At 38.4% G+C, this 485,455-nt stretch overlaps 3 protein-coding genes across 4 annotated transcripts; all 3 read right to left on the bottom strand.

Annotated features, from left to right (window-relative positions):
* Positions 1-41,768: 41,768 nt before the first annotated feature.
* On the bottom strand, positions 41,769-57,472 carry LOC117236264. Its single transcript, XM_033499066.1, has 12 exons — positions 56,983-57,472; positions 54,772-55,532; positions 53,294-54,482; positions 52,478-52,945; positions 51,199-51,543; positions 49,199-49,428; positions 48,318-48,552; positions 44,834-45,231; positions 43,687-44,211; positions 42,723-42,981; positions 42,262-42,326; positions 41,769-42,176 (listed from the first exon to the last, which is right to left on the bottom strand). Exons 1-12 carry the CDS (start codon positions 57,470-57,472, stop codon positions 41,769-41,771), a joined length of 5,373 nt encoding a protein of 1,790 aa, XP_033354957.1.
* A 35,512-nt stretch (positions 57,473-92,984) lies between these two features.
* LOC117236340 (UPF0602 protein C4orf47-like) lies at positions 92,985-95,872 on the bottom strand. Of its 2 annotated transcripts, XM_033499183.1 has the most exons (4): positions 95,620-95,872; positions 95,360-95,550; positions 94,497-94,770; positions 92,985-93,473 (listed from the first exon to the last, which is right to left on the bottom strand). In XM_033499183.1, the coding sequence occupies exons 1-4, from the start codon at positions 95,687-95,689 to the stop codon at positions 93,088-93,090; spliced, it is 921 nt and encodes a 306-aa protein (XP_033355074.1). In that variant the 5' UTR covers positions 95,690-95,872; the 3' UTR covers positions 92,985-93,087. The 2 variants fall into 2 exon arrangements, 1 of the variants encoding a protein (XP_033355074.1); XR_004493838.1 differs by lacking the exon at positions 92,985-93,473 and having other exon boundaries at positions 94,712-94,821; positions 95,360-95,872.
* Positions 95,873-123,146: 27,274 nt separating this feature from the next.
* Positions 123,147-466,946, bottom strand: LOC117236337 (peroxidasin-like). The gene is made up of 9 exons (XM_033499179.1): positions 466,352-466,946; positions 460,799-461,215; positions 370,490-370,635; positions 360,549-360,622; positions 359,539-359,688; positions 339,548-339,761; positions 244,251-244,428; positions 147,155-147,294; positions 123,147-124,640 (listed from the first exon to the last, which is right to left on the bottom strand). The coding sequence occupies exons 3-9, from the start codon at positions 370,566-370,568 to the stop codon at positions 124,537-124,539; spliced, it is 939 nt and encodes a 312-aa protein (XP_033355070.1). The 5' UTR covers positions 370,569-370,635; positions 460,799-461,215; positions 466,352-466,946; the 3' UTR covers positions 123,147-124,536.
* Between the last annotated feature and the right edge of the window lie 18,509 nt (positions 466,947-485,455).

Here is a 485,455-nt window from a genome sequence, read left to right as displayed (position 1 = left end):
TTTTGCATTTCCATGGAACATATTTTTCTAAGGTTGGCGAACAGATCTTTGGTATTGAAGCCGTGTTTCACCATATCGCGAGAGCTCTCTAAATGCACTCGGAAATTCGTCGTGTCTCTGTGACGCGATTCTTGGCGGGAAATTGCACGAGTCGTAGGATCGAGAATCCACCCTGCGCACTCAGTTACTGAACGTGCCTGAACTTTTAAAAGAGCTGCGGCTGCGAAACGTAGCAAGTAGACTTCTTCGAAATTTCGCAGCCAAAATCACGCGACAATTTTCACGATGCAAGTGATCGGCGCGGTAAGCTCTCGATCGACGCTTCTTCCTTCCGTCTGCTTGCAAAAAGGAAATTTGACGAATGGATAGACTCTGGTTAAAGTAACGGACTACGTAAAATGTTTAGCTAGGAAGAATGTTATTTTTACACTCGTTACTCAGAGTTATTATTACTCGGTTAATCCATTGAGTATAGTATTAGGTTGTCCGAAAAGTTCCTTTCGCTTTCTAAGGAAGTAGTAGATGCACGACATTTTTTGGTTTATATTATTTTATCGAGTTACGTTTGATCCATTTTATTCTATTACTACAAAATGGATCATAGACAAATCCATAAAATAATATAAAATACAAAATTTTGTGTATCTATTATTTTATTTATGAAACGAAAGAAACTTTTCGGGCAACCTAATAATTCTTTTACCTAGGTATTTGTTATTTTCCGTTAAAATAAATTAGATATATTATATTTAAGCTTCCTCGCGAAACTTAGCTTTATTAATTTTAGCCGATAAATTATTAATTCTTTATTCTGTGATTATAAAAACTTCTAGCTACGACCTGGCTAACAGCTTAAGTAGAATAAGGAAGACGAGTCAGACATTGAACGCATCGGTTTCGATAATAATTGGTCTACTGATAATAGAAATCGCATGATTGCAATAAATATTATATTTTACACGGACGATTGATCGTAATCTTTTCGAAATCTACAAATTGGGTCCATGTAGACCCATGAAGAAGATGCAGATGAAATCTCGAAACATCCGACAGACTACAGCGAAGCCCTTCGGGTGAGAAATAGTCCGATCTGCAAAATATATTTTGTTTCTAGAGATAATGTACAGTTGGCGTGTATGTTTGAAACTAGATTCTGTTAGCGGTGTTCTTTTTACTACGTGTCATTAGGACAGAATCACGAATTGGTCAATGCGCAAAATAACTCGAATTACACGGAAAATAAAACGTCGATGTAACGTAATTCGTATCTGAAAGTGTTCTCTTTTAGTTCAATACTTTACACACGCGCATAGCGAGAGAGACAGAAAGAGGATTCGGAGGTTTTTTTATTTCTATGGTCCACTTGTTCTGGTTGCACTAAGAGTATGCAAATATTGTGCTTCTCTTTGTTCGACGAAACTAAAATTGCACGGAGTGTTGCATCGAAAAGCGGAGGCAGATGTTCGATATACACTAAGGTAAACTCGAAATACTTTTCGGGTCGCGAATAAAGCGAATTATTTGATGTACGCTCGATAACACTTTGGATTTTCGGTCCCAGTGACTCGTATCACGTAGATCGTGACATTTATATCCTGACATTTTCTTTCAAATTTAATCGTCCAGTTTTCATCCTAAACAGAATTTGCACATTATACGAGTCGTCGTAAAACTTTAACTATATTTTCGTTGCAGAACTTTAAGGGGGTATTCCAGTCTAGAGGCATGAATTTCGGGCGGTTCTTGAAGCTCTGTACAAACGAAACAAAAAATATTTTTGCTATCCTTTCTTTTTAGCATTTTTTTATTGATATCTTAAGATTACGTAAAAAATTCACCAAAAAAAAAAACTCAAAATTCACAAAGTTATGAGCTGGCAAAGTGGGTGGTGCTAAAAAAAAGGGTGTCCTGGCGTGTATGATTATGATTAGTATAGATGCGGCTATAAAAGTCAAAACAATATTTTTTCACAAAATGGCGGTCGTTTGAAAAAAATTTTCCTTTTTGGCATGTTTTTTTGGCAATTCCGTATTTTTTACAAATAGTAAAATTAAAAATTTTGATCTGAGCGTGATTGAGGCGATAGAGGAATTTATAAAGAACATTCACACCAAATTTCAAATAAATCGGTTCATTAGAACTTGAGATATCGTGCAGGCCAACTCGAAAAAAGTAGTTTCGAGAAAAACGCGTTTAAAGTTTTGAGACGTAGGTACTCGTTTATTGCACATTGGTCCCGGTCGGATCGGAGCAGATGCTGCGTCACAAAATTGGCTATGACTTATAAAATCATTGAAATTTTGAAAAATCCTTTTAAGAGCATATTCTTGAATGTCTAAACTTTGGAAATATGACAAAAATGTTTCGATTTTTTCAAATTTCTAGACTAGAATACCCCTTAAATGCAGCAATTACTTTTGAAGTGGTCTTGACGAATTTGACGAGACAATCTCGCCGATAGTAAACGAGAGAACCCAGAAGCATTTACGCAGTGACAAACAGCGATTTTGATTCTTTTACGAAGAAGTTGACTTTCAAACCGACTCGAAGATAATTTGACGATTCGTTTTCACAAGCATTGGTCTGCGATGACCCATTAAGGTTCAACTATTTTGCAATTTTCTTTCAATCACTTTACTCTCGTTATCGAATTCTGTATTTTAACATTGCGGCTACGATTAGCTTCTACCATTTTATCAAACTTAAAGAAGTTAAAATCTTATAGTGAACTATTTCTCGGTTCTGAATGAGTTAACGTATACTGTACGATACATACGACACACACATCAATTTCAAGGAATACCATTAACATGACCAGTATACAGATATTTACACGAATTACTTTTACACTGCGGCTACAATTAGCTTCTACGATTTTATCAAATTTAAAGAAGTTAAATTCTAAAGAAATTCTAATGTCATAGTAAACTATTGTTTGGTTCTGAATGAGTTAATGTATACTATACGATACATAAGATACACACATCAATTTCAAGGAATACGATTAACATGACGAGTATACAGATATTTACTTTTACATTGCGGCTACGATTAGCTTCTACGATTTTATCAAACTTAAAGAAGTTAAATTCTAAAGAAGTTCTAATGTCATAGTAAATTACTGAACGATTTTGAATGAGTTAACGTATACTATACGATACATAAGATACACACATCAATTTCAAGGAATACGATTAACGTATACAACGTATATAACGTATGACAAGTATACAGATATTTACACGAATTACCTTCATCTTGCGGCTACGATTAGCTTCTACGATTTTATCAAACTTAAAGAAGTTAAAATCTCATAGTGAACTATTGCTTGGTTCTGAATGAGTTAACGTATACTGTACGATACATACGATACACACGTCAATTTTAAGAAATACGATTAACATGACCAGTATACAGATATTTACACGAATTACTCGTCTATCGAATACACTGCAGAACGATAAATAGAGAGAATTACTGAGATTATGAAAAAGTGAAACTGACCGGTTTGGCCTGCGAGCGGATCGTATAGGAAGCAAAAATCGAAGAAGAATGTTAATCGTCGAAAGAACGAAGGGAATAGGAAAATAAAAGAGATTTAAAGGGAAGGGGCAACGATTTTGATTGGACAGACGCACAACTCCGTAAGATGATCTAGTTTTGTCTATTGCACGATTCGTAGCATTAGGCATTGTTCGCGGTCGATAGTTTCCCGCTTGGCTGACGTATACACCGGGGCCTGGCAGTTGACAGTTTTTGCTTGATTAATTGTAACGCACGTCATCAGCCTACGGGAATAGTTTAGTCTGCTGCGAGCGAGCTTGTTGTTCTCTCAGCCCTCGATTCTGTTCTTCGCGTTACGAGTCAGCAAGAAAAACCGAGACTTTTTACAAACTGCTGTTTAACATTAACACCGTGCTTGGACATATCGTTTATGAAACTGTTTTTATTCGCGTATAACGGAAATTAAAAGTGAAACTAATTAGAAATAATTAATCGCGAAGCTAATTAGAAAATTAAGCAGTTCAGTAGAAAATTATTGTCTATCTTTTTCTTTTATCGATTTATTTATTCGGTTGGCAACTAAGTGATTGCGGATTTTGTCATTACCATTTAATTACAAAATCCGCAATCACTTAGTTGCCAACCAAATAAATAAATCGATAATAAACATTTTGTCATTAAGTGGTAATGACAAAATCCGCAATCAGTCGCCAACCCAATATAACACCAGAGTTTTGTTTCGTTCCATGCGATATCGTTCTGTACGAGAAACAAGATTTAAGTGATATATGATGTCGAAAGCAAAAGCCGGTTACGCCGGTGAATATGTGCACGTATCGCTTTCAACGGGACAAGAATGTACGTTAAATAAAATCAGATCGTTCAACTTCACCGGAAATAATTTGATTCTCGTCCGCGTGTTCGGCGATATTTTGAGTATTATAATTCCGCGATTGAAAAGTTAGTAGGATATAGAGTGTGAAATATCGTTATTGCAACCATCAGGTGATACTTTACTGTAGATTCATACGGCGAGTCGAGATTTTTAACGCAGTACGTTCGTTCGTACATATTCCTCGTCGACCATATTCGATTAGATTCGTTTCGACAGAAGTAGAAACTTCCATTAACGACTAACTTGTCGAATTTATCGTTGAACGTAGCAACGTTCGCTAGTTGCGATTATCTTCGTCCGACGAAATTTCCTCGAATAATATGATTATCGAAAAATGAGAAAATTTCCAGCGGTATACAGTAGCTGGAAACTTTATACGATTCGTCGATAATTCGATCATTTTGATGAAAATATAACAACTTGCGCGCCATTTACCCGATTGCTGACGTCACTACAGTCGTATATTACTTGGTCGAAGATGAATTACCGCGTAACAGAACGTGTTCGGTGAGATAGAAGGGCGACGAAACAATAAATTACGCGTAATCTCCACTCGACTTAAAAGTATAGCCACGTAATCACATTCTTCCGCGTTGTTGAAACTCCTTGTTACGTCAGTCTTACGTCGAATATCGTTAGAAGCGAAGGAGATAACAGAAAGAGGATTGTCATTGCTCGAACTAGGCGAGCGATTTAAAATTCTTGCTACTTACTGTTCATAAAACGATCAAATTCGAAGATGGTATCTCACTGGGGTTAGCCATCCACATGTTACTTATCAATTAAGTTAGAAAAATTTACCAAATGTCCAACTGGACATTAAGTATGTAAAGTATAAATTAAATAATAAAAAAAAAAACTTACTGTTCATGGCTGGTAATAAATTTCACGATATCTTTGAGCGTTGTATTTTAAATCGATCAGGTATTTTGTTTACAGAAATAAATATATTATTCGTCGATCTTTAGACAATGAAAAATATATCTAACCTTAGAACCGACATAGAAAATTTCATTTAGTTTCGTAAGAGGAAGAATTCCATCGGAGAAGCTAAAATAGAAACTACTCGTAAATTCCATTATCAACATCGATAATGTTCTAATTTGATCGCTTTCTATCGACAGACCTTCGTATTCTGTTTAAATATTAGAGTACCTGTGCAATTATCCAGGTGCATTTAAACCACTGTTTACCATTCTACAGATTATACGTAGAAACGCTGTCTTTCATCGTTAATTGAATTTCATTAATCGAATAATCGGCTGATCGAACGACGCGTTCCCAACGACGTTATCTTGATCTGGAGGAAATACATGTAGTATCGGGAAAAGGGGCCTAGGAAACATCGAGTTAACCATGAACAAATAAATAAAAAAAAGAAAAAAAGAAAAAAAACCATGAACAATGTCGCGAGAACCGAGGCGCCGTCGGGTCCATCAATGTGTCGTCGGTCTTTTCAATTGTATAGTTTTGTAGAAAAGGCCTGCGTGACCCTGGCAACTAGCGTCTGCGGAACACGCGCGTGGTGGGCCTAAGAAAAGGCACAGGGATGCTAGAATGGCCAGAATGCGAGTTAAGAAGCGGCAGTGTGTCAGTTGAGAAGTCAGAGAGAGTGAGTCGAGAAGTCGCACAGTGTGAGTGGAGGAGCCGGAGAGTATGAATCGGGAAGTTGAGAGCCGAGTATGATAATAAGACGTACGACGATATTGTAATCAGTTTTTTGTATTGAGTATTGCTTGTTAAACTAAACTTTTTTTTTATTTATTTGTTAAAATTACAATCAATTCTCGCGTTGAGAATTTTCAGTAATAAACTAAACTTAACTCCAAATAAAACATCATTACTTGTTCTTACTCTATGTTACGACCGTTCGCGGAGAGACGCGGTCGCGAGGAAAACGCGTCAGCGAGAGGCGTAAATTCTCGCTACGATTCGTTGAATCGACGCCGCGAAGTAGTCGTTCCCCTGTTTCGGTTAGGATAACAGAGGTGGTTGATATGAATATGACACAGTAGTAAGTTATATTTCACCGTTTATTCCACAACTTATAACGAGGATAGTTACACTGGTGCGTATGTACGAGATGAGTGAGTGACTGAGTGATCTGCGGGTGTGTATACCCGCTCGAAGGATGTTGACCGTTCGAAGGATGCAAAAACAGTACTCTTGGAAGACGATGCTGTCTCGGAGGAGAGCTAAGGATGAGTGTGTCTAGCGCACGGGACCATCGGATTTGTTGGTGCCGATGTTATCTAGGAGAGTGAGGGAATAGGCTTCGTTTTTAATTGGTTGGACGAAGGGTCTTAACCGCCCTCGAGAGAAAGTGGTTAGTGGGAGAAAAGTTGCAGCGTACATGACAAAAACTAACTTTCCTTTTTTCGCCGTGGTAGACAATAGTCTCTAGAAATTCCTCCGAACCAGATGTTTGTTTCGTTTGAAGGACCTTTTCTAGGAAATCTATGTGATTTATGGAAGGTCCTTGAAATCATGGAAGATACGCTGGGAGTATCCGAAGACATCTGGTTGCCATATTGCCAGCGGTGTGTGGCCTCGGCTAGGTAGAGTGTTACGCGACGTAACACTCTAAGACCCATATAAGTTACCACATACAGTTTAAGAAAAGATGGAGAGAATACGTTAGAAAATATGTATCTTTCCGTTACACTTGCGACTAATTTCAACTCTTCCTTCGAATCGCATAGATTAAAGGGAACGCGTTTCGTTATTCCGCGGCAATGGAGATTCTGTGTAGTCTAGCTCTTTTCCCTAAAGCCTCGTGCAGATTAGTCAAGTTATTTGAATCCGAGTCTCCGTTCACACAGGTTCAGCTTCGCGTTCGTATAAGTCAAGCCACTTAACATAAAGTTGTTTCAGTTTAAACGACCTTGCTTCAAGTGGATGCCTAATAGAAAACAGATATCTAAAATGTTGGCGGAATTGAAGCACGCGAGTGGAAATAATCTGCCAACTGTTCGTCATCGGTGCATGTATCCCATACGGAAGTTAAAATTCGATCTCTTTCTTAATACAAAAGCTCGTTCCACGAGTTATAGTCTTTATAATCCGATAAAAGCAAAGTGGACAAATAAATGGCGCGTTTATCTAAATTTACAATTACAATCGTTTCTAGTTTCTCGTCTTATTCCTTACGTTATCCATACTTATTTTCTATCGGAGAATTTAATATTCTTAGGATCTGATCTTCTCGAGAACGAAAAAAAAAATAGAATAAACTGGCCGTGAAATTTGTAATTAACGAGGACGAGCGTGGAAACTCGAGTGGAAATGCTTTCGAGTTGCTGGAACCCGTTGAATTCGTTAACGTAAATCTGGCCCAATGAATTTATAAAAACCAAGGACATAAATGTCGCGACCAAGCACGAGGAAGAACTTATTGCACGCGGTATTAGACACGCGTGTGCAGATGCATGTCAGGCACACGGATCTCGTACTGAAATTGAGACAAATCGCGGTTTTTGACGTTCAACGATAACCATGGGTCGGCGGTGTATGTATAAGCTCGCGTTTTCGGAGCGCGTCATTCTGTAAATAACGTTCCGGCGCCTAAATTATGTCGCGCTGTGCCCAGACCGCAACCCAGAATGGAATAGAATTAAAATTTCAAGCTGGTCCCTCGTTACATAAATCGGACTCCCAAATAGCGTTGGTTGTCTCCAGGGCGCACCGCGAAATTTGCCTTTCCTTCTCTCTGCCTCTGGTCCTTTTTTCTTCGCCGTACTTCTCTCGTTCGAAGTTCAGACCTTTTTTTTTTTTTTTTGTAAAATCGCGTGGCGAAGTTTTGTTATGGTAATGAGGCTGGCAATATGTTATAGAGATTGTTGTAGCGGAATTAAAGAATCCGAAGGTGAATAGCAACGCGTACATAATGTTCCTCGGCGAGTATCTGCGGCCTTTCGTTGTCAGCGATTATTTTCGTGGTAAATTCTAGCGTACAGAGTTATCAGAAACAATCGACACGTTTACGGACAGGATTTTTCAAACGATAACGCGCATCACTTGATCTAACATTTTTTTTATTAAAGAACTTTACTACAGATTTGTAGCGGCACACGAGTTACAGGACAATTCGAATCAAGTTGTTGTTTTGTCTCGTAGCATCAACATCGTTAGGACATAATGTAATAATAAATAAACTCCGAGTCAGTATAAATAAACGAACGCGATCGTAAGCTGACCAGTTTTTCAGTCTCAGTCTCGAGCGATTTTATCAGCAAATCGGTTAGTACCGAGCGTCTTAGCGAACATTCTTTGCATTTATTAATTATTTAAAGGTATATTCGACGGTTTCAATTTCTACTAATCTCGTCGTTTAAACCAAACGACCAACCATCCTCCACACCTACGATAGTTACGATCCGATGCTTTTTAGGCGGCACTTTTGCAGCAACGAAATTAAGCAAAAGAAACAAAGAGCAATAAAAGAGTGAGCGGGTATAGAGAAATAGCGGAAATGGCAGAACGCGGATTCATGCGCGACGCTATCTATAACTTAGAGCAAAAGGCAGTAGTTAGCAGCCGCAGTATTTCCCTGTCAGCCGCAGTGCCCCATATGGGCCGTACACCTAACTACGTATACGTGTACGTCCGCCGTAATCATTCGACGTCTGGACACGTGCGTCCGCACATGCGCCCTTACGGACGTTGCAAATATCGCAGATGCGCAATATTTGCAACAAACAAAGGGGACAACGTGCGATCGTAATATGCAAACCTGGTGCAAACAATCAAACTTTTAGAATTATGGCATTACGTTACTTTCGTATTCATTTCTGCTATATTGTTGCACCGTTTACTATATTTTGTTTTTATCATTTGGAAAATAAGTTTCTGTATTTCTTCCAATGTGTTAGGTCGTCCGAAAAGTTTCTTTCGTTTTATAAGGAAATAACGGATGCACGACATTTTATATTATTTTATCGAATTACGTATGGTACATTTTGTTCTATCAAGACGAAGATCAGAACGTTCGATAGATTAGGTTTCTTGTTTATATAAAGATGCGTCGTTGTAAAAGACGTGTCTGTAAAAGAAAGATACTTTCCGGACAACCTAATGAAATAGTCGAAAGTCGGCGAGATTTTATCGTAAACAATGCTATGCTGGTTAGCTGTCGTACAAAGTTCGCGAAGGAATAGTCGATTTAACGGTTTACCATTTGATACCTATCGATCAAACGATTGAACTTTAATTATTCTTCGTTTGTTTCGATTACAACAGTTTGAATTTTCGGTGTTTTGTCGAAGGTCGACGTTATAAATGAAACAAGAAGGGCAGAAATCGTACGAATGTTGGTACATGCATCGTCAAAAATTCTTGAACGGTTACACAGAATCAGTTCTGGTAGAAGTTGAGCTGATTAAATTAGGATAAATAATTCGAGTCCGTGAAAGCGTCTGTTATATTCTGCGATTACAAATTCAAACAAGTTGCACGCCAGAGTACGAGCGAAATACATATATGAATATCTTGCAATTAGTAAAATAACAAGAGAGTTGGAAACATGGGCTTAATAAATTACGAAATTACATTTTTAATAGACACTGATGCATCGCAGAAAAAAAGTTACGTGGAACGTTTCATAAATCAGAACGCGATTAAAATTATCGCGTTAAGTTGTACTAAAGGCACGTTGAAACGCTTGTAAAACGAAAAACAGTTCTCCCCAATGGCAGAAACTCCGGAAAATTATGATTTAAACGATTTAAATATGAAAATTATAATTTAAAAAGCGATAGCTGCACAAATGTTTCACGAAGGATAGGAATACGAAACACGCGACAAACCAACGACAAACGTGCATTCTCCTTTTCGTATAATCAGAAACGTCCAGGTCACTGGTGAAATAGCCATCGGAAATAGAAAAAAAAAGAGAAGGAAAACTGGATTCAGTGCTATTGTGGACGTAAAGATTCGTTATTGCACGTAGAATCCGTCGCGATTGCTGTGCCATTATCGAAATCAATTAAAACAGGACAATGATTTTATTTCGGCGTTTTCGATTCGGTTTGGCTGAAAATCGTCGACGTAGTGTCGTCAGTCATCGTTTTTGATGGAAACGTCAATTGCCTCTCGTCAGGCTGCACGGTAGATCCACGACGCCCGCGAAAGACAAAATGGACGAGTGTACGCGGCTCGATAATTTATCTATTTGTCATATTTCCAATGGGGGAAAAAACAATTTTCGTAATAAACGACTTTTGCCCCAGCAGGCGAATACGAGCGAAACGAAAGAGTTGTGGATTCAGTGCGATTTTTTGAAATGTAAACTATCCTATACCACGTAGAAATATATATGGCAAAGCTTCGGGCAAACGAAACTATTTCTTTTTTCACGTTCTTTGAATTTAGAGTTATTCTTGTCAATAACTTTTTTGTTTCTTTTTCCTTTTCCTTTTTTTCTTTTTGTCTTTTTGGCTTCTTGCTTCGACTTGCTTCCGATGGTTTACGAAGCAATTCGTTGATTATTCAGTTCGTTAGACCGTATTATGAGAGAAAGTTGCGCTGCTGCTCCAGTTTTGTCGATAGTCCGATATTACACGAGGTTCCTTACGATATTATGCAAAATTTGTGTAATTGGTTATTACACTGCTTTACATAAAGAAACGGATGTTACACGTTGATATTATACGCTGGGCTTGCAGAAGATCCAATTTGTTAGCCGTCGTTTTAAATAGAGCTTTTGCTGTCATATCGATACAGTGATACGAATAACGTAATTTAGCATGAACCTAATTTAATATCATATAATATTAATCATACGGAATTAAGCAATGCACGAAGAATCTTGAGATGACAGTTATCATCGATCATGTGTTGTACATATGTCGTAAATAATTACCATCATCCATTAACCCTTTCCACCTATTTCAAAGCTACGTTTCCTCGCCAATCTTCCCAATATTCGTTTCTTCTTCGCAAACCTTTCCGAATCTTCGTACAATTTCCTTGATTAACTGGCTGCCTTAATCTGTCTTATTAACAGGTTGACTGGCGCGCGTGTTTTCAATGAAATCTCTGTAGTATCGTGAGCTGCTTAGCGCTGCAGATGTAGCTGCTGGATACGGCCGCTTTTCTTCTCATTTTTTTGTATCGTGGAAGAAAAATCGGACTCCGGTCGCCGGGATTCGAACCCGGGCCCCGAACTTTCCTAACCTAAGGCGCTAACACCACTGCGCTACCGTCGTCCGGTAGAAGTTAGCGTCGAGTGGCAACAAACGTCACCCGAATATGGGTGACGCGACAGTCAACGTGTTAAGTCGTCTCGTCGTACCGATTCAATTCGAATAAATAATCGCGTTTCATTGTCGGTATTCAGTGGCTGATTTTTCAATGATCGATTGCAAGAACGCCGATCAAGTTGTAGCAATTTTTATGCTGCGCGTTGTGGATCCAGAACGCGTCGTTGTGGCAGCGCGATCACGATCGATGCACGCCAACGTAAACAGTCGCATCAAATTGAAAGTGAAAACACGAGAACGCGAGGGCGCCGCGATGAATCACGGCCTAATTATCTTTTAAAGGTAATTATTTGGCCGCTTTTCAAACCAGCCGCGATTCAAGCCGCGACCAAACCGCAGAACGCGCGTCGCAATCGGACTTTGACTATTTACGCGTCGGTCACCGAACCGCCGTACGATTAGTTAAATTCAACGTGCCTGTCTGACAACGTCATTTACCTTGATAATTTCGAGTGGTCGCGTTACAAACGCACTGTATTTATTCGTCTGGCCTGAACAAGCGGAAATGGATCTGCTAATGATGGATGATCTTCAACGGGCGAGTCACCCGTACCGCTGGCTAAAATAAAGCCAAATGAAACCTAATCTGAACGGATGGAAAGAGGAAATGGATCACCAGAGACTCGTTTCTGTGGATAAATATATCGATAGAGTACATGGATGTTTGCAAGTATATTAAAACTATGTCTTGAAACTAACAACGCGACTCGAAACTAAGACTCGAAATTAGAGCTTGAACGTAGGGCCTGATTAAAACTTAAAGCCGAGACTTAAAACTGAAGCTTAAAGCTTGAAACAAAAAATATATCGCTCTTGCTTCAGTAACAAGGCTTAGAATTAACCTAATTTAGATCTTGAAAGTAGAACCTATTTAAACTTAAGAATTAAATAAGATCCGAGATCCAATTTACATTCTTTAAAGTTCAGGACGATTTCAGAAGAATTTAGAGGCAACTGAAGATACTAATCTAAGGTACGTCAGATCGCAGCCTTACTGACAGCCTTTCTTATCATAGATCTAACCTTGAGCGGAATTAAACAACGATATATCTCGTTATTAAACAGATAAATCGTATCTATTGCTCGGATGAATGAATTCAATTGCCGGAAGTTTATTTGATCGAGCATTGGGTAATGTCTTGTTTAAATAAAGAGAGTGCGTTCAAATAGACTAATTACACTCGACGCGTAATAAATTTCTGAATGATCGGTATTACAGAACGTGTGATGCGACGTATCGTAACACGACTAGCCCAGCTTTATCGCTTTCAACGATTGAATTGAATATAATTTATATATTCGTTGTAGCAAATCGCAGAGGGCGTAAAAATCACTCTGATTTTTCTCAAGGTCGATATTTCAGAACCTGAGACACGAAATTCCATTTAATGTACAGATCTGTGTTGCCCTAAGTCAATGACAAGAAGTCTCAAATTATCCTCGTGGTTGATATTTCAGTGTACCTAACGCGTAGTACAATAATAGTATAGAGTGGTAGATCTACTCTCATCGGATGTGTAAATACACGATACAAAAAAAAGTTTTCTTATATCTGTTTGAAACTTAGAACTTGAAACTTAGATCGAATGCAATTTCCAATGTAATCAATTGTAGCTAACGCAAGAAATTATTGATTTTTCCTAAGTCGGTATTTCAGTTCAAGCAACTTTACGTATCGCGGGTAACTGCCCTTTCGTTGGTAAAACAAAATTGGCAGAGTAGAGTATTCACACAGACGAAGTGCAAGTAGAAAATCTACCTTTGCCACAGACGAAGTGCAAGTAGAAAATCTACTCTTGCCACAAACGCGGTGTTCGATCTGTGCTCGACCATTTCTACTTGCGATACTCGCATTAGAAATTTCCTATATTATCATAGTTCGTTACGACAGGTCATTAAGCTATCGCATCAAAGTACGTATTCCTTTTTCACTAATACGAGTACCATAAACGTCATACATTTTTCCATATCAAAATCATTTACTACCTTAGTTATCGATTTGACAAAGGAATTGTTTAAAGAAGTAGCTCAATGCTTTTTACCACACGAATCACTTTAAGCAGAATTAAAAGCTTGTCTATCGATACGATTCTCTCGCAAACGCTGAACACAGAAGCACATCCGTTGATTGATTCGCAAGGTTCGTTAATCTTCGCGATACGACGACGTCGCTACGAGTTCGTCGACGCGTCAGCAGTTTGCATTTTCAACTTTTACCAACACAAACGTGCACTGCACATATATTATTCCGATATCGTTTAATACTTCCGACGTAGAATTTAAAGACAGAAGAGAAGCAATCACGAAATTCCCATTCGTTTGCCGTTCATTTTCACGGGAACGGCGCCATTCAGCATCGAGACGCGTCAAATCCGGCGCTACCGCATCAGCGATGCGTCAAAGCGCTCGATTGACTCGTGAAAGTTGAATGATACCGAGTTTCAATGTACTTGAAGGTTCCTTTTTTAGTACGAAGATACGTAAAATGTATTGTATTACTTCGCGTAACAATGTTGCAAAAGAACCAATTTGTGAACTTACATATATTTTTTTACGATACATTATAGATTGATTCGGAAAATGAAATTTTCATCGAAAAATATTTCAAGTGGTAAAGGCTCTACTTTCACATCCTGAAATTCAGTTTTCTCGTAGAAACTTTTGCATCGAAAGACGGAATGGTATGGACGCAGTGGGTTGGCAACTAAGTGACTGCGGATTTTTTCATTACCACCTAATGACAAAATCCGCAATCACTTAGTTGCCAACCTAATATATCGTGGATGGTTTTTGTTGTAGAAAATTGTTCAAATTCACGCAACTCTATAGAATTTGTGGGCGAGCGTAGTATACATATGCAAATATTACGTATAAATCTGAATTTGTAAGGAATTATTTTAAGCTAACAAAATCGAGAAGGATCGAGTATTATGAAGAATATTTGATCCTCGACTAATTTCCAAGGCGATCGACGAAATTTTTCGATGCAACTCGGACGCAGGACGTTTAATTGGGTTTTCCAAGTTATCCTGGTCGTCCCTTTTCTTGCGTTCGTTTTTTTTGCACCGTCGCGATAAGCTGTCGTTTCATGATTCTGCCATAATACTTTTAAAGGCAGTGCATTTTCCCTTACCGGAGGGAATTCTAGCGATTTTATTCAACTGGGCCAACTTGGATCGGTGTTATATTCGGCTATTATGTTCCATATTTTTTTATTACTTCCATGAAATATATTTATTATAGAAGCTAAATTTAACGTTAGTTCATTATCGAGCAATTTTCATCTGCGATAATATCCTCACGGAGAGTCGTTATTAATTAAAATTCGACGAATATCTAATAATTAAATACATACAAAATTCGATTGAGTTTTAATTGATATCCAGGTGTAATTTATATCAACCAACATTATTTTAACATACAGCAAACCTTTTAAATAAACATTATATCATCGAACGTTTGCAACGTTCCACTTACTTTGTGAAAATGTACAAACGATCAACAGATATTAAGTAAACTCTTGCAATTATTTTTCCTACAACCACGATGTTCTATAACGTAGATTCGCTGAAAGATAATCGTACATAAAATATCAAGTTGACGAGTCTAAAGATAATTATTTAGTACTGTAGTAACGTAAACTGTTACGATTAATTTACAATGAATGGATTGTACAGACGTTGATTAAACAGGAAACGATGGTTGTTTAACATGAACTAAATACAATAACGTACTATAATTTAGACAGCTCAACAGTTAATTTGCAACTCTCGTCACCACGGATCCAACCCTCTCTCTCTCACGCGGACCACACTTTCTCGACAACGCTAACAACACTATCTCGACAACGCTAACAACACTATCTCGACAACGCAACTCGCATTTTCTGACTTCTCGATTCACACTCCGCGACTTCTCAACTCACACTGCGTCCTCTCAACTAACATTTTGGCCGTTCTAGCATCCCCTTTGTCTTTTCCTAGGCCCACCACACGCGTGTTCCGCAGACGCTCGTGGCCAGGGGGTCACGTAGACCTTTTCTACGAAACTATACACTTGAAAAGACCGACGACACATCGATGGACGCGACGGCGTCTCGGCTCTCGCGACATTGTTCATGGTTAACTCGATGTTTCTTAGACCCTTTTACACCTGTTTGGACCTGAAGTGTAATAGTAGTCGTCGCGATAGTGCTACTTGCTGATGTAGACGTCGCTATAAAAGCTACTGCTGCTTTCTTCTCATTTACGTGCCATGGAAGAAAAATCGGACTACGGGCGCCGGGATTCGAACCCGAGTCCCGAAACGTTCGTAACCTAAAACGCTAACCACTGCGCTACCGTCGTCCGGTAGAAGTTAGTGTCGAGTGGCGGTATTTGTTGTCGAGTGCCGCCACAAATATCACGGGCAACAACTACACTTACGCCTCGGATTCAGCTAGAATCAAACATACTATAAACTCTTTATAATTCAAGTTACAGTATCACGCCAAAATAATTTACTTATAATTCTCCATGAGAATTGATTGTGAAAAGTCTAGGAAATAAAAAAAAAATGTTCTAATTCTAAGAATCTCGTTCGAATACTGCTTTCCATTTGGTTTCTGGTATCTCTAATCTACATAATGCATAAAGATATCGCAACGTTATAACTAAACGCATCCGACCCTCGAACGACGAACTTTCGTCTCGAATCGTCTTTATACTGTTTGCAGACACGTTACGTTCGCGTATCTCGCGCATACGTTCGCGTTCCTGCCTCTATCAATGCTATATTCTCGTTGATTTTCGGAAAGGCATCGCGATGCAGTATTCCGCTTGAATCGTTCTACCACTGCAACGTTATCGCGCTGATATTATATCGTTGCTGCGATAAAACGATGTTGCTACGGCCGTTATTGCACTGTATACGGGATACGTTTATGTAAAATCCTCGTTACGCAGATATTACAGACTTTCGTTCGAGCGGATTATTTGCAGTTATCTTTGACGAATGTTTTATAAGGAGTGGTTAACGGAAAGATAAAATTCTTTATCACAGGCGAACTTAGGCGGAGACTTAAAAATCTTGTGAGGAATATTTTATAAGCTGCCCTTCTGGATTATGTCAACAGAACATACCTAGTATCTCTCGCGTTTACATACTTTTGCTGCGACTCGAGAAGCTGAGAGTAAACGAGGGAAATGTCTTGACTTTTACCTCGATATCTAAACGTTTCCTTTATTTTCATTAACCCGTAAGCAATGAAACGAAATAATTCGCAAACTCGTATAAACGTGGCATCGTTGCAAAATATAACTTTTCGTTACAACGAAGATTAAACAGCGGCGACTTTAGCATCGAAATGGTTTCTCGATAATAACGTAGCATTTGTCGCCAGTGGAAAATTATTTCTTGGTATTAACCTGCACTGTAATCTTAATTAAATATAATTTATATTAAATGTTTCTAACATTAAAAACATAACGTTATAATTTTAGAAAATTTCAATGTCTTAACCCTTTGCACTGCGAATTTTAGTTCAATTTCGTTACCAGTAGCTGCCAACGCTTTTAAGCGTTTTATTTGAAATTTACTTCAACTAGAAAACAGGACAATTTAAATAAATAAAGGAAGAAAGAAATTCACTTAAATATCAGTTTTATTCACACTATTGTTGTATTTTGTAATTTTTAAGCGTATGATATATCTTGAAACAACTTCCAGGATGCAATCCTGCTTTTATTTTGCAGGTTCCAAAAAAAAAAAAAAAAAAAGCGAGACTGAAAGAATGTCGAGTGGGACTCGACAAAGGAAGGAGATCCTCAGATAAAAACTAATGTCGAGTCACACTCGACATAGGAGTGCAAAGGGTTAATAATCGAACTATTTTTTTCTGTCATAGCCTGGTCTTGTCTAACTTTGCAACGACATACGCGATAATATCACGTTCGAACGCTGTTATTTCAGGAGAAAAACGATTGAGACTTATTTCGCTGGAGCCAGTTGTATGTCCTCAGGCAGCGAAGAATTTGCGGTGTTTTTAACAAAATCAATGGGTCTGAGAATCTCGGAAGGCTGGACAACAGCCAGGTTCGGGTGTCGTCTGAGAGAGGACACTGAACTGTCGTTTCGATCTCTCACTCTGCAAATTTACCAGGCCTTTTACACGCCCGTGGATAAAAAGCGCTGGGACTCGAGCCAAACAGATCGGTAACGATTCGGGAATAGAGAAACAATGGTACAAAGGGAAGGCACACGACACGACCAAACCCGTACTTTGAATTTTTATCGACGCATTGGTTGGCAAGCGGCTTGGTTTTTACACCTCGTCGAACGCGACTACACCTTGCACCGTGATTACACCGTGATTACACCCTCCTACTCAAATGAATCTAGCTGTTGGAGGTTTGATTTCAAAGTACCTCTGCTCTGTCAAGTTTTTTTTTCTAATCTGTGATAGCTTTGGATATTTTCTATGCTCGAAGCTATTTACACATATAAGGTTCAATTTTAGGATAATTCAGGGATCGATTCTGAAAATCGAGTTTATTGTGAAATTACTTAAATGAAATACAGGAGTAAACGACAATTAATAATTAACAACAATTAATGACAGTAGTAATTAAATAAACAACAACCAATTAATAACAGTAAACAATAAATAGCAAGTTCTGTGCAATGTCTACCTGAAAATCGAGAATCGATTTTCAACGTCCTGAGCTACCGATCTTTCTCCGTCGATCTTCAATGTTTTAAATAATTGCTCTTTCTTCTGTGATTTTGTCTATCTCCGATGTTGATCTCTGTCCGTCCGTTTGGGAAATGCGTGTCTCTCAAAATGGCTCTCCGTAAAACAAAGAAGGCCGCTCTGTCCGTGAAACAAAAGAAGTCGTGCTGTCCGTAAAACAGAGAAAGTCCCCTTGTTTATCCGCATTTGAACTCTTAAAGAGTTTACACACATATTCTATGCTATAGTTTCTATGAAAAATACGGGCTGATTGTCATTGTTCGGGATTTGGAGTGGCCGTCCGTTTATGATTTGGACGATACGCGTACCTTTTTTGGGGCAAATCCGAATTGTCTACCTGCCCAAGCTGTAAACCTTGCGATGCGGGTATCGTTAACCCCTTGACGAACAAATAAAATGAAATCTATTTAATTTGGCTCAACCGTTATGTGCAAGTTTAGAAACAGAACGTTTTATTTCGAAATTTACATTTGTTGTATAATATTTAATCAGGTTGATATACAGGGTGGTTGGTAACTGCTGGTACAAGCGGAAAGGGGGCGATTCTACGCGAAAAAAGAAGTCGAAAATATAGAATGAAAATTTTTCGTTCGAGGCTTTGTTTTCGAGAAAATCGACTTTGAATTTTCGCTCGGTACGCGTGCACTTTATCGCGTCTCGTTATAACGGATCTCACTGTAGATCGTTGTCTCGATGGATATTATCGCAGTTTAATGGACGGTAATTAAGTCACATTATAAAATAATAAATTAATAATTGCATAACGTATGATACATTTAAAAACAGTTTGAAATATACAGAGGAACGAGATTTTTTTACACTGTCAAGTTGTTTGTTGCAAGGATATCGATTCACGTGACGATCGATGTTACTATTTAGAAGATCTTTAGAGGATCTACGATCCTTCTAAGAATTCTTATAAAAATCATCTTGTCGCCAAGTTGTAACGCTATGAATGGAAATGAAGAAAGAAAGGAAGTGGCGAGGAAAATCAAACCTCGGAGGCGAGATATTCTCAGGCTTAAAATACCAACTGCTATTGGACGGCCGCTGTTTGAATCGACGATGAAATGTAACGCCCGTTATAAGACGCCTGGTTAAAGGGGGGCAAGAAATTGCAGAAGATGGAAGATCTGCTTGCACTTGAAAACTGCCTCGATATAATAAGAAACCCGGGGCTGAATAATAGCGGGTTATATTTCTGGAGGCTGCGGCACTCTCTAAATTCATTCGTAGGTCTGCATAGCGTCTCTCGCGTCGAATTTTCTCGGTCTCTTACGAACAAGAATCGCGATTGTTCGAGTAAATCGTTACTGTTTCGTTTTAACGTGCTGCAATCGAATGTCTTCGTTCGATCGGGCGGGTCTTCTCACCCTGGCACACTGTCTATGTTGTTGTTTCGATAGCCTGCGGGATGTTCGTTAGGTCTCCCTGGTTTTTCTATTGCTAATTTATAGCTTTGTGACAACCGCGTGGATCGTTGCTTGGTTCTGGAAAACTAATTAGCAAACGAAGTAAAAAAGTAAAAAACGTTCGTAAAATGTATATTTGCATTGGGTATTTAATCGCAGAATTATAAATTTTCAACAGGTTTATTAAAATTCCGAAGAAGAAAGTTTGAAGTTTGAAGAAAGCTTCGTTATTTTTACAACTAACTCCGTCGAAACTGACATACGATAGATACGGATGCGTACAGACGTATGAACAATAAAATGATAATATATATTTGATCGAAATGTACGATGATTGCATACCACCAGAACAAATAGAACTTTTACATTGCACTGAAAGCGAATAGTCAGTCATCGAGCGGGAATTTACCTCTGCCCCGATTGGATTTGGTGTCAAACGTTTGACCGATCGAAATTTCGTATTATTCATAGTTCAGCACAGTTGAGTCCCTAGTGTTAACGTCAATAGAAAACAACGGTCGAATACGGCTGTCTAATCATCGAAACGTTTAGATTCGACACAGGCGACGTGCAAATAAACAATTAGTAACGCTGTTCGTACTCTTCTTATCTGTACGTTGCGCTTTTCCATATTTGCTATCGAAACAATGGTCTGTAGATCTGAGCGAGTTACGACACGTTGCAAACCATTGCAGAAATATCGAATTGATCTCAGCTGCCGTTAGGGCAGAATTTTATTTTATAATTCAAAGTGCGTTATTATCGATCATCGATCAAGTACACATATACTCGACGAGTTTCGCAGCTTGATCTTTTCGAAGATACAGCTTTCAAAGCAAGTTCGTTATTCTCCACTTATTTTCCACTTATCTTTTTTATTCTCGTCTTATTTGGGTCACAGAATCTGTCTGTGGCGGCACTCGGTAACAATGTATATCGCCACCTAATGAGTCGTTGATATCCCAATGGTTCCTCCGCCGAATGTTCCAGAAGAAGGCGTGCGTGCAACGGTCGCGGACGCCTAACAAATGCGTGGATAGCGGGGATATTAAGGGGCGACAAAAAGAAAAGAATCGAATCTGATCGACAGTTAAGTTTGAACCAGGAAGCGATAAAGTCGAGTTGTAACCGCGCAGCGAGATTGACTGGCGAAACCGAGAGCGATACGCGACGCGATCAAAAGAAGACACTTGTTCATAAATATATCGTTGGCCTAAACACCGAGTGATTATTTAACGCACTACACCCAGTACCACCTCGTGTCTGACCAATTTCCTTTGTATCGCGAATTTAGGCCCTCGCTCTATATTTTCGTATATTACACGTATTCCGTGCATTTCTGCATCTTTAAACATCGCTTAAACGTAGCAGAATCCGTAGTCTGCCGATGATAATGAAGTCGTTATCGCGTTACAAGACTTTCTATCAACCACACAATCACTTTAGCTGCAAAACAGAATACAGGGGAGGCGGCCGTTATCGGTCAGCGACATATCGAGAACCGGATGACCACAGAAATCTAATCATCTCGTTCGATCCCATTTTCCAATCGAGGACAAAGAGCATATATATATATATATATATATATATATATATATACGATATCGAGGAACGCTCGTTCTCTTTTCCCAGCGACAATCGTGTTGGTAGCTGGAATCGTGATCCGTGGGTCCCAGGACGATTCGGCGACGAAGAAACAAAGAAGAAAGCACGGGCGAAACGAGAACACGGGAAAAAAAGAATTGATAGAACGATAGCAGATACGGAACGATACGTGGAGAAAGAAAGGAAGAGACAAACAAAGAGAGGCTGTATTACTATTAGAGCATGATATCGGCTGCGAGATATCTACGGGTTGTTGCTCGTAGACCTTTTGAACCTCGGACCGATGTACAGCGATATCGACGCAACCTCGGTGGTTCTCGGAGGAGGCCAGCGTGGCTAATGGGTATGTCATTTGGTGAATCTACGAGCACGTAAAACCGAGAACTCTTTCGGTTGTATTCCAACTCCCGCTATGTGCCATTTGATCCGGCAGCCTTGTAAAACGAGCTGCTTTAGACCTATCTTAGAAATCCGAGTTTTCGTAATCGGACGAAGTTTCTTCGGTATTGCGACTCCACGTAGTTTGCACAGCTTTGAGATTGTGTTTCGTAGTTTCCCTCCATGGCGTTATTTTCTGTTATACTCATAGCTCGAAGGAAGCTCTGCGAGTTTGCTCGCGGGGAAAAATCGAAGCCGGCGTATTGGAAACAGTTTAAGACATAGAAATAGCAATCGAAGTTGATTAGAATTCTTAATGCTCGTACTGATCGACTGAGACACGGTCGATCTTCCGTACCAATTGTAATCAAATTTTAAGATACGTCACCGAATAATTACTTCGAGAGAAACTCTACATCTTTACTTTTGTATATCCGTGACTTGGAGACCGCTGTTACCAAGAGAATAGAATTTAGTGGAACAAAAAATTCGAAATAAACAGAGGTCCGTATTATCGTGGCCTTGAATGTAAATTATGTTTTAGGTTACAATGACTAGGAACAAAAGAGCTATAAGTAGATTTCCATTGCTGTTTTTTGTAGCTTTCAGCCAGAGTTACGAGGTTAACTTTTTGGTAATGTCCTTTGCTGTAAATATACGAACCCGTGTTCCCCATTGCTTCTTCCATTGTATTGCAACACTATAAGACTGAGGATTTGGATCAGCATACGCTATACCTATACTTATATTTATACTTGTCGGTGTTGGAATACAACGATATCAATCGCATGCAGATAAGGTGGTTGATCGTACGGATTCTTCCGTTCGTTGCCCAGCGCCATCACCACTAGCGTGCGTTCGTGAGATGCACCACGGCAGTTAGCACGTGCATGCTTTTTCAAAAAACGCCGGAAGAAACGTGAGGATATGGATGGAACATTCTAGATGGGCACGTCGAGAAGTTACTAGAAGGTTCTGTGCCACATGTGACGCCACACAGACACCCACACAGGTCACACTCATTACTGCATAGAGAGTGGGGCTCTAAACGTTTTCAAGGGCCATGGGTCACTAAGCCAGTTAGTCTGTGAATAACTAGCCAACTGTCTACATTCCAGAACGCATATTTACAATTCGTGTAACAATTGTTTAATAAATATCACATTATATTATTTCAAACACAAACATTGTGTTTTCCACAGATTATTAATCTTAATCCCAAGATTAAATTCTAACAGTCGGAGATGAAAGAACATCGGCATTTCCCGTCCGGAATGTTGGGAAAAACTCCAATACCCTAGTTCAGACTTTTACTATGACTACACTTAAGTAATAAAAATAAAAAATAGTTCTAATGTTCCAATCCGGCTTTATGACGATGGGTTCGGGTTCAAGGTGACATAGCGGGTCACTAGACGTAGCCACGGTCACGCGAGGGACGTGTACCTGACAGAGGTATGGAATGATTATATGGCTCTCCTTAAAAATAAAGATTGACCCGAGAAGTGGGGACAGGAATATATAAGGGCAGTTTCATTCGGATTACGAGTTAGTTAGTTAGTTAGTCGTTGGACGAATTGCTGATCGAGTTATCGAGAGAGTTACCCGAATCGTGTATTACGTTTGTACTCGTCATCCCGTGGACCGTAGATTCGTTATCGAACCTGAATTCGTTGTCACCATCATCTTGACCATCCTATCGCCTCTATTACTCATAGCCTCTTGCAGTATCCACATTTGTACCGATAAACATTAGCTACATACGCGACGGTAAAGTAAGTAAAGGTTCATCGAACGCCCCAAAATTCCAATCTGACTCCGACATACTTATACCTTTATTTATTTCAATATATTTTTCTACTACAAATTCATCCACTCGTTATTCCATCAGTCAGCCTCAACACTTTCGAACAGTTTGGTCGGACAATATTGTAGTATCGTAAATATAATAATTAGTTTATTAATAATAAATGGATTAAACAGAAAACAATGGTTAAACAAATTAATTAACAACTCTCGTCGACACAGATTCAACTCTCTCTCAACAACGCTAACAACACTGTCTCGACAACGCGATCCGCACTCTCTGGCTTTTCAACTGATACTGCCCTTAATTCGTTCATGTCCCTTAGCAACGCTTTGTCCTTTGTCCTATATCTTTTGTTTAAGCCCCATCATGCACATGCTCAGCAACCGCTTGTTTATAATTCGCACGACACCCCCTTCCCCAGGCCCCTCGACCACGATACTACAATATCGTACGATGATGAGTTAAGAACAACGACGTACAAAATTGCACGCGAGGAAAACTATGTTTGGACGTGGTGAAACGATGAAAGACGCTCGATCAGGTACGACCACCAAAGATCGTTATTCCAGGTGTAAAATGGAAGCATCCAGCGTTGACCTTCTTCCTGTGGCTAAACACAGTATCGTCGGACGTGGGTCATTAAGGTCCCACGGGACGCAGTTTCTCAAGCGAGAAGCAGCTTCGACGATTACAGCATGGAACGCGAAACCATCGAACATTCTTTTAAGTTTAAAGGACACGTCCCTTGACTCTTGTCGCGCTACGTCGCTCGAATCTCAGGCCCTTCTAACCCTTTCGTTTCCGTCATCTCTTCGGAATTGAAACACTCTTCGTGTTTCCGAGGTTTCCGGCGTAGACCGCGGAACGGAGGGTCGAGCTGTAATTCAACCAAAGTTCCCTAATTAATCAGACTCCCAATTAGTTGAAGTAACGAAGGTCCGATGGTTATAACATGGAGGCAAGAGAAAGAGAAAGACCGATAGGGAGAAAAAGGATGAAAGGGAAGGAATAGTTGGAAAGGAGAAGAAAAGGAGCGAAGGGTGAAAGAGGAAGGTAGGAAATTGGAGAGTGGCACGTCGGTGAGTCACGTCGGAGTCGATCGACGAACGGGTTGCCCGATTTCCTTTAAAATTACGTTTTTCGTTCTAATTCGACGCGCAGTGGAGCGAAAGAGGCCAAACTGCGAGAAAAAGCCGCGGATACAAACGATCCGCGTTAATACCTTCCCTTTAAACCGCCAAAAACGTGGAAAATGTAGCGCGGTTCGTCAGTCTTCTCGGATAGATTTCCCGTATTTATTTATATCTGCGTGTTTCCTGATCGGATAGACTTTTGACAATTTCAGAAAATACAGATAAATCTGTTGAGAATTGCGGATCTTAGTCTCTGAAATAAACGTACAGAAACATTCACATTACATGTAGAAATGATATTAAAATAGTTTCATATTTATTTAATATGTGATTTACGAGATATTCGTAGATACACGTTGCACGCGTCTCGGCACTCTTTTCGACTCACCATCTTCTTTATCACCATGCGTACGGAACAGTTGTATTCTTTTGTTTTGGCACATACTGCCCCACACAATCATACTCGTATTATATGTGTATCACTACTACACGGCTAATCCAATGTAGCACACAAAATTACATATATGTCAATAAAATCATTGGAAAATCAAATCTCTTTTCGATGCATGTTATCGCGTAACGATGGTGTTTCACGTATTAATAACTTTCTCGGTAAAAGTTGGATATTTGTCGTTTTTGTGGAAAAATCAAGCGATACTGATATTTCCGCTATCATTTTTACCGTTTCTTTGATCGTGGTGCTTTCATTCTACTTGTCACGCGTTATATGGATCTCTCGCTGCTACCATGGAATATTCAATAATAATGCGGATGTGATTTACAGACGTTGGAAGAGACAAAAAATGCTTATCGTTCCTATGGAGATTGTGGGATTTATGACGTCCCTTAACGAACAATGCGAAGATTTATTAAGTGGTATTTAGATTTCTGATCGTGAATGGCGACTTTGAACCGTTGCCGTTACAAAGAATCGTGACGCTGTAAAGGGGAAAAGATTCAACAATACCTTGAAAACATAAAAATGTGAATTCTGTATAGAGCACAATAAAATTTATGCTTGATTAACGTTCAATTTTTATTTTCCACGTAACGCCAGCGAATAATTGTTTCCTGTACGAAAAAGGAACCAATTCCCAATTGTACGTACGCGACAGAATTTTTGCAATATTTTTATTTGTTTTTCAGTTAATGTACGAGGGGGAAAAAAATGTTCGTAAAATTCGCGAGTAATTTAGTTTTTCGCGTTTGTTGTCCCACCTTCGAAATTGCTATATCAAATACGAAAGAAGGAAAACGTACGTTTACGCGCGTGTTCTTGTCTCGAGAAATAAAACGATAAAAAAAGAAGGTAAAATTAATTTAAAACACGTAGCGCCTATAAGAAATATACGTTCTCTTACGTTGTTTCCAAAGTTAAAGAATCTGGTGGGAAAATCACGAAGTTTGTTCTTTGTCTCATTTTCGTTAAATTTTTCTTCGTTTCTTTACGGCTGCATTATATTTGCTTCGAATTCTATGTGGACAATTCCATGACAAATAGAAATAGCAATAGTAATAGACGTCGCCCCTGTTTGTCTACGATGTTTAAACGACCGGTTTAACTCAGGCAACTTTAGAATACTAGCGTCTTGGAAAATGCTCGCGTGGATTGTCCTGTTTCCTCCGACGATTCGAATAAACATGCTGCGCATATGTACCAGTCCGATACGATTGCGTCTCATAATCGAATCTATTCTATTGCTTATAAAATGTCTCGTATATTCGCTTGAAATTTCAGTCGCCTCTAATAAGTTGCCGCTAAAAAGGAAAACGATGTACGAAAATAAGCGCTAACAGATATCAAAGTTGAATTAATATTTTTAGGTATTGTGTTGGCAACTAAGTGATTGCGGATTTTATCATTAGGTGGTATTGACAAAATCCGCAATCACTTAGTTGCCAACCCAATAGAACACTTTATCCAGTGCGTATCCGATAGACGAGAGTAAATAAACGAAATTAGTATTTTTATTGCACCTAAAATCTATTACATAAAATTTATTATATAAAATATATTATATCTAAATTAGTATTTTTATTTAAAACATCTATCGATTCTAACGAACAAATGCGTAAATCGATAGTAATCTGCATTTACGGCAGTCAAGTCCAATTGTCCTATACAGTATGTATAATAAATGTGTATCGTAACTAGCCGTATTGAAAGTTTCACCCTCGGTTCAAGAACCGTATTAGCATTTTCCTCTTTTCTCTTCCTCTTCCGATAAATCCAAATACGAAATAATTTTTTCGACCAAATTTCCTGGTACAGCAGGGTGAAATTATCTTCCGTTTTGCGGCTCGGTGAATGGACGACGGCAAACGAGCTATCGCTGCAGCTTCCTGTTTCTCAATGCTTATCGACGTTCATCTTTATTACGTTGCGGATTATCTGTTTCTTCGCGAGCTGCCGTGAGCCACATACGAAATTATTTCTCGTTCCGCGACGTCGGGAGAAAAATATTCGTCAGAGTCCCGAAAGACCGAACACTGCTTTTTCATCGTTTCAGCAAATTTTTTCGGATACTGCAAGTCGAGGATCGATGATCTTACGAGGCTCGACCGAAGATAAAACGCCTCAGACTTTCTTACGTGTAACTTCATAAATCCGCAGACTTACCAAGTATGTGAATTTTTGGCGATGAGTGTGAAACGTTAAAGGGATGCAATTTGCACGGCGAGATGTTAGAAACTTTAGTTGTAGAACTTGCAAAGTTAATCGTAGATGTGCAATGGAATTAAAACTCGTCGAAATTTCTTTGCTAGTCTGATCTATGCGAGCCAATTTCCCTTAGGATTGCAAAGTGCTCTCTTCGGTGTTTAATAACGAAACTGCAAGGTTTCTAAGGTCTGTTCAGTGCACAGTATCACATTACAAGTGTTTAGATTTTGAAATGTTTCCCAGAATTCGAACTATATAATCGTAGCGACGTTATACCAAGCTAAATTCTTCATCGGAATTCATCGTACGAAAATTGTCTGGTTCAATTAACGTAGTTACAAAGTTTCGTCTATTTAATTTCTATAGAAGCGTATAACATTCGTATTCGTATTCTATCGCGTACGCTAATTCGAGTATACTGAGTGTTTTAAAAGTAATACCTTGTAATTAATTAAATCGCTAATCCGGTTATTAATTTTGTTTTAACAAAGTCTCGCGCGTCTTGAACCAATTTCTCGTTTAATCTCTTTATCGTCGCGTTTATTCGTAGGCGAATAATCTTTGCGACAAAGCGGCTTCTTTTAAAATGGAAATTCACAGCCTTCAATTATGTTAATAGCATTTACGGAGAGTGACATTTTTTAAACCAAACTATCCCCAAGTATAACCGTAACGATTCATTATCGTGGTGCTTTGAAGGTTCTATTTCTTGTAGATAGACGGAACAACTTTCTACGGAGCTAAAGCTTTTCTTTAAGAATCTATTACCGAGCTATCAAAAGTTTTTCACCCGTTTAAGCTGTTCGGAGCACAAAACGTCGATTCCCGCCGTTGGTATAGCAAGAACGTAACAAGTCGATAATTGGAGAAGCTTACCGAATGTCGAGATTTTTGTTAAGACGAATTCTTTCCCGATCCCGCCGGTTCTATCGACCAACTTTTCCGGCCACGCTGATTATTTCAGTTTCCCGTGTTATTCTAAAAGCAATTGCGCAAACGACCGCCAACAATTATCCCGGGGTTTCTGGCTGAAATTAAAGCGAGGCTTACGCTTTTGTTAAATGCCGGTGCATTAAACATTTTTAAATGTACAAAATTCCGAAAAATCTCTTCGTTATGAGTTTATTCGTTCGTGCTGTAAAAAATTGTTGGGCATTTTTCTCATTTTTGTAATCACCGTGTATTACCTTGTTACGTTTATTTCGTACTTCTCTAACGTTTCCGTTTCGTTTAATTTTTTAGGGAATTGATAAATACCGTAGTTTTGCGTCGATAAGTCTTTCAAACGATTATATTAATCTCGTTTTATTTTGAATGCAATTTAATCAGATAATTTAAGAACTATATTACGTTTAACTTACTTTTTCCGATTACAATTGCCATATCGAATTGTATTCGTCAATATTTTTACGAACAATCAACGAACTTGCAATTGTATCACTTCAAATTTACCATTCTATCTTTTATAAGCAAAAATACGTAATTATTAAATTGATACAGTAGTTTAGAAACACCGATGATCGCGTTATACACAAATAAAAGTACTAAGAATATAATTTGAAAAAAAAACGTGAGAATTTGTGACGAGACTTATTTAAATTCAAATTAGATTCAGGCGATTAATTTCTCAAATTTTCCACTTTACCTTCAACGGCATTATAAGCCAGGTGACAGCTTATCGCTAGGCGCGCGTGGTCCTCTTAATTACCGTCAATTTTAATCGAATTTTAGGACCTCGAATCGAAAACTGATAATGAACTTTTTGCCTCGACGATAATAACTCCGGTCCTGTTCATCGTATTCGATGAAAGCGCGAGCTATAGAATTTTCTCGTTCCCATAACGAAATTTTCAATGTAATTATACCTTCATGAACGTATGAAAATGGCTGGAGAGAGCGTCCGCATATCGTTTATTTTTTAATCATTCGTCAAGCAATTGTTGCTTTCAGTCGCTATTATAGTTAATATTCCCAGTGCAACAAATCCATTGTTCCTTTTCAATCCATTGACTTTTTATTAAACCGTCGTCTGGGTTTCATTGAAGAATAATCACACAGATGCAATTTTAAAAATATCGATGTGGCTACTTTTTGTAAAGGTGATGTTTCTTTTTAATTCTTTTTACGATAAATGTAGCGTTTCCTATTTGGTTTACAGATACTTTTAAATTACAGATGGAAGGCAGGTAGAATTTTAAGATTCTGGTTCTAATAGATTTCGAATAAAAAGAGAGGTTCGTCTTTAATATCTTTCCTCACGGGGAAAGGAACTGCTTTCAATTTATTAAAGCAGAACTCGTTTGAATTTATTTAAATTTATTTGATTAATTTATTTAAAATCCCTATTCTCGAATATTTAACATTTAAAAGTTACATACAAGTAGAATCTACGATAATTCTCGCAACTTTTACTTTTAAACGATTCCACGTTCTTCGAGTCTTACATATCCAAACGATTTAATAAACACCTACGATATACAGGGTGGTTGGTAACTGGTGGTACAAGCGATAAGAGGGTGATTCTACGCGAAAAAAGAAGTCGAAAATATAGAATAAAAATTTTTTTTTTTAATTTTTCCATCGAGACAACGATCTACAGTGAGATCCGTTATAACGAGACGCGATAAAGTGCACGCGTGCCGAGCGAAAATTCAAGGTCGATTTTCTCGGAAACAAAGCCTCGAACGAAAAATTGTTATTTTATATTTTCGACTTCTTTTTTCGCGTAGAATCACCCCCTTTCCGCTTGCACCACCAGTTACCAACCACTCTGTATATTAAGTTGTCGGAAAAGTGTCTTTCTTTTGCAGACACGTCTTTTACAACGACGCATCTTTATACAAACGTGAAACCTAATCAGTCGAACGTTGTGATCTTTATTTTGATAGAACAAAATGGATCATACGTAATTCGATAAAATAATATTATTGAGATATGTATAATTTTATGTGCTAGACTAGGTTAAGTGCGTAGTAGAAGTACTTGTATGTGAAAACAAATGAATTTAAACTATTCAGTTGGTTATAATCGGGTATGGAAGAAAATGCTGAGACGCGTGCAAGTGTGTATCGATAAATATCTTAGAAATCGCTCGTCAAATAAATATATAATTATTCTAATATTAATTCCAAGTGTAAATTTAGTGTTCCTATACCATTATTTATTTCGGCTATTAAGATCCAAAATTCTCAACAAATATAAAATGCAAAATATTGTGCGTCCATTATTTCTTTATAAAACGAAAGAAACTTTTATAACCTGATATAAAGCCTAAAATGTCCAAAAAATGACATTTAAACGCTTCGTGCTTGCAAAACTCTTACGAATCCTATCTGCTTTAATGCATCGTTACTTTTTTTTTTTTTTATTTATTTGTTGAAATTACAATCAATTCTCGCGTTGAGAATTTTCAGTAATTTTTCTGGCGTGGCGCAGTGACATGGCTGTTTATTTACAATAAGTTAATACTATTATAGATAGGTAGCATCGTTACTTGAAGCACAGAATCTTCGGAGATGCTTATTGTTAGAGGGAACCTTTGTTAAAAATTTCACGGTAATCCTGCGACGCCTGGCTCTTCCTATTTCCTTTTAAATCTCGTAATACCCGACGAAGAAGATCGTGTTAAAGCGACAACTGGTCGATTCGGTAGCGACGGTGTTTCAGTAATGCGCGATTTAAAAATCAGGCTCGGCTACGATGCAAATTCGTATAGGTGTAGCTTGTCGGTAAACCAGCGATCCTCTTTTGTAGCAACAATCCCAAGGCGTCTCCTCATCCCTTATTCACCTGCGGTCGAGCCATAGCTTTCCAGAGTCACGAGGGTTGGTCTTTCGAAAATCCCAGCCGCTGGTCCGCCAGCAGAAACGCGCGCTTATTACGTGCGCTGCAAATAAACAAACCAGCGTTATTTCAAACTTCCGCCTCACGATTTCAGCCGGAACAATACCGGGAAAATCTGATGCAGCCACGAATTCAAAGAGCTTCGATACACTGTCTCAGAATTGTTTTACTTTTCGATTCGAAACGCGGACGCGAGAAATTTGCTTTTGCAGATTTGCATTTCGGGCTGAAAGCTTCTTGAAAGAATTTACATATTTTCTGGTTTGTAGGATATTAAGGGTTTACGTAGAAATTTTTATCTAATTTTTTATTCAGGCGGAAAGGAAAAAGAAACGAGATGGAGGTTCAGAAGTTGAAACGTTCGAACGCCAATTGATTTTCAGTTCGATTTCCAAATGATTTGCAATATCTGCGCGACTTTTACGAATCGTTAGCTAGAAAATAGAGCAGAGAATAGTTTCATTTGTAGATTTTGCTTTGCCAGTTAAATAGACTCGTATCATCTCGTCGCAATGTCAAATTACGAAATTTTCGAAAGTTTCGTATTATACGCAAAATATACACAAAAGATTCCGTGGTAAAAGTTCGAATATTCTCGTGGATAAAAAAATCATATTCTGCGTCTCTAATTTATCTTTGTAGACGGAATTACATTCTGCCTGCTTCGGTCGTACCCTGTGAAAGATAGACGGCTTAGATAAAGTTTTCATTTTTATATTTCCCCTTCTATCTTGCTTGCAAGCTTCGGTCCGCGTAAGAATGCAAAGTATTTGGTTCGGTCGTAAAGAACGCGAATCTTCGTTTTTACGTTGGTAATTCGCGAAACAGAATAAAACATAGATAACACGAAACTGAGGGATTACAGGGGCAAAGAAATAAAATTATCGCACCCATGGTCAGAAACAGCGATGACAGATTAAACAAAGCGACATGCACACACGTATTTATACGTCCAGGAATTTAATAACACGAAATTTGCGTCAACGTTCGATAATTTAAATTCGGTAGGACGCCTCAATGGATCCGTCCTATTATTATCTTCTTTTGAAATTTCAATTAATACGGTGAATCTCCTATAATTTGAAAATCAATTGTAAACTTGTGTGTGAACTTTGGATAAAATAAATGTAAATAATACGCGACAATTAACAAATAATAATAATAATAATATACGAAAGTTTCGATAGACAAACGTTGGTTACGAAAATTCCAACGATTTATTCTCCATCGCAGCACGTAACTTTTTTCCCATATCGATGTTTATCTTCCGAGGATGATTGAGAAATTATTTTCAGCATCATTTATCAGAATGTTTTGTGGATGATTTCTATTTGCATCTATCAATGTATCTATTTGCAATGTAACTCTTCCTGTGCACAGGTCTACTCAGTGAAAGCATATGTTGAATATATTTTAATTCTTCAGCCACTCGAACAATATATCATGAACCTCTCGTCACAATGTGTCATCGAATCGTGCATTTTCGTTTGAAATTACGAATTGCAACACAAACGATATAATACTGTTGTTACGTCGCGTAACACTACCTAGACCAGGCCACACACCGCGGGCAAGATGGCAACCAGATATCTTCGGATACTTACTGGGTACCCTTCATAAATCTCAGGAATTTCCTAGTCGAGGTCCTTCAAACCGAACAAACATCTGTTTTCCGACTCATTTCTAAAGACCATTGTCTACTACGGCTTGACAAGGGAAAGTTAGTTTTTCTAACGTACGATGCAACTTTCCTCCTACTAACCACTTTCTATCGAGGGCGGCTAAGACCCTTCCTAGTCCACCAACCTTCGTTTAACCAATTAACAACGAAGCCTATTTCCCTCGCTCTCTTAGTCAAAATCGTCAGTAACAAATCCGATGGTCCCGTGCGCTAGACACACCCATCCTTAGCTTTCCTCCGCCACAGCATCGTCTCCGAACATCACTGATTTTCTATCCTTCGAACAGTCAACATCCTTCGACCGGGTTTACACCCGAAGATCAGTCACTCACTTATCTTATACACACGCATCAGAGTAACTATCTTCTTTACAAGTTGTTAGAATAAACGGTGATTTATACTTACTATACAGTGTTACATTCATTTTGTGTTACACCGAAGTTGTTGGATTGTGAAAACATATAATAACCTGTTAGTAGCAGCGTTATCTTCAATTTAACTACCCTTATTATCCCAAAAGAAATAAGGGATCGAACGATTCGCGGCGTCGATTAGCAAATCGTAACGGGAATTCACGACTCTCGTTGGCGCGCTTCTTCGAGATCGTGTCTCCCCGCGAACATGCGAAAACAACTGTAGAAATTCAGCAATATCGCGTTAAAAAATGTATCAACTCGTTTATCTTGTATAAGTACCCTTCGTCGTATAATAACATGCAATTGTGCCAGCTTTCTGTTGTTAATAAAATAACGTAATGGAATATGAATTATTTAGGAAACCGAGTAATTCATTTCGTGTTTAATAAATAAAATATTCAAGGTGAGTCTAAAGAGTGGTAAAGCTCCATAAATATTCTACTGAGAGTCTTTTTCGACGTTTTATTGGGAACAAATTTCACCTTCGAATAATACATTAAAAATATTCTATAAATAACATTTACATTCAATCGATCGTACCGTTTCGTGTGTTTGACGAGAAGTACGAGCATATTCTAATTATACGTCCTTAAAGATTCTAGAATTAGGAAACGGATTTGACAGAATGGAAAACGCCGAATTCGAAATCGGATCACGTCCGTAACGAGGACAGTCCACGCAAATCCGCCGTATCTCTACTTCAATTTCAACAAAAACTATTCTTATTACACTCTGTCATCCTGATTATTCTCTTCCCTCTTCTCATTTTAAATATCGTAGCTTATAGCAATTTGTGCTACGGCAAATGCCACTAATTTCACTTTTTATTTTTCTCGCTGAGAGAAGAACTTGCTTCGAGGATAGTGTCGCCTAACTAATGTGGAAAAAACTTCTTTCGGCTAAGATCGTTAATCGTATGTGCAAGAAGTGCAATCTAGTTTGCTCCATTTTAACGTGCAACCATTACGACCAACTGTTTAAAACACGAATTTTAACGTCGTTTGCACCGTAAACGAGAGCTAAGGAGTCGAACACTGTGCGTTTAATTATGCAAAGGCATTAACGTTTTCAACTTTTGCTCTCCCTTTTGGTTAAGAATCGCCGAACTTGTACGTTGTATCGTGCGAGGTTTTAATTCTACTCGCGTCACCATGTTAAAGATTCTTTGCGTATGCTGGTTATGATATGTCAAATAAATTGTAGATACAATTTCTCACACGCGAGACTTAATCGAACTTAATATCGCGCTAATTGCCACTCGCATCAAGTCACGTTGAAAATATTGACGTTTTCCCCGATAGCGATCACTGGACCACAGATTTTTCTGTAATTTCATATTTTGATCGAGACGGGACGTATTAGGTTGTCCGAAAAGTTTCTTTCGTTTCATAAGGCGATAACAGACGAACAACAATTTCTGTTTTATATTATTTTATCGAATTAGGTGTGTTCCACTTCGTTCTATTTCCATTATTACGTTTGTGCATAATTCAATAAACTAATATGAAACAAAAAACATCGTGCGTCTATTATTTCCTTATAAAACGAAAGAAACTTTTCGGACAACCTAATACATTAAATGTTATAACAAGTACGACGCTTCGAATATTTCTATATTTTCGAATCTCTTAATTTTTCTGTACAAAAGTCCGCGATCTATCGTTTACTGAACGTTGAATGCACATGGTCGAAGCATGATCCAAAGCGTATGTTTCGCGTTACCAACCAACAATATCAATTATCCAGTATAAAACGAGTACATGCCCATGAAACGAACGGATCCAGCCCCGACAAGATTTATAGCATCGATATCATCCATAATACGTTAACTGTCCTTAGTCTTATCGAAGGTATCGACACGACAGGTTCACCATTGGGTGGCCTACGTACGGAGTTTATACATTTGGCTGTTAGCGAGAAGAAGAAGAAGAAGAAGAGGATATGATAGAAGGAGAAACAGAGAGTCAGAGGGGAACAGGTGAAACAAGGAAAAAGAAAGAGCGAAAGAGAATGAGAGAGTGGCACGTTATCCAGCTGCAGCCTGAGAAAAATGGCCCGTCTCGTAGTTTCTCCCTCTCGTACCGAAAAATCCGTGCCGACCGATAAATCAGATCGCGTCGCGTCTAGAACCGATGGTGCAACTTTTGTCCAATAACGTGATACGTAAACGTCCGTATACACGAGCCGGTTAAACCCGCTACGACTCGATATATTTGCTCGATATTTGGAAATCTGTATTCCGTTTCTCTTCCGTGTTTTACGTATTACAGCGTTCGTTTCCGGCTTGTTACTTCGTAGCCTGCTTTCAGCACGTAATAGTCGTCTTTTGTGCAGTGATCCTTCGAACAAAGTTCGAAACATGCAATCAATGCTTAACACTTTGTTTGTTCGCTGTTCCATGCAGAAAGTAAGGCGTGTCGTCGAGTGAAGAATTTATCGTCAAAGAACACGAGAATTTTGGTTGTAGGTTTGTAGATCACGGTGGAAATCATCGACTGTCTACATCTTTCACAAAATGTATTTACAGTCACGCATTCTCATTTCCTCTGTTTTATAATTTTTACCACTCACATTGGACGAACTGCTTTCGACAAACGACCTTCAAGACATATTCGATCACGTTTACTCGGCTGGACGTATCACTTTCTTCTTTCGCATGCCAATTTCAAGTCGTTGATCCTCTATCACTCCTCTGCTATTGGAAACTCACTATAAACGTTACTTATATCGTCTTCTTGCGATAAATAAATTTATGAAAGTATCGGATTGGTCGATAAGTTCGTGCACGTAGCCGAATCTTTCGCTAGATATAAAGAAAAACCAAGATATAGAATACAGAAATGGAACGAATGTGACGATACTCGATTAGGTAGATTTTATATGAAACAGCCGATGTACTCTTTTACAGTAAAAACGAATAATTATTTAATCTCGTAAATAAGTGAAATTGGAATATATTTAGAAAAAGCAGAATTGATGAAACTTAGACTTCCGAGAGACTTACGTATATGCAACTAGAGCACAAAGTTGATAATCCCAATGCGGTGGGCTCGGTACAGAATCAGCTCTGAAACGTTGTCCGCCAAATTCCTAACGCCAGTGAGGTGGAAGTCGCCTAGAGCATCTCCAATGTCGTGGTAAATCGAACTTCACGACACAGAAATCGTTGGAATAGTCACAGATAACTCTATGGTCTTAGAACTTTGATCTTAGGCTAGCCAGTGTTGCTGAGAATCACTACCAAGGTCATTGAACTACATAACTTTGCGTTCGTAGGATTCGAGGAGATCACTTTCGCGTCATGGAGATCCAGGTCTCGCCAATTTCCACTGTATTCGGATTAGGTCACGATATTAGTTCAACCAGGAACGAAAACGTTCCCTGCGCAACAATTTAGGACGAGCGTTTTGCAAATTTATACTTATTTTCACATTGACTGTTGCTGAATCCATATATATATATATACGTCGGGTTAGCGTTAGGTTTATGGGCGTGTAATGAATCTTCATTCGGACTAGCCATCGTTGTTGTACAATAGAGGTTATATTTACTGGTATAAATATTGATTTTTACAAAGTTTGTGTTAGAATTTAATCTCGGAATTAAGATTAATAATCTGTGGAAGACACAATGTTTGTGTTGAAATAATATTATGTGATATTTATTAAACAATTATTACAATGAATATAAGCGAGTGTCGTGGAATGTAGACAGTTGGCTAGTTATTCTCAGACTGACTGACTTAGAGACCCATGGCCCTTGGAAAGGTTTTGAACCCCACTCTCTATGCAGTAATGAGTGTGACCTGTGTAGATATCTGTGTGGCGTCACATGTGCCACAGAACCTTCTAGTAGCTTCTCGACGTGCCCAATGTTCCATCCATATCCTTATGCTTCTTCCGCCGAATTCTCGAAAGAGCATGCTAGCGGCCATGGTACATCTCACAAACACACGCTAGTGTGGATAACGCTGGGCAACGAAGAGAAGAATCCGTTCTATCAATCACCTCATCTGTATGCGATTAATATCGTTGTATTCCAACAGTTTGACAAATTACCGTGGTGATTAAACACTCGAGACGTTAGTGATAATGTTCTTAGGTTCAATAACGAATCTACGGTCAACAGAGTAACTCTTTGTTAAACGTAGAATATATTTTGAAGCACAAAGTAACGTTTGCTTTGACGCTCGGTATAATACTACGCGTAAAGACGATGCGCAAACTCTCCAAGGTGATCGCAAGAATAAAAGACTGATGGAAATTTTGCTCTCCTTACGATCGCGTTTGTTCGCATATTGGCCGGGAATACCAACAAAATTTCAGCCGCCGTTGCTGGGCAGACCCGCGTAGAGCTGACATTGCTCCTGTCCGGGGTTTGATTGTTAATACAACGTGTGTCCCACGATATTGGTACTTCTCTGTTAGGTAAAAACGTTCATCCCGTGACCGTGGCTACGTTCGGCGACCAGTCGTGTCACCTCGAGCCCAAGCCCACTGTCACGAATCTCAGGCAAACATAATAGGATTGAATCATAACAACTACCTCTAAGTTTTATTATTTAAGTACAGCTATAATAAATACTCTAGACTAAAGTATTGGGTATCTTCCCAAAAATTGCAAAAGAAAGGCCCCGATGTCTCCTCATCTCCGACATATATATATACATAATACATAATACATAATACAAGAGATTTGTTCAGTAAAACTCAGTTTATATAAACCAATTAGAAGATAATCAGTTTATATAGTACAAGTTCATCGGTTCATTCCACTACATACGATTTTTCCTTATACGACAAATTTTAAATAAATGGATATGATGGGTAAAAGTTGATTCGATCAATAAACAATGATTACATCTAAAAATCATAGCTCTCGCTAGATCAGAATCCTACTGCGGTCTTCGAGTTTCTGTCGAACTATTTCCTTATCGTTACGAAGTAAAAGAATTATCTTTTATGTGCAAAATTTCACATTTGTATTCTATGTATGAAGATCTTTTTTATAACATGAAAAATCTTCTAATTGGTCGAAACGAAAATGAAGTTGAGAAATAAAATTTCTAAAGGCACAGGGAAGTTAAAGAATATTGCGTTCAGGTTACAGGACTTTTTGATACTAAAAAGTGCTTTAAATCTCCTAGATAACGAATTATAACGATCTCAAGATAGTCGACGTCGAACTACTGGATCGATATCATACGCGTCAGCAAGATAGGCTTGTTCCAAAATCGTATCCAATGACACCGATATAATATGCGGTTTTCCTCGATCTTGGAATAGCGTTGGATCAGTACTATGAAACCATGGACGTGGAATTCGTTATACGGCGACTGTGAGGTTACCAAGATCGCTCCCCTTATTCTCATGGTTGGAGTGCTCAGCCCTTACGCTTTTGTGGTTCTGTGACACTGATTTCACGTTCGTGGCAAGTATTCTATCCTTACTGGATTATCCGTTGACACTCGATGAATATACTAAAACGTATCTTATTTCTTTTTGTTGGCAACTGGAGTTGTCATTACGTTTCAACCATCCTCTTTGTTATATTTATTATTTCACGTTTTCTTCTGAAATTCAACTATCATAAGATAGTTGGCATAATTTTTTAACATTTGTAAGAATACTTGGACTAAACAGAGTGCAACGATTGTGCGTGTTACCAATCCTTGGTTTTGTATATGAGATCTGATAAAACAAAATTGCAATAATTGACTGTCTTATTGATCGATGAAGCGAATACATTTATGTTAGTCAATTATGTTTGATGTTTTTTATACTGCGGATCTTACGTATGTTTTTTATCTGTATATATGCACGTGTTTCTCATGTTTCGGTAGAAAATTTAGGTCTGTCGTTACATAGTTTTCACGGATCTCATTTCTAATTTATTTCTTGTTTATGTAACTATCGCGAATGTTTTATCGTCTCTCATAAGATATTCCGTGTCGTAATGTGAAGTTATCGCAGGTATGTAAGAGAAGAAAGGAAGAAGTTGATAATAAAGGTTAAGAGTAAAAAATTGTGCTGGTTGGATCCCAGTGAGACCGACTGCAATGAGGGAATACGTATAATGCGAGACGAGGTGGAATTTTTTCTTCCACGTGCTAGGTCATATGACGTTTTGGACGGGAAAATGATATAGGTTAAAAATACGTGAGCAAAATCCTTCAAGAGGCCAAGGGACAACCGGAAATACGGAGTCGACCCGCGTCCCCGAACGATTTCGTGTGATTTCACCTGCCAGATGAAAGGACCAATTCACCAGACGTATTCGAGAAAGTATTATTCTCTGAAGAAATACGATTACAAATATCGAACGGGTATCCGTCAAATATGAAAAGAGCGCTTTTCCTTCTTTGCTGAAACGAAATATCATTCCAAATTTTCATTTTCATACAAACGAATCTTCGTCGAATCGTTTAAACGATACTTGAATATCGAATGTCGCGTTAACTTTTCGTGACGTCAGAATTTTGCGTTGTGCAAGATTTTCGAGGTGAGTGCGTCTTTTGCGAACGAAATCGTGTTACATTAACTTCAATGCGAATAAAATGATCGAAGTTGACAGGCATTTATCGATATCGATTAATATCTTTTTCGCAAGAACAGGATTCAGATGCGCAATTTCTGATAGGAAAGAGGAATTTAGGAAATAATTTTGGATAGAACTATAATGACTTTGAAGTAGCTCAAATTTCTGTCTGATTTTGACGTTAACCTAACAGTAATTAACAAAACGCAAATAGTCCTGTTGTAGCAAAAAGATTTCTTTGAGAAATTCAAAAATACACAGTTTACGCGGATACTTATCGAATCAAAGATGTTCCACGCTCGCTTAAAAAATCCTCGAACTTTCTTTGTCCCATTCTCTTGACGATTTCCATGCAAACCATGTCCATTTTCATCCAACTGCCCACGGATCTTCTGGCAATCTGCAAGCATACGATAAAAACAAAGCTGTTACCGTTTTACTGGTTGGAATTACACGCCACGCTGGTTATACTCCGGCAGCGCGTTATCTACTTCGCGAGACGTTTAATATTTCGTTGTGAAACGAACGGAAGAGGCTGAAATTACATAAAAACCAACAAACTTGATCAACATATCAAAAAAAAAAAAAAAAAAAAAAAAAATACGGAACCGTGTACGTAGACTTTCGTTTCTCGCAATCAGATTTCTCTTTCGTCGATTCGCTTCGATGCAAGAACGAAGGGGAAAAGGCGAAATCGTAACAGAACCGGAAAGAAAACGGAAGAAAGTATAAAAACGTGTGCCGTACTTTTACGAGTCTTCTCTACTTTCGCGAGTAATGTCCCAGGCATATGGTGACGGCTGTTACTCCTTTACGACGCCAGGCCACCCTTTCCTGACTCTCCACCCTCCGGTATTCCCGCCACGCGTTCCAAAATCACCAGCTGCTAAAAACGTGCATACGAGACGAGAACGTCCCCAACCCAAACCGATTTATCGACGATTTCAGCTCTATCCTCCGTCTTTTCAGCCGGTTGGATTAAACACGTGTTCGATCGCTATCGGCGATTTTCTCGTGCGATATCGCTCGCTTCGCGTATCGAACAGTAAACACGAACACGTTCGATGATATTGTAACGCGACGAGGACCAATTAGCATAGCTCGATACGAAAATCACGTGATACGAGTTTCGGCGAATATCACTGGTGCACGGTGATTCATTTTAATGCGTGGCAAGCTGCTCGTTTCTGGAAGTGCTATTAGCTTTAATGGAACGAGCCACGGATAAATAGGAGGAGCTGATCGAAAATTCTTGCGTGTTGCTCTGATACGTGCGTCGGACACTTGGAAACTTGAAAACCAAGTTTCTTCGCTGCTCCTTCTGTTTCCGCTGCTCGCGTTTCGATTACGAATGAGCAAGCTCCGTGAAAATCAAGAACTCGTTTCCTCGGTTGGTTGTGTCAGGTTCTCGTGCGTTAAAAGCAGAGGCAAACTGAAACGTTCTTTAATTCCATTGCATAAATGTCATTTACATTAATTTTTCTTTTATACGTACGAACGTCACAGCTGAAAACCGTAATAACTCTTTTATAGAAGAACAGTTTTTTAATTCAATAGTTATAATTTCAATCGTTAAATAGGAAGATCAGAAAAAATTAAATAATTCGATGGAAATTCTGTATTATTCTATGATCAATTCAGAAGCATCCGTTGTCTTCTACTTAGCGAGCACAAACCAACATTTCCTCTTTTTTCAACACGTTGCTGTTACTTTTTTCGCGCTGGGACAATCGTATTCGGTTAATTTCCAGCAGAAGTTGTTTATGCCGCAGTTCCGCGCAATTTTACTCCGGTTACTGAACTTTCGTAAGGGTAATCTCGGCTCGACAGTCTTTCGACTAAATTTATTTAATCGCGAGGAAAATTCTGTTGGAAGCAGCGTCGATCAAGAAATTTTTAACATTTAACATTCGCTGATTTCGTCGAAAGATCCGCCAACCGATATATTTAACGCATTATCTATACAATTTATCACCCAAAGGAAACACGTGCCAGTAATATTCTGGAAATATGGTAGAATGAATTTTTCCTTCATGCAACGTTTGTACCATTCGAGTTCTTCCTTCTCCAGAGCTTTGTGTCCGAGTAATTCGTCGAATATCATCGATTTTCGTCGGGTCTCTGCTTTTTCTATCCTCCATTGCCTTTGCAGACCGATCTTGTACGTTTCCACGTCGATCGTTTTTTTGATACCCAACGATAGAACGTGCAGGCTGTCCTCCAAATAATCGTACACTGTGTCCAACTTTTCTTGCACGAGGTTCTTCTCTTGATCCATCGAGGAACGTGGTTGGAAAATGCCACGAACCAACTGGGTACACGATTTTGAAAAATTACAGTTAGAGAAAGGTAAATGATTTCTAGATTTAATATACTACATTGTATTATGTGTTTACGGAATATGCATACAGCATGTAGTATAGAGTGATTTTGATAAATTCAAACTTCAGACTATCGTCAACTGAAATACGAACAATCGCATTTACTAAAATTCGATTATTCCAAATGTAAGTTTTCAAGCTTCCTTAAAATTATCATTCGTATCTTTCGCTCACCGATTATCGCATCCACTGTTATAATTTGTTTCGTTGTTCTATTAGTACGTACACAGAGATCAGAGGAAGAAAGAAGATTAGAAGTATATTTCTGTCGATTTCTCGATTTCAGAAACTTACTCGAGACAAATCATTTAGTCTATTTATCTGTATTTACATTAACAATTAATTTTGTGAAATTTGGATCAATTAAATTTACTCGAAAGCCAAGCATTTTGGTGGTGGAATGCGGCTGGCTGGTCGATCGAGTAAATTTAATTGGAACATCTGGCAATAGGTTGATAAAAAGGACATTAATTCACTAACGGACATCCAATAGCGCCCGAGTGCTCTTTGGAGATCGATCACTGCATTTCCACCTGGTTCCTTGAATCCACGCAGAATACGAATACTCAATAATTCGGGCAAAGCTTCGACGTCGCCCATTAATGGCAGGTCATGGGTATTTTTCCAAATACCATTAGCGTTCCTTCCAAATGGGAATAGCCAATCGTACGGAATCGAATAAGTACTGCGCAATATGTCCCTCCTATCGAAATTCGTTGGCTTCACCTGATAATCCTGGTGGCGGTGAAATAAAAATACGAACAAGCTATTTCCTTTAGAAAATAGATTTACACAATTTCACGATCAAAGCGAATATAAAAATTGTAGTTGCGTGTGTTCCTTTTTCGTGATTTCAATTCTGAAGCTTTCAATTGCCCGTTCAACAAAGTTGCAAGATTCTGTCGTTACTCTTTTGGAAACATTTTTAAGAAAATAAAAGTTCTCGCGTTTGAAAACAAACTTTTACTTGTCTCGGTAAAGCTTGTTAAAGGCACTTGAAAGTTCTTTACCGTTTTCTCTTATCTATTATACAGTTACTCATAACAGCATGGAAAATTAACGTTTTCTCCTACAAACATTTAAACTAAACGGTAAAGACTATTCGATACGATTTAATCGAATGCCGAAACTAATATAATTCAAAGCGCGGAATACAAAAGAAAATTCAGCTTTTAGTAGATGAAAACAAACAGTGAAAGCACCGAAACGATCCTTAATTATTTCCTATTGCTATGATAAATTAAAATCGCCTCAATGAGGCGAGAACTAGAGAACGTAACGATTCAAAGATCTTGTTGTATTCTATGAATTGCTCTCTCGTTATGTCTCGTTGCTCAAATTAAGCGAATTATATTAAGCGACTCTACGCAATTATCTCGCTATTGTACATTTCCTCTTATTTCTTCTACGAATAAAAGTATGAAAATTAATCAATCTAACCGGGAACGATAGTGCGTTTTTCAGTCGAGATTCAGTTGCCACAGGTTCACACGCGATGAGGCGATGAAGTGTCGGTCGATTGGGGCTCGGATATAAAATGATGCTCGTTTCCTTATCGAAGATCGCTGTCAGCTCCGTTTGATTCCTGGTAAATCTATGAACGTACTCGTAAGCCGTGAAATCTCGATTTATGGCAAATATTCTACAATTAGTTCTGTTGCTCTTGAAACAGAGCGTTTCATGACTGCAGGAAAGTTCAAGGTCTTCTTCGAACTTTTCGTCGTGATATTCTTTTTCCTTCGAGTCGACGGTGTTGGCGTCCGCTTTCTCACGTTTTAGCGTTTCGGCGTTCGGTTTGTAACGCGTTTTGCCATCGCTTGTTACTTCGAATACGTTGCCAAAGACGTCAGTGGTGGTGAATATGACGGCTGATGACTCGGAAGGGAAGAAATTGTACGTGGAAGTAGATTGGTTGCCGCAATTGGTGCACGTATTGCCTTTGAACGACAGATCGTCTTCGTTGATCTAGTAAAAATGTATTTTCTTGTAAAATAATACAAGTAGTAGCGTGTGAATTTCAGCACATTCGTCTGAAGTTTGGAGGTGTCAAAATACACGAGAATAATAATTTATAGCAACGTATTAACATAGGGAAATATATTAAACGTTGAAAATATAATCACTAAAATAATTTCCTGCCTAGATTCTATCTTTCCAATTATCTTCGTAAAAGTGCCTGCAGGCGAGTAAATTTTCTATCGCTGGTTAAAGAGATCGAAGTATAGACACTTTCGTTTTGTAGGAATTATCGGGAAAATGTTATCATCGGCAGCTTGCTAGTCGGCAAATTAAAAAATTACGAAAACGAAACTATTTATTCAGTTGATATGGAATCTTAGAATTACCAGATAGTAAAATTGTAGAATTGTAAAATCGTGAAACTTTCCTTACCGAATATACCCATGAAAGGTTGGATCAGAAAAAACTACACGAGACTCGCCATTCTAAGGAACCTTTTATCGACTCTAAAATACGATTTTAATCGCAATTTCTCGCAAAGACCGGAGAGTACCGGAAGTGCTATTAGAGTCACACGGTTGGTAGATATCCGTTTTCCAACGAATCTCATCTAGCAGGTTTTGATTACCTTTAGATTAACTCCGTCCGCCATCGAAACTTCGTAATGACCTCTTCTCGATATGCTGACTCGAAGATCGTCCGGCATCGATAAAGTGCAGTTAACTGCTGACTGATCGTAGAACACGGTGGCATAGTTCTTGTGTTCCATGCGACACGTCAACAGGACGGAGACGAAACTGTCCCTGATCAATAGCTCGTTTATTTTCTCCTCGTAATCCGCGTTCACTTTCGGCGAAGAAGCTTCATCGACGTATTTCAGATTCGATAACGACGGATCGATGCAGTGCTGCTGCTCGTCTTCCTTTATTCCATCAGAAACGAAGTATAGTAGAATTTCTTCCTCGGTCCAGTCACACATCACTGGCTCCTTTTCTATAGTGTAGCCAATCGTGATACGCGTACCGTCTAGAACCGAGCTTTGAATTATACCGGACCTTTACGCCATAGGAATCTTTCTATAAAACTTTCAAAACCGTTCCACCATGCGATAATCGTTTTTGTTATTTCCTTTCTCGACGTAATATTATCGGTTTTGTACGCGATAAAATTGTCAATTGAAAGCAGAAAAATACCTCGCCTTCGCGCTGATAATCAGGCGATATGTTCCCAAAGCTTTCTTAACGAAATATAGTAAAGGTAAAAAATGCATTAGTATCATGAGAGAGAGAGGGAGATTTTTTGTTTCGATAATAAAATGGATCGTTAGAAAAATTACTGCAGGCTAGTAAACAAAATTGGCAATTCATTAAATTGCATAAAAGTCATTTTCTCTGGGAAAAATTATGCGAATGGCAATAAAAGAACGTGGATCTACCAAGTCAGAGTTGGTACTTCAAGAATTTCAATTTCGTAATTATTTGTTCTAATAAGAGTACGCGTGTGGAACTTTGAAAGTGTCTTACATATTAGTTCAATTCGGATTCGATGTTACAATTTTAAAATATTCTGACTCTCTTCGGTGTATCGGCCGATCTAACGACACTTTCTGATCACTTCGGTTTCTGTTTTATTAGAAACAGCTGAGAATGTGATCTTATTAGTTGAAATTCGCATTTGCTAGACACATGTTATGTGTGTCAAGAGCCAAGGACCAGAAAGAAAACGTTCGTTTTAATTCTACCCACGCAGAAATGAAGTAACATTCCTTTCGACATTGCGTGTTTCGTTTTTCACTCTACTCAGAACAAATATATATACGTTACAAGTACCTAAATAACAAATTCGCGAGCGATCGTAGCCAATTTAAGAAATAATGAATTTCAAAGTACTTGAGGCTATCACGGTTATGTTAAGATCGATGTTGTTGCGGAGCAAACTTTCTGGAAACTCGTTCCACGAAAGAATTTGCTTTACCTAACTGACAACGCAGCCGAAAAACTTTCATAATCAGATTACAATCTTTATGATACGATATTAATTTGTTAATAATGTTATTGATCATTAATCGAGAAAAAAATTCAATCACTGATGAAATAAATATAAAAATGAGAAAAGAGTACAGTATAATGTGTGTGTGTGTGTGTGTGTGTGTGTGTAGAAGAGTAACGATCACGTTATAAAGATATAGTTGAAAAATTCGAGCGTTTCTATTCATAAAGCTATGAAAGTCAAGGAACGTTCGATACAGGAGTCGATACGTTCGAGTCACGTTCGCTTGGAACCAGTTTCCCAGCGGTGAAATTTTTTATTTCATTCTATGGCTTCCCACGAGCCATTTATAAATAAAACAAAATGAGTCACCTGGCTCTCGAACGTACATACTAATACTTTCGATACAGAAAAGTGTGTGTATCGAGTTTAGACGGATTAAAAAAGAACGATCGATAACGAGGTTCGTTACGAGTTTCTTTGCCTCTGATGAAAAAAGAATTAAAGGGTAGTAGAATCATTACGTTAAAGTGCTATCGACGCGCTTTACTTCTCATAGTAGTTGGTCAAACGTTTGTAGGAAATGCATTCAACCGAGCAAATAAAATACAGGCGGAGATGAGGAAAGTTTGGACGAAAGTTTATGAACTTGACTTTCGCATAGGTTACGAAAATGTTTTGTACAACACAGCCGTGAATCGTAGCATGATTTTCCAGCGTTGCACAAGATAAATATTTGTCGTTTGATAACGTTAAATCATAAGGCAGAGTGTTTAACAAAATTATAAAGTACACAGCAACGCGGATCGGTATCGGACTGTTGAAATCATTCTGTTTGTCATCGAAGATAAAAGAGCAATCAAATGCTTAACAACGCTGAGTTTTTGGATTACAGAGAGCTAGTTTGCCATTTACTTTTTGCTCGAAATTCATCGATTCTGTGGTGTCATTCTCAGTTTATTTTTCAACTCGCTGAAAGTTTAGATAGGTATTTTACAAACATGGATTCTTTTGACTTTAGACGTTTGTTAACACGATAGAAATATACTATAGAACGAGATGTCGTATACAAGTGACACTTTATCGAGAGAATGTTTTTTACTGTGAATTTTGATGGAACCGTATCTTTTGGATTAATTGAGATATTAATGTGAACATTTCAGAATATAATTTAAAGAGATTTTGATTATTGTATCTACGTTATTCGAATTAGATATCGTCGCTCTAGTTCTTAACTGTTCTACCTCCGCTAGTTTGTAAACTGAGAAAACTGAGTTCAAAGTTTATGAAGTGTGTCATTGTGTGTGTGAACTTAGGATTGAATATTTAATTAATAAAATTAATTTATAAAAGAACCGAATATTTATACCAAGTAGAATTTTCATAATATTAGCATAAATTTGTATTCTTTATACCTATCAGATATACGTGGATCGGTTGATTACATTCTTTTATTTTAAATAGAGTTCGAACGGTTAAGAACTAGGGCGACGATATGTAGGTCACAGGTAAAAATCACGATAAGTCATATTTTCTATCTTTTATCGATGTTCTATATTCCATAGAATTCTATAGAAGAGGAATTTTTAAACGCGATATATCGTCAACCATTTCCACATCAAAACTATCTTTTAATTAATCAGTTTCTCTTAATTAAGTCAAGCTTTCCTGCAAAACATTTCGAACTGATCGTTTTTGTTTAAAAAGTTTGTATCTTCGACTGTATCAGATTCTTCCTTTCTTCGATTATTTTACGTCGAAAGCAATGCAAAAGTAAAAAGGTCGGTAAAAATGGACTCGTCATACTTTTCCCGTGTCACCTTTATATTACTCGCAATACTTGCGATGTAATTATTTCACGATAGACCAATTAGCGTGTCTCGTCGTTGAAGAGTTAATATTCGACGACAGAACAAATTGATAAATTCGTAGTAAGAAGAGGAAAGTTGCAGAATGAAAGATGACGACAGGTATAGACTTAACTGTTACGTTTATTATGAAGCGCTTACGTAACTTCTCGAACATTTTATCCGATTTAGATGTATCGATCTCATTGAACGAAATATAATGGCGCGCAGAAATCAGAATCCGCCCTACAAAGTGGCAGGTACGCTGAAACGTACCTGGGTATCTGACGATCAATTCTCCATCGGAATTCAGCAACATGTTGGTACCGTCGGCGCGACGGGTGAATTTCTCGTCGACCTCGTAGTCTGACGCCATTCTCACGAGTAATCGATGCTGTTCACTTACGATCAAGTCGTCTAGCACCTCGTACAGCCCACCGTCGTCATTCAACACTATGTACCGTGACACTTTGACCGTGTTGTCCATCGTTGACAGAACGTCGTCACGATCCTGAAGGCAAGTCATGTTCCGATCAACGAAGACCAAGACATGTTTGAATGCTGGCAATCGCGTTACGATTTCACGTGTAATACGGGAAATTGTTGTTGTTGTCTAGCAAATAATTCAAGCTTGGGAAACGAAGAACAATTCGATGAATAGGAAAGAAACGATCGAAAGAGGAACATTTTATTTGTTATCGTTTAATTACGTTTCCTTGCATTTGTTTGTGATTTTTGCTTTCTAGGAGCACATCATGGAATAGCTTTAATTATCAGGGATTTTATTTGAAAAGGAAGACGAAGAATATTGGTTTTCCTTGTTTTTCATAATCTTTGAAAGAAATTTTTATTGATCGTAGATTCGTCCTTGCGAATGTCCAACTATTAAAATATCTTTGTCCATTGAGTAGGTATTGATGGATTTTAAAGTAATCGACTAACTTTTTTAAACATTACGTTCATATATTTCGTATTAAATAATAGAAGAAATTGTGTATTTTATTTTCTCACTGATTGTGCAATTAGTTTATGCATTCCAACATAAACGACCAAGCGTCGATGCTTTAAACGTTTCCCTCGAGTTGAATTCTTGTCGTATTAGATCAGATCGGACTCGTTCGTGGGTTAAAACGAAATTTAACGGGTACTTGACTCACCATCGTTAAATTCTGCTGTGCAGACACAGAATCTACCTCGTCCGCTTCGAGCAACGCAGACTTGAAGCCAGTCATTGGCTTTCTCTTGATTTTAGATAGAACCTTCGGCTCTTTCGGTCTGTCGCCTTTAAAAGTGGAATACGGATACAGTTTCAAGGCTCGTCTCAATTCACAAAGCTTAAAACAATATTCAGAATACGCGTTAAAACAGATAACAGTCAACGGTAATCCTGAAATAGAATGCATAAATTTGTAAATTACAGTAGAACGCCGATTATCCGAACTAATTGGCAGACAAATCCGTCCGGATAAGAGGTTTTTCGGATGATCGGTTCGAAAGAACCGTGGACGTGTCATAATTCAACTAGAAAATAAACTTTGGGAAATAAATTTTCCAAATATGAATGTTTATTACGCGAAAGAATACACACTCGGTAAGAGAAATGCGATACAAAGAGTAAGTTAAACGCTTTTAAATCCCGCCAAGTTGCGGAATCCCTCTGACACGAACATTTGTACAGTATCCGTTTCTTTTCGACGTTTTGCCCATTACAATGCGATATTCAACGCGTTTTCAGCTCCGCTGTGTGTTAGAATACTGCGCCGGTTAATACCACATTCCGTCATACCTTCTTTTGTATAAACATTACTGGATAAAATAATATCGTCGTGAGTCGTACTTTTATATCCTGGATTATTTTTATCTATATTTAACCACTTCTGTATATCGTCGTTATTACAATCTTTGAATCCGTATCTATATATTGCGTGCCAAACTTTTCAATTGACCATTGGTTCCAATTTGTCTAACATTAGCATATGCAGCATTGCACGATCTGTTCCATGCTCGTTTAAGCGTAGCTGCGTGTGTTATTATGTTACGCGTTAACTTTTCCCATGCTTTGTTCAACACATAAATGCGATCTTTTAAATCAAGCTTCTTACAAAATTGTAACACAACTCGCGTTGTTGTCGTCAACGATTAACAAACATCGCAATAAATTCTTTTGGCAATATCTCTCGAAAGATTCAATAATTAATTGATCCATAGGACGAAGCCCTGATGTTACGATACATCGGGAGATAACGAAAGATGTTTACCATTTCGCTTTCAAATTGTAGAAGTTGCGCGGAAAATTGCCGGTCTCGTCACAGTTATAAATACGATCTTAATCTTAATCCTTTTCTTGCGCGAGAATTATTAAAAACTTGAAGAAATTCTTTAGCCGTGGAACTGTCAGCGGATAATTTTCCTTCCGCAAGGTCGAGTTTACGTGTTCCATATCTTAATTCAAATCGTTTTAGCCAACCAGTAGGTGCTTTAAAACTTCTATTATTGCCTAACTTCGTATTCAATTCAAAAGCTTCCTCTTGAATTAATGGACTCGAAGATGCTGTACCAGTGCTTCGTTTTTGTAAAATCCGTTTGTACACAACCCGATCTAATTTATATCATCCTTTGATATTTTCAAACTTCTACGGAGACGCAAGTTACTTTCGTATAAGTTCTTCCGAAGTTGAAATAATTTTGATTCGTTATCTTTGATGTCGCTAGTTACAGATTTTCCAGCATCGTATTCTGTGATTAAATTACACGCACTTCCATCCTTTTTTAAACGTTAAATAATATTTGATTTATCTTGTACTGACAACACCATTCTTTTTTTTTCTTTTTATACTCATGGTCTGTATTCATCTGTACTCATGTACTCATGAATACTCAAAACTCATGTTTTATACTCATGTAAAATCTGTACGTACGCGTTACATTCAGACGATACATTAAGACATTACAACGAGAGATTTGAAGCAGCAAGAACGCGTGTACAAAACTGCAAGCATTGTTTAAACATCGTCAGATATTTAGTTTAAACGTGTACTTTGTACATATGTAGGTGCGCAAATGATTCATCCTGTATTCGGATAATCGGCGTTCTACTATATCATAAACGACACATTTTATTTTTGCTTTGATATTTTTCAAAAAGCATTGCAAATACCTGAACCATTTTTTGGCACGTTAACCTGCTCATCGTGATTTTCGTGTCGTTCGACTCGAAGCTCCTCGAAGGCTATACAATTGACGATTACTCCGTTAGGCCGAAGAACTGTTACTCTGCCATCGTCCAGATATTTTAGAACGGTGCCATTTCTCAGAAACCTTCTGCAAATTTCACGATCACCTTCGGGGTTAGTGTATCCCTTTGGTATGTAGGACTGTTTAATGTAATATGGATTATCCGGACCGTCACCGATGATTGGTTCTATCAGTAATCCCGTCGGCCACGAGATTCTTTGCTCGACGTTCGTGTCTTGCCAGGTATGAAAACGATTCTTTGACGTATCTAATGCAAATTTACCAAATAATTAATTACGGGAGATGACGACAAAAATATCGCTAAAAATATCGCAAAAGTATTGGGTTGACAACTAAATCAGGTTACGAAGCGCAAAAAAAGGACGTTTTCGATATCATAATATTTCTATTGTATATGAAAATTGCAATATTTATTTTTAAACGAAATAATAAAATACAGCAAAGAAATATTTAATTTTGGAAAATTTGATCGTTTAGTGAAACTATTCTTAAAGTTAATAAATAGAAGTTGCACGTGAATCATTCTTTTGTAAATTAACTGTACTAGAAATTGTTATAGAATATGAGATGGAACAATTCGTGTAAGCGCACGATGAAATCTGGTACGCTTACATGGTTGCAAAGTTTGTTGCGTAGCAGCATACAAGCTGCATGTTAATCAAAACTTGATTCAAACGTCACTTCCATAGTGTCTTTTGCAGCTACTCCTACGATATTAATTTATCTCGCAAAAGGTACGTACGTCACGGTGCATAGGATGAAATTTAACAAGGAATATATTCACCGAGTCAGTGTGATCGACATTGTCTCTCGTCGGTAACTTTTTAAGATTTTCATTTTAATTAATTGAATTAATTCGTTTCGATTGATTCGTCACATACAAGGGTTGAATCTTTTGATCCTATTATGCGCTTGAAGCTCGTTATCGGACTGCGGATATTTATGCGAATTCACATTTTTATGAAGATAATTAAAAAACCGGAGTCTAGCAACAAGTTTGTTTCATTTTCTAAATATTCTAACTAGTACTGTATATTTGATATATTTGATAATTTTGTGCTTTTAAATTTAAACAAATGCATGAAACTTCACATTCCGTATACTTTTAAAATAACCAAATAATATCGTCAATTCATCGGTTTAAAAAGGAAGAGGAAATTTCTAAAATATTTGACTCTTACGTGACGACGCCAGTTTCTTCTGGAAAGCAAGAATAATGCCGATTCTACTCGTTACGTGCAATATCTCGTTCGTTTCAGGACCATCGATTCTATGAAACAATCGTAAACTGTATCCATGCAGAGTAACCGTGATTCGTAAGTTCTTGGTTTTGTAAAGCCAATCGTCTATTTCCACTTGTACCAAAGTGTCATCGGCCGAGTAAAACGTTTTCTTGCGATTTGTCACTTGTACACGTAGTCTCTCAAGATCATAACCTACGAAATCATAAACTGGTTCCCTCTCGGTATCGGGTGGAGCCAGTGACACTTTTCCAGTAATCAATGGAGAGATTTCATCGGCGATTGACTTCTTCGAACTGATCCTTCGACTGGACGATTTGTCGTTCCTCTTTTTCCCTTCCTTAGGGCTCTTCTTTCTCTTTTTTCCGGCGTTCGTCATTTCTTCTATGGGAGTAAGGGGCGATACATCTACGAAAGAAGATTCTATTGGCGTCACAGATTTCATTACTATCGTATTTCTCATACTGGAACCGTAAGACCGTCGAAAATAAATATATTTGGAAATTATTATATCCAATACCGAGATAGTTTGATCAAGCGAATATTGAATTTGAAACGAAAGAATACTAAACAGCTGCTAATATCAGAATTCTTAAAATCACGCAGTTTCCTTAATCGAAAGAACAGGATTGCGTCATTGGCACACATACTACATATACGTATTTGTATATGATATAAAATATGCAAAGTGTATGGTCGATGGACAGTTTAAAGAAGACCTGGAGATCGAGTCGAAAGGATAGAACGTCTTCTTACCGACATCCAAACTACTTTTTTGCCTATCAAGATCCCTGCTGGCTTGCGAATCTTTTGCTTTTAGTGTCCCAGGGAGAATGAAGTCCTCGTCACGGAACAGCATCGTCTCCTCGTATATCTCGGCGCTCTTTCTCATCAATCTTTCCATGGACTTGGCCGTCTGCAATCTGTACAGCTCCTCCTCCCGGCGTAGCCAATCCTTCTCCTCGGGCACTACGTATTTGCAGAAATCACGAAGTCGGACCGGCGTCCGAATACTAGACATTCTTTCTTCGGTGCTTACTCCATTGATTTTCCACTTGTTACAGAAACACAGCAACAGAGAGTCGGTAGGTTCGAAGTATCGCAGACCGACGTGATCGAACGCAAGGAGACACTCGTAAAGAAACTGTAGAAAAATTGCCTCCGATAATAGTTCGACGTCGCTGAAATCTTCGAGACGAGCTCTATCCAATACTCTTGTCTTGAACACGTTCTCTTCCAAATAACCCGGGACTAATAATTCACGAGGGTCTATCAGGTCGAACAGCGGCGAACACTCGACGATATCTGGAACGATTTTCCCGTAATCGATGTTACCATCGCTGAGAAAATGGAGTTCCGGCGTCAATTTCGAGGTTAGGCTCGGCAAAGACTTGCTACGTTTCGGTGAAAGCGCGAACGCTTCGTTTCGCATCGTCTCGTTCGAATCTTCTTTCGTTTTTATACCTTTTATACTCTCTAGCGTTTCGGAATCTTTGGTTTTACACTCCAACGATCGAAATATCATTCTGTCGAACATTAAAACGTGCAAATAATGTCGAACCTCTTCGTCGCTTATCTCCACGTCGAAATAACGTCGAATGTTATCGATGTGACGGGAGTATTCGTTCAATTTTTTCTCTGAGATTTCATCCTTTCGACGAAAACTCGCGACCATTGGATGCCGGAAAATGGGCAAAATGTTGTCGATCAAATCTGTCAGGTTTCGGATCACTGGAATCGCGCAGTCATCGAGAAGACGAATGGCTTCCAGCAGACTATCTCCGTGAAGGATTAGTTCAATGTCAGCCGGGGTTTGTCCACCATCGATGTTGTATTCCACGTCATCGAGGTCGTATTTAATATTCAGAATCTTCACTTTTTCTTCGACGAACGAGACGAGGGACTGACTTGTCATTTCCGCTTTCGTTTTCGTCTCTACGTCGTGCTACGCGTAATTATAAAACGTTACTTTTTCACTATCAATTTGGTAAAACTTTCTTCTTCGCTCAGATCAAATCATTTATCTCGTAATCTGCATATTCCGCGATACAAAATATTCCATAATACAACATTCGTACGATGGAATTTACAGAAAATTAAATTTTTTCTATCGTTTAATTTCGGAATTAATATATTTCAGTTAACTGTGGTCCGCGAATGCAGTTTGCATATTTAATCTTTTACGCGAGCCGTACAAATAATTAGAAAAAAAGGTATGAAACTTATCAGCTTACTTGTTGACCTATCTTCGCATCCCCTTTCTCGTCGATGCAATTTTCCACCGTAATTCTTTCCTCATTCGCTTCAACTTGCGTCAATATTGCAAACAATATCAGCGGAACTGAAACGCACTCTGGAGGAAACGCATCCAGCAAGGTCTCATAAACTTCCGCATTCGCTTTCTTCGTACTTTCACCGGCGATACCCTTCTCCACTTTCATGCTTTTCAAATAGTTACCATGCTGTCTATAAAGATCGTAAAAATCGTATACGATATACGACACTCTGTCGTACATGTCCTTCTTCAGAGCTTCATACTGCTCCTTATTTGAAGTTTCTGGCAGCAGCGGTGGACAAAATATGAGAAAACCGATATCACAATATTCTTGGTACGCTACAGGATCCATCAATCGTTTCTTCACTTTCGTCCAAAAGTTAAACAACCTAATCTTACTGACACTATACTCTTCTAGAAAATATAGTTTTCTACTTTCTGTGGATTCCTCTTCGATATCTTCGTACTGCACGTGATCCAATTGTTCGTTCGGTCGTTTGATCTGCATCATGCAACTTAATGGCACGCCAACGTTTATCAAATGTTGTGGTAGATCCGGATCGTGGAAGCCCGTGAGAATTATGTAAAGATTTGGTCCATTCACGGGGGCATCGTCAACGTAAACAGCGTCTCGCCATTCTTCGCCGCGCCTTCGCAGTTTCGTGTTCGCCTTTCCGTCGAATATTTCCGGATCCAATTTCTTCGTGGCTGGCTGCGCTCCTGTCGAGACGATCATTTCAATTTCGACAATTTACAGAAGTCGATCCCATTCCCCTTGCCATCGAAGACCACGCGAAGAACAACACGACAAGTTCATTTTTCTTAATTTCTTGACTTCGATGGCACTCGTTACGCTCGCGAATATGACTTTCCTGAAAACAGGTGACGAATCCAATGAAATTTTATAAACGATCAAGCGAAGAATTTGAAGAAACTGATTGCTGCATTTTGAAAATCGCTTATCATGTTTTTCGCCCTGTGATCTTCGATTGCTTTCGTTCCATCCACGTCGTTTTAGAAAAATTGTAAGAGAATTTAACCCATTTGCATCCAAACGCGGATTAATCAGCTGCGACTGCTTTTTATTTCAGTCGCCAAGTATTCTTCAAATGTGAGAGTTGACGTTTGACCCGTTTGTCAGCATCTCGCCTATATCAGTTTATTGTATCGACCATTTCAAAGAATTCCACGAGAAATAATATGACTTAATTTTTTATTTCTTATTTTTTTAAAATAAATAATTTTTTTCTTTTTTCCTCTGTTATAAAGAACGTAAGATACGATGTTTGCGAAGTAACATTATCTGCCAATCGTTTCGAACAGTAAATTTCGGATAAACCCCATGAAGAATGTCATTTACCGCGTCTACGACCGACCGCGTGCGGTGATATGGACCAGTCCTCTTAAGTAGAGCCATGATGCAAATGGGATAAAATTGTAGCGGCACATGAGTTAGAGGACAATTCAACTCATGTTGTTATTTTGCCTCGGGACATTCACACCGCCTTCACGCACGCAACGTAACGATAAATAAACTCCGGGCAAAACAATGTAGCCGCTACGTGCAACCGTCGATCAAAGACGAATTTGAATTTTCCGACTCTCTCCCGACCAGTATAAATAAACGCACGCGATCGCGAGCGAATCAGTTGTTAACGGAGTTACAGTCAGTTGTCGATCAGTTATCAACCAGTTATCAACGAATTATCGATCTAATTAACGAGTCATTAGCGATCCTATTTTACGACTTATACACTGTACGAGCATCTCAGCGAATATAGCCTGTACACTAATTTATTATTTTAAATATATTCGACGGTTTCAACAACGAGCAATCTCGTCCAATAAATCTCACGGTCAAACCTTCCTTAAATGTTACAACAAGTACTTCACTTTGAATATTTTTTATATTTCGGCATCTTACGCGCAATTTTTACATCGCCGCATCTTTAAATTTTCCATAAATAATCAATTTTACTCTATTATGAAAACACGAATGATCCTATTACCGAATCTAACCCTTAATTCTACTCAAATTACTTTATACCAGAATTTTATCGTCATAATTAGAATGGCAACGCACCTATCGTCTGGTCAGTTGCTAATAACGTTCCCCATAGACGTTAGGGGCGTGATTTTGCACGCGAGCTACTAAAGCCGAATCGCCTACCCCAGTCTGCGACTGTCTGTATAATCCAATACTCCTCGTCTATCTCTCGCTCCAGGTCAGCTAGCCTTTCCACTATACCGATGCTCTCCTCCCTGGCACGATATATTAAGTACTTGATGATCCGTGCCATCAGCCAGCTTGGTAGCGCGTCGTTCTCCTCGTTCAAAACCTTGTTCGCGTAATGACAAACGCCCTGAATCGTTGGACATTTATCTAGGCTCTGCTTCGACAACGTTCTCACGCTGGCCAGCGTTTTCTGACAGCACAGAGAGTAAATGGCTTTCCGCCTACCCTCTTCAGCGGCCACGTTGAAAAGCGACACGCACCTCGAGTGCTCGGTAATCGTCTCAACCATCATGGTCACGATGCACCACCACTTCTCGTCGTTGATCGAAATCGCCTCCAAAGGCTTCCGCCACGCGTCCTCGTCGATCTGCTTCCTTCCTTTGCTCGAAGCTTCGGAATTTGGCGATTTCTTGCTTCTTCGCATCCTTCGTCAATTTTTATACGTTAACCTAGATTTTATTTTCTGTCAACTTTTCACACGGTTACATATATTTCATCGGTTATCGAACAATCGATACTTTATTCATAGGAAGAGCGAAACAAGGAGCATGAAGTTCGTTGATATAATACAATACGTGTATTTTTACGTAAAGAAAATATAGGTAAATTTAATAAATAAATCGTAGGTGAAATAATTTTCTTGCACATAGAGTCGCGCACGAGATTCAACGAAGAGATAGGGCGAATAAGCAGCGGTGAAGTTTCGTTATTTACGGCCTGTTTACCTGAAAATGAAAATATTAATTTCAACTAATTATTAAATAATCCATATACTATAAGAATATTTCACGAATGACACTTAACCATTTGCACTCCTGTGTCAACCGTGTCTCGATATCAATTTTTATCTCAGTCCCTTTGTCCAGTCTCACTCGACATTCTTTCATGTCCATCTTTTTTCTGAAACGTGCGAAAGAAAAGCAGGATTGCATCCTGGAAATCGTTTCAAGATATATCATGCACTTAAAAATTACAAAATGCAACAATAGTGTGAATAAAACTGGTATTTAAGTGAATTTCCTTCTTCCTTTATTCATTTAAATTCTCTTATTTTTTAGTTAAAGTAAATTTCAAATAAAACACTTGAAAGCGTTGGCAGCTGCTGGTAACGAAATTGAAATAAAATTCGCAGTGCAAAGGGTTGAGCTAGTTCCACTTAACTTTATCGATATCTACTTGTATTTGTTTTTGTGTCCAAGCGATATGTGTCTATTAACGACAACGACGAAGATGGAAAGTATCGTAAGAATAAAAAATTGTATGTTTCATGAGATAAACTATAAGAAAAATACGGGATTGTATACTTTTAGAATGATACATGCGTTAGTGGCAGGTGGTCCGATGCTGAGCAGTGTGAACATGACGGCTTCTGGTTTCGGACAGTTCGGGTTTCATTTTCGGTCTCTTCTCGTCCACGTCAGGTTGATTTAAAGCTGATTTACACAGCACGTCAACCTGTAAACGGCGCGATGCAAGAGTGACAAAACGTTGTCTAAACTGCGCTAAAATCGACTACAGTCGTACCGTCGACAAATCTGCACCGTTTGGAATCGATACGACGAATTTACGTAGCGATATTTTTTTAAACTGTGAAACGCTCCAATGATTTATTTCCGCTAGAAAATGGAAAATTCTTACGAATAATTTCTTATAAATTAGAACACGTTCGTGATATTTCACGTGTAAGTCAAACATTTTGCTATTAAGAAACGATACATATTGCTATAAAATGTAGAAATTATATTATATTACATTTTATCGATTTATTTTGATATTCAGTGGTGTGCGCTATGAACGCGAATCACAATGAACATCACGAACAGTAACGTGATAAACAATTTGAAAATTCGATAATCGATTCCATGTTATCAAGGTTGTTGTTTTAATTCGTTATGGAATTCAGTACGCATTTTTGCATCTTGTTCCGCGTTTCAAAAGTGATTGTTCGTTCGATCGTTTACAAAGTTTCATGGATTTATCGACTGTTGCCTATTTTCAGAAAATTTATGTTTAGGAATCGCCATGTCCTTTTTGCATACTTTTCGATTAACAATCGCGGATCTGTGGAAAATACGATAATACAAATGTTGGTTTATTTCAATTTGCAATAACAAGCATTTAGTCGTCGTACCTGTCCGTATGCTAATTGGATTGCGTTACACAAACTATGCGAGGGCCGATAAAAAACTTTATGACAGAATAAGGAATAAAATAAAGTAGGAACGATATAGTGCGGCAAATAAAAATGTAAAATAATATTTTATATTTCACCGTGTGGAAGCTACCGGTGTACGAGCATATTAATCCACACGTCCAGCTACAGATTAAACACGTGCAAGCTACTTATACTACAGCTCGTGGATGTATGGATACCTACTTAGATTTGTGGTAGTACGTAGTATGTAAATTTTGCCAAAATATGAATTTTACGAATTAGTGAGTACGATTCGATAAAAAAATGTCACAACTCGGTGTAATTGAGTCTTACGTTAAAAGAACATCGAAACGATCAAGCACAGATTTCAAAGACTAAAAGTGACAAATTGCAAAAATAATATTCGATCTTTTAAAAAATAACTCTTTTGAGAACTACAAAATAGCTTTCCGCTTTTCCTGAAAACTTGTTTCGATCTTCGGTTCTAGATGTGCACGATTGTCGATGAAAAATGTGCGCTGAATATTTATGAATCTGCTTTACGAAAAGTAACATGGAGATGCTTGTCAGTCGTTTGATACCAAATATCAGACACCATCTTGAATCGTAATTGATATCCTTCGCTCGACGGGCAGCGTTCGTTAATTAACAAAGTTAATGTCACGGAATGGCGTACACGTAACGAGGACTTAACGAGGTAAATCCGAAATTGGTAGAACAAAGAGAAAGGGTGCGCGAGCCATCGTTCGGTTGTTAATATTCGGAGAGATGGCAGAGCGACAGGACACGTACTGCTCGTGATTCTAACGATTTTTCACTTGAAACGGTGATTTCGTGACGCGGACTCGCGCGTAACTCGTTACGTTTGATATCTATCTACACGAGCCGTGTAGCTGACAGGAAAATTACACTAACTCACCAAAGTATTTCAACGTTTATTACGTTTTACGAAAGTGTTTCCTAGGGCCCACACAATCCATTTGTAACACATTCCCACGTACAATTTGTATAACTAGTATAATATACATGTTGTACACGTAAATATATCGTAATGAATATGCAAAATTGTCCTACGGAATATTGAGGCTCTGTATATTTTCTACCTTTCGCGTACATTTTCAGATTTCTTGCAAAATCCGTCAAAATGATCGTGATAGGTGTCGTAATAACGTTAATGAAATTTGAAAATGTTTCCTAGAATGCACATCATATATTCACATGTATCGATCATACGCATCGTAAAATCTATGTACAAGCGTTCCAATACTTGGGTGAGCTGACGCGCCAGTTGCGACTGGGTCAAGACTCCGCGGGCCCGCCATAAAATACTGCGTTCATTAATTAATTCGTCGGTGAAATATCGCGGCGATACGTCACGCGACAAGTTGGCCCGAATCTCGCGACAGTTTTGTTAATGGACAACGTTCTCTGCCGTAGCTGTCGTGTTCGCAGATCCATTAAACAGGTCGCGAGAGCGCGCGGGAATTCAATGAAAAGAACGCCGGATCGTTGTCTTTTCCCTGTGGACCGAACGACACGCGGAAACAGCAAAAACGAAGAGAGACAGAGAGCCGATGCGCTCGTAACGATTATGAAAACGACCGGCAGTCGCGGAATCAACTGCGAATCTCGTCCCAGAGGAAGAAAAAAAGGAATGGATCCGCTGTGAAAACTGCCGCTGATGATGATGACTACGGTGACGATGATGATGATCCCAGTGATTAGGAAATTGAAGATGAGGAACTTTGTACGACCGTGTGTTTCACTTGTCGGGTTTTTCAATTTTCGTGGAACGGTCGCGTGCAGAAATTTCGCGCTGGATCTACCCGCTGAATGGCGACCTGTTTCGCCAGCATGTCGTGTTTTCTACGTTCATCTTTTGCTAGACACTAAACGTGGATCCGTGGAATGAGAAAAATTACGCGTTAAAACCGAGACTGATAAAACAAAATAAAATTGGATATCGAATTGGATTTAAAGAAAACCCAGGCGATGAACTCGATTATTCTTGTTACTCGGTGTAATAATACATGTGCGTAATTGGTGTTCTTGAATGTAAATTAACATAGATCAATCTCCCGCCAGGTAAATTCACACGAATCAAGTTTGCCTAAGTAGAGACCGAATGGAACCATTTCGAGCAAGTACCTTTCGCATGTTTTAAATTCTTTGAACGAAAAACTAATAATTTACGACTTATGCGAATGACGATGCTTAAATATCGAGATACCTTTCGCCGTAGTACGAGAACGATATTAACAACGGAAGATATTTCTGAAGATTCTGTTTGGGATTTGGAGTGGCCGCCTGGTAATTACCGCGACGCTTTATGTGAACCAGATGCGATCTTCGGGCACGACGACTGTCAAGGATCTACGCTACCCTAGTACGGACCCATCAGAAACAATGGGCCTATTGTACAGTCAAGGTACTTTAGGACCCCACGGAGAAACCTCTTTATTTTATGCTACATCTCAGGAAGACCGGACACGCGGGTTGCCCCAAGTGTAAGGTCACCCGCGCGCGAACCTTCACGAAGGCAGCCAGCCCATCCTCGAACATACGTCTTTACCCAATGATCAGTTAGGAACAGACTTGAGACACACCCACTACGAACCTTCCTCTACGACAGCAACATCACCAAGAGACACTCTTGCACCAGTATTCTAAGAGTCAACATATAACAGTATTCAGTCAGTGACCATTATATTTAACAGGATAGTCAGTGAACTAAAGACAGTTGTATTCAGAGTATTAAGTGGAACCCAGTGAACTTAAAGACAGTTGTATTCGGAGTATCGAGTGGAATAAATAAGGTGAACTGAACCTCGTTCTGTACATTTATTATAATCCTCCACCTCGGACGCTAATAACGTTCAAAGCTCGCGATACCAACCGATCAGTTGGTAGTTAGTTGAGTCGCAACAGATTCTTTAGACGAAACGACGTATCAAATGATTTTTTGATATTCGGGTACGAAGAGAATCACCGAAAGAATACCGTTGTTTAAGGAATTTCGAAAACTTTTATCTCTGTCTGGAATTTAAGAGCGCAAGCATAAAGTAATATTAATTCTGGAAACTTTATTCCACGCGAGTTTCGGTCGTGCCTAATCCGCAAAAACTCTCGTTTGCGCAAACTTGTTGAAACCAGCTTCGTAAAATGCGAGGCACGAGGACGATTTTAGGTGTGTGCAGAATCTGCCAGCTCTCCGGGCGCGTTAAGGAAAACTTACAAAAGATACGTAACACGGAGCACGTGAAACAGGCTGCATAAAGTGGGATAAAAAGTATAGGAAGACGAGCCAGCAGCGAAGAAAGGGTGTTCGGAATATTTTCGTTGCCTGTGAATCGCATCAAAGATAAGATTATACACGTCGAATAGGATCAATTATTAAACAAAGGTTAGACAGAGGAATATTCATGCGAAGAATTGTCATGTAAATTGCCAAATGAAAATTATCACGTTGAATCTAAAGATGATTCGAACTTTCGTGTATTTTCCAAGCATATTCTTGTTTCCTTTGCTAAGTTCACTTCTCTGTTCTTCCGGGAATCTTTTTGAGAGAAAATTAAATTCGATGTTTAATGGTTTCTAATAGCCTAATCACCGCGAAGAACTTCCAATTTCTTATAGTTTTCTTTTTAAATATTTATGACGATAATCGCGATTGCTTTGACGGGTTGCCTTACCTTTTGTTCTTAAAAATAGTTTTGTTAGTAAATGCCATTTGCATTCTATTTCTGTAGTTTCAAATTTCTTTGAATTTTCGAGTTGCAAAACTTCCCTTTTGATTAAAATGATTCTCCTCTCACGGTACAAAAATGATAAAGAAGTTGCCGGGTGTACTTTCCAACGAACTGCAGATAAAATCTCATTTTATAGGAGCCGAGGTCAAAATCATAACGCAGTTTACTCGTTATCGCGTTAAGGAGAAATGTCACGTAAACGTGACTTGACAAATTAATTTCCAGATTCAGCTTTCCGTAGGAAGTTACGGCGTTTCAAAGTTTCGCGTTAGAGAAAATGTTGAAAGGCGCTTTCCCGAACACGAAGAAGAAGCTTTGTGCATCTCCTTTGTACAGCATACTTATTCTCTTAATGGTTCGAATACCTCGCACAGCTTGGTCGAGAACTCTGGCATTCTGGCTTTTCCCGAGTAGCTAACTTTCATGGAAAATAAACCGGCTGTTTAGAAGATAAACTCCGTACATCATCGATCAAGACGCACTGCTGGCGTGCGTATCGGTATTCGCGTTGAAATATTTAAGCGGATGCATCGATGGCGAGCCAAACGGTTTCGTAAATCTCAAAATATCCGGCCCGACTGTTCTAACATTTGCTCGTGTATCTTTAAACTGCGATCTCGTGCAGGGATTTCTTCGGAGCTCGCCAAACATTCGCGACTCCCTATTGAAATTCACCGTTTATCCCGACTCGATTTACCTTGGCGGGGATCGTCAAACGCGTCGCGTCAACACGCCAAAGAGAACGGAGGAAAGAAACTTTGCCATTTATTCCGCCCATCGAAATATCTCGTCGAAACGTCTGAGAAAGTTCCATCGAGCGCCCGACACGCTCCGAGTAGCGTCGCGCGCCTAACATCCGAGAGGCGAAGCGACGCTCCGTGGAATCGCGCGGTCGACTCTCATTTCGAGTCGAACGAAGGGGAAAGAGAAACAGGGCAAAGTTTGGAGAACGATAGCCGGCCGTTTCAGGGAAAAAAGATACAACGAGGCTGGCATTTATCCTACGGAGAGTGCGAAACTCTCAGCCAGAGTAAACAGACCGGGTCACGGTCGAGCCCGTGGGTGGAGGTTGCTTTTGTCTGGCCTTTTCTGTTTGCCTCTGCCGGTACGCATCCCTACACACGGGATATTTCTGTATAACTGGCCACCTCGTCAAGCACTCTTGTTCCGACATTGCCTCCAAGTAATTTTCGTTGGTCCGTTTTCTTGCTCTATCGAAACGGTTCGTAAAAAAGTTTGACGCGTCGTTCGAATTGAATGCGAGTGGCAGAGGGAAAAGGAAAGATTACGAGTACAACGTAAGATTAAACTTGAATATCACAGACGGACAAGTATGTTTTGGATCGACCGAGAGATGCAAATATTTCTGCCACTCTTTCGTTAAGAGTGTTCTTTGTTGTAATGATTTTGTGAAGCAGACAGAAACAGATAGAAACAGTATTAAAAAGATGGATAGAGGGAATAAAAGAGGAGATGTCGGTTCGCTGTCAAGAGAAACGGTGAACGTCTTGACGTATACGATGAATCGGACGTAAGATGTATCGTAGTGGTAAAACGGCGTTTGTTCCCCTCGTTTCCTCGTGTCACTAATGCTTCTTTAACGTGTCAAGCTTTCTTGTACAGATCAAGCGGTAATCGAATCGGATTTAATCAGATCACACGTTATTTCAAATAATTCGTATCTTGTTCTCTTTAAAAACTGCAAGTTTCTTTCAATTTTACGTTTTCCGGTATTCTATTAGGTTGCCCGGAAAGTGTCTTTCTTTCGCAAAAGTGTTTTTTACAACAATGCAGCTTCGTACAAACGTGAAACCAAGTCTGTAAAATGTCACGGTGTTTATCTCACAGAATAAAATTAATCGTACGTAATTCGACGAAATAATATAAAACAAAAGACGTTGTATTATTTCCTCGTAAAACGAAAGAAACTTTTCGGACAACCTAATATTTGATTCCATATTTCTCATTCCTTAGAAAAAAAAATAAAAAGGAATATTCAGCTAGAATATTCGATGAAAAAGTTGGCTTATTTTATTCATAAATAAGAAAATTTAGTTGAGGGTAGAAGGCAGCTGCGTATTAATTTTTTTTTTTTTTTTGGAACAAAGTAGTTTCGAAAGTTTTTATTACAAAAGCAAAGTTTCATAAAGAACAAGGAACAAAAATGGAATAACAGCGAGTTTCGTTAATCGAAGCCTAAAGAACGTGTCATTTTCAATTAATTAGCTTCTATCAAAATCTGAAATTTCAACAGAACAAGTAACGCCATTCATCGGTGGAACGTGTCATTTTCAATTAATTAGCTTCTATCAAAATCTGAAATTTCAACAGAACAAGTAACGCCATTCATCGGTGGCACTTAAATCACTCTGTCTGCGTAACGAACAAAAGAACGGAATCTCGCATTCGAAGAGAGCTTAAGTATGCATCTGAGAAAGAGCGGAGCGGTAAATTATTTAAAATGGATTAGGAAGTTTCGTGGAGCGAAGAGAGCGAAGGCGAGAACGTATGCAAGACGATACAGTGTAACGAAGAAGAAGAAGCAAGCCGCGTAAGAGTGATAAATTATTAAATCGGACCGCTTTAATTCCCGGGCGATGTTGAACGATGAGAGGCTGTAGAGCAAATTAAATCAAACAGAAGTAGAGGAGAAGCAGAGTAAAGGGTGGAATAAAGGAAAGATCTCGGTGTTTAGAGGCGGACACCGTAAGAGATGCTAGAAGCATATTATTTCGGGCCAGACGTCACATCGTTTGATGCATTACGGTAATATAAATTACACAGTTGCACGGGTTTGAATTAAAGAGAGATACTTGCGCGCGTAGTTAGAATTTTATTCCTCAGAATGGAACGAAAACAGGGAGAAACTCGAGAAAAAAAAAAAAAAGACTAAACGCTCTGCTTTGGACCGTAGTTCGATTCAGTCGATCAATATCCATTTACTTCGAACTACTTCAAATATTTTTAATGTCTCGTCTGCTCGAAAGAGCCAGATCTTCGTCGGATCGGTAACTGCATAATTTTACATGGTTATTTAACGCGATGGGAAAACGCGATATAGGTAAAACTTCGTACGAGCCACGATACAACTCACTGAGAAATAATTTCTCTGTAAATATCCATATCCCCTCGTTTATTGCAACGATACAGCTTGTTTTTCTCTAATTACTCGTAACGCGTTACCTCTATATTCATTTTATGCGCGATATTACTGGTTTCGCGTAAAACTTCACTTGCGTGTGTGTACCGGTATGAGGTATACGCTTGGGTTTGAAATTTGTTTGACAACTTGTTTCATATTAATTGATTACTTTATTACGACTGTAGGGTACATTTAAAGTAAACGCGTTGCGAAGCAATCAGACGGTGAATTGATAGAAACATTAACCCGTTAACCGAACACAACGAATTAACTCGTTGATCAAATTCACCTACTCTGCACGTTGCGTTATTATCATATTCTGGCGGAAGTAAATTACGTCGTATTTATTTCACTCGATCGGCAGACAATATCGATGCACGAGGATAGCTTCTATTTTCGTAAAATCCAGGCAAATCGAATACGTGGCGTCGATGTGTCTTGCTAGATCTTTGATCCGGGGCTTTGGACGTACGCAATTCCTCTTCCGTGAAGATTACAGTCGTGGGACGTGAACGCGCACGTGGCAAAGAGGCTGGAAGTGTGCAAGTACGTGCGACTTCCGGCTGAGAGCGTCGTAGCTTCCGGAAGTTTTGCCACTTTGCAGATCTTCTGGAAATTAAGCACTCTGAACGAGCTTGTAACGGCAAATACACGCGTCACAGTTGGCTTCATCCTCTCGATTCGTACTCGCTTCTGGTCTTCGATTTAACTAGGAATTTCCACGCGGCATGTCAATTCGCTTGTTTACAAATTTACTTCGGCATGCGATGGTTTTCAAAAGCGTAGATAACTGCGGTGCGTGCCGCGTCACGCGAATTAAAAGGATTCCGGGAATTTCGTGAGTCGCTATTTCTGTGGCGATTAAAGGATCACGCAACGCAACTTAAGAGATAGAATTTGTCCAATCTGGTTCTCGCAGTAGAATAGGCCGTTCAGCCACGTAAAACCAAACACGCAGTAGAATCGAACACACGATAATATAAGACACGCAATAGAATCAGACATAGCAGTAGAAGACACGAGAAGCTGATTTTCAGAAACAGTAGACGTAGAGGGAAAGAAGATATATTTCTCACCATGACAGGTAATTCTTTACATGAAATAAATATAGATAAAAATAAATCAAACACGTTAGATAATACTTTGTATACGTTTTACGATTATTTTTTACTGTACTCTAAATAATTAAATATTAAATTATTTTCTATTCGACCATAGTCTATTGGACACGTAACAAAAATAAAGTAAAGAAAGGTTCGATGTTGTATTTGGAAGTAATATTTTATTTACGTTATAGGGAAACTAAAAGCGTAGGTATTTTTGTCTCAAGCATTTCGTTTACTATGTTCCACTTAAGTAGAAATTTATTTAATCCGTTAAATATTATAACAAATACTGAATACTTCACATATTTTTTCACATTATGTGCATTCTGTGCATTCTTAAAATTTTATATTTCCTCGAAATATTACGTTCGAAGTAATATTTAAAGGTGTGTGATTAAATTATTAGGTTAAAGACATTCGTGTCCCATCTACCTAATTATTTCAATTGCAAAGATAAATTATCAAAGAAAGTACACTTTATACAAATTAAATTGTCAAACCCGAGGCAATTCTGCGAAATGTACACGGTGTATCTTTACGTGTACTTTGGAAAAGCTGGTTTCCAGAAACTTGCGATGTAGGACGAACGTTGAAACTAACCTGTTGAAAACGACAAGAGTTAGAATGAGCGAGAAGGGGCGAAATGTCCTACCGACGCGTGTTTCGACGTCCTATTTGTTTAACTTATCGGAACCTGGTATTTTACGTAGAGTGTGAGGCATTTGCAGGACGGAACGAGTCCTCTCCAACGTCTTTTCCCGAGGTTTCAACAACGCGACTGCTTTTTCCTCGCCTTCGACGAAAATTACTGTTTTCAGGTTTCCTGAGTTTCGTCGTTAAGTACAGCCTGCACATCCGTGTTATAATGTCGGCAGTCTGTGTCCCTGCTGACAGAACTTACAGCTGCAGTAATACGTTTTCCATTACTACTGGTCGAGACTCGTGAAATGCTCGATTTAACTTCAGCCCAGTGCAACTGGAACGGCAACAAACAAAAAACAATCAAAAGTACAAGCCAACGAATGTTTGCCGCACCTTCCTCGAAAGAGAGGCCATGTGATTTTTTAATTACCTGCGATGCAATTGCACGTTTAAGTGCCTCGGTAACCACCCTTTTATTTGTTCTTTATGGCCTGGTTTCGAGGTTGCTTTTATGTTCCAGAGAAAGACATTGAGAAAGTGGAGTATCGAAATTGAACGATTTATCGAACAAAGATGTTTTTAATGTTTGTAATATTTGGAAATTTTGGTAGAAATTGACGTTTTTCCTAGTCGACTCGTGGTTACGCAAACTCTCGCGCTTTCTCTTTGCCACGCCCGAAATGTATCGTTTGTTTTTCCAAGTTCCGTTAGTTTTTCATCGCTCAGTCGTTGGTATAGTCGTGCCGCTATGCTCTGGCGACGAAACTGGCGCAACATCGAGTCAACAAATTTAATTAATTCTGATAATTGAGAAGTTTATCAAGTCGGGATCGGCCGGGTGGATCGCGGTCGATGGTTTGGCCTCGAGAGACAGAGATTCGCTAATTTGTCGACAGTTTTGCGAACGTTTCGGCCAGCTATAGAAACGAAAACGAAGCTGACGTTCCAACGTTCGTGCACACCGACCCCCGTCAAGGGGCTTTGCTTTTAATTAAATCATAATGTAGTTTGCAGCTCGTGTATCTGTGCACACACTTCGAAACGCCGCAAGCTTCCACACGCCTAGCTGTCTCTTTCTTTTGCTTGTAGGTTTTCCTGTATGGCGTTCTCTCTGTTCGAATATCTCGTGTGTTGCTTTTGCTAATTTCGTCTAAAGGGGATCGCGAACAAGAGGAGAGAGCACGTCGTTATTCGACTTTAGTTCGAATCTACTGTTTCCGCGGAGACGTCGGTTGTCGTCACGACAATCCCTCGGCATTTCGCTATTGGCATTCTTCCTGACTTTCCTCGTGTTAATAATTAAATCGTCACTCTACTGCGTCGTTTTAATAAATCAAACTGAGCTATGTATTTCCGAGCTGTGAGGTGGTTATTACTTCAAAGTAGTTTCTTTTCCTCCGACCGTAACCGCTTCATCTCTCGAGTGGTTTAGCGACGAGTTCATTCTCAAAAGAGCACACAAATGTCGTTTCTACTTTCGTATAAAATCTTTCTGTGCATGATCAATCGGTAGTTTCAATTCTCTAGAAATATATGAGGTGTATAGGCGTGATAGGTGCGGAAGCTTAATGCTGGTGTGTGGAGGCCGAGAGAGAAGTTCTGCTGCGGGTGTAGAAGATGTCGCTGATGGGGTACTGCTGTTTTTCTTACATTTTTGATGCCTTGAAGAAAAATCGGACTCCGGTCGCTGGGATTCGAACCCGGGTCCCGAACGTTCGTAACCTAAGGCGCTAACCACTGCGCTGTCGCCGTTTTTTAAATAATGTTTATTACACCAAGATACAATTTTAAATACATTTTGGTATTCACAATAAACTATGAATTTTGGTAATGGTGTGTTAGGCAAAGGTACCGATACGCGACGGTACGACGTAGCCATACTATATTATGTGTCGGCGCTTTACATTTTTTGTGTTTAATACAATCTTTGGATTTAAGCCGCTGGGGAGCGGAGCTTTTATATGATTTTGTTTTACTTTGATTTTTTCTGTCCTGAAAACTTGGTCGCAAAACAGGACTGCACTGCCGCCGTCCGACACTAGTTAGTGTCGAGTGGTGGTATTTGCTGTTGAGTACCGCCACATATATATCCTTCGTTAAAAAATTTAGAAACACGTACACCATATGTACACATACGTATAGGTTCTATAGAACACATACATATATGCAACAATGAAAGGCGAACAAACTTTATTACAGAAACCCAATAATTGAGATTCGAAAACATTGAACTTTTGTGCTTGGAACAATCGTGGAACACGTATACCTGATATCAGCTATCGACGTTGTATGACCGTACAATGTAACCATAGAGTAGCAACGAACCAATTTAAAGCAAGAGATCAGCAAGCGAACTGACCTTTTCGAAATAATTCCGACGAGAAACAATGACGCTGAACGTTTAACCATCGTAACACGTTGAAAAGAGGCGGTCGGTTTGCCGAAAAGTCACTTACCGACGATGGGGCACTCGATTCGAGTTAAACGGTCGTTCATGGCCGACGAGACAGCGGATTAGCGGCTAGGTAATTGCGAAGCGACACGAATGGACGTACGGACGGAAGCGAGCCAGTTTTCGAGCGGTATCTGGGACCTGGATATCGCAGGTAGAAACGATGATAGGTAAGCCAGCGTAATGCGTCGGCCCATTTAGACCAGCAAGTATAATGACAACGTGATGCAGGAGGAGGAAGGAACTAGCTAAGAGGGAGATAGCTTCAACGATGTTCGAAAGCAGGAAAGACGAAGAGAACTGAGAAAAGAGTAAGACAGAAGTGGCAAGGTATCGAGGGAGAATGAGGCATTAGACGGAGAAAGTAAATGAAATGAAACGAAGCGAAACGAAATTGTGTATGTAGTGTTGTTACATGAATGGGGTTGCATCGTAATTGCGTGAAACGAGGAAGAAAAGCAAAATCGTGGAGAAAGGTCAATGGGAAACTAAAGAACTGGCGAAAGAAGAGAGTCCATCGAGTTTATCGAGAAAGCGATTACCAGGTAGAAGATACGTAGAAAGCGAGAGAAGAATTAGAAGATAGAAACGGACAACGGAAAGGTGAATAAAATAGAACGAAAAGAGGATGAAAGAGGAAATTGACAGAAGTACGGTGTTGAGCGCGCGATCGATTTAGATGGACGATAGTTTGTTTGAGTAAGGCGATGATCCTGTCACGCGATCCTGTAATGTTTCAGCATGTGAATCCGACAAGGATCATTTATTTTCCAGGACGAACCCTGGCCGAGTTCCGTTTCGTATTCAGAGAGTGGCGTTCCATAACTACGAGTTACAGTTACGAGTTCAAAGCGCGACCACCTACTTTGTATCAAATCTAAAAAGCGTACATTTTCACCAGCTATTATTCCTACGATATACGACGCTCAACAGATCTGGATACAAAACTGGATAGCTTTTTTGAGAATTAAAAATCGCGTAATTGTTTTGTACGTGTTGAGGTTTCATCTTGGAATAGAGAACGGAAATACGTGGATCAATGTATAATAGAAATATATTTAACACTAGAACTACCACACCAGTCAAATAGACTGGTTTTACAATTTTATTTTTAAATTCCTACTTCGTGTTATATTTTTTTCAGCAATGATATGATATCAGTTGGTGTTGAGGTTATTTGATGTATAAACAGAGAAACTCGTGGATAAATTGTAGCAAATATATTTTAATACAGAAGTGTAATTATAAGTAAGAATACAATTTGAGCTGATCCAGATCCGCACGCTAGCAGTGTTACTCTATAACTGAAAACCCCGAAGCCAACGTCGCCTGTCTACTGTCTGTACGCTGTCGATGGCTTCAGTGGTTGAGAAAATTAAAAAGACCAGATGTAGAGTATTCTTAGAAGTGGTGACCATTTCAACAGTTGGTATAAAATACTTATTACATACATGGTATACTTAATTTAGTACCACGTGTGAGAAACTCTTTTATCTTGTTCTGTGTATTCAGAATATGTATTCAAAATTACTTAGTTTAATTATATGGTCACTTATTTTATTTAGTACTTTATTGGTATTAGTGAATATTTCATTCATTTGGGAACGTAAATATTATTTTCATTAAAAGATCCGACTTTCTGCAAATGATATATTATGCGACTAATATGGAGTATGCACTGCATAACTAAGATATATTAATGCGGAGTTTGTAATTCACGTTGCTGACTTTCTACGAAAATCTTTGTTCGACTATGTTTTTGCTCGTCACTCAAATTAGTTATTCAGCTTAACAAGTGATCCAGTTTTTCCGCCAATTATTTAATTCCAGGTCAGAAATATATTAGACCATATTTCGAAACAATAGCCACGAATTTAACACGAGGATTCCGCTTCGTGGCTAATTGACATATAGGTCGTACTTGACTGGGAGAATCGATATTTCGACGCGTATGGTAAAATGATCGCGTAATATCATCGTTCCCTCCTGTGTACGGAAACCGCTAGTAACCGAATAGAAATGCCGAGAAATCAAAATTCAGATTCAAATTTCAGAAAAATCATGAAGGATATAACCTAACAAACACGAAGATGGTACCCCGTTGAGGGTAGCCACCCACATGACAATCAAACAGCTGAAAAATTCTACCAAATGTCCAAATTGGACAAATTGTAAATGTGAAATATTAAATAAAAAAAAAATTTCAGAAAAATATTTGCACACCTTTTTATTATTTATTACGAAAAGTATGTGTTAGGTGTAAAAGTAGGCATTTAAAGCTGCTCGAAGACGATAGACTTTTGGAAACAAATTTTTATCCGGGAAAGATAAGACATTTCCACTTAAATCTCAAATGAGTCTGTCGAATTGTCATTTTTATCTTCTACAATCGGAAAATTTTAGTTTTCGTATCATACGTATAACCTGACATTAGAAGTAGATGGCGGATATTTTTGCGCTTCTGGGAAATTTAAAAATGTAAAAATATACATGACATGGTAGGATATGTAAAGTGTCAAAGTGGGACGCTCGTGATAATGTTTAGTAGTGGGAACGAATATGCATATAAATTTCATTTCTTAGTTATATCCATAAAAAAGATATGAAATTGCATAAATCACGCGCGATCTAAACACGAATCACGATAGTACGAAATAATCGTGTATTTTTAGCCATCTTGCATTTTTATCAAAAAGTTCTCTTTCGCAATTCCAATCGAATCATCAATAAGCAAATCCTTTTTTAACCGTATCGATGTATTAAAAGAATTGTTTTTAAAAAACTATCTATAAACGATCCTTCTTTCTCTTTATAGTTGAACCGCTCTTGAAAATGTTGAACAGGATTGCGGGAATCAATCAGAATCGCGTGAATGACATCGACTCGTGTAATATTTCTATCTTTATCCGTAATAGATGGAAATATCGGTCTGAATATCGTTACGCTCGAGCAGATCCGTTATAAAGGTAGGAACATGTATTCGCGCTCCCATTGAAACATTCTGCGTAGTCCGAGCATGGTAAACACCGAATGACTGCGTTTTAATTAAATCTCTATCGATCGTGTTTGCCGGGTCGATTCACGCATTGATGAGTTTTAATTTTAGCATTTGATCTTTGCCGTTGAAACGCAAATACCTTTCTTCAATTCACCATGATCCCTCGAAAGAATTTCGCATCTCTGAATATTCTCATCCTTTTTTACAATTTCCAATTCATTCTAGTTGAGCAATCGTTGCTTGTATAGTCGAGTGAAAAAAAGATTAAACAGCTGTTTCTTTGATAAAAGTCTACATTTAATTTTCCTTCCTGATATCTAACGACTACATAGATCGAGAAGTCGATGGTCGGACGAATTCTGTTAACAACGAGTTTGGAAGGTAATAGACATTTTTATTTAGATAATCAATTCTTAATTTTGCGACTCAAGAGAACAGAAAGACGAAAGAGGAAAGATAAAGCGGAAAATCGTAGAAGATTGGAATATTTTCCCTTTCGTTTGATTCTTTACGATCAACCGCTAAACCGTCTTAATAGTTGTGACTCGGTTGAAACGACAGATAGAATTTTATCATTTTTACGCAAGCTTGCTCTGTTTTAAAAGTGTTTGCCAATCGTAATATTAGATGAACATTTTCTCAAGCATCTGTTAACATTAAATCTATTATTTCTCGATACTTCCAACAAAATAGTGAATATTTGTACAGTGATCACAAAAACGATACCTTCTTTTTCACAAACGAAACAGATACCGACAGAAGGAGGAAATAGAAACGTAGAGATAGAGGAAGGATAGAAGCTATTGGAGCATCACGGGAGAATGATATAGCAGACAGGAAACATCCGTGCCAGATAGAGTGAATCGGTCCGTTTCAAGGGATTAGTATGTGTAGCAGAACGGTGGCATATTGCGTTATGTACCTCTGGAGTATCAGAATGCTCGATCGGCAGTAGGCTTACCCTACATCGCTTAATTCATGATCAGGTATGTCGGCCAATCCCCGGATGTTCTAACGGTTGTTCTACCAAAAATCACGCACACAGAACTGTCCCGGCAATTCGTTTTGAGCTATCGCTCGTATCTACGTGATCTAGTACTCTTACATACAGATAAACGTAGCCCGAAACATCCTCGTCGATACCATTTTGCGTGTGCTATATCTGTTCGGTGAGTCACTAGATGGACGACGCTGTAAATATTTAGTTAACCCTTTAACAGTATGAAAAAATGTAGAAGAATTTGGAGTGATCGGATACAGAAAGATCTATTTACAATTATATTACGTTCGAGGATATTTAACACTTTGCACTTTTATGTCGAGTGTGACTCGACGTCAGCTTTTATCTGAGGAGCTCCTTTGTCGAGTCCCACTCGACATTCTTTCAGTCCCACCTTTTTTTTATGAAACGTGTTATCGTTAACGTGAGTCGGTTATCGAACAATCGATACTTTATTCATAGGAAGAGCGGAACAAGGAGCATGAAGTTCATTGATATAATACAATACGTGTATTTTTACGCAAAGAAAATATAGGTAAATTTAATAAATAAATCGTAGGTGAAATAATTTTCTTGCACATAGAGTCGCGGACGAGATTCAACGAAGAGATAGGGCGAATAAGCAGCGGTGAGGTTTCGTTATTTATGGCCTATTTACGTGAAAATGAAAATATTAATTTCAACTAATTATTAAATAATCCATATACTATAAGAATATTTCACGAATGACACATAACCCTTTGCACTCCTGTGTCAACCGTGTCTCGATATCAATTTTTATCTCGGTCCCTTTGTCGAGTCTCACTCGACATTCTTTCATGTCCACCTTTTTTTCTGAAACGTGCGAAAGAAAAGCAGGATTGCATCCTGGAAATCGTTTCAAGATATATCATGCACTTAAAAATTACAAAATGCAACAATAGTGTGAATAAAACTGGTATTTAAGTGAATTTATTTCTTCCTTTATTCATTTAAATTCTCTTATTTTTTAGTTCGAGTAAATTTCAAATAAAACACTTGAAAGCGTTGGCAGCTGCTGGTAACGAAATTGAAATAAAATTCGCAGTGCAAAGGGTTAAGATGTGTCGTTTGAAATTTTTCAGTCGAGTAGACTGCGGTTATTCATGCAATTTCATATTTTTATAAATACAACTAAAAGAGTAGAATCTAGTCAAGGAATTGTTTCACCTATCTAATGTTATAAAATGATTGAAATATTAATCAGTGTGGTTTCTGAAAGACTTATATATTTATTGGACATTTAAACGCGCAGAGGTGCAGAACTTTGTGACATCAGATTTAATACGAAAATGTAATATGAACGAAGTATAGGCGATCGGATATATTAATGAAAATTTCATCTGATCGAGCGACTGGGACTATTACATACATTATGAGAGGAAATGATAATATTGAACGAATTAAAGCGGGTAATAATCGATCGGTGTTACTTGTATGATATAACTTTCGATAGCGCAATTAATATAATTACTGTCTGAGTTATCCGATCTATATAATGCGAAGCAGGTTGCTACTCGTCGTACTTCTGACTTTGATAATGGCTTTATCTATGTAAAAGCTTCCGAGCTTATTTCACGAGAGTTATGCTTTGGCTCACGCGAGAAATAAATTTAATAGGAGAAGCGTATAATGAGAAACGATTGTGCGATTAAAAACGAAAGTCCATCCGAAAATAATAAGTGGCGTCGTTTCTAATTATTCTGAGAGCTTCGCTTTTTCATGATGCAGTCAAATGTGCAGGATTCTATCAATTCTAAGTGAATTCCATCATGAGATAATTTTATCTAAAAAAGTAAGAGCAAATTTGGAAAGAATTAACCAAATGCAAGTATTCTATCAAAGTAGATAATTGTTCTAAATTTTAATGAAATAGTACTTTCATATACTTTCAAATGTGCAGAATTGTATCAACTCTGAGCGAATTCCATCAAGAGATAATTTTGTTTAAAAAAAGTAAGAGCAAATTTGGAAAGAATTAACCAAATGCAAGGATTCTATCAAAGTAGATAATAGTTCTAAATTTTAATGAAATAGTATTTTCATATACTTTCAAATGTGCAGAATTCTATTAATTCTGAGCGAATTCCATTGAGATAATTTTGTCTAAAAAAAGTAAGAACAAATTTAGAAAGAATCAGCCAAATGCAAGGATTCTATCAAAGTAGATAATTGTTCTAAATTTTAATGAAATAGTATTTTCATATACTTTCAAATGTGCAGAATTCTATCAATTCTGAGCGAATTCCATTGAGATAATTTTGTCTAAAAAAGTAAGAGCAAATTTTGAAAAGAATTAGCCAAATGCAAGGATTCTATCAAAGTAGATAATTGTTCTAAATTTTAATGAAACAGTACTTTCATGTACTTTCTTTTCTAAATCTTCTGTCGCAATTGCATAATTTTAAAATATGAAAAGCACTGTGATTAAAGTTCTTTGGTGTGCAGCTTGATCAATCTAAGAGAATTTAATAACTCGTAGTCTACATATTCAATGAAGTTTTGATAAGATGTAGTCAAGCACGTTTCAAGAAAGTATTACAAAGTGTTAAGAGGAAATCTATTAAGGGTATGTTCTTTCGCTATAGCAGTTCATAACTCTTGATAAATGGAACTACTAATCTTCCCCTGCTTAACTTTCATATTTACCTTTTAATTCAAAGTTCCAATTTTTTATTTTCTAAATGACCATGTATTTTCCGTGTTTAGTGTAACAACTTCGACCCTTAAGTTTGCCAGTAATTCGTTTTTACATAGTAACATAAAAGCCGCATAATATGCAGATTCCACTAATTAGCGAATCGTTAGGATAAAAGCATCGTTAAGATGTTTCTTGCCTATAAAATTTAGTTGCCATTCGTACCAACCCTCGCTCTTTAAATTCCCCTTTTCTCGCTACATTGCTCGTTCGACTGTTCTTCTTCTCGACCGATAACGCGTAAATCAGCGAGTCGATGAAACAGAAACCAGTAAAAAAGTTGTCTTATACAGACCGTCTTTCCTTCCATCTATATACGTGGCTTGATCGTAAGATTATCGCAGGAATTCAATTCGCTAGCTGGTTCGGTGGCCATCAGTTTGAAATCTCTCTTCATAGAGTAACCGTTGCTGTCATTTTTCTTCCATCGATGCTCGCTACATTTATTGACATTTAATGGCTTTAGCTATTTATTCCTATCGTGAAAAATAATGCATCGTCATCGGGTTTTCGCGAAACGAATCTGCGTGCTTGAAATTTGAAAGGTGCTCTCGTTTTAAAGGTTTCAGGACAACATTCGTATCTTCTTTTTGCGATGATCAATCGTAAAATGGGTTATAGAATAATTTTAAAATAAAAAATACCGGCGAAAAGAATTAAAGCGCCGTGGATTTTACGCTCGATGTTTGGTATTTGAAACGTCTCGATTCCACCTTCGAAGTTTCCAAGATAAAATTCATCTTTCCTTTCTCCAACAGCCTGTTATTGATGAATTGCCGTGGAGCGATCATAAAATAAATAATACCAGCGAGAGTTGCAAAGTTAAGGTATCTGAAGCGAAGAATACGAAAAGAATTACAGCAGTGCGAGCTGTATACGTGACACCTAAAATTTCCAACGTTTCTCGCATCAAACTTGCCAAGAATTTCCTTCGCTCTTTCATCTCCTTTCTTCGATAACAATAAATTCCTCGTAAATGATGTAAAACGTACCGTTATACAAAATTTATCTCCAAGCAAAGAAACCAGACACCCACAATGGTTTAACTTGCCACACAACTGCAGATCCTTGGATGCATGAACTGCGATTTAAAGTAGAATCAACGCGCGCAATAACGAGCAGTGAAAACGTACGATCAAGGTGGACATTTTATTGGACGAGTCCGTTGGGGTGGTTCATGTTCGACGCTCGATGCAGGAAACTCGAAATGGCTAGAAACGAAAATCGAAACGGATTTGGCGGTTGAAATGCGAGAGCCATGGTAGCGACGTCGTAAAATCGAGAGTTAGCGACCGTACACCCTGTGTAGGAGGTTCCGCAGGGTGAAGTTGTGCGGTGGAAAGGGGAGGGAAAAAATAGGAGCCGCAGCCACGCAAAGATGGCAGATTGCCCCGCAGGGATAGAAGTCGGAGTAACAGTGGCTGGTGATTCAATAAACCAGATAACATGTAGAGAACAAGGTTGTGGAAACCGGTTTGCCCAGCTGACTGTTGGAACTTTTCCAGGAAATCTCCAGGAAACAGGCTGCCTTAAGTCATTTTCTGGTACGCAGTGCGAGTAACTTGCCGTAGATAATGTTGCTAGACAGTCGCAACACTGAAATAAGATTCGAAACTGGGAAAACTTTTGGCAGGGAGTATTTTGTCAACGCGACGTATCAAATTGACGATGCAGATATTCACAGGCGAATAACTTGCCTATTTTAAGTTTAATCGAGTCCCTGAAATCTTGAGACGCGTCGTAGAGAATCTCGATCGATTACGATACGTCGAATAAAACAGATCTTTTGTCGTTAAAACGAGTACGTCTTGAATTGAATTGAAGGATCGCCAAATTTTGATTTTTTCTGAAGCATCGCACAACAGTCCACCTGGGCTTATTTTAAAGAGTGAAATCTCTGTTTTCATACCTTCCAACTCCATTTTTTAAGAGATAAAAGAAAAGTTGCAAAACGGAATAGGAAGCTGAGGCTGCTTCCTTTTCAAGTTTTACAAATTCAAACGACTCTACGGGGTTTATACATTTTTTAACAATGTAATAAAAATTCCAGAAATATGAAAAGTAATCGTAAATGAGATGCATTTCTTTCAATCACTGTTTTCTTCCCCTTTCTCTCTCTCTTTCTCTTTGGTTCTTCTTTATGCGTACCATACCGATAAAGAGGAATAAAATGAAATTGTTAACGTAAATACAAGCCCACTTTTATCGTCTCGAAGTGCTAAGGATGTTAAAATGTAAACGCAATGAATGCCAAATTGCTGCAATAGTTGCAATCTATGAGAGATAATAGAAAACTCTTAGAACGCAACTCGTCACTGCTAAATTCTCAGCATTGTGTCGTTGGCTCTGGAGGAAGTGGTCTTCTCGGAAATAAACTCTCGACGTATTATCGTAAAATACTGCAACGAAAGTTTACATCTATGATGCAACGAATAGCACTTGTTTGTTGTCGCAAAACAAAAAGAAACGAGAACGAGGAATTAATTATTATTTCGTATAAACTCGCGTATCTTGATATCATTTTTTCAGAGTTTGAAATGGATAAAATATTAACTCGATGCCAGAGATATTGATCCCTCTGCCAGCAATTTATAAAATATTTAATACTTCTAACGCGAAACACGACTGCCTGCCAGTTTGTACGCGACTAAACGAAAAATGAAATAAGAGAACGAAAAAGAGCGAAATGTAAGTACAGAGCTATGGAGAACCAAAACTCGCTAAGTAATTACTGTTGGATGACTTCCCGCGAGAATTCTTGACCTAGACGAAGAATGGTGCATGAAACCTTTTATCTATATAACTTTCCGATTATTAATTTTCTCTAACAGTTCGATTTGGGAAAGATATGCAAATTTGAACGAATAATGATCATACCGTTGTTGAAATGGTTCAATTTATACAACATTTTAATACGGTTCGATATTGTTATTTCTCTTCATCAATACTCAGAGTATCAGATTTTATCTCAATTATTTGTATTTCTTAATTAAATGTATCTCTATCAATGTTGAGGATATTAGACTCCTCTTCAATTATTTGTATTTCTTAATTAAATGATCAAATTACTGAGTGTCAATATTATTCGACAAAGAACTTTTACTGAATTTCCGGTTTTCACATCTTTATTACATTTGTATATTTTTCACACGTTTAACTGAAACTTTTTTCTATACGCGGATTACCTTACGCTAACAAAGTTTTCTCTTAGCGAATATAAATTTCTCAACTAATTCATAAATTTTTAACTCTTGATTATTTTTTAATTGCTGTTCAATGAACTATAAACGACGTTTGCGACGAAAAACATTTGGCAGAAAGTTAGTTTGCAATTGTAGAAGAAAAGCACAAAGAAGAAACGTATAAATGTTCACGAAAATGTAATTGTACCGATCTGTATGGATTTCCTTTGATCCTCATTAAGTGGACAAACCGATATTACGATTATCGAAATTATTGTCGCAGCAGTCTACACCTCTGATAGAAAGTGAACATATTTGCGTACGTATTTGCAAGCTATTGGAACAGACCACAGCCTGGGTTTGCCATTGCATCCGCAAGGCAAACGGAACAAGCTGCCGAAGGAAATTTGAAAGAGTAAACCAAACAAACCGCGTAGAATCACGTTGCTTTTAAATTGCAAATAGAATTCGTATCGTAAAGAAAATTTACTCACATATATAAATAATAGTCTTTACTTCATCAATAACGTTTTATATCATCATATCATAATGAAAATACGTGGTTTGTTGCACGATAGGTGAGAGGAATTTTCGCGTTAAAAATAACAATATTAGTAATATTGGTTAAGGTATTATATTCGAGTGTATAAATTCTATTATGTAAATTGAATTTCTCTAACGAATGTGAATTGAGAGTGAAATAAAAGCAAGGCTGTTGGACGATCTATAAGCCAACTTATGGAAAATCTGATATCGACAAGCGGCTCTCTCTGTTTAAAATATCGACTTTTATGAATCCATTTAGATTTAATGTTTTTCGTTCAGACGAAGCTAATAAAGAAAGTAATATTTTGCATTTCTTTTCGCAAATATTTTTTTTTTTTTTTAGAAAATGAGAAAGAAGGCGAGATATATATTTGCTTATGATGGTATTACATGCAACAAATTTTATAGCCATTCTATTTATAAATTGAAAATTTCATTCAGTGTCCGCTTTCAATATATCTGCCATGTAAAACATTAAATCATTTGATATCTTACATAACGTCTTTGAGGTGTTGACTGCTAATGTGAAAGCAAGTGACATTTTTCTTGAATTGAAAACGTTCTTTAAGACGATTAAATATCAAGGAACTCTGATGGAAAAACGAATGCAAATGCAAACCATGGAGCATGCACTGACTCCTTTCGAACGAAAAATTGAAAATTGCATCGAATAAACGAGAAATTACACTGAATAGAAGAATGAACACAAAATACCATCTTGAACATCGATGTTTAACCCCCGGATAGTTCGTATTTTTACCACCATTCCAACTGTAAACTCTGTCAGATTAAATGAAAATAATATTTGTTAAGTTACTGCACCGTAAAAAGAAATCCAATGCAGCTTCTCGTTTAATGACATATATCTTTTTAGATTTTTTACGATCGGTGCCCTTACTCAAATGTTGCAGCTGCTGAAACTTCCTATTAAACTGTATTAATGAAGCAAAACTCGAAACTTCTCTCAAAGATCAGTAGTATCTTGTAATAAGAAGTAAAACTGATTTAAATATTAATTTAAGACACTTTTTTTCTTTTAAATAAAGTTATTGAACGAGGAAACGTAGATAGTGTCTTGGTATTTACCTAAGCAATATTGAGAGAAGCGAGACACCCGGTTTATCACTGTCAGCTTGAAGGTACAGCAGACGGAAGAAGAAGAGAGGAGAAGCGAGTGGGCGGACAAGTGGAGTAAATCTACGGCTCGTTTAAGACGGAAACATTCTCAAGACAATTGAATTCATTGTCTCCTGAAGAACATTCCGGCAACAGAAGGGCGTAAGCATTTCTTCCAGATACTCGTAATTATCACCTTGTAATTGATTCGACAAATATCGACATTTATCTTTTGTACAGACAGACGCAACAAATAAAAAAACCTTCAAAAATATTTTAAGAAATCCTCCAGTTTCGCTTAGCACAATTCTTAAGCAAAATTCTTTTACGAACCAGACCGTTGGATAAACGCAATTCCCACAGCTATAAACACATTCTTTTCACGGGAGAAACCCGCATAACGAGAAAATAACGTGGCAGAAAAACAAGTAAAATCGTCGGTATAAATGTTTCCTTTTATCCAATCGGTGTACACAATTGTTTGCTGCTGTGTAAAACGAATGCAGAACTGAAAATCGTATAACGCATTGATTGCGTTCTTTTGAGTCTCTGTACGCTGCGCTAGTCTGATTACACCGATTAAAACTCGTCGATGCTCCTGATTCTTCCATTTACCATCCTGTTTTCATTGCTGACGAAATATTATCTAGAACAACCAGAGAATTATTTGTATTCATTATGCTGATCATTATACACAACGTTTCAGCGCCTCTGTAAGCCTGAAAATGTATCGTATCAAATGGACAACGATTGAACACAATACATTGGACTACCTTGGGCCACATTAGGCAAACTTTAGTCACCGTTTCCATTATTTCCTTTAATCTTTCGTTATTTCCACTATTGGTAATTCTTACAGGTACTCGTTCTACTATTCGCTTTTGCATATACAGGGTGGTTGGTAACTGGTGGTACAAGCGGAAAGGGGGTGATTCTACGGGAAAAAAGAAATCGAAAATATAGAATAACAATTTTTTGTTCGAGACTTTGTTTTCGAGAAAATCGACTTTGAATTTTCGTTCGGTACGCGTGCACTTTATCGCGTCTCGTTATAACGGATCTCTCTGTAGATCGTTGTCTCGATGGAAAAATTAAAAAAAAAAATTATTATTCTATATTTGCGACTTCTTTTTTCGCGTAGAACCACCCCCTTTCCGCTTGTACCACCAGTTACCAACCACCCTGTATAATTTTCGACCTGGTCTTCAGTGACCAATTGACAGGCCGCTATCCTAATAGAAGAATCTACTAATTCGATAGACCTGATTAACCGTAGAGTGCTTTATTCCATTAGCAGACCCCAAACGAAACATTTTCTTCAATTCGTTCCCTTTTTTTTTTTTTTTTCATTCTTTGCAACGTATCGCCAATCAGCATGATCGAAGAGTTACGAGTGTCCCCATGCACCTTGACGCTTCGACTGGACTTTCATGATTTCAGGAATACACGTGTCAAAGAGCTAATACTCTGGGGTGCTTTAGTACTATGTCCTGCAGCTTCCATGGCAGTGCAAGGCATCTCGCATGACCCTCTGGTTTCTGATGCATATTTCACGCTTCTGGATATGTCTGAAGCTTCTTCTGCGGGTTCTAGGTGGTTGAAGTCGTATCTTGCGGTTTTCGGTTGGTCTTGGCTGACCCGCAGTCCCTGCGGTAGGTTGAGCATTGTTTCACGTTTCCGGTGCCCTACTGTTTGTCGTTGCATATGCATGTTCTGTATGTTTTACATATGCATTGTGAATGTCTGCTTGTCTCTTATTGTTCTTATGCTATGAAAAATGTATGAGGAATCTTTTAGCTCTCCGTAATGCTAGTCATCGTGGTATTCGTCTGTTGGTGTACTTCATATCTATTTCAAAGTTACTGATTCAACGATATTATATTATATTATAATTTATATGTTATAATGATATTTTAATTTATGGATTTACCGATGGACTGAGTCTTCAGATTGACACATATTGTCTATAATTATTGGAAATTTCGGATTTGATCGACACGATGGTCGTAAAGGGCATAATTTAACAGGACGCAGGAAAATTACACGGTTTACGGCATGGCATGCGATATTAGAATTATTCAAATCGCAAGAGAATTAAAAGTTGCGTATTAATAAAATTCTATGTTAATATTGCCTGCTGTTTCTATTTCCATCGAGTCTTCGATATTTTCAAGAATCTCCTCAGATATAGCAAGCTTTTTTCTCCGGCTCTTTAAAGTTCCGGATAATCGAACGTAATATTTCCCAGAAAACGACAGTTTGATATGACAGCAGTTGTCTCGGAAACATTGTCTCCTCTAAGCCGTAACGATAAATTGATTTGAAAGGAATAAGAGAAAAAATACACGATACCATCAATTTGTTCCTTTGGTATTGCACAAAGTATACCTATCATTCTTTATTTGCCTTGCACAGTATTCTCTTCGCAGTGACGTATTTTACTAAATAAATGTACCGACCATTATAAAACTTTTATTGAAGATATTTCAATTTTTACATTCAGCTGAATTGGTTACGCTTTTTCAACACATTTTCACGCGAATTTTTATACGCTTATAACGAATCTAAATGAATAAATAAATACAGAGTATTCTGCTTCTAATATTTAAGTAACGAAACAAATTAATTTCCATTTAGAGTCCGAGCTTCGTAGTTGTATTTATAGAAAAATTCGTTTACCCGTAGTTCACTGACCATAAATTATTCGAAGTTCATAACGCATCGTTCGAGAATAATTTCTCTTCTCTTCTCCGCTTCGTTTAATCGCAACGGACAAGATTTTTAATAATTCTCAGTAGCCGTGATGGTAAAAATTGTTCGGTATCGCTTGACTCCTCGTTAGAATTCATAATTTCAGTTTATCCTCTCGACTACGGCAAACTCTTTTACCGTACCGCAGTTTCTTAGTACCAATTTTTCCTCGGAAATTCTCCATTAAATTTCTCTATACCATCCGTAAAAACTCCGTACCGATCTCCTCGTTTATCTCCATTTCTCTCTCTCCACAATTTGCGTAAAAGAACGGCTGGAATGCAATTTATAGCGCATGGAGCAGCTTCGACGAACGGGGAAAAAATGTTTCGAACGGTTTTTCAATGGACTCACGTTCAGTGGCCAGTCATTTGGAGCGGTTTTCTCGGACATTATTTTATATAAACCATTCTAGCATAGTCCGATAAAATGATCGGATAACTGTCGAGGGGACAATAACTACGCACGGTGTGCTGTACGATATGCATCCGGAAATTGTATCCCGCAACTCCTGGCTCTCTTTCGTGTAGTTATATCCGCGAATGTAAATTTGTTTTAAGCTGCTATTTCCGTTTCGCAGAGGGCGCAATTATGCTCTTAACACACGAGTTATCAACGTCGATCAACGAACAATTTTTCTATAATGTACGTATTTTCAATAACACATAACGTTACTTTTCTTTGGACATCAAATGGTAAATTTTACATTCATTCCAGATATCATTGCAGTCGCCTTCGAGCTAAATTTTGAACTAAAAAGATGTTGAACTAAATCGAAGAATAATAATTCGCGTGAACTCGATTTATAGAAATTTCATCGAGAAGCTAATAAAATTAAAAATATCGAAGCATCGATGAAAAATTGACGAAAATTAGTTTTTCATATTAAAACGAGGCATCCTTTATTGAACTAAAGCGATTGAAATTGTTAAAAGCGGATATCACTTCCGGTTGATTGAATTTGCTGGTAAATAATTAACGAGAGGAAAAGAAGCATCGACAATATTCCTATATTACTACGAGGAACTTGATATTTTTTTTTGTGAAAGAAATATACTCCGTCAGAACCCTTTTAAAAATGATAGTTGCTTAAAATAACACGTTCCAGCCGATATGTATATCAACGGCCCTATTTTTCAGAACGATGTTGTTACACAATTATCCATATGAGAATGAATAAAATTGAAATATACCGCGTTGCCACACTTTTAACGAGATTAGTATCAGACATTAATACCATAAATATATATATAAAGAGAGACATTCGATTTTTCCACCTATAGTTACTTTCAAAATTAATCTCGTTATACGCTACGTAAGGTAAATTGTTTTAATTTAGCTTAAAAAATTATTTTATCGTACGCTTCTCTCGTAATTCATTCATTGGTGATTATTATGCGTTGCAAAAAGAAGTTTGTAAATCTTGCCTTATGGGAGGTTTCCAGATACACTCATGCCCTTTTTCGAGTAATTTTTACCTTCCTACCATCGTTATTTTATTATTATTATAGCCCGGGCTGTCTTGATCGTCTTTTCGGTAAAATCGCCGAATGGAAAGAGACGTTTAACATTTATGAAGGAATTACTTCACGGCAAGTGCTTTTTGAGCTAATCGACAGGCGAGCCGCGCCACATGAATCGATGAACCGCGTCTCGTTTTCATTTTACCTGATAATAAGCAGGATCTTTCGCGGATATTCGATACTCTTGCAAGCTCCAGCTGATCCTCATTCAACCCATTCTTACGATATGTATGTTGGTTTTAGCCCGTGGAGATTGATATTCCTAACATTCGTTGAAACGGCTGGCTTTACGGCAGCTTTCCTGTTGAAACGTGCCCTCTTCTTTCGTTTCAAACTCTCCGAACCTCCCATCTCCATTCTCTCTTTCGATCCCTTTCTACGTTTCTTCGACCTCATTTTTTTCTCTCTTCAACTCTCTTTTATCACTCGCGCGTAACTCCGTGTGCGATTATTTTCTTCAAAGATTATTTACAACGCTTTAAAAGAATTCATTAGATCGCGATGTTAAATCGTGAAATTAAATCTTTTCGTTATATTTCGATAAAGATCTTTCTTGTTTTACGTCACATTTTGTTTGTACCGCGCTTTCTTTCTTCTTTAATGGCTTTCTTTTCGTTAAATTACGAATATCCTCGATTGTTCCCCCCGCTCGTTATCTTCCACCTTTTATTTGCTGGACCTTCGCGGTTCTTTGTCCATTGTCTTATCCTCGTACGGATACCACGCGTTGATTATCTTCCTCGTTTCTTAGTCTAATTATTTCCTCAACTTTGCCGCTCCTTTGCAACTCTTCTCCATCTCTATCGTTTACCTTTCAATTACGTACAGTACGTATTATTTTTCTTACCTTATTTACTGAAATGTCACCCACCATTCGCTTTTTATACGAATACATTTGATACTTTTAATTATCCAGCTCCATAAGTTTATTTATTGGAAGAAAATAACAAGCGTAAATATGTCAACGCGTTTTTACGTTGTTCCACGTATACGATATACGTATCGCCAATTTATTTTTACAACGACAAAACTACGCATTGCCCAAAGATCTTAATTAATTTGTTAATTATACTAGAATCTCGTTTGTTTCGTTTGCAAACAATTAGCCAAAGCTATTACTTGGTCACGTAAGATAATTCGTTCGTATCGTGGCACGTACCGTTACGACTTGCAAATTTCCTTGTTATTTATTACATTAGTCGAAGATATCGCGAAAGTAGCAAGGATGCCAGAAATGATCTGCCTAGCATTGCACTCTGGAAATGCCGTGTTTCCAATAAACCATGTCGGAACACGATCGATCACGTGAAATTCAAGCATGCCCGCCATTTTCTAAGAGCTTCCGAGCGTTTCCACGAACGAACAATGCAACCGCGGAGCTGAAAGTAAATCCCTGCTCAAAGGGGTCACGAGCGTTCGATTTCCAAAAAGAAAAGAGAAAAAAGAGAAACAAAAATAACTGGTCGATGAAGAGAAACACGTTCTAAGACGGGCAGGGTTATTCCTGGCCTCGTTCCATATTCGCTTTCGTGCGTTTCCTTATTTTTCATCGTTCGGCCGGAACGTGGAAGCGAGACAATTTAGCAGAGAGGAGAATGTCACTTTAATCTCGTTGGCCTTAATTATAAGACCGACGGTACGCGCTTCGAAGCGATGAATAATATCGTTAGTCGATAATAACCGGTAGACGGGCCCCGTGAGGGGAAAACGAGCAGGAGGATGTTTAATAATTTGCAGTTCGGCCTCGCTGAGCTGGAAAAATGGCCGTGCGTGGAATTATTATATCCCTGGCGGTCTTCTACGTTTGCTCGCTGCGGCGAGCTGCCTTTACAATTTACGGGAAATGGAATTTTCTGCTGAACGATCCCGCGGGATTCCTGATCGGGAAGCCTTGCTAAAAAGGATATCGTTTATCACGATGATCCCCTTAGCGTTGTTTTGCGATCGTATGCCCCGCGAAAAATTTACTTCGCCTCGTTCTTCTGACGAATGAACCTGTCTCGATGGCAACTCTCTGCCTTCGCTCAGGTTTTATTCAGTTTTATTAACACGACGCTGATCCGCTACCTTCACAACGCTACAGAACGTTTTCTTGATTTAAATAAATTCGATAACTTTCATTCGCGTGTAATTTAGTTACAGAAACTTAAATAAAGAAATTTCTTATACTTCTCACGCATATATGTAATATCAAAGAAAAGGGGTATACGCTTGGACTGTCATATAATTAAATTCGAGTTTTCTCGGGATAGTACAAGTTGTAAATTTAAGGTATAAACTAAGAATCGTAAGAGTGCTGGGGAAGAGAGAAAGAGAGAGAGAGAGAGAGTGTAGCGAAGAGTATATGCCTTAGTGATGTCAAAGCTAAATGAGTAAAAGAGTGGGAGAAGGATGGGAGAAGTGGTAAAAGGTGGGAGAAGCATTTTCTGACTTGGGAAGACAGAAGTTGTGTGCCTAGTGTGAAAATAACACGTACGAATATATTGTAGTCAGTCTTTACATTGAGTATTGCTCGTTAAAATAAAAGTAAACTTCATTTCAAATAGAACATCCTTTCTTGTCCTTACTCTAGACTATTTAAGATACTACATATATGTATCAATACGTAACTTATATCAAGTATCGTAGTATTTTGTTTAACGTTATGTGTATCTGTATTTCAATGTCAGTCATTTCCTGCGTATTTATTTCATCGTCGATCAACCTACGCTTTGAAATCTTCGTCTCATTTTTTACAATTCCGGACCATAGGAAATAGAATAAAAGAATAAAGCAAGCAAAACATGTAGCAAACATTAACAGTCTCGGGGTAAAACCCGAAATATCGTCGTAAAGATGTCGACGTTTAGAGAGCGGCATATGCTGCGCCGTTTCCGGTGTGCTTCCGCAAAGCATCTCCTCGGTTTACTGGGATAGAGCTTTGCCGGCTGAGCAAGACTACTGCGAGAGATTTCACTGGATTCGTCGAACTCGCATATTTTTCGATCTTCTTTGCTTTTGCCTCGCGATGCTCCTATTCTTGGCGAGTTCCTCTTACTAACCCGAGAAGAAACTCAGGCGCATCCACAGTCGTTGCGTTTGTACTTCCATATATAGGGTGTATAAAAATAAATGATCGATATTTATGTACCTCGTTCGTATCAGGCCATTTTTTATCGTAAGACGCGATAATTCGTTTGGATGGTTAGACGCGCGAGGTAACTAGGAGAAACTTTGTATAAAATGTATTCGTACGAGTCAGGAGAGTCATTTTATCGCTTGATCTGATTGGCAAAACGTCGTACGAATTGGAGATATTTTCGTAAAGTCTCGATTGAAATTTGGAATTACAAGGGAAAATTGAATAACGCGCGTGGCAGGATTGATTAAAAAGTAACGATCGCGAGCCGTGGTAGATGTAAAAATTAAAGGAGCAATTCAACGTTATTACAATACGCGAGTACGAGATTTTTATCGTAACGTTGATACATATTCGTATGAATTTTTCATTCGTTTTATATTCTCTGACATTTGTTTAAATTAAAATTTAAACCAAACAATAATCGTTATAGGCTTTAACAATTTCCGCTTGTGACGTTAAGCTCGCTTTTCGTCAGTGTTCTAATCATTAGAGTTATGAGAGGCACGAGGTGTGAGTAAAATAGAAAGAAACGTCTGTCGGCTGATTCATCGACTCGTACTACTTCCACTGTAATTCTATCGTAATATTAGGTCGTCCGAGAAGTTTCTTTCGTTTTATAAGGAAGCAATGGATGCACAACATTTTCCGTTTTATATTATTTTATCGAATTACCTATGATCCATTTTGTTCTATCGAAATAAAGATCACAACGTTCGACAGATTAGGTTTCGTGTTTGTACAAAGATGCGTCGCTGTAAAAGACGTGTCCGTAAAAGAAAGACACATTTCCGACAACCTAGTACGATTGACTTGTTCACAACTTGAAAAATCAGCTTCTCAATCATTTTTATACCTCGATTTTCCTCGTTGTCTCGGTGTCTAGAATCGCGTGTTATAAATACCACCCTCCATTTTTAACGCCCTGTACGTACACGCGCGTATAAATACGTGTAAGTACATAAATGATCGCGTGGATGTGTGTGGTGTTGGTCGAACGTTCTATACGCATCGTGTAGGGTGTGTATCGAGGTTGAGAAGACGGAGGATAGTAGTAGTGGTGGAAGGTATCGCAATGCTTGGAATGTTTAATACCGGCGCAACGACACGGCACGGAGAAATGGCCGACTTCAGCCACGGAATAAATCTCGTGGAATCATACCTACCTGACGCCATTTTTTGCCTGCCAGCAAACGCCCACTTGAAAATTTTTCAGGCTGCCGCCCGAGCGAAAACGCTTATTGCAGCCCGATGCAAGAATATTCTCTACCCTCTGTTCTCTCGCTCTTCGTCCTCCTTTCGCGCGTTTTAAGAGTCTGTGATTGCTCGATTGCTTCGGCTCTGTCGGATTCCATTATATTGCACGTCAACCTAAAGTGTGTACTGAATTAATCGCGGAGAGAAATAATTCGTTTAACTATAGATCACTGACTAGGGTCGATTTATTTCGTTATACTCAACCGAAAGATATTCATTTGCGAAGGAAAGAAAAACATTTATATCGAAGATTTCCGATTGAATATCGTAGCGTTTTACTATTATTTATTTAAAATGGATTAATCAGGAAACGATGGTTATTTAACGTAAACTAAATACAGTAATGTGCTATAACTAAGATAATTAAATAGTTAATTCAACAGTTTCAATAGTTAATTAAATAGTTAATACAACTCTCGTCACCACGATTCCAACGCTCTCTTTCCACACTCTCACAACGCTGACCACATTCTCTGACTTCTCAACTCACGACTGACTGTTAATTCGTCTTTCTCCCTTAACGCGTTGACTGCCACGCGTGTTTTCACTGAAATCTTCGTCAGGCCACGCGTGCCGCAGTGCCAAGCGTTCTCTGCTGGGTACTCCCATCGATATTTTAGTAATACGAGTAAATAATTTTTTAATAAACCATTTTCGTATTACTTTTATAACAATTCAATAGTTTTATTATTTCCTCTGGAATATCTTTTCAAATACCTACGACGATTCTTCTAAAGTACACACCTGTCACCAGGATACGGGTGTCGTGGCAATCAACGTGTTAAGCATTCCTTTGTCTTTTCTCATAGTTCCACCACGTACGTGTTGCGCAACCGTCCATGGCCATGGTCAGGTAGACCTTTTTTACGCGTAATTATTTGACCGAAGAACCAACGACACATTGACGAGCCTGTCAGCACTTAGGTCATCTCGCGACATTGTTTATGGTTCACCCGATATTTCTTAGGCCATTTGTCCGCGATACTACAATATGTATAGTTGTGTTAACTTTTATTACTTATAATACGCCGCATTGCATGTTTTTCCATAACATCACGTCGAATGCTGTACACTTATTGGGACTTATTTATTAGCAGCTGTTCCTGTCATTACAATTTCCTCACACGTAGTTCAAAATTTGCTAATGAAAGTTTCAGATTACGTTGCTCGTATCTTCTCGTACCTGTAGCGGAATTAATCTCCCGATACAACGAAGGCGAAATGTTTTACGTATCTCTTTCTATCTTCTCGTCGAAATAAAGATAAAAATAGAGAGGAACAAAAGTTGGAAAACACGGGTCTATCGGTATTCATAATGCGATTTCGCGTACGTGGCTGGAAGGATCAACGGAAATTTGTTTCGCTCTTGTTTCGCTAGCGTCGTGGACTCGTCGTCTCGTCGTATCATCGATGCTTCGCGAGATTTCGTCGTTCGTCGCTTAATTTTCCGTCAATTATCCGCTATGCCTATTTCTTGTACTTTCCTGAGAGACAACATTATAACAAATTCGACTGTCATTTGAAAATAAAATTAACTAAGCTTCGATACCGCAAAAGAATAACGTTACAATATAAAATATTCATTTACCTGAAAAAGCCAGTATTCCCTCCGAAATTGTAATATGCTCGACACTTAGAAGCAAAAGTGTAATTCGTTACGAATATTTTAGCCTTCGGATCGTTTTATTCGCGGGAATAACAACAGTTGATGAAAGCGTTAGTTTAGCCATAGACAATCACAGACAGTGAAACACATGATCTTAGCAACGTGTTAGCGAGCGTTTAAGTGACGCAACGAGGCTGTCGTGCTGGTACGCGATGTTTGCCAAGAACGTTTAATTGAGACTGCCGCAAGTGGACTCCGCGGCATGGCAAGTTCGTTAGAATTTCATTAGTAAGTTCAGACGTGGTGGAGTGATTCGCTTTGGAAGGGCCGTCTCCTGTACGTAGACACGTAGCCCAGTCTTCGTATTTACCACGTGTCCACCGTTTTCAACTGTCCCGCCATTTGCATGCGTGTAAGCTGTTAAACGCGTATACTAACGAAGACAGGGAGCGAAAGAGAGAGAGAGAGAGAGAGAGAGAGAGAGAAAAGAAAGGACAGAACCGGGAGTAACCGTGTTACACGTGTTCTTAGTGGTCTCGCGGTAATTGTTCCCTTTGCACTGCTGCTTCAGCTGAAAAGCACGCGAGTGTTGCGAGCAGTCGAGTGAAGTGGCGAGCAATATAATTGCTCTCGTTGGTCTATTAAGGATGTAAATGTGTGTATTAGAGGAAGAACGTAGCGTAGGTAATAATCGTTCGTCTTAAGAACTTTTTCGTTAGCGTTTCAATGGTTTAAAAGGAGAGGATGGAGCAAGTAAGCGGTGAATGAAAGTACAGTTGAATGAATCGAAGAGGGCGAAATATGACAAGTCGTAGCTTCCGTCTTTCGCAGATTTTTTAAATTCGATACACCGCCTATTGGATAATTCATACCACTGTTTTATTAAAAAGTGTACAAATTATAGAAAAGTATACGCGCGTTATAAAATATTGTTTCCCAATGAAATCCCTTGAAAATAATAAATGACGAAGTGAGAATTCCTATTTGTTCAAGGGATAAACTTGTGGCTTATAATCCATATAATTCGTCGCGTTACAAGACGTTCTGGTAACTTGATCAATTATGCTAGCAGTATACTTGGTTCGCCGCGATGGCCCGCCACTGACAAACATACTAACAGGCTTACGCGTTTCCTTGATAGCTTTGTCGTATGGCTCGCTAGAATACGATGGGAATTTGTGGAAGCAACCAGAGTGATTTCCACCGGGTTTCTTTGGGAATGGAACGTAAAGAATACCAGGGCCTATTATTTTAGGCGCGTGATCAACCGGTCGTACGTAAGTAGGTCCAAACTCCTTGTCCTGGTAAGGATTCGGCGGAAAATGATCCAGTGGCGCGCTGGCGTTCAGAAATCGTCCCGGTTGCGCTGTTGCGTTTGAGAGTAATTAGTGTAGGAAGGAAAATTAATTAATATAAAGTAATAAATCATTTTTTTTCTTTTTGAACGCGCGTGGAACACGATGTAGTATTTTTAGAAAGCATCTTTATTCAGCGTGACTCGCCACAGAGCGACCGGTACATAATTAATCTACCAGGCTAATAATAATTAAGCGAGCGAAAATCACCGGTTTAGTTAACTCTGCGTGTTTGAAGACCTCTTTCTTTTCCTTTTAAATTAGTCTCGACAGAAGTTTGGAAGCTCGCATAGAGCACGGTAAAAGAGCGAGGAGAAAGAAAGCAGCCGTCTAAGCGTAGCTAGGTTTCATTTTCTTTCCTCTCTTACGACAAAAATGTAATTAGTTGCACCAGCTTGGGAAACAAAATGTTACCAAAAAGAGAAAAAAAAGCGAAAACGAGGGTGAACGCCGGTCTCCAATCTTCTTCCGCGTTAGAAGCCTTCTGTATATTACCTCGATAATATTGTCTGTCTTGTCTACCGCTGCCAGGGACGAGTAACGAACAAAAAATAAGAAATAAGAAGCTAGACCGACGTAGCAGATACAAAAATTAGAAGATATTTGACGCTGTAGCATATGCTCGTTCACCAACGTATTTGAACGCTTGCTCGAAAGTATCTGTTGTACGAAATTTTGAAATTTCATTTGCACCGTAATAAGCAGAGTGTGGATATTTATGCAAATTCGTAATTTTATGAATGCAATTTAAATAATGAAACCTAGATGGAAGTTTGTTTTACCCACTGAACGTCATAACCCGTGTTACACTTTGGATATTTCATACGTTTCTGCGAATCGAGTTCGTTTTATGCATTTTGCAACTTCCAAGTGTCTTATAAAACATCCATAAAATTCGCAATGTGGTAATAAAATACAACCATATTTTTTTTTCACATTTGTGTCAAACTGTACCAGTGCAATCATGGCGCAGATGTTTCGTTACAGTGTTCATGAATTTTCAAAATAGTCCATTACAAAATAAAATCCATTACCTACGCGTTCTTGCGGCGGGTCATAAGGATCGTAGGAATACGATGGAAAGGGATTCAAACAAATGTTGGCGTATCCTGGACCACCGAGAGGATTGGGTTTAATCTTCACGTTCGGCAGTTCGGGTCTCCGTCCTCCCTTTTTACGTTCTTCTGGCACAGTTCTGAAGTAAGTTACTTTCTCGAAACATCCATGATAATCGCCAGGCGTGGAATGTTTCTTGGCAGGAGAGGGTGGCAATAGAATTCCCCCGATTTTTGCCTTATCACGTTCCAACTGCGAAACGGTGTATGTATCAAGTTGGCTTCTTTAGCATTGTCGCTAGAACTGCAAAAGTAAGACTCCTCAAACTTCCATATTTGACGCGTGTCTTAATAGCTCTTAAGTTTTAGTACAACTTTAAATTCCAACCGATAGAAAATTAACTTTGTGATTTTAGATTCTTCAATTTCGAATTTAAACGATATCTCGTTGCACTTTGTAATATTCCTCAATAATTTTAATATATTAGGTCGTCCGGAAAGTTTCTTTCGTTTTATAAGAAAATAACGAATGCACAACATTTTGTATTATTTTGTCCGTTTTGTATTATTTTATCGAATTACCTAAGATTCAGTTTGTTCTATCAAAATAAGGATCACAATGTTCGACAGATTAGGTTTCGTACTTGTATAAAGACGAGTCGTTGTAAAGAAAGACACTTCCGACAACCTAATAGTTTCAAATCTCGATTTACGACTCGGAGAATTGCGTAAGAAATTTTCGATTTTTCAATTTCGAAATGTGACTACAGATGCCAAACACACGGAGAAAGACAACGCTGCCAGCGATGAATGAATTCGACCCAATTACATCGTGCGATTACCTGTTCTTTCGCTTCGATGCGCCACGGCTCGTGCAATGCCTCTCCATCAAAAATTCGCACGAATTTCTCCTCAAATAGATCAATCGGTGGCCCCGCCAGCATTTGAGGTCCTTTTTCAATACCTTCGCGAAATTTCACAGGAATTCCCTGATGCTTGTCGAAGGGTGCCGGGGATGGATCGTGGAAATACCCTTCGGAAAATAAAACAGAAGTATCAGCGAGTAAAGGAAGTTCTCATCCATCGACGAAGTATACTTTACCTATTCTATCGAGATCCGTTTTTCCAAATCGTTTGCCCAAAGGTTCCAATATGTATCTCCTTTTCCCCATTGTTGTATCCGACTTGATACTTTAACTTATTTTATTTCGTATCTGAAATACGAATAACCTGAAATTTTATCTGATCTTCGTATGATCCTGAGCGTCAATTGTCCGAACAAACAACAAATTCGTTGATAATTCAATTTTCAACATCGGAAGATCTTTCTATGGGAGAGTTTTCTGAAGAAAATGTCTTTTTTACCAGCATCGTTTTTAAATCATATTTCGCTTAGGCACTTACGAGTTGTTCTTCAAATATTTTGAAAAAGAAATCTTTCAACGTGATCTTAAAATCTTTAGGGTCCTTCGGACGTTGTTTCGTCGATTTTTCGGAAAATTGAAGCAAAACACGTTTTTCGGTAACTATGTTTGATATATTCGGCACTTTTTCTCGCAGTCAATATTTTATTCATCGCGAAATACTAGATTTATGGAGCTATTGGCCCTAGAAGGATTCAAAGTTCAGCTTGTTTAAAACTGTTATCCTCTTTACCGACATATCGATCAATACAAAAAAGAAACGAAACAAGAGATCGTTCTATAAAACGTGACTATACCTTTAAATCAAACAAACAGAACTACTGACGATATACATAGCAAGTACATAAAATTGAAAGGTAAAATCTAAGACGAGTAGCAATGTGTTGCAAGTGAAATAAGTACAAATATAATTGAATTTTTTTAATTTGTTTCCTACGTACAAAGAACGCAAACACGGTCAGAGACGCGATCAAAGATATTATCGACACTTGTTTGTCTACTTTGTAGCATCAATAATCAAAGTATAACAAATTTGTCACGATAACGAAAAAATATTGAATCCAATATACAGGGTGGTTGGTAACTGGTGGTACAAGCGGAAAGGGGGTGATTCTACGCGAAAAAAGAAGTCGAAAATATAGAATACAAATTTTTCGTTCGAGGCTTTGTTTTGGAGAAAATCGACTTTGAATTTTGGCTCGGTACGCGTGCACTTTATCGCGTCTCGTTATAACGGATCTCACTGTAGAGTTCTAAAAAAATTAAAAAAAAAAAATTTTTATTCTATATTTTCGACTTCTTTTTTCACGTATCTTCACCCCCTTTCCGCTTGTACCACCAGTTACCAACCACCCTGTACATCGTGTACAATGGCTCGACAAATTATTCGAACGCACGCTACTAACACCTTAAGCGATAAAAATCGCAAACAAATTTTTCCAAGCCATCTTCCATCGATAAAGTATGATTTATTAAGTCTGTGAAACCGAAAAACTTTCGAATCTGGGATAAAACTTGGCTCGTATCGACTCGATTCTCGCTTGCTGACGTTCGACACATTTCGCGTGAATGAAAATCCTTTCGGCGAACACCGATGTAATTGCAAATCCTCGCAATCCTTGGAAAATCTTCGCTCTGGTTTACAAGCAGTCACGGAATCGATGCTACTTCGTGACAGACATTCGTCGTTCTTGAGATTCCTCGGCTTCGGATAACTGAATAGGCAAGAAAACGTTTTCGCCACTGATGAAACGTTCCTAACCGGTCTCTTCACGGTAATGAGTTGTTCTTAATGAGTTGATGTTGCCAGACGAGATGTTACCATTCGCAATGGTAATGGTGGAAACATTTCATTACCGCGTTGTTTGTGAACACCGTTTATCTGCTTGCGCATGATTTATATACATAGACCAGACAGAGTGTACTTTCCAACCTACGATTCGCATAATTATTCGGGACAAGAGTTTTCGTTCATGGAAATGGAATAATACTTCCACCAAGAACAAGCTGAATCGGTGGAATAAGTTTTGTTACCGTAAATCTTCTACCATTATCGACAACGTTAACTTTCAACTTCAAAATCGAAGTTTACGTTCGCGGATATTCACTTTTAGAAAAATCCCCATTAAATTAAAATTGGATATCGTGAAACGGAAAGATTACATTCTTTCGACCTACAAATAACGACGACAATTTCCATTCGGTTGTTTAATCTTAAAATTAGCTCTTCTATAAAACTTTCTATTAGGTTGCCCGCGAAGTGTCTTTCTTTCGCAAACGTGTTTTTTACAACAGTGCGAACGTAAAACCAAGTCTGTGAAATGTCGCGGTGCTTATCTCGACAGAACGAAATGGATCGTACGTAATTCGGCAAAATACTATAAAACCAAAAACGTGCGTCTATTGTTTCCTCATAAAACGAAAGAAACTTCTCGGTCAACCTAATATATTCAAAGGCTAAACATTGTCTGCAAAATTCGGATTGATTATATTTAGCATATTTTTCTCCTGTGACCTAAATAGCAATTTAAATGTAGCTTTACTTCGTGTTTGACTATCGCGCTATTGCAAATTCGCTGGCGATAGTCGGTAGCAGACTGTACACAGACATTCGGCAAAAAGACGCTGTCTCGTCCCATGTTCCCCGACGATTTACAGTCCACTCGGTCTGGCCGCGTTCTCGCGCACGTGTACACGCTCTCAGACGTAACTAAGGTTACTGCGCTAAGTTGCAGGCAAACAGATGTAATGGCGAAGCTATGCCGGATAAAGCGGACGTGTGTTTACACGCGAGCCTGAAACATACGGACGTGCATTCGGATGTAGCGAAAATTAGCGCATTAAGCGCGAAATGGAGCACACCGAGTAAAATTCCGCGCACGGAATTTACAACCGAGCCAAAACACGCGCACGGTTGTTGCTTTAAGTTTCGCGGACGAATTATTCGTTAACGAATATTCTAAAAAGCAGTGCCAGCCGAGGTTGCGTTATGAATCCGTAGAAACGTAAACTTTCCGCGTATAACGTCTCGCTTAAGTTTTTCTCAATCCACTTTCAAATTGTTGAAGCGGAGTCGAAGCGTTCATTCGTAAATTGCTGTTACGTAGAGCGAATGGTCCAACTTTATTGCCACGTTTCGTTGATCGTACAGCGGCACGTGTGTTGTGTACATGCAGTTTTCCGATTTAGGATGTTTGCGTAGTGTTGCAGACAAAAAGAAAGTAGTTTTTCAAATTAGGATATTTCCAAAGAAATACCTTACATATTTCCCTAACCTTCTCTGAAACGACAATTTCATCGATCGCGCAAACGTTCGCAACGTTCGAGATTTCGTCGAATCGTTAATCAAATATTCAATAGAAAATCTCACTGCAATTAGCTGCGATCATGAAAATATAAATTTACGCAAACACTCGCAGTCTACTGATCTCTAGTCTTATAATACAAACTTCGTCGTATTTGTTAGAAGTGTTGGTTTATTACAGAGACGGATGATAAAATTGTAATAGTCAGTGCATATTAAAATCGCTTTAAATACAAGTACAGAGATAGTGTACGCCGGACGTTATCATCGCTCGCTCAATGCTACTGTTCGACTTTACGCTCGCTATTCCACTGTATGACTCGCTATCATGATTATTCTAGAGAGCACGTTCGTCTATTTGTATCGACCGGTGGTATTACAAAGCAAATGTCAAACTGTGATGAAATATTCTTAAAAATTGGAACATGGCGAAACCGCAGAACCCAGCCGAATCCAACCGAAACGAAACGAAATCCCTTGAAACGTCGTTAACTGTAAAGCGCATCACGATGCCGTGGCCGTAGGTTCGTGATAAAGTTCGCGGAAGCGGGGAACTCCATTATCCAGAGAGGCGACAATACAACTTTCCTTTTCAACGTAGCTGCAGATCGTTCCCGGAGCGAATCTCTCGGAGGATCGGTCGCTCCACCGCGGAATCGGGTACGCGTCGTACCGGCAATTTCCTGCACCCTATCTGCCGCCATATTTTCATGGGATCCGGCTGCAGTCGGCTCGCGGAACCGGAGCGACAACGGCTGCGATAATAACTAAACTTTCGATTGCCGGGGCGAACCATTAAGATAAGACGAGGCAAAAGGGAACGACGCCCAGCTTTAAGGAGACCAACGGAAGATGAACAGAGTGTGGGAGAGAAAGCGAGATAGAGAGAAAAAGAGAGAGAGAGAGAGAGAGAGCTCGACTCTCGAGTTGGAAATCGGTGGATGGCGGAAGATGAGAGGAGAGTCGGGTGAGATCGGAAAAGAAGGTGTCGGAAAAAGGAAGCGGAATGGAGACGGTCTCTCCTGAAAGGAAGCCGAGTTACCGGAGAAGGAGGAAAAGGAGAAAAGGACACGGATATATATCTGCCTTTCGAGAGATCGATTAAGATTAAACGCCTAGTTGCCGGGCTTAAGTCCCGGATACAATAGGGAAGCTGAGATTGGGTTTCACGGATTGAAATCAAGGACGTGGTCGTTTAATTTGCAAATGGAAAGGATCGCGGCCACTCTGTCGTTTCTTTTAAGGTGGTTCTCAGAGGGATAAGGTCTGACAGGTGACGCTCCGGTCAAGGAATATTCCCGCGTTGCTGCGGTCCAACTTGCTCCACCTTGGAAGACGGAAAGAGTTCCAGGCAACTATAGTACTTCGTACGAACTCGAAAGAGTCGGTTTCCGATTGATGTCGAGATGTCCGAAGCGGACGAGTGTGTTTTGTATATTGATTCGAAGGTTCAAAGACGGTAATTAGAAGTTTGAGAAAATATATTCGGCAGAAAATGTAAAGTATGTGTCCATAAGTAGAGGAAAGAAACATTACAAACGTTATTTTTTAAATTGACTTTGTTATTTACTGTTATACGTGTCACTTGCTCAGCATAAATGGATATACATCGTCTGCTTGTTATTATTAGTTAGAAAGTAATAATAAAGAATTAATAGCCTTGGCATTAGAAAATAAAACGATTATTTGAGTAATCCCGATCATACAGCATCCGAGCAACGATCGGCATCCCAGCTGCGAGGATTACGGCGAAAATCGCGAGATAAATGCGTCAAATGTAGGTTACACCTTGACTGCGGATTTCTCTGCATTTATAGGAAGTTGGAAGATGTAAAGATACGTAGAATGCCTCAAGTACAGTGCTTGTTATAATATTTGGTAAATAATATGATTTTCTACCCGGGTTCCATATTTTTAAATATACCTGGTATCTTGTCGACTTTTTCGTAAAAGCGCCGTAAAATCATTTGGGCGACTTTGTGAAAAAAGAATTATTAGGTGCCTGGATTTGCACGAACGCGATTAGGAGGCAATTAGTTTGCTCGGGCGCAGTGGAATCGTCAAGCGGAGGCGGGGGCTGAAAATCATTTTCTGTGCCGTGAATCCGTGTGAGTCGTGCAAAAAATGACTAGAAACGCGAGGATCCAGAAAAGATTAATGCGTTAACGAGAGTTTCGGGTCATCCTCTTTATCTGGAGGCCGGCTACACCGGAAGATAGATAATTTAAAAGTCCCGAACGCGTAGATACTGTTTGCCCTTCCCCATTCTCGATATTCAGCCCATTTTTTATTCGTTTCTTTCTCGCTGCCCCTCCTACTCTGTTCTTTCTTTTTTATTTTTTTGTACTTATTACAATGTCAGACGAATAATCTCTTCCGTGACCCGATTCTTGCCACGAGCGTGATCGAAGAAATCAAGCTTCGAATTAAGAAATTTTTACATTTCATTAACGATAACGACAAACACCTAAGCCGTTATTGTAATTATTTCACCATATTTGTAATTATTTTAGAAAGAAGAGTAACGGGGAGACAAATATCGCGAAACTTGTAATAATTAACACTTTCGCGCTTTAAAAGAAAACCAGAGATGGATTCGTTGTGGCTAGATAATATTCATCTTGACAAACGTAAAAATAACTATAAAAAGGCTAACGATGATTAGAATGAAAAATGACTTGAACGTATTAGTACGATAATAAGAATTACACCGGAGACTTGCGAAGGGGTAGAATTCTTTATTCGGATTTTTCCTCCAATGGCAAATTATTTCGAAAACGATCGATGACGCACCGTGTGTGTCATTAGACGCAAAAGTATCAATATGGATGTGATCTGTTAACGATGATCCGACAATGTGCTCGAAGTTAGAGGAGACGAGTCTTCGTCGGCATTTACAATTCTAATTACAATGTTTCTCTGATTTCATTTCGCGTCTATGATGGAACTCGAGCAGAACCGTGCAGCCAATACGAAAAAAGATCGATGCGATTAGATTTGTGTCGTGTATCGAGCTTTCCAAATGGTCGTTAATTCCGCGTTAGTTCTCTGTTTTTCGCGACCGTGTGCCATTCGTTTCACCCCATGGCGAGTGCACCCGTGGATAATCAGGAAGTTTATCACGAACGCGACCTCTTTGATATATGCGTTCATCGCAGGATAACGAAATTAAGGAAGCGCAGTTCGATCCTTGCTATCGGTCTCTGGGAACATACCTTGGCCTGATTCGATCTCATTAGTCCGAAAGGAAGAACGTCGCGGAGAAGGAGGAGGATTCCCTGGAGAATACCGAAACGCTGCTTCCAACACGACCTGACAAAAAATGAACGGAGGTTGTCTCTGTTTTTCGAGTCAGGAGAGATTTCTCGACGCCGATCCGATTTTCCCTCGTGTTCGTTTGACAACTCATTTCTTTTGTATCCAATTTCGTTGTACTTCGATGTGACGCAGAAATTTAGCGACTGTTTATGGAACCGAGGATTTTTAACGAATACTGTTATTTATTATTCGGTTCCGGATTTTCATACATATACATATTTCTATAAATACAAGCAAAGAAATATACCAAATATCGATGAAATATTTCGAATTTGAAATATACCGAAATTTGTTTCGCTCGTTAGAAATTACAAGGAATATTCTACGTTAAATATCTTTGCGCATTGTAAGCATTCTGTGCATTTTTGTACTTTTATGGTTCGCATAAAACTATCAGGTATACGTATTTGTCGATGGAGAGAAAGAAATCGAAGGAAAGCAAAATGTTAAAGACAATTAGAGTTAGATTATCGTTAAGTCATTTAACATTATTTACAATGAAATAATCGTCACATAACGTCGAATTTTTAATCGTGATTTCCAGAAACAATGTGCAAGGTATTCCAAGATATAAGATTTTAGCTAATTGATCTGAATCTTCGTATACGTATAATTCTATTTATTTTAAAAGAATCCTGCTGAAGACTGGTATTTGGAATTAACTCGGTGGCAAATTCTGTCTGCATTAGAAGGCTGAGTATACCAGCAAAGAATTTTCTTTAGTTACTTAAGCAACTTTACCGGGTTTCTCGTGTAACGGTTTTCCCTAAGAACAGTTTCCCAAGGAAGCTTAAAGTTTCGTTGAGCATCGTGAGTTTAACCGGAACAAAAACATTTCTGTTCGTTGGTAAAACCACCCGGACCACCCTTAAACGGTCGAAACGACTTCAATCATAATACGGTATCGCGACCCGCAATAAAAAATTTCATTAGCAAAGTAATTAATTAAACGAATGTCAAACGCGGCGATACTACCGATCATAACGTGCTCCTTTACCGGATTTTGCGGGACAACGCCGAATGTTATATCCCCGACCATGAAAATTTAATTCACAAATACGCCATCATCTGCAGTTTTCTTTCGCGTCGATCTTGTACGATCATTTACGATATAATCAATATATTATTGAAAAGATGCGAGCGTGTATGAATAGAACAAGATGGGATATAATATAGAATAATATACAGGGTGGTAGGTAACTGGTGGTACAAGCGGAAAGGAGGTGATTCTCCGCAAAAAAAGAAGTCGAAAATATAGAATAAAAATTTTTCGTTCGAGTCTTCGTTTTCGAGAAAATCGACTTTGAATTTTCGCTCGGTACTCGTGCACTTTATCGCGTCTCGTTATAACGGATCTCACTGTAGATCGTTGTCTCGATGGATATTATCGCAGTTTAAGTTTGTTTTTGCCGTAACGGAAAATTAGGAATACATAATGAAATAACATGAAGTAATCATAAAGTTTATTATTACAGAAATTGCTGAAAATGTTGCCCATTCTGCCGAACACATACTTCTGCTCTTCTAATTAAATTTCTATGAACACTTTCTAACGTATTCGATTGTTTTAAAGTATGAAAGGCTACAATAATCATTTCTTTCAATTGCTCGCAACTTGCGATTTCTTCAGAATAGACAATTGATTTAATATGGCTCCATAAATAAAAGTCAAGCGGAGTTAAGTCAGGAGAGCGTGGTGGCCAAGCTATTGTTCCACCACGACCAATCCAGCCTTGGTAATGTTGGTTTAAAAAATCTCTCACATGACGACTAAGATGTGGCGGTGCACCGTCTTGTTGAAAAATTAAACTTCCTCTAGTTCTCAGCGGTACATCTTCTAATAATTCCGGTAGTTTGTTTTGTAAGAAATCGAAATATGCTGCTGACGTTACATTCAATCGAGACAACGATCTACGGTGAGATCCGTTATAACGAGACGCGATAAAGTGCACGCGTACCGAGCGAAAATTCAAAGTCGATTTTCTCGAAAACAAAGCCTCGAACGAAAAATTGTTATTCTATATTTTCGACTTCTTTTTTCACGTAGAATCACCCCCTTTCCGCTTGTACCACCAGTTACCAACCACCCTGTATAAAGAAATATAAACTAATAGATAAAGATGAACAATAAGAACTATAGTATATATTCCCTGTGAAAAATATATTTTTTTTTATTTGGTAGACTCTTTACAATCAATTCTCATTGAGAATTATAAGTAAATTATTTTGGCGTGGTACTGTAACTTGGATTAGAAGAGTTTATAGTGTGTTTGATTCTAATTGAATCTAATGCTTAAATCTAAAGGGTCATTTTAGTCTACGGATCTGATCCGTCGTGTCAAGTAATATGAAAAATAATAATTCCTGAAAAAATTGTGGTCATATTTTTGAATTTAAACATGGAATTTTAGCGCATCGAACGGTCAGTGTTGATTCGATTAAGCTTTTCATTGGCGAAAGTTCTCGCTGTAATTACTTCGAAAGGAATTTAATAACTGTAGTTCATTGTGATGTTAATGTTGAATGAGTATCGGTATAGTTGCCGGAAAACAATTCCTGCAAGTTTGGTCGAATTTCAGATTATAATTATATTTGTTCGTTATAACGCTTGTTCGAGAGAATCCGATGGTATCGAACAGGGTCCGAAATCGATAAATAGGTACGTAATTAATTTGTTTCTGAAAAATGCGAGCTAACTGGACGACGTAAGGAAACTATTTATGTTGTTTCGTTACTGGAAACTATTTTCCTGGTGTATCGGAGTTATACTTATGTAATCAGAGTTTTATTTATTTAACGTTAATCCAAATTTTATCAGTTTCATTTGCGTCGTTCAAACGAGCCTCTTAGAAGCCAAACTGATCCTTTTATCAATTTCTTAATTTCATTATTTGACTATACGATTAAAAAGTTTAAAAAAGCAGATGATTTATTTCCTCAAGTTCATTCATCGCAAGAACATAGCGTAAATAATGGTAAATTCTGACGTGAATTTAAAAAGACAATATTTGTAATATCATCGTTGTTCCTTATTTTTCGATTCATAAAGTTGATCAATGTGGCTGGCTGTAACTCACTTTGATATTCCTTTCGTGTTTTACCCGACAGAATATAATTTGAAATATCAGTGTTATTTACTTTGAAAAATTATGGAGAAGTTTTAATCTGAGACGAAATTAATGCTCTATTCCTATTTCATTTGTTCCGTTTGCACAGAATGCGCAGCAGCTAGTAATCGTTTGCGTTAAAATCATCGTCCACTCTACATTGAGAATTTCATTACAGAAGAGATATATACGTCATTGTGCTTCATGAGTGGTTGGAATAATTTACATTTCGGTACTTTCATAAATTATTCTAGCACAAATATCGCATGACTTGATGCGTTCTACATAATTTGTACATTTAGTAGTTAGAATATAAACATTTTGAATAAATCTACTTATAGCTTGTGTTAATACGCATAATCGATATTATATCTATGAATTACGCGTAGCGGTGCATTTGCTAAAAAAGAAATTCAATGGTAAAATAATCGAATTGAAAGTTTCACGCTATTTTTTCAAATTCTACGACCAGACCGTCGCCTATGCATCGAATGTTTACGATCCACTTGGTGCATTGAACATCGCCTGCTCGTTTATTTTCCTTTCAAAGAAAAATGCTCGAGTGCGGTCCCTCTTTTGTTCCGACGATAAAGATCGTTTGTTCGTGCACTCATAAACCAAGAGAACAATAATTTTATCAAGGCGCACAGTTATGTTTCTTACCGTGAAGGGTTTGATCCGTAAAATTGTCGCGTTATTGCTCGTAAACGCTACGAACTGACCGTGAAATAAAATATTCTCGCGTGCTCTGTAATCAAAAGTTTCATGCGTCGGCTTCGTTATAAAAATTTGACGACCTGTCCACTCCGAAAGCCGCGTAACAATTGGATAAAAGGTAACGTCCATTAGATTTTCACTGTTTAATTCCAGGATAAAAATCATCGATTCAAGTTCCTTGAAACTTTTTAATCTTCGAAATGTTCCATTTCTGATTCACGGGAGAAGTGTAATTTTTTATTCTCCAAGTTCTGAAAGCTTTGGAGAAGTTTTAATTAGATAAATTATATATTTTTAACTCAAACAACACTTTTAGAGGGAACAACTCAATTAGTACACTATCCGGGAATAATTAATTCCCCCCAGGTTATTCTTTTGTACACTACGCGATGATAATGAATTTTGTTCCTTCGTTCTTTTCCTACGCTGTACTAGATTAATAAACCTCGTGGAGGAAAGTAATTGAAAAATTATTAATTGCGGTAAACTCTAGGGGGGGGGGGGGCGAAGACAGTGTTTCCAACAAATTAACCTGTAACGTCTAAATTTCAAAATGTTTTACATAACGCGCATAATACGCTGTTACGTATCAAAGTTTTCTATGTTGAATGTCCAAATATTTCCACTGTACGCGTTCAAACAACGCGAATAGTTTTATGACAAAGAACATTGACACGATGGCAATGAACGGGTTGAACGACCAGGGCAAGACATTTCTGCTTCGTTAATTCGAAACTGGCAGAAGTCAGCTCGACGACGACGTAAAGCCGATCGATCTTTGCCAGCAGCTTCCTTGAAGAGGATGTTGTTCGATGGTCGAAGCAACCGCACAAACAGATCGCCAGAAAGGCGATGGTTAAGCATCAGACGAGATACGTAGCCCGGTTGCCCATGTCGTAGGAGCGGCACGCGTCCCAGGACCAATGGGAGAAGCCACAGAACTGCAGAATTATCGATGCCGCGGTGGCATTGCGGCGCCGTGTCCATTAATTCGACGTTAGCCTAAGGGGCTTTAAATAATTAATCCCGCGGCCCACCTGCCGCGATTAAACGATGCAATTAAACCGACCCGTGGGTTTACTTAACCGAAGATTGCCGACCTTCCGGCCGCTGACTTCCTACGCCCTAAAACATCTGGTCGGTGGTATGAAAATGGGAAAAGACCATTAAAAGAACTGCGAACACCGCGTCGAAGCGAAGACGATGGACGAAGGAAGATATATTGGTAAGAGAAAATTTACTTTGAGATTATTTCGCGAACGAGTGAGTTTTAGCAAGACGATAAGAAGAAGGTTGGATTATACGCGAATGACGAGGCTGCATTTAGTCGTGGAATAGTTTTAGAACGTAGGCATGATCATGAAGTTTCATAGAATTAACGAAAGCTGAAAATACTCGTCCGTATTCATTTTTATATTTTTACAAACGTAACTAAAGGAATTTGTTTCGTTCGTTAAATATCTCCACTGTTGTTTTACATGCTCTTCTATAATATATTGTACGAACTCTGTAAATTTGTACAGCTTTAAATTTCCTAAAAATGTATAAACGTTCGCGTTCTACGCACGCGGAATCGTGATTCGTCTGATAAATCAATTCTATCAAGTTTAACATAGTATTAGGAAAGTGTTTTTCTTTCGCAAGCGTGTTTTTACAACAGTGTACGTTCATACAAACGTGAAACCAAGTCTGTGAAATATCGCTGTGTTTATTTCAACAGAAGAAAATGGATCGTACGTAATGCGACAAAATAACATAAAACAAAACATGCGTTGTGCGTCTATTATTTCCTCGTAAAATACTAATACTAACGTTCGTCCTCTGTTGTCTAGACAAAGTTATCGCACACCTACAATTTTATCGAACCTATAATCTGTCAAACATTCCGAGTACGTTTCATCAAAAGTCGAATTATCCAAGTATTTCGCAATAAATCAGACCACTTTGACAAGCAAATGACTAGAAAATCGCTCGAAATTGCTCCATAAATACAAATCTCTATCAGAAGCTAATAAGAGTGGCGTAATCATCGGTAATGACGTAAGTAGTTAAGGAGAGTAGAAGTCAGCCATAAGGAGAGCAGAATGTACAACTGGCTGAGGCAATATAGTCGGTGGAAGGTGTCCCATTTGGGATGGTCCAAGTGTCAAGCCGTTTATATACACGGTCCAGTGTAGCTATTGTTGGCAAATTGGCGGTGGACGGATCCGTCGACGATGACCGGGGTTTGATGAAGTAATGGACGTTCTCTGTCGACGTGTTGACCCGTACCGATTATATACACTGTAATAGTACATACACAGCAGACTACAGGCAACATAGTGACTACCGATACGTGTACACACGGCTTTGTACGTGCATCCTTTACGTGCACGCTGTTACCTGTATATGCATGTAGACGAGCAAACGCGAGATCGTCTACTCTTGCTTCAGTCCTGTTTCGAATTCCGATGAAACCCTATCAAGTGCATTCCTTGGTCTCTTATCGAGCCGAGACTGGCATTCGATAAATGATCCGACCATCCTGCAATTTTAAGCCTATTACATCTTCTACGTTTCATCTTGGTTTATGCCGCGTGTTCCACTAGTTCTCTGATAGATTTTATTTTGAAACGCTACTTTGAATAATATTCGTAGTTCTTGTCAATCGAACCGTTCAGCCTGTAATTTCGATGTGTCCGAGCGATAGGTACAGTTAATAGATGTTCGTGGATTATATCGTTGTCAGTATTTGACGGTCGAGTGTATATCGTCAAATCGAAAAGGGAAATCAAGGAAACGATCGGTGTTCGATTGATGTCTGGGTTATCGATTAAATACAAAACGGTCGAGACACGTGTATTCTGAATCGCGTCTCGCTATTCTGTAGATTGTAAAAAGTAAACTGCGATTATTATAAGTAAACAGTAATTGTCATTGGAAGAAGGTCGCCAGCGATCGTGCAATAATATTAATATTTTTCAATTTTTTATGTTTACAAATAGCAATTGTTCCGTAAGGTTTATCGTTATCTATTAAGTAATCGATCTGATTTTATACGTATTATGGATCAAAGCATTGTCAATATTTCTTTGCTGTATGGTTGTCTTCCAATTTTGACTAAATTTTGCCAGCTCAAAAGTCTCGGGACAGATATTAGATGCGTTCGCTTTGAAATTGGGAAAAATTCTAGATAAATGTTTTCATATGAAATTTAACGCGATATTTTATTCGATAACGAAAGCATATGCCACTAGTAGATTAACGAATTTATTAAAAGATGCGCACAATTTAAAATTCGTAATCCACGTGGAAGGTAAAAATTTTTATCAAATATAGAAGGTGTGGTAGAACTTTCGAGCAGGAGATGAATTTCTCTGATTTTTGATTCACCGGCTTTCTATTCGACGTTATTATTACGGTTACTATGGCAAACAAATATTACGTAATGCTCGTAACTGTGTATTGATTACAGTATACAGCTAATGTACGGAGAGATATTAATGAAGGATTCAGTTTGACAGAGGTATTAATTTATCCGGAGTATGTAGTAGCTTTGATTATTACATTCTCTATTTCCATTTTAATTAAATAGCTACAGAATATTGTTTCATCCCTGGAATAGTAGAAGTTATTTTTCATCGTCCCTTCCATTAACGTCGCCATCTGTCAAATCAATATTTAGAAAACGATATTCTCTGGAGTGTGTTCGCGTAACATATGAATATCAAATTGTTAATTGTCAGAGCAATGTGTTATGCAATGGCGTCGACACAATGTATTACATGGCATTCATTACCACCACACACTGTCACGCATTGTTGTGTTATACAATATCGATTACTGCCATGCGAGTTATACCATCTATTACGCGATATTATGCGCCATTAATAATTGTCATTCCACTTAAAATAAGCCAAACAGCGAACAATAAACTTTATTTGTAAATTAAAGTTCCCTTCAGTTTGTCAACATCTTTTAAAACTTTATCGATGTATGGAATAAAACTGGAATATACCTGCAGACCCGAATAGAATAGTAGAATGGTAGAATAGTGGAATAAAAGTACAGTAAACAATAGAACAGTAGAATAAAAAATGATTCATAATTTAGAATGCTTAAAATCGCGAAATACGCTAGAAGATAACGCATTGATTGAATATTCACGCAGATTGAATATTCGGTATTTTACAAATATCTTCTAAATTCTTAATTCATCAGAGCTTTTCAGGCAGTTAAATGTGTTTGGTTGCACAAACGTAGAGTTTTTCCAATGTTCTATATGGAGATGGAGCGCAGAGGCACGTTTTTGATTTACACCGCGTCAGATTTTCGATTATTTCCTTCGTAAGATTCAGCAGCATTCGCTCTTTGTTAATGGCAGTCGGTTTTGATGAAAGTCTTTCACTACCTTCGTTGCGTTATCAGCGAACCTGAATATGTTTGAACACGATTATAAAAATCCTGATCTTATTCATCGATCTTAACAATGGGGTCGAAATTGGGCGGATTTTTTGAACGGGATGAATTTCTACGATAGTTAATCGCGACGAGAGTACTATATTTAGTAATCTGAATATTTTCTCAATATATAAATAACCACCACCTCGAATTATATACGTCTTGATATATTTCTGATTTTCGAATGTTAAAATCACGTTCGTTTATTTTACGATCGCCTGGTAAAGTTCGAAAAGTTCCTCCTGTTACGCTATTATTACTGAGAAAATGAAAAAAGGTACTCGCTATTTAGTTCACAACCTTTATGGTTCGCAACCATTAACGGCACAGAGGAAACTACACCGAGAGAATAAATGGTCGACCTATACTACTTACAACTGTGAAATTTAACGTTACATCGAGAAAACTTCATTTGAAATTTCACCGTCGATATTTTTCTAAAATCGGAGACAATTCTAGCTTCGTCGAACATAATTTGTAGAAAAATGAACTTAAATTATAATTAATTTATTCTTCGCTTGTTTATTTTACTCGTACTCAGGATACTGACAAGTCGGATTATAAAAGAGAAAATTTCATTTTAAAATAATTCGCGAAGCTGCAACTAAATTTCAGTCCCGTAACTAACAGTAAATACTCTCATTTTGCAAATAAATTAACGTATCTTGAATATCATCATAAATAAGAAGACACGAAAAATATGAAAATACCGAAAATACTGGGTGTTTCACTTTTCAATCACGAACCTGAAAAGTATAGAAATCTTCGTCTTGGAACATAGTAATTTTCCTTGGACGTAAATACGCGGATGATCAAACAGAAGTCACTCTTCATTGTAGCGAATACTATGGTCGCGTAATCACGTGGCAGTCTGGCCAAAACGCATTTATTTTCGTCTGGTCGGCTAGTTTCTGCGATTACGCTCTCGCGCAATAACTTCTCGTCGTCCTACGGTCAGTGCCACGGATTCGCTGAATTTAATTAAATCTTCGTGAGATGTAATTTTCTAATTTAGTGAAAAACTAGCCGAATCTGTTCCGCGTTAAACGTTCCCTCGTAATAAATGACTCTGAAATTTATCCTAATAGGAATAACAGATTTACCAATTTGGATTTTTATGTACGTGCTTTACGGGGAGCAGAAATATGAAGTGATTCGTTTAATATGCAAAAATATCTGCGCCTCGCACGCGTATGAATATAAACTAACCAACGTGAATTAGCATCGGAATACGGGAAAATTAATCTTAGAAAAGGCGAAACGTTGGAACGCAATCCAGTGTAATTTTATTGTCAATTAAAAGGGAAAGGGTGAAATTTAATTCCTATGGAGGAGATTTTTGTCCGTGTTTGGAAGAATTTATTCGAATAATGCATTTGTAGAGATGGTATTTTCGTATTTTTATAATGAATTTTATTGTTATGGGCAAAATCGTAATTTCAATAGAACGTGGACAAGTCGTTACATTTTTTAAGGAAATAGGGCGGCTGAAGAATTAGATGTCTGTGGGAACGCACCCTAGTCATCCAACCCCTGTCTTTTTTCCCTTTTTTTTTGTAAATTCAGGCAGCGAAGTTGTGTCACGATGATACATGGCCGACCACCGGCATGCGTCCAGAGATTCCAGCCACGACATAGTAGCATCGTGCCATCATGATGCGAAATTATGACGGAAGGCTATTCCCTTTTTGCTTCTGTTCCACCGCAAAGAGCAGAGAAATGGCACGAATCTGACTGAAATAAAAATTATACGGCTAGAAATTGTACAAATGCAGATTTTCCATTTATCGCATCTGTGATAGTTAAAATCGTAATTGAATATTTAGAGAAATTGTTTATTGAAACAGTATATATTTTGCAAGATTATCGTATATGTAATATAATATCACTTTATCGTTGTTTGAGTTGAATGTAAAGTGAGTGGAATTAATTCGAAGAAGTTGAATTATGCAAGTATGAATTATTGATTGAGTGGAATTATTGAATTATTATGAAAGATTGCGATGTCGTGATGTTACCGATACACAAAGAGCTACGCATTCATAGCGGTTAATTAGGCAACATAGAGACGTGTTTGTTCGTCAATATCGAATGCAATTTATGCAATATTCATGAAAGATAATTTCCACTTTGTTAGCATACCTTTAATTATATTTGCACAAACTGTAAACTCAATTGCTTAATTAATGCTAATTATATTAAATATGACTATACATTATACACTAATATTAATACACTAAAATTAAAAAATCCTATATCGTATTATTTATCAATCATTTGTGTTTCAGCCTTAAGCAGAAACGTATTAAACACACTCACGTTTTTCAAATAGAACATCTTAAACGATACCAAAGCGTTTCAAGAATTTATTGATCGAATTCAAATTTTAACAGCTTAACGCTTTGACTGCCACGCCGAAATCACACGTTTCGCTCAGCACGCTACGGGAGTATTTTTATTATTCGAAGCATATAATGGCAAAATAATAATAAATCGACGATGTAAGACAACGTTCTTCCCCAATGGACCGTTTATCTTACTGGTGGTCACGGGTGACCACCGTGGCGCCTTGGTAACAGATGATAGCGACATATTATAACGAGGCTTCGTTTATTTCGACAAACCATTCGCATTCGTTATTTCGTCGTAAGCAAATCGTGCAGAATATACAGTCGAAACGCGTAGAAGATATTAGTAAACAGTATTAGGATTATTTTTATGATTTCGACGAAATATTCGGCTGAAATGGTAGGGGTAAAAAAAAATTATGTTTGCAATATACCAAAGGTAGTGGTAGATCACAACAGAGGAACACGTGTTGTAGATTTATCAGATCAAACGATAGCGTATTCTACACCACATAGAAGAACCCTCGAGTGGTACATAAAAATAGCTTTAGAGTTATCGTTAAATACATCAATTCCAAACGCGACGATACTCCATAAACAAGCAACAAAAACAAAAATCAAGGTATCGGATTTTAGAATGGTAATCGCAATGCACCTTACACAGTGTCATTCACCAGAGCCGTGAAATATACTTATTCGACAAAGATCGCGACGCGAAACGCGGAAGAAAGAAGGGCAAGCGTATCTGGCAGGAAAATTTTGCAGAGTGTGGTATAAAAAAAATGTTAAACATTTAGGATGAAAAATTGCTAAGAATCGGACCAAAAAGGTGACCACCTATCGTCCAGGTTGTATCGACGAGCCACATTTACGTTTAAAGTGTTTTAATACAGTGCACCGTTAGATGCAACATTTGTTCTCATTTTTTTTTATTGATGTTCTAATAAAAATGTTTAATCGTTCAAAGGGACGCTTTTTATTTCATAGTATCTTCTATTTATCGGTTATATTCAAACTACCCTAACTGTCAATTTTCATACAATTTTTACAATTGTAAGAAGTTCATGCGCTCGAATGTGGCAAAGTATTAAATAACATTATAGAAAACAATTTGCGTTCACGTATTGGAAGTGACGAACAGCGGAAACTTCTGCCCCTATATTTTGTTCCATCCGAATGTACGTTCACTTGTTACGCTTTTATTTCTGCATCGTGCGTTGTCTCGGTGGATGGCCAGAGATGCCATTTTCGGGACAGCGAGTTTAATTAAGACGCATTCCGTGCTTTTTGATCGTGTAATTTCCTTAGCCGGGACGATGACTCTGAAAAATTAACTGCGTTTCCACCGGTCGAATATGAATGCGACAGCGGCGAGGCCTGAAAGGCGTCCTTGAGGTCACGGCTACATAACCGCGCCGCATGCTAAGTTATGGAAATGAGAAAACTCTGACGACCGCGCGTGCGTATGCCGATTTATTGCAGTGTTGACCTGATTCCTTTCTTCTTCTTCTTGAGACCGTGGATGCTGCTGTGACGAAGACCTGCTTCAGAATAAATTCACCGTTAAGCGTGTAGTATCGTAAAATTTCGTGTCAAGTGGACCAGGACATAGGCTTACGGGGAAGAGGATCTCGCGAACGTGCGAGCCTATCGAGTTTTCCGGCTCTTCGATCGAACAAATTACGCCGGCACGATGGCGGAGAAAGAAAATGGGTTTAAAGCGTACGTGAGGTGATAGAAATATTAGGAATGAAGCATCGGGTCACGCGTTAAATTAATATCTCGCGATTGCTTCAATGGCACACCGTGATGAGCACGTTCGATCATAATTATTTGGAGAACGAACCTCTTCGGAATGAATAAAATTTCCTATGTTTGATAATTGCACTTTCGAACACGAAATATAAATATCGCGCGAAACCTTGATTGCGTGTGATATTTGGAAACGGGTACTTTAATTGTCAAAAGTTTGTAGGTAATTTGCCAGAATAACTCTCTGTATAAGGAATTTGGAAACGAACTCTTAATATACATCGTTCCTTTTGGAGATTATCTAGTCCGTTTAAATTTTACAGCAATCAGAAGAGGTTTTTATTGCACGATGCCATAAATAACGCGACTGTTTTTTAAATAATTTTCCAAAGTAATTCTTTATGCGAAAAGTTTGACAGAGCTCTTGATAAATATCGCTTCACTTGTAGATTATATCGTTGCGTAATTATTCAACAGTTCAAATAGGTTTTTATCGGCCAATCTCATAAGCAATATGAATGTTTTCAATATGTATGTCAACCGAAGATAAAAATCTATTTGTCAGCGATTAATTAACAACGTATTTTCTCTCATCTTCTATAATCGTTTCCCATCTCCCTGCTACATTTCCTACGTCCCATTTATCGTGTCTCTGTCATGACAAATTATTATTAATTATCAATTATTAAATAATTATTAAATCCAAGTTTCGCGTTACTTACGGATCGAACTGACAGATTAGGGTGAATTCAAATAAAGTACAGGATCGATTAGGTACTATGAATTTTATTGTATTTACCTTGTCGAATCTTACAAATAGTGAACAGCGAATATCGACGTTAAATTAATTTTCTATCGTTTCCTTTTCCGCTTTCGTCCTTTCTCCCGTCCCACGAAAATGGAATTTCCCTACAACGTGTCTGCGCCACCCTAACCGCGTTAACGACCATTAATAGTACCAATAGCTTACAGATGCTTATAGACATGTCTTCTTATTTACTTTATCGTTACCGTATCGTGGATATATTACTATGAATGATGAGACGTGATTAGCGATGAGCAAGTATATCGAGCCGAAGACTTTACACGAATCTTCTTCGATTTTTACACACATGCACTCTGACAAACGGAATCCGGATCGAAGATCGAAATAGACACTTTGTGTAATTATATCGGGAGAAATCGTCGTTTTATTTTACACGCAAAAAGAATAGATTCTGTAGCTTTTGCCTTATTCTTTATACCGCGTACGTCTGAAACGCACGTACAAAAATTGCATCAATCGAGTATCGCTGGTTTCCTTTATACCTTATTTATCTCCGATGCAATTATTAAAATTATTAATGCAATAAATGGCTCGAAGCTTTGATAGTTAACAAACAGCTTCGAATGGGACGAAAATAAAAATTTGTACGATACAAATGCAAGCAGATGAATCTTTTACAATCGATTATAATTACATATAATCGATAGCACTAAGAGCTCTGCGTCGATTAAATATCGTCTTATTGGGTCGCATCGATCTCTTCGCAGATTTAAGTTCAATTTACAAGTACTCGCTAGTAGCTAAAGTACATAGAACTAATATTCGGTAAAAATTCTAAATTATAAAAATTCACAAGCATCTATCAACTTATCAAATGTCAAGCGTATCTAATGGTATAACGGCGACTTTTCCCCTTCTGCGCATGATTTTTCAATCTCCGATCGGGATAAGTCCCGTGTGACTTACTTTCTCTAACTTCGTAATACTTTGTTTTTTTCTCTTACGTTACTTTATCTTACTTACGATCTGTTTTTTTTTTCTCCTTTTTCGTTTCTTATCAAATGCGTTCCGAATAGCTCGTGTACTCGTACTCGAAGATACATACGCGGGGACGCACACATACAAAGACCGTACATACGCATGCACACGAAAATGTTCTTACTCACTCGCGAATGGCGTTGCCGTTATTTGCATATCGCGCAGCACGCGGCCGTGAAAATTTCATCGTTAATACTCATTCGATCGAACGAAGATTAAAGATCCATTAGGAATGTTTCCATGATTTTGAAAGCAGGATTTATTCATCCTCCCTTCGTACAAATTTGTAACGTACGATTCGATGCAAGAATTGAATTTTTCATCCAGTTTCAAACGATATTTTGACGTATCAACAATGGCAAACCGAATATTGCGGAGAACAAATTTTAACAATTAATAACGTAACGTTTTCTATTGAAGGGAAGAAGCAACGTAATTGAAAATTTTACTAATTTCCTAATTAACGACATTATCATCGAAAGATTCCATTCTGTTATTTCTTGTGATTTTCAAGTGTTTTATTTTTAATTGCAACTCTGTGAGTTTGCTTGAGAGCCGGTGAAACATTCGATTCTTCCATCGATAATGTACTTGAAAAATCGATTGTATTTATCGTACGTTACGCAATGATCGTGTTACATTGTACGTCGTCGAGTGGAATCAATTTAATGCTCGATCGATTGTTCGTTCGTATGTTGCGATATTTCGATCGCTACGAAACTCCTGGTCGTACGAGCGTGTTTGTCAAGTTCGTGAAATTTCTATGAAAATCGGTGCAGATCTAATCTGTCTCTAACAAAAAAAAAACTAATTTTCAATATCACAAGATTTAAAAAATGCTTGTTTCGCGTAAAAGAAAATCGCGATTCACTTATTAACAAATCTCACTTTGTTTCATATCAAAGTAATAATTCAGACAACTCGCAATTTTTCGACATTGAATTTTCAACAATGCTGAATTGTTTGGTGGAACAGAAATATTTAGTTTCAAATGTATACACTTTCGACGATCCATCGATCGTTTAATTAATGTTTTTCGCATATTCAATGCGGTACACAAAATCGAAGGAGGTCCCTGCTGTCGGAAATCTATTTTTCCATAACGCGTGTCTATTTATCCAAAGATCATCCGCAAGGAAATAGGAAATCGTCTTCCGCGTTCAATGCGTTAAACAATCCCCGTTTTTCACCGATCTACCGAATAGACGTATAAGAGAAAATACAGCTTACGCTGTGGAAGATAATAAATGAACAAAATTCCAGATAAAATCAAAATTCGATTAAGTAGGTTTCGCTGTTGAAATTTTACGTAATTAATATTTAAAGCTCCGAGAGAGCCGAATTTCACGCATAAACATATGAAATGCGAATTTTAACAAATTTTTAATTAAAACGAAAATCATCTTTTTAATTAATCGCGAATCATCTTTAAAAAAAAAAAGACGAGCGGGTATTCATCTGCATTATATTTTCATTCGATATTATTATTTAACAACGCCTATATTGTTCGTTTTTAAAGACTTCTGCTCGGTTATAATGTCAATCGTAACTTTTGCAGAAATATTTCTTCGATTCTATGTGTTTGCCATGTTCAATAAGAAGACAGGAAATTGTGTCCAAACCAATGAAAATTCCATCAAACAAATTCTATTACATTCATGACTGGCGTTCATTTCGATTACTGAAATTCCTTCTATACGTAGTTTCGTTATAGAGTTTAGCAGTTGTCGAGTGAAACGATGCGAAAAATTTCTACCCATCGTTCCAACGATCAACGAATATTATACCCAACAAATATTGTACTAAATGTTCCAACAAACATGAAATAGTAACAGCGATATATTTAGCGCTCGACAGTTTCTAATAGAACTGAAAAAGTAATATAGTTGTTAAACTTGTACGACATGTTTTAAAAATTGATCGGTGTAAAAATGGCATAAAAAGTAACGCGTAACAGATTATACGGTGAGAGAAAGTTTAATTCAGAATAATAAGAAGTTAAATCATTTACTGAAACAATAATGAGAAAATATACGCGGTTAAATGAAAACGTAATTCCCGATATGCTTCTCATTTTCAATTTAAAATAGATCCGTTCGACTTTGATGAATTGTAGAGACCGTAGAAACGACAGTGCGCACAATGAAAGCTTTATGCCCCTTTAAAGCAAGCCTCGGCTTCCGTGGAACGCTTTCAGTTCCAATTTAGACCCAATTATAGTGGCATTATATTTAAAAAAATTGCGAAGAATCGTATGTGTTTAGTTTTCCAATATAAAAGCCACTAAATAATTTCACATTTTCCTTTTCTCGACGTTTTACCATTAAATAGAAAGGCTCGATTATTTCGAAATATATTTGAAATTTTACAATACCTAACAAACTATTACATTTTATCGTAACAGTGAGATAGAATTTCAGAAAAATCTAAAAGGAACGTTTTACACGTTTTAAATTTTGAACTCCATCTTATGAAGATTCCAATGAATAAAACTCTGCTCGAAAATGTAAAACATTTTACATTATAAATGAGATACAGATACTTCGCAGAAGTTCAAAACAACGTCTTACAAGCTCTACATTTTTCAACAATCAATTTCATCTCCTAAAAATTCCATAAGTGAATGAAATTCTTTTAAATACATGAAACGTACAAAACATGACAACGCTAGCAATATGAATATACAAATGACGAGAACAAGGAAAGAATAAAGAATAAGTAAATAGGATTCGACAAGAGGAAGAATCCAGTTCTTCGGAATTCTTCTTTTTTCGAAATACTAAAAATCTACGACATTGAACGAACGATCAAAATAATTGCATTAAAACGAACGTATTGTTTATTATAGTAGCCCTCCAAATCTTCTCAGTTAACTGCGAGTAGCTGGAAAATTCGACGCTCTAATTGATCTAAGGTGGAGAAATCGAGAGAAAAGGCTGCGGACGATCGCCTTTCGAAGCTGTTTCCCTAATCGAGTTTGCCGGGAAAACGTTTTCTCACGATGGAAACCGAACCACCGAGTGTTTACCATTAATTCGCAAATGCTTCTTTTTACGAATTCCAACGGGCGACAGAGGTACGCTCTTCAAGAAATAGAAATGGATGACGATTCCGGTGGGAGACCGGGCCATCGCCGAGAAAAAGCCTGCAGGATAGTGGAGAGGTAAACAAGATATCATATGGATACGAAACGATAAATGAGGGGGAGAACGACGGCAGAGCAGTGGAAGAACCAGGGAGCGAAAAAGTTCAAGCAGACAAACGGATTACCATTATTTTCCCTTTATAAGGAATTGGAATCGCTGCTTCGTAAGCGCGTAAAAGAATATTTGTGCATGCGAATAAGACATTTCATCGATAAAACGGTAATTTGTTTTTCGAGAATCCCGTCTTCGACCTTTTACATCGCAATATGATTTTTCTTTCGAAGCTCGTCCAGTGTTTGTAGAGTAGTATTGGATTTTTTCACCAATTTCTTTTGAGCTAGCAATAAATATTTTGATTTAATTAATGATAAAAATGATACATGACATTAACGACAGAATTGACTTGTATAGTGTAACGTGCAACATATGACGATGTTAGGTATTCCGTTGTTCAATTACAAATTCAACAAATTGTACGAAAATTATGAACACAACTTGGTACCTCAAATAACGTTCGTACGTTTATCCTGCTCCATTCCCTTCTTTAGGAAATCCCGAATTACATGTCCTCCCCGAGGGAGAATCAGCAACGTAAAAGGACAGTTGATCATCAGACGTCGTATCGTGTGGCTGAAATACTTCACTCCCAACAAGATCCACCGCCGTGTTCATAACATCAAACGTTACTTTTATACAACGAGTGGAAATACAGTGCTAGATTACTCTAACACTCGATCTGTTAAACCTCCTCCACCTTGAGCGTTGATTCGTTCGAGGAACGCGATATCGACCGATCGGTTTGACCTGACCGGTTGCTCTTTAGTCGACAATTCGCAACGAATCCCGTTGTACTTAAAAAATGACATACATTGGCAAGGATTCCTTAAAAATTTCTTAACGATACAAAAAGACAAGATCGAGTGTAAAACGATTTTAAGAGCAAAGAAGAAGAAGTGGAAGGTAGAAAAGAGGCGGCACACGGACCAGATGATAATTCAATTTATCGCAGATATCGGTTACACGAATGTGACTTTTGTGCGGACTACCACGTACTTTTCACCTGGCCGTGTAACAATGCTCTCGATAAATTATTGTATTATTCAGGCAGAAGGTTGCAATATTCGGCAGCAGCAAGCGCTGATTTACACGGAAGTGACCCGACGTCATTGTCACGATCCGTTTAACCGCTTCGGGTCGAATCTCTCGGTGATTTCGATTTCGCGATCGACCTCTGGTCACGTTAACATCGATCCCGTTGGTTATGCGTCTCAAATCGCGCGGATTCAAGCGGGGATCGAACCTCAATGGCGCAAAATGAAATTACGCGGTCAACTTTCGCTTACAGGAATTCAACGAACAGAGGCAACAGAGACGCGCGGAAATGTAGACAGGATTTCCGTGCGTTCGAAATTGTTTTCCAAAAGGAACACGGTATTGCGTATTGTACACGGTGTTTCGTGTCTTTTACGTACAAAATGATAAAAATAAGAAAAAGATGGTGCGCAAATGTGCCTTTGGTTAGAAAGTTTCGATCGATGTAACAACGTACTGGATTTTCGTTTAATTAGCGCCATGTGCTACTTATAGCATGTGAGGTTTTCATCGTTCGAGGAAGAAGGCAAAACGCGGTAGAAAAATCACGGAAGACTCTGCACGCGAAATGGTAAAAATAAGAAAAAGATGGCGCGTCAAATGTTTTATTAGAAAATTACGATAGACATAGGTAAAAATAAGAACGTATCGGAGTTTCGTTTGATTTCAACCTACGTATGTTTCTCATTTTTATTTCTAAAATATAATAGCACCATTTTGCGGAAGAAACATAGCGTTCTTGTACACCAGCATTCGTAAGTATGCTCGTTTTTGATATATGAAATTATAAATAGAAAGATTTCTAATAATCGTATTCTTCGTGATTACTACAATTGTCCGATGAACGAAAAAATACTAGTATGCAATAAATTTGAAAATAAATACTTTTGATGTACAATCTGCTAATAACATATCGTTTAATATAAATTGACCGAAATGTTCGAGCTGTTAGATAGCGAAGGGTAGAGTACATAGAAACAAAGGATACGAATCGAAAACCAAAAAGCCGATATTACTATTTTTTAATACGACGTGACGCGCTCTTTATTTGCTTTTCAGCGGTGTCGGCGTTTTGTTTAGTTGATTGAAAGCCCGCACACTGGTTCTGCGCACAAAGGGATGCTGTATGTAATTGAAGGAATCGTAATTTTTCAACAGAGGAGGCTCATTGTTATTCCAACTTTATCGTTCTCGATTGGATCGTTTCCGAAAGAGGGACAGTCGATGTGTAGAACACAGCGCAGAATTAAAACTTCCTCTTTGCTTTTGTATGGGTATATCGGTTTAGCTTTGCGTGGAAAAATATTTGAGCCAGCGTGAAGCGTGTTGTATTGCTCAAAAAAAAAAAAAAAAAAGACAAAAAAGATGGTAAAAAAACACCCTCCGATTCGATGTACAGTTTCGTGCGAGCTGCGCAATTTGTGGAAAAATAATTTTAAAAAACAAAAGACCGTGTTAGAAAGAATAAAAGACACGATAAGATCGAACTTGTCGCGTCGGAAACAAATCGAAAGTAATGGGAATCGATCGTTCTTCGCGATTCCCCACTAATCGATGTAAAAGTCCCATGATCGGCTTTCGTAATCGCCGACGGGTCGACGACTCGCGTCAACCATTTCCCCGCCAGATGCATCGAAGAAGCGTACATGAAACTAAAAGAGTAGGAAAGAAAACGATAAAAAAAATAAAAGGTATCGGCGATGTGCGAGAAAAGCGATTAATACGCGCGGTTGTACGTCATAGAGTGGGCGGACGTGAATTGGACAGATCGATCGCGTATATCCGGCGTTTATACAAGCGCATTTAACCAGTCGGTGGTGGGGCCCAGTGACCGATGCAAAAATGATTGTCCTGGCAACGGTCTGGTAATCAAAGTGTTAAATTTGTAGCGGCGGAGCGAAGTGAAAGCAAATTTGCATAGTCGCGCGCAATAAACACAGAGGAGGCTAAGCGAGTGATTCGAAATTTTATGAACGGTCATTGTCTGGCCGGTTGAACAACGCTTCTGGCGCCGCGTAGAAACGAGTATTTTATATCGTGTAATAATTTCAAGAGCCCACGGCCCAACCATTATTTCACGCTTCAACTTGCGCGACACATCGCCGTAATGTTTGCGTCTGTCGTTCGCGTTTCTTTTTGCCAAATCCGCCGTTGTGCATTTCACTCGCGCGAAACCCCCGCAAAATGGAACAGGCGAGCTGCGTAAATTGTTCAATCGACCGAGACTCTATTCCCTTTATTTTCACGCATGAACGTAGAACGCGTACGAGGAATATCGATGTGCTTTAGATGCGAAAATCATCTCAGAAGCATCACGTTTGATTTTCACTGTTTCAATGGATGAAATCCCTATGAAATATTCGGATGAGATTCAGAATTATCGACTGGAGATTTTTGCAAATAATCGAGAAACGATGTTTCTCGCAACTCGGTGAATATCTCTTGGCAAGATGCGTTTTTAATTTAGTCTCCAAGTTATTCGGCCAGCGTTGCTTCGTTTAACCTCTCTGCTTTACGATTTCCCTGGATATACGTTGGAACCTGATCAAGCTGGAAAAAATGCAATCGAAGAAAATATTCTCTTTGCGAAACTCTTCAACGCGTGAACCACAAAGGCTTCGAACATGGGTTCACTTGTCGAACTTAATCAAACTTTAATAGTTTAATATTACAATAGTTAAATTGATCGTTGGTAAAGTAAAAAAATTCATCAGCTTCTGGATAAAATCGAAACGTATTTAAATATAAAATTCTTTGTAAAACACTTCGATTCCTGTAACCCCTTAATCGTTATCAGCGGGTCGTAAGCGATCGCGATAACTTACGTTAGAATATATTTTATTTTCATTTGACATTGTATATTTTACGCGATAAAAGCTATCACCGTGTCGAAGAAGAAACACCAAACAAAACAAAACACTTGAAAAGTAAATATGCTAATGCAACGATGCCGCGTTGAGGATTAAAAAGACCGGAACATGCAATTACATTCGATGAAACTAGAATGACAACGATAAAAAGTATTACGTGTACTCGCCTGTTTTTGGCACGGTTCGTGTACCACGCGTGCTCCATTCGGATAAACAATTCTAGGTCGCTATTTATTCCCAAAACTTTTTCAGTTTCAAAGAAATAAACTCTGTTCGATTCCCGGCGTTTCAACTGCGACAAGTCAAATCACTTTCTTTTCTCTTTTTTTCTTTTCTTTAATAGAATTATTCGTCGGAAGGAACGGGAAGAGCCGCGATTTTCGTTCTGAGAAAAAGATTGATATGTTAATCTGCTTGAACGAATTTCAAATCACGATAATTCACGTTCGACTTATCTTTATTTCGTTTTGATAATGTTCGTGCGCAGTATGAACCCACAAGGATACGTTTCCAATCTTTACATGCGAACCAAGAGATCGACCGAGTAAAAGGCAATGGAGAATCCTCTCTTGGTATCGTGCAGCGTTCAAAGCGAACCGCTGGAACCGCCATACGCAAAAATATTCGTGGAAATTCACGTACGATATGGTAGACGAGATGGGCGAACCTTGAGCTCGGTAAACAGGATCGACGAATGTTCACGATAAAGGGGAAAACTTCGTTGTCTGTCACGGGGAAATTTCGCGTTTCCATTTATGCAGTTCGATGTATTGAAAAAGAAACGAAACGAAAGGGGGAGGAAAGTCCTTTGTCGAACAATCGGATCCTTTGACGACATCTCGTGTAAAACAGTGGTTTCAGCACAAACGTTTCTCCCTCTCTCTCTCTCTCTCTTTCCCTCTCTGTCTTATAATAATCTGCGTATACCATGGAGAAAGTTTTTGCTGATTTCTTACTGTCTTCTTTCTTCGTATCACGAGTCGGAATTGATTCGGCTGGTTGCTGCTTATCGGCTTTCGGTGTAAAAATCGATTTCGAATGCGAAAGTGCGTCCGTTCCTTGCGAAGCTCGACATATGGGCCGGGAAAGACAATTACTTTGGATTCTTCGGAATTTTCTCGCGTTCCATTTGCCGCGAGAATGAAGGGAGTTAGCACCATTCGAACTGCAGGCCCAGAGAGTGATTAGGACATCACGGTCACCTGAAAAGCGACGGGAATAGCATCGTGATGACGATGAGAACGAACGACGTCGCCTGAAGATTCGCGCAACCACCGTGCTGCATGGCTGCTGGATTCTCGCCTGAAACATATGCGATATTTCGATTACTTCGATCGTCGTAGAATCATCTGTGTATAGTAGATGTAAAATAAAACGAATTAAATTAATTCTAGGAATTTTCTGTCGAAAAATTTGACACGACTTCGATCATCAAACTATCGATTTAATTATCCACTATAAAAAATACGCGAAACATGTTATACGTGCGCTAACCGTTGCGTTATATACGTTACTCGACATTGTAGGTAGATGTAGAAAGCTGCAAATAGATAAAAACGCCGCTACATCCTGAAATGCAAAAGGAACGAACAGAGTGTGGAATACGGTATAAGCTGAGGGATAAAGAAGCGACTCCCTCGTGGTACGAAGCACCGAGAACACAACATTTGCCAAGCACGAAAGGCACCGGCAACACGCAGGATCACCGGAAATCGATTTAATCTCTGTGAAACAAGAATACGACACTCACGAAGCAGCAGAAAGGCAGAGCAGATCGTACAACGGCAATATCAGAAAGCAACGTGACACAGATAGACAAATGGAAGAAAAAGAGAGATACCAAAGTCGTACAAATATCATAAGAATAAGAATACATCAGACACATGTTACCTCTGGATCGGTAAATGTTAAATATTAAATTCGATAACAATAATATACGCTGTATAAAACACGAGTCTCGCGTTATATAGATAGATCGTACGATTTGGACAAACAGGGTATCGAAGGTAGCCGCTAGCCTGGGGTGAAGAGAATCCAACTGGTATATTCTCGGAATCTACCCAGTATATTCACGGAATCCATCTGACATATTCCCGGAATACACGAATCCGAACTGAATTTGGAGTTCAACGATCTCAATCTCGATCACCGATTTGGATCAATTTAAACGGTGTATCGCAACATCAATGGCTCTCAGGATCATGGAAGGATCAGGATCATGGAGTTGCAACGTATCACGATTTAGAAATCTCGAAGTATATGGTTGTGAGTTTGTGGATCAGGAAACATATATTATATCGCAGTGGAGCAACGATGTTCAACAGATACTCCTTAAGAATTTTTAAAACACGCGATATTTGATTTATAGTTGCGAGCAGTTGATCTCTTTTCCCTCGTATTCAATCAAATATAATACAATTTTGGTGTGTCAGAGAATTTTAATAATTAGTTTATTTATTATCAGTGTAGTATCGTGGACAGATTGACTAAGAAATATCGGGTGAACCATAAACAGACCATCAATGCGTCGTCGATTCTTCAGCCAAATAGTTACGCGGAAGAAAGGCCTACGCGACTGTCACGTAAACTTGAGGGTTGGATGACAAGATAAAATAGCCGAGTCGTAACGCAACTATCAATTTTGCTTTTATTAAACTTTATTATGAATTCAGCAATCGCAATGGAATACACGCTGAACGAACACACATAAATCACAATTCACTCCAACAACTTTATATGAAACTTAGTTACACTGATACGTTTCATAGGCGAAAGACTGACCCCCTCGGCGATTTTAGAAGCGACGTTGAGAGGGCCACGGGAATACGAGGTCGTCCGCCTCTTCTGCGAGCGAGCAGTAAGGGAGAGAAAGAAAAACTCTCACCCTTGTAGGATAAGACGATGGAGGAGGATGGCAGTCAGGCGGCCCAGAGCCGCTTCATCGCCGTCCCAACGGACCACGACTAGAAGGGGCGATAGCGCTAAGGGCACCCCCTAAACTAAACAGACGGAGAATTTTAGGACTGGGAAGGGGGTACAACGGAAGATAATTCATAAAAGGTTCCTGGAGCACTCCTGTCATACGCGCAGGATGGTCATCGTGAAGTTTTAGTCGCTAGGAGTCCGACACTACTCCGCTGTTACTCGATTATTAGCAACAGCGGAATGTCCATGAGGATTTCTCCGCGTACAAAAAAGAAAAAAAAATGTTACACTGATACGTTCAATACGCGACTGGTCCAAGGGTAGAAACCGGTAGAGACTTGTGTGCTAGACTAGATTGGCCGCGTAGTAATGACACACGTATGTGAATGTGAGTGTGTGGAAGTATGTGTGTGCGCGACGTCTCGAAAAACGAGATCCTGCAAATCGTTTATTAAATAAATCTAAAACTATTTTAATATGAATTCTAAGTGTAACCTTAGTGTTGCTTTACTTTCATTTCGGCAATTAAGATCCACAATTCTCAACAGTTACTGGTTTTCAAATCATAGAAAGAGTTTGTCCGAGACCAGCGGCTTCGACATTACGAAGATGCTTACGAAAACGTTTTCACTCAAAGAAAGTTTTTATATTCCAATATAAATTCGCAAAGATTTGAAACGGTATATTTAGTTTGCGATTCGACTGACTTTCTCTTTCGCTTGTATGATTGTAGATATACAGGGTGGTTGGAAACCGGTGGTACAAGCGGAAAGGGGGTGATTCTACGTGAAAAAAGAAGTCGAAAATATAGAATAAAAATCTTTTTTAATTTTTTTTTTAATTTTTCCATCGAGACAACGATCTACAGTGAGATTCATTATAACGTACCGCACGTGTACCGAGCGAAAATTCAAAGTCGATTTTCTCGAAAACAAAGCCTCGAACGAAAAATTGTTATTCTATATTTTCGACTTCTTTTTTCGCGTAGAATCACCCCCTTTCCGCTTGTACCACCAGTTACCAACCACCCTGTATATACATTTAAATGACCGTTTTAAAAGTTTAGAAAATGTACGATTCTTTGAAACAGCTTTTCGTCAGCTATGATTTCGCTTTTGAATTGCTGTAACGTGCCTGAAATAGAAGATCGAACAGGTTCTGAAATGTTTCGCTTTACGAAGCCGTATCAATTGCGATCGCATTGTTAAAAATCCTCGCAGAAAATAAATCTATGTATCGATTAAAATTCAACTGCATACTGCTGATAGTATAGAGAAGTGACATTGAAAAAGCTGGCAGAATAAACGACGTTACAAATATAAAAAGGCTAGCATTTAATCACATATCGACTAACACTTCGAACAGATATACGTTGTTCAATAAATTGAACTATTCTTCATAGAACATGGGATTTATCGAGCAAAAATATCATCGACCTTCAATAATAGAATGATTTGTTTCGATTGTGATCGTAGTTTACGAGACAAATTTCTAACACACGTGTGAATAATACACCGTATTGTTGCGAATCTTGTTTCAAGTTTCAACGAAAATCGTATCTATTGAAATTAACAAAGAGCTGAAATTATAAACGTATCACAGATGAACAACTTTTGGAAAAAGAATACCATTGACGTTAAACATAAACGAGAGATATATAACTAGGCCGTGGACGTTTATACAGATTCATATTTTCATCGACAACTTCATCGAAACGGTTGGAATCTCCATATAGAGATTATTTTGCAATACATGGCGCAATCTTTTTTAATGATTTCAGTTCCGTGAAAGCCGTGAAATCGATATTATATAGTCTCAAGAGGATTCGGTATCTGGGTTTATCACGGTTCAGGGAAAAAGAATGCGGAATTCCGGTCGAAAAAGTCGTGCAGGGATCAGCAATTAAGGAAATGAGGAAAGAGAAGTGGGACAGGGAATGTAGCGCGAAGGGATGGAAAAATATGAGGTGAGAAATGATGGACGACGATGAGGGACAGAGAGATGGAAATATATCGTGAGGCCTCGACTTAGACCGGATTAATGTACGGTTCTTGATTTTTCGCTAATCTCTGATCTCCCCTCCGCCTGCTTAAGAACTCTTAATTCGATTTCCTCGTTTAATTATATGTAAGGCGACGCGATTGAAATTAACGTGGAACATCGGGAGCAAATTCGCGGAGAAATCTCATTTAAAAGCCAGCAGGGAATCGCTCGATAAACGTGTCATCGCCGGATTTTACCGGAAATCAGGACATTGGAATTAGCGTGTGCTAGATTCTTGCAGAGGACGATGGAAACGGAAGAATTTCTCTTATTAGCGGAATTCAGTCCGAGAAAGTATAACTTCCATCCCATATACATTAGAAAAATAAAATGAAACGTATCAGTGGTATTTTCTCTGTCAACGGGACAAGTTATTAATATTTTTTTTTTATTTATTAAAATTTACAATCAATTCTCGCATTGAGAATTTTCAGTAATAAATTATTAATGTAATCGAATTTCTCAAAATTTAATTTTTATTGAAAAATTAGCTCGTTCGTGTTTCCATGTGTATTAGTTTCATGAAATTCTACTTAATGTTAGACGCGATGTTACGTAGCGATGAACGTAGCGTTATCCTCTATGGATATCGACGAAACAATCTTCAAGTGAAATTCACAGCCACGAAATTGCAATCAGATCGCCGTAAAGCAGAACAGTGTTCCTATATTGTACCGCTGCAACGTTTGCAGGAGGCTTAACGATCGGCTCAATGAAGCATAAATGGATCATAGCCTAGAATTAATTTCGATAGTCTAAATTATACTTGGATGCACAGCAAAATACGAGCACACGCTTTCTTTTCGCTTTTATCCGCTACTCTACCGATTACAGCCTGCCACGTCAACATTCATTTAATTCGTCTCCTAAGATTTAAGTATCCAGTTTTTCATCGATATATTTTTCATGATTCGAGCGGATATTATTTGCGAACATCGTACAATTTCCTCCTCCATTCATCGTAAATTACCATAAATTAAGATTCGCCATACCGATAAAGTACGCGTTAAATTTTTGATAATAATCGCGTAAATTTTCACGAACAATATTTATTTTTTCTACCGAGAACCCAAGTTTCAAACGTCTAGAAGCTGATTCAGCGCGACAGCCTCTTCATATCCAAACTGGTTTCAGAGCAGAAAACTCCTGCAATCGTTTTCGATATTCAATTAAACGGTGACGCAGTTGAAAAAATTTACTACCCTGTTTACGTTCGACTCTAGTAAGCCGAGTCTCGCGATTAGCTCCGGATCTTCGTTTCGTTAATTGGCTCTTTCTGATTTTCAGGGTACAGCGTATCTTGGAAGGAACCGTTCATTCGCGACCAAGGAAACGAACCTATTTTCCTAACTGCTATAAAGGCATCGATCCCTCTCGCGTGGCAGACTTTCTTACGGAACTGGATCCACTGATTAAAATGGAAGAACCTAAATGGCACGGCGAAAGAAGCCTAATATACAAGTTGATCGAAAGTGAAGATTCATGATGATTCACGAAGCGAAAATTATTGGTTTTCGTTATCTTTGTCCGTGCAAATCACTGATGAGAGGGATTTCTGTGTTCGAGATGAAGGTAAACTTGTTTTCAATGATAAGGTACCTCCTTCACCTTGTTCGAGTCATCTTCGATTTATATAACAAAAGCTTGTAAGTTTACAAAAAGCATACGAATATTTGTTATCTTTGAGAGTAGAAGACTTTGACATAGAAGAAGCACAATTTCTTATTGGCATATGCAGTCGTTTACAAAATTGTTCGTACACTGTATAAAAGGCCAATTTTATTGAAATAAAATGCTACGACATTCTACTGCAAAATTAACGTGTTGCAATGTACCAAATGAATTGAGGGCTTGGTTATCGTCATACGCGTTGAAGCATAAAATACGTATCGTTATAGAAATTTACTTTGTTTTTTTGCTTTGTCAAAAAAGAGATCGTTTCTTTATAAAATGTAGGCGCAAATTTTTATGAGCGATTGGAAATGTTTATTTAATTTATTTAATTGATTATATAATCGTCTCGAGCATCATCGTCCGAATACAAGTCTATTTCACTGGTTCAACAACGATCGAGCACGTTTCCGAGAAAACCGATTTGAGTCTTTTCCCGAGGATGGTACTCTTGTCGAATATTCTGGTAAAAGAATACGAGCACTTCTAGAGTACTGTTGAGAAGTTGAGCTGGAAAGGTGGAGCCTCGTTTGTCTACAGATCCCAGGATTCTATCGCAGTCGTGGATGGCACAGAGATTGGGTAATCGATGCATAAACGAACTCTAGAAATTCGATTCTTCTCTCTCTCTCTCTCTTGTTATACACTTCGTAAATTCTATTTTAACCGATTTTTCAACGAGAGCTGTCTTGCTAAAAGAGAAGCCGAATAATTTCAAACGGAATTGAAAAGAAAGATAAAAAATTAGGCTGAAATATTTAATAACGAAATATCTATCGTACGGCTAATATATCCTTCGTAGAGTTAGATACAAATTACAACGAAGCATAAATTACATATACGAGGAATTAGCGTCAAGTTACGTGGTACAATTTTCGATTACGTTATTTTATGTCCATTATGAAGGCGTCTACACTTTTTATTACGCAATTTGTTTCATAAATGCAAACGTATAAATACAGTTTTCTTTCTACGAGTTGGCCGGTTTATCGCGATAAGTTTCCGGAATGGATTGTTCAATTTTGTTAGAAACGGAACGTAAGAATTTACGCCGCACCTTCTCCGTGTAACAGAATAACAAACATCTTTTTAATTAATTAAAAGAACGCAAGAAATATTTACAAGCGCGTTTCCGTATTTCCCAGGAATGTAGACGAAAATTGGCGAGGGAAACATTTGAGGGAAAAAGAAAAAAAAGAAAGGAAACACAGTGGAAATATTAACGTGTCTCGTTAAGCCTCCGCAGTGGGACGGCGAAGTTTCGCGGCCATTTATAATAAACGCAGGTTTAAAACGCTCTGCCGACACTAAAACACGAAGGTCGTGGCGTTGTGAAAAATCTTGTATATTTCATGAAGTGCAGCCGGGGCACTCGTGGCGGGTTCCGGAAGTGGCACTTGAACTTGTTGAGCACGGCGGAGAACCTCGTCACGGCCGGGGAAATAATTTGCACAGTCAATATTACAAATTGCCGCGAATTAAATTCAACCCGGCGTGACGCGCCACGGCGACGAGCATCGTTAATAAAGACGATGAACGTCCTAAATCGCGGTTGCAAATTCTCGTGAAACTATCGTTCGTTCTTTCCCGTCACTGGCTAGTCACAGATTTTATTTGCAACGTCAATAAGAAAACACCCGGGCTGCAATTAGAATTCAAGCCTCGCCTTCGTTCCTCGGTTTCCCTTTTGTTTCGTTTCTTCTTGTTAGAAAAAAAAAAAAAAAAAAAATCGAGACTTGAATTTAACGTAGAAATAATGATCTCGAATGGGGGCTGTTTTCTCACCGTATTTCTTTTCTTCTTCTTTTCCCTTTACGTAGACGCAAGTACGAACGTGTTAAACTTTATACTACTAATTATTATTTTATATTTTTTTATATATTATATGGTAAGGAGTGTTTGTAACCTCGATAAGATTCTGGTCTTTCTGAAAAAAATTGTGAACGACTGTGTTTCATTTGTCTCGATTATTTTTTCCAGCGTCGATGTTTATGGTTTAACAAGAAGATTACAAGAGACGAACATGTAAAACCACTTTTTCTATATTTTATATATAAACTACATCGTTGGTAAATGTAATAAAATTTTATGCGACATAATAGTATTCATCATCTCGTTAAGTATCATTGTACGCTACATAAAAATAAGCTGTGACGTTTGTAAATGGAATAAATTATACGATTCTATGTAACGTACTAATATATCATTAAATCGATGAATAAACATATACGTGTTCCTTGTATACCGAAACAATTAGAGATTGGTCGAAATGCGACAAATTACGATACCGAAACATTCCATCATCGGCTAATTACCAATTAATTATGTCAGAATACAAATCGTCCTTCACATCTGTTTACCATACTTTATTGCAATATTCGCGGGGCATTCGTAATTTTCAGTTAATTCTTCGCTCTAATTTAACATTGCTATAAGTAGGTAAACTGACATAACAAGGTAACTATCAATTGACGACACGAATTATTAACTTTTGCCTGTTTAGTATGAAACCATTGCCAAACGGAAGATTAACTGGCAAATTTACCGTCAAACCGTGCTACATCTGCTTGCTGCGTTAATTCTTGTATAGTACGTTGAATCAACAAATAGTTTTCCTCGGATTTTGAATAAAAATATGAAAATATACGAAATCAAACGAATGCGAAGCGGACTTGTGCTTTGAAAGATATTTAATTCAAAGAAATGGAATTTTTATCTCTAATGTCTTTTTAGTCTGAAAGTTACTTTCTTAAGTATTTTCCTATCAAAGTGTTTGGTATTATCATCGATTGTTTGATATTTGACAACTTTGTAGAAGAAAAAGTATTTACTGCTGCACGGAGAATAAACATTAAGGAAATAATAAAATGTCGAAACTGCCACGATTTTTCTGGATAAAGAATCAACGAGAGTAGCAAGGCACGTGAAGTGCGTGATACGTCTGCAATATTTTATTGAAACACATTACAACGTACCGACTCGACGTACGGTACTTTATCACGATACAGCTTGCAGCATTGCTATTTTCATAACTGCGTTTCAATATTTACTATTGTTCGATCTTCCAATAAATACGATAAAGTATATTCCAAACAATATAATACGCAAATTTTGACAGATCGTCGAAGATAGTACAAGTTCCATAATACGCGAAAGGAAGTTCCAATTCCATCGCTGGATTTCTATTTTGATTTCAGTGAAAATTGCATACACGTTATACGTACGTGAACAATTTTCCATATAACTGGTCTCTCTTTGTCCAAACGAAATCTTCCGATCAAAATTCTCCAAACATCGTCCCATTAAAGAATTCCCATTCCATTTCAACTTATCAGCATGGCTAGCATCGTGTTCTCCTAGCTCGTCAGGTTAATTCTCCGGGGGACGAACGAGAAAAGCGCAGTTTGTTGCTCGCGAGACTCTCGACTCTCGACGTCGAAGATTTCTCAGTCACAGCCAAAAGTATGAGAGAGAGAGAGAGAGAAAGAAAGAGGAGAGGAACGTGGGACGAGATCACTAAAAAAGGCGTATGCGAAATGAGCTGCCAAGCACCCTCTGGAGATACCTTCTGTCTATTATACATGACCGCGTACACCGCTTCCGTTAACTACGTCTCGCGGAGAGAGCTTTGCAAACTCCTCACGCTCGTTGTCCCCGTCGACGTCGTCGTCGTCGACGACGACGTGGTTCGCCCAGTAGAGAGAGCGACCATGAGAGGACCAAGAGGCTGGCTACGAAGGGTGAGTTCTACCGGCGAGAGAAACCATGACTCCGTAGGAGAAACCAGCAAGAAGAGATAGAGAGGGGACACATCCTAGTCCTCGAGAGCTTGTGGTTAGGGTTATTAATGGGCAGGGCGTGACATCCCGCGAAATAACCTCCCTAACCCCGTCTCCATGCCAGAACCAAGCACTCCATAGCCAGTCGGTTGTCTGCTCATAGGCGTTAACTGGGCCAAGAACTGCTCATTTTCGAGAACGAGACCTTTCCTATCTTCCTCACGCCCTAACGTCGTCTTCAACTTCTTTCTTTCTCTCTCTCTCTCTCTTTCTCTCTCTCTCTCTGCTTCTTTCTTCTCTTAGCCTTTTATTTGCCCCTTTTTGCTTTCGCTTCAACCGCTTACACCCGACTCTCGTTCTCCCCACTCGGCTTTCATTACGTTTTTGCTTCCATTTTTACGGCGACTTGCGAACCTTCCACCCACTTCCACTCGACTCTTCTCGAGCGTGTACCTCCATTCGGGCATCGTGGTGTGCAGCCGACAATTATCTTTACGAATCCGGCGTTCGGGAAACGGGTACCCGTGTTTCAGCAGTAGGACCAACGCCACGAAATGCAACGTGATAGACGTTTCTCGAGCTTTTCATGTTGTTCAGCTTCTTTTGTTGCGCTTCTTTTCAATGCTCCGCACGCTTCGCGGATCCGCTATTCGAACCTTTCTTTTTAAGCGAGGTTTCGTAGCGGGAATATCGTCATCGAGAATTAAAATCGCAGAAAGCGTCGTCGTAAATTATTGTAAAATAGGATTTTATTTGTTCTCGTTAAGAATTGTATTGTTATCGCTTGTGCGTTTAGAATAAAAGTTGCTAGAGATGCAACATTCGACGCAATGTTATTCGAAATTTAATTGCAAAGTTGAGAATGCTGGATAAAAGTTTGGTGCTTGAAATTTCCTTATACGCCTGTTAATTGATACGAACGTAACGCATGAATTAAAAATTTTAACAACGATTAACAACGAGCAACTGTAACAAGTACGATAATAAGTTGCTTTATATCGAAGTTATTTCGAAATTTCGTTCGCAAAACGTTAGAACGATTCGTATCGAATTTATATAATCTCTAAAACTATTTATTTATATTATTTATTTGTGACGTATATTATATATTATAGTTTATATTTTAATGTAAAACGAACGAAAAAAAGAACTTATTGGAACGAAGTTTTGAAACGTGTTAATTTGGATACTTTGATAAAAGGAGTTCGACATATCTGTAATTGCAGTAATAAAACTGGAAACTCATCAAAACTGGTATCGAAATCATTAACAAGTTGAATATAGGTCCGTAAACCGTTGGAAAACAGTATAGTTGAATAGAGTTAGCAAGCGTTTCCATTTAAATCCGTAAATCGTCAACGAATGGCATTTACCCTCCTGGAATCACACGGGGAGAAACCGCGGGACGATTAAAACGATAATAATAATAATCGCAAAACGATTCATTACGAGCTCGAATGACGGTCGAATTCATTCGTTAAACGTGGCCCCCGGGGCACCCCTATTCTCCCCTCTGCCCTCGAATTAGCCCGTTTCAACCCTTCAAATGTTCCACCGGCAAATTAGTTTTCGAAACGACTCGAGGGCATTGACAACTACCGTGGAAAGTCACGAAATATCTGAAGGATACTTACAAAGTATGATTCCGGATGCGTCGAGATAACGAGGGATATTCATGTACAAAAATCTCGTTTGAAGTAAATTGTTGGGGTCGTAAACGATTTAGGTTTACGTTAGAAATTACGTTAGTAGACGAACGGACGAACTGACTAATCTTTAGCTCTATCTTACACTTTGTGTTTCTCAAGATTCACGAACCGAAACAAACGACGTCTTTTTCGCGAGAAGTATATTTAAATATATTTGAACAGACGTATATTTGAAGAAGTATATTTGAACAGACGCGTCTTTCCAACGCACTATCCAACCGCTTTGTTCGTATTTCTACGAAATTCTGTCAAGATACACAAGATCTAATCTAAAACGAAACAATTGCATGAAAAGTATTATTGAAGTAATCGAAGCGCCGAAAATGTCGGTAGAATGCGTCCGAAGAACGGACACGAAACCTACGCTATTCCACGTCAAACAGATTACGTACAATGTTCTATGTATAAATAATATACGCAGATAAAAATTTATATAACATTAACAATGAATTTTTCACTAGGTGAAATTTATATAAAATAGGGTGATTCCAGTCATATTCTCGTTTTCGATATTTTTTCTTGCCGGACTTAAAGCACACGATTTTTCTCATTTCTTCGCTGCTGTATCAAAGATCGCTGTTGTTTCGTAATACGCAACGAGTTTGATTATTCCGTGGAAAGTTGGAGATTAAATTTCGAGACGTTGAAGGTTAAACGACTTAACTAAAAGCCACGCCCGTTTCGCGACACCCTGTATATACCGGTCACGATAGTTTCACGGAAGGTTTCCAGCAATCGAGACAATAGAATAAGATAAGAATCGAGGTTGAGAGAAGGGGCGAAATAGAAAGGGAGGTAAGGACAAGGGAGATTCGTCGAAACCCTCGGGCAGATAACGTCGACTAATGTGTTTCATCTGCAGCGTGGTTCACGTTTAATTAATAACCGCCACGTACCCCAAGGGTAATGTATATTAATTGTAAAGAAAAGAAAGAGAAGAAGGAAACAGTGGCGGGATGGCGCTGCATCGAAATTAAAACCATCCCTGACCGTTCTTTCCACCTTAGGATGATGCTCGCGGGCGCACCTGTACACGATACTCGACAAACAACGTATAATTATGCGCTGTAAATTATCACCGTTGTCTAGCGCGTAAAGATAATACTCGAGCGACGTGTATTATCGCGTAATTAATTTCGTTTCGCGGTTCATAGACGTGCTATTTACGGCCGGAAGCTTTTGTCGAGAAAACGATATTTCAATCGGTAAATTTGTTACAGATTTTATCGCGGATTAGTTCGGAGGTGATGCAGTTTCCTGCATGAAGATTTGCAGGTACTTCAACGTCGAATAATTAAAAGATTTACTGAGATTTTTGTGTACGAAGATTTGGAGATACTCGCATGCTAAATAGTTGGAGGATTTAGCGAGATCGGAGCAATCTAAATGGAGATGCAGAGATGAATATTAAATATATTTGTGTATTCTAAATTAAAAGTGGGAGTTTAGAGGGCTTTACGAATTCAGTTACGAAACGACAGTCTAAAGCTTCGATATCTAATTCTCGGTTAGTTCGAGAAGCCCAGATACGAGAACATGGCAAAAACGATTTGCCAGAATGTAGCAAATTTTGAATTACAAGAGAGTATTACTAGCAATATATCTTATTTCCTATAATAACAAAAATAAACTTTATCGAATAATTTTGCTAACTATGACGAAACGACTCTTCCAACTTAATTCTTCCTTTCTTCTTCTTTTTTTTTCTTTTTGGCTAATCTACGACGTAAAACAACGGTCCTAATACATATATACCTGCATAAGCGGTGTATCTTCGTTTTGTCGTGTTCTCGCTCGATCACCAAAAGCGTTGGACGCGTTAGATCGAGAAGACGCGCGAGAGCGATGTGTATGCAAGACGCGGATAGCGCAGAGTTATTGCCTGAGGTGTTGTATGCAGGTAACTACAAGGACGGCCAGAATAATGCTGGAAGTAATGCGAATTTGCTTGACAAGTAGTCGAGCAGTCGCGAGTCGCATTCGAAATCAGTGTAGACTCGAAGCCCTGAAACAGTCTTTCGAGAATTCCGCACGTGGACTGACTGGTCTACGAACGTTCCGTCAAACGTCCACGCGTTCTACGTGTGTCCATCTACGATGACCAAGTCGCGTTTCTCGTGAAAACGACAGTTGGAGAACATGCGAATTACGATCGACCCTTCTGGCCGTGGCAAACGTAATCGTCCGAGCATTTTCGCGCCGGAAATCGCGGCACGGAATTTCCACGTCGTACCACTCTCTCGCGTTTTCGGCAAGATTCGTCGTTTTGTCGAAAGCAAGGTGCACGCGAGTAGACTGCGAATTCGCCGCCGTTGGCTGCTAGCGAATACGTTGGTACGAAATTGGAACAATATAATTCTTTAAACTGCGATGGAATATCGTTAAAGATAAGTTATGCTTTAGTTCCTTCGTAAAACAGGACCAGGTTACAATCCCAAGAAACGAGATTAATCACAGAATTCCGCGATTATCGAAAAACAGAGCGACGAGAAAGCGATACGGGTAATAGAAAAATTATCGCGGACCATTCTATTCTGTAAGAAATATTCTGTCGCTAAATTATACCTCGATATTTATTCCTCACCCGAAACAATAAAATAAGCGACAGTAGCTTTCGAGCGATTTGAAACGTATTAGGTCGTCCGAAAAGTTTCTTTCGTTTTGTAAGGAAGTAATGGATGCACAACATTTTCCGCTTTATATTATTTTAGCGAATTACGTATGATCCATTTTGTTCTATCAAAATAAAGATCACAACGTTCGACAGATTAGGTTTCATGTCTGTATAAAGATACGCCGTTGCGAAAGACGTGTCTGTAAAAGAAAGACACTTTTCCGACAACCTAATATTATTAACCAGCATCATATGAATAAGAATGGAAAATATCTGGGTGATTTTATAATTGAGATACAAAATTCGTCTGTCAATCATCCGTATCTCACATCTTTATACCTCCCTCTCTCCGCTTTATCCAATTTCGACTCGACGCTCTTAAATCACGGTGTTCCCCGTGACGCGGAAAAACTGTGGCGGAACAAATAGTCTCGTTTTCCAGGTCTTCGTTATTCGCCTCGTCTCTTTGAAAAAACGGAAGCTTCGCCGCGAATATGATCAGGTCGGCTCGCTGACTCGACTCATGGTAATCCATGGTAAATAATGCACGATACTTCCGCGGCTGGTGTTCTGATACTTCCGGGCTGTCCGAGCCGCGAAAAGCCCCGCGAGAAGCAGTTTCCACCCTTCTTCGTTGGAAACTTCAAAAGCCACTTCTATCTTCCGATCTAAAGCCCGCGTTTAGCGGCGTATGTATCGTGTGAGACGGTGAGCCTCATCGATTCGACTTACACTCGATTTTCCTCCGGATACAAAAGTTACCGGGGGCTTACGTTGTTCCAAAAGCGGAGGAGGAAGAGAGGTTGAGAAATCTGGGGCAACGTCGTTCGATGCTGGCAGGAAGTCACTCGGATACACAGAGCCGCTCAGCTTTTTAGCTCCGAGAAATGCAACGCGCTCCGAAATGAAATGGAGTGGATGCGAGCATTCCGTGTTTTATTTTTATTTAACTACGAGATGCAGATTATTCGAATCGGTAATTTTGATAATGGATTAGAAAATTTCTCAACCCGAAAATGTTGAATATTATAGGAAATACGGAACGAAATTTTGCATCTTTTTCACGTCAAATATATTTCTCAGATACATTCAGTCTCGTACATAAGACCCGTACGTTACATAAATTCAAATATTCGCTGACGGATATGTCGTAACGATTTAATTGTCTAATTAGCACTGATGACGCGACTGTTGCCTTTTAAATCTCAAGAACCGACGTAAATTTGCGTATGCCGTTTATAAGTGGAATATTGTATACCTACTTAACGAGGAACATGAAGCTTAGTGTCTGTTCGTCTACTACAATCTACTGACGCACGTGGTGCGTCGATCCAGTCGGGTAACATCGTAGTACTACTGTTGCAATTTTTATCTCAGAAATCGTATATATTATCTACGCGTTTCGTTTCACGTAACGCGTGTTCCGACGAAACGATCTGGAAAGACAAAGCGTGGCGAATAACTCACGAGCAAGGAAAAGAGACGCGAGGAAACAAAGTGGCCGAAAAGGAGCAACTTACGTGCTGCGTCGCACAAATAACAGAGCGCATCGATCACCGGTTCGAGTACCCGAGGTTGTAGAAACGCTTCGCTAGAGATACAAGATAAAGGCACTCTTTCTCCACTGCATCGATATCATCCGTCGTAAACGGAGAGACAAGCAACTTACGGAAAAATGGATCGAAGTCGAGAGACAAGGGCTCCGCGTATACGCGATGATACAAAGCTTTGCGGATCGTGCGTAAAGCGAAGGATTCAAAGGTCGATCTGGTAAAAAGGGAAATCTAGAGAATCTCGAGTAAAATCGCGACGAAACTGGAAGAGCAAGAGGGTGAAAAGGAAGGGAGCGAAGAAAAAGCGCGGCACAGTCGAAAGGAGAAGACTCGGCGAGGGAAATGAGTCGGCCTGAATATCTCCGAAGAACTTTTCCATGAATACGCCATGCATGAGCACCGGTGACAGAGGAGGAAGGGGCCAGCCGCATACGAAACACCGTGGCTTCCTCGAGGATCGGAAACCGGAAGAGGAACGAGAAAGGACGGTTGACGAGGGCGAAGCGAACGAACGGCAGAATAAATTTGAAACTTAGCGATACAAAGAGCTCGGGGCCTCGCACTTCACGAATCACAAGTTCTCGGATCTGTCGTCAGAATCGTCCTGTGCTATTTTTCCCCTCAAGCGGTGGTCAGAAAGTATCTGCTTGTTATCGTCGTTCCGTTCTTTTGTGGTGAGATAATATCGTACGATGATACCGATATATGTTAACGACAGAATTTTTTTTTCTTTTTTTTGTATTATTTAATTTATACTTTACAATTTGTCCAGCTGGGCAGTTGGTAAATTTTTCTAGCTTAATTGGTAAGTAACACGGGGATGGCTACCCCCAGTGAGATACCATTTTCGAACGACAGAAATTAACGGTAAATTGTAAGAAAAGTGAAAAGAATAATAGAGAGCTTCTCCTAACGTAAATCCTGAAGGTGAAGTACCATTACTAATTCCGAATGTGCAAGGATATATGCTCTAAAAAAGACTCGTTGATTCGTGCAGGCTTAAGTAGAGAGGATGTTTAGACGTGTTCAAATCACGTACTTCTATTTCGTGTGTCTGAGAATAACCATTTGAAGGTGGCTCAACTACATTTTCTTGAGTTATCACTATTTCCTCTTGGGACTCTGATCAAAGTATATCTACATCTTGCTTTTCAGTTACATGTTGTTCGGGCTAAGGAACTGTCAAATTCGCCAACGGCATTGTATTCGACGTTGCGTTATTATCTGTGAAATTGTAGATGTTTTTGTAAAATATTTTTGCGTGCATGGTTGTCATAACGTACAATATGTGAGTCATAACATAATATACACATTCTACTCGCGTTGATGTAATTACAAAAGAAGAAGCAAAGAATCATGATAATTTTAACACACGACGATCATAGATATAGAAACAATATCGAAGTTGCTGGTCCATCGAATCAAGAAAATTCTCATAGTGCAACGAGTTGACGTATTGCTTGCAGTTTAAGAAATATCTTTATACGCATGTATACTCTGCTGCAACTTTTATCAGCTAATTACAAAGTGAGTTCAATTTATATCGTTGAGGTTGACTGATAGAAGAACGGATGGATGAATTTGTAATAGAAAAATATATTGAAATAAATAAAGGTATAAATATAATGTATAACTTTATGCTGATTCAAATCCTTACTTTCTTAGTGTCATAATACAATGGAAAAATAGGGTGTGCGTTCATATATTTATAGCAAAAGAACATTAGCAAAAATGTTAACCTTACAGCTTTAGCTAAAGGCCACAAAGAACATAAACAGAAATCTATTTATTAGTTCTTTTGTTCCTAGACCTTGTAACCCAAAACGTAATTTATATTCAAGGGCACAATAATACGGACCTCTCCTTATTTAGAATATTTTTGTTTCACTAAATTCTATTCTCTTCGTAACAGCGGTCTCCAGGTTACGAATATACATAAACAAAGATGTAGAGTTTTTCTGCAAGTAATTACTTCAGCATAAATGGTGGTAAAAAGGTTAATATTTTATTCACAGTTCATAAACGCGAATGTTTACGAAATCCAGAAAGAAATACCTAATTTTTCCCACTGTTTCTACCACTTTTTTCATTGTTACTTTCCTTGTAAATTAAAAATTTCCACGAAATCCTCGACGATCGTATTTCGAATCAGCATAGAGATATTCTCGCGAGGATACATATGGCGATCTTCGTCCTATTCTTCGATCGTGAAACTCCGTTTCGCAAAACAATTACTCGCCGAAGCAGCTTCGCAAGAAGAAGCGAGGACTTCTTGAAAAGTCCAAGTCGGCGGTATAAACGATGAACAAGGAGTGGAACGGAAATTGCGCGACAGAGCTCGATCGGAAGTTGTTCGGTTGCATCGGCGAGTGGCTTTCCGGTCCGGCGTGCTTAACAGCAGACGGTAGACTATTTTCTTGCAGCGGCAGTTCCCCGTTGGATGACATGGTCGGTTATGTAAATGTCTCGAGGGAAATGAAAATCGAGATGAAACGGGTATCCGCGAACAGCAATCGAGCGAGCCGTCATTGGCAGACTCTTCATGAGCCCCCGTGTCGTGTTTCTCAACTTCTTCGATTACTCATCCGTATTCCACGGGCTTGGATTTCATAAACGGCACGAAAACGATGTGGGGTAAGAGAGAATGGAACGAAAAGGAAAAGGAAAGAAGAATAATAGACAGCGACGTCGTTGAGAAGCCATAGAGAATGAATTATCGACCGTGCACAAGCTTGGAAAATTCTATCGGTAGCGCGCGAGAGGTGGCTGTAATCTTTCGTTCCCCTTCGAGCCTCCCAAACACCGTTATCAGTGAGAAACAGAGGCCCCAGCGTTCGCTCTAACCGAGACACACACCCGATAGATCACCTGCTCGATAAACTGCTAAACAAACGTGCTGTATATTATAGTTGTGCTTCTAACCTTCCATTTACTATCTTCGATGGATGCGTCGCTTCCACGGGATGTCGCAGTAATCATAGTGCAATTGACAAGGACACGATTCCTAGGTGAAAAAATAAATCGAGAATACAGGAAATAATTTCTTTCGTACGATACTTCGTTGTCGACGTATGTGCTTTCCCGTATCATTTTCTTCGATATTGCTGAAATGTTTGAAATATCGTTTCATAGCTTCTTCGCAATTATGCGTAATATTTACGATAAATGATTGGCTTCGGACGTGTGTTGGTTGAATCGAAGATCGTTCCGGACAAAAGTGTCGTACGAAATCGATGAAAATATCGGAAGAATTATAGAATTTGCTCACGATCGCAAAATAAAAACTTTAGGTTGAAACATCGTTTTAAAATTTGTATGATCCACGAGCCATTAACTCAAAACTCCTAAGTAAGAGCTTTGATTAGTAACGCCATAAATACGCCGTCAGTTACGAAATTACAAAGTTTCTTAAAACCAAAGTCCCCGTTGCAGGTGGAGACACGCCTACCCTCCACGTACAGTTTCCAGGATACTGAAGTTTAATATGAGTAAGAGGAAAAAGAAGATGGGATAGGAAAAAGGACAGATGGTCCCTCTAGAAAATTGGACGCAGTCTAGAGGAAACGCTGAACAAGAGGAAAATGTAACGCAATATACAATGTAATGAATGGTACACCCAGTGTGTCGTTAAAATAATGTACACCCTTAACCCGTATCTCTTTTATAAATACAGTAACGCAACCTAGGTATCTCGATTAGCAACTTTCTCACATTTTTCTTATATATGTATGTCGGAGATGAAAGGACATCGGGGCCTTTCTTTTGCAATTTTTGGGAAGATTCCCAATACTTTAGTCCAGAGTATTTATTATAGCTGCACTTAAATAATAAAACTTAGAGGTAGTTGTTATGATTCAATCCGATTATGTTTGCCCGAGATTCGTGACAGTGGGCTTGGGCTCGAGGTGACACGACTGGTCGTCGAACGTAGCCACGGTCACGGGATGAACGTTTTTACCTAACAGAGAAGTGCCAATATCGTGGGACACACGTTGTATTAACAATCAAACCCCGGGCAGGAGCAATGTCAGCTCTACGCGGGTCTGCCCAGCAACGACGGCTGGAATTTTGTTGGTATCCCCGGCCAATATGCAACGAACGAACGCGATCGTAAGGAGAGGAAAATTTCCATCAGTCTTTTATTCTTGCGATCACCTTGCAGAGTTTTCGCATCGTCTTTACGCGCAGTATTATACCGAGCATCACAGCAAACGTTACTTTGTGCTTCGAAATATATTCTACGTTTAACAAAGAGTTACCCCGTTGACCGTGGATTCGTTATTGAACCTAAGAACATTGTCTTTAATATCTCGAATACCACGGTTATTTGTCAAACTTTGTAAAAATCAATATTTATAGCAGTAAATATAATCTCTATTGTACAACAACGATGGCTAGTCCGAACGAGGATTCGTTACACGCCCCTAAACCTAACGTTAACCCGACATATATACGAAAACAATTTTCCACATTGCTGCAAATATGGTATGAATATGTTGATTATCAACTTCGTCACATTTTTACAATTAATATGTGTAAACAATTTTCAGTGATTTCTTGTCTTTCTGCGATTAAAATTCAAAGGCAGCATTATTCGTTCGAAAAACGGAATTCAGAACTTTAAATAGAACGTTGTCAACGATTTCAAAATGTCTGTTCTGCGAACTATGAGAATTTAATTATATAAAAAGGCTGTTTCAATGTATGGTCGAAAAGCACAAAGAATTCGTAAGCAACAATAGCGAAACGAAACATTGTTATCGAACAGTGGCTTGTCTCGCGTTAGATTAAGCTCTCCAGTCTTTTCCAAGGCTGACCGTTGTAATCTCCGCAAATCGAGTTGCGGTAAACAAGTATCTGCCTGAAAACCTTCAATTACTACGTTCCAACCAATTAAACCATTTTCCAATTGAAACATTTACAGCGATTGTAGAAGTATGATACTACATGCTTATTAAATGGCTTGTATGCTTTGGAAAGTCGAATAATTTGTTAATTAATATCTAAAGTTTTATCATTCGAGTCCTTGTTGCGTTGATTTGATCTGTTCCTTTGTGCGAAAAGAACCACATTTATGAATTAATAAATAAAATGAAATAATAAATGAAATAATAAAATTTTTCTACTTCAGACAAATGGAACGCTTTTAATTATAACAGAATCCTCTGACAACTTGTGCAAGATAAAAATCATCTATCTGCTGGATATCTGCTATTTAAAATCGATATCAAGATTCTAATTCCAAATATTTAATTTCAATTTAATTTCAAAATCTGTGTCATTTTCGTTTAAAATTTACACACCACGATCCGTGCTCCTCAGCTTTTCTAAATTTTCCACAAAGAACGAACAAGTAAAAGAATTATGTGTAATTCTGTTTTGTATAAATTCACACGGCTGTAAACGAATTTACAAATCCACGTGGAAATACCGCATAATTTCTGGTTCGCGTGTTTTTGTTCTGTTTACTTATGCGACATAATATTAAACGCGGAATATGCGTGGTCGTTGCGCATAATTTTCGGCTATGCCGCGTAATTCACTTTGACGTGTATTCAAAGTTGTCCGCAAAAGACACACAGAACCGTTCGACGCGTCTAATGCACAAGGCCAGTTTATTTCAAACAACCGCCAGTTCATTTCCAACACTCCGTCCTAATATTCGTTTTTGAAATTTCGCGAACGAAGGCAAATAGTTTGACGTTGAAACGTCGACAATAACAGCTCCACAAACCTTTTTTTTTTTTTTTTTTTAGATACAAAATTTAATTCCTCCTATTGCAAAAATTATTATAATTATTCGAATTTAAAAGTTCTCATTATTCTCTTGTATCGTATAACTGGAATTTTTGACACTTTCATCGCCGATGTTAAACTATGTGCAAGACAATTTGCTTTTGTAAATGTTCTTCAAAAGTAGAAATCTTAAAAAATGTAAAAACATAGATATACGAATAAAATAATTATATTGAATTTGAAAAGATTATTTCAAAGTAGAAATTAAATTATTTAATCCATTGTAATGATGAAATTAGAAGCTTAATTATAAAATAGAACAGTATATTGACGTTTATTAGCGATCGTAATCGTGCAATCGTCGTTAAAACGAATGTATCCTTCCCATATTTATATTTTACGATTAAACTTTGGAATTTTAATCACTTTATAATGACTTCGTGTCATGCACTGGTTGATTGTGTCGTTAATCACTTTGCTTCACTACTGTCATTCGAAATAGCGACATTTCACTAATACATCATGGTTAAATCTTCATTTCTGTCGACATTATGATTGATTGTGAAAAACTGCCTTAATGCTTCTGAATTCTGTACCTGTGTAATCGTATAAAATGAAGTATATCAATGTTATTTAATGGTAATAAGCTTGTACAATGTACAATTAGAAAGCGATCGAAATATCGTTAGTCGTTCTTATCTTTTACTTAATTCAGCAATTAAATAATTCGAAGATCGACAATTTTTTGAACGATCGAGTGATTTTATAAATTTTTGACACCTATAGCTATCGATTTAATTATTAGATATTCGTCTATAAAAATAATGAAATTTACGGTACATGATCAAAACAGTGAAGGAATTATAAAATAATGAAATTGAATTCCGCGAGAAATAACTAAGTATCTAAGTATTCACAGGTATATTTTACAAATTTTAAATTATCTTTCTGCGCAGGAAATATTCGAATTTCAATAATATTAACATATTCGGGTGTTCGAAGGATATCTACAAATTTACCCAACAGTTTACAAACTTTCACTTTCAACGAACCAAATTATCATAATGGCTGCCATTCTTATACACATCTGCTACTGAAATATTGACTATACAAACACGTATTTACATTTTCGACAGTTCATGCATGACGCACACACGCTTGCGAGAATGCTTAAACATCTATAGAAACATTTCACGAATACACAGGGTGGTTGGTAACTGGTGGTACAAGGGGAAAAGGGGTGATTCTACGCGAAAAAAGAAGTCGAAAATATAGAATAATAATTTTTTTTTCAATTTTTCCATCGAGACAACCATCTACAGTGAGATCCGTTATAACGTACCGCACGCGTACCGAGCGAAAATTCAAAACCGATTTTCTCGAAAACAAAGCCTCAAACGAAAAATTTTTATTCTATACTTTCGACTTCTTTTTTCGCGTAGAATCACCTCCTTTCCGCTTGTACCACCAGTTACCAATCACCCTGTATATTGTAATTTCATAAATAAGTGTAAATTATTTTATCACATTTTTTAATAAGACAATGTATACATTTCATAATGTTCGGAAAACAGAAAGTAGAGAAAATTAATGAAATTGTTATGCATAACGTCGGGGTGAATCAAGAGCCTCGACGCTAAAGTATGAAAAGCTGGAGTTAACCAATTTGAGAAAGGATCAAGAGAATTTGTATTAAGACTAAAAAAAAGAAGATGATAGAAAGTGGTACGCAACAGCGAATACAATGGTTCGAAAGTAATCGAATGTTGGCCAGAAACAAACGTACCGTTTAACACGTGGACGGAGACCGTGGTAGCTGCCGCGACATCCGCCAAAGCGCAACTGTAATTCCCGCTGTCTTTTTTATTCGCGTTGGCAATGTAGAGCCTGGATATCGCGCCGCTGGCGCCCATGTCAGTCTTCACGCTGAAACAGAAAGCAGAAACGATCTCACATAGCAACGAAAACCACAAAGTCGATGTGGTTTCATCGTTTAACGAAAAGCAGACGCGAATGGCTTCTTGCAGTTTGGTTGCTCTTTGCTGGCTTTTCAGGCAAACACGGAAAATGACCAGAGGTAAAGGAGTTTGCTTTGAGCGGAGAATAAGAAGGTAAGGACGAGCGAAGAGGAAACGGAAAGGTCGAGGAAGAAACGGAAAGACGGCGGGGCTCGAGGGCGGATAAAACCTGTGAAGAATGGCGGCTGGATGGATTGTTATTCTACTCCTGGGTCGTTGACCCGTTCCAGAGAATCGTCGTGGAATACATTCAATCTCCGCTCGTGGCTTTGAAGCCTGAGAACTTTGACTAGATTTCGTCGTTGATATCCTGTGCTTATGATGGAAAAAGAGATGATAATGGGAAGAAGGTTAGTTGTTCATTGGTCGCGATATTCGTATTTTAATGGACAAATATTCCTGGCAGATCGTACATCATTTTATTTATAGTAATTGTAAAAAGTACATGCGCGCTGTTGTATTTATTATGGTATTTGCAGAGTAATTAATCAGAACCAAGTGAAAAACTTCATTGAAACACGATTCATGCGGAAAATCAACCTCGCAACGATAATACGTAGTTGTAATAATATTTACTAAGAGAATAAAATCATTTCCAGGTTTTTTGTTCGTAATTTTATAATCAAAGCCCTGGGAAAAACTGTACTACAAAATACGTGTTACAAAATGAATGTATTGTTATATATTATTCCAAAGCTGATGGGTACATACGATACGTCAATAAAGTTGATCGATATAGCTGTAACACAAGGAAATTCAACAGCCCCAAACCCACTGGAAGAAACCCAACGGAACGATACCAACCAGAAATGTTTCCGGAATTTCGTTACACAATGAAGCCAATATAATCATGGTCAGAGTTATCGAGAGTTTTCGAAGAGCTGAATTTACCACGTTCTGTCTTTCCTTAAAATCTCCAAGTAGTCCTCTTGTTCGTTGGAAAAATCGTTGGTTTTTCTTTGGCGCGCAGAGAAAAGAGAGAAGGGCAAGAAGAGAGTGTAAATCAAGTTGCACCCTTGGTGAAGCGTCTGCTCGTGACAGATCGACCGTTCTTCCAGAGTTCCGTTACCCTCGCCGAAGATGTGGAATGGAACAGTCGCGGACCATATTACGCGCCCTTAAAATACCGTAGCCTATCCAACAGGAAACACTTTCGTTCGATTTACGGGACGCACCGACTGGTAATGACGTAAACGAATTTACGAGTATATTTGAAACAGCGACGAGAAAACACTCGAGGAATGTTCTGTTATCGCGCGTTCTCTTAAGCGGTGACAATGTTCAATCACAGTATGGAAAAACGATCTATCCGCAGGGCGAATCAATTTTATTCTTAGCGATAAATAATGAAGATTTTTACAAAAAATTTCTTCCAAATTCTTTTTCTCGATTAGCATTCGAACGCTCTTATAGAGAGTGGCATAGAAAAATTGTCGACTATGTAGAATTTCCATATTATCATAAATTCGAGAAATGATTATTATCGTTGAGATTATCAGATGTATGAACAGAGAAACGCGTGGATAAATTGTAAGGTAGAAAATATATTTTCATACAGAAGTGTAAGTACAAGTAGGAATACAACTCGAGCTGGTCCAGATCCGCACGCTAGCAGTGTTACCCTATAACTGAAAACCCCGAAGCCAACGCCTATCTACTGTTTATGGTCTGCCTTCGTCCCAGTCTTTCGTCTATACGCTGTCGATGGCTTCGGTGCTTGAGAAAACTAAAAAGACCAGATGTAGAGTTTTCTTAGAAGTGGTGACCACTTCAACAATTATTATTATTATTATTATGCAGCGGCACATGCGTCATAGGACGTTGTTTTGCGTCATGCCGTTGTTTTGCCACAGGGGATTAACACAGTTACGACGCACAAAATGTAATAAACAAATTCTGGACAAAGCAATGTCGCTGCTACGTGCAAGAGTCAACCGGAGACAAGTTCAAACCTTCCGGGAACCCCCTCTCCCTCGAAGAGTATAAATAGACGACCATGTTCTCCAGACATCAGTCGTCGAGATCATCAGTCGAGGGAATAAGTATAACAAGTCTAGCGCATCAGCATAACAATTAGTTTCAGTATCGAGTATCCTTGTAACGAATAGCATCGAGCGAGCAACGCTTATGATTAACTCTGTATTTTACATTTGAAAAATATCTGTAAATATATTTGACGAAATCAACTGGTCTCGTTATTAATTTGACATTAGAACTACCGATAGTTAACAGGAAGCTATTCCTACCAAAATCAGTAAAAATGACCGGACTTTACAAAATACGTAATAATAGAATATTTTTATATTTATCGATTTATTACTTTCTTACAAAAGGAATTCCATGTTATGTAGTACATTTTTGGTATTATTAATCCATCTGGGTCCATGGTCGATCTAAACGAGGGTTGACACATTTATAAAATTGTAGAACCAGTGATTTTCACTGGAGTGGTATTTCTGGCGTTAACATGTAGCGATCTAGCGATCGATCCGGAATTTTCCCGATATCTGATATCTGATAAAAATTTGAAAAACGCGTGGCAAGTTGTAGAAAACGAGGAAACTGGTTAATCGGGGTTCGATAAACGGATCGCAGCACCCTTTTACGCTTTGACAAGTACCAGTCATTTTGACTGCTATTGGTACAAATAGCCTTGATACAAAATTATTTTCAGTTTGAATACATAAAAAACGAAATAAAATTCATTATATCATTCTTTTAGTTATCGTTGCGAAGGTCGTAACATCATTGTGGAAGAAAATATAACAAGAAGTAGGAGTTTTAAAATAAAATTATAAGGCCAGTCAATTTGACTGATGTGGTAGTTCTAGTATTAACCAACACGTCTCATCGTTCATCGCAATTATTATTATATTACAATATCTATAAATTATATCATCGTTACGTCATACAAGTATCTAATTACCGTTATGCCATATCATTATGTTATTATTCTTACGTTATAGTTAGCGAATGTAAATATTTCTATGAAGGCCTAGATACATGGAGTCAGCGTTTGATACGTGGCGTTGACCTACGTAGATGTGGAAGATCTAGATATTGCCTCCCTCGGGCAATTAATTCTAGATCCAGAGATTCAATATCTAAATGGTCTAGATCTTGCATTAAGCAGGTAGCAAGATAATCTAAACGAGATCTAGAAACGTTACATGTCCAGCATCGAAATTTTCAACAAAAAAAAAATGCTTGAAAACTAAATTTTTCATACGGCAGAGAGCAACAATCGATGGGTCGAAAACAAATCATGTTATTTGGAGCTGCCAATTCTACGTATGCAAACCTAGTGTCTTTATCGCGTACAATTTCACTTTATTTTATCAATTTATTTGAAAAACAAACATTCAATTACGGCTGTCTATGAAATTGATGAAATGGATTTTTGCCGAAAAACTTTTTCACAACTCGGCGAGGACAGTAACCATATTTTCGAAATAAAATCAATCGAATGCCGGGAAAATATTTTTTCTGTTACGCGGGCGAATTTATAAATGTCGAATGAAAAGTTACAGAGAGCTCAATTAGCGTATTGTTCGATGCGTTTTGTCTCAATAGAGTCGTTTCATCGTAGTCGATTTATAGAACAAGAAACGAAATTAACGATGTACGCGTCGATACAGTAGAATGCAAAACTATTACGTCTATGCGTAGATTCATAAATTCTTTTATTTCTGAATTTCTGTGCGCGTAACATAGTTTTTAATTTACTTGCTCCCTGTAACTAAAATATTTTATACACGCTATTTTACACAGATTATGTATCTACATAGATTACATGCCTCAAGAAAGTTCGAAATATCGTTATCGAAATATTTAATAACACGAACTTTGTGAAAATTTCATGAATTATCTATATAACATATTTTACTTCGGACATACATATATACACGTATTTCCTATATTTCGAAATGAGAGTAAAATTATTTTCATAGTGAAAGTTGCAAACGAGATATTTTCTTTCCACCGTGAAAATTCTAAATGAAAGATATTCCCTTTCGCAGACTATTCTTTTCACAGGTTTAGGAAGCTTTAGTTAGCCGAGCAATCCAAATTTAATATTGCACGTCGTTTTTCTTCGTGCCTGTTCCTTGACAGAGGTTATAACCGTGATACGCAATATACCAACGTTTGAGAAACACTTGGGCACTTAGATTTAGGGTTATATACCTCTGAAGATGGCTAGGGCAAGTGTTGTTACTCTCTTTCGATTATTTGCCCGAGAACTTCTCCGAGAGCTACCTTAAGTACGCCGAAATATTGCTTCCTCCGGCTAACTCGTATTTTCGAAAACGTCCGCGACGATGAATCAGCGTTTATTTTGCATTCGGTTATCTCGAATGACCAATATCATTTATCATTGATATATCGTTCCATTGCATAAAAGAAATACTTGCTTCTTAGCTGCTTGGATTCGTCTAGTTATCTCTTAGCTGATGTGCAACAAAATTACAAGATTATACGTAAAACGATCAAAGTTGAGCTGAAAAACTTACTTAAAATTAACAAAGACATGACAACATTCTTGCAGATGCCAATTTCACTGCAGGTCCACCAGTCCGTTTAATTTCATTTCCACTTACGATTATGTAATCGCAACTTATCAGAAATAAGGAAGTATCCAGATACTGCAGATTTTGTTATTAATGACGCAATCACTTAATTGCCAACCCAATATTTTAATCAAACACGCGACGCGACTGGAATCAGATCGGGATTTTCTCCCCCATTGCACGGCTGTAATGATCGAACAGGAAGATCGCAAAGGCTGGATTTCAGGAAGACGGAAGGGAAAGCAACGAGCAAGAGTAACGATAACGGGGTGGCAACAAGTGCTCTTAACGCCCTAACGGTTTTCCTCGCGGTGGTTCTTGAGGGACGTTGCCGATACGCCTCAAAGGTCTCGTGATACTCCTTAGGCGAGCAGGTTTCAACCGAGGAAACGGTTATGGGGCTAAAAGGAAGTTGCAGGATGGCGTCCGAATGAATTTTTAAACCGGCCCGATGCGCTGGAATGCGCGGCAACAGTCTCGTTTCCCGAGTTTCGCTCTCCACCCTTTCTTGCACCCGAACCACCATTCTTTCCCTTTTGCGGTAACTGTCGTCCTCCCTTTTCTCCGATCTCTTTAACCTGCCTTCTTTAAATTCCGTTCCCCTGTGTCCGATGTCACGAAAAAATTCGCTGTAATTCCTACTTGGTCGCTCACCCTTCTCCCATTTTTCATTCCTTCGGCTTTCTCACACTTTATTAAACGATCGGATGATGTAATTAGTTGGAATACGATGTTATATGTATTAGTGTAGTATCGGGTGAAAACCCTGAGTAATTAACACCTTACCGACCGCCAGCTCAGCTCTGTTTCGGTTTAGACTCTCCAATACCATTCTTTTCGTTCATCGCGAACGGTAAGTTTTTCAAATTGGTATTCAACTGTGGGAGCTTACAAAGCAACGCGACTGACTCAACCGAGCAAGGTACCTTAGTACTAAATAACAAATTACTGCTCAAATAATGAGAAAGATTGTCGGCGACAAGAAGCCGATTAATAGGCTTAACTAGGTCGGCAAAGTGTTAAGAATTTGACCATGGGATTTGTGCGTGCCAGGTATACAGTGTAGTATTGGAAAAAATCCTGGGTAATTGAGGTCTACTTGACCATGGGACATGTGCGGGCCAGGTATGCCGAAGCCAAAGTATAAAAGGTAGCCGTGAGTGAGTTCGAGAGCTCTTTAGCGTTGCCAGCGTGGTCAGAGAGTGTTGACCGCGTTGGGGGTGGTGTTGTCAGCGTTGTCAAGTAGTGTGGTCTAGTCACGTTGTGACGAGAGGAGTTAGTGACGAATGACGACTGCGTGCACATAGACTGACGAAGCATCATACTTGATTTTGTGTTGGCATGAACGATATTGAAATAAATCACACCGTTACCAAACAAACTAGCACGCTATTCTTATTTCCTATATTAGTATCATATATATCGTAAAATATCTTTCGTACAATAGACGAAATACACTGAGAGAATGTTTCTTATAAGAATGGTTCGTGTATACAGTGGCTGACATAATCCCATGGAAAATATTCCAACAATTACCATTTTTATGAATATGTTACGTGCATCGTGCGAAATCTTTCGAAATTTCTTCGCATTGCAACGACATCGACGACGAGATTGCGATAGCTTGGAGTGAAACTCGTTTACGACAGCCTCTACATTTGTAAAGATACGTCTGTCTCGCTAATTTGTCACAGTCATAAAAACGATCAGAAACGCATTATCGAGCCACGATACGAAAGTCCGGAATATTTCAAGTAACTACAAAGAGAGGAACATCTATCAACTCGGAAACGTTTTGAAAGGGGAAAAAGAAAGGGTCGAAATGAAGTGGTCAAAACGGTTTCTAATTCAGGTCGGGCGTTGTCGTTGGCCTTTGCTCGCACGTCACAAGAGAACACGTGTGACGATAATTGTCCATCGGACTTCGTGTAACAAAGCTCGTGACATCGATCCATGCGATCCGACTCGACCTGGAATTCTCTCGATTGGCACCCTGGGACAGATATTCACGCCATTTACCATTCCACGATTGTTCTCCCCACTACGAGCGTAACGCGTACACGCTCGTGTTTCGCGCATTTTCGACCGGCCCATTTTTTCCTCGCGATGCCTTTTAATCCTATAAACGGCACAATGAAGCTGTCAACTTTCCACAAACTGCAAAACAAACATAAACGAAAGGGAAAAATCAAAACCACGAGAAACCCGTGTTCGACGTTTGCGTATTAGATGTTCGGAGCTTCGTGTAAATTGGTATCGATAAAAAGTTTAGGTATACGCGTTAACTTTCTGATGAAAAATGAGTAACGAGATTACGTGGTCTGATTATATCGTCCAAATTCGGTGATTTGATAAATTAGGAGTCCTGATATAAGATCCTTGTACACTGCTGCTTATTTTAGACTTTCTATCGCTTTAATATATAGTAACAATAAGGCTTTAATAAGTTCAGGTCGACCGTACACTTATAAACTTATAACACAGCGATTAATTCATAAACGAGAAGTAACAAGATTGAACGAATGCTTTGAGTAATCGTACTTTAAAAAACCAGATAAATCTTTTGCATTTAATAACTCTTCTGCTATAAAGAACATTTACAAACTTTAAAACCGTGGTAACACAGGTAGAAACTTTTTTACAAATAAATCAACTTTTCTACGTCTATAAATGTCTCGGTAAATCTACCCTTAAACATTCGTCATTGTTAGACGAGCGTTACGGTATCATGGCGAATAAAAAGCGATGAAAAACGTAACTAAATAGCTTTTCTTCTGTCCCTCTCATTACGCAAGCACGAAAAATAATCACCAGCTTTCACGTTGCTTGTCAAGAATCTTTTCTCCTTGCTTTTTCCCCTTTTTTCACCTTTCCATCACTTGGTAAAAATAATTGGCAAATTCAGTGAGCAAGAATAGCCCAGTCGCAAGGTGAAAACTCGAAGCAATAGGACAATGCATTTTTAATAACATTCCCGTGTCAATCTTTCTCATCCCGTTTCCTGTCTTTAGTCCCGAATCCCAATCCACCAGATCCACGAAATGGAGAACCGAAGGCACCACCCTTCTGTGTATTCACCCTCGCTTCCACTTCCGCGTCATCGCTTCATATTCGCAAGAATTTAATTTCGTGCGTTTTTCCTTCACCGGTGTGAATCATGTCAGGGAAAATCAACGAATCGCCCGATTCAATTTTCTACGATCCCTTGTCCGTTCCTGGACACCCGACTACGCTTTATGGGAAAGTCAGTCGATCGAATTGGAACTGTGGCAAGACGTTTGATAGAATAGAATAGGCAAAATATTTGTCCGGCGAAAAATCGTAGGGTAAGTTAGGGTTACGTTCTTAACTTAAGCTAAGGAATTTCCCTTGTATTTCAATGTTTTCGAAATTCGATTACGAGCAATTTTTTTTTTCATAATCTTCGCGATCGATGGTATTTGTTTCATGGATAAGGTACAATGAACGTTTACGAATATTAATTAATTTCAAAGTCACGGTAAAACACTTGGATAAATTTCTTCTTCGAATTTACGGTATAGAGACTGCAAGATAGCTTTGTTCGAATTGAGCTAACAAGTAAATTCTTGGATCGTAATTGTACACTGATTTGAGCGGACGAAGTAATCAGAGATGCCAAACGCATAACATACATTCCTTAGTCTGCAAGCTATGTGCTTGAATGGTAGTGATTAGAATTTTCTTTAGGAGAAGTCAGAAAATCAAAATTAATCTGTTTACGAGACTCGAGAAATTTTTCACACGATTCTTTTGTTACTTATTATAGCGAGAAAGCATAATCCATTGAATAAGAATTGATACAATATAAATAAAAATGCCTAGTATTTGACTAATGTAGATTATCATAAATATTATTAAGGAAACTTTCCGATAATATCTGTCTGGAAATCGATAATAATTTCGTAAATAAATAACAACGAAGAAAAAAGAAAGAAAAGAAATCGAGAAAGAGTAGCTAACACGAAATTAAACGATGGATTTATTGGGTTGGCAACTAAGTGATTGCGGATTTTGTCAATACCACCTAATGGTAAAATCCGCAATCACTTAGTTGCCAACCCATAGAACGAAAGGGCAGAGAAACGCGAGGAAATCGATAACTTAGCCTTTTTTTATAGCAGGGCGTGATATTCTCCGTCATATTTTTCCTTTTCGCGTGCTTATTTCCGGGTTAATCGCGAATTACGAGGAAGTTCCAAACGATCCTGGCGGAAGCGACTTTTCCACAATCATAAAGCTGCGCGGAAGTTCGGGTTCGGCTCAGTTATGAAAGTTTCAGCAAAGAATTCGGTGATTAAGTAAATTGTCGAGAACCGATCGTGCGGATTTCTATAGAGCTCCGATAGTATCGAATTCCTTTTAGCGAGTAAAACTATTCTTGTTTAGTTCGCCAAGAGGGGACCTGGATTGGCACGATTTTTTAACGAAATTAAATTGAATAACGCTATTAAATTGGAAATGTCACGTGTGTTGTATGTATTTGGATTAAAATTAAAATTCTCCTCTATATAACGCGTTTTTTATTTTGTTAACATTTAAAATAAAATGTCACGCGCATTACGCATGTATTTGAAACGAAGTAAAATTTATGTGTATTATAAAATTCTACAGTCACGTGCAATGTATAATAATTGAATTTTGTCGCAAATACGAGAAAATGAAAGTTAATACGTTGTAACTTTGTTTTTAAGTAATTTTCATAGTAGAAACCAATTAACTTGTCAACATTGCTAAGAGATATGTTCAACGGCATAATTAAAATTCGTTACAGTTTAATTTTGGAAATGTTAAATCTTCATTTATCAGAGTCACTGCTCTTCATCCCCTTAGGAAATATCCGATGCGAATAAATTGACATTTTCATTTCAGTTTATTCGCTTCTAATATTTTAAATCGATTAGATCCTCTCATCTCTAGTCTTCCTCTCATCTATAGTCTATAGACTATGCTTCGACGTCTCGACGAAAATCTCTCAAGTTTAATCGAAAGTTTAATTCAAAGAGTAGGCTACTATCGGGCTTTGAAAGCAGTTCCTTCTTTTCCTTGGTCACGTATCTAAAATATCATCCCTACAATTTCACCCCTGTGAGTACCTCGATTACCCACCCATAACATTCTTTCGATTCCAATTTCACTGGTTTCGTTTTGCTGGTTCGGGGCTCGTACACCATCTGAAATTCACTGTCATACGAACACCGTCCACCGTTTCTCTATTTCGATAGAGACATTCTTTTAATATTCCTCGATTAAATAAACTGTGCTGTTCAAAAAAATTTGTTATTTCCTTTTTACTTACAAAGTCTTCATCTAATCCAAACTACGAAGTTCCCGATCGCAACGTGTAATTAAAAATCTAATATTCTCCGTGCATTTTCTCAAAGAAGAAACATCAAAGCGCGAAGATCGAACATATTTCGAAATCTCGATGAAATCCAAACTACAAAGTTTCAGTTTCATCATTTTCGAAACTCAGTGCGCGATTAAAACTCCAATCTTTCTAGTTCACGATATATCTCTTAACGTCGAAAGAACATCAAAGCTTGTGCAGTAAACGGTAGCTCTAGCTACAAATAAATGCACAAAAGGGAAAGGGAAAACACTAGAACTTCCAAAAAAGAAAAAAATACGAAGAAACGTATACACATAGACGGTCGGGAACAAAACGCAGCTTGCACCTTTAAATCTCCAGGCTGGGCCGCCGCTAGCGAAATTCATTGTGGCTGCGTAAACGACACGATGCGAAAAAAAATTCCTGGGTCGAACGCGAAGGAGGTGGAGCCGTGCAAGGGTTGAAGTCCACGGCTACGGGCTGCGCCAGGCTGCTGGAAGGGGCGAAAGAGCAACCGAGAGGGAGAGAAATTGCGGGTAAATTTCGTGGCAGCGCGTTGGAATTAAATTCCAAAAGAGCGAAAAGCGCGATGCTCGGTTTTGGGGATCGTTAGACAGCGGAATGTATCGTTCGGTATGCGATAAACTGACAATTCGGTTTGCAAGCGAGCTCTTCCCATTCTGGCATCGTGATCCTATTGATTAAAAGCATCGAATATCATGGTACATTTATCCACTCCACTGTTTCTCTTTGTAACATTTTTCAACGATATAATTTACGTTTTAAACAGTTTTCAAGTAAATGCAATGAAAAGGATTTTTGGAATTTTGGAAAACGAAAGTAGGAATCGTGGAAATCCATCTGCATCGAACGTGTTAAGGAACTGGAATTCGATATCTAACCTTTAGCTGACGACGCTAATTTAGTTACATTTTTTAACTGTCAGATGTAAATGGGGTATATTAATTTTAGAAGCGAAGATAGATTTGTATTAGGTTGTCCGAATTTCGTTTTATAAGGAAATAATAGATGCGCAATGTTTTTTGTTTTATATTAGTTTATTGAATTATGCATGAACGTAATAGTAGAAATATACCGAAATGGATCATACCTAATTCGATAAAATAAATAAAACAGAAATTGCTGTTTATCTACTATCATCTTATGAAACGAAAGGAACTTTTCGGACAACCTAATAGGAAGAGTCGAATATCTGGAAACAATGTGCAGTGTTTAAGTATTCCATTTATCTATTATATATATTGACTATTGTGAAAATTTCGATATGTATACCTCTGCTTTATTAGTATTTTGCAAGAATTTTGCTTTTGACATTGCCATTGATTAATATTAGTTCGCACGAGTCGCGTTTACATGTTTCTACCAACTCCGGTGCAGGTAAATTAATCCAACGATGCGGGTATAACAGAGAATCCGAAGGCCAGTACATTCGCTTCAATCATTTAACTAGGCGAAAAGGTTAAAAAGCGTGCGAGTAAAATGTTTTCAAGTATGCAAATGCATCGTGCGAATGCATAAATATGTGAAAATAATTTGCAGTTTAAGCAAGCGAAAATTTATGAAATAGTTGAATTATAGTTCTATTACACAGTTTTTTTTTATTAATTGCTACATTTATTGTTTGGTTTTTGTTACGTGCCTGTTTACAAATATTTCAATTGAACAGAGCTCATAGTCAACAAGTTCGACGCGAATATGCGAGATAATAAAATCGCCGGAAGAGTTTGCTAGAGGGAAAACGAACGAGATTATTAATTCAGAAACGAAGTACCATAATAACGAAAAACATGTTTCAAACGAAAGTTTTATTCGTATAACAGAAATTCTGCCCTCATTCGTGTTTCATTGGATTAGCTTCTTAAAAGCTACAGGACTTTCTATTTACTCTGTCTTCGCAATTTTTTCTTTTATAATCCACGTATCTGTATTTTAGAAATGTTGTTGTGCAAGACTTACGAAGAGTAGCTTTCAAATTTCCAAACGAAAATTATTATATTTCCAGTTTTTCCATTAATCACGATTAGACGATAAATTTACAGTGTCTAAAAATCAAAATTACATATCAACGAACGAGATCATCCCCTTGAGACTCTATAGGAGGTCTCAAACAAACCAAAGAAACTCGACCAGGCGACAACTTTACGGAACTCGTAAAGACGAATCCGTAAGTACGATCGAGCCAAATATCGACGAATGAAAGCCTCGATAAAACCATCGAACCCTATGATACCTTCCTGACACGTTTGCGAAGTTACGTTATAAGATGGTTTGTTGTTCATAGAACATTCCTTCTTTCTTCTTACAAAAGCGAAAAGAAAAACAAATGGTAATTTCTCGTTTCCGGATCAAGGTGGTTACTCAGCTACTTGTCTTGCTCGTTTCACGAGGATTAAAAATAGCTTCTCATGTTCTTTTAATTATAGAGCAACCCAGCCCTTCTTTGCAATCGCAATACCATCTGAAGTGTGTACGCATAGAGAACGTGAAACGGAATTCGTTCTACCGTCTCTGTTTTTCCCTTTTTACTGCCGATTCGAGGCAATAGCGTAATTTTTCATTTCTTTCGCAGATCTTCTTTCCTATGCGAGCAAATATTCCGCCGCGGTGCCTCTTATGGTAATCTTCCGGCTCGAACAAAGATTTCTACGCTTGAGAACGAGATTCATTCGAATTTAGAACTCTGTATTTATGTTAGCGGAACAACGAGATATCTTTTCTAGTTTCTCTTATAGGATAACGAAAGTAGCTGAAAGTAGAAATAGACTCATCATTGAAGACAGTCACTTGGGTCTTGTCAGCTGTGAATCAAACTCTGGATAATACTGAACAAGCTTTTACGTATGTGTCGTCCGTGATACTTGTAGCGCTGGCTGTAGATATCGCTGCTGGGGTACTGCTATTTTTCCCGAACGTCCCTATTGGTCCTGAACCTAACCATTATCACTATATTATTATTATATACTAAACCTATTTGTAACCTAAGGCGCTAACCACTGCGCTGCCGTCGTCCGACACTAGTCAGTGTCGAGTGGTGGTATTTGCTGTTGAGTGCCGCGCGTTGAGAACTAACGTTTGAGTATTAGTCGTGTAAAGTGAATTCTCATCTGTATATTCTTTCGTTGTAATCATTAGATCGTAAGGTGCAAAGTTACTTGTAACAATACGCGTTTTACCGATCTCAGAAGAAGATTCGTTTATAATAGGTGGAAGTAAAAAAATTTCGAGAAGAGTAAAAAGTTCCTAATTCTTAATCTTAAAACAGTAACATATGAAGCGACGTACAAAAATAAAAATATTTGTTATTATTGAGATATGTATAATTACAATTGCTACATTAGATTAGTAGGAGCGACACACGTACGTGAGTATGAGTGTATGGAAGTATGCGTGTGCACAGCGTCTGGAAAAACAGATGAATGCAACTGTTCCGCTAGCGGTGTGGTATAGAAGATGCTGAGACGCGTGCAAATGTATATCGACGAAGATCCTGCAAATCGTTTATTAAATAAATCTAAAACTTAATATAAATTCTAAGTGTAATCTTAGTGTTCCTTTACTTTTATTTCGGCGATTAAGATCCACAATTCTCAACAGTTATGAAGCAATTGTAATACATATGTTACAACTAACAATTGCTCAACGTTTGCACGTTGATGGTAAACTCGAAAGTATCCAACTCACAGACATTTATATCCCACAATCACGTGGTAAAATTAACGAACAGCTACAACGTAATAGTTCGATTACTCTCACTATGCTTTAATCCTCGATCCGTAGGAATAAAGCAATGGGATACAAATCTGTTCGCAGTTTCCCGAGTTGACTCCGGGTAAAGCAGATTGCGCGCGATGTAGACCAAGGGGCAGAGGCGAAAAAGAAGCGCATTACTCGAAACGCTACATGGAATTCGCGAAGGTCCCTCATCCCCTTATTTCCCCATGGAATTCCGCGGATTATCTTGGATTTTGTTGGCGCAATATCCCATCGCGTGTTCCTTTTTCATCGATCGGGGCGCGAGATGGCTAAGAGCAGAGTTGCTGTTGGAAATTCATTCCTCGAACGAAGCCCATACACAGCTCAAGAATTACATAGCATTCGAGTTTGCAATTTTTTAATTAAAACTTTAATCAAATATCTTTATTACCTAATGGTAATTTAGCACATTGTTGATCGGTCATTTTTTCTCTTTTATGCAAAATCGACCATTAACTTTATACACGAAAACACGAGTTCACCCGCGATTGATCAAAACTGTGTTAAAATATGTAACTATTCTGAGAAAGTATGTTGAACGATGGGAATACCATTATCTATAGAAAATGTGGAGCTCATAACAGAAACAAACTTCTTTTTTTTTATTATTTAATTTGTATTTTACAATTTATCCAGCTGGACATTTGGTAAATTTGTTTAACTTAATTGCCAAATAACACGTGGATGGCTATACCCAGAGGGATACTATCTTTGAGTGAAACAAGCTTTCACCATTTTTGTCTTTCTTCCACAAATATTTCTAATTCCTATTCGATATATTTCAATGGAAAATGTTCATTGCATTAGACAATTCTTACGAGTTAATTCTTATTAGATAATTTAAGAAAAAATATCCATTCTTCCAAAAGAGCGTATACCACGGTATAAATGTTAACGTAGAAATATCAAAATAAAATCGAGTACCTCGCAGTGCATTATTTGAGTTATCGCGTGAAAACATACGTCTGGAAGAAAGTTGAAACTGTGAAAACAAGGTGTTCCGTAGAAAGAGTCACGGAATCTCTGAACGCACAAAATTTTTGGATGATACCCCGTACGTGATTTATATGGGATCCATAAGATTTTATATCTCGAACGCAGCTGGAACGCGTTAAATCCTTCGAAACGGAGCTCAGTATGATTTTCATGGCTCTCCCTGTTTTTCTGTCGCGCAGCCTCGTTCCTTCTCGCTCGGCACGATCTCCCGTTATTTACAAACGAACGCGATACGCAATTTAGTTACAAATTGAAAGTTTGATGGAACCACGAGTTTGGGAAACGGTGGTACGGCGTGGAATCATCGGAAAAACTGAGAGCGATCGTTGATGCGTGGAACAATTTCGAAAGTCTATCAGCTTAGGCCGCGAAATAGGATCTGTTTCGCTGGAATTTGAAAAGTCGATGAATGGATCCTATGTAAAAAGAGAATATGGGAAATACGAGATATAAAAATCGGCCGGTTTTTGCATCGGGAACAAAGTAGAAAAATGTGAAACCGGATGAAAAGAATCGAACGATTTACTTGGAAAAAAAAATACAGGACATAGGAAAAAGGATGATCGCTGAGTAATGAAAAACGACGATCAAAGAACCAAATAAAAATCTATTTTCGTAGGAAATAGAAAGGAAAGTATGAAACTCGAGAAACACACAGCGAACGTTTAATGGTTGATAAAACGAAAATTCCAGATGGAAAAATCGAATTCGAAAGCTTAATAATCAAAGTAAAGGTAGGATTACAAGGAAATAATAGCAAAGGGGAATATTAAAAAGGGATTTCTACGTTATTCTCTCTCTTGACATTCGCGAGAGCGATATCGATATATCATATCTATCGGTGTTTAGAATTTATTGTTATTGTTATTATTATCAGATATTATTACTATTAGTCCCACTTCGTACATATCTTAATTTCTTTTAAAAGTTATTCGAACTCGTGATAATAAATTACAGAAGCAACACTTTATACAACTTTTCCTAGTTTATAAATGAAAAAGTGGAAGAAAGTTTGATACTGCAAATATTGTTTCTGAAGATTCATCCTGAAACGTATCGTTTTCCACGGATAAATAAACGTGTAGCAGTATGTTTTATTCTCTGGGAAGTTTAAAAGTCATTACGCATCCAGGTAAACGAATAGAAACGCAAAGTCGAACGATCAGATCTCTGACATTAAAAGTTACACGAAAACGCAAAGAAAGATTACAATACAACAAGAAGTTTCTCTAAACCAATTTCACATTTACTTTTATCCTGATTTTATCCTGTACTCTTTGGAAAGATTAACCTCGCTAAAAGCATAGCCGAAGAAAAAGAAAACAAAAAGCTCAGAGATGATAAGAAGAAATATAGGATAAAATTTTCCTCTCCCTTCCGTTTCTCTTCATTTATGGGAATCTGAGTAATGAGGTGGATACGAACAGTTACGTAATTACATTTATACGCGGCAGGTAATTAACTCTGCGAAGAAAAGGCAACTGTGAATGTGCTGTAACGGGGCTCGGGGGATGGTGCATTAAATTTAAAGGTTAGAAAGAGTGGCAAAGCGCGATCCTATCGTCGGTGTTGAATTTCGAAATAATTGCCCAACGCTGGAAAGTTAAATTTTCGCGTGGATAAACGATGATAATGCAGCCGTGGTGGCCGAGTACATATATTCTCACGTTACACGATTAAGCGAACGTTCCTCGAATTTATTGGCGAGAACACGTTGCAAGTGTGATGTAATTGCCATCGAAGTCGCTGTAAATTACCGGGATAATTACAAAACCGAAATGCTAGTGGTTGATAAACTCGTTTCTGGTAACTTACAGGTAGCTTCATCCTTGTTGTCATCGTAAGTGTTGCTTGATGGTAACGTGATTATACGTTTCTTGCGATTATACTAGGTAATTTGATATGTTTACCTAATTATTTGTTTTGGGAATTTGTAAAGGGCTAATTAAAAATTAATTTGTCAAGTTTTTCCACTTATCTGTTTATATTTTGATATCGAGCTTCGATCGCAGGAGCAATTAATTTGTAGCGTTGTAAATCTTGTCTAATTCTGAATTTGAATTAATATTATCTTTTACATAAAAGTGGCTATGCAGTATGAGAGTACGCATGTAGTTAAATTGTAATCCAATTATCTAATTATTTTGTTTAATCTAATTATTAATTTTAGAATATCGAGTGGTTCTATATAGACACAACTTTCAATGACGAGCAACGTATTTCGATAGTAGAACGTTCTATCAATCGTGCGATATTTCTGATATATATTTCACATCGATTCAATCTAATTGCCATTTGTAACAAACACACAAGAACAACAAGCGAGTTTCCTCGTGCAGATAAAAGAATCTTAACTTTACTCCACAACTTTTACTCCACAAGGAAATATATACGAAATATTTAACTTCGCTGTAAGTAAACATTCGTAGATTACATCTAAACGTATCTAGAGATTCCTTAAATTTCAAATAAAACTAAAGTCTCCCTCGATCTCGGTTACCTCCGTAATCTTCCTTTTACCTTCCCCCACGTTTCATTTCATTTCTCCTTCTTTACTACCTCTCCTCCACCTCTCTCTATATCTGTTTCCTCGATTCTATCGCTCACGAATTTTCTTCCTCGTTTTATCGTCCCTTCGACAATTGGTCTCTCCCTCCATGGACTCTCTTTGCAAACATATGCAAAGGGTGCGCGTGATTGCCGCAACCATCCACTCGAAAACTTCCACGGTCGGTTTCCTCATCGCGTATTTGTACGCTTTGCCGTTTAGATAGCACGTCACTCGCATCCTCAGCTATATGTATACGATAGTGTTAAAAGAAACGAGACGATACAATGGCTGTTGTTGGAAGCGTGAAATTTAAAACCGTTTACTAGAAAACGATTTTCGGGGCTGACGCAGCTGCTTCGAACAAGAAACGTGCTTTCCAGAGTTTGCCGACAACATTTTCGTCTTTTCGTTCGGTTATTGGCTGGAATTATTGCGAATGATCGAAACATAGCATGAGACATAGTTCTATGTAATCGAATTCTGCTTTGTAAGATTCTTAGAGAGAAGGTACAGGAGATAGTTCGTACAATGAAGCGAAGCGTACAGGCAGCTTTACGGATATTTCTCAGTTAAAAACATTTGAAAGAGACGTAGTATCTTTCGAGTTTTGTGCAATCAAATTTTGTTTGCTAAGAGCATTATCGATGGGAATTATCGAAGGCTTGTACCTTGAAGTTTAACTTCATCGAAACGAGTAGTTAGTTTCGTGAAAATCCCTCTGTGAAAAATATTTGTTACAAACTCTTAGATTATTATCGCAACGAAGAAATAAAGAATATTAAATAGCACGACAGAGTTTCAGATTCTGTTTCCTCGTTCCTTTAATTTTTCCTTCCATTTTATCCCTTACCTATCTCGATCGTGTAAATAAATATGAAAAGACAATATTATTTTACAAAATAATATTTACATTTTGATAGACCTCCAAAGTTATCGGAGAAGTAGCTTAAATATTTCATTTATCCAGATTACAGTAATTTTGTGAACTATTGGGTTGGCAACTAAGTGATTGCGGATTTTGTCATTGTCACCTAATGATAAAATCCGCAATCACGTAGTTGCCAAACCAATATTAAACCTTTCGAAATTAAATTAAGCCCATAGCATAGTACTTCGATCAGAAATAAGTAGACTGGTACTTGTAAGAAGGATTTTTGCGCTTCTTAATTAACCATGCTTTCAAGATATAACTTAGGAAGCTCACTGTGCAATTTACGGAAACAACTTAGAGAAAAATGCAAAGAATGTCACGAAATAGGAATTATATAACTGCATTGTATAAATTATTAAAAATTATCAAGTCGGGTGAAAGCAACGTCTCAGCAACTGATTTTATTATCTACCTAACATATTAAACGATTGATTCACTGGAACGAATGCATACAAGGGAAGAAATCCGATACACGAGTAAGAGGTTTACGATCCTTCCTCGCTTTTATGAAACGGAATTAAAGCGCTGATTTATCGCGCAATTTTATAGTACCCGGAAATACTGAAAAAAGAACAGATAGGTAGAAGTGTGTCGTCGATTACATGCAGTGTTTCACCGATACACTCAATTTGTTACCGTTCATTTTTCTTCAAAGTTCGTTGCTTTATGAAGAGAATTCCTAGAACAGGTTAATTTTCGTATTTTACATCGACGTTAGAACGTAAAGAAACGTAGCGATTTAGAACGTACGAAAACTGATCTCGATTCTACATTGTGATAAATATTATTACTTCCAAAAAACGGAACGTGGTAGAATTGTAGTAGACCCATTAATTGTTATTAATAGCATCGCTTCTACCAAGGAAATTCTATTCAAACGTTTCAGTAGAATGGGTCAGTCAGTGTCAGACATTCTTCATTAATTGTAGTGGATTTGCATTGAGGTCATCGTTTCAGTTAGGAAAATTCTATTTAAGCGTATCAGTAGATCCAGACAATGGATCATTAGTTATCTTATCTACCTCGAGCTAGTCGCTTTTTCCAGATTAAAATAGCGAATTATTTTTTACCAAACAAACAGAGTTGTAGCCAAAAGCGAAATTGTATATTTTTAAATATCGAACTTCTAATATATAGAACTCGAATTCCAAATAAAGAGAAGACTACAGTGTCCTATTTGCCGATTTATCATCTTCACATCTCCGAACTAGCTGTCACAAGTTCGCCGATTACGATGTTAGTGTCTTAAATTTTTAAGGACTTGGGCTTTTCCCAAAAACTTCTAAACCACAAACTTAAATTGTTCATCGTGGTCTAAATTCCAAACAAGCGATCAAACGAAGCAACATAAAGCGCAACAGAAACGAATCACGCAAAAAGGCGACAGACTGGGAAACGATACCCAGTTCGACAAGAAGCGAAGTTAGGTTTGAACGCAAGCGAAGAGAGAAAAGTTGGATAAAAAGCAGTCTGGGTTTTTTTTTTTGGGAAAGGTGTGTCTGATCGAAGAAGTATGGTTTTTGATGGTGCGGGTCAGGTGCGAGCCAATATGCGGCATCTGGCGTTACATGCTTCAAGCTTGGCATAACAAGCTCGAAGCTTGCCGCACGTTGATGGGAAAAGTTGCAGGCTGCAAGCTCAGATGTGTCGTGGACTACACGTATCTTTCCCTCTTTCCTTCCTTCCTACCTTCTTTACATGTTTCCTCCGGCTACTTATATTCTGCTTTCCTCCGTTGCCGCATCCACGGCTGCAAAACGCGCTTATGCCGCGTTCTACGACAACGATGAAACGTGCCGACCGAACTCTTCACCTTTCCCTGCGCTACAACGCCTTCCTTTTTCTCTTCCATTCTTCTGGCGTGCGAAACAGGACTCACTTTGTACCTCAATTTTTCTCGAAGAAAAAATTTTGTGAAATTTATCGCGCCTGAGAAGAGAATATATAAAGTTTGTTGTGTTTGGGTTAAGTCTAAGAGAGAGATTGGTCGGAGTTGAAAATGTTAAGCGATTCCATGCGTAGTGTGGTCCCTTATTTCGTACTTTGAACTTAAACCTGAAATTGTGCGTCTTGAAAATCAACTAAAACTGATCAAATAATAACAAAAACTATTGTATACTTCTTCTTGGTGATAATTAGCGGCCAGAGTAAGCGGTAGTGGAATGTCTATCGTGGTTTATAAGACTGTATTCTCCTTTTTATAATTCATTAAGCGAAACGCGTTACTTCAGCAATGACCAACATCAAAATTTGCCGTGAATACCGAATAAGGTTGCCTTATCGCGGACTATTTATTTTGTCTGATAAAGGATAATTTATGGAGCTAGCTCGTTGTATTTCAAATCTGGTTGAAGCTGCATGTAGTGTGTATCGTCGATGCGTTAACATCGAATAGAAACAAATGACGTATATTTATAAATTAAAATGTTTCCTTAGTTTCATCCGATTAAGACAAATTGCAATAACGACTAATTAATTCAAATAGAATTATAATTGCGTAAGAGGCGGACGTTTCTTCGTAGATATTCTTGGCAGTAAAAAGATAAGACAATCAAAGGGATCGTGGCGCGATTCCTAGAAATAATTACGAAAAATGGGAGGGGACAATGAGGAAACTTTATAACGGATGACTAAACTTAGTCTTACAGGGAGTTATCTAGTAGCCAGGATGTGACATTAAGTAGACTTTAATTTTTGAAAAAGGACACGCGGGAAACATGATAATACAAGTTGGCTCGGTAACTACCTTAAGCATCTCCAGAACAGTGGTAAACCGCGAAAAACTTTTCGACCATGCTTAAAACGAGTTAACGCGTCAAATTTATTTATGCATATTAGAACAATTTTTCTTCGCTAGAAAACGTTTAGTACAACTTTAATTTATATAACTTCAAACTGACACTTCCATGCGTATATTTTAGAAGGTTCATAGTGAGCATTACTGTAGGATTTTTTTATTTATTTAGAATGGATTAAATGGTTATTTAACGTGAACTAAATACAGTAATGTGCTATAACTAAGACAACTAAATAGTTAATTTACAACTCTCGTCACCACGATTCCAACTCTCACAACGCTGATCACATTCTCTGACTTCTCAACTCACGACTGACTGTTAATTCGTCTTTCTCCCTTAACACGTTGACTGCCACGCGTGTTTCACTAAAATCTTCGTCAGGCCACGCGTGCCGCAGTACCAAGCGTTCTCCGCTAGATACTCCCATCGATATTTTAGTAATACGAGTAAATAATTTTTTTAATAAACCATTTTCGTATTACTTTTATAACAATTCAATACCTACGACGATCCTTCGCAAGTAGTCAAATAAGCGCCACCCGAATACGGGTGATTTCCGGAAAATTTGCTGTCACCAGGATACGGGTGTCGTAGCAGTCAACGTGTTAAGCATCTCTTTGTCTTTTCTCATAGCCCCACCACGTACGTGTTGCCCAACCGTCCGTGGCCATGGTCAGGTAGACCTTTTTTCCGCGTAATTATTTGACCGAAGAACCTACGACACATTGATGAGCCTGCCAGCACTTAGGCTTTCTCACGACATTGTTCATGGTCAACCCGATATTTCTTAGACAATCTGTCCACGATACTACATGGTCAACCCGATATTTCTTAGACAATCTGTCCACGATACTACATTACGATCAGTCGTTTGCGTAAAACAATAATTGATTTCAAACGATAAATCTTAGCTTTTCGTGGCGTAAATGAAAAAAAAAACATTCGGTCAGAAATCGACATTCCATACAAACAAGGATAAAGTAAAATAGATAAATCCAATAAAAAGATGGATGTGTCAACACAGAGCATTTTCTGAAAGTATATCCTTATTCTTAATTAAGGATTGACCAATTAATCGGACGCTTCCTTATCGAATCCAGATCCGTGAAACGCGACTATCCATCGCTAGCTACCTAAACGAAAGCTAAGCGTTTCTTACACTCGTTCGTGTAGTTTATCTGCTTTCCATCATCCGGTAGCATCTTGCTTGCTCAGGTTGGTGCGTTATTAAAGAGTTTGCCGCCTACCGATACGTCATGTCAGCTGTCACGTCGCGAACCGGACCGCGTCTGCTGGGCAACGAACAATCCCTTATCAGTTCCTCGACGTCCACGTCGCGTAGAAAACGTCCACAGACTTTATCGAGCTTGCGCATTCTTCTGCTTTCACGGCACTTGATACGCTCGTGAGAACCCACCTTACTTTTCAACGTAGGAACTCGTACGTTTGCTTCCTGGTTTTTCTTGTTTTCGCGGAGGAAATATCGAAGGAATATCGAGAAAGAAAGCATAAGAACACGTAAGAAAGAACGTATTTGATAGAAAAGGAAATTTAAGGTTTACGAGGGCCGATATCGTAGAATCGATCGTCAGGCTTGACTCGAAGACGAAGAATAATTTGTTTTACGGTATCGTTCGCTTGTTAGAAAATCAAGAAATTTATTTTTGTGAATATAACAATTTTTAATCTCCTCGCTCCTATCTGTCTCTCTTTGTTTTATCTGCAAATAATATCGATCCTTTGCATTCTGAAAATTACTTAGTATCATTTGTGAACAATTTTATTAAGAGCGAAGCTTATCGACGCTAAGGATCATTTATCAAAAAGAGAAATGTTATAAATATTCGTAAATTTAAACTACAATAAAATTAACGATACGAATGTTTCATAATCCTCTTTGTTGATATAAAGAAAGGTATTATATGTTGCATGCGATTGTATAAGGAACATTTTTACACAAGCTACCATAATAAATTTATATGCATGTTTCGATATCAAAGCTTTTATGGACTGCTTTTATTCTCTATTTATATAACACGTGTTTTCAGCGAATTTAATTTCAGTACATTTCAAACAGCGAAATCTCTTCGGATAAATAAATTATATTCGTTAAACGTTCCAAGCTTTACGTTACAACCGAAGCAATGGTATGAAATCATCGTAAAAATGTTCCTCTCTCGATTTCATATTATTCTCTGACCTTCTAAATGGACAAAAGTCTCCGTTTGAAAATAAACTTTGTTTCAAGTCGATATCACAACTGGTTGACGAGATATAACATCTAAAAGATAGCGTTGAGCGCGCACGAAAATAGTGAATGGCGGCTGCCATTCCTAAAAACGTCGCGACCTACTTTTTTTCCTGGAAATGCGTACGTCGCGTCTAGCAGGAGTAAAAAGCTGTTGACTCGGCGTTCGTCACTGACCACCGCACACGTGTCAAGCTTGCGGCAGTCGTGACGAGGTGCGAGCGAGAGATCCGAGTGCGCCAGTCAGAAAATCGACGCGACTGCGCGAGTGAAAGGTCCAACCGTGCGCGAGTGGAACAACAATAGCACAGTCCTGGAAATACTTTTTACATCGGATACATTCGTAACTGAACGTTGTATCAGTATGAAGAAAAAACATACGTTTAAAAAGGAGATTTTTAAGAACAAATTAGTAATAAAATATTATATAACCTAATAAAATACAATATTATTAACAATGAATTCGCACGATGTTCGCGACTATACTTGGTTTCGGACTATGATATTAGTCCGAGAAGTGTCTTTCTTTTACAGACGCGTCTTTTACAACGACGCATCTTTAACATTTTTAACAAGACATGAAACCTAATATGTCGAACGTTGTGATCTTTATTTTGATAGGACAAAATGGATAAATAATATAATAATATAAAACGAAAAATGTGTGCATCCGTTATTTCCTTATAAGACGAAAGAAACTTTTCGGACGACCTAATACCTGTGCAACGAAAGGCAGTATCAATATTGAACAAAAAATATAGTAAAGCGTTATATCGAAGTAAAATTAGAGCTTTCAATAGGATATAAATCACTCCATTTTGAAATAGAATTACGAGTCATATCGATATCGATTCAGAGAAGAAGCGGTGTTCGTAATTATGTATATCGTATCAGATATTATAAATCAAGAATTTTTCACGAATAAAATTTACCTTCGATTACGTTCGAAATATGTAGACATTTAGAAACTGAAAGATACTGATTGCTCGCGTTTAACAGCGATCATTTACCTTGTTCAACGCGCTATTTTAAATGTATAAAGTTCGAACCAATGAAAATTCTATCACGGGCCATCAATCAAATCCGCATTGAAATTTCAATGAATACGTTGCTGATTGTCCATAGAAAAAGATTGCTGGCTTTTTGAGGATTTATGAGCGCGCGAACGTTATACGCTCGTTTATTCGCGTACGTGATTGACTCTGATCAGTATGAAGAAAATGTAAAGGCAGCATAGTTGAGCGATAGTCTATACACAGGCGCTCGAATTCTCGCAGGTCAGGTTAGATGGCTCGTACGTGTTTATCGGGTACAGTCGATCACGAACGATAAGAGAATCGACGTTTCCAGGCCATACAGAGTGTGTAATTTGTATCCCAACTGCTCGTCGACTATTGACAACCAGTATTTAAAGCTCAGATGTAGCTTCCGAGCTTAAGCAACGCGCATCTCTTTTTCCAGTAATTTTTACCTAACAATTTTTTTCATAAAGTAATCCTATATTTCAAGATAAATTCCATAAAATAATATTTGAAAGCTACAGACGAGAAACACGATAAATCACATTTTTCTGTTACTTTCTTTTATGCATAACAATATACATACATATATATCAATATGTTCATTCGTAATACTGCTGGCAGGATCTCTGCCAGGCTTTATTCGTTCTTTTATTTCTTTCAGCTGTTCGTCGCAGAAAAAGCATAATTTGCGCAGTCTCATTAAGCTTACTATCGCGCTGTTAAGAAATAAATAGATATAAATTACGTTGTGAGTCTCGATTACGATATATAAAGTCTACGTATAATACTAAAATATCTGTATAATACGTATATATAGCGTATAGTAAAATTTTGTTAATATTGAAATTGCTAAGCAGTAAAATTTGATACGTAAGTGTCCTTTCAGAAATTCTTAAAATAATAGAATTCTAATAAGCAGGTACCTCACGCATTCTAAAATATAATATCCCTTTACAAATATGACAATATACGATCATAATTCAACGCAACTATTTCATTCTGCATAACTTCCACTTGCAAGAAGGTCTCGCCTTGAGCCAAACCCAGCACCTACTACTCCCACAGTACCTATGCCCGACAGAAGCAATTACAAACAATTAACCATAGCTCGAAACGATCCCCAGGATTCTCACGCCGTGAGTCGTTAACAAAAACGCGAATACCATCCGAAATGGTAGCTCGTTGCACGCGACAGAGGTTTCAGACACGCCATTTCCACGCGAGCCTTTCCTTCCAGCCGTTTTATTTCCCCGCGGTGTAATATTTCCGATTTCGATGTCGCGCAAGTAAAACAAACGCATCGTTCCTGCAAAATTCGTACCCCTTCGTTCTCTTCTCTTTACAATTCTCGTCGTTTTTCTCCCATCTTCTCTTTTGCGACGCTGATTCAGTGGAAGTTTCGATAATCCCGCGACGTTTGCTTTTTTCGCGATGGTCCAACCTCGAATTCCTTCGTTTCTTTCTTTCTTTCTTTTTCGTACAAGAAAAAGGAAGAAACGGCGTCTCCTGGGTGTGATTCGTAGCAACTACCGCGCCGTAATCGCGTATTCGGCACGTTCGTCCTCATTTCGAAGTTTCGTTCGCTAAATCGCAGAGCCGCGTTGAAAGTTCTGGCCGACACCCGCCGGTAATGGAGGCCGACGCATAATTCCTGCAATGTTTCACGCGATGCGGCTGCCTGCATACGCTCGCTGACGTTCCCTGTCCGACCCATAACCCGATTTAATCGCTCATACTTGCCAAATATTATGTTTACACAGTCTTTTATTTTCGTTTTTCGTATACCTACGATAGCTCCCGTAAGTGTCCCAAACAATAGACAATTTTGATGAACGTTCTACTACACTGCTGTTACACGAAACTGCTTGGAATTTCGATAAAATAAATTACTAAATTCGATAAAGAAATTGGACAAAAATACCGACGAGCTATAGACTAGAGCTATAGATTACATCAGAACATCCAAGTGTGTTTATTTTATTGCCATAAGAATCGCGGAGTGTTTGAAACATACAAAACACCCTTTTAGAGGGAGGAGGGTAATGAACAGCATACTCTGTAGGATCGTAGTTTATTTGACGCTCAATAGCCAGAGTTTACGATTGCTTAAGAAGGTATGATTTTTTTTTCTTTGGATGTATTTTACAATCAATTTTCATTGAGAATTATAAGTAAATTATTCTGGCGTGGTACTATAACGCGAATAATAAGTGATCATCGTATGTTTGATTCTAGCTTTTTAGCCTGCGGATCTGATCCATCGTGCCAAGTAATTAAGTAACTAATGGGTTTTGGTGGTCGTTAACTCTTATGTTATATCTATGTGGGATAGTGTGACGTCAGGGAAGGACGTGACGCGAGGGGTAATTTTTTATCAGCATTGTCAAGATACGTTGACGTTGTCAAAGAGTGTCGTGAGCGCTACCAAGGTACGTTTGGGAAAAAAGCGAGCATGGAAAACACTGTAACGAGAGTCGAGAGAGTCAGAGTTGAATTTATCGTTGTCGTGTGAAGATCGTTGCGTTGTTGTGTCGTAGAAGCAGTGAGTAACGAATACGTGAAACGGGGTATTATATTCGATTTCTTGCGAGTGCAAACGATATCGTATAAATCATACTGTTACCTACAAACTAATAATATAACATTCCTACATCTATTACTGAATTTGCATATTTCTTCTTTAACTGTACGTATCTTAAGGTCGCCATGTATTGTTTCGTTGGTGACATACCAAGGTGCATCTATTAAGGATCTTAGAGTTTTTCATTGAAATCGTTGAAGAACTTCTATGTTGCAATTACTCGCTGTTCCCCATAGTTGGATCCCATAGATCTAAACAGGTTTTAATATGGCTTTATATAAGAAGAAGATATTTTATTAATTTTACGTAAAAGTCAATTATTAATTAAGGTTAACATAATCATCATCTAGAAATAAAGTGACGATCAATCTCTGTATGTATAATCGCAACTAATTATGGGGATATAAGAAACGGCGAAGAAGCGTGGGGATAAAAGTAATTTCCGACGAGGCGATGTCTCACGCTGTTGCAACGAGAAGCCGTACAGTGTCAATAAGAAAGTAATATTCCTTTCCCGGAAGTTCGAAAAGCAAGAAACTTTGAAACGTTGATTAACGAAAGAACTCTTTAGTTTCCATCATGTTCTTCCCTATGTCCTTCTCTGTACCTTTCCATCCTGGTCCGTTTCCTTTTCCTCTCGTTTCCTCTGTATACCGGCACACAAAAAAGTAATTACGTTTGCCGTCCAGCATTCGTTATAACTTCATATCTTAGTTTCTCCAGGCAAGATCTTTTTCATCGTGGCCAGATCCGAAATTTCGTTTTTCATTCCCTTGCTTCGCGTTGGAAATTTCCCCGCTGCACGGAAATCATACTTTTCACGCTGTCGTAGCGTCCTAACATGGAAAGAGGATCGAAGACTTCGTGAACTTACAATCCTCCAGCAGAACGAAAAATATTTAATCAACATAGACGCGATTTATCAAATGTTTAGCTGGATAAATTGTAAAGTACAAATTAAACAATTAAATAAAAATAGACACTACGATTAATTATTTCGATATTAGTAGGCTAACGTATGTAAAATTTCGCATCTTCAAATAAAATTTTAACCACGCATAGTTTCTCAAAAACATATTAATTTATCGATGTAACTCACACGATTCGATGCACCACCTTCGTAGTTAATAATTAGTTTTATTAACTCAGACCTGTAAGAATTATCAATTTTGAAATCGAAACTGTTTCACAGTGCAGCTATCAGAATTTCTTTTGCAACAATTCACACATTGAGAAAGTACCTAGAAAAGGAAAAGATTGATTTTAAGATTTCTATCGAGTGAGACTATATGCTCGTAAAATTTTGGCTCCATCTTTCGCAGCAATCAAAGTTTCAAATGGATCTAGTTTTTTGAAAATGGGATTTTCTATAAGACAAGGAACGAACCGAAAGAAAAATCGTTAATACAGTCGCGGTGAAAACAGATTACTTGGGTAACTAGAGATCGCTTCAGGTAAATTTAACAAATTCAGTCTCCCTCGGAAATTTCATCGGAAATTTAAAGCGGAACTGCTGCGCGATGAAAATTGGGATCAGATTAGACCGACGTGTAAGTAATTTTGCATGAACTATAGAATCTCTAATGCGAAATACAACACTAACTTCTGATGGAATCAAACTCGAGTAATTTAAATTACCAAACAATTTGGATAAAATTAAGGCAGTAACAACGAGGGAGTGTAATTAACGAGTTGCAGTTGAACAACAACCAAAAATCCCTGAATTCTGATAACTTAGAATTCGATTCGACGTTCGGTTCTAAGAAATGGAATAAATCGAGAAGTAAATTTATAAAAAATGAAATGCACGCGAGGTTTAAAAAACTGCGAATATGAGATAAAAACATATTTTTACACGATTTATTAAATTCTGACATTTATATCTGATATGTAATATCCTCGAGTCCCATAATTAAATCAATCGATTGCATATTCGTTATTCGTGTCAATATTAACAAATTTCTAAATTAAACATTTCTTTTTATTTTATCTCTACCTTATTTGGCATACAAAAATGGAGCGTTCACTCGACTTATCAGTAATTATCGGAAGCTCTGATCATTAACGAAATTCCGATACTAAAATTAGTCGGTTACTAATAAATTACGATTAATACATCGCGAAAAGCAAGTTCCTTATCTCGTCTGTACAGCGTAAACCTCTCCACAGAATCGATCTTTTCTTTTATCAGAGATTATACGGTATTCTTTCCGTAGCTTTCTAAAGGCGAATCGTTGGTTAATGTTCAGTGGAAGTCGTGCTTCGTGAGTGCATTCGAGTAACGACTCTTGTCATTATCGTCGACGTGATGATTGTCGTAGATAAGAATTATCGAGGAGAAGACAGTCAGCTTACTCTCTAAGACGAAGAAACTATTCAGATACAAAGTACATCGAGACGTTACTCTATGCAAGAATATGCGATACATGTCTTTGTTTTAAAGGTTTTCTACTTTTCCTGTTGAATACGGGAGTAGTGTTATATAAATACAAGAAAGACGTGTTTCTTGGAATATTAATTTACATCTTGTTGAAACTAATTTTATTGAAATTTATTACGTTCTTATTATCACGTAACTCTGAATATTTTTAAATTAGAACTATAGGTAACTTGTATAACATTTAAGTAATATCAATTTAATTAAACATCGAGATAACCGAATTAATTTTATTTTATGCTTTTTATATTTCATTGCTCGATTCTTGGAATATTTTGATTTTTCAATTTATTAACGTTAATTGCTCACGGAAATCTGATTGACTAAAATACTATTTTTAACTAAAATGTGTTTACGTATCGTATTTGAGCTTATTAACGATACACGTAAAACGCTTGTTCTAGCAACAAGCAGCATCAAGAAACGTCAGTTGGTTGGAATAACGAAGTCGAGCAGTCATTCGTTTTACTCTTGCGAAATATTTCAGATGACAGACAATTTCTCGAGACGTAGAAGTGTCAGACGATTTCATGCCCCAAAGGAAGAATACAGCAGTCGATTTTTCAACGTGATGTTCTCCGTAACACCGTCGTTTACTATCCGCCAACGTATCGTAATAAACGAACCAAGAAAGACGAGACACCGCGTTCTTGCGTTTCTTTTTTAAAGCTTCGCGTAAACAACACCACGAATGATCAAGTAATTCGCCCTCGATTCTTACCGTTCTGTCTTCACGGTTACGTAAAACTGCCGTTGCCAACGATAACGCGATATCGCGAACGGTAAAATAAAAATTCTGCGGATTTTGTTCATGACAATACCAATGGTTCTTCAATGCTGTTCCAAATGCTTGAAATTCGATGGAAATAAAATATTAAACGTGCAAATAGCTCAATTTACAAGACACCGTTTTCTACGAATTCTTCGCTTAAATATCTCAATATATTCGGAGTTTCGGAATTATCGAAAGCTGGTTTTTCGGAATTATCGGGAACTCCAATTTGGAAACTTTAATTTACTTTTAATTAAAAAGCCAATGGGGAGGAAGATAAACAAAGATACGTGGTATCTCGCAGTTTCTTCAGTTTAAAACCCCCAGTGTCTTTAGTTTAAATGTAAACATCGACTTAGAAAGCGGTAATACAGTTTGGAAAAAATCGTAGCGGAATGAAGGATACGAAGGAAGTTCAAAGTTCTCGTGCGTTACCTTTCTTAAACGCAATGTCGGCTGATTTTCTTTTTCCTACGGTAGAACCGAACGATATCGCGAAATATGACGAGCCATTGTTTCGGACGAAATAAAACACGTCGTTTATTGCTAGTACGACATAAATATAAATCCTGCATGGTTATTTCGGGAAAAGGAAGGTAGAAGAATCGAACGAGATCCCTGACTTCCCGACCGTGCAATTTCTATGGCATGTGAAATAACACAGGTGTTCAGCTTCCCATCGTTCCGCTTTAATGGCAGAGGTATTAAAGCTATTAATAACATGGCTAAGTGGTGCGTTTCTCTTCCAGCCATGGACGATCTATGTGCCACTAAAGGTTAACAGGCAAGCAACTATTTCACCCTGCCAGTTACCTTTTTTTCCTCCTGAGACCTGCACACGCGACGATTGGCTATCTAATGCTACGATGTTAACCTCCCCAAGCTACCTTTTAACACAGAGTTTCCACGATAGTGGGCTGTTCTTTGAAACGTTACGTTCGAGACAGAGAGAGTTTCCACGATTGAAATTTATAATTTAAGAACGCGAAAAAAGCAGAATATTACGAATTATTCTACAATAGAGAAAACTATTCTACATCTAGAATGATTACCTTGCAAGTATTTTTATTATTTTTATATAAGTATTAGGTTGTCCGGAAAGTGTCTTTCTTTCGCAAACGTGTTTTTTACAACAGTGCAGCTTCGTATAAACGTGAAACCAACTCTATTGCGGTGTTTATCTCAACGGAACAAAATGGATCGTACGTGATTCGACAAAATAATATAAAACAAAATACATTGTGCGTCTATTAATTTCTCATAAAGCGAAAGAAACTTTACGGACGAGCTAATATATAGCCGCGCGTAAAAACTTTCTATGTATAGAGTATACAAAACATTTTGAAAATTCATTAGCACCGCAACGAGACACGACCGTCGTAATTATATAGACGTTACAGAACATTTATTGGAGTTACATTAGGTTGTCCGAATAGTTTCTTTCGTCTTACGAGGAAATAATACACAACGTATTTGTTTTATATTATTTTGTCGAATTTCTCACGACCCATTTTGTTCTCTTGAAATAAACACCGTGACATTTCACAGACTCGGTTTCACGTTTGTACGAAGGCACTTTTCGGACAATCTAATAGATACACTTCGCAAAGATCATCAGAGCATTCGAAGAGTCAATTACTCGCAATACTAATAAGCCTCAATATACGGTAACGTCATCTATATATTTTTTACTCGTAGGCGTATCATTGCAGTGAATGTCTTGTAACTTCTATATGTATTTTCGGATTCAAATTTTTACTATTATAACCACGATAGTCGTGTCTCGTTACAGTGCTAACGAAATTTCAAAGTGTTTCGTACACTGCGCGTAATATATTCATAAAAAAGTTCCATGGCAAGTGTTCGAATGCTCTCGTGCGCCGCGGTAAAATTTTCAAACATTGGTAGACCAGCATAGAACGAAGGGAAAATCGACGAAGAATACTTAGTCCTTAAACCCTTAGAGTGCTGAATACTCGCGGCCTATGCGGTCCGTACGGACGGCTCGCGGCCAGCGCTGATGATCGCTGTGGACGGAGTACTTTTTCGCTAGACTGGACTCTGTCGATTGACTATTCAAAGCGTAAATCGTAATAAGTTATAGTAATTCTTTTGCACGAGATTAAATGTTTCAAGAGCGTTATTTTTTAGTATTAATTATTTATTATAAACATTGAAATTTACGATAAACTAGAATTTGGGTAATAAACTAGAAAACAATAAACTAGAAAACTAAATTTACTAAGCATAACACAAGTTAGTAATTCAGTTGTGTGTGAGAAATTTCAAAACAATTATTGATACATAATCCGACATCGCATTTTCTGCATTCGTATCGCTCCATCTCTTATTTTTCACACAAACAACGCATTTTCTTCTTGATAATCGTGTTGTGCCGGCACGATTAGGGCATTTTGATGGAAAATGCCTATCGATTAAACGAAATGGTAAATCCTCGGACTTTCCCTTTCCTCCTCCTACCATGCTTCTGCGGTGGAAATATTTTCGTAAAATGTCTCTTATCAACGCTAAATGAAATTCACTAAATTTTTGTTTCGAAGCAGTAGATTTTTGATATAAAATATATGCATTACATATAAGGAATGCATTTATATTTATCTCGCACAAACGTAATAGTATTACTTCTGCGTAGGTGTTGGGAAAAATTGACAAACGCATATATGCGTCCTCAGTTCATGCCGGATACTTACAGAAAACGCATATATGTGTCCTTAGTCCACACCGATAGCTTTCGCCAGACGCATATATACGCGTCCATAGCACTCTAAGGGTTAAATTTCACGAATTCCTGTCACGACTAAAAAAATAGATTCCCTTGACAAAACATCTTCTTTTAAGTAAGAAAAGTAGATAACGAATGCAAGTTTCGTTACGTTATTTGAAAATTCGAAATCGATTTTCATAAAACAGAAATATCCAACGCGGTTGTTTCTCTGGCTTCCCATTCAAATTTCTCCATCATCGAACGTTAATTGGAGAGTGAGCCGAACAGACGCCTGCGGGAACGCGTTGTTCTCCGTGACCAGTGAGAATATATTAATGAGATTGCGTGATGCAATAAGCGGTAATAGCTAGCGGCTGAAAGGAGGAAAGTAGGAAGAAGCTAAAAAGGGCTAGCCATTATTCGTTTAGCCGGTAATCCCTCGGGGGACGTGACGACGTTTGCAAAGGGAGAAATGGTTCCGAAACATCCGTCACGCTGTCAGCGCGTGTCGCGGTGACAGACAAGCGGCCGACTGCTTTGTTACTTTATTAAGAATTGTCGTTTCCTCGAGAATACGCGATGACTCCTTTATGAAATTTCAACACGTTTCGTTCGTCCGCAGATATTCTCTGTATTTGTTTGTTCGGTGTTTTACGAACGCCAGGCAGCAAGTATAATGAAGGGAAATGTAATCGAATTAACTTGCGTGAGTTTGGCTAGTTGACTTGTTTCGTATAACAGTTGCGGAATTGGGAGAAGCACGGAATTATGGAGCGGGTTAACCGGATGATAAAATAATTCTATCGTCGATTGACAAATTTAACTTGAGCATTCAGAGCAAGGTATAACGTACTTTTATAAAACATAAAAGAAAGAACAGCTATTTCGGCAAATAAAAATAGATTTTCCTATATTTCTGCGTCGTTTCTTTCCGTTATAATCCGATTTGCGACAGCTACGAAGAAACCTACTGTTGTTGCAAATACCTTGATATAACAGTTTCTTTTATCTAAAAACGTAGAAAATTCCACCAATTTGCTCAGCATCGAATCGACGACGCAAGCGTAAGATTTACATCTATGAAATTAAGTGGAACAACGTGTAGAGAAATATTACTCCTGGAAACGTTCTTTCTCATCGCACCGAACGTTCCGTAAGAAAGTTACTTCAAATATATTTCATTTAACGTTCCTCAAAACACCGTGCCCCCAAGGACTCGGTCAGAAAACAAAGCCGAAGCTCGACTCGGCGATCGAGTCAAGGGACCGAGAACGCCGACGAAGATCCTCCGCGAGTTCATATGTGAGAATCGAAAGAAACTACGTGGCTCGTTCGTAATTCACGGAGCATAGAGGAAAGAATTTTCACGAGAGACCGAACGTACCTTCGTTGCAACGATGTTTGTGCACCGGTGGAACGAATCGCCACGGATAGGTCCAATGAAATTATACGGCTCGCCTCGGGACCGCTTTGTACACGTATCCGATAAGGAACTACGTATTCCGTCTTTTCCTTGGATCGTAAGATAAATACACGAAGTAAAGGAATGGCAAACGAGCCTTAATGGTCTGGAGCGTGGATCTTTGTTACACGTTCTAGATATCTTGGTCGCGCTCCTCCTGGAGTTTCCTCCTGGAGTGCATCGTCTCGAAAGATGCATTGTCGAGGTTGTAGCCCCGACGGGCCATTAGTGCGACGCGTACAACTGCCAGTCTCTGCATTATTAGCGACTAAATAGCGGGCGTAGTCCATGCGAATACGTAATTTCGAAACGGCATTGTTTTGCCCCTACCGAAAACGAAACTCGTTATCCGCGGACGAGCGAGCCATCCTCTGTCACTCGTGTCTCCTGTGGCTTTTTGTCCGGGTTCTTCTCCTGAAAAGCGCTCAACGTTTGCCATTTGTTAACGTTAATCGACGCTCCTCTATCGTAACACGTAAATCGGATGTATCGTTGTATTAACACGTTCGCTACGGATTCGATTTTCATCTCCTGCGATGCTGCGCTAACAAATAATTTTCATACGATACCTGTCTTTATATTACGAAATATACGTATGCATTTAATAAGAATCCGTCGAGTGCGATTAAACGTGTTGGTGTATATAGTGACGAGACGAGTTGATACTCGGCGCAGTCAAATGTATTTAACCCCTTAACCTACAACGACGGGGGTAGCCCGTAGTACGATGATTGGGCCAAATATAATATACAGGGTGGTTGGTAACTGGTGGTACTAGCGGAAAGGGGGTGATTACTTTAACCAACAACACGTCTCGCCGGCCACTACAATCTAAATAATCCAGTTTGCGTACCGCTGGCGCGTTATTTAAATAATAATAATTGAAATAATTCGTCGGTGACGTCTGTTCAACATCGTTCACTTTACATAGCAAGAAATCAGGTTCGCATAGGTATATTGAATATCATGACCGCTAATCATTTGTGATAGATAGCTTTTACCCAACAATGAGGCAGAACACACGTGTTTGTTCGGTTATCGGTAAATACCTGTATATCTGTTTAGAGGAGGAGCATTAGAAATAGGAATAGAAAATCAGAAGTAGATTTCAATGAGAAATTGAAGACGCAATCGGTGAGAAAAAAATCTGGGATTGTGGGAAAATCTAAAAAATTTGAGTAAACTCATGTCTCGTAATTTATACTATTCGCATGTAATCCGGTTTGCATCCCAATGAATGTTTTAAAAAATTCCACACATTGCTCAATTATAATTAATATAAATATTGTAATCAAAATTATATTACTTCTGAGATGAATAAAGATTGTTTTCAATGACTTTAATATTATTATTTACGCGTCGTTGTAGCATTTAAAATCTGACACTTAGAAACTTGCAAATCGAAGTATGACGAATATAAGTTGGAGTTGCCGGTTAATATCAATTCTCTTAAACAAGAAACGTAGCAAAAAATCAATTTTAAAAATAGAACGACACACCTATTAAAAGTTATTAATAGGAAGAAACATGATCTATTTATATTTGACTTCTGCAATAATAAATACTAAGAAATATATTTTATTTTCTATTTTGTCGCTATATATTTTCTATCTAAGAAGGTAAGATAGTTTTCACAAGGTTTCACTTCTTTCACATTTTGTACGCTAGACTCTTTTCACGATGCTGATTAAATCCGCCGTCTTCGTTAAGGCAGCCAATTTAGAACCATATAATCAATACACAAAGAAGGATAAAGAATTTGCATGATAACGCCACTTAACTATGCTACGTGTAATCATAAAAGTCAGTCCACCCAGAAATGATGATACACCACATCGACCTTCTTCATCTTCTACGGAATAAAATAACTATAGCGCACGTACCTAAGGAATTCTCTTTTCCTAAGCCTTGCTCTTTGCTTTCTCTTCGTTTTCTTAAATAAACCAAGCTTCTTAATCTTAAATTTCAAGTGTGAAAGTTAATTTTCATATATACTTTTTACTTATCAAATATACAAGCTATGTTACGTTTTAGAAAAATTTTTGTTTAAAGTTCAAATCGAAATCGTTGATACACGAACAGAACAGAAATTTGTTAAAGCGATATTCTCGTGTATTAAAGTCGCGCGAGAAATTTCATTCGATCGATATGGAAGATAAAATGATGTTTCAATAAATGATTTTCTTTAATAAAATAGAATACTTCAGGGATGAAATGTTTGTTTAAGCGTGCATATTTTAGCGGTCATATCGAATATTTATATCTCAATTTATAATAAAAAATGACAATCAATACCATTGTTTCTAGGTGAAGCAACCGAACGATGAAAATTATTACTTTGATATTAATATCAATATGGACGTTCAGAAGTATAATACATAAAAAAACTTCGTTCGAAGCTAAAATAATAAAATTGTTAGATTTTAATAACCTTTACTCGTGAAACAGAACTTTCTACGAAATGTTGTGTTAAAATTTATCGAATTTTGAAAATGTATTTGAATAAATCATTTTACCATACAGCATAGAATATTAAAACCAATTTTCCTCTACGATGTTTTTACCATTTATAAATTCACATCGAGAGGTACCGTCATGGAGCGACAACTGAATAATATAACTTGTTATTTTTTCATTCCAAAACGAAACAAAAGGATAGTTTTGATAGCAAGAGATTTCTTGATAACGTATCGAAGTTCGAAATTTCTATCTTACAAAAAAAAAAAAAAAAAAACCAAAAACATATATAATCCCATCCTTCGCAGCTATATTCCTAATAATATAAATTTGTTGTAATTGATACGATATATAAATGCACTAAAAATAACAGAAACAACAATCCTATTTCTCTCTCTCTCTCTGTGAAAGTCTTTTAAGCAAATGGTCCCTAATGGTTCGCAAAGCAGACTGAAGCGTTTACAATGGCCGGTTGAGTGACAAGCGGTGGTTTCCGATTGGCGACCGCTCTCCGGCTGTTTATGCCGGTATTTCAAACAAACGTTATTACAAGCGTGAAACAGGTTCACGGCCGGACATGGATTACGATGGTATCAGAATTTTCGCGACGCGTTCAACCGGCAGACGTACGCGAATTTAGGGAGTTGTCGTTGCACACGAAATATGTCCCCGGTCCTTTGTGAGTCGAGATAGGGTGAAAATGGCATTTAATGGATGACCGCCTGTCGAACTATTTGCATAAAGTGTAACACGTAGAATGCTTCGTGGCAACACCCTCTTTCGAAGTCGGCTCTTTCCAACGCTAATTTAACGTCCCTTCCCACGAGAACATACCAGGTTTTTGTTCGATATTGCACTTGTGTCGCGCGGTATGTGGTTCCCCACCCCTTTAACACGCGCCATTCTGTTCTTCTTCCCTCCCTTTTGTCGTTGAAAGGTGGCAGAACTGTTGCTGACAATGTTCCATGCTGCACGTGTAAATCCTCATGACACACGAGCGAATCACCTGCTGTTTTCCGGATCGAACATTTCCGGCTCAGCGTCGCTGCTTTCGGACGAAACACGCATGTTGTGACTCTGTTTCTTTTTCTTCTTTTGTACTAAATTCGTGCGGATGAAACAATGGCTTTTGTAAATACGTGAAATTATTCGGAATTCAGTGTTCAGTCCAGTTTAAACAACTGGAAACAAAGCTCTGAATAAATTCCAAGATATCGTACCTTTATCAAATTTTCCCTGTTCGTCGGGTACTTTTATAATCAACGAAACAGAGTTTCATTAATCTTGAATTTGCTTTAGTATGTACAGTTTTGCCTGGAAATAAGCTTGCGCTATTCCCTCTTTTTCGTTCAACTTGCCGATAGAGCGAGAGATCCGAGAACGAGCAAGAATCCGTGAAAACGAAAAGCCAGACTTTTCCGGTTGAACAACGATACGGTTTAGTCGGAGAGAGAATAGAATACGTTAAACACGTATAATACTTTGTCATTCTAATGTTGCTCGACTGATCACTTTTTGATTTTTTCGCTATTTTCAGCTTCTCGATCTTTTTCCGTGTTCTTCCTTGTCCTGTTCGAGGACCAAATCAAGTCAAAAAACAGCATATCTGACTCGTAACAAACGATATATAGCGTCCTCGGTGCGTTGCTTATTTCCAGACGAAACTGTATATTGTATACGTATAATTACATCTTATATTGTTGAAAATTACAACGTGAGTTCGTGCTCGCCATTCATACGCAGATGCGTTAGTTATAAGAAATAGTAAATAGAGGATGATCCTAATTACAATCGATAGATTTAATCGATAGGCTTAAGATGCCTTTTTGTTTTTATCCCCAGTTTTTGTAAGCGCGTGCAATAAAGGTTTTTTTGGCTCAGAACGGCGTGATAGATTTATCCATTCAATAAAATAATAATTATTCTGACATTCTTACCTCTGAGTATAGAAATAACAACATATATGCTACAAATACTTTGAGTATACGTTTAAATTGTATATTGGAGTAGCTGAGAAAATTAACATATCTCTATTTACCGAAGATTACTGATATTCATGGCGAAAATATTCCAGAATTCTTTGAATTCTTGGGATACATCGAGAAACCTTCGAGAGAGCTACGAGTGACGAATAAGTCTCGTACATTATTCCGAACTTTTAGGCGTTTGGAATATTCGGAATTCTTTGGAAACAAATATTTCGTGAACCTACCTTCTACATAGTCTCGGCAAGATTATTAGAGAAATAACGAAACTTAACTTCTTTCTCTGATTAATGAAAATAACATGATATATATTGCGCTATAATATAATACACTACGATTAAAGCGATAATTAAATCTTAATGATTTCTACTAAAAGTTGTAAATAATAAGTATTCTTAATAATAATCGTTAGAGCACAGCAAGCATCAAACGAAAGGGAAATTACGATCTCGCACGAAGTTACGATGACGATAATTGAGTTGATGAATCGAACGATCGCTTGTCAGTTGCCAATTGCTAATCGTCAATGATATGACAAGCGCATCAGCTACAATCACGAAGCCAGCATTAATTCTAATCAGTTAGCCTTGGAAACAATCAGATATTCGATAATCAATCGATGATTGAGTCACTTATGCGTCAGTCCGTTGACACATTGAGAAATCAGATTGAACATTTAAAAAGTCAATCGATTGTTATACATATAATAATTCTATGAATAATATTTACCAACAATAATTCTGTCTAAAATATCGTAGAACGAACGTACTACCTGTTAACGCACTACATGTAAATAATATCCTTCGTATAAAATATTCATAATGACAATCGACAAAATTGTAAATATAATCAAAGTTTAAAGCGATTTTCGATATCGAAAAATGTCTTTCTTTTACAGACACGTCTTTTACAACGACGCATCTTTATACAAACGTGAAACCTAATCTGTCGAACGTTGTGATCTTTATTTTGATAAAACAAAATGGATCATAGGTGATTCGATAAAAAAATATAAAGCGGAAATGTGCATCTGTAGAGGATGGTTGGTCGTGTGGTTTAAATGACGAGATAACTCGATGTCGAAACCGTCAAATATATTAAAAATAATTAATAAATACAGAGAATGTTCGCTAAGACGCTCGGTACTGACTGATTCGCTAAAGACTGTGTATCAATCGCTAATAAAATCGCTCGAGACGCAAACTGAAAAAATGATCACCTTACGATCGCGTTCGTTTATTTATACTGGCCCGGAGTTTATTTATTATTACATTATGTATGTCCTAACGATGTTGATACTCCGAGACAAAACAAGACGATTCGAATTGTCCTCTAGCTCATGCGCCGCTACAAATCGATAAATCATTATAATTTTCCAAATTATATATTATGTATTCATACGTTGCTCGAACTCGCTCAAATGCTCAAGAAGGCAAGCTAAATCTTACATCGAATCTACCAAGCAGAATAATATAATATTTCGTAAAATTTGACGGAATTCACGACTCGTGAAACACTCTGTGAACCGCAGCACGTCGTGACACGAAAACTACGTAGATAATTCAGAGTTCGACGTGCGGTGATATATCCGAGATTTTTGCCCTACTTTCCTATACTTGTATCCACTAGATCCAAGGTGACACGTGGAGAACCGATATGGCAAGTAAATGGCTGTTCGCGCGAGCGTTGCATCGAATTCCAAAAAGTTTACGCTACTCGAATATGCGCGCGTATACGTATGTACAGTGCACACACGTGCACGGTCGCAATGGCCGAAGATTACGTTAGGGTGCCTTTTGTATGCAGTCCCACACGTACACCGTACGAGCCTGTACCGCGATATTTGACTTTCCTTTTTCGATTTCTCAGCGACCAGTCTCGGGGCTGGCCGACACCATCGACTTTAAATCGTTCTCTATGCCTGCATTCCTTTTTTCTGTATTTCCAGTTTCTATCCATTTATGCTAAGTAGACCAAACATTACATTTAACGTATTTCCCATTTTTTTTTTAAAAACCTACCTTAGCTGATTTTTCGGTTTCTCTTATCCTGGTATCGCTTATTTTACAATGCAAATAATTTTAGTCGACGTAAGGAAAATTCGAATCAATTTCCCTTTTCAGAATTTTCAAATCATAGCAATGTTACACACGCTGCGTTAACGTATCTATGGTGCGATCTACGGTGTCTAAATGTTAATAATATTATCGATAATAGAGGTTCATCGATTCTTTAAAAACAACCTGCGAACATTTTAAAACGTTTAGCGTAATGGAACGTGGAAATTATCATCGCTATTAATAATTCTCCGGCATTAAAACCTATTTGGGATAAGAGAGAAGCGGCAAGCAACGGTACAATTTTTCTGATCACACCTGCGACGAATTATTTTTGTCGTTTCCTTTTCCCGGTTCCCTTGTCACTTCAGTAGAAGAGAATAACGTCAGCTTGGCCGACCAGACAAATTAGAATATTACGTACGGGCCGTCGGTATGAGCGAGAATAATAATTAGAGACCGACAGACTGTACGCGCGAGAATAATTTTATCGCGAAGGAGTATAACGCGAGGATAGAAAATTCGTTAAAATTACGTTCTGGATCGCTGTATCGAAAATTTGTAATTCGTTCTCTCTATGCTTATTGCTCGCTGACGATGCATATTCATTTAGATTACAAGTATTAGAATAAATTTGATCATCCTACTCGCAAGTAATTATATAATACGATCCTTTTATCTTTTTATTCAGCTCGCGATGTAGACATTTCGTTCTGTTCACGTCTTGAAATTATTTTCTCATCTAGTCTTTTAATTATTATATTTTTAATAAAATATCTAAATGTATTTTCAATCATCGTTCGGTAATCTCAAGGAGATTGAAAATACAGCAAAGTAACGTGCAATTTTCGGTAACAATTTGTTTCATTTGTGTGAATTATAGTTTTGGACACAAAATAAGCAATAGATATTGTACAATGGCCTGGTTCCGTAAAATTACATTCTTTGAAATAGCAATTGTACAAGACTTAATCGATCGAGCAAGAACGAGGGAAATATACTAAACGAAAATTTAACCTACAAATTCAAACTCTGATCAAACTTTGATTGAAAATGTACCAACTTAGCGTAACAAATTGCCACCCACCGAAACGAAATTAGCGAATAATTGCAGGACTAGCTTGGCGACGTGAATTACATCGGCCATTTGAGTAGTCCGGAATTGTTCAAGCCGAAAAAAAAGATAGCTACGAGCATTACGTAGAATCGTCGAATACCGGTGGTCCGTGTGCGATAATTAACCCCAAATTTCGCACGACGATATAAAAGTTTCGCGACAGCGTGTTTGTGTCGTCGGTCGTATAATTTCCTGGCAATGGTGCACTGGCTCGGAAAACACAGCCAAAGCTATTCGTTATACGAAGAAAAAGACAAAACAGGAGAAAAATAGGTGGAGTCGATACGAAACGCAAAAGTTTCCGTCGTGTCGCTACATTTTTCCGCCTCGCTCCTTCTAATTTAAATCTAATCCACCTACGATTTTGCTTTTAAAAGATAACTTTCGCGTAACTTGATGGTAGAAACGTAAATTTAACGCGTGTAAATGCTTCGTTTTAAGAGAAGTAGAATAAATCGAGTAAAGTTCTACCGCTATAAATCGTAAGATTTCGATGAATAGACGTTAGGACAACGACGTTAGATAAATTTTCAATAAATAACAGAGGAAAGCTTCGGTGCTGATTTACGCTGTAAGATAGTTAATCCGCGTAGCTATTCTTGTTCATTAAATTTATTTTGCAACGTAAATCTACAAAGTCTCGGTTATATTCTACACAAAGGATGTGGTTTACTGTTCGAGCAACGGAAACACACCTCGATCTTGTGCCTCGTAATAACGAGACGAACTTGCAGCATAAATTATACTTCTGATTCTCTAAAGATTGGTTGTACTTTTACGACATATTACAATAGTTCTTCCATTAGTAGTTTCATGAATTGGATCAATAATTCTATAGAAATCATAAATAACACGAAGCTATAAACATCGCTAAATACAAGTTACGATCAACTCAAAATTTTATATTTGACATATTGTTGCAACAACGAATAGTCGATTTACCGCTATTAAGAGATCATGAGACAGGAGGTTCAGGTAGATTGAAGATCTTTTTATCTTGGCGAAGGACGTCTTCAAACTTCAGCAAACATAAAATAAACGGAGAATCTACACAAAAGATGTGGTCTACTGTTCAAGCAACGGAAACACACCTCGATCTTGTGAAACATTTAGAAAGTCCTCGATCTTGTGCCTCGTAATAACGAGACGAACTTGCAGCATAAATTATACTTCTGATTCTCTAAAGATTGGTTGTACTTTTACGACATATTACAATAGTTCTTCCATTAGTAGTTTCATGAATTGGATCAATAATTCTATAGAAATCATAAATCTATAGCTATAAACATCGCTAAATACAAGTTATGATCAACTCAAAATTTTATATTTGACATATTGTTGCAACAACGAATAGTAGATTTACCGCTATTAAGAGATCATGAGACAGGAGGTTCAGGTAGATTGAAGATCTTTTTATCTTGGCGAAGGACGTCTTCAAACTTCAGCAAACATAAAATAAATCGAGAATTTTATAAAACACAGAAGAATCGAAAGACGCGGTTACCGTCTAATAGAAACGTTTTATTTTATTATTTCCTAGTCTCGCCCTTTGCATTCGTAGAACAGGAAGCACGGTGGAACGTTTGCAATAATGGAACGAAGGAAAGGCGATCCATGTGACAGAATTCGCGACTTCAGTTTCAAAGCGATAAACCGCTGGTTGTTTCGTGGCCTTTGACACCGTTAACATGCATGCAGATTCGCGCGCCACGATGGATGTTCGATTGCTTGGAGAAGACGTTCTCGAAGCCACAGGCGGCTTCTCGAGTGCGAGTCTAGAAGAAGCCAACCCCTAGAGGAGGGATGCTTTGTCGCGTTGAAAGCGAAGAAGGAAACACTCGAGGGCCTTTCGAGCGAGGATCCGCCGCTATTGGAAAGCAACGCAGCTGGGGACCGGATCACCTCATTAAAACTGCATAAAAAGAGCCGAGGAGCGCGGCTTTGTCGAACGTCCACTCCGTGTAGAAGGTGAAACCAAGACGTGGATAAGATAGTAGCGTGGTAGAACGTACAGTTGCTCGCGAAAGTATTCCAACACTTGCGTTTTGAAATTTCATTAAAATCGTAATTTATTCTTTTAAATCATTCTACTAGTAAGTCTCGATATTCAGTGAGATTATCTTTTACGCTTATTATTAAAACGCGGATATTTCGATAGAAATATTTTTATCTGCTAAATATCGTAAGAAATACTACGCTCTGGATATTTCACACATTTTTGCGTATTTCGTGGATTTTTGCTCGACTCGTAAATTTCCTACCAGCGCATAAAAATACGTGGTTCGTTTATCTGTTATATGACTAAGGTGATTGTCCATCTAATTCTTTACTAAACACATGTGCTTATGATATATATCTCGTAAGTTCTTCGTATAATTTCAGATTGAACTCAAAGATCAATATAATCGCGATAGTCGAGTCTCATTAGAGAATTAGCGAAATGTCTAAATGTTTCGTATAAAACACACGACAGATACGTACGATATTCCTACGGTGAGTGCCACGATAGTTTCGCAAGCCACTGTATACAACCTGACATTTTGTCTCGAAGCTACAGATATCGTTCGATTTGAGATCGAGTTTATAGGAAGACGAAGCTCTCACCACTGGGAGAAATCGTGTTATTGGTTGCCTGGTGACTAAAATACGCTAAACAACTTCTTGAATTTCAGACTCTCTTAGGCTGCTCTCGGATTACCTATATACATTGTCAATATTTCAAGGTCCTCAAATAAGAAGATCAATATGTATTGTCAATACAATATTGTCAATATTTATCGATAAACTATTATACATTTTCGTTGAGAATCTTCAACTATCGACGGTATTATTGATCGCCCAAAGGCAACTTTAGAAGCTGCTGATTTCCATGCTTTTGAGTTTCCTGCACTACGCTAACTTTGTTTCTTCTCGTTGTTAGAGGCATGTTTATTATTATTGTGTTAATATTTGGAAAGGCAGGCTAAGCGAATTTCTGATACGTTTGATTGCGTTTGCGAATCGTAGACATGAGTTTGCACCGCTTGGAAAGGTAAAGTATGCAGGAGAGGGATGATAGGAAATTTCAACGAGAGTTAATTTCCCTCGGAATTGCTTTTTATGTTATTTCTGATTCGCGATTCCAGTCACACAAAGATTTTCTGGAATCAAAATCCTTAGATATACGTGTGAGAAACGAGTTACATTTATATCTCTTGTGATCAAAGAAATCACGTCGTGCGAACAGGATATCGTAGTGGTGTGAAAATTTTGTTACGATTTTGAGAATTTGAATTTACACAGTCGCGTACTTTTGAACGTACTTCTTTTTAGTTTTATAATTAATCACGTTGTAACTTTGCTCTATGCCACGACACGTTTTCATAATTTGAACAAATACAATCAACCTTTTGTAACAATAAACAAAGTAGACTATTTTAGAAAAATTACCAGCGAGGAACTGTCTCACACCGCTATTGGTTCTCATCGTGTCTTTGTTGAGAAAGCATTAATCTTCCGAAAGAAGGAAACCATTAATTAATAAGTATGTTCAGCGGTGACATCGCGAGATTAATCTCCACGAAATCGTGTCCAGGTTAGTTTAAAACTTGGGTAATTGATCCCGAAGAATGAAATTCCTGCTCTCGTATAAATAATTCAACAGCCCTATTGAATTCCTTGAGACCAGGATTATTGACATCACATTCTACGGATTACGAATCGTCTGAATTGGTTTCCACGAGACCAAAGTCATCTTTATTGGATCGGTCCTCTCGATAAGATCTTGGATTACTAATTCCACATGCGTGTTCTACTGTATCACAAATCGAATAGTGCAATTGCGGTTCTAATTAGAACTTAGATTACCTACGGTTCTATATAATACACGTGTTTATCTGTAAACTTTATTACGAAAGAGCAAACGCTTTCGATGTTTACAACATCGGATTCTTATTTAACAGTATATACATACAAATCGTAATTTTAGGTGTTATTAACCGTAATAAGTTGATTAACAATTTTTAACTGCCACGTTGGTCATATATGACCGGCCACGGTTTCTCCTGCGACGCCACGGTGGGTCATTGATGACCGGAGCGCACGAACTTCTTACAATCGTCAAAATAGTATGAAAATTTACAGTTAGGGCAGTTTGAATATAATCGATAAATAAAAGATACTTTGAAATAAAAAGTGTCCCATCGAACGATTAAACATTTTTATTAGAACATCGATAAAAAAAATGAGAACAAATCTTGCATCTAACGGTGCACTGTGTTAAAACACTTTAAACGTAAATGTGGCTCGTCGATACAACCTGGACGATAGGTGGTCACCTTTTTGGTCCGATTCTTAGCAATTTTGCATCCTAACTGTTTAACATTTTTTTTATACCACTCTTTGCAAAATTTTCCTGCCAGATACGCTTACCCTTCTTTCTTCCGCGTTTCGCGTCGCGATCTTTGTCGAATAAGTATATTTCACGGCTCTGGTGAATGACACTGTGTAAGGTGCATTGCGATTGCCATTCTAAAATCCGATACCTTGATTTTTGTTTTTGTTGCTTGTTTATAGAGTATCATCGCGTTTGGAATTGATGTATTTAACGATAACTCTAAAGCTATTTTTATGTACCACTCGAGGGTTCTTCTATGTGGTGTAGAATACGCTATCGTTCGATCTGATAAATCTACAACACATGTTCCTCTGTTGTGATCTACCACTACCTTTGGTATATCGCAAACATAATTTTTGTTTATCCCTACCATTTCAGTCGAATGTTTCGTCGAAATCATAAAAATAATCCTAATACTGTTTACTAATATCTTCTACACGTTTCAACGATATATTCTGCACGTTTTGCCTGCGACGAAATAACAAAAGCGAATGGTTTGTCGAAATAAACGAAGCCTCGTTATAATGTGTCGCTATCATCTGTTACCAAGGCGCCACGGTGGTCACTCGTGACCACCAGTAAGATAAACGGTCCATTGGGGAAGAACGTTGTCTTACATCGTCGATTTATTATTATTTTGTCATTATATGCTTCGAATAATAAAAATATTCCCGTGGCGTTCTGAGCGAAACGTGTGATTTCGGCAGTCAAAGTGTTAAACCATCGAACAACCCCTAAAATTAAAAAATCAGCAAACATCAACTTACTATGCTTCTGCCTATAGTTTCGTATTTGCTGATTGATCAAAATGGTCGAGCAATAAATTATGTTCATCGAAAGAATTTACACCTGTGCCATTCTGGACGCAGATTTATTCTTATCCATAGTAGAATCGAACAGTTTATCGTGTCAGTAGAAATTCGAGCGTAACGCGTTAAATGAGCCTGGACACAGCAAACAGCGAAGGATTAAGGATATTCGTCGTTCTCCGTGATCAGTATTCCGAAAGTCAGTTTAACTCGGCCGCGTTTACGTCCATCGAATAGACTGATTCGTTCTTGAGCAGTAAGCCGGCTGAGCTTGAATTTTATTGCCGTCTTTAGGGTGTTTGCAGTGTGACGATACGAGAGCCATGGCGCCACCATGTCCTCAGGTTCTAAGCTATGATAATTTTTAACGTAAATAGCGTTATTTATCTGCTCCACGACCTATACGATCCGTGATAGATACTTGTTCCGCTTCTAGATGTATTTCAACGTTAAGGAAGTTACACTTATTTAGCAGAAAATGGCGATTTTTGGGATTTGTTTTTTCTTTCGTGATCTTCCTTAAAAACCTCACACGCACAGACTTATCGTATCGTTGACATTTGTTCCTTTGACAAAGATTTATAATCCTTTTAAATTCTACCGTGTACTGTGCAAAATCCTTATCGTTAATTTTTCATTTACATCCCGATTTTGTTACGAATATTCCTCTCCTCTCTAGAAACTTTCCATCAAATAAGCAAGTTTGAACGAACAAGTAGTAAAATCAATATATATTTACCAGAGTTATTCCGCACTCGTAACTCGTCGAAGAAGATATCGCGATTTATCACGGCACATAATTCAAAGCGTCACGGCTATTTATAATTGTAGCGGGTAATTTAATTTTCCTAAAATTTTCGTTGCTACGTTAGTCGGGCAATAAATTACGCAAGTGGAAGGAATTCCTCGTTCGGGAATGGCCAAACTTTCTGCGTGAACGTAAAAACAGTTTTAGATAGGTAACTCTTATTTCAGCGGAATTAATTTTACAACTTTCCAATGGATGAATTCTACTCATTGTCGCCTTTTTTTGCGTAGAAACTGTTTGAAAATAGTTTCAATTAGTTATAGAATTGCAGAATAAAACCTTCAACGGTGGAATGTTTAGTCTATAATTTAACTCGTCGCAGATTCCTTTTTTTATCTAATTATTAAGGAAAAAAGTACGAATATTTATTAAAAACTTCATTTACCCTTTATCCATGTCGTATCTGTTAAAATCTTCATTTTAGAGGGAAGATATTTGCGGGTAAACGTTTACGAGCAATAATTTCGTACTCGCAGCAAGAATGAAAAATGAAGCATCGTACATTTGAAGCACGTACATTGTAAAGTCGTACATTTTCATCGCGAAGAGGGGGCAATTATTCTCCACGCGAATGCTCGACGCAATTGAAGAAATAGCGGTAAATATATTCTCTTCGGTTTGTCTCTTCAAACCCTTCTCTTTATAGCGTCGCTGTACTTTTAACGTTCCTGGCCCTTAAGAAGCTTTCTCCTTTATAACGCGTGCAACAGTCTGATTCGCGTTTCGAAAATCGCGTAGAGAGAAAAAGTTAACCACTTTTTAAGAACGGTAGAAGGAAGAATAGACAAAGAACAAAGTTGAAATTACTCTTTTCTTTAACCCGTCAGCCACGGGCGATTTTCATATTTTCCTGCGAGAGATCCTGACCGAAATTTTTATCTTGTACAACGATACAAGAAACGCGATGTGATGATAAATAACGTAGCCGGCCGAAATTAACGCAATAAATAGATACGAAATAAATAGACGCGATTTCAGCGGTTGAAGAGTGAAGCGATCGATATTAAATTGCGTCATACCACGCTAACCAAACTGAAAACTCAGTCTAACCATTATCGGACTACAGACTATGGATAACAGTTTTTTAGCTGAACCGTCGATTATAACTGATGGTGCACGGAAGTAGAACAACGTTGCATAAGTTTGCTGCCTGTAGATGCAAATCCCAAGAGAGCTGAGATACCGCACGTACATACCGCGCGATATGCTCGAGTTAACCATCTTCCCCTCTTCCCAGCTTCTGCTCCGTCGCGGAAAATTGGTCCGCGGCCACGTGTAATATCACCATAAATTTATCGCGACTAGCGTTAATGCACCGAAAGTGTTTGGCTAGTACGTTGTGTTTGCTTTGCGCACCCGTATTGCAAATTCATTCGACTTGTCGTTTTGCAGAGGCCACGTTTTCTCGCGATTGCCGCATTAACCCGCTTTGCGAAATGGATTTAAGGGAATCGTAGCCGGTTCTCTCCCCTCGTTACTCGTCTCCCGGATTACGCCCGAATCGGAACGGATTTGTCACGATCGCGCTGATCGATTTCTTTTCTCCGAACTAGAAGTGGAAATGAATTCTTCGAGTATCGTCGTATAACCCGTGCTTCTTCCAAATATTCTCCTCCAGAACTCCGTTGTACTCTTTCCATAGCATTTACAGTTCTGTCTTCGTTTACGAAATCACCAAGTTCGTAAAATTATCGCGTACGATTGAAACGGAAGAATTTGAAACGGAATTTGAAAATCTAACGCGGTCTGTGATTACAAATATCTTTTGCGTGTCCGCTGAAAAAAGCAAATCGAAGTTTCTATGAAAGAGTCCGAGGAACTCGATCGCAAAATGCATAACGTTGTTTCCATAAGAATTCACCGGCTTGTCGACTATTTTCCAAAGACTTACAGGAATTTTAAACGACATCTCTGAACCGATGGACTGTTTTTTTTTTTATTTTATATCATATTACGATGCTTTTATTCGATCGCAATGTAACGTTGAAATAAAAAATCAATGAAAATGTAGTCATATTTTTCCCGCGATTTGCATACGTAAATACGAAATTGCTTCTGCAATAATTCGATAGAAAGAAATAATTTTAATAAAAATATTTGACGGTCGAACGACGAGCAAATACATATATAGTTTGTAAAAGTTGTTCAACGCAGACGGCAGAAATATTCCAATTCAGAGATATCGTAGCTTATTCGTATTCCCGTGTAAAAACTGTATCGAGTTAGCTCGTTCTAGCGAGGGAGCGTAGGATTTTCCGAATCACCGATTCGTTTCTAAAATATTCAAGACACTTTCGTGCAACGTTATTTCCTCAGTGCTGCGTTCGCCCACTTTTCAACTAAAACTGCTATTGTTCTCGATTGCGATCCGTCGAATTGCAACGACGACGCGACCGAGAGTTTTACGCGGAATTCAAGCCGATTACGGGTCGTTGATTGCTTCGTCGCGATTCATTCGCATGGAAAACGCAGCACGGCACTCGTTTCCCTCTCCAATGACGAATTCATGGAACCCATGACAGCGGGACAATTATTCCGTGTACTCGATACGTATATCGTGGAAATCTTTGATTGTTTTCGATGCGATTCCTATGCGCGCGTATAATTGCCATTCTTCTGCATGCTCGTTGATTCTTTCGAAATCGGTAGCATTGTAAACTATTCGAAAAACTGTTGGGTGAAAAAAATTAGAACAACCATCGAATGGCATATAAAGTACGTTAGCAGGTTTTCTCGCGAATGTTTATGCAATTTCATGTTTTTATTAATTTTATCGAGGGTGACGTTGCGTTAACGCGATCTTCTTTCAAATTAATTGTCGAATTTCTTTCCGCAATATTTTGTCCTTCGATATCTTTCGCGTTACGATTTCTTCCGCCTAGATTTTACAATTTTATGAAACTTAAAGGAACTCGAGTATCTGTAACGTTATGATAAGTCATTGTTTCCAACAGATGATCTTTTGTGATGCACTTACAGACACTCCATTTCTTAGATCCAGTTACACTCGAAGATATTTCATTCGTAGCTTTGTTATTCTAGAAACGAAACATTAACGAATACACGGACTTCCTGGTGGCAGTAAGCCGTAAAAATTTGTAGCTACGAACCACACACTGGATACTCTTTGACCAGGTTATTTCACCTTCGTACCTTCTTCACGTTGGAATAAAGGAGAGACTTCCGGGATACCGGAGCCGTTCTTATCCCTTAAAGAATACACTGCGAAAGTTTGAATTATGGTCCATAAAAACTTTGCGAGCCCGGACGATTAAGTCGCGGATAATATAGTGGACTAGCGTAGTCTTCGCTTATACGTGTAGGCTAGCGTGCATCTGCTTGAGTGTATGTAACGAGAGTTGCATGGATAGATACGGGTTACGGGTTCGCAAAGTGCTCTAGTACGTCAGACTGTGCAACCAGCGTACATGGCGACTCATCTATAATTCTACGGAGAGATCTCATCGAGTTCGTCGTTTGTAGTCAAGTCAATGGTTAGAAGAATGAAAAGGGATGAAGATATCCAATTCCTAGCACTTGTATCGAGATGCTCGCACAATAAATCGTGTCAGAGCTCAAAAATATTTTACACTATCTAGCCATTTGGCGTCTGGTATCAGATTGGTAGCACTTGTATTGCTCGTTGTTAGCATAGTATTCTGGTATCAGATTCTTTCGTTTTCATAGTATCAAGTTTTTGTAACCGTACTATCAAATGGTACAAAATTTAATATGAATGAAAAAAAAAGTTTGATATCAATTCGTAGATACAAAATAGAATATTCCCAGATGGATCTTTCAAAAGCACGCAATAAATCGTCAAAGATTTGTTGGGAAAAGATCAAAGGCTTAACCAATGTGGCGACTGGATTGCGGATATTTATGCATTTACAGAAAGTTGGAAAATGCAGCGTTAGAAGAATGCACGTATGAGATGTAAAAGAGATATTCAAAGTATAACGCTTTGTATAATACTTGGTAAGTAAAGCAGTGCAATTACTGTTCTTTCTTTAAAAAGATGGTAACACTTGGTATTTTGAAATCGTTTGTAGTCAAGTCAATTATTAGAAGAATCCCAAAAGGGATGAATTACCAGTCCTAGCACTTGTATCGATGCTCGCCAAAAATTGTACAGTAGCTACAAAAATATATTTCCATTTGTCTTCTAGCGAGGCGTTCTGGTATCAGATTCTACGATTCGTTTTCATAGTATCAAGTTTTTGTAACCGTACTATCAAATGGTACAAAATTTAATATGAATGAAAAAAAAAGTTTGATATCAATTCGTAGATACAAAATAGAATATTCCCAGATAGATCTTTCAAAAGCACGCAATAAATCGTCAAAGTTTCGTTGCGAAAAGATCAAAGGCTTAACCAATGTGGCGACTGGATTGCGGATATTTATGCATTTACAGGAAGTTTGAAAATGCAACGTTACAAGAATGCACGTATGCGATGTAAAAGAGATACTGAAAGTGTTATACTTTGTATAATATTTGGTAAGTAAAGCACTACAATTACTGTTCTTTCTTTAAAAAATGGTAGCACTTGATATTTTGCTTGTTTACGTCTTTCACACGCAAGTGGGGTATTATCAGCGCGTGATAAAAGGTTCTCATTTTCCAGAGAATAAACTCTTTGGTAATCCGAAGGATAACGTGTACTGTGCATAGTGTGCCAAGCAGTGCCGGCTCGAGGGTTAAGGGATATTGTAATTAAACGTCGATCGGGCCGCGTAAATACCAGATAAATGCTCGGAATTTATCTGGAATTGTAATTACACGAGCCGGGGTATAGTTGGCCATTAGCGTGATTAGTTTCACCGATGCGATCATGCGAATTTCGTACAACGAGGCTTTCCAACGACACGAGAAACCAGATTATAGTTTCATCCTTCTTTCATCTTATTCGCCGTTCGTATTTCTCTGCAAACTGCGATCTTCGCTTCGTATGTTGCCTTTTAATTCCAGTGTCTCGTGGTTTTTACCACGACGAAGCGTACAAACGTTACGTTTCGTTGTTTCGATACTCGTTGACAGCACAAATTACGCTCCCTATTTGACAGGAATGGCCAATTTCCCGGAGAATTTAACCGAACGACGGTTTATTCATTTGGTGTAACAAAACACGCGTAAACAGCGAATAATACATAATTGACAGCGGTTGTAGAAAGAACGAACTACAATTAGGTAATTAAACCGAGTTCTCAAGTACAAATATTGTCGCAGCATATATTAATTATCATATTGGACCTCCTGTTCCAGCGTGACGATCTCTCCTCGAAACTTTGTTTGCTATTCGTAAATGAAAATGTTGATGGAACAAAACTGTTCCTTTGCACGTTAAGAATATTAAACGATAATCGTAGCAACACGATTATTATTTTTCGAGTCATAAACGCTTTGCGCGTATCGAGTGTGTTCTTCGAAGCGATTAAATCACAAATTTTTACGATGCACAGAGAAAAAGAATATTTTATTAAAAAAACATCAAACGTATCTTCGTATTTTTGAACAATGTTTATGACATTCTTCGAGATGCATAAGCCAGTAAAAAGCGAAGAATATTTTATCAAAAAACATCAAACGTATCTTCGTATTTTTAAACAATGTTCATAACATTCTTCGAGATATATAAACCAGTAAAAAGCGAACAAACTTGTTACTCTTTCCAATACTAAATGCATCACACAGAATTATGCTAATAAATCGCTGCATCCTTCGAATGCTCTACATTCTATAACGCATTTAGCACATAAACTTTGACATCTGCAAGGAACAGCGACCAACAGCGGAAAGAAGAAAGTGGACGATTTAATAAAAACAAGTGGTGAAACTCGACTTTCATCTCGGCCTGAATAATTTGTTACGTCAGCGTGATATCCATTATCAGTTATCCATGTTTTCCATCTGGTTGTACGAGTAATCTCCACAAGGATGGCCTGTAACGCGCGAAATCTGACTGGCGCTGAAGAAGAAATATCAAGAAGAAACTCAAGGTAGAAAAGGGTGAAATTTCCAAGAAGCTACGAAACGTTCGCAATGCATAAAACGGCAGGTCTGACTGCGCCGGCATAACACTGCAAGCAATGCATTGTTTACGAACGGCATTAACGTCAGCCACAGCGACTACTTGCTACGAACAATTAAGATACAAGTGCACCGACTTCTCCCTTGTCACGAGAATAGCTTCTGCGAGCTGCCTTCATTTTCACTCCTGGCTCGCTATCGTTTCTACTTCGCATAGTTCATATTACCAAGAGATATTCTCTGGTTTGTGATTTCGATATTCCGTGGTTTTCCTACGATGTAGATAAAGTTTCCAATTTCATTGGATCGTTAGAACGCGTAATTTATTGTCAAATTGTATAATAATTCTTGACTCGACGATAGACTCCAAGTGTGTTACTTTGGAAATTTATGAATTACATTTTTAAACTGCGAATTGCATTCTGCTAGGTAAAGTTAGAGCAGACAGAATATTTCTACGCTATATTTATACCTGTTGCTGTTTCGTGAAAATATAAAATAGAAGAGATTTGAAAAGAGAGGTTCCGCTTACGAGAGGCAATGAGCAGAAGGAAACAGGTTAGTCGAGGGACTGGAACGGAAAATCACGTTTTACATACAAATCGAAGTTGCAGAGTATTGCCAAATACGATTATTTTTCTCAACTACAAATTGCACGATAGGATCGGCTCAACGAATTCGTCTTAAAATTGGTTCCAAATTTTGTATTTATTGTTGAGGTTATTCGATGTGTAAACAGAGAGAACTCGTGGATAAATTGTAAGGCAGAAAATATATTTAAATAGAAGTGTAATTATAAGTAAGAATACAATTTGAGCCGGTCCAGATTCGCACGCTAGCTGTGTTACCCTATAACTGAAAATCCCGAAGCCAACGTCGCCTGTCTACCGTTTATGGTCTGTCTTCGTCGCAGTCTTTTGTCTACACGCTGTCGATGGCTTCGGTGCTTGAGAAAACTAAAAAGACCAGATGTAGAGTTTTCATAGAAGTGGTGACCACTTCAACGTTTATTATAGTCATTGCGGTATAAATTACAAGCGATTGTGGTAAAATTATAACCATTTGCGAAGTTGGAAAGAACAATCGACGAAACAAACTTCCGTATCATATATTTTTGAACGACAGAAATTTCATTTTCAAGAATATTATCGTATCTCCGGTAACATTTCTTCGATAATATTTTATCAACGAAACATGAAAGTCAATATTCCCTGCATAAAGATGTACAATCTATCCTGCTCGTCCGGTATGGAAACTTTCCTAATAGCAAAAAGAAAAAACAAAAAAGAAAAGAACAAGCGAAGGACGGAAGGATGGGAGGGAAGCTTCGTAAAAACAACGATCACGAATTGATACAAGGATAGTCAATCAAGCATTTCATTTTTCACAGAAACGTAAATACTCCGTTCATTCGTCGTAGTTTCTCTTCATTCTGAAAACCACGAACTTCGCAAAACGAGCATAAGAAAGTCTTCGTTGGTTTCATATCAGGTTTCACTCAGAAACTTCAGTCCCCTGTTAGTTAAGGAAGAACAAGATTAAGGATAACGGTTATTATAACGCTTTCTAACGATCCATCGTCTCGTCAAGTTTTATTAAAAGACGTATAAGAACATACTCTTCGAGTCCCTTGTCACGAATATAATGAAATGGATTCCTTTCATAATCCTGGCGCGCGTACTCCAGATGGGTACACCGAATCCAGAATATCTTAACGTTGAAAATCCTATATAATAGTTGCGAGACGGATAAGGAAACGTGGCTTTTGTGATAAAATAAGCTGCATCCACGAAGCAAATCTTTCAAGAACGATCTTTCCAAAACATACTGACAACTGCTCTTTGAAACTTGAGAATTTTTTAAGTATCGATCGGACCAGCTTTTAGAAATTTTATCAGAGTTTTTCAACTTTAAGTCTGCGAATTATTTCTTATTACTAGCGGATTTAGACTGTGAATCGTTATACATTTACGAGAGATATTTGATATTAAATATGAAAAATTCAATAACACAGTCAAAGTAAAGTGCCTTATGTGATATTTGTGAAAATACAAAATTTCATAAATATCCTGTAATATTTCCTTCAAAACTGTATTTTATTCGTACAAAGATCTTGCCAAAACTTATTCTAAAAAAAAAAAAAAAAAAAAAAAAATGAACTTGAATCAATCATCCGATCTCGTATAAAACCACAAGGTGTCCTAATATCTATGAACGGGGTTCTTTATTTTTTGTCGAAAGTTGAGAGAAATCATCGACGCAGTAATTATCGAGTAGAAATCAAAGTAAAAGACGATCACGTCGACGAGAAGAAAAATGATTCTTGAATCTTGAAACGACGGGTAATATCTAATTTATTAGCCGCACCATTTTGTGGCGCGATCGCTCGGTCAATGAGTGCGACTATTAACGGAAATTACATAAAATCCGATAGAAGAGAGCATAGTGTGACCGGCGTGGCGTGGCGTCAGCATTTTGATTAATCGTGAAGCGCTGCGTGTATAAAGCGCGCACGCGGAATAATACGAACCAACGGTTGGTATTAATCACGTTCAAAGCGGATACGCGCGTGTAGCCGCGTGTGTAACGCACGGAAGACCGGTGGCGTTGCGGTCCTTTTCAAATTCATCGTTCATCATGGCGACTGACAATCTCGGCCCATGCTACACTTTTATATTTATTACAGTACAAAGGAACAATTTAATTGCAAACACAATGCTCGCAGATAATCAATAATAGACTACTACGATCGCATCATTTCAGCTGCGATATATTTTTAATAATTTTGTAATACTTTTGATTCTCCTCGCTGTATACTACAATTTTCGCAATCTTTTTTCTTTACTTTTGGACTCTGAGAGCTCCACGGTTCTAGATAAGCGACAATCTGAGAGTTCGGGTCTGCGATTCCGGATATTCCGATTGATCCGTCGCAGCTGAATCCAAAGCTTCGCTTCTTTAAAAATTTCGTTCCATTCGGCACTTTTTTGGTCCGATCACAGTGAAACGCTACACCGAATTCAAGGAAAATTCTCGCGCTTAGGCTCGAAAGAATTATTTCAGAGAAAGTTCATTGTCCTTAGAAAAACAGTCACTGAACGTGACTCGGTCGGAAAGTGTCGTTTTGAATTTCAGGATCGTATCTATATCCTAGTTTAACCAAAGTGTCTTAGAATATAAAATTCTTTCTAAAAGTTCTTTCTAAATTCTTTAAAAAGTAACACGTCGTAACACGATCATAGATCGCTCACTCCGTGATTCTTGACAGACTTAGACAAAGTCGAAATACGTAGGCCAAAAAGTGAACGAATTAAGAATAATCTCCTGGCTTGATCCACTGTCTGAGGGATCAGAGACAACGGACGCATCGATAAGATTAATTTCGATATTCAGAAGCGCCCTTTTTTCCCTCCGGTTTCTTGTTGCATCCTCCGACAGAAGGTGCGAACAAAAACGCGACAGAGCAAATGAAGTTGCTGGCTTTGAAGTCTCGTTAAAGCGATTCAGGTTGTGGCACGGCGCCAGGTTTATCGCTCGTGATGGATGGTTTTTATACTCTCCCTTCTGTTCATTTTTCTTTTTTTCATAACGGCCAGACAGAAAAGAAGAACAGGAGAGAGCAAAACGCGCGTTGCTAAATTACATATATTAAAACCTGGCGTGGAAATAATTTCCTAACCAGCCCGGCTCGTCGTTCGCCTTTGTCATAACGTGGTCTGTGTGGCTCTTTTAGCAAGTTATTTCCACGACGTATGGATTTTACATGTCCAGCCAATGGCTCGAATTACACAGAATTAATTTGCCACTTTGGTCAGTGGATTTTTGAACTCTCTCGTAAAGAAGCTTTCTGCGATAAACATCGTCCTTTTACGAACGACGTTAGGTCGAACTTTTACCAAGACAGTTTCTCACGCGATGCTCAATCCTCAGCCGCGATTCATAATTTATCACAATCGCGATTGTGTCACAAAAGTTTTCCATGGCACAATGAAGAAGAAAGAAAATTTAAGCAGTGCGAAAGACACCAAAATTTGGAAATAAAGAATTACGGTTAACAGGAACAAGAATTTAGTACAACAAAATCATCATTAACGTGGCATAGTTATCGTACACAAGCATGAATTTTAAGCTTTCCTTTGGCCGCTACTGTCAGTATCCGAATATTTTCGTAAGCCGGTGTACATAAATCTATTAGAATGAAAGATGGTAACAGGGAATTTGAAAGCTACTATTCGATGCTCGCTAACGATGGCAGAGAGTCTGAACTGAAATGGCGATCGCGGTAGAAACGTTCAGAGGACAGAGGAAGGAAAAGAAAGGAAAACGGTATAAAATCGAGAAGAGAAGGGGATAAATTGAGATGGCGGGTAGCGACGCCAGGGGCCGAGTACCGCTTTAAGAGCTTTTAAGCTCGGCGTTAAGCCGGGATTTATTTCTGACCTGTTTACAACCGAGAAACAATTGACCCGGTGAACATCTTTGGTCACGGTGTACACAAGCGTCTATTTCAAACAGTCGAAAATGCTGGCTCGCGTTCTATCTGACTAATGCCAAGCCTCCGCCGTACGACGCCACTGGCGAAAGAAACAGTTTATTCGAGTTAAATGGACCCTTAGGGTGTCGTCCTTATCTCGCAACCTGGTGTCTCGGCTAACGACAAAATTATGCCCACGTGTTTCGACACGCAGTGTACCCTCACCGAAGCTGGACAAACCAAGTAAAGGGCTGCAGCGTTGAGTAAATTCCGTTTAAACTCTTCGTCGACCCCTCCGGGCTATGCTGATGACTTTTTTTCATTGAAACGCCACGTTTTGCCACTAAAACGAAGCGTTCATTAAGAAAGAAAGAGTACTTTTAGTTACCTTCTCGCGAGAAGTTGGTGTGAACGTAGTTCCTTTGTTTCTTTTGAAAACGAGTTTACTAAGTTGAGCACTTTGAGTGAAATATTTATGAAATGTTACGTATTCCAAGTTTTCGCTATTAAAATTCTTTTATTAGGAGTTAAATGTGCTTACGTTATGATTTTAAATTACAATCGGTTCGTGTATAATTTTTTAGTATACGTCGTCTCTTCTGTCGATATTCGTTAACTACAGTATAATTATTTTCTCACGCTTTACGTTTTATATTATTCACTGTCACTTTTGTTCTGCTTTATTTTATTTAAATAACAAACGATATTCGATTATTCGCGATTATCAATTACTTACAGAAACACGAAACTGTTCTTTATCTTTAAATTATATTTCTCATGAGAAAAGAGTACATTTTTTCTTATGAGAGAAGACGATTTATCGTATTTATTCTGTTGGTCTGTTACCACATAACTCTATCAGGACAGAAACGTACGTCAAAACCAGTGAATTGGAGAAGCAAACTCCAAAAGCTACGAAACTCTGAAAATCTATCAAACGTTCGAAAGAGAAGAATAGTGGTCGCTATTCTGGAAGCTTTATGTAACGCCCCGTTACTTGTTTGAGAAACTGAAAGTAATTTTGCGCTGTCGCATTCAGGGATCAGCAGATACTCGAAGACGTAACAGAGTTTCCGGTTAGCGTGCTTACGAGAAACGTTGCCACGAGGATAAATCGAGAACTTAGTGTGTAAATGTAAACCTATTCACGACATAAATGCACCATAATCTCGTGGGTCGAGATGTGGCAATGGTTGAATGTTAACTGCGACACCTAATCTCGAAGCTCATACTTCCTTAATCTCGTGGCTCATCGTTGCTCCGTCGTGTAAATCCTAACTACTATAAAACTTGCATCCAAACCATCTCGGTAATCGCCGTTCTCCACTAACTTCGTCGATATGATAAAGCATCCATATTTTATTTCCCACTTGCTTTGTTAGTCGACGTTAACATAGGGTTGAAACGGACCTATATACGAAATTCTGAATAAACTAGAACGCTTTTCATCGTATTAAATTGAAATACGTACAACGAGACGAGATACGATCGTTATGCTTAGATCGTACGTACTTTAGTAAATTTATATTTTTTTTTAATACAATTAGAAAAATAGATATTGAGACACGTATCATTTTATGTGCTAGACTAGATTAGCTGCGTGGTAGTGATACTTGTATGTGAATATCAGTGTGTGGAAGTATGTGTGTGCACGACGTCCCGAAAACAAAGAAACGTAAACTGTTCAGTTAACAGTCTGGTATGGAAGAAGGTGAGACGCGCGCAAGTGTGTATCGATGAATATCTTCGAAATCGTTTAGCAAATAAATATACAGGGTAGTTGGTAACTGGTGGTACAAGCGAAAAGGGGGTGATTCTACGCGAAAAAAGAAGTCGAAAATATAAAATAAAATTTTTTTTTTCATTTTTCCATCGAGACAACGATCTACAGTGAGATCCGTTATAACGAGACGTAACAAAGTGCACGCGTACCGAGCGAAAATTCAAAGTCGATTTTCTCGAAAACAAAGCCTCGAACGAAAAATTTGTATTCTGTATTTTCGATTTCTTTTTTCGCGTAGAATCACCCCCTTTCCGCTTGTACCACCAGTTACCAACCACCCTGTATAACTATTCTAATATAAATGCCAAGAGTAAATTTAGTGTTCCTATACCATTATTTCGGAAATTAAGATCCAAAATTCTCAACAATAGAATCTTCGAATATCTCGTATCGTGCTTTGACATTTTCAAAATTTCCCATAAATGTACAGAAATCTGCGGTTCGAATAGAACCAACAAATTTCTCGAAATACAGTAACGCTTTGATTTGTAAGAAATTTCAAGTGAATCCGAGTCTAAATTCCGATGATGTATACGCAGTGACAACGAAGCGTAGGCGAAGAGGAAAAATGTTGGACTGCTTTATGACTTTGTGCTTATCCAACACATATTTTTAGGTTTGTCGAGCTCCACCATCTGTACCGGTGTAGCCAGCCTCTAACCAAAAACTGTAACGCCAACATTCGGGTTTCACAACAATAGTCAAATACAGAAATATTGCGTGTTGTGAATTACGATATCCTAACGTCAAAAATTCCTTCCGCTGTAACAGTAAAGACTACTTATCGTTTGTTCGTGTTACCATTACTGTTCTCTGCCACTAAGTTCTCCAACAAATTGTACAAGCAATGGACATTATGTCACGAAACACGGTCGATGGAATGATCTCTGACGATGATTCAGTAACGCGATAATCCGTTGTGTGATCTGTAGAGGATCCATGACTCCAGCTATAGTGGGAATTTATGGTTCCGTTCGAACGAACGACTACTAGGTGGGAACAGGTGCGCTATAAATTGAAGCGTCGCCACTCGATCCACGTAGGTGGGTGAAAAAACTTTCGTAAATTGTAACTGATATTTCCAACTAAACTCGTTAAATCGCAAATATAGTTGGCAACGTTGGCCATTACTTAACCGAATGAATATAACTCGTAGCACCTTCCGCAGGATACCGAGACACACTCCGGAGATTTATCGTATCGTGATGCGTTTCGAAGACAAACAAGCGACCAGCGTGTATGACGAAGATGGTTGTAAAAAAAAATTGACATCTCTGATGGATCGAGGAACGAAAGATTTACGTTCATCGTTCCCATCGACAGTTCGCATCGCTCGACGTTAAGGAAGAAACACGCACAGATGACATTTTTTCCCCTTTAGATTCATCGCCTGGTATTAGACTTTGGTGTTATCTCAAAGTTATTAACGTTAATTATTTGACTCGTCGAATGCCGAACCATTTTCACGTGACTTTCCGTTTATGCTGTTTGGGCCGTCGATGACTCATGGCATTGCAACCTTATCGTACGTAATAATTATTTACGTTACGGTATAATTCACCGATTATATTGCGAAGCATTTCACGATCGAGTTCTGTTCTATAAATTTTCATACAATTTTTTCATACAACTTTTCATATAACTACAATTGCTTACGAGGAATCTAACGTGGGATGTCGATAACCCACGCAGCATTCAATCTGTTGAGCAAACCACTATCGTCGTTTAAAAAGCAGGCAATTATAGAATTAGATTTTTGCTTCTATTTGAGACAGTTTCTATACTTGGTACTGTACATTGTTAAAGGATCCCACGTTGTTAAGCGAATCGTATACCGGCACAGAAATGTATATTACAATACACTTTGATGGTATATCGTAACAAAATATATCGTTTACCTTCAGAACCAACACTCACGCTTAATAGCCTCTTCAACATCTTAACGCAATCTGTACGCCCCATTAATGTAAAATTAAAGGGCTCCGATAGCTGGGCGAGATTAACCCGCTTATTGGCAACACGCTGGAGGTTCTCACAAAAGGGGTGCAACCCTCTCGAAACTCGTTCGGCGAACGAGGTTCGTGTCAAGCGCGTCACGATCCGAGGTTCGCGGTCACGTAAATAATTCCACACGGTCGACTAAACACACTTTGACCGGACGTAAAACGAATTCTTCGGCGAGCTGGGTTCTCACGCGGTGAGAAACGACGGAAAAAGAGGCTGGGAGGAGGATTCGAAAACGAAGGTAACAAGGTCCGGATTGACCGAGACACGGACAAGGAGTGTACGATGCCAGAGATCGGGTGTCTTTTCCGTGGACTTTCAAGCCTGGAGCGCTCGAAAGAAAAGCCGAAGAAACGCTGGGAATGCAGCACGAGGAGGCAGAACTGAAAACTAATTAGCGCTCAGGCGCGACACTTCACGGCGGTAGGGCGACGCGGCGGCGGGAAAAAAGGCAGGCAGTCGCGTTCAGACGACAAGCTACAAGCTGGCTGCCGTGGAAACCTGAATGCCGACGGAGGGAGATGTTTTTGCGTATAAAGAGTCTTTAAACGAAGCCATGGATTCACCTGCGTACTCCTTCCTTCCTTTTCCCTTTCGTTTCGGTCGTGATTGCTCTTTGCCAGCGCGAATGCACGATTGCCAGGAGAAAAAAGGAGGAAACGTAGCCACCGGGTAGCAGAGGAAGTAAGAAGGAATTCGTCTCTTTTCGCACGGCGACCTGGAACGGAAAGAAAGTCAGACGGGCGCGAAGAGGATTCGCGAAGCAGCGGGACGAAATAAAGGCGGCACTTCGTAGAGGGTAAAGAAGGAGAAGGCCGCGACAAGGAGTAAAAGAGGGAAGAAGTCCAGAGGTACTCGAGGACCCGAGCAGCCGAGTTTGCGTAAGGGGGTTTAGGTAAATTGAAAATGGAATTAAATTCCCTGGGCGCTGCTCGAGAGGATACACACGGTACACCCCAAGAAGTTGAGAGGAAAAATGTACTCCTTGTTTTTTTCTTTTCTCCTCTCTCTTTTTCGCCGACTACTCGCCGCTTTGCTTTACCTTCTTCTCCAATCTCTCTTCCCCTTTTTTTCTTCTCCGTCTTCTTTTCCTTTTCTCCGCGAGACTCGTCCTTACTTCGTCACCCCCTTTAGCTTTTGGAACTCGTCTGTTACTCGAGTGGCTACGCGACGACAACAACGACGAGCACGACGTCGACGACGACGTTTCTCATTCCCCGATCTCTTCCCCCAACCGCCGAGTCCGTACGGTGTAAATGGCCGTGCGACGCCGATTCGTGTTCTTTTTCTCCAGCAAATATGCCTGGGCAAATATGTACGTGCACGCGTATGCTGCACGCTTTCATTCGGCTGCGATAGAAAATACGAAGAGAATCGACATAACGTTATCGCAGCTGTACACTCGAACGGCTTTAAAACGAGACGCGGATGCGACAGTGGTGAATGTGGAAATTGACGGCTACGTGTCCTCTTTTCTTTCTTTCATTTTTTTTTTCTCTCTTTCGCGCGGAAGTATCTCTTTTTTCGATGATAGTAAGAAGGAGAAAAAAAACGCCGTGAAAAGAACGCTTTGATCGCGACGGGACAGGAAAATACGATCAGAACTGATGACATCCTTTTAAATTTCATTTCCCTTCGATCGTCCAACGATACTTTATCACTCTCGTCTTTTGCTGCTTTTCTTTTTTTTCTTCCCTATAGTATCTTCTCTCCTGTTGCGTCCGCTGGAAATGAGACTTAACGGGGTCGTTATACGGGATATTTCTTCATCAGGTGAATTTATTTTCAAGGAAAACTCGGTCGAGAGGTGGTTGAAATTATTCGAAAAAATACTTATATAGCTCGGTCAAGCCACTTTGTTATTGCTTTTTTTCCGAGTTTCAACGTTTTTCCAATTCAATTTTCTTTCGTCTTCACCCTCTATTATATATTATTTTCTAAAGTTTATTTTATTTGTTTGCTGATATACGTTTTGTCACGTACGATTCTACTATTTAGGTTCGAACGATCTTTCTGCATTTATTATCTTTTTAATTTCACATTAAATTAAATAACTTCGTTCGAATTAATATTCTTCTCCAACAAGCGAGCAAATTTCGTGGTACAAAAGATTAATTTACGAAATTTCTCGCATCGTAAATTTTCCATATTTCGTAATTACATTGTCTCATAATCGATGCATTGTCACATCGATTTTTATAGAATCTAACGTGACATTAAAATAATAGCACGAACGTATCAGTGTATAATAATAATGGAATAAAATAAGCGCGATAGTACCGATACGTGTACCAATGCTAAAGAAAGCATAATAAAGAAAACAATTCCCGTAAAACGATTTGAAATTCTACGATAAATTCTACGTGATAGGATGATGCGATGATTACAGGCTAAATCAGAGTAACTTCGAATTACACGTACGGAAATCTACAATGGCGGAGTTGGAAGTTCTTTTGCAAGTTCATGCGTTCTGAATTCGAAAGTGCAAGTGCGGAAGTTAAATGAGTCGAAGAGTATGAAATTCTAGTTCAAAAGTTTTAGTATTAAATGCTAAAGCTGATCTTATCTTGAAAATACGAGATCCTTTAGTGTTAAAGTTATAAGACGAGATATCAAGAAAAGATATTACTTTTCATCGACTTACTTTAAGCTTCTCGACGAACGTACCAAAAAATAAAGCAAATCTTAATTGATTCGTTAAATATTAAATGTTAATCTCGCACCTTCAAGCTTGCTGATGCTTGTTTTAAGAAACGAAACGGCTAATTAATTCCACGCGTCTTATATGCAGATCGAGCATCTTAAAGAAGATCTTCAATTTTAAATACAAAATATTTAATTCTCAAACGTTTCCGATAATTTGCTCGAGGTCGTTTCGAGAAGATCGATGACTATATTTATCGTTAACTTTCAGTTGTGAAACTGAACTAGGAGCACAGTGCAAACGTGTAACTACGTATGCACAATTTCTGCATATTTTAAGCCACTGCTGTACGTTTTCCTTATTTCGCATCGAGCGACTCGCTCCCTAAAACTCAATTCTGCGAACTCTCTTTTGAAACTCATAGCGAGGAAACTTGCTTAAAAGAAGTTTAACTTAGAAAAATTCACTTTTAAACTGATACACACGCGTGTGTGTACTTCCAACTTCCGCTCTCCAAACATCGTGCTCGTTTTACTCTTTCGTTCGTTTCGTACCGTCGACAAAGAGGAAACATCTTAGAAAAGTACAGTAAATTTTAATACGCATATCGGCGACCTTTTATCTCAAATTGATATTTTTATTCGTAGGTTCGCGGAAATGAGAAATTAATTTAAAAAAAGGCAAGTCGCGCATGTGTTTTGAAAGATTTCAAACGACCATGTTGAGTTTATAGAGTTTGAGAACAGTTCGTCTAAACATTGAAAAAGTACTCGCCATACTCATCGACATTCGCTGACCACATATTCGACAATTCGAATATCGAGTTGACTCGTTTCCCTTTAGTAATAGATCGATGGTTTAATTGTCTCAAATTGGCAAAACCGAATCAGTTCTGAACGAATGAACGTATTAGTATTCTATTAAATTATAACTGTTAGCGATATTAGTTTTTAAATAATTTTAATCACGTTGCCATAGAAAGATTTTTAATCACGTTGCCGTAGAAAAATTATTCGATCGATCCTTCGTTTTATCGGAGTTTCATAGAAATTTCAATAAAAATTCCAATAAAAAGAAAAAAGAAAATACTGCGAATTAACCTAATAATAACCACCCGCAAGCTTATTCCAAAATTTTTCAATCAATCTGAAACCTATACTCTCGCAAAATTTTCAATAAAATTCGTAGCACCTGGTCACACGTATGAACGACGATACTGTCTTTAACGGTTGAAATTGCCGCACGTTTTTCGTCTGAAAAAGGGGAAGGGAAAATAATAAAGCAGAATCGTGGCAATAGACACGCGAACGTTAAAAATGAAGATCCTCTCTCCAGATAGATCGGCCGTAAAAATTTTTTACGCGGTCACGAATTACGGCGTTTCGTGGCTGAGAAGGAGATTCAAAGGTGGTTTTCGCGGTTTGCCGGAAGTTGCACGACCCTGGTGTTACTTGAAACTCCTGGGATGCATTCGTAAGATCGGCGTCTCGTTGAAAAGTTACGGGGGTTAGTCGTAAAATTCTGATCTCAGAGCCGAGGGAGTAAATCACGCGCATCCACGCAACGAGCCATCGTAATGCTTCGAACTTTGACGTCGCGCATTGAATATTTATCGGCCACACGGCAACAGATAAATCACACTTGTTGTCCATATAAACGTAACTTTGTTTCCGATACAGCGTCCTATATTTTTAGTTTTCAATAGGATCGCGTGAAAATGTATGGTCGTAAGACGCAGCTTATGCGTGGTAAGATGATATCTTTTTTAAACATTTCAATCGTAATTAAATGTTGAGTATGACAAATTTCTATATATAATATGAAAGAGCATTTTAACACGTTGACTGCCACGCGTGTTTTCAAAGAAATCTCCGTCAGGCCACGCGTACAGCAGTACCAAACGTTCTCTGCTAGGTGCTCCCATCGATATTTTAGTAATGCGAATCGCTCAGGTGGTGGTCTCAAGAATCATCTTTCGTTTCGTTTGTTCGCAACGTTAAAACCACTAGCCGTTGTTGAATATAACGAAAGAAAGCGTGGTATAGATTATTCCGACCAAATGGTTTCTTATGCCACCACAATTAGAAAAGGAATCAAATGCTACAGAAAACTTGGCATTCGATTCTTTCTGGGAATTTCTGTTGTAAACGCTTTGACGGTTTACAAAATTGCAACAAGGAAAAATATAAATATTAGAATATTTAGACGATTATTAGTTGGAAAATTATTAGGGTTGTCTGAAAATACAAAAGATCCTTGTCTTCGACGGAGTCAGCATAATATCGCCGTTCGGAAAAACGATTCCGGAAGGAGCATTAGTCGCGCGTGCAAACTACGTTATGCGAATAAAAGACGTCGAATGGACCGAACAAAGGCACAAAGGAATTTGAAGAAAACAACAACTTATTGCCCAAATTGTCCCGACCAACCTCAACTATGTATAGAATGCTTTAAAGTTTTACATTCCAAATAATTTTTTTAATAAACCATTTTCGTATTTTTGTTTTATAACAATTCAACTATTATTACGATTAATTATTAATTAACAGTTTATTATTATGGAATATCTTTTCAAATACCTTCGACGATCCTTCGCAAGTAGTCGAATGAGCGACACCTGAATATGGGTTACGCGGCCTGACCAGAAACTTTGCTGACACCCGAATACGGGTGTCGTGGCGGTCAACGTGTTAATTTAGTAACAAAAGTTTGTGAAATGAACAATGTACCTACATCGATGGTTTTCCTGAAGTAGGTTCGAGTAAATTTCGGGATGTTGTCAAATGCATAAGCGTATTAACGAATTTAAAGACAAATGCTTTAAACTTATCTATTTGCAACTTTACTTTGTTTAGCTATGGTCTGAGAGAACAAGTAAACATTCGAGAAACCCGTTTTCCCAAATTAATGCAAACAGATTGATAAAAATAATCGATAAACATAAGAAAGGAATGGACGCACGAAGGCTGCGAAGGTTGAAGTGACAGTAGAATGATTCAAACTTAGTCAGACGAGTTTCCATTCTGTTAACACTGAAATTGAATATTTCAGTGTACATATCGTTGAATAGACAATACATTTATTTTGTCTTTTGTCTAACGGTATGCTGCAGTATATCAATTATAGTTAACTATTATCGTTCATTATCAACTATAATCAAACGGTGAACAATTTTACCAAACTCTTTAATATTCTGTCACACATTTTACTGTAATTACATATGTACATTTTTTCGATCGTTCGAAACATATAACTAACTATGTGTTTTATAGTCGTGAAACAAGTACAAGCTACAAGAGATTCGTGTGGAAATCAGTGGAAAATTAGATTTTCTATGTACATGAATTCTCTTCAAAAAAAACCTGGACGAATGTTTTTAATAAGAACGCGACCGATCGCGTAATTTCCGACGTGTTTATAGTGAATTCGATATGAGACGAGGGTAAATCATTTCTGGAAGTTGGCATCATGAATATGGAAATGGCGAAACCATTCGTGGAAGTTGAGAGAGCGCCGTCAGTCTTCGACTTTGGCTTCGCTTGCAGCATCGTGTGCGTCGCAATACCTTTATAAGTTTATGTTCTTGTAAGCCCTCTCAGCGCGGCAAAAGAACGCGAAGACTTTTAGTTCGAAATGTAGGAAGTCGAGAAGAGAAGAAGAAGAATAAGAAGGGGAGGAGAGGGAAAAAGGAGGGACAGGAATAAAGGGAGAAAATTGTACGGAAGAAAAGCAAGTGAAATAAAAAGACTTAAAAGAATGGGTAGGAATAGCGAGGTTTAGAAGGGGATAAAAATTGGACGAGGATAAAGATAAAAATAAACAGAAATCGAGTATAAATTTAAATCAAAGAGCTTTTTTAGCTGGGAATTAAACACGGTTGCCGGTGATATGGCAAGGTGATCGTGAGTAAATGTTGACGATCCAATCTAATCTAAAGGCGAGTCAATGTTTGTCAACGTAGACGGGAAAATTTTGCAGAGAAAAGCATCTGCGTCGGAATTCACGGACAAACGAGAAAACACAAATACGATTACGCGTTGACATACAGGCTGTGTTCAAAGCAGATCAAAGAGACACGTTTGTTTTTTCCCGCAAAAAGGAACGAATGAATGAATGAACTGGTAAACCTAGAAAATCACACGATCAACCGATATTTAACTGCAAACCAAAATTTCCAAACAATGATTATTCCTTGTTTTCTTAATCCCGTCAGTCGCATTCTCTTGAAGAAACACAGAATTCATTGAAATTTTCCTCTTTCTCTCTGTCTCTCTCTCTCTCTCTCTCTCTCTCTCTCTCACTTTCTATAAATTTCCATTAGCCGCTGAATTCAGAGAATGGTGGATAAGTTACAAGGTCGATGGTATTCGGGAAAACAGCCACCTTCGCATGATTCCTGACAGGCCGGAATCTTTCACTTTTCATCGCTGGTAAATGAAAAGTTGACGCGTGGAATTCTAAGCAGAATAGGAAGGTGGCAGATATTAATTCACGATTTTATTGATTTTATCCCGAAACGTAGGAGCAGTGGCAGCGTGATCGTCTACACGTACAGTCTCTAGGAAGGATGACAGATATTAAGCGATCGACTCGCTGCGGGCTCACAAAAGGCAGCCTCACAAGCCTCTGCCACGTAGATCGAGTGCAGCTAGTCGCTTAATCAAATACGTGGAATCCAATCGAGCCGATCTACGCCACGGCTGCTAAATTCTCCTACGCGAGCCACGTCTACGACTTTATCGCGTTAACGAGCTTCCGATCGCACGCCAATTGCACTTGCCCGTGTTTCCTTGCGGATTCTCCTTTTTTCGCTGCCGGCTGATTTCCTTGCGCCTGAAAGGAGAGTGGCCTCACAATCTCCCATTCCTTTTCCTTCTTTTTCAAATCTTATTTCAATTCCAATCGCTATCGAGTTTCTCTTCTGAACGACGGAGGACATGGAAAGTCGCGGATTAATCGTCTAATGTCGGCTAACGTTCCTTTCTCCAATTTTTATTTTCACTTTAGTTGTCATCGAGTTACTGTTTTTAAGCAGCAAGGGCGAACAGTAAAACGTGAATCGAACGAAATCAACGCGTCGCCGATTCTGGACCACGAATCTTTATTTGCATATATTTTTGCCTGCAACACTAAAATTTTCCTACTTTGCTTTCGTAATATTGGCTTGGCAACTAAGTGATTGTGAATTTTGTCAATATATTTGTCAATAGGTGGTGTCAATACCACCAAATACGATACAATAAAATTTTATTTTATTGGCAAAACCTGCAATCACTTAGTTGCCAACCAAATATTACACTTTTTTTCCTTTTATTTCCATCGCAGTCCGTAGCATCTCTGTGTCACAGAATACTTTTATATTATGATTTATTTTTTTATTGTATATTAAATGATTGAAAATCGCTAAGGTACGTGTGTGGATAACATTTTACGAGTTTCTATTTCATTGAAACCGTAGAGACTTGAGTAGCATATAAACATTCGTGAGTCTGGAAAACGAAGAAGTTAGGAAAGGTAACGTTTAATAACAAATACCTAATTACGGTGCCACGAGTTCCAGAAAGCTTGTACGTACACGTACTTTAAGCACTCTATTGGATGTAATTTATTTCGTAAACGGATCTTTTAATGCAGCAACTCGAGCGAATCTCGCGTTTTAAATGGCCGCGTGTTTTCTCAACTTCCACAAAGTAGATGAGTATCTTTATGCGTATAAACGTCTGCGAAATCCGAAGTTATTTGTTTAAGCCCATAGGATTTAACTCGTCCACGAGAAGAATCTCGCTGACGACATTCGCTAGTAGCTGACAAGGAATATCTCCTTTAACGCGGATTTATTCTTCTCGGTTATTCTGAAAATTTTTATAACGATACATCGATCTCAAGTGCACTGTATTACCACGGCTGTACCGAAGTGGAATAAATTCAAAATTAGTTTAGAATTATTACGATTTAAACCATCTGTTCAAATTAAGAAATTCAAATATAACAAATGGCCTCGGAATCATTTCATCCAACAATTAATTAAAAATTATTAGGATTCAAACTATCTACTGAAATCAATAAACTCAAATATCATAGTAAAAGACTATAATTGTAAACTTTTACGGTACGATTAACCAAGCTATGTAGGTATTAACAAAATTACAGAAGATCGAAGACAATAATCCTACGAAGCACTGAATTCGATCGTCGATCGTCTTTCATTTCCGATTGCTTCCTATTAAAACAGAAACAAAGAATGCCGAAACAACGTCGAAAAGAGTTAAAGTAAGCGAAGTTTCGCATGAGATTCAAAATTTTCAGTAGGAAATTCACAGTCAGTCGCCCAGGGAAGAGGACATCGAATCCCAAAGTGATGTTGAATTCGATTTTCCAAGTTTGTTATTCCATTCGCCAGCTACCTCTCAACTCTACAAATAAAGAAGCAGTGCAGGCTCTTTGTACTATTTCTAACGTCGTTTCCGGAAGTCCCGATGAAAAGACAAATCCATCACGAATAAATGCATTTCATCCGATCGCCTCTCGCGATAATACTTCATTGGAAAAGTAGCTACGTTGATTTAATGACTGCCCTCCTCCCTCGATCGCGATAAAGTTCTCCAACGGGAGAATAATCCCGTGTCGCAGCCAGTGCTGACGTATACATCACGCAAAGCTTTCCAACAGGGTACGATAATAACTGAACGTTGCTTCGAATTTATCAAATGCACGGTCTTTGTAAATTCCTTCGAATATCGATAATACCGTAGAGATGTAAAAACAAGTCTTTGGAAGAAGTAAAAAGTAAAAATTAAAATATCGGTAACTCGATGTGTGTCTGTCTGTTTTTTCTAACGAGAAACATACGAACCTGAATATTGGAATTTTTTAAAGCATCTATTATTGTAATCCTAAAGACTAACATACGTGAAAGTTTACCCTATTTTGTGTTCAATGATAATAAATATTTAATTCCACGTGCTTGATTTTATCAATATTTTGATTGCGACAATTTTAATAAAAAGTGGGATTCATAGATATATGAAGTAATTTTGTAGTTGAACATTTTTTTTCATGCAAATATTTTTAATACAACATAATATTAACGCAGTATTTGCTTATTGATTCATCGTATCGGTATTTCTTTTGCAAAATAATACTTTGCATGAAAAAGTGTATACAAAATGTGGAATAAAATTCGTCCGTTTATAGCAGCGTAATATAAATGCTGTTACGAGTTCATTATTCTAGATAAACACTGTAAAAAATGTTCAGTTATTTATACGTATATTTATATGTAAAACACTATTTACGAAAGTAGGTGTTGCGCTTCAATAAAGTTTCTAGAAAAATGTAAATAATCATTAGAATCTGGAAACTGCAACCTTGCCAGGAAACTGTATGTATTAATCCTTCCAAAGTTTGCATGTCGCAATATCCATTTCACAATGCTGACTTCTGCCACGATACCAAAGTTTCCAAGTTCTAATTAGAATTTCGACTTTTTCTGTCTGTAAACGATTTAAATGAAACTCCGAGACTACTCGACCGTAGAAATTCTCAATATCAAAATGGCGAAGAAGACACACTCTTCCTATCTTTTACAATTGTATTACGAACTAAGTAACAGCACGAGGTACTTTTTATGTTATATAAATATTTATTATTTAATCCCATCGTTACGCTTAATTTAAAAAATTCGATCTCAGAATTTTTGCCTCGTCTTGTAAAATTCTTCGGAGATTTCATTTTTAAGCGATCGACTTTTGGAGTTTAGCTTAACATGAACATATAAGGATAAATTGAACGAATTTTCCAAAACGAACGAAATTCTCCAAAAATGTTCCAGCAACAAAATTGGATCGCTTCGTTGAAAATGATCTTTCGATCAAAGAATATGTTATGTAAATAATAAAATCTTGTGGTTGAACCACGTCGATCTACCTCTTTGCTATCAGGCCATTCGACTCCATTCGAACAATCGTCGGTCGACAAGACGTTACGAGGAGCCCTGTCACAGTTTACCGAAGAGTGGTAAATTACGAGCGAATTTTCAATACGGGCGATGCCACGCCGCCAGACACGTACAACGATTCAAAAATATTTTCTACGAGCGAGCGTTTTGGCGATGATCCAACGTAATTAGCAGTATTTTCGCGCGAAGTGGCTTTCGACGGTATCGCAAATATTCGCCCAGTTTTCTCTGATTTTGGCACGGGGGTGGATCGAACTATTTTTTCATTTCATCCTTTCCTCTTTGTCGTAGGTTATCAAGAATCGAACAACGTTTATCATTATTCCTTAGAAATCTTTTTTCACTAATAGCGATTTTACTGCAAGCTACGAGTCACTTGGATTTTCCTCGATTACCGTTTTCCATAAAATTCGTAACGTTTGGAAGTAATCCAACTGAAACGGTTACTCGAATTTCGAGGATAACCTGCGTTTCTGTTAAATTGTGTAAAGACCGCATGAGATACAGTTCATATCCGATGGAACCCATTATTCGTCCATTTGGGGAACAACCCCCTGCTGTGTTGGAACGCGGTGTGTTAGGAATTGTCACGTCTCTGCGTTACGAACGCACGTTTTCCTTTGGGTAACTTGTAACGGAAATTATACGATTACCTTTATGGAAATCATTCGGAGAATCGTAGTCTGTGCAATTTCAATCTATTTGCGTAGCCTGAAGACCACCGAGGAAGGCCACGGTGCCATCAATTTTTCACAACGTGAATCAAAAATAATACACGAAATTAGAAACGTTATAAGTCGATTTATCAAACTACCAGCCGTCTGATTATTCTGTGCGATGATAATCTGTGCAAAATTGCAAAAGAGAAGCGTATAACGTACAACTTATAACTCGTCGATATACCGATATTATTCCAAGGATCCGGATAATCAATAAGTGAATAGGGACGAAATGAATCGAAACGACTCATCGTGTGTCGGTAGCAACGAAAATGGTAATCAACTGGAAGAAAAAAAAAAGAGTAATCACGCAGGGACATAATTCCTGTACTACGTTGACGCGTGAAACGCGGGCAAGGCATCGAAATCGAACAATCGGTGGGCGTCGACGGTTGTTCGATATCCAGTTTGCGCGAAACAATCTATGCCATCGATTTTGGCTGACCGTGTTTTCTCACGCCGAGACAGAGGAGCACGGTGGCTCACGAAAATATTTAAACATTTACTGTGGAAAATATTTATGTACATGTCTCGTACGTTGTATAAAACGCTTTGAAATTTCAATAGCATTGTAACCACTGTCGTTATTATACCCAGCAAATTTGAAACAAATTTTAGAAATTTATACAGGAACAGGGGACCACAGCTTCTTCTTGTTTAATTTTTATCATGAATGTTGAAGTAACTACTTCAAGAAAAATTTTATTTATGTATGTCATCTTTATTTATGTACGTCCGTGACCTGGAGACTGCTATTACGCAGAAATATTCTAAATAATGAGCGGTGCACACATTATGTTTTGGGTTGCAAGGTCTAGGAACAAAGAAACTAATAAACAGATTTCTATTTATGTTTCTTATAGCCTCTAGCCCAAGCTTAACTTTTTTGGTAATGTCCTTTTGCTATAAATATATGAACGTGCACCCTATTTTTTTATTGTACTGTAACACACAGAGAGTAAGGATTTGGATCAGCATAACCTTATACATTATACTTATACTTTTATTTATTTCAATATATTTTTCTATTACAAATTCATCCACTCGTCCTTCAATCAGTCAACCTCAACCTCAACAATAAATATACTCTTCACAAAGATCACAAAATTACTTTGTACATATTTACCACGCAATGTAGATATGTACACGCTATTTAGGTTACGCACCTGTCTACCATCAGCATGTTGGCTGCGGATGTTTATGCCAGTTCATATGTTTGCGAATACAATTCACGAAATGAGACCTAAGGAGATTCGTTTCACCCAGAAAATATTATAACAAGTACTTTACACTTTTTTCGTTTTTTTAACAGGTATTTTCGATATTTCATATATTCTTGCAGATTACTTACAGATATTGTATATGTACGTTGTGTGCACGCTTGCATCTTCAAGTTTTCCATAAATGCATAAATATTCACGATCTAACTCTTAATTTGTCACATTTTAAAGAGAAACTCTTATCTCAATCGTTTCTTCGAGGTACGCGTACCGGTAAACGTTCAGGACCGCGAAGATATCAACATACAAAATCGAATATTATGGATTTTAATGGTTTTCGGACATGTGCTCTCCGTGTGTGTGCGCGCGTGTGTGTATACCTCCGTCACAAATTAAAACGACGTCCAGACACTTTCGCGCGCTCTTTCTCGCACTGTTCGTGCACGTGACAATTTAAATCAAGCTGAAATTCGCCGGATTATAGGTCTGCGACTGGACCGATACAAGCGATAAATGCTGTTTTTGTGCTTCACAGAACTCGAATATTTAGGGCGTGGCGCGATATTAACGAATCAGTAGCAAGATATATCGTATAAATTCGTTTGTTTGTGTCTTGCGAGCTCGGTTATATTTTCTTTTATTTTCTGAATTATATTATACGACTCTTCGTCGCGTTAAATCGAATGCTCGACGTTTCTTTGAATAACTGTGAAACTTGAGAATGGAAAATTAAATTTGCCTTACTTTTTTGTATCGATTTCTAATCCATATATTAGGTCGTCCGGAAAGTTTCGTTTTATGAGGAAATAATAGACGCACAAAATTTTCTGTTTTATATTATTTTATCGAATTACCTATGATCCATTTTGTTCTATCAAAATAAAGATCACGACAGATTAGGTTTCGTGTTTGTAAAAGACGTATCTGTAAAAGAAAGACACTTTTCGGACAACCTAATACTAATGCAATCTTCAAAAATGAGTTGCACAATGGAAATTACTTGTTGTTATCACAGGATCTCTTAAAATCTCATAAAAGTCATACTTGCGCGGATTGCAAATCAAGAGATTCGTGTTATTCTAAAATCCAAAAGCAAAATATAGGGCAAATATCGATAAAAAAAAAATATGATTTTTGAGGAAAAAATAAAAAGGCCGATATTCGAAAGAACTCGAGACCAGAATTCTTGAACGAACTTTTCCGATAACAGGAAACTGATCTACTAATTGATGATAATCAGTTTATATCGTGAGCGCAAGGTACATACATCGTGGAGCAACACATGAGAGGATGTAATTTAGTAACAGTGGCTGATGAGATCTGACGAGGCCAGCTGCAATGCTGATGAAACGTTGGAATCAATTTCCACATAGTCCATGGTTATCCTGCGAACCTCTAATGACGAAGTTGATATTCGCGAAGCTTTTTAAACCGAATCGATCGATTCGAATACATCATACCATCATCGAACTGTCGATATCCATTTCATTAATTATGTTTCTATAATAATAAACAGACACGAGAATGACGTTTAAAAGAAAAATTCTCGCACTGACATTTTTACTTTAGCGTTAACTGGAATTTAAAAATACGACGATATGCCACTGTCAGATTGTACAAATATTTACGTTTGAATATTAATTTAAACGTTATTCATTTGGTTATCGAGATTTCTTTTATACAGGGTGTAGCAAACATACAATAACCTTTGGCACTGGTCTGGTAAATGTTTCAACTTTCTTCCTGTCATTGCCACCGCGAAATCTGGTTTCGTTCGCGAAACTTGGTCGTTCGAGCGGAAGACGCGTTCTTATTATAGTTACGTATTATATTTTCGAGTGCAACGATTGCTTCGCGTTCTCATTAACGAGTTTGCTACGTTATCGTTGACCTGCTAAAAAGGAACAAACCTACGCTAACAAGGAATGTAAAGCGGAACGCATAAAATTTCAATAAACACCAAGTTTAATGAGAAACCACCTCAACACCGCAGTGCGTCTCTCTTATGAACTGCTGCTAAAAAAGTTTTCGAGAACCTGGCAAGAAACTGGCGTCGAAACACGTGGAGCGGAAAGGAGCACGTAAATACGACAATTAAAAATTGTTTGAAAATATAAAGAAAATGTAAAACGTTTCTTCTTGTGAAACGTTGCCGAATAAGTTTTCATTGTGCGCATAAGAAATTATATAGCGTCAAATTACACTTCAATGTTACTTCTATAAACGGTATTTTAATTTCTGCTACTTACAATCCGTGTACTGTTAGAACTGACAAAATCTAGGTCCGTAGATCCACGAAAATAATGTAAAATAATGAAAATAATAAAAGGTGAAGCCAGTTTATTTCGGTTTTGCGCACGGTATATGTATTAAACTGTTGAAATAACTTCAAGGAAAACTCTGCATCTTTATTTATGTATATCCGTGACTTGGAGACTGCTATTGCGCAGAAATATTCTAAACATGCAGAGGTTCATATTATTGTACCTTTGAATGTACATTATATTTTGGGTTACAAGGTCTAGGAACAAAGAAACTAATAAATAGATTTCTAATGGGAAAGATTAGGTATTTCTTTCTAGATTTCGTAAACATTCGCGTTTATGAACTGTGAATAAAATATTAACCTTTTTACCACCATTTATGCTGAAGTAATTACTTGAAGAAATACTCTACATCTTTATTTATGTATATTCGCGACCTGCACTGGTCGTTACGAAGAGAATAGAATTTAGTGAAACAAAAATATTCTAAATAAGGAGAGGTCCGTATTATTGTGCCCTTTAAATTACGTTTTGGGTTACAAAGTCTAGAAACAAAGGAACTAATAAATAGCTTTCTGTTTATGTTTCTTGTAGCCTTTAGCTAAAGCTATAAGGTTAACATTTTTGTTAATGTTCTTTTGCTATAAATATATATTATTATGACACTAAGAGAGTAAGGATTTGGATCAGCATAAACTTATACATTATACTTATATTTATACCTTTATTTATTTCAATATATTTATCTATTAGAAATTCATCCACTCGTTCTTCTGTCAGTCAGCCCCAACATAAACTATGAATAAATTTTCCTAAATAAGAGATACAAAATAATGTTAGACTGCGTAAAAGAGACAATGACTGCTGAAAGTATTCCAGATTACTCTCCGAATATTCGTCATCAATTTTTTTTTTTATAGTTATATTTTATTAATTCTTGACGCGAAAGCTATGCTCGGAACTTGCTCCCTTGCTGTCTTTATTTAATTATATCGATTATATTTTGAACGAATAAATAACAACTACATACGAGTGACTTTCTCATTGCCTATAAATTGGTAATTAATTGAATGTTCGCGAGTGATTAATGCACGGTAGAAGGAGCGATTCATAGTTTCTCAAACTTTCTCACAGCTTGTAGAACCATCGACGCTATCGATCTTCGATCTTTCACTCTCCACTCGACTGTTCTTTGCCAGAAGCGACGAAGCTGGTTCCCGTAAAAATTTATGGTTTCATTTTTTCCTGTAACTTCACAGTTTTATGCTTGACCAGCACGCACCAATATGAACTCGCAGTTCTACGACGCACTGGCGGAACTTTTCATGCAAGCTCCACTTTTGCGTGACAAATTTCCGCGGCTATCTCTGTTTCGCAACGGAATCTCCGGGTATAGACGAGTAACCTACTGCAGGAAGTCGTAAAAAAGTCACCGTCTAAGTATCGTAAAAGTTTACCTCAAAGATGGAAACTTTGCAGCACAGGGTTGCAGCTTCTATGTTTCTGATTTACCGTCGTCTCTCGCTCAATTTCTCGTCTGTGTTTCTACCGAGACAGCAAATCGTGTTATTCATTGTTACAAATTCATTCGACATGGCATTACTTAACGTTAATAGCGAATTTCAAAGATCCACCGAAGTTTTGTTAAATCTAAACGGAAAGTTTCACCGATAGTGTCGTATCTTTTATTGTATTTCGATTAATTGAGAGCCAAATGGGCAATCGTCCTATAAAATCAATAATCTGGACGAAATTAATAGCCTAGTTGAAAGGACGAAGTTTCGATGAAATGGCGAGATTAGTATGAAGTTTAAAAAATAAAGGAGAAACGAAGTTCGAACGTAATAAATCACATTTAATCGCGGAATTTCACTAGCACGAGGAGAAATAAAAATGAACTATTTTGTTGGACAGTATACAGAAAAATTCAATCCAGTATCCCAATAAACATCGTTTCCAACGTAGAAAAATTGAAATTGATGAGCTTAACTTTTTTTCAAGCTATCGCGCGATACAGGATACAGTTGAGCATAAATTCGGCATAGAACGATCTTTGAATTACAAGGCCTAAACGATCTCGGAGATTCGCAAAATTTCAGATCTTAGAGATGTTTCAGGAGTATTGAAAGTTTCAGGAATTTGAAGAGTGATAGAAATTTCAGGAATTCTCACGGTTTCAAAAATTCCAGTCTCGAAGTATCTCAAAACTTTAAGATGTTCCACAGACCTCGAAAAACTTGGTGGAATTTGAAGTTTCAAGGAATTCCAATTATCCCAGAAGGTTAAAGAAATCCTGAAGCTTTTAGATATTTCCAAGCATTTTGCAGATTGGAACGATAATCAGCGGTCTCAGGAATTTCAAACATTTGAAAGAATCTTTAAAGTCTCACCGAGAACTGACGATACACAAATCCGGCTACTTATTCACGTCCAGTTCATTTTATTTTAATACCCAGGTATTTTGTGTTTTCTCGGTGCACCTGGCACTCTTTTTACACGGTGGATCCGTACCGTGTAAAAATACGGTGTAAAAAAATATCGTGAAACAATTGATTTGTAAAAAGGTATTATACTTGCGTTAAACTATAGAAAATAATATTGGGCTGGCAACTAAGCGATTGCGGATTTTATCATTAGATGGTATTGACAAAATCCGCGATCGCTTAGTTGCCAACCCAACAGAACTGTGTTCGATAACAACATCTTATTCGATAGGTACGCGAAAGAAAAAGTAATATGTCGAGGAAAATTAAAAAAATATTGCTTTCAAAAGTCGAGTAAATTTTATTCGTCGCTGTTATTACTAGAAAAAAATTATTTTCGTCGCTCGAAATATCCTTCGTTTTGTATCAGTTCTAATGACATATATTTTGTGTTTTCTTTTTTTTTCAAATAATTTTTAATAACGAGCCATACGAGTTCTTTAAAATTACGTAGAACGTTCTAGTAGCTAGTTGTGTACCTTCGATTAGTTTTTCTTTTTATAATTAATTTCTACATGACCAGAGATAAGATCTAAGGCTATTTTAACACGTGATTAAAAAACCAGGTAAAAGCGAATCGGGCATAAAAAGTACCGTGTAAAAAGAGTCCCAGCTGTGCTTCTAGTTGGATAAAATTGTTGGAATCTGTTGGAAAATCATGGCAGCATCGTTCACCTCTTCTTGTAATAATGTGATTAGTTCGCATGATCGCGCTGCCGCTGAAATTAGGATATAAAATGTTTGTTTAAAGTTGAGGAGACGCGCAGATGTCGCGAATGGTTGAAACTTTTAAATTATGCACGTCCCGTGGTTCCATATTAGCGAAATTTCGTTACAAAACAACGTTTTGATGAAAATTTCCTAGCTCTTTATGTAGATTTGATACGGATAGGAGGAAGGATATTGAATATCTCGTATTAACTTTCCATGTTTGGAATTTTTATTAAATTTTACCATTCGGAACCAATGAATGGAAAAACACGATAAACAACTTATGGTTAAATTTAAATATTAAATACATATATCGAAGCTTGCAACTTCGTTTTATAATGCTGATAATACAATCGGCTGTTTTCCAACTCGTACAATCTTTTAGTTTCGTTATACGAATATTTTAACTGATCAAACAACAGCTTCGATTTAAGCGAAATATATATCAGCTGAAAATTATTTGTTACCATTGTACCGAATTAAACGAGCGAAGAAAAATGTTGCCAAGCAGAAATATACAGAATTTTTTACATTGCCGTGGTTAAATTTTCATCTCAGTGTGGCGATTGAATCAATTAATTGATCTTGGTTTGCCGTTAATTTTCACGAAGATATTCAAATTAGAACAAATCGATCGCAAACTATTTGTGGTTTCGCGTTAAATTCTACCATGTGCTGAAGAGGCTATGGCTACCTAAATTGTACGTAACATTACCACCTCATAGTTATACAAGCGGTGCAATTTCTAGTTACAACCTAATTACATTAGTTTCCAGTTCCTGAGTTTTCGCTGATTTTTACCCGATCCTCGCGATAATTTCGCTGTTCGTCATTCTGGATTAATTGCAGAATTCCGAACGTATTTCACATCGAATCGACCGCCATGTAAACTTGATATTTGCCCTGGAAGTTGCAATATCGCGATATATATCTACGCCGTAACATCTATGCATATTTCTTGTACATTTCCAATTTCCTGACAATGTCGTCTAAATCGTTGAAAAATATGCTAATCCATAAAATTGATCTTATCTCTGTTTATCTAATCGTCCTAAAAAGTTCAATAAAACCATCTAGTGTGTTACCAATGTTCACCGTATCAGTGAACGTGTCGATGAAAGTGGTACTTTAAAGTGCCCCGATGAATTTAAACCTTTTAATTGTCCCCGAATCGTGTTAATTCATTCAGCGACAACGACGGAACCAATAGATTCTCTCATTGCAAAATTTGCTACTCGATTAATTCAATCTTGGCAGCTCTTTCAATGGTTGAACGTGGCTTAAAAGACACCTCTGTCGGTGGGCGACCGCGACAAACGAAATTTCGTGGGGTGGTACGTGCGTCGGTGTACAGCGTTTGCCACTTGGTTCGGTTGCGCGTAAATGGCAGGAATTTTTGCGTGACAAACGGCGCGACCACAATTGGGCCGACGCCGCGTGCAGGGCTGACGTTTGTCAAGCTTTCGTCCATCGAGTTATTTAGGCTGGCCTATAGCAGCCTCGGCGTTTTGTTCCGCAAACCGTTCAACAATTGCGGCCTCCGACTATGAAATTTATATCCGTATTCCGCAAGCGTATCCGCGGCACAGCCGAACAACCGTGACGAGTAAGCCCAATCATTTCTTCGGTTATCGACACGTGAAATTGTTCGATCGGTCGCGTATTGCATCACGACGACACGCAACTCTCGGTCGTATTATTGGTCGATGATAGTTTTCGACCGGACAACGCCAGGACACAGCCCTGGTGACAGTACGGCCACTGGCTCTGATCCATTACTCGGCAAATCAATTAGGGCGCAGGCACGATCTGCGTGAGCTACGTGGTGAAAAAAAAAGTGTCTAAAACAAAGCGTTTAATCGGATTTTGTTTTATCGGCCGCACACACCGAGACCACGCTGGCAAATATTTCACGGAAACAACAGGAAAGCCTGCTCTGTCCTCTCCACCTCTTTTTTCATACCTACGTATATATGTATGTACCGATATACAGGGTGTTCCAGGGATTAACCATCAAATTCTATGATTATGTAGCGGCACTCGACAACGAAACTTTCTAACGGTTTCGTCGATACAAAGGATATCACCGAAGCGTAAAGCCGACACGCCTAACGAGCCATCGATATCCCTACGGTCCTTCCGCCGAATATTTGCAAGAAGGCGTACGTGGCAACGTAGTGGGGATATCGAGGGGCGACAAAAAGAAAAAATCGGATCGACGTAACAGTGGAGCCGTAACCGAGAAACGAGAATCGTCAGTTGGAATCGAGAATTGTACGAAAAGAGTCGTAAGCGAGGATCGTTAATAAATATACCATTGAACATCGCCGAGTATTTCTTCGGCACCCTACACCACAATTACCTCAGTTACGATTAGACTACGGATTTTTATACGATTACGAGAGTTTTGGAAACACAAAAATGTATAGGACGCGTACGATATGCAAGACGATAGAAGATATTCGTTCAAGTATTCAAGTTAAATATCCAAGTAAAACAAAGCTTTGTTTCGGCAAAAATTTGAAATATTGCTCGTCTTGAGGAGCAACTTGGTTCAGAAAATTTGGTCAGCTTATCCTGTTTTCCTGTTTTCAAAAGGCTTACGTCTCGAACTTAACAGGTTGTCTTCATTTTTCCATTACCTGTACTTGATTATCGAATCAGGCAACAGAAAAATTAGAAAATTAACAAAAGCGTACTTAGGCAGCTGTAGCACAGAATATATCGACGAAGTTTGGCTGTTTAATCGTTGGACACCCTGTGTATATAAATGTACGATATATACGGACCAGAGACACGTATATATCGGTGCCGATGTAGGGTGGAATGGGGCCTGTATTTCAAAAATTCTATACTAAACCGGTATCGAGCGTGATTTTTTCCCCGAGCTTGTAGTTCTTTGAAAAATATCGTGGTGAAAATAGCCGCGTTATTAGCGGCATGTCGGTTGCCACGTTCCCTGTTCAGTGATGTAATTTTTTAATTGAACCAACTATATCGCTCTGGTTGCTGCGGTTGCCAGTTTTTCCGTGTTACAGAGGATCGCCAGGGATGAAACGTTGCCATAGGATTTCAAGAAAAATACCTTGCTTCACCGATAATAGCTTGACCAATCGAATGGTTCTGATCGTCCGTGGATTTCGCCTGTTAAAAGTACGATGTCTAGGACAATAAGTACGTGGTAATAAATGAACAGGTACAGAGAAGGTTCATGGCAAGCGGACAATCGCGAAATGCTTCCGATGACGTACCGATAACCAACGACCGGCACACTTCAAAATCGATGGGCTGATGACGGTCACCCACCAAACGGCAAGGGAGTGCACGCGGCAGCAGGAGGTCCAGGGCCCAGACCCAACACCCGGGGGTCCTCCCTACTTCATGAGATAACCACTCGTGTAGGGATGCGACCGAGTTGTAAGAGCTTCAGTTTTGGAAAGTCACGGCTGGAGTTCGAAAGTAAACTGTCATCAGTGTAATCAAGGTATTAGCAAATAAATTCTCTCTTTTTTTTATTTTCATCTTCGATTTTTTTCTTTTATTTTACGTGACAGTTCCATGGGACAAAACGTTGGCGATTTTGCAACCGTGAGAAACGCTGCAAATGTCCATGGATTTTCATACAAATGTGAGGGCGTGAAATAGATATGGATGACAATGAACTCGCGAGATTAAGCATCGTCGAAATTGCAACTCAACATATTTGCTGTTGACAATTTGGTGTTGGGCCATGTACAGAGGTAAGGTCAAAGTCTAAAGGTTCATTGTCAGGTAGTGTGGAATGACGCGGATTTGGGTATGGTCGCTGTCACAAAAGCACCAGGCGAGTTGGTATCGAGTCATCAGCGCTTCATTCCCGCACAGTTCTAACCTAAATAACCCTCGTGCCGAATGTTTGATCGAATGTCGGAATCACGTTAGCAATAATCGAATATATCGCGGAACTAATATTGTGGTAGCGACGCGATCTTGATTACGTTACTCCGGCAAGGTGACACACGCTGCGGGCGTGCACTCACGGACTTGACCAACTTGCTAAGGGCCCAAGGTGAAGAGTAATAGACAGAAAGGTGGCGAACCGTGTACTACATGCACGCTGGGAGATGCTCCGGACTAATGCAGCGCACGATCGAGTACGTAATATCGTTATGCTGTATCCTAACTTTATCGATGGAGTTTCAGCCAACTCCTCTCTCCAATCTTTGTCCATTTTGTTAACTGCATAATTAATTCAACTCTATGCATTCTCAACTTTTTCGTTCCATCAATGGAAATTCGAGAAACTTTCGGCGCGCACCGTTTTTCACGATGAAAGTTTTATTGCTTTTTGACGACGTGGATTTTGATCGAATTTTACGAGGAATATAAAAAAATATAGATTGATATTGGTTCACGTCGCTTCTGCGCATCGCACATACTACGCGAAATGGTAATTTCGCAAATTTAGTAATCCGTCTGTAAGCAGCGAAAACGCAGGAAACGTTTCCTTGGAAAAGGTGCATTTACAGCGATGCACAGTTTATCGGTTTCAACAAAGTTATATTATAGCGTAAGGTCTCCGTTGATTTATGTCGCATATTCGACGACCATCTGTTTGAATTTAACTGGTAAAATTCAAATGTCGCATTTAAGATTCATTCACGTCACGTCGTGCATTTTAGCTTTTTAATAACGTTGATTTCGACGAGATTTTTAATGGAATGTACGAGATATTAAACGATAGAATTTATAAATTACCGAGTTATTTTAAAAAAAAGTGCTACGATGTTATGAAAAGTATAAATCGGTACGCGCGTTGAAAGGATTGTTATAAATTTTAACTTTTATCGGATAAACGATCGAACTTGCTTGAATACGTACGAAATTATTCACGAGGAATCGCGTCAGAAACAAAGAAGGTAAAAGCACGAAGAAACATATGTCCATGAAATTTCATTTCAAAATATATTACCAATAGAGTAACGACGAAACCGTGTAATGTTATTAATTATATAGAACAGCGAAAATTCAATTCCACCGATTACTACGTTTCTTTGTGAATGAATGAAGTTCTCGATCGCTGCGTTGAAAGCACGAGAATCGAAAATGTTATTACATCGTGCAGCTCTTATTGAAAAGAGAAACGATCGATTTTCAATAAATTCTCTAATAAAGTATTAAATATAAAAAACACGGAAAAAGAATAGTATAACGAAATAATGGAAACGACACAACCACGAAGCAGAGATTTGCAGAGATGGGTATAAATAATTTAAACGATAATAATACTGTTTATTGTCTTTTTAATCGGCAACGTACGAATTATTTACATTTCCAAAATAATTTTGTCATTGCGTAAACTTTTTCCTATTGGTAAAGCAATAAATTCTCATCTTTAAATCCGTACAGATAGATATAAAAATAATACGGCTTATTTAGCACAGGATTCAACTTTCCAGTATATACAACGCAATTTTTATTGGGAAATTTAATTTTTCGAAAATTCACCGTCCAACGAAACATTTAAAATTTAATGCCATTTTATTTATCCATGAATAATATGCAAATCCTCGCTGTTTTAACTCTCTCTCAAATTAAATTAATAAGGTTAATACGTGGAACTACAGACGAGCAGCTCGTAAACCTATTAAAACGTTTTATAGCTTTTTCTTTATAGAAACAACAAAAATTTAAATAAAATTCCAAAGCATGTATATTTACAAGCATCGTCTATTATTTTATGCGATTAACACGAAGAAGAACTACGCTCTAGTTGCAGCAAATAGACGACAAAGAATCGAAGCAAGTAAAATAGGAAAATTCCATTTCGCGAATAGATTCCTCGTTTCGTATAATCGTTTACTGTGAGCCGTTGATCATGCAACGGCATTTTAATTAAGTCAGCCGTAACTTGGTGAGATGAACGCATCAAGCGAAGCAACAGCGCGGAGGCAATCTTGTTTAAAGTCGCGCTTAGTCTATCTGAATAATTAAGCGGAGAGTAACGTTTTGGATGACGATAGAAACCAACGAAGGAAACACCTGAAATCGATTCGATTAAGTTTCTAATGTCCGCAACTGGATTAAAATGTTGCACAGTTTCGCATCTTATTTATATTCATTACTTGCATCGACCAGTTGCAATCGACTCTCTTATACATAAATATCAGCTCATTTAGTTTCATATACTGTATAATAAAATGTGAAAATCAACGTTGATCAATCGATTCTGTGTTGGTTTTATCTATCTTCGGACGATTCCGAGAAAAATTACAACAATTTCTTGCTATCAATAAGGGCGCTGGTAGGTGATGGAGAGACATCTAGAATCGCGTTGATAAGAGTGGTGAACGAACGATTGGGACGCAGGGTGGGTCGATCGAACGTCGTTTATTTACAGCGCTGTGTTTGACGCCCTCGGTTAAACGATCTCGGTAAAATGGCTCTCGGAGCCAATCAAAGCGTAATAGAATGTTCTGAATAAATTGTACTTGCGATGGAACCTCTATAACAGCGCATCGTTTGAAAAGCATCGCGGATTAGCGAAAAAACTATAGCCCTTTGCGGCTGCACGATGGCCTGTTCGTTTATCCTGCCTTTTTCATAGCTATCTCGCTTAAAACAGTTTGTTTTCCTACAATTCGTTATAGGATTGATGGTGAAAATTAGTGTTTCTGGATTCGACAGTGACTTTTTAAACCTGACGTTTACGAATTTGTTCATGCTTAAAACGTTTCGAATTTTTAACTTAAAACGTTAAAACTTTGAATCGAACTTTCGTGGTAATCCGTCTTCGAATGTTAAAAACTAAGATCAGTGATTTTTAAGCATCGTAATCGTCAGATGTTTATTCTTCAAATAACGAACTGGCTATTTTGTTAGTCAGAAATTATCACACTGTAAACACTGTTTAATATTTAATTAACGTCGGTAACACCAAATTTCTCGCTTTGTACGTCGTTGCACAGTCGCGATACACATGGCTACCGGCCCTTTTTCATTTATAGTCGTTCTACTTTTTCCTCCAATACAATTCCCTCGTATTTCGAATGAAATGCAGAACAAAATCCACGTGTCATATATCACGAGAGAATCGCAATGGCTCTAAATCGTCGGCAGCGAGTCCCAAAAATTGTTCTCATGGCAAAAGCATTCTGTCGAACGACATCCAAGATGTCGAACTGTCGCTGCCGATCTATAGAATCTGTTCATCGCCATAAGCATTACCATCCTACCTACCTACAGCTGCCGATATGTGTCGGATAGTCAAAATCTAGCGTTTAATCGCGTCCCTTTTCCACGAATTTATTGGAAACGCCGTATGTTTTATTCAAAACCTCTTGCTTCTCTCCCTTTAACTGAATTCTCTCCCTCCTCTCCCCCATTTCTCTCTCTCTCTCTCTCTCTCTCTTTCTCTTTTTCAACAACCGTGAATACAGAACAAGCTCGCGCGCGTCACGTGTCGCGGCACAATCATCGCGCGCTTTCGGGGATGATTAAATTTTCAACAGCTCGCTTGACAGAATTCCCCTCCTCGCAAGAGAAAAGCTGCGAGAGCAGAGAGAGACAGACAGAGAGGGAAGGGAAAATATACAGAGAAAAGAGAAGCGTCGCATTCATTATCGCGGTTACCACTGATTTTTCCCTGTCCCGACCGAATTTCGCGTTTCACGACACTGCGGGATGCGTCAAACCTGATTTCCATCGGTTTTCCTCGTTGTTCGCCGGAATAGGTTGCCCGTGAAACAGTTTTAACCTCATTGATACGGATAACAGTTGGGAAAATCTATATTCGAGTAGTCGCTTATTTACTTTATCCTTTGATGCAATATGTATATATTTAAAATACGTTATATTAGACGTAGAGTTACTATAGTAGAATTAACATAGAAAAGTGTGACAGAATTAAGATTAATTTTGAAAAAATGTTTCATTTAGAAACGATCGTTCTAACGAGCTAAATTAATTAAATAGATAAATAGCTAAATAGACGAACATTATGAGTAATAATAGAAATTTCATCGAGTTGACCTTCGCTACGATAAATTAATCATTTTCAACGATTTAATTTCTCAAATCGTCTAATTAGAGAAACGAAATTCTATGATTGCTTAATAATACGATGTATCGAGCATTTGCGTACATTCTCTGATGCGATGTACATCTAGGTGTGCCAGCAGTATAGTGCTACTGCACTATAAGCTAAGTATAAGCTGAATTAGTTAAATAGACAAATAACTAAATAGACGAACATTATGAGTAATAATAGAAATTTCATCGAATTGACCTTCGCTACGATAAATTAATCATTTTCAACGATTTAATTTCTCAAATCGTCTAATTAGAGAAACGAAATTCTATGATTGCTTAATAATACGATGTATCGAGCATTTGCGTACATTCTCTGATGCGATGTACATCTAGGTGTGCCAGCAGTATAGTGCTACTGCACTATAAGCTAAGTATAAGCTGAATTAGTTAAATAGACAAATAACTAAATAGACGAACATTATGAGTAATAATAGAAATTTCATCGAATTGACCTTCGCTACGATAAATTAATCATTTTCAACGATTTAATTTCTCAAATCGTCTAATTAGAGAAACGAAATTCTATGATTGCTTAATAATACGATGTATCGAGCATTTGCGTAAATTCTCTGATGCGATGTACATCTAGATGTGCCAGCAGTATAGTGCTACTGCACTATAAGCTAAGTATGAGCTGAATTAGTTAAATAGACAAATAGCTAAATAGACGAACATTATGAGTAATAATAGAAATTTCATCGAAATGACCTTCGCTACGATAAATTAGTCATTTTCAACGATTTAATTTCTCAGATCGTCTAATTAGAGAAACGAAATTCTATGATTGCTTAATAATACGATGTATCGAGCATTTGCGTAAATTCTCTGATGCGATGTGCAGGTAGATGTGCCAGCAGTATAGCACAATAGTCAGCGACCAATCAGTATTACAAATCTCTTAACACAAAGCAGATATTTGGTATGTACAACGTATATGTTACGTGAGACGTAAAGAGGTTCTGTTGTAGCAACCGAACAAAGCTAGATTTGTCACACTCTATTAGAGCTGTATTGCTATTGCTATACGTACCTAAGTCACAATGAAAGTACGTCATTGGTGCCATTATACCATTGTGGGTAATTGATTTACATTTCACAATGCAGTTTCATCGTGGATCTTTTAATATAAACAATATTTTATAGACAATAGGAAATATTAATACAAATATAATGATTAATTTCAAATAAATCTTCGATTATAAAACAAAGAAATGAATGTTTATGTATTTAAGTATAGAAAATTTAATGGCTCAAAAGTACACAGACTGCCTATACGTTGTAATTCAGCGATCGAATAGCCCGTGGCCTTTCACACGCATAATTTCCGCCAAATGTTCGTTAAAACCTGCTTTTCCCCTAGGAGTAACAATCAGCATTTCTAGTTTCATTACCGAAATAAGCTTCTAAAACTCTAGTCCGTAATATTTGTTTGACAACTAGAATTATGTTCACCCGGAATTACATGTTAATTTTGTTATTAACAACTCGTAGCCCGACCGAAAGCTGTTGAATCGAGTTTGCTCGTTGAATGATGGTTGAATAATATACTTGTACTCTATCTACGAACTGTTAACACATACAATTAACTATCGAGGGGAACAAAGTTAGAAATGAACGTTGTGAAACCATTTCGGAGAATATTTAATTGGCAGCGAAATTACAAGTATATTGCAATGATTTACATTTTTCATTGAATTTCCCGTGTTTTATCCGGAGATGCGGCACTTTATTTGAAATGAAGCAAAAATTCCGTCGAAAGAATAAATTTCAAGAGGAGAGAGTAATACATTTTTCCACTGAATTCTCGATATCAGATGCATAGAATTTTTTAATCCAAAACTGTATTTCGAATAACAACGATTCGCTAATATTTCTAGAACTACGATCAACAGAATTATTCCCAGAGATATTGAAGCGATATTAAGCGGAATAAAAGTTAAATTACAACCATCGAGCAACCATATCGACGTGAATAAGTATTCGCTGAGTGTTTAAAGAAACAGAGAAACGATATTACATTCGTTGCGACAATATCGATTTGATCGTAATACTTGCAATAAAGACCGGTTGAAAACAAAGCTCCGCGACTGTTAAAACCTTCGTTAGCACATCACAATGTACATTGAATATCAAGATTTAATTAAACCTTGAATCCCTCCGTTAATTCGAATTTTCATTAGCGTCAAGTTCGAAAACTAAAGACGCGATTGACGTCAGGCCGCTAAGACACGGCTAACTTTATCTTCTAATCGTCCGCATAGTGAATTAAGGGAAGACTAGCTGAGTAAATTAGGGTTATATTAAGGAGGTAGAGTTCTCTTGTTGCCCGTAGCAAGCAGAAAGCTGTGACAAGGAGACCGAGACCCCGTATAGAATTATACAAGTCCAGAGCTTCTTCGGGATATGCGAAGCACCTAGACGCTGCAACTCTCTGGGAAGCCTTTAAAGGTCCTCCCAACTCGCTACACGGAGCCACAGGCTCAGGTGGCATATTAAGCGAATAACACGACCAACCAATGTCAATCACGATGCAAAGGACCCACGAGGAAGCGGAGAATATTAGCGAGGTCAGTTTTTTAATCCTGAAATTTTGGTTGCCTTCCAACGAAAGCTTTAAATATTTAATGTATTAAATTTCGTTTTCATCATAGCTTCGTAACTAGTCGTTATAGAGCAGTTAGAATTTACTTTGAAGCTGCTGTATATTTCTAAAACATTTTCTCTAGTGATAAAATCTACTAAATAAGCTTTAAGTTACTAAATTTCATCCTTGTTATAATTTTCTAGCTAATCGTTGTTTTATTAGAATCTTAAACAGCGTAGTTTTACAGTATTATGTATAATTAGAAAGAAAGCGTTTTCCGGAGAAACCAAATACGAGATCGAAGTTTTATCAGCTCAAGAATCGTCGATAGATTTTTTCAAAAATCGAAAGAGCTAACAGCTTTCCCTTCTTTCCTCTTTCTCTTTCAGTGGTCGTTCTTTCACCGCCAAGACAGAATTTGCAACACGTTGACGCAAACTGTTGTCCTGCAAACTAATTGCAATATAATGTTCCAAAGGTATGGATGAAATACGTATACATTCTTGGTGGGAGGGGGGAAAAAACGAGCGTTTCGTACCGTGAAATCATTTTTGCTCCAGTCACAAGTTCACGTTAAAAAACAGCCCTTTTTGGGTGTCCTTTTTTCATACCATACAGAGTGACAGAAATGTTCTAGCTAGGACAATTTTTTCTACAGCCCCGTCGCTTGGCTAAATCTACTTTCCCAGCCCTTTGACCGAAAAGAAAGTTTGCAGATCGTTCAGCTTTCCAATCTCTATTTACACGTAGCGAACATTTCTAATTAGTTAGTTGCGAACGTAAAATTCATAACGTCATGAGCGTTTCCTTTCTCGAAGCAAAAACTCTGTGTTTCCTGGGAGCTTGGCTCGTTAAAATGAGTCGACTTTATCGACTGTTTACACCTCTCTTATAACAAATTCTAATTCGTCGTCAATTCATCGCTCTGTTTTTGACAATCTGAATCAAATGTTTGAAATTGCACTGCAAAAACACATTGGAAAGTTAAGCTGTACAATTTAGTACAATTCTTCGAAACCATACGAATTTACCCTAAGATAACATTAAACGCAAGAATTTCTGTGTTTCGTTAGACCATAATTTCGCAGGGATATAAAAGCCAAATTAAAATATGTATTCCCTGCTCAAAGGTAGCAGAGAGCAGCGATATTTCAGAAACGGTTTAAAATCGTTGCTTTTAATATTTCGCAGAATTATTTTATTCCATCGCGCAATATTATTTATTTCCATAATATTTTATTTCCATCAGCTTAACTGCTCATTAAAAACGGAAAAAGAGAAGAACGGACGAAAGATGGTATTATCGAAAACGAACAGAATGAAAATTCTGGTCTTTCTTGATTCGTATTATTTGCGATTATTGCCAATTGCAAGCGACAGAGATCGCGCGCCGTTCAGGAAATTAAAAGATCGAAGAATCCACGCCACACCAGTAGGTCGTGCGTCCCTAATGAAGCTTGAAATGAATGCGCATGGCATTGATCATAGGCGGATTAAAAGCGAATAGAGGTCGGCGAATAGATTGCAAATCTGGATCCGAACCACCTCCACTGACTACGTTAAATGGAGTTATGGTCGTACGACACGTTCAACCAAACAAAATAGTTGATAAGTTGATGTTTGCATCGATGATTAAATGAATTTATCTGTCTCTATGGAGCTAAATGCACAGCGAAAAGTGTTTCCCAACGAATAGAAATTTTGGAAATCACAATGCGCTTAATAAAAACACAGACGATTAAGCGGAAAATATGCATATTTCGCACTAGCGAATGTGATTAAACATAATTGGAGATAAAGTTATTATTGGGCGTTTTTCGATCGTTCTCTTTTCAATTAATTTTTTGATACCGCGCGTCCGACGATTTGGTTGACAATTCAACGTTAATACGACATCGATTAACTTAGGCGTTGATTTGGTAATTTTTATTTTTTTCAAATTTTATCATAGATTTCTGTTGTTGGGACGCTCGGTCACCTATATCGGCATTTCAATTTTATGTATTTTAGAAATTCGTACAATGTATTTACAATATATTTTCATATTTACTCCAAATGAGTTATTCTGAACACGATCCTCGATTATAATTACTAAACAAGATAATAAATAAATAAATAATAGACAAGTTTGTTCAGAAAAAATAATCTTATCATTGTACAATGATACATTACAAGATTATTTGTACAGAAAAGATGATGTAAAAATATATTGATTATGAAGAAATCCGTGCTCCGAACGAATTTTCAAGAAAATAGTTGGTCGCCCTTTTTTTACAACATCTATGTATATAGCAGCGATTACGACTATGTTTCAGCATTCTACGACCCTCATAATAGTACGTATTAACGTCGCATTTTCGTAATCGTTTTGAATCTTTATGGCCAACAATCGGAATTTATAGTCTTTTGCAAGATTACCTTATTTTACTGTTCACAGTTACAACTACGTTTCCATATCGTGTGCGTGTAACGTAATGGCACGAAATCAGGAATAATGTCATTTTAAAACGTTCGCCATTTTATGGCACAATATCGTAATCAGTTACGTTCATATTTTCAATTTCAAATTACTTTTTCATATTACAGATACTTATCTTATCACGAAATTTCACTTCATAAAATTGCTAATTTTTACTTTATATTTCTTGCAAAACATACCTTCGAAAGTGCTACAATCGCAGATTACCTTTACTCTGATTATACGTAATTATCGATGTTTATACGTGCATATAAAGTTTAAGCGTGATATTACACAAGCGCATAGATTTTAATGAACGAATGCTGTTTGGACAATATTCGATGTATAAGCTGGTCGAAAATTCGCGCGTTTACAATGTCAAACAGTTCACAACATGCATTTTCATTAATAGCAAATTTTATCTTTTACCGAACTCGCCGTTTTATTTATCGATCAACAATTTCGCAGGTTTTCATTCGATTCTAAGCTAACAGAATATCCCGGTTAAACAACGCGATTGAGCGTAAAATTAGCGAGCATATTTATCGAAACGTTTATCCGGTGTACCGATAGGAATCTCATAATAACAATAATGGTAATAAATCACGATCGAGTTTAGCGAACAGAGGAGGATCAAACAAAATCTGACATTTCCACGTGCACATAATTATAAATAAAATTATATTAAAAAAGGTATAAATTAAATTAAAAAAGGTCCTTTGATAGCGATCTTCTGAATATTCGCATAAACATTTTATATCTCATATATGATAATAATTTTGTTTGATATATGTACGATAGTTAACAGATCGAATCGAAATAAATTTAGGAAGGGTTTGTACAACTGATTAATATGCGGCTAAATGTAATCCAGCGTTTAATGTTATGCAGAACATTTATTTTATCGATACGGCGATGGGTATTGTATATAAGTCGAGTAACAGACCCATTTATTAAGTTCGTTAAGTGTTATACTTTCAGACGAAATCGATCTAATCAAAAAGTTGTTTATTTATCTTGCGTCTCCATAAATACGTATCTTCTGTCGAAACATTCAAATATACACGTACTTTTATATTCTACAAATAATTGTTATAATATACTTTGAAATTTATATTACTCGTGACAGATAAATAAATTTATTTTCTAATCTAATAGAAGGTTCCATTGGGGCATCGTCTCGTGACCTCTTGGAAACTATACAGAAGATGTATGACAAGATAATTTGCTACCGTGTCGTGGAAAAATGAAATTCCATAAATTAATACGTATCTTCTATCGAAAGATTCGAATATACACGTACTTTTATATTCTACAAATAATTGTTATAATATACTTTGAAATTTATATTACTCGTGACAGATAAATAAATTTATTTTCTAATCTAATAGAAGGTTCCATTGGGTCATCGTCTCGTGACCTCTTGGAAACTATACAGAAGATGTATGCAAGATAATTTGCTGCCGTGTCGTGGAAAAAATGAAATTGCATAAATTAAAAATTGCAAATACATAGTTATTTTAAGCTACGTCTTTCTCAGAAACTTTGACATCTTTGGCCAATCAATGTTAGATAAGCGCATTTTTATTTCTCTTGCACGGTGATTCTTTCTTTTTAATTAAAAGCTGCAGGGAGGTCAGGGTGTAACATCTGACCGCACGAACCGTATTCAGATATGGTTTGCGGCCACTCGAGTAATTTCGTTGAGCGGCCAGCCGATAGTTTATGCAGGCTGCATGGGGATTCTAATTGCTCCGATAAAGAATGGAACGTTCGGTGAATTTTGAAAGACTTTCATTAAAGTTCGCTGAACTGCCAACGCCGGTTGCCACGGCGTGTGTGACCTAATTGGTTATAGATATGACAGAATCCATGAATTTTAAATAGCCCATGGTTCGGAAACTCGCACCCCAACCACCGGATCTTGCTCGCCTTTCGATCAAGTTCCGCCGGATCAAGTCGATAAATCGATTCGAGCAAGCGTGCCCTCGTTAATGCGTTCACTGTCATACAGAAGCGACTTCCTTCTCGTCAATTTCGTGTGTCAACGGAAACAGTTTGACACGGTCGCGATAAAACGATGACGTACTCGGTTTTCTCACCTATCGATGTTCGTTTTAAAAGCCGAAATTTTTATTCCGCTACATCATCGTGCTGCCACTTGATTTACAGTGGCTCGAAAAAGTATTCAGACATTCCTACAAACTTTTCGCGCATATATTATACAGAGCATTTGGAAATTTCACTACCACTGTAACGTGCATCGCGATTGTATCGGTAACGTTTGAAACGGATCTGAAGATATATACAAAAGTTACAAGACTCTTGAAACAAATCTTGAAATATTTATCTCAGCCACTGTATTCTTGCATCCAAGCTGAGAAATTTTATCCAATGTTTAACTGCTTTACAATATTTTTTTCTAATGTATTATAAATTATAATATATTCCTTTCATCAATTTGTCAGTTTTTATTCTTTAACGCGATCTTCAACGCGAAGGACGAAGTGGATTAATTATTTTCCTATTGCGTATTTTGCTTTTTTCCGTACAGAATAATTTACGCTCCTAGTGTTTACTATCCATGAATAGCACACGATGCAAGTTTTTAATATTTAATACCGTCGATATTTATTTTTGATCTAGATCGTTGTTGATCTAGAGAAGAATAATTTATAAGGGATGGAACGGAGAACAGAGGGAAGCGTTGTGCTGCTTGTGCAAACATTTTCTTCTACGTAGTTGAGCATTATTCCTTCCCATCTTAAATAATAATGAGCAGCGACGTTCCTAGTTCATTACAGAATTATAGGAACGGCATAAAGTTTCCTCCCGAGATTGGGCCACTTTTCACGGCGTTTTGATCTTTGTAAACGTGAATTTCCTGACGTAAACTTCCGACGACGTTGTTAGGTTGCGAACGCGATTGTTAAGGTTTGTTAAGGGAGCGTGCAAGTAAGCTTTTGTCTCGTGCAACTTAAATTACAATCGCAATAACAAATGCATCGAAGTTTTCGAAAGATAATTTCATCAACCTTCGCAAATGCAACGTCGATACATTTGAAATTTCATTTAATTAATACGTTCACTGCCATTCGAATTTCATATGTTTCGCCTTGAGAGTCGCGATATAAATAACAATGCTATTTTAATCGTTGTACAAAATTTCGCAACATGGGTCACCAATAACCACCGTGACAGCAAATATGTAAATAGAATAAAAATTCGTAAATCCACGTGTTTCTTTCCTATTTCACGAATAAATTAAGAAAAAAGGAAAGATTCTGTTACTTAAATGATTCTATCTATAACGCTGTTATAATTCTGTCACCTTACCTTTTTTTAAATAATTATTACTTTTTCCTCTGTCGTTTAACATATTTCGCTATCCGTCAAAACAGAAAGCACGTACTCTCGGGACAGAATTAAAGAATTCAATCGTATCCTCGTTCCCATAAACTCTCAGCTACCATAAATCCAACCTTACGGACTTTCATGAATCCGGTGAAGCTAAATTACAACGCAAGGATAATTTCGATGCCGATGCCAGATAATATCCAGGAATTTCGAACGAAATTATATCTAGAGCCGGCGGTGAAATCAATTTCTGTGCCATTAAATCGTATGTTCGAGGCTCACCTGATTCCTCCACGGGTAGTGTCGTAATTCAGCGTGCGGGATCCGTGCCGCCACGTAACATATCCGGTAGGCTGCGGTATATTGCTGACCACACACTTCAATTCTATCGTGCTGCCCGCTTTGTAGAATTTGTCACCAGCCGTGGCACCGTGCTCGTCTACGATCTCAACCTTCGGCACTGAAACAGACATCGGTCCATTTTTGCCATTAGCATTTTTACCCCGCTTCACACGCCATTACATCGAACAACATCGGCTATCATCGCGTTCTATCTATTTACCTTAGAAAAGTTACTGCGATTTTCTATTTCGATGAGAAAAGTGAATCGCGTAGAGTATTTTTAATTGACATTTATACAAATGGAACCGATTCGTCCGAAAAGTTTCTTTCGTTTTATAAGGAAATAACGGGTGCACAACGTTTTCCGTTTTATGTTATTTTATCGAATTACGTATGATTCATTTTGTTCTATCAAAATAAAGATCACAACGTTTGACAGATTAGGTTTATTAGGTTATTAAGTTAGGTGTCTGTAAAAGAAAGACATTACACGTGTGAGTCAAAATAAATGTAAATTTATTATCGGTAATATTGACTATTTGCCCATGCAAAGTACACTTGTGACGATCCACGAACAGGATGATGGTGTTTAATCCGCGCACAGTGGACAATTAAAGGTTATTGACAGCCTTTCCATATGGTTTTCATTATAATTTTGATAGAAAATCTTGATACAACTGATAGATGAAACTTATTATGCGACGATACGACGAACACCTGAAAACAATTTCTTCCCAAATACTCTAAATTTAAAACGTTCGAGTATCCCGTAAGATCCTAAAAACTTTTTCGAAATTTCCTAACGAGATCCTCGCGAAACTAGGAGAAAAAGCTTGCTCACGTCGCGGGCGGCAAGTTGGTGGAAAAATAACTTGTTTCTTCAGTCATCGGTTCGTTTCAGATCCAGCTCCGTGTAAGAAACGTGCCGGGAACTGCTAACTGCGAACAGGAGGAATTGCTGAAATTTCTCACGGCCTGCAAGCGTTACCCCCCTTGTTGGAAACAAGCCACGAAAAAATCCTCCTACCCCATCGACGTCGCGTGCAACAGTCGTGGAACAATAAGTTTCCAGCCGAGGTCCGCGAAGATGGATGCAAACGACGGAAAGACTGATCTCGTTCCCGTGAACCCTTTTAACTCGTCGCGGCGTGGCGTTTCGGGCTGTAACCTTCCTTGCAGGACGCGAGACTTCGAAATCGCGATCGTTCGAGCATCTGTTGCGGTTCCCAGAACCTCTTCTACCTTAATTACCCTCGTATAGCGGCGTCAAAATATTACGGTTCGTTTAAAGCTTCTTTTCGTTAAGTTTCGTACGGTTCGTTAAAGAAGATCTGAATGCTAGTTTTAAACTCGAACGATTAGTTGCAAATTTTTAAGCGCATCTTTTTTGTTTTTCTTTCCTGTTTCTTTGTCAATTGTATAGAATATGTATTATGTGTGTTAAAATTAAGGGGTTGTTAGTGAATGTTCAAAGGCTAGTTTAATATCAAAGTGGAGAAACTTATCGAACCTGGAACTTGGTTATAATAATATTGAAATAAACACGCAAAGGGAGAGTTTGCCCTGGTAAATATGTGAATTTCGAAGTGAATTAGATTGGAATCGACATATGGAGAATCAAAGGCGACCAGGTTTCGATATCAGGCAAAATAATATCCGAATCGATGTTTCGAATTTCAGCGAATAGTTTTACATTTCGGCTGGTGTGTAAACAAAATTCATCGTTGGAGCAACTACAGGCAAAATGTGTATCTTAAAATTAAACGGACGAAGCTATTAAGATAAATCATACGAACGTGTAGTTGTTTGCTAACGATACATATGTGTTACAAACTTATCACCGTAATTCTACGTATAGATTCACGCTTATTAGTCTGGTTGCGAATGAACGTAATTTAAAGCGAAGAGCTGTGTCTTCTTCTCGAACGGTGAAGTTGTAAATTCTCGAAGTTGAAGAAGTAAATACGTACCTCCTGTTAGCAGTTAGTAGTTCATATCGACAGTGTTCGACGTTACAACGGTATATGGAAGCAAATTTAACCCACTTACGTCTAACAGGACAGGCTTCGAATAAAATTCTCACAATTCCGTTTATGCGTCGAACCAGTGACATTTCGATGCAATTTCGTATTCGACAACCTTTCAGTTCCATTTACAATGCACATATTCAAGCGCAACTCATGCGCAAGAAAAAATATCCTATTGATACTTGTATCGTGAACAATTAATATTGTTATGCCTTTTCAGAATACAGAAAAGTTGGCGGAATTATCTTAGCTTATAAAGCGATCAGAACAAATTCCTCCGCGTTTTCTTCTTTCTCCAATTGCTGCAGATCCAACCGTAGTCATCAACTTCGGATGATAGATGACCTAATCTTCTCAACGATTCTTTCTCATTTCAATTCTATCCGTTTTATTCGCTCGATCTCGTGTACCGATTTACTACCGGCAATATCTTTTATTTGAAATACTCGAATATACATTGCACATGGTATAACTGCGGCGGAAGAGTATGAAAAACTTTGCTTTCGCAGCGAAAGAATCTCTACACTTTCAAGCTCTCGAGCTTCGCGTTTAGTGACAGATTAATGCTGTATATTATTTGATTTTTTTTCTATTTTTCGACGCGGGTACATTTGAATTTACGGCTCTATGTAGAGAATATATACCAGCGTCCCAATATGGTTTGTGTCTTATTTCAAACTACCTTCGTTGTGTTCGCAAGCTGTTTCACTCGCACGATTTAAATCGCTTTCAAACGAATATTTCTTTTTCGATTAAAACAGGATATTATGCATTACAATTAGTTCCGTGGAACAGTATGTTCATAAGGTAATTTCGTGCGATATAATGTATAGGTAATGTGTGTTTGGTCTTATAAAAGCGTAGATAAATTATTGGAGAAGGAAGGAAGAAAAATTAATTTATCAAACTTGTTTCTCTTGCACTGTGTATAGCTCGTAAATCAGTTTCATTATGACACTCGCAGCTTCGATATATAATTCTTTGACAAGGTCGTTTCTCTTCCTACTAAATTGCAGATAGTATCGCTAAAATCATACTTACACTTCCTAACCATGTTTCAACTTTTAAAAAGCAAAATTTATCTTCTGCTCTCTCAAATATGTGATGCAATAATTTATTGTATCATTTTTCTCTACGATTACGCTATCCAACGAATAAAAATCTTTCCTAAAATTTGCAATCTCTAAAAAACACAAATTTTCTCTAAAAAAATCATATATTAACGTAAAAGTGACTTTGCGTGAAAATGAAAAATGCTAGGAAATTCTCTTCTTCGAATACGTTGCTACGAAAAGTTATGTAGACGATTTATAGCTAATCAGCGAATCTTTGAGTTAGAGAGAAGTTCAAGTTCAACAAACGCAAGCCCTCTGGTTCAAGCTATGCGCAGAATTGAAACGAATTTACTCGATGACAAGACGATAAAATTGGATTGCAGACCGCCTCTTCCCAAATCCATTTCGATCTCAACGAACCTCGTTCGTGAGATTCACGATCACGAGAATAAGAATCCGTGGTCGTTTCGGACATTCTCTAGTGGGAAGAAAAAAAGTTCTTTCAGACGATTTTTCATGGCGACCAACGTATTTCCGGCAAACAGATAAATACAGGTACTTTACGGTATTGGGTTTCTTCAATAGGGACGGAATGTCCACAAGGATCTTCGATCGAAATCGAAGACAGCTACCCTAGCTGATTGCTAATCGACTTCGATCAACTGGTTCGCGAACATATTATATCGAACGTTGTGACCACGACAGCCTGAATAAATACACGCCATTTACTTTCGTAGCTTTCGGTTTGCTAAGGTCAAACTTTATTTCTGCCTTCTGAGGGATCGTTTCGATGTTTGTGTCGATAAAAGAGCAGCTCTAAGAAATAGTTTTTTAATCGAGAATTTATCGTGTAACTTCCGCTCGAAAATTTTCGAATATCTTCTATTCTTAATAAAACATTGTATTTGAACTGTGAACTTCAAATTGCACGCATTTTTTAAATAGGATTGTTAGTGTATTAAAAAGTAGCATGTATAACAAATTAAATGAATTATCGTGACTTAACTTATCTGTTATTTTTGAAATTATGCGAATTTATATTTTTATCGACGTTACTGAAGACATGGTATCCCGTTGCGGGTAGCCATCCACGTATTATTTAGCAATTAAGCTAGAAAAATTTACCGAATGTCCAGTTGGACAAATTGTAAAGTACAAAATTTAATCGAGAATTTATCGTGTAACTTCCACTCGAAAATTTTCGAATATCTTCTATTCTTAATAAAACATTGTATTTGAACTGTGAACTTTAAATTGCACGCATTTTTTAAATAGGATTGTTAGTGTATTAAAAAGTAGCATGTATAACAAATTAAATGAATTATCGTGACTTAACTTATCTGTTATTTTTGAAATTATGCGAATTTATATTTTTATCGACGTTACTGAAGACATGGTATCCCGTTGCGGGTAGCCATCCACGTATTATTTAGCAATGAAGTTAGAAAAATTTACCGAATGTCTAGCTGGACAAATTGTACAGTACAAATTAAATAATTAAAAAAAGCTACTGAAGACAGAACTTAAATAGAGATTCGTTTTACTTATTGAAAATTATAACGAGTACACGTACAATCTATTTCTTCTACTGTCATTTGTCGGATATTTTATATATATATCTTGGTATATGCATCTTGGCCATTTCTACGTCCTTTAAATTTTATACAAATGCATACAGCTGCGCAGTCTGATAACAACTACTCTAAGACTTTCGAGCGCAGGTATGTCTAATCTTGTTTGCTTTTGAACGAATATTATTCTCATAGTATAATAAGTTGTATAAGTTTACATAACGTTGGATTTGATATTGAAGGGAGATTACGTAATATAGAATATCGTAATATTGTTATACACGAAAGAAAAAGCAACTGATATAGTTCATGTTACTTATATCGAAATGTCTTTTCAATTTCTATAAATTCCTTTCTTCCTCGTCTTCGATCTCCATCTTTCGTTATCACAATCAATAAAATTCAATCTTTTATCGTCGCAAACAAACGGTTAGATTGCAACGAAGACGTCGATTCGGTTCGCATTTCAAAGTGATCAAGGAACGTGCCAACCTTAGGCTTAGCTATTGTTACGTCGCGTAATCTGCTATATAAAGCAAGATAGCTGCCAACTATCTAAACATCTTTATTTCATATACTCAATAAGCTTAAGGACCCACCATGAATCTTAGCATTTTTCTAGTTAAGACTAAGACTAGACTAAGGAACCAATTTACGAACCAATATTGCACTTTCATCGATCGGAGATGCCGAAATTTAGCATAAACAGGGACTGTCGCCTCTGGCTCGCCACTGGAGTTGCACCACGGAACGCCGTGGTGACTGAGAGTCGCCTCTCGAGTGCAAAGGGTTAAAGATGTTCCTGACAAAAAGCATATATCCTCGACTCTTTTATTCCCGATAAGAGACGCGGGTTCGTTTCCAAGCTATTTTTTACGGAAATTGCACGATGGACTTTCGCGATTACGCAGAGACGGAAATTTTAACGGAAGTCGGTAAAAATGGTCGATCGAGGATAATGTCTTTAAATAAATTAGAATGGAGAAAATATTGCGTAAGTTTTATCATCAGTTAAGAATGAGAGACTTTTTTAGAAGTTTTATAGAATTTATTACTTCTTTAATATTATTGGTAATCTTTTCCGTGTATCCTTTCTTTGCCTCCTTTCAACGATATTTTCTAAATTTTCTAATTTCTCAATTGCCCAATTTTCTAAAACAGAAGTAAAAGTATGTATAAGAGCTATGAGAAATTATTTGTCTATAAATTTTATTTTAAGTGGAAATTTTCTCTCGTGTCTTTGATTTGTGTAAGTCGATTCTATAAAGTGTCTCCGCTATTCTCACATTATATCTTTCATTCCAATTACTTTCTTTCGTGTTTGAAAAACGAAACTGCCACTTGTTTCCCAATTAATCGCGCAGTAATCATCTCTAGCTTTCTTTATGTTAAGGTTGACTGACTGAAGAACGAGTGGATTAAAGGTATAAGTATAAGTTTATGCTGATTCAGATCCTTACTCTCTTAGTGTTACTAAACAATAGACAGTGGAATGATAGGGAACACGTTCATGTATCCATAACAAAAGGACATTACCAAAAAAGTTAAGCTCATAGCTTGGGCTAGAGACTACAGGGAACACAAATAGAACTCTGTTTATTATTTCCTTTGTTCTTAGACCTTGCAACCCAAAACATAATGTATACTGAAGGGTACAATAATATGCACCTCTCCTTATTTAGAATATTTCTGAGTAATAGCAGTCTCCAGATCACGGATATACATAAATAAAGATGTAGAGTTTTTCTTGAAGTAGTTACTTCAACACTTTTTACCGACAAATTTTCGACTTCGAAATTTCTCCATTCTCTATACATGTACTATTAAATTACGAGTTATAATTCATGGTGAAATTCGAAAATTGAAGGCGACAATGTAGCGATCATTTAACTGTGAATTCACTCGCATCGCACGATGAATTCCAGAGACGCTGGTTTAATACAATTACAACGATACGTAAGAACCACGACGACATACATATAAATGTAAGTTATATCGGCGTTATAAATTCTACTGACAGGTATTTATCTTAGCAAGTTTAATTCGACGCTGTTAAATGACAATTATCAGTAAATGGTCGCCTATACCGAACGCAGCTACGTTCAAAGAGTTAAATGAAAATTGCTTTCAATTATTCTACGCCTGCATGTGAAGCTGACTGAACGTACAAATTGAAACGCGTTTTCATTTGCGCCGAAAACACGGGTGAAAATAGGGGAACAAAAACGACGCGATATTAGCCTCTTTCCTGCGCTGTAGCAATTTCATACAGCGGCACCCTGTGTCAAAGAGACTTGATCATGGGATATTTTTGTCGAGTTTTAATTTTTTCGATGACACGTGCACGATTATTTAAAGAATACGTGGCAAGGAAACGTTTAAATTAGACCCGAGATGATTTTACTCGAGAAACTTTCTTATTTAGAAGCGATATAAAGGCAATATCTTCATTTTTGGTATTTACGATTAAATAGTTTTCATTTTTAGTTAAATAATTTTCTCTTATTCGATAACAATATTCATTTGAATTATAAATATCGTATTTTTCACCATTTGCTCTCAAAGTTAGTTTGATTTCGATTATCTTCGAGCATTTCTCATGCGATTGAAAATGTTATCACAAAGAAATCATTTTGTTCGTGAAATCAGTTGATGATTAAATAACGAAATAATGCGGAGAAAAACATTTTGCTCTTCTATTTTAGTTGTTTCATGTATAATCTTCGTATAACGTAATTCTTATTATTCTAACGTAATAGTTATTTCAAAATATCAATTATTTCTAAGTTGAAATATTTTATTAAAACCATTCCCGAGTCTTCGGATCTAGGTGAATGAAACGATGAGAATTAGGGACAGAAGGAGACGATAAAAGAGAAACATAACGACCGGATCGGTGGACGCATAGGAAACGAGTCTCCTTTATTTTCGTTTAGTTACATCGAATACAGAAGCAGCTCCGCGAAATTGAAAATATAAGTGGTAGAATAACACGGAGGAAACGGTTTCTCGTTCGACGTGAGTAAGGTAAAACGAAAAAAGGGATCAATGAGGAAATTACGCGAGAGAAAAAAGAAGCTACGTACGAAAACTATCCAGATCTTCGATATTTTCGTCCTAAAACATATAATAAGGTCTCTCGATGTAAATTACAACATCTAGATTAATTTCAATGTAAATTTTAGTTAGAATTTTAGAATTTTGCACTTCGGGAATTTCGGAACTGCAGAATTTTTACTTCTATATATATATATCATCGTAATCTTTTTTATTCCTTAATATAGAAGAGTATAAGAAAAATTTGAAATAGAAAGAAAAAAGTTTTTTTCCATATCTTTTCTTTCTTTTCTATAAAGATTATTCTATATTCGTATCTACATTAATCGACGCAGAAAATTTAACAAAATACAGTATGGGATGAAATCGCAGAAGATAGAAAGACACTAAACTGGCGAAATTACTCGCGTGCTGAGAACTAATCGGCATCTCTGGTGAGACGTTAAATAGATTTCAGTTGACGGGGCAAAGGCGAGCAGAGGTTACAAATAGAGTGGATGCGTACGAAAAGTAGTTTGGCTTGGCTTCTAGAGTAAACTTAATTGAAGTATCTCGTCAGACGAGCGAATAGACAAAGGAGGAAATGGATGAGAAAGGGAAAAGAGAGAATAGACACGGCGCGGCATAGCAATGGAACAGAAGAAGCAGTTCGGTGGCTGTTGCACTGAAAAAAGAGAAGAAAGGTACGAAGAACAAAAACGACAACCACCGCGCGAAAGAGAACGTATACACGTAGAACAGACTCGGTAGAAAGAGAGAAAATGAAGGAGAAATAGAAGAGAAAATGGTGGCAAACAATCGCGCAAGGGGCTTTGCCTAGTGGCGCCAGTTAATCAAAGCCTCGGCCAACTCTCGTCTTCGTCCGTGTTGGTCAAACAATGCCTTCCAGGGATGAACTTTTAAAACGTCTATTCGGAAAAAGTCCCCATTTGCACTCAAATGAAGATTACTTGACCGAGGATTTCGTTTCTTTCGCTCGTTTCTGATTTGAGAACACTGTGACGAGCGTGGCCGCTATGTTAACTGTTTGCCCAATGTATTATTCGATAGTGTCTACGCTCCTGTTTCGGAGATCACCTTTGTCGCGACATCAATTGACACCGGAGCTGTAAAAGGTTGAGAACTGGCAGCAAGAATCGCTAACGTTTCAAGCGAAAGGTAACGCTTGGCAGACAGAAAGAATATTCTGTTTTTTTTTTCTTTTTTTCTTTTATGATATGAATATTCTTGTACACCGTATCCATACAATACGCTGTATCAAGTCAATATATTTTATGCTTTGTACGCTATTCAGAACAAACACTTTCAAGGAACGCTGAATCGCAACAGGTGGAGGTTTCAATATATCCATTTCACTCGTCGTCAAAGCAAGAGTGTTTAATAAATCTTTATCAACAAGCATGGTCTTTTATATAATCTTCTATCTTTTATATAATTCAGATGTGTCGAATTTATAGGAAATTTAGAGGAATACTCGTCTCACAGGCGATTTCTAGATCTCTCTGCCACGTACAAAAGAGAATAGTTCTACTGACTTCTCGGCTCCCGACTTTCGTGGCTTGCTTTCACCGGACAGCAACTTCCGTCGACTTCTCGGCCTGAATTCATCGGACGAAAAGATTCGCGTAACTGCTTCTAAGTTCGATGCGGAAACGCTGTTTTCCAACAAAGTGTTTCTTTCGGCTATCGCGCGGTCCACGAGCAACCACTGAATTGGCCGAATATAGAGCAACGAGTGGGCGGGCACAAAGGACGACTAGAAAAACTACCGTTGCAGCTACTACTATTTACGGAATAGCCGCGGAATCGTCAAGAAAAAGGGAAATGAAACAACGAAATGGAAGAAACCCTGGGAAGTGGAAGAACAGCGAAGAGAGAAACGTGGATATAGTCGCGCGTGTACCTCGGATAATCGTTTATTGGAAACGAGAAAAGAAAATTGCATCTCCATCCTCGTGAATTTTATTAGCTTTTATGCGTGTTTTATTATCTGTTTATCCGTACATTGAAGAACGTTAATAGATTAATTTGTACATTGTGCAAAAGAACTACGTGTTATACAGATGAAAGCAATTATCAAATGTTTTAATATAAATAGGATTAACCTGTTGATAGATTTTAATAGAGAATTGATCATATTGTGTATTCGTGTAAGGAATCATCGGTAGAAATATGCATAATCGTACGTATAAATCGACATGTATCAATTTGTAAGAATTTCACATTGGCAGTAGGTCCTAAGATCTGACAGTGTGTACAATTTCCTTTCGATATACCAGTCTCGAGTAACAAATAGCATAAAATACAAAGAATTTAAACGAAAGTGATTATACGATGTAAAGTATTTAAAGAAAAATTACATACATTTCGAAAATGTGATCAATCTTTCGCGTAAATGAATCTTTTACTTCCCATCTACGTTACCGTGAAAGATCTGAAAGAAAACGCTCGCACTCGAGTAATTTTTCAACGCCCATCTAGCGTAAAATGAGAAAAACTTGCCGGCGCATAATTCATCTTTTAATAATTGCAGGTAAATTTACATGAAAGTAAGGTTCGTGAAATTACGATATTCGAGCGCGTTATAACGAATTCATAAGGATCACACGTTCTTCTCCGCTTTCGTTACTTTCAATCTCCCATCTCTTTTCCATTTCCCTATTCTTTACATTTCCGCCGGATCTGCTTTACTTCCTCTTTATCCGCGTTTTTTCCTCCTTTCCAACTTTTTACTTCGTCTCTCTTTACTCTGCCCCTCCCCGTTATCTCGCTTTTGCGTATTAACCTTCTCGCTTGTAATTTCGTCTCTGTTTCCGTTTCTCATTTACTTGATGTGTCTATGCAAGCGGTGTTCGCATTGTACGCTGTTCGAAAATTCACTGGAAAACTCGATTTTAGTTTGATTTTACTCACATTTTCTAATCTTTGTCGCAATGATGTCTAATTATAGATAATCTCGGGAAAAAACGACGATAGAATTCTTCTTGTTGTTCGTCTTCATTTACCGAGGAATAAATGGGAAAGCGACATTTATCGTTCGATTAGGGAATTAATTCAACGTGGAAAGTTCGATAGTGATAAGAAAGTAACGGAAGAAAGTATACAACGGAATGTAAAGGCGAAAGGCACGGGGGGAACAATGGAATTGCTTATACGAGGGAACGACAAGCAGGAGGAAAGAGCGGAACGCACGAACAAAAGACGGAACACACGAGAAGTCTAGAAGTTCGACGGGAAGCAAGAACATATCAGGAATTCCTATCGAGCATCCACAAACCGCAGCCAGCAACCAATTTCAAGTTTACGCGTTCAACTTTTCCGTATCTCTTCCACGTATCTGCCTCTGACGTTCTACCTGTTTCGACTCCGTTTCTACGTGTATTTCTGTCTGCATAGAAACGCTCTACATCTATACGTGTGTTTGCGCTTGTGTATGTATGTGTACTCGTCAAATGTGCACTGCGCTTTAGACTTTAGCAGAAAATACCCTCCAGCGATATTTCCTACTTGGCAATAATCCTGCAAACAGTTAATTGAACGACTACACGATTGATCTTCGTTCGATGAGACAGATATTGAACTATTCCGTATCTGTGATTACAGGAGAGATCGCGATAGCTTTCTTCGCAGTCGGTTTGCATCTCCAACGAAAGTAATAAATTCGATTTTATAATTGAGATTATTGAGATACGTATAATTTTATGTGCCAGATTGGATTAGCTGTATGTGAATATCAGTGTGTGGAAGTATGTGTGTGCGCGGCGTCTCGAAATCAAAGGAATGTAAACTGTTCGGTAAGTTAACAGTCCGGTATGGAAGAGGGTGAGACGGGTGCGGGTGTGTATCGATGAATATCTTTCAAATCGTTCATCAAATAAATATATAACTATTCTAATACAAATTCTAAGTGTAAATTTAGTGTTCCTATATCATTATTTCGACGATTAAGATGCAAAATTCTGAACAGAGATACATGCATTTTTACCGTGACGAGATAGAGTTCCACGATTCTTCGTGATACGATGTCGAGTTTATCGGTATCGTAGAACCACCAGGACAATTTAAAGCATTTTCTTATTGCAAAAATCGTAGTATAAAATATTCGTACTTGTTTCATCTTATCAACAGATTGTGATCCGGAATCTACTAAAACACATCGGATATATTTTATATTACGCTCTCGTTGTTATACTTGTGTTACGTCTCTTGAATTACCCAGTTGTAAATAACGTTGAGGGAATATAGCGATATTCTTTCAAACGCGCTGCCTATTGTCTTTTATATTTTATATCGAATAGCACGATACAAAGAGGAAAGAGACGATGGAAACGCGGCCAATTTAATATTCCAGTAGCAACGAATCAATACGAAGAAACGGATATAAAGTGGTCATGTGAAAATGTAAATTTAATAACGATTTATTATCTGGAGCGAGCAAACGACGGCGATTGGCGTCGAGTGGTTGGGCACAGCCAGAAAAATGACGACGTTGTGCAGTATTTCGTCGTTCAACCGAGTTCAACCGAGAGTATTTGACGATGGAGAGGAGGCTTACCACCGGATCCACGTCTTCCACGTCGATATGCCACGTTCGCTCGCTTAGACGTCGCGTTTCATTACCATTTCCTCGCGTTTACCTCGATCGTGTATTCATTTTCGTTCCACCAAGAGCGAATTCCCGCTGTCCTTTCATGCTTGGCACGCTGGATAGATGTAATTAAGTAAAACATCTTTTCTGGAAGAATTAGCGAGTCTTCGCGACTTTCGTCCCTACAGAACGCTAAATGAAACTGAAAGTTTAGTTTCTCGATGATAAATCGTTGGAAATTTTGCAACAAGATTATTCCATCTGTGGATTACGTGGTAATTTCATTTGATTTTTTAACGCATCGAATTGACAGTACGCGCATCCATTCCTTGGCATGTGTTTTCCTCGTAACCTTAACACTTAGCCAACCGAATAGGGAGATCTCCCATTTTGACTTTTGCAACGCGTTTTTTTTTTATTATCAGTTATTGTTTATCTGGAATTATTCCCAATTAATTGTCCCACTTTTTCTGCTTTTATAAAGTACAGTATATAGTAAAATACACTAATTTAGTGGTGTCAAAATTAATGAAAAAGTTACACTATCAGTTGCGACTAAATAAAGTTATAATCGAACGAGACATTGTAAAAAAATATTAAAATACATTATGAATTTTTAATTTCACGTTCAAGACGTCTTATTTATCTTTAGTCATCTTTAATGTGTTTAATTTTACTTATATTCTTTATACTTTTAATTTGATGTTTTGTATAAACCGTTAAATAAAATCATTACCGCAAAATATAATTGACCACTTAAATAATTTCTACATTTCTTTGCTTTTTAGGTAGTGAATATTAGTCTTCGATACTTGGAAAAATGGCACGATGGACAACGTATAACTCGTGGTGGAAAACGTGTAACTCGCTGTAGCGCGCGCGGTTGGTTAAATGTTAAGATACTTGAAGCAACACGTATGAATATCGAATGTAACATCTTGGCCCACCGCTGATGGAACTGCTTTATTATCAGCGTTCGTAATAGCGATAATAATTAAAGCAACACGCCGGAAAACGTCAGCGATTATTGTTGCCAACAGGAAACGTAACTCGTGGCATAACCAGATGAACGTACGCCGTAGAAAGCGGCGATACAACGTGGTGCAACGAAACACGCGTAATTGCTAATTATGGTAACCTAGTTATTTTAACCCTTTGCGGTGCCGCGTAAAAGCGATTGGGGGTGTCCCGCGTCGCCGCGTACACGGTTTATTTTGAGGCTAACGCTAAATGTCGCGTTCAGGCTTGCAACAGTTACAGCAGGTTAGCGGCCAGCGAAATTAGCGTGACAGAATCCTGGAAACACAGCCTTCTGCCATTCAACGTTTCCTCGCAAAGATACGAGGATGGATCTAGTTCGCACATGCTTTGGGCGGTTAGTTTTCTGGCTTGTAACTGCGGTCATGCAACTTCGACAACTGCTCTTGTTCGGTTTAGTTCCTAAGTAGTTTATAACCCTCGCTCTGAATAGTAGAATCACTGGTGTGGTATAGCTTGAAACTGTAAGCGGATTGTTGTTTTGCCAAGCTACAACATTATTCTAAAATTGGAAAATGGTTTAATATATTTACTATGTATGCAAATCCGAGCCGACGATTCAGGTTATGTACGTGGTACAGTATAGAATACAAGGCGAGTTGAAAATCACGAAATTGTGGAAGAAATGTTCGTAAAACTTGAAGGATTTGAGAAAGTACAGGATCTGCCTACGTCTAAATTTACGTTTCATTATTTTAACTACGATGAAATGACATCTCGTGGCAAAATATATTTCACTTTTTCACGGTAAACACAGCCGTAAAAGTGAAAAATACCGTACACACAACTATCACAGCGGTATCGTTCCGGAAGAATTTCTATGGGTTGGTTTGAGATATAGAAGTATAATGGGCGAGAAATTTTTTATAATACTCTAAAAAGCCGTTATTCGTCACGCTTAAAGTAGAATATCAGGAGAAATTGATAATAATCGTCTTATATACGTATAATAGTTTGGAAGCTTTTACGCGCTTCGGTATTTTCATTTCTTTAAGAAAAGATTTTCTGATATAGTTTCAAAGTAGTAATACGGATAATAAGACTTATAGAAGGATACGGCGCCTCTTATATCTGCCGTGTCTGACTACAAACGATCCGTTACCATTTATGTTCTCCATTTATTACGTTTCTACATCCTTTCGCTCTTTCCTTTTAAAAAATATTTTACTAGCTTACTAGCTGATTTTAATACCATTAGATTCTAGTAACTAAATATCCGTTTATTTAATATTCCGGAAAAATAAATCGCTGTGCCAAAATTTGAACTGTATTTCCTCGTCCTCTCTCTCTCTCTCTCTCTTTCTATTGCCACTTAAATTACCAAAATTCCCATAAATTAATAAATCTCATCTTTGAGACAATTAATAAATCAATATCTTTGCAAGTTTTGAAGCACATTCTTTAAAATACCACATAAACCCCTAAATTTTATTTGTTCCTATATCACCACGCGCGAAACTTACATTTAAAAACCTCAATCATCGGATCAAACAGCCTCGATATAACCCTTTTCTTCCATATGAATCACGCAGCTCGGGATGCGAACCGTGAATTTCGTCTGCAACCCTTGGAAGTTGTATAAACGCGCACGTGTGGCTCACGTGTGTGCCTCGAAACGGACGAAGAAGGCACACGTGCACCCGTGACACTCAGTTGGCCCGAGATGGAGGATGTGTGCGCGAGTGACACGCACATACACGGCCGTATGCATGGGGATCACGTTGGCGCCGTACGAGGCATATGCCGGCGTGTTTCATCCCCTGGTTTCAGCCTGGCCACACCCTCGACAGCCGCTTCATCCAGCCGTGATGGTCTTACGAGCCACTATTTTCTCACAGAGGGAACATTCCAGCCGCGTTTTACAACGGGAATAAAGCAGCGACGTCCTTAGTTCTGGATCGTAGCTTACGAAACTGTCAGCCCTTTTCTCGTTCGGCTTTACGCTCTACGGCTGATTTTTAGTTGCAATTCAATTCTGATTCACCGTGCAAGTGCGAACGAAGAAAAGAAAGAAGCAAAGTGTAGATGGAAACGTGCGATCGAATCAGACTGCTCGCTTTTAGGCGTTTTTTGTATTTTTACGAGCGTAACTAAAGAAGTGGAACATGAATAGAGATTCGTGTTAGATGGAGCAGCAAGTACATTCGCGTTTTTTTAAAAGTCCACGTCAAATTATAGGAGATTCGCGCGATACGCAAATATACAGAAAATTAGAAAATTTCTAAAATGTAGTATTCGTCGTAACGTTTAGTGCGTAAAACGATTAGCTACTGTGGTTTCTTTTTCTTAATGCAGTTCAGAAAAATATAAATTTTACTTCAGCGTAGAATCTCACGTTCTTTAGACAATTTTTATTCTTCGAAACGTATACATTAGTGAGAGGTGAACAAACCTATTACTCAACCGTATCTCGACGATTATAACAAATTTTACGTACAATACGCTCCTTGTGCATTATTGCATATTTGTTTCATTTACCAAACGATGTAATGACTAGTTTACTACGAATATCTCGTACATTTTTGCATTCTATGTGGAAACGGCAAATATAACGTTAAATTTTCATGCTGTGTTATTCGTTCGTCTTTCGCCCTGGTTCTTCTGCTTTCTCTGGTTCTTGCTCGTGATGAAACGTTTTATATTCAATGCAATCGGCCCAAACGATCCATTAGCAGATTCTTTCTAGATGCACCACACGACTATATGAGCTCCGGAAAGTGGGATAACTGCGGATTGAATGTGTGTCGATAACCGCAAATCGTTCGAGTAAGCGTTCTTCCGGATATATATGGCCACGCTGCAAGTTGCGAGCCAACGGCAATTGGAAGATTAAGTTTTTTATTCCGCAAGAGGCGCAGGGTCGCCATCGTGCGATTTCGGGACAAGGTTTCTTTGCTCGTCTCACATAGGCTATCTTTCGTTATCAGAAATCTGCCCAGAGATCGCGAGAAATTGTCGTTCCACCAATCCTTCTCTGTTATAATATTGTACTACATCAGCTTGCTGGGTATAAAAAAATATCGTTTGTTAAAATAAAGTTCGCATAAAGCTGCATGTAGTTTCTTCAAAATATCGCACGTATCAAAGCGATTGTATAATGCGAATATTCGTAAGATTGTGTTAGAACGAGCGTTATCGACGTAAATTTCAACTCGCCGCGTCGTTAACAGCAAACTCGAAGCATCCAACTCTCACTTCCTGTCAGATGTAATCCTGCTGATCCGAAATTTTCAACAAATCATGTTAGAAGGTCATTTTATATTCTCAAGATTCTTAATAATATTATTAATCGCGGTAATTCCTTCCACTTAATTACTTAACTACTTCACCTAATTATATAAAAATATGTGGCGGGTCGGTACCAACAGGACGCCGACAGGTCGAGGCATCAACGCGGTCGTAACACCTCCCGGGCGATCCGCGGGTACCAACCGCCAACGCCAGAGGGCTACTACGACGACAACGAGTCTGTCTGTCTCGCTAGCGGTCGAATATACGGGCGCATGATATAAATACCGCACCTAGCGAGACTCCCTCTACGTCTAAGGCAGGGACTACCGGGTATAGCCTTACTGACGAGTCCACTGGTAGTCCAGGGACGAAACGCGCATTCTCTTTTCACCTGGCTGGGACAACAACACCCCAAAAATATACAACAAACACAGAACGCTATTTTATGGAAAATAACATCGAACTGACTTGCACGATTATGATTCTCGTATCGTGGTCTTCGTTTCCATCGATACTGTCCGGTTTTTCCAAAACCTTTCTGTTACGCGTGATTCTATTACGTTAATGATCCAACAAGTCGAAAGCTACTAGAAAACAAATCGTCGTCCCACGTCTATTTAAATAGCGAACGAAGCCAAATTCCGCGTTGTTTCGGTGTTGCTCGCGGAACAATGAAAACCCGAACGACACGTACAACAGGAAAAATCCATCGATACGGAACACAGTGCACGGTCGTTTTATTAGATTCTCGTTTAACTATTCGTCGACACATTGCCTGTTGGTCGATTCGTTTTTAATCACGTGGCCATAGCCGAAGGATAAAAATTCCGCCGGTGTAAGCGAAGATTATTATTCCTCGCAAAGGGAAATGGCGAGTAATCTCTATCCAGGAAGGGGATATGGACTCTCGTCACTTTTCCGGAAGTACACGGAAAGGTTCGAGACGTGATTGTTCGCCGCTGCGGTGGTCGGATTTGAATTCATTGTTCGAAAGAGCCAGTTACACCGGCCTTCCACGGACGATATATTATCTGTTATTATTGCAGCTCGACTCGAAGCCACAATGGCTGGGTGGCTGGCTTTGCCAAGCCGATCTCCATATTTTAATTAAAAGCTTCTGCGTCTAGTCGTTTCGTAAGTCGCGGACGGGCCGCAATGTGTGCCTCGAAACGAAAACGCGAATGAATATCCCATATGGAATTGTGATTTGCATTCGGTTCTTCCGCTTCAATTTCGTTTCATACAAGGTCGGTTCAAATAGCGATTGGTTCAAGTGGAACAAGTAATTCGACGTAACATCGACATCGATTCGATTCTTCTTGCAGGAAAAGAAATCTTTTTAAGTCTCGTAAGATACGCTTTATCGGTTGTAGAATATTCCATACAAGTCAGTTTATTTAAAAGATTTTTATCGAGGTAATGTATTTTCGCGACAAGATTCTTTGCTTATATATTTTTTATGCAACTGTTACGTATATTATTCGAGCATTGAAAACAAAGTACACGGAGTTAAGATAAGATGCAGTGCATATTTCAAGCGTCGAGGAATATTCCTTGGAATATCTTTTCCTTAAAATATCCCTTGAAATAGTTCAAGAGGAAATCTAACAAGTATTTTACAAATCTACGCGAAAATTCGTGTAGCTGAAATTTGAGAGGATTGTACTATAGAGTGCTAATGCGTTTCATTGGATGAATGAAATCAAAGAAAAGAAAGACAAAGGTCTTGATGGAACACGCGACACGCTCTTTGTTTCTCTATATTTCGCTATATACGACTAACCGCACATACCATAGGGTGCATCCTCATTAGTCTACTCTGACTCGGTCTGGTTAACTGATTGGCCCGCTGGTCATTATCTCCATTTCACGCTTCGCGAAATCCAGTGTCTGGTATCCCCACGTTCAACGTTAATAGCAACGGTACATCACAGATCGATGTAGTTCGGCATAGGTGACAATGAATAGGCTTAGCAGTTTTACCACCAAACGCCAATCTGCATGCTGTGGCTGCGATTCAATTACGCGCACGGAGAACCTTCCCTTCTCGTTTCCTACTTTCGCTAAGGATTCTTGAAATTCACGCTAGAACGAAATTTTACGAGCCATCGTTCTTGTTCTACATCCGTGTCAAATAATTTTTATTCGCTACGAATATCGATATTGTAGAATCTTTTTATTTATTTAGAATGGATTAAACAGGAGACGATGGTTATTTAAAGTGAACTAAATATAACTAAAAACGTGTTGTAACTAAGGCAACTAAATAGTTAAATTACAACTAGGCCACGTAGGCCTTTATTTTCGCTTAACTATTCGACTGAAGGACCGACGACACGTTGATGGACCTGTCGGTACTTGGGCATTGTTTATGGTTCACCCGATATTTTTTAGACGATTTGTTCACGATACTACAATATTTATACGCAACGTGTATGTATATCGGTAAAAACACGATAGCGAGGATTCTTGAAATTTCGTATATCGAATAAGAAAACGAAGGAGATAGAATATAGTAACATCGTTATAAAATTATCGAAGCGATTAAGACCTCACAGTTATTGGATTCGTTTCAGCTCTCACGATCGGAAGAAACTAGGTACGGAATCTTAAGACTTACATTAGTATCAATATTCTGTAGGACTCGGTGCAACGTGCAACACTTAAAAGTAACCAGATCATTGCCTTTCGTTTGCATTCCATATTTTATCGTCAAGACACTCTGGCGAGTCTTTGCCTTCCGACGTTTCGTCTTAAGAATTTTATTACTAGCGGAAGACAAAGGCGGATCTTCGTCGTCCACTTTCTTAGAAAGAATCACTCTGCTCGGATAATTGGCTTATCCTCGCGACTGTGACGTTTTGTTAAAAAAAGAAGAAAAGAAAAAAGAAAAAAAGAAGGAAAGAAAGAAAGAAATCACAAACCATTCGTCTTAATTACGCTCCTTTCGTTAAACGAATTTTCTCGTTTGCTTCGTTCGTTTCGCCAAGACGAAATACAAAAGCGATGGAAGAACGAGAATCGTGGAACGATATATAACATCGCAGGTGACGCTGTATCGACCGAGAATAAAATGAAACGTAAAAAATTCGCGATCGTTTGTCACTGTTCTCTTTGTCTTCGCAAAGTTTTAATTCCTGCATAGGGGCCCCGATGAATATAGCCGCTACTGCCGCGGTTTTTCGTTACTTATCGACCGATGAAAAATTATCCTCTAAATCTTAGCAACTATCTCGCTTTACTTTCAGCTTACTGTGAGCATCGCGTTTGCAAAACGATGTGAATTTTTGTACGATACTGTTTCCCAAAGTATCTTTCTTCATTAAGAGATCGAATAATCGATAGTTTCCTGCTTTAAAGCTTCCATTTCGAATCAATTTTCTGGAAAATTTGCTTCAGTCGCGTCGATTCTTTAACAATCCCCACGTTCAATTTCGAATATTACAAGGTTTCCAAATTTTTTCAACAGGACACTGTTTACTTATTCGACATTTCCAATCTCATTTTTATCGTCGAATCAGAACTCGGCTACTCCGCGAAATCCATTCGCCATTTCTAACAGTACGAGCCACTGCTGTTACTAGAAGCTTCTAAAATTTCGAAGCTTAGAAGCAGAAAATCCGCTGCAACTTGAAACATCAGAAATTTTACATTCGCCAGCGAGGGTGGGAAGCTTTATTTGGAAAAGCGGGAATCTGCGCGAGCTTCCACATTCCAAAATCCAGCTTGCTTGAGCAGGCCGACGAACAAAAGAGGGTTGCGGCGGAAATCGAATTTCCGTAAATGATATTCACGCTGGGATGAAGGGACGCGTGTTTATCGATGAACGAAAGATAGGCAGCCACGAATAAAACTGCAGCAAGGTGGGGTTATTTGCGTCAGCTAAGTCTCGGCATCTTAAAATCCAACCTAAATTCAATCAAAATACAGCTATCGAGTTTTGCGTATCTGCATTGCCCAAGAAACCAGAAATCTACTTTGTCGCACAATGATTTATACTTATGTGTGTATATATATGATATATGTCGGGTTAATGTTGGAATTTTGGACGTTTGACGAACCTTCGCTCGAATTTTCCATCGTGGTTATAGCTGATATTTATTAGTAATAATGCAAGTAATAACGGCGATCGGATGGTCGAGATGTCGATGACAATGAACTCAGGTTCGATAACGAATCCACGGCCAACGGGACGACGAATGCGATGTGATACGCGATCCCGATGTCACTCAACTTGCAAGTAGTACTCCTCTGAATAGACTCTATAGACTCAATCGCGGTCCAAGTGGAGCTGCCCTCATATAGTCCTCTCCCCACCTCTCGGGTCGATCTTTGTTTTTAAGGAGAGCTATATAATTATTCCATACCTCTGTTAGGTACACGTCCCTTCCGTGACCGTGGCTACGTTCAGTGACCCGTTATGTCACTTCGAGCCCAAGCCCATCGTCGTAAAATCGGATTAGAACATTACAACTATTTCTTAATTTTGTTACTTAAGTGTAGTTATAGTAAAAATGTGGACTAGGGTATTGGGGATTTCCCCAACATTCCAAAAGGGAAGCCCCAATGTCCTTTCATCTCCGACATATATAAATTATTTTTTATTTAAAAGATTTAACTCGCAAAAGTGTTGGGATAAAATTACATCGAAAACTACAAAAGCTGTAATTTTTTTCAGCGCCAAGGAGGTAGCAGAACATTTGATGCTTACGTAGGAGTAGCCGGAGATCTGTATGACATTAATGCAGGTAATATTAAGTGTACTATTTTTATGATTTCCTATAGATATACCAGGTGTATGTAATTTTTGTAACTATATATTATATCTATATTTATCCATGTACATATAACTATGTATATGTAACTATTTATTACATCTATATTTTTGTAATTATATTTTATATCTTTTTCATTTCTCTCTTTTTCTAACCAAGCCGAAAATTAATAAATTTTGTCAGGTATATTTCAACGATACAAGTCGAAACGTGTGAAACGTAGAGTCAACGTATTTACTATAACGTTTTACCCACATTTAGGCAATGTAGGCAAACTCTTGTGATTGACTATATATGTAGTTTAGTCTGTTGTTCTTCAATTGAATATTCGAATGTTTTTGATAAAATGATACTTGACGTTTCGTTACTGATTTCAATATTTAAAAAATACGATCAATCGCGCGAGTGGTCGTAAATCGCGCGAGAGATTAGCTAACTGGTTATACACGCGAAAAGAGAAGAGATAAGAGAGAGAGAGAGAGAGAGGCTGAGAAAGGGGTGGAAATGGGAGAAAGAAAATATAAGAGGGAACGGCGCCAAGTAAATGAAGGTGAAGGAAGAAAGCGCTTTATGGCGGCCCGTATAAACTTCTTTTTCGAGAGGAGTAGACGGGCCAGAATTTATCGGGCGTTTTCTGCGAGAACAACGGTGAACCGGACTCTCTGTAGATATACTGCCTGTAAAAAAGTCGAGCCACGTTTAAAGTTTAACGTTGTCGCGGCGAAGTAGCTCGTTATCGATTGCCATTACGACTTCCGCGGTCGGATGCTGGATAGAAGCTTTAAATTACCAGCTTCTGATTGAAACATTCGCTGCGAGTCAAGCGAACCGAACTAATCGATCAACACGACAGTACTGTGTGTGTATGTTATTTTCCCTGAATTTAATTCTAGTTTCAAATTTTCTGGAATATACCATGTACTCTATAACAACCGTAATGATATCTTTTTATCGGTGCAATTAAATAGACTGACCTCGAATGCGGTGATATTACAAAATGATGAAAAATAGTTTCACGATACGAAAAGAGGTACGTAGAATTTGTATAGGATGTACGTATTCATCTTAATTACTGAAATTCTATACGTCAGAAGATGCGTCGCATCGCGTGATTAATTACACAAGATTGTTTACGTTTAGTTTAAATTAAAAAGAACATTTAGATAAGATTGAACTTGTATGAACCGAAATAAATCTTGCTGGATCAACGTACCCTTTTTTCAAGCTTTTTTTAGTTTTTAGTTCAAAGATTTACCGGCGAGCTATAAACAGAGTACGTAAACTTTTGCAGGAAAAACTTTTACAATCGATATAGAACAACGTTTGAAATAAGCACAGTGACTATTTTTAAATTGGATGAGATTAGGAAAGTTGGTTATCGATCACACTGAAATTAAATATCAGTGTTAATTCGCGATATTTCATGTAAATGTGAATTTTATTATTTCATTTTGATCGTAATATCTCCAATAACAATACCATCCGACGAAGAATTTCATCCAAACTTGAAGTGACTATTTTCCAACCTGTTAGATGGAAATTCAATCGGCTCGGACGATGTTAACGTCAATCATTTCCGAACCATTGGCATTCGCTATAATTCGCTAAAATTTCATATATCCGTGACTTAAAACAACGTTCTTAATGCTGTCTCGATTGACTTTTGGCTCGTGAACGCGAAACATGCACGCGACGTAATCCAGCGTGTCTGTTTGTATAACGCGAACGCAATACAAGGTAGCATTATAGTTGGTCCGTCGAATGGCAGTTATGGCTGCATTGTTTTCAGCCACGCTCATTCAACGTTCAGAGCTCGCTATTACTATCGAATCGATCATACATTGACTACCACGGTACGCCGAATCGCGTCCATTATGCATCCGTTAACACGGAAAATAATTGTGCCACTTTTTCAAATTTACTGTTTCACGCCATTTGATTACTGAAGCGAAGATTTTAAGCAATTATTGAGAACGATAGCGCGAATAATTTTTAAGAAACGTTTCAAACGAACGATAAAATAAAAAAACGAAAAATACTAAAACGAAGTATTTGAAATTAATTACGATTACACGATGTTAAAAATTAATACGACGATCCAACCAAATTGCAATATACAAATTGTATGAACAATTTTGTGGAGTGAAAAACGTGGCAAATATTTTGTATGAATAATTCGGTGATTCAGTTCAGTGCTAGTATTCGTTTGATAAATTCCGATCTTTAATATTCCAGTGACAAAATGTAACAACTACTTGGACATACTTTGATACTTTAATGGTTTAAAAAATTGCTTCGCGTAAAATGAACACAGGAGAACGACGCGATAAACCAAGTTTTTACTTTTAATACGAGAGCAATTTACAAATCCAGTAGCTTTTAACAATTGATCGCGTATTACTGAAACTATCTTCTTATTAAATTTGTGTTACGAGGATCATCGGGAAAATATTTACATCAAAGATATTGATTTTTCAAGAGTTTTGGTTATTATACTTTAAATATCGACATACCACTAGATTCTCCACAAAACGTAGATGCGTCGTTCGTTGCCAAGAGCCTTGCGCATTCCAACCGAGCTGAATGTTGCTCCTTTAATCAGGTTATGTTAAAACGCACTCCTTCATTCGTTAAATAACAGGAAAATCGCAAAATCAACAAAACTGTACTTATCACATTTTCTCCTGCAATCTTAGCACATAAATTAAAGACCGATAGCAAAAAGCAGTTGAAGAGACGCTTCGTAACAGTCTGACGCTTACAAGCTTATTCTACTCAATGGTTCGTTGGCTGATCTCGTCCGATCGGAGAAATCCCATATCGCTTGAAAGAGATATCGAAGAACAATGAAGGAAAGAACGACGTAACTTGGTTGCGCATGAGGGATGATTATTGTCATTGGCGATGATCGTGTCCAGTGAACAAAAGGGTACACGCGCGTACAGAATCGTGACGTAACTGATATCAGTCGGTACGTTCGAATCGACAACAATACCTCGAGTGTCTCTCTTAGCTGAATCGTACGCGATAACCATCCATTGTTTATCGACCCATTGTGAAAGACTGACAATGTGGAACATCCAACACGAGCCAAACGTTACTGCGAGCCCCATGCTCCACCAACCAACCAGATCATCCGACCAAACGTTAAGTGGCTGCTGGTGCTCGACGAATTTCAAATACAGGCTAATTAGACGTGGCCAAAGGAGATATAAGATGAATGGAAGATATATTCGACATTCAAACCTATGCATTCGCTATCGTAGTCCGTTACCTAACTCTAACTGATATATCTACCGCAATATTACGGTAATTACGCTTCAGCCAGACTCGTTGATTTACGCCTTCATTTCGATCAATTACAAGCCAAGTCTGCTATTGACATTTTGCAAAATCGCGTAGACGTGCATTCGAAGATTTTTCATTTGGAGAATTTTTGTTTAGATAGAAAACTATATCAAATCCTAGTTCTTTTCTTTATTTATAAAATTCCTTTGTTTCAAGAATTATTGCTAGAATGGGAAGATTCTATCAAGTCTCGGTTCTCTTCTGTTCAAAGTGAGAGACTGCGGCAGAGTATTAAAACTAAGAAATGCTGGCATTTCTGTTGCAAGAAAAATTAAAAAGAAACAATTATCTACGCGTTTTCAAGCTACGACAGATGGTTCATATTTTCCTAGAATAGTTTTTACGATATGAAAATTATTTCCTGTTGTAAAGAGCCGCGAACACACGGACAATGTTGCGTTGAAATATTAATACGAGCAACCGTGAGCACGAGCTTCGTTATCCCTGCACTCCGTCACGTAATAATTTATACCGATTAATAATATTTCTGCATTGACAGGTCGCAACACGTTCCCAGACGAAACAACAAGCGCGAAACCACGACGCTGATGGAAACGTTGTAAATCCGTGATTCGCGCATAGGACGACAGACGCGAAATTCGATGCGCGGAAAGTTCATAATAAACCCGTAGTCCGAGTTAAATACATCCGTTAATATCGGGCAAATAGGGATTAACCGGGAAGAACTCGTTGCATGACTAATAATTCACGGTTGGTTCGCGGACAATCCTCAATTATAGAGGGGCCGCATAATGCTGGCGGCAGAACCGAAATTCGCGTTAACTACCAGAGCCCGCGTAACTTCATTTCCGCATGAAGTAGTCGTTTGCCGCGATAGAACGGAACTTTGATCTGTCCCGAAACTGAATTCGGCTCGTTCTCCCGCGTATGCTTCTTCGATCATCGCGCGCCGATAACGATGGACTCGGGTCGAATTCGAACGCGCACGCAAACTCGAATAATCGATAGCCGATCGGTTTGTGTCTCGTGAACGCCAACACCGCGGGATACAAATATCGGCACGATTTTGCGTTGCGCGAACAACCGATCGGGATTGATACGTCGCTACAGGTTCGTCTTCTATCGATCATTCGAAATACGTATTAGCTCGATCGGAAAATTCGGTCGCCAGGTTTTACTTGCATATTTTCAACCGTGTTTCCACGTTTCGACAAGTTATAGGTAAACAGTTGAAACTTATACTTGCGCTCGTATTAGGACACTCGTTGGTTTTCTACGGAAATTAATTTAAAATATGGAGAAGAATGTGGAAAGAATGGAACTGGAATTTTATACTCGTGCAAGCTTGCCATCCAATATGCACTGCCGGTAATAGGTTTTAGAATACCCGCTGACATCTGTTACAAGTTGCATTCTTCTCACTGCTTTTACCTTTCGAGCATTTTATTATGAATCTGCCATCTCATTCGCATTGTACGTGTTTTATAATGTAAAATGCCGAGTAATGTAAAACTTGTTAAAGTATTTCGATAAATTGCGACAAGTAACTGTTTTATAATAGTATTTATGGCCGATGATGTATATTAAAAGCGAAACTTTGTCGAAATTAATATGAAAGTATTAGAAGAATATGGCAAATTGTAAATCGTCATCCGCTGGATTCCAAACAAATGTCATAAAAAATTGTAGATCCTCTAGGATTTAATTAGGATCTTGAAACGCGAGCGAAGATTAAAGTATGTACTAACTAAAATCTTGTTATACCGTAGATATGCTTGGTATATTCGTGAATATAACGGTGCACTTTATCGTCATTACTCCGAGAAAGTTTGCTCTTAATTTTTGTTTATCCGCCGCTTCATATTCGTCGACTTGGACAAAGACTATAATAAAAATACTTTGTTCTAGTCTAGGATAACGGGAAGTACGCTTGGATCGTCATAATTTTAATACGACAGATATGAATTTCATTTCCCCGTAAGGGACGGCAAGAATCCCGCGAACGTTTAAACTCCATGTATACTTTCTCCATTTGTTTGCATACAACTTTCGCAACTTCAAAGCGTTAATGCACCTCGTTGCCCGAGAGACACGGTAATTTCTCGAGCGACGGCGAGAGATTTTCAAAAAGTTACGAAACATCGTTCCTTTAAAATCATCTCTGCTCGAATATATTAACAATCACGGATCGCATAAAATATCGACAAAATTACAGAAATATAGCGATTTTAATTAATTAAGTTAAACGATTAACTACGAGATTGTATAATATATCTGTATAGGAAATTTAGAGACAAATATTTTCTGCTTACGTTCGTAAAAATACAAGTTTGTAGAAACGATCACGGTCTATTAAATTTCATTTACTCGTTGAAACGTATTGTACTTCTTCGAAACACAATTCAGAAACTAATGACCTGTATAACGAAAGTGAATCAAGATGACTTATAATTACGCCTTTATCTGCAACACCGTCGACCTAGCAAACTTCTAAACCTTCATTCGTTACGAACGGTCTAGATTCGCACGTGTTTAGAACGCTCTATCTCGCGTGCATCTTTTGTCAAAGTAGCGACCACTTACGCTCGAATAATTGCTCGCTAGTTACAGTGTTAAATTATTATTAAAGGTAATAAACTTCGTAAGATTCTTTGCCTTTTGTAAAGAAGATTTAGGCTAACTGTAACATAATCGTCACTGTGATAAGATATTTTCTTTTCTCAGCGCGAAGACGCACGACAATGAATATCTACCAACCAGGAGGATGCGCCAATTCACGCGAACAAGACGAGATCGATAAGATGCGCAACAACGATCTTACACATTCGCACGACTCTCTGCAATTCCTTTCAATTCTTGAAATCTTCCCAATTCCTTACGATCGATACTGTTAAACATACTTAACCACTTGCGCTACCAATAAACTCACGGTTGCGCGTGCCGTGCGCTACGATATGACACGCCTCACCGCGTCTGCGATTGCAATCTTTTAAGCAGCGCCTCGGTGCGTTGATAGGGTCTTACATAAAAAGTTTTACACGGATATGAATAAATATTCTCGGCAACAATAGCATATTATTTATTAATAATCTATTCTGAAATATTTCCAAGATATCGATGACTCTACGTTGAGGTTAGGCTTTGAAACTGTAGCTCGACGAACGAACGATCTCACTGTTAGCACGTCTTTTTTATTTCTGCGACAAATGCCTATCGACGTGGTAAATTCTTAACACTAGAACTAGAGGTAGTTAACCCCTTAACCTACAACTACGGGCATAGCCCGTAGTAGATGATCGGACTAAACGTAAATATTACGGGCATAGTACGATGATCGGGCCAAATATAATATATAATATAATATATAATAGCTTGTTTACATTTTCGACGCAAAATTCTCGAACGTAAATCGTAGGTTAAGGGGTTAACAAGAAGCTACTTGTACCAAAACCAATCAAAATGACTGGTCTTTAGAAAATATACAATAATGGAATATTTTTATAGTTATTGTTTTATTACTTCTTACAGAAGGAACTCCATGTTTTGTAGTACATTTTTGGTATTATTAATCGATCTGGGACCATGATCGGCCTAAATGAGGGTTGGCACGTTTATAAAATTGTAAAACCAGTCATTTTTACTGGTGTGGTATTTCTAGCGTTAGCATCTAGCGATCTAGCGATCGATCCGGAATTTTCTAGATAACTGATATCGTCGTATCGAAGGATACGCGGTAAAAATTTAAAAAACGTGTGGCAGGTTGTAGAAAACGGGGAAACTGAATTGGGGTTCGATAAATTGATCGCAGGACCCTTTTACACTTTGACAAGTGCCAATCATTTTGACTGGTATTGGTATAAGTAGCCTCGATGCAAAATTATTTTCAGTTCGAATACATAAAAAACAAAATAAAATTCATTATATTATTCTTTTAGTTATCGTTGCGAAAGTCATTGCGTCATTGTGGAAAAAAATATAACACGAAGTAGGAATTTTGAAATAAAATTGTAAAACCAGTCAATTGGACTGGTGTGGTAGTTCTAGTGTTAACAAACTCGAAGTTATGTTAACCTTCTCGCTTCGAGCGCCGCTTGTAGGCGGCATCCGCAAGATAACCTCTGTGTGCCGCAGATAGCAAGTGCTATCTATAGTGAATAATATATTTTTCGTTATCGCCAGAACATTTTCTGTTGACTTTATTGACATATTGGAATAATCACTTCTTAAGTGTCGTTTGTAGTAAAAATGATAAAAAATCCGAATCACGACATGAGTGTAAAGATGCGATGTTGGCTTACGTATAGATCCTTGTTTCAAAATATATCACACAGAATTACATTACTAACCTTTGCATATTAATATATTAACCAATTTGCGTTTATGATTAATTATATTAAACATTTTATCGTAAAGTCTTGTAAATATATAAATGCCCATATTACCTGTAATTTTGCAAACCTTTTTATATCAAAGATGTATATTATACTTATCGTATTGGAGCAAAGATTGTTTTATTCGGCACAGTTGTTATCTAAGACTTAGAAAAACGTATATACAGCAACCACGCACATGTCACGACCGGCACACTTCAAACCCGATGGAATGATGATGGCGATAAAGATGTGGCGGCACTCGGCGACAATGTATATCCCCGAAGTGCCTAATAAGCCATCGATATCCCAACGGTCCTTCCACCGAATGTTCTAGAGGAAGGCGTGCGTGGCAACGGTCGCGGACGCCTAACAAACTCAAGGACAGTGGGGATATCGAGGGGTGACAAAAGAAAAATAACCGAATCCGATCGGAAGTCGAGTTGTAAGAGTCAGTCTTGAAAAGTCACGCTTAGAGCTCGAAGGCATGTCGTAAACCAGGTGTTAGAAAGAAAATAATGTTCTCTTTTTTTATTTTTCATCTTAAATTTGTCTTTTTATTTTCTTGTGTTATTTTACGTAACACACACTATGCGTATTTCTGGCACGCGTTTCAATTCAGTGACAATACTTCGGCGGACTGAACTGCCGAAGCGAAAATTTGGTTGATAAAGCCAAATTTTAATTCTTCGTCCAAATGATCGATAAATCTAAAATCAATATCTTGGAAACGTACATAGTGGAAAAAGCTGCGAGAACTTGTTCTCCTGCGTCGTAAGAACGGCTACGAAAAAAGATAAAGCCAAAGCTCACGGCAACGTTTCAAAGCTTCCGAGATGACGATACAATTCTATGGGCAATCAGTGGAGTAAGCTGTAGCGCGCGACGAATCGAGGTGGAACTCGATTGTATCGCACCAACGACAGGATTAAATGAAAACGCAATTAGCGTGCTAGTTTAATTACGCATCGGCGATAGCTCACGGCCGGCTCGCAAATGGTTAACGAGCCTGTGATAAATATATCTGGCTAATCGCCGATTGATAGAACGCGTTAACCCTTTAAATTTGCTGATTAACTGCTGTGTATCGTTGTTACCGCGTTCGTGCGCAAGGAATTCTATTAAGTTCGTGCGGTTTGCGTGAATGTACAAGTCAAAGGACACTGACTTTTCACGCTTATAGACTCTAAACTTGTTAAACCTATTAGACCACCAGGTGAATTTTAATATTTTCCACTGGCAGCCGAAATCGATTAAGATATACTACATCGTAGCGTTCAATTTTTCCAACATATTAAATTGTATTTACGTACGTTTTCTCTATCAATGTTATCTTAGTCATTCGCATCGTTGAACATTCTTTAGTCCACGAACTTTATCTCGCTTTAATCTTACTAAAAAATTTAGCAAAAATATGTGGCTCACCGATGACTACCATCCCAGTCAACTCGTTCAAATTGCAGCGTAATTTTTGGCAAAGTGCACATTTTATACACTAGAATTTTAGATTTTAACTAATATTACAAAAAATTGTACAGTGTAATATATTTATCTTTGCTTAATAAGATACCAATCGAACAGTGTCTATTTGCATATATCAGCGTGGTGGTGAGATATATAACAGAGGAAATAGTGTAGAAAAATTCTTTCGCGTATAATAGGCGTAGAGAATCGTACCATGCAGCGAGAGAAGGAGGTAGGGAGCGACAGCAACAAAATGACAGGAGGAAAAATTGTCGTCGAATGCTGGAAGGATCGAGCATCGAACGTGGACTGACGACGAAATTTATCCTGGCGTGGCAACTTCCTTGATGGTATTAAGAATATCAAGCAAAAGCCAGAAAAGTTTTCGCCGCCATTAATCATTTGCCGACGCTTTGCTAGCGAAACAACGGGGTCCACTTCGTCGAGGATACGTACAATTTCACGCGAGTCACAGTGTCAAAGTAAATCTCGAGCGAGGTGGATTCAAGAAAAATTATTGTTTCGTTCTCGACCTACTTCCACGAACAGAAACTAATATCCAACCACGTCCACGTCACTTCTGAAAAGTTCGAAATATAATGTGGACGAAGAGGAGCCAACGTGTCAACGACCTTCTTTGCTTCCGTTTTCGGTAGCTTCTCTTCGTACTTATCACGGACACGTTGGTTAGAACTGTCAGCAGAACAATCTCCGAAAGCAACAGTTGTTAAACTATTCATCCATGCGAAGCTTGATTAAGCAGTAACTCGACTAAAATATGAATTAGTCTGCAGTCGATAAATGTTGGACACAGGGGAAATTAGAACGAACGACATGAAAATTGGAGGAAGATGCCTAAAACGAGATAAGAAAAGAACAGGAAGATATAAGTATAAATTTGTAAATTACATGTTATAAAGTTTGGCAGAGAGGACGTTGGATTTTAAATGCAGATTCCAGTATGTTTGATTCTGAACTTTCAGGATTAAGAAAATTTCCCTGACAAATAGATTTGAAAAGATTAATATCGAAACAGATCTCTGTATCGATTCCATTTCTTTAATGATTAAGAAGCAGTGTATATATCGATAACTTTCTAAAACTAAACATTTTCTACTTCAAATCTATTTTCTACAAAATTTACTTTTTCTATATTCGCGTTAATTTTCTAGCGAACCAACCTGTTCGTAAGTAAAATTTCAACGTATCACTAATAAAGAATATTCTATTTTTTTTTTTTTTTTAGGAGAATGTACAATGTGCAAATAAGTACGGGACTGCGACGCAAATCGATATAGCATTTCAGTAATCTGGTAGAACAGGCGGCAAGTATACTGCCTTATATCAGAGCTTTCAGTGAGCTGTAAACCGTAAGCCCCAGCGTTAGAGTGTAACAATAGAGAACGTCAGTTGTGAGCGACGATTGGACGACGGGTCATTAAACCTCAGTTGACCACGAATCTTCTATAGATCTTGGGGTAATGGAACGAAAGAGGTCGTTAAGCAACAAACGCGATTGATTCCGATGAAATTAAAATCCAAGGAGAAGCAGAAAGTTGTTTCTTTTCCAACGCGCGTATAACGCACGTGCGAATTCAACGTATAATTAGGTAAATGTAAACTGTAAAAATTGTAGCGAATTTATCATTTTTTAGATCTGACATTGCGCATACGTACGCATACATTTGGAAAGCTTTAATAATCCAACATTTTTTTATCGCTCAAACCTGTCTGCAGTATGGAACAATTAATTACCTTACGACGAATATTATTTCTATCGGTGAGTTTGTATCATTTCTCCTGGAGAAGAAAATAACGCGTTTTCTATTTTTTCTCATTTCTTCCTATTCTTTCTTTTTCTTTCTAATCTTTATATATTATCATCCACGCAATCTTCATTTTCTCAAATCATTAATAACCCTAGATACAGCTACCATCTCGCATCTTTCCCTTAAGAAGTCACAAACCAGAAACTGGAACCCCTAGCGCAGTAAACGTTCGTTACGCTATATCCAAGAGGATCTACTAACCCTTAACTGCAAAAGATTAATCCCATAATACCATCCCACCGTGAAACGCTTTGACCCACTCATTTTTTCGCTAGCTGAACTTTCAGTTAACACTCCGAAGGAGGCAACATTAAATCATCTGTGTATACTTTTTGGTCGAGTAAAAAATCGTATGAGAACAAAGAAAACAAAGAAGCTCGAGAAAAATTGACGGCTCTTCAAACTTTGAATAAACTATAGAACGAATGGTACGTGTAATAAATTCTACGGTAGCTGGAAAATCCACATTCGAGAAAGCTTCGAAAGGCCCGTTATTAATTTTTTCTAGTCTATTTATCAGAAACTTTTCCTTAATCCTCCAGGTCCATTTATCCCCCTCGAAATCTCCGAAATCAAATCAAAGTTCTTCGAAGCTTCTCGATCGAAATTATTCAAACTTCCCCAAACACAAATTGTCGCAAATAATTGAATGAGATTTAACGATTAAATCATTGATATTTTAACAGTCGGTTCATTAGCTTCGGTATACTGGCGTATCCTCTTAGAACGACCATAATGTTTCATTGACACTCTCAATGATCTATCCAAGAGATTTTTCGAGCAAAGATCAATCAGCCTTCGGCCCGTTACACGTCTGGATATTAAAGAATTCTCAAGAAATTTTTCTCCAACGAAAAGTCAAGATTTCTCTGGCAGAGTATCGGAAATCCTTGGAAAATGGTGGCTAATGTTATAGGATACTCGTTGTATAGCATGCACTTGGTAATTTCATTTAAGCGACCGAAGAAACTTCGCTCGCCCGACGTAGTGCAAATCGAATTACAAGTTAGCCCCGACTCGCGTGTCTACATTTTTAGCTCGGCGTAAAGCCTTTCCCTCGGCGAATTTTCCGGCGAAACAACGTCGAGAAGACGTCGGCAGAATTACGCGTTACATCGGTACACGTGCCGACAAGTTACGAGGCTCGTCAAGCCGGCGGTAATAGTTTTGCTCGCGCCGCTAGCCGACGTAAGCCGTTCCAATATAGAACCATTTTATCGCCGAAAGTCCATTATCGTCGGCCCCCGTGTGCCTTTTCCTTCCATCGGCCGTTCTTCCGCGACGCTTGCTACGTACGAGCCGGAAAGTCTACATTACCGGCTTAATTTTAAATTTACAAGGCACGATGTTCGCTGCTAGAAGTGCAAGACGTTGGCGGACACCTAAGAAACACTTGCTTCTTCTCGAAACTAGATTCTAACCTGCGTACCAGTAACCTTCGAGAGTGGAACTATGGTCGTGGACAGAGTATCGTTGTTGGTGAGTTTTTCATGCGATCGCTTGTCTCATGATGTTCTCGGTCGATGTATTTACGATGCGACGTGTAAAAACCATGAAAGTGTTTGTGTGCGCGCTTGTGTGTGTGTGGGTGTGTGATAAGGAGCGAAATGAAAACGATACTTTGCTGGGCGATAAAAAACAAACGGGCAAACGCGATGGGCGAAAAAGGTTAATCAGCCCTCGAACTGCTTCTGGGTATAGAGGAGCAAAAAATATAGGTCATTTAAAGCTTTATCAAAAAGCTGCGATACAGAAGCTCATTGAAATTTCTAGGAAATAATGGAATACACGTTGGAAAGCTTTGTTGCAGGATATTCCAATGAGAATAGCGAGTGAACGTAATGATGATGAGGTGGAACGAAATCTACGCGCAATTAAGGTGTTAGTGGATGAGGAACCTGGCTTGCAGAGAGTTCCAGACGCGATAAAATACGTAGTGACGTGCAGAACTATTCGATGCGTGTCTTCTTCTAAAAAGCAAGAAATAGAGGAATATTAAAATAGTATAACGATCAAATGACATTGGTTGTTTCATGACGTCTGAATTTCAAATATTTTCTGAAACGAAAAAACGCTGGCGCTTTGGCAGCTCGAATATTTGAAAACTAGCATCTGGAAAGATTGCAAAGAGTAAATATAGTAGCCATAAGCGAACATATGAAAGAGCGTGCTGGTCTGTGACCATTAAGAACTAATATGAGTGCAGGCGAGTGACTAACAATAAAGATGAAAATATGCAACAAGCCGGAATGGAATTTTAAAAAGAGCACAGACCTTCGGTGTTGTACTAGCGCCATTACGACGGCTAGAAGTGCACACTCGTGCAAACTTGAAACGAAATATCCTACACGGAAGACAAACAGCTATGCGCTTTTGTCTAGAACGAAGCAAATGCGACTGGCGTGACGCAGCGTCACGTAAAATGCACTTCGACACAGCGAATTTTTCGCCAGACGGGGACAAACTTTTTGTCGATCGAATATTTAAAAATAAAAAAATACACGCTGCCTGCTAATCGCGTGACTAATCACCTCTGAATCCGACGCCCCTTTCTCTCGCTATTTTATCAACATATTTATTTTTTTGTAAAAAAAAATAGTTATTTACAGAGATCAAATGTTCGAAGAATGTTTGTACTTAAGTCGAATATCGTTTTAAGAATTGTTAAAAGCGAGAGACTATTGATTTCTTAATCGTGAATATTTGTTTAATATCTTTGATGTTTTACGGACAAACTGAAGATTTTTTTTCATTTATGCCATTTCGAATTAAATGGAGTAGATTTTAAGAATCAACCCTTAACAATGGAAATCTAGTTTCTAATCATTCTTGTCTGGTAGTTAATTATCGGAGCAAGAAAAAAGGATTTCTGTAGAGAATATGTAAAAGAGGTTTAGTTAACCTAACCTTACCGTATCATCGGAATTTTCATATATGTAGTTTCCTTATAAGACGTTTTTGAATTATGTTTGAAGAGAATATTGTGCGGCGGTAAGAAATAAAATGGCGTATAAAAATATCGCCCAAGAAATTTGATCTACGATAATGTTCCTTTTCTGGTGCAACAATATCATGAACAATATTTTCACTTAGATTTATGGCTGGCGGCTGTAGACTTAATTCATAACTATTTTATCTTTTCTGAGAGATTATCAGTGCTTTGGAAAATGAACGTTTAAAAGAGGAAACGGAAAATAAGCTTAAAAAGACTATAATATTAATTTTGATCGAAACTAGAAATGAAATTAGCGAGGAATTCAAAATGCGTCAAATATTGTAATTTTCTCGGTCGTTAACATAATACATTCTCGTTATTACTAAAATAGCTTCATCGTAATTAGGTCGCGAATGTTTTATTAAATTATCCAAAATATCTTTTTTCCCATACAGTATTTACAATGGTAATTTATAGTAATAATGGAGAATGTTTTTTCATAACAAAATGACAGATAATTCTCCGCCTAGCTTCCCGTTTTTAGATTATATTCGCAAAAAGAAGAAAATGCGTAAAATAACAACAATCTTAATTTCTTAATTTGTCAATAACGCAGAGCAGATTTAACTTGTTAGTAAAAATATACCGAGAATTCAATTATGATAAAATACACATTCAAAACAAGATAATACCAAGTTTTCAAACAACTACAGGACAAAGAAAGCCGAGCACAGTGCAAAGAGTTTACCTTCGCTCTTAAGTCCACAAACACCATTCCAATTTTATCTGACCTAGCGCCATCTATTTAATACCCTGATCGGGTCGCCCAATCCTTAAACCTTCGTCCTTAAACAACGGAGAAGGTAAATAAGGAAAAGCTGGAAAGCCAGTCAATCTTCAAGGATCGGAAGTCAGGGACCACGACTAATTTCAACCTTTGCTGCCGAGTGTTTGGCACGTAAACTCGAAAAAGGGGCGGGAACAAATTCATCTTTCAATCAGACGAGCTTCGTGAAACCATTGATTCCGAAACGAAAGTGTTTACGATTAATGGTACTTTCGTCGACAACGTAGATTTTATACTGATTTCATTTAACGTAAAGACCATCGATTTAGTTTATTGCTAATCACGCGTTCACTTCTTTCGCTAACTGTGCAGTTTAATGATTTTCGCCGTGTTGACTATTCGATCTCAGACTTTTTTCAAAAAATGATTAAAAATTGGGAACTAGGCAGAAATTTGTTTCAACTGTTAAACACTGTACTTTGGGTACTTTTTATACTTTTCCGTACTACGTCCGTTTTCTACGCTCTTTAATTTCCCATAAACGTCTAAAAACTCGAGATCTAATAATAAGTGCAAATATTTGCGTGTAATTTTCTTGCGACCTGTGAACGTTTGCTTTCCATTCTGTGCTTTCTTAAACGGAAAGCGTGGATATTACTCGCAAAGCGAGGAAAGTCTCAACCTTTGTTTCGATCTGTGGAAAAAGGAGCGCGAATATTAGCAATTAGGCCGGAAGCGAGTCGGAAGTGCAACGTTTCAATAGCAAATGCCACGATTTGACTAACAAATATGAGAACGATTACGCGACGGCTGCTTCCGTATCGTGAAAATAATTAAGGAGCCGTGTTTCGCGCGACCATTTGCATCAGCAATATCGTTGCTCTCATAAGATGTCAGCCTGTCCCGATCCTTTGCTACTTATCATAATTTATGTGGATAGATACCGAAGGACATTTCGTTCTAATATTCAGATCAAAGGTTTAATTGCATATTTTCAAATGTATTATTTTAGCTATTTTGTTTAATAAATATTTGCGTCATTGGTGGATTTATTCCATGATAAATAAATTGCGGATTTTTATACACAATGGGAAGAATAAAAAAAGCCTAGATGAGGATTTTTTCATCCTGTGGATACTACGATACTTTAATTTGGATAGCTTGTACATTTTCGCGTTCTACATATTTTTGCACATTTAAATTTGCCACAAACACTCAAACATTCGCAACCTAGTAAAACAGTAAATAAACGACTAGGAACGTTTTCGTACAAATAACGCGCGTGTACACGTACAATAGTTGCTTGTTCAATTGCACTTATTCGTCGTACTCTCTGATCACGTTGCTTTTGCTTTTCAACAAACTGGAGCTTCGTCTACTCTTCGTAATTAACTCCATTTATTAATTACAAATTAAGCATACGAATAGGCTAATCACCATGAGCATTTGTTACGACGAGTACCCTGTATTATTCTGCTCTCTGTAATCAATCGAATAGCGTTTAATTTAGCATCGTTTCAGGCTTTCGGATTGAAACCGTGGCCACGTGCGAGTAAACTGAACGAAGATTACCGCGTTGAATAAATTACGTTATACATATGTACATTGATTTTGATTTTTAGATCGATTTTCACTGTCCTGTCTGGATTCTCGAATTCTTACGATAACGTTGAAACTTTCACCGGTAAAATTTTCCTGCAAAATCATCGCTAATATCTAAAAGATCTTGATGATAGTTAAATCAACACCCAGTATGCGAAGCATCGAGGATATTACGGTTTCCAGCGAAAGCAGGTTTTTGCACAGCAGCCAACGTCGGTGATAGATATTTATAATGCGGCAAGATTATGCGGCGAGAGCACGGCGTGGAAAGACGCTAGCAAGACCACGGAACAGAGGATGGAAAACAGAGTAAACAATAGCTCGGGAAACAGATGCATCTGTTGCAAGTATGTCGCTGTAAACACGGTAACTCGTTGGAGCATCGTGTTGTTCTTCAAGACCAATTAATCACTAATGAGACTACGAGCTGCGAGCGCTGATGAACGGTGTAAGCTTTACACGAGTGGTTTTCAAAGATCGACCAATCTTTACAATGATTACGCAGTTTTGTTGCGGAATTTTGGAACAGCGCTGAAAGCCAACTTCTTCTTCTTGTCGTACTTTCGCTAATGAGATTCTACGTGTAGGTTTATCTTTCTGCCTCTAATGAGCACATCTTCATGGAAATTGAATATTTATGTTCAATGGCTTGTGTGTTTACGTCCTTAATACAAATTTCGTATAATTTTACGTTTAATAAATTTGGTCGCCTGATAACACTCAAATATTTGCAAATGAAGAATTCTGGTTTCATGGAAGTTGTCTTGAAATCGCGAAATTATATTAGAAAAACAGAAAATTGTACCAGCGTTGTAAAAGTACTCGAACGAGAACAGTTTACGCTATACGATCGACGATGTTTCCTCGAACAGACTTACTTTTACTTTTAATCGAGAATTAAAAGTGACAGCGAAAAGTTTCCATGCGAACGCAAAAAGTTACGCAAAACAATCTCATTACAGAAGTTATCGGACCAGTATAATTAGTAAGCCGGATATCATTCAGCGAAAAATATTCCTATTGGCGAAATTAACTTTAAAAATTTATCTAAAGTAACTAGAAAAGTATTTAACCGGGCGGAGAATATTTTTCATTTTCCATTTCAGCTTCTCTATCGTCGAGGTAACAGGTAAAAGATAATATTTCTCATCATAACGTACACTTTTATTGTTAATAATCTCGATATCGACATCGTTGAATATTGAAATAAGGCTTTAAAACGATTAATACCGAATTTTAGTAAGAATATTCGTTTATCCCGAATATTATTCAGGGTCACGTTAATCCATTAATATCGCAATGACACGTTTCAGTACGATTAAACATCGAACGAAATTGACATTACGTATTTAACATTAAATTAGTATTAACAGATGCACACGCGAAATATCTTCTTAAGTTATTCGCCCATGCTGCTCAGAAAGTAGGAATATTTTATCTACGATCGCGATAGTTGCAGAATCATCTGCATATAAAACTAATTTCCAGGTGATTCCTCGGTTTCTCGACCCATTTTTCATTACAACAAATCACATAAATTATATCAGTGATTGAAATATAACACCCGTCCTACGAAACAATATTCCAACATGTACATTTGCAGTTTATTTCAAACTTTACCAACACACTCATGATATCCGATTATTAGTTATAACGCCAATGGAATTTGAGAATATTCAAAATATTTGCGCGAGGCACACAGCACACGCTGACACAACACATGATATTCGTAAAAGGCTTCTCCAAAGCGCTCAAATACTCTCACGAGCTGCCATACCTTTACCATAGCTAATCCTTTTCTCACCTTCTTTCGCGCAAAGTAGCACGACAAATTCGAAAAAATTCACTGCGAGATGTGGATACGGTCTCTGAGGACACGTTGGAAAATGAATGAAAAAAAGAAGAGATCTTTGCACGTTGAAAGGTTCCGAGTGTGCTCGATAACGACGTTTGGAAACTGATTTAAGAAGCAACCCTTGTCGAGAGAAAAGTTATCAAGCTTTTCCGTGTTATGATACTTCTTCTAAACTTGCCGCATCGTTGTCTTCTCCGTGCGTAACGTAATAGGTGACCTCGTTCGCGGAACGTGCTCCTAAATAACAAAGTTTTTCCAAGAGAATTGTATTTTTGGTTTGAAACTACGTTCCTGTTAATCAAGTTACGTTGTGGTTTCTTTGGACATTTATGTTTCATGGATGATTCGACATAAAGGAAAGTTGATTCTCCGTGGTTCTAAACAACAAGGAGTAAAAAAGATCTACGCGTTTAAACATTTGTCCCCCTTCCGAACGAGACAGAAAAAGTGATTTATCAAATAGAAAAATCACGAAGAAAAATACAACTATGAATAAAGACGAACTAAAGGAACTTCTTTTTCTGTAATTTCGTGCCGATTCTCCTGGGATTTAAATCGACTCGGAGACGTTGAATAGCAACGCGTTGTACGTTAGCCAATGTATCGCGACAGATCTAGTGCACGTTTCGTATGAACCGTCCCGTTTCTCTCCATTTTCCCTCCGCTCTCGTCATTTCCATTCCCCATTTTACGAGCACAGCACGCTCTTTCGAAGAGCGAAAATCAGTACGAAGCTACACGCCACCACTACGCAACCTTGCAACGTCTCCTTCTCACCCTGTGTGTGACAGTTCGCACGATGTTACCCTCCGAATCTGCCATCTTTCGAGGGACAATTCGAAGCGAAGAGAGTCGGTTCGCGAGGAGAGCAAGGTAATAGAAAACATACCGGCATCGTGACTGTCGATGCTGCCCTGTGGAATTGCAAATGACCAACCCTGCCCCGTTTTATGAATTCATTTGTTGCCTTTGTACGCGACACCGCGCAGTTTTCAACCGGTGGCTACGAAGAAAGAAGCGAGGCAAAAGTAATAGAAGAAAGGAGCCGAAGAAATTGCAACTATCCTCCTCGATATTAAAAAATATAGGATTTTTATTTACTCAGGAATATTAGAAATTAGGATGATTCCTATCCTAAACGATAAGTTTATCGATAGATGGATCTATTTACAATGGATTAAACAGGAAACGATGGTTATTTAACGTAAACTTGTTGAGATATGTATAATTTTCTGTGCTGGACTGGGTTAAATGCGTAGTAGAGATACTTGTATGTGGGTATCAGTGTGCGGAGGTATGTGTGTGCGCGGCGTCTCGAAAACAGATGAATGTAAACTATTCAGTCGGTTAACAGTCGGGTATAGAAGAAAGTGCTGAGACGCGTGCGAGTGTGTATGGATGAATATATAAGAAATCGTCCATAAAATAAATATATTACTATTCTAATATTAATGCCAAGTATAAGTTTAGCGTTCCTATAACATTGTTTCGGCTTCAAAGATCCACAATTCTCAACAGAACTAAATACAGTAATGTGCTATAACTGAGACGACTAAATGGATGATACACAACTCACAACTAATAGCTTACAACTCACAACAACTAGGCAACTCAACTCTCGACTCCTCGTAACTCGACTCTCAACCAACGACTTTCGGTTAACGACTGACGATTAATTCGTCTTTCTCCTTTAAGCATCCCTTTGCCTTTTCTCATACCCCACCACATATACGTTCATGACCTTCACGTAGACCTTCTTCCGCGTAACTATTCGACTGAAAGACCATTGATGAGCCGATGGGCCCCATTGAAGTTTCCAGATCCTTTCGGCCTGTTGACGCTTAGAATTTCTCGCAACATTGTTTATATTGGGTTGGCAACTAAGTGATTGCGGATTTTGTCAATATCACCTAATGACAAAATCACTTAGTTGTCAACCCAATAGTTCACTCGATGTTTCTTAGGCAATCTGACCACGATACTACAAAACCGTGTGAAATTTTGTGACGCATACGCTATCGTTCAAGAATCTTGAGACACACCGCGAGTAACAAATTCATCTCTTAATACAAATATTTCTGTTAGGTAGATGATACATTTACACTGTACATGGGAGTGTGTGTGTAAGCGTCAGAGGACATCCAGGTCTTAGTTGAGACAAAAGACTGTTGGTAGCTGTTAGAAGCATCTAGAATAGTCTGTTTGACAATAATCGTGCGTGTAAGAAGGTTATCGAGGTCTTCAGAGTGTAATATATATGTATCGATGTTGTGTGCTAATAAAGCAATTAATTTATTATACCTCAACAATTTCATTTGTAATCTCTTTCCAATCTAATATTAATAAGTTTCTAATATTTTCAGTGCAGTGTACAATTTTTTGCTGATATATTTAACGTATAGATTGTGTTTAGATACTAAGCAATATAGGTAATGTTTTATGGTTTAACGTAAACTATGAACTTCGGAAAGAAATATGCGCACTTTAGAGCATAAATTTTGATACACTTGCTGCGTATACGGTACACGGTGTTTTCAGTGCTAAAAACGATAGTTGTTCTTATTTTCGGATGAAGCGGGATGAAATGGTGCAACGAATTCTGGTGAAACTTTGACGACGACTCTTCTGGAGAATTTCGTCCTTCCACGAGCATCAGGTAAGTCGAGTTGCCTTTTCGAAAAGGATATTTCGAATCGACGTAAGTAACGCGTACGCATTCGATGGAAGTTAACGTCGCTAAGTTTCCCATCTCGTACGATGGATTCGAAAGTTTAACGGAGAAGTTGAATTTTCTAATGGATCGAATTGAAGAACTTGTCACTCGTCTTGTAGTCGTCTAATTTGCATATTTTTGGAGTCTAATGCTCACGACGAACGAAAGACGTTGGGTGTTGACTTTAAGACGATTAATAGCATTTCCTTATTTACATATTTGTATAATGGCGCTTGACGGTAAATAATAAAATTATGTACAAAAGAATTTCGTTGAAACTCAACTCTAAAAGAGCTTAGACAAGAAATTAAACGAATTAAACAAGAAAGATAACGAATACGCTAAATCGTCAGATTAGGCAGTGAAATTCTGTACAAAATAATTTCATGTAAATTTCCACTTGATCGATAAAGTCGAGTAAAATGTAAATAAAAATGAAATAGCGAATTTGGATACTGAAGAGATCAATTTACGTTGGAAATTAAAATTAAATATCGAATTTTAAAGCGACCGGAAAAAGCGAAAATCTCAAATCCATCCAAATAAGATTTTTCAAGTCCTACTTTTCCGAATCTTTATTGTGAAAATACAATTAATATCGTCGATTCTCAAACGGGGACAAACATTCGAAAGACATTCAGAGATATTTACACCCCTCGTTTCTTTCTATTTTATAACAAACATTCTATAAATCGTATTCGAGCGCACTAAACAAAATAATAAACAACGTGCACGGAATATCTGTGCGAGTTATCGCTACAATACGATCCCTTATTAAAATCTATAGACGAACAATTTCAAAGCTGTATTCGACAGAAAGCGTAGAACCGGGCACAATAAAGGGCAAATTAATCATGCATAAAACATAATATGTCTAAATTGTTAGAAACGCTCGAAACGATCTCCTTTTTTCCGTGAATTTCACGATAAATATCCAGAACATTGCAACCGAGTGCATGCTTTGAAACGGAAGAAAAAAAGACCGATAAGAGAAAAAGCTGAATGCAGAGAAAAACGAGAGGGACAGGGGGGAGGGGAGGAAATATAAAACGGAAAGGTACAACGGCATCGCCGACAATTTTGAAGTCACGCACGTTCGTTAATCTAAATTCCAGTCGTCGTTCTCCACATTCGAGAGGAACATACCAACGTCGGTACGATGAAAATGCATTCGACTTTGCGGTAGAGCCGTATGCATCGACTCAACGAACTTCTGGAATGAACTCGATGCGGTTCACCGAGCCAGGGGCCTTCCCAGCCACCTTTTGCCGATAGCCTGTCCGTGTAAACTAACCGTGTGCACCGTACTAATCCTTATTCGATTTATATTTTACTCGCTGTTCGTTCCACGATTATCGACTGCTCCATCTAGCACAAAAGCCGAGCATATCTTAATTACTATCAGCCTGATTATTCCATATGATTTTAGGATATTTATCGTAAATGTCGGTAAAGGAAATTTTCCTTCCTTTTGAACTGATGAAACAGTGGACAATTTTATTATCGCGATTTCACTCTCTTGGAACGCACAAAATTACGCCGTGACTCTCTTATTACTGATTTAACATATTTTTTAATTAAACGATCAGAAATAAGTTTTTAGATAAACGTTGTAAGGATAAAGTTCGTGGTTTAGTACAAAAGAAAAAAAAATTGTAGCTGAAACATGTTTAGAATTTTAAAATTCAGCGATGTTACGTCCAGATAATTTATATTTTGAAAGATATACGGATAATGAAAAGCAACGATAACACGAAAAAAGGTTCGTGTATGTGTTAAAAATAATTAATCCACATTCTGCAATTTCCCTCAAGTTCAAAACTACGCGTACAGTCATACTTCGAGTGTCTCGTATACCTACTTATACTACTTATCGTTATAAACTGATATTAGCTAATGTCCTGAAGTGTCTGACCATATACCTACCTTATAAGTACTTAACTTATCGTCATCAGCTAATGCTGCTATGCGCAGGTCTACAATACCGAACATTAAAGTACAGTACCTCATAACGTGCCTGATACCACCTACTTGCACTACTTATCTTCGTAGGCTGATATTAGTGGCAGTCGTCTAACTATACGCAGGTTTGTACTACTGAATGTACGCTTATGTCGATTAATAAAGTATCTGACCATACTCATACCGCTTTTGTCACGATGAACTGAAAGTACTTGTAAATTCCCAACTACGTGCAGGTCTATACTACTGAATATATATGCATACACTGACAATTTAAGTTCCAGATTATACATCCTCCTGCACTACTTTACGTCGTGTACTGTATAATATTACTTGCAGATGTCTGCCTACTTGCATTACTTATCTTCGTAGGCTGATATTAGTGGCAGTCGTCTAACTATACGCAGGTTTGTACCACTGAATGTACGCTTATACCGATTAATAAAGTATCTGACCATACTCATACCGCTTTTGTCACGATGAACTGAAAGTACTCGTAAATTCCCAACTACGTGCGGGTCTATACTACTGAATATATATACGTACACTGACAATTTAAGTTCCAGATTATACATCCTCCTGCACTACTTTACGTCGTGTACTGTATAATATTGCTTGCAGATGTCTGCCTACTTGCAGGCTTATACTACTGATTGTATCCAAGTTTCTATAGGTTTATACGTAAGTAGCGACGTTTATCGATCTAAAAGATAAGACCTTTGGATAGTATATAAAGTATTTCAACTAAAGCCAGCGATTCGATGTAAATACAACGATACATACGATAAGTAATTCTTTAAATAAAAAAATATTTAAAAGAGATTGAACGGAGACAAAATTCGTGAATCAGAGGACAAGCGAGTTTAACGATTTGAAAGCACACGTTCACATTTGACCATGGTGCCAAGCCAAAGATCGAATATTAGGAGTTTTGAACGTAAGATGAAAAGGCTCCTCTTTGGTCCTGTAGACGTATTCCAGCAACTTATTAGCGATTCCGACTGTGTCAAGAGGAATTGCAGCAAATACGCCTTTGGAGGCTACGTGACGGACAAGATGAAATTTCGCGATACACACTGGATTACCCTAGAAATCGGTAAGTACCGTAGATAAATAATTCGCCTGGCAACTTTGACGTGTGCAGCTAGCAATGCGGTAATTTAGCGAGGGCATTTCGCTGTCTGCTCGAAAGTAAACTAGTTTGCATTGCCAGCTCGGGTATGTTTCCAAGTTAACGCGTGTGAAATGTATGTGTATCTAAATGTTATTACGATCTCACCTATAAAGTAGAATTAAGCTGTTGGTTCGATTGAAAATTCATATACACGTTATTATGATTATTACTATTTGATTTATCTTGATATAATTGCATAATATATAATTTTTCTAAATACAAAAGTATTTGTAAGACGAGAAAGTTTTATCGAAGGAAAGCAACTTGATCTGTCGACATCGAAATATCAACGTTTAAAGATATTTTTGAATTGCAGTCGACGGCCAAGTTTCTTTAACGTTTTAGAATTTGTTCGCAACTTAAGTTCAATTCTTTGTTACTGTAAATTCAGAGTACAATCCTATATTGCAGAAACGTATAGCACGATAGTACAATTCTATGCATTTTGTAGAAACATATAGTGCAAAACTATTATACAAACTATTTTTACTCCCTGCATTTGATACGAAAAATTGATATTCTATTATGCATTGTTTACTCTAGAAAATGTGTGAGAATTTGTTTTACCCAACGCAGAGGCACTTTAAATAACCATTTGTACTACCACGGTGCAAATTGGCAATAAATCTTGCAGATGTAAAGCAGCGAACAATAAAAGTTCGAATGCACGAATCCAATGATATTTATCTTCATTATTTTTATTTTTTCATTATTTATCACTACTTATCGTCGTAGACTAATCTATGTTACTTATAAATGTACGATTGTATGCTACTGAACGCCTGAGCACAATAATATTTAAGGTGTCTGATCGTATATTTACCCACACTACTTATCATTCTGTACTACAATATATAATATTACCGATAAATGTCTGACTGTGTATAAGATTACACTACCGATTACGTGAAATATTACGCAGGTTTATACAGATTTGTAGCGATTTAAAATGTATTCCGTCGATATATCGAACTGGAACAGTGTTAAAAAACAATTCATCGTTCTATGATGTAATAAGAAACGAATTGATATTTCCTTGGTAGTTCGTAAATCAAATTATTCTGTAACAGCTAACAATGTGAAAATGTAATGTATTGGTGAGAAATGCATTGTTATAGAAGAATTTATGCAACGACGGATAAAAAAAAGAACAAATGTGGAAAGTTAATATCTGACAGAATAACGATTAAAACGTTATCGTTCCGTTATGGAACGGGAAATCTGTGAAAGCTTTCGATAAATTCTCTTCTATCGTATGTGAAAGCTAATTTATTTACTGAAATAAAACGGGTTCTTCTGTCGTTAGTAGCACTATAGTGTAACTGTAATTCATTGCTACATTGAAAATAATTAAAATTCAATATTTCAGTTAATGGCTCGTAACTACAGGCTACACGTTTTCGTTACTTCTCAAAGTTCCATCAAATACCAAATTACCGAACGTTCGTTATTTCTTGCTTTACGCTTTCGCTAAAAAGGACGATTTATCGAAACAACAGCTTTACAACGGATTAATGACATTTCGTGTTATAAATATAACGAAATCGCAGAATCAGTTAATGCATAAATTGTTATCGAGGAGGATTTTAAATAAAAGTCTATGGTTGGAAAAAAATCTACCTAAAATGAATTATTATTACAGACAGTATCGTCAAATATTGCGGATCAAATATATCAAAAATATTATCAATCATCGGACGATTCTTCTTACCCTTAATGTTTTACCTAAATAATTATAATCTTTCTACTTAATTTAAAAAAAGAAATTTTTTTATTCAATCTCGAATCAAATCTTGAGTGCACCATCTATTTCGTAAGAGACGCGCCGATTCGATAAACAACCGTGAAATTTTCATCAAGAAAAATAAACATGCCGAAGCATGGCGGATAACGTTTCATCGTTTCTAGTAAAACAATCGAATCGGGTCAGCATTGACCGAGTGGTGAGCTGCGAACGCGATTCACGCCAAAGGCTTGTTTGTAACTCGATCGAGTCGTGCGGTGGTCGCCTCGTCAAACTCGCAATGCTCATCCGTTTCGGAAAAATCGTATTTCCCATTGACCATGGTCTGGACCGCAATGCGCGCAATAATTCAATAAGCCGATACTACGCCGGGGCTGAAGGGTTTTAAATTTTCCGCAACACAAATCTTTTCACCGAGTCAAATGTAGCACGAAGTAATACCGTGTCGCGTGAACACGAGGCCGGATAATTGCGTCCATCCTCCTCGTATGGCGGACGTGTGTGCCGACAAAATGCGCTATGCGTCATGGAGATTGTGTCCAACGCATTGATCAGGCTACCAATGAAATTGCCTGCTAGAAATTGAATGATGCGCGCTCCGCGATTTATACCCACGCAGTATTATTCGCCGGCGTTGGATCATCTACAGAAACTGACGTATGACAAAGTTATTCACCTGACTTAAACTTTCACATCTTCGGATTCGAGTTTCAACTTTGCATGGAATAATCAAACTTGCGGAGGAATGAGAAAGCATCGCGTGCTTCGGGCTCGGTATGTGAAAATATCAAAAACGAGAAAATGATTCGAATGGCGGTGTTGCGAATTGTCGACTAAAGAGCAACCGGTCAGGTGGAACCGATCGGTCGATATCGCGTACCTCGAATGAATCAACGCTCAAGATGGAGGAGGTTTGATAGATCGAGTGTTAGAGTAATCTGGCACTGTATTTGCATTTGTTGCATAAAAGTAACGTTGATGTTATGAACACGGCGGTGGTAAGATGTTGTTGAGAGTGAAGCGTTTCACCCGCACGGTCTGACGATGAACCGTCCTCCTACGTTGCTGATTCTCCCTACCAGCCGTTGGGTTTCGTTCGTCCATCGTGCCTTCCCGGCTGGACTTTTCCTGGAGTTTTTTATCTGACCTCGGATTCATTAGGTTTGCAGCTCGTGGAGGAATTTCCTAAAAAAGGGAATGAGCCTGTCCGTGCCATAGACGGACTGCCACTCACAATTCCGAACAGGCGCTATACAAATGGCGTAACTGAATTATGATAATTACGACAGAAAATGTTATCTTCCAACAAACTTCTTTCCTGTTAATGCGTAGAAGCTGTTTATCGCGCCACTAACAACGGGTCGAATAGCCTATTTTCAGAGATAGACGCAATTGTACATTTCAAAGTCGTAAACGAAGAAGATGGAGAATCGCATGATCGTCTCATTGATGGACCTCGATATTAATCATTTTGCTGGAGGAAGCCAACAAGGAGGATTTCGAACTAAACCTTCGTCTACGCGGAAGCCTATATGGAGTATCTTGGACCCGTGTAACTCGATATTAGCATAGGTGTGCCCATGGGATGCGATACACATACGATATGCGGGATTGTGTAATAGTCAGGATCCTCGAGATCCCTCGGTACCTCAACCTCACTAGACTTGTGGAATCTCAGGGGCCGTAGGGATTCGACAAACCCCAAAGATGTTCAAACTTCTGAGATGACTGAAGCCCTCGAATTCTCTCGACCATCGAGTTTATCAAGATTTTGTATACCTTCGAACTTAAACTCTTACAGAGTAAAGATTAGAAACTCGCGTGAATTCTAACGAATTCTAAGAGCTAAGCGTCTTCTTAGTGGCAAATATGGCTGAACCACAAGTTACGGACAGCAGAGTGAGAGGTATTTTCATTTTAAATTGCAAGTAAATTTTATTAGAATGCGAATTTTTCTGCGATCGCGTGATATCTATTCGAAAGTGCAACAAGACACCAAATTATTCTTTAGGTTCGATTTTTCGCTTGCGATGGCAAAAATTTGGATTTGCTATTAGTCGCGCCGGTGATCGTGGAAAAAGCGACTCTTTCGTTTCATCGAAATCGAGAAATAAATCATGCGCGTTGTTCCTTTTGTCTTAATCGAACGAACGTAGGTTTGAATCGAGCGATAGTCCAAGAAATTCGAAACGAAACAAACATTGTCTTCTACTTTTCGCTATGCCAACATCGTAAATCGTATTAGACATCGGACGTTGAATAATGGTTGGCGGTTCAGTTGCAGGGAAAGAAATTTGATTTCTGTTGTTAATTCGAAGATGCTCCTTGATAAACGACCGGCAAATTGGAGATTGGGTGGGCAAACGACCCGAAGAATGGAAATGCTCGTTTCATCCCCGCACGTTCGATTCGAAGCACTCTAATGGCTCGGTAAATAAACTCCAGCTTCCTCGTCAAACCACGTTTCCACTCCTAAAACTCGAGTATATCGTAGTAATTTAATTCGCCTTTTACATTCTTCTTCGAGTAATTCTCTCTTCGTAACATTTGACAAGTCGTTTCGTAAAAAGCTAATTGTCTAATATAACACTGCACGTGCATCCCACGATAAAATAAAACGATCGATTCTTAAATCCCGATATCCTTGTACGCCAACTTGCCTGTCTCTCAGTTCAGAATTTTCTTCCTTCCAAAGCTTCTACGCTAAAGCCTTTGCCTCTTACTTCCCGAAATCCAGCACCATATTTTCCTCAACGTCCCAAGTATCGCGTTTATCCCTTTCTCATTCGGCCCGAGGAAATATCGGTCATTCGATAAATCTGCGAGTACGTGGGTATAAAAATTAGGTTACAACCTCGCATATATCCTCCGCTACACGCGTTTTTCCATTGAAAAGGAAAAGAACGTTCTTTCCAACCGTGTCGCGCGATAGATCACGTTGCTTGTCAGAATGCAGGTAGCTGTGAAGGGACTCGCGTACAGCTTTCAAACAGAGCACTGACGATGGAAACGATCATCCCCAATAGGAACATAAATTTCAGGGGCAATTTCACTCATACAGGTTACTGGAAGGGCGTTGCGGGCCTGCGGGCCACTACACGTTCACTAACACCACGTATCCGTCGTCTGAGCATTGTGCGCAGACGGATGGAATTATCAACCCCCAAAGGCTCGTAACTCGTGCGGATACCGTGTGTGGACTGTATCATCCTGCAAGGTGCTGCTATATCAACCTGTGCTACTTCCATTCAGGATACTGTCGCGAATCACGTGTTTTCGACTTGAACGCGTTAACATCACTGTTTCGTAGGAAAATGTCCGCTCGTGATTTTCCCACTCCGTGAAATTACTATCGCTTAATTATTTATGATTTTAGGAAAATTACCGTTGCTTGCATTTCTATGATTCATTACTAGCTCGTAATATTCGAGACAACGTTATTTCGAGTGCGTTAACCGCTACGTGAAATTCATATGTCTTACTTGTGCACCAAAATAATTCACGTTTATGGCAATATGTTGAAAATATAGAAAACGTGATTGAAACGCATCTGTTTCATACGCGATTAAGCTGTGACGCGTTGATCTAAAAGGAAATTCCGGGAGATACGAAAAAGTCGATAAGAAGCGTTAACGACGATTTATGTTCGATAGAAAACGGGCTTATTACCGGAAAATTGACATGTTAAAGTCGAATTAAAATCTGAATTGAATTTACACTGCTTTTATATCGATAGAATATACCTAGTGAAGGTTCTTGAATAGTGTTCTCTACGGTAACATCTATTTGTTCGTGCAAGGATAATGATATATAAACGTCCGTTATACAAAGCAAATATATCGTACGCACTGAATGAAATTATACGTATTAAATTTAGTTTGAAATCAGAGCGAATGTAGAATTATAGAATATATCAAGAATTAAGCTCGAATAGATTCCAACATATTGTTTAGAAAGGATAATTACACAGACAATGCTTTACCAAACTACCAAATTAGAATCGATAATATGATCCTATTTAAAATTACAACAAAAGCAACGATATAATTATATTTTAGTGAAATATCTCCTGAAACTTCTAAACAGAAAACTGCGTTCTACCATCGATCGAGAGTGGAAAGTTAATGGAAATGGTTGCGAACGATTATCGAAATAAATTTTCCTCGGCCCACTTCAATCGAGTGCGATTATCGCGCTGAATGGGAATAAAATTGCCACGAGTAATACTTCGATCTTCCGTAACTTGAAATATTCGCGTTATCATTGAAAAATATTTCGAATAGAGAAAGATTGGGCCAATCATGTTCTCAAGAATATCTAAACATTTTCACTCGAAACGTTATAATTCCCCTTCCGAAGGAAATTCAAATGTTACATAAAACGTTACACAGCTGCCGTAAACTCGGAAATTCAAAGGAAACTGCCACTATTATCGTTTGATAAAGCTTATCTTTTGACATTTCCAGGAATTTTTGCATCCACCTCACATCTCTAGAAAACCATAAACAACAATTTATATCCGACATAAAACAAACGCAACCTCGTAATTACACCACAGTGGCTCATTCATAACGCGAAACGATTAAACAGAAAACAAAATTTCGCTGTTGTTTTCCGTTTTAAAGTCGCAGCGTGTCACGCCGGCTGAAGAAAAATGCTTTGGGATAAAATAAAGGCGGTGGGATAGGGTGGGTTGACAGGAGCCGCGAGGGACGCTCGATTTAACCCGGCTACGTTAAGGAAAAAGGAATCGATGGCTCGCGCGCATCCGCCAGATAAATCCTCGATAACCAAGGGGACAAGGTTGCTCCGGCCAATAAGCAGCTGTGGAAAATACGCCACCCACTTCACCGAGTTAACGTGCGCCACCCTTTTTTTTTTCTTTTCTTTCCAACCTCCAACGTCCCCAAATCAAGATTTCATCTAATACGGATCGAGTCCCGATCGGATACGCCGAGGCTCCTTAACCGCTTTGCCGAAACAAAAGCGCCCATTCTCGAGAATTTTTCAGGCAAAAAAGGAGGCACCCTCTTCTTCTCGATGTCTTTAACATGCGAGAGGATGTTTTTCTTTCGCCCTATTTCTTGATGGACCGGGATTACCAGGAATCCTCAGAAGGTGAATACAATAAAAATGTAAAGCGAGAAAGAAGAGGGAAAGTGTATTTTTGGATATTGAATAGGAATCCTGATGCTTTTTCATATGTCTTTCGGCAATGTCGCCTGCCAAATTTGTATCACCTTTTTTATTCGGTCCTTTAATCAATGACCAGAAATAAGACCACAGGAATAAATCACGCGATAAATAGATTTATCGTTGATCCTTTTATTCCAATATTCGAATATATTTGGAAAGGAATATTTTCGTATAAGATAACGAAAAATGGAAGGATTAGCTAAACGTGTAACAGTCGAGGCAAACGATATTACGATATCACGAGAAACGATATTTGTAAAATTACAAAGAGGACGGAGAAACGTACATACGTTCAGCTTGAAGATCGAATAATTTGGAAATATGGGAATAATTGACAACATGTACCTATGTAACTGTCTCTTTGTAAACATAGGAATTACGTAAAATTACCAAGTGGGTTCTTCGATGGCCTACGATTACAGAAATAAATTTGTAAATGAAAGGCGATCGTTAAAATTCCTGAAGGAAAGGATTTTTTAAAAAACGAACGATACGATCGATCGATCGCCTTCTTCGTGCATCCTGATACCTTCTTTCGATCACTCTCCCCACGAATAATTTCTCAAGTTCGAAGAAAACACGAATCTTGCAAAGTGTAAAGTAAATAACTCGAGTAAATTCGACGTAATAACGAGGAATATAAGAAAATGTAGGAAGAAAATCCACCGGTTTAACTCGCAACGAGCTGTTCCGTCGTTAAATCTCCGCAACGTACAGGCATTAAAGTCGATTAGTTAATTTGAAAATGAACGTTGCTTTCCACTATTAAGTGACATTCTTATCCGCTCTTTACAACGTAATAACCTACTTTACTCTCGTTTTATTATCCTTTTAAACTTACTGTTCACGAACGTACAAATTTACCGGCTATACGAATTTCATCAAGTAGAGCCACACACAACGTTATTCTTCAACACGCCCACTCTTAATTGCTTTCCGACGGCTTAAACTGTGCCGCCTGACGACGAAAGGGAGAAGCGGCAGAAAGGGCGAAGGAAAAAGAGGGAATATATTTTTTCTGATTCGGCACGGATAATGGAGTTTCACGTAAGAACCTTTGTGAGCAGCAACGCTGATAAGGTGGCCGCTTTTAAACGTTTCGGACAATAGCCTCGCGTGAGGCAGCGGACATTTCAACATGGCAGGCCCCGTACTTTGACTGAAACGCTCTCTACGTAATTAAACCGTGATCTTTTGTCTCGATAGAACGATTAATTTAACATGTCTGCCGCATTAAGCGAACACGGCGCTAGATAACGCGATAAGACACCGAGAATTACGGCTGCTTCGCTGTCCGTTTTTATTCGCACGCCGATAAATACACGCCCTGTTTAAAGTCAACCACCATTTCCAATCGTCTGCCGATTTATCGCTACCTGACAATTAATTATACAATTTTTTCTCCAATCACAGTGATTCCTATTAACATTTCGACACTACGATCATTGCTTTATATATTTGGTTGTAACAACGCTATCCAATTAATTGCTTTTTATCGTAAGTTACTAAAAACACAAGTTTTAAACAATATTTCAAACATTTACGTATACAATGTACCATTTGTAAACGATAATAAGCGTTTCAGGCGATATTGTATGAAATTCGTGCAACTCATTCACTGTTGAAATATTTTCGCGATTTTAAAGTTCGTTGTTATTCGGTTTGTCGCTTAAGACGAAAAAAGCTACGTGCGTTACGTCAAGAAATTATTATTTAAAATAAATCTATTTTCGATGAAACACACAGACATATTATAATAATATTCGATGTATTTAATCGACACACATAGACACGCGATAAAGCAGTAAACGATTATTAAATAAACTCGAACCGTGTCGAAGAATTTATTAAACACGATCGTACCATATGTTTATTATGGAAGACGCATAAACGAACGGCGAGGGTGTTGAAAATGTTCAAAGGCAATCCTTAATCCATTTAAAGAACCGAATAGAGCTCTTGCCGTGTCAATCAGTTTCAAAGACCTGGAAATTCATATCGGTGAATATCCGAACCGAACTGTCGTTCCACGAACTACCGGAAATCTCTGTTCAAAATACAGCCGTGCAGGGGTACGCGAATAAACTTGGCGCAACCCACAAAGCTGTGTGTAATCCAAAAGTTCGGGCTCTTCAACGCCGCAGTAAATCCATCACGATTCGAGTTATCTCTCGATCGACTTCGAGTGGCCGAAATTCAGCTAGGTGCTCCATATAAATCCCAGCCAGGCCAAGTACATGTCGACCAGCCCCGAAATATCGATTAACGATTCTTTTATTGTCGCGATTCGCCCACAGCCTGTGCCTGTCACCTGTCTCAATCTCAACGTTAATTCTGCTTGCTGGAAAACTTTCAAACACCTTCCACGAATTCCAATAATTTTACATTCGATAATAAGGGCTCGGCTTTATAATCGGCTGTTTGGTTAAAAATGCTACATACGATCACGTATTATCTCGCGAAAGCACATAAAACACTTTGGAAATTCGTTACCGTTGTAAGGAAACACGAGCGTCGTGATTAACGTTGGTGATATTTGAAACCAATGTGAAAATGCATGTAAAAGTTTTACCGCAAATAGTAAACAATTAGCGAGTGAGATGAAATTTCAAAATGCTGCGTATAATACATCGACGAGAGATTTCGAATATTTTCGCGAATCACTGCAGATCTTATTTCTCTCGCAATCGGAAAATACATTTGCAAGAACGAGACAAAAATGAACGGTAGATAATACGGCCAGTTTCGCGAAAGAAAAATATGCTAATTGAAAAAAGGAAGATGGATGTTCCGATTGATTAATCCTTTTGTTACGAGGCTCTTCGAAGAAACAATGGCTTCCGTGGTGAATATGAGGAACAATATTCACGAATCATCTCCGTCAAGGTGCATTAAGAGCGTTAAATTTTCTATCGGATCTATGTACTCGGCAGGAAAGGCACGTTTTTGTGTAAATCTAGTCTCCTAAATTATTAAGTACAGAATTTATTAAACGCATCCTGAATCGAAGCGTTAAATAAGGAACGATATTGACCTTTTAAAGGGCGATATGTCGTTCGCGGAGCTGATCTGAAAAACCTGATGGTCCAACGAAGTCTCGAATATTAAATTGTGATCAGAAATAAGTAGATCTAGTTAGGTTTCGATTATCTCGTGTAATTCCTCGCATCGCCATTTGTAAGAAGACTACAGGTCCGAATTGTGCAGCTAGTTCATCGTTTGAACTTCCTACGATCGGTGACCGGAGTGCTCGAACTTCTTACAATTGTAAAAATTGTATGAAAATTGACAGTCAGGGCATTTTGAATATAATCGATAAATAGAAGATACTTTGAGATAAAAAGTACCCTATTGAACGATTAAACATTTTTATTAGAACATCAATAAAGAAAAATGAGAACAAATCTTGCATCTAACGGTGCACTGTGTTTGCATACATATCTTTGAGGGGTAATCTAAGAATATTATTATAAACACAGCTTAGAAAATAATCGTAAATGCTGCTTTATAATCGTATAATTGAAGTTAGAAGTGTGCACATACCTTACTGTTATATATACGCCGGGTTTACATTAGAATTAGGGTTAGGGGCGTGAAACGAATCTTCGTTTGGGTTACACGTTGTCGTTATGCAATAGAGAAGACATTGACTAGTGCAAATACGATTATTATAGAACCGGACAAGTAACCGCGGTTGTTAGGCACTCAAGAAACTAATGACAATGATCCTAGGTTCAATAACGAATCCGCGGTCGACGGGATGATAGATGAACGTACTCACAAAATCTAAGTCGGACGCGTAATATTCACTGGTCGTAAGGGGTTACTCTTTTTCATCGATGACATCGCGAGCGGGAATGACTTTCCCGTCCCGATGATGCCACAGAGGAAAACTATATTGGGGTGTGTCTAAGGACACGAGATCATCGGATTCGTCGAGAAAAACCTTCGTTCAGAAAGTAAGAGAAATTGGCGTTGCTGCTAATTGATCAATCTTCATTCCGGTGGTTAGAAAAAGATGCTAGCCGCCCTCGAGGGAAAGTTGCTAGTGGGAGACGCCGCTCGTTGAAAAATGGGTCTCCCCTATTTTCCCGTAGTTGGAACAAAGACTGTTTGTCCGTTTGAAGGACTTTAGTTGACTAAATCTTAAGATTTATAACGGGCCCTCGAGCTAGCTGAACATGTACTGAGGAGACGCATCGACATCTGGCAATCATCTTACTCGAAGAATAGGGTCTGCGTGTGGCGAGCTACGGGACAGAGACCGTTGGAATGTTTACTGTCGAGTGTTACAACTATTTCCTTTTTAAGGAGAGCTATAGAATTATTCCATGCCTTTGTTAGACAAAGCGTTAGCCCAAGCTCATTATCACAACTCTCGAACAATTACAATCGGATTGAATAACTACAATTGTTCAATTACAGCTATAGTAGACTCTAGGTTACAATGTTGCGGGATTATCCAAAATTTCAAAGGCTCCGGTGTTCTTTCATCTCCGATATATAGAATGAGCAAATACCGTTTACCAATATTTTGTCGAATATTGTCGATAATATTTGTCGAAATAAACGAAGCCTCGTTATAACATGTCGCTATCAACTGTTACCAAGGCGTCACGGTGGTCACCCGTGACCACCAATAAGATAAACGGTCCATTGGGGAAGAACGTTGTCTTACATCGTCGATTTATTGTTATTTTGCAATTATATGCTTCGAATAATAAAAATACTCTCGTGGCGTCCTGTGCGGAACGTGTGATTTCGACGTGGCAGTCAAAGTGTTAATCTCTTTAATTTTAAGAACTTTAAACGTTCAATTAATAATTGTAGTGTTATTTATCCAATATAAAATCATTTAGCTTCGAATTCATTTCCAACAGTTCTTCCGAAACATTCGAACATTGCGGTGTATCGTGATCGAAATCGAACACAAACTATACTCGTGGCCTGAATAAGCGAAACAGTCAGTTGGAACTTTAAAAGCAGATATCTAGGCGTATAATCCAGAGCTAACGATATTTCGGGCTAGCAACTTTACGGACCACTCAGTTTCACCTGCAAGCAACCATAGCTCGAAAATCGTCTAATCGTTATAATTTTCCCTGCCTGTGTTGACTACGTACTAACTCCTTGTTCCTTGGTCGTCAATACTGATTAACAGATCGTAAACCTATGATATAATACCTACAGTCGGTAATCCTAATAAACGTCCCTGTCTCCCGTGAGCCCAATTTCCTTATATAAACCTGTTCCAAAGGTATATCGTATGATACATTATACGGCAAAGATAGTTCTTAATTTAGAAAATTATCTGAGCGTGCTTTCAGTGTACTGAATTATTCATTTTATCGTCTTTCCACTAAATACGGATTCTCAATTTGTAGTTTCTTAATCGACTAACGTCTATATATTCTATGGCTATATCTCAAATTTATATAATTTTGTATACAACGAATACACATATTCCAAAGCAAATGCTTCGACGTGTAAAATTTTGCTTCTCACGCCGCAACTAGGAACGCTATTAGCTACAGGAATGGCCATTATATGAAAATACCGAGCCACGTTTAATTAATGGTAAAAGATAAAAGAACTTAGTTGCCCATTTAGAAATGGCAGAGCGAAATTTCTATAAATTTCCCACTATCGACCACAAACACCAAAAGGAAATGAAAAATAGAGGATTTCAATATTCAGAACTATTCATACGCGCTTAATATTGCGCAGAATGACATTACGCTTCTATCGATAATCAAATCTGCATTGGAATAACGACAGGCCGCAGAATTTTATAATGTTTTAACCCCCTACGATTTCGCTTTACTATTATATCAAGTAGAAGATTATATCCTGTCGCTTCTACGATACTAACTTTACAAAGCACAACGAAATCTCGGAAAAAGTTGGAGACAAGTGGTAAAAATTTTACGCAGTACCGTGTTCTGTACTCTTAAATAAAACTCTGCAAAAATTCTATCATCCCTATCGCAAAACACGATCAAATATCCTACGAACCCCACAGCGAGCGAAACATCCGAAGCAACCGTGTATTATACGTATGATAATACAATCTACGGATTCTTTGGACCATGAAAATCAGCCTGTCGAGCGTTGCCAATAAACTCGCCACGTATATTCGCGAAATCCGGAAGCGGAGGTCGAAAAGGGGAAAAGAAAGGGAGAGGCGAGACGATGGCCCGATCTTCTATCGCGACGCATTTAAGGAAGAAGCTTTCTCGCGTTGTCCGCGGCACCACGTTTGCCAGGAGTTTTTTCAAAGCAGCAGCAGCTCCTCTTCGTCGTATACAGAAGTGCATGTACATGTCAGGCCGCAGAACGGACAGCGAGCAAATACCTTAGGCGGATATACGTGCTCGACGTCAGCACGGAATCTTGATCCTCCTCGCCTCCGTTTTCGTCTGTCCGTATGCACACGCGCTCACGCATACATACGATATACGTACGCTATGCATTCTCGTGGGGTAAAACCTCGTCGACGGCTGCACCTCTAAAGCGATAACTCACTGCCACTTCGCCAACACTCTTTATACCAGCCTCGTGTCCTGCCCCCGTCAGTGAAACGGCCCTAAATTCTACGATTGAGTTGGAACGTGCCTGTTGAAAATTGCTGGTTTCGCGCTCCATTGTTTTCGGAGGTTTTAATTGCGCCAAGTTTCTTCTATTTCGGACCCTTCTTCCGTTTATTCGCCGTTCTTCTATTTGTTTTTAACAGTTGCCTTTATTTACGATTATCGAATAGCGACAACATTTTTTGGAATGATCGTCGAACATAGTAGAGCTTTTCGGGAAAAACGTTTCGTTTGAAGATACTTCTGAAAAATAGAATTGTTTTCGGAGGCTTCAATTTCGAGAGTTTTTCGCATTTGCCATTCTCCCGCATCTCTTTCAGCTAGTTTTTCGTATCGACCAGTTTCGTCCAAAATTATCGAATCGCATTAGCAAGGTACAACGACGTGCAACGTATTTGTAGTTACTTTATCATATGTCCTCGCGTCTGGGAGGAATGGTTTATAAGAGTGTTTAAGGGGTTAAGGACAGACATAAGCGCATAAAGCGACAGAAAGAAGTTGAAGAAAGTTAAAGAAACGCTTAGAAGGGGAGGATACGCGAAACTTCCTGCCGTAAGAATTGATCGAGCAGGGACGAACTGGCGGTAAGGAGGCAATTCTTAAGATTCATGCCCGCGGGCTCCACGATTTGGCAGTCTGGAAACGTTTTCGACTCGAGACTCGAGGCTCGAAGTAAAAGGATGACCCGGTGAAACGATTCGCAGGCAGGTTGCAAGTTCGAAATCCGAGCAACGCCAAAGGATAGCGCGATATAGAGGCGAAAGGGATGAGATACAAAGAGGACGAAGGAAAAGGAGAAAGACGGTGAACTGGACGGGTTGCACGAGGAACCGAGATCGTGAAAGGATGGCAGCTCGTATTACCGAACTTTTAAAGTATCTGCGAGCAATATTGTCTGCGCGATGTAAGATGGAACGTCGCCATTTCGCTTTCTTTCTAGGGATGCACGACTGCACGACCGTGTTCTCGACCGACGACATTTTATCCGCCTACAGTGCTTGATCCTCTTTCTCCTGGGAATGTTTCACACCTCTTTTGTCTTTCCCAACGCCGCTTTTCCACGGCTATTCCACTTCCATTCCGAGCGTACCGAATTATTTGAGAGTCGTGGCGAGGTTCGAGCGTTTGAAATCCTACCAAAGGTAGGATAACAAGATAATAAGAGCGTATACGATACGTGAAAATTACATTAATATAGTAGCAGCAAGGTACGAAGAGAAAGCCCTAGAATCAAAAAAGGAATTAGTGAAGGAGCGTATAAAGGAAAGAGAGAGAGAGAGAATGGGGGAATTGTCAGGAAGGAAAAAGAGCAAGAAAGAGAACGAAGGGACTAGAAGAGGTGAGAAAAGGAGGGACGTAGACAGAAAAGGGAGAGGAGCAAGAAAGGATGACAGCAGACCAAATTATAGAAGAAAGAGAGAAACAGAAGAGAGGGGTAAAGGATAAGGGAATCCAAGTATAATACACACTACAGAAACATAGCCAAAGAAAAATTACCAAAGTATTTAGAAGGGAGGATGAAGTGGAAGAACAGAAGAATACTGACAAGATTCAGATGCGGAAACGAGACCAAGGCAAGGGAATACTGGAAAAAAGAAGAGGAGCAAAGATGCAGACTATGCAGAAGGAAAGAAGAAGACCTAAGACGTGTAATAGAAGAATGCGAAGTAACGGGAGGACCAAAGGACATAGGAAAAATGCTGAACGAGACTGGAGAAGGTTTGGCAGAACTGAAAGCAATAATAGAAAAGAGAAGGGCAAACGACAAGAAGTAGGCACAGCAAGGAGGCTAAAGACCAAAGTTGCAATAGTTTTTTAGTCGTTAGTTGCTAATTTATAGTTCCTAATTTTTAGTTTTTAGAGGTAGAATAAGCAAGGTAGTGCGATAGAATAGAGTGGAAAAGAGGGGAGGTAGACATATAAAAAGAGAAATAGACATAACAGATGTAAAACTGGAAGTTCGTCCAAAGTCGAAAGTCACGGACTAAGTAATAATATAATAATAATAATAGTACATTAATGTAGTATAGTGGACAGATTGTCTAAGAAATATCGAGTGAACCATAAACGATGTTGCGAGAAAGCCTAAGTGCCGACAGGCCGAAAGGGTCTGGAAGCTTCAATGGACCGAGCTGCCCATCAATGTGTGGTCGGTCCTTCGGTCGAATTACGCGGAAAAAAACCTACGTGACCATGGCCGCGGTCAGTTGCGGAACACGTACGTGATGGGGCTATGAGAAAAGAAAAAAGGATGCTTAAGGGAGAAAGGCGAATTAACAGGCGGTCGTGAGTTGAGAAGTCAGAATGTTGTCAGCGTTGTCGAGGAGAATGGTCCGCGTGAAAGAGAGCGTTGGAACCATGGTGACGAGAGTCGTGAATTGACTATTTAGTTGTCTTAGTTACAGCATATTATTGTATTTAGTTCACGTTAAATAACCATCGTTTCCTGTTTAATCCATTGTTAATAATAGATCTATCGATAAATAAAAAAAATCCTACATTAACGAAGAAAAAGGAAGGAATATGGCGCAAAATTACGTTGCTTCCTCTCATACCTTAAAGACAGAAAAATAAGCTTTTCTCTGACTTCTTTCGATATCTTTTTACCGTTTTACGTATCTATTTTTCCCCTTAGTACGTAATGCGTAATCTTCTTTTTGTCGTTCCGTCGTTGAAAATACGCTTAAGATCTTGTTACTTTGGCCGTTTTCTCTCTCCTCTTTCCTACGTATCTCCTTTATTTACGTTTATTACCTTTATTATCTCGCATACAGCACACTCTTACGATTTAGATTTCTCTTTGCTAACCCCCGTTTTCTCACTTCGTTTCCGCACTCTTCGCAACTTCTATCTTGCTACTCCCTCGTTCTGCCATCTCTCCTTTCACTTCTCTTTTGTAGTCTCGCTATACTTCGTTTATACGTCTTTGTGCGCTGCTTCCTCGGCGTAGAGTAACATTCATTCGTTGCTTGACTCGAACGGACAACCACGATTTTCAGCCGATGATCGACGAGCCTTTTCACGCACCATTTGCAACACTCGCGTTGTGACGCGATCCATAATCAAGCACGCACGTGAAAAAGAGAGTTTTCTACGAAGATGTAATATCCTATCGGCGCGCTAATACGTTCGCGTTAAAATGTTGGAAATATTCGACGTTTATATCGAAATTTCAACCGAAACTAAGGATCGCGTTGTCGAATAACCTAGCGGACTACTGTACAGCGTAATAATAATGCAGAGTTTCTCTAATATAGAACCACGAGCCTGGTGTTTTGCGCGATTCATATTAAAATCCACTTTATATTACGACGATGAGCAATATCGCTGCTTTATTTTGGAAATTTTTTAATAAGGGCCCGCTTCATATCCTGAAATATGCTGATTATATGCAACCAGACGTAGTTTTCATTTAAACTACAACTTTTCCGCGAAAAATTTCCCAGCCAGATGAATCTATCTACATATCTACCTATCTACCTACCTTCGCCTCTTCGTAACGACACAAAAGCATATTTACTATGTACAGCTAACAGTTTCAAATCTAAATGAATAACTTCGTTTAGTGGATAGTTTCGTCGAATGCCGAGCGAGGTTTTTGACGTTTTTTCATACGCGACGTATCCAGAAAATTACAGGCGTACGAACCAACGGATATTTATGAACGGCACGTATGAAAAGAAAAATTGATACCCGGAAAATTCGATATCTCGGCGATTGGCGAGCCATCGATCAAACCGGCCACGCTTTATCGGTAGTTACTAATCACCTTTCCAGGTCCAGACAGGCGGGCGAGTTTTATTTTAGCATAATTCCAATTTTATCCCCGGACGAGCAAGCCTCTGTTGCTCGAAGATGAATAGCCAGAGGCAGCCGATCAGATAAAACGATTCTGAAAGATGGAACGTACCGGAGAACAAAAAGAGAGATAAAAAGGATAAAAGAACGAAATAAGAAGGAGCGAGGGTGAAGAATTCCGAGAGTCGAGTAGTAGATAGAGCCGTAATTCGGTCCAGTCAGCTTAAAATGCAAGCTACCTTCGGTCCGACCGCCCGATTTGAATATCCAACTGAATTAAGACAGGCTCACGGGCCATTAAGTCAAACGAAAAGAGAGGTGGAAACTTTCTCGTGTTCCCCACGACGAAAAGAGAATCGCGATCGAATTTATATCGCAACGCTTGTATATATAGGATGCTTTAAAAGGTCGCTCGAATCGTTCTCAATTATTTAGAAGCTTCTTCTGTTGTTTCAAAGTCTTAAATGTTAGTGGACAATCGATTTTGCAATATTCCGGACTTTAGACGTCTCCTGGTTTTGTCAGATGAATCAGGAATTTTGTGTACGTCTGTCCGATGACGACCAAGACGACACTCGTTTTCGAGAGTGATTCGAAATGATATTTTTTAAACGGCGATACAGGCTTCGAGGTTGATACATTTGCGACGTTTCGCTTCTTTTATTTCTGCAATTCATTGTGAACAGAATGGACAACTGTCCCTGTCCGACCTGCGACCTAGTAACGACGATGGTCAAAGTACTTAATTTTATAACTTTTGTTTCATTCTTAACGCATTAAGATTCACTGATTTTATAACTCTGCAATTGATCATATTTGAAGCCGCATCTATCAAAACTTTCTTATTTCCTTCGCTTATAAAGTATGCCAACTTTTCAACCATCTTGTATCCAGGTGAATCACGTATTTTGTTTATTCGATCGTTTATCTCTTATCTCTCGTTTTCTTCGTGCGTATGCACGAGCGTATGAAATTTCTTCCGATTGAAAAGCAATTTACGAATACGCGACTCGATCGATCGATCGATATAGAGGTATTTACGAGCAAAAATGCACAGTAAGGAATTTAAATTGAGCGCTAGATATAGATACGTATACGGTACCTTGCTCGTTATTTGATACGTATGTCAAGGTATATAGAATTAATCTTTTACATTTAGTTTCGCGAAAGAACTTGACGACAGGTGATCAATTTTTCGAAAAATTTCACAAATTTCCATGAGAATAGCGTCATACAAATACAGAAAATTATGACTGAAACTTTTTTTTCGAAATTGACATGTAAAATGCATGGACCCGCATCGATCGTTGCCCGCACTTTTACGTTTGTAGTTTTCGGTATTCTACAGCATCGCACATTCGTGACCCTGTAACTTTTAACCCAAAAATTTAAAGAACGCTCTTTACACAATTTACGGGTGAAACTGCAAGTTTCTAGTGTTGTTCAGAGAGAAAGTTTTACGTTTCGTAAAAGAACCGAAACTATAGGTCGACATATCGCTTATCGTTAATAAACTATGAATTTGCTATTCATCAAAATTCGCAATTGTTATTACACGTACGGTATGTACATCGTTAGTTTTCAATGACTTTATTACTACTATTAATATTCCTCCGATTAAAACGACGATAACCTTTAATTAAAATATAAAACAAGAGAACCATTTAAAAGAAATTAGTTCAAGCTACGAAATAATTACCACCTGTCCTTCGATATTCTGAAATGTTCTAACAGGTATTTTTTTTTTTTTTTTTAAGAGAATATATTTTTTTTTAAGTATGGTAAGCAATTATAAATTTCCAACTGCCATAGGCAAACAAACTTCATGGATTAAACTGTACGATACGACAGTTTAGTCGTAGCAGAAAATCGTACAAATGGGAAAAAACGCAAATAAAACATTAAAATTCAGAATAAAACGTTTCCGGACGTTTAGCTGGAAAATTCAAGAGGGAAACTGGTGATTGAAAATTCGAGTGCGTTGCCCATATATTTGAAGCACGAAACAATGCAACGACTAAATAATCGGGCTTGGAATATCATCGTATTTTTCCTTCTCTCTTCCTCTCTCTCTCTCTCTCTCTCTCTGTCACACACACTTCTTTACAGGCTATTTTACAGTTGTCAACTGAATTTTTAATTGACCATTTCGAAATAAACACGAAGCCCACGGTCAATTTACGCTGTTGAACCGATTTGTATTTTGGTAGTGACGCTAGGGTATTCGAGAATCGTCTCTAACAACGTGAAATTTGCTGTTTACCATTCCTCGCCAATCTGTGAACGCGCACGCATTAACACAGCTTTATTTCATTTTCCACAATTTCGAAACGTTTCTCGATTTTCCACCATGCAAAATAGTCCGAGAACGATCCCAGCAATAGCATCTAATATAAAACTTCTTTACGTTTTCGTAGAAAGATACGCATTTTATGTCTGTCGGAAAGTTCTATCCATTTTCTGTCGCAGGATGTTTACAAACGTAAAACTATTACAAACTACGAGGGCCGATCGGAAACTTCTCGCAATCGCTGCTACGAGTTGCTTTATTTGTTATCGTCATTGTCATTTCGAAAACTTCGATATCTGTCTTCGTACGTTGTACAGTCATATGTTGGTACTATGGAAAATGGCGATCTTACGAATCGTACGACTCGTCTATTAGCGGTGTAAATATGCGTTTTGCATGTTTTATCAGTTTCAACAAAGCGATAGCGTGATGTACAGAATTTACCGCAGAGTTAATCCATTCGTTAAATGGAACAGAATATGTACAACTTATTATATGCAAATTATTTAAGTCGGTTCGAGAAGACTTTTCCCGTTAAGTTCTCCATTATGTAGGAACAAAGACTTTTATGTAAAGTAAAGGAAGATAAATCGATTTGGAATCGATGGTACGAGTTAACTTTTCCTCAGAACGTAAACAGTTTTTCTAAAATTGCGTCACAAAATCGCCAATAGAGTGACCGCAAAATAACAGTGAGAACTCGGCATTGTTTTTGTTCAATTTTAGCTTTAGCCGGCGAGGAAAAATCGTTAGCGGCGGGAATCGAGAAACGAGAGCGACGAACAGAAAAGAAATACTTCCCTTTCGGGAAGAGAACAAAGGTAGCCTATTCGAACGACGATCAGAAAACTCAACTATCGACATATTTGGAAACGTTCGTGACGAACACATTCTACAACGTATTTTCATATTTCCATATCCATAACGCATAATACGTCACGGTAAAAACACAGCCGTGAAAACCACGCCATGCCGACGTATGTAGCCATATAGTTTTCCGCTTTTCATTCTTTTTGACGGCGTAAAGTGATCTAGCTGATGGAACAGCCATAGAGATAGTGTCTCGAAATTGAAACCACCAGTTCTTTTTAAAGCAAACACGCCAACATGCTTTCGACACCTGTGAATTTTTTTAAAAAAGTATAAGAAAATCTCGAAGATTTAACTTACAACGATCAAATCTTTGTTTATCGCGCTTACGGATCTTCTTCCCTCTTATCATCTGAATTAAATTAGCTGAAAATTTCAGCAGCAAATAATAAAATCACCAACTTAAGAATCGACATCTTAGGCGATCTATTTTACTGAAATATATGCAGGACGAAGATCGATCATTCTTAAACGCGATATCGGAAAACGAGAAAAAGTCTACAGTTTGTAGAAAAAAATATTTGAAAAACGAGGCAAGAGAACGATAGCCATTCGTTAAACTGGCTGCGGTGTTTATTAGAACAAACCGCTAGAGAAGGAAACAAGATTGGAAACTAACGCGTCCGACGAATCGCGATTCGCAGAGATCACACGACGGCGCAAGCGAATTCGGCCATTTCGTAAATCAGTAGGGTGAGCTAAAAGCTTGAAATCGGTACACCGTGAAAAAGCGCACTTTCGCCGCGGTACAATGCACCTCGGGGCGCCAGGACCGGATAAACAACGCTTCCGTGAAGCGCGTCCATCGATTACCTTGCTCCGCGTTAGTTCCACCGAGAAAAAGGAACGATCCTGCGATTCAAAATCCTGTTTATTCGTCCAACTAAGGATCTTCTCGATATTGGCTCATTAACGGCGAGAGCATATTCATTCGTAGTTTGTAGACTGCGGATTTTTATGCAAATTTAGAATCAAGGATTATCAGACAGCTAAAGAAATGGAACTAAAATAGAAATTCGTTTTGTCTATTGAAAATTACAACAAGTAGCTACTCTGCTTTAGATGTTTCATACGTTTCTCTGTATTTGATACGTATTCCGTGTTCGCAACTTCTAAATATACCACAATCTCGCAGAAATGCGTAGAAATCAGTGGTCTGGTCGTTTCTTTTTAGTCGATTTACATCGTCGAATAAAAATATATATTTTTCTCGTTCTATTCATGAAGTCGAACGAACTTTGCTGTGTTTTACGCAACAATATAGTAACTTTAAAAAATTCAAAACAGACGCAGGTACCATAGAAAATCCAATTTTCCTCTCGGAACTTTTACGCGTTCAACTTTTAAATATTTTCTTCGCTTTATTTACATACAAGTTATAGAAACGAAAAATCGCAGTAAAAGAGCGAAATGTTAAAAAGCGTTGAAACAGAACGAAACGTCGGCCGACAACAATTGCAAAACCAAGAGGGCCCAGAAACGCAAAATAACAGAGGGAAAAAAGGGAAACACGAATGCATGGCGCGACAAATCCAAGAGAAAAGTTCGTAGGCGAGCGGGGGAAAAAGAAAATGGCTAGCATCTTGCGGAACATGCATGGACCAAAAAACTACCGCAAGAAGTTCATGGCATCGAGCGTCTGTATTTCCAAGCGGACGTAACATATACATGAAACTACGAGATCTATCTCCGAAATCACCAGCCGTCAAACTGTTTTTACGATTCTTACTTTAGAAACGGAATAAGCGTTTTACGTGGAACGAATCAAACGTAAACATTTATTCGACGTTACGTTAAATAAACCGTCGTTAAAATAATCAAGCTACGTTGTACACGTGTGTACTATGCGTACGATTGGTGCGTAATTTCTTGTAACAGTGTTATCCCTGTTATCCGACGTAACGTACAAAACTAAAACTAAAAGTAGAATTGTAGATTACAAAAAATAAAGTAGCAGAGAAAATGAAATCTGCAGGAAATAATAAATACCGTGCAAAAAGCAATTGCAACGAGAATACGAAGTTTCATTCGGTCCTCCTCCTCCTCAAAAAAAAAAAAAGAAGAGAAAAAAAGAGATAAAGCAACCCATCTAAGAAATTTCGCCGACGAACAATAGATCGAAAACATATACATTTGAAACACCAGTTCAGCAACGATACTTTCCTGTAACATTCCGAGGTTTCGCTATGTCATTGCTAGATCCACGTTGCGCCGATTTTCTTTCAGAAACGATATTAACGGCCGCGAGTCGGACCTACGCGATCCATCTCGCGGCCATTGATCGCGGTTTCATCGCTTAGCCCATACGTATGTATATATCCACGTACAGGTGTATCTGCAATGCGCGTACCGATTGTTTGTACCGTGCACGTACGGATACAACTGACGGCGTGCACAACAATCACCATACGAACCGTTACGTACGCAACATACGTCGAATACGTTTGTAGGGCTGGTGTACGCGCTCATGCATTTATTTATGGAAGATACCGAGAGTCAGAGGGCCAGATGCAGCAATACGGCGGAATCGTGCCAGTTTACAACGACAACGTGTATCGCGCGACCGGGGGAGTCGTATTTACATTCGCAACTTTCGCAGTTTAACGACAAATACGCCGCGCTTACCTCGCGCTTTCTCTCTACGTTTCGCGTGTACGCGCTCTGTTTTGGGGTTCAAACGATTCTCGTAGCTCTCCGATGTCTGACTTAAAAAAAAAAATAGAAGCGGTGCATTTATCGGGTGCAAGTTATTTGCGCAAGTAATTTCGTCTACCCTTTTGCGTTTTGAGTTTCGAAGATAAAGTCAATCCACGTCAATCTATTTGCTATTGTTGGCTTGAAAGAAATTGCTTTTGAGATTACCGATACGAATACGAATTAAATACCGCGTTTTACTGCAATTTGCATAAATCACGAGTTCGATGGACCGTTTGAATTATTTAACTTCGATAAATGTAATTTATAAATGCATCGTGTAAAATTTCATAACGCACACAGACATATTGATATAAAGCGGAATGCACGACGAATAAGAAATACGTTATGGTTGTGTCTTATTCGTAGTTGGGGTACTGGAATTCTTCGTGCGAGAACTAGTATTTTCACGACCTTGCATTTCTAGTACCTTGCAGGGATTACAGCTTACTACATTTCGTATCGCAGGTACAGGTGTTGCGAGTTCGATATGCTATAAATTAATAAAGCGCGAAAGGATTTGCAACAGATTCTGTAGATGACCGACTTACGAAATCTGCATAGCGCGTAAAACATACAGCTTGTAATCGATATCGAAACACCCGTTTCCAACTCACAATTTTCTACCGAAGTTTCTCCATTTCAAAATTTAAGAGACCTATTGTCGTTTCGGAATTAACAAATTTACTTTTATTTCCGAACCGGAAAAGAATTGGGACATTTTTCGCAAACTAATTTCAGAAATGACTTCGTATCGCATTTACGAAACTATATCAAACAGGAACGATGCTTATTTCAAGAAAGAAACATGCAATTTCATAATGTAGAAATGCACGTGATTGTAATCTCTTTTACCACGGCCACCTGTAACGTGAAAGACGAGTAAAAGTCAAATGTAGAAAACACGGACGCTAACTCAAAATTTCCATCGAATCGTTCGCTTCGTTTCGTTAGGTCGTCCGAAAAGTTTCTTTCGTTGTATAAGACACAACATTTTCCGTTTTATATTATTTCATCGAATTACGTACGATCCATTTTGTTCTATCAAACTAAAGATCACAACGTTCGACGGATTAGATTTCATGTTGGTATAAAGATGCGTCGCTGTAAAAGACGTGTCTGTGAAAGAAGGACACGTTTCCGGCAATCAACCTAAGCCAATCGTCCGCTTCTCAAAATGACCTCTTTTACACGGTCTGTGACATTAAAACGCGTCAAATTAAATACGACCAGCATCGAGCCAAGATGAATTCGTTATCGCGTGATGGCCACAACTGTATCAAACAGGAACGATACTTATTTCAGGAAAGAAACATGCAATTTCATAATGTAGAAATGCACGTGATTGAAATCTGGTTTACCACGACTACCTGTAACGTGAAAGACGAGTAAAAGCCACATGTAGAAAACACGGACGCTAACTTAAAATTTCTATCGAATCGTTCGCTTCGTTTTACATCGTCGAGCCAATCGCCCGCTTCTTAAAATGACCTCTTTTACACGGTTCGTGACATTAAAACGCGTCAAATCAAATACGACGAGCATCGAGCCAAGATGAATTCGTTATCACGAGATGGCCAGAACGTGGCAAATGGACAAAATATAATTCAGGAACGAGGAACATGTTGAACGTAATTGGCCCGTCTTGTTATTGTTAATTAACGCTGGTCGGCAGTGTCGGTTGATTGATAATTCGATTGATCATCGTGGAATGGCAAAGGACTACGATGGTTTCGGGAGACCTTGCGTCGCCATTTTCAAATTGCGACAAACAGCTCGCGAATCGACATCGGTCTAATGGATCGTTAGCGTTTACCACGCATAGTCGAGTGTGCTTCCGTGCATCGTACCGCTAACGAGATTATACGAATATGTCGCGACCCTCGATGATACACAGTCGTAATTACGCGGTCGCGTATCAAGAAATTGGGCGACGAGGCATGGGTGCCTGAGCTTTTCCAACCCTCCAGTTTGACCAGTACCGAGCCAATGAATTTGTCAGTCAGAGGATAGTAAATTAGTCAACGAGGAACCGAACCATAAAGCATCCTAGGTTTTCGTAATTTTTAATTCGATAACAGCTTTATAACGTTAGAACTACCGAACCATCCAAAGCGATTGCTACGAGATTTTGTATTTTTTAAGCAACTTTTTACCGCCAACTTTTGAAAACGATTCTCCTAACGAGAATCGTCCAACAAACGGCCTATCAGTTTCATAAATTTGATAACGCGATTAAAAATTATAATAAAGTTTTCTACGGGCAACTTCAGTTTCCATCGATCTATTTCGCGTCCTATTGATAATAGCAGATTGAATAATCGAGATAACGAGAGAAAAAGTTATATCGATAACGTGACAACGAACACGAACGATCTCGATAAATGGCAAATATTCTCGCCTGTACCATAAACTTCAGAAATTGCAAGGGAGGCTCAAAGAATTTCTGATACGCAATCAACGATCACCCTACATGTAAGCACCCTAAACACCTTCCAACGACGTTAAACATCCCCTATCATCCTCGCCAATACCATCAACCAGCTTAAACGAAAAGCTGTCTCATCTGAGAGCGAGCAGGAAACGCTCTCGAAATACCCTCCATATCTTTCTGTATCTTTTGATAATCGAAAGCCCGCAGAACACTCGAAAATGTTCAAAAGCCGATGAAAGTTTCGTTCCAGAACGTAGACGAAGATAACGTAGATAAGAGTCGTTCCGATATTAGCTCGTAAGCGAATCGAGATCCTCGGTGCGTGAATTAGGAAACATCTGATCGATCGTAGATTAAATGCGCGTAGCTCGATAGGAAACGCGTAATAATTCCACGATTATATCCACAGGATACGATTAACTCTTGGTATTTCGACTGCTCCATAATCCATTTCGGATTACACGAATACGAAGCTAACCTGAGATTCTGAACCGATCGCTTGGTCCGACGCGATTGAATCGCGAGATCGCGGCAAATTGAAAAGACGCGAGGACGCGACTCTCTGTACTTCTTTCCCTCTAATTTCCTGAAACCACGATGGAGCTTGCACGAGTACGATCGTTATCGCGCGCGAATAAAGAACAAATTACCGATATGCTTTTTTATTTATGAAATGTTTTATATAAATAAATATGTACTTAATTTGCAGTCTTTTAGGAAAGAGAAGACACGATGTTTGGCTTTGCGACTATTAATTATTTCTATGTCAAGAGGTAACTGTAACTTTATCCCTAGCAAAGTGATCAATTTGGATCTTCGAGAACTTACATCGCCTAATCGTATTTTGTCTCTTAAAATTGCAGATACACGTCGAGCAACGTAACTCTGATTCTCTGGTTCTCTGGTTTTTCGGTGCGTATATCACAGTGTTCGATTATTATTGTAGTAGCAATTTTCGTGAGGTGTAAACATGTTTTCATCGTCGATACGAACCGATTATTCGCGTTCGAAACGATATCGAACGCGAATAATATTATTTCTACGACGAGAACCGAAACGAGCCGTGTAATATATCCGACAGAAACAGTCGTGCGCAGGACGTTACAAATGTAACAAATATAAGTTCTACAATACTGTTATGTACTTGAGTACAATCGAATTGACACGTATCGTCCTAACATTTCGCGGCATTACATTAATATTCCCATAAGAGCGTAATTATCACGGGTCTGCAAATAACAGCATCAAAGTACCTCAGCAACGTGGGAAACGTTTATAATTCACATACAAAATTATTGCGCCATGTCCTTCCGTATTTTTTGTTAATAATAGAAATTAATAGTTCTCTAATTGTTACGTGTGTTCAATCGGAGACAATTAGCACGAATACGTGGCGCGTAGTGATTACGAAAGACGAGATTGATTTGGCGCCTATTACAATTATCAATGAAAATACAACGTCTCTCTGTGTCTCGGTGAAAATAATGGAAAAGATAAATATAATGATCTGTAGCTTTGTTTAATTCATAATAGGGTCAGGGGATCATGTTTGGTAATTGGTTCGCTCATTAAATATGTTGTATCCTCATTACCATGGAAATAATTATCGAACTTCTTTTTACAATATAAAATTGTAATGAGAAGATTCAATGAAAAATAAAGCTGTTACAAAAAGTTACGATGGAAACAGATTTTTACGACGAGTTTAACGAAGAGTACCAACTATACTAATTTCATTTCTCATGGTATTAAAGGAAGAAATACCGTTCCTTAGGTGTGCTATCGCTTAAAAGTATAAGAACACTTGCTTTCTTTTAACATCGTATAATTTAATTACAAGAACACAGACAGAAAAACCTTAATGAATTAGTTTACATCAAAAATGCAACGTGTTTTTAAAAAAACGCTAACTCAAGTTCCTTTCGAGTCCGCCCTTTTAAGATACTTTTTATTCGACTAACGTTGCAACGTAACATATTCGGAGAACGCTATTTCTTTCCGTGTAATATTGTCAGACACGAAAGTTAAAATATAAAAGGTATATTTGTCCGTCGATCGTTGACCTAGTTTTCAAATTTCTTTCGCAAATCCTTCGAAAATTGCACGTTCGACAGGACGAATCAAACGTATTTTCATGCGTTTGTTCAACAGTTAACGACTGGCGTAAATCCTCGTTTCGTCGGAAAGCTTAGTACGAAAGCGATGACTGGTGAATGAAAGGGAATACGATGATCGTTCGACGTCGGCGTCGATGAAACTTGTAACAGGCACTGGCGAAAGAATTAAGAGTAACAATGCAACGAGACTCTATATCGATGTCGGAAGTCCACGTCGACCGAACCGGAATACGATTCGAAACGCGTAATTTACCTGTTCGTTCATTTGCATCGTATGATGTATGAGAACGTTTGCGGCTGTTCCATCGTTAGTAGCAGCATGTATGCGATTTGTTTGGATACACGTAACCATATTTTGCGCCTACCGTGATCGATGATCCCCACGGAGTGCTTGCAACGCTATAATTTTTTCGTCCTTTCAAACTATAGCTTCCAAGTACCAAATTTCCATGTTCGACGAAACAAATGCAACTTTTCGAATCTATTCCCTGTCACAAAGGATTTCGGTAATCTGCTTTTTTGTATATCGCATTTGGACTTTGATATTGGTAGATAAAACGAAGTCTTTTTACAAATATTTATAAACAAACACATTGCCAATGCAGAGATCGCACACGATTACATCTATGGAATACAAACTTAATCGTTGATCGTGCTTCGTCACAAATATTCCAATCCCAATTTCTAAGCATTGATTTTTTATTAGACATTGTCTATGACTCGTCGAAATCACGACAAGTTAGGAAAACAATTTAAAAATTCTATCGCTTCGCTATTATTTTTATTAATTCGGAAATTTTCTAATAGGCCTAATACATTCTCTCGGCCGCAAAGTAACGCAAACGTATATCAACAAACATAAACAAGACGCGTTTTGTCGATATAGCGATGCAATTTGAATCGGTTGCAGCATAAAGTATCGACGCAAATTATACGAATATGATAATTAATATAGATTCAAGCTTCAATTATGAAAAGGGAAATTTAGATTAGCTCGCTTTATTTTGTGTTTGACACGCGATATATCACGATGATAATGTTGCTTTATAAAAAGATCATTTGATCGAGTAATAATCACAATTACAAGAGGAGCATAGTTAACAACGACAACGTAATTAGGTGGTCGCCATTATTACCCTGTATGCATTCCGTAATAGAGTTCTGATAAGCGCAGCACATTCATTAGATCATGCGACGCTACGAATTCTGATACTGAAAGATTAATCTGCCCTATCGTTTCGCCAGGCTTAGTGCGGCATCTAATTAGAACTGGTTACTGTCCATAAATAATCAGCCGTGTTAATATTTCTGATAACGATCGCGCGGAAATAATAGTCTCGCAGACGTGATCGATGCACCTGCTCGCTACCTCGTGAAACCAAAGAGAATAATCTGATAAAATAAACTACGTTTCCAACGTTGATACTCGTCGAGATATTTCAAATACCAACGAATTAGATAAAAACGATATGTCGAAACGAACATCCAAGCAAATATATCGAATTTGCCGCGTTTACAATTTTGATTAATTTTCTTTACGGCTACAAAATGAAATTTTAACGCCCATTAATCGCGTTAATTTTTTCAAAACCACGTACATTTACTTTCCCTCGACGAAAAGATCAAAACGAAACGCTAAAACTTCACACTCTTATCACTTTTTTCGCTCGTTCAACAAAGTTCGTACCGTAAAGCGTTGATCGGTGAATTCCAGGAAGCAGACAAAAGAGTAGCGAAGAAAAACGCGCGAATAAGCATTCTCGTAGTTGTGCACGTACACGAGCCAACGTCGCTGTAAAAAAAAAAGAACCTCGGCAAATTAGAAGACGCATAAACTGTAACGAGAGGAGGCTCGCAATTAAAACGATCGCTCGTACCGCGTTTCACACGTCCCAGCCACATTCTGGCAGGCGAACGATCCCGGTGATCTACTTTTAGCGACGTTGTGAACTTGGAAAGCGCTTGTAGCAGCGTCATTATTAACGCGTGCTCCCATTAGGACCAGCTAACCCCTTGGCTAACCAGCGTAGTTTGCTCGCGATTTTAGCCCGGAATTCCCCACGAATTTTCGTGCGCGAGTAAGTGTGACCACGCGCGTTTCTTCGAACCATGGAACAGTCAAGAACGCCGAAAACACCGACAACTTCCGGCTGTGCTTACGCTTCCGACGAACTTTGCCGCTACTTTCGCGCACCGCGCCTCAAATTAAGTACATCGCCAAGTTTATTGCCTTGGGTAGTTTCAACGACGTATTTCTGCACGGTTTGTCGGGGATAATTTGTGGACGATGATACAGGAGTTTGGAGGAAAGTTGTATCGTGATAAGATGATAATAGATGGGAGGAAATAGTTTTCCTGTTAATGGATTTGGTCGAAGTTAATCGTAGATTTTAGAAATTTAAGAATAATTATTAGTAAGTTTCAAGTATCGTAGTAAAGATACTTCATTTTCTTCTTAATATATTTATCGTTTGTCGTTATCTCCTGATTATTAAATTTAGCATAATGATTTCGAAGACGGATTGACGGTTAATATTGTACGATATTCTTCTTTTTTCAAATATACATACATACATACATACACTACGAAAGTAAAGTGATCGTTTAGGCGTTTGATTCGATTTCCGATTGTGCGAGTTTAGATGAACTTTTTGGTCGTCTAAATTGCAAGAAACGATCGTGATAAATTCTAGCAGCAGTCCACAGCTTAAAAATATAATAAGGCGAAAACAACAGAAAAATTTCGGACACTTACTGGTAGTAACGGAGGAAGTTCCGAGAGAAAATTTGAAACTAAATCTTCTCGCTAGTTTAAAAGTAATTTTCAACGGAGATTCTTTGCAGTTATGAACTTTGCGTGAAATACGATTTAGCGAAATTTAGACGTAAAGTTCATAAAATACGAATGTAACTCGTATCCATTCGAGTTTTCATTTTACTTTTACATCTATTTTACAATTTTCTATTTTATCCGGTTGTTAGCGATATTTCCGAGATATCAAATGTTCCTGGCACGACATTTTATCTATTTTCATATAGATAAGAATTTATCTGTCGCTTCGCTCATCTTTTCCTCGTGCTCTAAAATTGATACAAAAAACGGTTTTTGCAAAATATCGCGGTGTTCAGTTTTAATATCAGCCATCCTTTGAAATTGAAAGCAGGGACTTTGATGTTAAAGCTGCAACTTAAAAGTTCTTTCAGCTACGAAGAAATTGCTTGCCAAAGTAATTAAATCCTGTGTGAGTTTGTAATGTCGCAGCAAAATATGGCTGCTGCAAATTATTCCACTGGATTGCGACAAGTTGAAAAATATTGAATCATCCTTTATGAATTTTTACAACCAGAAATTTTGAATGCTCGTGCACATACGTTGAACTTTGCTATTGATTGGCCGTCATCCTCTTCAAAAGTCTTTCATTAATACCTAAAAGTGCCGCTTCGTTCAATCGTTTTTTAATTCCGTGTACATAACCACAAACACCGGCGAATCATAAAATAGCAAATATTCTAAAAAAAGAGATAAAGAACGAAGTATCCTTTCCACGAATCGAACGGATCAAGGAACATAATTGAGGAAGATTTCCATTCCTGAATACGTTGTCAACCGTGTTCGTCGTTCGCAGCTTCAAGTAGCGAGATTAGTTGAAACTGTTCCATCGATACAAGGCGAAACGTAAGCCAATGAAGATGAAATTAATCCTGTCTCATCAGATTTAAATATCCAAATACCGACAGAATTGGTCAAACTATTTCTTCCATAGTAATACGCAATTCTCAAACTTCATGCAAAATGATGACTTTGCAAGGATGAATTTTAAGATGACGAAACTTGCCTGATTCGAACGACTATACGTGAAAACCTATGTGTCCAATTTTATGAGAGTTCGGAAAAACGAAAGGATTCTGGAAGTTTTAAGCGGACTCATTCGCTCCAAACAGCAAAAAGTACCATCCTGTGTACTCGATCCTCTGCTTCATCCCGCGAGTATTTTCACCGATGCGTTTTAACATAAACTAGACTCACAAGAAAGCTGGCCAAGTAGCACGCATCTGGATCGTACCGAGGAAAAGTATGCTGTACAACAACAGAACCGATGAATTTACGCGTCGCATGGTAAAAGGGTCGTTTTGAGCAGTCAACCGATTTTCGTCCACTTTCTTTGTGAACCGTTCGGCCTTTACGCCGATGGACCACGCTAGAAATGGCGCTGGCTACGCGTAGATCGTGCACGGGCTTCGGCACACGAGCAGAAAGGAAATACGTCGCGCTTTTTTTTCGTAGGAAACGAGCCGGTACACACGAACGAACGCAGCTTGCTCGATTACCAACTCGCGAAATAATTTCTACGCTGCGTCGGGGATATACCACTCGGAGGATCTCTATTTCTGGCACCGGTTCAAATAGTCGGAGGAACTTAAATTTCGCGGCAGACCGAGCTTTTTCGCCAGCGTCAACCGATACTCTTTGCTTCCCTTTTCTTCTCGTCGTTCATGCTTCCTTGCTTTTATACTTCCTTCTCATCCTTCGTTTCCTTCGTTTCGCCGCTTCTCGCGTCTTCCCTGTTTCTTTGATTTCCTGATCCTCCAGTTAGTCTTTCTTTCTTCTATTTTCAAGAAGCTTCTATTTTACACAGACACAGCGATGATAAAAAGAAAAGAGAAAGAAGAAGCGTACTTGCTACACGATTATGGTATGTCGTCGAACGTGTTTAACTCGTTTCTGTGTTACGCTTGATCGCGTTGCGTTAATTGGTAGTGCGAGCAGCTATCGAAAATGTTTGATATTATTAATTTACAGTAGGTAGTTTGCGAATGCGTGGATTTATGAAAATTTGTCTTGCGAATTTACGTTCGCAGCAGTGAGAAAATTTATATTGCGGAGAATGTGTGTATTGTTACGTAGACTCTTAGAGGCGAAGAATTAACTACAATTAGGTAGCAGGAGAACACTGCGCATTAATTCGAAAACTGGGTACGAAGCCAAGGGAAAACTCAACTAGTTTCCAAGTCAAACCACACTGCTGCTTTTCGACAAATTTAAATCCGTAATTGATTCTTCCTAATAATTCGATGTTCGAATTACCAATTGCAGAGCAATCGAGTTAACGAAAGACGTTAACGAAAGTTCTAAAACAGGTTCTTCGTGATTATTAAAAAATGTAAACGTGACAATTCCTTTGGAAAGGAGATTATTATAAAAACGAATAACTTGTTAGACATAAAAGTAGGACCGAGTCAATAAGACGATTGAAAACGAAATTTCGTATAAAAATTCGAGATTTCTACGAGAGTGGAATTAAACGTTGAAATAAAATTGAAGAGAAAATTCGCGATAAAAATTCGCGTTACAAGTTTTCAACGATACAATAATTTTCTTTGTGGCGAATTAAATACGAGCTGCGTCGATATTTCAAGCGTTTTTGTTTCAGAAACAAAAAGGTCCCCTGAAGTTAAGACTAAAAAATTGTTTCTCCGTATCGAAGAGACTTTATTAAACGTCTCCTTGATAAATACGAACGAATGCTTTGAAGATAACGCCGATTATTATACCAATCCCACTCTCATTGTACGGAATCACGGGGCAAAGAGAAAGCGAGTAAAAAGGGAGGAAGATACCATCTAAACGCGACCTGCGTTCCGTTGTCAAAGTGGAAAATGAGAAAGAGCAAAAAGCTTTCGTCGCTAACGAACGTACGCGTGGCCCCTCAAAGTAAATCATTAACTGTGTCGAAAGAGGCTAAGACTATGCATTTTTATGGAAAACCGAGTTACATGCACCTCTGACAGATATTTATGGTCCTGTGTGCTCAGCTTTACGTCTAAAATACAAAAATATTGCAAGTAAATGATATTAAATTTAGCATAATAATTTCGAAGATAGATCGAAGGTTAATATTTTACGATATTCATTTTTTTTTCAAATACAGACACTATGAAAGTGACTCTTTGCATTTTATCATACGATAGATTTCTCATGTTGCAACTCGGTAATATAATTCGATGATAAAAATGTGTAATATCGAAACGTTTCTCCGGCTTCCTTTAAGCCATTTGACCGTACGTCATGTATCACTTGTAGAGAAATTTCAGAGAGAATCGTGGGCTTTTTATCGGCGCAATCGAAGAAATTACCCAGATTGACCATTTATCCGTAAAGAAGTTCTCGAGTGTGCTGCTCTCGTATCTGATCCTATTCGACGAACATGTAACTGTGGATAGCTTTACATCTTACGTAAGACGTACCAATCCGTTGGAAACGTTTCCATCCTTCGCGTTGCTTTATGTAATCATCGTTTTATTTTATTTCGCGATATAAAGACAGCGGGTCGAAGGAAGAGGAGCGAGAGATTATCCGACTATAATATAAAGCATTTTTAGAAATAAATTTTAGAAGCACATTTTATCAAAGCAATTATCAACTCCGACAAAATTTCGAAACTTTTTCGTGGATGAGTAAAAAAACGAATTAAAATTCGACGATATAAACGAAAATTTCTATAATACAGATAATATTTCTACGATATAAATTTCTACGATAGAGGACGTGACCTAAAATATTTTATAATCAGGTAAAAAAGGATTTCTAACTTAGAAACACATCAAAGGATAAAGTAACATCTTTTTGTCCGGAGTTTCTGTGAAAATACATTTTGACAAATTTCATTCCACCCTATTAACGATCGTCCAATTGACTAGACGAATTATTATGGATGCCACTTTTTTACAAATATGAGCGTCCCATTCGAAACATTCCAAATAAGAAAGAAAAAAAAATGTCTTCCATATAAACAGCGACCTGATGGAAAAATAGCGCAACCAATAAAAAATTAAACCAGTGACAGAAACGTACGATCATGGCATCGAGGACGGCAATCCTGCTATCCGCGTGATCCTGCTGGCTCTTGAAAGCTCCTCTTTTGATTTACACGTTTCTGTGACGTTTTCCTTGCAAAAATAACGACGAGAAAGGAGCGTACGTCAAAAGTCGAATTCGCAAAACCTCCCTTTCGATACCGACCTCTAGTTCGTCTAAAGATTAGACCATTCAACCCCCATCTCACGACCATTCCCACGCGGTTTCTCAACTCGAAGAAATATGTATAGTAGCTCCGGAAAGTATTCAAACATTTATAGCAATCTATTATGAACATAGTATGTGTATTATACGAAATATTTCGAGATTTTACCAGAACACCATAACGTGACCCGACCATGGCGATTATATTGAGAAAATTTGAAACGAATCCGAAGATATGTATAAAACTTGTTGGAATACAACGATATTAATCGCATACTGATGAGGTGATTGATCGAACGGATTCTTCCCTTCGTTACCCAACGATATCTCCACTAGCGTGCGTTCGTGAGATGTACCACGGTGGAAGAAGCATAAGGATATGGATGGAACATTGGGCACATCGGTGTGGCGCCTTCACGGCGTAGCACTTTGTATCGCGAAGCTGCTAGAAGGTTCCGCGGCATGTGACACCACACAGACATCTACTCAGGTCACACTCTTTACTGCATAGAGAGTGGGGGTTCAAAAACCTTTCCAAGGGCCATGGGTCACTAAGTCAGTCAGTCTGAGAATAACTAGCCAACTGTCTACATTCCACAACACTCGCTTATATTTCCTGTAATTTTGTTTAATAAATATCACATAATATTATTTCAACACAAACATTGTGTCTTCCACAGATTATTAATCTTAATTTCGAGATTAAATTCTAACAAAACTGACAAGATATTTAGCGCAAGTATACATTTGGCAGAGATCCGAAATGTATTTAAGCGAATTACCCGTTACATTCATAAGCCTCGATATTCGATGGGACCATCTTCGACACTCATACGTTAAAGACGACTATTCGCGTCGTGTGTTACTTTTTTGAATATATTTTCTTAAAAATATATAAAATGTTAAAAATGTCGTTTCATTCGCTAACTTCGCTATTGCTTGCAGTAAATGTCTGATAACTGGTACGTATATTCTCAAATTGGTTTCACATTTGGCCAATATAATCGTAACAGTCGTGTCTCGTAGAAATAATAATGAAATTTTTTAATGTTGTATGCAACACACGCAGTATATGCATAGAAGTTTTCTATATAAAACGTTAAATAGCTTCGCGAACCACTGTACGCTTGATGAAACTCAGATTATCGTAAAATCGATCGACTGGCTACACCGTTAATGTTGTAATACGCGCATCATCGATACCGTGTATCGACATAACGATTTTTACGACGCTCGGATCGTGAGAAGCTTCGTAGTATTTCCAATGTGTAATTGGTTACCGCGTGGATCGAGACGCGTGTAACGATAATTGTGGCGGTTATCGGAACGATTTTACGACGAGTCGACGGAAAATTTCGAAAAATCGAAGAACTACCCTGTTTCGTTGTTGTTTCACTAATGAGATGATACTTCAAGAGACAAATTTTTTAGACGATTTGAAATCTTTACCTTGCTAGTGCAGTATATTGTTTTTCACTCGTTAGCTTTATTTATCTTTTACTGTCTTTTAATAAAACTTTCGCCTTAGATATTAACAAGAAAATCCTCGTTCGATGTGTCGATATTTTAAGAAGAAAAATTTGTAAATACGTATAAATATACATACGCTCGTACTGAATTTGTTTTATACAATAATATTTATATTAATAATAAAATAAAAATTTAAAAATTTTAAAATTTAAAAAATTAAAAGAATAACGTCAATCGAGACAACGATCTACAGTGAGATCCGTTATAACGAGACGCGATAAAGTGCACGCGTACCGAACGAAAATTCAAAGTCGATTTTCTCGAAAACAAAGCCTCGAACGAAAAATTTTTATTCTATATTTTCGACTTCTTTTTTCGCGTAGAATCACCCCATTTCCGCTTGTACCAGCAGTTACCAACCACCCTGTATACGTAGATACTGAAATATCGTTTCACAACACTTAACTAGTGATAGTTACTGTTAGTTTACATGAGAGATCCGATAAGTCAATTTAACTCGAATTCGATTCCACTAAGAACTACCGCAAGGGACAGTTCTTGAAATTTAATTTATCGTTACAACGCAATTTGCAGTCTATTTGTTTCGCATCTACGCTTTCTCGTGGTTCGTTATAATTCTCATTCGCGCATAATATTTTTCAAACGTACTAAAGAAAAACAGCGTGATTAAAAATGTTCATTTCATACGTTTCTGTAAAAGCATTCTTTTCAAGTTGAATTAGAATCTCTATTTTAAAATGTAATTTTCTTAATTAAATATCTTTATACAATGCTCTCCGTAGCAGATCTCTGTGATTATTTATGCTTGTTATCTATTATTCTCGTATCTATTCGCGGAAATGCGTAGAAAATTTTAATGAAACGAAGCTTTCTCCTAGATGACGCAATAATATAATTAACGATATATAATAATTATCTTAATCGTATTAATGCATCAACTACGAACACATCTGGTTCCATTTAATGTTCTCTCGTTTCATTAACATAATCATCCACCGATAACAATTTTCGTATACAGTACGAAAAATTTGAAATCGCTCGTTGCAAGAATGTTCCATAGAATCGAATAATTTAAAAGGAAAAGCTAAATCGCGATCAAAATTCCATTAACCTAAAAAGATACATAGACAAAGATCTATCGAGGTGGCATTCATTTTCAACGAATAACAAACTTAATCGACGAATTAGTAAAGATACGAGCAAGAAAATTATTCCAATCTTTCAGCCAGTAATGCACACGTAAGAAAGTCTCGCAACATTAACCCGACACAGATAACCCAAAAAGTAACCACTGACCTTCCCAATAGCAGCTATCAAGTCCAACTTATCGAAACTCTTAAATCGAGCATAACCAGTAAATGACTGGTACGATAACGAGCAGCCTCGATCGATAGTGACCAATAATTCCAACGCGATTCTCTCCACCGTCTAACACAGCGAAAGTTTCGATCTGAACACAACGGCAAAGTGCATTATGGCAGAAAACGCTATTGCAATATCTGGCTTGCGAATATTTGTTGTAAATCAACCAATTCATCTCTACGAATTTGATGAGGAAAAAATGGAACTTAGGTAGAAAATTATTCTATCTACAAAATACTACGACGAAAATCGGATGTCTTATATATTTTTGCGCGTTATTGCGTATTACGCAGTCTTTTGTCTTTCAATTTTTCATAAACGCATAAAAACTACATAACGCATAATAACTACATCCATGCGGAATTCGATGGTCTAAGAATGCAATATATGTAATATGCAAAATTATGTTGATCATTTGCCGTGAAAACGATGAGACTTTTTGCATGTAAATTTCAATCATGCAAGTTTAAATAGCTGCGGTTTAACCCTTTGCACTCCTACGTCGAGTGTGACTCGACGTCAGTTTTCATCTGAGAAGCTCCTTTGTCGAGTCCCACTCGACATTCTTTCAGTCCCTGCTTTTTTGTGAAACGTGCGAAAGAAAAGCAGGATTGTATCGTGGAAATTGTTTCGTTGGAAAGATACGTCATGCGCTTAAAAGTTACAAAATACAACAATAGTGCGAATAAAACTGGTATTCAAGTGAATTTGTTTCCACCTTTATTTATTTAAATTGTCTTATCTTTTGGTTAAAGTAAATTTCAAATAAGACGCTTAAAAGCGTCGAGAGCTGCTGGTAACGAAATTGAAATAAAATTCGCAGTGCAAAGGGTTAATGACAACGATAAATTCCACGAGAGCAAAGAACGGAGAACCCGAAGGAACAAGAACGATCGACGAGAAACGCTGTGTGAAAGCAATAAGAAAAATATTTCCACGACAGACTCGTGCTATATTTATAAAATATCTGACCGAAATACCAGGTGCGTGATAGGCATAAATTCCGGTGTTCCTTAGCGATATAAGCGAACACGTCTGGCGTGTTCGAACGGCGAAACGACAGATCGTGTCCCGGTTTTCTCTATCCACGTACGCTCGATTCCATACTCATCGTTCGAACTCGTACATATCGCGTATCATTTCCGTGTGATTTTTATCGTCGATGTTTCAATGACTCGCGAAGATTTCGTTTAAGAGGCGAGTCTCCTGTATTCGATCGCGTCTGCAGCGGTCCACCAAAGTACTCGAATACTTATCACAGATTATTATGTCATCCGTACCACGTAATAATTGTGCCAAGTTCCTAACTTCGTTTATTTGAAGTTTCAAGACGCATTGGAGCGTAAAATTTGTACAATATACAAAAATATATAAAATATTCAAAAATAATATATTGGGTTGGCAACTAAGTGATTGCGGATCCATGCATTACCACCTAATGACAAAATCCTAACCCCAATACTCGTTTTAACTTTTAATACAATTTACTTATAGTTCTCAATGGGAATTGATTGTAAATTGTCCATCAAATAAAAATAAAAAGAAAACGTTTAGTAGGCAAGGCAAGCCCGTATTTAAATTCTGTTTCTTTAATCGAGTCCGTAAAGATGTAAATCTGCGTAAAAACCCGCAATTTACTCGTAACGACGTTAATAAAATTCCAACGTTTCGTATAACGAAAGATATATTTTTTCAAGAAGATTTCAATAAGCCTTCGAACGAATACTTTTCCGAGCGACTGTTTACGAGCGGCTCGAACGATCTGGTTAATCGATCTTAGACAACCCTTTTGGAAAACGGGATGTGTATGGAAACCGATAAATACGCGCCGAGTACAATGGAACAGGCGGCGTCACCAGGCGAATTCCCGAGACGCGAGAACCGACCGCTTCGTCGTTCGATTTATCGTCTTTGTGCCTGCGGATTTGAAAAACGCCACTGCGCCAATAACGCCGCCACCGTAAAAATGCCATGAACAATACTGGGACGCGATCTAGTTGACACGTTTCCGCCGGAAACGCACGGATGTAACGGTTCCGTCGTTGCGTGACTACTTTCACCCCTGCGTTCACTACGAAGCTCATTTTCTATCTTCGTTTCGATACGTAACAAGCTTTTCTACTTTACTACAGCGTATATAGATTAATCAAACACGAAAGAAAGAGTAGCGTATAATCAAATACACTTGAATTTTGTACGAGTTCCATTTATTTCAACGAAATTTCAACTAGTGCTTGACGACATGGATCTCTGTTCGTTGAATTTATTTGTCCGATTTATTTATCTATTCGATCGAATATAAACTATATGTCCCCGGAAGCCCGTGTAAACGAAGTTCTATTTGAATTTATGACAGTAAAAGCTAACGTATTTGTCAGATGTTTCTGATTTAGAAACGAGTCCAAAAGCGATACATGTCATTTGAATTATTCTTACTTATTGATGTTTATTATAACATATTTAGTTATTATTTATAAAGTAAGCAAATACGCTCTGAAAAATGAACCAACAAAGTTATAAACGCGTCAGATGGTTGAAGAAAATTGGCACGTTAAAGATACTTGAATCTGTTAGTCAGCTAACGATGCAAGATGTTCGCGTTATTATTTCTCAGCGATCTTTTCGTAAATGATCGTTCACTACGGATATCTTTATTTTTCAGGAGTACAAATTGAACAGACAAAATACAGTAGAAATTCAAAAACTAATTTTTGAGCGACGCTGTATATCAGAATAATCGATACAGAATATGTATTTCCGTATAGATATCGTTCTACCTACAAACAATACAATTTCCATTCCTGTCTTCGGGAAGTTCCACTCCACTACGATATTCTCGTTCGATCAGCATCTTCCATAACTGCTCGAACTGTTCTTCATACATCGACGAAACAACTTCTCTCAGTTCGCATGACATCTGTGTCACAGACTTAAGTCGGCGAGACTATCAGCGCATAGTAAGAACGTTAGTAATGTCCCCCTTGCAACGCATAATTGCGCCTTAATAGAATGAACGGCCTACTAGAGACCCAATGAGTCGACTGGTGGAACCTGAGAGTGGCGATAAAACGACGTTGAACGAGGTACGGTTCGTCGCAATGATCGACTTTTCGATTTACGACGACAAACCCAACGAATCATGAGATACTTGCTCGTAATGTCGAGCGATCGTTATAAGGAACGTCGTTTTGTCTAACGTCACGTACTAATGAAAACACGATGGAAATGCCAAGGGTCGCAAATACGACAGCTAATATTCGTGAACGTTTGAAACTTAACATTTCCAAGCATTTACGATAAACTATTATTGCAAGCATCGATTTCAAATAAGAGAATATTATACAGGGTGGTTGGTAACTGGTGGTACAAGCGGAAAGGGGGTGATTCTACGCGAAAAAAGAAGTCGAAAATATAGAATAACAATTTTTCGTTCGAGGCTTTGTTTTCGAGAAAATCGACTTTGAATTTTCGCTCGGTACGCGTGCACTTTATCGCGTCTCGTTATAACGGATCTCACCGTAGATCGTTGTCTCGATTGAATGTAACGTCAGCAGCATATTTCGATTTCTTACAAAACAAACTACCGGAATTATTAGAAGACGTACCGCTGAGAACTAGAGGAAGTTTAATTTTTCAACAAGGCGGTGCACCGCCACATTTTAGTCGTCATGTGAGAGATTTTTTAAACCAACATTACCAAGGCTGGATTGGTCGTGGTGGAACAATAGCTTGGCCACCACGCTCTCCTGACTTAACTCCGCTTGACTTTTATTTATGGAGCCATATTAAATCAATTGTCTATTCTGAAGAAATCGCAAGTTACGAGCAATTGAAAGAAAGGATTATTGTAGCCTTTCATACTTTAAAACAATCGAATACGTTAGAAAGTGTTCATAGAAATTTAATTAGAAGAGCAGAAGTATGTGTTCGGCAGAATGGGCAACATTTTCAGCAATTTCTGTAATAATAAACTTTATGATTACTTCATATTATTTCATTATGTATTCCTAATTTTCCGTTACGGCAAAAACAAACTTAAACTGCGATAATATCCATCGAGATAACGATCTAGAGTGAGATCCGTTATAACGAGACGCGATAAAGTGCACGCGTACCGAGCGAAAATTCAAAGTCGATTTTCTCGAAAACAAAGCCTCGAACGAAAAATTTTTAATATATATTTTCGACTTCTTTTTTCGCGTAGAATCACCCCCTTTCCGCTTGTATCATCAGTTACCAACCATCTTGTATATCAGATATCTGATTTAAGAAAGAAAGATCACAGGTCACACGAAGGAAGATTTAAACAACAGTCTCGTCGGGAAAAATATGAACGTCGAAAATATCTACGAAGTAGCACTCTTAACACTAGAACTACCGATAGTTAACCCCTTAACCTGCAACTACGGGCATAGCCCGTAGTACGATGATCGGGCCAAACGTAAATATTACGGGCATAGTCCGTAGTATATGATCGGACCAAACGTAAATCGTAGATTAAGAGGTTAACACGAAAAATCTAGCAAAATCAGTCAAGATGACTGGTCTATAAAAAATACGTAATAATAGAATATTTTTATATTTATTGATTTATTACTTTCTTACAGGGGGAATTCCACGTTGTGTAGTACATTTTTGGTATTGTTAATCCATCTGGGACCATGATCCTTAACGAGGGTTGACACGTTTATAAAATTATAGAACCAGTCATTTTCACTGGTGTGGTATATCTAGCGTTAGCATCTGGAGATCTAGCGATCGATCCGGAATTTTCCAGATAACTGATATCGTCGTATCGAATGATACGCGGTAAAAATTTGAAAAACACGTGGCAAGTTGTAGAAAACGAGGAAACTGGTTAATCGGGATTCGATAAACGGATCGCAGGACCCTTTTACACTTTGACAAGTACCAGTCATTTCGACTCGTATTGGTATAAGTAGCCTTGATACAAAATTATTTTGAGATCGAATACATAAAAAACAAAATAAAATTCATTATATTATTCTTTGAGTTATCGTTGCGAAAGTCATTGCGTCATTGCGGAACAAAAATATAACACGAAGTAGGAATTTTAAAATAAAATTGTAAAGCCAGCCAATTTGACTGACGTGGTAGTTTTAGCGTTAAATGTACCGAAAAATCTATCCGGCAGAATATAAATAAAATAAAATATACGAAAGAAGTTGATTAAATTGGACGTAAAGACGGAAGAAGAGACGAAATCTGGAAATAACGTAACGACGTCTAATATTCAAATTGTACGTACGTCAGATGTTTACGTTAAATCAGTGTGCAGTTTGTCTGGAACATTGAAGCAAATTTCTCGAGTATGTTTCACCGGGCTGTCCGAATGAAACAAATATCGCATGAATGTACGTATATCTACGAACGCTTCCCTTTCGAAGTTATGGCTGTTCAAAGTTGCACATCACGGGAAATGTTCTTGCACGCTCTTTGACTTTCAATAGCAGATACCTCAAAGTCCTTGTTCATGGAAGACCGGACGCCAATCTGCTAGGTATTGGTGACCGCGTTGCGGATGCTTGCATCTGATTCCGAATCTCGTCGCTGGCTATTTTCAAACATGCTCGATCATTCATGAAACGACGTTACATTACGCGAGTAGATCGACGCTAACTTCCTTCGAAGTGATGCGGATTATTCTTTTACAAAAGACCTTTTCAATCCTTTTACATTGCCGCGTGCCTTCAAAGCCCTGGCTCTGGTTCGTTTCTTATTCAGTCGTACCTTTCTATCGTTAAAATAGTCCTTAGCTTTAAAAATAAAATAGAGAGACAGTTACCAATATGCGTACTTGCGCATAAACATCTTTTTAAAAGTCGTTCGTTCGTTCGATTGACAGTGGAATCGAAAAATTCGGAAGAAGGCACAGTATCTTCGTCGTTAAGATCTCTCGCGTTCCGAATTTCAAGATATTTTCTGAGAGATCTGAAAGATATCTATTTTCAATTCTGCACAGGAAATGAATTAATATTTAAGGATTTGGCCGAGATACTCTGGCGTTACGCTGTGACACGATAATTAATATCGATTCGATTGATATTTCTAAGATATTATAGACATTATTTTCCCTTCGTTAACGGAATCATCTCTGGCAAAAGCACGAAGGATATTTCGCAAAACCAGCCGTCAATTTATCACGTTATCCGACTGCGTGAATCATTCTTTTCCCGAAACAAACATAAATCGAATAAAAACGAAATAGCTTGGAGGCTATCTAGATTCATGTATGGGAAAAGATATACCAGCAACGACGTATCTGTACATGTTCGGTTGGAAACTAACGCAGAAATAAAGGAGGAAAAAAAAACGCGTTGATCAAAGATAGGAAAATCTTTGACGAAATAAAAGCAGCGAGATAGGAACGCGGGCACGTTACCTTTATCTGACTTGTCACTTCTTAATCCGACTACGTATTACGTAGTCGCGAACGTCAATCAAATCGCCTTTTGAAGTGCAACGCTGCGGAAACTCGTCCGCAGGTAAATCTTATCGGTTCAAATTAGAAGGCAAAATCGTTGCGCAATTGCACGCGACGGTTAACTAATGCTAACTCAGCTATTAAGAAAATTGAGTAATCTAAGGGCCAAGAGAATAATCGAACGTTATTTCTACCTGCGAAATTGTTCTGCGAAAGGGGGACGATGAGAACTGTGTTTTATGGTATTTTTGCAACTTCTAATTGCAACTTCTAGTCGCTGACACCAGTAATCAAGATAAAACAGTCTATTCTAAGAAGATATCTCTCAGCTATAATCCGTTTAACTTCTTACGCTTCGTTCCTAAAGCTAGGCGCATAATTCTTGCAGATTAAAATTACAGAAAGACGTTTAAAATTGTAAAATTAATATGTTTCTATCGTTCGCAATTAGACTGTAGATATTTATGCATTCATGAAAAATTGAAAGGCGCAAAGCACAGACTAAACAAAATTAACCGCCGAAAGAGTTAATCTGAAAAAAGAGATGAAACAATTTTGTTCTCAAATAATTTTACAACGTTTCGTCTTTACAGAGATCATTTTTTTCACGCGTTATCTACTATAGCCATCGAGTAAATTAAATTTACAGAGTTTCCATTCGCCAGGCGTATTGAAATATAGACGATCCTCTAAGGAACATCGCGTACGACGAAAGACACGTAGAAAGGAGACTCTTTTATGAATGGTTATCCAGGAAAAGGTAAAATAAAAGGAGGTAGATTTTCCTGTTGCCTGTGAACTACTTGAAACGAACCTTACGGCCCTCTTTGCGCATTTGTTTGAAAAGCCAGCCGACAAAGGGTGCGCTTTCACGCGCGGACCGTGCCGCTCGTTGAAAATTGCACGTACGTGCCCAAAAGGTGTCGTATTGCTTTTCCATGAACAACCACGTGTATTCCAATGCGGCAAAGTAAATAGCTGTTTTTATGAAAACACGCAGCTACGGTTAAACCCGTGCCAGCTCGAGTTACGTCGATTCGTCGTACTCTTTCACCTCCTTTTTTTCAAATACACCTGCCACTTTCGCAGCACGTGCCATGAAAAAGTTCGAGGAGATTTCTCGATGGTAACATTTTGTTTAAGAGACCTCGAATCGTTTCATGACAGAGATTCGACTCGATATCTACGATCAGCCGCGAGAACCTACGAACGCCTATCGAATTTTGTACATCCGATTTACCAAAGAAAGTAGAATCGCGGTTTGTCACTGTGTTATTTATGTAATATCACGATTGAATATATTTACAATGAACGGATGCTACAGGTGTTAATCAGACAGAAAAACGATAGTTGTTCAACATGAACTAATCGCAGCAAACGTACAATAAACAGCACAACTAAATAATTAATCAACGACTCGACTTTCATAAACGCAATCGACACTCTCTCAGCAACGCAACTCGCAATCACTGTTGATTCGTTTCTCGTCCCCTAGCAACCGCTCGTGGCCAAGATGCTCCTTTTTCCAAAACTACGCGATCACCCGCCAACTCCCAGGCCCCTCGCTCGCGATATTACATTTATATTTACACGCCGATACAATTATCATCGATGTATTTCGAAAATGAATCAGACCAATTCGAACACTCGACTCACAAAAATTGTGGGATAAATCCGCATCAGGATCTTTACGAAACTTTAAATTTTGTCAACGTCAGGTTGATAAAAAGACATTATTTATGCTTACACGAGAAGATGTCAATACAATATCGATCCTACCATTTTTATTTCACGTAGATATAACACAGCTGTAATTCATACTTGTAACGTTGTATTTTATAATCTTTTCTTTTGTCTTAGTACGCGGGTCAGAACGAATAAATTGTATTACATTTTAACAGTATGTATCTTAACGCGCTAAAAAGATTCGCGGAGCTGACGTTTTCGTCGAGAATTGCGAGTCTTAATCGCCGAAATAAATGTATAGGAACGCTTAGAATACACTTAGAATTGACATCAAAATAGTTTCAGATTTATTTAATATGTGATTCACAAGATCTTCGTCGATACACATTTGCACGCGTCTCGGTGCTCTCTTTGTCTCTCCGTCTTCTATACCACACTACTCGCGGAACAGTTGCATTCATCTGCTTTACGAAATGCTGTGCACGCACATATTTCCACACACTCATACTCATATATGTGTATCACTACTACGCGGCTAATCTAGTGTAGCGCACAAAATTCATATATTCAAGAGATGGACTTAATTTTAAGAGTTTTGTGGCTGACCGTAGTTCTATGCACACGTACTCCCGTTCAAACTAAAACGATTTTTAGTTTCATAGAAGATGTGATCATTCGTATCTCAACCTAGTAACTACCTAGGTAATTTAAATCATCGAGCAAATGATCAACCGGTCACGAAGTTGCATTCGTACAACGACCAATATCGTCGATTAAAACGTCGATTAATATTCTTACTTTCTTCGAACGAATTTGAAGAAAAAATCGCGTGGAAAGAAACTTCGCACTTTGGTCATTTCTCTAGCTGCATAGGAAATCCAAGAAAAGGGGAAGGGAACTGGTTCAAGGAATAATAAGCCCGGCAAGGAATAATAAGCACGAAGACGTGAAGTTTAACGGACGATTCGTAGCGAGACCTTCCGTAGCACCGTCGAACCGAACGCTTTTCAGTTGTTGGCATCGTAAACCGACATTTTATGACACGCGCCGCTGGATTCACCACCAACTATCTACTTTCCCGACAGCTAAGCGCGTTTGTATTCGTTTGCTGTCCAACTTGCTTCGGTTTTGTCACAGCTTCATACATATTTAAATTCCGTACGACGGATCACACCCCAGGCGTCAATTTTTATCTAACGGCGGTCGTGCATCTCGTGGTTGCAACAGATTGAATTAAACCGTAGAAGTTTCTGGAAACGCAACGACAGAGATCATTTTTCTAATGAAATGCAACGAAACGAACGTCAACGAGAAACGCAGATTTATTTATGTGGGATGGTGTGACGTTAGGGAAAGACGTGGCTGATTGTTTATAAACGTTGTCAAGATATGTTAGTGTTGTCAAGGAGTGTTGTGAGCGTTACCAAGGTTTGTTAAGGGAAAAATGAACGTGGTAATTGCTTTCAGAGTTGAATTAATCGTGGTCGAGAGAAGTTCATCGTGTTGCTGTGACGTAGAAATAATGAAAAGCGAATTCGTGAAACGCGATATTATATTCGATTTTGTGAGAGTGTAACGATATTGCGTTTATCATACTGTCTTTTCTGTTAATTTATAATATAACATTCCTACATTTATGCGAAAGAATGATTAAAGCGATTGACTCAATGCCAACGGGACAAACGTTTATCTCGTGCTATCACGTAATTTAATTTAATTTAATTTGCGAGAATTTAATATAAAAGAATTACCAAAATATTGTAAAGAATAAAGGTCTTTTTCTACAAGGATATTCTCGATGAATCGTATTTAAAAATTGACAAAGAAGATAAACGCGGAGGATGAGCAAAGGGGATACAGGCGCAAAGATGAGACAGAGGTCCAATTAAGGGGTGTATGCACGGTGAGTCGTGAGTGGCACGAGGACATCGTTACAGCTGCAAGATCGCCATTATGCCACGACAAGGACCACCCTAACGACGCGAACCTTCGTGATTTATGGTGTAGCGAAAATGTTCCGCAGAACGCCGCGGATTATGTATCTACCAGGCTAACTTTCCCGAGATACTTTGCAAGGCTAGATTAAGAGAATAATGGGCTTGCTTTTTGTCCTGCTCTCTTCAACGAGATTAACTCTAGAGACACCGTAATATGCAACTGTTCGCGGTTCCAACGAGCTCCTCATTAACCGTCCAAAATACAGGATCGTCCGCTATCGATGAATATTCTTTGCCGGTGGTAGAACTTTCTATTTAGTCGAATAAAAGGTTGCTTAAATTTTTGTGCAACGTTCTTTGAAAATTTTCTTTAAGTTGGAAGACGTTGCTTAAAGAGGATCGGTTCGACGTTAATTACGATATCGATTTCGTTATTACGAACTTATGGCAGTTTTAGATAGCAGTCGCTTAGAACGAATCTGACTGAATCTGACCGAAGAAAGAAAAGACGTAACGATCGCCGACTATTGGTCGATTTTCCAAAACTACTCGACGTATATATCGCTGAAGTTGGAAGAAAATCGAAAAACTGTTTTCACGGTTCAATTGGCAACACGTTGCAGTCGAAAATTCGCAATTCTCCCGGCAGCCGTAATACCTAGGAACGAGCTGTACGAGTTTAAAGTGACTCCGTTGGTATTTCAGGTTGCTGCGTTTAACTGCACTTGAGAGAATTATAATTTGCCCGATACGGTTTGAAATTACAGCGATTCCGCAGAACCGCCACGTGTAATAACCGAACCCGTGGTCACTTCAAACGTTGTAGTTTAATATTTAACCGTTTCCATCCCTTTATCGCTTACTCCGTTCATCAAGAAACACCCTTTCTAACTTCTGACCACCGTCGTACCTTCGAAGATACACACGTTTAACAGCAATTTCATATGTGTTATAGTTACGAGTGTGAGCGTTCAATTTTTGACGGTTTTGAACGTTAGTTTATTTTTTAACTTGATTGGGAAATTGGATTTTTCGTCGTACAGTATCGTCTAGTCTCATCTTATAAAGTCATTTTAATTGACTTCAAAATTCCCAAATCCGAAATTAAGATTCAACCCCCGTTGGAATTTAAATTTTAAATCCAACCTAAAATCAAAATTTAAATTTCAAATTTCGTTCTTAATTCGATAAACTACCGCCACCGATACCATCCTCGAACCAATATTCTGTTTAAAACCTCCCTTCGTCTTTTATTCCCTCGTTCCACAATTTACTTGTACCTTAATAAACAACAGAATAGAATCGAAATCTGCACGTGAAATTTTATTTTTAATTTCGACACGCTAATACAACAGAAAATTCTAGTTCTATAAGAACACGGTGTTCCTTGAAATTTTCCTTTTCCGTTCCAAGCTTTTCGTACAACTCGATAACACGTTCGACTTTTGCGACGACGAAGATCCAGCTTTCACCAAACGAGGATTAATCTCTCGTAATTCCAAACACAGGATTCGAACTACCAAACGAAAATCAGCTTAAATAGCAGCGAACTAACTCAAAGTCCGTCTACGTAATCCCAAATTCACGCTGATAAATGATTCGAAATAAAAGAATAGAAGGTAGATCTGAATTGCAATTTTCACTTTTAACTTGAATATCTACCACCCACCAAAATAATATTCTATACAGAAACAAACGACCAATCTTTCCGAACAAACTTTCAGAACTCTCTATTATAATCTCGCGCGATTTCAAACACAAATCACAGCCAACTATTTCGAAGTAAAAGTCTGCATAAACTAAAATTCTCGTTAACGAACGACCAGAATAGAAGCTGGTTCTGCAGAGAAAGCTATTTTAAGTCGTAGAAATTCAGGTTTTGGCGAAGGTGTTAGAGTCACGCAAACAGGGTGCCAAGCGTCCATTATCTCAAATCACCGACGAAAAACGTTGAACCGATAATCGTCGGCATTGCCGTCAAATTCTCGTTACGGTTGATTAGCGAGAGAACCATCGCATGGCTGTCTCTCTATAAGCAGTGGCGTGCCGTGGCTGATTTATTGGTGACACCGAAGTCGTCGGATCAAAGGGCACATATATTCGAGAGAGCAGAGGCCTCGTCGGATAGAAATTGCAGGCCGCGATTGCTGTTCGACTCTGACAACTAACGGGCCAGCGATAGAGATACGTACACGCACGTACAAAGACACATTTACTCACCTGACACGGTGAGATGGACAGTTCTGATTAATGGCGGATGAGCACTGACTTGACACTCGTACACGCCGCCATCTCGTTCGGTAGCCGAACGCAAAAGCAACCGCCAATCATTCGGCTTCTCCAGGGCCAGCGAGAACCTAGAGTCGCTCGCGTACGTGTCCAAACCGATCGTGAGCAAGTGCAGCTCGTCGCCTCGTCTGCGAACCCACGACACCTGAAATCCAAACAGATGGAATTTTCAAAGGACGATCGAGGAGAACGAGAGGAGAGTCTAGGCTTTTAATTCGGTTTGTCGGACTTGTCGATATTGCGGTGCGGAGATCGAAGAACGCATCGATACTCTCGGTATTAGCATTGAACGTAGCGAGCATGTGTCACAGCGACCATACCCAAATCCACGTCATTTCACACTACCTGACGACGAACCTTTAGACTTTGACCTTAACTTGCACATGTCTTCTCCTTGTCCCCCAACTCCTACAAACTCAACGTATAAAAACTGCGAGCATTCGACCACGAGACCAGTCTTGGGTACCTAATTCCAGTCTTGGCCGCGATTTGAACAACTATTTTAATACTTTGTAGCTTCGCTACTTCGTTGTAATATCGTACTTTACCACTTTGGTGAATAAAAACGTATAGAAATATTAAAGGACAGTCGAATTAAGCTATTGCTCGGTTCTTCCTTTTTTATCGCGAATTTTACCTGACGCGTGCAACACAGCGTTAAACGTGACAGCGTTAGGTGCCATTACTACGATCGGTACTACGAATGACGTTGATAATGCGAAGAAAGCACGAAGCAATAGACAGGCGATAAGATATCGCGCGAAGGAATAAATGGCGAATTGAGATTGCATATTGCAAGAGCCTAACACGAATCTTCCACTTTGCGCTTCTTACGTAAAACAATTATCTCTGTCCGTCGCAAAGAAAGATTACGTCGCAGAATAAAATCTGCATAATTAGAAGTTGCATAATCGTGCAACCGAACGAAAGAATGAAAGAATTAATTAACGCTCAACGGGCAGAAAATCGTGTAAAGATCTTGCTCGTTCGTCGCGACACCATCGAAATCCAGTCTCTCGGAATCTGAATAAACAGAGAACGAAAGAAAGAAAAGAAGAAGCTTCGCGCCAGTCTTGTAATAAAAACGACGAGTTTGCCAACTTCGTTTTCGACGTGTATCGACGTTTTCTTCCAACCTACCTACATCGCATGAATGTATATTCCTGTGAGATTCTACACCGAAGAGACGCAGAAAGATTTCGCCTGGCGTATCAATCTCAAACACGAAAGCAAGTTATAGCAATGTAAATTTAATGTAAATCGGACGTCCTTTCCACGTAGCAACACACCGCGTGTATTCGAATTCAAATATCACGTTGCTCGGTAGGCGGCTGGCTACTCCGATCTTTCTTTCCCTTGATGCATGCCATCCGAAATAATCACCTTGCCGAGTTTCAACGCGGCTCAAAGAGAGCAAGGTGTCGCAAACAGGGCAGCAAGTACGCAGTAAAACCCCGGAGAAATGAAAACTTCGTTGACGAAACCCCGGGTGTCGCGATATCAAAGCGTCCTAGATTTTATCTAAAAGCCAGGCGCAGATAAGGCCGATCTTCTTCTAGATACCGCGAACCGAGCAACGCGTAAAGAGCTCGAGGCTCTCCTTATGAAATGGATCCGAGCCTCGACCGATTGAAATTACCTCGGAAAGCGCTGTTTGGGGCCTAAGATTACTTTCAGGTACAAGGTATACAGTATTAGGTTGACCGAAAAGTTTCCTTCGTTTTATAAGGAAATAATATTAGTTTTAGATTAGATTATCGAATTATGCGCGAACATAATAATAGAAATAGAACGAAATGGATGAAACAGAAATTGTTGCTCGTCTGTTATCGCCTTATGAAACGAAAGAAACTTTTCGGACAACCTGATACATCAACCCAACCAATAGACGTTAGTTCCTTTAGAATTTTAAATTGTAAAATTTATCTTTTCGATAGAACACCTAAAATATCGCAGGCAACAAACGTTAGTTTCTTTAGAATTCGTAATAGTCGGTACACAGGCTACCATCGCGGTGACACGCTCGTAAAATATGAGTTTGTTAAAATATGAAGCCAAGCGTATGATATTTAGCGTAAAATCTTCGTATTTCTATGATCCATTATAAATCGTTCAAGAATTAATCCATTATAGTTGCGGGCCAGCTGGGAGGATTCGAGAGCTCCGAGCGAAACGTCTGGCGGAAATTCCGTCGGTACAATTTAATACAGTGCTCGCAGTCGGTGTTCCGCAGTTTGATACGAAGGAGTTAAAGAATCGTTAGGCGCGGCGTGGTAGCCAGGAAAGGGATTTCGAGGCGCTGCACCGGCCTCGCCTGCTCGAGACGCAAAGGACAGCCTGAACGGACGCCTATGGTCATTTGTCATTATTATAAAAGGCTGAGCAGTGAATAATTACATCTTAGGAAACTCGCTGTCCAACTACGCGCGTTTATTCCCATTTCTATTCACACGCTCTGTCCCTCCGGCGATTAATACTCGCGAGGAATTGTTAAATTGAAATCCGATGTTCTGTTTTGCGATTCTTTAGCCCGCTAAGTGAAAAGTTCGCTTGATAAAGCGGCAAGACTTTGATCGTAAACGGGGAAACATGGAGAGACAGGAGGATTCGCGGCAAGTTTCACGGGCGAATCGAAAGCTTCGATAACGGGACACAACCTGTTAACCTTTCTATCGTTGCAATTCGATCGAGAAACGTTGCAATCGATTCGGAAGCTTCGCGAAACTACATCTATGAGATTTTAATTCAACGATCGACAGAGAAATCGATACTAAAACAGCTTTGGAAATGAAACAAATTATTTAAAAGCAATACAGAAATTATAACCGAAAGGAAAATGTCGATTCCTTGTAACGATTATTCGAAATAAAAGTCCTACTCGTGTCTTTTTATAAATTCGTAAAGCGATGGAACGATACGAGATCGAACGAGTAGAATAAGACCAGATCACGATCACACGACATAGACTACTTGGTATTCTTTCGTAGTAACGCTTCTTCGTGCCTTTGATAGTGAAAGCTCGATATTTTGTTCGTTTCAATTTATATTGGATTGATTAAAAGAAAAAATAGAGCAAGCATCGGAGATCGATAATGCATCTACGAATATCAATATTTATCTTCCGTATTGCAACATTGAAAACGAAGCAATGAAACTAGTCAAAAAAATTCATCGCGTCGGATGTCACGCGTCGCTCAATTATTTTCACTTTGTCGATTGATTGGAAATTATTATTTCAAAACTGGAAGAAACGTGGCCTGTTTTCTCGGTAACGAAATAAAAGTACCGCACAACCATTCGAAACACGAGGATCGTAATTTTTATTTGGAAAGATAATTTTAAAACAAGCGAATAAATGTAAATTTTATCGTCTTTGCGAGACATTTCTTAATGAAGACATACTTTCTTTAGAAGATTCGTTAATTCCTTCGTATTAATTAGATATGCACCTTTTTCAATCGATGATATTTTATAACTGTTCTACAAGGAGAAAATGGTCTCTTTTAATTAAGACAGTAACGAGTGAATACAGATACTTCTCATGCTCATTAAATTTTTCTGTCTTTGAACGAGGCCAAGACCGAATGTACGAAGAAATTAACTTTTGTTAATTGCAAAGAAAAAAGAGAGTTAAAACGGCTGGCATTGATTTGCCGCTTCATTTTAATAAATATTTCGTGTAAAGAGTATTGTACATATGAATAATTGCTTTCGCGATTAATAACGAATTCGCATGTTACGATCTCGTTGCGAGCATCAAGGAAAGAGAAAACTTGATCGATCAAAATTAATCAGGTTAAAAACTTTGAAACTACTCTGTGATTTCTTACTGTTGAAAAGCCTCGTAACACCTGTTCTCAGGGAAATTTGGACGCTCTGTAATTATAGTCATTCTTACATTCAAACTAGAGGCAGAACTTCAACTTTGTTCGTCTATGAAGAATCTTTATTGTTATTGCGCTAATTAGACCGAATTTTTTGAAATAATAAACGGAAGAAGAAGTTTTACTTTCGCAAAGTAGTCTGTGTCGTCTGATCCTAATTCTCCATATTCTATTTATCTATTGACTATTTCACTGATTCAATAAAATATTAAAATATTAACCGTCTACTTGAAGTCGTCGTTATGTGAATACGTGTGCATATTATCGAGTTGTCGTTTCGTTGCTCGATAAATAAATAATCGGCGTATTTTACGCAAAACAAATTTACTTTAGAATAATATCCAGAGGGAAACTACAAATTTTATTGTTTCTCGAACATCAGCTACGTTTGGAAGAATATCTTTCTTGTATCGTCTCGAATTATTCTTCAAAGATAAAGAACTATTTACGTAAAAATGTATCTTTCATATTTGTTCCTCTCTTTTATTATTTCATATACAGGGTGGTTGGTAACTGGTGGTACAAGCGGAAAGGTGGTGATTCTACGCGAAAAAAGTCGAAAATTTGAATAAAAATTTAAAAATTTTTAAATTTTTTAAATTTAAAAATTTTAAAAATTTAAAAATCTTTTAAATTAAAAAAATAACGTCAATCGAGACAACGATCTACAGTGAGATCCTTTATAACGAGACGCGATAAAGTGCACGCGTACCGAGCGACAATTCAAAGTCGATTTTCTCGAAAACAAAGCCTCGAACGAAAAATGTTTATTCTATATTTTCGACTTCTTTTTTCGCGTAGAATCACCCCCTTTCCGCTTGTACCACCAGTTACCAACCACCCTGTATATAAATACCACGTGTTAAAGATGGATTATTTCGAATATTATGCTTAGCGCATTTCTAACGATACAAAATATATAGCAATGAAAGGCATCGTATCTCACACAAACTAAATTGTGCAACACAAGGTTTCTTCGAAAGAATAACTCGACGATTCCTTGAAAAACTGTTGAAGTGGATCCCACTTCAAGGAAAACTCCACATCTTCTCTAAAGTTTAATTTTCTTAGTTCTCGAGGCTATCGAGTATCGTTTAGCGCTAAATCGATTTGAAGGGTCTCTCAGCCTCATAGTTTCCTAGGAACAAATAATGCAACGTGGTACAGACAGGCCAGTTTTCCGTAATTTTTAGGCCCGTGACTTGGAAGTTCTTTGGTAAAGTAACGCTGCCAGCGTGAGGATCTGGACTAGCATACACATCCTACTTATACTTAAACTTGCTTAATATATTTTTCTATTCTACATTCATCCACGCATTTCCTCCCTCTCTCTCTCTCTCTCTCTCTCTCTCTCTCTCTATTACGAGATAAAACCTTAACAAAAACAAAGATAAAAACACGAGATAAATCAACGACGGCAATGAGACAAAGACTGTCTCGTTTTCACTCTCGTTGAACAAAGACTCGCTAAGCAAAGAAGAGGGTCGTTGATATTAGACGCGAAAGAAACAACAGAGAAGAAAAGAGTGTGGAACGATAGGACGGCGACACGTAGTGCGCTGCAGCTCCCGATAACAAGGCGTAATAATGTTTGCCTGTCGCTGCAGTGTCCGAGATAAATCGTCGTTCGTCGAATCAGCAGTTTAAAATACGAGATAGACGGGAAAGGTGAACGTACCTCGCGTACTCGACAGACCAGCCAACGATCAGCTAAGGAGGATACAGAGATCCGATAAAACTCGATACTCTCGCTGAAATTGGAGCGAATCGATCGTATCGATCATCGACGCGCTTATAAGCGGGACGAGGCCTGTCTCTGGAAATGAGTAGTAGCCTCACGTGTGCCGATCGAACCAGAAAAAAAGAGAAAAGAATTGTATGGAATTTCCACGCGTGCCACTGCACCACTTTTCTGAATACGTTATACGTGTCGTACGAGACATTCCGTAATTTTTCACAAAAAGAAACCGCTATTTCTATCGTGAAACTCGCAAGTAAAATAACGCAACCCTGAAGTAACGCAGCTTTCGGAATCATTGAAAGACGAGATGGCTGAGGAGATTCAATTCCGCATTTTTCCGCAATAGGAAAATTTCCGGAGAACACGAGGAACGAGAGAAACCGGAATCACGGTCATTTCTCTTCAAGCTTGCGGGATTCGGTTCGAGTCACTCGAAGGTCCTGGGACGCAATCTGGACAATTCAGATGTCAAAGGACCGTAGACGGAGCAAATCAGGGTTAAGAGACCAGACACGGACAACGGTTAGAGGCACTCCACTCGGACTAGCCTGCGATCCGCGAAATTTCATAGTCATGACCTCGCAGCCAACCGATATAAGCTTAGCCATTTTAAGGATCGTAGGTCAGACGAACTGAGACCACTTTCGGGTACAATAAATTACAACTTCTCCATCGAACATATTTTACTTTAGCACCGTTGTTTGATCGTTTACGCTATTAACGTATCGCGTTGACACAATTTTTTAACACGTTGGCTACCGCGCGAGTTTGATATATTTTACGCCGAACAGATTGAAAAATTCATTTCTGCAAAATAATATATTATATTTGCGCGCTTTTTTTCGACGATGTTAGCTGAATCGTTCGCATTGTTGAGAATTGTTTACTCCGTGAAATTTATCTCACGTTAGTCGTTCTAAACAATTCTTTAATCTATTTTTAATTTTTATCCTGTTAATACAAGGTGCGTCTTACAGCTTGGATTTTGAGAGGCTCGTCTGAAAATCGTTATATTCGATCCACGTATATTTCCAACCATGAATTTCATAATAGAATCTTAGCTATTCGATCTGTGTGGAAATTTCAACGGGGCTCGAACCCTCAACCGACCTTCTCCATCTACTCTTTTTTTATTTTTAGCAGATTGCGAAAATAATTAATAGGTCAGCGATGCCGTGCATGTACGAGCAATTACGAAAGTGTAAGGTCAAGACGCGTGTGGTAGTCCGCTCGCATATATGCATATCGGAGCGTGCAGCTGCAGCCTGCTGCCATAAGCTGGAACCCAGCATCCGACCGTGAATATAATAGCTGAGTAACGTTATCTCTCGCTTCATAATTTAACCTGCCCCTCCCTCAGGAAGGAGAAACCGTTCGAAACGAATTACGCGTTCCGATCGTTGCACGCTCGCGCAAAAATTCGAACGATCTTATCGATCAGACGTGCGACGACTATTCACCGTAAAGTTGCGTACGATTATCGAGACACGTGTAGAAAAATTAAGTTTCAAAAATTGGATATCGGATTGTTCGAGAAATTCGTATCGCTTTTAACATGAACTGTCATCTGTAATAAGAATACCGGATAACATTTTATTCGTTAAGATATTAACGCAAGTATTTTTAATAAAACAATATTAAGTCTTATATGTTTAAGATATATAGTCTCATTATTATTATTTATTGCGGTTTTTACGAAACTGATAAACACGTGAAATGAATTACTTTAGATGCTTGTAAGGTCTATTTGAAGATATTCATTATCGAGGAAAGCGAATTATTTTTGAAACAAAAGACTCGTGACGTTATAGATGGAATAATATTATAATCGTGGTTAAATATTTCTGAACTTTTGCTAGGAATTTTTCCAACAGCCGTAGACGGAGAAGGATCGTTAAACGCGTACGTGTTGAGATTTCTTGGTTTCTTGAAATTTCCGAAATCTAAGGAAGTGGTGAAATCTTAGAACGCAGCGGTGTAAAAATATTTTTATCTAACCATACTCGTAATCGCGAACGATCCGAGCCAATTTCGAATTTTCCGAAACTTTCCAATTAAATTTAACGCCAGTTTAACGCCATTTATGTACCAGCATCGTAGATAATATCAAAATCGTTTTACAAAGTCCCATATACATTAAATGGAATATGAATATTTCATAAAACCGCCGAGTTGGAAAAATTTCAGGCCAGAAATAAAAACTTTCACAAAATAATTCACTGTACTTTTCGAAACTGCGCCGTTACTAATTAACATTTTAGCGGTAGAATAAAATTTCATACCTCTAATTAGATAAACATTTCCAAAGCTACTTTGCTTTTTTATCAACAACGAAATAAAATTTCAAGAATAGGAAAGAATAACGTAATTTGTGTAAATTATTCGTCATCGATGATATATTTATCTTATCGTTATTGACAATTTTCTATTTAGATGCTAGCAGAAAATTTACCAGCATAATTTCGAAATTCGTAACGAACGATTACTACCGTGCGGATCATTTCGAGGGTTGATGGCCCATTGTGTCGAGGTAAGGATTAATATTTTAACATCGTAATAAAGCTCATCTGATATTAAGTTTATAACAGCGAATATTACTCGTTGATCTTAACTATAAGAGCAAACACTGGTCCCATTAGAGGGGAACCTTGGCCGTATACTTTTCTTTCTGTCAAAAAGAAAGATGTTCTTCCTATGTTACTGTTCAACTCTTCCCAGATAAATAGAAATTACGAGAAAAGTCAAAAGTCCAGCAATAACTACGATATTTCCTTCTTTTCCTTTTTTTCTTTTTTCTTTTTTCTTTTTTTGCAATCCAGTGCAGTTCGCTGTTGACAAAGTTGACCATATTTCAAATACACCGCCTCCACTCTCTTTATTACTGAGTTGCAACCCAGGATTTACCGTCCCGATATGTCTGTGTCTTTCCTAAACGATCAAAATCGATTTTTATAAAGTCGATACTTCTTCTGGTGACTCGGACACCAAGCAATTTCAATCTCTGACGAAGTTGATAAAAAACAAATGATTAATTCACCTATCGATGAAAAATGAAAGAAACGCGTAGCATGAATCGATATCGTTAAAGGATCAAATACAGTGGCCCACGAAGGTGTTTCGACACCAATCACGGCAAATTTATATATTTTGATCAAGTGTCGATATATTCGATGATCGAACTACTTAGATACTTTCGTGATCTCCATTGCAAAATATACGTACACTCGCGCTAATTGTAATTTCTATACGCATTTTCAAATTCCTCTCAAACTTTACCAACGTAATCGCGATAATCGGCTCTCGTTGCAGCGCTAATGAAATTTCACAACGTGAAAGTATAACACGGATAACGTAAGTGTTCGAACACAATCTGCTAGAGTGAAATCTTTTCCTCCTTCGAGACGGCTACTGTGCGCGAGGAAGACGAAAAATGTTAATACACTTCGAACTCCGTGTGATTTATACGAAGGAGGATTGGCGTGAGAGAAGTTGTATCCTGGTGTACGTTTATCGAGACTGTCGATCAGGACGACGGTATAATTTTACCATAAGCTAAGCGAGTCCGCGTCGAGCCGAGTTCCGTAAATTGTTTAACTTTACACGTTCTCCCAGGGCGAGTGCTTGCACTCCGCCGTCTTATATTCCAGGCCAGGCGATATGGAGCTCGTATGATCAAATTTTTCCAACACCAACACCAACACGACCCTACAACGTTAACAGGCAGAAGAAGAAAAAATTCACTCGCACGCCCCTGGTAATAACGACCACGATTTCATTAGACCAGAGTGCTCTAGACATCCGACAACGTTCAGATTTCCGACTCAGATCGAAAGGATGATAGCCACGTGTTTTTGCCATTGGGGCTGCTCGCGTTGATCGAAGTTACGTTGCGAGTGCGAACTTTCGAAATATGTAAATGAGGCTTTCAAAGAATTCTTTTCGTTTGAATTTAAAGTTGGTGGTTTTTAATTACTTTGCTTCGGAGAGTTTACGCGATCATTTTTACGATTAAAATTTTCGAGAGGTTTTTTCGTAGATTGGAGATATTCCTGTGAAATAATTACTCGTGAAATATTCAGCGATATCTTTATACGTTTGATCAAAGATTCGATATTAATCGCTACTACTGCGCACGGATTTATGAAAATCCATACATTTATGAATGCAATTAAATGGAACTAAATGCAATTAAATAGAGATTCGTTTCGCATACTAAATGTTAGAACGAATACTTCAATTTGCATATTTCCGTCTTCCCTACGTTTTACCACTTTTAAATTCTCCATAAACGTGGAAAATTGTACGATCTTCTAATCACCGTCGAATTATTTCAATTGTTTATCGAATATTACGTTTATAACGATATTTATTTGTATAGATTAAGTGGATCGAGATGTATTTTATCGTTTCGAACATTTGATTGATAGTTTTTATGATAGAAAGATGGAGATAAGTTTCGTACAACGAACCTATGAAGTTGTAACGAAGCCGCGGGATCGAGTAACAGTTCGGATACAGACCGCCTTAAGGCACTGCCACCTCACTGCAAACTCTCGAGAAGATTAGGTAAGGCAGTTAGGACTTACGATAATCACAACGTGGTAACCTAAAATATACTTTCGTTTGACTTTGAGATATTCGGAACCGTGAAGATTTATTTACAGCCAGATTACATCGAATCATAGTGATCCTGTGTTCATTCTCAAATACCTAATTAACAAAGAAACGACGTAAAATACTTTTTGTCGAAGTAACTACTTCAAGAAAAACTCTACATCTTTATTTATGTATATCCGTGACCTGGAGACTGCTATTACCCGGAAATATCCTCGATAATTATTGTACCCTTGAATATACATTATGTTTTGGGTTGCAAGGTCTAAGAACAAAGGAACTAATAAACAGATTTCTATTTATGTTCTTTGTAGCCTTTAGCTAAAGCTATAAGCTTAACTTTTTTGATAATGTCCTTTTGCTGTAAATATACGAACGTGCTTCCTATCATTCCATTGTCTGTTGTCTACTAACACTAAGAGAGTAAGGATCTGAATCAGCATAAACTTACACTTAAACCTTTAATTATTTCAATATACTTTTCTCTTACAAATTCATCCACTCGTTCTTCGATCAGTCAACCTCAATCTTAACACTTTTAAACAGATGCAAGTCTACTTCAGTGTTATATTTAGATGCCGCAACTTATACAAACAATTACAGGCAAAATTAATAAAAAGTAAGTTGAAGATCTTCCAAATGTTAGTCCCAGTAGAATTCAGCGATTTTTGGTTGGTAGATGATTTCGAATTAGATTCGATGAGAGTTTCAGGTGTATTGTGATGTTTCAAAGCACTCGGTGGTTGCAGAAGCCTTCGAAGGTATCGATGGTTGCAAGGGTATCCGATGATTCAGAGGAAATCGGAGTTTTCCAAGCTATCCGGAAATTCCGATGGTATCGAGAAGCTTAGAACGAGCCATAGGTTGATGTCGGATATTCTCGAAACTTCCTCAAGTTCGGATGATATTGCTGACCTCTGAGCTAGCTGGACATCGTGTAGGTCTTTGACCTCCGTCATTCCACAGACACTGGAATTCTGTCACCTTTTGCGAGACCTCTAACCACTGATATCTGCCAAACGTTTGGATAGTCTTTAAACCTTCCACAAACACGAAACTTTTCGATGGCTGTGGAATTTCTAGCTACCCCGCGACTCTGAAATAATCTTTGGTCCTTTTAAAGTTTGATGGTAAGTCTTTCTCGAACCTCGGAACGATCGTCGAACTTCACGATGATCTTCGAATCCCGGAACGATCTTCGAACCTCAGAATGATCTTCGAATCTCAGAACGTTCTTTGAACTTTCATTCGCTACGTCGAACTTACAACGTTATAAACGATCAAGATTTTTTTGCTCACTGATGAAAATTATTTTCAGTTGGGAACAGCCTGATATTGTGCCAAAAAATTGCCTTTAGCTATCGAAGATCGTTCAAGATTCAACGATCACTGTCTTCTACTCGAACAAAAATTACCTTTTTCCCCGATGACGATCGATTTCAATCTGTGTCGTTTTTCGTGTAATGTTAAATCGTTAGATCATACGATACATAAATTAAGGGAAGATCGTAGAATATTAGAATAAACGAGCGTACTAGGATATTCATTATAAGAATGCGCGTTTGCATACTAAGTGAAATTACATTTGATCGTAATTCAAATGACAGATAATTGGCAACTACTCGACGCTAACTAGGTCGTATGAAGTAAGTTTTACGACGTTTCGTTTTCATTGCTCTGTTGATGGCACGAACGTCACACGAGTAGTTCTGCGAGGGTATAAATATTGCGTTGCCTGTCGAACGGCAAGGGTGTGTTCTTTTCTCCACCCTCTTCTTCTTCCTTTTCTTGCGGTCGAACCGCGCGGGTGCAAGCGTCACGTCGGTTCAGAAAGCAAAAGCGGTTCGCTCGAGGGTTCTCGAAAGAAAAGATATGAGACTGAGGCACCATAGAAGAGGAACGTCGATAGAGAAAAGGATAGAGAGAGAGAGGGGGGGTTGGAAGTTGAAGAGAAGGCGCGTCGTCGCGTCCCGGTTAAAGAGGATTCGGTATCTTTGTTTGCTGGCGAATTAATCCGAGCTCAAGGCCACTTTTACGCGCAGCCGTCTCTGATCCTGTCTCATCCGCACGAGGACTATAGCCTCCTTTGGATTTTTTCATATCTGCCAAGCGTTAGCCACGGTGAGCCAAGTCCCCAAGGATTTTCCACGACTTTGTACGCTTATCCGGCTAAATTCCACCAACATTCTGCCACGATATACCATACGGGATTACTCGTTTTTAACGTAACTTCCTATTTTTCTTCAAGATCATATCGTTTTAGTCGAATTCCAACGAAAGTCCATCCAAAGTTAATCTTTTCAAAAATTCCTCCACGTTCCTTCGTACCGTATCGAAGGAATAAATCTGACGTATTCGACGTAACGTTAAAAGTTCCAATTAAAAAACAAAAACTACGAACCATTGTCAAGCACAATGAACCACAAACCACGTCACCATCGCTCAAAATCGCAATTCATTTCGAACTAGCCTATTAATTTTCCCTTTGAAATTTCGTTTCACGATCGTTGACGAAGGATTCTATGATTCGCGTTCGGAAAATATTTTTCCAAGGGTTGGTCGGTGGAATTAATGAGGGAAAAGTAAACGAGAGCGAAACGGAATTCCCTTTAACGTCCCGAGCTGTTAGCGTGACACGTAACAATCTCACCCCTTTCTATCTCTCTCTCTCTCTCTCTCTCGGCTCGTCCCTCGTATCGTCGCGATTCGCTCGCGAGCAATTAGCGCCAGGACCCGCTTACTCGTTAAGCTAATTACACGTGTACAAACTTGCAGTGGCTGTTAGACGAAAGGAGGACCGTCAAAAGTTCCCTTCCCCTGGTCGTTATAAGTGGAAAAGTAGGTGGCAGCGGTGCTCCGGTGACTGGAGGGTCACGCCGATGGTTCGCTGGAAACGCGAGCATCACCACGTTACTGATTCTTCGCTTCTCATCTCTCTGTGACCGACTTAAGAAACTCCTCGAATACGTAAACGTACTGGGATTGTCGAACCAAGTTGAACGAGGCGCGACGATTATCAGCGCGATGGCGAGCTGCAGAGTAACGCGATCACAGAATGCAGGTGGCTCGAGAATACAAAGTTGCAACTTTGCTTCGATCGAATATTTAGCTCTTTCGCGTTCTTTCGGCCTTCAAAATTCTTTCTCTCCTTCGAAAGTGATTCTTCTCTCGTCTCCCACCGACATAGCAAGCTTTCTACGTACTTACGGGAAATTTCAAGATACCAAAATAAAAGGAATACTCGTAGCGTAAGAAATATACGAAATACTCAAAGTAGACAGTCCTGATCATAATTTTTTAATAAATAGGAAAGAGTCTCTATCAGGTTCTATTTCCTTAGTCACGTTTATAAAGACATAATTTTACATAAAAAGTCGGCGATCTTTTGTAGTCGATCCTTTCGTATTTCATATTTTGCACCTTATTATACTTTATATTTCGTCCTTTTTAATTTGCGACTTTTAGGAATATTTTGAGAAATTTCAGATTCCGTGGTCAGACGACTCGCCTCGTTTCGGAGGTAACGCAATAGGTTCTTCTCTAGCTTATGTATAAAATTTGTTTGTTTAATGCAAATCTTCTTCGACTAATTGCAGGTGAACCGAGAGCGTTTGGTCTACCGACGGACGAACGCAGCGTGCTTATCTTAGACCGTTCAACGAGAATGTTTGACTCGAGTGCCTTAGATTATAATGCGAAAGAACGGTTCGCTATTACTTAAGGATGATCATACTGCTCGTACATCTTCTGAAACTCAGAATGCATAGGAAAGTAGCGTAAAATTCACTTTATGTCGACTGGCAACGATGGAGACACAGGGAAAGAAGGTCAACCGAAACAAATTCCTCCTAACTTTTCGAAAAGAATCGCACAAATTGGATCCGATCCACCATTTGATACAGTTGCGATAAAAAAATCAAAGAAGAAACGCGTCGTTCTACGCTGATCCGAATATCGATCGACTGCTGTAATGGCGATCGATCGGAAGGAGACAAAATTTCACGTAAGAAGAAACGAGATTGTCCGAAGTATAGCGTCGTTAAAGTTATCAATCGACGTTGTAGAGAAACGGCTCTTTTGTTGGTGTTAATGAAGTTTCAGATCGAGTCGGGCTACCAACCTCTTAAGACAACTGACAGCCTTCCAGAAGCAAGTTTCAGCGTTGGATGGTGTATCTCCGCGAAACACCGACTTTGGACGCGATCTTAGACGCACGAGAACTTCTCATGCGGTGAATAATTAAAAGTTTTAGGAGCTTTCACAGTCGTTGAGATTTAGAGCGGGCGTACTAAACGTCAGATTCTTCGCCAACTAGTAAATTACATCAAATCGTTGTTTCCGGTGTTGGGAAATGAAAGAAACTTTGCATCTTTTTTTTTTTTTTCAAATATTATCGGCTCAGTTTATCGACCCCTAATGAAAAGAGCTCGTAATCGATTGTCTTTGATTCCTCGAATTACCGATAAAGATTTTACGTTGCGTACGAGATTTATAAAAGTCTCTCGATCTTAATAACAATTATAACGAAGTAAAATCTGAATAAATATTATATTTGCATATTGATATTAATATAACCCGGACGAACTGAATGAATCTTGTATATTAAAAGCAATTATTTATTTCCAACAACTTGAATCCTCTCCCGTGCCAGAAACGTGGAATTTATTTGTCAGATGCATTAAACGCTAGTTAATTTATCGATTAAATCATTAAGAGAATACAACGGTTTGGAATCTTCGAATAGTGCAGCGCTTTAATTAAGTGCAACAAGCTTTGAGATTTCATTCAGCTGTCGCGAAGAGCACGAATAATTTGGAATAATTCAAGATAGTGCTGCGCTTTGAGCAAGTGCAACAAGCTTTTATGATTCATTCCATTCAGTCGTGAGCCTCAACTCGAATAGTAAACAAAACAAATCTAATTAAAATAGTCCTTAGACTGTTTCTGGTGGCAGCAACTACCGTATCGATCGGAATTTCGAATTTAGATTTCAAATCGTATCATCGCGTTCAAGCAAACGCGGTAATTCATCGAGAACGTGACATAATAAAATTTTTGGTTTGGTAAAATTCATTATAATCGTTATTAAGATCGTCTGATCTATGTATGCGTGTAATACAGTTAATGAAATAGAAAGAATAAATATTGTCAGAAGAATTATTATGTTTGTACAACAGCGAGATAAAAATTACATTTTTCTAACGATATCTCAATGATATCAACTACGATCATTTCAATCGAATTATCCGCACGAGCTTCTGTAATGCGATGTAACGATATCAAGAATATTTTCAAATTTTCATCGCACCTACCGTTTATTAGTTAAACAAGCAAAATGTAATCTCGAGTATATTAATATTTTAAGTAAAAGTGTTCTCTATGTATATAGTATCTATGCATGACACGAGATAAAGTAAAGTAAAAGGAAGATTTAATCATTGCAAGCTTAAATTTTCCAAGCTTTTTAACTGAAAACACCTTCCACGGCGTGATAAAGGTGTTTACTTGGGTTCTTGGCTTCGGTACGCGAAGAAGGTACAGTTAATAAGCCAGGATCTTGGATTTATTAACTTTTTAACTGGTCCGCGCGCTTCTGCAACATTCGCGGTCGCCCTGTATAATCTGTACACCGTGGAGAATCACGTTAATTTGATTTTTCCGTAGTCATTTTGAAAACTTGCCACTTATTAACTGCCTCAAAGTAAAAACGACCAAACTTCTGGCAGTAATTTCAAGTTTACGCGAAAGTGAATCCGCGTTTCACGTTGCAGGAACGTTGCTACGAGATCAATGGCGCTATCAATTATATCGCCGATATTAATAAACAACCTATTGCCAAACATACGATACTTTCGTATCAAATATTAGAAGAATTTGCAAATATCATTTCTCCAACTCGTTCCTTCTGCATTCAAAATGAAAAGGTATTTTTCTGATTTTTTTTTCCTTTTTGTCAGTCTTTTAGAAATTTTTTTAGTTGCTTTCAAACATCAGATACAAAGTTCCTGCCGCAATTTTCTCTCTTTTTAGATAAATCGATACATTTGTAGAATCGATATAATTTTATACAACGTGTTTCGGAATTCAATATTTTCAATTTCGTTTATGCATCTCGTCGCTCGAAACTTTACCGAACCATCACACGAATAACTATCGCGTGATTGCCAGCGGACAAACGTTCGCGTAAAAATGCTTTCAGCAGAAAATTTTTATTTTATTTTTAGTATCCGTATTATTGTACCAATTTTATTACTTTAGAGCAAATAAATCCTTTCCATGTTCGTCGATAATTTTACTCGTCAAGAATCACAATCGCAAATTATTAACTTCAAACGATGCTTAAAACCTCATTTTGCTACATCGTATCAGAGATCAACAAATAAATTCCTACGATCCACCAACGATAAAACCGCAGAGGCGCGTGAAAATCTCTCAAAAGCGTATTACGATATGTACCTAGGTTATCGAGAATCCGATAATGTTTATTTAACAAAAGCCCTCGTGTTCGTATGAAAATCGTTACTCTTGAAATATTTTCCAAAAAAAAAAAAACTTTAATTTATTGAACCCAGGAATACTTCATATTGCCTTACCATGGCTTCGTTGTAATTTCGTAACGAATACTTCACATTCTCCTTAAAAAGATTGGCGAATTCATAGACTGTGGATTATATTGGGTCGTCCGAAAAGTTTCTTTCGTTTTAGAAGGAAATAATGGATGCACGACATTTTCTGTTTTATATTATTTTATCGAATTACCTGTGATTCATTTTGTTCTATCGAAATAAAGATCACAACGTTCGATAGATCAGGTTTCGTATTTGTACAAAGATGCGTCGTTGTAAAAGACGTGTCTGCAAAAGAAAGATATTTTTCCGACAACCTAACACATACACACAGTGCAATTTTGACAAAATCGAGAAGAATAAAAATTTGTAGAATATACGAAGCGAGACATACGCTTACGATATTCGCTATTTAGATAAAACGAACGACAATCGATTTAACTTTTTTAATTATAACCACATTTCGTTCATCGCCAGACATCGCCAAACGATTCAAAACGCGTGCACGCAATCGCCTTATCAGGTCTCGAGACAACAACTTGCCTCGCTCGATCAGGCTTGCCTTCGCTTAAGGAGATTGAATCACAAGAAACGCAAGCAGAATATGCTCGTAGCTTGGTCGTTCGAAAACACGGGGTTTGCGCGCGATATTGCCAGGTTCGACAGCGATTTATCAACGAGGTACCGCGAGGTACACAATAAGCGGAACGGAAACATTTGCCACTATTTCCTAACGCGCGACGTTCTTTTTATCGCCGATGCTCGAGCGGAACTCGTCGTTGCGACGTCGAATAACGTCGCTGAAGGAAAGGAAACTCGTTGTCCCGCGGAGACAGCGAGGCGCGGCGCAAATTTATCGCCATCTCTTCAACGGATTTATATACCAGCGCGGGATGATTTTTACGCGAACGAGGCAACAGCTTCTTCTTCTTCTTCTTCTTCTTCTTCTTCTTCTTCTTCGGGAAATGGAAGGTTGTATTATAGCGAAATGGTACTAGCTTCGTACCATTGCGAGAAGACGGCATGGTTCGCTTAAAGTGGCCACCGAGGAACAAAGTTGTAACGTTCGTTGCAAAGTTTCCAGCCGAGTTGGTTTGCATCGATGGTGAAAGAGATTAAATCGATGGAAACTGTTTTGGTATTGCAACGTTCAATGGAATTCGATAGGTTTAAGAGATTAAAGGATTAGGTCTGAACGCGTTGTAATTGAGTTTCGTGGGTTATGTGTTTTATAGATTACGTGTTTTGTAAGTAATACGTATTTCAGACCATATTGTAGTCAGCAGGAAATTTCAATATTCTACCATTCTGCGTTCGGATGTCCTTACGCACACTTGCTTTCTGAATTTCTTTTTCCTTCCTCTTTGCCCGAGGCGAGCTAATTTAAATTCGGAAATTGAAGCAAGACACTGATATATTAATGAAATTAACGTAAAACAAAGCGAATATCGTATATGGAAATACACGTATCTCGTAAATCGGACACAGGTATTTTCTTTCGCAGTTCGATCTTGCAAAGCGCAATTAAAATACAATTATTGCCATATTTTACCGCGATATTCGTGAAATTATCGAAAATTAAATGATATCGAGGAGAACAAAGACGCGATAAAACGCAAACTTTCTACGGCGAGGAAAATAATCTTACGGGAACGTTCCATTAGCTACCACGCGAATGGATCATTAGAGGTACAAAATACAATATTTTTCCAACCGCTACGATCGAACTCTGCGTCGGCCAATTGAATTAAACCAAGGAAAAACATTTTACTAATGTCGTAAATACATAAAACTCTATTAAACGGACCACGTTCGGAAATTTTATCCATATTAAAATTTATTATTTCAAATATTAAAAAAATATTCCTACAATCAACGACGAATATTGTATCAAATGCAGTACACATATGTATAATTTATCGTGTATTTTCAAAAGTAAATTACAATTCTCAATGATATTTATTTACTTAACAGCTATTTATCGATACTTGTTAATATTTATTATTATTTATTTACTGACACCTATTTAATAATTCTTATTTATTTGGATAAGAATTCTTCCCTGCTAATTATGAAATAATAAAAATTCTCAGTAAGAATCATATCATCGATCAAAAAGATACCGAGCTATTTATCTTATAGAAAAGGACGTCCTCGACGAAAACGATGTAAATTTTTCGAGGAAATCTGACGCGAAACCGATTGTCGTCACAAACGATTTCACTCGATCGTCGAAACGACCACGAAACGAAGTTAACTGTAAAACGAAACTTTAGTGGCTTACATCAGACTGACAAAGGACACGGGCGCGTGTCACGCCGATAAAATCTCTTCTAGTCGAACGGCGACGAAATTAAGAGGAAAATATTTGACCGTCGTTCGACAGAATTTTCTTCCTATGAAAGTTAGAGTAAATGCGAAGAGGAGAAACGATAACGGATAAAACAAACGCAACCAGATATTTCTCGTGAACGGAGAGTTAACAACGCAAAGCTTTTAGGAACGAGAAAGCACGAGAAGCAGAAAGAAAGAAAGACAATGTCGAACTGGCAATTGGGACGGAATCGATATCCGCTGGTTTATTTTTCTAAGAGATTTACCGATTTACCGAATCCATTTTTTCGCGTGTATAACTCCGTCTTGATTGCGATACAGTTTTGCGGAAACTTTTTATCACAGCTGTGCTAGAAATTAGAGACAGAGCACGTTAACTGCTTCCTTGCGATATATTATCGTACGATATAGTAGAGGAAAATTTGTTCTTCGATAGTTTGTCGCTTCGTTAAATTCTAATACAAACGAAAAATCGTACGTCGCGCTCTAAAAACTTTGTAGAATTTATGGCGCAACAGCGACGTAATAAAACGAATTATTCCGTGAAGCAAGATTTTGCCAAAGGAAAATCCTCCGAAAGGATAGGAAAAACACAAGAGTTTCGTGAAAAGGGAAGCACGATCGCGTGAGAAAACTGTGGATAACGTCATTTCTGAAATTCTTTAAGAAACGTCCTGGTCGCTGAATTCACTGCGAGATTATACAACTGATGCTCCGCCGAGGATCGAAATATGTACGAGCACTGGCTGCAATGTCGAGGAAAGAAGAGAAATGAGGATTTACCTTAAGCGTATCCTGCAGGTTTTGTACTCTACAGTGCATATATACTTGAGCACCGAGTTGCACGGTAATGTTGCTCTCTGGATCTTCGAAAAAGGGCCTCGGCTCCGGAGTGCCGCCCGTCTCTGTTGCGAAACTTTCCACCTCGTATACCTGTAAATCACAAGGAAAACATTTCACAAATTCCCCTGACATTTTTGTCTCGCGTTTTTTATGCAAATCTCCTATCCCAATCCTATTCAACATTTTTATTACGTCGGTGAATTGCGTCTTACTATTATCCGTAGCGTATTATTATCCTCGTTGCTGTAACGAAATCGTTTTAGCAAAATTATCGTCCGCTTATCGGATTTTTCCATTTCTATCGCAACGTATTAGGTCGTCCGAAAAGTTTCTTTCGTTTTATAAGGCGCGACATTTTCCGTTTTATGTTATTTTATCGAATTACCTACGATCCATTTTGCTCTATCAAAATAAAGATCGCAACAGATTGGACAGATTAGGTTTGTTAGACACGTTCGTATAAAGATGCGTCATTAAAAAAGACGTGTCCGTAAAAGAAAGACACTTTTCCGACAACCTAATACAAACACCGTTTCGATAACATAAAAAGATGGATAAATTGCATAAAGAGGATCTCGGTGAAGAGAAAAAGAAGAATTTTGTTTCTCAATAATTTTCATCTACTTCCGTCCAATTTGCCGTCTGACGTATTAACGTACAAATAATATAATAACACGATACTTGGGTTTCGTCGAAAGGCTATAAATTACAGAAGAAGAATCTCGATAAGAAGCAAGGGAAGAATTTAGGTCGAAGAGAAAACAGATTGGCCGCTTTGTTAAAAGTAACGTAAATATTTGAAAGGACTTTTGTCGTGTTCAGCTTCGCGTCGTCATAAAGAGATTACCGCTTTGTCCAACAAGCAGCTGGAGAAACGCGACAAAAAGTGGGCTTCGTAGCTTTTCGAAAAGACATTTTAACTGCTCATTCCAATTATACAGCCGACTTACCTCGGTAAAAGGCGAACTGAGCTCATGCCAGAACGACCTCGGCAGGTTTTCCAGTCCAGGAAACGGCTTAGCACCTGAAACAATTTAGAACCAGATTATACGTTTCGCAGTCTAAGCTTTATTACACGGATACAACGATATAATTAAACTTTCCCGCAGATTTACTGCCCTCTCTTATATCCACACTTCTCGTTACAATAAACCAACGACACCCTTGATTATTCGAACGAATACGAGCGTGGTTAGCCTGATTAATCGATTCGACGTACATTATTCCATGATAACGAAAATTTCATTAAACGCCATAGAAACGTTCGACCGATTAAACAGGTATTATAGGTAACCGAATTGGCCTCGTTACGCGGTCCTCCAACGTATGATATTCCTCATAATCGTTCGAAGGATACAATTTTCACGCTTTGATTCGATTTCACGACGAAAGTTAATTTCAAATCTTTATCTCGTTTTATCGATTTTTAAATCTTACATCGTGTTTAAATCGACGTAATCTTACGTCGACGGATAAAAGCATACTTAACGTTGTACGATAAAGTTTAGCTTTGTCATCGAATTAAACTCGAGGGGAACTTGAAAAAGATCGACGATAGAAAAGCGCAAAAAAATGATTCAAAGTATACGATAGAGCGAAATACAGTTAAAATTCTGTTGCGCTTAATAAAATTTAGCGGCTTCATGGATATCTATTTACTACGAAACCACGTACGTGTGTTCGCTCTGGTATTTTCGCGTCTGACACGTTTCCGTTGGGAAAACATTTATACTTTTTTATTATTCCGAAATATAACTAAAACCAAACGAGTAAAACTTTTATCTAAAAAATGTTTTTGATGGATGCATGAAAAAATGGTATGCATGACGTGGTTATAAAACAAAATCAATCGATGCATTTTTTCATTGCGGCAATGCGTGGTATTTCTATTGTTCGTGTGTGTATTTCATACTGTACTGGGTTAAGCTTCGAAGCTAAGCTCGTAGGATTAACAATTATATATCGACGATCCCGTGATCTCGTTATTTAAATCTTATGGGGAATGTTCTAAACGTATTAGATAGGAAATTCATAGAAATATGCCAAAAATTTCGATCTTTAAAACGACCAGAGAAAATACAAATAAGAAAAGTCGTTATTCACGATCGATAAGATTTTTACCGCAACATGGAACGAACAGATTCTTTATATTTCGAGTAAACCAGATTAACTGGTGTTGCCTCTTAACGAACAAATCTTCGTTTCTCCGACGAGACGAAAGAAACGAAAGTTTTCTCGGCGATCGTTCGAAATCACCATAGTAAACCGAGATCAACGTCAGAACGTAGATCCCGTGCCTGGATTCTGTTTTGCAAAGAAAAACAAAACGTTGTCAGTTGTCGGGTCGGAGAAAAGCAATGACGCCGCGTGCAAACAGCAACGACCACGTCGTTAGTGTAATAGACGCAGAAAATCGAATTACTATGGAAACAATGGCCAAGTTGGAGAACGAGTGCAGCGCAGTGGAAAAGTTTTTCACTTTGCAAGGGGGAGTAGAAGGAAACTCGTTCGACTGTCGACGAATAGAATGGCCTTATCAGCAGCCAGCACACGCGGCCGTACGCGACTTTCCAAGACGATACACATAAATGTATTCCCCTCGCAAGGCTACACGCCGCGTCGGATACCAGAGAACAAGGGAAAACTTTGAAATAAGAGATCGGCCGTAAAAAGCACGAATAGAGAAGGTTGACAGTGTTCTCCTATTGAGTTATGCTCGTAACAATGATTATATCTCGCTGAAGCTTAATAAAGCAAGGCCGTATCTGTAACGAAGTTTACTTCAAACTCCAATTTTAGTTTTGATTTTTCATATTACTCGATGCAAATTATTAAATAGAAATTGTTAGATGCGAGAGAAACTGTATGGAAACTTCGAATAAGGGTCTGTAACACATTTTCGTCAAAGTTCAACTTTTTAATTAATTACCCTGCTAGACGAGTTTGACAACTTTCGTCGGTCGTTCGTTTAAGAACATCGCTTTGCAATTTTCCAGTTGTAAAATACTCTGAGAAACGAAAACAGACGAACAAACGTAAAGAACCATGTACTATAGCAGCCATGTATTACAACGTGTTGGCAAGTTTAGGCACGTGAAGCTCGATGGTCACAAATATAGGAAGCTTGAATCCGCGATTGGTAAGAGGCCACAAAAGTTCCAATAACGAACATAGTTTAACACTTTGATCATTGGTGGTCATTGGTGACCGGAGTGCTTAAACTTCTTACAATTGTAAAAATTGCATGAAAATTGACAGTTAGGGCATTTTGAATATAGCCGATAAATAGAGGATACTTTGAAATAAAAAGTACCCCACTGAGCGATTAAACATTTTTATTGGAACATCGATAAAAAAAAATGAGAACAAATTTTGCATCTAACGGTGCATTGTGTTAAAACACTTTAAACGTAAATGTGGCTCGTCGATACAATCTGGACGATAGGTGGTCACCTTTTTGGTCCGATTCTTAGCAATTTTTCATCCCAACTGTTTAACATTTTTTTTATACCACTCTCTGCAAAATTTTCCTGCCAGATACGCTTGCCCTTCTTTCTTCCGCGTTTCGCGTCGCGATCTTTGTCGAATAAGTATATTTCACGGCTCTGATGAACGACATTGTGTAAGGTGCATTGCGATTGCCATTCTAAAATCCGATACCCTGATTTTTGTTTTTGTTGCTTGTTTATGGAGTATCATCGCGTTTGAAATTGACGTATTTAACGATAACTCTAAAGTTAATTTTATATACCACTCGAGGGTTCTTCTCTGTGGTGTAGAATACGCTATCGTTTGATTTGATAAATCTACGGCTCATGTTTCTCTATTGTGATCTACCACTATCATTGGTTTATCGCAAACATAATTTTTTTACTTCTACCATTTCAGCCGAATGTTTCGTTGAAATCATAGAAATAATCGTAATACTGTTTACTAATATCTTCTACGCGTTTCAACGATATATTCTGCACGTTTTGCTTACGACGAAATAACGAGTGCGAATGATTTGTCGAAATAAACGAAACCTCGTTATAATATGTCGCTATCGACTGTTACCAAGGCGCCACGATGGTCACCCGTGACCACCAGTAAGATAAACGGTCCATTGGGGAAGAATCTTGTCTTACATCGTCGATTTATTATTATTTTGCCATTATATGCTTCGAATAATAAAAATACTCCCGTGGCGTCCTGAGCGAAACGTGTGATTTTGACGTGGCAGTCAAAGTGTTAACCGCAAGACCATGGAAATTTGTATCAAGTATCCTGTGGTCGTAGGGTATACCTCTAACATCAGAACAGTGAAACTCATAGCGTCAGTGACTTGACGTCAACTCGAATAACGTTAACTTGAAATAATCTTGAAATCATCAGACGTAGCACTAAACTACGCCCCAGAATCGTAAAATTCGGGAAATTTGGATGCTTATGAAATTTTTAAATCACTGACTATAATTCTTTAGTAGGTGTCAAAGTCATAGAATTCGACAAGGATGCGTATTTTCAACTTTACCAAAGTCTACATTTAGTTCAGTAAAATTTCACATCGTCTAACTAACAGATATGTAGCAGTGTTATATAAAAATTGAACGAAGTGGTAGGCTAAATCAGAGCACATTATAGAAATACGAATCATTTATTCGTTTCGATTAATTTAAGGTATTGATCACATTATTTAGAGAATATTAGAGTCGACATCATCGTAGGATGCAGAATTCAGGGCTCTGGCACCTTCGCTTGATTCGACTGTCTCGAAATCATCCACGCTGCAACCCTCATGACCGACCTCCTTAGTATCCAGTTCCATGATAGTTTGTGTCGCATGTTACAACCACAGGTTACCGATATCGAAGTTCATTAAACAAGGGTCATCTGTGTCGCGTTTCACCAGCTGGGAATCTCGATATCGAATTTCCTGACTATCAAAGTTACTATAACCGAAAACTGACACGAAACAATCGAATGTAACTTCCCTTTACGCGAACAATTAATTTTTTTTTTTTATCGTGAGATATTCGATTTCAAACGATAAGCTTCGAAATGATCGAAAGAATACAGTTTTTGAAATGTACTATTTTCTTTTTAGTAGAGGGTGTTATTTTTTAATACTGAAACTGCCAAGCTGGTCAAAACGACAGACTTTCGTTTTCGCAAAAAACATAAACGCGTACATATCATTAGCGAAGCTGATGTTTAATTTTACCGAGATAGAAATATAGTTACGCGCACTCGTATCGAACGATACGCGGTAAAAATTTGAAAAACGCGTGGCAACTAATAGAAAACGAGGAAACTGGTTAATCGGGGTTCGATAAACGGATCGCAGCACCCTTTTACACTTTGACAAGTACCAGCCATTTTGACTGCTATTGGTACAAATAACCTTGATACAAAATTATTTTCAGTTTGAATACATAAAAAACGAAATAAAATTCATTATATCATTCTTTTAGTTATCGTTGCGAAAGTCATTACATCATTGCGGAACAAAAATATAACACGAAGTAGGAATTTTAAAATAAAATTGTAAGGCCAGCCAATTTGACTGGTGTGCTGGTTCTAATGTTAACGACATATCTGCGAAAGCAGATTTCAATCGATCGATGCAATGCGTCCGAGCAAAGACGCGATCGACTACTGCAATAATAACTCTGTTTAATCGCTCTTTCTTCGGTTTGTAATTTCGCCGAGGCTGGAATGAAGTGCCGCTCGTTAATTTAATCGCCTTCGGCTCGCAGCTGCGTGCTTCTCGCATCGTTTCACTCTGCGATCCCCAGATATGCACGCGTATGCCTGCGCATATATCGAAACAATTCTTGCATAATTCCCGCGGTGATCGCGCAGCTATTCGTCGCGAATAAAATCGAAACACGCGCGGGCTCTTCCATTTGTATTAGTATGGCACTCGTTCGGCTTGTTAATTTACTGTCCCTTTTTAACGCATTCACCCGAACACGATGTTTCCGATGTTCGAATCTTGATCAAATAAAAGAATAACAGAGGATGGTAAACGTACAGTGTGTTCGTTGAATGTTTAAGGAGCGAAAATATTGAGATATCGCGCTACAGTATCTCGATCATAGCACGCAATTCGCACATTCGTGGTCGGCCGGATATTTAAACGGATGTATAGGTAAATTTTTACATTTCAAGACAAACGGAGAAAATTTCCCAAGTTTTTTCACATAAATATATTATTTGTTTATCGGGTTTGCTTTCGGTTGAAAAGCGAAAATCGCGTCATCTTGTCTATCGATGTGTTTCGAGATTACGTTCGAAACACACATAGAACGTTTAGAAAACTTGAAATAAATACAATCGTCGAGAGAACGTCGTACTTACAAGTTAAAACGATCTTTACCAAATATATAAACGTAATTAATGCGTACCAACTAGTTCGATAAGAAATAGTACGGTAAGATGTTAAACCCGAACGTCTAAGCATAGGAACCGCTAACTTTCATAACGTAAAAGTAATTTGAAGTTGTAAAACCTTCTCCCAGGAGCATACTGAGATTGAGGCTACGGTAGCTTCTAAACTCCATACAAAACACTTTGTACCGTAAACTTTACGCGAAAATCGTTACCTGTTACGGAAAAAACGCTCCTCTAAAAATCGAAAAACTTGGAACAACATTAAAAACTTCCAAGGCTCCAGCCACCTATGCTATACTTTACCAAGCGCTAAACCGTTAAAACTTCCGATCACTTCGACATTTTAGCATATTTATTCCATTCTGTGCTTTTTAATGTCTTAATATACTCCGTTCTATGATTTTCGACATCTTCGAACGTTACGTCTCTCTTGTGATATTTAATTAACGAGTGCAACAATTCGTACACGTTGTATATATAGCACGTAGATCGTTAATAAACAAAAAATATCACGAGCTCGATTAAAATAAAGGAAGAATTCTTAGCGTTCGTGACCTTATCGCTCCAACGTGAAACGTTTTATTCGAGCGCGAAAGCTGATCGCCTTCAAAAGAAAGTACGAGACGAAAGGTTGTTCGTTCGTTAAGACAAGAACGAGAATTAACGTAAAAAGAAACGGAACATAATGTAATACGGTGAGATTAGATGAAAGCAGCGGAATTAAAGTTACATAATCGAAAAATAAGGTTAGAATCGATCGTTGAAAGAGTAGCTGCAGAATTTAGAATCCTATGAAAATCTCTGCTTTGCGGAGAACGGGGCATTAAAATTAAGGGAAACGTGAAATGTAACAAAGTAAGCGACTTTTTGCGGCATTATTGTCGCGTTACCCGCGATTGAAAAGCTGGAAAAAGTAATAAAGTTCCTTTGAGTCGAAACCGGAGAAACTGAGCAATCTCCGTCGGTTATAAAGGCCGTGGCGGCTGAAAGAGACACAGCCAGCCGAGGGAAATAAAGTAAGGAAAGTAGAATTCGAGAGACCGCAAGGGGAAGCAATATCTTTCCATCAAATTCGGCGGTTGAAACGGCGTTGGGCCGTTCTTCCGGAAAGACTTACAACATGGAAACCAGCCGTTTTTATTTCCACCGGTGAAAAAGATACTAGCCGATTCCGAGTTATTTGCCGAAAAACCGTTTTAACGTATCTAACCGCGAAACTATCTCGGTTTCTCCTTGAATTTTCGACCGCTGCTACACAAGGGATCCATCCCTTCCAGCGATCGTAGTACGAGGAAGCGATTGCTTCGTTTTTTTTTGAGAAAATCCAATTTGAAAATTTATTTTTTACGTGTGAAATTGGCTAATTGTAGATTGAATAGAACGAATATTTAAGGTCTCGTTTCCAAGGGAATAGAGTTTGAACATAGGTATTTAATTAAGAATCCGCCTTGTCCTCGTTCTCGATCAATTTTCAAATTTCCAAACTAGAAATTCTACGTTTTCGATTTGTTTTCATAACCGTGGAAAATTCCTCCTCTTTATTATTCGCTGCTGTACACTCCGAAATTATCCGAGTTCAAGCACACCCGATAAACTTTGAAGCTCGATTTTCTTCGAAACAAACGATCGTACGAACAAACTTTATCCTACGTTTTCGACTTATTTTTTCACGTAGGATCTTCCTTGTACCGATCGTATTGTGATTACTGCGTTACACTTTTCTAAGCTCGTCGATGCGTTTGGTTTCCCCAAACCGATTTCTCTGCTCCGGTTTCAAACGATTTTAGATAGGACAACGGGATAATCCTGGGAAAATTTATCAGCTCGAAGCAAGATAGAGAAAGAGCCTGGAGAAGGGAGAAGCAGAGAGAGAAATGGTCCTTTCTGGTAGGACCAATCTCGGAAGCTGAATTCAACGACTATACGGCTATACAGAGTGGCGAAAGAGAGAAGAAACGAAAGGACTTCTAATATCTGCTAGAAAGACGGATGCACATAATCTTGCAAGAAGGATAAACGCGGTTACCGGTCAGGATTTCGAAATACGTCTCGGGAATGTCGTCCGTAGTATTACTCGACCGGTTCGTATCAAGCTCCGTGGTACAAAGGAAATTGTTTGCGAAGGCAACCGCGTTTTAAACTGCTTCGATGATACGACTCCTCCTTTCTTCCAATTTTTGTTGCGAGGAAAATAATAAAATAAGAAACTGTAATAAATAATGTAGGTATATTTATCAATGATAGGATATAAATGGAAATATTATCAAGTTACTTAAATTTAGTTATCTAAATTAAGTAATATTTACTTATTTATAATACTTACTTATAAATTATACGTATCTATAATAAGTATTAACTTATTATAAATAATCAGTCATGTCACTGCGCCACGCCAGAAAAATTACTGAAAATTCTCAACGCGAGAATTGATTGTAATTTTAATAAATAAATAATACAAAAAAAAGTTACTTAAATTTGTTAAAATGTCCAGATATTTATATGTCGGGTTAATGTTGGAATTTTGGGAGTTTGACGAATCTTCATTCGAATTTGCCATCGTGGTTACAGCTGATATTTATTGGTACAAATGTGATTATTACAAGAAGCTACAAGTAATAGCGGCGATCGGATGGTCGAGATGTCGATGACAATGAACTCAGGTTCGATAACGAATCCACGGCCAACGGGACGACGAATGCGATGTGATACGCGATCCCGATGTCACTCAACGTGCAAGTAGTACTCCTCTGAATAGACTCTATAGACTCAATCGCGGTCCAAGTGGAACTGCCCTCATATAGTCCTCTCCCCACCTCGCGGGTCGATCTTTGTTTTTAAGGAGAGCTATATAATTATTCCATACCTCTGTTAGGTACACGTCCCTCCCGTGACCGTGGCTACGTTCAGTGACCCGTTATGTCACCTGGAGCCCAAGCCCATTGTCATAAAATTGGATTAGAACATTACAACTATTTCTTAGTTTTGTTACTTAAGTGTAGCTATAGTAAAAGCGTGGACTAAGGTATTGGGGTTTCCTCCGACATTCCAAAAGGGAGGCCCCGATGTCCTTTCATCACCGACATATATTTGTAATTAACATAAGATGAAACAAACTAAACCGATCATATTTTCTTACAGCATTTTCCAATTTCAAATTGAACAACGTAAGTGGCGGTTTTCGAATCGAAAACCACATCGAACGGTACGTGACTTGTCGCTCGGTACAGCGTCGAATTTATGGATCCTATCCGTGGCCATGGGATTTATGGGAATCCAATGCCTTAATTGGAAAATTATAGGACAATGTCTGGAAGCGGACCGTTCGTCCCACAGCCCGTTACTCAACGCGTATAATCGACCCCTCACTGATAGCTGACTTTCACAATCGCGCCTCGATATTTTCTGTCTCCATGAGACAAGGAATCAGATATCCTGAATTCCAGCTAACGCGAACACAACTGCAGAAACCAACTGCGACCTGACCGAATTTCTGTCAGCAGTCGTTAAAACGCGACTGGTCTTTTAAATTCCGATTTAAAAATGACAAATATTTGGTTAGCAACTAAGTGATTGCGGATCTTGTCATTTGATGATAATGAGAAAATCCGCGATCGCTTACTTTCCGACCCAATATATATGTTTTCCCTCTTTACTATCCACTGCGAAAAAGTAAAGAAATGTTTACGAGTTATTCGGATTTCTCTATCGAATATTTGGAAAGAAAAATATTTTATCGGTGTTTAACATGTTTTCTTTCTTTTTTTTTAATTTATTCGTTTAATCCACCTCTGAGGATTATTAGCGACTACAGTTATATACAATTGTATTTCACAGACATGTACGATATTCCACTAAACTCACACGTTGTCCTTTGGTCATAAATACGTAAAATAATTTTTCACTTTTATTTTACCGTTTATAAGCGTTTATTTATTAACACCTGTTATTTGGTAAAGTTCATTGTTGTTTTCAGTTTCATTTACCGAAGAATCGTTGATTCGATCGGTCCAACAATAAATAATATATTGCCAATTTGTAAAACAGCCGGTGTAAGTATCGCAGAGTAGAGTGTGAAATATCTGTCGAACAGCGTAAAAAAGGAAGAACGTTTCGAAACTATGTATTTGTTTCGATAGAACGAAGAATATTTGTTTATCCGCAAACCTTGATTCCAATTTGGTAAAAATCTGCATCGCGCTAATATTTGAACAATGCAAAATTGATATTGACAGCTGCCCTATATTCGTTCGAATCAAATTATCCCGCGTATCTAGCAAATTCAAGTAAATCGAATTAAACGCGAATGTTTCGAATAAAAGCGAAATAGGACAGAATATAGGTAAGAGCAAAAAATACAAAGTTCCACGATATCGTTCGCATAAAAGATATGTAAGTTACTTTTACGTACGGACTTCGGACGGACAATGAAAGAGTACGATTGTAGAGCGGAGAGAGTCGAATAAAAGACATTTAACCATGTGAAACAATTAACCGTTGGAAATTTACATACGCTTACCTAATGAGGTGGCGGCACACAAAACGTGTAGCTGGTGAACCAAAATGGAGGCCACCACGGCCGAAAGACGACTCAACATCGTAGTCGATTCTCAACTCATCTCTGTTTCGAAAGTTGAGACGCGGTGCCTCTCGTCTCCTTCCGATCTGAAATTTTAATACAACAATATTTAGTATCGATTCTTAATATTTCAAGATCACATCAGCAAAACACGATAAATACATTTTCATTCATTTTCCTTTCTATTCTTATCTTCTCTTTACGTTTAACTTTATGCTTATTAATCTTCGCGTTTCGCGTTTCGAATTTCGTAACATTTCACTCGTAAAAACCAATTTTCAAATAGACATCTTTATATAAATCTTATCTTTCAGATATAAAGCTCGAAGCGTACGGTGATAGATTATGTCGACAAATTGACACGGACGATTGAACCTTATCGTTGGATAATTAAAGATAAAGCGTGGAACAAGACGAATGCGGTCGTTAATTATACTCAGCCACCCCAGTGCACGATGTCAAACGATCCCGGCAAGCCTACCGAAATCCCCCTGGACTTGGAAATAACACCTCCGGTTGCCTGGGGCTGACCCAATCGGGTTCACGAGACACAAAGCCAGCCCAGAGATCAATGCGTTACTCCACCGATCTATGTATGTGTCCCAGAAAAAGGATCGACCCTTTCGCCAGCCGGATTAACAGTTTTACACGCTGAAAAGCCCGGTATACTCTCCAGTGTCTCGCTTCTTTGCAAATATCGTCTTAATGAATTTCTAACGGGTCCATTCCCCTTTTCGAAATTCATATTTCATTTGAATTATTTATAGGGAAAAAATATTCCTGTCGAAGGATGGACGTTCGCGATCAATGCAAATTTGAAATTCAGGCGAAACCGATGCAAATACGGTAGAACATTTAATAGAATATCTTTCTGCTTTGCAATTTTTTTTTTTTTTACTAATATTAAAATAATTCACTTTACGCGTGTATTGCTGTATTTAAATTTATCGTTCGTATCTAACGCGCCCTTATTTTTCGTACGTGTAATCGTTACGTGTTTAAAAATTCGTACCTCGCGTAGAACAAGTTCATTTTCCATTGATTTTAGCGAGATGATTATGAAATAACGAGAAAGAAAGGAAGTAGAAAATAATGGAAATGTAAGCACGTAATCTCTCGGTCGTCGTAACGTTTTATTCGATAATCATCGGATGAAAATCAGTGAACTAGTCCTTTAAACGTAGCTGCGTTCTGTCTCGAAATTTTTGTCAATTTTTCATTACGTTATCGAAAGGTGTTTCCTACTTTCTACCTAAGAAATAAATTACATAGCATTACGCAACACGAGCGTAGAATAATATTATTGAAACGCCATACGAGATTGTAAAAAAAAAAAAAACACCAAAGAAACTAACACGGATAGGAAGATTTTAATGAACGCACGAGTTCGAAAACAATTTAACGCAACAAAATCCACAGGGAACAAATGCGGACTAAACAATTGCAACTTTGGCGGAGCGTATCGAGAAACGTTTAAAAAACGAGCAACCGAACAATAAAGGAAGACCAATTTGCCCGGTCGTTTCAAAAGAATCCGTAGGAAGAACGAAACTCGTCAGGCAGACAAAGCGAGTTCCCGTTCGAGTCAATCGCTTTGAACGACGTATGTAGACTCAAAGGCCGCAGTAAATCAGACGGTCGGTCCAAGTCAAATAGAAGATTGTTACCACGAAATTCCATGTGATTCAATTTGACCGGAAGTTCGACCGAAAACACGCTTCTCCCTCAAGTTTCCTGATGCCACCGTCCTAATGAATCTATCGGCAACTCTTGAACTCCGCACCGTCATGCCGCACCCTCGCAACCCTTTCACAGGGTCGTCACAATTCGTTCCATGTAACGTACGATTTAGACCCGTAGGCGAAAGCCTTCGCGGTTGCTCGCGAACCTATACGAACGATTATAACAGTCTTTTACGAGAGTGCGTTACGTGTGTTGTACGAAACACTTGGAAATTTCACTATCACCTATAGAAACATTTTACGAATATACAGAGTCGAGCGGTAGTCGTAGCGCAACCGGACAGGGAATGATCGATTCTAAGTGAAAAAATAAGTGGAAGATATAGGATAAACATTTTTCATACGACGCTTCGTTTCTGAGAAAATCGAGTTTCCAAGTTGGTCAACTGCGTGCACTATCGTTTGGCTGAATATCGGCTAGGTGTATGAATAAACAATTCACAGGAGATTATTACACGCGTGAAAATAAGTAAGAAATGTGGAATAAGATTTTTCCAAACTGATACATTTCCAAATTTATCTTTCTCGAAGATGAAGCGTCTTACGAAAAAAATATTATTCCACGCTCTTGACTTACTTTCAAACGTAGCTGAACCCTCTGTCGAATAATTACGCTCGTTTACGCAATTGGCAAAAATTGAAATATACCGGGCAAATCTTCAAACTTGACTTTCTCGACTACGAAGTTTCAAAGGAAAAAATGTTATAGCAAATTTCTTTCTTATCCTTTCAGGTGGAATCATCCCTTGCTAGGTTGTACCGCGATTATCGCCCCACCCTGTGTCATTACGCGTTACACGAGACTCGTTGAAAACAATTTCAAGAACTTTGAACTTTGTAAAACATTAGAATTATTAGAGCCTTTGCACAATTATCATGGAGTACAGAAACTACAAAGTACTAATGAAATTTCACACGATTCGCGTAACGAGTTTATCAAAATTTTCTATGGTAAATGAGGAAATATATTCGTGAGCCGCTGTATACCTGTTAGACTAGACAGCCACCATAATACAAACAATTTCTTCTCGTCCTTGTCTCGGCAAACTGTTCTAACAGCTGTCGTTTCTACCCAGAAACTTCCAAATTATTTCGATGTCTCACGCAGGTGGTACTCGCGCGACAAGTGGCAGTTGTGCGAATGAAAAAGTTTTGCCTCGCTGTCTAACGAAATCCAGGTGATAGTGCAGGGAACAAGGGGGAGAAGAGCGAAGAAACGTAAATGTTTCGCTTTTCGTTTTTCATATTTTGTAGCAGCATTTGTATTTTTCTTCGTTGCTACTGTATATACTAAAAATGTTTCCTTAATAAAACGTTTCAGAGTATCGCCATGTTTTACTACGTTAAACTCGTAAGTGTTCTCGGTTTCTTGGATTAACGAGAAAATACCCAGAAGCGGTTGGTAATGTACGTGATATCGTGATGCTTACACGACATTAGCGCACTCGATTATTTCTAGTACAATGTAACAGAATGTTTACAAAAGTGGCCTGCTCCTGGATGTTAATTATTATAGGAAGCATCCTACTCCCAAACGCTTATCCGACGTAAGTCTCCTAAACGTTGTAAAACGCGATATTAACTGACCTATATACGAACGATGATAAAAGAAATCCTGTAAAAAGGACTACAGAAAACACTAAAAAATTAACACAATTGAAACGTATAGCGTAGAATGTACTCTAGTTCAGTGGAGAAATTATTTCCTATCTTCTGCATCGTACAACGCAACCATCGAACAACGAATCTCGAGAACGAAATAAATGTTCCATGAGATATCCTCTTTTCTTCGCGTCGTTCTTGTTTCGCATTAATTTGTCGAGAAAGCTGACCAAGGGTAGAAATTACGCAAGTGCGTTATCGCATGGTCGCGCGTAGCTAACGGCAAATACAAAATGAAAAAGGGTTACGAATAAACGGACAGAGCAGTATTTATTCTCGTACTGTCTTCTCGCGATTGGATTACAACCTACTGTTGCTTCGTACGGTGAACGAAAAACAAATTCGCGCGAAACTAACACGCCAGCGTATCGCGTAATCTGTTCATGAGCGAAGAACATGCATTCGCTTTCGTTACGAACACACGAAACTTTTTTTAAAATCCTGCGCGGATTGATCGTTCGACAGGATCGTGGCGAAAAGGGCTTAATGTTATCACGTCCAAGAACTACGTGTATCCTACGCGATTCGTTCATTTTCTTGTGAAATAGCGTTTGTACGCGAGCGATTAATTTTCATTCATTTTAGAAGACAGAACGCTAATAATTCGATTTTAGAAAGTAGACTGTGAGATGCTTTCTATCGAGCGTACGAAACATCGATGGAGGTTCGTTTCAATTTCTAATTATATTAACAAAAAAAGATTGAAAATCTCCTTCCAACGTTAAAGGACGAGCCATCCACATTTTATTTAGCAATAAAGCTAGAAAAATTTACCGATTGCCCAGCTGGACAAATTGTAAAGTACAAATTACGTGATAATAAAAGAAAACATTAAGGGACGTACACATCCGAATATACGCGTAACATAGGATTAATTTAAATAAAATGACATTAAACTGATTTAGAAAAACAAAAACGTAATGTGAAATAAACGTTGAAAGTTTCTTATACGATTTATGAAAGTTTCTCATTTCAAAAGTATCGGCTTACAATTCTGAAAAATAAACGAAAAGATACAATATGCAAACTAAAAAGCTCAAATTTCAATAAATAGAAATAGCAGGCCAACGAACGAAATTTATTTTATTTATTTATTTTATTTTAAGCCATTGTAAGAATAAGTTACCAACTTATGAATAGAGTTATTAATAGACAGTTAGGTTGCACGCGTTCCGGCTTGCATATTTCATCACTGTCAGAAACGTTATTTCCGCTGAAAATTTCTACCAGACGCGCTACAAAGCTTACACTGCACGCTGCGCTACCGATAGTCCATCGTTCGCGGTACTGCAAGCTTACAACATACGCATGATTACCGCAATGCACAGCTTACACGTTACAACGTTGTGCAATCAACACGCCATGCCTTCTATCGCAACTTGCGGACAACAATTTATTCGCAGCGCGATAATTCAACAATTAGCCGGGAAAAAATTTCATTATGTCATTATATTAATTGCGTCATTATTCAGCTCGTTGGAAAATCGTACGGGTGTTAAAATGCGGCACACTTCGTGCGCGCTAAATCTTTCCAATTTAATAGCAATTACATTAACATACCGGCTCACGAAAGTATTTTAATGCTTAGCGTAGGACAATTTTACGGCCGTATTGTACTTGTTGCATAAAACATTTCGAAATTTATTTCGAACGTTTTCGCGAGTCCGTGTATGTGAATTTTTTAAATTCGAGTTTCGAGGATCGTGACGGAAACTAATATAACACCGCGAAAGAAATTCGAGCATGGTTGTGAATTCAGGAAGGAAAAAATGACAAAGAAATGTATACACGAAACACTTGCGTATCAAATTTTCGTAAAATATGATATTCGATAAAAATATTCCGTGCGTGGACTATAAATCCAGCGGATATGTTGTTTTTTTAATGAAATTTCCTCTTAATATTTTACATCAAGCATGAACGGATATTATATTGTTTAATTAATATAATAATCTTGTTTCAACTTATTTACACACGTGAATGCTTAACAAAACTCTCGCAAATGAATTTCATAAAATCAACACACTCGCGTGCTTGTTTCATTTAAATTAAGCCGAACTATTTGGCCATACGATTTTTGCATAACCTTCCAGATAATATTTCTGTTACTATCGCAAATAAAAAGAAACGTTAATAACAACGTACATTTCAATATGGATCTGGATAAATCTTTTTTCCAAAGCCGTTGCTTCTTTTCATCTCAATATGTTCTATCCCAATTCCTTAAATAAGGAAACCAAATAAATCATAGAAATCAAATAAAGCAATAAGTTTATATCAGTAAAATGTTTCAAATTATTCAAAGTCGAGCGACTTTGTTGATGTAACTACCTCAAGAAAATCTCTACATCTTTATTTATGCATACCCGTGACCTGAAGACTGCTATTACCCAGAAATATTCTAAATAAGCAAAGGTACATATTATTGTACCCTTGAGTATACATTATGTTTTGGGTTGCAAGATCAAGGAACAAAGATACTAATAAACAGATTTCTATTGATGTTCCCTGTAGCCTCTAGCCCAAGCTATGAGCTTAACTTTTTTGGTGATGTTCTTTTGCTATAAATACACGAACGTGCTCCCTATCATTCCATTGTCTATTTTCTAGTAACACTAAGAGAGTAAGGATCCGAATCAGCATAAACTTACACTTATACCTTTAATTATTTCAATATACTTTTCTCTTACAAATTCATCCACTCGTTCTTCGATCAGTCAACCTGAACCTCAACAGACTTGATCCAGCAGGATAGCAGCAATTTGAAGGAATATTTCAAACTAAGTAAATAAAAAAGAGTTAAAAAGAGATTCGAGTGACTGGAACGAAGGCGAACTAAATAATTTACAACGCCATGATTTCTAACTAACGTTTCATCCCTTAGGCAAGTACTGATCCTTCGCCAAGCATTCTCCATTGTCGATGGAGACAGCAGCGACCGAAGGGACGATAATTAATAATAATTTCACAGATGCGTGATCTCTATCGATAGATCTACCATCGATTAGACGGGTAGACGACGGGCGCCGTATGTGAAATTTAATAATCGGAAGCGAACGGACAGGCAATACGTCGTCAAAGTGCAGCTCGTGCAAGTGGCGCGATTCAGTTATTCAGCGTTTCACGAGGAACACCCTAATTTCTCGTGTGCCCAATGGTTTACACGGGGGTCCGTGCCACCAATGCAATTAATAACTTCCAGCTCGAGAGCCCGCGGCTAATAGCGGTTAGTTTGTCGGGTCCACAGAGGTTTATTGAGCAAACATTGCTCGAAACTACAATTGCCGAGGTCCTAGTGCCAAAATCGATCGATCTACCGCTTACCGTCAGGCTACTGCTAGAAGACGCAGTACTCTAGCGGAAACTGCCACGTTCCGTCAACTGTCTTCGATGAAACTTCGATCGTTCCTTTCGTACGAAGTTGTGATTTATTCGGATTCATAACGAGTAGCTGAATCATGTGAGACCGGTAAATATATTTCGGTAATGGCGTTATGGAACTGGTGCCTAAGGAAAGATATGTCTCCTCGCGTATTGAATATTTTAACGAGTATCATATACATTCGGACACACGTTTATTTCATCGGACATACAATTTATTATAGGTTACGTTAGACTTTGGATATTTGATGTATTCTCGTGTGCAACGCGCGTTCTCAGCATTTTTGTACTTTCAAATTTCTGGTATTGAGAAATGAACCGATATTCTCTTTTAAAGTCGATTTATTATTTGTCGCGTGTTTGCGAAAATTTGTTTGTAAAATAGTTCGCCGAAGGATAATTTTTATCAACATCGCTGGCCACGATTTAAAGTTGACGTAAATAGCCCACGGGAAACTTAGGAAAATTACAATTCTCACGAATCTCTAAATACCAGCTCGATCGATACAAGTATTTTTCGAGACTTTTATGCAATTCATCCGCGATCGAACACTCTCGTCGAGTGACCGCGGCTAATTCGGAGAAAGGCTAAAGGACGGAGAATTCGCAAGTTTAGCGTAACAGAAGCATCGAGCGAAATTCAGTCGAGTGGTTTTCCTTTATTTCGATGTCGGCTTGGCTATACGAAAACTGGGGCCTGTATTTTAGGTAACCGACACCGCAATCGATGCACCGGCTACGCGAATCACGTTTCTTCCTCCCATTTTCTTTCTGTCTTTATTTCTAACGAACAAATTCAGTGAATAGGAAAGGCAGTCTTTACAAAAGTAATCCGGACAGAACCTCGAACAGCTTTTCTGTTCCGTTTTTGATCAAGAGGCAAAGAATTATCTGTAATGACCGATACACGAATACAGACCATCCTTTCACCGAATCTTCTATTCGTTCAAAGGTTAAAGCTTAAGTAGCACTATTCGACCACAATGCCGTCGATATGCTCGAGAACATCGTATTTGTTCACCCAGGCTCGATATCGAGATTCTTTCAGCTTTAATCCCGTTAGCGATACACGGCTAATCGTTAGATTTTAAAGAAACACAATTCGTTGTTATCATTTTATCGTATTATTATTATTATTTATTTTATCGTTCGTTATTCTGTTTATAAACATACAACAGCTTCTTCTTATTTTTACTCGTAGAATATTCCAGCGTCGTTTCGTATACTAATACTGATGCTATTAACACGTTTTGCTACTAGCGCACCTTGCACGTTTCATTCAAAATCTGTCACGACTGAATACGTACAGAAATATCACCGCGCGATACGCTCTCGCTTCTAGATGCGATGCACAATTTATTCTCACAAACATTTTCATATCGGACAAATATCGATGTTCGAGCGAGCACCGTGATATCTTCTTGAAACCGAGAGAACCGTGCAGTTCTCTTTTTCCTTCTACGCTGAGATCGAATCACTGTACGTCGATGCAAGAAAGGAAAAAAAAACGCTAATAACTCGAACAGCGACATGACGTTGGCGAGAGAACAAAAGACTTTTCTTAATACGACAGCGAACCTGAATAAACACGATGCATTTGTTATCAGTTTTCACGATCTTCCGACGTCCCTATTCATTCGTAGCTTTTTTCAAGCTACGTGTACGTGTCGACTGGCTCTTTTTCTTTCAACTATGTCGCATTAGTCGGGCGTGATTGGAAAAAATAGATGTATATAAATGCAACAACTGCGGAAATTGCAGCGAACACGCGTACGCTGCTCGTTGCATTTCATGTTTCTACGTTTGACGCGAGTCCGAAGAAGCGGTTCGTCTAACTTTTGCGCGCTACGTTGCGAAATAACCTGTCACATTGTGGTTACTCCGAAAGCAAATTTAATAAATTAATCCACGATAACATGGTTCTACGAGTGTTTCGAGCTTCTTCATTTTTTACCCTAACGTTTTACCCTGACGTTTCTCACGTCACTCGTTACCCTTCCGATATTCGTGTTAATTAGGTTCGATCGATACAACTTTATCGACTGGTTCGTTGTTTTTAAGATATATGTAGTATCGGGGGAAAGGGCCTAAGAAACATCCAGTTAACCATGAACGATGTCGGGAGAGCCGAGGCGTCGTCGGTCTTTTCAATTGTATAGTTTTCTGGAAAAGGCCTACGTGACCCTGGCAACGGGCGTCTGCAAAACACGTGTGTGGTGGGCCTAAGAAAAGGCACAGGGATGCTAAAACGGCCAGAATGTGAGTTGAAAAGCGGCAGTGTGAGTCGAGAAGTCAGAGAGTGTAAGTGGAGGAGCCGGAGAGTATGAATCGGGAAGTTGAGAGCCGAGTATCGCTTATTAAACTAAACTTAACTCTAAATATAACATCATTACTTGTCCTTACTCTAAGACCCATATAAGTTACCACATATATTTATCAATGGACCAATTCGTACGATCGATTGCGACGACTGACGAACACGACCCGTTTCGTTATTTTGACGATGGATCATCGTTCCACCCTATTCACTGCCGACTACGAGATATCTCGTAGTTTGTGGCGTCGGGACAGGAAGTTTATTCAGCGACGTCAGCTACGAGTAATCTCGTAATGTTCATTTTCATTTTCAACTTACCGTAAGTGCCACTTTCGTACTGTCTTTGCGACAAATAAAATTTGCCTGCCAGTGAACGAGCTGCTCTGTATTTGCGCGAACCAGTTTATTTGACTGCGCCGAAACTTCGAATACCGCGAACGATTTATAAGAAAGTCAAGTTACGATCCTTGTAACGAGTACTTTACTTCGAACGCTCTGTACATGCTCGTAAATTATATGCGTTTTACAGCCTGTACGCCCTTATATTTCCTATAAACGTCCAAACATCCGCCATCTATACATCGATATTTCAAATTCAAAAGTTGTTTCAACACGCAACTCGCGTCGCATCTAAATCTCCAAGTTATCGAAATATTTCAACGTCGACCAGTTTCCCGCGTCTAAACCCATCAAAATCGGCCAAGTCTCCAAGTAGATAACCAAACGCAACGAATTTCAGCTTGGATCCCATCGAAAACGCCGGAACAGCGATCGATCCTGCGAAAAAATGACACAGATACAACTCGATGGTGAACTAGGCGTACCGAGGTTACAGTTTCTCTTGAAATTCCTACTCGTACAGATGCATCGCGGAATAGCGGCACTTGTTGACCCTGTTTCTATGCTGCTGGCGTCCGCGCCTTTCTTTTTGCCCACGAATAACGCCAGAGAAAAAGCACACGCGCTCTGCGGTCTATTCGACAAACGATCTCGCGGCGCTGTTCGGCGATCGATCGCCGATAGACGAATCGAAAAACCGTTTCGAAAGAAAAAATAAATACCAGCGGGCTCCTATGACGCTGGACATTCGTTTCTGTTCAGGAAAAAACGAACAACTTCTCGCCAACCGCGATACACCATGCGCCTTTCCCTTCCGGGGGACATTCTACGCGTTGTAATTTACTCGACCCCTCTGCTGGCTTTTATTTCCCTGCCTGTTCTTCTCCGCGGCATCCTTTTTATTCGGCTACGCTCTTCCTTTTTCCCCCATCTACCTCGTATTGTACTATTTTCTTCATTCGTTATGTTGCTCGCGTTTAAGTCGTGCACACTTTGAAAATGTGCTCCGAGATTTTTCTCCCCCGTATTTTACTTCTTCCTCTCGGTTGTTTTTGTCTTGTTGCGCCGGGTTATTTATTCGAACGCTCGCGCGTGAAATATTCCTGTTGATTAAAATGGATTTATCGTTCCGTCTCGGGCATGTTTTACTCGTTTTCGTTAACTATTCGGTTAAACATCGAGGAACGTGTTTATCGTTACATTGTTATGAAAGTTACTCGGTACGTCTTCGTAGATCTCGCAGCATCGAAAAAAGAAAATCGTACGTACGGTATTTCGTTTAATATTTTCTCGAGTAAAAATTCGCGCGGATGTACGTCGACGTAAATTGTTCAGGGCGAGGATCAAGAAATTAAGAGGACAAGTAGACGCGATTTCGGCGTCACTCGCGCCTCCAGAGTTGAAATCCATTAGTAAATTGATGTTCCACGTTTGGAACACTTTGTACGTTAGGCTGTAAGCGTCGCTAAGTATACAATTCTGAAATATGTTCTCTACTTGAAACACTTTGTATAACAAGCGACAAATTAGCGTGCGCTGTCGGTAAAACTAGTAAACAAGCGGAAACAGCGACTTGGAAATCGTCATGGTCTTTCCGTTCCGCTATCCTCTATGTTCACAACGTCCAATTTGTCCGGTACTTTTTATCATTTCCCCGTTACCACTCTACTAATCCCCCACTTGTATCGTTTTTCAGTGGATCCCTTGATCGGTGGATCGCGGTATCGAATGGGCGGGAAATACATTAGTTAGCGGTAACAAGCGCGGCAAACAACTGCGTTACAACCTGGCCAGGCCATGTTCTACACAACCATAAAATACGTGTCACACCATGCCACCGTGTAAGCCTCTGTTTCTACGTGCACGCGCGGCCGCCAACAAATCGCACGAGAACTCGTTTATTATACCTGGACAAACAACTCCAAGAACGATCAACCGCAACTACTTCCTTTTATTTTCGTTTCCATACAAAGCCATATTCCATTTGACCAACGTTTTATTTATTATCGTTCGTTTCTTCTATTTTTAATTTCGATTTTTTTCCTATCGTTAGCTTTCGATTTCTTTCTTCGTTCTCTTTATTTTCTTTTTTTTTTTTTTTTGCGAACAAGAGAGAATATTATTTTACGCTAATATTACGTTACGAGGTTTGGAAAATGAAATTAAAGTGTTTAAGGGAGAAAAGGACGTAATCCGCTACAATAATATTGTATTAATGTACTTCCATGTTGGAGAATTAATATTTTAATTGAAACAAGAAGCGGAGAAACAAAATGAAGACATTCGGTTGCGCAAGGGTACTAATGCAATTAAGTTCTAGTCTCGCGAGATTTTATCACAGTTGGAACGTAGAATTAGGACGGAATGAATTAGATTAAGTTAGAGGTAAATAGTTGCAGGGATATTGTACCGCGTACGTCAGACACAAAGAGTATTACCGCTGTTACTATCGTCGCTACATTCAAGAAAAATATAATTCTTCGGAAACGAATTCCTATAAGCGTCGTTTTCTTAATTCTTTCGCCGCCTTCTAATTTTCATTGCACCGCAATTCGATACATAAGAAATGGCAATGATGTTTTACGTTTTTCGAAAGAACATCGGACATCGATCGAATAACACAAAAATAACAGAAATTTTATACGATTCAATTGAATACGATTTACAAGATTTTCTTTTTTATCTTATTTTATTTTAATCGCAGGGTACACCGTTTAATTACAAGAGCAATTTGAGAAACTCTAACGGAACTCTATCTGCGTATCATAAAACAAATCTGCAGTTCGGTAGTTTCGAATATGTGTATCGTTAAAAACGTTTATTCACGAATCGTTGGTTGCTTTGCATTTCCTATGAGCTACGTTAATCACGATTACCATTATGAGGCAACAGAGCGTTAGTACTAACGTAATCGTGTGTACAGCTAATTCAGAAACTACGAATTTGTTCCAACAAAATGATAACGCAACTGAGAATTTGCTCAAGCATAAAAGCCACTACAGTTTCGTACAGATACGAGCGTCTTTCGTATTTCATTTTTGTTTCCTCCATTACGCTTTGATCTATTAGGTTGTCCGAATAGTTTTTTTTTGTTTTATAAGGAAATAATAGACGCACGATGTTTTTCGTTTTGTATTAGTTTATTGTTTTATGCACGAATATACTTAATTCGACAAAATAATATAAAACAGAAATTGTTGTTCATCTATTATCAGCTTACGAAACGAAAGAAACTTTTCGGACAACCTAATACAACAAACGAAAGTACTAGAACGATACGATAGATCAGATTTTATAACACACGCGATATCGTCCTTTTCTATTGAATCTCATTCTATCGAATTCCGCTGAAGAAATAGACAAAAATCTACGATACTTGTTCGATTTTCTCCAGCAATTATCAAACAATATCGATGTAATTTTGAAACGAATGTACGCTGCCTCGCAAAAGTACTTAAACGCCTACTACAGAAAATATTGTATATATTAAATCTGACATGTAATATCAAAAAAAGGGGGGTAATACGCTTGGTCTATCATATATTTAAGTTCGAGTTTTCTCGGCATAGTATAAGTTGTAAATTTAAGGTATAAACTAAGAATCGTAAGAGTGCTGGAGAAGAGAGAAAGAGAGAGAGTGTGTGTGTGTGTAAGTAAGAGTTTTTTTTTTATTTATTAAAATTTACAATCGATTCTCGCATTGAGAATTTTTCGTAATTTTTTCTGGCGTAGCGCAGTGACATGGCTAATTATTTATAATAAGTTAATACTTATTATAGATAAGTATAATTTATAAGTAAGTATCATAAATAAGTAAATATTACTTAATATAAATATCTAATTAAATCTAGCGTTTAGGTCTTAGGGTAGTGTCTCTTCAGCCTGCGAATTAGGGGGTTGCGATGTTTGTTGACTCTTTTGCTATATCTGTCGCTATATTTTGCTATTTCCTCTTTGACTGTTGGTATCTTGAGGTCGCTATGATTAGTTCGTTGGTGACATACCAGGGTGCATTTATAATGGATCTTAGCGTTTTCGATTGGAAGCGTTGAAGTAATTCAATGTTGGAATTGCTTGCTGTTCCCCATAGTTGGATTCCGTAGGTCCAAACAGGTAAGTAACAGTGTGTTGTGCCTTGGTCACGTCAAAGGTAAATGAGTAAAGGGGTGGGAGAAGGGTGCGAGGGTTGAGGGTCAGCATCTTTTGACCTAGGAGGACAGAAGTTGTGAGCCGAGTGTTAGAATAAGACGTACGAAGATATTGTAGTCAGTTTTTGCATTGGGTATTACTCGTTAAAATAAAACTAAACTTCACTTCAAATAGAACATCCTTTCTTGTCCTTGCTCTGGACTATTTAGATACTACAGACATATTAATCAAATGAAATTTCCAAACGTTTCCTATAACACACGCGACGTATTCATAAAATGTTTCTACGAATGTCCAAATTCTTTCGCGAGTTTGTGTACATTTAATGGAGAAGTCTCTGATTGAATTCTGTTCGCTGGATTTACAAGCAACACGATTCGACCACCAACTACAACGTGTTTGAAGTTTAAAGCTTCCTTAAAACCTTTACAACGCAGCTGCGAGAGAAACACGATATTCCGTGGAGCTTCTTGTTGGATGCAGTTAATCCGCACGCTTGTGCAATAAATTAAGTTACTTCATGAGTCGATATTTGAATGAAAATATGTAAAATTTATCGAAACCCACCAACCTTTGCCTCAACGTTCTCGTTCGAAATTTATGTAAGCCGTACATTTCGCGTAGGTGCCTTTAATTGAAAGATTAAAACGTAAAATACAAAGCCTCTTTTAAGCTTCCAAACTTATCTTTTTTCGGTCTTTCTCGCGAAAACGCAAGAATTTATTCCGACAAAATTGATTTAAGCGAAAATATTACTCTACTTTTATTAAACACTCCCGTTAGCATTATCGATTGTCTTTATAAACTCCGTGCTTCGTTACTTTTAATTTAGCTTCCAGACGGACTTTAATTAGTTCCCTCCTTCGTTCTGCTGTCTACGTTATTTTTAATTATATCGTTTTGCATAGACGAATTATAGATCGAACGTCGATCGAAGCGAACGATCGCAGATCGTACACTATTCCACTTTTAGAACGTAGTTTCAACATATATATTTAAATCCATATATTCTGTTCTATTTTTGTCTCTGTTCGGCCGTTTGAACGCGATGCAATTAATTTCGCTGGTCACGTAACCTCGTTGATGATGTCCCCACGCGCTCGTCGAATTTTCAACTCCATAGCGAGACATTTTTTTCGCCGATCGAAGCTTGCGCGTGGTCGTATCGAAATTTCCCGAAACGCGTGTAAAAATGAAGTATTGTCTGGAAAAAGTTTACGTCGATTTGGCTGATAAATACGTTCGGTTGACAAACGTTCGTTAATGATAGCAGGGAACAGCGAAATTTCAGGAAATGTTTTAATCTACCGACTAGCTGTTTACTCTCCAGCGAATTGAAAATCAAGTAAAAATAGAATTCGCCTTCGCGACGAGTAAAATCGTGTCTATTTTCTCAAACACTTTGCTACACTTATCCTGGTTCGTTTTAAATCGAACGTACGCGCGTGTGTATCGTAAAACTCGACGGATCCTATTGAAAGTATGAAAGTGCGACTGAGATAGGCGCATTCGTTCAAACGAGCATTCTATTTATTCCTTCGTCGATATTCTACGATTCTATCCAATCATATAACCTTCACGCTGCGAAAACAAACCTGCCCACAGGTGACCATAAACAATATTCCAATTCCAAACAAAGAGTCAGTCAGGTATCTGGGCATGATTCTGGACAGAAGAATGACATGGAAACAACATATCGTAGATAGATCCAAACAACTTCGATCAAAATGAAAAAAATTCTACCGGCTCATTTGCAGACGTTCCAACTTAAGCGCGCAGAGTAAAATAACGCTATATAAGGCCATATTAAAACCTGTTTGGACCTATAGAATCCAACTATGGGGAACGGCGAGTAATTCCAACATAGAAATTCCTCAACGATTCCAATCGAAAACTCTGCACCTTGGTAAGTCACCAATGAAGCGATACATCGCGACCTCAAGATACCCACGGTCAAAGAGGAAATATCCAAATTCAGTAATAGATATAACGTAATAGTTAATAACCACCAAAACCCACTAAATACTCAATTACTTGACACGTCGGATCAGATCCGCAGGCTAAGAAGACATTACCCTTTAGATTAAAGCACTAGATTCAACTAGAATCAAACACACGATAAACGCTTATTAAACACGACATAGTACCACGCCAGAAAAATTTCATTATAATTCTCGATGAGAATCGATTATAAAATTCATCCAAATAAAAAAAAATTATACGATTCCAACTTGAATCGAAATATGTTGATACATATGCGATAATCTCGTTATCTCGAAGACTAAATTTCTATTATTCTCGATTAGAAGATACAAAAGGCGAAAAAAGATAGCGGAGGAAAGAAAGCAACGGTACTTCCAAATGGAAAAGATAAAAAAGACGCGAAAGGAACGTAACGCTATTTAAAAATAAAAAACACAAGGAAAGACACGAGAAAAACACATTCTTCGGAGAAGATTTTCACAAAAACAAACTAAAATCCGTGGTTCTGCCAAGAGCTTGCCAGTTGAGAAGAGTTTGCAGAACAGAATTTTCCAGACAAGAATCCCGCTACGGTCTGCTTTCTCTGGCGGCCTTAATGGTGGATAATAAGCGGAGAAAACGGATTAGCGGATGGCCATGTTCGCGAACGACGCGTGATAAATTCTGATTTTCGTCCCAGTCGGCCGACACACGAGAGGTTAGCGCTACGCCACGAGAGACTAAGTCTATTCCACCGGTGAACACATTTTCATCAAATGCAAAACATACGTTACGCCCTGTTACGCGTTAACGAATCCCAGTTAACAGACCGACGACTCTACTTTCCAACATTTTCATCTACGACCAATCTATCTCGAGTACGGTTCCATTGAAATAGACTGGAAGCCTACCAAGTGATTTAGAATTACGAATCGATCTCGTAGAACGTAGCGTACAGAGCCACTCAAAATTACGAATCCAACGTATCAATTTTGTACGCTGAGTAATTCAGAATTAATCGTACGATCGATAGTGAGAGAACCGATCCAAATATCTCTTATGGTAATTTTGTACGCAATCGGAATTATTGGCGAAGGCTAATTTGACTGGAATCTTAAACGCATAATAAATATTAAATATGGCACGGTATCTCGCGATCCTTTATAGATTTGTTTAAAGTTTCACCGATATAATTACGACGGTCGAGTCTCGTAACAGCGTCAATGAAATTTCAAAATATCCTGTAACACGCACGATGTATTAGGTTGTCCGAAAAGTTTCTTTCGTTTTATAAGGAAATAACAGACTCACAATGTTTTTTGTTTTATATTTGTCACGACTGTTCACGAAGAGACGCGACCGCGAGGAAACGCGTCAGCGAAAGGTGTAAATTCTCGTTACGATTTTGATAGTGGACGCCGCGAATCAGTCGTTCCTCTGTTTCGATTAGGATAACAGAGGTAGTTCGAACGACTGTAGCACTGAATTAACACGGTTAATATAAGCTTCTTTTTAACAATATTTAAAATTACAGTTAACACGTTACAAATGATTTAACGATGATACAACTAGTTTATTATTATAATTCGACTCCACTTTATAGCATTTCTCGACGTATTCGTTTGACTAAGCGACCTTGATTTTATTTCTCGGAACCTACCGACGCATTCGGTTTGACTCCTCGTATGACACTGATTGCCCTTTGACCTTTTCCTTTGTCTTCTCTTGGAGGCGACTCCCACCACGCTCGGGTCCCGCAACCGTTCGCACCTATGGTCACGTATGCCAGCTTTTTCGCGTAGGCAAAATAACGGACGGAAGGCGAGTCGATGCTTTTTAGAACTCGCTGCTTGACGACAACTATGCGCTTGTCACGTAAACTTAAGGGTTGGTTGATGAAATAAAATAGCTGAGTCGTAACACAACTATTAACTTTGTTTTAATTAAACTTCATTACGAATTCAGCAATCACAATGTAACACACACTGAATTAACTAAATCACAATTCACTCCAACCACGTTATGTAAGACTTAGTTACAACGATACGTTAAGTACGCGACTGTTATAAAGGTAGAGACAGGTAAAGATATGTTGACTATTCTAAGGACATAGAATAAGTGAAGTCTTACCGACGATACCGTGTCTGAGGAAAGCTAGGGGTGGGTGTGTCTAAGAACACGGGACTATCGGATTTGTTGATGACGATTTTGGTTAAGGAAGCGAGGGCAGTAGACACCGTCTCCGATTGGATAATAAGACGGTTGGTGAACCAGGAAGGGTTTCAGCCGCCCTCGCGAGAAAGTTGCTAATGGAACATATCAGATGTGAAGAAAACCAACTTTCTAAGCTAACACGTGGTAGACAATAAACGTAAAGGGAAATCTAAGACAGGAAATACTCGCTTGGTCCGAAGGACCTTAACTATGAAAATGCCAAGACCCCTGGTGGGTACTTAAGACTATCGAGGGTGCGCACCAAGAATCTGCAGACATCTGGGCGCCATCCTGTCCGCGGTGTGCGGCCTGGTCTCTGATGTGAATTGACGTTACACGCTTATCGCTATATCGTGTGTATCTCGCTGGTCATGTAAGACGATCTGTCTGCGACACTGTCATACCAAGAAAGGCGGTTAGGAACACGGCCTATAGTAAGCCTCGAGACGTAACAATATTACTTTATTGTATTATGCACGAACATAATAACAGAAATAGAACGAAATGGATCACACCTAATTCGATAAAATAATATAAAACAGAAATTGTCGTTCATCTATTATAACCTTATGAAACGAAAGAAACAACCTAATATCTACAAGCGTTCGACGACTTTCGCGAGGCTGCGTGTACTCGGAGACTTAGAAATAGATTTACAAGTTGAACTTTCAAATTCAGAAGTCGCGACGCAACGCACGCGAGATAAAACGTAGAACTAGAGCGAATGAACTGAAGCGCGTGCATTCTGGCTCTGAATGCGTATAGAAGGATCCGCGTATATCTTGGCTAGCTTTGGCTGAGCTTGGCGCGTCGTGCAGATGGAGGTGGGTACGAAGATAGCTTAAATTCATTAACCACCCCATTGAATCGGCAGCAGCCGAGGTAACTGGAAGGGTTGCGCGTCGCTCTTAACGCCAATGGAATTGTTAATCCTCCGGCAGACCATCGCGATTAACCGAACACATTCAGCCTCGCTATTTTCGTTCGCGCATGCGTTCGACCCATTTTCAACGTCGATGTGTTAACGATCGCTATAACAATTACCGTTTCAGTTATGTCGTCCATATTGCTGCCGCGCGATGATTACCGAGTGCTTCTGCGGCGAAAATATCGAAATCCTACGATTATCTCGGCTTTCTTGTTCTACCACGGTTTCTCTCAATGCGTATAGTATATAGAGCCGATATAGGTGAACGCGTGAAACGCCGATCTATCGTGCAATCCGCGTGGACGACAACTCGATCAGGAACGTGATATTTTACACTTTGTACATTGTTATTGGTTTCGTGTTGATTATAAGGGTTAATTCGGGAAAATTGAATTATTGAACGATAGGAACGACGAATTGGATAATAATTTATCGACTAATAACATTAACGCGTCGACTAGTCGCAAATTGTAGGTTATTAATGTCAAATGATTTGTAATTTGTAAAATTTCGCCTGCTTTGTTATCGCTGTGCTCGGAGACAAGTCATTGATACCGATAATTAAGCGCGATGAATCCGTATCGCAAACTAGAGCAATCGAAGCTAACTGCGGATACATAGTGATTCGCGTTACGTTTCTGTCTCTATACAAATGCGTCGGTATTGACAAAATAAGTTTGATCGATCCGTAAACAACGGATACGAAGCTCGCAATCTGCCGATGTTCGCCAGTCCTATCCTTTGTCCCACGGTTCGTGCAATGCAGCGGCGGTAAATTATATTACAACACGGCAAGTTACATGGAATTAATTCCAGTGGAACGGCTTCATCCTGTGCGCAAACTTGAGCTTCCGTTGCGTATTGGAAGTTACCGGTCTCTAGACTAATTAGTTAACGAGCATTGCTATTACAAATACCGACTCATTCTTATAAAACGAAGACTGAACGTCTCTCTCTTTCTCTCTCACACACTGTCTAATTCCAATACGTCCAGATATTATTCTCGAACAATATTTAGGCATCGGGTGTACACCGCGATGCACCGTTCCGTCGTTGTAAATGTTTATCGGCGTGTTAGCTCAGCCTATGTTCGCAGTTTTGACTGGCAAACTTGCAAGCTTCGACGAGCAAATCGTGTTGCTCGACGATCCGGATTTCTCCCGATCCGACTATTATATCCTGGTTTTATGAGTCACTTGCCGTGCCAGCCGTAATGCCAACTGCGCCAGGTTCCTCGGTGTAAATAATGATTTGAATAATAAGACGGCACGGTTTCCGCGATTTACGGGCTTACCGGAAAGCCGATTTGAATTTTCAGTGAACGCTGGCGATAAACTGCCTTCGTTGACGAGCGTTCCCAGTATCTGCTAGAACAGTTCCGCGATTCCAATTATCGTAAAGAATCGCACAGCTGAACGTTCCACCAATGATCGTGGTATATGTCTCTCTAACGAGGATTTTGTCGCAATTTTCCTGTTTTCACGTGCAAATGGCCATGGTTGACGCTTCTTCGCAATTTTATCGCAAGACGCGTTAAAACGATGCAAGGAATTGCGAAGCAACGAAAAGATTCACCGGTTATAGTGTGATATACAGGGTGGTTGGTAATTGGCGGTACAAGCGGAGAGGGGGTGATTCTATGCGAAAAAAGAAGTCGAAGATATGGAATAAAAATTTTTATTTTTTTAATTTTTCCATCGAGACAACGATCTACAGTGAGATCCGTTACAACGAGACGCGATAAAGTGCACGCGTACCGGGCGAAAATTCAAAGTCGATTTTCTCGAAAACAAAGCCTCGAACGAAAAATTGTTATTCTATATTTTCGACTTCTTTTCTCGCGTAGAATCGCCCCCTTTCCGCTTGTACCACCAGTTACCAACCACCCTGTATATTTAATTCGAAAGACGGAGCGAAACGTAAATGCTGAAAGCGAATATGTAACTGCAGCTTATGAAGGGCGGAATGTAACTATCGTTGATGAGGTCGAGGAGTACCTATTGCTAAAGAGCACGGAACGTTCCATCTTACCAACGTTGAAACGTAACTGTATCTCATGAAGATTTCAACCTGACTTCCCCGTCTTCTATCTTATACATGTTTGAAGCAGTAAGTCAATAGCAATTTGAGAAGTTAGTTCGTACTATTTTTATCTTATTTTCGTTTCGTAATAAACTACAAAGATCCATCGAGATATCTTTTTCATTGCACTTCTTTAACTTTGATATATTACCGAGACGCGAATTCATATTATATTCATAAGAATACGTTGTTTCAAAAGATTCAAGCGTCTAACGTGCTTCTTGCGTCGAACGTTATATCGCCTTCCTTTGAAATATCTGCAACCTGTGTGTACTATAAAACGATCGACAACGACCGTAGAATCGTACTTTATTTTAACCAAAATATGCTACATCATCTTATTCGACAATTCGTGAAATATTAACGCGTTCCGTGATAATAGACGCTTTAAAGTAGCATGGTCGAGGTTTCTATCGGATCAACGACGTAGATAGGTTACCTTGGGACCTACGTATTCGCGTAACGACAGCGTCGCGTTTCGCTTCATCCTCTAGCGAATAACAACTACGTACGATCTCGCTTCTGTCGACTTCATTGTACGTCGTTATTGCGCTGCCGCTCGGTTGATCGGAAAATACGCGCAACGAGATAAGTATCGACACACGCTACGATCCTTCGATCGTGAAACGAATATACCTTGAAACGATATTCGATCGAACGCGGAGAGAAAGAGTTACTTGGAAAGAAAATTGGGGCAAATGGTCGAGACACGCCTCGTCTCGTCGACCCGATATCGTAAAACCGAATATTTGCAAAAATCATTGTCGATACGAGGACGTAATTACCGAACCACGACTCAACGTGGAGAGTAATGCGATGGAGTAGAATTTTTGTCCGAACGTTCGAAATGCACGATTTTACGTCTTGTATTTTCAGCTGGCGGTAGATCAACGTCGAGCGTTGAATCAATGTTGGCTGTATAGCAGCGAATGACCTATAACAACTGCAACGAGCGCAACGTGATAGATATCTTGTTAAGAAATACGCAGATCTACGAAACGTCGTACCATCGGAGGAAAGAAACGATAAACCAAAGGAAGAGAGTTTATTCTGTCTTCGAATGTAAATTCTTTTTCGTTTATTTGTGTATTCGCGTGATGTAGCGTTCGAAGAATTTGAAATTGACACCTCGTAATGTAACGTACCTATCGGATAGTCGACGTAAAAGAACTCTGAACAGAACGGTATGGAAGATGAATATAACATTTAGACCGGAACGTATAGTTGAGATCAAACGTTCTAGACGCGGCAAGATGTTCCGAACGGGACTATTTGTGATTATATCGTAAAAACGAATTTTTCCTTCGAGAAAGTAGACAACTCGAAAAATAGCTCCGGTTTTCTTGGACTTTGTCTTTTAAGTTCTTCCAGCATCGAGGAATAACAAACAGAAATACAAGGTACGCGATATTAAACCCAAAAGAAGAAATCAAAAACGGGGGAATTAATGTAAAATAAATTTTAGATTACTTTTGTAAAGCGTGCTAGTAGTACAGGCAGTCCCATAGTCAGACAACCTAGATGCATTGGATTGGCAACTAAGTGATCGCGGATTTTTCCATTACCACCTAATGACAAAATCCGCAATCATTTAGTTGCCAACCTAATAGTACAACAAACCATGTCGACGAACGATATCGCGTATATTTGATACAGAAAATAAGAAACGATAGTCGCTATAAATAGGGCGTGGTAATGGTACAACGGTATATGCGAAGAAGGACGAAAAATTTGAAAGATTCAAAGATAGAGAGAGAGTTGGCTCGATGACACGCATGATCGTAGAGTCCCTTTGGTACTCGAGCAGGTTTACGCGCGGATGCACTAACGTCGGAGCAAGTAAATCGCGCTTGTATATCCACAATGAAGCCAGAGTGGCCAGGTATCCAGAGTTTGCTCATATACCTATCTGTCTCTTGATCCAGAGAGCATTCCAATGGCTGGTCGGTTGCAAATCGTGGAATTCGTGTCTGCGGCTTCCATTACTGGAGTTCGAGCTGCAGTTCTGTGTTCGTAGCTACATCTATCCTCTCTTTCACGGCATGTTGAGCGATCAGTTCTCGCCCTTTCCTTGCTATCCTTGTCGTTACCGGTTACCATTGATTCTTGCGATGTTGCTCATCCGTCACCGGTGTTTACCAATCGACGTATCAGTCTTTCGTCGAAATTTCAATCAGCCGTAACTACGTATTCAACAAGTTTTGTTTTATTTAGCCTTCGAATCGTCTCGTTGTGTCGTTTCCGTCTATTCGTATTACAGTGATCGATACTTTTTTTCACTTGGTATACTGGCTACCTACGGGCATAGCTGTACTACCAGCGATACAAGTGCCAAACACGATCTCTCTAGTAATTACGAACCGAACGTTGAAATATTTGCGTTGGAATATAACCAGAACAATGCATTTCTTTCTTTCGATATTTATAACCAATAAACGAAACTTAATCGTTTCACGTTCGATGTCGCGCCTACATTAACGGAAGAAATTTATACTTTTGCGAATACAACTAGGAAATGGAAGAATTTGTTTGCTTCTATTAAATATATAAATTTCAAATCGTCTAGAAATGTATAGGAATCCGCAGTCTATTAATAGATTATTAATTTATCGAATAAATATATTTGTTCCCGGCGAAATTGGTTTGGGAATCTTCCGACGTTCGTAATTAACGAGAAACGATATCTTTCACAAGCTGGAGAAGGATTCCAATCGGAAAACTTTCATTTTTCAATTTTTATCCATCAAATAGGTACAGATGTATCAATTACCAGCAACGATAATGCGAGCGTACGGGAACAAACAGTGTTTGCCCTTCGCCGAATTTCCAGCTTCCCTTTGTGTAGAAAGACAAACACGGTCGTCTAGGAGTCGTCCACGGATATGTAACCACGTACTTCCTGTCTAAACAAGCAGAGCCAATAAACGTGTGTACGCCCTGCACATGTGCACTTGTGCAGCCGTACACCGGCCACGTTGTTCAATGCGTTCGTGTCGTTGTTTCTCGTTGAACGTAGACGACGACGTATCGCCATTAAAACTATCGTTTCACAGTATGCGTCCTCCGACGAATATATCGGTACAATCGAACACACAGATTCTTACGAGAGTAGCTACGTCGTTCTTCGAATATTTCGTTCGTCGTGTCGAGCTGCATCTACTTTAAAGTACGTTTAGATCAAACGAGCAGCAACGTAGAGCGAGCATTCGCTCGTGCTCGTTCAGTGTAAACGGTCATCGAGCAATCTGTAAAGACATTCACACCAAAAGAGCTCCTTCGTGACAAGAGCGAGCGAACGTTCGTAGAGATTAGACCGAACATCGAGAATACTCGATAGTTATCCCAATTGAATCTTCGCTTGGACTCGTGACAAGGGTCTCTGACGAAGAAATTATAATAACGCTCATTTATACTATTAGGTTGTCCAAAAAGTTCCTTTCGTTTCATAAGGTGATAACAGATGAACAACAATTTCTGTTTTATTATTATTTTATCGAATTAGGTATGAACGAAATCGTTCTATTTCTATTATTATGTTCGTGCACAATTCGATAAAGTGATACAAAACGAAAAACATCGTGCGTGTATTATTTCCTTACAAAACGAAAGAAACTTTTCGGACAACCTAATACAATTTTCCTGATGCGAGGAGAGAACGAGATTCTGATACTTCGCGATTCTGAGCTGAAAAATAGTCGAAAGCGCGTACGAAGATTTGTAGACTCAAATATGCATAGGTAGCAAGACGCAAATATGTAGAGTTAATTAATACGCGCGTTAATTCAAGCCGAATACGATACCCATCGTCAAGTTTCCGGTTTCTGGAAAGCTCTACCTATAGGCTCGATACCAAGAATTTCGCGTAGCTGTCTCGGCCGCATTTCCTTCGAGGTAATACGATTTGACGCGCGCGGTTCGCGCCACTTCTTGCGCGCGGTTCGCCGCATCTGTAATGGAAGAACCGATTAAGCAGAGCCGTGCACCGCATTTTCAGCACCAGCTGCTGCGAATACTTTCGCAAGCACCCCTTTTACCAACGTCGACTGACAACCACACGACTGCGACAATACCTACGAAAATACATTCATGACGTCAACAGCATCGAAAAACGCACGATGCCAGATAGATGCCACGGATTCATTCGACGTTATTACATAAATATCGAGTGTTCAACCCTGCAGCAATTTTATTCTTGATTTAACACGTAATTTTGTTATCGAGTTTGTTTCGTCGAAATTCGCGGCGATATCGTTACACACGTGAAATTTTCAGAATCCGAACCGATCGACTTTCGAGATATACAATATACGGTATATATTGGCTTGGCAACTAAGTGATTGCGGATTTTGTCATTAGGTAGTATTGACAAAATCCGCAATCATTTAGTTGTCAACTCGATAGATTCTTTTACGTGCCGCGATACCAAAGAAAGAACACTCTGAGAAGAAATTGAAATACTTTAGAGACATACGTACTATATCGATAACGAATCTTGCTCTGAAGATACGATAAATGGTAAGACTCGTATTTCCTGATCACGATCTTACGACAGAGAAACATTATAACAGAAAATAAGAAATTGAATCGAGTAACGTTGTAAAATATACACGATTGATATAAATTCGATCGATATAAAAAATCGCTACAGCAAATTAGTAATAACATAATAGTGGTTCTCAAGGTAGAAATAAATGTATGCACCGACAACAGAAAATAAATTTCGTCTGGCAAGCGCTTCGAATATCCTTTAAATCTCGTACGAATCCATTTCGCAGAATTCTTCTGCTTAGCTGCCAGATTGGCTACGATCTCAGTTACGGCAGAAGAAATTTTCAAACTATATTCCACTGTTGGCGAAAACGTGGCCATAACTATCCCATACCCATATCGTATCGAAAAACGCTAAAGTAGCTCATCCAAAAGTTACGATCTTTGTTTGATTTATGAATCGCACTGGCGATCGCCATCATAATTTCAGGATGGAATACGAGTACATTAACCCCTCGATATCGCTTCTGGAAAGATGTTCCTTTATACTTCCCTCTCCTTTATGCATAGTATACGTACGTACTTCGATTCTCCACTTTCACCCCTTACATCCGATTTTGCTATTTTATTAGTTATACGTGTAGGATCTTATACTACAATTAGTTTATTTACAATAAATGGATTAAACAGGAAACGATGGTCGTTTAACGTGAACTTAATCACAATAACGTATTATAATTAAGACAACTAGATAATTAATTTGCAACTCTCGTCACCACGGATTCAACTCTGTCTCGACAACGCTAGCAACACTCAACGCAACTCACACTCTCTGACTTTTTTTTTTTTTTTTTTTTTTACAAAGGAGTTTATTGAGTCCAGAAAATACAGATTTTAAGTACATTATTCACAATAAACATGAATTTTTGTAATGGTATGTTAGGCAAAGGTACCGATACGCGGCGGTGTCGGCGCTTTACATTTTTTGTTGTATGATGCAGTACGCACTCTCTGACTTCTCAACTCACAGTGACTGTTAATTCGTTTATCGTTTCTTAGCAACCTCTTGTATTTTGTCTTAGCCTCGTGTCTTTCGTCTTAGTCCCACCACGCACATGTTCCGCGACCGCTTCTTTGTAATTCGCCCGACACCCCCTCGGCCCCCCGACCACGATACTACATATACGTATGTTTATTTCGCGCAAGAAACCCTTTTGATACGTAAAAGATAGCGCGCACGCGTTCCAATTTTGCATGAAATACTATATTGGCAACTAAGTGATTGCGGATTTTATCATTAGGCGGTATAGACAAAATCCGCAATCACTTAGTTGCCAACCCAATATCTTGGAAATCTTCGTTGACTGTTAAAATTCCAGCAACATTGAAATGTAAAACTTCGATTTACGGTTTGTACGGTTAGAATATACGCGTACATCGCACGATACTACGATATTTTGGCGAAACAAAGTAGATCCGAACGAGGGGTCACGAGAACGACGAACCCTACGAGATTGACCTTAAGCCTCGCATAAAGCCACGGAGACGACGATACCACTGTTTGTTTTATCGTCGCGTCGTTTATACGTTTCGACCGCATCTATGGTCAAGATTTTTTCCTTATTTCCGCGAAATTAAGAGGGTGGTAACAAGGAAGATTTCGTTCGCGCGATTCGTCGGAAAGAACAACACATCGTTTACAGAGTAGGCTATAAAGGCAATTTCTCCGGATCGTTTAACCCGGAAATTGGCCAACCTTGGATACGAATAATCAAATCAAACGATTTCTCCTGGCCCCTTTCGCCTCGTGCTGTGCCAAACCTCAGGAAATTGCCTTTTATCGCGGATAAACAGATGGAAACGTAGATTTGCTACGAGGTGTAGAACCCTTCCGAGCGTCGTTCCTTCCCTGTTTTCAGCTTTCGAAGAAATCCGAAGAAACCCTGGATTGCTTCAATATTTTTATCACGTTACACGCTGCGTTGTATTTCCTTCGAATTCTTATTTTTTTTCCGTCTCAACGATACTCGATAGTTGATGAAAATCGATCGTTTCTTTGAAAATTTCCTCCAGAATTTTATCACGACGTACGAAGCACAATTTCTAGCTTGAAGATAAAAAGATCTCGACGATCCTATCGTTGATGATCGCGCGTTAAAGAATACTACGACACGATGCGGGTAATTAATTTTTAATCGTTCCTTTGTTTAATCGGTAAGTCGATCGAGATTTCTTGCTTTCTTATGTCAGAGAGAAAGAAGGACAGTGATAGCGCATACACGAAAGTGGAAATGGACCTAAGAAATCTAATGGATGGTGTTTCTGCAAGCTCGCAGCAATCTACTGGCGTAGCACCCTGTTGTTCCTCGATTACCCAAGACAAATCTAAAACCGACTGCTCCTGAATCGACTACACTGTATTCACAGGCGTAGATCAGGAACGAGTCCCGTGATAGAAAGGAACGATTAGTCATCGTGGCGTCTCGGCTGAACGACGATTTGTAATTTTCTACTTGCCGGAGACAGTAACTAACGAGCGTCTCGTGCAATCGGTCTTTTTCAACGAGAGCCAAGTCGATACGGTCCGGCACGAATTCAGCATCCGATATATCGTCCAACAAACGAACGAATCAACAAGAAACTGCAGCAACGCTTCGTCTTTAGCGCGTTTACTTTACCGTGTTGTCCCAGTAACGTGGTTCACGACGTGGCGCAACCTTTCAGACATCTTTTAAGCTCGACGTCATCGAATCAAGATTATTTACCAGCCGTGAAAAGACGCTTTTACAAAGGGTGTTCCGATAATCACGGTACAATCAGCGAGACGGTGATTCTACGTGAAAATATGGAAATCTAAAATACGAAATAGGATCTGTTGAGATATGTATAATTTTCTGTGCTGGACTGGGTTAAATGAGTAGTAGAGATACTTGTATGTGGGTATCAGTGTGCGGAGGTATGTGTGTGCGCGGCGTCTCGAAAACAGATGAATGTAAACTATTCAGTCGGTTAACAGTCGGGTTTAGAAGAAAGTGCTGAGACGCGTGCGAGTGTGTATCGATGAATATATAAGAAATCGTCCATAAAATAAATATATTACTATTCTAATATTAATCCCAAGTATAAATTTAGCGTTCCTATAACATTGTTTCGACTTCAAAGATCCACAATTCTCAACAGAATCTTTTCACGCGGCGTCTCGCCTTCGGTCTTGAAAATCGAACTTGGAAACTTGTTTGGTGCAAGGGAACTTGGCTAATCGCCGGTCAGGTATAAGTAAACGACGAGTAAAAACGAGCAAAACTCAGGAAGATAGAGTTTGCGCGTGTTTAATTAAAAACTGGCAGGATCATTGGTCGATTTTCAAGCCGAATTTTTCCAGAAACGAAGAAATCGTATTCTACGTTTCCGATTTCTCTCCGCGCATACGATAAACTTTCTTTCGGTTATTCGCCCCTGTCCAATCCGGAATTATACTACCAGTTCAAGTATACTCGACGTATATGAAAATCTATTTCCTCGAAAACAAAACGTCGCGTAAACAAGTCTCGTTCTATTTCTTCCATCTATTCTTTCAGGTAGAATCACCGGTACAAAGATCGTGTCGTGATTGCTGGGACACCCTGTGTAATATCGTCCGCCACTATCCGCGCGTGCAAGCGCACACCGTTGTTTGTTTGTCGGTATTAAAACCTCGAAAGGAAAACATCGGAGACCGGCGCCGCGGAAACTTAACTGTTTACCGAGCGAAAATATAAATTGGCTATCGTCCGCCGACTGATGCGACCGCGTGTCCCACATAGTGTAAACTCGCGCTGTGATTGCTATTTGCGAAAAAAAGCGAATCGATCCACCGCCCTATGGAGATCTCGCGCAGTTGTGCACGCTTGTACATTTGTTTCCAAGCTCTGGCATGCTGCGTGCAGTTAATTTAAGTACAGTTCGGTTAAATGAAATGGGAGTCTATCGTGCTAGAAACAGTTACAAGCAGCCGAGTGATTAAATTCAACGTTAATCGGAAAATGTCCACAGATAATAAGACAATTACCCAAAACATTTTGATCTTAAACACTCGATCGTACAAAATGTCTCAGAGTTCCTATTGAAAGGCAAGAAGCTATCGCTTCGGCAAAATAAACAAAATCGTGCTCGAACGTAAAAGGCAAAAGCATAGGATTTCCACGGCTGATAAGTTAGTTACCGACCCTAAATGTTTGATGTTACAAAATTCCTATTGATGCTGCAAAATTCCTATTGAAAAATAGAAAATTACCTTGTTGAAGTCACCACTTCTAAGAAAACTCTACATCTGGTCTTTTTAGTTTTCTCAAGCACCGAAGCCATCGACAGCGCGTAAACAAAAGACAGCGACGAAGGCAGACCATAAACGGTAGACAGGCGACGTTGACTTCGGGGTTTTCAGTTATTGGGTAACACAGCTAGCGTGCGGATCTGGACCAGCTCAAATTGTATTCTTACTTATAATTACACTTCTATTTAAATATATTTTCTGCCTTACAATTTATCCACGAGTTTTCTCTGTTTACACATCGAATAACCTCAACATACCTTGTTTCGATCATTCGCGGAGAGACGCGATCGCGAGATATCACGTCAACGAGAGTTGTAAATTCTCGTTACGATTAAACAATCGACGCCACGAACTGATCGATTCCCTTATTTCGGTTATGATAATAAGGGTAGTTCAATGAAATTTCACAGACTTAACACAACGAAATTAATATTTATTGCAACAACTTATTAACTAGAAAGATATAAATGGAAAACAAAAAGAAATGTGACTATGTAATGCGCGATACAAGATATGTGTAGACTGTTTGGCTTCTCGAAACGTTCTGATTCTTTCTGGAAGGCGACCCCCACTACCTTCGGATCACGCCACATTCTTTTACGCCAGATAAAATAACGGCCACGAATCGACGACATTTTTCAGCCGCACGACGATCCGCGACACAGTGAGACGGAAGAATGATGCATAACGAAATAGTGCTTAGTCAATTCTAGACGCACGTCGGCGATTGCAAATCCACGGAGGACTGTAGCACTCTCGTAAGACTTTGAATATCATTTGCTCTTCATGGTTGGAGAGGGAGAAGGAATGGAAAGAGGCGGGAAAAACGAACGAAACCATCGGCTTAAACGCATCCACCCGGAAAAGGAAACTCTCTCGCTTGATCCTGATATATGTATACCAACGCGTACGGTTCGCGTGTCGTAAAACTCCAATGTATATCATCCCGTCGCGACTCGATCAACCGGTCCGTTTTCTGCGTAAGTCCTCTGCGTAACTCTTCTGCGTATCGTCCATTGAATTAACCTACATATCCCAATATATACCGAGTTATCCTCCCTTATCGATAGTACGGTTATCTTTTCGTTCTCTTCGACGACTCGAGCTTTCCCCGCAAACGTCGAACGTCAATCGCCTGTTCGAAGTAGCGATACTTTACGAGGCTTTCGGCATTCAAATATTACGCCGATACGATAGACGCCAGGTGGAGAAGGTTCGTCTTTCGCGATAAGTAAGCAAAAGCAAAATCGAAGAAATTCGTTGAAAAAATCGTTAGTTCGTGTAATGAATTTGGTCGGAAAAAGTTCAAGTATATTCGAGTTTGAATATCGAAGCGAACATTTAACACGTTATTCTATTTAAATGGAAATACGAAACAAAGATCGTAATCATAAATCATAATTATTTTGGTGAATTTGCGTATGTGTTCGACACAGAATCGATATTTCGGAATAGACCTTGCTTTTCAAATTAATATCATGTAAATTAATCTATTATTATATCATTAACAAGTTCAACGTAACGATAATTATCCAGAATAACAGTATATTTATTAAGATAAATTTGGTGTATAGGAACAGCTGCTTCATTATAATAATGTAATTGGATATTGAATAACTGTGAAACTGTGTACACATTTTTTTAATTTCTGCTATATTCGTCGTAATGTGATTTTTCTATATTCATTAAAATATTGATTAATACATGATATAATTTACAGAACTTTAAAGCGCAATTGATACGACATCTACTTAAACATTAAATCACAACGAAATTTCTTGATGTCTGAACGTCGATACCCGTTCTACTTGACATTCTACTGACGCACGCTATGGCTCCATTACCTTTCGCTTTGTCCGAAGATGAACAGCTATTCCACTGACGCACGTGTTGCGTCCATTCGTTTATTTAAACAACGCTTGCGTGTTTCGATAAACATGCCAATTTCTAAATACCATCGTTCTTGTCTCGTTCGTATATTAAATTTGCACGTGCGTATTAAATTCTACGCTGTTCGTTTACACGAGAATCTAAATCTGTCCGCAATCTTCCGTCTCGTGTAAAGAAATCGTAGGAAACTTAATTCCATGAGAATTTTCGCACACACTTTGACAAAGCGTGGTATAATAATATCACCGTTCACCGCAAATGTAACCTTCAGACGGATGGAGACAACGCGGTTTTCACAGGGCCTCGTAACTAGCCCGGAACATTCTCAGAGATTTCCGCGCGTGCACTCCAGTTATTCTTACGAGGAAATTAATCCTCGGTGCACTGAAGCAGTTTCTATCTAGCTAAACCGAACGAGAATCTACCCGTGAGCACAGCCTTGATACACGAACGGTAATTGTCGCGTAATTACGAAACTTGAATTTCGCAACGAAATCTCGTTTATTAACATTACGACCCGAAACCCTGACCCGGTCTTCGTCCTTGCAATCCTCCTCTCACTCATCGATTATTTCTTCGTCGGTAGCCATCTTGGACGTCTTTAGGACGTCGTTCGTCGTCACCGCGTTAGATTCCGAGTAATTAAATCGAGCGAATCGCTTTTCAATTTTCGATGCTTTTTATTATTTACATTTAAAGGGTTGGCAACTGAGTAATTGCGGATTTTGTCATTAGGTGGTAATGTAAAAATCCGCAATCGCTCAGTTGCCAATCCAATATTCAGATTCGCGCGTTATCTTCTTAAGTAGAATAGGCGTAAACAAGCAGGCGGAACAAATCGGGAGAATATGCTAAATTAAATCGTGCGAACTCGTGTCATCAGGCAGTGGATAGCGGTGTGTGAATGTCGGTGTTTAAGAATACATTATGTGGCGGATCGGTACCAACAGGACGCCGACAGGTCGAGGCATCAACGCGGTCGTAACACCTCTCGGGCGATCCACGAGTACCGACCGCCAACACCAGAGGGCTACTACGACGACAGCGAGTCTGTCTGTCTCGCTAGCGGTCGAATATACGGGCACATGATATAAATACCGCACCTAGCGAGACTCCCTCTACGTTTAAGGTAGGGACTACCGGGCATAGCCTTACTGATGAGTCCACCGGTAGTCCCGGGACGAAACGCGGCATTCTCTTTTCACCTGGCAGCAACTACACTTCCTGCAATTATATCCTTGGCCGAGTCAGGTAGAAATAAACCAAAACAAATGCCTTACGTTCGCCGGTTCTCCAGAACGCAGCCGGTTTTCCACGAATTCGCACCTAACCGAATCTCAGAGGCTAGGACCTTGCAGGCCGAAAATCGGAAAAGTAACGACACACAGAGTGGGCCTTGGTTGTCCTCAACACCTACAAAGTCAAACAGATGCGCGAATGTGAAATCTCTCGGGTGTCGATAGTTGACTTGGACTGGGCCAAATCTTATCACACGCGTATCTTAATCGTGAGAAACGAGTCCCAGACAGTTCTGCAAATTTATTTGCCAATTATGAGTTTCATCGCGACTTACCAAGTAACGCAACGTAACCAAGAAACTCGGAAAATCGGATCAAATCTATTTGGCGCAGGTGAGCTTGACCGATTCTTGGGAAGAAACGGAACACTCTGTAACTTAAGTAGGACAGCATTCTCAAACCGTGAACATGCATCGAGTCTCAGTGAATATACGCTGCCACGAGAAACCAACTATTCACCGACGTCATAATTTCTCCAAGGCGACGTCTCAATCTCGTCAATGCCTCTCTGCAGGACACATTTCTCCAACGATCGAAAAAACCAATTTCGGATTGTCCCAATTCACCGTTCACCGATTCGTAATTTAGTGTTTCTTTTTTTTTTTTTTTCATCTAAACGGATGAGAAATGGAGAACGGAAGAAAAGCGGTGTGGACTCGAGTGGGACGAAGATAAACTTCCCGTTTTCCTGCAGACAGAGCGAGCTAACCGAAGAAAGAGAGTCGGAAGGATGCACCGGCTCTGCTACAGATTAGAGATATTTATGGTGCGGTAAATCAAATACTGTCTCCCCTTTTCCGTACCTTCCCGCGCGACGTTGATTCATCAATATAAGCTTTTGCCAGGGCCACTGTCCGCGATATATGACCACTCATAAGCGAGAGCAGCAAGCAAAGGAGAAAAAAGGAAAGAAGAAGAAAGAAGGAACAACGAAAGAGTAGCAAAGGTCCATGGTAAAGAATTTAGACTTCGGTAAACGTGTAAATTCGCCTTAGAACGATAGTTGCCGAATGGGAACTGTGTTCGACGTACCGTTGGATTTCGACGTTACACAGACCCGATAAAACGACCATCTTGTCCGTGCTAAGTACTGCTCCGTGTCTCTCTTAAATTTCACGATGCTTAAACGCTTCTGTCGCATCCTAAACCAACTCGTGTTGCGCGTAAAAAAAGAACGATCCACCTTCTTTTATCATCGAAAGTCCTTTTAATCAGTCTACTCGGATGCACGCGAAGAAAGCTTAATCGCTCGACTCGTAAAAGGCAAACGATTCGGACGGTTGATTCGATGTTTTCTTTTTTTTTTTTTTTTTTTTTTTTTACGAAAATTACATGTGTTTCTAGTGGTAACTTTCTTAGGACGTAGGTATTTTTTCTCTTCTTTACTTTCTACGGAGATTAATCGTGTTTGTAATGCTAGGTTTTTCATTTTTCTTTCTGATTTCTGTCGAAAATTAATTGTCTTCGTTATATGAGAATCCTTCGCAATGTCTTTCTTTACGAAATTACGAAATAAAGAGAAATTGTACAAATTTAATATCTTTTCGGTTTAATCTACTTGATCAAAAGTGGCGAAAAACGAAGTAACTGCGACAATTTTGATAAATCTCTATGAAAAGGATGAACATAAAGTGTTATCTCCTCGACTTCAAACGAAGACATCTAAAATTTTATTTCCCAATAATTCAACGAAGATTCTACACTGTATTTTCGTTCAAGCGAAAAGAAAAAGACGTAGCTTTAAAGCTCTTGTAAAATCTAATGAACATAATGGACAACGTTGTAACGTTTCCATGAGAATCACGAGTGTAAAGAGGCAATTATTTCGTGCTATCATTTTTATTGCTTCATTGTAGCCGGCGATCGAAGAACCAGTGTTAGGTGCAAAAGGGAGACTGTGAAATTAAAATTGATGAAGCGAGACTGTTAACTTAGTTTTATACTCTGTCGCTTGGAAGTAAAGGTAAATGCAGTAAATCATGAAACTAGATTTAAAGTTGGATTCTGTATAACCTGGCGGAACTTTCAAGCAACGTTGCACATGCTTTGCTTTGTGCTCTCTGCGGTTCTATCCTTTTTTTAAGTGTTCATCGAGCTCAGAAATACTACACCCTGTTATATCTTATTACGTATATTTATTACGTTTCACTGTCTAAATTAAATTCATAACGCATCGAAGAAAAAGAAAACGAAACATGTATCGTATGGCTGTCGATAAATTTTTTTTTTTTATTTAATATTTCACATTCACAATTTGTCCAATTTGGTCATTTGGTAGAATTTTTTAGCCGTTTGATTATCATGCGGGTAGCTACCCCCAGCGGGGTACCATCTTCGTGTTTGTCAGGTTATATCCTTTATGAGATCTGCTGAGTGTTTTCGTTTTAGTCTTCTTTCTATGCTTGATGTGTCGATCGTTTCCGCTACCAGCCGGTTCAGGTGCGTTGCTATTTTTTCTCTGTACCTTCTTGCGCATCTGCTAATCTCCTTCTTGACCGTTGGTATTCCCAGGTCCTTTCGAATGTCCTCGTTTCTAACGTACCATGGAGTGTTTACTATTGTTCTAAGAATTTTAGCCTGCATTGTCTCTATTTTGCTTATATGGCTCATTGTCACTGTTCCCCATAGTGGTATTCCGTTCGTCCAAATTGGTTTTGTGATCGTTTTGTATATTTTTAATTTATTTTCTATGCTTAATTTGGATTTTCCACTTGTTAGCCAGTGCATTTGTCTGCTTGCTGTCTGTATTTTGTCTATTATCGATTTGATATGCTGTTTCCATGTGGGTCGTGTATCTATGTGGAGTCCTAGGTATTTGACTTGCCTTGTTTGTATTATGTGCGTGCCGTTCAGTAAGATGTTTGGTGGTATCTGTTTTCGCGGTGTGAATGTAATATGGTTGCATTTATCGGGGTTTGCTTTAATTTGTTTAACCTGCAGCCACTTTTCTATTTTTGTCATATGTTCCTGTAGTAATGTGACTGCTGTTATCGATAAATTGGCTTCCTTATACAGGGTGGTTGGCAAATGGTGGTACAAGCGGAAAGGGAGTGATTGTACGCGAAAAAAGAAGTCGAAAATATAAAATACATTTTTTTTTTAATATTTTTTTTAATTTTTCGCACGCGTACCGAGCTGAAATTCAAAGTCGACTTTCTCGAAAACAAAGCCTCGAACAAAAAATTGTTATTCTATATTTTCGACTTTTTTTTTCGCGTAGAATCACCCCCTTTCCGCTTGTACCACCAGTTACCAACCACCCTGTATAGCCAATATTTATCGCGTATAGATACTTCAATAATAACGATATTATTCATAGTAATATTATATAAGCGTAAATAATGACAGCATTAATAATATAGTCTTGCGACTATACTTACATTTGAAAATCTATAAAAGGAAGGAATCTACGACATTTGATTTCACTTGGATATTACAGGTTCGTGTTCGATTAAACCCTACTCGTTCAACGGGCAATATTGAAATTAAATCGATAACTTATATCGATATTGCAATGGCGCGTTAATTTAAAACTCACAGATCCAATAACGATGATTTATTTAAATGACAATTATTCCCGTAAGCGGAATTGCGTTCATTAGCCGGGATATTGGCGTAAAATCGCGAAGAAGAAATAAGTATCGAAATTCCATTCGAAAGCATCGAAAACAATTCTGGATCGAAGCTGCGTTCGCGATGATGAATCACGGTAATACTCGTTTACACGTGAAACATGAGAGGGAAATTCCGACCTCTAGCAACGGAACGTTAATTAGTGCTTTGATCGAAAACCAATCGACTACTTTATTGAATACGAGATAATGCAACGCTACGCATCGTCCTAATAAATCAATATATCGAATTAATTAACTGAAATCAGGATGTCATTGAATTTTAGATCCAACCTGTTCTCCATCGTTCAAAATTCTCAATTACATCTTCCGATCTATGTTTCGTAATTTACATAAGATGACATTTTTCTTAGACAACATACTTGTATTATTATTACGATGGTTCTGTCTGCCGACGGTTCTTTCTGTATTCTCTCGATATATTTTCTCTTTTTCTCGTTGCAAAAACACCACATTCCTCGCGTCATCGTTCGATTGAAATAGTATGGCGAATATTCATGCAACATAGTTTAACGAACTACGTTTCATGTAACGCACGATACGCGTACGATCTTCCCATTTGCATGACAATGACTTACATACCCATGCGAAGAAATCACTGGAAAACCTGACCTAATAGAAACGGAGCAAAGTTTTTCTTCCATCAGAAAAGAAATTTCTTCCACAAAGAGACAAATAGAAAACGATAAAAAACGATTAAAAAAGAACGAAATTAAAATGAGAAAGCAAATGCCGATAATCAAAGCGTAACGTTGTGTACCTTTTTTCTGTGAGTCGACATTTTTGCCGATCCCTTTCTATCCCTCCCCGCCTACTTTTCCCTCGTAAATTCCTATTTTACAGATAAATTCCATAACGTCACGCTGCTATCAGCTTTTCCCTCTTCCCTTCAACCAGTGAGCAATACGACGAGGAGAAGAGAAGGAGAGAGAGAAAAAGTTGGAAAAGAGGGTGGTAGAACGAATCTAGGATGACGGGGAACTCGAAAGCTTGGAATAAGGGAAACAAAACGATGCATTTATTATGTAAAAAGAACGAGTCTTTTCCGTGGTTTTCCCCCGTTTGCTTTGTTTTCCATTGAAAATCCCTCAGGATTAATATCGCACTACAAACAACCTGGAAACCACGAGATGGCCAAGAATGAAGAGGTTCTTCTTGAAACGAGGGTAAATAAAAAAAGGCAGCTCCTTGAGTAATTATCATCGTTATTTCTATGGAGATTAAAGTAGAATATCGTTTGTTGCCGCTTGAAATTTGTTTGAAAATCCGTTCTTTGACTTTTTAGAGGCTGATTATCAAACAACGAAGATAGTCGCTTTGCCGGGAAGTTTTCTTCGTGAAAATTTTTCCAAAGAAAAAAAGAAGAGAAAAAATCATTGTCGCGTTTGTATAAAGGCAGTCTCGGTTTAATTTTAATCTTTGTTTCTTGGGATAAAGAGCGTGTAATAAACACGATATTGCGTGAAATATTTGTAGTATTATTTTGCGAAGAAATACGATAGAAAGTAGTAAACACTGAATTAACGACTTTTAACTTCTTCACTGATACAATTTCGCACGATAGTATCGTCAATACAGATACAATTATAAGAATATAATAAGAATATTTTACATCGCGATATTTCTTAAATCGCGAGTTTGATTAAAAACATAATTACATAGCGGTAACTTTTAAAATTGAACGTTTACAGCCGCAACGACCACTATATAATAAGTTAGCGACGATTCAATTGAAATTATTTACTCAATTTTCATAATCTCTTAGAAAAAGACGGTTTTGTCTTAAAAATTTAGCGGTTCTAACGTTTGATCGACATCTTCTTTTTTAATTGTCTTTTATAGGAAAAAAAATTATTAGTATCGATATCTGCTTCGTATTATTATCGTTTCCTTTAATGTTATCACATAGTAATAGATTATTGATTACGCGGCGTTAACGCGGACAAACGGGTTTCCCGAATTTATTTCTCTCAATTTCAAAAATAAATTAATTACGCGCATACCCGTTATAAATGCACTAATAAATGTCGTATAATCCTATTAATCATCGTCGGAATGGGCGAATAACGAGACTACGAATAATAATTAATGCCTAATTAAATCGAGTTCTCGATATCGGCCGAAAATATCGATATTTATTAAAATCTTAATTATTTGATTATCATACGACTTAATTTTGGAAAACGAAATCGTATTACAATTTCCAAACCATGGCCTGTACTCAGGAGCGAACTATACCTACTTAAACGCAATAAATAGAATTATACCGTTACGTACAATAGATATCCAAGATATTGTAGAAAATTTACGACTTCTATTAAGATTATCGCAGGCAAGTCTCAGGGGAAACCTTCTCACGATTAATTAATATCTTCAGCCAGCTCGAATAAACGTCTTCGCAACGATATATTTGTATATTTTTATAGATTTAGTATTCTCGTCGAATTATATGTTCGCTGTTCTATTAGATCGCTTTCCACCATTTATATTTATTTGATATTATGCGAGTAATTTATTATGTATCATTATCAATATTTCCAAAGTATAGAGATAATTTCTATATTCCTGTTTGGGAAACGAGAAAAAAGGAATAATTTATACATTCAAAGTACGTCTTGCGGATTAATTATTCGAGTAGCAGAGATAATTCACCGTTAATAGAATCGATAACGCAAACTGCATATTGCTAATAGCCCGTCTTTAGCACACGTCAATACGTCAATCTTTTCGCTCAACAGGAAGCTTGAAATAGTTAAAGCTAATGAATACGTGCGATTAAGCTATATCCTAATCCGGCGTCATATTCTATTACATTCGTATTTTAACTAAAATTTCATTTTAAGCGATCAAATATAATGACGAAAATTAAACGAATTGCGTAGATGATTAACGTCGTGCTCGTATTATACAATCTCTGAAATAACATCGAAAACGATTTTCCATTCTGTACGTTCTAAAGTATATTTTAAGGGTACGTTTTTGGATTTCTTCAATAACGATACAATTCACTACAGATAGAATTTAAATAACTGCAGGATTTTTTCATTTGTTTGGAGAGATTTTAATTTCGATAAAAATATTAATCAAACGTATCTCTGGGAATTTTTGTTCAAAATCCATCGCGATGCCGTTCTGATCGATGTAATAAAATTTAAATAACCGAATGCTATTCTTACGTGCATACATGTACACTCTTTTGAAATCTTTAACTCTCACTGAATTTCAATTACCGATCACGAACATCATATTAAACGCAATTTGGCATTGCGTACATTAACTGCGGTAATACAATGTCTGACTGACACGTCCGCTACTACTGACGCACGCGTTGCGTCCATCGAATTACCTCCGAATTACATATATTACGTGCACATCTATCAGACCAACCACGATTAGAGCGATTCTTCGAGGCTAACGACGGGTCTACGTTCGTTTTCTTTTCGTTTCTCCTAGACAGATCGTGCTTGTTCCTTTAGCAAGTTCATTCAGCGTCGCTAATGGCCGGATGTGTCTGTAAATATAAATTTTTGATCGGAGAACGACAAAGAGGATATCGTGTTAATGCGAGGCGGTGCGGCGCGACGCGACGATAAGAGAGACGAAAATTGGGTAATGCGGAAGAGCTCTCGGCGATAACGACATCGAACGCCAGGCTCGTTTGATCCTCGGCTTAGACATCGATCCCTTCCAGCGCGTCCCACGCAATCGCGTTAGTTTCACACCACGTGCTTTACAAGGTCTGTCGATCGTCGGCAAAATGAAGTAGGTTCGATGTTCGATGAGAGGCGACAGAACGTCTCTGTGACTATCGATTTTCGCAACGTACCTTCCGTCCTGATATTTGAGCCTCTCAGAAACCAAACTGATATCAGCTCCGCGTTTCCTCGTCAATTTCATTATCTGGACATACGATTGGTATCCAAGTTTCCAAAAACTACATCCTTTGATCTCATAAGCTTGCTTATTACAAGAAGATGATACAAATAATATTAGATTTCTAGGAAATTCGTACAAAATTCTATTCAACAAATTCCACCCTTATTCGCTTTCTAATCTATGGACGGTTGATCAGTGTGGTTTATGAAACGCACTTTCCAATCTCTGTTTCAGTATTTCCCAATCTTTTCTCAGTCGTCGCTGCTTTAAATGAACCGCAACTTTGTCCACCTTCCCTTTGTTTAAATCGCTCGATAATCCCTGGCAAATCTAATGCAGATAAGATATAGTAGAAGATCGTATCTAAAAAGGATTATTTCAACATGAAATAGTTAAAAGAAGGAACGAGCTCCTGGCTTCGAAATTGCGTCCTCTAAAAATCCGATATTTTTAAAGTGCTCGAAGGAGTTTAATTTAAAAATGAAATAGAATCAAACTAAAAATTAAATAAATTCTCAAATTGCTCTGTTATAAGAGGCAGAAAATATACTCTTCGTAAGACAATGTAATCTATGCAATGCGATCATCGCACAGCGTTGCGAACCCAGCATCCATTCGATCGTCGCATTCTCTTCGTTTCTAGTTACGCGCAACGTATCGTGGTCAATTGGTACGTTTCAAAGTGGCCGCTGAAGTGGGTATATTTATTCAAACCACAATGCAATATCGTTTTTATCGACGATCGTTCTCATCGTGGGGCTTTGGTGCTCTCGGTTTAAAGGATGCAGATTAAATTTCTATCGCGCATGTGAAACATTAAAGTTCAGTGGATCCCGTGGCAGGATCGCAACCAGGTAACACGCGTGCTTAGTTATCGCTTGCCGTGTCTACGCTTACGTGTCTATAAATTTATTCGAATGGCTATCGAACGTAAAGCGAAATTATCCTCCGAATAACGCTACGGACGCACACGGTGCGTCTTCTCTTTCTCCGTATTCCATACGGACAAGCAACTCGAAAAGCAACGTGTTAAAACGGAAACTATCGCTGAAATTCTTCGATTAATTCCTAATAAAGAGAATATGTAATTTGTGAAAAAAAAAAAATAGAAGAAGAAGATCAAAGCGAATACGTTGAATCTTAATGTGTTTGATTCGTTTCATTTTGTTATTATCGGTGTTCAGAATTTTCGTCAGTTTTATCTCTACTCTTCCTGCCCGTTTCAAACATTTTTCCGATCATTGCGTATTCCATCCATGCATTGCCATCCAACTATTCTCGATGATTATAAAAATCGCACGGTATGCCGTTGTCGGTCAAAGAATTTAATAAAAAAATTCTCGACTTCCCAATCAGCGATATGGTGCTCGGTTATTTGTTAATTTGCCTATCCACTATACGTGAACTTCGATATATTTCAAACATTCTACGGTTGCCAGACGCAACTTGCGAAACGAAATATTCTCGTTGTTCGTTGCAAATATACAAACGATGGTTCCTTTCGTTCGTCAAATATAAAGAGCGGACTGTTTTTAAGGCATTGAAGGGTTAATCGTAAATGAACGTTAGGAAGTTACGAAACGAAGAAACTGTTCAGAAGCTCGGCTATGTTTCGCGATTCTCAAATAAAAATTGAAGACACTGGGTATCAAACGGTTAATAGGAACTAACTGGTAGCGTATTTGGCGGGTAAATTTTCGTAAACACGTGGGTGTGGGAAGTCGATACCGCGTTGCCATACGTAAGGACACGTAGTGCAATTACACTTGCCCCTCAGAAAATCGTGTCACGTCACGAGAGGATGCTAGATGCAGCAACGTTATACCTACGTGATTCGCAAGCTGCAATTTCACACGCGTTTACAGTCGGTAACGTATCCGAGCCTGCGATAATACAACAGAATTCCATATAAATTCATGAAGTCGAATATACCTCTATATGGATCGCTGTTTCCCGGTCATGATCTATCAATTACGATACGAATTCTCACAGCTAAATTTCTAGTAATATTACTATAACTTTGTAATATCGTAACATCGCTGTAGCTACGATCATTTTTAACGAACTTGAAAATTTCGTAAATTGTTATTTTCCAAGTATCCAACGTGCTCCAACGTTATACGAAGACACGAATTTAGAGAAAAAAGTACATTTGAATATTATCGTAATTTCGCGACGTAATAACGTTACTACGGCTCGAATAACGTTTGGCAAGCATCAAAATTTCATAAGCTGCTGTCCCAAAATGGAACGGCGTAGTTTCGAGTTACGCGAGTATCGAGGTTCCCCGAAATATTACAACAATACGGAAAATTCTTCGAAAAAAAAAGAGACTTCCAAACACGTTGCAAACAAACGTCAACTTGTGTCGAAGGCCACGGAAATTTATCTACAGGTATCGTATCTCGCAATGAAAATATTCGCGTTTCCACAGAAAATAGCACAGTTTCTGGTTTCGAATCGCGAAAAAGTTAACAGTCGTTTAACGTAGGTTCAGCTTCGGATTAAAGATAATCCAACATCAGTGGTAATACGACGGTACAAGAGCAGGGCGGTAGGATAAACTCGGTTTCCCGTGATCTTTTTGTCCCTGGTCGTCGCCTAGATCTCGCGCGACGTCGAATTTTTATGTAAATTTAATGGGCTCGCCCCAACGTTATGGACTCACACTTTATAAGACTCAAAGAAGGCCGTAATACGATCGAGGCGCGTGAAAATCTGGGTGAAGTTTATTATGCAAAGGAGGGTTTATTATTCAACGAGATGTAACAACTAACAGGCTTACTCGTGCTTAAGCTTCCCTCGATCGAGCGTGAACTCGTGTTCTCCCTCGTTTCGAGAACGCAATTGTCCAATTTTCGAAGGATAATTTCCTTTTTTTACCGCAAACATAATACATTAACGACAAACGAGTTGCGACGATATTCCCTTGTTGCATAATAAATTTCGTTTAGCGATAACATAATTTAAAAATAATTCCAGAATGTGTCGAGACAAAGCATGGATTGCGTTTCCACTACAAAAGTTTAATTACAAATCGTCGTTTCTGTACTTAGCGAATTCTTTGTATTTCTACATTTCCCGTTTTAATTTATCGTACCCTTGATCGATCGCATCGTCGACGATGTAATTTAAAATTTCAAAACCAAAAATCCATCGGAAATCGTACCGACCGTCTATGCTTAATCTGCAAATGTAGAGGCGAATTCGTTTTCGCTGTTACGAGGTATTTGTATAATTTCAAGCGTTACTTTCCAATCTAGCGTCCGCTAAATGAGCGTCTAACGTGCTATAACACGTGATTCTTCTCTTCGAGAAAAGTCGACATAGTCAACCGTCCGACGATCTTCGTTTCCGTCGATAATGACCGTTTTTACGTTTCCACGATTGTCTTCTTTTCCGTTGACACGTTATTAGCTCGTACGTAACGCGATTTCGTTCGCGCAAAGAGGCTGCCAACCGAGATATAACAGCGGCTAGCTTGGCAATTGTTGCTGTTTCCTCGGAAACGTATGGTCGACGATTAAATTTGACGGCCGGACTTTATTGCTTCTCTCGGCCGAACAATTGGCACGGATCGTTGCTACAACACGAACGCCATATCGGTATAATGGTAACAGTTCTTTTATGTAATTAAATTTACGAGCAAAGTCGATCTCAGCGACGTATTAAGTGATTCTTGCGCATTGTTAAAGCGATTCCTTGAGCATTAGCACGCTACAAGCATATTTTATGCAGCAATGTTTCCTCTTTACGTAATATTAGGTCGTCCGAAAAGTTTCTTTCGTTTTATAAGGAAATAACGGATGCATAATATTTTTCGTTTTACATTATTTTGTCGAATTACGTATGATCGTAATTTTGTTCTATCAAGATAGAGATTACAACGTTCGACAGAATAGGTTTCATGTTTGTATAAAGAGACGTCGTTGTAAAAGACGTGTCTGTAAAAGAAAGACACTTTTCGGACAACCGAATACGTGAATATGTTGTTGCAATTTAGAAGAAGAAAAAAATGTTTGAATTATGACTAATGATATAATTTGAGGCGTGTCGATTATTTGTTTTGTACAATTAAATTTAGGTTATTAGGGAAATTTTATAACCATCTTGCGTGACTATCTTAGTGAATTTTTACGAATTTTACAAGTTTCACAAGTTGCAAATAAAATAATTATCCTGAAGATTCTAACATTCTAAAATTCCGATATTCTTTGCGATATCATAAAATCCCCAGATTGTCAAATCGTAAAAATATAATTGACGATTTGTGAATCGACCGATACCATGAATCGACAAATTAATATAATGTAGGAAAGTTTTCGAAATTATAAATAAACAGCCGTGCTTTTGTTACGAACACAAATATTGATGTAATCTACGAATGAACCGATACGAAAACAAATTTCTTTGTGCAGAAATGAAAATCAATTTGAATTCAAAGTGTTATTCTAACAAATTTAAGCAGCTCATCTCTCGTACAAACGAAACGAACAATACAACATGGAAGTCATGAAATTATAATGAACTACGCTTGCAGAGAACACTTGAAAAATTAATATTCGGCAGCTGCATATTTCCGTTTCGGGCTGATTTTAGCTTGAAATTTGACTGTATAACGCGAAGACAATCATTTTGCAAATAACCAATTAACAGCCACAGGAACAAGTGGTGACGTTTGAAAATCATTAGGAAATAAAAAATAACATGGAAACTTAAAACACAAGTAACCAAGATAGGAAACAACACGGGAAGTAAATAACAAACTGAAGTTGAAACTGAGAAACAACGAAATCCTTTCGAAATATACAGGGTGCTTGGTAACTGGTGGTACAAGCGGAAAGGGGGTGATTCTACGCGAAAAAAAAAGTCGAAAATATAGAATAAAAATTTTTCGTTCGAGGCTTTGTTTTCGAGAAAATCGACTTTGAATTGTCGCTCGGTACGCGTGCACTTTATCGCGTCTCGTTATAACGGATGTCACCGTAGATCGTTGTCTCGATAGAAAAATTAAAAAAAAAAATTAAAAAAAAATTTTTATTCTATATTTTCGACTTCTTTTTTCGCATAGAATAACCCCCTTTCCGCTTGTACCACCAGTTACCAATCACCCTGTATATCGTATTGGTATATTCATCGTAGGTATAAGATTCGATTGAAATCAATCGTTTGAACTTATTTAGTATCGAGTCTTACTAAATTGTAACTATTGGATTGTCAAATAAGTGATCGCGGATTTTGTCATTAGGTGGTATTGAGAAAATCCGCAATCATTTAGTTGCCAACCCAATAATTGTACAAATTTCTAAGCAATTTCTAGGATCCTCGTCTAGAGCGAATAATTACAATTTGATTTATCACTAAGTAGATTTCACAATTAGCGTTTCTAAACGCGTGTTTCGTAACTGGCTGTTAGTACACATGGTGCTCAATCAACTCGAGATATCAAATACCAAATTCCTCCTCATTATGCCGAATATTGGTTGTGATGGCTCAAGGGTCTTAAGGTATATTAGGTCCTACTAGCGTATAGTTTCAAGGTGTCAAATATCGATTTCCACTCTCCTTACCGTGTCAAATATCTGATTTCGTGACCTTAGGAACTCCGATACCAGTTGCCATGATTTCAATGCTTTTGAATTCGAAACCTACGTTCAGGACTTAGAACGTACTCGATATTGGATCGTGCTACCTTTGTATTTCCTATGTATACAGACGTAATTATTTATCAAGCTGACTCAACGAGCAACTAACCTACTGCCTTTCTTTCGAGGCTTCATCCTCGCATACGATGCGTAACTTCTTGTGTGTTTGCGATGCGTTCTTGCCTTTTCGCAAATGATACTGTCACGACCGGCATACTTCAAAACCGATGGGCGGATGACGGACACCCACCAGACGGCAAGGGAATGCACGCGGCAGCAGGAGGTCCAGGGCCCAGACCCAACACCCGGTGCTCCTCCCTACTTCATGAGATAACCACTCGTGTAGGGATGCGACCGAGTTGTAAGAGCTTCGGTCTTGAAAAATCACGGCTGGAGTTCGGAAGTGAACTGTCATTAGTGTAAAGAAAGTGTTAGGAAATAAATTCTCTCTTTTCTTATTTTCATCTTCGATTTCTTTTCTTTTATTTTACGTGACAATACAAAAATATGTCTGAAATGCGCGCCTTGTTCTCCCATTTTTACATTGGGATAAAAACGAAACTAAATAACTAATCGATACAATATTTTTACTAAATTAAAGGTAGAAGTCCAAACAAGAAAACAATATAGGTTAGGTGCTTTGAGAAACTAACTGAGCAGGGCCGATGTCCGAGAGCCAGACATATAAACGTTTAAAAGAGTCCTAGCTAACGACAATTCTAAGAAAAGGAGAAAGAAAGGTTTTAGACATTCACGAGCCCACGAGAAGCCATCGAGAAGAGCGTCTGAATCTTTCAACTTCAACTATCTTTTACATTTTGCATTGCGTTATATGTAATTATATTTAAATAATAATTCTCACATATATTGTCTTTACCAATTCCAATCTCGTCGGTGTTACTCCATGCGTTTTTAGTTTTTTAGCAATTTTTAATAGTTTATAGCGATTTATTTTTCACTTACGAGTTACATCGACAGCGGTAAAAGCTTGGATTGAAAGCACCTTACATTTGCTACCTTTATGTGCTACCTTTATGTTTCCTATATATGCAAGCATAATCATTTATCAAGCTGGCTCGACGATACTAACAGCGACTGAGCAGGACCGATGACCGGGAGCCAGACATATAAACATTTAAAATAGTCCTAGTTAACGATAAATCTAAGAAAAGGAGAAAGAAAGGTTTTAAAGACATTCGCGAGCCTACGAGAAGCCATCGAGAAGAGCGTCTGAATCTTTGAACTTCAACTACCTTTTACATTTTGCATTGCGTTATATGTAATTATATCTAAATTGTTGAAGTGGTCACCACTTCTAAGAAAACTGTACATCTGGTCTTTTTCACGAACATGGTACCCCGCTGGGGGTAGCCACCCACATGATAATCAAACAGCCAAAAAATTCTACCAAATGTCCAAATCGGAAAAATTGTGAATGTAAACAACTAAATAAAAAAAAATCTGGGTTTTTTTAGTTTTCTCAAGCACCGAAGCCATCGACAGCGTATAGACAAAAGACTGCGACGAAGACAGACCATAAACAGCAGACAGAATGTTGGCTTCGGAGTTTTCAGTTACTGGGTAACACAGCTAGCGTGCGAATCTGGATCAGTTCAAATTGTATTCTTACTTATAATTACACTTCTATTTAAATATATTTTCTACCTTACAATTTATCCACGAGTTTCTCTGTTTATACATCAAATAACATCAACGTAAATAATAATTCTCACATATATTGTCTTTACTGATTTTAATGTCGTGTTTTTTGGCAATTTTTAATAGTCTATAGCGATTTATTTTTCACTTACGAGTTACATCGACAACGGTAAAAGGTTGAATTAAAAGCACCTTACATTTCGCTTTTCGATATTTCCTTCCGTGCAAAGATCCCACTGATCAAGATTGAAATAATTGAATCACGATGCAACGAAGAAGAACGTACGATAATTCCATAACTCTTTCGTTTCAATTACATCGATGAAATTACGCTAATGTTTCGTTACAATTAAATTTCATGCATTGCTGGCTTCAGGAACCATAGTTTCGACTTTATTTTCGTCGCGTAGCATTTACAAAGCAATATCGTTGCATTTATATTCCACCGTGCCCAATCGATTTCAAAGTATCGTATTCTATTACCGAACATGATACGGTTTATCAAGCTCGGAGGATTCGAACGACTCTTTTAACTAAAATACAATTCGTTCTACATTCTCGCGGAGTGGATTTGTCGTCTATTTGAACGATAGCTACCAGACGAAAGGGAAATTGGAAATTTGGCGGTACACGCGAAAATCGTTTGACTGCGGGCAACTAGTACCAGCTGATACGTTGCGAAGCTACGTTAGCGTCGAAAGTGGCTCTGAGAGGATCAGAGGCTTTCCCTCGCTACTACTCGCTTATTCGTTAATCTTTGATCGATTATTCGATTTGGTGAAAAGCGGGGGAAGAGAAAAGCTGAAAAGGGAATTTAACTATAGATCGATAGATCTGTAGTAAACTTGAGATCGCTATAGTGTTACGATTCTTACTCTTTGTATTAAATACAGCGACGTTTGTCCGAGATAATGGATTTTGTAACAAGCGAATAGAATTTATTAATCTTTGGTTTTACAGAAAAATTGTAGGTATTATAAAGTTTAATTAAACTTACAATGCTCGATAGCGTAAAATTGAATACTATTCGAATTTTTGTCAATGATATATCGTCGAAACGAAACTGATTGCAGGCACGTAACTGCAAATATTTCATGTGGATTTGGTAAGTCTACTGTTATTAACTTGGCGCGTACGTACTCGCGTAAATTACAGTAAATACGTGTACAGCTCAATTTTCGAAAACTCTCTTTATGAATTTCCAACCGAATGCATCGATTGTTTTATCAAAAAATAAAATAAAAATAAATAAAGCGATACAAGTGTTATTAAATTTTCCGATTAGTCACTAAGACAAAAGTATCGTCGATATCTTTGACAAACTCTCTTTCTCCGTCTTCCTCGTTCTTTCAGTTTTGAGAGAATTTGGTAAACTTTGGTTCCAAGTAATGTTCGGTATAAACTTCATCTTTGGAATGTTCCATTCTCTTTCGGAAACTTTCAACGTTCATTAGCTTCGCTTCAAGAATTTTTTCATCCATTTACGGAGATAAGGACCGCCGGTAATCTTTCCTTCTTGTGATCCTCGGCCTTGGAACTTCGTTATCACTTCGTTTCTTTCTTCTTTTAAATAAAACCTAAAATACTTCGTTCCCTTCCTTATCCACAAGGCTAACATCGATTTGTTACGCTTCGTTATGCAAACACCATTTTCCTATCTTTTGTCTTACATTTTCTATACGTATTTCCAACCACTTTACATGCACACTACCGCTCAAAAATATCTCTACGCTTACCGATCCCTCACCGAATATAAATTAGTCACAAAATTACGATAACAACTTTTTTATCCTTCGTTAAACTTATCGTGAAATATCACGACACGGCGAGACACTAATTGCAAGTATCGCTTTTAATCGTTGGTCTGTCATTGATTCGTATGTTATTGATAATAGTCAGGTGCTGTTAATAATAGAAATCGGCCAAAACGTGCACGTAATTACGTGCGTTTCGTGCATAGATCTTCAAAGTGGCGCACGTATTACGAGTCTAAAGGGTCTTTCAAATATGCAGAGAAAAGAAATAGAAATAGAAATAGAAAGAAAGAAAGAAAGCGATAGATAGAATTTTTATAACGACTAGTAGTCGAAGGAGAAGAAGAAACGATACTGGGATAGAGAGAAGAAAGAGAAAGGTATCGGAGTATCGCAAAAGTGGCGATTACCTTCGCCGAAATGCCTTGCCAGGGCAATTTCCACGAACCACAATCCGCGATCTAAAAGCAAGGGAGTTTCAACGGTTGAAGCGGTGATGCGGCGCAAGTTTCTCATTGACCTAAATTCTTTTTCCGCCAGCATCCTCCACTTTGTTCCCTGTTGCTCGAGCCCTCTGATACGCCACGACCCTTCCACGTCACGCGGCTATACCTACGCATTCCAATACGTACACGCAGAAACGTTCTCCATCCTTGGCTTTTCTCTCGCGAGAATGTCGATGAAAATGTCGGAAATTTCTTAGATATTACCTTTGGCCGTGGCGTGAACCGACGCTAAGCGAATTCCAAATTCCGCGGTGAAAAATACATCGACGAGGAAAATCGATGGCACCTCGTCTAACTCGGCGTTTAATACGTTCTAGACGCTAGACGGGAATCTTGTAGTTCGAAGCTGTCGCTGTTCCATATTGAACTACGGAAAAATTGCTGCTGTTCGCCAAAGGGAACGAACGACGGGCGAGGAACCTCGGAACGTGACGATGTTTTCAGCTTGCTCTTTGGTAAATTGTAAATTTGTTGCAAAACCTTGCCGTAAAGAATCGCTTCGAAGGTCTGGCCATAGGTAAATGTTACTACTTACATTTATTGGAAAACCTTGACAGATTTGTTACTATCAGGTTGTCCCAAAAGTTCCTTTCGTTTTACAAGGAAATAATAGATGTGCAACGTTTCTTCTCTTCTATTATTTTATTCAATTACGTATGATCCATTTTGTCCTATCAAGACAAAGACCACGACATTTGACAGATTAGTTTTCGCGCTCGTATAAAGACGCATCGTTGTAAAAGACACGTTTGTAAAAGAGAGACACTTTTCGGACGACCTGACACTTACATTTATTGGAAACCTTGACAGATTTTTTCTTTCTTCGGTAGTTTGCATCGTAAGTCGCGTATTTAAGACATTCGATTCGTACCAGATATTAGCAAGCTTCTCGATATTTATGACAGTGTAGGTACGAGTCGACGAGTTCTTGTAGCCCTTTGCAAACAGTTGGCGCGATTTTGCCTGGTTACGTTGCTCGAATGCGATCGAAAGCTCGATCGTTTAAAGGAATTATCGCGTCTTATAAAGAATTAAAAAAATACGTTCTAATACAGCAAGTGTCAACGTTACTTCAGGAGATTACCACTGCGTACGTAACCATACCAGAGCTGTGATTAAACTTTTTAATTAACGGACAATAATAACTAATCGGATAATACGCGAGAAAGAGTGCGCTGCTGAAAAAGCTCCAGCGACCAACGTAAAAGACGCTCGCTCTGAGACTTATTTAATTACCCGTAATTAGCAGGTACACGGGTTCGCGAAGGCATCGATTGAATTAAACTGCGGAGCAATTGCTGAAACGACCTGGAAGCCTCGTCAAGGAACAAGCGCGGTACTCGGAAAATGAATTCAGAATTTCCCTTTGCGCCAATCAGACGCGAGCTTTTGATATTAGCGACCTTTTCTTTCGTCGTTTCTTCCTTTCTTTTCAGGTTTCACCAGTTAAAACGATGTCGAGCCTTTCTGCCTGCGCGTTTCGCACGAGAGATAAGAGAAAAGGAAGAAACGAACATTCGTACGCGAAAATCGAAGCTCTTGACAATTTCGAATGAAATTTTTTTTTTTTTTTTTTTTTGTAGAACACGGGAAGATTGCAACCGTTCAAAAATCGTAAAAGGAGGATACGTAGGTCGAGATAGACCAGACGTTTGTAACTTTGTGCTCTATAAGTAAAACTTGATCGTTTATCGAAACCGATCGTGCAATAGGTAAAAATCCGAGACTGCTGAATCGTATGATAAATTTTTCAACGTCGGCCGAAATGAAAAGCGAGCCTCGATTTACACTTGCCTCGGAAAACACGTAGAATTGTTTCTTCTTCGTCGTGGCCACGAATAAATCTGGGACTCGTTCCTTTTCTAGCCTTCGCATTTCCATATTATTTTTTGCACCAGTTTCTACTTTGCCTCGTTCCTCTATCTCATCGATAATATACAGCGGCGTACATACAAATAGGAAGATATTCAGAAATCCAACAAATCGTACTATAGACTGTTTCATTTCTATCTCTTTCCCGTAAAACAGGGTTTCCTGTTATTAAATTTTTATTAAAACACAGAAACTTGAATCACAAATATTACGATCTTTGGTTCATCACTGTTGACAATTGTTTGGTTTACTCCTGATGTTTCCAAGTTTTTCGCATCAGTCATACTTTAAACATGTTTTTATCAAACATAGATCACAAACTTTACAACCCCTGTCGCGGGAGAACAAAGTCGTACAGACTTTTATTATGGAGCAAATGAACGAATTGCTTCGTTTACTCCATAATAATGAAATAATGTCAAAGTTGCCTTATTTGCTCCATTTGGAACACTGGAACGAACGAAAGAGCTACGCGAGGTGTTCCTTGGTAAAGTTTGCAGCACGAGCGTAAAGAAATTTATTTTTGAGTTGGAATCTTAATCTTTTAACACGTTGACTGTCACGCGTGTTTTCAAAGAAATCTCCGTCAGGCCACGCGTACAGCAGTACCAAGCGTTCTCTGCTAGGTGCTCCCATCGATATTTTAATAATGCGAATCGCTCAAGCGGTGGTCTCAAGAATCATCTTTCGTTTCGTTTGTTCGCAACGTTAAAACCACTAGCTGTTGTTGAATATAACGAAAGAAAGCGTGGTATAGATTATTCCGACCAAATGGTTTCTTATGCCACCACAATTAGAAAAGGAATCAAATGGTACAGAAAACTTGGCATTCGATTCTTTCTGGGAATTTCTGTTGTAAACGCTTTGACGGTTTACAAAATTGCAACAAGAAAAAATATAAATATTAGAATATTTAGACGATTATTAGTTGGAAAATTATTAGGGTTGTCTGAAAATACAAAAAATCCTTGTCTTCGACGGAGTCAGCAGAATATCGCGGTTCGGAAAAACGATTCCGGAAGAAGCATTAGACGCGCGTGCAAACTACGTTATGCGAATAAAAGACGTCGAATGGACCGAACAAAGGCACAAAGGAATTTGAAGAAAACAACAACTTATTGCCCAAATTGTCCCGACCGACCTCAGCTATGTGCAGAATGCTTTAAAGTTTTACATTCTAAATAATTTTTTTAATAAACCATTTTCGTATTTTTGTTTTATAACAATTCAACTATTATTACGATTAATTATTAATTAACAGTTTATTATTATGGAATATCTTTTCAAATACCTACGACGATCCTTCGAAACTAGTCGAATAAGCGACACTCGAATATGGGTTACGCGGCCTGACCAGAAACTTTGCTGACACCGGAATACGGGTGTCGTGGCGGTCAACGTGTTAAACGGACAGGAGGCAGCACACTCTTTGGAGTTCTAATTTATTTCGCACTCGATAGCCTGGAAGTGCCGTAAACTCGGAATTCCCGAAGGGAAATTGGAAAACGCAGGTAGCGGTACAAGTTGTCGAATTCTACGACCTGGAGGAATACCGCAACCTTTCCATAAAGACATCACAGGCGCACGGATGGTCGGGAGCCACGAAAAAATCACATTCTCGTCAGTCGTCGATCAATAATCATCGACACATTCAATTGCAACCATCCAGAACTTTGTAAAATCGTTGTTACCTGTGTCGTGTATATGTTAAACTATTTTTGCTATCAACTGACGAGTGCATTCGGCGTCCGATAAAAACAATTAAATATTCACTCGACGTTAATTACGCGTGTGAAGCGAGTCATCCATGAAATTAAAGACGTTTTTAATTACGACAGAATGGATAGACTAGAAAACAAAAAGATATGGAATAACCGTAATATTTCGTGGAAGAATTAAAGCTGATCGAGTCTTTCGATAGAAAATGTAGAACAATGGAGTCGGTGCTCTGTATTGTTGACAGTGATTTTGCAACTGACAGTTTCTTGGAAGAAGAAAAGCACAGGTGCGTGATGGAAATTCATTGTAACAGCGACGTACGCGTATTATTACTATTTGGCTCGTTTCCCTTTGCGCGTGTTTCGCATCCTCGACCGTTCCTTCCTTCTTCCTATGCAAATACGGCGTGATTGGCAATTAGCTGTAACAAGCTGACATCCTTCCTCGTACGTGTTTCGCGCTACGCCTACATGCTTATCCGTGCTATCACAAATTTTAAATCGTAAATCACATCGCGAATGTAACTGCAAACCGAATAACCAAATTGTAGACGTGCGAGGAAGAAACAGGAAATACAAAATACTCGAGTAGATCTGTATGGGAAATTTTAGTTCTAGTTGTTGAATATTAACTACGTTTCAGTTGCTCTCGAAGAACTTTGTTCTTTTTAGATAGAAGTTTCGCGATGATTCAGTTATTTTACTGGATTATATCTGACTAGAAAATAATATCGTAAGATCTTGCTACAATTAGTTCATTTAATTTAGATTAAACAGGTGTTGGTTAAACAGGAAACCATGCTTGTTTAACGTGAACTAAATACAATAACGTACTATAATTAAGACAACTAAATAGTTAATTCGCAACTCTCGTCGCCACGGTTCTGTAACGTCAATTGACATCAGAGACCAGGTCACACACCGCGGGCAGGATGGCGCCCAGATGTCTGCACATCCTTGGCGCGTACCCTCGATAGTCTTAAGTACCCACCAGGGGTCTTGGAATTTTCATAGTTAAGGTTCTTCGGATCAAGCGAGTATCTCTTGTCTTGGGTTTCCTTTTACGTTTATCGTTTACTACGAGTTAACGCGGAAAGTTAATTTTCCTCGCGTTTGGTATGTTCCGTTAGCAACTTTCTCACGAGGGCGGCTAAAACCCTTCCTGGTCCACCAATCTTCTTATTATCCAATCGGAAACGGCCCTCACTTTCCTAACCAAAATTGTCATCAACAAATCCGATAGTCCCGTGTCCTTAGACACACCCACCCCTAGCTTTCCTCAGACACGGTATCGTCGGTAAGACTTCATTTATTCTGTATCCTTAGAATAGTCAACATATCATTATAACAGTCGCGTACTTAACGTATCAGTGTAACTAGGCTTTACATAACGTGGTTGGAGTGAATTGTGCTTTATGTGTGTTAATTCAGTGTGCATTCCATTGTGATTGCTGAATTCATAATAAAGTTTACTTAAAACAAAATTAATAGTTGCGTTACGACTCAGCTATTTTATTTTATCATCCAACCCTCAAGTTTACGTGACAGTCTCATGGTTAAGTGGTATCCCGCGGACGTCGTCTATAAGCGACATACGTAGCGAAAGGGTTAATTCGTCTTTCTCTCTTAGCATCCCTTTGTCTTTTGTCTTAGCTCCACCACGTACGTGTTCCGCAACCTTTCGTGGTCATGGTCAGGTAGGTCTTTTTTCCGCGTAACTATTCGACCGAAGGACCGACGACACGTTGACGAACCTGTCAGCACTTAGGTTCTCTCGCGACATTGTTTATGGTTCGCCCGATATCTCTTAGGCTTCTCGTTCGCGATACTACAATATTTCAGAGAGTATAAGCCATAAGAAGAGCGAAACGTTTATAACTTGCAAGACTCGACAAATGTGGAACGATTTTTGCTAAAATAACGAAATAAACAAGGAATTAGGTCGGATGATGATTCTTATTGACTCGCTCGCAAAAGATAATCTTATGGAAGTTCATAAACGTATCTCTGAAAATTATCCGCCTCGAGCTGAACGAAGCCCTGAGATAAAAAATATTGTAAGAGGATACTTTATCACGGTACTCTACAGTACCTTGTTTTATCTTGCTTTCAAAACGGTTTACCCGTTATTCTACCGTATATTCAACGAAATTTTTCAACGAAAGGCTGTCGAGTGTCCTCCGAGTAACAGAAGAATTTACGAGAGAAAAAATGGTGAAGTAACTAAACAAAAAAAAAAAAAAAAAAGAAAATAGAAAGGCTACGATTAGCAACATTATTTCGTAATTAAGAGCTACAAGGTCCGTTTCGCTTTATATTTCGTGTGGAAAAAAGTTTTTCCCTCGAATACGTAGCTGTTATTTGTACGAAGCGTAGCTGAAATTGAAGAATAATTTGGTTACGACCGCGGCACGATAATTGAAAGCGGAACGATGAGAGAACAACGCTCCGACGTTGACTCCGCATGTGCTGTCTAAAAAACAAGAGAAAAGCGGACAAATAGATGGCCAACGAGACAGTGCAGCGCTCTTTTGTTGCACGTACGAGAGAGTAAAATAGCCGAACAGTGGCTGTTAACCTACTCGACGACCCGTCTAACATTTGCGATTGAAAACTTCTAATTAGAATTCATTAACTCGTGAAAATTGCCGCTATGCTACGATCCTTCGCGTTATTCGCTTCGAGTCCAACTAGAAAAAAAATCGTCATTTCGATCATTTCCTATCGCCTATTTGATTCTTGTTTCCTTCAAGTCGCTTCAAGTGCTATAATAATATAACGATAATTCAATCAAACTTCTATTCCTTCGAATTTCCATATCCTTAAAAATCTTCAACTACGATTTATATTTTATCCTCGATTATATTTTACACGGAATCATACTTCCGGTAGATGAGAGTGTATACATTCAGATGCGTTTGAAGCTCGACCGATACGATCGCGCCAGCGAGTCTCGTAATAGCGTTAATATAATTTCGAAATATCTCGTATAAGACACGCGGTATATTTTCAAAGGATGTCCACAGGTGTTCGGATACTTTTGTACGGCTATGTATGTTTCATTGATCTCTTTGTGCAGCGTTTTGTCCCGTCCTCTTTTGGTCGTTGCTGATCGGCCCATTCGTTAACGACGTAATTAGCCGGTTGCCCTAATTGCTGTTAGTCCAGGCGGAAGCAAGTTTTCCTGCTAAGCGACGCTCGATTCGGCTGCTTGTCGTAGTTAACGAACTCGAATGAATACGGTGCCAACGGGAGTAGAAGAAGAAACCGAATTGCGCCACTCTGGCCGCGTCCTTCTTCTCCTTATTTCTCCCTTTTTCCTGCGTCTTTGCTCCTCCGATTCCCTTGCCTGATATTTCATTATCAGGGAAGCTCTCCCCGTTGACAATTTGCTCCTTCGCCCTCGATATTTCATTATTGGGAAACGTACTTCTCTGTGATTAAGGTCGCTCCTTGCTTGCCAGTTCCGCGATCGAAAACCTAAAAGCTTTGCGGATGCATCGTTTCGTGCACCCGGTTTAACCGCTTACAATCAGACTCTTCGATAGTCAGGAGAAAAACGCAATATCAAGCGCGAGCATGGTTTCTCGATGGAGCAGAAGCGTAAGAATTGATAGTGTCGTAAGTAGATTAGTGGACTGCGAACGTTTGTGAAAATTTCTATCTTTATGATTTGATTTCAAAGAATGAAATTTCAAAGATTAAGCTCGAACGACGACGATACACAAGCGATACAAACCTGATACGAACTCGGTACGAACGAACTATGACTATCTGTCTGACTGACTAACCGTGCGACTACCAACTGCTACCGTGAACTGCTTTCGAATATCAATTATGACGGACTATGGTCGACTGTGGAAAAACTATGACGGACTATGCCGAGGCTTCCCCTCGTTTCCTTTTTTATAGGGTGCCGAGGTCCTCGGAAGAGAAAGTTTTCTCCGTGGGGATCGAAAAATTCGTAGGTCGACGGTCCATGGTTTTTTAGTAAGTCCCAGGATTTATTCTTTTACGACGTCCTGTTCTCGGCCGTCGTTTCGACGTCCATTTGACTAACACACGTGCTTCAATCCTGGAACTTTCTCTACGGCCATGGACCGCTACAAACCTATGCAGGGATTTGTTTCACTCGTCGAAGGTTTCCATAAAAGGAAGGCATAGGATTCTTCGAGAAGTTCACAACGCACGCCTTTGCAACTGAGGTGTAGTTGTTGTCCATGATATTCGTAGATGCTGGCTGTAGATATGTCACTGCTGGGGTACTGCTATTTTTCTTCTAATTTAGATGCGTGGAAGAAAAACAGGACTACGGGCGCCGGGATTCGAACCCGGGTTCCGAACGTTCGTAACCTAAGGCGCTAACACCACTGCGCTACCGTGGGCGGTATTTGTTGTCGAGTGTCGCCACACAACTAATTACAGAATGATGGCTATTTGTAGTAGTCGTATTACCTATTTTCTTCAAAGTTTATCAGAATAATAAAGATCTTTGGCATCAGGCAAAGAAGAGGGAACAATCTATAGTCTGGTTGAAGCAGAGATAGTCTTTAGTTGAAAGTGAGAACAACGTATGACATCGAAGTGAACAGAACGCCCTGGTGTAAGCAGATCGTTGCCTTAGAATCAGATAAACCTAAACTAAAATCTCTGGTTTAAATAGGTACACATTGTCATTTTAGAGTCAAACGAACCTTGTTTCTGCTGTTTCTCGACGACGATTCTATTCCAAACAAGCTGTTTCAAACTTCGAACAAAACGCGGCGAAAGGTTGGAAAACATAGTTTTCAAAAATTGCATTTTAAAAGTTCGCTGGATGCGGAAGATTTCTATCGAACAGAAAAGATCAACGACGAAGCGGTCTTTAATAGGAAAAAGTTGCAAAAGTTAATAAATTAGACGCGAATTGTCTGGATGACGATGTTAAATCAAAAAAGTTCTCAACTTTTTTCTCAGAATCGTGAAAGTTTGAAAATAATCATATAGTAAAGCGCGCAAGCCGTGACCCAATTATGGCGTACGAAAAGTTAATACCGATATTCTAATGACGCACCGTACACTCCAAATTTCCTTACGACTCTAATCCAATTACAGATAAAAATCCCATTAGTATTATTAAACGACAAGCTATATCTAGCTATTTTCATCGGTGCGCGTCCGTTGTACTTTTATCTGCGCGAAAAATCTCCCGTCAGGAAACTAACTACGTCATTTAACGTTATTTGTTCCAGATGATTTATCTTTGCACGCGAGTAACGTTGGAACTGTTCGTTTCTTGGAGAAATAAAATTAAGCAAATTTTGTTCCCAGTAAATAAAATATCATGCACTGCAGCATGAATTTTCATATAAAGATATACAGGGTGGTTGGTAACTGGTGGTACAAGCGGAAAGAGGGTGATTCTACGCGAAAATTAGTCAAAAATATAGAATAGAAATTTTTTTTTTAATTTTTTTAAATATTTTCATCGAGACGACGATCTACAGTGAGACCCGTTATAACGAGACGCGATAAAGCGCACGCGTACCGAGCGAAAATTCAAAGTCGATTTTCTCGAAAACAAAGCCTCGAACGAAAAATTTGTATTCTATATTTTCGACTTCTTTTTTCGCGTAGAATCATCCCCTTTCCGCTTGTACCACCAGTTACCACCCTGTATATCAAGGAATGAAATCGTAAAAATGTCTCAACGTTATTAATTTCTCGATATTATTACATTTCTCGATAATATAGAACATTAATGTACTTAAGAAGCAAAGAACCAACTAACGTCGTTGAACATGCGCAGACACTGAATTTCTTTCTTCCGTTATCGTCTTATATTTCACTCTGAAAGCTTAAAACAGCGATCTGTAACTTCGTTTGTTCGTCTCCAAAAACCTAGTCCAACGGTTAAAAGGAAAAATGCAGAAAATCTTCGAGAAGACTGAAATTAGCTTGATAAAGGAAGTTTTTAGCCTCCTCGACGTAGAATGTATTAATAAATTCCTAACGTCTATTTCCTTCCTTGATAATACACGGAGATCAGTCACAGACACACACAGGATCAGTCCTTTACCGATATTTCGATGTACCAAGATACTTCGATAAAACTAACGACTTCGCTGAACAAAGAAGGCTACAGAAATTTCTCTTTTTGTATCCATCGCCAAATTACCTAACATCGGATAAAAAGACCTGACTCTTGTGTACTGCACCCCGTTAACCCACTTCAAACCTCGATTACGAAACTGCACTAACAAAAACGTTAATCCCATTAATGCTGCTAAACAACGAGCTTGCTATCTCTGGCCGATCGTCTGGCATTTGTCCGTTGGAACCAGAAATTTCAAGGAGAGGCTATTGTCCAGCTTTCGTTTCGAGAACGCAAGGAAACAAAGCCGGTTGGCCAGCGTCGCGTTTTCTTAAAGCCAGTTTCGTTTCGCGGACAAACGAAACGAAAGACGGGCAGAGAAAGAAGACGGAGACGAAGATGTAGGAAGAAGAAGAAGAAGAAGAAGAAGAAGAGAAATAAAATGGAACACCGCCGAATCTCGGGACCCAAAGACCCATTAACGCTGCACAGTGAAACTTTCCACGCGAATAATGCAAATTATCTTTGAAACGCCCCGAGCTACTCGCTCGATTCTCGCACTTTTGTCACTCGACCTCGTTCCTCCGCCTTCTTCTGCTTCTTCTCCGCATTTCCACGCGTTACATCGCAACAGAAGAATTTCCAAATTATCAGCTACATTTCTATTCGTAAGAATTACAAGACTCGTTGATTTTCATGCAACGCGATAGTCGAACACAGATTATCAAGCGAACTATGAATCGAATTAGAATGCTGTATTTGTATGATATAACGATCTGTCTGTATTAGGTTGTCGAAAAAGTGTCTTTCTTTTACAGACGCATCTTTACACAAACGTGAAACCCAATCCATTATTTTCTCATAAAACGAAAGAAACTTTTCGGACGACCTAGATGGGATTCGTAGAAATCCCATAACGAATTTACGATTATTCGACGACTATCGCGATTCCCTGATCGAAGCTCTATCGAGAAAATTTCGCATAAACTCATCGTGCGATCGATCGACGATATACAAAATATAATTTATTACAACGTGAAGGAGATAAAACGCATTTCAGATGTTGCATCAACGACTCGCGTAGCTATCGAAAGTTTCATTGTATAAAATGAGACAGTTTAGGTACGACAGGTAGTGGATGGCTGGAAATGGACAAAGTAATAGCGTCCTTTAATATGATAACGAGGAATAGCGGTTGAACGATGGGTGAAGCGATATTTTTTTGTATCTTGTTACCAAGAATTCCTAACATGCGCATATCTACCGTGTTCTTGATACGAATGATCTTTCAACTTGGTCGCTTTTACCCTAAGGGATCCTTTAATCGTCCTCTGAAAAGCGACGACGACCTCACGACAGAAACGAGTTAATCCATTTACATTAACGCAACCAAGGGACGCGTGAAATCCGGTTAACGTTGGGTCGCCAAAAGCTTCGAGCACGGAAAAGCTAAAATCGAGAAACTGGAGTGCGTGCTATTCAGCCTCCGGATCAATTTTTCAACGGGTCAATAGCCCCTCTGGCTTCGAAAAAGGAAATAGTCGATGATAGTAAGGGGATAAAAACGGCAGTCGTTGACCATCGGAAACTGAAAAATATTGAAATGATTTTACAAAAGATTCGTTCGCATCTTTTTATACAAACGTCAAATTAATCTCGTGCAAAAGTTAAGATCCGTTTACCCAGTGACGTAGAAGAATAGTAATGGGAGAATGATTTTACAGAATTTTTAAGCTATTGCATTTCTCCATGAAATATGATAATTCGTGTTTTTAAAGCGGTCGAATCGAAGAGCGACTTGTACGATGAAATATGCACGAGATATTACCGTAAAATAATTTCTACAAGATATTGCTTCTATGAAAAATTTTCCAAACAGTTTATCACATTTCAAGAGATATTCGTTCAAGTGGATGGTTGTTTTAAAGTCGGACAAAATGTAATAAACTCGGTCTCGGATAAATCTACAGCTTATCGTTCCTTAACGACGATTTTATTTTAAACAATCTGTTTTAAACTTTCTGTTTCGGCCGTTCGCGGAGAGACGCGATCGCGAGATAGCGCGTCAACGAGAGTTGTAAGTTCCCGTTACGATTAAATAATCGACGCCACGAACTGATCGATTCCCTTATTTCGATTATGATAATAAGGGTAGTTCAATGAAATTCCATAGAATTAACACAAATAAATTAATGTTTATTTCAACAACTTATTAACTAGAAAGACGTAAATGGAACGAAAAAAAATGTAACTGCGTTTTGGTTGATAAGTAATGCGCGATATATGAGATGTGTTGACGGTTCGACTTCTCGAAAAGTTCTGAACGCCTTTCGATTTTTTTCGTTTTTTCTGGAAGGCGACCCCCACTACGTTCGGATCACGCCACATTCTTTTACGCGAGGTAAAATAACGGCCACGAGTCGACGTTTCTGGAAGTCGCCCTGCTTAATGAACCATGCGCTTGCCACTACAATGTTTGTTTGCCGGGCAGACGCGACGATCCGTCTGCGACATTATAGTGCCGCGATCGACAGTTAAGAATATGACCTATGGTAAGCCGCATGGCGTAACACTTCCAATGATATCCGCTTACCGAATATTAGCTTTATCGTTGTGCCGCTCGATTGTATTCGGTTGGCAACTAAGCGATTGCGGATCTTGTCATTAGGTGGTATTAAGAAAATCCGCAATCACTTAATTGCCAAGCCAATAGTATCACAACCTATGACGAACCTTAATCCCGACAGGGAAAAATATTACTTTCGCTACCGTCGGAGTACAGGGATTTAACGAAAACAATGCAATGTAATTAATGGCGTTTTCAAGTGTGTCGTGTGAGTGCGCCAACATCGACCAGGTTAATTCCGCCATATGCCTGTACCTCTCGTTAAATATACGCGACACGATCGCTAGAACATTCATAATATTCTATTATGAAATGCCGGTATCGCGGAAATTCCCGATTAGAGGGTTTTGCGTTAATATCCAGCGTGAACGTTCTAATTCCCCGAGCAGCAACCAGTTACCGGTTTATTAAAACTGTGCTCGTTCTCGGGTAAACATTATGCGCGAACAAGAACGCGAAATTCAAGCATATTTCTCCTTCGTCATATTTTATTCAACGTTGCAGGAACTTTCTTCTGTTCGTGTTACATACCCGGTGGTAATCTTACTTGGAGACTACATAAAGTGTGAGTCAATAAGAATTATCTAAAATAGTCTTTAAAATATCGAATTGGCAACTAAATTGTCGAGGTTATTTGACGTATAAACAGAGAAACTCGTGGATAAATTGTAAGGTAACAAATATACAGGGTGGTCGGTAACTGGTGGTACAAACGGAAAGGGGGTGATTCTAGAAAAAAGAAAGTCGAAAATATAGAATACAAATTTTTCGTTCGAGGCTTTGTTTTCGAGAAAATCGACTTTGAATTTTCGCTCGGTACGCGTGCACTTTATCGCGTCTCGTTATAACGGGTCTCACTGTAAATCGTTGTCTCGATGGAAAAATTAAAAAAAAGTAAAAAAAATTTTTATTCTATATTTTCGACTTCTCTTTTCGCGTAGAATCACCCCCTTTCCGTTTGTACCACTAGTTACCAACCATGCTGTATTTTAATACAGAAGTGTAATTATAAATAAGAATACAATTTGAGCTGGTCCAGATCCGCACGCTAGCTGTGTTACCCTATAACTGAAAACCCCGAAGCTAACGTCACCTATCTACCGTTTATGGTCCGCCTTCGTCGTAGTCTTTTGTCTATACGCTGTCGATGGCTTCGGCGCTTGTGAAAACTAAAAAGACCAGATGTAGAGTTTTCTTAGAAGTGGTGACCACTTCAATATAAATGATTGCGGATTTTGTCATTAGGCGGTAATGACAAATTTCCCAATCAGTTAGTTGCCAATACAATAACTCGTCGCTTATTGGTTTTATCGAAAAAATGTCTTAAATGAAACCGTGTTGCGTTTCGAAGAATTCATCGGATGGATTCAATTTTATTCTCTGATATCGTATATTAACAAGAAACTGATTTCTCGATAAAAACAATAGAAACTGAGTTTACACTCGATCTATCATTCGTAGATTATTTCTCGCGACTGACACCTGTTCACGAAATTGGAGAAACTTGCGCCGGGGGAACATTCGGAAGATTTAAACGCTGTAAAAAGGACTGTAAATCTAGTCGCGACATAGTAACGCCTTCGAAGTTTCATCGGAACAAGTAAAAAAAGACTTGCAGTTTCTTCGATGAAATATGCGCGTCGACCTAAATGTCCAATAAATAACAAAAGAAAGGTTTTCTTCGATCTCCAGGTGTTTTCTACGCAATACGAGAACGTTCAATGTAAAGATAATATTTGCCATCTTTCCAATGTACTTACGTTTATCGATCTTTTATCACAGAAGTAGTAAATATTTTTATCGCAAACTGTTCTATGCATATATTATTTCGTAAAAAATTTGTTCAGCTCAAGGACTAATATCAGCTAAATCCCTACACTCGCGGAGAAAGCTCGTACCTTCTTCCATCTAAGATACGTGACATTTCGTACAAGGAAAAAGTTGGAACAAGAACAAAGACGCAAAACCGTATCCTTCAACGTGCAAGAAATTGCCTGAAATTCCAATCGATTGTTATTTAAAGCACTTTCCAAAGAACGACGCCTGTAAGCGGAAGTTTCGCAATATCCAACACCGATAACTCGACCCATTATAACCGGACTGCCGAGCGATCTCTTGAAAAAGCACCGATCATTTCGATTCCACCCTCGCCGCCCGAAAAACAAAGATCTTATCGAGTGCCGCATTTGCCAGAGCAAATGATATTCATCTCCCTGCGTCCCCTGCTTTTTTTTTCCACCGGGGATTTCATAAATTATTTGCACGAACCCGGAAATTGAGCGGCCGATTCCGATCGTCCATAATCTCGCATTATACTAATTCCGACGAACGTTCGATAGTTCGGCAAACAAATGGGATTAGATCGAGCTCGCAAGTTTCTCCATTCGATCGGAACAACAAAAACAAGAACGGACTGTGGAGTGCCGGTTCTTTGCCGGCCCTTTTGTCTCCGAACAGTCCATCATCCCTCCAACGTGTCACCCTTTCTCCCTTTTGTGTTTTTATCCCTGAAAGATTAATTCTTTCGTTCTTCGTTTCGTCCTTGGACAAGTAACAGCGGCCAAGTCACTTTCTACCGCCGACCTCGTGGAAATTTGCCCGTTCGAACCGCTGCCATTAACGTTTAAACAGAGATCATATCGTTTGATCGTTTTTAATTCGCATTCGAGGCGATCTCATGAAAAATTCATCGCCGAGCGTTCCATTATTCGTGCGAATTCGATGTTTCATGTCGTATCGCCACGGTCGCTGATGAATTAGCTGGAAAAAACAGGTTTCTGTTGCTCGAAAGCGATGCCTAACGGACGAAAATGTCACATCCACGAACAAAACTCGCAAATACTCTTCGACATCGAGATATTGCCGAGCAGGGCAACGATCATTTTTCGAAAGCCATCGAATAATCGCTTAATTATGGACCGTGTTACGCGTAGCAATAAACGTTATCTTCCGAAGATCTTTCTCCGTATTGGGGCAAAGTATCAAAATAAAAATGTTATTAATCCGGATTAATCTGGAACATTGTTAGATCGTGTACAAGATGATTTAGAATTGTTTAGATAGCTATAATAAATCAATTAAATCGATGAAAGTATTTAATATTCTTTTAATTAATAAACCTACGAACCACTCCTCCCACCTCTGTATGAGTTTAATTTTTAGGTTTTAAAAGAAAGGTTGGACAGACAAAGCAAGTTTTAGGAATCCGTCGTCGAGCCAACCAAAGTTCTCGACAAACAATTGTATATTTCTCGATATGGAGATCGTACTACGATATTTCGTTCCCGCATTTAAATTCGCGCAGTTTCTTGCTAAAAACTTTATTGAAATCGGGTGAAAACAATCTGTTCGTATACATAGTTGGTTTTTCGTTGGCAGCCGCCCAAAATGTGTATTTTTACGGCTATAAAACGGTAGTTCGCCTAGACACACAGATGTTTATTAAACTGGAAATAATCGCCTTCTAATTTTGAAACACGCTGCAGACTCGAATACAATTTCCATTGCGATTCCTTGCTTCGTCCGAAATATCGAAAAAGCACGTAACTTCCGATGTTGTAATACTTTAGCGGTAAGAAAAATAATAAAAACATTCGTTCTGTAACATCGCGTAATTTGAAATATATTAAACATTTCATTGGAAACGTCTCGTTACGTTTATAAACTTTTTTAAAAATTCGCCGGCTATTGGCGAAAGATTTAGTTTGACGTAATATTATAATTAATTTACTTTATTTAATTTCATGTAAAACGCTTAATAAATTTCAGCTAGTACTAAATTTTCTCGTGATTCTATTACCTCGTGCGACCCATTTTAAACAGAATTTGTAATGATTCAAATGTGATTTATGTAAATTCCATCCACTTGATATTTATAATAAAATCGCGAGTTATCGAATACGGGACATACACAAAGTTCGAAAATCTCCTTCCAATCTTCTGACTTTTAGGGGGGTTTTGTAATATAAAAAAAAAAATTACGCGTTTCAGACGAAACACGAAGAATTGGAGAAACTGTGGCAGAGCGACAGTTATGCTGGAGAAATTGAAATATAATTCAATGGTTTTTAGCTATTCAGTATCGGTCAGTTATCACGGAATAAAAAGATCCGATAACGTCCAGTCCGTTTCTACTTTTTGTGCATTCTCTCTGTCCACTGTAACTCGTTTCTCCGTTTTAACATTCAAATTGAGCGTGTAATTTGAATAATCGATTTCCACCTGCGATTCACGTCTGCCCGATTAAAATCAAGTAGTAATAGTGGCAAAAAGTTCTGCAAGTGCTATTTCAAAGAAAACGTATCCTTCTAACCTGAGCAAGATTCAGAAGAGATTTTAATATTCATCGTGTGAAAGATAACACTCGAGAGAGAAGAGATTAATAAGTTTTATTTCGATGGAAACCGAGGCTACGAGGCTGAGATCTGAGCGAACATGAACGAGATATCTCAGTGCTATAAAGATACTGTATCAACCTTCGAGTAGAGTTCACGTATGAGAATACGTATGTTACACAAAATTTCTACGTTTCTAAGGAACATGATCCTTTGATCGAAACCGAAGTTAACGACGAACGTATCGAAAAATCTTCAAAAATTGTCTAACGCAGATTTCTCTGAAGATTCAGAAAAGATTTTAATATTCGTCGTGTGAAAGATGACAATCGAGAGAGAAGAGATTAATAAGTTTTATTTCGATGGAAACCGAGGCTACGAGGCTGAGATCTGAGCGAACATAAACGAGATATCTCAGTGCTATAAAGATGCTGTATCAACCTTCGAGTGAGTTCACGTATGAGAATACGTATGTTACACAAAATTTCTACGTTTCTAAGGAACATGATGCATTGATCGAAAACGAAGTTAACGACGAACGTATGGAAAAATCTTCAGAAATTGTCCAACGCAGATTCCTCTGAAAACAGAATGTACTCGTGACGACGCAAACGTGGCCAATTATTCCAGAGTCTTGAGACCCATATCAAGCTACATAGGCTGAGAAGCGCTAGAACCACCAACAATTTGTATCTAGAGACTAGGAACCACGTAGGAATACTCTGAAATAGCAAACCATTCTCACGGTCTTAGCTCATTGCGTGGCTTGTCCCACGACGCTGCGATATTTCCAGCAACGTATATTGTGTGCGAATGTATATATACACACACATATATGTATATACATTCTGCGACTCCAAAATTATCAAATTCGTTGATCGATGTTTTGTCAGTACGATTCTATGTTAATATCGTGTTACTTTAAACTTTTAAGTTTGTATTTCGGATATTCCATACCGCTATCGATGATGGATAATTTTTGATTTGATGGATCATGAATAATTGATTAATGAATAGTTCGTATTTTAAGCTGAATTTATTTATAGAGTTAAGTTTAGATTTATTTATATCGCGTGCAATTAATTGTCAGATAAATTATTGAGCCAACCGTTGCCGGATTTTAAATATCTACGATGGTAAAACGTTCGTTGTTGATCATTCGTTTCGCATATGAACGATAAAAATGCAATTTGTCGATTGCGAATGAACGTTATAAAAGTACATAAAAACGAATTACAGTAACAAATGAATACTCGTAGTGAGAAGAATTCCTATTCCACGAGATCGTCGTGGCAGAATCTCGCGATATAAGAAATTTACTTTGACGGTATCGTGCAAAACCTCAAATTGACCGAGCAAATCCAAAATATTTGTTTTCCTGACTACCCGAGTCAAATAAACGTCGCGTTCCAGCCACAAGAAACAATAGCTACTTTCACGGAAGGATTATTTACTCGGTCGAATGGGAAGGCTGAAGATCCGGTTCGTAAGCCATTAATCTTCGATCCTCGAAAGCGCTACATTTGAATCACGGCGTTATAAACGAGAAACAGCTACGATAAGGAAAACGAACGCTTCCGGGAAAACCTATAAAATTGCGAAAGGGGGAAACATCGTAATAAGGAAAAAGGAAACGGTAATGCATAACTGTTAGAATAAACGAAATTAAAAAATATGTTTTGTAATGCCATTCGTTATTATTAATACCTAATATCGGCTATCGTCGTTAATAATTCAGAATTATCATATTTTTGGAATTCGACAATGCTTTAAAATTGACGATATCTATCTGTATACCAGTGTATAAATCGAATGAGAACGACGTAATTGAAGGAGAATTATTTATTAAAATTACGAAATTCTGCTAGACAATAAAACACCGAATTTAGCTAAATGTTATTCATGATTAATAAATAAAGAAAAGAAGTCTGAAGATGCTTCTTTTCGACGATATTCGATAAATCACGCTCTTAATTGGAATGTCGCGCAATTTTTCGACTGTCGTTCGTGGCACTCGTATGAAAGAAGAAAAACGGTGTATATACCATTTGATACGATGAAAATATACTTCCTTCTTATTTTCTTTAAATCTCGTTATTAACATTTTTCAAACGATCCAACCTTTTTGCATTGTCAAAACAAAAACGATAATAGAAACGAAAAAAAAAAAAGAAAAAAGCGGATAAAATACGAACGAGACCTGCGTGTGCAGGCGTTTCACCTTATCCAGTTGAAAAATATATGGGTCTCGTGAAAGATTTAAGAGACATTAAACGTTAACCCGTGTTGTGACGAGGTTCGATACGCGAATTCGTATGTTTCCACGTGTATTCGCCGCGATAGTCCACGAACAATCGTATATTTTAATCTTTGTCACGAAGTTTAATGGAATATGGACCATGATTTTCTGTTATACGTGGTTCGTTTCACCGAGAAAAGCCGGTTGTACGTGCACGAGGCGCGCCGAGTCGATCGTTGGAAAATTCACCAGGGCCACGCGGCAAAGAAGTTTGTGGCAACAGATAGAGAGAAAGAAAGAAAGAAAGAGAGAGAGAGAGAATAAAGCGTACTTGAAAAAAGGATTACGTTCCAATTTGTTTCATGTTCCCGCTCGTTACATTAAACGTTCCACGGGCAAGACCTGGTAAAGTAGGCAAGTGTTAAACGATCCATTAACTAGTCGAGGTAATTGTGTTTTAAGTACAGGCTGGCCTAGCCTTTTATTTGGAGCATCGTGTTCCCGTAAGTCCGGTCATTTTATGACTAGTCGAGAAACTGATCGAGGCTATATTTCAAACTTTATATAACTGGCTTCTTTTTCGAGGAAATTCCTAAGTATCGGGTCGTTCCAGTTCATGCACAGTGACTCGTGAAACTACTGCAACGTTTACAGAAATCTTGCCGGTATATTGTGCGTGTATTATACTATATTTTGCGATTTCATTAACGCTATAACGATCGTGAAATGAATATACGAAAATGTATAAATAAACGCGTATACCGCACCTACGAAATATTTATTGCAGATAGCAATTAGAAATTCCAGCTGCATAATCGACATTGTTAATGACTTAGTATTATATGTACAGTGTACATATACTACTATAAGATACATAGTATATACTTAGTAACCTGAGTAAATTCAAGATCATTTTATGTATATCGTTCTGTGTTGATAAATATAAATATGTCGGAGATGTAGGGACAACGGGCCTTTCTTTTGGAATTTTGGGAAGATTCCCAATACTTTGGTCTAAACTGTTCGTTATAGCTGTACATTATAGTATTATAACAGTGGGCTTGGGGTCGAGGTGACACAACTGGTCACCGAACGTAGCCACGGTCACGGGACCAACGTTTTACTTAACAGTAGAAGCACCAATATCGAGGGACACACGCTGTATTAACAAACAAGGTCTGCCTAGTAACGGCGCCTGGAATTTTCTTGATAACCCCGGTCAATACGCAATTGACAAGTGCGATCGTGTCAGTCTTTTATTCTTATGATCACCTTGGAGAGTTTACACACAACGTCTAGTCAGTCAGTCTGAAAGATACCGTGCGTGACAGCTAAAGTCACTTTGAGTTCCAAAACATATTCAATTGTACTAAGAGTTAACCCGTTGACCGTGGATTCGTTCGAACCTAAGAACATTGTCTTTACTTTAAGAGTGTCTAATAATCACGTTAAATTGTTAAACCCTGTTAAATCAACACTTGTACATAATTGTAAATATAAACCTCATTGAACAACTACGATGGCTTGTCCTAATGAAGATACACAACGCGCCCCTAAAACTAGCGCTAACCCAACAAACCCGACAAATATATGTCGGGTTAATGTTGGAATTTTGGGCGTCTGACGAACCTTCGCTCGAATTTGCCATCGTGGTTACAGCTGATATTTATTGGCACAAATGTGATTATTACAAGAGGCTACAAGTAATAGCGGCGATCGGATGGTCGAGATGTCGATGACAATGAACTCAGGTTCGATAACGAATCCACGGCCAACGGGACGACGAATGCGATGTGATACGCGATCCCGATGTCACTCAACGTGCAAGTAGTACTCCTCTGAATAGACTCTATAGACTCAATCGCGGTCCGAGTGGAACTGCCCTCATATAGTCCTCTCCCCACCTCGCGGGTCGATCTTTGTTTTTAAGGAGAGCTATATAATTATTCCATACCTCTGTTAGGTACACGTCCCTCCCGTGACCGTGGCTACGTTCAGTGACCCGTTATGTCACCTGGAGCCCAAGCCCATTGTCATAAAATTGGATTAGAACATTACAACTATTTCTTAGTTTTGTTACTTAAGTGTAGCTATAGTAAAAGTCTGGACTAGGGTATTGGAGTTCTCCCCTGTTGAGGTTATTCGGTGTGTAAACAGAGAAAACACGTGGATAAATTGTAAGGTAGAAAATATATTTAAATAGAAGTGAAATAAGTAAAATACAATTTGAGCTGGTCCAGATCCGCACGCTAGCTGTGTTACCTAATAACTGAAAACCCCGAAGCCAACGTCGCCTGTCTACTGTTTATGGCCTAACTTCGTCGCAGTCTTTTGTCTACGCACTGTCGATAGCTTCAGTGCTTGAGAAAACTAAAAAAGACCAGATGTAGAGTTTTCTTAGAAGTGGTAACCACTTCGACATCCCCAACATTCCAAAAGGGAAGCCCCGATGTCCTTTAATCACGGACATATAAATATAAATGGACACAAGTCGGATACACAAAATTTATTTAGACGATTGTGACAGTCAGTCAATCGAATGATCGAGCTCGTGTTAGTTCCGATACCATCTACGGTATTTTAATGAGAAAATATTTTTAACCGTGACATCTCTGTCAGTATCCTGTTCTACGCTACTCAAAATTACTATAAAGTGTGATTTACTGTACGCTTTGTAACTAAAAGCTGAGATCTTCTTCGATTCACCAAATACCTCTTAACAGAGTTTCGCCTTGGTAGCGCTTAGTTCGACCCGCAGATTCGTCAAGTCGATTTGCTCTGCAAACTTCGTCCTGTCCGATACCGCAACGCGCAACTATTATCGAAATACATTTATCATTTCGATAAATGGAGTTGGCCGGTTGGTTGCCGAAATTTCCCAGCTTTCGATAAAATTCTTAATCAACGTTTTCCTCTATGGGTTATACATATACTATTGGATTGACAACTAAGCGATTGCGGATTTTTTCAATACAATCTAATGACAATATAATCCAAGCCAATATATCGCACGATGTAGCAATGAAAATAGGCAACGGTTCGGTTTTGTATTTATTTGGTCAGTTTGAACGACGTTAAATGGTTTCACGTCACATTTGTTACTTTATTTATGGTCGGCCGTAAATATTTCACGATCGCGTAACGTAGCCAGACTTTCACAATTTCCTCGTTAGTATACCACAGCTGGTGCGTGCCGAATCAATTTATTCCACGTCGCGATCTCGCTCAAGCAAACACAAACGAGAAATCAGTTCGACGTAGCTCGCGAATCCTCGACAATGCGCGAAAGTTACGTTAGCACCGAGGGAGCATGATCTTTGCAGCTTAAACTCGCGCTTTAAACTTTCGTCACGATGCTATCTCGTCTACCTCCTCGTCTTTATTTCTATCGTCTTTCTATCTCCGTTGCGCGTCGAGTCAGCGGTCCTAATTGTACTATGTCGGGATCGTATGGCTTTGACGACGAGCTCGCGTGTGCTCATCGAAAAGCTTTCCGAAACTGTTACCGAACAACGATCTACGTTGGAGGCGTGCTCCACGCAAGCATTATGTTAACCGAGTATTGCCGGATCTACCGGATTTCCAGATTGCTACGAGCTTACGAGTCTTTCGTAGAGGAAAGTAGTACGAAATCGATACGTGTCGCTGGAAAGAAGAAGAGTAGTAGAGATCGGGTTGAACGACGATTCTTTCTATTTAAATCGTCATAAGATAAAAAAAGTCGGAATATTAATGAAAAATAAAATAAATAGAAAAGTTAAAAATAATAATAATATCTTGATACTCGATAAGCGCTTGATACTTTCTCTGTGTTCGGAATTTTGAGCGACCGTCCGTTTATAACTCGGATGGGCCCTATCCCTTCTTTAGGAAATTCCGAATTACATGTCCTCCCCGAGCTGTAAACCTAATGAATCCGAGGTCAGATAAAAAAACTCCAGGAAAAGCCCAGCCGGGAAGGCACGATGGACGAACGAAACCCAACGGCTGGTAGGGAGAATCAGCAACGTAGGAGGACGGTTCATCGTCAGACCGTGCGGGTGAAACGCTTCACTCTCAACAACATCTTACCACCGCCGTGTTCATAACATCAACGTTACTTTTATGCAACAAATGCAAATACAGTGCCAGATTACTCTAACACTCGATCTATCAAACCTCCTCCATCTTGAGCGTTGATTCATTCGAGGTACGCGATATCGACCGATCGGTTCGACCTGACCGGTTGCTCTTTAGTCGACAATTCGCAACACCGCCATTCGAATCATTTTCTCGTTTTTGATATTTTCACATACCGAGCCCGAAGCACGCGATGCTTTCTCATTCTTCCGCAAGTTTGATTATTCCACGCAAAGTTGAAACTCGAATCTGAAGATGCGAAAGTTTAAGTCACGTGAATAACTTTGTCATACGTCAGTTTCTGTAGATGATCCAACGTCGGCGAATAATACTGCGTGGGTATAAATCGCGGAGCGCGCGTCATTCAATTTCTAGCAGGCAATTTCATTGGTAGCCTGATCAATGCGTTGGACACGATCTCTGATACTTAAAATGTTTGGGCTAGGGAGAAAATTGCCACGCAAGCTTCGTCAGCTCCGATTGCGATTCTTTCCTCCCTATGCGATCGTAACAGAGACGCTTAATTTACAGCAACACGTATCCACGTATACGGACGCAATTTCCACCTACATTCGAGAGGTTTACAAATTGTATGAAAAAACAAAGTGAGGAGACATCGCGCGGAGAGAAAAATTCCGGGCGGACGATGTCGTGGACGAAAAAGCACGCTAGGAGAGGCGAAGATTATAAGACGAGTCCGAGAGAACCACTATACGGAACCGTACACGAGTCTCTCATTTATCCCAGTGGCTGGGTAATACCGAACTGTGAAGTTTTTCTCTTCAAAGGAGAGCCGAAAAGGGCTGCTCGTTGCCAAGCTGAAATTTTTATTCCGCAAAGTCACAAGAGCCCGGAACAAGACGCGTATAAAACGCGGATAAAACGCTACACGCCGATTCTATTCTTTCCACGAGACTCCAACGACACGAAACATTTCCTCTTCGAGGGAGAAAAGAGTGCCGGCGGATCCTTTCTTCCTTTGACTTTCTCGTCAGAACCTCCTCTCCCGCTCGACGATTACGCGTTACTGTTATGTCAAGTTTGAACGTTTATTGCGTACAGCATAATTGAAATTGTTTACAATGCTAAAGAATGGGAATGGACCGTTTACGATTCCTTTGCATCGCCGTTACGTAACTTTTCAACGATTCAAACGACTATGAAATATCGTCAATTTGCAACGTAACGAGTAAATATTGATTTTCGAAAACATTACAGTTTGACGAACCCTTGTTTCTAATAGCAGCGACGCGTTTCCACAACAACGCTACGATGACTGTCGGTGTGCTACACCAGCGTCGTACGAGCGCTAACAAAAGTCTGCTTGATCGAAAATAAAACTAAAATCACGTTCGCTCAGCTATCGTTGAATCTTGGCCACGGTCCAATTGTATAATACCAAGTATAATATTCGTAGCATTTTTTAACGCTTTTTTCATCCAATTTCCATCACTGGAAAGAAATGGCATACAATTATTGGCATGGCGGAGAAACGTCTAAGGAAAAAGGAATGAAAAGTAAATTGCGACGCGTTAAAGGATGCTTCCTGAAAGGGCAGCGAGGAAAAAGCGAACGTTTCAAGGAGAGGAACGTCAGAGCCTTAATGAAAGAAAATAATTGGAAAGGCGGAATGGAAATGAGAAATGCTAGTGTATCAGTTCGATCTATCGATCGAGCTTGTTACGATCGAAAAACGAGCAAACCCAAAACGGAGAAACTTAAAATACGATCTGGCGAAAGCTATCTTCGCCGAGGTTGAAAACGAATAGGATCTTACGATTAACTGGCCAGGCGATAACCGCTAGAATCCTCGTGATTTCTTCCTTCTGATAACCTGTTATATAGCGTGCGTGATAATTTATCGTTCAACTCTGAACAAAGATGTTAAGGTATAGAGAGGATTCGGAAATACAAATAGTTTATTTTATTTCACACACAACAGCTATACATGTATATTACATTCTGAAGACCTCGAGAACCTTCTCGCACGTACGCTCGTTGTCGACCGACTCCTCTAGATTCTTAAAACGGCTTCCAACCGCCTTTTGTCTCGAGTCAGACCTTACACACACATTCGCATGTACAGTGTAAATGTATCATCTACCTAACAAAAGACTTTCAGAACGACGAATTAAATGTTTTAATAATACAGTCGATATCACGCTCCTATTAGGTTGTCCGGAAAGTTTCTTTCGTTTCATGATAGACAAACAACAATTTCTGTTTTATATCATTTTATCGAATCAGGTATGATCCATTTCCTTCTATTTCTATTATTACGTTCGTGCATGATTCGATAAACTAATATAAAACAAAAAACATTGTGCGTGTATTATTTCCTTATAAAACGAGAGAAACTTTTCGGACAACCTATGCAAAACGATTAATTCGTTGCACGTTGTATCGAAAACGCGTTGAGACAATTTTCCCGAGACGAGTTTCTTGGCAGTTTCTATGAATTTTAGCTACTTATTAACAAAGATACAATGTACGTCTAGTTGAAATTTAAGGAAGCCTAGCGGTACCGACGTCGAGATATTGATCTACGAACTTTCCATATTTAACGCGTAATTCCTGCATGAAGCTGTCGTTAAGATGACAAAATGGTACTTTCTAACGCTTTACGTTTAGATATCTAAATAGAGAAAATATAAGTCAACCGTATTTAAGAATGGAATTAGCATTTTATAGCGGTTTAATTAAAATCGAAATTTTAGCTACTCTCTTAATTTCGATAATTATGGGTGTTACTTTGCACTATCGCTCGAGAATGTATTGCCATCCAATAAATTAGCGTCTATGGTAACGCGAGCACTAATTACCTGAAGCGCAATTCAGTCGTTTCAAACGCGATTCCAAGTAGATGCGTTCAGAATAAAGCTAATCTACACTTTCAACAGCGTCAAAGACTTCACTGAAACAGCGTAAACGCCTAGTTTAACATCGATATCATTAGGTGCGACTCAATTTCCATGACGTGACGAGCTTTGAGACGTAGCCCCCTAGTCGCGTAGTCGCATATTCGTCAAAGTAGATATTATCCGCTAACGAGGAAAACTTTTGCCAGAACAAGGAGATTTTCCCTTCGTCAAACTGTCCAGCCAATTCCAAAACCAAAATAGAAAAAACAAATCGATGTTAAACTTTCGAAATTCAACGTTTCTTCGATCGTGAGAAATAACTTCTTATTTGCCAATTATTGCTAACAGAGATGTATTAATGTATAAATGCAGATCCATCCATATGCGGATGAGCTAATTACAGTAAATAGTAACTAGAAGATATTCTTTTGTTTGTATCCCTAGTCCATGTAAGAAAGTGCAATAGAGGTTTTTCGGCTTAGAACGGTGTGACAGGTTTATCCAAAGAATAAAACAATAGCTATTGTAATCCTACCTCTGAATACAGAAATAACAACATGTATTTTTGCTCATTTTTTTATTAGGGAAAATCAACTCGAACAGTGATCGATTCTGTGTTATTAAGATTGCTTTTCTACACGATCGCGAGATTAAGTAAGATCGATTCTTCCCAACGTTTCATGAAATCGTCACCTACTCTTCCACTTTCCAACTGCACGCACGTACAAACCAAGTGACATGGAAATCATAAAGTCTACAAGAGTGAAATTTTCGTGTTTTTTTTTTTCGTGCTGTTCAAATACATTTGTCGCTAATTACTTAACAACGTTGCAAAGTACGATGTTGCTTTTATGCGTAAAATCAAGTACGAGAGAGATAAGAAGTGGTGAAAAATGCGTTGAGAAACAAAATTAACAAACCAAAATTAACAAAAAGGAAAGCAGTTGGCCAACGAGGAGAGGAAAAAAATGTAACGATGAAACTTTATACGGAGAAGAGGAAAGCGAGAAAGGGAGTCGGAGGAAAATAAAAATCGGGCATTAGTGGAAAAAATTGGAAAGGAAAAAGTAAAGAAGATCGATCGAGAAGGGAGAAAAACGAACAAGTGAAAGAAATAAGAAAAAGCGCGGGTCAGGGAGAATCTGTGAGGCAAGGGATAGGTTAAATACATATACGTACGCGTATACACATGTAACACATACCTACGGCGTATATCCTGGCTATTGTATCACTCCATTAAACATTCGCTGCAGTGCACTATAAACCATGATATAATCTCCCAATGCGGTAAACACTGGCGAGTTAAACGAACACGGACTATCTGCGTACCGTGACACACGAAAAGGATACCAAAATCGTGGTGGAAAACTGGCAAAACCGACTGCGAAAAGTAATTCAACGAACCTACTCTTCGTTGTTTATTATCCCTCGGCCTGCACGCAATTAGCTCGCTACAATTCCGCACCCATTTTCTACCTCTTTCTAATAGCGTTTTTACCGGTTGCTTCGGATTAAAATTCAATCGAGAACAGCAGGAAATATCGCGTTTACCCATTAGGACCTACATAGTTAAATAATTCGTAAGAGTTACATTTCCGTTGTTCAAGAATATGTACCACAAGTCGCTTTTCTGTTTGTTTCTATTGGTCGAGATTTAAGCAATTTATCGGAATAATAGAAATTTTATACAGGTCCATTGTACGGAAGAAGAGATTTCTACGATCTAAAAGGAGAGCAAAATATTAGGTTGTCAGGAAAGTGTCCTTCTTTGGCCAACGTGTCTTTTACAACAGTGCACCTTTATACAAACGTGAAATCAAGTCTGTGTTTATCTCAAGAGAACAAAATCGATCGTACGTAATTCGACGAAATAATATAAAACAGAAAACGTTGTGCGTCTATTATTTCCTCATAAAACGAAAGAAACTTTCCGGGCAACCTAATATTTCTACGGATCTCGTACAATTTTAGATTCAGAGAGAAAAAAAGAATGTTAACGCGTATTCGCTGTCGAAAGAAGAAGAGTACACATTTTTTCCGCCAGAAATATCTTTATATCTATCTCTGTCGCGATAGTGGCATCAATAGGGTTTAGTTGAAATTAAAAACTATTAAATAATTGTTAGCGGCGCGGCATATGCACCAGTAGCGGTGAATATGTAAATAGATGGACCTGGATTATTTAAAATAAAATCAACAACGAGAATATAATATCTCTAACGAGGAGAATCGATCGAACGTTAAAAACGATAAAATACAGCATGTATCTCGAACAATAGGGTAATTGATTAGAGATAAATGGCTGAAACACGTGTTCGTGTCAATTTTACCGAAAGTGGAAAAGGTTCCGACACGCTACTTTATCCAACTACATGGCGAGATCTTGAATAGTTTGAAATTTATGGTTCCGTCTCGTAACATGCATTTCCTCGCGAGCCAGAGAACTCCCCGTTCTACAAAATTTACAAGGCAAGTTGCTACTTTCGCTGTAAAATATTTAATTAGTTATCTTAATGACTTTCCTCTTATATCTCGGCTTGCCAAACTTTAATAGGACCATACCGAGAAATTTCTATATGTATGCAAAATTTTGCAGCTTTAGGCGTTTCATCGGAGAACCGTGATTAATATTTCAGATATGCAAATACCGGGGAGAAAGAAGTTCCCTCATTGGAAAGAGCATACCGATAGGCGCATCGCATTGTATCTGATTTCTCGCGAACAACATAATTGCCCAAGGGACTAAACGATTTCACGAAAGTACGTACATACGACGCGCGACAATATTTCAATATATTAGGTTGTTCGAAAAGTGTCTTTTTCTTTTACGGACACGTCTTTTACAACGACGACGCATCTTCGTAGAAACATTTTTTTTTATTTATTTATTAAAATTACAATCAATTCTCGCGTTGAGAATTTTCAGTAATTTTTCTGGCGTGGCGCAGTGACATGGCTGATTATTTGTAATAAGTTAATACTTATTATAGATAAGTATAATTTATTATTCGTAGAAACATGAAACCTAATCTATCGAACGGTGTGATTTCTATTTTGATAGAACAAAATGGATTATAGGTAATTCGATAAAATAATATAAAACGGAAAATATTGTGCGTTCATTGTTTCCTTATAAAACGAAAGAAACTTTTCGGACGACCTAATAGATATACAGCTATACTATAGCCTTACACGTACACTATAACCTACACCAGCGCGTTCCAGCACGTTCGCCGGGAAATTACCTAATTAAAAAACACCGATTTTGATTAACTTTTTACAGAATGATGATACGATTAATAAATGCAAGACATTTTTTTTTTAGTAGCGATGATTCAATTTAAAGGAGTAAGAAGAATCATGAAAATTCAATGTAACTCCGTAAAATCCTCATATCCTGGAAACTACTTTAGATTAAAAAAAAAAAATCCAGGCGCTTTCAGAGAAATGTACTTTTAAAGAGAAATTAAACTACATCAATAGTTTTTTTACAAAAGTCATACACGATTACAGATTTTCTACTTTCATTGAATTTTTTGCCCCTTGAAAGCGAATTACGCGTGCGAAAAAATATTACTTGGATTTGTTTAAAAAACTGCTCATAAAGGATATATAATATGTAACGGCATTTGTAAATAAATAATTCCTCGTTGTAAAATTTAAGTGCAGGATTTCAATGTGTATTCAGGACCCTCGAAATTTTTGAACCGGCCCTGTCCTACACACGTAGGAAACTATTAGAAATTTCATTCAATGGTTGATAATAAATTACGCATTACCGTATTGATATATCTTTTATAAACAACCGTTTATAAACGCGTTTTTTCCATCAAATCTTCCGTTCTTTCCAATGAAAAATTCCTCCGGCTCATAATTTTCATCGATCGAACAACTCCGTATTGAAAGTTATTATTTAATTGCGTGACAAACATCGATCCATCGAATATCTATAAATATCAATCATGCGAAAAGTAACTTTGTTTATAGCACACGCAACGCATTCGTTAAACTCTTCTATGGCATTTTCCTATTCGGATACTTTGACCAATCAATGTACATAAAATTTGAACGCGAACCTATATAAAAATATTTTTTTAATAACTAAATGTCACGAAAACGACAGATATAGTGCTGCAAGCACGAGCGCAACAGCTTTTCGAATATTCATAGTCGATTAACTTTGATATTAACATACGCAGCGATTTGCAATGTGCAAACGAGTAGAAAAATGTCATTCGCTTCTTTAGGAAGCGAATTTAACCCCCTGCCACTGCCGGAAACCATATAATAATTTATCAATTATTCAAACGTTTGCCCGTGACATTTGATATTTCAAAGCGCACAATTTGCCTACTGACGCGTCGACAGTTCAACGTGAAATTCGTATTGCAGACCTTGGTAATTATACTTTCGTGTCCTCGTATCAAAGCAATCGTTCAACCCGCTTGTATCGTGTGATTAAAACGAATCGTCACTGGATCGCGTATACCAAATTCGACGAAACTTTTTGGACGATGGGGAAAAAAGCTACGCGAATGAGAAAATCAGAGGAGTGAGAATCACTCGTACCGATTAAACTGCATTCACCGTAATACGATTTCAGAGCGATTAAAACGATCGTAAACGCTTCGTTATGTGTATATGGATGCATCTACGATCGTTTAAACCATTTTCGTAAAACAATAAACCGCTTTGGCTGCTTAAAAGAGACGCGTACAGGTACGGAATGATCTGACGATGATTTAAGGGCGTTTAATACAGTTTCGATACATCGCTACTTTCTATCGAATTATAGAACATCTTTTTGCGTCTCTGATTCGCGATAGGTTTCTGCAACGTATTTGTCATTTTAATACATTTGTCTGTCTTGAGAAAATAACAAGTTACTTCGTTCACGTTTGATCAACAAAGTTGCAGTCGAGCAAGTTTTACGCGTTATCCCTTTGTTCGATCGTTAACACCTTAACTACCACGCTAATTTTACGTATTTTGCCTTGGAAATCGATCGAAACGTACTACGCCACGACATTTCATTTTTCCAAACTATTACTCTTACTTACGTTTAATCGTTCGCATCGTTGGAAATTTCTTAGTTGATGAAACTTATCTTACTTGAATCGTTGTAAAACGTTTAATTACGTGGATCACCGACGACCACCTGTATCAGCGTGTTAACGGGCCGAAGACCTATTTCAACTTTCTTCCTGCTTTTCCATCGCTTCGCAGACATAAAAACGTACGAGTAAATAAGCGTATAAATAGCAACATCGCAAGGCTATATATCGTCGATTATATCGGAGGAAAAGTTGATTGAATTTTCTGACACTAATGAGCGTAAGTAGGTGCGATCTGCGGGACGCGATCGACCCACAAGGGAGACAGCCAAGATACCAACGACCCGATAAAAATAACGTGCCGGCTTTCCTAAAGTATGGTGGCTAATAAAAAATGGATTATGCGGAAGGACGTGAGAAGAACCGTGGATACGGTAAACCGAGAGGAGAGACGAAAAGGAGAACGAACGATGCGTCGTTTGAATTAATGAAGATCGCTTGAATTAAAGTGGCGCGTCTTGTTCAAGAGATTCACAGACGGAAACCTACTTTGAATCTATGACGAGAAGATAGAAATGGAAGCCTTTCCCCGGCTCTCCTCTTCGTTAATGTCACGTAAAAAAAAAACAAAACTCGGCAACCAAACAAGATTTGATACACGTGATATATAATAAATGTGTATGTGTGCGCGCGTAAGATCCTTACACGTTCCAAGGTAAGAAATAACTATTATACGAAAGCAAAATGCTTTAGGATCGAGCGACGTAAACGTTTGCTAGATTCTAAAGACTACTACACGATCGTTTGCAACGATATCTCGTCAAAGTAAAAGAATTAACGTTAAGATACGGATAGAAGAAACATCAAAGTGCAACGTATTTAAATCTTCCACGTGTCTCCTATTATTATCCGTGTAATTTCTACCGTTACAGTTAAAATTCATTTGACGAAAATACCATATTTTTGGAAAGTCTGAGCGTTAATTTCCTGTTTATCGGTTCCATCGTTTGCTCGATTCTTTTCGCGAGAGGTCGTGTAAGTGATAATGGCGCGCGATCGGCCGCGAATTTATGACAACGAAAGTTTCACGTTCGAACTTTCCGACTTGTTATCTCAGTCGTGGAGGATCTTCTCCTGGGTTAACAATTTTCTCGAGAACGAATTCACGGTGGCCGTGTTCCTTCCGCGAGCGAGAATCCTGCCGACAGGCCACGGAATTTCCCTTAGTCTGATTTACATTCGGCCAGCTTAATTGGAGAAACGGCAACGTTACCAGGCCCTCTGCTAGTCTACACTAAATTCCAATCAGTGTAACGCCGGCGTTCTTGCGCACAATCGCGTGTCGTTCCGATCTTGCTCTCGCAAATCTTAATTAATCACTCGTCTTGCCCATTCCGAAATATATCGTGCGAGCATTTCGTCTTCCTATCTTCCCATAACAGCTCTGTTCCGCAATTCGTGGAATAACGATAACGTTGGCCGTGCGACAACGATCAACTTCGTAAATTGAGACTTCGTAACAAACGTCATTTTCGTTTTACCTTGAAATTTACTGTTACCTATTTCTGGCGTTATATTTATATACAGGGTGGTTGGTAACTGGTGGTACAAGCGGAAAGGGGGTGATTCTACGCGAGAAAAGAAGTCGAAGATATAGAATACAAATTTTTCGTTCGAGGCTTTGTTTTCGAAAAAATCGACTTTGAATTGTCACTCGGTACGCGTGCACTTTATCGCGTCTCGTTGTAACGGATCTCACTGTAGATCGTTGTCTCGATGGAAAAATGAAAAAAAAATTTTATTCTACATTTTCAACTTCTTTTTTCGCGTAGAATCACCCCCTTTCCGATTGTACCACCACTTAACAACCACCCTGTATAGTATATAGTAGCCATGTACATAGGAAATGGAATTACTACAGAAACATAGCCAAAGAGAAATTACCAAAGTACTTAGATGGGAGGATGAAGTGGAAGGGCGGAAGAATACTGGCAAGATTCAGATGCGGAAACGAGACCAAAGCAAGGGAATACTGGAAAGAAGAGGGGGAAAAAAGACGCAGATTGTGCAGAAGGAAAGAAGAAGATCTAAGACACGTAATAGAAGAATGTGTAATAACGGGAGGACCAAAGGACATAAGGAAAAACGCTGAACGAGACTGGAGAAGGTTTGGCAGAACTGAAAGCAATAATAGAGAAGAGAAGGGCAAACGACAAGGAGGAGGCACAACAAGGAGGCTGAGGACCAAAGTGGCAGTAGTGTTTAGTCATTAATCGATAATTTATAGTTCCTAATGCTTAGTTTTTAGAGGTAGAATAAGCAAGGTAGTGCGATAGAATAGAGTGGAAAAGAGGGGAGGTAGACATGTAAAAAGGGAATTGGATGTAAGAGATGTAAAACCAAAAGTCCGTCCAAAGCCGAAAGGCACGGACCAAACAATAATAGATAATAAATAGTAAATCGAATTACAACTTCAGTTGTAACAAATGAAGAATGAGAAAAGGGCGCGTGTTTGCACGAATCCGCTCGCCAAGATGAAACGTTCGAATTTTTCGTTTTCCCAGATAGGATCGAAGTTAGTCAAAATCGAATAAAAGTAAATTTCAAACGAATTTTCATATTATACGAGGTGAAATGCGACTGAGGAAACGATTCTTCGGCTGTCTGGCCAAATATTAAAATGCTGTAGCAGAGGATAGAAGTCGTAGCTTAGGTCGACGCTTATGATACGTATACGTATAACGTGATACGGTAGCGTAGGACCGCGAAGCGCGATGATTTAAAGGAATACTCGATCGCGTTAAGCGCATGGAACGTCCAATAGTCATAAATTGATGGTCTCTTAACAAGATACGACGAACCGAAAACTCCTCTTATAAATGTTTTATCTTGTTAGTTGTCCCGAGCTCGGTGACAGTCGTATCTTCAAAGCGATGAATCGCGTCTCGCCACTTTACGTAAGTTCTTTTCTTTCATTCTTTCCGTCGTAAACCTATAAACGTTCTAAAGGCGTTTAATTAGACAGCCTCTTACCGAACGTCATGAGAAAATTACGTCTGGATGCGAGTAGCCGTGAAGTATCGAGCAACTTCAAGATCTCGCTGTGATATCAACCTTCGAATAATTCAGTTGATTTAATAAATCAAAATAATTCGATTAATTAATTTTCATTTTCTCGCACCAAGAATGATATAATAAGATTACCACGATATGTTAATTTTGACTTATGCAGATATTTCACGTTTATTGCGTTCTAAGCTTTTCATTTATCTTCTATCGTCGTATACGGCGAACGATTTTATTTTTTAAGTAAATTTAGTCGTCGTATGAACTTCGCGTAACCGATGATTCGGAATGAAAAGCACGGAAACTCCATAGATATTCATAGGACCTTTACTTGTTGCTGAATGGCATAAGAAAGTCAAGAAGTTAGATCGCATAACAGAGGCTGTGTTGGAAGATTGCGTCCAAGATAAGAATCTCGTGGATTTTTCTCTCGGATTGAAAGCATTTTCTCAGCCGTTTCTCTTTTCTCGTTGCCGCTCCTTGATTCTTCCTTTTCTTTTTTTTTTTTCTCCCCTTCGATTTCACTTTTTGGTCCAACTTTTAAGCAACACCGAATTTCTTACTTGTTTCGTAACGTACGTTTCAGTTTCTGACGAGTAGAACACGAAAATTTCAAGGCGAATTTTAAGGCGCGGGTGCTATTATACAAAATTTATACAAATTGTACAGCTTACTCGTATGATAAATTTTTAAAGTAATGCTTTCTATATCGTAAAACTAACACTTTTAACACTAGAACCACCACACCAGTCGAACCGACTGGTTTTACAATTTTATTTTAAAATTCCTACTTCGTGTTATATTTTTTTCCACAGTGATGTAATGACTTTCGCAACGATGACTAAAAGAATAATATAATGCATTTTATTTTGTTTTTTATTTATTCGATCTCAAAATAATTTTGTATCAAGGCTACTCATACCAATACCAGTCGAAATGACTGGTAATTGTCAAAATGTAAAAGGGTGCTGCGATCCGTTTATCGAACCTCGATTAACCAGTTTTCTCGTTTTCTACAACTTGCCACGCGTTTTTCAAATTTTTACCGTGTATCATTCGATACGACGATATTAGTTATCGGGAAAATTCCCGATCGATCGCTAGATCTCCAGATGCTAACGCTAGAAATACCACAGCAGTGAAAATGACTGGTTCTACAATTTTATAAATGAGTCGACCCTCGTTTAGGGATCATGGTCCCAGATGGATTAATAATACCAAAAATGTACTACACAACGTGGAATTCCTTCTGTAAGAAAGTAATAAATCGATAAATACAAAAATATTCTATTATTAGGTATTTTTTAAAGACCAGTCGTTTTCACTGGTCTCGATAGAAATAGCTTCGTGTTAACTATCGGTAGTTCCAGTGTTAAATGCTATTCCTTAAAGCTTACCGTACGTTATAGAATATATCAGAAATTTGGCGCGTCCCAAAAGAAAGTTCGGTCCTTTTCTCTCCTTTCCCCCTGTTCTTCCGCGAGGGAAGTCAAACGAAGGAATAAAAACAGAGGAATCTGAGATTCGTCGAGTTACGAGTTAGGTGTCGAGTAGGTGTAGAAGGATCCTTGTGTAAGACGAAGGAAGTTCTCGTGTCTTTTTGTCGGTGTTGGTGTAATGGGATAGAAGGAACCTAGTCAAATGTTCAAAGAGTTTGCGGACGGTATTGCGTTTTCTTGTTTGTAGATTCATCGCTTTGTTATGGCACTCTTAAATCTTCTGGAATGTTGCTCGCGAACATCGTACAACAGTTACAGTTTTACTGAAGACAAATGTTTGACGTGTCAGAAAGTCAGACAATAGACGAATGTAAATAACACATTCCATATTAATAGAAATCGTTGCTTTTTTATCCGTCTGTTTCTGGTCACTTAAAATATGAATTCGCAGAATGTATAAATTGCTATGTGTAGCGACAGGCACCTATTATAACAATTCATGAAAATATGAATTTATAAATATGTATGCTTTGTGGTAATTTGTCAAATTTACTTGTAAATTTGCGCTTTATTTGTCAGCAAACGTGTCGCGTTATTTTGTGAGAGAATTTTTTAATACTAACAATTTTCAACTCGTAAAATTCCACTAACGACATTAGTTCGATCGTACAAACTATTTGGACTTACTTTTGCCAAGAAAGAGTATTAGTAGGGCTATCAGTATGAAATCATAATCGTGCAATGAATTTTTATGAAACGTCAAGTAAATCTATTATTCGTACGATAGTTGATACGTTAAACGTAAGATAAAGCTATAAAATCCATTGATCGACTAAATATAATTTCAATATAAGTATCAATTTTACGTTCTATAGAATATCTTATTAAACAACGCTCGAAATAATAATTTCCGCATTCGCGTAACGATTCGATCGTTGAACGTTTCACGTTCCATGAATTTAGCGCTTATCGAGTACAAATGAGAAAACGTACGAAGTTTTTTACTTCAAGTCGTTCTGGTCGTAAAAACATAGAATGTTCTTTATTTATCACGATTTGAAATTCGAATCAGCGATGCAATATTCAGAAATGCGTCGTCCATGAAAGCCTTTAGAAACCGTGCGCAGCAACAGGATAACGTCGGAAACAATAGCGATACTAGACCTAATGCCTCAAAACGCTTACCGTCGAAATGCTCTAACATTCTAGCCATATTAGACAAAGTTTCTGGAGAAAATCAATGACTATAGAGCTCTCAAAGTAACCTTATCGCGAATTGTTCGAAACGACAGCGGTGGCATTAAGTATTCGGTCCCTTTCCTGCGCACCTTGCAACTGCTTTCGCTTATACACAAACCTACTACTTCTACCAAAGTGCATCTATCGTGTTGTAGCGCTATACATATAATTCTAGTCTACTTGGTCTACTTAGAGAATACACAATTGCTATGCGTTATCTACGATGGCAGCGATATCCTCGAGACGCAAAACACAGCCGTCAGCCAAGTAAACTGCTCCGAAAATTACGTAGCGTTGCAAACTTATCGCCAACTGTGCGATCACAGATGACAAATAAAACGCTGCATTCACTTTGTTCCGTCACTATAAAAATTGTGTATAATTATATATGACGGGTTAAGGTTGGAATTTTGGGCGTTTGACGAACCTTCGCATCAATTTACCATCGTGAATTATAAATCGTAAAAGTCTGGACTAGGGTATTGGGGGTTTTCCCAACATTCCAAAAGGGAAGCCCCGATGTCCTTTCATCTCCGACATATATAATTCTTACAATTCAAAATTAATGGAAGAATAGATTGATCGTATTCGTGCATACTATGGTGGGAAAAATATAGTGCTAGTAGGTTTGGTAACGGTATGATCTGTCTCAATATCGTTCGCGTCAACACAAAATCAAGTATGATGCTCCGTCAGTCTATATACACGCAGTCATCATTCGTCACTCACTATTCTCCAACGCTCCAACGCTCTCTTTCACGCGGACCATCAACGCTGACAACACTCTGACTTCTCAACTAACGACTACCTGTTAATTCGTCTTTCTCCTTTAAGGATTATTCGTCTTAATCCCTTTGTCTTTTCTCATAGACCCACCACGTTGGCGGTTCCGCAACCGTCCGCGATTATGATCGCGTAGGGCCATTTTTCCGCGTAACTATTCGACCGAAAGACCGACCATACATTGATGGGATCGTTGAAGTTTCCAGACCCTTTTGGTCTGTCGGCACTTAGGCTTTCTCGCGACATTGTTTACGCTTCATCCGATATTTCTTAGGCAATCTGTCCACGATACTACACTATACAATGTCTAATTATATCACAATAATTATATCACAAATGTGGGATAGTGTGACATCAGGAAAGGACATGGCGCGAGAGGTAATTGTTTATTAGCGTTGTCAAGATACTTTGACGTTGTCAAAGAGTGTCGCGAGCGTTACCAAGGTATGTTTAGGAAAAAAGCGAGCATGGTCTTCCATCGTAACGAGAGTCGAGAGAGTCAGAGTTGAATTTATCGTTGTCGTGTGAAGATCGTTGCGTTGTTGTGTCGTAGAAGTAGCGAGTAACGAATACGTGAAACGGGGTATTATATTCGATTTCGTGTGAGTGCAAGCGATATTGTATAAATCATACTGCTACCTACAAACTAATAATATAATATTCCTACATAAGATAGAAATATTTAACGTTTACTTTGCTTTTCCTCCATCAATTACCCGAGATTCGTGCCAATAATAGCAATTATCAGCTAGTAAATTTCCGACTGCGTAAAGTAAATGCCGCCACATCGAGTACTAAGGAAACAGATCGTTCCCCATCACGGTCTATCGCACTCCACGTTATAGTGATTTGTCTAGAGCTAAGAAACGCCTACGATCGTGTACCAGCACACCGTCAGATTGTGTACAGCCCCGTTGACCGAAATGCTGGCAGCGATATTCGGTAAATCAATTGCGAGCCAGTGTACGTTTTCGCATTAGGGGAACAATACGTGACTCGCGAGCCATAAATCTCCATCGAACGAACCTCCATCGTGCGTGTTTTTGTTTGCGATCGGGCCCAAAATAAATGAGCGTAGTCGTAAATGGGACCCATTTATGTTAATCGCGCTACTTCATCGACAACATGAATTACACGTCGCACCTGTGCACTGTAAACTGTACGTAATCGGTAAACTAGTTTGGAAAAAATAAAAATTAGCCGATCGAAGAACGCCAAAGAATAAATTTACAGTCAAGGATAATTTATCATTGAAAAGTGGGATGTTTTTACGAGGCGTGCTCGGCGACAGCCGTGGAATTAGCTTTCTTATGCAGAAACTCCTTGACCCATTTTCACCTTACCAGCTATGGCATTTCTTAGAAGAGGCTAAGCCGCTTTCCTAACCGTTCGCGTGTACACATCGACACACGTACTCGTTTTCTCGCGCTAATGCATTCAGAAGGCTATACCAAGCTACGTGTTCACCCTTGAACGCGTCCTTTTCCTCGATCTGATCAAAATATGTTTAAATTATCCACCTACGTGTCACGAAATCATAAAGAACTCAACAGGGTACAGTTAATTCTCGAACACATGATTTTCGTATAAACTGTACTTTCGAATACAGCCGCGTTATTAAAATATAGTGAAGCGCGGTATATTTATCTGGATATAGCGATAGAGAGAAAATAAAACGACGATATCCTCCACGATAAACTTCATTAATCTCGAAGAGAAATAAAGGCGCGTGCAATATGTTACGAGGAAAGCAATTATCCGAAATATCGTAGGAACCGTTCGAAATAAACAGTTTCAATTGTATTCATCCGAACGTTGTGTATTTCTGGTCACAAAGACCTCGAATTGTAGCGAGAAAAACAATTGGTTGTACACAGCCAATTGTACGGCCACAGAGTACACAATCTGTCCATTTGCTATATTGCTAATATCATTAGTATTTCCTAGGTATCGATACACAACACGCTATTAGCTATTTCTAAATAAAATCGAATATCCATTAATTAATTTGTTCTACAGCAATGTGCAAATGGATTTTTATTCCAAATTTCAAGCTTCGGACGAACAGATTTTACTTCCTATATTTGTCTACACCTACCGATGTGTATAGGATTCTAATAAAATTATACGGTTACTCTAAATTTAATTCCTCGTTGAAAGTGTCTCACGCTTTACAAACAAAATTGACGGAAATATCTGTAATACGGTATTTTCACGTTACGATTATTTTCATCGAGAAAATTAGAAAACGCGTTCGTAGAGAAAAGAACGAAGTCCATTAAATTTGCATATAAGGTTCTATTAATCCGACAAGGATAATTCATCGCCGCTTAATAATAGCGAATCGCGCCGATAATGTACACAATGTTCAAAACTGAAGGCACATTTTAGGCTTCGACAAAGCCGGCCTGTTATCCCGAGAAAAGCAAACTAACGGACGCGTTATCTGAAACATCGATGCCGGTCTGTGTGGCGCGATGATGCTCGCTACATTCGAGATTTAATTACAAGAGATTTAAGACGGATTTCCGGTAATACCTTACCATTATAAGCGTCGCTGGCTGCACGTACGGACAAGAATTACACGCGTGATTACACCTCTAACGCGGTACGTCGAAATACGCGGCATTATCGGCAAATATGTAAATCAGTATTATCGAATCGCGGAGGAACCGCTAACAAATGTACCCAAAGCATAGATCTACGTTCCTTTATCCTAGCGGGTAATTATTCCGAACAGAGATATAGTTTTTCACCGATTTATACCTTTCAACGTATAAACCAATTTATCTTCAATACCATCACGTATAGCACGTAACATCGAACGTGAATCGCTGTGTATCTTGAAAACTAAAACCGAACGACGGTTATATTCATAGGAAAACGTTACTCAGAATCACGAGCTTCGTAATATATTCCTCGTCGTATTCTCATCGTATCCTGTTCTGAATAATTACCTTCTACTCTGTTATTGTCGTCGATGCACTCACCCTTCTCTGCTCGATTTCTTCTTCCCTCCTTTCTACTTGCCCCTTTTTCGTTAGCTCGGTTCGCTATTCTCGCGGCTACCAGCCACGAAAGGACGCTCCGATCGTCTCCTCGAGCAATCACGCCAGATTCTTTCATCAACGGCGCATATCCGCGCGTAAGGTTCACTTTAAGGAAGCACGTTCGCGTACTCACGATCGTTTACGTGCCTCCCTTCTTCGAGATGCGAGGACGAATTATCGAGAGGAGGTGGACACGAACGACGAACCACTGTTCTCACTATACACCAAGGGTGCTAGGAATCGCGGCGATAATTTCGAGGATTTGGAAGCACCAGTCCACTCGCGTTCCACGCTCCCTAACGATGCCGACGTTAACTGCGCCTCGTTAAGGCCAGCACGATGACGCGATGACGACACCTGGAAACATCACGTTCTGTAGCACTTGGTTACGCTTAACTCGATCGCGAATTATCGCGCCGGCTGCGATTGCATTTGTTAGCACACCCGTCGCCGGCGACTTGTAACTTACAATCTCGCATATGTAATACACGGTTAAGAAATTTCGTAACTATCGCGTACTATCGCTGATGTTATTATCAACGATAAGAAACATTAACGAATAGTATTCATCTTGTAAATTAGTAAAAAAAGAAAAAAAAAAGAAAGGAAGAAGGAAATGAGAAAGGTAGAAACTGTACAACAGGATTTATCGCGTTTTCAATGGGAAGAAATAGAAAATTTGAAAATAGTCGATATATTCGGGAGACGTGCGAATAAAATCAAAGACCACGGAGAAAGATACGATACGTTACATTTTTCATGTTTTGGTAATTAAAGTATAATTTTTTTTTTTTATTTAATATTTCATATTCACAGTTTGTCCAATTTGGACATTTGGTAGAATTTTTTAGCTGTTTGATTATCATGTGGATGGCTACCCCCAGCGGGGTACCATCTTCGTGTATGTTAGTTTATATCCTTTATGAAAGTATGAATTAACATCAATTTTCGTACGTATGTCGTGTGTATGTAATGTATTGAGTTGGCAACTAAGTGGTTGCGGATTTTGTCATTAGGTGGTATTGACAAAATCCGCAACCACTTAGTTGCCAACCCAATATATCGATTCTCTGAGCAGGACTATAATTATAGGGTAGGAAAATAAGTTTTGCGGTGGGAATAACGTACAAGATGAATGAAATAAAATAAAATTAATTCTTTGAAATTTTCATAGGCTGATATCGAGGGAGAAAGAAAAGCTATTTAGGAGGTAGGCGAGGTAGTGGAATATCGAAGGAAAATATGAATAAGAATAATGCGAAACAGAAAAATGATTACACGTCTGTTGTATGAATAAATCGAGTCCAATGTGACGAGAATGGAAAGAACAATCGTGGAACCAGAAATGCTTGAAACATAGATATGCATATCCTATGTACATATACGCGCGTATATGCAGGATAGGAAGCGACTGATCGCGCTTCATCGTATTTCCCCGAGTCCCATTAAATCTTTACGCAATTCTTGGAATATACGAATAAGCCATATATTGTATATATAACAAGCAAGTCTGTCTTAGATGATAATTCGATAGGATTAGTATGGATTATACTAAACAATTGTTGCACATATGTATACACAATTGCCTACAATTATTGAGATACAATTACCAGTAATCCGATCTGCTCGAAGAATATTTCTAAGAACGTGATTAAAGTTTTGTCAAATTTCTTGGAATTTAGGAATATTAGTAAGACAGCAAGACTTATATAATTTAGATTATAACTGAGAAAATTTTAGAGAATTTAATGGAACTAAATGGAACTAAAAGTTTTTAGAGGAAAATTAATAATTGAATAAATTATATATCTAAATCATATAGAAAATGCTATTTAGATTTTATAATAATAATTAAAGATAGTAATTTAATATTAAATATACAATAGGATCGATAAATAGAGAAAAAAATAAATTTACGTATCTTTATATTTTCAATCATTAAATTATTTGATCGAGACCATAGAGAAACCGTAAACCATCGTGTCAACTATATCGGACAGAACACGACTGAAAAATTCAGCGAAACGATTCAAAGATGTTTCTTTGCGTTCCAATCAATTTCTCGACTTCTCAACCGTTACAGTAAAGATTAACCCAATATTTCACCTAATTTACAGCCGTCATCTTTATCTTTATTTTCGTCAAATTTACATAATAAATCGAACTGTGAAAACACGGCATTGCAGGCTATCTATTCCATGCAACAAATGGAGAAATGAAATAAATATCTTTCTATGCTTGCACTTTCAATTATTGAGCCATCGAAGCTGTTCAAGCAGGAAGCATCGATTCATTTGGCCCTCCATGCTACGCCACATACTGTACATTATACACGCGACGAAAATAGCGTGTATATCGAAACAAGCCCGAAACACCGAGAGATTAGGAGAAATCTTCCGCGGATCATATAAATTTCGCGAAACGCCAGTTTCGTTGTCGGATTACAAGTACGGCTAAACGTGCGCGGCACACGTGTCGACACGATCTCCGTAACGCTGGAAACGATATCGCGTTGCGAATGGATCGAATACACTGGGATTAAACCGATTGCCACCGATATCGACCAGAAATCATTGATATTCCTTATCATTCCTACGTACAGTTAAAATTGACCAAAATTAATGCAAATCAATAGAACAAAGGAGTAACAGATAGGAGGTATTCCAATACAATTTCGAAAAATAATTTTTTATTAAAAAATTGTATCTCGACGTACGGATTTAACGTAAAATAGGATGTTGAAAGAACGAAAACATGAAATCAAATATCGTTGAAATATAGTTGAATTAAAATTGACGGTCGACGGTTGTATAGTAGAAAAGAATCACATTTCCATCGAAGTATTCCGATAAAAACGATACCTCGTGTTTGGAAGTAAGAACCAATGGAAAAAAAATTAGTATGCGTTGCAATCACAGGTGTTCGAAATGCTCCTATCGACAGAAATGGAAAATAGGAAAATACGAAGGAAAGTAAATACGAAATCCGATTTTTCTCGCTTTCGCTTAGCCAGAGCTTTCCATAATGGAAAGTGATCTCCGGTAAAGAAACTTCGATTTATTTATATTTCGAATTTTTATATTTCGATCGTGCTCTTATTTTAACAAGTGAAAAGGGTGTATACGATGTCTAACGTAACATTGCGAGAGAAATCGTGCACGCTAGTAAGAATTTTTTCACATTTTGTTGAAACATTGGATACTCTGTAATCGTTAAAAAAATACGCAAACAACACGGCAGAATTAAACGAGAATATTCCGGAAGTAACAAAGTCCCGGCATTTTGTTTCGAAAGCGAAGACATTCTTCCGATGCAAGACAGCTGCGACATTTCAAGCGAATCTCTCGTAACGAAGCCCGTTAAAATATAACCGTGTAATGCTCGACTGTTTCAGTACGAAGCGCAAAGTTCGTTCTCACAATTAGTAGAAAGTGATACTCGATCGAATCTCTAAATCCTCGGATTAACAGTTCGATGAAAATTTTAATGATATTCGTTGTCAAACAGAAAGCAATATTTTGTCGCACTGTATTGAACATCGTATGCGATATGTGTATGAAAGCGGGACATTGTAATCCTGTGAAGGAAATAACGATAAAGATATAACAGAAAGCAATATTCGATGGATATTACCATATGGACAAGCGAGACGTTAATTTTAAGCAAAACTTTCTTCTTCTCGATTCTTCTCAACGAATCAAAGACACGTGGATCGTCTAGATACAAAAATGTGCTGTAGTCAAAGCACACCATTCGAATCACGTATCTCAACTTCGTTTGATTCCGTACCAATCTAATTTGCTTCGGCCATCAAAACGGCGAAACCAATATATAAAGTGTAAACCACGCGTTAATTAAACCTCCATACGAAAAATCCAATAATGCTTAGTCGGCTGGCGCTAGTTTCTCTTTCATTGAACGGAAATCAAAAATCAAAAACGGAGAAACAGGCAACAAAGAAACATAAAAGAAAAGGGAAAAAGTACGGGGAAACATAGCGGAAAAGGAAATACAATGATCGGTACCTACGCTAAACAGTGCGTTAATTGAATTTCTATAGAAGAATCTCGATAACTTTTAGTCGAATGACAATTTACCCTTTGTTGCATAGATCGAAAGTGGAACAAGTCAAACAACCACGAAAGAAAGAAAATGAAAACAACGGAAAACGCGATAAAAGAAGAGAAGTAAAAGCAAAAAGGGAAACGAACGAGCTTTGAAAAAACCCACTGATTAAATTTTCATAGGGAAACCTCAATAACTTTCGGTGGAGCGGCAATTTCCCCTTCGTTCGATTGATCAAAAATGACGGACGAAGAAAACAAGAACCGGGAAACAAAGAAAATGAAAAAGATAGAAAGTAAAATAGAAGAAAAGAAGAAAGAGAAAGAAAATGGGGTGAATCACGGTTCGTAGTATTCGATGCCACGTCGTTCTGTGTTCCCTTTTAATCGCGGGCCGGCGTTACCGGATAAAGCAACGTGTAATTTGTCGCAATTGGTATTGTTCGGTGTTTCCCGGTTTTCCGGGTTCGCTCTCTTTCTCCGTACAACCTCCTCCCACCCTTCGCTCCTTTATTTTCCCTCGGTTACCCCATTCTTCCCGACGCGCTTTTTTTCATCCACTATATTGCCTTCCTATTTTGCTCGTGCACGATCCACGAATCACGAGATAACGGAAAGCTGGACTGGATGTGGCCCAGTTTTCCACGGACCAAAGTTTATAATCGACGTCCATTATCGAGCTCGTCATCTTCGAATCGTCTCGCTAAACCATCCACGATGATTCATACAACGGTGTGGGTGCAGATTTCGAGAATTTTGGTTTACACGTACAACGACTCACGAAAGTATTCGAACTCTTAACGTAGCAAATTTTGATGAACGTGTTACGCGTACGAATACGAAACTTTGTAAAATTTTATTCAAATAAATTTTTATTTAAAGCAATATTTTGATATATCTTTTGTTACAAACTTTGTACTGAAAATTGTCATTTTTGAATGCATAACGAGAGCGAACACTTACTTAGTTTCTATGCAAATAGAAAATGCAATTCCTTGTCAAATGTAATTGTTGTAATGCTACAGCGTTAATGGGATTTCAAAACTGTCTCGCGTAATACACACAATGTATTCATAAAAAGTTTTCTATGATTATTCAGATACTTTAATCAGCCACTGTATTTCTACCCTTAAAAGTATCACTCTCATTCAAGTATCGCGAGTGTTTTAATTGTGGACAATTAAAATCCAACAGTAGATCACACGAATGACCGCGAAGAAAAGCAAATCGACTGGGAATTTCTTCATTTTTTGACTTAACGAAAGTCCTGGGCAAATGAAACGAATTTGAAATATCTCAGAAACAATTTGTGAGAACGTTTGACGTTCTTTCGAAAGAATCATTCGATGACATAATTAAATACAATTACGTTCTATCTTTTTACTTCTTACAGAATTTTAATTACGTTTCGAACTTCGACTCAACTTACACGCATACGAGATCCTTTCGAGGAGTTTGATTCGATCACTAGTCTCGAGAATCACGAATCGTGAATTTTGTACACTCTTCGAAATCACAACACCTATCGTTCCTCACTGATACATTCCACCAAGGTACATCCGTCTTACGACTTGTCAGTCGAAAATCGGGTCATTTACTTTTTGTCGCACGATCGACAGAATCTCGTCACATATCATCAAAATTTTCCATATTCGTCAATACAAACACTGTTCGCACTTCGTGAATACCTTCCTCGACCCATAAATCGATCGTACGTATTTCGTAAAATAAAAAGTTAATCTCACTATCGATCAACTTGTTCGATCTCTTACTTCGAACTTATCCAAACTTATCGAGGATCAAACAGTTCGAACGAAACAGCCTACGGCGAGTTTACGAGGGAAGCATAAAACGAACGGCGAAAACGCGACGAGTAAAGAAACCACGCGGGTCGAGGAGCCGAAAATTCGAAAGATGGACACGGAAATCTCAGCGCAATGTAATTGAGGGGGAGTTTTTTGGAGAAACGGCTCGCTCGCCGGCTACTCGTTAGGACTTCGCCTACGGACTGCCGGGCGCCGCGGCAAAAGCTACGGCGCAACACGCCGACGCATCAACCCCCTTAGAACCCTTGGCCCCTGTGTCGCACCGATACCAACCAATACCAACGTACGCCAGCGAGCGTCTCCTCGTCGCGATGATCCCTGAGTGCTATACGTATACCTGTAGACAGTGGTACCCGATGCAGTTTGATGTTCAACCCAACAACGATTCGTCGATCACGCGTCCCGTTGCTCATCGATCTTTCCATTGATGTTACGTGTCCTGTTCATCGACGCAGAATTATCGTAAGGGGGTTGTATGATTGGCTGTAGTATTGTATTAGCATACATCGACTCACGAACGTACATGAAAATGCATCGTAAATGTATTGTTTTACAAATTTTAGCAATTTTACTTTAATTTATTTTTATGCTTCTATCTCTATATATATGTTAATATTAATCTTCCCTCTACTTTCGTTATTCTGTATATCAAAGGGTACTCTATTAAGGCTCGTTCAAATATAAAATAAATAAAAAAAAATTGTTAATAACGAAAATTCTGCAAATTATCCTTTAGTAGAAGATGAAGATGAAATAATTAACATATATTGAATCACGAAAGTACGTGGAAATGCACAATTCTTTTAACGAAGTAATAATATGTCAACATCGATCCGATAACAGAAAATTTTCTACACAGTAATTTTTGTGTGTCTATTCGCGAAAGTATTTGAACAGGTACCATAAAAAACTTTTATATTCATACCGTATTGAAATGTTTCCCAATTTCGTTAACGCTGTAACGAGACACGTCATCGTTATGATTATATCGAGTAACGTGAAAATCTAAATACAAGTGACATTTGCTGAAAATATATATTTTTTCAAGTTTAGTTCGACATAGGGTTAGAAAATTAACATCTATAAGCATACTGATTTCTATTAAAATGTAACTTACCAATAATTCTCTCAAATTATTCGTCACTTGCACTACTGTCCTTCGAGCTTCTCAATTTGTAACACGAAACAATATGCCTGTAACAATTATTAACCTCTAATTACAAATATCAGATTAAATTAAAGAAACTATGATCACAATTAAAATAAATTCTCTCTCGTAAACGAACATTTTAATGATTGAGGTTAACTTACTTTAAAAATCGTATATACGAATATATAAACGTATACACGGAGTAGTGGTAACACGTACTGAAAAATGAACATGCGTTTGTATTACTATAGAAAATATTTCAAAACTTTTATATACATTTGCCATTTGACAAATTAACAAACACGTTGATGTAGCTTATTACCTCATTATTATTAACAAACTGACAGACACTTATGAATCTTTGACGTAACTGCCAGTTGTAATTTATTACCGTTGCAATTACAGCACACCATTTTTCAAATTGTAAGAGCTACGAAACTTTATTGCGTCTGATATCCAAGCTGACATGAGACACTAAATTAAAAGATAAATAAATGATTTACCGATGATATCGTGATACGTGTTGAAGATGGATCCTCTTATAAACGACCGAAGGCACAATGAACGCGCGAAAAGAATACTTTACACTAAAAAACCGCAAAAATATGACAGCATCACAACGCGCGCGAAATGTGACGCTTCTCTCCGGTGAGCAGACTGACTTCAGCGCCGCGCTTGGTATAGGATGGAACTAACGATTGGCGCCAATCACTTTCCTCGCAATTTTGAATACGAATTCCCGCAAAATTTAAATTCCACGATTGATAAGAAAGAAGTAAGAGCATGTAATTTCTGTTCTAAATTACTAATTAATTGTCTATTCATAATGTAAGAGCAATCCGTAAAAATAAAGTAATCTCGTAAAGCAAAGTACAGCGATAAATAATATATATATACACGTTATGAAAGTATAGAAATTTATACTTCTTTTACCATTATAGGATACTATTCTATATTTTATTTACTATCGCTATTAACGTTGTAATTAATACGAAAATCACTCGGTATAAAGATAAATAAGTAAAGATATAAAACTGTATCGTTTCGTTTATAACTTTATATCTGATTTTAGTTTTGATTGCAAACGATACCGATACTTTATAATCTTGTGTCTAATTCTAATTTTAATTCCGAATACTGGTTGTTACGCCATGCGGCTTGCCATAGATCATATTCTTCACTGTCGGTCGCGGCACTATAATGTCGCAGACGGATCGTCGCGGCTGCCCGGCAAAACAAACATTGTAGTGGCAAGCGCATGGTTCATTAAGCAGAGCGACCTCCAGAAACGTCGATTCGTGGCCGTTATTTTATCTGGCGTAAAAGAATGTGGCGTGATCCGAAGGTAGTGGGGGTCGCCTTCCAGAAAGAATCAGAACGTTTCGAGAAGCCAAACAGTCTACACATATCTTGTATCGCGCATTACATAGTCACATTTCTTTTTGTTTTCCATTTATATCTTTCTAGTTAATAAGTTGTTGCAATAAATATTAATTTAGTTGTGTTAATTCTGTGAAATTTCATTGAACTACCCTTATTATCATAACCGAAATAAGGGAATCGATCAGTTCGTGGCGTCGATTGTTTAATCGTAACGAGAACTTACAACTCTCGTTGACGTGATATCTCGCGATCGCGTCTCTCCGCGAATGATCGAAACACTGGTAATGCTTTATAATTTTGTATCTAATTCAAGTTTTGATTCTAAACGCTACTAATGATGATATTCGAAATAAACTTGTTTATGAAATTTATTATTTTTATCGCAGAAAGACGATATTGTCTAAAAGACAATGAAATGTTTATCCATTTTTATTTCAAATCCACTAAAATGATAATAGAGATTTTATCTTCGTCAAACTCAGAAGTTTCTGGTTCTCGAGAAACTCGGTATTCATTGGAGTTACAATGTTTGCTTGCTCTTTCCGCAAACCGAGATGAATTACGTCGATCCTATTATAATATGTAACAATGAATGTTATGTGAAGTGAAAATTATTAATCGTCAGTTGTTCGCAGAGAATTATACGTCTTGCAGTGTTGCAAATTAAGCCGATATAATTAAAATACTGCGATGCATGTATAACACAAAAGCAACTGCTTCGACTAACAAATATATCGGCATACCAGCCTCAAAAAAGTATTTTGAACGAAATTTCTTAAAAATGTATAAATGACGTAATAATTATGTAAAATATACATACATTGCATTATAAAGAAATTGAAGTGCAAAATACTTGCGCTCGAAAGAATTTATATAAACGAAAATTACAATTTCCATAAACAACGAGACTGCAAAATAATCTATTGAAGCTCAAAGCACGATATGTTAATCGCTTTTCCACGTTCTTTGTCTATTTATACTATATTTCTCTATTTACCATTACTATAATCGATATTCGTTCAACCGGACAGTGCATTTATTTTTTATAATTAATATCGGTCTAAAAATAAGTTCCACGGTACTGATAAAAGCGATAGATCGTGAATACGCGTTTTCCTCGTATATTCGATTAAACACCATTGATCGAATTTCGACGATTCTTGACAATAATTCGTAACATACGTTTCCGTTTTCGGATAAAATTATTTCGCATCGTAAGATGAACCATTACGATAGAGATCGAGTAACAATTAACAGAAGACTAGTAGTACTCTCAGTTTCTAAATTTAAAGGTAATAATGAGTAAACGGTGATTCTGCAAAGAGAAGAAATGACGTGGCGATATCGAGCGATCGTTGGAAGTAAGCGAAAAACTTTCAATATCTCAAATATCTGCCAAGTGTACAAATAAGAGATAATAATGGTAGAAAGGATGATATCGTTCTATCGATTTTACGTAGGAAACGATACGTTTGTTCAGCAAGAAGTTAATTCGAAATTACGCGATTTAATAAAGGAAAGAAAATATCAATTTGTTTAATATCGTGTTTTATGAGGAAGAAATTAAATATTCTACTCCGTTCCAATAATAATTTTTTTCTTCCACGTCCACGTTTATCACGAACTATTCCTTTGTACCTATAATTGTTTATAATCTCTTGCACGGTGAAACAAGTTCCGTCAACAATTCCGTCCACTTTGGAAACAAATTTTTTCTTCAGAATACAATTTCATAATTAACTTTTGCATTGAAACGACTGTCTCCAAGTACAACTATGTTCTTTGACGAATCATTTCTCGCACGAAGAGTACAAGTACGTTCAATTCTCTCCATTATGAACGAAAAATTTCAACAGTTCTTGCGAAACGATCATTAACGATAAATAAAATAAAATATAGAGTAACAAAGGGTCAGACAAGGAGCGCGAACGAAATTTTTCAAGCAATTCCTTTTTAGGTAAGCTACCTGGAGGTTTAAAGTAAACAGAAACCGACGAACTGAATATAAAATTCTTGAATTACTCCGTGAAGCATTTCGTGAAAGATGGTGGATTTTCAAAAATCGAGGTAAAAGGAGTGCTTGACGAATCGAAGAGCTTCGATAAGAAGTCGAAAATCCCCTAAAGGAAAAAAGAATATATATATATTACTCGCTTTCCATAATAAAATAAATAAACTTTGATAATAATTGAGTTATTTGAAATTAGTAAGAGTTCGGAGAGCTATTTACACGTGACATGAAACCACGTAACTGGTTGATAAGATTTATGCAAATTGTAGTCGTTATTTGTAGCGTAACAAACGTTCGAAACTAGAATTTCAAATGTGTTTCGACTAAAATTAATAACAAAGTGATTGATCGCGTAGAATAAATAAATTACGTGTACAAATCGGCTAACGAGTTACAAATGAAGTAGATACGCGTTCTTTTTATCGGTATCCCTTTCATTCGATAGAAATCGTCGATAGAAATCGGCAGCGTTTAAAGAACCCGAGTTTTCACCAGCGAAAAATCAATTCGCCGATATTTTCTCTAACCGATGAACATTTCCTACATGTCGCCACATCTCCGAGTTAGAACTCGAACCTGTGTTTCATCGATAAGCGATTGGGATGAACCCCCGAGTTCACTTGAAACTCCAATCCGAACTTCAAACGTTCGTCCGCAAAGTTTTTGGAAGCTGCGCGCAAGAGCTTTCCAAGTAATATGGGACGTGCAATCGCAGATTACTTCGATAGTACTTTGATCATACTTTCTTCCAAACTTGCCATCGTACACGCAACACACTGGATAACAAACAGCTTTGCTTTAAATGAATCTATTCTTTGGCTCCACCGTTATCTAGCAAAACTAATCATTTATAAACACTGTAATTCGAAAACAAAAAAGTAATTGATATTTTTATGTTCGTTGACTTTTCTCCGATTTTTCTATCTCGTTTTATATGCTCGTCGAGCATCGTACGAACAGTAAATGTACGATTAACGTGCGCGTTCGTACGTACGCGGTGGATTAAAATTGATGGAAAAGAATCAAAAGTGACCGGCTCGAAATATATTATACCGAATGGAGCGCTCCATTTTTCATAACGGCTTCCAACTTTTCTAAAGGATTCGACTTTTTTCGAATGACCCGACGTATCTTCACGACCAATCCGTTCGATCTTACTGGGATTTTCGGATCGCTGATGTAATTGTAGAATTTTATTAAAAGCTTTATATAAATGTACATTTAAAATCACGCGATACTTCGTTTCACGAACGAGTTTCTAGTTCCTTAATTGATTCGACAGAACTTAGAACAATATACGCAGTACGATAGAGAAACTAACAATTTTACCTGAAAGTTCCAAGTAACGAGAAACCGTCGAGTTAGAGATATTTCAATAATTTGCTGAGAGAGAGCAAAGTACGCGTTTAAAAAACGCCGCGGTAAAGCAACGACGTAATATTTAGGATGGAAATACGAAACGGATACTTATCAGAATAGCAGCGAACCAGGAGGACCAGGATAATAGATAGTGTACCTGCGGAGTGGCCATGAACTCCCATAGGAAATTAAACTTCAGCGTGAAAGCGAACCATCAAAGAGAAAGACAAGCTAAATGAAACGGTTTCCTCCGCGTCTATTTTTATTTGACCGTGTAATGCATGATTTACGACTTACGACGGAATTGGAAAATTATTCCCGATTCTATTTAAACGTAATTCTATCGATCAAATTCGTATCGTAATTAATGGACATCGTCGGGGAAACGTGTTACGTATAGAAAAAACATCCGGAGAACACAATTGTAGGATTCTATTTATTTATTTAAAATGGATTAAACAGGAAACGATGGTTATTTAACGTGAACTAAATACAATAATATGCTATAATTAAGACAACTAAATAATCAATTCACAACTCTCGTCACCACGGTTCCAACGCTCTCTTTCACGCGGACCATCCTCTTCGACAACGCTTGATGTCACGTAAACTTGTGACTTAAATTATAAAAATAGTTTTTCCAAATCGTCCGCTACGCGATTACTACCGATCGAATTTACGAAAATAATTCTCTTCTTGAGAGATCTGCAGTCAGGAAAATTTCCTATTTCTAGCATTTAAACAACTACGGAAGTTGATTCGCGAGCAATCTTGTAAATAATATCTGGTGGAAAGACGTATTTCATGGAAATTCAAATCGTTTCTCCAAATACGCGATTTTGTGATTTTTAAACGATAAGTTGCCTAAGTTACGCTTTGTTTACGGTTTGCTTAAATTGCACTTTCCTCGAGATGTACGTTCTCTCTATAAAGAACATCGTTTTTAGCAATTTTTAACCGTGTAACACGGATGTACGTATTTTTCAATTCTCAGGATCTTTACTGTAGGATTTTTTATTGATCGATGGATCTATTCATCTGATTATTTAACGCGAACTAAATACAGCAATGTGCTATAACTCGGACGACTAAGTAGTTAATTCACAACACTCGTCACCACGGTTCCAACGCTCTTTTTCACGCGGATCATCCTCCTCGACAACGCTGATGTCACGTAAACTTGTGACTTAGATTATAAAAAAAAGAAGGTTGAGCCGTAGCACAACTCTTAACTTTCTTTCGTCAAACTTTATTATAAATTTAACGATCACAATAATCTTACAGAGGTAGCATAACATACCGAATCAGAGAAAGCCCGAACAAGAACTGCCTGAGCTTGCTCGAGTCTCGGCCTATATATGTTTCGCTTTGGGAATGTTGATGGGCTCGGTGTAGGTTATGACGATAAGGTGGTGACGCGTGCAGAAGAGTCCGAAGATCGGGAGCAAGTCTTATCTCTGATGTAGATCAAGATGTGGTCGATGTCACACTGACGATACTCAAACTTCTCAACTAACTATTGCCTGTTAATTCGTCTTTCTCCCTTGAGCATCCCTTTGTCTTTTCTCATGGCTCCACCACGTACGTGTTCCGCAACTGGTCAGATAGGCTTTTTTTCCGCGCAACTATTCGACCGAAGGACCGACGACAACTTTTGACTGACTATGGGGAACAGCAAGTAATTCCAACCTTGAAATACTTCAACGCTTCCAATCGAAAACGCTAAGATCCATTATAAATGCACCCTGGTATGTCACCAACGAACTAATACATCGCGACCTCAAGATACCCACAGTCAAAGAGGAAATAGCAAAATATGTCGACAGATACAGCAAAAGAGTCACCAACATCGAAACCCCGTAATTACTGGACTACTCGATACGTCGGACCAGATCCGCAGACTGAAGAGACACTACCCGCTAGACCTAAACGCTAGATTCAATTAGTTATCTAAATTAAGTAATATTTACTTATTCACGATACTTACTCATAAATTATACTTATCTATAATAAGTATTAACTTATTATAAATAATTAGCCATGTCACTGCACCACGCCAGAAAAAATTACTGAAAATTCTCAATTCGAGAATCGATTGTAAATTTTAATAAATAAAAAAAAAGAAACTTTTGACCGAAAGACCGACCATACATCGATGGACTCGGGCTCGTCGGCACTTAGGCTTTCTCGCGACATTGTTTATGGTTCACCCGATATTTCTTAGACAATCTGTCCACGATACTACATTACCAGATGCCTGCCGCTAATTATTTGCAGGGCGATTTCCCTCCTATAGCGAAGGAACTTTAGTTCGCCATTTTAAGCATTGATCTTGATGAAATATTCGATCGCCCATTCCATCGGTGGAGAGAACGTAACCTTCGAGGAGCAAATGATGAAGCGCGAAGATTAAAATGATGGTCGATAAGCACGCAGCGTCGAATCTCGAAGCGACAGAGTGATGCATCCGCGTGTTGAACCGCGACCGCAACGAGTGGTCGTGTGTTCATCGTTCGTAAGCGCGTAACCCGTGCACGAGTGGATGGAAGGTTTGGTAGGTCGTTGGAAACGGCGAACGACGAAGGTTGAAGAGAAACGGAGAAAAGCAGAGAAACGAGACAGCCGCGTTTGCTGCCTTGCAAGGCGCGCGCGTATCCTGTTTAATTAGCGAACAAATTAAACGTCGGGGCAGCCGCATCCGACATGGCCACGTAATTAGAGGTATTATAAATTAATTATAACGCCGTGGTGCAGCCAGTTTTGCGGGATTCAATCTTGGAACGAGGTCGGCATTGCACGCCAAACGAATGCCAAACAACTTACGCCTGTGCCAACCTCTTTCTACGCGCCATTCGTCCTTTTCTACTTTCCCTCCTTTCTTTCCCTTTGCTTCGCTCCCTATTTATACCTTAATAACGTAACTCTGTCATAGCTGACCAACTGTCATTTCTATTTTCGATTCATCCTTCGGCATCCTTCGGAACGGGCCGTCCTTCGCTTCTCAAACTTTCGTCGTATACATATGTATTAGGTTGTCCGAAAAGTTTCTTTCGTCTCATAAGGCGATGATAGATGAACAACAATTTCTGTTTTATATTATTTTATCGAATTAGGTGTGATCCATTCCGTTCTATTTCTATTATTATGTTCGTGCATAGTTCGATAAACTAATGTAAAACCAAAAACATTGTGCGTCTATTATTTCCTTAGAAAACGAAAGAAACCTTTCGGACAACCTAATACATTTCCAAACTCGATTTATATTTTCGAAATCGAAGCGTTGTATTTTATATTTTTGACTTATTTCGCCACGTACAATAGTCTTGTAGCGGCCCATGGCCGTAAAAAAAGTTTCAAGTTGAAATGGAAAAATTCAAAACTGTAAGAGATCCATACTATCGTGCCCTTGAATACTAACGTTGTTTTGGGTTACAAGGACTGGATCGTTATTGCTGTTTCTTGTCATTTTCAGCTAGAGTTACGCAAGAAGCTTGACTTTTTCTGCTAACATCCCTATGATATCAGCTCCCTATGATATTCTTTTGGTAATGTAGCATTGAGTGAGCGACGATCAAATTGGCATACGCTATCTCTGTACTTATACTTATTTCAATATATTTTGCTATTACCAATTCATCCATTCGTTTCTTTATCAAACAAGCGTACACGTTAACTACCTCAATCCCCTTGCTCTTGTGTCATGATTGTACAGTTTTTCGTACACACACTGACCGCATAACGCTTCTCTGTCTGTGCGTGCTGATAATGATTGACGGTCGACTGGATTACAGCGCCGAACACAGGAAGGAAAGCAAAACGGAAGGATCAGATGGACAATACGATAGACCGACTTGTCCAACGCTTCCGAAATACGTCTGCGATACGATATGCGCGATGTCACGTGTCGATCTCGTGTCGCGCGTTTGTAAGAATTATACGAAAATCGATAGGCTGAGCGATGGGTTGAGACGCGAAATTGGGTGTTCGTAAATTTAAATATTCGTCGATGTAATTCTTTTGCGAATTAGGATGACCGGACGAGACGTAAAATGACATATAATCGTGTAGTATCATGGATGGTGTAAGAAATATCGGGTGAAGCATAAACAATGTCGCGAGAAAGCCTAAGTGCCGACGAGCCCGAGTCCATCGATATATGGTCGGTCTTTCGGTCAAAAGTTTCTTTTTTTTTATTTATTAAAATTTACAATCGATTCTCGAATTGAGAATTTTCAGTAATTTTTTCTGGCGTGGAGCAGTGACATGGCTAATTATTTATAATAAGTTAATACTTATTATAGATAAGTATAATTTATGAGTAAGTATCGTGAATAAGTAAATATTACTTAATTTAGATAACTAATTGAATCTAGCGTTTAGGTCTAGCGGGTAGTGTCTCTTCAGTCTGCGGATCTGGTCCGACGTATCGAGTAGTCCAGTAATTACGAGGTTTCGATGTTGGTGACTCTTTTGCTGTATCTGTCGACATATTTTGCTATTTCCTTTGACTGTGGGTATCTTGAGGTCGCGATGTATTAGTTCGTTGGTGACATACCAGGGTGCATTTTTAATGGATCTTAGCGTTTTCGATTAGAAGCGTTGAAGTATTTCAAAGTGGGAATTACTTGCTGTTCCCCATAGTCAGTCAAAAGTTGTCGTCGGTCCTTCGGTCGAATAGTTGCGCGGAAAAAAGGCCTACCTGACCAGGAAGCTCAAGGGAGAAAGACGAATTAACAGGCAATAATTAATTGAGAATTGTCAGTGTTTGAGTATTGTCAGTGTGACATCGACCACATCTTGATCTACATCAGAAATAAGACACCTTATCGTCATAACCTACACCGAGCCCATCAACATCCCCAAAGCGAAACATATGTCGGAGACGAAAGGACGCCGGGGCCCCTCTGGAACTTCAGGATAACACCCTAACATTGTAATCTAGAGCCTACCATAGTCGTAATGAAACAATCGCAGTTATCCAAACCGATAGTAATTGTACGGGATTAGTGACGGTGAGCTTTGGCTCGGGGCGACAGCCTGCCGCCCAACGTAGCCGCGGTCAACGGGACGGGCGCTCCGTCTAACAAAGGCGCGGAGCGGTGTTATGACCCTCGTTAAAGGAATTACCCATAGAGGTACCCGACGGTAAAACATGCTAACGGTTTCTTATGACAATGAATACCTGAGGTTGAGGCACGTACACAGCACGAGTCCCGGTAGCCCGAGGACCCGCTATGAAACCTGGGTTTTTTCGGCAATTAAGATGTTTGCAAACGGACAGGCAGCTTCTGTCCCAAATCGACCAATCGACACCAGAGTTTGTCTCGGCGGCGTCGTTGGGACGAAGGGCAGTCTTGCTTGAGATCTGATCGGTGAAGGAGTCGCGCCTTACGATCAGGGAGTGGTGCACGTGTGAGTTAGAACAAGGAAACCTATCCTCCCGTTGACCGTGGATTCGTTATCAAGCCTGAGGCCATCGTCATTAGTGTCGCGTGCGTGTGTCTACTGTGTATCCTCGTCTGTTCTGTAACATCCCCCTATCGACGATAAAAGTATCCTACGTGCGACAAGACGATGGAGAACTCCAATGCCGAACCGCTACCTACCGCAAGCCCTCCCCGGGATGGCGACTCGAGCTCGGACTCGGAGCGTGACTCGAGCTCGGACTCGGATTCCGACTCGACACATATATAGGCCGAGACTCGAGCAAGCTAAGGCAGTTCTTGTTCGGGCTTTCTCTGATTCGGTATGTTATGCTACCTCTGTAAGATTATTGTGATCGTTAAATTTATAATAAAGTTTGACGAAAGAAAGTTAAGAGTTGTGCTACGGCTCAACCTTCTTTTTTTTATAATCTAAGTCACAAGTTTACGTGACATCAGCGTTGTCGAGGAGGATGGTCCGCGTGAAAGAGAGCGTTGGAACCATGGTGACGAGTGTTGTGAATTAGCTACTTAGTCGTCCGAGTTATACCACATTGCTGTATTTAGTTCGCGTTAAATAACCAGATGAATAGATCCATCGATCAATAAAAAATCCTACAGTAAAGATCCTGAGAATTGAAAAATACGTACATCCGTGTTACAAGGTTAAAAATTGCTAAAAACGATGTTCTTTATGGAGAGAACGTACATCTCGAGGAAAGTGCAATTTAAGCAAACCGTAAACAAAGCGTAACTTAGGCAACTTATCGTTTAAAAATCACAAAATCGCGTATTTGGAGAAACGATTTGAATTTCCATGAAATACGTCTTTCCACCAGATATTATTTACAAGATTGCTCGCGAATCAACTTTCGTATTTGTCTAAATGCTAGAAATAGGAAATTTTTCTGACTGCAGATCTCTCAAGAAGAGAATTATTTTCGTAAATTCAATCGGTAGTAATCGCGTAGCGGACGATTTGGAAAAACGATCGGATAATTCCATCCGCCTTAAGACAATGGAATCGCATCGACTCGATTCCCTGGTGACTCGCGTATTACCGAAAGGGTGGAGCTTAGAAGTCTCCGTCACAGAATAGAAACCGATTAAGCGAAACAACCAACTGACTGCACCTGTTGATATTTCCCTAGCCACTGCACACCCGTATCCACCTACGTGTACGGTATACAACCGTACACACGTGTACATCAACGTTTCTCAAGCCTCGTTCCGCGAAACGAGCAACACTTGAAAGAGTAGTGCACAATTAGCAGCGAATCGACTCTCGTTCCATTCGAATTCAGCAATTATTCGCCGTATCGACGCTGTTGTAACGTCAATTCACATCAGAGACCAGGCCACACAACACGGACAGGATGGCACCCAGATGTCTGCATATCCTTGGTGCGCACCCTCGATAGTCTTAAGTGCCCACCAGGAGCCTTGGCATTTTCATAGTTAAGGTCCTTCGGACCAAGCGAGTATTTCCTGTCTTAGATTTCCCTTTACGTTTATTGTCTACCACGTGTTAGCTTAGAAAGTTGGTTTTCTTCACATCTGATATGTTCCGTTAGCAACTTTCTCACGAGGGCGGCTAAAACCCTTCCTGGTCCACCAACCGTCTTATTATCCAATCGGAGACGGTGTCTACTGCCCTCGCTTCCTTAACCAAAATCGTCATCAACAAATCCGATAGTCTCGTGTCCTTAGACACACCCACCCCTAGCTTTCCTCAGACACGGTATCGTCGGTAAAACTTTACTTATTCTGTATCCTTAGAATAGTCAACATATCTATATCGGTCTCTACCTTTATAAGTCGCGTACTTAACGTATCGTTGTAACTAAGTCTTACATAACGTGGTTGGAGCGAATTGTGATTTATGTTAATTCAGTGCGTGTTACATTGTGATTGGTGAATTCACAATAAAGGTTGATTAAAACAAAGTTAATTGTTGTGTTACGACTCAACTATATTTTATTTTCACCAACCAACCCTAAAAATTACGTGACACTGTCTTGCACAATCGAACCAACTGTTATTACCGATATCGTTTTGGAAATCACTGGTTACACGTTACCAGTATCGGCAGTCCAATGTCTAGGAATCCGATGACGTTAACTCCAACACCGATCGATACGTCTCTGTTGTATGGATTTTTTAATGTTGCAATTTTATAATAAAGCAAATCCGTACGCACAGACAGGTATTATCAATTTTGTCCTATAACATCGACTCGTACAAACTAATCGATATTCTATTCGTTTGGAAACATTTTTGGAAAAATACTGCGAAGCTGTCACCCGACAGATTTATATAAAAGCAAGTATAGAACGTAGAACCAACCGGTGTGCGCGTTTCGCTATAGTTTAACGCAACACGCCGTAAAGCCAAAATTGATCGAAACGAATTCTCTTAATTCTCATTGGCGATGCAGTGCCAACAAACTTTATTCGTAAACTACTGTTGCGTGGGAACGCCGTGCATCGATGCCTCGGCAATATTCGTGTACCTATAGTATCATATATATAGTAATACGAAATGCATCGACAAGGATACAGCGTATATAAGGTAAAATTACATCGGTATATTGGATTATTGAAAATCTTTCGTCGACCCAGTTAATCCGTAATACGGCGATAGTAGTGGCGGCCAAATGAACGAAACCGAGTGAATAACGGTGAAAAGATCGTTTACGCGACGAGCTAACAAACGTCGGACAGATAAGTCTTACCAATCATACGTTCGAGGAAATATTTTCGAGGAAATCGAAAGAGACGAGTATTTTAAATTAATGTTAAATCAATCAAATTTGAAGATGGTATCCCACTGGGGGTAGCCATCCACATGCTATATTGCTATATCACTAAGCTATAATATTTTGCCAAATGTCCTACTGGATAAATTGTAAAATGTAAATAAATTGTGGCGGATCGGTATCAACAGGACGCCGACAGGTCGAGGCATCAACGCGGTCGTAACACCTCTCGGGCGATCCACGAGTACCAACCGCCAACACTAGAGGGCTACGACGACGAGTCTGTCTAACTCGCTAGCGGTCGAATATACGAGCGATTGATACAAATACCGCACCTAGCGAGACTCCCTCTACGTCTAAGGCAGGGACTACCGGGCATAGCCTTACTGACGAGTTCACCGGTAGTCCCGGGACGAAACGCACGACTCTCTTTTCATCCGCCACAAAATAAATAATAAAAAAAAAATTAATGATTGTCGGGTTTGTCGGCTTGGCGCTAGTTTTAGGGGCGCGTTGCGTATCTTCGTTAGAACAAGCCATCGTAGTTGTTCAATGAGGTTTATATTTACAATTATGTGTTCGAGCGTTGATTTAACAAGGTTTAACAATTTAACGTGTTTATCAGTCACTCTTAAAGTAAAGACAATGTTCTTAGGTTCGAACGAATCCACGGTCAACGGGTTAACTCTTAGTACAACTGAATATGTTTTGAAACTCAAAATGACGTATTATTTCATAATGACGCAAGTATTTCATATAACTTTTTATCTTCTTCTCCGTATTAAACTTACGAAATTTCTTAACTGTAAAAAAATAAGTCCCTTTGGAAAATTAACCCATAACACGGAAATCGTATAAAAGTAGGATTACGTGGAAAATAGACGTGACAGAGCTAATGGTAAAGACAAGGATCGCGCGTGTGTATCTTTGCACGGAAAGCTGCACGTTCGATACAACCGGACCGACTGATTGCGTCGAAACACGTCCCTAACAGTGGCCGATAGCCGTTGTTACAAATTCATTCGCCACGTAGCCGACAAGTCTGACAATTTACCGAGTTACTCGCCACCGGATTTGACCATCGCTGCGGAAGCAATAAGGGGCAAGTTTGGCCTGACTTTCGTGCGACGAGACTGCAACGCCGAACCGTTAAACGTCGAATCGATTCACCGGAAAACTTGACGATGTCGATGTCACACGCGCAAGAAGAAAGCTACGCGACGCGATTGTCTTGTCCACTCTTGTCACGACAAAATCAACCATCACCGATTGTTTAGCGAGAAACGGCGAATGGCGAAGTTAATTTCAAAGCTACTCTTTTTGTTGCGACACTCTACTAACTAGCGACCAGTGTGGCGTCCAAGGTGGAGGATTATAAGAAATGTAAAGAGCAAGGTTTAGTTCACCTTGTTTATGCCACTCAATACTCTGAATACAACTGTCTTTTAGTTCACTGGCTATTCTAATATTGACTATCTAACACTGGCTATTTAAATATGTCGGATTAGGGTTGGAATTTTGGGCGTTCGATGAACCTTTACTCAAATTTACCATCGTGGATATAGCCGATGTTTACCGGTACAAATGTGGGTACTACAAGAGGCTACAAGTAACAACGACGATAGGATGGTCGCGATGCCGATGACAACGAATTCAGGTTCGACAACGAATCCACGGTCCACGGGATAACGAGTACCAACGTAATACACGATTCGGATAACTCTCTCGATAACTCGATCAGCAATTCGCACAACGACTAACTGACTAACTAACTCGCAATCCAAATGAAACTACCCTTATATAGTCCTTTTCCCACTCCTTGGGTCGATCTCTGTTTCTGAGGAGAGCTGCGCAACTATTTTCTACTTCCGTTATTACACGTCCCTCCCGTTCGGTGACTCATTATGTCACCTCGAGCCTAAACCCATCGTCATAAACCTTAAGTGGCCGCATAACTATTTCTTCGTTTATTGCTTAAACATCCTTGTTGTAAACATCTGGATTGGGGTACTGGGTTTTTTCGAACATTCTAAAGAAAGGTCCCGATGTCCTTCCATCTCCGACAAATACAATCGTCACTGACTGAATACCGTTACATGTTGACTCTTAGAATACTGGTGCGAGAGTGAGTCTTGGCGATGTTGCTGTCGTAGAGAAAGGTTCGTGGTGGGTGTGTCTCAAGTCTGTTCCAACTGACGTATGGGTAAAGACGTATGTTTAAGGATGGGCTGGCCGGCCTAATGAAGGTTCGCGCGAGGGTGACCTTGAACTTGGGCAAGACCCGCGTTTCCGGTCTTGCTGAGATGTACCATAAAATAAAGAAATTACGTGCCTTATGGGTTTTTCCCGTGGGGTCCTAGAGTACCTTGACTGTACAATAGGCCCACTGTTTATGATGGGGTCCGCGTAGACCCTTGACGATCGTCCTGCCCGAGGATAGCACCTGGTTGATACAAGGCGTCGGGGTAATTACCAGGCGGCACTCCAAATCTCCAACACTTTTACCATTTATGCGAGGATTGATTGTAAATTTTAATAAATTAAAAAAAAAACTTTTACCATTTTTAATACGACAACAATTGGACGCTAGAAGAATCCTCACAGATCGCGGGTAATTTGTCTTTTCTCGATACAACGAAATTGGAGGATCAAAGAATCAAAGGTGATTTGTCGATAATTTTCAGTAAACTGTAAAATTCGTAATTGATGTTTAATTAGAAGAGCAGTATTTCATTTTTTTGATAGTTGGGACATAGTACAGACAAAGTTTGTACGTAGACCGGACGTACTAAGCATCGACGTATACATCATTCGTCAGGCTGTACTGGCTAACAAGTGGAAAATCCAAACTAAGCATAGAAAACAAACTAAAAATATATAAAATGGTCATAAAACCAATCTGGGCATACGGAATAGCACTATGGGGAACAGCAGCAATGAGCCATATAACCAAAATAGAGGCAATGCAGTCTAAAATACTCACAACAATAGCAAACGCGCCATGGTACGTTAAAAACGAGGACATTCGGAAAGACCTGGCAATACCAACGGTCAAGGAGGAGAGATTAACAGAAGCGCAAGAAGGTACAGAGAAAGAATAGCAACGCACCCGAACCGGCAACAAACATAAAAAGGAGACTAAAAAGGAAACACCCAACAGATCTCACAAAGGACATAACTTAACATACAAGCACTCGCCACGCTAAAGAGATAAATCAATCAAACTCGAAGATGGTATCCCACTGGGGGTAGCCATCCACATGCTATATCACTATATCACTAAGCTATAATATTTTACCAAATGTCCTACTGGACAAATTGTAAAATGTAAATAAATAAATAAAAAAAGACATTCGTCAGGTTTGAAAAGTTACACGGAAGCATCGCATAAAATCAATAATAAACAGAATACGTGAAAAAAGGAAGCAAATGTACCGGTTAACCAATAGAAAATCTAAATTAAGCATAATGAATAAACTAAATATATACAAAACAATAATGAAACCAAGCTGAACATACGGAGTCTCACTATGGGGGAGGCAGCAATGAGTCACGTAAATAAAATAGAAACAGGGCAAGCAAAAATTTTAAGGACGATAGTTAACGCTCCATGGTACGTCGGAAATGAAGACTTACGAAAAGATTTAAAAATTCCAACAGTCAAAGAGGAAATCGCTAGATATGCAAAAATGTATAAAGAAAGACTTGTAACACACCCAAACCAGCTGGTTGCTGAAACGAATAAAACCATAATGGAAAGAAGACTGAAGAAGAAGCATCCCGCGGACCTCACGATAGAAATAAAATAAACAACTTGGAAGATGGAACCCCGCTGAGGGTAACCATCCACATGTTATAATACTATAACTAAGCTATAATATTTTACCAAATGTCCTACTGGACAAATTGTAAAATTTAAATAAATAAATAAAGAAAAAAAAGTTTAAAAAGTTCTCAATCTAATGATAGCACGCGCGTGTTTATCCACGAATGAACAAAATAAAACTCGCAGCTGGAAACACTGGCAAGTATATTTTAACAGGACGAGATATTTTTAAACACCGAGTCGCTATGAAAATATTTTTATCAACGAGCGGACCCTCTATCGCGAGTTAATAATATAATCGATGCTCGGATAAAAGATACGCGAGTGTAGCTATGTTTATGCATAAATATGAGACGGCTGAATCTCTTCGGACCCTTTGAAACCCTTTTCCTAGACCTAGTCATTACGAAGCATAGCATAAAAAATATCTACGACTCGTACCACGGTAAACGTCATTTTTCTCCAAGTTACGAAGAAAAGCGGTTCGTTTCCCCAGACGACTTTTTATGCAGGATATATACGCTGAGTAATCAGAGAAAATAGATTTCCTTCTGCGTCCAGCTTCTCTTCCCAAATCCTTCTACGAGTACAGAAAAGAAAACGCAGACTAATCGTAACGTAACGTTTTAGTCAAATTTCCCACGTTTTCTACGTTCGGAATAAAAGTATTGGCTTGGCAACTAAGCGATCGCGCATTTTCTCAGTACCACCTGTTTCGATCATTCGCGGAGAGACGCGATCGCGAGATATCACGTCAACGAGAGTTGTAAGTTCTCGTTACGATTGAACAATCGACG

This window comes from Bombus vosnesenskii, unplaced genomic scaffold (genome assembly GCF_011952255.1).
Source record: "Bombus vosnesenskii isolate JDL3184/JDL3185 unplaced genomic scaffold, Bvos_JDL3184-5_v1.1 scf7180000013348, whole genome shotgun sequence".
Taxonomy (NCBI): domain Eukaryota; kingdom Metazoa; phylum Arthropoda; class Insecta; order Hymenoptera; family Apidae; genus Bombus; species Bombus vosnesenskii.
The sequence above is the reverse complement of the archived record's forward strand: the minus strand, read 5'-3'. Positions and strand labels throughout refer to the sequence as shown.

Bases quoted from the DNA above. Each gene is read 5' to 3' on its own strand.
- LOC117236337 (XM_033499179.1), bottom strand. From the start codon at position 370,568: ATGTTGAGTCGTCTTTCGGCCGTGGTGGCCTCCATTTTGGTTCACCAG. The intron at 339,762-359,538 runs GTAAATCCTCAT...TTTGGATTTCAG, and splicing joins ACCTGCAGGATACGCTTAAG to GTGTCGTGGGTTCGCAGACG. The intron at 244,429-339,547 runs GTGAGTAAATGT...TGTCTGTTTCAG, and splicing joins TGTCCATCTCACCGTGTCAG to TGCCGAAGGTTGAGATCGTA.
- LOC117236340 (XM_033499183.1), bottom strand. From the start codon at position 95,689: ATGGGGAAAAGGAGATACATATTGGAACCTTTGGGCAAACGATTTGGA. The intron at 95,551-95,619 runs GTAAAGTATACT...TATTTTCCGAAG, and splicing joins AACGGATCTCGATAGAATAG to GGTATTTCCACGATCCATCC. The intron at 93,474-94,496 runs GTAATGGATTTT...CAAACGCAACAG, and splicing joins CCCGCCGCAAGAACGCGTAG to CGCAACCGGGACGATTTCTG.
- LOC117236264 (XM_033499066.1), bottom strand. From the start codon at position 57,472: ATGCGAAGAAGCAAGAAATCGCCAAATTCCGAAGCTTCGAGCAAAGGA. The intron at 54,483-54,771 runs GTAAGCTGATAA...AATTACGCGTAG, and splicing joins ATGCGAAGATAGGTCAACAA to CACGACGTAGAGACGAAAAC. The intron at 42,327-42,722 runs GTGAATTAATGT...TTCGTATTTCAG, and splicing joins GCGCTATTGGATGTCCGTTA to TTGACGATAGTCTGAAGTTT.